Raw genomic sequence first — 504513 nt, forward strand, 5'->3', positions numbered from 1 at the left:
AGTCATGTGTTATGAAAACTATTATGCCACTGTTACTAGCATCCCCATTATCACTCTCAGGTTATCAAAATCTTTTTTTTTAAGATTTTATTTATTTATTCATGAGACACAGACACACACAGAGAGAGAGAGAGAGAGGCAGAGACACAGGCAGAGGGAGAAGCAGGCTCCACTCAAGGAGCCAGAGTTGGACTCGATCCCCGGACCCTTGGGTCACACCCTGGGCTGAAGGCGGCACTAAACCCCTGAGCCACCCGGGCTGCCCAGGTTATCAAAATCTAATAATCATATTGGATAAAAAGTATCGTGATAATTATTTTTACCCTCAAGAGTTATCTATTTTTTTTTCTTTCTCACTTTACCTGGTAATTTCTTTTGATATGATGATATGGCAAGGCAAATAAGATTACACAGGACTGTCTATCCAATTTTCCACTCCTTAATCTATCTTAAAATTTCATCAAGTTTACACTTAATAATGGCCTGCATTCAAAAATAAAATGCTACGTTAATGTTGTTGGCTAGTTTAGGAGCTAATACTTACTAAGCACGTGCTATTTTACTAACACGGTGGTAAACACTGGTTAGTTTCATTTCATTTTGTCCTCACAATTTTATGAGAAGGCACTATTATTCCACATCAGAGATCACAAAATTGTGATACAGGAAAATTTAACTTCTTCACCGTTGGTAATTTGGGAAACTCATACTCAAAGCTAAGTTAGTAAGACTATCTTGTCCATGTTTCCATTACACTAGAGCGCTACCAAATATTCCCATTTTCATCTTTTATCAGTATACATTAATGATATTTTTAATATCTCTATCTGCCTAATAAACAAAAATGGTTTCTTAATAACCATTAAAGCCTCTTTTCTCAGCAATCTTCTTCACTTTTATACATCCCTTAATACATATTTACATATATTCAATTTTAAATAGTTCATTAATACATGATACTTAGAGGTTTACTTGGCCAGATTCTGTACTGCAGAAAGTCACATTTTTATTGTGTGCATAATGAATTTAAAGTCACAACTAAGGAATATTATGACTCAATGTGGCCTTTTCAAATTGCTCTCCGTCAGAGTAAATAGTCCCAGATGTTCAAATAATTCCAATTTGAGGTTATCACAAGGCCACTCTTAAAAAAAGACTTCAAGCATCGTACTGATATTTGAAATATAATTTTTATGAGCCCACAAAATATATGATTGTTAAAAGCTAAAACACACAACAAATTGATCAAAGCTAAAACTAACAAGTGTTGGGTAAATTTATCTGTTCCATCTTCACTCTTAATTAAATTCATTCCAACTCATTTTTTGGAGATGAGATTCAATCTTTCAATATATAGCTACCTAACTCCCGTTAATACGTACGGAATAAAGGTTCTCAAAGAAACTAAATAATTACTAGAATCAAGAAACTTTTTTCATCTTTCCTTTGATTTTTTTTTGAACCAAGTGAATATAGATTTAATATAGCAAGACATGATCTTTACTCTTAACTAAATGAATTAATTATTCCGAAGTCTGACATTAAATTTACAGTTATCGTAAAGTTTTAACTGCTATATTCCATAAAGTGATCTTAAATTGTACAAAACCATGTATTTTAAAGAACTGCCAGTTTCATTCTTTGTTGTATCTATGGAGCTAAGCACTTGGAGGTACTTTTCATTCCTTGAATTTATAAATGTGTTGACCGCTTTCAAGACCTAAAACCATGTTTATCTGTTCAGCAGTTTTGTCAGACTATTATTGTACTCAAAATTATTTTTAAAAATGTTTTACCTGCCAAAATTATTTTTCATGCCCCCAAATTCCTTAAAGTTCATTAGATTTGCCCTTGCCAGTGTTTCTCCAGTCTTTAAGCTTAAAATAATTTACAACTTGAGGATACCTGTGTTCATAGTGATCAGAGGCAGGCAAAATATCTCTGTAGCGTGGTCAGTGAGCTGGCTTTATTTCCTGGCATAATTTAAATGAAATCATCTCATATATTTGATGGAAGCCTGAAATGTAATGCCTTTACATCTAAGAGGCAAAAAGCACCCATGTATAGGTAAGACAATTGACAGAGTGAATTCCCCAATCTTAAGCAGAACAAAACCACACCAAACCCACAGTTCTCTGCGCAAAAATATATGCTTTCATACCTGTGTAGTGGCTGAAGATGAATTTTCATGGGAGTCACCTTTTTTTAAAAGTATTTAGATATTAGGCAAGGACTATTACTTGATAAAATCAAATTGCTGAAAGTTCAATAGGAACAAATAGAATTTCATTGATGGCTTTGTCTCCCTGGTTTCTAGAGAAAGATCACCTCTCACACATTTTTTCCACTCTTCAATCACGGTGATTAAACATGTTCTCAGTAAATAGGAAATGCATTCTATGTTTCTCTAACTAGTGTTCACCGAATAATAATTTTGGTTGCTACGCCCTTAAAAAATACACATTACATCAGTAAATAAGTATAAATCAATCTGTGAAGTGTGAGCTTAAGTCTGTGTTTTGATGTTTCATACAAGATCGTTTGCATTATCTGCTGCCATGGCTTTTCTTTAAAAATACTTTTAACTAGTAGTTTCTAAGTGTTTGTGTAAATTGCTAATCTTGATCTGATACGAGTTTTTCAATCCGTAGCTTAAAACTGAAATGTTGGTAATGCTGTATAGCATTACAGCATATGAAGCAGACGTAAGACTCAAACTCGAGTAAAATAAATGTAATTAAAATTTTACGAAAGTTCCCTTAGATTAATTTTCTGGCAGTCGATAGTAACAAGAAGCAAATATGGTAAATATCGGTCAACCATACAACAAATAGCCTCTGTAAATATATGAAGGATTTGAGAAATCGTACCTATCTCTCAGATCCATCAGCCTGGAACTGTGAAGTTAAATAAGACCTGACAATATTAAAGTGTCACGGCCTAAGAGTGGCGGTGGTAGTACGTGTGTTGGGGTGGGGATGCGAGGGGAGTGGAAAATCACTGTCTTTATTGTACACGAGATGCGGAATTAAGATAAAGTAATGGTTTGCCTAATAGGTTTGCGGAGCCAGTTTTTCCTTGAATCTAATCCAATTTGTTATTACAAATTTCATTTTCATTTAATTGGAAAGTTTCCTTCCAGTGCAGGGGATATGATTTCTTTCTCTACATTCCTGCACCCTGCCCACACATCTTCAAGATATAGATTGTGCTTAGGCCATTTATAAATAGTTAGATTTAATCAACAAGGTAAACGTTCATATAGCAATTATTGCAATTAGCCTCTTTGATGTTAATCACTTCTGTTTGTGTTTTCCAGACTTCATTTCCTATGTCCTTAATCGAAGTAACTTTACTCTCCTCCTAAGATGCCAACTTTTTGAGTCATGAACATCCTTAAAAATACAAGGGGATCACCTTGAGCTCCAAAAATGCAAATCAACTGGAAAAACACCAGCTGGCCTTAATCTTTCAACACTGCAGTTTAGTCTGCCTGGTGTCAGCAGGCTAGCAGGTATTCTTTTTATAGAAACAGAACTTAGCAAATGTAGCTGCTGTTTCCTTCTTGTCAAGAGTGAATTTCTCCCTTCCCCAGCTGTAGCCAAACACTCACACACACACACACAATCACACAACTGCACACAAAGATACACTTGGGGAACAATAGCCTGTTCGAGGAAGTTACTACTAGGATGGGGCATTACATTGAAAGTACTGCAGTTTTGTACTAAAATAGCTTTAAAATCTACATGTGTTTTTGCTGTCTTTTCCATGAATTATTAGTAGCAATAAAATAAAATATAAATAAGATAAAATGTCACAAATTATATTTTCTTCTTCTTTCTTTCTTTCTTTCTTTCTTTCTTTCTTTCTTTCTTTCTTTCTTTCTTTCTTTTTTTCTTTCTTTCGAGAAATGAATGCCAGGTAATAGTCATGAAAATTAACCTGAGCTTACGCTCCAGTTTAAAAATAGTCAACTGCAGTTCACTCTGGTAAAACCTCAGTATGTTCTGATTGTCTCTCCATCCATTCTTTTGTGTCCTTATTTTTAAAGCATATGATAAGTCACTGTCTCCTTTTCTGTGTTACTGTGTCCCAAAAAAGATAAAGAGGTAATATATGCAACCCAAAATAACCATTTCTTATAATAAGAAAAGGTTAAAACCATTTATATGGTGACTCATATAGACATCAAGTGCTGTAAATGTACCAGGCATGTGATGGCATAATCTGAGCAGTAAACCCACTCTAATTTTTTCCCATGAAATGGGACATCATTTAAAACTAAACATTGCAGAAACATGAAACATGTCCTGTCATCCCTGAGTAACTACTTCCAATTTTCTATTTACCCAGTTCTTTCTCTCTCTTTCTCTGTTCATGCACCATATTAAATAACCACATGTCATACACTGCATAATAAATCAGATGGCCACACGTATTCTTTCTGCCCACCGCTAATCTGCAGTTGCCCCTTCTACTCCATAATAGCTTGCATGACATATTTTGATCTCGGACACTTTTCTCTATAAAAGAACAGTGATAGATGCTCTTGGGCAGTGATGCTCCTTGACTATGCAATTTGTACTAGCTCTGAGATGATGGCAAGATATTGATTTATATATTTTTTAAAGATGTTATGATTTATTCATGAGAGACACAGAGAGAGAGAGAGAGAGAGAGAGAGGCAGAGACACAGGCAGAGGGAGAAGCAGGCTCCATGCAGGGAGCCCGATGTGGGACTCGATCCCAGGACCCCGGGATCACACCCTGGGCCAAAGGCAGATGCTTACCCACTGAGTCACCCAGGTGCCCCTCATTTATGTATTTAAGCCCCCATTGAAGGCCGGCCATTGTTCTGAGTCCAGTGGGAACTTCTGGGAATCAAGGCCAACTGGCATGCGGTGGATCCCCCCTGCAACACTGAGTGAGCTCAATGCATCTACTCCCTATAAAAGAACAAGGTGTGTTCACAACACCTCATGTGCAAAGAAAAGAACCTCCAATACCTAAGTCATTGCGCGTGTGTACCTTACATTTGTTACTATTTCCAGTGTAGTTTTATAGGCAAAGAAGAAAATATGAAATAAAAGATAACCATACTAAATTTTAGTTCATTATAATACACACGTCCAGACCACAGAGAAATAAGTATGACAACTGGATGTCCTTACTTTTTTCTTTACTATATGTTTAAATATGTACAGCATTGTACAGTACCTTGTTTATAAATTTTAGTTACATAATATGTCAAACAATAATTTTAAAAAGAGACATGATACTGTTTCTAAGATCAATATAGACCAGCACTTTTCTGTCTATGTTTTAGATATCCCTTATATGAACTCAAACGTACAGATATAACAAGAATTCCTTGACCCTTTCCCCAAACTATTTTTCCCTAGAGTTTAGTTATCACTTAAAGTAACTATGAATTATCCATTGAATTTTTAAAGATGTTTTGCTATCTGTGTATGTATTCATAGATATATTCACCTATATCAGTCTAAATTCTCTATAATTTCATAAATAACATAGTAATAAACATATCTGTTTAGCTCAATTTTCATCCAGATATTTTGATATTTATGTATATTGTTACATGTATCTCTATTTCAACAATAAGTGCTTTGTATTTGTATTCTAATATGTGCAAAAAAACACAATTTAGTTAATCATTTCTTACTAATCAATAATTGGTTTGCTTATCCCCTTTTCAGTTATAAACAATACTGCAAAGAATAGTTTTGAATATGTCTAAAGTAAATAGAACATGTCTCTTGCCTTCATGTACAAGGTCTCTAGGAATTGAGATTAATGGTGAAGTCTGTGTCGTACATAGAGTAAATATCTTCAAATTTACTAGTTTTTGCCAAATTGTCACCAGATGATTGAACAAAATTACATTTAAAATAGGAACGTATGAGTAATGAGTGAAATTTTCCCACTCAGACCTTGATGTTATACAATTCTATAAATGTTAATTTTGCCATCTCATTGGTCAGGAGATATGCATTGTAATTGCATTACTCTGATTTCTAGTGATTTAGAGCATCTTTTCATGTTTACTAGTCATTCAAATATTTTCTTCCATGACTTGTCTATTTATATCATTTGCCCAGCTTCCTATTGATGACCTATTTTTCCTGTTTGCCTCCTGGAAGTTATTTAATACTAAAAATACTTAGATTTTAAAAGGTTGCATGTAACTTGTCTTCTTCTGTGGGTTTTCTTTCCACTTGTAGGTCTTATAGGAAGATATAAAGAAGTTCTTTTTTCTTTTTAAGTTTTCATGTCATTAAATATATCAGTTTACCCTTTTTATGGCATGACATTTCAAGATTTAAATAAGTTGTCTTTCCTACCTTGATATTATAAATAAATTGATAAGGTATTCTTCAATTTTCTTTTCTTTTTAGATCTTCAATTTCTGTGTATTCCGTTTATGTACATGGCATAAAGTAGGGACCTATATTTTATCTTTCAATAAAGATAGCAAGTATCCTAGAGCATAAATTGAATGAACCATCTTCCCCTACTAAACCAAAATGCAATTGTATTAAATACCAAGTTTCTATATGCATATCTGCTCCTGGATTATCTATTTTGTTCCATTAAGGTCTGCATGTTATACTACTCACCCTTTGAGTAATTAAGTATGTTAGCACTTCTGGTACCACAGCGATTCTTAGACATTTCAGGCTTTTCTTGCCACTTCCGTGGATCATATAAATTTTTATGAGATGATGAATTTGACATCACTCCATAAATTTTTATATGTGGTTTATGTATTAATTTAATATTCATTATCTATTGTACACCTTAATTTTATTTTAAAAATTTAGGTTTTTTGATATGCTATTCAATGGATATGCAAAGTTTCACTATTTTTATTATTGGAAATTTATAGATTATTTCTATTTTATGTTATAAATAAGAGTTTTTATATGTTGAGTTTTTATATGTTGTCATTTTTATATGTTGTCATTTTATTTACATAGGCATGTTTACATGATATATAAATTTTGTTTATATATTATATATAAAAATCAAGAAAGTTAATTATAATTATATATCATATGTGTATTGTATATAATTATATATAATATGTATATAATGTAACTATGTATATGATATGTATAATATGCATATGATATATTATGTACATATATACTCACATATATATAAAAAAATATATACCTGGGTCAGAATCTCCCAAGTGGGAATATTAAGGCAGATGGTACATGTATTTTGATAATTCTGAAATTATTTCCTATAGGTCCTTTGTATTTATAATGCTACATGCAACATAGGTCAATTTTAGGTAAATCTGTCTGCATTAATAATGAAAAATAGCATACTAAAATGTTTCAAATTTGACACACTATAGGTAAGATATTGTTTGTATACTCCCCACCGCCTGCGCTCAAAGGGGACAATTAAAAGTCCCACCCACTCTCTGTATCCTGCTCAAATCCTAGCTTGTTTGTGTGAAGTTGCCTGGGTGAGGTTGGATGTGGCTCTAACCACACCCAGGTTGGATGTGCCTGGGTGAGATTGGATTTCTCAGGGTTGAGAAATCTAAAAAGAAAAAGATGAAGATTGGGCTCCTCTGCTTCCCCCTTTCTTACTCCTTTACTGCTGAAATAGAAATACAGAGAATGCTCTTCCAATCCAGAAATTTTATAAACATTCATTCATTTTTTCTCTATATCCTCTCTGAATTTTTAAAAATATTATTGCAAAAAAAAGTATTTTCCTTTTACTTGTCAAATTTAATTGACAGATTTCATCTCATTAGACTATAGGATCTTTTGAGGCTCTTGACTACCTTTTGAAGCTCCCTCATTTCTCAGCATTGTGGAAACTACACCGTCTGGATTCTGCTACTCCTCTGAGAGTCTACGATTTAGTCATCATGGTGCATTCACCAATGAGTTTTCCCGGATTTTGTTCTCGTTTCTCTTTTCTTCACATTCAAAGATTTTGTTGGCTTAAACTACAATCTATATGCTAATGATTCTCAAATCTGTAGCTTCAGGTCTCCTATGTACAATAGATTATTGGACATAGTTACTTGAAAATAACAGTACTGACTCAGAATCTAACATGATTAAAAATTTAAAACTGCATCAGTGTCTTTTACACTGCTTCTTATCCTGCCATCCATTCCTACCCCAGCCCCACCTCTAGTCACCATCTGCTCCACCTGTTTATTCTTCTACATTCTCAGTTTGGTAAGTGACTTAACAATTCCTTCAAGTCAGAAACCTGGTGTCAGTCTGAATGATCATTTCCCCCTTTATAGCTATATCCAAGTAAGCATGTTTTTTTTTTTTTTTTTTTTTTTTTGTCATTTCTGAATCCTAAATACCTCTTGTACTGGTCTGATCAGTACCAATAGCTCAAATTTAGGTCTTAATTTTTCTCTTGCTTGATTGTCATCATATCCTAAACTATCTTTTTGTCTGCATGTTTAGGCTCTTTCCCATCCATCCTAATTCTACATGGATGATTCTTAAAAATTCCAACTTAATCAAGCTACATTTTTCTCTGCCTGAAATCCTTGAAAAAGTCCAAGTATATGAGTCCTTTATTACTGACTTCCTGCTGACCCTTTTATACTTTTCTTTATCCATCTTATTCCAGATACATCGTACAAAATTCCCAACTCTCTGACAATTTAAAAGCTCTGTTCTGGATTTTTGCACCTTGTTTACTCTGCTTAAAATGTCCAATTTGATACTATTCATCTCATTAATTGCTATTTTTCAATACAGTTAAAGCATTGCTATCCTGTAAACATTCCTCTGAAAACTACCAATTTTGCTCTGCCTTCTGTATAGTTGGGGTTCTCTAGAGAAACAAACCAAGAGAGTGTGTGTGGAGAGGAGAAAAAGAGAGGGGGAGAGATGGAGAGGGAAAGAGATCGATTGATTTTAAGGAATGGCTCATATGATTGTACAGGTACAAGTCCAAAATTTGTAGGGTAGGCCAGCCAGCTTGACAGCAATAGTCTGAGTCCAAAAGAGCCAACTGGCAAAACTTCTTCTGGCTCATGGGAGGCCAGTCCTTGTTCTGTTAAGGCCTTCAATTTATTGGATTAAGTCCATCCAGATTATGGAGGGTAGTTTGCTTTACTCAAAATCCATTGATTTAAATGTTACTCTCATCCAAAATACACCGTCAAGGAAATACACGAAATAATGTGTATTTGATCAAGTAGGTGGGTGCCCTGGCCCAGCCATGTCGACACATAAAATTAATTATCACAAGTACCCATTTCTGTGCTCTGGTTTCATAATTCTTAAGCACTCTGGCTAAGATTTTTTAAGGAGAACTATCTAAAAACGGTTCTACTTTTTAATAAAAGAAATCCATAAGCATAGTATAATAGTCAAATCATATATAAAGGCTTGTAATGAAAAATAAAAATCTTTTTCCTTTTCTTTCCCTTTTTCCCGTCTAACTCCCTAGAGAAAACCACTTTTTTTTTTCAGCGTGTGGTACCTCCGGTTAGTTAATTGCATATTACAAACAATATCTTATATAGCTCTTTCTTGTTTTATCAGCTATGGATATGATCTCTTTGTTTTCACACTTGGACCATTCCCAATAAAAATTGGCCTTTCTCCAAAAGTATTTTTAGGTCCTCTTTATCCTTTTTTTTAAAATACTAAAGCGATATGCTTAGAATTTTATGTATTGGCATTTTTTATTTTACCCACTTTGTAAGTGGAGAATATCTGTACTTTTTCCTCCTCTTTGTTTTCTTCCCTATATCTCCCGCATCTATCAAATGTTATTGTTACATTATAATTTTTATAGATTCTTCATTTTTTTTCTTTAAACACTAAAAAAAAAAAAACCTGTGTGTACTTTCTGTATGAATGTATCATGTACTCACATTGAGAGCTAGGTGAAGCTATATTCTATTTATGCCTTAGCTTTAGAAGCCACATCGCATTACTTCTTCCATGTTCTATTGATGAATAGTGAGTCTTTAAGCCTAATACACATTCAAGGAAAAGGTAAGATTAATGACTAACTTTTGAAGGGGGGATATCAAGGAATTACAGGCATATTTTTAAATTATTCCACCTTCTTTACCACATTACAAGAGTTTTGTTATAGCATTTTAGTTTATATAATAGCAATGAATCTTGTTTTTTATTGCATTTTATCATTTCCTTTATGTTGGACTTAATATATGCAGAAGAGAAATCTATTGCTGCTGACTCTTTACACGCCCCTCTCCCATACCTTCCTTCCTGAATTTTCCAAGCTGTTCCCCCCAGTTTTTTGACCAATCAGCAGAGACTTTTGCACTGCCTTTGAATTTACATATATCCTTACTTTGAGTCACCCTCTCTCCACAGGAAAGAGATAACCAGGTCACTGCCTGTAGCTGTCATCATTAGAGGAATATTTCCTCTTACCACTGTCTTTTAGAGTCATTGACTGTGTCTCTAATGCAGAAGTAGTCCCTATTCAGCTTGCGGTCGTATAACAAGTTGACACATCCATGACGTTTCACTCCCTATCAGCTGGTTATATCTGTGTGACTTGATGTAAAGACATCAGTGTAACAGTGGTGTGTGCTTTATGTCAATGGTTAGTATAACTTCCTTATCCCCTCTAGATACCCTTGGGCCCAGTGCTGAAAGCGACACCTACATTTCATGTCGGAGTCCTGTTGGACCCACTTCGTCTTATGATGTATGCAGCTCATGATGCTCCTTAGTTAGAGTCTCAGTATTTCCTGGGACTCTCTATATGCCAAGAGGTGCTTTGTGAGTGCTGGAAAGCTCTTTGCTCCAGGGATCATGGCTTTGCTATAGCACATTACTCAAGGGCCTGTACTTCACCTTTCTTATTGTAGACCTGCCAGAGATTCCACATAAGCCTCTTCCTTTACCACAAATACCTCTAAACCTGAAATCTTCTGAGTCATATGCTGTAAGTATCAGAGCTTCTTGCGCCTCAGCCTGGACCTGCCGAATTACCCTTCCTGAAAGCTGTCTGTCTCCAACTAAATGGGCTACAGTGTGATCCCAAGCAGAACATGCAGGCATGAAAACCCAAAATATATTATGCTTTTTCCTTTATTTCTGGAATGTAAAAAGTGTAATAAATGGTACTTTACTTTGTGGGACTTTTCTAGCATGTTCCATACCACTGGAAACTAAAACTTCGCTAACGGCGCAGTCTCTGTCTGTGTTTAGGGTCATCTCCCATCAGGCAGGGCACGCTTGTCTTGCTAAGGCATCAGGAGCACATGCTGCTTGTCACTCTGTGCTTACTGGGTCCTGTTAACAAATATCAATATAGTGAAGAAACGGTGTGATGTTCTGCATAATGTCCTCTTCTCCTCTGGGGTTCTCTCATTTGTGCTCCTACCAGGAAGTTCAGTTCCCAACTGAATCTCCCAAGGTCAACCCCAGCCTACAAGTGACAGCCATTCCTGAGCTTCTCCATGATGATTACGCACCATCTTCCTCAGCTCCCTAACCCCACCAGACTATTTCTTATTATCTTGCTAAACAAAGTATCCTCCAGGCCCCACAAAAGAGGCAGCTGCTCTGTAAATTGAGTTGGTCATGCTCAACTCTCTTAGCCTAGTTAATATTTTGGCTTCTCTGTGTAATTTATTGTGGGCTATTGTTTTTCTAAACTTACTAGGGCCTTCCCAGGAGCTTATCGGGAACTTCTTGGGCTCTTACTTATGACAAAGAAGAGTGCCCCATATCAACAAACTCTCCTATACCCAATTTTGTGATAATTTAAGATGAATGTGGAAAATGTTGTGAGTTAAAATACACACTCAGTAAATAAGGGATAAAACTCTAAGGTTTTGAATGTAAGTGCGCCATATTAGTACATATTAGGAGAAATAATAAATTAGATGGTAGTTTGATGAGAAATTACCTAAAATTCAAAAAGTGTGCATTTTTTAATTCTCTTAATTATATGTTTTCAGCTTATGACACATAGGTTTTTTTTTTTTATTCTGAGTTTTAGGCTTCTATTATTTGTAGTATCAATTTAGTATTTTAAGTAAAAGTGATATTTTATTCTTCATCTTTCACTCAACTAAAGATTATCTGCATTTATTAGACAAAGAAACTCTGGTATCCAGAAAAGGAGGATCCTTACTGAATTGGTCGGTATCACCTAATTATTGATATTATATGTAGTCAGGATCCATCCTTTCCTAATAATGTAATTTAAGTTATATATTCACAATAAAAATCTCCAAGGTATAGATTGTTTTTATTCAATTTGATAAGGGCTCTTAATGTTGAGTCTCTTGTTTAATTATCAAAGATGCATTCACTAATGCATGGCTGGGTAATGGCTCAGATAATAGAGTCCAGGACGCATGTATAACCAAGAAGATTATGCTTGTCCTCCTGGTGGTTAATTATGGCAGGATACCAATTTCTTTAATTATATTGTCATACTAACAACCAAGTACTTAGGTAGCCATCATTAACTATTTAATAGTTTACTGCTATTCTCATAGGAGCTTAAGAAATAGAGTAAACAGTGGGTGGCTGAAGGCCAACTAAAGACAAAGAAATAAATTTGAATGGAGGTGAAATTACTGGAGTCAAGCATATGGATATAAGTACTAAATAATGGAGACTAATTACCCTGAATCTTAATATTTTTTTTACCTTCTCACTATATCTAAGTGTCATGCAATTACATACCTCAGATGCACTACATAAAAAATGTTTTATTTTGCTAATAAACTCTATTAAATAATCTATATAAAGGTAATATTTCAATCCTTATTGAGAACATGTAAGGTACATGCATTATATATATTACATATATATTTGCAATTTTATTTTTTTAATTTAATAGACAGTTTATTTACCAAGGAGTTTTAGGTTTACAGGACAATTTAGCATATGTGGATTTTCTTCCATCAACAGTCTTTCACATCATCAAATTATGAAGAGTCAAAGGTCTCTCAAAAAGGGTCTACATTTTCAGCCCTGAAATATAAAGAGCATGGATGTCATTACTTCTATTCCAACAAGAGGAAAAAAACCTGAAAATCAATAACTTTTCTTGAACCCATCAGAAATGAGGTTGTGGAGCAAATTACCTACAACCTAAAATCCAGAGAGACAAGAAAATCCAGTTATATCTAAGATCTGCTTACTCAGGCCATGAACTGATGGGAACACTTAAATGTTAACTTTTGAAAAACTCCCAGGGGCTGCAATCTTAGTGAGACCACCAACACTTTCATGGGCTTTTCCCCCACCACCCTACCAGGTTTTTGCAGTGAGAATCTGAGAAAAATTCCCTGTAGCTCTGGCCTAGGGAGAGTAAAAGAATTCTAGTGATATATGCCAGAGCCTTCTCCATGAAGAAGCCTACATTTCAGGGATAAGGACTTTACCAGAGCAAAATTATGAAACTTTGTTTGGATTGGGGAAACCGTCCCTAACCCATTCCCATATTTTCTTTCTGTCTTACATAAGATGACTGTGAGGCAGTCAACTCTGGAACCAGGAGTAGGGGTCAGAGGGAAATAAGCTATGCAACTGGAAAACCACTTATGATTTCACAGCCTTGAGATGCAGATGCATTTAAAGTCCTACATTTAACCAGATTAGAGAATATTCATCCTCCCCTACATTTAACCACCACACCAGCAGTAGCAGTGCATTATATTGACAGAAATACAAGATACTAAATTTCCCTAAGGGATGTCCATAGGGGAGTCCAAAGTCAAGAGTGGAGAGAAAAGCAATGACACTAAAAAAAGCAGAAACCTCTGGAACTCACAGCTAACAGCAAACCTTACAAACAGCCTGATTCCTAGCCAGATTGATATAAATCTTCATACTACATCCTATTTAACTCGGTATCTATTGCCTAATACATGTCTGGCTTTCGACAAAAAAATTATAAGCCGTGTCAAAAGCCAAGAAAAAACACACACTGAAGAGACAAAGCAACCATCAGAACCAGAATTATCTATGACACAATTGCTACAATTATCAGACAGGTCATTTAAAATAACTATGATTAATATGTTAGGGGTTCTAATGGAAAAAGTAGACAACACACAAGAACAGATGGGTAATGTAAGAGCGAAATGGAAACCCTAAGAAGCATCAAAAGGCAATATTAGAAATGAAAAATACAGTAACAGAAAGAATGGCTTTGATGAGATCATCAGTAGATTCAACACAGTCAAGGAACCAATGAATATGCTTCCAAAAATGAAATGGAAAGACTAACAAGAATGAAAAATAACAGAGTAGAGGGACGCCAGGGTTGCTCAGTGGTTGATTGTGATCCCGGGGTCCTGGGATCAAGTCCCACGTCGGGCTCCCTGCATGGAGCCTGCTTCTCCCTCTGCCTGTGTCTCTGCCTGTCTCTCTCTGTGTCTCTCATGAATAAATACATAAAATCTTTAAAAAAGAAAAAAAAAGAAAAAGAACAGAGTAGAATATTCAAGGAATGTGGGAAAGTTCTCACACACTAATTGGGATACCAGCAAGAGAAGAAACACTGAATGAAGCAGAAACAATTGAAGTAATAGTGGCTGAGGACATTCTATAATAAATGACAGATACCATATCACAGATTTAGGAAGCTCAGAGAATACGGACCCAGATAAAGATCAAACACACACACACACACACACACGCACACGCACATGCACACGCACACACTCCTAGGCATATAAACTGCTGAAAACAAAAGATAATGAGAAAAATCTTGAAAAAATATCCAAAGTCTTCAGCTTACTAATATTGAGGGACATTTTTCTCATTATCAAAATAGATGTTTTATTAATTAATATGGAGACATCGTAGATACAGCCATAGATATATTTCTGTGAATATAAAAGGCAAATATGCTTGTACACACATATCCATTAGGAGATAAATCTGGTACAAGTACATTTTGAGATTATAGTTCATAATGTAAAGATTTTCCTGAATAAGTTACAAATAAATATGCACTGAGAGATATGTGGGAATAAAGAAATATGCTATTCATGTTAATTTTCTTTTTTCTTTATGAACAATATATAATATTTAAAAATTATATACATATATGTTGCAGTGTGATTTGGATATGGATAGAAGCATCTAGTTTTAAAACTTAAAATGTCTATTCATCCTATCAGCATTTTATCATCTACCAACTTGACTTCTGAATAATTGAAAAAGTTATGTGGTTGTATTTTCCCTTATGAAGACGGCATCTATTCTCACTAACTATATCAGATTCCTTGCCATGGTGACATTTCCAAATTTCCACATTCCTGAGGGCAGATTACTAACCGTATCAAATTCTGAATTGATTATTTTGCACCTATAACATCATCATTTTACAATTTCTTAATTTATGGTAATTAAACTTCAGAACTACTATCCTCATTCTCCAAGCTATTCAATAGTTTAATAAATTTTGAAAACTCTCCAAAATTCTACTTCCAAAATGACATGCAAAGCCAGGCTTCTTCCTTTGTCTTGGTTTATCCAGATACTTTTCCCCTTAGGGAAATAACATTCCTGTTTTTGACCTCTCACTAAGAATATAGTACTTATGCCTATGCTCATTAGCTTCTATTTACAAAAGCCATTAAGTTTTCACTCAACAAATAAACTGATTGTGAGCCTCAGATAAGATTTGGTTCTGGAAAGTACTTTAGGTTCCAGCACATCGTTAAAATAGACAAATGTGAGGAAAATATATTAATGTCTCTTGGTTGGTTTTGTTTTCTCTTTTCAGACTGTTACATGAAAAGGTATTTTCTCTTCCTGGAATACATGGCAAAATAACATGCTATTTAGACTCTTAAAATGTGGCAAATGTCTTTCCCTAACAATAAATAAATTCTTTCCAATGCCAACATATAACAAACACACCCACATAGAGCAGAAATAGTCCTCTTTCTTATATAGGAATAAGAGTTTAATCAGTACAATATGATTATAATAAATCAACTTCTAGTAAGAAAATCTTTTAAAAGATAATACAGTATATTAAAATATCAATAAAATGTTAATTTTTAAAAAATTAACATGCTTCAGAAATTCTGGCTGCATAGGCAATTTAATGAAAATAATTATGTGGTTAAAATGCAGTCTGGAATATATTATGGCACATGACTATATTTTCATTTTGAATCATGGTTATGAATAATACTTCTTCAATAAATGGTATTGGCTCAACTGACACTATTTTTTTGGTATGTTAGCTATAGTGGGGTTTTTAAATCTTGTCCTTACGTAAAAGAAAAAGCCGAATATGTCAATGCTTTTGAAATAAATAAGGATATTAAATATTATAAAAAGTGAATTCTTTTTATAATCTGTGAAAACTATGAAATTTTAAATAATCTTTAATTTTATTTAATATTTCTTTGCTTTTAAAAGATAGCATTTATTTATTTGAGAGAGACAGAGCATGCGTGCGCACACGAGTGTGGGAGAGGGCCAGGGGGAGAGGGCGAAGCAGACTCCCCACTGATCACGGAGCCCCACACAGGGCAGCCTCCTGAGCCAAAGGCAGATGCTAAACCAACACCCAAGCCTCCCTTGAAACTAGGTGTGTGTATGCATGTGTGTGCTTGTACGTATAAGTTAACATGCACAAGTTCAAAGTATTTGAATGTTTTATCTCAAAATTACAACAAAGAACTATCTGGCTTTAAAATGTCAATAGTGCCAAAATGAGGAGCCCTGCTCTCAAGAATTGACCATGACAAATATTGTTTAGGGTGGAGTGAAATGTGTGCTCCATGTACTCCTTTCTGCCGATTAAACTTGTAAAGCTCTTTTGTAAAGTAGTTTAATGACATGCTATCAATTTTTAATTGTATACATGCTCCGATTTGCTAACTCAACTTCTAGAAATTATTCTAAGCATCTGATTGAATAAGAACCAAAAAACTGCATGTGAATTTGTACATCACAGCATTACATATGATAGTGCTAAAAGCAGCAAACTAATTATCTGAATGTGGGAATATTTATTTAAAACATGATAAATACATAAAATTGAGCCTTTGTAGGGGGGTCTTGGTGGCTCAGTTGATTAAACGTTCAACTCTTCATTTGATCTCAGCTCATAATTTCAGATTTGGGAGATTGAGCCCCACATGGAGCTCCACTCTGGGTGTGGAGTTAGTTTGAGATTCTCTCTCCCTCTACTTCTACCCCTCCACCCCCACTTGTGCTCTCTCAAAAATAATAAAAACAGAAATTAAATTCAGCAATTGTTCAAATATTAGAAAATAATCCATATCCCTGAACCATTATGGAAAGAAAGCCATGGCATATAAACAAAATGAAAAAAAAAAAAAAGCAGTGAAAGCATGTATATCGGGAGTTTATTTATCATAGACACATAGTACAAATATTGCAATATACATACAATTTTTGTACATGGAAGGTACAGACTGTTTGCCAAATTGAAAGCAATGTCTAACTCAGGGTCATGAAACAAGGAACTTTTAAAAACCTTCATTTTAACACACTATAATAGTTGATTTCATGTAATAGTGGGTGTTACCTTTATATTCACAAAGTAGGTAACTGTGATGAACATGTATTATTTGCATAATACAAATGATTAAAATGATTCTTTTTAATTAACAGCTTCTGCTCAAGTTTTGAACTAATTTTAAGGTGAATTATACTAAAATAGGTTTAAAAAGAGGTCAAGTTTAAATGTTTAGATTCTTAAGGAAATTTTAGGCTTTAAAATTACTCTCAATTTCCCAAGAATGGAATTTTAACTACCTGAAAAATTAATTTATTTCATCATGCATTTATCTATCCGTTCATCTATGCATTCATTCATTCACTCAGAAGAAGACCAGATTTTGGTTTTTACTGACAATTCATATATAGTACAACTCAAAAACAGAATATTAGAACTATTGCTGAACTATACAAACAATAAAAATGACATGTAAGTGGTCAGCAAATCAGCAAAAGCAATAGTAGTTGTCAGTTATATTGAGATTTTTCATAAACTCCAGTACAGTCATTCTTTACAATTAAAAGGGGTTCTGGAGATGCACATTAGGAAAAGGCTTGTCACCATCCTTCATATTTGTCCAAGAGCGAGACACTAAAGAAAATAAAAGAAAAATTTTTTAAAAGCCTGTTTACTTCCTTGGTTATTTGAAGGGAAGAGTTGGAAAGATAAGAAACACGTAAGATTAATTTCCTAAGTACACCAAGTAACCATAGACAAACCAATCAAACACATTAACAAGCCATTGATTAAAAGTCAAACACTAAAAAAAAAAAAAAAAAAACCTCAAACACTATTTTAACGATTTCTCTGAAAATGTTGCTCGATAATTATATGAATAATTTTAAATTTAATGCTCAAGATATGGTTTAAAAGAATTTTCTAGTTTATTAAGAAATTGTCAGAATACCAATGATGTTTTCTTCACATTTTTAGCATGTTAGATAATTTGAAATATTTAGCCTACTATTAGACTCTGTAGAGATACAATACATATTTATCTTAGTATAATGGGTGAACTTCCACATTCTCTGATGTTTTCCCAAAATACCCTAAAAGGAATATGGTAACCGGCACATCTGTGTGTACCCTTAAAAGCTACCAGAGGTAAATCTTTTGGGGGTATCCACTCTGCCCATGACCCTGAACAGTGCTCGCCTGTTAGCCTTTTCACCCTGTAGAACCTGGGCAGCCTTTGCCTATTATTATCATTATTAGTTTAATTTGTAGTCACTTAGTCCAGACCTTGCTTTTTTCTACCTGCTTAAGTACTAAGGCTGGAACATTTCAAACTATCAACTTTTTTTGCCAGCCTGCTCCTGCTTTCAGATGCATTCGGTCAGTGTAAGGCGCTGATGAGTAGAAGTTTGAAGAAGGAGAGAGTGACACTCTTCCTATTTCTGATTCCTTCCACATTAACAGCAGACACCTGTGGATCCAGTGCCGTTTAGCTCCCTCTGTACTATCTGTAGGAAAATCCCTGCTCGCCCGCCCTCGCCATGGCAGCTCCATCCCCAAAGTCCCCACTCTGAGCCATGTCTCCATCCATTGGGTCTTTCAACCTTCTACTGGCAGTGGCTAAGTTCTGAGTATTAAATCCCTTGTCTTGAAATTGCTAGTATGGGTTCCGTTTTACTGATTGGATCTTGACTGATAATGTGTAGACTTTGAGGTGTTTGCAGAGGAGAAGTTAGGCTGCAGACACATAGGTGGGGGAGCACACCTCACCATCCGGGGCAGTGTTCACCCAGATAAGCAAGATCACCGCGTTTCCCTAGCTGCTCAGACACAGAGTACTCTAACCGGCAGAATCTGAGCCCCACCGAAGATGCTTAAGGAAAGCAAAATTCATCTAGAATACTCAGCAATCCCCGAGAGAAAGATCAAAGGTAACACACAGAAAAGGTGGTTGATAAAATATAAACTGCTAGAAGAGGCAATGCTACCTTGATCAGGTACAATATGAAATCTAGGAGACTCCGGGAACGTATACACACACAACAAGACCTTCTGGCACTCAGACTCATGACTTATGATCTACAAAAATTTCACATTTGACATTTTAGCTTATAGTTAACTTGAATTAGTTAAAAAAAAAAAGTGAAATTTCTCGAAATACTGTGCAAGGGAAAGCAGACATGCATTGAAGACCAGATCTAATACTGAAATGACAGGAGTTTCAAAAAAAGAGGGAATAGCAAGTCAAGATAATTAAATAATGCACCTTTGGGCCACTGGGGGCTCAGGGAAAGCAGCTCCTATTACTGATTTAGACAAAGCACACTTAGGGCCTGAGTTTCCGAGATCAAGAGCTCTCTGTGTGTATCGGGGAATGGAGGGAGGGCGGTAGCAGGAAAGCAAGGAGATGGCTCTGGTTAGTGCACAGCCTCTGCCCTGTGTACCTTTTGTCATTTCATGGGCATTGCTGTGCTCCCCGGTGAGATCATAATAAACGTCTGCAGAGAAGACCTTATCATCATTTGCCAGATCCCTTAATATAGTGTTAGGCCCAACTTAAGAATATTTGGCTTTGTGTACAGAGTCCTTCCTCCTAGATCATCTCATCAGGTTCTCAGAACAACACTGGGAAGTCAACATGGAAGATGGTTTGCCTCATTTTCCAGGTGAGACTATTGCTGAGAAATGGTAGACTAGAAGCCCGTCGGGCCTCAAAGTCCATGATACCACATGGGGCTCAGTCCATGATACCACACCGCCTCCCTTGTAGGGGCTGAGGAAGGACCTCGAGTGGAGGCCCAAGGGCTACCCTGGTGCCTGGACCAGGGGCTGAGGACCACCTGGAGAGGCGGTGCTGCTGGCACCACGGCAGGGCCACGCTGAGTGAGCGGGGCGGGGGGCCTCTTGCATGAGGAGCGGAGTCACCCGTTCAGCTACAGGGTCCTGGGTCAGGACAGGTCGCTGCCCCACGCTGCCAGGGCTAGACACAGGAGGGGGCTGATGGATGATGGGCAAAGGGCGGAGGCCCAGGAAGGCAGTGCAGACTGTCTGGGGCGAGTGGAGGGCAACCTGGCTCACTTCAGTGTTGGCTTTTTTTCAAAACAGGAGGCTTTTAAAAACCTGAAGTAATGTGATGTGACAAGTGCTCATCTTCAATTCTAAGACATTAACACAAATATATAGGAAGCTAACAACAAAATAAATGTAAGGAAATTGGAAGGAGTTTATTGATTTTTAAAAAGCAGAATGTGATGGAGTGCAAGACCGAGACATTGTGGTCACGCGCAAGTGCCTTGTGATCCGACTCCCTGGCCAGGGTGTGACTGCCAGTAACCTCGCTGCTGCTCTCTGCAACCCCTAACTGCATCCCTGTTGAAGCCCTGCCGATAGCGGAGTAGGGCCAGGGATGCTGAGGCCTGCCCCTGGGAAAGGTGGCCCAGGGTGGTGACGTTGGCTCAGGAACTGTCAGAGAGCCTCACGTCAGAATGGCACTGTGATCTGAGACCCTTCCACCCCGCCCTCCTCATGCTTTCTCTCTCACTTGGGATTAAAGCCAAGGGTGGTCTGATGCCCTCCCCCCCCAGACTCTCTGTTTCCTCCCATTTCCTCTTTTGGCCTTGATCCTAATCATCTCTTGCACAGCTAGCTAACCCGGGTCAGGCGTCTGCTGCTCTCAGGGCCAGAACTAACACAAATACCAGCATGCTTGTGGTCATCGAAGGCAGTGCACAAACCAAAAAATGAACTGTTTCGGAGGACCAATAAAATAAACACACACTTGGCAATCCTAGTCCAGGAGAAAAAAAAAAAATAGAAAAAGATACGTAACCTAAAGGACTAACTGCAGGTACTGAGAAAATTAAAAATAAGACCAGGAACGATGTATGAAAATAAATTTGAAAATGTATTTTCTCACTCAATTATTCGTTCATTCATTCATACATGTAGTATGCATCCTATGTTCCAAAGATTAGCTTAAGCACAGGTGTGGCAGCAGTAAACAAAATAAGCAAAAACCCCCCAGCCTTGTGGATTTGATGTTGTAGCCGAGAAAACAGTAACTATGGTTAATCTGTATAATATTTTACACGGTAAAATAGGGCAAAAGAGTAAAATAGAGCAGAAAGACATAGGAAGTACTGGTGGGTAGGCAGGAGAATGGGGAAATTTCAGATAATGTGGCCTGAAAAGACCGATCAAAAAGGTGATATTTGAGTATTGACCTCAAGGAAGTGAGGACACGGGCCTGATAAATACATGAATTTATCAGGGAAAGTTCATTCAAGGCAGAGGAAACCGCGGAATCCCAAAAGCCCAGAGTAGGACACATCCAGGGTGTTTGAGAAACGGCAAGGCAGTGTCTTTGCCAGTGAGAACCGGGGAGAGAGCAGGGGTTAGAGGACCTGAGGGCAGCTTGTCTGATCATTCGGGTCCTGTAGGTCCCAGGGAAATTTTGAAAAATAAGTGAAATGCAGTGATCTGTACTTAACAGCTTCACCCTGGCTTCTGTGTTGAACCTTGACCGCGAAGGACCGGAGCAGTAAGGCAAGGAGAACAGTTAGGGAACCGCCCCAACGTTCCAGAAGACATGAGGGTGGGTTGTGGCAAGTGGTCAGCGGTAGATTCTGATAAATGGTCACATCCTCAATATATTTTGGATTAAAAATTGACAGAAGGTGAGGTATGAGAAGAAGAGAAGAAGCAAAATCACTTCCTTTTTCTTCTTGTTTCCTCCTGAGTAAGTAGATGTCTAGAATGCTTGTTCACCGATTTAAAGAGGAAGACAGAGAAAGAGGATGGTTGGAAAGGGGGTCTTCAGGAATTTAATTTTGGCTACATGAAGTTTGAAATTCTTTTGAGAAATCCAGGTGAGGCTGTACCAAGTCTGGGGTTCAGGAGACCGGTCGGGCTGAGTTTTCCATGTCTGAGGGTCATTTTCATTTTGACGTTAGGATGATAAGGAGGATGGACTCAAGAGAAGAGGGAGGTGTTCAAGGACTGAGACCTTTGATGCAGAAAGAGTGGTCTGGGGATTTGGAGGAAGAGGCAAAGAATAAAAAAAAAAAAAAATTAGGGAGTAGGCTGTGAAGAAGGAGAACCAGACAGGTGTCACGTCCAGGGAAATCAAGAAATGGTCTCATAAATGATAGAAATCACGTGGGTTGGACACTGCTGCTGCGTGAAGCCAGGTGGGCACAGGATACTGACGCTGGAGGGGACTGATGATTCAGAGCATTTTCACTGGAACAGCGGAAGCAAAGAAGAATCAAGAATTGGGAGGAAAGAAACTGAAGACAGCACATCATATAAAATTGCTTCAGGGAGTTTTTCTTAACAGGAAGGACAGGAATGGGCCCATGACTGCAGGGGAGAGTGAGGATGAGAAAAAAGGAAATGAAGGGAGAATTAATAACTTATTTTAAATTGTTTTTCTGGTAACCGACGTGGGAAATGGCTTCTTTTTTTGTCATCTCTACAACAGGGGGCTGCAAAATGTCTCTTGCGTAGACATACGAGCAACTTGAGGGCTAAAGAGAAAACCCCACACAATTTAGAAAGATCCATTAGCACGTGTGTGGTCGGTATATGGCAACCATAGGACAACTGTTAAGTCCAAGAAATTTGGTAATTATCTTCCTAAGATAGTACATCGGGCAAAATCAGGACATTGCCCCACCGGGAGATGCTGGACCATGTCTGGAGACCGTTTTGTTTGTCACAACTGCAAACAGGGTGCTGCTGGCATCTCGTATTAGGGTGGAGGTGGGAGGCTGCTGAAGCTCCTACGGGGCCCAGAGCAGACTCTCCTAACCAGGAAGTATCCAACCCCCAGCGTCAGTAATGCTGAGTTTGAAAAACCTGGGCATTTAGTATATGAAAAGTCATGAAATATTCTTAAGATTAGACTGTAACCATACTGGATATCTTTGATAGAGACCCCACCACACCTCCTATGCTCTGCATCCATGCCTCTTTTGGACATTAAAGGTTGATTGATGCACTTCAAAAAAAAAAATAAAAAAAAAAAAATCAAAAGAGGGCTACGTTCCTCAGAAGGGGAGGTGCTGAGTCTCACTCTTGCAGAGACCCAAGCCCTTCAAAAGCCAGTGTTGACGGTGACTACCCACGAGGTCCAGAAGGAAGAGGATCTTTGTCAATACAACTTCCCTCCAAGTGGTGAGGTGACCCCTCTGGAGGTGTGTCATCCTGCACACAATTTGCCTAACACACTTCCGTTGTTCTAATTTCTAAATCCTCAATCTAGGTTTAGGTTAAAAATTGATATCTCAGTGGTTGAGCATCTGCCTTTGGCTCAGGGTGTGATCATGGGGGCCTGGGATCGAGTCCCACATCGGGCTCCCCGCAGGGATCCTTCCTCCTTCCTCCCCCACCTGCCTGTGTCTCTCATGAATAAATAAATAAATCTTTAAAAAAATTGATTTCTCATGGAGGGTTGCTTACCCCAGGAAGAAATCCATAAGAAGAAAATATATTCATCACATATACACAGGTTCCCTGCTCTGGTGATGGTTAAGTTTACCACATTAACCAACCGTACAGATTGCTCTTTGTTTTACAATCTGCAGCCACACTTCACTGAGTTAGGCAGAAAATATTTTGCCCATGTTCCTGCAAGTATCACCATCCATATTTTGTGTGATTTAAAAAAAAATCCTCTTATAATCCACATCAGCATCTTGCACTGGTTAAGTCCATCCTTTGAAACTGCCTCAACTCTCAAAGAGCCTAAGCAGTCATGCTTCTGAAACTCTGATGCTAATGTCCAAACTCTGGGCCACACAAAACTCACCCAGGAAGTAGTTGTCACCATTTGGAGAGAGGGTCAATTTTTCCTTGATTTTACTGTCTTAACTGATAGTTTTCTTTAAATTTCCACAAAGAGTTCTTCAAAAGCTATGCTTTATTCATGTACTCGGTATCCATGCGTGTTGTATCATGTATACCCTATCATGGTTTCAGGGCAAACATTAATATGTTAGTAATTTTAAAATGCAAAAATATTAATGTGCACAGATTTTCTTTTCTGGACTTTTTTTCTCTGCTTATAAAAAGGCACATGAGATCCCTTGACATTAATTGAGTTGTTAAGTTTCTCAGAGGCATTTCTGTCAACGCTGGTAATAGTTTCACAGGTACATAATTATATTAAGCTTTCCCTCAGTCTAGTGTCTACCAGGGCCTTATTCTTTCTGGGAAAATAAAAATAAAAAAGATGATGATTCAAGTAAGTTTTATTTCCTGTTATTGACCAATCACTCCTTAATCTCATCCCCAGCTAGTGGAAAAATCTATCTACTTAATTTTATTAGTAAATGATTTTGCGGCATCTGACCACATCTAACACATCTAATAAGAAGAAGGCAGCATATAAATTTCCAGGCAATTTCAAGTGTGGATAGCAAGGATGAATTCAAGATAATGTGAGAAGAAATTTATAATAATTCTCTGGAAGGAGCGAGATCAACAGGCACTGTTTTTACCTATCATATCAGCACCCTGAAAAATCAACATTGTTAAATATTCAGTAGTTAACAGGAATGATTTTTCCCTGGCATTCATTTTCAAAACAAAATTCCAAACCTGTTAAAGCAGCAACAGTTTCCCTTATGACATTTAGATAAATGATGGAGACACACAAATAAAGGTCATTCTAAGCATGTGAAGGCCAAGGCCTTCTCCATTTCTCTCGCAAATTAAAATTATGTAAGATCTCTACTGTGTAAAATTATATTTTTAAAGAGCGTGTTGTAACACGGTTTGCTTATTTTTGTTTTTGCTTCTAGTATCAGATGGAAAGTCCAAGAAAAAAAAGGGAAGTATCTGTTCATAGCAATTCCTCGTGGATCAGATGAGAGAAATCCAAACGAATTGGATGGAAATCCACTGTTAGCACATGCGAAAGTCCAGGCAAGAATGTTCATCATGTTGGGTGAACTTGAGCCCAGCTAGTAGATACGGGTTAGAGCCAAGGAGGTCTTCTGGAGCAAAACTGAGGCAGCAGCCTCTTTCCCCCTCCTTGGAGCAGCAGTCTCAGGGAGACTCCAGGGAGTCTCACCTTGGTCACATCTAGGGGAGCTAAGGAAACTCATCATCACTGAAATACTCTTTTGTGCAGCCCAAGAGGCAGAGGCCCAGAAATCAACATCCTACCTGAGAAAACACCCTAGACCATGGTTTTATGGCCCCGTTTTTCTAGAGTCTATAATTATTCATTCCATAATCAATAATTCTCCCCAGTTTCACACTGTTTATCTCAGTCACCATAAAAGTCATCATTTAGCATTTTGCTCATTTCATATGATCTGAACTTAAATCCCATACTTTTCCATAAATCCTTCTATGGTCTCTCCTTACCCTCCTTCCTTTCTCTTTCTCCAATATCTTTGCTCTATGGACTCATCAACTTCTACTCTCCTGGCACAGCTCCGCCCTCAACATGGTCACAACTGTAGCTCTGGGTTGCCTCGGCTTAACTAAATCTCATCATCCTCTGCAAAAACTCCTTCGTTGGCCTTCTCAACATTGGTTTAGTTTTTTTTTTTTTTTTTTCCTCCCAAGTCGTACATAATGGGGGAGAGAAGACTCGTCACCTTTTTTTGCCATTTCTTGACAGTAATATTTTCATTTTCCTACAAACGTTTTACCCCTTAGGAAACTGCAAACTTCTTCACTCCTGGTCTCATACCTGATTCACCGAGATGACCAATTGTTCCAGTTTTCCCAGGACTATGAGGGCCCCAATGACAAGGACTTTCAGCTATAAAACCTCAATAATTGGTCATCCTATTCCTGACCCAGTCACTGTTTCAGTATTACTTTTCTCCTGATACCCAAGACCATCAGTTCCCCATGACCTATGTAACATCCTAAACTTGCTGTTTATGGCTACCTCACTTCCCAATAACTTGTTTACACTCTCCCACTGCCATACTTTGAAAATTACTGCTGCTAGAACTTGCCACACCATCTCTGGAGTCCCAGTTATCCAGTCTCATTTTCTAATCTCTTTTCCTGTAGCTCACTCTTCAATATCTTTAACAGTATCTAGGCCTCTTAGAAACAGCCAAGATATCAATCCCCACTGATCGGTAATTTTTAGTCTGTCCATTCTGGTTTGTATCATGTCTCATCTACCTTCAGTTCTATGATCCTTCATAGGCTGTCATCCAGAGGAGTTTTCTCAGTGAAGCCCTACTCTACCATGATATGAGTCAGCAGAGTGTTCTGAGTCAGAAACCAACACTGGCCTGATTGAAACTACAAAACAGTTCCCACAGATTGACTAGATTAGTTTAGAATTCCGCAGCAACCCAAACCTAAGGGTTAGCATGATTGTGAAGATGAAAGGGAGATGAAATTGTATCAAACATTATGGCGGGAAAACACAGAGCATTTCCTCACTGGGGTGTACTAGGAGCCTAGCTTGGCCCAACATAGTGGAATTCGAGGAGAATGAGGAAAGGACTTCAGAAAAGCACCTGATAAAAATGTCTTTCCACTTAATCTGTAGGGTAGGATACAAAATGCGTATGAATATATTTGGATTAGAATATTGAATTCCGTAAGGATACAGTGTGTTTTTAATTATGCCAATAACAGACATCTAGTTAAAAATGAAACAAAAACAAAATTAAAAACACATAAAACTAAATAAATGGAGCCTAGGTGCTGGTAGGGGTTTTAATTTACATAAATCTTAAAGAAAAGTCATGCTAGTATAACCTCAGAACGAAAACATACTTATCAGCTGTATTCTAAAGAGATTAGTATTAGTTCATTAATATTTAAATGTGTACAGGGGAAAAATAGCCAGGAAACAATAACCATGTACAGTAAACAGAGAATATCATAATATTTTTTGTACACATAGCCACCAGAAAAAATAAGCCTATTTTGAGCTGTTATAGGCAGTATATAATACTTTTAAATTTTATTTGTAAGAATAGATACGCCATTTTATCATTTCTTTTGGTAACATGCTGGCTGATTTTTTTTTAGAATTCCGTAAGCTTCTTAGGGATTTCTTAAAAACAACAACAAAAACAAACACCCTCTCATATATTTTACTATACCAGGTGTTTAAGTAGAAAAATATCCCAATTATATAGCAAGCTATATTCGTATTAGGGTATATGACCCACAATCTTTTCATGACTGGCATGCTTATAGAAATAATCAAAACTATAAAAGAAAAAAACATAAATGAGTTAAGACATTTTTCTCTGTATGTGAAAAAATGTGCTAAATCATTTGTTAAAGGTCAGCAGTGAATTTTTGACCATATTACTCTGGAAAGAATCATAGATACCCATTAGGTCCCAACAAATGTAGAGATAGAAGGTAATACGAAAAAATAAACACACCTGTCATTAGTGGAGAAAGAAAGCCTAATGAGAAATATGACCTGATTTAAGTTGATCTTAAGTTCCCTTTTTAAGGCCTTGCAACCTCGGACTGTGAATAATTAATAGCAAAAGTCCTTCTGAGCTCCCTCCTTCTGCTAATGTCTGTCAGTTAGATGTGGAATCAGTTAGTAGGCAGTGATTTCTTTTCTGTTTCCTTCATTTTAAAATTCGTCATCTAGACCAATTATTTTATTTTCTGAGTTTGTGAGACTTCTCTCTTTTAAATCTTCCAGAAATTACAGTATTGTCCCAATTAAAACCATATAAAATTTAAATAAGTTACTATGATCAGTAGAATTATAAAAACATTAAATGAATTAATGATTAGCCACCTTTGGGGTTGTTACTTATTTAAAGGAAAGAAAAAAACAACCAAGATCACTTCTGAGATGTCCGGCACCACAGTGAATGTCATTCCAAGTAGCAATCACACTTTTTCAAGATAGTCACTTCAAATATTTTTCCTTATATTTTTTTCTTTGATTATAGTAGTATAATATTCAATTTTAGGCTGACAAAAAAAATTTAAGAGTAGTGCAAAGAATATTTGTATGCTCTTACCTAGATTCCCCAATAATATTTTTTAAACATATTTACTCTCATGATAGATTTTTTTTTCCTCTGAATCATTTGAAAGGAAGTTACAGGGAAGCTGCCTGTTTATTCGTGAGTAATTTATTGCCAATTCCTAAAATCAAGACACTCTCTAAAATAACTTTAGTCCAATTATCGTAATAAGAAAATTAACATTATAAGATAATATATAATCTTCAACGTGTAATTAGATTTGGCAGTTTAACTGTCCCAATAATATTGTTTATAGCAAAAGAAAATTCCAGATTATGAATTGCATTCAGTTGTCATGTCTTTTTAGTCTTTTTAATCCACGACAATTTCTCTGTCTTTATTTGTCACAGATTGATCTTCCAAGGGGTAGATCAGCTGTTTTGTAGAGTGTTCCTTAGGAATGGTTTATTTTTCCTGATGATTAGCTTATGTTTGTTTGTTGTGGTTTGAATCTACAATATTCCTGATGGTGAGTCTTTTCTGTGTATAATATGATGAAATAACTATTTTTTCTATTGTGATTTTTAATTTGTCAAGGTGCTAGTGAGGTGGATTTGAGACAGCTTTGGGACTACGTAAATACAATGTTGGGTTACTTTTCAAACTTCCACCACTAGTTTGGCCATGAATGACTATTGCCTAAATTAGTTTTTATTGTTATGGCAACCTGGTGAATTTAGGTCAAGGGCAGGAAAAGTAAAAGATATGCCTGGATTATCATTGCAGTGACAAAAACGCAAGGTAGCCCTCAGAGATTAATAAGTACAAGTCAAAGAACACAGAAGCCACTTAAAGGGACTTCACTGACCAAATCTGGGACAATTTGAGCATCAAACTAAGTAACACTAGGAAAGATTTATAGCTCGTTGACTAAAATAATCAATGAGACCATTCTGAAACAAAATATTAAGAGAAAATGTTCCCTTATAGAAAATATTCAATCAATAAATATAGAAAAAAACATAATTCAAAATCACCATATGAAAAGAATTTTAAAAAGCAGCAGCATGAGTCAAAAGGAGAGAATTCCAATCAAAAATCTAAATTCTGCAGGTCATGGATCATAAGTCACTGAAGAAGAATTTTGTGTTCTTCACAGTTTTATCTATGACAAAGCCCATAGTAAGTCTAGCTCTAACTCGGCGTACCATCCCTATCGTAATTTGAAGTTAAATAAGGTGTAAACTGAAGAGCGTGCAGAGTCACACCTCACAGCAGTGTGTAGGACACAGGAGGTGGGCGCAGAGACTATATGTAAAAACAAAGCACACTCTGATCACCCGCTGCAAGTGTACGGGAAACCATGCCTTCTGGTTTTGGAGACACATGTTTGCCATCTGCTCTTTAGACAGGTAGAAAAACTTCATTGCATTTTAAGAAATTGGTTTTGTCTGGTCAAAATATACTTTTCCTAGCACGTCGTAAGGCTAAGGAAAGCCTAAAGGAGCATGTGCCCTAGCCTGTGTCAGCGTGGGAGAGGGGAGGAGGCTGCAATCAGGCCTTAGTTTCTCCCCTTGATCAAAAAGTCATAGAAGACGGGCTGCCTGGGTGGCTCAGTGGGTTAGGCGTTGGACTCTTGATTTTGGCTCATGATCTCATGATAAAAACTGTGTAATTACCACACATCATTTAATCTCAGTTAATATCCTGTCCTCTGGACTCTCTCTCTAAACTTCCAAAGTAGGTCAGATTCCGGGCTGCCTGGGTGGCTCAGTGGGTTAGGCGTTGGACTCTTGATTTTGGCTCATGATCTCTTGATAAAAACTGTGTAATTACCACACATCATTTAATCTCAGTTAATATCCTGTCCTCTGGAATCTTTCTCTAAACTTCCAAAGTAGGTCAGATTCCATTAGAGAAAAGTTTTTATCTAACAGTTATAGCCATGGATTGACTACAGCCGCAACTTACTATTTATTTGTGTGATTCCTTAATTAATGGTCAGCTCCTTCACTGCTCTATAAGTTCCAGATCAGGCATTATATTTTGCTTTGTTTTGTCTTCTTCAGCTTTCACAATCTCCATGAGGACTATGATATTTCTGGACATGGTGTATGTCCTCATTAATGGTTAACCGAACCAAACGTAGTTGGGGGGGGCGGGGATGCTAAACGTAGTTTAGAGAAATGGAAGCTAATGTTGAAGAGCCGTCAAGAAAATAACTGTGGGGCAATCCCTTTCATTTTTCTAAATGATTCCTCTTCCATCCAGGATATCCTTCGAGGAGTCTGGCCTGGCATCACTGTTTTGAAAACATGAACCAGAAACAGACCTAAGAGTTTTAAAAATTCTCAATCCCAACATTATCTGTCATTACGAAACACACTCTAAACTGTGTGCATGTGTTACCTGGGTTAATATAACTCGTTAATGTGTGTACTTTACCTCCCTTTTAGATGAGAGATTTCTGGTTCAGAAACATCAAAGCTTTTGCTCAAAGTTACAATTAATATTGGTTCAGCAGATATTCAAGCCCAGGACTTCTAAAGATGTGCATTCGGTGCTAGAGAGCTATCGCGGTGCATTCACAATTTAGTTTGTATAATTTGGTGATGGTATCTTGGCATCTGGAATTTTTCATGATAATTTGATGCTTCGATTGTACTTTATTCACCTCCTTAACCTTGCCAAACGTTAGCACAACTGATCTTTTCACGTTGACTGCAAGGGGGAAATGCAAAAATGCTAAAAAGAGTTTTTAGACCACAAGCTATACTTACTGCTCTCAGCCAGGTGTCATGTAAAAAGTGCTTCCGTGACAGATATCCCCAATGATATGGGATCGATGTATTATCTTTAAAACTAGATTATATTTTTAAATAATCACTTCTGTTTTCTGACTTCAAAATAAAAACATATATATTTTTTAAATATCAAATTCTGGAGACTAAGCAGCAAAAACACCAAAATTTTATTGTCTGCCGCCTGAATTTTAGTGTCATGCTTACTTCCAGTATGTTCACATTCTAATATGTTTCTGATTCTCTTATATATTTATTCACTTAATATGGTTTAAGTTATTTCAAATCTGTGGCAATAAAGGTGTTTATTAAATGGCTGTATATTCTATAAAATGACCAAGTGTTAAAAATAAATATGTATGGAGGTTTGGTTGTTCCTTGGTAGACTATTATCTATTGAGGCAACTTGATATTTTGAAGAATCGAAGTAACTTTTAACAAATAAACACCATAGTTATGTAAGGGATCTATGTTTCTCAGTCCCTGATCAGTGTTGGATACCGGTAGAGAATTTTTCAGTTCCTAAAATAGTTTATATACCTAGAAGTGCTTTTCTAATATTTATACAAAGTGAGAATTTCACAAAATGACATAAAATATTCATTCTCTCTCCAAATTTAATGCTTATGAAAATTCCATTTTATCACAATGTAGTTAAAATGCATTAAGTCTTCCCTATCTTCGTGCATTCAATCTATATTTTCCACATTCCTTTTTTCTTAAGAAATCTGAGACACTGGGTCATTTCTTTCTTTGATATATTCATACTATATTAAATTTCCATCTTCATAATTTATTAATACTCTAAATTTGTATGATTCTTTTCATTTTCCCAGTGACTTCACCACATTTATCTCTTTTTATCACAATAATCCTATTTTAAGTGGGGCAGAAATCTATTCCTTTCACCATTTAGGAAATGAATACTTGGATTAAAAGGTTGTCCAGGACCAGACAAGGAGTAATGGAGAAATCTTAACCTTGAATCCACTACTTCTTTTGAATCCTGGGATTTTGTCTGTTATCACAGGCTGCCTTTTATTACATTTTATTAGGTCAGATCTGCCTCAAATCTTAAACTTGCACAAATCTCCTTTATCCAAGTAAGTATTCGTTTTAATGCTGTGATTAATTCAGAATCTAGTAGAGGTTATTTTATTAGAAATTTAAGTATTCGTAAAATAGATTAAATTGTCCAAAGTATTTTGAAATCCCCGTTAAGTGCTAACAGACAGAATGCAGGCATAGAAACAATTGCTATAAGGAGAAGCTATTCGAAGAGCAGTGGGAACGTGCAAAATACATAAGATTATCTGGGGGGGTAGAGAGAGCCTTTTTTAGAGGACTTTGATTAAATGTGGAGCTCTATTCGCCAGATGGTTGGGCAAGAGGATGAGGTCATCATAAGCAAAACGAACCACCTCTGCAAAAGCATGGATGAGGGGAAGGCCAAGGAAAACAATTTAATTTACTTTCATCATGATTGAAAGTGAGAACTCCATAAGTTCTTTGTTCTTACTTTGTATCATATGTAAATATATATATATGTAAATTTATATATATTTTACTATATATATACATCTGTGTGTATCATATATATACACATATCATGTATATATATACATATACACAATAATACACACAAACAACACTATATATACATGTATGTATATATACTCTTATTTTCTCTCTCTAATTAGAAAGCTCATTAAGCCCAAGGAGCATGCATTATCAATCTCTGTAATTTCTATGACACTTAATGCAGTCAGTGCTTAATGGGTCATCGTTTAGGTACATGGTGTTTAGATACATGCCAATCCAGCAATGGGTTTCCATTTTCTGACCATCTCTCCTCCAATTCTTCACTTACTTGAACTAACAAGTAAGTTATTTTTATTATTGTGCTTGTATTAGTATTCTATTCCACGTGAGGTAAATTTATATGTTATCTAGACCAGTAGTAAATGTGTAGATGATTTTACATTTTCAATTTAAAATAACCTAATAAATTTTTATTGAGTAGCCACCAAAAGAAAGTGAAAATCTAAGTTCCCAGAGGTATATGGAAAGGAATAAATATATGGTAGTATTCTTGAAGAACTCTTCTGTCTAAAAATTCTCAAAATCGTCCATTATTTTCAACTTAAATATTTTTAACAACTCGGTGGAGACAAAGATATATATGTCATTTTTCAAGGTAGTAACTTATGTTGTATCAATATAGTTAGATCGAGAATTGTAGAGACTAGGAAATCACTGTATGTATAAGCATACTGTCAAAGTAGAGAAAAAAAAGAAAAATGTTTCATTGAGTATCTGCCTCTTTTAGCAGTAGCTATGTAGCAGACATGGGGGCCCCACAAGAAATCTTACTTTATTAGAATTTTTATAAGTGTTTGTTGTTTTAAAGCACTTTATGTTCTCTAAATCACTTACAGAGTAAAATTGTACATTAAAAAAAGGGGGGATTGTGGGTGTAATTGATTTCAGGAACTAACTTACCTTCAATTTTAAATGCCAAACTGTCCATCCAAGACTGCAATTAGCCACTTGTGAAAGAGAAGTTCTATTAGAAGAACCCCTTTAAAATGTCACTATAAAATTTTATTTTGCCAAGATAATTGCTTACTTGAATTGCCAAAAGCAATGTATTTTTCTAAGGAGGTTTTATAAAACTCTATATTCTCGAGATGTTTATTTCTGCCATAGATATTCAAAAGTTATAACTATTTTCAAGTTTGCTATTACTTTGTTGCTGTTAATGTTGCCTTTAATCTATAAGATTTCATCAGAACTTTTCCGGACGGGAAACAGGATAGTCAGTATGGAGAAGCGGCCTGGCTCTAGGACAAGGTGGCACTGTCAACATTCCACAAGAGCAACATGTATTTTGACATCGTGTTAAGAATAGATATCTAGGGACGCTTGGGTGGCTCAGTGGTTGAGCGTCTGCCTTAGGCTCAGGTCGTGACCCCGGGGTCCTGGGATCGAGTCCCACGTCGGGCTCCCTGCATGGAGCCTGCTTCTCCCTCTGCCTGTGCCTTTGCCTCTCTCTGTGTGTCTCTCATGAATAAATAAATAAAATATTTTTTTTAAAAAAAGAATCGATAAATATATTGGGGAAATAAACTATTAAGGCTGGGAAGGTACCACTGGGAAAAGTTCTAAATCATAATTCTAGTCCCAGAGCCCACCCTGGAGACATAGTGTTAACTTTGTTGAGGACAGAATTTGAAACACATCTTTCCACAATACTTTATCTGATCATTCACTCTTTTCGTTATTCAGCTTTTATTCATAATTTATTATTTTTTGTAAAATATTTATTATGGAATATATTGAATGTACAGAAAAGCATATTAACTCATGTATGATTTAAAGAAGAATAAGAAAACTAACATGTTTCTATCCAACACTCTACATGAGAGTGATATTATAAATATTCCATGTCAATTTACCAGATTTACCAAATAAGTCTCCATTTTTACCCCCTTCCTCCTTCCTCTCCAGAAGAAATCAATATAAACTTTCTGTCTCATTCTTTACTCAAAATTTTGTCACACTTTCACATATACGGTATTTGCTTATTTATTTTGTTTAATTTTATTTATTTATTCATGAGAGACACAGAGAGAGAGGCAGAGACACAGGCAGAGGGAGAAGCAGGCTCCTTGCAGGGAGCCCGATGTGGGACTCGATCCCAGAACTCTGGGATCACGCCCCGAGCCAAAGACAGACGCTCAACCACTGAGCCACCCAGGCGTCCCTACAGTATTTGCTTTTTAAAATTGTTAATTTATGTGTATGGGATAATTTGGCATTCTTTCACAATTTGCTTTTAAATTAATAATTAAATGTCCGCTCCTCCAAAACGATGCCTGTACCTTACCTCCCATTTGTCTCCACTGCTGTAGGATATTCTATAGCACTGGTAGGGAAAAGTCACAATATATTTATCTATTCTTCTATCAGTGGGCATCCGGGTATTTGGGTGCTTAACGGCTGTTGCTGTTATGAACAACATAGGGTATGGTCTTTACATGTATTACATGTATTACATGTATTTACATGTATTACCCAGGGGCAAGGAATCCTCTAGAATAAATATTACCATAAATATGATAGAATTGAAGAGACATGGAGAATGTTCACTTTCTATTTTATTGAATAATTCCCAATTGTTTACCAGAGGAGTGGTAATCAATCGGCTTTCTCAACACAACCCTGATGCTCCACCTCAACAAGTGGTATTGTCAGACCTTATTACTTTGCTAACATAGTATTGGGTGACAAAGTGGGGGATGTTGGATGTGGATTTTGCTGTGCTTTTAGTTTGTGTTTCTCTGTTTACTAAAATCCTTTCAGATATAGATTAATTTTTATGATTTTTTAAAATTTGAGTATAGTTGACACACAGTGTCAGAAGTTTCAGCCATACAAGTTAGTAGCTGGACAAGTCCATGCGCTGTGCTACAATCACAAGAGCAGTTACCACCTGCCTGCAACATCACCATTACAATGCCATTGACTGTATTCTTTATGCCGTGCCTTCGATTCCCAAGACCCATTAATTCCATAACTGAAAGCCTGTACCTCCCGCTCCACTTTACCCATTTTGCCCAACCCCTCACCCCCATCCTCTCTAGCAACCAGCAGTTTGTTTAATTTGTTTTCTGTATTTATAGGTCTGATTCTGTCTTTTATTTGTTTACTCATCTTTTTAGATTCTACTCGTGAATGGAATCATGGTATTTGTCTTTCTCAGTCTGACATGCTTCACATAGTATCAGTAGCATAATATCTTCTAGGTCCATCCATGTTGTCTCAGATGGCACTATCTCATTGTTTATGGCTGCATAATATTCCACTGGGTATATATACCACATTTTCCTATCCATTTATCTACTGATGGACACTTACGTTGCTTCCATACTTGGCTATTGTAAATGTTGATTGTTCACATTTAATTTTTTCCTAAAGTCTATCTCATCTGATATTGATACAGCCCCTAGGTTTTAATATTAGGTTTGTACATCTTTTTCCATAACTTTATATTCAATATTCTTACTGAAGTATTATTCATGCAGAATGTTACTTTCAATATTTTTGTCCATAAGGTGTTAAATGTGTTTCTTATAAGCAGTATGTGAAAAAAAAATCTCAGCATACAGTTTTTCTCTATTATCTAATCCATCTCTTAAGATTCTGAGCCACAGCCCATACGCTGCTCTCAGAATCAGATCTCAGTAGTCTCAGCTTCACAGCTTCTTTACAACAGTGTGTAATGAAATCCTATAGACCATATTGTTATATATTTGCTGTTTTAGTAATTGTTTAATTAAAAGGGCTCTCTTAAAATAGTAAAGAATGGAGAGTTGAATTTATCTTTTTTTTAAGATTTTATTTATTTTATTTATTTTTTATTATTAAGAGAGAGACGCAGAGACACAGGCAGAGGGAGAAGCAGGCTCCATGCAGGGAGCCCGATGTGGGACTCTTTCCCGGGACCCCAGGATCATGCCCTGAGCCCAAGACAGATACTTAACTGCTGAGCCCAAGGCAGGTGCTAAACCACTGAGCCCCCCGGGCATCCCTGGAGAGTTGCATTTAAAACAAAATAATCCTCATAATCATTTTTCAGAGAATAATGAATAAGAGGCCTACATCAACACTATAATTGTATGAATTTACTGCCATTTTATGATAATTCATATAGCTGTCCCCTCACATATCTGTAGATATTGCTCTTTCATCTCTGCATTCTAGGTGTCTGGCACACGAGGAGCACCTGTCAATGCTTTCTGAATGAGAAAAACTGTATCAAGTGATTCTTATTTTACAAAATATATAGTACTTGATATGAGTCACTACCCTGGGGAAATACAGCGGTGTGAAGAGGATAATGAAGAAAGAGTGTAATCTCCGACTGTTCATATTTCTTAATAGGATATGAATTTCATGGGGGCAGTTATAAAAATTAGTATGAAGCTTCAAAAAGTCAAATTTTAGCCTCAGTTTTGTAAAGTTATGTTCAAAATTGTGTCCAAGAAGAGCAGCACAAGTTAAAGAATTGGAAATATTCACATGTAGCACTATTTTATTTTATATATAGTAATCTCAAAAGCACAGCTTTACAGATTAATATGAATATAACTGGAATATTTCTGCAACTATTGATGCTTTTTTTCTACTTCTGCTCTTTCAACAACCCTCATGCTCTCTTCTCTCATTTTTATTTCTTAATTTTTCATGTTTTGACTTATAAATTGCTTATAATTAAGCTAGAGTAATTTGAGCAAGAAAGTTTATATAGCCCTTCTCTTCGTTAGCTCTTATATTCATCACAAATGCCATTATTTGTCAAAATACTTTATTAAGAATTATAAAATGTTTGTTGCCACCTGAAGAACAAAAGTGGAAGTCACCTCAAAATGATAGCACATTTTTTAAGCCTATTAGAATTTAATAAGTTGATTTCCAATTTAGTTTTAATAAGGTTATTTTTAGTTTTTCTTCAAGGAATTACCACTGTGTATCACTTCCTACTTTCCTTTCTGAGTCTTAAATAAAACAATGGATCATCGGAGGAATTAATATTCTGAAAATGGCTGTCCGTATTGAGCTTACCCCAGATTCCCTAAACGTTTGAATGACTAATCATGAGCGTTGGGTTTTATAACATTTTAAATGCTTTTTTTTTTAAATCACTTGTTTTCCAAAACATTTAATTAGACTGAATTCATATACCACTGTGTTGCAATCTTGAGATGGAATCCCCATCTAGAGATAGAGTAATGGAAACTCATTCCATCCCTATTTCTTCCTGAGTTTCTGTTTCTCTAACCATTTTTTAAACCTGAGTCCCTAGTATTTCATTCTAAATGCCCTAACTACTAGAGTGGTTTCATTTGCCCTTCCAGCAAATATATATATAATATATCTTATATGCCAGAAAACTACTATATGAAACATGTAAAGTATGTAACTGAGAATAGAGTTGACATGGCACCTGTTCTCAAGGAGTTTACACTTGATTTGCAGACATATTATTCCTACAGTCGTGCATGTTGTAAATTCCATGACATAGAAGTACACATAACCATATCACAGCTGGCTTATCTAGAGAGAAGACTGGGAAAAACAAGGAATTAAATAGGAAGAGTACACTCTAGAAAGAGTGCTCCAGAAAGTGGGAACTACACATGGGAATGAGTGCAGTGTAATTCAAAGGACCAGGGAAACAAAAGCCAATGGAATCTATGCACCAGACACTAAGTCCAAATGTCCCCAGGCGTACTATAAGCCCAGAATCTACCTACCACCACTTCTGCTGTTCCCGCTCCTGACCTTGGGACCAGCAGGTGCTGATCCAACCGAGACTTCTCTGAAACAGAACAAGTACCACCAGGTGACTGCAAGAATGACTAAATTCATAGCTACACACCAGAGGTTGAGTCTCCTTCTTCCATTTAAAAAATATATATATATGAAAAAAATAGGAAAAATAAAGAGAAGCAAACTGAGTTACTTTGTATGAGGTTGAGATAAGAAATTTCAATCTCATCAATACGCCTTTCAACAATGCAAGGTGCAGAAACTTGGAGCACATGTTGCCTTTCCCAAAACTAGAATTTTAAAAATTTCTTTTGTTTTTAATAACTTTATCACTTATCAATTGCTGTCAATAAGTTTTTAACTGAATCATCACAGAATTTTCTGAATTAAAGAACATGCTCTGTACGATTATAATATACTATGCTCTCTTGAAACGATTGCCTTCCTATAGTGCTTTTCTTCTTTCTTTCTTTTTCTTTCTTTCTTTCTTTCTTTCTTCCACATGCTCATCTTCTTTGGAATATTTTCTGGATTCACCCTACTTATCAAGATAGTAAGAGAATAGTGAGGCCTACGTGTATTTGTATATATTGTCTCTTCTATAATGGATGCTTCAATCTGTCTTGACCAGAGAGACCACATCTATATTCCTCTACGAAACATTTTAGGTTTGTCAATACAAGCCCAGGACCTGCTCAATACCTTTGGAAATCCCAAATACCTGGGGAATAACTAAACTGTATGTACTCTGATGTTTCCAGTGTGAAATAAGATGTCACAATTGAGGGAAGCATGCAAGTCTACAAAGATTATTGTATTATCTTTTTTTTTTTCTAATAGTAGAAAAGAGACCAGGCCTTGGGGCTCTGAACTTGACTAAAGGAGAGAAAATGTAGACTTGTAACTATGGAGGAAAAAAAAAAATGTTTTCCCAAACCGTGGTTTAAGACTGACTTTTAAGGAGAGAAACACACAGTTAAGAACTTCCTGGTACCTGGTGATGGTCATTATGAGCCATAAAATCTAATATTTGTAAATTATATTAAACTTGAGAGTAAGCTGTGGAGAATAACAAAGTCATTATCCATGCTCTGAGGAGCAAAGCAGTCACCATGGACAGATTCTGAGATATTTTGTGTTTAAATATTACAAAAAAGTGACCAAGAGTTTTAAGATGCTCGTTGAAAAACTACACTATTTTATGACATGACTTTGTGATCATTTTCTCTCCCCTCCCTGCTCTTATTTTTATCTGGATTCATCCTCTCTTGCCCCAACCTTTTCTAGCCCTGCCTGGGTCTATTAAAAAAAAAAAAAAAAACTAAAACAAAACAAAACAAAACCAAAAAAACTGTTGTGCAACCTTCTATTTCATTAAAATATAAATCAAGTTTCAGGCACCTGGGTGACTCAGTTGATTAAGCATCTGCCTTCAGCTCAGGTCATGATCCCAGAGTCCTGGGATCAAGTCCTGTATCTCCCTATCCCTCTGCTTGTGCTCCTTCTCCCTCTTTCTAATAAATAAATATATTTACTATATATATATATATATATACACATATATATACATATACAAATACTATATTTACTATATATTTATATATATAAATCAAGTTTGTAATTAAAATACACAACCAACACTATAATTCTGTAGGTACTTTTACTTCTTTTTCTTTTTTTTTAAGTTTAATTCTGTGGGTACTTTTTCTTTTTTTTCTTTTTTTTAAACTTTATTATTTTCTTAGTAATCTCTGCAACCAATGTGGTGCTCCAACTCACAACCCTGAGATCAAGAGTCTCACGCTCTTCCAACTGAACCACCCAGGTCCCTCCTATAGGTACTTTTTCATAAAATCATGACTAAATTTCAACCAATAAAATTTCGAGTGTTTTCTAATGGAGCCACGCTGTTTTTAATAACTATTAACTTGTTCAAGTCTGTGTTTCCTACTAAGAAATTTTCCTATTCCTTTTGGCCCCTTAGGAATAGGTCAAATGCAGCAGCACTGGCTACACCTAAACCTGGCATGAATTCTATCTGTAGGGATCTCTAATGATATGTACAAGTTTCTCAGGAGCAAAAATACCTCCTTTTTGGCTTCATATTTCTACACTGTCTTGTCTTATTCTGTTAACGGAAAAAAGAAAGAAGAAAGGGAGGGAGAGAAAATCCTCAGTGAGGGAAAATACCTTAGCAGTATATATAATGCCCCATCCAGAAGTGTATTTAAGAAGGCCTTGGAAATTCAAGGTAAGAAGAAACAGCAGTAAAAAAAAAAAAAAAAAAAAAAATTAAAAAGAAAAAGAAGAAACAGCAGTATCATCCTTTATACTTAACAATCATTGACTAGATTAGTTGTTCCCTGGAGTCTGCAGTGGTTCCCACTCACGATTTGACCAGCTGATTGAATAGGAGAGGAAATCAAGTAAGTAGTCTGAAAGGGAGATTGCATAATATGAATAGTAATTGTATGTAATTCTAAAATTAAATCTACCTCTCTATCTACCCATCTGACACATCTTAGAAAAACATTATAAAGTTCTAGGATTTTATCTTGCTTATTCTCCTGGTTTGCTTTAGGTAAGCGCTTGTTAATAATAGCAGCTGTTGTAAATCCAAACCCAACCAAGCCCTATTGTGCCCTTAGGTTTTGTGATTTATTGTGATACCTTCCTTCATACGGAGGAGATAGCCCACTTTTATTTTTCCTGAAGTACAAATATAAAATTGCTGCTGTTGAATTATTTCTGCTGCAGTTAGGGAGAAAAGAGGAAAATGAGCTTCACTAGGTAAGCACCTGACATGATGAAGCTCGTTTTCTTATAAATTATGGCAAAGGAATAGAAATAATTAACTTAGAACAAACATATGTCCAAAAAAGCAATGACTCTTCTGCGAATTTGCTACGGCAAAGATAACTACTTTTCACATTATATGGAAAGGTTAGAAAAATGAGTAGAAATATTTTACAAATATTTTTACATAAGAAACATAAAGAACTAAATAAAATATATTTAATATGTCAGAAGAAAACTATTTAAAATAAAAAGCTACACACTGCTTGTTTGGTATAGATATAAAAATACATAAAAGAAGGTATTGTCATCTTAGCGAGGCCAAAAGAGTAGTTCAAGAAATCTGAGTTTGGTACCTAATTTATCCATGAAAGAGCTATGTGCTCTTCTGCAAAGGACAAAGCCTCACCTGTGTTACTTTTGTCATGTGTGAAAATAACAAATGTTGAATTAAATGATACCTAGATTCTATTCAATTTTAACATTTTATAATTTGGGAAATCTACATTTTATATAGTGATATGTATTTAATGGGTTTTTAAATCTTTAATTATAGTAAAAAGCGCATAACATAAAAGTTACCATCTCAACCATTTTTGTAAGTCTGCAGTTCAGTAGTGTTAAGTCTGTTCACATTTTTTTTAACAGATCGCCAGGACTTTCACATCATGCAAAACAGAAACTCGGTACCCATTAGGCAGCAATTCCTCATTCCTCCTTGAAGCCTCTCGTAAAACACCTTTCTGCTTTCTATTTCTATGAATTCGACTACTTTAGATACCTCATATGAGTGGAATCATAGAGTATTTGCCTTTCTGTGTTTGGTTTATTTAACTTTAACATAATATCCTCAAGATTCATCTATATTTGTGACATGTGACAGGATTTCCTTCCATTTTAAGACCAAATAAGATTCCATTGTATGTATATATCTCACTTCATCTGTTCATCTGACGAACACTTGGTTTGCTTATCCTCTTGGATATGGTGAATAATGTTACTTTGAACATGATGTGCGATATCTCTTCAAGACCCTGCTTTCAAAAAAAAAAAAAAAAAAAGACCCTGCTTTCAGTTCTTCTGGATGTATATCCAGAAGTGAGACTCCTGGATCATGGTGGTTCCATTTTCAATTTTTGGAGGAACTAACATTTTTTTTCCATAGTGGTTGCAACATGATATGCACATCATATATTTTAAATTTGTACTTAATTTACTGCAATCCTGCACGTTCTGATTTTATTCCTTATTTCTTAAAACATTTTGTAGAAATTCCATAATCATTATGGATGGACCTACCCGGCAATCACTTATGTTCTTGGTGACATCTCAAACCCTGTTATGAAGCATCTGGCCAGGAAAGTTAATTGGGAAAGTTATGAAGACTAATAAAGTTACTTGTCTTAGGTTTGCAGACACCGATACGATCAGTGGAAATGACCTATTCTTTCATTTTTCAATAATTTATTTACGTCTGGCTAACTATGGGGGTCACAGAGTAAAGGGGATTGAGCATTCTTTATAATGGCAGAAGGGGGAAGCAGAGGGAGCTGAATGTGATCTTCCCCTTTCAAACTATCTGCTTAGAATCCTGAAAGATCAGTCTGACTTTAGAGGATGAAGAGAAAGCTGTGTTTGCATATCCCGGGCTAAATGATTTGGAGCTGCTCCGTTCCTTAACTGTTTGAAAGTTGTGATGTTGCAGAAGAAAGATCTGAGGAAGTGCCCTTTTCTTATTTGGAGCTGCTACTGCCGTTCCAAAATTCTCTCCAGGGACAGAGTTGCATGGTTCGGTCCTTTGGGAGGGTTCAGCTAAATTAACCTGCTCACTAGAATCTGGATAAGAATATCTGTCTCTACAGACTGTGTTCCAAGATGAATATGGCTTAAAAGACATACCTTCCTTTCTTTTTCTTCTTTTTTCCCCTGCTGCAAAAATTAGGTGAAGAATAAGTAAGGCATGTATTTACAGTTCAAAATTTTGCGAAACGATACCAGCTATGAAAAACATGTATAATGAGAAATTTATATGACATGAATTTTCCAGTTTATTCAATTAATTTTATATTTTTTAAATAACGTGTCACCAGATGGGCAAAAGTAAACATTTCTACAGGTTTTATGCATCTGTATGCTCAATCCCCCCAAAACTATGCATTGTCATATATGCCAGGCTTTGTTTTAAACCATAAGGGGACAAAACTGAAAGACATTTATCTAAAGATGACAAAAAGGACAACAACGCACAGATGAGTGTGCAACAGGGACTATGAGAGAAAGTTGCCTAAACTTCCATGATTCCGTGGAGCAGGAGCAGGTCATTAAGGGAATTGTGTGTTACCATTATTAGCCTGAAGTCTGTAGCGAACCACTGGAGTGTTTTAATTAAGGGCGCTACATAGGTTTATTTCGGAAAGATGATTCTGGCAGTTTTTGGAGATTTGAATTACAGAGAGGTGAGGTTGCAGTAGAGATAGTGGTTTGGAAGCCGTCCTGGTAATGCAGGTAAGAAGGGATGCCAGACCCAGTGTGGGGATGGGAGGACAAATGCCAAACGTATTCATGTCACTGAAGTGGACGTACGTGAGGATCATCACGGATGAGGAACATAGTAGCAAAGAACCTACCAAGCATGCTTAAGACGTCTTTCTAAACAGTGAGAAATAGCCTCCTGATTTCCTGTGTCACAGTTCCCTGTCTGTATTATTCAATTTACTTACCAAAAAGTCATCTCTGTTTATGGATCCAACTTTCCAACAGCAGCGTTGGTGGGTGATACTGTTCTCATTGCAAATAGCATCCTCCTCCCAGCACCCAAAGCAGAGAGGCCCTTCATTTCTTGTTAGGTTAGACTTCTCTGTGCCACTTAACAATCTTGGTAATTCTGTTCTTGAGTTTTCTCTTAGCACAATGCCCGGCATATAACAATTTTTCAATGATATTACCCTCTCCGCCCCACCTCTTACTTCTTTTCTTCCCAAATACCAATCCCCCGTCCTCCTTTACAGAACTCCTACAATTTCACTCAGTCTCCATCACTGTATTTATTTCCTATATCTTCTGTTTAAAGTTGGCAGATTTCAAGTTTCTGTTCTTGATCCTCTTATTTTAGATTAAATTTCCCCTGAGTAGCTTCATGTCTACTCTCGTCATTTCGGTTTCTGCTACGACCCAGAGACCAGCTGCTCTTGTCTTAGTAGTCTCATAACTTTTCAAATTAGTGTGTTTTTATAAATGAATTTTGGAAGTCAGCGTTGCAAGCACCACTTATGCTCATTACATGTGACCATCAGCAAATGGCTTTTTCTGCTGGGCCATGTGGGATGTAGCACAAGAATGGATTCTGCTATTTCTTCAGTTAGAATGGTCTCTACCACCCAATTTGCTTCTCAGTGCAAATCCTGAGATTGACTCAGGCATCTCTCTACAACCGTACCACTCAACCCATGATTTACGATATAGGTGGAAACAATCAGGCGTTTTGAGAGACAGCCCAGCTTTGTTCCATGGCATGTTCAGGGCCATGATTTATGCAAGGAGAAACTTGCCATGGAACATATGGAACTGGGATCACAATGTAGAATAAGTTGAGTGTCTGGTATGGATAAAATCCTTGGGAATTTTTAATCATGTCTATATGTCAGGTTCCAGAAAATAATCCTGTTTATGCAGACCTGGGAAGGGAGAGGTGGTATGAGGAAGGTACTATTGCTCTTATACAAATAATTTCTATTAGATACGAAACACAAGCAAAGGACTCCTCTACCCAGACTTTCAGGGTATACTAATGCATCCTGTTCTTCAACCATGAAGTGCCCTGTTATCATTTTTTTTAAGATTTTATTTATTTATTCATGAGTGACACAGAGAAAGGAAGAGACACGGGCAGAGGGAGAAGCAGGCTCCCTGTGGGAAGCCTGATGTGGGACTTGATCCCAGGACCCTGGGATCATGCTCTGAGCCAAAGGCAGACACACAACCACTAAGCCACCCAGGTGTTCCAAAGTGCCCCATTACCTTGACCTCAGAGAGCCCCTTCTTCCTCTAGCATTCATAGTACTTATGTTCTTTATGTAAATCTACCCCTACTCCACATAGTATTTATTTTTACAGATAGATAAAGAATATAATAGAAGTCCATAAAGTCTGGCAACATGGTCAATAGTATTTTACTGTTTTACAGATTCCAGATGTTTTTGATAACACGATGCAAATTTGGCAGACATTAAAATACCCTTTATATTATTGGAGGTGTATGTCAAGTAACTTAACCTGGTGTAGGAAAAAGAATAAATTTAGAAAAACAAATCATGGAATAAATAATTCATACCCGGAAGATACCTTAAAAATCAATTTATCATCAAATTGCCTGTCTATTCCCCAGGCATCTCTATTAAATAGTTTTTATTTGGTGAAATTATATTAAGTAAAATAAGCTCTCTTATAATCGCTTCCTTTAGTATTAATTCCTTCTTGAGTTTCATAAACGATTTTTTTTTCATAAACGATTTTTAATTTATTTTTCACCCAATCATCACTAAAGTTTTAAAAGGCAACTATGTCCTAGATTTGCCAAATGTTTATTGATCTTCAAATTCCATCATTTGGTTTTATTGATTTATTCAACTCTTTGTATGTATTTTGGTTTCTTTCCCATTTAATTAACTTCTATTTTTTTTCCCTTTATTAAGTCCTTATTTTTCAAAAATTTTGATGAGTCAAGCATTTGCAAAGCCCTATAGAGTTCTTCCATAGCATGGCTCTGTGAAGTAATTAATCTTCTAATTGCTTTAACAATTTTAACACATTTTATCCCAATATCAGATCTATGAAAAAAATACTATTATTATTCCACTTAAAAGATGGAGAAACTGAGGGAAAATTAGTTGAGTAACTTTCTCAACATCTTATAAATGGTAGGTGGCAAAGCTTGAATTCAAATCTAAGTAACCTTAAAAAAAAAAAAAAAAAAAAAAACAAAAAAAAAAAAAACAAATCTAAGTAACCTGACCTTAGAATCCAATCTTAACCATTATTCTTGGCTATGGTTCTTTTTTTATTATTAGGTTTGGATTTCCATAATTATACCCAACTCTAACTTTTTAATTAAATAAGCCTTTCACTTAAAAAATATGATTTCCTATCTTATGGAGAGTGCATTTAAGGCAATACATTTTATTCTGAAGATCTCTTTGGCTACGTCCAACATGATTTGGCTTAGTGCTCCCAGAGGCCTCATTTATTACTTTCCTCTTCAACTCAAGAGCAGTTTTTAAAGTTTTACTTCTAATTACGCAGTGTTTTTTAATGTGATATTTTTGTTTTTGCTTCTTGCTTTTTTGTTTTTAAAAATATTTTATATCAGTTTCAGATCTTTATTTATAGATCAGTTTCAGGTGCACAGCAAAATTAAGAAAATGAAGAGATTTCCTACATATCCCCAGCCCCCAAAACATGCACAGCCTCCCCCATTATCAACATTCCCCACCAGGATGATGCATTTGCCACAGCTGATGGACCTACACTGATACATTAAAATCCATAGTTTCCTTTAGGTCTTCTTGGCACTGTGTGTTTGGACAAAGTATAATGACATATATCCATCATTTTAATATCACATGGAGTATATTCACTGCCCTAGAAAACCTCTATGCTCAGCTTACTGATACCTTTCCACCACCTCAACTTCTGGCAACCACTGATCTCGAGAGTTTTGCCTTTTCCAGGGTGTCCCATAGTTAGAATCATACAGTATATAGAATTTTTAGATTGACTTCTTTCACTTAATGATATGCATTTAAGCTTCCTCCATGTCTTTTCATGGCTTGACAGTGCATTTCTTTTAAGTGCTGAGCACTTCATTATCTGGGCGTACCATAGTTTTTTATCCATTCACCTACCAAAGAGCATGTTGGTTTCTTCCAAATTTTGGCAATTGTGAATAGGACTTCTATAAACATTCCTGTGCAGGTTTTTGTGTGGATGTGTTTTTATCTTTAATTTAATTTTGCCATGAAATATATCAAATATGGAGATCAGAGAATAATTCTAAACACTTATGTAGCCACCACACATAGTTAATGAGTGGTAATGTTTACCACATTTTTTTTTTCAGAAAAATAAAATAAGGAAACAAAGGCCATAGAAATTGTTAAATTACTCTGTTTATCCTTTACTAATCCCATTGCCCTCCTCTTCCCAGAGATCACTATCATTCGTACTCAAGAGTTTATATTTCTCCATATACTTCTCCTTATCCACAGTGTCACTTTCCACAGTTTTATTCGCTCCCAGTGAGTCGAGGTCTGGAAGCAGATGATCCTCTTTCTGATACATCAGAGAAGCTCAATAGTAGCCTAATGCTAAATCACAATGACTACAGTCATTAGCCTCACTTCATCTCATCACCCAGGCATTTTATCTTTTCATATCATCACAAGAAGTAGGGCGAGTATAGTAGAATAAAATATTTTGAGAAACCAGTCACATAACTCTATTACATTATGTTATTATAATCGTTCTAATTTATTATTAGTATTTATTTATCCCTTACTGTTTATTATTTATAAATAAATAACTGTATTCCTGGCATCTATAGAAAAAACATAGTATATATGGAGCTCAGTATTATTCATGGTTTCAAGGCATCCACTGCATCATGGAACATATGACCTACAGAGAGAGGGGCTACTGTATTTATGCATTGATAATATATATTTTGGTGTGTTTTTAAAAATTGTTCTATAGAGCCAAGTGTAATTCACTTTTCTAACCCAACACTATGTTTTCAGCCTTTGTATGTTGATAGTTAATACATGTCGTTAATAATTAAAGATTGTTCTCAATAGTTTTGTTGTGAAAACAATGCTACGTCCTAATACTTGTATTCATGTTCATAGATATAAGAATTTCTCCAGGGCCTGTTCCTAACATCGGTGGTGTTGTATTGTACAGTATGTACATCTATTAGTTTGCGAGGTGTTGCTTAGCTCTCAAGAGTAATTGTAACAATTTACTTTCTCACCATTTGTGTCTGAAATTCCTTTTTCTCCAAATTCATTTCTATACTTAGGACTGCCAAAGCTTTAAGTTCTTGTCAACTTACCAATGATATACTTAAAACAACAACAACAACAACAACAACAAAAACAAAACAAAAAAAAAAAACCTTTACATTTCTCTGAATACTAATAAGGTGAAACATACACTTTTATGGTCAGTTTGGCTTTCTTTTTTTCTGAAACACAGTTTTCCAAACTTTTGCCTATATTTATTGTTTTCTTCCTTTCTTTTTGGTTTTCTAAAAGATTCACCAAAGTTACTTAAATATTCCAGATGCTAAATCTTTGCATTGGTTGTTGGTTGTTCAGAATTGTATTTGGTTGGCTTGTACTTGAATGCAACTCGTATTAGAGCAGACATGTCCAGAAATTGTGGGAGAGGAACAGGATATGTTATCAAGCAGGGAGTCTCAGCAATTTTTCTCCTAAGATAGAGGGGATGCAGGAATCTATCACTCCTGTTGTTCTCTAAGCCAGCCAGGATTTTGTATGATTTGGCTGCTCAATACAGCAAAGGGAGATGACCTGTCCATGTCCTGTTGATCATTACTTTAGGCTTTCAGCTCTCCCATAATTGGCTCCCTATCCTCTAACTCAATGGAAATTCTTTGCTAGCCTATGTTTGGGCTCTAGTTTCCTCTAACTCACTGATTTAATCTTCTTAAAATATTTCAGAAATTTCTCAAATACCTGGCCTTCTAACAGAATCTGTTCTTTATTTCTAACACTGTTGTAGATTTATTTTTTTATTTCATATCCTTTTTGTTATTTTTAGAAGTTTTAGGCAGGAAGAGAGCTAGGGGTATATATTGATCTGCCATTTTTGTTCATTACACATTACAAAAAAGGACTTAATTTTTTTTTTTTTTAGCATACTCTCAGGTTCATAGAAAAGCTGAGGGAAAGTACAGAGATTTCCCATATTTTTCTGCCCCCACCCATGCATACCCCTCCATTTTCGACATCCCTCACCAGAATGGTACATTTGTTATGATAAACCTATGCTGACATGTAGTCACCTAAAATCCATAGTTTACCTTATGGTTCACGCTAGATGTGGTACATTCTATGGGTTTAGAGAAATATATAAAGTCATATATCCATCATTATAATATACAGAGTATTTTCACTGCCCTAAAAATTTTCTGTGCTCATCCTATCACCTTCCCTCTCACATCAGCCCCTGGAAACCACTAATCTTTTTACTGTCTATAAACATTTGCTTTGTCCACACATTTTTAAAATAGATCTTAGCATTATGAAGACACATTTTTCCTTAAATCTGAACTGACTTTGTAGGAAATGTGAAATACTACATTCACTGGTTACTTGTCATTCTAAGATTTCTTCCCAGATTATTTTAAACATAAATAAATAAAACAAACCAGACACCCTTAACTTCAATTACTTGAAATAATATTGGAATTCTGATATTAAAATTGAAGCTCAAATGTTAGCGAGCAGTCAGCACCATGCAGTAGTTGAGATCAAGATTCATTAAATCATATATGAAAGACTGTATTTCATAACAAAAGATGATTTATAATTCTCAATGTATAATGCAGGTGATACAGAACAATGGACAACTTTTGGTTACATAGAATTTAATGTCCACATTTCTTTCCACTTCTGGTAAAATCCTACATTAACTGTTATAAAGGATCAAGAATGGCATCAGTCCATCACATAAAATGAATAAGGTAGTTATTGAAATTTTATAAGCTAGCAAGCACATAGATAAGCAATAACTGACTTATCTGATTAGAGGGGAGGGAGCAAACAATAGTGAGCAGGTTAGTGGAGACAGAGATTCAAGCTGTCAGTAGATTCTTTGAGAGTTTTGGAGAAATTGAAAAATTTCAGAGAAAATTCTTATAAATGTCCACACTTGGGTACTCCCAAGTAAAATTATCCATTCACACGAAGGTTTTGGTCATCAAACCTCTACAAGGAATACAGAGTTTCTAATCAGTTCTTTGAGATCTTTCTCTTTTTTAGACAGCCAACTTCACCATATTTACAAGAACAGCCTTGTCTTGACAGGAAACAGAAACAAAAATCATGAATGGACAAAGAAACAAACCAAGACATCTTGTTCTATTTTAGACTGACAAGGATAACAGAAGATCCTAAGATTGTACAGAAGAGGGGAATAAAGAAATAGAAAGCAAAATTGAAAGCTGGAAAATAGTAGAGTAATGCTTTCAAATTTTGAGGGACTCCAACTCATTCTCACTGAAATGTGAAATCTCAGGTATGAAAATCCCAACAAATTTACTTGCAAGTCTTCTTTCTCAGGATGCTCTAGTAGAGTGATGGTGAGTTCTCAATCAAGATGAGAGAATAAAATAGAGAAAACATGGCTCTAGAAAACAGTATCTCTAATTCAAGAGAAAAGTGAAAGGAATTCTGAGGATATAAGCAAAGGAAGTACCCCATATAGTGTATTGTATAATTTAATACTGTATGATTCCATTTGTATAACATTTTTAAATGAAAATAAAAATAGGAATGTGAGACAGATTAATAGCCGCCAGAGGCTTGGGAAGGGGGCAGTGCAGATTGGGGTAAGGGGAGAAAAATGAGTATCGTTATAAAATGGCCACACAAGGAATATTCTCAAGGTGTTGGAGCTGCTAAACATCTTAACTGTGCTAATGGGCCAAGAACCTACACATGTGACAAAAGTCTATAGAAAGTAATACACACTTATACACACTAATGAGTGCAAGTATAACTGGGGGATCTGAGTAAGATAAGTGGATTATATCCAGGTCAATTTAGTGTTTATGATACTATACTAGAGTTTTGCAAAATATACCATCAGGGAAACTGGTTCAAAATGTACATGAGATCTCTCCATATTACTTCTTACAGCTGCAAGTGATCTAAGTTTTCTCAATAAAGTTTTCGATTTAAAATCCTTTAAAAAAATAAATTACAGTAGAATTCACTAACTCAGATGTATAAAAATATCTATATCATGATAATTGGGAAGAGAGTGAAGGAGTATAAACTGTGTACGTACGTGTGTGTGTAGGAAAGATGCAAGAATTAAACAGCTTTATATCCTATATAGGAAGCTGAATAATGTATAAAACTGAAATATAATTAAGGACTATTAAAGATGTTACATAAAAAACATGAAAATAAATACTTCCAATAATAGTTGAAGGAGTTAGAAGTGCATGTCCTTAGGAAGGGGGAATCTACAATGGTATTAGGAGAGGTGAAAGATAGCTATGTTAAGTTTTAAGCTTTGTTGTATTATTTTCATTTTAAAATTATATACACAGATCATTGTGCCTTGCTAATATTGGAAGTTCATAAATAAAAAGACTAAAAATATTGTGTAAAGATTAAATGGCAAGGCAGGTTGAAAATCTAATGTTTCAAAGTAAATATATGGCTAGGGCATACATATAGATGTGTAAAAATAGATTTATTACAAGTATTAACTACTCATCTTTGAATGCTGCATTATAGGTAATCAATAAGCTATCTCTTTTATAAAGAAAAATTAATAATGTGCAGAATATTAAAAAATGGTTACTTACGCTTCTTGGTTTTGAATTCCTGGGATGTGCTGATTCCCAGTCAACTTTTAAAAATTATTATATATATATATATATATATATATATATATATATATATATATTTTTTTTTTTTTATTTTTTTTTTACTTTATTTTTAAGAAACAATATGTCTGTAACTATAGATAGATGCAGACCTTACACAGGTGTATATAATGTATTCCTAACATGTTTAAAAATGAAGTTACCTTAAAGACAAACAATAGACTCCAATATTGTGGGTTAGGGCATGTTAGTCGCGGCAAGTTTCCAAATAGTCTTCCTTCACCATCTCTGATTCCTGCCTGTGCCACCTTCCTCAGCTCCAGGAAACCCAGGGTAGTAATGAGTCAGGGATTATGTCTGTTTTGCTCATCATTACATCCCTAGGAATTCTTGCCTGTTACATAGTAGATTCCTAATGAATGTTGATGGAAGACGAAAAGTTTTATACATACAAATCTCGCTTGTTTTTCTATTAATATTTTATGATCATTGTAGAAAACCTTCCCTATTCCAACTTTATAAAAATATTCATGTGTATTTTTTGAGCATCAAATGTTATTTATTTGTTCATTTTACATTAACTCCTTAACAAGTTTAGAATTTGATTCTGGCGTGGTACTTGAAAAGTAGCCAAGTTCTTTTTTTTTCCAAATACATAACAGTCTTTCTAGCCTTACTTTTTGAAGAACTATAATATCTCTATGGAGTCCAAATTACTCTCCTATGATACGTCAAACTGGCATGCTGTATTATTTTGCAATTTTGTAGTATTCGTTTGCCTTTTGTAGTGCCAGAGCAATAGAGACTTAATCATTGTCGTTTTACAAAATGTTTTAATGTAAGACAGTTTCTGGGATTTAAAAAAAAAATATCTTAAATAACTTTAAATGACAACATGTGTTCAGTGCAGAATTCAACAATATAGAAGTACATAGAATGATAAAAAAGACTAATGTATTTGAATTTGACTTTTTATACCACTCCCCCCCACCCACCCCCCACCCCCGGAATGCTTCCTGAGTTGTATTCTAACTAATAATATTGGTTCACCAGATGCCATTTTTATTAGGTTTTTTCATGGTATATTTTTTTACCATATCTTCTCTCTACCCTTTGTGATACTCTGTTTTGGGGGGTGAATCACTTCCAAAGAGTATGTAGTTACTTTATTTTCCTTTACTACTGTGAAGCTTTGTGTTTTAAAGAAGCATAGTTTCCTAAATGATAAAATCAAATTTAAGTAATTGATGGTATAGTATATTACCTTATCCTACATCACGTTCTATAATTTAGGAAAAAGTCACCTTTTTCTAGTTATGAAAGTTGTGACATAATTCCATCCTACCTCCCAGCCCTTCTTTTCATCTTCTTAATATTTCTAAGAAAACTGACAGCGATTCAGATATTTCATCTTCAATTTCTTTCCAGTATTCTTGAATGGATGTCATTCAGGCCAAGAGATTTGCATTTTTATAGAGCAACTAAGTGCTCTCTAAAAATATCCTTTCTTAAAACTTCTATATCTTAGGCTTCATATCACCTTTACCAATGTTGAGTCTACCTTTTGTCATCCAGGTGGCTATCCACCTGTCCAGAAAAAGCTGAAAACCTGAGTAATTCTTTGCTTATTTGTTAGCAATAAGAGAAGTGAGCAAATAAACTGGGCTTTATTTTTAGTATTTTTTGTTTCATAGTAAATATAAGTTAGAGGATCACTGTATGGTCATTTAATACTTTTTTACAAGGATCATTTTTATACTAATTTTGCTTTAAAAATCTATTTTTACAAGTTCATGCCAATTTGTTATAAACTGGTTATTGTGCTCTCTATTCCATCTTTTATATGTTTTATTTCAGTGTTTCAACTCTTCAGTTATCCTTAATATTTTTTCTCTCTCTTAGGATCACTTGTGGTTGTATCTGCAGAATTTTATTTCTGAAAGTAATTCATTATTATTAATATTTTCCTGTACATGAACCTATATTGCCCTATAAATGCTAAAGCTTCATAACTATTTGTATTCTTAACTAGGTCTTATGATATAAAAAAAAAACACAAAACTTTTTTTTTGAAGCATGTATATTTTACTAGACTCAAGTAACCAACCTTGACAGTAACAAATTCTGAGTTCGAATTGAATCGCTTCCAGATTTTCTGTCATTTTAACTTCCCTGCCAAGCAGTTACTTCTTATTGGTTAGAATTAAGTACAGAATAGCAATTCCTCTCATCATTCTTTCTAGCTTCTAAGAGATTAAACTGACAGTAAGGCCAGCCAAGTATTTACCAGACCCAGCTTTTAACAGAATGAATTTTTCAGAAGGTCTGAAAGATTAAATCTTACCTTTTTAAAATATTGCCAGTTTCTTAAACTCTGTGAGTTTCTGTTCCCTTATATATGAGATAGTAATACTTTCTCTTGCTTGTCCGTCTCCCATTTATTCATGTACTAAACATATGGGACAAAAGAATGTTGAAATATTTTTTTAAAAAACTTAAATGCTCTATAACTGTGCTCTAGATTTTATTTTATGTACGCATTTTGCAAATGGTTTTGTTCATTGGGCCACAAATCCTACAAAATCAGAACTGTCTTAATATCCTTCACCATGTGGAATATACCTAAATAGGTTATCAAATAAATACTTTGCTTTATCATCTATCATGTAACTAGTCACACATAAATAGAGCAATAATAAATTATTGATCCATACACTGAATTACTATGAGTAATTCATTTAGGATTTAACAGTTACTCTATTTAGTAGGAAAATAAATGTCCCAAAAAGTGGCCACCTCCTAATCCCCAGAGCCAGAGGATATGCTAGATTACATGGCAAAGAAGAAGTAAGGTTGCAGATGGAATGAAGTTTGCTTATTAGCAATGCTTGAAATAGGGATATTATCCTGAATTATCCTAGTGGGTCCAATGAAATCACGATGGTCCTTAAGAGTGGAAAAGGGTGGTTATAACAGAGTCACAGTCTGAGCGATATGCTATGACAGCAACTTGACCCACTCCTACTGGCTGGAGGAAAGTGGTCGAATGAGGAAGATGGCCATGAGCCACGGGAAGAGGATATACAGGAATTGGAGTCTTTCTTAGAACCTCAAGAGGGAATGCAGCCTGATAACCACTTGTATTTTAGCCCACTGAGACCCACTTCAGATTTCTACCTCCCAAACCATAAGATAATAAATTTGTGTATTTTAAGCTACTACATTTGTGATAGTTTGCTTCAGCCATCACAGAGAACTGATACAATCTATATTCGTTTGTATTGTTAGCACCATTGCAAAATAAACATGTTTCTGAATAAAAGCACTGTTGACAACTGCATTAACTGACCAAAGATAGTTGTGGGATTGTAGAAAACAGATGTCTTTCACTGTTGCATTCTAAGTGCACTCACTTTGGTAAAATGACCAAATGGAGTAAAGGCAAAACAATTGTTTTACTAAGTCTTTTCCAAGACAGTTACTTAAGATGATTTCCTTCTTGTAATTCTCTTGCTAATTAATATGAAGCACTTTATTTAGCGCTTATGGAAATTGCTAACCATTCAAAAGTTGAACATTCAGTAAGAAAATTCAAGACTTCTTTTTGTTTTCATTAGGTGAAACTTTAAGGCATATTTCTTATGAATACCACTACTGGCTAACTGGAAGTGTATATTGTTTAGAGATTTCATCTTCTGAAATTATAAAATTAAAACTATTAACATAAAAATAAATATTGCCATCACAAAGTTGCATACATAAATACATGTGCTAGCACATGTGTGCACATGCACACAGTACACAACCCCAAAAATATGTTGAGGAAGTTGCGTGAAACAAAATATTTGTCTCTATATTACATAGGTAAGGAATTGCCAAGAAGTATGAGCTTAACAAAATCAGATAAGCTTACTCTGAAGATTAGAAAATACATATTTTTAGAGGCAATATTTTTATCATTTAATTAATCTGTACTTTATTGTTTCTCATATATCATTATGACAATCTCCCCAGTTATATTGAGGTTTTAAAAGATTATTTGATAATTTTAGAGCACTTAAGTTATTTGATACATGTTTCTATAATTAACTAATATTTATTTCCCTCAGTATACCATAGACTAAAATGCAGCAGGGTTCACAAGTTTTGTTTTTCTCATTTTGTCTCTATATCCCAGGATTTCTGGTAGAGTAAACGTCAGTGGTATTTGTACAGTGGATAGTTTTTATTATAGAATGAGATCTTAATATTGAAATCTTAATATCATTTTCTAAATATTCTGGATAGAAACATTTCTATGTTAAAAAAAAAAAGCTGGACTAAGTTTGTTCTGTGCCAAATGACAAAGAAGACTAATATTTTATACTTTTCCTGGGTAATGTCCAGGAAATACATGTCAATCATTTGGGAAAACAGTCTAAGCTTCAAATTATACTGGATGTTATAGGTTGTCATCTAAGGTACAAATATCTAAGATAAGACTCCAAAGACCCTTATGCCATTAGAAACAACTTCAGCTTCTAATGTTTTCTATTTTAAAAACAAATAAACAAAAATAGAAGAAGAGGGAGAGAAAAGAAGAAAAATAACTGTTTTAGATAACTAGGATTTGTACCTCTAGATCAAAATAATGGTTTAAATTGATTAAAAATGCTTTGATATGCTAGGTTTTTAATGTATTTTGAAAGGTATTACAAATAAATTAGAAAAAGAAAATTATGAATCAATATGATCATATTTCCAACTGGACTTTATAGTATTCTGGGTATTTTTAACCCTAGACACATTAAATAAATTATTTGAAATGAGATTATTCAATATATAGGAAATAAAAATGGCAAAAAGTCATACCCACATGGTATAAGTACACTAATAAAGAAGTTTTTAACTTTGAAGCATCATATCAGATCAAAGACTTTCTTAAATTAAAGGAAATCTATTGAGAAGCAGAAGAAAATCTAAATATTTTTATTTATTTATTTATTTATTTATTTATTTATTTATTTATTTATTATCAATTTATTTTTTATTGGTGTTCAATTTGCCAACATGCAGAATAACACCCAGTGCTCATGCCATCAAGTGCCCCCCTCAGTGCCCATCACCCAGTCACCCCCACCCCCGCCCTCCTCCCCTTCCACCACCCCTAGTTCGTTTCCCAGAGTTAGGAGTCTTTGTGTTCTGTCTCCCTTTCTGATATTTCCTACTCATTTCTTCTCCCTTCCCTTTTATTCCCTTCCACTATTATTTATATTCCCCAAATGAATGAGAACATATAATGTTTGTCCTTCTCCGATTGACTCATTTCACTCAGCATAATACCCTCCAGTTCCATCCATGTTGAAGCAAATGGTGGGTATTTGTCATTTCTAATGGCTGAGTGATATTCCATTGTATACATAGACCACATCTTCTTTATCCACTCATCTTTTGATGGACACCGAGGCTCCTTCCACAGTTTGGCTATTGTGGCCATTGCTGCTAGAAACATTGGGGTGCAGGTGTCCCGGAGTTTCACTGCATTTGTATCTTTGGGGTAAATCCTCAACAGTGCAATTGCTGGGTCGTAGGGCAGGTCTATTTTTAACTCTTTGAGGAACCTCCACACAGTTTTCCAGAGTGGCTGCACCATCTAAATATTTTTAAATGGAAGAAATTTTTAACACAAACTAAAATTTCCCAAATATGTTCTCATCTGTTACAATATTTAAATGCTTCACACCTTTTTTAGGATTGAGGTAGTATTTACTAATGTCAAACCAGCCAGAGGGAATATTTTAAGAGAAAGAAAAACATCCTATATTCTGCTTGGTAATACAACCAGTTTACTTCATTTCACACAACTCATCTTTTTGACTAATGTCCTGTGAATAAATGTGCAATTTCTTTTTACCAAATCTATACTCATCATAATTGGTAAATACTTATAGAAATGTATAGGTAGGTGTTGTAAAATAATAGTGAATACATATGAAAATTAAAAGGTGGTACTGCATTTATCCTTGTGTTTGTCAGACCAAAATCAGAGGAAGGAAATTCAAAATCAAAAACAAAAATCAAAATGTGCATGCAGATAGGAGTAGTTTATGAAATATGTGCAATTTTAAAATTAAATAAATCATTTAGGTAGGAGATAATATGGCAGCATGGTAGAAGGACCCTAGGCTTGTCTTGTCCCTTCAACACAAACAACTTAACTATTAAATCATTCTGAATACAAAAGAAATCGACCTGGGGATTAATAGAACAAACTCCACAACCAGAGGGAGAGAAGACACCATACTGAGGGAAGTTGGAAGTACGGACATATGGTTTGGGGGGAAATGGATTGCAGGTGCTATGGAGGGTAAGAACACTTACCCAAACCCATTGGCTGGGAAAAATGTGAGTTTTTGCAACCAGTGGAGCTTAAAGGCTAGAGTTTTAAAGGTTTGCAGGCTTGGCTGGAATAGAGCCCTGAGAGCCCTGCCCTATTTCTGGAGAGAAGGCAGGTAAACAACCCTGGGGCAGATGGCATGATCTGAGGAACACTTTAGGTGCACAGGGGGTAGGGTGGGGAGGTTGATCACCCTCCTGGAGCATATCTGTGAGAGTTTGCATTCACAGAGATGACTCTCTGCAGGTAAGAGAGCTGGCTGGCACCATTTCCCTCCCTTGCCCTCGGCATAAGCATAGAACCACCTGCAATAAACAACATAACACTGACACTGGCTGCCTAAGCTTACACCAAGTCCTGCCCCCCTGCTCTCTGCTGGCACTGGACTTCTTGGACAAGTGTGCCTCAGTCTCAGCACAGCAGGCCCCCTCCCAAGAAGACCAACAGATACCCCCACCCATACCACATCTCCCAACCAGAGAATTCTATAAGGCTAGAAGCAGAAGTTCTAATGGAAGTAGCATCAGGCTTAATTTAGAAGCAGACTAGAGCATACCTAGTTAAAACTTACCACACTCTGACCTAGGCCACACACAGCCCACTGCCAGCCGCTGCAGATGATTGGCCTGAAAGATAGAAGAGCCAAAACAAAGCAACAGACTGAGCACAGCACACACTAGAGACACTCCATAAGGCACCAAGCCCTGGACACTATATGACCTTTTCTTCATAAAGCCATTGCTCTCAGGAGCAGGATACATAATAGGCTTTTATAATACACAGAGGAAGACAGACACTTAGACAAAATGCCAAGACAGATAAATTCAATAAGAAAAGTTAATCTAATTAAAACAGATGTAAGAATATGCCTAATGGAGAATTTAAAGCAACAATCTTGAGGATACTTGTCAGACTTGAGAAAAGAATGGAGAACTTCAGGAGAGTCTTACTGAAGAGATAAAAGAGTTAAAAAAGAGTCAGACATGAAAAATATGATAACTGAGATTCAAAATAGACTGGATATAATGGACATGAGTATGGAAGAAGCAGAGGTATAGATATAGATAAGTGATATAGAAGCTAAACTTTAGAAAGTGATGAAACTGAAAAAAAGAGAAAGAATTATGGAGCACGAGATTAGACGTAGGGACATCAGTGACTTCATCACATGCAATAACATTCATATCATAAGTCTCAGAAGAAGGACAGAGAAAAGAGGACAGAAAATTCATTTAAGGAAAACACAGCTGAAAACTGCCCTTATCTGAAGAAGGAAACAGACATCAAAATCCAGGAGGCACAGAGAACTCCCATCAAAATCAACAAAAGCAGTCCAACATCAAGATATATTTAAATTTGCAAAATACAGTGATAAAGAAAAAATACTAAAAACAGCAAGACAAAAAAAAAGTCCCTAACTTCCAAGGGAAGACCCATGAGGGTACTGCAGATCTCTCAACAGAAATTTGGCAAGCCAGAAGAGAGTGGCATGATATAGTGAATGTGCTGAATAGGAAAAATCTGCAGCCAACAATATTCTAACCAGCAAGGCTATCATTCAGAACAGGAGACATAAAAAGTTTCCCAGACAAATAAAAACTAAAGGAGTTCATAACCACTAAATCAGCCCTGTAAGAAATATGAAAGGGGACTTTTTTTGTTGTTGAAAGGGGGCTTTTTGAGTAGAAAGGAAAGATCAAAAGTGACAAAGACTACAAAGGAACTGAGAAAATTTCCAGAAACAACTAAAAAAACTAGTAATAAAATAGCACTAAATGCATATCTATCAGTCATTACTCTAAATGTACTTAATGTTCCATTCAAAAGACATAGGGTGTTAGGATTCAAAAAAAAAAAAGAAAGACCCATCTGCATGCTGTCTACAAGAGACTCATTTTAGATCTAAAGACACAAGCAGATTGAAAGTGAGGGGATGGAGGAACCATTTATCATGTAAATGGACATCAAAAGAAAGATGCAGTAGCCATACTTATATCAGACAAACTAGATTTTAAACCAGACTGAAACAAGAGATTAAGAAGGGCACTGTATCATAATAAAAGGGATTACCCACAAGAAAATTTAATAACTGTAAATATTTTTGTATGCAACATGCAAGCACCCAAATATATAAACCAATTAAAGGAAACATAAAAACTTATTGAAAATAATATAGTAGTAGGAGACCTTAACACAACACTCACATTAATGGACAGATCATTAAGCAGAAAATCAGTAGGAAATAATGGCTTTGAATAATACATTACACCATATGGACTTAACAGATATACTAGGAACATTTCATCCTAAGTCAGAACACACATTCTTTTCTAGTGCATTCTCTAGAATAGATCACATAATAGGTCACAAATCACATCTCAACAAGCACAAAAAAAAAAAAAAAAAGACTGAGATCATCCCATGCATATTTTCTGACCACAATGCTATGAAACTTGAAGTCAACCACAAGAAAAAAAGTTGGAAAGACCACAGATACATGGAGAGTAAAGAAAATTCTACTAAAGATTGAATTCATCAACCAGAAAATTAAAGAAGAAATTTTTAAAATACATGATAACAAATGAAAATGAAAACACAAAGGTCCAAAACCTATGGGAGGCAGTAAAACTAGTCCTAAGAGGGAAATATATAGCTATACAGGCCAACCTCAAAAAGAAAAAAAAAATCTCAAATAAGCTAGAAAAAGGACAACAAGCAAAGCCTGAAGCCAAGAGAAGTGAAATAAAGATTAGAGCAAAAATAATGATATAGAAACTAAAGAACACAGTGCAACAGATCAATGAAACCAGGATCTGATTCTTTGAAAAATGAATAAAATTGAGAAACATGTTGCCAGACTTATCAAAAAGAAAAGAAAAGGGACCCAAATAAGTAAAATCACAAATGAGAGAGAAGAAAAAACAACTAATAGCAGGGAAATACAATTATAACAGAATAACATGAAAAAAATACATGCCAACAAAATTGGACAGCCTGGAAGAAATGGATAAATTCCTAGAAACATAAACTACCAAAACCGAAACAGAAAGAAATAGAAAACTTGAAGAGGCTGATAACCAGCAAAGAAATCCAATCAGTCATCAAAAATCTCCCAACAGAAAAGAGGTCAATGGCTTCACAGGCAAATTCTACCAAACATTTAAAGAAGAGATATTATTTATTCTTCTCAAATTATTCTAAACAATAGAAAGGGAAGGAAAACTTCCAAATTCATTCTATGAGGCTAGCATTACCCTGATACCAAAAACCAGACAAAAATTCCACTAAAAAAGACAACTATGGGCCAATATCTGTGATGGACGTGGATGAAAAATTTCTCAATAAAATACCAGTAAATAGAATCTAACAGTACATTAAGAGAATCATTCACCACGATGAAGTAGAGGTTATTCCTTGGCTGCAAGTGTGGTTCAATATTCACCAATCAATCAACATGACACACCACATTAATAAAAGAAAGGATAAGAACCATATGATCCTCTCAATAGATGTAGAGAAAGTATTTGACAAAATACAGCATCCATTCTGATTAAAACTCCTCAGGAAAAAAAAAAAAAAAACCTCCTCAGAGTGTAGGGATAGAGGGAACACTTCTCAATATCATAAAAGCTGTTTATGAAAAATCACAGCAAATATCATCCTCAGTGGGGAAAGACTGAGAGCTTTTCCTCTAAGGTCAGGAACAAGATGTCAGGAACAAGACAGAGATGTTCACTCTCATCGCTATTATATAGCACGGTACTGGAAGTCCTAACCCCAGCCATCAGACAACAAAAATAAATAAAAGGCATTCAAATCAGCGAGGAAGAAGTAAAACTTTCATTATTTGCAGATGACACGATACTCTCTAAAGAAAACCCGAAAGACTCCATCCACCAAAAAATTGCTAAAACTGATACACGATTTCAGTAAAGTCCCAGGATGCAAAATCAATGCAGAAATCTGTGGCATTTTATACACCAGTAATGTAGCTGCAGAAAGAGAAATCAAGGAATCAATCCTATTTATAATTACAGCAAAAGACATTAGACACCTAGGAGCAAACCTAAAAGACCTGTACTCTGAAAACCATAAAACACTTATGAAAGAAATAGATGATACAAAGGAATGGAAAACATGTTCAGGGATTAGAAAAAAAATGTTGTTAAAAACCAAAACAAAAAATAAAATAAAATAAAAAAATAAATAAAAATAAATTAAAAATAAATAAAATGTATACTACCAAAAGCAGTCTACACATATAAGGCAATCTTTAACAAACTACCATCAACATTCTTCACAGAACTAAAACAATCCTAAAATTTGTATGGAACCACAAAAGACCCTGAATAGCCAAAGCAATCTCGAAAAAGCAAAGCAATGCTGAAAGCATCACAATTCCAGACATCGAGTTATATTATAAAGCTGTAGTGATCAAAACAGGATGGTCCTGACAAAAATAATAGACACATAGGTTAATGGGACAGACTAGAAAGCCTAGAAATGGACCCACAACTATATGGTTAATTAATCTCTGACAAAGCAGGAAAGAATCTCCAATGGAAAAAGGCAGTCTCTTCAGCAAATGGTGCTGGGAAAACTGCACAGCAACGTGCACAAGAATGAATCTTGACCACTTTCTCACACTATCCACACAGACAACAATTCAAAATGGATGAAAGACCTAAATGTGAAACAGGAAACCATTAAAATCTGAGAGGAGAACACGGGCAGTCGCCTCTTTGACATCAGCAACTTCTTACTAGCCATGTCTCCTGAGGCAAAGGAAACAAAAACAAAAATAAGCTTTTGGGACTTCATCGGAATAAAAATCTTCTGCACAGTGAAGAAGACGATCAAAACTAAAATGCAACCTACTTAACGGGAGAATTTTTGCAGGTGATGTATTTGATAAAGGGTTAGTGTTCACAATATATAAGGAACTTATCATACTCAACCCCCAAAAAACAAATAATCCAGTTAAAAAGTGGGCACAACACATGAACAGACATCTTTCCAAAGACGTACAGAAGGCCAACAGGCACATGGAAAGATGGTCAACATCACTCATCATCAGGGAAATAGAAGTCAAAATCCCGATGAGACCTCATGTACAAAACTACAAGGGTTATCTCACACCAGTCTGAATGGCTAAGATTAACACAGAAAATGACAAGTGTTGGTGAGGATGCTGAGAAAGGGGAACCTCTTGCACTGTTGGTGGGAACCCAGGCTGGTGCAGCTGCTCCGGAGAACAGTGTGGAGGGTCCTCAAGAAGTTGAAAATAGAGCCACCCTATGACCCAGCAATTGCACTACTGGGGATGCAAAGGATACAAACATACTACTTTGAAGGGATAGTACACCCCAATGTTCATAGCAGCATTATCAACAGCAGCCAAATTATGCAAAGAGCCCAAATGACCTCTGACTGATGAAATGGATAAAGAGGAGGTGATATATATAAATATAATAATAAATAAATATATATAAATAAATATAAATATAAATATAAAATAAATAAAAAATAAAATGAATATAAAATATAAATATAAAATAAATATAAATATAAATAAATATATAAATATGACATATCGCCCAGGCATCAAAAAGAATGAAATCTTGCCATTTGCAATGACATGGGTGGAGCCAGAGTGTATTACGCTAAGCGTAATAAGTCAGTCAGAGAAGGAAAAATACCATATGATTTCACTCATGTGTAGAATTTAAGAAAGAAGACAGATGAACAAAAAAGAAAAAAAAGAGGCAAACCATAAAACAGACTCTGAACTATAGAGAATAAACTGAGGGTTGCTGGAGGGCCGTGGGTGGGGGGTGGACTAAATGGGTGCTGGGAATTAAGGGGGGCGCTTGGTTATTTTTGTTTGTTATTTTTAAGGTTTTATTGATTTATTCATGAGACACACAGAGAGGCAGAGACACGGGCAGAGGGAGAAGCAGGCCCCCTGAGGGGAGCCCAATGTGGGACTTGATCCCAGGCTCAACCACTGAGCCACGCAGGCACCCCTAAGGAGGGCGCTTGGGATGAGCATGGGCTGTTGTATGTAATCACTAAATTCTACAGCTGAAAATAATATTACACTGTATGTTAACTGTAATTTAAGTAAAACCTTGGAAAAAAAAGTCAATAAATAAGAAATTCAAATAAAATAAATACCATTATGTTCAGAAAAGTTAAATTAAATCATTTAATTTTGGGGTGCCTGGTGGGTGATTCAGGCAGTTAAGCAGCTTCCTTGGCTCAGGTCATGGTCTCAGGGCTCTGGGATGGAGCCTGGTGTCAGGCTCCCTGCTCAGGGGCAGTCTGCTTCTCCCTCTACTTCCCCCATTGCCCCGCCCCCTCCACACTCATTATCTCTCTCTCTCTCTCTCTCTCTCTCTCTCTCTCTTTCTCTCTCTCTCTCTCGTAAATAAATAAAATCTTTAAAAAAATTTTTCGACTCCAAAGAGATCCTAAGAGGTCTTGCTATACCGATCATGATGATACCTCTTCAAATGACATGAGAGGTTGATATGATATGAGTGTTTACTATTTTGTGACAATCACTCAGGCTATGATAAAATATGTATTTAGATCTAATCGCATCTCCACTGGAGGTAGGTTTACAGCCCTAGCACATTACCCCAGTGATACTATGTGTCAAGTGAAGATAATTCTTGCCCTATAGATTTTTTGGTAAAGATTTGAGATATTTGTTAAACTGCTCAAACTGCCTTTGGCATGAGGCAGACTAATACCGTAGGTAAAAGAGTAAGACACCTTCTTGGTTAGATGGGACTCACTCAAAATTGAAGAATATCAATGCTATCACCAATACGGATTTTGTAGTTAAATAACGGAGATACCAATATTAAAGAAACACACACACACACACACACACACACACAGGGCCATATGCTCTAAACATGGTTTCTTTTTACAGAGCATCAGGCTTAGTAGCACTAAAGTAAAATTTATCCAGTTAAAATATACTCTTATAGTCACTGGACATAAAAGTTTTAAGGTTGATTTTTTTTGGTGATCTCCTTGGTAAATATAAAATGGGCCATGGATTTTGTTGATTTTTTTTTTTTTTTAGGAAAAAAATACAAATAAGACATTCCAGCTCTACCAGCCACAGCAAATATTTCAATAGGAAACAGCTTTTCTGTAAAAGTAGAACAAAATAATAGTATTCTTTTTGTATTCCTAGAGCAATAAACTTTACGCAGATGCCCTTGGCCTAAACACATTCTGAGAATTACTTCATTGTTCAAGAGCAACATTTTGCTTTTTAACTGTCATGATTACTGAAGGTTTTATTGTTCAAATGCAAAAGACATTTTTTTTTTAATATAAGAGCTTTGGCAGTTGGTTCATAATTTCACATTGTTTTCATGCCAATTCCATTATTATTATGGGAAAATCATGATTCTTATCTGTAGGTCTCTTGGGATTTTAGAGTAAACTTGCAATATCATATTGCAGTCCATTTTAGAAAATATTACTGCTTTTTGGTTTATGGTCCATTGCAGTTCAGAAAGAAATAAAATAAAACTAGAGCTTACAAGCAACACCAAGTATGATTAACTTTGTTTTTATTTTCCTTTAGAGCCCGGGTCATTCTCTAACATACCAGATTCAAACAACCAAAATTCTTATGAGATAGTAATGCTTAGGAATATTATGGAATAGTTTAATAACTGTGCAAAGCATTTTTAATGCATTATTGCCATTTATATTGTTTATATACGCAGTGTGTTCATAAATTCTAGAGAAATGCTAACATATATAGGTATATTTATAAAAATATATTTTTAATGGTGCTCTTAACCTCAAAAAATTAAGAATAATATGATTCCTAAGGGGAAAAAAGAGATGTATAATTTGTTGATGATGGCTGTGTTAGTCTGCTAGGGCTTTCATAACAAAATACCACAACCTGGGTGGCTTGAACTGCAGTCATTGCTTCATTTTCTCACAGCACAGAGGCTAACAGTCCAGGATCAAGGTCTGGGTTAGTTTCCGGTAAGGCCTCTCTTTCTCTGTGGTTGGCCACCTTCTCATGATGTTGTCATTATGGCTTCTCTGTGCCTTCATGGAATGAGGAGGGAAAGGGATGGAGTGAGGGAGATCTTCCCTTTCTTCCAAGGATACCAAGGCTATTGGATTAAGTCCCCACCCCTTATGACCCCAATTAGCCTTAATTACCTACGTAATGGCCCTACCTCCAACTATAGTCTTATTAGGAGTTAGGGATACAAAATATAAATTTGAGGGGAGCACAATTCACTTCATAACCATGGCACGTGTTTTCATTTGCACATTTACTCCACACATTTATTAAGGACCTACTACGAGCAGGCGTTCTGTTTAGCACCAACATGCTTCCTCCCACATGGAACTCGCAATTCAGCCAGGAAGCCTCTAAACCTTTGCTATTTATTGAGTTTTGAGAGCTCTTTATGTATTCTGGTCTCAGAGTGGTGAAATTGAGCTCCGTGTCCGGCTCTGCACTGGGCATACAGCCTGCTTAAGATTCTCTCTTCCTCTGCCCCTCAGCCCCAACCTCAAAAAACAAAAGAAGACAAAATAAAACAAAAAAGAACAAAAGGACTTTGGCTTGAGATAATTAAATGTCTTGCTGAAGATAAGTGGTAACGATTTAGATTTAAATCTTGATTGATTTAAAAATTATACATTTATTATGTTATGCCGATTCTTTCAGTCTAAATCTGTTTTTTTTTTTAAAGAAACTTTGTTAATTTTGGAGGAAACTTGTTAATTTTGATGCTTATAAATATATTGTCTCATACTTCCTATAAAATTTACCATAATTTCTCAATTTAATTGGAAGCATGTATGTAAATAAAGGAATGGATACATAATTAATCCGACTTTAACATTAATACTAACTTTTTAATAGGGAAATAATTTCAGCTTGAATCCATTTGTTATTTAAGGGAGAATTGGCCATTAAATTTCATTCACATTAAATGTCTGAAACATATTCAAAAATGAGTTACAAGCACAGGAGATTATTGCTTTGTTTCAGAGGGAAACTTACCACCCTTGCAGAATTCAAACAGTTACATAAGATATTGAAATAAACTGTGATAAATTTGATAAACAAAGTATATGACCTTAGATAATACATAACAGAATTACCTCATGGTCTTTCAGCAGATTTAGGAGTTTCATATCTTACATTTACCAGGGAAAGATTAAAATTTACCTCGGTAAAGAGGGAGTTAAAGATAAAATGATGTTTGCAAAGACCCAAGGGCAAGGGAAGGCATAAATACTAAGCCAACTGCACAAGGTGCCATATGGCTTATATATAAAAGTTAAGGTGAGAATGATCAGAAATGACACAGGGAGACGATCGCCAACACTGCTGAGCACTATGTGCCAGACCTTTCTTTTAAGTCTTTCATGTAGATCATCTCCATTATTATTCATAATATATTTCTTAATTAATACATCTATTTATTCCAATAAATGTAATATGCTCAACCAACATGTTATATAGTTGGTAAGACCAACCATGGCACTACAGCCAGATTGTCTATCAATTATTATGTATGCAACTTTGGGGAACTTACTTAACCTCTCTATATTTTATTTTCCTCATCTATAAAATGGGATAATAATAGCCCATCTCCCTGTTATACTGTGAGGATTACATGGACTAACGAATGGGAAGCACTTAGGTAGGACCTGGCATGTAGTAAACACATATTTTAGTTATTAATAATATTATTATCCACATTTTATAGAAACTATCAGAGTGTCCCTGTTAAAATATAAGTCAGAACTTATTAGTATTCTGCTCAAAAGCCAGGATTGAGCTCCCGGCTTATATAGAGTAAGAACCGAATCCTGGGGCCTGAAAACATATCTCAGCTTTTACCACCCTCTTCTTCCTCCCTTCCCCAGAGTTTCATTGGCAACCTTACTGTTCACCAAACATTTCACTTCAGGACAATTATCCCCGTCATTCTCTCTAATCAAAAAACTCTTCCTACAGTTATAATTTACACCTTCATTTCTTTTAATTTTCTTATGAGAGAGGTTTAATGACCACCCTGTATAAAATGAGACCCCTCCAAGTGAATGGAATTCATACATATAATTTATTATAGTGATATTATTTCTGTCTGCATCTCAGTTCATCATGGCATTTTTCTAACCAGAATCAACAAATATTGAGATGCTATCTTTCTCAATTAGACTTCCCCACAGAGCAGAGCCTGAGACAAGGATTTCAGTGTAAATAGTTTAATTGGTTGTCATCTCAGAAAGTAGATGTGAGGAAGCTGGGAATGAGCTAGAGAACAAAGCAAAATCCACTAAAGCATGTGTTCTTAAGGTCGTTATCATTGTGGGCAAGTAGGGCTAAATTTTGCTCTTTAGATCTCTTCTGAAGAACAATGTAAAACACATAGCCTTAGAAATGTCTCTATAAACAGCACTGTCCGATAGGATTTTCTGATGATGGAAATATTCTATATCTATATTGTCTGCTATGATAGGCATATGTGACTATCAAGCAATTAGAATATGGCTAGTGTTATTGAAGAGTTGAATTTTTAATTTTATTTAGGTGTAATTAAATAATTGATTCAAATATTAGTAGCCATATATATCACATCAACAGGAATACATTTTTAAAATATCATATCAAATGGGGTGCCTGGGTGGCTCAGTTGGTTAAGCATCTGACTTGGTTTTGGCTCAACTGATGATCTCAGGGTCATGAGATCGAGCCCCATGTTGGGCTCTGTGCTTGAGATTCTTTCTTTCTCCCTCTGCCACCCCCCTAAGTCTTTATCTCTCTAAAATAAATAAATAATAAAATAAAATATCAAATTATGCAGAAAATAATTTTTAAAAAATCAACACCCATTTATGGCAAAAACTCTCAGCAAACTAGGAAAAGAGGAAATTTCCTGAACTTGATAAAAAACACTTACAAAAACAGCTACAACTTCCATCATACTTAAGTGAGGAATTTGCTTTTTTCCCTTGAGATTGGAAATATCCTCTTTCGCCACTCCTCTTCATTATCATACTAGAAAGTCCTAAAGAGTACAATGATACAAGACAGGAAAATAAATGGTATACCTACTGAAAGGAATAAGTAAGATGTTTTTGTTCACAAATGACATACTATAGAAAATCACCCCAAAACTTGATTTAAAAAATCCTTCTGAAATTAATAAGGATACTTGTACAGCAAAGTCTTAGAGTATAAACTTAATATACAGAAGTCAATTACTCTCTTATATACAAGCAAAGAACAAATTGAATTTGAAATGTTAAAAGATATACATTATATATCATATATGTATAATTGATAATAATACCAAAAAACGAAATACTTAGGTGTAACTCTAATATGCACATGATCTATATGCCTAAAACTGTGAAACTCTAATAAGCAGAATCAAAGATCTAAGAAAATACAGAAATAGGCCAGGCCCATCAATGAGAACGCTCATTATTGTTAAGATGCCAATTCTTACCAAGTTGATTCGTAGAATCAACATAATCTCAATAAAAACTTCAAGCAAATTATTTTGTAAATGCAATAAAACTGATTCTATGGACCTAGAATTACCAAAAATTACTGAAGGACATTGGAGGACTAATACTCCTGACTTTATAAGACTTACTATACAGCTTTAGTAATCAAGTCAACATGGCATTGGAAAAGAAGAGACCAATAGGCCATAGACGAATAGAACAGAACAGAGAACATTAAATAGATCCATACAAATGGTCACCTGATCTTTGACAAAGGATTAAAGGGAATTCAACACACAATCTCAGCTCAAGCTCAGTATATCTGAAACGTCCATTGTTAAGTGTGATGGAGATATATTCTTAAACTATCAGTAGTTTGTCTATGACTCTCCTTATCTCTGTCCAGGCACATGCTGAGTAGCCTTATGGCACTCAGCATATCTTATGGAAAGATATTCCTCAGTGAAAGCAGGAATAGAAAGATGTATTCGTCTCTTGGATTTTGAATCTCAAAAGTTTATTATTTTAGAGGACAGAATGGCTTAAAGCTCTAGTAGATTATACTCTGGGGAAGAGCAACTTCCTATCTCACCTACCATCATCCCTCATTATATTTACTTGCAGTAGAAAAAGATCTATGGGCTGGAAGGGTGGGGAGATTCAAAAAGAAGTAATTGTTAAATAAATACTGATTAGTCCCTTGTTACATGTGCTGGGCCTGGGGGTGAGTAGGCTGTAACACACATTCAAAATAGAAATAAGGGATCCCTGGGTGGCGCAGCAGTTTAGCGCCTGTCTTTGGCCCAGGGCGTGATCCTGGGGACCCAGGATCGAGTCTCACGTCGGGCTCCCTGCATGGAGCCTGCTTCTCCCTCTGCCTGTGTCTCTGCCCCATTCTCTCTCTCTCTTTGTGTGACTATCATGAATAAATAAATAAAATCTTTAAAAAAATAGAAATGAGATGCATCAGTTCTGAGGATCAGATATAAAACATGGAGACTATAATCGATAACACTGTATTGTATAATATAAATGATCTAAGAGGGGAGAACTTAAATGTTCTCACCAAGTAAAAGATAAGTACGTGAATTGATGAATGTTTTAATTAACTAGATGGGGAGAATTGTTCCCAAAGTACCCATATATCAATCCACCACTTTGTGCACTTTAGCTGTTTTACCATTTCATGTGTCAATTATACAGCTAATATTTTTATAAATATAGGTTTATAAGCTCCAAGAACAGAAACCTTTTCCCCATTTTGCATATCAAATTCAATCAAGACTGCAAGACCCTAAAAGAAAATTGGCTACATCAGGTGTATAGGCAACTGAGGTACTTGGCAAAGTTTCTTCTGTGCTCCAGCATGGTATGGGAACCAAAAAGGTCACAGTTTTCCAAGAATGGAAAGAGAAAGGAAGGAAGGAAGGAAGGAAGGAAGGAAGGAAGGAAGGAAGGAAGGAAGGAAGGAAGGAAGGAAGGAAGGAAGGAAGGAAGGAAGAAAGAAAGAAAGAAAGAAAGAAAGAAAGAAAGAAAGAAAGAAGAAAGAAAGAAAGAAAGAAAGAGAAAAAGAAAAAGCGAAAGAACCATGGGACTTGACATTTTCTTGATAGGAAGGAGAGTGACTAAGCAACAATTTTTGAAGCCTGTTAATACGTTGATGGAAATCTCTGCAGCTTTCTGAATGGCCATATAAGATGGAGGAGAAGTGCCACTCCCATCATATACATCTTATTACTAGACAAGTCCCACAAATCTCAATTTAATTAAGTTTATAACATTCAAACCAAATAGACTTCAAAGTAAATTGAGTTGTAAAAAATATAGAAAATTATGCATCTCGGCTTACGCTGAGCTTTTGGACAGAGATACATGCCCACTCTATAGGTAAAAGCTCACGTTTCAGGCTCTGCTCTGCCAATTACTAATAAGAAATGGAAAAAAAAGAAAGTAAGAAAAGAAAAGGAAATGAATCTTTGGGCAAAAACTTTAGTCCAAAGTAATAGAACACTAACCTCTATCCCGCCATCCCTTGAAGCTAGGTCTTCGACAAGTAAATTGTAATACCCTACATGCAGCCAGTTTGCAAATAGGGAAATACAACAATGCAACTTTAATGGTTTCTGAAGCCCATAAACTGTTTTTTTTTTTTTTCTTTCAATCACTTGCGATGTACTGGGGACTCTTTATAGTACGATGTAGAAATAAATTACATGAGTTCTGCCTGTAAGAAGCCTTCACTCTATGGAGAGTATGACATATTCTGATAACATTTCATTGACAGAACATCTTATCACAGGACTAATTTTCAAAGCACTTTTTTTTTTTTTTTCTGAGTAACAGCACGTGAATTTCAATGGAAAGGGTAGGCTAGTTGCTGGCTGTGCAATATAAGAAGAACTCGAATATGGAAGAGGAAGGGAGCACAAGTATTTGGAATTGAATTAGCAAAAACATCAACGTGGGAGATTCGCATGGTTTATGTCAAGGGCAGTGGGGAGCCTGGTGGATCTAGGTGAAACCGAATGAATGAAAGGAGAGCAAATGTATCATTCCACGTGTAAATCAAAAAGATGAGTTTGAAGAACAAAGAAACAGCCATAGAAAAGGGAGGAGGTACTGATACATGCTGCTCAATGAGTATAAACCTCAAAAACATTATGCTAAGCGAAAGAAAACACAAAATATCATATATTACACCATTCTCACGAGATGTCCGGAACAGGTAAGTGCATAGAGACAGATGCAGACAGGCGGTTGGTAGCAGGGTCAGGGGGCAAACAGGACATGGGGAAGCCTGCTCAGTAAGCGTTGAGTTTTATTTGGGGGCAATGAAAATGTCTTGTAAATAGTTAGAAATAATAGTTTACACGACTTCGTGAATGTACTGAATGCTACCGAATTGTTAGTGGCATAACAATTTATGCCACTAATTTATTTTCATAGATCTGAAAATAGATTTATGTTATGTGAATTTTTCATAAAAATAAAATGAAAAAAAGTTTTAAATGAAGAGACCATTTCTGAGCAGGCTGGTGAGCACTCGACAGCAGGGGATTCACATTCACCAGCACCATATTCTCTCCAAATCCCTCACCAAAAATGTTTAGGACATGCTTCCATAAACTGATGCATTGTGTCCCCTGAGTCTTAATATCCTGGCTGCATATATTGAACACCTTGACTGGTCATCTGTTGGTGGTAAGACTTTAGCGTATCTTCTAGAAACTTCATATTTACTCAGAAGTGCACGTTCTCAGAACGTTCTATTATTGTAACCATCCTCCTAGGAAACAGTACAATAAGTGTGTCCCACCTTTGGCCAAATTTAGTCCATCACAATTCATTATGGGTCATTGCTTCATGATGGCTTCCACCATTAGCACATCCCTCCGCTCTCACCTCTAGAACATCACCGTTTTACTAGTCAACAATTCAAACCATTCCTGTCTGGTTACTCATCCTTTTTCCCCCCATTAGACAATATCTATTCATTGCAACTAGAATAATTTTACCAAGAGTGGTATAAATTTGGGGTTTTCTTTAGGTTAAAAAAAAAAAAGAATTACAAAAGTAGACTGGTCATTAGACCTGACGTCTTCGAATCTTTCTGGTGCCTCATTGTAACCCACGGCTCCCATCTTTAAGGTCATGTCACAATCCAAGATATCTCAGAACATCAGGTTCCAAGCTTTAAGCAGCTCTGAAGAAAAAGTGTGGGGAGTAAGAAAAATTGGGACACAACCCAGTTAAGTCAGCTCTCTTTAGGAAACTTTCTGAGAAGTCTCAGATAACACGTCTGCTTATGTCTCACAACTAACTGCGATGGAGTCAAGGGAATAAAGTCTTCTACACAGTCACTGGCCTCAATAAAATTGGAGTTTTTATCCTTAAGTTGAATTGCAAAATGTCTGCCAGGCGGGTGGCCAGCAACCTCCTCCTTCTACATGTTAAATGCTATATACATACATATATCAGATATTTTACACCATGTATTTGGGTTATATAGTATGCATTATGGATGCATATGAACCACACCAGGCATTATTTTATAAGCTATCATTCATTAAATATCTATTAATGACCTACTGTGTTTTTGGCACTCGAGTAAGCACTGAAGAACAAAATCAACTGGTTCCTGTTCTCAGAGAGCTTAAGGTCTATGAGGGAAATAGTCTTTAATTTTTTTAAGATTTTATTTTTGTTTATTTGTGAGAGAAACACAGAGAGAGGCAGAGACACAGGCAGAGGGAGGAGCAGGCTCCATGCAGGGAGCCCTATGAGGGACTCAATCCCAGGACCCCGGGATCATGCCCTGGGCCCAAGGCAGATGCTCAACCGTTGAGCCCACCACTTGCCCCAAGGGAAACATTCTAACCTTCTTTAATCCAATAATATACAAATAAGTATAAGTTAAAGAAGAAACTTCTGTGATAGCACAAAACAAAGCAGGTGACTCATTCTGGGCAGAGAATCATCTGAATATTCACCATGAAACTGATACATGAGCTGAGATCTGAAGGGAGACAACCGTGAAGTCAGTGGCGAGGATGTTCATAGATGGGGAGGACACGAGGGTGCACACCCAGTGGAGCGAGGCAGGGAGGAACCCAAGACACCTGGTGAGACCAGGGTTTAATGGCTGGAGGAGCCTGAATGGAAGACCCTAGTGGTCCATAAAAGTCCTCTTCAACAGCGTTAAGGGATTCAGTTACCTCACGGGCTCTGAGGCCCACCACTCCCTGCTTCAGGCTCTGTCATTAATCCAGAGGCACTTTCTGTAATTCTACACACAGAATGCTCTTTTGCCCCTATATCCACTGCACTTCTTGGGCCTCGTCTCCCTTCCTGTTCAGGCGCTGCCCTCCTCCCTCTCTGTAGACAGCACTTGTTTAAATCACATATATTCCTTTCTTTTTCCTTTTCTTTTTCTTTTTCTTTTTCTTTTTCTTTCTTTTCTTTTTCTTTTTCTTTTTCTTTCTTTTTTTCTTTTTCTTTTTCTTTCTTTTTCTTTTCTTTTCGTTTTCTTTTTCTTTTCTTTTTCTTTTTCTTTTTCTTTCTTTTTCTTTTTTCTTTTTTTTCTTTTTCTTTCTTTTTCTTTTTCTTTTCGTTTTCTTTTTCTTTTCTTTTTCTTTTTCTTTTCTTTTTTTTCTTTTCCTTTTTTTTTTTTTTTGTGAGAGACAGTGTGCACGTTCGGGAGAGCAGGGAGGACAGAGGGGTAGAGGGAGAGGACGAGAGAAAATCTTAAGCAGGCTCCGTGCTTGGTGCTAGAGCCTGATGCGCAGCATAATCTCAGGACCATGACCCTGAGACCATGACCTGGGCCCAGATCAAGAGTCAGGGGCTTAATCGACTGAGCCACCCAGGTGCCTCTAAACCACTTACATTCTTTGATGCAAAGCATGTAGGACCTTCATGATACCTTCCCTGACATCAACCATATACCCTCAGTTATGGTCACAAAGTTATCTTATCATAACCTGTACAGACTTCTGTTTTGTTTCCTTCCTTGTTATCTTGCATTTTCTGTTTTTATATCTGCCTTCGCCACTAAACTTTGGGCCCCTGGAAGCCAGGAATATGACTTACTCAAGCTTATTTCCCCATTAAAAAAGTTTGGCACAGTCAATGACTCAACAAATAGTTGCTGAATGAATAAATGAGTGGATATTGGACATAGTGATTTATTTTACTTTATGAATCTGATTCTAACACGTCACATTATTGTACTAATCTGTCAGAGGCTTCAAAATATATAAGGAGAAAATAAGTATAAAATCATACTTCTAAACTTTTAAATTCAGGCTTCCAGCTAGAGAACACCATTGGGGTTGTTTGATGAAACCTTTCTGGCTCTAATACTAAAGCTCTTTAGCGTGAATGAAAATGAGTTGTTTTTACCTTAGAAAATGAGTTGTTAGGAATTTTGGTTGAAGATACTTTCTATTACATCTGGATGATGTATGGTCTGTAAACACTTTACTAATTCTATGACTTACTAAAAGCTACGGGTCCCTCAGACTACCTTGAAGTGGAGGGGCTGTTTATCGGTAGTAGATATGCACCGTGAAACCTGTTCGCTGAGAATTGAGATAATGACAAACAAACACCATTATTTTGGGTTATGGTCAGTATATCTAGTTAGAAGAAATTCAAATGTATACGTTTTGCTCTCATTTATAACTTGCTTACCACAGACCTTAAAGAGGGTTCTGGACCCAATTCCACTGTGTTGGGGGGTGGGGGCAGAAGTCCCCAGGGCCCCCGAGCAAGTCTCTGCAATTCCAGCTAACCCCACTGTGACACCATCAGATTCCACCGTGACACCATCCGATTCCATAGGGTAAGTGTTCAGTCCTGCGAAATATCTCCCCACCTCCACTTCAGATACCAGTTTCAAGTCCTGGTTGTTTCCTGTGCTTCTGACAAACTGGCTATAAATCAGAGTTCCCGTGGCCTCCTCCTTGGGTTCAATTAATTTGCTGGAGTGCTCCCAAAACTCAGGAAAAACACTTCACTCACTAGATCACCCGTTTATTTTAAAAGGATGTAACTCAGGAAGAGCTCCATGGAAGGGATGCACAGGGCATGGTGTGGGGGAAAGGGATAAGGCTGCCAAGCCCACCCCAGACATATTGGACATAGTGATTTCCAATGTCCACCAACTCTAGACCCCCGATGTCCACCAACTCTAGAAACTAGAAGCCTATTCTTTTGGAATTTTCTAGAGGCTTCATTACGCAGGCATGATTGATTAAGTCATCAGGCAATGGTGATTGCGCTCAATCTAGCCCCTCTCTTTCCTGGGAGGGTCATTGGTGGGACAGAAGGTTCCAACCCTCTAACCACAGCGTTGGCTCTCCAGGCAGCCAGCCACCATCCTCAGGTTACCTAGGGGGCTTTCCAAAATTCACCTCATTCACATAACAAAAGATACCTTGATCACTCTCAACACTTAGGAAATGCCAAGGGTTTGGGGAGCTTTGAGTAAGGAGCCTTGAACAAAGATCTAATATATATAAGAAAGAACATGAAGACTCCTAACTCTGGGAAACGAACTAGGGGTGGTGGAAGGGGAGGAGGGGGAGTGGGGTGGGGGTGACTGGATGACGGGCACTGGGGCACTTGACAGGGTGTTATTCTGTATGTTGGTAAACTGAACACCAATAAAAAATAAATTTATTATAAAAATAATATATATAAGAAATATTTTTTGGTTTTCTGAATGACCAAATATATATATATTATTTTTCATAAATCGTATCCCATTTTAAAGTCTCACACCAAGAGGACTTTTTCACAAGTTTCTGGGTATTTATTTATTTATTTATTTTACTTATTATTATTATTATTTATTTATTTTTTTTTGTAAAATTGTACTGCTGTAATACCTTGATCCAGTGATTCTCTGAAGATGGAAGTTGTTTCACATCTTCAGGAGATAAAGGTATATACTAATACATTCGCGAACAGGACAAGTGATCTACAGCACAGTGAGGGGGGGTCGGGGGGAGAAGGGGCAGTGGCAGGAGAAAAACAACGGTAATTTCTATCCTGTGGTACTTCTTGGTACTGAAGAGACATATTTATTCGCATCAACTAAATGCATCTTTTCTGCAACTGTAAAGAATGAGAGAGGCAGATATTATTATCTCCAATTAACTTATCTGGATAATGAGGATTTAGTAACGCAGATCTGATATGGTTATTGTGTGTTTAAAAGACACAAATGTAAAGTGTTTAGAACATTTCCTGAAAGATAAGAAGTGCCTAATATATGTTAGGTTTTATTATTATATTCACCATTCCTAGGGAATATCTTCAGGCTGAGAGATGTTTATTAATTTGCCAAATTAATAGAGTTTAAAGGCAGGATTCAAATGAATCCCTTCCGGCTCCAAACATAGCATTTGTCTGCACTGTATTTTTCAAAAGAGATTGCCTTTTTAAAAAAGGCTTTCGGAGCATCTGCCTTTAAAATCAAATTTGCTAATCATTTTAATGAACAGAACTGCCCATGAGTTGGGGAGGGTGGATGGCAACATCTGTATCTTATCAGGGCAATGCAGAGGAGATTTAATCTAAGAGGCTAGATTTCAGCAATCAAGGTTAATTGGAATGGAAATAATTTAGTTTGGACTGCATTTCAATGCTTCAATATCAAAATTTGACTTTAATTAAAGCATCAACTCAACTATAAACTATGATATTATGTTTCCCCAAAAAAAAGACAGCCTCTTTGACGAAATATAGATACTATGATTTGTTAAATCCCAGTGATAGGGAGTTAGGATAAAATATCATGATCTGTGTTAGAGAAGCAGAAGTGAAGCATGATGTTAACAGGATGCAATAAAGATAAAGGCTTATAAAGCTTCGTCTGAATTAGAGCTTATTTCAGCTCATCAACCACGACTGCATTGTTACATGAAAAAAAAAAGCGTGCTTGTATTCTTTATAATTTTTTAAAACGATCCCAGTATACTCACACATTGTGATGTCTCTGATGGAAACACACTCATTTAATGGCCGATTGGTAATCCTATCATTCCTAGAGCAAATATAAAAATGAGAGAGGAGTGAATTTTGGCAACAGCTAAATGGGAAGTGTTCAGTTAGCTCTGATGATCATGTCTTGAACCTTGAGTATTAGGAAGGACGCCGCTCTTAGATGAAAGATGACAGTGTGTGGTGGCACGAATTCATGGGAGCCCCCAAATCGGGTGAGGAGTATAGTAGCCAGCATTGCTACAAGGTAGGAAGTTTCTCTCACTGCAACATTTATAAGTGGACTTTCAAAAAATCCTATCAGGGGCGACTGGGTGGCTCAGCCAGTTAAGCATCTGACTCTTGATTTTGACTCAGGTCATGATGTCAGGGTTGTGAGGTCGAGCTCCACTTTGGGCTCTGTGCTCTCAAGGTGGTCTACTTGAGATTCTCTCTCTCTCCATCTCCCTCTGCTCCTCCCCTTGCTTACACGAAATCAATCAATCAATCAATCAATATTTTAAAATGTCTTATTATATTATTAGCTTTATAATAATTGGCTATGTGCAGATTAGCTACTGCTAATGAGAATTTACAGAGATTTAAGAAAATGTGTTTTTGTTCTTTAATAAATAAATCTACAACTCTATGGAGAAAATCCTCTACAACTCTATGTTTCATGCCTTCCGATGTATACCTTATTAAATGAATATGCATTAATTAATAAATAAAAATTTAAAAATTAATTTTTAGAACTATACACTTTGATTAAACACCTAGTTCAGCCTAAGTCACTTGCAATTTAATTTGATATTATATATGACTGACCATTCTGAACAAGTTTTCAAACATTCAAGACATTTATTTACTTTTTTTAGTCTACAAATGTTGGTGCTTGGATTTGTACTCAAGCATGTCAGAATCCAAACTCTACGCTCTTTTTATTACATCACGTGTTTCCCAGGCAAAGAGATCCATGTTACATGGAGGAATAGTGGTCCTTCCCTGGAGCCTTTTGTGCTGTGGAATTGTATGGAATTTCTGGACATCTCCCATTTTGAAGCTCTATTTTACTTTCTAACCAATGATCTCTGGAACTGGGCACAAGGACCACTCGAACTGGGCCAGGAATGGTAATTGTTTTACCAGAAGTTGCTTGTAAAATCAACAGGAAAACAGGCATCCAGACCATAAAACTGTCCGTGTAGACTTTCTGAAGACAGAGTAGCTAAGTAATGCATCATAATACCAATGAAGTAGTTGATCAAAGTGTAAAAACAAAAGTGCCTCAGCATGTCAGCGTCTACAGACAACTATTTTCTTTTTTTTTCCTTTTTCATATTTATTTTGATACTTTCCTTGGTTTGCTGTAATCCTGTAAGAACAGCAAGAAAAGGATAACCACCTCAGAGCAGCCAGCTTTATAGAAAACGGATTATCAAGCTATTGATTTTTGGTCAGGGTCAAGGCCCCCTTTGCTGCTCGCAAAGGGATTTGCAGTGTTTCAAAACGGTGTTTGAAAGTAGGCTGCAACTTTGCTTAATTTTTCAAAGGTGTACTTGCTAAGACAGAGAGACTTCTAATTCATCCCTGACTTTCACATAGGTTGGATTACAAGGCAACACTTTGTCTCCTCCTTAAATTGTGGATTCTTGTATACCAGAGAGGTCAGCATTAATTATACAGCCCACAGTGCTGCCCCAAGGATCCCTTCGTTTGTTTTGTTAGCGTGGTAAAAAAAAAAAAAATGTGTAAGCCTAATTTGTATTTTTTATAGTTTGAAGGGCCATATAGAGAATGATCTGGCAGATGATAATGGATTTTATTCTTCGCGGTCAGGTCTTCATTTTAGGGTATTTGAATAAATGCTCCTTCTATCTGTGGTTTCACAATAATACTACTTAGCTGTTTGACTCCCTATGAGGTTATAAAGTTTGATCACCAAACTTGGGTTCTTTCTAATCTTGGTGGGGATCCATCCATACTTAAAAAAAAAAAAATCATTTGTTTCTTGAGGCGATTTGATTAACTCAGTGTTCCCTGTGTTTATTACTTTTCCTCCTTCAAAAACATGATTCACTTGAATGAAGAATAATGGGAAGAATAATAGGAAGTTCAAAATACGCGTGATAGTGTATATAAGATGGGTGATGGGCAACTAAACAACTGAGTTTCCAAGATATAGACTCTGAGGTAGAGATTGAAGTTCAGGAACTTCCTGGGGAGTGACCTGAATATCAGTACAAGTGAGGTGGATTTACAAATAGGATTGTGTAAAGAGAAACTTTGACTGCAAAATAGTCATGACAAAGTCTTCTCAGCCAGGGGGACTCCATGGGGAGTTTTGAAGCTCTGGTGGTCCTGCAGGGTTGTCCCAAATTGGGATGTGGGGCCCACATCCACTAGTCATTGGGAGTTAACTGTCCCTAGGAAGAGGACCTGAGCATGGGAAAAGTGACTGTCTTTAACAAAGGTTAATTAGAAGAAAAGGACTCGGTTAACAGGTGCAGACAGCAACTCTCCCAGGTGATGAGGGAATGTATGCTTCACTCTTGCAAGCTTGTTTTATGTTTAGTGACGTAAATGTGAAATTTGTTCATTAAGTTGTTGTGGAATGAAAGGAGGTAATGTTTTGTCTTGTTTGGTAAAACAACAATTTAATTTTTTTTTTAAAATAATAATGTTTTGTCTTGTTTGGTAAAACAACAATTTAAATTAAAAAAATAATAAAGATGATAGGGGTTTCAGTAAAGATTATGACTTGAATACATCCTTCTGAGGCCCCTTAACTTCTGGCTAAAGGAGTTTCACCTCTCAAGCAAGGATAATCATCACTGCACAGGTTCAAATTTGGATGATACCTTCCTCCTTGAGCTACAGACACCAGTATCAGTTTTTTGGTGGCGAGGAGTGTGGGGAGATAATAGATACCTTAGGATTTAAAGAAGGAATTTCATGTTGTCAGTGGCCCTTGGAGAGAGAGTCAACGGTGGCGTTGTTGTCTAGGAATCATCCTGAGGTGATAGGTAGTGTGATTGAACTAACTAGTAAGAATTCACCAAGCACAAGGAGGTGGACCACTCTGTCCTACTTGCTGTCTGTGGCTATACTAGGCTGGGAGAAAATTTTGTAAAAGCTGGATCATGTTGATAGATAACGAGTTAAAATCAGCAATATACCAAGAATCCAATATGGTAATAAAGATAAAAGAACTTAATGGCAAATCACATTAGAGATGTAAAAAGGATATTTATAGAAGAGAGAAACACAAATGAGCTTTTGCAAAATTCTCAAACACTAGAAACCAAGAAATCCATTTCCTTCACTAGGTTTTAGGGAAAAAATGAAGAATAAAGCACTAGCGATATTTTATATTTCCCCGTGTCAGATTAAAAAAAAATTAAATCAACCCTTCTAAAATGAGGAGCACAGTAATTATGTAACTATAATTTCTGCCTATGACAACCTAAACATTATTCTGTCATAGTGCTTAAAATGGTAGTTTATTAAAAAAAGTTCTTAAATATAGGGGTCAAACTGGTGGTTACCAGAGGAGAGGTAGGTAGGGAGATGTGTGAAATCGGTGATGGGATTAAGAATACACTGATATGATGAGCACTGAGTAATGCATAGAATTTTTGGATCATGATATTGTATACCCAAAACTAATATAACACTGTATGTCAGTTATATTTGAGTAAAAAAATAGATTATACATCCCAAAAAGTGAGTTTATAAACCCCATTATTTTATAAATTCACTAATATTAAAAAAATCTTGTATATATCTATGATAATCTGCCAAAATATCTGACATAATATGAGGTATGTGTTTCCTTACAATATTAATTACTGAGAGTTATTGAATTGATCCTATGGTATGATACGTTAGGTTATTGGTAAGCATATCGTGATGTACTTGTTAGACAAAAGAGGCTTAATTTCCTATCATTTGAAATAGCCAATGACTGAAAGGTAAGGTAAAAATTTTCTGTAAAGTGTTATACTTATTCTCTTTTTAAAATGTATATTATAAAATATATTATACAACCAGCCTAAAATACACATATTAAAATCAGAGTACATCTTATAAAATATTTTAGTCACTGTCAGTAAATTATTTGATGGGATTATGGATCATTTACAAGGTTTTTCTCAAATTTATATATTGAGTCATTTAACACAAGAATTTTGTTCAGAAATTATGACAAATTCTATTTTTATTTTTTGTTAAGACTACTGATGTTGTCAAGGTTGTTCATTTTCCAAAAATGGATAAATTTTAGCAATAGTTAGCAGTTGGTAATATAAGTCAAGAACACTGAGGTTTTTTATCACACTCGGAATATTTAATTTCCCCTCCATCTGATAATAATTTTGCATGTAAAAAATAACACAAAACTATGTCAATTTGAAATAGCCACCCACACACCTTATGGAATTAAAATATTGTGTGGGATTGAAATCATGAGTATATTCTGTAAGCATGATCTCCAAAAGCATATTTTTGTAAAAAAAAAATTATAATAATGACAGTTGTTCAAACCAAATGATTTGATATTTTAACGTCAGGAACTTGCTCAATAGTTTCTGGATCTTGGTTTATAGTGTTAACCAGAGCATTTGGATTTAAAGGACATAAAGTCTCCTGCTAGTAAAATATAGTAACACAAAATTTTAGAATGGAGAGGGAACAGAAAGTCCATGAAAAGCAATCATTTTTTAGCATTGCGTGGAGGGATTTTTTTTTTTTTAGGTGCATATTTTCATTGTAGATGAAAAGGTTATTTTCTCTACCAATTTAAACAGCAGTTTTCTAGCATATGGATACAATCTAAGATATAGGGTAAACATATTTATGATGCCTCTGAGAGCTAGCTTTAACATCTGAACAGGCTTGGCAGTGTACAAATGGGATACAAGGCAGGCTCTACAATTTCACATAACTGATGGACACTTAATATATGGTAAAAAGAAATTTGACAATTTCTTTCCCTCTTGCCATCCATTAAGTGGGTAAAGTTGTTTACTACACATACCTGAGCCACTCAAAGCAATTTTCAGAATAATTTTTCCATTCAAAAACCCTTGAGTACTAACTGTTCCTTTTATATTTAATTTAAAAGTAAAGGCGAGGGAGTAGTATTCTTATAAACATGCCCCATATTTTTCTCATTAGGATAATTTTCATGCACAAAACAATACTGTATAAAATAGAAAGAAGGAAGAATTTCATTAACTGAAAATGAAATGTGTAAAACTATAAAACAAAACGTTATATAGTCATTTAAGCTTACTCGTGAGCACTATTTTTCTAGTGGCCTTATTAAAATTTAATTCATCAGGTTTACACTCTAACAACTAAAGAGAATTTATAATTTTTAAAAATATTGATGATAATCTTCAAACGTTCTGGAAATTTGTGTTTTAAACCATTGCTTTAGGGAACTTAATGTTCCTTTTTGTCCTATAAAAAATTAAATAGATTAAATAGGAATTTATTTTAATATTTTTTAAATTCCAAGAAGTAAAGCACCTTAGTTAACTCCTTTGTCAATAACTACTGTTTTTTTTTCTATTTAAAAATATTGAGCATTAAATTGTCTTTTAAAGGCACTCAGTGAGCTATTATATTAGTTGGTATTTTTAGGTCCCTAGTAGCAGGTATGTGAGGACACCAGCCACATTCAGGTTCTCAGATACATCTTTGCTGGGTGCCTGGTGTATAGATGGGGAATGCTCAAATTTCAAGAGAGAGGAAAACAATAATTATTTTACACTATTTAAAGTGAATGTTCAAAAAGTAATAAAAATGTAAACACCTGTGTTCTACCAACACAGAGTTGGTTAAATTTAACATAATACCCACCTTCTATAATTCATGGTTCCTAAGTCTTGAGAGGTCAGGTTGGAGCCAGTGGTATCAATTACTGGTAGCTTTAAAAACACGTTTTTTGTTTTGTTTTGTTTTGTTTTGGGGTTCATTGGTGGGGGAAGAGTTGTTTGTTTTCATTACAAAGTTGGTATTTTATTCTTTACGTGGTCTGTTTATATAAGTCATTAATTGGACTTCTGTTTCTTGGTGTTATTAAGGCTTAATTCTGCAGTGGAAGAAAATAACTTAATTGTGCCATCTGTAAAATGTTATCACCAAGTTGTCCTGTTAACCTAGAAAAAAAAAATCTCTGTATATTTATCCAATTGCTTGTTCCTATTGTGAAATCATTTTGTTAGAGGGAAACACATAGTAGATATTTGATGAATGCTCTACCTTGGAGGAGGTATAGGTAACTCCACATGCTGGACTGTCTGCTATTGAGGCACACACAAATTACGTTCAATTCAGCTGACATTTGTTAAGTGCTTATTATGTGGCAGACATTACATACAAATTATACGGAAACACGAGGAAGATGTGGATGCTGCTTTTGCACAGTTCACAAACTCTATAGGCCACATGGATACGTAAACAATTAATTAAAACACTTTGGAGTCTAAGTGGGAGGCTCTACATACACAGTGTGGTTAAGAGCCCAGTAGCCCAGAGCTCAGATCCAAGCTCTCCCACTTCCTGGCTGTGTGATCTTAGAAGTCACTTACATTCTCAAAACTTCAGTCTTCTGTGTAAATGAGAGATAATAAAAATGTCCTCATAGAGATGCTATAAAAACTAAATTTGACACCCAACTATAAAATTGGAAACTCAGCGCCTGGTATGCTCTGGGATACTGGGCTGCTGAATCTCTAAACATGGAGAATTATCCAATCATCCTTATGTTATTGATCTCTAGTTTTCTGTTGTAATTAGTTAAATCCATTGAGTGAATTAAGTCCGAATCGTGCAAATTCTTTGAAATGAAAACTATGTGCTTTCTGCAACTGTTCTTATGGCAACTATATACATACACACACTCAAAATCACACATGTGTGTATATTTAATTAATTCGAGTTGGTTGATTAGGTTCTTCAAATCTATATACTTATTTTTCTTTACTTCAAACCTGAACTATCTGTGTTAAAAACTTCAACTGTGGTTATGTGTCTATTTCTCTTCTTAGTCAATTTTTATTTTTTATATTTTGAAGCCATGTTAGTAGGTACATCAAACTTTACTGGTACATAGATAAATACTGTCCAGTTCAACTGCTACACAGCAGGGGGCCAGGACTGTATTTAATTAAATTTAATTAATTAATTTAATTAATTGCCTTAATTTAATTAAAAGACTATATCGCATCATGATTTACATTAATCTACTCTGGTGTCGAAGATGCATTCACTTTTGCCGCTAACAGAGGAATAAAAGAGGAATTTAACACGTATTGTCACTTCTGTGCCTTTTGAAATGTTCAATGTAGTGCTATTCTATGTCATTCCCTGAGGGATATTGCACTGTTTATTGGTATATTATTTGGAAAAGAGGAGAAACTCATTTTCTTCCACTTTGCTCTTCTTACCATAATAGCTTTTTCTCCACATGTCAAAGAGTCAATGTAAAGATTCAATTTCTTATGATAGCTCTCCTAACTATACATTCAGAAATTAGGGAAATATCTTGTTCCCATTGTCTCCCCAGGTCATCTGAAACCCAATCCTAGTTCCAGGCTGATAACAGTGAGGTGTAGGGATGTGGAGTGCAAGAACAAATTGGCTTTCCCTTTTAAAATAACTATTTTAGCTGAATGGGATGAACCATCACTGTGTCATTTAATGGAAGATTTTCTGCTTTCACAGAAGGGAGGAGGGGCTATATTCCGGCAAGTACACATCCTCTGAAACCTATCCTTTCCTGATAAATACACCAAACTGTATATAAGGGACGTAGAACTGTGAATTTAGCATTATAGTGCTAAATATCTTTGAATGGAGAAATATTAGAGATATTCTCAGATTGCGATACTTTGCCCTTGCTCAAGCATGAGGCTCTTTAAGGCAGGCGTGTTATTATTCACTCTTTTCTTTCTAGTGCTTGACACAGAACAAGACATAGAAGAGTAAATATTTATGAAAAGAATGAATGAATGTTATGGTTCAGATGTTTTCATCAGACACCATTTTATTTATTTTTCAAACAAATATAACATGGCTTCCAAGGGAAATGTGTTTCAAATTCTAAACAAAAGATTGAAAAATGGACATTCAAATGCAAGCAATGAAAAAGTTGGGAAGAAATTCATAAGACCTTGAGGGCTTTAATTAAGCAGGAACTAAATAATTGATGAAAACAACAGATTTCCAATCTAGAAAATATACTTTAATTATCTAAACATATTTCAGTTATTTTTTAAAATAATAGATCAGACCTGTGCTATAAGTTAACATTTTTAAAATTTATTATATTAGACATTATGATATACATAATTAATTTTAAATTTTGCACAAGAGATCTTTTAATGTGATTAACATATATTAGAGTAAGTCTATGAGGTGATTTGTATATATCCTCACATTAGACACATGAGAATGTCAGTTGTGGCTAGAAGTTTCTTTTGTTCTTATCTAAAATTCTCTCCTGAAGGCCAAACTTGAAAAGAATGTGTCTGAAGCTCTTGGCAAACTATTTTTGTCAGAGAGATTTCAGAAAAAAAAATTCTTCTAGCAAGATGAAAATCACTAGGCAAGAAATAATTGCTCCTGAAAAATGCCTTATTTTCTTTGGCTCTTACACAATTTGAAAGCTATACCAGAATTGTTTTGGATGGAACACTTCCATACATTAACTATGGCAAGGACAATATTTGACAGTGTGATTCCCCATACAGACAAAGTAGATATTACCTTCATTCCCTATAGCCAGAGCCTTTACACTTAATTTGTTTACTTGAAATTTTGATTCAGAATACTTTAAGGTTTTACTATTTTTTTTTTTATCTGGGAAGAAAGTTTTTAAATTCTAGGAAATCAATTATACCTAAAATAGTTTTATGTGCCTCTGTAAATCAAGCGATCAGTGAACCAACTCAGGAGGCAGGAATTTAAAAGTTGAACTTGTTTCAAAGATCTGTAACACACTAAACTTGAATTTCTGATGTTTCTAGCACTTTAATGGCCTACTTTTTAGATTCTACAAAATTTATCCTACTTTTTTTTCTGGTTGACAAAAGTGTTATGAATTCACATTCATTACCTATTTAATAGATTCATAAAATATTATAATAATGTAGTGCTACTAAGGCAGCTATAGAATTAATTTTATTCAGTTGCACCTGGGTGGCTCAGTTGGTTAAGCGTCTGCCTTGGGTTCAGGTCATGATCCCAGAGTCCTGGGATGGAGCCCCACATCAGGCTCCCTGCTCAGCAGAGAGCATCTTTTTCCCTCTTCCTCTTGCTCTGTAGCTCTTCCTGCTTGTGGTCTGTCTCTCTCTCCCAAACAAACAAATAAAATTTTTAAAAAATCTTTGAAAAGATAAAATAAATTTAAAAATAAAGAATGAATCTTATTCAATGGTCTTCTCATTTTTAAAGACTTGACAAAATATTGTCTGGCAGGACCAAATATCAAAACTATGCTTTCTTGATTTAGGAAGCATGGTTGGGTTCCTCAGACATCAACCTAAAGGTTACATAAGTTAGAAAAGTTAGAAATTATTCACTGATTCCACAAACTACACTACGTGCTCGCAGCTTGGTAGCATAGCACATCATGTACCTATCCATCCATTACTCTCAGTCATTGCGTAATTATCCATCATTATCACAAGTTTATAAACTTATAGAGCTGAAACTATGGCTACTTTATATATCTTATTCCCCAAAGTTATAAACCCACTCACAAAACAGACGTTTGGTGACTACCCCTCTCTCTCTCTCTCTCTCTCTCTATATATATATATATATATATAAACAAAGAAGCAATGGATAAAGTCCTATTTGCAAAGGTTGATTTATAATCACTAAAATATATTAGCCCAAATGTCTTTCAACTGAAGGATTTTTAAACAAACAATGGTACATCTTGCAATGGAAACTACTTTACAATGAAAGAGAAAGAACAAATATACACAATAATATGAATAAACCACAAATGCAATATTATAAGTAAAAGAAATCAGATATAAATGGTGATGTCTCGTACAATGTCATTTATAATATTTCTTGAAAAGGCAAAATTATAAGAACAGAAAACAGATAAATGGTTTTTAAAGGCTGGCTGTGGGAGTGATGGGTGACCAAGAAGGGGCCAGGGGAACTTTTGGATGTGGCAATTTTATATCTTCATTGTCATGGAGATTACACTACTTTATTCATTTACCACTTACATTTTTTTTTATTTTGATAGTGTATCATTCAGTGCTCAGCAAGAAAAAGAGAATCAGAAGGAGATGCCTCTTAAGAGATTTATTGTATGAAATTTACTTAAGCAATTATGGCTCTGGCTACGTAAGTTCAAAATCCAGGGAGCAGGCCATCAAGAAGGGTAAGCTGGAGCACTCATGAGCTGAAGCTGCTGTCTATAGGCAGGATGTATTCATCAGGGAAGCCTCAGACCAGCTCTTAAAGCTTTTCAGCTGAACCAGGCCCACCAGATTACCTAAAATATCTCCTTTACTTAAAAGCCAACTGATTACAGCCTTTAATCACATTGACAAAATACCTTCACATCAACATCTAGATTAGTGTTTGAATAACTGAGAATCATAGACTAGCCAAGTTGACATCAAAAACTATCATAGCTTTAACACTCCTTTGAAATCAATACGATTGAAATGACAGCCATGTCTCCAGGGTGGTTGGAGGATGGGGGGTGGAATCCTCATCTCTTCTTTGAGATTCTTTTCTGGTCTTAGGAAAGAATTCCAAAATTGTATTTTCCCCCAGTTCTAACCCATCACGATTAGATTCAGTTTAGATTCAGTTGCATTCCCTTCATATATTATTGTTAGGTGTCTCACAGAACCATTTAGCTCAAATAATAACCCTTTAACTTAATTTATTATCTGCTGAACATGGACCTATTTTTTATGACTCTTTTAGCATTATGTCTATTATAGCTCAGAGAAAGTCCCCAGTATCTGTAAAATGCAGAACAGAATTTAACAATCATTTATGTGTGTCATTGATACATGTAAAATTCAGTAAATTTTGTTATTATAAAATAATCCCGGTATTTATAACTTCTAAACACATGCAAAAGAGCTCTAATCTCTTTTTTACCAAGGGTTTGTACTAGAAATTTGCTTCTTCTAGAACTCCATTTCACAGATACTTTATCCAGTCGTAGGACTGCCACACCGATTAGTTTACGAAAACCTAAAACTTCTCCTAAATATATCTAAAATAATAAAGAAAGGTCACTCTTCAAGAGGAATGTATCTTGTGTACAAATAGTTGTGTGATTTTTAATATCATGACTGTAAGTAGTCTGAAATGTTTAAGGAGACTGTTCTTTAGCACAAACAGTGATTTTATTATACTTTTTAAAGGTAACATAAAAGTTAAATGAAAAAAAATTAAAAATTAGATAAAGTATTAGACATATCCAGGTTTATAAAAACCAATATAATTTCTAATTTATTTGAAGACTTGGGTATGAGGATACCGACAGAGTACTCCATTCCCAGATTTCATCAATAATAAGGAGCAAGAAATAACTAAAAGAAAGATGAATCACATATCTCTTTTTATCAAATAGAAAAAGTTCGATAATTGAATCTTTTTGAAAAGTACCACAATACCAGGAAGAGAGTGTCCTGTTTTTGTTCCTGTCATCCAACCCTTTACATTTGTTCCTCAGTAGATAAAATTCAAGAAAGTTTTTACTACATTCTTGTAGAAAGCAAAAAGTTCAAGGACTCTACTTCTGTTCTCTAACAGGGTAGAAGTATGTTTCCAGGGCAAATGAGGAGCATCTCAATCGGGGTGTCACTGGGTGTAGCATTTTATACTTCTGTTGAGTTGCATCAGGACAAAAAATAAATTGAAAATTAAAAAGTAAAAAATATATATATTGTTTTGCAAATTTAAGACTATAATGAACTTCTAAGCAAATTTTTTTTTTAAAGCTTTTAACAGGAATAATTGGTAAAAAGGAAAGGGTGATGTGGATGCCTATTTTTTGCTTTGTAAAATCATAATTCTAAGGTAATTTTATATGCCCCATTCTCTTAATACAGCACAAATGATAAAGCAGCTTTGGGGAGAGGAAGGGAGAGAGTAGTTGGAAGCATTTAAGAAACTTCATTTGAGAAATAATGTCTCAAGAGCTTTACTATTTTAATTTTATAAACTAAGAACTTCATAAAAGCTCCACCAAAGTGCCCTTAATAACAAAGGAAAAGAAAGTCTATACTGCGATGTAGGTGGCACATCTCAAAGCAAAGGACTTACTGAGGCTTCTGTTTTATATTTAATGTTTACATTATTTTTTGTATTCCTGTAGTGTGTAATATTTCTCTACTTTACTGTAGGGATTTCACTAAAATTTCCAGGAAAACTAACATCCAAGAAGATATGCCAACTTCATCCAGTGGCTTTTCACATCTCTGGAAGTCTTCATGGCCATATTAGGAAAAAAAAAAAAAAGAACCCTTGTGAATCTTTAATTTTTCATACATAGTTTCTTTGCAGGTAAAAGAAATAAGTTTTTACATAAAATTATATGTTCCATTAGAGTATATGCTTTTGATGAATAGACTTCAGTAACCCTCATTGTTCCAGAATATCTATTATCTAAAAATGTAATAAAAAGACTTTAGAAGTGCCCTAACACCTGCTCCTGTTCCTCTAAACGTTGCTGCCATGCCCCAGGTCACCCCCAACCACATGATACATATACCTTAGCCACTCCAGTAAAATGGTATTGAATCTTAGGAAACATTACAGGTTTTTTGCTTCAATTCCAATATGTAAACAGTGTGGAACTTGATGCCTCAATCTTCATAATAAGGTTAAACTAAAAGAAACAAAACAAAACTTGACTTTTCTTGGACTCGTCAGAGAAATGAAGTTGCAGAGCAAATTGTCACCCTGAAAACTAGAGGGAGATGCATTCAAAGGGTCACAGCTCAGATTTGCTTACTTGGAGAAAAAGGCACTTGACCCATAAACTGTCAGGAGCATTTAGATGGTAACTGTCGCAAAAGGTTGGATGTGTGACAGCGTGTAGACTAGCTTCATAGTGAGGGACTCCTGGGGACCTCCAGTCTCAGGTGGGCCCTCAGACTTTTGTGGGCCTTATCTCCAGCAACCCCATCAGTTTCTCAGGATAAAGATCGGGGAAAGATATCCTTGTGGAACTTGTGTAGGGAGAAAAAGAGTAATAATTGTGAAATACAAGGGAAAATAATTTAAATGATAATTAATTTAATAATTTAAATAATTAATTTTGTTTTGTTTTGTTTTGCACATGGTTTGTACTTTATTTGGCAGCTTGATCTTAACATTTAAGAAAGAACTCTGCCCTCCCTCACCAGCCTTCCCAGAAATCCCATCTTCCTATTCCAAGAGCGACAGCAGTACATTGCTGTGTGAAAGGCTAGAGCCATGGCCTTGGCACGGTTTCTGGCTCCAGTCCCACAGAAGGGCAGAGAAGCATTGCCCAAACCCCACCACTGGGTCAGAGCCCAGGTAAACAGCAGCAATCACGTCTGACCCTTTATGCAGATGCAAGCCCAATACTCATCCGGGCTCCTACGTCTTCCCAAGGTGACCCTATCTCATCCACCACTGGACATACTTCTGGACCCCTCTCAACCCACTCTGCAGAGGTATGCAATGACGAGCAGATTCCTCACATCTCTGGCAGGTGGAGGAGAGTTCCAGAAGTGATGGAGACACAGTCCACTAGCTGGGCCCCAGTGAGGTCGTGCACGTGGTAAGTGAGGCCAAGTCGCACCGAGGCAGGTGCCCGCCGGCCCAAAAGCTCTGATAGGAGTAGCTCTTGGTACTTGGCCTTCCGGACCATGCTGAGGACAGCCTGGCGCCCTTTAACAAAATATTTGATGAATCTCCCAGCCCCAGGCACGGCTAGCCACCAACTCCCAGCATCTCGGACGGTGAGGACTCCAGCATTCACCAGATGCGTGATCTCTGGGTCCCTGAAGCCAAAGGTCTCTGTCATTTGGTCCTGCTGGAAGCTAAGGTCCCCACAGGCTGGAAGTACCAAAGCCAGAAACTTCTGCACTGCCCCAGCATATGGTCGGCCATCACAGGCCCTGAGGACTCTGGTCCTGTAGTCCTCAGTGAAGATGATCCCATGGGCGTCCAAGTCAAAGCCTAGCTGGACGATTCTGATCTCCCCCTGCTCTTGAAGCTCCTTCAGCTTGTGCCAGCTAGAAAAGGGCATTCTCTCATCCCAGTCCCCTTTACACTTCTAATATCACAGAAAAGGGCAGACAATAGTCAACAAGTGAAGAGTTTTGAGAAAATAGATTGTAGCCTAGTAATAAAGTGGAGAGAAGGAGAAAAACTCTATATCGCTTGGAGAATATGATAAAGGTCAGCTCCCTGAAACACAGGTCCACTGAAAGATGGAGATTTAATTGAAAAATTAAAGAAGTTCTTTTCCTTGTACACACCTTCCCACCACACCAACAGCGCATGTGTAAGAGCAAGAGATTATAGTTGAAATAACTGCAAGATACAGACTCTCTCTAAGGAAGAGAATTCAGGGAACTCTGAAATGAGGAAAGGAGATAAAACCAAGGGCACTAGAAGAATAGTGTCCTCAGAAGTACCCTTAGCTACAGTAAACATTAAACAGCACAACTTTTACCCATATTAACATAAATGCTCAACTAAAGGTCTATTTACCTCAATTGCTATTACCTAATATCATTGATTCCTGGATATTACAAACATGCCTGAATTTCAACAAAATCACAAGACATATCAAAAAGTCCAGGAAAAAAGCATACTCTGAAGAAACAAAGCCACCATTAGAAACAGACTCAGATATGACACAGATCTTGGAATTATCATATAGAGAATTTAAAGTAACTATGATATCACCACACCAAAAAATGGTAAATATGTGAGGTGATGGATGTGTTAATTAGGATGGTTGTGGTAATTAACACATAGATATATCAAACCATCATGTTGAACATAATAATTATATACACTTTTTTTGTCAAGTGTACCTCAAAGAAGCTAGGAAAAATTAAATAAGGTAAATATGAAAAATATTTTATGAGCTCCATTGGAAAAATAGATCACATGCAAGATGGGCAATGTAAGCAGGAAGATGGAAGCAAACAAAAAATATCAAGAGGGAATACTAGAAATGGAAAAAACTGACAGAAATGAAGAATGTCTTTGATGGGTTTCATCAGTAGACTAAGTACAGTTGATAAAACAATCGATGAACTTGGAGATAGGTCAATAGAAATTTCCCAAGCTAAAATGCATATAGAAAAAAGAATGAAAAAGTATGTAGAACATCCAAGAACTGTAGGATAGTTATATCCAAAGGTGTAATTTACATGTAATTAGGACACCAGAAAGAGCGCAAAGAGAGAAAAGAGCATAAAAAATATTTGAAGTAATAATGACTGAGAACTTTACAAAATGAATGACAGACACCAAGCTGATCCCTGGTGCATCAATCTCAGAGAACATAACCAAGTAAAATAAATACCAATAAACAAACTTAGGCATATAATCAGAAAAACTCCAAAAAAACAATGACAAAAAAAATTTTGAAAGCAGTATGTGGGCAGGCTTATTTTTAGAGATACAAGGGTAAGCATTATCATCGGATTCTTTTTTTTTTTTTTTTTTAATTTTTTTTTTTATTTATTTATGATAGTCACAGAGAGAGAGAGAGAGAGAGAGAGAGAGAGGCAGAGACATAGGCCGAGGGAGAAGCAGGCTCCATGCACCGGGAGCCTGATGTGGGATTCGATCCCGGGTCTTCAGGATCGCGCCCTGGGCCAAAGGCAGGCGCCAAACCTCTGCGCCACCCAGGGATCCCTTATCATCGGATTCTTACAAGATATTAGGCAAGCAAGGAGAAAATGAAATGAAAGAAGACCACTGCTCTAGACTTCTTTACAAAGTAGAATTATCCTTCAAAGTGATAGTTATAAAAACTTCCTGAGACATAACAAAACCTATGGGAATTCATTGGCAGCAGACCTTACCTGCAAGCAATGGTAAAATAAGCTTTCAGGCAGAAGAAATATGGCATAGATCAGAAGCATGAGATCTATATAAAGAAAGGAAAAGTTTTACCACTGGATTCATAATTACTGGAAATAGAATTAGAAAGAAATATCTGCAGTATAATGAGAAAAGATAAAATGCAGTCATGCAAATGCCATATAAAACCAGAGAAGGCAGGAAAAGAGGAAAAACTAAAGAGTATATGTGACAAAGGGAAAACACTAACAAGAATGTTAGATATTAACCCAAGTATAAAATAATTTTAAAGACAAATGATCTAAATAGTAAATTTAAAAATGGATTGTCAATGTGGTAAAAAAAAAAGCAAGAATATACTTAAAGTATATATGACATATATACTTTATACATATCAAGTAAGTTGAAAGTAAAGAGTAGAGAATGATATAATATGACAATACAACTCAAAAGAAAGGATATAAATAGAAATTTATTAATATCAGACAAGACAGACTTCAAAACCAGAAATATCATTAGGAATGAAAAAGAGCATTACCTAATGGCAAAGAAATCTGTTATCCCAAAAGACAGACAACCCTACACATCTATGCAACTAATACCACGGTGTCAAAATATGTGGGGCAAACTGATAGAACCTAAAGGGGAGATAAATAAATCCACTCTTATAGTTCGGAGATTTCAAAACCCCTTCTTTGGTAATTGATAGATCAAGCCGACAGAAAATCAGTAAGGATATAGAAGACTTAGAACAACACTATCAATCAACTTGAATTAATTGACATTTATGGAATAATCTTAGCTATTTGTCCAGTTGATTTGAAGACACATGTGCACACAACAGCCTGCATGAGAATGTTAACAACAGCCTTATGCATAATTGCCCAAACCCAGAAACAACCAAGATGTCTTTCTGTGGGTATATGGGTAAACAAATTGTGATACATCCATACAATAGAACATTATTCAATGATGAGAAAGGATCAAGTATCAAGCCACGCAAAGACAATGAATGGATCTCACATGCATATTGTCAAGTGAAAAAAGCCAGTCTGAAAAGACTAAGTACTCTACCATTCAATTTATCTGACATTTTGGAAAAGGTAAAGCTATAGAGACAATATTAATGGTTTCCAGGGGCTTGGATGGGAGAAAAGTTAAATAGGTTAAAACCCAGGTGATTTTTTTTTTTTTTTTTTTAGGATGGTGAAATCATTCCACATGATACTAATGTTGGGTACATGACACTGTCTGTCTCTAAATTTTATAACACAGAGTGAACCGTAGTGTGTGAAGTTTATACATCGTTTAGGAGGTTAGAGATGCCAGGATGGAATGTCTGATGTGACAAAGGAATATGTTTGTATTATAATCGTATGAAAAATACTCATGAAATCATGTAGGGAAGTATTTACATAAATAATTTTGGAAATAAATTTATTCTCTAAGACTGAAGGCATCATTAACTGTACATAAACACTGTGTTCTAGTTGATATACTTCTTTCCCATTGATGTAAATGTTAACTCTGAAACCATTATATATATACTATAATTATATATTCATATATTTATATATATATAAAATATATAAAAATGGAATTGAACAACTAAGTAAATGGATGGGACTAAGTTTCTGGTTGGAGTGGAGGATATAAATAACCAAAAAGTTCAATGTAGCAACGTATTAGAGTTGGAGACATCAATATAAACTCGTGGTTAGTTTAATATAGATACTAATGGTTACTGTAGAATTATTTACAGGTATTTGTATCTACATGGCTTAGTATACACCCCTTTATTTCCTTGCTCTGTCAGCTGAGAGAGCCTAGTAGCAATGTCATCCCAGGAGCAGTGAGCACACCTGGTATTCAGATCTTGCTTTCTAATTACCATCCTCCAATAAAAGGAAACAGAAATCGTGGAGTAATGGCTGGTGTGAGGGTTTCAATGGCAAATAATACAAAACAAACTTGGAATATTTAGAGTCACAGAAAGCTAAGAAGGGCTCAACAAAATCCCAAACCAACCCTGCAATGATGAAAATATGCCAAAGGGACACAAGAGCCAACTGAAAGAGCTCCCAAGAGAATTTTGGGATCCACTTTGCACAACATTATATGAAATAGTATTGGATTAAAAGCAAAGTACAAAATAAAAAACCATGAATCCATACTCATAAATAATAAATAAATACATAAATAAATGGAAAAATCGATCAATCTCCCATGCCAAAGAATTTCAAATAATTTGTGTACATACTCCCCACTCATAGAGATAGAACATAATCCCCAGTTCTTAAGTGTGGGCTTCTTATAGTGATTTCCTACTGAAGTGCAGACTATGGAAAGGAACAATAGAGAAACCTGAGACACACTACGCTAACCGGGGGATCAAAGTCAATATTGACAGTGACCAACTCACATCGATAGCATGTACCCTTGATCAAATGTGGTGAGAATGACAATTTACCACTGCGGTCTTCCTCCCTTAAGCCCATAATCCCAGTCTAATCAGAAGAAACACATCAGACAAATCACAATTGAGAATATCCTACCAAATACCCGACCAGAATATGGTATCAGCCTAGCCAAGAGGAGGATAGGCAAATATGATAGCTAATATGATATTCTGGACAGGGTCCTGGAATAATAAAAGGACACAGGTAAAAACTAAGGAAATCTGGATAAAAGTATGGACTTTATTTAATACTGTGTCAATATTTGTTCATCAATTGTGACACAAAGACCACATAATATCAGATGTTGTAATAATAATAATAATAATAATAATAATAATAAAGTTGGGTATGCAGTGGATGGGAACTCTAGTATCTGTGATTTTTCTGTTAATTAAAATTTATTCTAGAATTAGAAAGCTTATTTTAAAAAGATAACAGTTTCCTGTTTGCCTGTGAAACCCTTTAGTTTTTTTTTCTTCTCTTAGAATTAGAGGTCAGCAGGTTTGAGGAGAACAGAGGAAGCAGCATGCCCATCTTGAATTGACAGTGGACTTAAGGGAGCAGCATAACTAGAAACGACTCTCACATCCAGCACCAAATATGCCCAAGTGCGTACATTTTACAGAGCAGCTCACAATTAGGTCTTAAACACACAGCCCTAAGTTGTCACTGTAATAGAGCATACTAATTGCTATTCATAATGACAATTCTAAATTTATTAACATACCAGATTTTATTAGAATACTGTTTACTAAGTCAGTGGAGTATGTAATATATTTAAAATTAATGACTTTTTAGAATTTTAAGGGTATTGAAAATTCACTTAACTAGAACACTTAAATCCCTAATGATAGTAGGTGAATCATTTCCAAACTATATATCCTGAATTCCATAACAGCAATTAGATTGTATATAAATGATGTTTCCATTAGCAAATCTCCTAGGGATGAAGTTGCATGATATGAAAAGTATATTCGCATTTGACTTTTTGATGCAATATATTGTCTGATTCTTTAAAAAAATGATTCTAAATATTAAGTTGCCTTGTATTTCTGGTTTAGTAAATGAGCTATGATGTTCTTTGCATAAATTAAAATGGCTTTCTATTCCCATTTTACATAAATGATACTTTGTCTTTATATAAAAATATTATGTTAAAATGTTTTCTCATTTAAGAAAACAATAACTTCTGAGAGTTTATGCAGCATTGCCAAGGAAAATTTGAGGACAAACTTTTTTCCTTTTATTTGTAGAGTGATATTAGCTGGAAGATATTTGTAGATACTTTGTTTTTTCACCCTGGAAATTTCAAAATGTCATTCACCATGATTTTATTGTAGGTTAGGTTATTAATTTAGGCCGTGCAATCTAACTGAGTCTTTTTCATCCAAATCAAGGGTGTAGAGTGGGGGTGAATCAATATTCTTTCATACCCTCCCGATCAGTTTTGTGACTCAATATTTAATGCATTTGCTACCTTGAATCAATTTGTTCTTTATTCTTATTTTGTGTGTTTTACTTATATACAAACACCACAAATATGCTAATGAATATTAATTTTGCATTGCTTTGAATATCCACATTCATCTACTACTTTCTTTGTTACTCTAGGATTTTGTAGGAAGCTGACCAACTCTCAAAGCCCTACGATTAGGGCTTTAGATCTTCTGTCCTTCATCGTCAGTTCCTTTCAGGATATGGAAACCATCAAACCTGGCTAATGCATGATTTTTCTGGGCAGCTTTTGCATCTATTACATTTGTATGGAAAATATGGTTTGGAATTCAGTTGCCTCTCCCGTGCTAGCTTGAACCTTCTTACTGCTCTTTTTCTGCCTACTTTTGCTGTTTCTCTATGTGGTGTGCCTGCGTATGGGTGATACATTATTTTAATTAGCTTTAATTTTTATTTAAATTATCTCAGTTAAATAGTTCATATGCTCCTTCGTCTTTCCAATAAATGGCATGACAACTGAGTTATGTGTTATTGGAACATTCTTCCTTGCTAATAACCTCTGGACTGTGTAGTGGCATCGTTTGAAGCCCAAGTCACTAGTGTATCATTACAGGTGATTATTTTCTAATTACTTTTATTGAAAAATTAAATTTATTTTGATTAAAGTATCTTAATATTCAATGCTGCCTTTGATCATTTGGACCATTTCTGAGTCCCTTACCAATATCTTTCTTACAGTTTTGAAATTTTTCAGAGGCTTAAGACTTCTTTTTTTTTTTTAATTTTTTTTAAATTTTTTTATTTATTTATGATAGTCACAGAGAGAGAGAGAGAGGCAGAGACACAGGCAGAGGGAGAAGCAGGCTCCATGCACTGGGAGCCCGACGTGGGATTCGATTCCGGGTCTCCAGGATCACGCCCTGGGCCAAAGGCAGGCGCTAAACCGCTGCGCCACCCAGGGATCCCAAGACTTCTTTTTTTTAATCAGGATTTTCTCTCTCTTTTTTTTTAAGTTTGCTTTTATTTATTTATTTGTTTGCTTGTTTGTTTATTTATTTATTTAATCTTTATACTCAATATAGGGCTTGAACTCAAGACCCTGAGATCAAGAGCTGCGTGCTCTTCTGACTGAGCCAGCAACATACCCCAGAAGATTTATTTTTTTTATTTTAATTTTTAAATATTTATTTATTTACTTTGAGGGAGAGAGAGAGAGAGAGAGAGAGAGAGAGAGAGAGAGAGAGAATGCATGCACAAACACTGAGAAGGGGAAGACGGCTCCATCTCACAACCCCGAGATCCTGACCTGGGCCAAAATCAGGAGTCTGACGCTTAACTGCCTGAGTCACCCAGGCACTCCGGTCAAGATTTCTTTTTAAATAACTGGTTACTACTTCAGTATCTTGCTGCTGTACTGCTGCCTCTCAGTACAGAAAAAGTCTGACTATATTTTTAAATATAATAAAAAACAAAGCAAAATAATACAAACAAAAATAAGTAGCACTGTGATATTTCTTATTAAATGTTTTATCTCATGGTGAATATACAGACCTCTTAGGATATGAGATAACATGAGCGTTTTCAGCTTAGCAGCAATTCCTTGATGATCCTTCTCTGTTTCTTAAACCAGTGGACTTTAAAAAAAAAAAAAAAAAGAAAAGAAAAAAAGGAATGAACTTTTGGAATGCTCAGCCCTTTATTCGAGGAGGTCCCAAACCCAAGCTTCAACCTGGATCAGCTTATATGGTATAAGGCCTCATCTGAACAGTGTTTTGCAGCTAAAAATGGTGTCTATCCCATCAGCCTCAAACTGGCAAATAGTGTAAAACAAATGCTTGAAAAGTACCTCAGGTATTATTGGAAATATGAGAGATCAGTCATTTAGCTTATCAATCACATCAGTTTACTTGTAAAGAACATCTCTATGCTTCCGTGTAACACAATCACAAAGGGAGGATAGATCACACCCATCACACTTTGCTCCTCGTGTATTCCATTAGAGTAAACGTGCTAGTTATTTCTACACTAAATGGGGAAGTCATGCAGCTGATCACATTTTACTTGAGAGCTTTTAGAATTTATATAAGTTTGCAAGGATCTAGCATCTTTATTTACCCTCGGCTCTAAATCTGTGAGAACTTTATTGCCTTTTTAGTAACACTTCTACAACCATGAGGAAGGAATCTCAGATCTACTCAACAGAATCAAATTCCCAGATGCCTTTCACTCTCTCTCCTTTCCCTGCCCTGCCATCCCATTACCATTCTAGACACTTCTCTGCACGCACGTAACTGGATATTCCAGACCTATCTATTCCTTTTTACTGATGGATTTCTAGTCCTTCGATTCAAACCATAAACTATCATGCCTTCCTAATTTTACACCTAATCAAATTTCCTGCATTTCCTGGATGTAGATCCTCAAACCTACCAACTCCTTATATTTGCCATAACACCCTACTGAAGCCCTTCATTCTAAGTAGTCTCTCGGCCTTTGTATCTTCTGACTGGTGGTGATCCTGTTATTACTTATGACTTGCTGTGAACATGCAATTTTACTTTTGTCCTCTGATAACACAATTAAGTACCTATTTCCAATAGTACAATCACAAAAATGTTTTCCACTAGGAGCAGCTGGGTAGAATTGGAAATTTAGAAAATTAGAAACTGAGACAATGTAGTAAACTTGCCTTTTTATTTCTGGCCATATAAAAATCTTTCCATAGTGGTAATACTCAAATTAATGCTTCTAGTGTCAAGCATTTGGGCTTTAACTGAATTGATTTATCTGTGTAGCCAACATAAGCTGCTTTTCTTTGTGTCATTCTGTATTTTAGTGGCACTTTAGCTTTTCAACATATGAAATATGCTATCCTATGTATAAATAATTTCTCCATAGGATGTAAGACAAGGTCATTAAATTTATTTTATATATTGATTATGATACCTTTTGCTGATTAAGACTTAATGTGGCCCTTTCATTTTAATTTAATACTGTTCAATTTTTAAAACACAAATTGTCCATTTTATTGTGAATCAATAGAGTAACTGTAAAATCATAAGGGTTTTCTCACTTTTTATGTGATAAAAAAGCAACTATAAGAATCCATTGAAATTAACCCCCTGATTAAATTGCAATCAAATACGGTTTATTCCTGTGCATTTTTCTTACGTATGATTTTCTGGACTAAACTAATCCAAACTAATACAAGTGCTAGTTTGGAACAACATATCCGTGTGTGTGTGTGTGTGTGTGTGTGTGTGTGTGTGTATTCTCTCAAAAATAATCTATTGCCATTAAGTATAATTATATATATTGGGAAAAGGATGGTATTGAGATGAAGAGTGATGAAATCAATTCATAGATGTCAAACTAAAAGTTATCAAGCATATTAACAATATTTTGTGATGTCGAAGATCACTTTTTTTTTTAATTTTTATTTATTTGTGATAGTCACAGAGAGAGAGAGAGAGAGGCAGAGACACAGGCAGAGGGAGAAGCAGGCTCCATGCACCAGGAGCCCGACATGGGATTCGATCCCGGGTCTCCAGGATCGTGCCCTGGGCCAAAGGCAGGCACTAAACCGCTGCGCCACCCAGGGATCCCGAAGATCACTTCTGAGATATGATTGTAGTACTTGAGGATGTAGGCTCTAGGCTACCAACCATAACTTTACCAATTATCTGCATATCAGTTTTTCTACAAATACTAATGCTGTTTAACTTCTAGTGTTATTGTGAAGATTAAATGATATGATGTATATACAGTTTTAAGCACCATGTACACTACACAGTAGGCATTCAAGTGTAACATAATAGTAATACTATAAGTTCTTTGATAGAATCCCCAAGAGGCCAGAGACTCCAGAATGACATATAAACCATAGAGAAAAGAGTTGCTATCTGGTAAAATGCTTGGATCTCTATGATACGTACTTCGATCACTTGCTTCCCTGGTTCATTCGCAAAAGGAGGTCACACTTACATTTGCATTTCTGTCCAAACAGTTGCAAGAACCTTCCCACTGGTTAACAAGCATTCTGATATTTGCAGGAGTCACGATTCTACGTATTTCTGCAACTCCCAGGTTTGTTCATGGACGTTTAATAAATAATTCCTCACTAGTCCTAAGTGCCACTTAGGGCAGCACAAGTAACTCTAAGTCACCCTTTCAGACTCATCTACAACTATCGATCAATGGACAGCACTTCCCTTTTATTTCAATTGCCACTCTACTGCCTGCTTATCTCAATTGCCACTGGAAGTCCTGCTGCTCCTGGTAGAACAGAAGGATCCGGATGCTTGAATAAAGTGCCATACAGAAGGCTGAGGAAAGAAGTGGTCTTGGAGAACTTCCTGCTCTCTCCGGCCCCTCCCCTTGCTAACTGTTACCTGCTTAGCTCATTCAGCTGCTGCTGTTATGAATATGGCTTCTCCAGTGGACAATCATTTCTCTCAACGTCACATTTCACGAAGGATGAGCCATGGCAGTATTTCTTAGGCCCACAGTCGTAAAAGTCTCGTCATTCATACTCATGCATCCCTTCACTTGAAGAAAATTGGATACCAGGATACTGAATTGGGTTCTGGAACCAGCATCATGGTGTTTGGTGTGGGTATTAAGTATGACTTTCTGATCTAGACTGGTTGAAAGGGAGTTTCATGGGAGTCAAGCTTGACTTTTATTATTAATTATTATTATTAATTATTATTATTGTTTTCAGTATTGCAATGACTATTTGAAAGAGTACATGTTTTCTTTTAATTTCAGCATGGGATAGGGGAGAAGCAACAATTTTCTAAACCTCTTTTTTCAAGACACTTGGACAGCAACCAGAAATATTTAGATACAAATACATGTAAAGGTCCCTTCCTCCCTCCCTTCCTCTTATAAATATATAAATAAAATCCTAAAAAAAAAAGGAAAAAACAAAACAAAACAAAAAAACAAATACATGTAAAGGATGTCAGCCAAGTTCATTAGGCAGCGCTAAATTTATTGAGAGTGGGATATTGTTTTATAGCACCTGCAAAACGTGCTTATGCCTGGGTAATATCCGCGTAAATTTCCTAATAAAATAGAGAGGACCAGTAGTTCATGGGATTTCTATGACTTCACTTTAAGCTGGTCATTTTTCTTGATGAAGCAAATATTAAAATTATAACTCTCTTCAATATCTTTAAACAATATCTTTAAATATTATATAAGGAAAAGTAAGATTAAGAGACTTAGAATGTGTAATATGAATAGCTAGTTCCCTGATTTGTAGAACACAAAACTTATTCTACACGAACAAAATTCTCAACTGTCCATGAAAAAAAAAATTGAATCTCTCAGCCATTTTCTGGAAGGGACAAAGTTTAATTTCATTAGCAAAGCAAATACCAGTAGTAGCACATCGGTACATCAGTTAAATAGTATAATTTCATTAGGTATATATTCTACTAGGAGATGACTGACCTTCCCATAAAATGAGAGAGATTAATTATTTAATCTTTTCTATACAGTTAAATCCATGGCAATTTATGGAAATTATTACAATTATCTCTACATAGAACATATATATTACAAATTTTAAAATTCTTGTTAAAACATGAGGGATGATTACACGAGTGGAACTTAATCTCAGCAAATTTTATTTCCATTTTGGCAAGAGGATTTCAGAAATTCACTGTAGAGTAATTATTATAGAGTAGCTTTAAAAGCAAAGCACCCCCCTTTTTCATTTGGATTTTAAGCAGTTTTGCAACAATCTTTATTTGATATTTAGAACAATCCCATGAAATAGACACAAGAACACTCTGAATCTGAGTTTCCGTTGAGAGCGTGTGAGAAGAAAATGCCAAATCCAAGACCAGAAACTGGGTGTTGTGACGCCTATGCCTTTGGTTTGTGTATCGAACAAGGTGTTCAAATAATAACAAAATCTGGACATGTCTCCAAAGAAGAGATGCAGTTGGTAGATAAGCATATGAAAACACACTTAATATCATGTAATTAGGGAACTGATAATTCGAAAAACGAGACCGCTACACACCCATCAGGATGGCTAAAATCTAAAACATTGGCAACAATAAATGCTGGCGAGGATGTGGAGCAACAGGGAATCACATTCATTGCAAGTGGGAATGCAGAATGTTAATATCACTTTGAAAGACAATTTGGCGGTTCCTTACAATGCTAAACATAGCCTTGCCATATGATCCAGCAATCATGCGGCTAGACATTTATCCAAAATAACTGAAATCCACAAAAACCTGCACACAAATGTTTATAGCAGCCTTATTCAAAATTGCCAAAACTTGGAAGCAGCCGAGATGTTCTTTAGTTGGTAAATGAACACACAAACGGGCGTATCAGTACAGGGGCGTAGTATTTAGTGATGAAACGAGCCGTAAAGACCCACGGGGAACTTTTTTTTTTTTTGACCCACGGGGAACTTAAAATGCCTGTTAACTGACAGGTGAAAATTTGAAAAGACTGTATACTTTATGATTTCAATTATGTGATATTTTGGAAAAGTCAACACCATAGAGGCCAGGAAAAGATAAAGGTCTCCAGGGACTTGATGGTAAGGAGGAGGGTTGAGCTCGTGGGGCCTAGTGAATGTTTAGGGCAGTGGAACTATTCTGGGTGATATCATGATTGTGGACACATGACACGACACATTTGTCAACGCCAGCAAACTGTGCAGCACAGAGTAAACCTTAATATAAATATAGACATCTGCTCATTATAATGGATCAGTATTGGTTCATCAGTTGTAACAAGATATTGCGAGGCAAGATATTAACAACAGGGTAACGGTGTGCCGAGGAAAAGGGTTTATAAGAACTCTTTGTACTTTTTGCTCCATTTTGTGTAAACTTAAAAATACTCTAAAACAATAAAGTACATTAATTAAAATAAAATACACACTGATTTAAATTCTTGTATAATGTGTTTGTCATGTTCTACCATTATCTTGTAGGTCACTACCCTCAACTTAACTTATACACTATTTTATGTGTGTATATAAAATTTAACATGAAGGGGTTCCTGGGTGGCTCAGTGAGTTAAGTGACTGCCCTGTGATTTGGGCTCAGGTCACAATTTAATGGGTCATGAGATGGAGCTCCCTGGCAGGCTCTGTGCTCAGCGCAAATTCTGCTTGAGATTCTCTCTGCCTTTCCCCCTACTCATGTGCTCTCTCTCTTTCTCTCTCTCTGTCTAATAAATAAATCTAAAAAAAAATTTAAATGTGAGACAGAACAATGCATTAAAATAAAACCTATAAAACAAATCCTAATCATTTGAAAACTTAATAGGTTTCTTCACCTAAGATCTTTTTTTCTCACAGCTGCTCAGAGAAAATGAATCCTGCAAAGAATGGCTTAATGAAATTGCAACTCTTTTTCCCGTTACTAATGGACACGATGAAAGCATTCAGCAAAATAAATGAGCATGTAAAATATCTTATTTTCTTTCATTCTTTTCACTCTATTTTCCTATCACAAAAGCTATTTTTTTACCTTGTTTATCTGACCATTTAAATGCTTTTCCCATGGGGGGCCTGGGTGGCTCAGTCGGTTAAGCCTCTAACTGTTGATTTCAGCTCAGGTCATGACCTCAGGGTGGTGAGATGGAGCGTGGTATAGGGTGTGCGCTAGGAGCGGAGTCTGCTTAAGATTTTCTTTCTCCCTTTCCCTCCCTACTTGTGCACGTGCTCTGTCTTTCTCTCTAAATCAATCGGTCAATCAAGAGAGTTAATTTTGGGGACATCAAGGAGGTTCAGTTGGTTGAGTTAATCAACTTGATCTCAGTTCAGGTCAAGATCTCAGGGTTGTGAGATCATGCCTCACGTCAGGCTCTGCGTGAGCATGGAGACCAGTTAGGGTATTATCTCTCTATCTCTCTGTCTCTCTGTCTCTCTGTCTCCCTCCCTCCCTACTGCTGGGGTGTGCATTCTCCCTTTCTAAATGAATTAATTAATAAAAATACTTTTCCCCAAAATCTTGAACTTGGCCTTGATGTTTATTTCTATACCCCCCTAACTCTTCCATATTATGACAATGGTTTTCTTACATTTTAATAAAACATATTGTGTAACTGTACCTATGTGTCAGATATTTTGATACCGAATTTCAAAACATTCATATTATATTTTGATGTGATATAATAGGGTTATGAGTGCCCTTACAAGGAGTCTCACTATAATTATCTACTTAAGACACTGTATTTTTATGGACTCATTTTATGTCATTTAAGATAAAATTTGAAATGTCTTATTGAAATTATCTGATGCTCATCATTATTTGACCCAGAGGTTAGCGGTAAGCTTACACGAGCAGAGGATAGCTATGTGGTGTGTACATGATGGATAATGTTTTCACTCAAAATCTCTTCTCAGCCCTTAAAGAGGGGACTTTTTATCACTTCAGTTATAGAGTTCTTAGACACAGTAGCTCTGTTCAGAAAAGGAATCTGCAGCAGCCAGAACTCTGGCTGCGCTGATGTAATGTTCTCAAAATGTGGTCCCCAGACTAGGGATCAGCAGCCTCAGCATCACCTGAGAACTTGCTAGAAATGCAAATTATCGGCCCTTATCCAGGAGCTACCGAGTCAGAAACCCTGGGGAGGGCGTTCAGAATCTGTATCCTCCGGGTGATTCTGATCCAGGCCAGCGTTTGGGAATCAGTGCTCTGTAGCCTCGGGTACAGCGTTTAGACTCTCGGCTCTGAGGCAAAGTCAAAGAGTAAATCAAATTACTGGACAGAGTAGTAGCTCCTAGTTAATACTGAAACACGGATTAAAATTAAGACGAAGACTCCACACAACATAGTATGCTTCAGATGCACATACTACCCCCCCTTTTTTTTTAATGACTTATGATAAAGGTTAGATCATAGAAATGAGAACTTTTCCCAACAGGGCTTGTGATCCCGGAGCTAATGGGGATTGCCAGAGTTGATACATGTCTGTGTCACAACATAGATCACAGACCAGTACCCCTAAAATTTAGTGTCCTGAAATCAAATCAGTGATAATTAGGATATAAGTTTTCAAGACGCAAGGTCATTTGCTATATAACACTCTTATGGGGGGAGGAAGGTGAAGGGGTAACTTGTTTTCAATTAGTTCATCATTACACCTGCACATTATCATGAGAAGTCACGACTATACTTTTCTTTCCTTTTCTAAAGAAAGTGAAGGATCTTCCTTGAGAAAACGTCAAAGAATGCACTGAAGTGAGCTGGTTCATTGGGAGAAAAATTAATTTTTTGTCCATGAGGCCAATAGTTTAAACTCAGACCAGTCATATATTGAATGCAAACTAATGCCGGCAGTGCTGTTTACGTGGAACAGCTGAGTCGTGAAGGGAAAATATAGTTGAACGTCAATGTGAAATGGTTTATCCTGGGGTTTTCTACCTATCGCCCTGACATTCAACAACAGTTTGAGGTTAAATGTTACGGATTTATAAAACTTATAAGAGCTCTATGGAAAGTAGTAGTTGATAGAAATGGAATGGATTTCCCCTTATCTCCAAATTTCCCTTTAAATTTATTTCTGTCAACAGTTACATTCTAATGTTATTTTCTCTTGTCTAGAATATATAGCTTCATCAAGAGGTCCTCAACTGCATGTATGATACGATTTTCACAGAATTATTTTTTTTAATCAGTTCCTCGCCATCATGTATTCCCCACATCAATGGCCCCACCATCAATTTAGGAACTTGATGGAATGTTGAAATACCAATTATTATTTTTCTTTCCTGCATAACATAGCTCTTTAATCTTCAGTTGGGTACACAGTCAAGCGCTACATTCCCAAACCACTGGTGTGACCACGTGACAAAGTGATAGCCAATTGTCACATGCAGCTGTAAAGCCCTTTGCTTAAAGGGAAGGGCAATGCCCTCCCTTTGCCCTCCTTGCCTTTGCCTTTGCTGAAGCACGTCTGCAGGGACAGGAGCCAGAGCAGTCACCCTGGGTTACAAGACGGGAGCCACGTGGCCAGTCCTGGAGAACACCCAGGTACAAGACCCGGGTCACTGACACCATCAAGGCCTGCATACATGCTGACTATGGGGATGAGAGAAATGAATCATTTCGCTTAAGCTCTTATTGTTTTGGGGGGTCTTTTAGAGAATTTGATGTTTACGCTCCCTGATATACTGGGGGGACCTACTGTACTTCACGTGTATACACAGGTTTGTTTATCGAAAGAGAGACAACACACCTGTTGATATAAGATAAAAATAAAGGGGAAAAGCATTGTTATAATGTGTTTGCTTTTTCAAATCCTTGCTTTAACTTTTTTGATCCTGAAACTCAGTTAACAATAATTACTGAGCACATTCTAGGCTCAAGATACTCCTCAGGGCTGCAGGGATGCAACGGAAAGCAAACCAGCCAAGGTTGCTGCTCTTAACTGGTCTTCCTGCTGCTAGGGAACTGAGAGAGCAAGCATGTATACATACATAACATGGATTGTACACATAATAATAAGACTAAATTGGTGCAAAAGTATCTTAATTTCTTTGAAAATTAAGAAAAATCCCAAACAAGGATTATTACATCTCTTACTTAAAATCGGTTAAAAAAAAAAAAAAAAAGCTATTTAAGAAATTAAGACTCCTTTCTCCCAAACTCCCTGACCCTAGCCCCCGAATCATCCAACTTAATCACCGTCAAGTACTCTTGAATAGCTAACCTTTCTGCCTTGCTTTTCTGCAAATCGCTATCCGTTTACTATCCATTTACCGGTCTGTAAAAAATTATATGCTAATTTAATTATACCCAAATGAGAATATACTGTAGTTATTGGTCTTGATGTTTTTTTTTTTTGTTTTTTTTTTTTTGTTTTTTTTTTTTTTTTTTTAAATTTTTTTTTAATTTTTATTTATTTATGATAGTCACACACAGAGAGAGAGAGAGAGAGAGAGAGGCAGAGACATAGGCAGAGGGAGAAGCAGGCTCCATGCACTGGGAGCCCGACGTGGGATTCGATCCCAGGTCTCCAGGATCGTGCCCTGGGCCAAAGGCAGGCGCCAAACCGCTGCACCACCCAGGGATCCCGGTCTTGATGTTTTTAGATAAAAATCTTAATAGAGACAAAGCTTGTTTTTTTTTTTTTTTGAGAATTGATCTCTAATTTACATTGCGTGCATTTTCATTAATTTTTGCTAGTTATTTACCTTTAATGGACATATTGGTTGTTTTCCAATTTTATGTATTACAAATATTCTGCAGTGAGCCTTCTTATGCTTGTATTTTTATCTCTATGATATTATTTCGGTATAATAATTTACAAGAAGTGGGTGGGATGGCTGAAGATGGGATATGCACTTTAAAAAAATAAGAATAAAACCAATTTACTCTTCAGAGAGTTGTATCCATTTACATTACCACTAACCTTAACTAATACACGCCATCAATCTATTATTATCTAGAATAATCTGATAGAAAAAGTGAGTCAATTATATGTCATGCTTATTTGGTATTTCTTTTGTTTATTGTTTGTTTATATGTTTTGTTTCTTTTTCTATGGCCTTTTACTTTATGGATTTTGATTTTATGTTATTTGGCACATAAATGCTTGTGGATGTTATATTATCTTCTTCAATTGTATTCTTTGATATTTTTTTACCTCAAATTCTATTTCACAGGGTAATAATGTAAATACTATGGTTATCTCTCTGTCTGTGTTTAATTATTCTATTTTCTTCCTCTTTACATTCAACTTCTCTATCACTTTATATTTAGGAATATCACTTGTTAGATTTTGTAATCTGAAAGGCTTTCCCTTTTATAGGATAAATTATTCCCACTCATTGTGAAAACATATGTGCTTGTCAGATGCTTAATTTTTTCCCTTTCTACCATCCATTTATTTTTATAATTTCTCATTGTCTTATTTTTTCTAGATAAAAATTTATTTTCATAGAATTTAATAATTAGTAAAAATGACTTTTTTCTTCATGTAGAGGAAAATGATCACTTAAAATGTGAGTATATGCAAGAAATCCAAAGAAAAAATAATCATAGTTTTACTATTGAGAGATTTACCTGTTAATCTTCGCTGTAATACCATGAAGTCATTTTTTAATGTCTTGTCAATATGAATAGGGGTGTTCTTTTTATACAAAGATGCAATTTTGTTTTATTTTCCTACGGTTTTTTAGACCAGTGTTATTTCTGTATTGTATTTAAAATTCCAGTGTTATATTAGTTTCAGATGTAAAATATAGTGATTCAACAACTCCCTTCATCACCCAGTGCTCATCATGACAAGTGCCCCCCTTCATCCCCATTGCCTATTTGACCCATCCCCCACCCACTTTCCTTCTGGTAACCATCACTTTCTTCTCTATAATTAAGAGTTTGTTTCTTGTTTTTTTTTTTTTCTCTCTCTCTCTCTTTTTCCTCTTTGCTCAGTTATTTGTTCCTTAAATTACACATATAAGTAGAATTATATGGCATTTTTCTGTCTCTGACTGAATTACTGCACTTAGCTTTACACTTTCTGGTCTATCCATATCATAGCACATATACCTGGTTTCTTAACTCTGTTGCAGGATTCAATTTTTGTAAGTCCTATACAGTCTTTTGGTATATTCCAGACACTGTTTTGCCAAGGTCACCAATGTCTTTCAAGATGGACGACTTGAGATCACTCTTCTGATCTCTTCTCACTTGACCTATCAATAGCATTTTTCACAGGTGATCAATCCCTCCTTAAATTTGATTCTTTTTTTTTTTTTTTCCTGGAGGAAGGTGCTTCCAAAGCATCATATTCTCTTGGTTTTAAACACTTTTTGACAGCTCATTTTCTATCTTCTTTTTAAGCTACTTTTCCTAGAGCCAACCCCGATCTGCCCTACAGCCCTCTTTCTATATACAAGTAATCTCACGTGATTTCTGATGCCTTCATGCTGTGAATGGCCCTGATTTGCCCCTGGCTCCCATATGAGTATCTCGATCCTGACTCTGGACTTTGTACCTGGCCATATCTACTCTCTCTGCTTGTACATTTAAAAAGCATCAAAAAAAAAAATAAAAAAAATAAAAAATAAAAATAAAAATAAAAAGCATCTCACACTTATTTAAAAAAAATAATAATCATCATCTAAACTTAGCATTTTTCACAAAGTCTCTAGACTTTGCCATCTCAGGAAACTGCACCACAACTAAGGCTAAATTCTGTTATTCCGTGTTAGCCTTTTTATCACCCCACATCCAAATCTATCAGAACTCTTGTCAATCTAGTTCATAACGATTTCCTTGATTTGTTATCTCATCCCCATCTCTACTCACCATTATAGATGAATTGCGTCTATTATAGTATCTTCCCAATATTGTCCCTGCTTTCACCTATCTTTTATGATTCTTCATGTACTAGTTATGGTGCCATTTTCTTCTTCCTCCATCCATCCTTTCCTTCTTTTTTTTTTTCTATGTTTTTACTCATATATGTGCCTCTATGTGTATGAATGTCAGTCATCTTTTTCTTCCACCTCCCTAGCTTCCTGCTTCTCTTCCAGTTCTTTCTTCTCCCTCAGAATTAATATTAAAATATGTCAACAAACTACATGTACTCTCACTTATATTCTTGCCTGTCTTTGGCAAATATATATACACATGTTCTTGGTTGTTTTTTTTTTAATACGAAACCAAATCCTATTTTATATTTTTCTTTTGTTTGTATACTTCTTACACAATAAAATAACCACATAATCCTACTAAGTCAATAGGTATAGATACAGTGTATTACTCTAATAGATGCAAAGTCTTTAACATATATAATAACATGTAGCCATTTATTGATGATAATTTCCCATTTCCAGGTTTTTCTAATTATGAACAATTAAACAAAATTGCATTAAGTGTTCTTGTGAATATCCTTTTATTCTGTTTAGAGAGTCCCAGGAATACAATGGCTGGGTCAAAAGTTATATATAATTTTAATGTTAATCGATGTTACCAGATTGTTTTTCAAAAGACTATAAAATGTAGGAATGCAATAACTGTTTATCTTTATCTTGACTAATAATATAACTTAATGTTATCTTTTTGGTAAGTTAGTCATATAGCATCCAATTACATTAATTTCTTTGGCAACATATTAGAAATGTCGCTTTGGCTCTTAAAATAGCATTGTCCTGGCATCTATCCCAATGCTACTTATTATAATTGAAAATTAAGGGAATTAAAAGACAAAAACCCATTTTCAGTATCAAATAAATATACTAGTCAGTACGTGATCTACCATTCTTTTAAGACATGTTAAAAAAAAAACGCATAATATCAATTGTTTAATTTACCTGTTAGGGTTGAACCTAAGCAAATTCGTGAAATTTCTCTCTGATCCATTTTGCATTTTCACTAATTCCCACATTTCCACAATTTCTGCATTTCCTCCAGCCATTCAAGACGCACATCCTCAAGTAGAAAACTAAATTGATGTTCTGTTCTTCCAGGCCTGACCAATATCAAATCTAGGGAAGTTGCCAATCAGAGAGATTAAAGCTTGAGAACAAGATAATACCTAGTTTATTCCTTTTCTTTTAGAAGTGAAATAACTGCAGCTAAGTCATGATTCATTCAGTGTCGCATGGTTGCTTTAGCTGGACGTTATTTAAGGCGAGTTCCAGTGAGTCTTTAAATGTAGTACTGTCTTCACAAATTCAGGTTTCGTAGTTCATGGGTTCTAAGATGCCTTTTTGTTTTCAACATCTCCATAACTCAGATGTCTTATAATCAGTGGCTTCTTGCAGTTAATTGACAGTGCTTTTGCATTTATAGTGGAGATAAAAAGGGTACGTCTTATAATTGATGTGGTATTGGATCTGGTAGATCACGGTATTTGTTTCAAAGAGGCCGCACTTTTAAATCCAGCAGACCTGAAATACAGAAACAGGGATATGGGAGATGGACCTCCTACTTTTAGGTAATAATTAATAATAACCTCAGAAAGTCACCATCTCCTTTCAAATCATACAATAACAGTATCGGCTGCAGATAAAGTCAATAACGTTTATTCAATGCATACCTCATGACTAGTATAAGACACCAGTGTTGGAATAACTTGATTAACATATAGCTCATTTTTAAAGATTCCCAGCATAGCTTAGGTTCACTTGTGGCATAATTTCACTCAAATATGTTAACACCAAACTAATTATGAAACCCCATATGCTTATAGCTTTTATGTAAATACAAATTAAAAAATAGAAATCAAATAAAAATATTAAAAAAATCCAAATTTACCATCTTAATTTAATACAACAGATGATGTTGCTTTGCTGAAACCAAATCCAGTCTCAACATGGATGTTTTTATGAGTATTTGTGTGTCAATAGTGATCTAAGTACGCCTGATGATTAGGGTGCACACAGGTGCCCTATCACGTTTCTCCGGTTTAACGCCTTTATCCACGCAGATGTCATGATATCATTTGGTCTTATCTTAGAATAAGCAAAACATTTACGTGTTAAGTTTTTAGTTTTTTCCTCATTAGTCCAACACAATAAAAGTTGTAATACCTGGCACCAATGTGGTCACAACTAGGAACCCAAACAAAAGAGACATATAGCGACAACACCTAGTTACAAATTCTTGTTATAGGATTTCGCAAATGATCAAGAATATGCTTATTATGTTAGGATTGTTATAGTAATGAAAAGGAAAGTTTTGAATCCCAATAATAGAGTCTGGAATCACTAAGAACACATCACAGACACATTTGAAAAACACTGAAATAAGCTTTTCTCTCTCTTTTTTTTTTTTTTTTTTTTCAGGATGAAGTAAGAACAGGAACTCAGTGCCTAGAAGCTCAGGTAAGGCTGGGGTGCGGGACCCAAAAGTGAATATAATTTGTGGATCATTCATTTTAGTGATGGGAAGTTATCCAGACAAACAGAGTAAAAGCATCCAGAGCCTGTAATGACAGGAAGTAGGAAGTCTCAGCATGCGGGGGTAGCAACATATGGTCTGAAATAGCAGCAAGGAAACTGGGGGGGAGATTTACTTCCCTCTGAAAGAGCCGGACTGAGCGAAGTGGGGCAGGGATTGAGGATGGGGGGTCCAGCCACTGGTCTGGGAGAAGAGGCAAGACGTCGGTCTCACGTCTCCAAGGAACAACATTGTCCTGAAATCTGTGTGAGCCAAGAGGAGGCCAGGAGCAATACCTCGTCGGTGCACAGAAAACTGACATGGAAATTTGGGTTAGGGAAGCAAGATGAGGAAGAGGAAGTGAGGTAAATCAGTATCGGCACAGGGCTTAGGGGATCTTGATTTAAATCCCAATTGGAGAAGGAGAAAAACTGAAGTGTGGTTGCAAAAAGGAACTGCACACTGTTTTTAGATTAATATCACTTACACAGAACTGTCATAATTAAATTACTAAGTGTAGTTTTTCAAGTCGCAAGTCGCCAATGAAACCCAAGTGATACAGGATTATCCCATAAGATATTTAAAAATATTTTCTGATGATGAAATATTGACTCTGAGTGTTTAGATATTTAAAGCAGGTCTCCAGTCAGACCTCCTAAGTTCTCCGGGTGATTGAGAGGGAATATTTTATTTTTAAGAATTTGGTGGCATCCTTCCATAGAAATAATCCACGTCAAGATGATTACTAATAACTGAAATCGGAATTGTTTTAAGTAATGAGAATAGGCCATGGATTTCAGAGACTATAGCATAACAGGAATTTGGAGATGCTTACTTGTGTACCTACTGCCTTTACACCGTGACAAAAAAGGAAAGAAATGAGAACAGCAAGATGGAAGAGCACAATAATTTGTCACTACCTACTGATCTCACTTTACTGCCATAGAAAGGCACGCTTCCCTGCCAAGACGATGGGGAAGCCCTGGTGTCCCACCCGCCTTCTATCTTCGTTTTTAGCAAAGTTGAAATGAAAGGTTCTGACGTTTGCTGTAAGAATTCCACTCTGGGTAGTGGTTGTTACGGTCAGACGCCGGATGGCACGTGGGGGGGGGGGGGGGCGGCTCACCATTCCGAACATTAACTTTGACCTGATGAAGAGCCCACAGGTAACGGGGCTCATTGGTAGGGACACAATGACTATCGTACAGTGGGATTAATCGTTTTATTTGATTGATCATTATAGATGCGGCTGCTCAGTCGAGATAAGGGGAAACAAAAGGAAACTGCGCTCGCTTCTAAATATGCCTACTGAAGTTCAAGGTCTAGGTCCAGAATCTGCATATTATGTAATTTTGAGATAGATTCCCTCCTGTGTAGGCAGACAACGAGGATAAAATTTAGGCAAAAAAAGGCACATTCTTTTATAACCGGCCTCACCCTTCATGCTTTAGCAGCAAATCTATGGTTTGTTTATTGCCACCTCTTGTAGGGCTACATGTGACAGTCTGGAGCCACCTCATCATACCATGAAACGTGTAAGTGGTAAAAATAGCCTGTTCTGACAGTGAAAAGACTCTTCAGAGATTAGAAGATATTTCACTGAAGTTTATTATGATGCCTGTGTATCCTAAGATATATACATACACATGTGTGCTATTTATGACATACATATATACACTCTATAAACTTTGCCACTAGAAAACACAATATGACTTTCCAGATAGACGGGATTCTGCTCCACAGGACAATTCCTATAAATGTTCCTGTTTTCTGAACTGGAAATTGAGCTTCACGATGTAGATAAAGATCTGAACATCTTGTCAGAAGGATTTGGAGAGAATAACATTTCAGAAAACCTAGCTTAGATGACTGTGACTTGCAAACACAAGAAAACTACATTATCTGACTCTTTCCCTTATGACCCTTCTTCCCTTTCCTAAGGAGATTCCTCGGTTTGGCTCAGTATTAGTGAAGACCTTATCCCCGGGTCTACCAGCTGCAAGTTTCCCAAACTTCAGAAGGCGTCACGAAAAACGTCCAGGTCAGTTAGTTGTTCCCAAAATGGTATTACAGAGAATCCCTGCATCCTCAAAATACAAATAATAATAAAAACAAACTGCTGTAATGATAGGTGCCAAGATGGATTTAATTTCCACACGCTATTCAGTGAAGAATACTCTTTTTTATTTTTTTTCTGATAGATCCTGTGCATACTGAATTCTAACAAATCATTAGGCGATCTGTTCCACGGAGTATGTAAGTTTTAGAAATTCCTGCTCTCTTTTTCTCCCAAGATTTCCGCACTCCCCCAAGTGGATATCAGAGAAATTCAGCCAATACCTCTAAAGGACTGTGACGCTTCATCATGAGCTATGATCAATCCACATCAACTTTTTTTTTTTTTTCTCTTTGTTTGAACTGAAGCATGGCACATGCAGAATTTTCCTTAGATGAGTCTAGCACTGCCCTCTCCTACCTCTGTCACTTCTGACTTACTCACAGCAGTGTCCCCTCTGCGGGAAGCACTTCTTCTGTCCCCTTGTCTTCTCTTCCTCTCTCCAGGGCTGGTGTCCGGGGGGCGGCCGGGCTCCCTGCGAGGCCGAGGACCGGGGTGTAGTGTGCGGAGCCCCCGCCGTGCGGAGCCCTAGGGGTGGGCGGCCCGAGTGCAGATGTCCTGACACCTCGACCTTCAGACAAACAAGACACACAGTCAGGTCGTGCGGCGGCGCCGTCCGCGGTGACCCGGGAGCATCACCACGTCCACGTCCACGTCCATGTCCACGTCCCGAATCTGCTTTAACCAATTAGGCCGCCCCAGGCGACAGGGAGAGCAGCCTGCGGCACCTGCCCCGCCCTCCCCCGCTGCCTCCATCCATCCCCGGGCGGCTCAGGACTGGCGCGCACCTGACGCCCCCTCCCCCCCCCCCGCCCCAGGAGTCACACCTGCGCCGAGGCCCAGGCGACCCGGCCGGGGAGGGGGCGGCTGGGGCACCTGCAGGCGGCCTGGCGGCCGGGATCGCAGCGCCCCGTCCCCTGCTTGCCCGGGGGACCCCAGGGGCTGCCGCGCAGGGGGCTTTGCGGTCTGGTCCCTTCTAGCGCCCGGTGTGTCGTGCGTGGGAAGAGGGACCCGGGGAGGGACGCGAGGCGCGCGCGTGGCAGCCGCTCCTTTGCGGCAGAGCCTCCCATCCCTCCCCGGGAAGGGCTTTAGGAAGCCGCGGGGCTCTCGGGAGATGGGGGCCCGGCCCTCGCCTCCCATCCGCTTCCACTCGCATCGCCGGGAGCCCCCCCCCCGCCCCCGCCCCCGGGCACAGGCCGCCGGCCCCGCCGCAGCTGTCAGCGCAAACGCTTGTGATCTCTGCGGCCGGGGGCGGCCGGGGGCGGCGCGGGGTGCGGGTGCGGGGCGCTCCCCTTCTCTGAGATGCTGAACCGGGTCCAGCCCGCGGACCCCAAACACGCGGCAAACTAACGCGATGCAAGAAGCCCAGTGCGCGGGGGGCGGGGAGGGGAGGGGGCGGGGGGCAGCGCTGCGGGCACCTGCGGGGACCTGCGTGCACCTGCGCGCACCTGCGGGGACCAGCGGGCAGCTGCGGGGACCCAGCCGCTCCCCTCCGCCCCCTGCCCCCTCGGCCCCCGCCCCTGCTCCACCTCGCAGGAGTCCCCCGCCCCTCCCCGTCCCCCTGCCCCTGCCCTCCCCGCCCCTCCGCCTCTCGCCCCCACCTCGCAGGCGTCCCCGCCCCTCCGGCCCCCCCAACTTGCGACCCCCTGCACCCCCCGCCCCCGCCCCCACCTCGCCGGAGTCCCGCGCCCCGTCCCCCGCCCCCTGCAGGCCCCCGCCCTCCCCGCCCCCACCTCGCCGGAGTCCCGGGCTCCCGGGGGGCGGGCGGGCGGCGGCGGCCGCGGCTCGGCGGCTCCCGGGGCGCTCCCCCTGGCGGGGGCGGGGGCGGGCGCCAGCTGCGCGGCCGTGACAGCTCCCCGTGCCAGCCCAGTGGCTCCCTGCCATTGGCTCGGTGCGGCGGACCGGCGACGCCGCGCACTATAACAGCCCTCATGCCCGCCGGCCGCCGCGACTCCCGGGCCGCCGCCGCCGCCACTGCCGCCGCCACTGACGCGCTCGGGGCCCTGCGGCCGGCGGGGGGCGGGGGGCGGGGGGCATGCGGGGGCGGGCGCGGGGGCGGGCGCGGGCGCGGGCGCGGGCGCGGGGGCGGCGGGGGGGCGGCGCGCGCGGCCGCGGGGCGGAGTGAGCGTGGCCCCCGGCGTGCGGGGCGGCGGCGGCGGCGGCGGGGCCCCAGCGCCGGGCGGGAGGCGGCGGGGCCCCATGGAGTGTTACTACATTGTCATCAGCTCCACGCGGCTCCGCAACGGACACTTTCGCAACATCAAGGGAGTTTTCCGGGGCCCCCTCAGCAAGAACGGGACCAAAACTCTGGTAATAGCTCGCGCGCGTCCCCGGCCCCGTCCCCGGCCCCGTCCCCGGCCCCGTCCCAGTCCCCGTCCCAGTCCCCGTCCCCGTTCCCATCGCCGTCCCCATCCCCGGCCCGGTCCCCGCCGCGCGGGGCGCGTGGGGAGGATGCGGGAGGCGCGGGACCGCGCAGGTGTCGCCGCGCACGGGGGCCCCCGAGCAGCGGCCCGGGGGCAGGGGCAGGGGCAGGGGCGGAGGCAGGTGCGGGCGCGGGGGCAGGTGCGGGCGCGGCTGGGATGCGAGCGAGGCTCTGCCGGTCCGGGGTTTCGGGGGACGCCCGCTCGGAGGATGCTCTGCCCCGGCGCGCCCCGCTCCCGGAGCTGGGGGGGCCGCGGCCGCGGGACCCCTGCCTGGGAACGCGCCCCCCGGCGACCCCGCGGCGCCCCCGGGCCGGGCGGCTGCAGGGGAGGGGGCCGCGGGGCAGCGGGGGCGCCCGGAGGGCTCCCGAGGGGCGGCCGCAAACTTCGCGGGGACAAGTTGTCGGGGCTGAGCCGCCCGGGCGCCCGCCGAGCCCCCCGCCCCCCGCCAGCCGCGCACGCGGGAGGTTAGAGACCCGCGGGGTCACGGGCCGCCGGCTGGGCTGGAGCGCGGGCACCTGCTCCCGGGGGCTCCTCGCGGGGGGTGGGGGGGGGCTGGGGCCGGAGTCGCACCTGCCCTCCGCTCCCCGCCCGGTTACAGACCTCCCCGGGGCCCTGCCTCCCGCGTGCTGGCATCTGCGGAGCAGGGAAGCTGCAGGGAAGAGAGCAAAACAAAAGGGGGAGAAGGAGAGGAGAGGAGAGGGGCAGCTCCCTAAGGTTAAGGAGCGCCAGGAGAGCGGAGCTGGAGCCAGGTGGCCGCCTGCAGGTGCCTGCATCCCCGAGCTCTGCGCCTCTCCTGCTCCTGCTCGGGGCAAAGTGGTGACTGAGCCTGAGTCCACCGACTGGAACTTTAAAGCCGGACCCGATTAGTCCGCATTTTAAAATAGGATTCTGCATGCATTTTTTTTATTATTATTATTATGAAACAAACAAACAAAAAAAGTGCTGTGATGTTTTCCAAAAATGAAAAGTTCTCTTCTGAAGTTTTACGTGAATTCCGGCATGGATATGCATTTGATTTATTTTTCTTTCTTTTTTAAAAATTTTTCCCCCTTCAATCTAAGGGAATCCTCCTTGCAGCTGATTTAAGATGCAAACAAGCAGGGTTAGTTTGTGGCTTGTACTGTTGGGGGTGAGACTGGTGTTGCAGGGAGATTGAATCCTCCTTTCAGCTGATTTGAGATGCAAACAAATCAGGGTTCGTTTGTAGCTTGTACTGTTGGGGGTGAGACTGGTGTTGCAGGAAGGAGTGAAAATGCTCACCTGTGGTCTTCAGAGCAGTAGGCAAAGGCCAAGGGAATCATTGAAATTGCGTGGGCTCTGATTATTTTCTTAACGGACCTGGCTGCGTGGGAAGGTCAATATTTTGGCGGGCGAGCCCTTCAACTGGAAGAAAGCAGGCGCTAGCTTGTTTTTTCTTTTTCTCTTTCTTTCTTTCTTTCTTTCTTTCTTTCTTTCTTTCTTTCTTTCTTTCTATTTCTTTCCTTCCTTCCTTCCTTCCTTCCTTTTTTCTTTCTTTCTTTCTTTCTTTCTTTCTTTCTTTCTTTCTTTCTTCCTTCCTTCCTTCCTTCCTTCCTTCCTTCCTTCCTTCCTTCCTTCCTTTCTTTCTTTCTTTCTTTCTTCCTTCCTTCCTTCCTTCCTTCCTTCCTTCCTTCCTTCCTTTCTTTCTTTCTTTCTTTCTTTCTTCTTTCCTTTTTTTTTTTTAGAGCTTGTCTTTTCAATAAAGTTTTGCTTGTGGGAAGGATGCAAACTTACTGAACAAGAGCTCTATAGTTGCAATAGAGGTAAAAGAAAACACACACACCAAGGTGCATGGGGGGAAAAAAGTTGCAAACCAGAACTTGGCAAAATGTTGGTGATGTTGATTCTTAAATCAACCTTGGGTTTCTAACACTAGTTCAGTGTAGTTAAGCTGATTTGTTTGCTGTGGGTGTGAAGTCCATCCGAGCCTTATCACTCATGTTGACAGGAGCTAGGTTGAAGTCTAGATTTGCCAGTGTAAGTTTGGGGTGAAGATGTGTATTAAAAAGCAGCTACCTACACGAGATGAATAAATCAAAATATGGGCAAATGTTGGAGCAACAAACTGGCGTAAGAAGGATTAGAAATAGCTCTTATCATATTTCTTTGAGTCAGAGTAAAAGGACTTACAGGGACTTAATAGCTTATCCTTCCAGATTGTGTTTTTAAGCTGCCCAACTTTATATTTCCTGTGAAAGAGATTTGTACTGGGTAAAATCACATAGACTTCCATCTATGCTCCAACGCTGTTTGAAGCTGTTACTTTACAAGGTGACTTATGTCATATGTTTGTTTTTTGTACATGTCTTTTGATGATTTTGTTATTAGGGAGAATGAGAGTTATGCCCGTCTTTAAGTACCGTGGGAGAGATCTAAACATATTCATAAATGAGTGTTTTTAGGTTCAGTAATATCGAGACTTAACCTAAAAATGTATTCTTCACAACACATAGGATGCTGTGAAAACTTAGTGGAAGCTAAATTGTCCTACGAGATAAAAACAGAACCTGAACCTTGTCAGAATTAGGAATCTTAAGAAGAAACACTAAATGTACATATATTTCATTTTGAACATTTTCCAGTAAGAATGTGTGGTTGTGACTTTCTAATCCCAGTTTCATAGGATAGGCATTATGAGCCCCCTTTCACTTTCTTGTCTATTTGATTTTGACATATTTCAAATTTTGCCTTTAAAAATATCACTTTTTTTTTTGCGTTTTGATATGTGTGGTACGTTAAAGGAATCTTGACAATATTTCAAGCGTTTTTTCTTACTTGAGGAAAGCACAACTTAAAACCACCCAGGGAAAAGGTACTTTGATTTTTCCAAAGAAATTCCAATTATTTTCAATTAGTGGATGAGTAATGGGTATTCTGAACATTTTTTTAAGTCATATTTTTACAAGATTTAACATCTTTCAAAATTATTGAATGATTTAAGACAGCCTATAACTGCTAATACAGTGTTCTTTCATGAACGGGAAGTTACTTATAGACTAAAGGTACCTCGGGCGCTGGTGACATTGATTAATTGCTTTAGCCCTAAGATCCAGAATGTAATCCTGCTACTTATCCTGAGGAGATTATCAAACTGTACAGTCTTTCCATAGGTCATATTATGTCCTTTGCACGTACAATTTTAAAAAAGATACTTAAAGATTAAGCCTGTTGTTAATCTTGACCTTACTTCTGAGCTCTTAAGTACATTCCTCCTGACGATTTTAAGTGAGAATGTACAAATCTTCATTTTGCAGTGTCTTATAAGCAAAGAGAAAGGTCACTCTCCTTGTCATGATTTCTGTTATAATCGCATCGTATCTGTGATAAGGCTTTAATTCCATGTAATAAGAGGTAAACTGATATTTTACGAGCGCTCCAGGATACGTCTGGGTAAGTTATATGGGTCAGGGGCAGTGAAGAAAGTTTACCGTCCGTGTAATTCTCGTTCCACTTCTTAGATTATCCCTTAGATATAACCATTGTGTATAAAATCGTTTATTGGCTGAGGACGTTTTGATATACGTATGTTTTGTCAATTGAACCACAGAACTCCTTTGCCCTACTTATATATTTAAAGACTTTTAATATAGAATGCTTATATATTTAACCCATAATGTAAATAGACATTTGATCGCTTTTAATATGGCATTTGGAACTTCGGAAAGCATCACTAATGTGTTCATTACATTTCGTTAGTCAGCATTTTTGTAGCTCATAAGAGTATTATGTCTTTTTTACTGACGGTGGAAGTAAAAACACATGACTGGGGAATTTGAGGTCATACAGTCAGTCAATATTATAATGCCAATTTCCTAACCCCAGACATACTTCCTTTATAGTTTAGATACTAAATTAGGGATTCCATAGGAACTGGTGTGTTACTATCCACACTGATAAGGAGGCGCTGTTGGTGTTCCCTGTCTCTTGAAGGCACTCTATTTTTCCACTTGCCTTAGGGTATGGAGAAATAGATTCGCAGGATAATTTGAATTCAAGTATATTTTAAGTCCCATCCTCCAGTATGCAAACATCAATAATTTCTGCCTGGCCTAAGCCCTGTTCCTGTGGGCTGCCCTCCTTTTCCAATAGATTAAGTACTAGCGTTGGCAAGGCAAGAAGTATTGATTTATTAATCAGTTCTCAACAAGTTTGTTACGTGGACCAACCACTTAAATGTATTGCGATGCCTCGATTGCAAAGCACTATCCTAGGCGCCGCAAGCTCTGTGTTAAGCATCACGTGTTAAATATTATTCATTAAGATGTATTCATGTACGCTCCTGTTCACTTCAGATGTGCTTCAGAAATATTCACATATTTTGACATGTTTGCAGGTTTCTTGTCACTCAGGACATTTTCATATGTATTCATTTTGAAAAGAATGAAAAAATTCTGGATTTTTCCCTGGGTGTATATAGGAACTCACTAGAATTAAGAGTCTTTGAAATATATTCTATGGCCTTTTGTTCTAATTATCATGATCTCGTATAACAGTATTATTATTCATGTCATTTCCTTACACATTTCTCCATCTCCTAGAGAATGGAATTTAGAAGGTCTCTCCCCTCATTGAAGCCCATTTATGTGGCATCTTTAAAATTGTGCTTAAGACGGAAGAGACCAGTTGTTGAATTAGCGCTGATCAAAAATTATCATCGTGAGATTAATATCCTCAAGAAAGGTTAGGGGTGAGGGTGGGTGATGGCGATATCTTAATATATTCCCAAACTTTCCCACCTTATAAACTTCTTCACATAATCAGTCCATTATATGTTGTCCCAAATGTCTTTTAAAATATTACATATTCAGTATCAAAGACCATCTCGTGTCTCACCATTCTGAACTTAAGGTGCCGTGTATGCTTTGCTATCCTTCTTTTTTTATTCTAGCCAAACTTTGCAAATGTGCATTTTTAGAACACATTTTTCAAGTGGGGAAAGTAACTTATAATTGAATTGATATTATGACCTACTCAAAAATGTAAGCAATATCATATAAAATTATATAATTTGTAATATATAAATAAGGCAAATGTTGTCAAGTAATGCCCGTAATTCCAACATACCTTGGTCAGTGCGTTAAATGTCCAGTTATTTTTGACAGCTGAAATTCAGATCGTGACTTGGTATCTTGTCATCACGTCTCAGTTCCTCGCCTGGCTCCTGGTGACTGCAATTACATTTTTACTGAAAATGCAGCCGAGCCAGGGCCTTGGGGACCACCTAGTCCCGGGGTTCCCATGGTTGTATTCAGGGCCAAATTCACGTTGCAGGAGTAGTTTGTTCGGTGTGCACTGCGTTTTAAAGTATTTGGCTTTCAACACCATTCAAAGAAGAATGCACTTGGCAGTTTGCCACCGTCTACGCGCTCTTCACTGTGATCTAGGTTTTCCACTTAGTTACGTTACCATCCTGCCCAGTGAAGGCCCTCGAATTTCCCACCCGAGTGTCTGAGAATCAAATTTTACATTTGGGGAGACAGAAACATTTTCGCCATTCTGCAATGTGTCCTTCATTAAGTGCCAACTTTTCAATGGACAATAGTCTTCAAAAACGTTTTGGCACATTGACATTCTTTTTTTTTTTAAGATTTTATTTACTTATTCATGATACAGAGAGAGAGAGAGAGAGAGAGAGAGAGAGGCAGAGACACAGGCAGAGGGAGAAGCAGGCTCCCTGAGGGAGCCCGATGCGGGACTCGATCCCAGGACCCCGGGGTCAAGCCCTGGGCCGAAGGCGGCACTAAACCGCTGAGCCACCCGGGCTGCCCACATTGACATTTTTATAGTATCTGTTTGCTGTCTATTGATTGAACTGCTTAAAAGTATTCTCTGCATCATACTTCTAGGAATGCTATCATCATAAAGAAGTGCATGATTTGAGGGTCATGCATTTTAAAATTATCAACTTTTGCGCAGGCGGCTGGTATTTTTTGGTTGTTTCTTGATTTTGGTCCTTTTAAAAATTAATATTGAATATAATTTTATCCTTTAATTTATACTTTTAATAAGCATGTTTAGTTAATGTAACACATTTGGAAAATAGTTTTTCGAAAGCATTATGCACAGGGGAAATAATATTTTTGATAATCGTCATGGTAATTCAGTGTTGACATACTTTCCTCCAGTGACCCTGTTTAACTGAGATATTACTATTTTAGGCAGCAGCTGTATGAGGAGTTTGAGTAATCCTTCCAGAAAGACAAAAAGATAGCAGTTTTAATCTGTGGTGTACTGCAGCCGATATTCAGGAAGAATTTATGCATATCACTTTTTTATATTGCTAACTATAAAAAATAAGAAATATGATTTTATTAATTCTTCTTTCTAAAAATCCTAGCTGAAACCATTTGGTCTGTTTTATCTCATTCTAAATTATTCTTTGGCCCTGAGGAAATATTTACCACCTATACTATATTACGGCGATGTTTCCAACTAGCAAATTTTCATTAATTTTATAAATATATCACAGCACACTTTCTATCACAGTATAAGATAAAATGGGGTAATAAATAATTAAAACTTAATCCTAGTTGTCAAAGTAGACAAGATTTGTTACCTCATACAGTACTCTGGGATCTTCCATAATGGTGTGACACCGTTAGGGGAAAGTTATATACTTTTCTAGATGTAATTGTATTAAAAACTTATGATGACAATGACATATTCAAATTATGAGAAGACACTTTTTTTTTTCCCTAAATAGCTTTAGAAAAATGAGCTTTGCTGTGTTTCATAGCTAGCTTCCGGTGTCAACCAGAAGAGTGGCCAATAGTTTAATCAAATACTAATCGTGTGGCTGTGAAGGTATCTTGTAGATGTGGTTAGTATCTACAATCCATTGACTTTAAATAGAAGAGATGACCCTGAACCAAAATGCATGAGTCTCATGCAATTATTTGAAAGGCTTTTAGGGGAGAAGTTGAGGTTTCCTGGAGGAGAAGAGATTTGGTCTCAAGACTGCAGGATCAAATCCTGCCTTGAATTTCTAACCTCTTGGCTAATTCTACAGGAACCCCCAAAACCCATAGTCAAAGAGTCAATTCCTAATTCCCTAACCTATGAATCTATGTATCATCCATCTAATCTCCCTCCTATTAGTTCTGTTCTTTATGCGAAGAACTCTGACTGACCTACTGAAGATTAGTTTATTACATCTCTTTTACAATAAGGTGACTCAATATTTGAAATATAAATCATATTTGAGTTTAATTGAAAAGGGGTGAACTTGACATTGTTAAACTCTTGAGGTTTAAAATTGATTGACCTTCTCGTGGAATGTTCCTGTTACTTTATCTGAAAAGTATAACTTTATTTTAAACCTTTGCCTGGGTTACAATCTATCCTCCATCATCCCTGCCTGCCTCCCCACAAAAAAACCTTCTATAACGGTGTGAAATATACTATTCTCATCTGTTCAGCTCCAACAGATAGTCACACAGGCATTTATTGTATTTGACGGAAGTCAGGCTAGCTTTCAATGAGAAAATATTTTAAACAGTATCGGGAGTGCATAATTTGGTAGTTTAAATTGAAGACAATAGTCTTTAAAGGGTGGCTAAGTAAAATGAAGGACTTAAGTTTTTCAAAACAAAAATGTCTCCATAAAAATATACAGAATGTCGTCAATGCCCCCCAACCAAAAGCAACTAGAAACGCAACTCTAGTTGAACCAAATTGGACACATTGGTACTCGTTGGGACCAGGTAAACTGCACACCATGGGGGACCTTGGAGCATTTCAGGAAGTGGGGGTATGGAATCATTTTATAGGATTTGGGATTGGGAGAAGTGATCTTGCGGAGGGTTGGTAAAAGCACTCTTATTCTGGATACCGTGAGAAAGAAGGACCGATTCCATGGTTGGTGACTTCAGTACTTCTTACCTAGGAGGCCGAGAATAGAGTGGGGGAAGGTTGTAACTGGGGGAAAACAAACAAACAAACACAAACAAAAAATCCTGCAAAACAACAGCTTTTGCTCACATTGGCTGGCAGATGGGTGTGTTTGGTAACAAAAACAGTGTTTTCGTTTTTGTCCGTCCTCAAAGATGATTGCTGAGTGTTCTTTTCTGTCCCATCGTGCTCGTAGACAACCTTGTCTAAGGTTAGTGGGCCGTGAAACTCTTTGTGTTTGATAAGAGAAAACCACCCTTTACTCTTAGATCCAGGTGCGCTCTTTGGTGACAATTCCCAAGGACTGCTTTTTTTTTTTTTTTTTTTTTCCTCCTCAGATATGACAAGAGAATGGCTAGTGGTGAGCAGTGGGGAGGCAAGGCCATCAGGGAAGATAATTTCAAGGTCATGAGATCCAAAGCTGGGGACTTTTAGGGATGAAGGAGGGAAGGAGGATGGTCAAGAATTATCAAGGTGGAATGAAGAAGACTTGTGTCCTGCACTGGCACATTAATATGAGGATGTGGGGAGACAAAACATCTACCCATCTCTTGAGAGAGCTACAGGGAAATTTTTTTTTCCAAGAGAGACAGTTCAGTTGGAATGAAGACATGCAGAGAAACTTCAGTGGGAGGCCTAAAGCTGTAGAGATTTCGTCAACATCAGACATTTCAGAATTCAAGAAGGCACAGTCCCGGTGTTTTAGGGCATGTGGAAATACAGAGGACCGTATCAGAAAAGAGGATGTAACAATCACATGGGTCACATGGGGATCGAAGTCCGAAGAATGAAGAATTTGGAAATTCTGGGCTCCTTGTGGTATTGACATCATTGGGGATGGAGGGTAGGATACAATTGGTCCTGATAATCCCAGCGCAGGCAGTGGCAGCAGTGGAGTGGCGGGGGATGACGGAGAGGTAGGGGTTCTGTGGGCCGCGCTCAGTTCTCGGGCTCACCTTTGACTCCTTCTGTGAGCCTGAATTTTGCATGGCCCTCCTCTGAGCCTCAGAGCTTCCCCTTGCCCCCTGCTGAAGCCTTATGGCGGAGGGGCATGGTTAGTTCAGCCACTGGAGATTTAAAATATTAACGGCAATTCAGGGGCCCCTGGGTGGCTCAGCCAGTTAAGCGTCTGAGTCTTGGTTTCAGCTCAGGTCGTGACCTCAGGGTGGTGAGGTCGAGCCACCTGTCGGGCTCCGTGCTGGGCGTGGATCCCGCCTGGGGTTCTCTCTCTCCCTCTTCCTCTGCATTTCCCCACCCCTCACCACCCCCCGCTCCCACCCTCTCTCTCTCGAAATTAAAATAATAATAATAAATCAATAAAAATAGTTAAAGTATTAACATTCAAAGGTTAACCCATCCAAATGGCCTCGTTTGTGTCCTTCAGGTAGGAGACACCTAAACAATTTAACGGAGAGCAGACAAGTTCAGAGAGACTCTGAATCAGGTCTGGAGCTCAGGGAGTGGTGGAGCACCTTAGATGGATTATGGAAAGGAGGGGAGTCTGGAGCAATAAGTTACTGGGAAAGGAGTAAGACCAGTTGCAGAGAAGGAATGGGTTTAATGATGAGAGGTTTGTGCTGCATTATTTTTCCTCCAGCTGGCCAAGGACAGAAAGATGGGCTAACATATGGGTCCTCTATTTAATGACAACATCTGAAGGGACGTAGTCCAGTGGCTTCCGTGGGAGCGTCCCTGGAGATAGTGTAAGGTTGCCTTTTCAAAACTTGATAATACCTGTCCTTGCTGAAATGAAGCAAAGTACCTTCATGCCAGGGAAGAGAATGAGTGCTTTCAGTCGAGGATTATGGCTTGCGTGGGTTGGGCGTGTCTTGCTGTCTCCATCCGAATACTCGCTGTCGTGCTCACACAGTGATTGAAAGCACAAACCTTTTATGACCAGATGGAGCTGAGCTCAAATCCTGGGTATGCCCCTGTATCAGCATGTAATGAGTGGAGCTGCTTGTCACCACACCCCAAACATCAACCCTGTACCTACGTATCTGTGTTTTAATTTTTTTATAGATATAATAGAAATAGGCAAGTAGATTTTTTTTTTTTTTGACATGAAGTAGCTTGATAAGGTCAAAGCCAAAGACTTTGATTTTATTTGTATTTTTCCCACAGTTCTAAAGTGGTTACTACTCCAACCATCACATCTGTATTCTAATCTAGAATGAAAATGAGTAAAGGAGGAAGGACAAAAAAGAAAAAAAGTTAAATCTTTTCTTTTCTTTTCTTTTCTTTTCTTTTCTTTTCTTTTCTTTTTTTCTTTTCTTCTTTTCTTTTCTTTTTCTTTTCTTTTTCTTTACTTTTCTCTTTTCTTTTCTTTTCTTTTCTTTTTTCTTTTTTCTTTCTTTTTTTCCTTTTTTTGAGAAGTCCTACCCAACAGTGTTTGCTTACATCTCTTTTGATGGAGCTGTGTCACACAGAACCACTACTAAGTGTGGGAAGGATGAAAACATGACTTAAAAAAATGATTAATTAACCTGGGCACATTGCTAATCCCAATAAAATCAGTATTAGTAAGAAAAAGAGATAATTGATGATACTGGAAAAGTCCACCACAACCAGTCACTGGCTTTATGACCTTGGTCAAGTTCACCTTTTTATCAATTATATTGTGTTTAATGGAGCAGATTAGAATATCAACCTGGAAAATATATTGCAGTTATAAATGAATGCAATTAAAATTAAAAATATGAATGGAAATACAATTAAAAATATAAATGAATTAAAAATCACAAATGGAAAGTAAATCACAGGGGTTTGACACATAATAAACTGTAACTAAATGGTGGTAACTATCCATAATATTTCACACCGGGGCATTCAGATCTGTGTTTGAATCCCCGTATTCAATTTAATGTATAAATGTACATAATTAGGATGCTTTGGTACTGAACAATATCAGCATTTCTTCTTCTTTTTTTTTATCCCCCTCAGTTTGTCCATGACACCTCTTGCAGGCTTATCCTTTTTTTAAATTTAAAGATTTTTATTTATTTATTCATGATAGACACAGGGTGGGGGTGGCAAAGACCCAGGCAGAGGGAGAAGTAGGCTCCATGCAGGCAGCCCGATGTGGGACTCGATCCCGGGACTCCAGGATCACACCCTGGGCTGAAGGCAGGCCCTAAACCGCTGAGCCACCCAGAGATCCCCACTTATCCCCCTTCCGAGAGTCATAAAGTCTCCTTCCTTAAGTATGGGTTGGACCTTGAATATTCTAGGAGATCAATTACAATCTCACGAAGGCCTTCAGACAGCAGCCATCCTTTTGACTCGTAAAGCACGTGGAACTAGAATACCTGTCCTTTGAAGACACCGGCTCTTTAGGCAAGCTTAGAAATTCTTTCAACTCTGACTGGGTGACGGGCACTGAGGGGGGCACTTGATGGGATGAGCACTGGGTGTTATTCTACATGTTGGCAAATTTTGAACACCAATAAAAAATAAATTTATTAAAAAAAAAGAGAAAGAAATTCTTTCAACTCTCTTGCATAGAGATCTCCTCCACGGCTCGGAGTCCCCTGCAAGGTCTTGGATCCCTGCTGGTCCATGTTCCAGAATCACTACTTGCACTAGGGGGCGGCATGGCATTTCCTCTTGCTCTTCCAGGGACAGGTGTAGTAAATACTCCTAGATTAAGAGAGGTGTCAGATATGGCTCTTTACAGTTGCATGAGCTGAAAGTCACTTTAAAGTGTCACCAACCAGGCCGTACGGACATGCAGCATACCTGGGACGTACCTGCTGCATGCCTAATTTGCATATGTCACCACGTCATTATTTTGTTCCTTAGTCACGTGTGATGTATGTGGCAAAATGGAACTGACGAGGAGTTGGCGTCCAGCTATCCCCTACTGGGCTGTCACTCTTGACCGTAATCGTGTCATTTCCCTTATTGAAGTTGATGGTTCTGGGTTCTTCTAAGTAGCTTCCAGCCGTTTTATGAATCTTAATGCCTGATTTGTTTTCATGACACAGTTAATTCATAATTAAATTCAATGTACATTTTCCCAGGCTACGTTACCAGGCAAAAAAAAATAAAGGTGGACTGTGACGACCGCTACGTAATAACACGAGAACAGCTAACACGGGACGCAAAGAAGCCTGCAGGTGCGAAATGTGACTCTATCATCGCATGATCGCCGTGGCCTGCGTTATAGAAAAATAGTTGAATTTGTCCGAGGCTCAAATTTCCCAGTTTCGTTAAGATTTAATGGCATTTCCTCCATACAAATTGGGATTACCTTTCTTAGAGAAGATGTGCAGCTTGTATAAAATAACACAAACTGTTGTGTTTGTTACTAATCACTGTGAAATTATTGATGCGACATGACAGATGGGATTTTTATGCATCAGGACTTAAAGGAGTTGATATGATGATACAGGCTGCAACTCAAAAACTCAGAAGGCTGGGATCCCTGGGTGGCGCAGCGGTTTGGCGCCTGCCTTTGGCCCAGGGCGCGATCCTGGAGACCCGGGATCGAATCCCACGTCGGGCTCCCGGTGCATGGAGCCTGCTTCTCCCTCTGCCTGTGTCTCTGCCTCTCTCTCTCTCTGTGTGACTATCATAAATAAATAAAAATTAAAAAAAAAAAAAAAACAGAAGGCTATTTTTTTTTTTTTCAGGTAGCGTGATGCTACTGCAATTTCAGGGGTAGCATATAACCCACTGCTGTCCTGGAGAGCCACGTTAAAGACAATCTCTTACCGTATGGTTCCATGGCAAAGGCTTTTGAAATAATAATAATAATATTATTATTAAATTAATTTTAATTATTAATTAAGTTAATAATTAATTAAATTATTAATTTTAATGATGATTAAATTATTAAAATATATAATATATTTTGTGATATATTAGTAAATAATATTTTGAATAAATAGTAAATAGTAGTAGTAGTGATAATAATAACAATGACAACAATAATAAAAATAATGTGCTCCTCTTTGGACAGTGCCTCACATGGTTCTAAACATTATCTGATGATGTAAGAAAAAAACTGGGAGGAAAAAAAATAAAAAACCAGAAACTAAGGATGTTGTTTACTCATAATGTTTAATCGCTCTAATTAAAATACTGTCTCAATTCAACTCCCCTATGCTATGATCAGTAATCGTCCCCCTTCCAGGCACTACACATCCCAACTATTTTGACTCATTCAGTAATCCTACCAGTGATGGAAACCGTAGGTTTTGTAGGTTATGAGAGAGACCCTTCCCTCTTTCCTCTCAGCACCCTACATAAAATAAGCATATCTCTTCAAGGACACAGGCAAGGTAGACCTGCACACACACAGCAAAATCATTGTCTCTCTGCGCCTCTCAACTCCCCTCTTGCTAGACCCCCCACCATCGTCTAGAAAAGCAGAGAGGATGCTCTTATTGCAGTTTCAGCCTGACTGAACGTTTGTTTCCCAGGATCCTTTCTGCAGAGTTCTACTAACAGTTTCGGCTAGATCCAGGGATCAAAACATTACTTATTTGAAAAGTGATTAAGAACTCTACCTCCCCCCCCACCCCCTCCCCGGCTCAGCCACTGGATATGCTATCAGATGTCTGACAATAGCAGCGCTAATATTTAGGGAAATCTGAGGTAGCCCAATGACCGAAGCTCCACTGGATGGCCACAATCCTCGTAATTAAAAATAAAGAAGAGAAAAAGAGAGAGGAGGGAGAAACAGGAGGGAGTGAGAAAGTGAGATAGGAAAAAGAATGGTAAAGAAGGATCATTATTCTTAGGCAGTTAGGAATATACACAAATATACCAAGGTATTTCCATTTAAATAGTTGGGTGAAAAAAAAATAGTTGGGTGATGGTGCATCCAGGTTTGCCTGGGATGATCCCGGAATGCTTAATGATGGCCCTGCCTTTCAGTCTCTGATTTGGACGGTAATCTAGATGAGCATCCTTTACATATCAGAACCCCCGCAGTGACAGGAATCCATCTGAAAAGACTTCCCATTCTCTCTCCTGGCCCACTGTTCTGCATCATTCTAGGATTTGTAGATTCCCGCAAGAATGCTACATGTGGGTGATGTCATCAGTACAACACTCGGCTACTTTTTTTTTCCAGTGACACTGAGCCCTGTACTCTGCCAGGATGAAAGGAAAAGTTATTCTTTTTTTTTTTTAATAATTATTTTTTATTGGTGTTCAATTCGCCAACATACAGAATAACACCCAGCGTTTCTTTCTTTCCGCCTTTTGGCAAGTTTGAATTTAGCTGCATATGGAAGAAGGGAAATCCCGAGGCAGGATGAGCCGGAGGCACAAGGTCACGTGAGGTCATGTGAGGCAACCGCAGCAGAGCCAAGAGGAGAGGGGGCCTCTATGCGGGTCCTGTGCTCATGGGTGAGCCGGGCCTGGTCAGTGGAAGCTCCTGGGGCTGACAAGCCAGCTGCCTTATCCCGAGCTAACTATTTTCGTGGCAAGATTTTGCCCAAGCATTCCCAGTGTGGGTTCCTCAACAAGCCTCGTTGAGCAAGGTCACCTTTGAATCTGTCAGCTACCTAACGTTCTTCCAATAAATGTGTTTTATGCTTCATTTAATGAGTTAATTTTGGTTATTTTTAGTGAGAAACTAGAATTAGGACAAGTGCGGAATTGGTGATTTTTTTTTTTTTTCCCAAGGACATGAGTGTTTCGCTGGGTTTTATATCTAAAGAGTTTTTGACAGCATCCCGCTCCCTCTTTTGCTTCTCGTCATCCCCCTTCCTAATTTTCCATAGCGAAAGGTGCTCAGCCTCTGGAGCTACACTTAGGTTTGAATTCTGACAGTATGACCTGGGCCAACCATTTATCCTTTCTTAGTTTCTGGGTTTTTGAATTTTTATCTATAAATAACAAAATTGTAATTCATTTAGTCCCTGCTGTATACCAGATGTTAAACACATTATAGAAATCATATGTAGTTACTGCTGAAATGCTGTAAGATGGGTATGTGTGAACAGGATTATTGTGAGGATTAAATAATATAATGGAATTCTCTACTTCAGTGTCTGGCACATAATCAGAGCTATTGTTATTTTGTCATTATTGATACCTTACAGAAGGCTCGTCCTCCTTTCCAAAGCTAATACGTGGCCTTGTGCTTTTCAGGTAGAACCCGAGGGATGCCAAAGGAATAGTGCTGAGTGTAGGCGCTTTAGGAGATCCCATGAAAAATAAGCCAGGAAGTTGATCATGACGTTTAGCATCTGTATATAACCTATGAGTGGATAATCTAGCTTATTCTATGCAGAAATAACGTTCTCTGGTATATAGATTTCAAACTAGATGATCATAATTATCACCTGAAGATTTAGAAAATACAACATCCGGGGCTTCACTTGGCATCTATGGGTAGGGTTCAGTAATCTAGCTTTTCTAAGAGCTCCCAGACGCCTCTCACTGTCCCAGGATGAAAAACATCGTGTTTGGTTGCAACGAACTTGTTCCAAAAGGACACTTGGATGTCACACTTATATATTTCTCATTGAGAAATGAGACCCTGTTCTTCTTTCTTTGGTTCTCTTCCCGACACCCCTCCTCATCCCACCTCACCCCCAAATAGATCCTTTAGAAAGCTGGTGGACATCCACTTGTTCACTGTACGGAAAAATGAAATTAGAAAAAGTTTAGTTTGAATCTAGAGGATATAATCTTAACATTTAATAGAGTCTCACATCTACAGAACTGATGAAAATGTTATGAACATTTCACCTTACAAACAGCAAAAAATCCAGTTCCAGGTTCATCTTTGTGAGACAATTTAGTTAACTTAGCCAGTTTCCGTCTCAACCATGCTTTTGATATATTAATTCATGAAGACATTAGAGATAACAGTGCACTTCATAGGATTTAACAGTTTCCAATGTATACTATTTTCTTTGGTCAGTGTGTTGAACAGCAAAGCAAATGGCCGAGCTAGTAGATAAGCATCAGGTATTTTACAACGTAAAAGACAAAAAGATGAATAGTTTTATGAAATGTAGGGTGGTAGTAGGTACTTTTTTGAAAAGTATAAAGAATATTTAACAGTGGTAGCCTGAATTTATAAATAAAATCATATATGCTAATTATATTCTTTTTTTAAAGGTGTTTTTTTTTCATTTTTTAATAATAAATTTATTTTTTATTGGTGTTCAATTTACAACATACAGAATAACACCCAGTGCTCATCCCGTCAAGTGCCCCCCTCAGTGCCCGTCACCCAGCTAATTATATTCTTATTGGATTATATGATATATCTCAGTTACCCTTTGGGATTAAAATCATTTTATTTAAAAAATTTGTGTAAATACTGAATGTTTATATGTAAGTGATGAACCACTAAATTCTACTCCAGAAACCAATATTACACTATATGTTAACTAACTGAAATTAAAATAAAAACTTGAAAAATTAAAAAAAAATTGTGCAGGTATTCTGAAGTCATTATTTACAAATATGCAATTACATTTTATCATTGTTTAGAATTTTTATAAGGTGATTATGATTCCATCAGAATCAATTCCATAATTTTTTAATATTTTATTTAAATTCTATAATTATGTGGTTGAGTCATTTAATAATTTGATAAATCATCTGAATGTCTTTTCATTAATCTTATCTAAATCATATTTACTTTTTCTTTTTTTTTTAGGTTTTATTTATTTATTTATTTATTTATTTATTTATTTATTTAAGAGAGAGAGTATGCACACGTGCACTCAGGTGAGCAGGGGAGGACTCAGTCCCGCCACACTGAGATCATGACCCCAGCCGAAATCAAGAGTCAGACACTCAACAGACTAAGCTACCCAAGCATCCTTAAATCATATTTTCAAACTATATTTTCAAATCCTAAGAATACATCAATTCATTTAGTTAACTTTTCCATTTCTGAACACTTACTCTGTGTTAGGTCCAGGGCTAAAACTTTCAAAAAAAAAAAAAAATCTCATTTCAGTAACTCTTTCATTTGGTAGTTACAAATGACATTTTACAGATAAGCTTAGTTTTTAGAACTTACTGAAGATTATCTATGTTGTCTTTAACTCATAGCTGTTGTGTGGACACTGTAAAGAATAGAAAGGAATGCTAAGTGCTGACTTAATACACGTATGTCCATGTTCATTACATTTTGTTTAGTTAAGGATACAAAAACAATGAACTTCACCTATTCTCATATTCTAGAAAATATAGATGGATATGCTCAGGGATTTAGAATTCAAAATTCTGTGTATAAATCTTGAAATAGTTCCTCCAAATATCATGATTTCCTTCTCAAGAATAATTTTTAAATTTCATTTCTCTAATAATTTCCCTACTTTCGGTACCAAGGTCTGGATACTTAATTAAAAATTTGCATTATTGCCACTTTGTATGTTTATCGATAAGGTGTTCAATAAAGACATTTTCATGATTCTTTTTCTTCATATAGGTAACCAGACAGAAGCTATTTAATTAGTAAAATACTTAATTTTAGTAAACTTCAGAGCTTAAGATATTTTTCTAGTACTTTCAGTTCACTTTGCCATTTTTTTTCCTCTAGCTTTTGTCACTCCTAGTGTTTGCAATCTTCTGTTTAGTGACTATTAAGAGTAATGAAAGCTCTCAAACTAAAGCAGATAATGAGTTACTTGCAAGTCGTTTATAGCTGAAAGAAGCACCATCATTTTCTAGGATATATTGTTGGGTTTTTCATTTATAGGAATAAGATAAGAGAAACTGTCCATTTTCTAATCACTGGGCTTTGCAGCACGCATTTGTAAAGGGTTGGCTTTCAGCTTTAGACAGTTCATAATGTGTAGGTTATCCTCCTATCTTTCTCAGAAGATTATTTTCAGGGAGAATACAAGAAAATGAAAAGATCTGAAGCCTTTGAATATATATATATATTATATATATATATATATATATTATATATATATATATATATTTTTTTTTTTTTGGTAAGATGCTGGTGCTTCTAAATTTATTTTCTCCTAATTGCTGGCTATGGCTCAAGGAAATGCATGGGGGATGGACAGGGTGATGCATAAAGCACCTTGGAAGGTGTAAACAGAAGGGAGCCTTTGAGCAGCCCCGTGGTGTTACTTGTAAGGAGCTTTCAACTGTCTTCGTCAGTTTGGCCCAAGATTGAACCGTGTGTGTACGTGTGTGTACATATAATCAAGATAAAAGGTCTAAATGAAGTTACAAGCTTCTGGGATATCTGGGAGGAATAGAAACATGTTTAAGGGTTAAGGATGCCTTTATGCTAAGAAAATATTATAGTAACTTTTTTGAATTAGAGAGTAAAGGCAACATAAAAAGAGTATGAGTTTTTAATCAGTTAATGTTATAATCTACATTTCACTTAGGGAAAACTAAAGAGAATCTAAGGTTCTTAACCAGAGATTATAAAAGCTGTGAGTAGTTCAGCCTAATTTTGTCTTGAGCTATGTTTTAGTCACAATCATGATGCGTTAGTTAAATATATTAATCTTATGATAATAATGCTTTAAGCGCTTCCATTTTACAAAGAAGAATAAGAGGTCAGTTAATTGTATAATGCAACTTTCATATGTTGTTTGCAAAATTCATATTTGACATCCTACCTTTAAAACAGCTGATTAAATCTATATATAATGAAAATATATTAAATTAGAAATCAAATATATATTTTCAAAAATAAGTATGCAAGTATTCCCAGGGAAATACATATTTTTCTTTTGTAAGTTTTAATTTCCTGTCACGATTTATACAGGTTTGCCAGAGAATCAATAGTGACTATTCATTCCACTTATTGAAAAATACAAATAAAGCCAGTTTGTACAAAAACATTTCAAAAATAGAGAGTAATCACACTTAACATAACTTGAGTTGTTGCCTATCAATTCCTCATACCTGTTTTGTGTGCCAAATGCTGCACACAATAAAATTGAAGTTCATTAACTTTCTTAAATACAAGTTAAAAGAAACAAATTGTGTGGCAGAGATTCCCCCGAAACGTGAAATAAAGGGCAGCCCTGGTGGCTTAGTGGTTTAGCGCCACCGTCAGCCCAGGGTAAGATCCTGGAGACCCGGGATCGAGTCCCACGTCGGGCTCCCTGCATGGAGCCTGCTTCTCCCTCTATGTGTCTGCCTGCCTCTCTCTCTCCCTCTCTCTGTGTGTCTCTCATGAATAAATAAATAAAATCTTAAAAAATATATATAAATAACAAATAAATTAACGTGAAATAAAATATATGGCTTTATTTTCTGCTAAAAATGTGCTAGTTTTGCAAATTGATTCACAAAAGGAGAGAAAGGCGTAAGCAATGACTTTCACCAGAAGGAAGACGGTCAGTAAAAAATAAGGTTATACTGCTGACCGTAGATAGGAAACTAAGTGATCTGATTTTTTTTTATTCTAGCGATAATCTCTCATTAAAAATTGACAAAATGAACTCATGTATTTATTCATCAAATATGAATTAAGCAGGATAGTGACACTATCTGATGGTTCTCCCTTCCTCCTCTAGTAGTCGCTTAGTCATCAGGGTGTGGAATCACACCTATTCTCCTTGTGAAAGGAGAGCATAATAGCACAGTAAGTGGAGAGGCAGGAAAAGAGACTTTCAAATGGAAGACAAAAAAATAGTAAATAACTTCAGAGATGTAATGGACATTCTTCAGAGAAGTGTTATAATTATTGGTAGGGTAAAGAGTGTCATTAATTACTTGATCAATTTCATCAGCTGTAAACATGAACCCCCTACCGATATTTTTATAATTTCAGGATCTAAAAGGGAGACGATTGTCTTCAATGGTAGCAAATGTTTAATAAGATACCTCCCAATTGAATAGTTGAATCTCTAATAATTTTATTTTTTCTATATTTAATTTCTTATTACCAAGGTTAATAGATGGTTGGTGCATGGATAGATAAATAGATTTAAACAGTTAATGACATAGAAAGAATAAAGACAGACTGCTGTTAATTTCTGTTAATTTTGACATTTCAGAAAGCTAGAAAGGAAATATCATACATACACCTGTAAAACACTCCTGAAATTTTGTTTCCCTAAACATATTTTCTGTGTCTCATTTTTTTATATACATTTATCAAAGCTATTTTCTAGATAAAATATTTGTTCTATTTTTAACAAGTGTCAGATTTTTTAACAAGTATTTGTGTACGTAGGATCCAGATTTAGGATCCTGACTGTTTTCTAGTAAAATAACTTATAAATTTGCATATTAGTCCTGGTAGCAAGTTATTTCCCGTTATCGGTATTTACATTAATAATTGCATGTGTACATATATTTGCATGACTTTTATGTATATTTCTAGGTGAACAAGTTGATATGAGTAAAAGAGCATTAGATTTAGAATTTGAAGATTTAGTTCCTGCCCAATTGTCTAATTAACTACAACTTAATTTTTGGATAACTACGTATGATGCTTGAGAAAGTATATATCTGCTCTGAGATACATATATTCATTTATTCCTATATTCCTATAACATATTTACTGATTACCTCCATGTGTCAAGTTCTGTACTCAGCACAAGTAAAACAATGGAAGGCAGTAAAGCCTTTGCTTCTAGAATGTACTGTCTAATGCAGTGGTCTCTAGAAAGTGCACAACATGCTTTACAGGGAGCAAGTGGAAATAATAAAAATCATCTTTATATTTGTGATTGTCTCACTTTAAAATATTTTATAGTAGTTTCTGCTACATAGAAATGCACGTATGTATTGGCATATTAGCTTGAAAGTCTTTTGTGAATAGTGTTGTGCTATCTAACAAATTCAGACTGAATTAGTATACGGAAAAAGAATCAAATGAATTGAAAGATGTTATAGCCAAAGACGATATAATTATTAAAGATAGGTTTACATTTTTTTGACTTGAACATTCTGAAGCATCACATATGTAACATCCCCTGTACTTTTGCACTTAATCATCAATATGGACATACTGTGTTTTATACACATTTCCAAGCATTTGGTTTGGATTAACACGTTGTATCTTTACAGCAAACCTATTGGGAAGGTACTCAGTTATATCTAACCTGTACGTGTCGTTGAAATGCAAGTAATTTGTCTTCAGAGCCAGAGTTCATACCCACCTTGTTAGCCTGTCTCTCGCATGTCAAGTGCGTTGATAGAGTGCAATGATAATGGCAGATCTGGAAATAAGTATAGTATTAATAGCCTTCATCTATTTTTCATTATTTGCATCTTTACATTGAGTCATGAGAAAGGCAGTCTTTCTTTTGCTGTGAAGTAAATCTTTCCCCAGAGCATTAATTTACAGTTTCCTGATTATATTCTTTAAAAATTATGTTTGAATGATCATCAACGATTGAGTCAGATTCGAACCCTACAGTGTGCAGAGACAACTACATCCAGACCTGGAAAAATGGAGCCTAGTGAGATAAATGCTCTGCACCGATAGGAACCTCAGTTTTGCACTAAATATTAGTACAATATTTTAAATTATATAGAATGCTGAATGAAAAAACTTTGCTAACTCCTTTGATAGAATTCCTTTCTATTTACTGAAAATGATTGAAATGATATATACTTTGGGGCATATCAAACTATTATTTTCATTTTTATGTCAATTTTAATAATGTATAAATGTTATTAGTTGAGTTGCTTTCAGAGAATGCTGATAATTTTATTTTGTATTAAAACCAAATATAAAGTAGTCCTTTATGTAAGTTAAGTTGTAGGAAATGTTCATTGATTCCAAAATATCTATTAGGCATCTGTTTAACAGGTGACTATTGTGGGAATAGGTGCTAGAAGTGTAAAAGTGAGCAAAAGCACACATTTCCTGCCCTCATGAAACTTATGGTTTAGCAGGGGAGGTAGCTGTTAATCACTAGGTGTACCGTATTGGGTTCATAGGGCTGCCACAGTCTAGGTGGTTTGAAATAACAGAAATTTATCCTCTCACTGTTTGATGCCAGAAATCAGAAATCAAGGTATTGGAAAGGCCATATCCCACCTGAGCCTACCTGAGCCTTTAGGCGAGAGTCCTCTCTTGCCTCTCCTAGGTCCCTGCAGCCTCAGGCATTCTTTGGCCTATGACAGCGGAACTCCAATCCCTGCCTTCATCTTTACATGTAATCTTGCTTTCTGTGCCTGAATGTCTCTGTGTCTTCATATGAGATTCTCCCTGTGTGTCATTCCTTCTTTTCTTATAAAGACACAGAACATTACTATATTAAAAGTCCACCCTATTCCAGTGGGTGTCTTAACTCATTACACCTTCAAAGACTCATCTAAGGCCATTCTGAAATACTGAGGGTTGGAACTTCAACACATCTTTTGGGGGGATGCGGTTCAATCCATGACAGGTATCCTTGCAAGCTATGTTAGGTGTCATGAAGGAAAGGTGCAACCAGAGTGAGGGTATGTGCAGCGGGAAACAGACCTAAAGTGGAATTCAAGGATGGCTGTGTAAGCTGTAAGTAGGCCAAGGTGGCAGGAGGTGGGATTCAATGGAGAAAATGGAATGCTCATGTGCCTTGTAGAAAGAAGACACTTACCATCTTTGAGAAACTGAAGAAAAGCCTATATGACTAGAGATTTTAGAGTTGGTGAGAAATTGGTAGAGATGAGACTGTGCATAAGTCCACAAAATGCAAGATTTGGGTTTCCTTTGAAAGCATACTGAACAAATGATCTGATTGTATTTTGAAGGTATCATTGCAGCTCTTGGGAAATATGAGATGGGGAGGGTATAATAAAGAATGGATGCAGCCATACCAGCGACGGGTCAATGTAGCAGTCTCAACTAGACATGGCTTGGACAAAAACCATGTATTTTGAGACATATGTACGGATTTAAGATACATTTATGAAAGAAACTCACCAGGATGTATGATAAATAGTATAAGGGGAAGGGAGTTGAAAATATGTGCCAAGAGTGTTCCTAGATTACTCTTGTAGCATTGGACATGAGGTAGTGATAACTAATATCATTAAATGTATCTTTGGACATGGTGAACATGAAGTGCTTTTTACAAATATTTCAGGCACAGGGTTAGGTGTATGGGTTTAGAGGTCACAGATAGGTTCTGGGTTAGGAGATATAGTTGAATAGTCATTGGTCATTCTTGCCTCATTCCAGTTTCCTGTCCTTGCCCATCTCTACTGAGGAGCAGACCTGGGATTCATAAAGAACTCATGATGTGCACTATATTGAACAATCTCCAGACACAAAGCCACAGTCTTTACTTTTTTAGGAAGTTCCATCATCATTTTAAGTTTCCGGTGGAAAAGATAATTCTTAAAACTTGGGAGTTTTAAGTTGACGCTTTTTTTTCCAGTTAATTTTTAAATTCATGATTTTTTCATTCCTTTTTATCTTAAATTCTAAAGGAGAAGACTTGATGTCTCTCCACAGGCATTCTTTTTTGTTGTATCTGTACAGTTACCAATGATACTCAAAAACAAATGCTCTCTGGGAGATGCTTTTCAGGTCTGTGATACCAAGTGTGCGTGAACAATACAAAGACACTGGAAACGAAAGAGCTAATGTATTTGCAGAGAACATGTGTATATTTCAAGATTAACTAAGAGTGAGTCACTTTAAACTGTTCTCCAGAGGCTAATTTGAATAGATAATCACACAAGTAAACTGAGGAAGGAAAAGGATCTGGAACTGGGAAACAGATTCGAAAGAAAATCTTTTAGTAAATGGAATGTCATTCGATTATTTGCCTGTAAAGTAAACTAGAAAATAGCATTTGAAGGAGGGAAGCCCACATGATAAATATGTGATACTGCATCGAGAAACCAGGAACTGGAACAATCTGTTCCCTCTATCAACAGCAGCACTACACACACTAAAAGCCATATGCTATTAAGCAGGCAAAAAGGTCGTTCTCTCTCTTTGCTGGAAAAGTGAGTCGTAGATAGATGAGCAACGATTACTTTGTGGAGGACCCTTCTTTATTCTAGTCATGGAAGAGGTAACTAAAAACGTCTCAACATTATCAACTGTTTCTTAATTGAAATCCATATAATAGTGAATATGTAACATTTCTCACCCTCAAAATTCAAAAGCGAATGGAAAGTTAATATATATAAAATATTAAGGGAATGAAATATTGATGATTTATGAGATATTAGAAGTTATTTCTTCCAGTAAAATCCTGACCTGAAATAAACAAATGTGCATTTTCATGCCTGCATGAAAGAAAAACCCAAACTCTCAAATATAAAGCAAACAAAAAAATAGTCCCTACCTATACGTTTTTTGCTTTGGATAAAACTGTCATGTGCAGAAGAATAGTTACCAGGATTTGGGGAAAAAAAATCAAGAAATTATTCCAGAGTTCCCAAGTATTTTGTGTAGATCCCGAATAAGAACATGTCACATTTTTCATATTTCTTATGTTAGTTGTTCCAAGAAACAATTTATTGAATTTTGTGTCTTTTTTTAGGATGAGATCAATGGTTATCAAAATCATGCCAATTGTTCATAAATGATACCTGCTGAATATTACAGTAATACACATTTTTTAAAGCTGACATCTAAACCCATCATTTAACACCAATGGAAGTCTTTTGTATTTAGAAGTATGATTGTCATTACACTGTCCATAGTCTTAAAGAAAGAAAAATACACACACCACACACATGTGTATGATGAGGCAAAAAGTCGACAGCAATATCATGAATGATGTTGTTTGGCGGATCGGTTAAATGCAAAGCATTACTCAGATTATAACATTCCCCTGGGCCCCAAAATTTAAGTAAAGAATCTGAGTTTAAAGAGAAAACATAATCAAGAGACATTTATAAGAACAGTAGAAGGAAATCAGCGTTTATTTAGACAGTCAGTCAAATGGACTAAGGGTTCTTGGATACACCTGGCTGTTCCAAGAGTCTTACAGGCAGGTTAGATTTCTCCGTAATTGATTGACAGGAGTAGTTAAAATAACGTTGGCCCATTGATCCATTTGCAATTATCAGTAGATTAAAGCAGTTTGGCTCCATTTTACTCATCTGTTCTTTCGTGTAATGTTGATTAAAAATACTGTAAGAGCAGTTGTGCAACACTGTTAATGCACTTCACGCCTGTGAGTTGGGTGCTTCGGAGTCATTAAGGTGGTAAATTGTAGATTATATTTATTTTACCACAATAAAAGATAGGCCTGAGAGTACTGTAAATCATATTCTAGTTGTGAATACGATGCTTCTGACCTTCTATGAAAGTCTCTCATCTCACTCGAGTCCAAATATAACCTTAGCTATTTAAATTCCAGTATTCCCATCAAAATACGCATGCATGTCTGCATGTGAGGGATGTAGTTAGTCTATATCATAGTTTTCAGACCACCAGCAATGAATATAAAAGCCTGAGTTCATGTGCCAACTTGGATTACTTACAATCTGGAGAAGACATGCACTTTCATACATTTTTTTAATTATTCGTCATGTAGATTCTAGGTTGTAACTAAAATATGGATCTCCATCTGTAGTGTTCTAACTTCTAGAATCCTATAGTGGATTTCTTTCCTTCTGTGAAGGACCACTATACGCTTTCTTCCTGAACTTCCAGACACCTATTTTCTATTTGTTTTAATTATGGAACATTCTTCATGAAAAGTTCATCTTTTGGAATTGATATCTGTATAGTATTTGCATTTATAAGTAGGAAGCATAGCAGCTGATTTAATTAGTGATACGTAGGGGCACTGGGGTGGCCCAATCAGTTGAGCTTCTGCCTTTGGCTCAAGTGACCCTCAAGTTCCAGAATTGAGCCCCGTGTCGGGCTCCCTGCTCGGGGGGAGGTCTGCTTCTCCCTCTCCCTCTGCCCCTTCCCCTGCTGTTTTCTCTCTTTCTCTCTCTCTCTCTCTCTCTCTCTCAAATAAATAAATAAAATCTTTTAAAAAATAATGAATGGTAAGTAATGCTGCATTACGAAGTTTGAGAAATCTACCATTTTGGGAATGGGGGTAGGGGGATGGCATACAGTCTGCTTCTGCACGTTGGGTTTCAGTATCCTATTGCTTATAGCAATAAGGGATTGTTCCATCTGTGTTGAGAATGTTCTCCTATTGCTTCTAATTATTAAAACAAGCAGGATACTTTGATTCTATCAAAAAGGCACTCAGGTATTATCAGAACAATTCAGTCTTTCAGAAGTCTGAATTTGTAATTCAAGAGCATCCAAATGGCAATGTTAAGGGTCAAGCTGATAGGGGAGGAAGGGCAGGCATAACAATAAGTGTGTTCTTTTTTTTTTTTTTTCTTTACTAAACCCAAGAGAGAAGAATATAAGTCAAAATTCTATATTTTATAAAAATGTTAGTTACCAGATTATAAAAATATATTAAGGATATAACTGCCTTCCTATCTTCTCCCCCCCAAACCTGTGTTAAAACTTATTGGAAAATTTTAGTCAATTTGAAACTTTAAAATTACTATATAATGATCAGGAACAAACATTATCTGGATCTGTATTATCAAAATAATCTGGAGAAATAAATTATTATCTTTTATTACATAAAGATTAACAACATAAGTAAATTGTTATTTATAGTGAAAAATAGAAGGCATAAATGGATGGAAAGGTAAATAAATAGCTAGATGAAAATGTACGGTGTGGGGGCACTTGGCTGGCTGAGTTGGTTGAGCATGCAACTCTTGATCTCAGGGTTGTGACTTTGAGTCCCACCTTGGGTGCAGAGATTACTTAAAAATAAAATCTTTTAAAGACATTTTAAAAAATAAAAGGTACAATTTTAAGGTGAACAGATTTTCATAAATTTGTTTCAAGCTATTTTAGGTTTTATAGTGTTGAGTGGAGTAAATTAATATTATTTTAGTACCATGTTATTAATTAGTGATAGACTATTTCATCAATTTCCTTTGTGCCATATCCTTATTACTTAATATTATTTCTAGAGATTACTTTAGATAAAAAAATTAAAGATAATTTATTTTATTTAGATTTTCATCCAGCTAAGCACCAACAGTCTAACAATTGGTATTTCATAATATGTAATAGAGGGCAGGGTAATTTTCCATTCTTTCTGCTTGTAACCTAACCCTGATTGTTGTGAATAGGTTGCATTTTGCAGTTTATCTTCAGTGTTGGATTTCCAGCATCATGAATGGAGTAAAAATGCTCATTTAATAAATTTCTATACACCAATCTGGGCTTTTTTTTTAAAGATTTTATTTACTTATTTGAGAGAGAATGTGTGAGCATGAGCGGGGGGAGGAGCACAAGCAGGAAGAAGGGGCAGCAGGAGAGGGAGAAGCGGGCTCCGTGCTGAGCAGGGAGCCTGGCATGGGGCTCAGTCCCAGGACCCCGGAATCACGACCCCAGCTGAAGGCAGACGCTTAACAAACTGAGCCATTATAAGCTCTATTAAAGGCTGTGTACGAACAGAATTATCACTTCTGGAATTTTTAGGACCATTTTGGATACATACTACGTGTGAGAGGTTAAAATCTACATTGCCGTCCTAAACCCAAGGAGCTTGGAAAATAGATTTTCCTTAGCCATAAGGAGATGTATACATTTTACATAAATAATTATTTCAGCATCTGAATTACATAGAAATAGAATGCTTCCAAAGATCAGAATCTGTGCTCAACAGTAGGGTGTGATTATTTATCTACTCATGCTGCTCTCTCTCTTAAAAAAAAAAAAAAAAGATTTTATTTATTTTAGAGAGAGAAAGAGAGAGCCTGCAAGATCTGAGAGGAGGAGCGGAGGGACAGGGACAAGCTGACTCCACACTGAGCGCAGAGCCCAACGTGGGGCTCCATCCCCCAACCCTGAGATCCTGGCCTGAGCTGAAATCAAGAGCTGGACACCCGGGCGCCCCTCATGCTATTCTCTTAACAGTTTTTATAACGATCGCAAATCCAGAAGTGATGTCTCGATGATTGAAAATGCGAACATAGCCCCATCCTCTGTGTCTCATTTGCCTAAAGGCCGTGTTTTAAGCAAACACACGATGTAGAATTTAGCTGGCATACTTTAAATGTATTTTGATGGAATGAGATCATCATATTAATAACAGTCATTTTCCTTTCTTCAAAATGGTTATTTACACAGATGAACTGGTTAGTTTCGTGAAAATTGAGATGAAGATCACCAAAAAAAAACCCCAAACATCCAAAGACACGTGTGGATAGGCATTGCGTAACATCAGAAAAAGAATTAAAGGCCATTCACAATAAAGGCAGTGTCTTTATTAATGGGTAAAATTACCTCGGGTGAGTGTCTCTATACTCTCAATGTGTAATTTAGCCCCAATACAAGGATAAACATACAGTTAAACAAAAGACATGTTTTAAGATGGTGCTTAATACTAGCAATCTAGTGTGGTATAATGCCAATAGCAGAGAAGGCTAAATAGGAAATTCATTAATTATGCTCTGTTTACCATTTTATTGTCAACTCTGATCATTAAGATGATCTATCTTGACTACTCTCATTAGTACATGAAAGTGAATCATCATACAATTGGATTTAATCAGCATATCAAAATTTCATATTTGTGCCTTTCCCAGAAAGAATAAATATGTTGACTTACTGCTATCTAGGATGAAGATAATTTATATTTCATTTTAATTATATATATATCTTTCAAATTAGTCTGCTTTTGAAAAACTGTTATATCACACAGAAACATTTTGTTACTTAACCATTTTGCATTTTTTCCATTTTGCATTTTTACTGAAAACTTACACAACCGTGTTCCATTTTTTTTTCCCAGCCAAATTGTGTTCTTTTTCAGAGATCTCACCTTTAAACGAATTGCATCTACAACAGGCCCACGCTGAACCAGTCTAATAATTAGTGTGAGCTTGACATTTGTTGGATGATTTTGAATGTATGAGCAGATATAACCATATAAGTCATGCGTGTCTAAGAAAGAAAACATATTATACTCAAGTATTGTGATTTCAAAGTTTTATTTTGATCTGATTATTAGACATTCTTTAAATCACACAGGTGATGAAGAGAGATTGGGAATGGATTTGTTATAGGGAGTTGTTCAAGTGAATGTGTCAGCGAGGTCAGACCCCCAAGTCTCGAGGACTGTCAGCCTTGGGATCTTTAATTCATTAAACCAACATTGTGTTGAAGTGACCCTCAACTTCCTAAAAGTATTTTGAGGGAATTAAAACAAATAACTGGTTCCTACAATATTTATTCACTGTAGTTTCTGAACTGCTGCAGTAGGCCTTATGTATAGCCAACCCATATCCACTTTGAAAAATCTTCTATTCATTCCATAGTGAGCATGAGCTCTTAAGAATATCAATATAATGACTTTAAGGCATGCCCATAACCATTTAGGAATGGCTTTACTGAACACATTACTTTTAGGGAAAAGGAAAACTCTCTAGAGTTATATGTAAATAGTTTAGTGATAACTAGAAATACAATACAATTATTTTTATCCTATTATTATTCTCGACTGACCACTCTGACCTGTTGACTCTAGATTTCTTCTCGCCTTTAATAGCTTAACCCATGGCCAGTTTTTCTTTTCCTGAAATATACTTCTTTTTTCTTTTTTTTCTTTTTTTAAGATTTATTTACTGGGGACGCCCGGGTGGCTCAGTGGTTGAGGGTCTGCATTCTGCTCAGGGCGTGACCCTGGGGTCCTGGGATCGAGTCCCCCATCGGGCTCCCTGCAGGGAACCTGCTTCTCCCTCTGCCTGTGTCTCTGCCTCTCTCTCTGTGTGTCTCATGAATAAAACAAAGAAACAGAAATCTTTAAAGATTTATTTATTTATTTGAGGGAGAGAGCAGAAGAGAAGGGCAAAGGGAGAGGGAGAACCTCCATAGACTCCCCACTGAGTGCGGAGCACGGAGCCCAACTTGGGACTGGATCCCACGACCCTGAGATGGAGATCTGAGCCGAAATCAAGAGTCAGACCTTAACTGACTGAGCCACTCAGGCGCCCCTGAAGCACACTTTTTAAAAATTTACTTTCATGAGTATTTTTGCATGAATAAGGTCTATTTTTCCCCATTTTGGGGGAAAAGATATTTACATTTCTGTAATTCATAAAAATAACTTTGTTATGTAAAGATCATTGGCAGTTATTTCTCTCATCATATACAGGTGATTCTTTAGAGTCTCCTAACTGGTGGTGTTCCTAGGGACAAATCATTGGCCAGTTTAATTACTTTTCCTGTGAAGTTGCTTTGTTTTCTTACTGGCTTTTCTGAACACATCTCTTTCCTCCGCTTTTCTGCTGTTTCACTAGGATACGCGTAGGTATGGATTTCTTATTACTTATCCTGATTAGGAATCAATGGGGTCTCAGATTTAGTTCCTATCTTTCCTTTTTTTTTTTTTTTTTTTTTTTTTTGGTTTTTTGGATTTTTTTTTTTTGGGGGGGGGTGGGAAATACTCAGCTATCATCTCTTTGAATGTTGCCTTGTGATCTCTCTCACTGTTAATACCTTCCAGAGCTCTGTTTAGATTCATGTCAAGCCATCTCACTCTTTCCTCCATGTAATGTAGTCCCTCTATATACGTCTGAGCAAAAATAATAAATATTTTTTGGGGGGGTTATTTTTCCAGTTCACTGATTCTTTCATCAGTTTTATATCTAACCTACTACCACTTGACCTATCCATTCAGAAAAAAATCTAATTATAATTTAAAGAATGTAGAAATTTCACTTGGTTCTTTTTTCCTTTTTCAACATTCTTTTATTTCTTTAAGAAAAATGTTATATTTGCTTTTATTAATTTTTTTCTGAGAATTATAGTAACTGCAATCTTTGCATGTCTGTTTCTTGCTCTTGTTTATATTAGTTTTTATGCATGGCTCCCGTGTGTGTGTGTGTGTGTGTGAGTGTATTGTGTGTCTGCGTGTGTGTGAAGGTGTTTTTTATTCTTTTGTTGATTTGTTTCATATTATAGTGAGGGACTAATTCTCTTTTGGATTTTGTTTATAGGCATTCTTCATGTCTTAGGTTAAGGGTGAGTTCATACGGTGTTTGCTTTTGCCTACCCAAATTATTTCAAATAAATTAGTTTTGGAACACGGCTTATAAAGTGAATTTGGACCCTTGGAGGATTAAAATTTCAGATGGTACATGTAGTTCTTCTTTTCCCCTTGATGCTGTTTCAAAACAAATACTGATAATATTTCAAGTTGTCAACATCTTTAGAAGAGGCAGTTTAAGAAGGCTGGGAAAGGAATGTTTCATTTCTTGCCCTTCCTTATTTATTTTAGTGAATAAGTTCCGACCTGTTAGTAATTTCTTATTAGTCTCCATCCCTTGGAGGCGTCCTGTTCTAGTTCCTGTCTTCTGCAATCTGTACATAGTGTCAAAGCTGTGGCTCGAGATCTTAGATTCTGTAGAAACACTCAGTGAGATTGCTGACATTGGTACTTGCTTAGTCCCTGGTGTTCAGTTTTCTTGAAGATCTCCAAGGTCTTTATGTTCATGGTAACTCATTAATGAATTTAGAATTGTTTTTTTTTTTTAAGATTTTATTTATTTATTCATTGGAGTCACAGAGGCAGAGACACAGACAGTGGGAAAAGTGGGCTCCCTGCAGGGAGCCTGACATGGGACTCGATCCCAGGACCCCGGGATCACACCCTGAGCCAAAGGCAGATGCTCAACCACTGAGCCACCCACGAAACCCTAAAATTGTTTCTTTTTTTAAAAAAAAAATATATCCAAATACCTCCGTTAATAGTAACGTTAATTTCTAAATATATATTTTCTTATAAAATAAATTATCTTGTAACAAACCCTACCATCTAAAACAGAGGGACATGTGAATTTGGAGAAACAATTTAAGCACTGACTTTTGAAAATGGGTCCTATATTTTATTCATTTTATTCTAGTGTCTTTGATTTCGTGATTACTATGGCAACAAGTTTCTTACAAAATTTAAAAACCTAAGTTGCTAAAGCCACCCACAATAGGTAGTAGTCAACAGAATATCCATTAAATTGTCCAAAAAAATAGATTTCTAACTATTATAAAAAATAAAATAAATAGCAAAACCAAAACAGTTAGTCAGATGCTGAATTATATAATTTTCACTAAATATTTTTCTTATTGAACCATATGTCTAGTTTATGGGAAAAAATTAAAAGGGAATTGTTTTCAAAATCTTTGCCTTCCAAGAAATATCAGCTCATTGACATTAAGGGTTTATACTTTGTTTACCTAATGATCTCACTTGCAAGAAATTTTCAAAATTAAAAATATTAAACTTATATGCATAAACATAGGTATAGCATTAACTATATGACCATCCCTGTATCATTAAGAGTCTTTTAGTACATCAAATTTAAAATATCAGTTTAGCCATTGAAATCGTGTGTGTAAGGAATGCATAGCAACCTGACAATTTTGTAATGTTAGTAATATAATGTTAAGGAGAAGAGTCAACATTTATACATTTAAGTTTATATGCTTGCATATAAACTGATAGGAAAAAAAATTAAAAAGTAAAAATATTTATGTTGGTATGGTGAAATTGCATATGCTTTTAAAGCATACTTCATGTATTATAATTCTGTTCTTATAATCAAGATAACCCTGATGTAAGTTATATCTAATTCAAGATAAAGTTAATCATGATTTACTATTTAAAAAAAATATCCATTTGCCATCTAGAGCTGTAAACATCTGTTCCAAACTGGTTAGCTCAGGACTCTATGTGATGATGATGTAGCATAATTTGGCATGTGGGCCAGTTATTTTTTCTAGAATAAGGTCTCCAGGCCAACTCATAAAGTCAAATTTCCAAAATTAAAGGTCTAGGGGGATTTTCTTGCAATTTTCAAAGCTATATATATAAACCTTATAATAAACTAGATTGGAGACCAAAGGGAATGGATTCAGGATACCGAGAGTTGTTAGATGGGCACATAGAAAACAATTGCATAAAAATACACAACGAATGCCTCAAAGTACAGTTTCAACTTCATGTGGCATTGACATGGAAAATTACCGATGTTAATCAGAATTGCTATAAGCTGTCATAATATTAGCCAGAACTTCAGTATTAAAAATTATAAATTTAGCAGGTTAATCTCTGATCTGTTGAAGACAACTGCACTGAATATTCTGGAATTGCTTCTTGGACTAAATATAAATGCCTTTCCTGAATGTGCATGTTCTTTTGGGCACAGAAGGAAAGGATATGAGAAGGGATGCCGTGTGATTACTTGTTCTAGTTTCCTGCATGTTATGTCCCTGGCCTTATGCTGAGTGCTGTGGATACGAGGATGGATTATCTCTGAAGGGACTTAGAAGGAGAAAGCAGTCACAAAATGCGAGTGCTTGATCTGAAATCAATATACTAAAAAATGTGTTCAAGCAATCTCTGGTTAATGACTGAAAAGCAGGGTTGGTCTTCTAGGATGCCAGGTAGTCTTTTTTGAGTTACTTCTTTATTGCTTAATGGTGCTTTCATTCTCATTTTTAACCATCAGGTTCTCTGCACTGCAGCAGGTTCCATTGAACTCGAGCTAAAATTTAAGTGACTGATCAGGACTGGTATGTTACATTCCTAAGGGATTTTCTGCTTCTCCTACATTGACAGTCTTTTACACCTACACAAGATCCTAGAGATAATTTATTTCACTTCTGTTCAGAAATCTGAAGTCTGCAGTCCCAAGGACAGGCCGTGACCTGTGCAAGGTCATTAGCTATTAAGTCATAGAGTGAAGACTCCTCCATTCTCCATTGTAATAAGGGCAAGAAATCTAAGCTAGACACCTGCCCTGGTTATTTACAGGAAGCTCTTGATGCCAAACATTTTTCTCTAACCTCTTATGTCTTCAAAGGAATATTGTATAGAAATATAAGTAGGTCTAATACAGTGCTTTATGTGTTTTGTGGCTCCAAATTAAAAAGAAAGAGATCCAGAATTCCTTCATTTATGAGAGAATTGCTTTTAAATGCAATTCTACACAAAAGTAATATTAAAAGAAAATTCTAACGTACAAAAACCCAAGGTTAGTTTGCTCATCTATCACTTATAATGGAAGCTATGCAACTAATGATCCATTCATCATTTTGAAAATCTACTTCCAATGTATTAGGCTGCTAAACGCCTGCAGATCCAGGGAACTGGAGTGAGGCTATTGTATTAAAGTACTTTAAAGTTGGAAAGTATGAAAAATAAACTCTTTACCAAGAGCAATTGTAGAAGTATAAATACATTCTTAAATATGTAATACATAAGTGAAATAAACCACTTAAAAATAAATTTTAAAACTGATTATTAAAATCGATCGAAACATAAAAAAAGAGGTATTATTTGGTAATTTTTACAGGTTAGATTTAATAAATGTGTGATACAAAGTCAAGAAATATTTTTAGCCTGTGAACACATTCTCACAACGATATTGCTGTTGAATTAAAGCATTGACATTTGGCATAACCTTAGGTAATTTTCAAAACAGTGCTGGATACTGTGATAATGTATGGTTTATACGTTTTATGATATAATAGTAGCTTTCACGTATCCCAGACCAACCTGTCATCTGTGCACATTTCTGGGTCTCTCTGAATTTAGTGTGTCTGCAGGCAATAAAAACAAATTTTAACCTTTACCTAAGCAAAGCATGAATGGGAATCTACACCTCATTTCACTCTCCTATCCTGCAGCAAAAACAAAACAATACTGGAACAGAAACCTCGGGAATACACTCCAAACTGAATGTAGGGGCCTTGGAGATGCCCGTTATTGCACTGGATTCCAATACTGTGAATGTATTAAGGTGCACGATGTTATGCCTGCTTCATTAGTGTATTATCTTAGGTAATAATACTGAAAGCTGCTGGCGTGGCATCTTCAACTATAATTGATTCTGCATTTTTTAAATGAGACTTATTTAATGCTAACTTAGGAAGCTTTTTCAATATACTTAACAATCAAGGCAACACTGGCACTGATCAAATAAAGTGTATACAGACAGTGCATAACTTACACTAGTTAATATCAGGGTTGAAGGTAGAGATGTATTTTCATTTTCCAGATGAATTAAGTGGAATTTGGGAAACAACAATCGAATTGTTAAATAAGTTCAAGAAGTTAAATAACTCGGTAAGTTGAGTTTTAATCTACAGATACTTTTTCCCTTCTAAAAATAGATAATTTCGATTTGTGAACTATAAAGCACTAAAAATCAAACCGAAACAAACAAAATAAAATAAAAAATCCACTTCCTTGTACTGAAATGAAGGCAGATACTGTATTAGCCTACCAAGAATTTCACTTTATGAGCCACTGAGGCAGTATACTTGCATAAGGGAAAATGTGAATATGAAATTATCAGGATCTCAGAAATGGATTTCTATTAAAAGGGGCAAAGTATAAAAGAGCTGACATACAGAAGCAGACATACAAAGTCAAATAAAATTAAAAATGCAAGAGCTACATAGTTGCTTTAGCAGCATTATTAAATGATAACAGAATGTGAGACTCGGACGAAACATTTAATATACACACTGGTGTTGGAAACTGGGTACTTTTACAAGCCCTTAGCAGAGGATAATGATACAACATTTTTGCAAGTAAATAGGAAGTAGCTATTAAAAATTTTAAATGTTCATGCACTCTACTCCAGTAATTCTATTTGTAACATACTTCGAGTGCTCATTTCCAGCAAGGTATAAATATGACCTCGTTTTATATTTTCAATAACCGAATTCAACTATATGCTGCTAAATTATCCTTCCCTCGCCCTTAATGACTGCGTTGGCAGGTTCTACTACATTTTGTCGACGTCTCCTTATCACATTGAATACCCTTTGGTTTTAGCTGTCAATCTCCTATCCGAATGAAATTTCCAAACTACCTTATATCCTCTTCTTTCACATCAGTGGGTTCCTTTATTTGGGGTAGGAGAAAGGAAAGGAAAACAAAAGAGTCAAATATCACTTTCCTTGTCTGGCCAGAGTTGTAGGCTTTCAGTCAATAAATGGAATCTTCTCAGTCTACGTTAACACCTATGGATGTCTCCAGGAAGCAGATACAATTCTTGCAATCTAACCTACCTATATAATCACAAATGTGCACAAAGATATCAGTACACATCTATACATGGTCATGCTTTTTGAAAAAACAAAATAAGTAAAATTAAGAACAATCTGAATATTTAATATGAGGGGAAGAGTCGGAGGAAGCTTTCCTCTAAAGCTAAACTTTCGAGTTTTGTGTCCATCTGAATGAGTCCCATCTAAGCTCTAGGATGGATTCTGGCCCTGTATTCACATAACAGCCAAATATTTTTGTAAAATTTGCAAACTTAAGGTATTTTAAATGCAATTGGTTAAGACCATTGCTTCTCTTCAACTTCCTAAAAATATAAGTAGTATCATAGGGTATTGGACATTCCTTGCACCGTGTGAAGTCTGATGGTTACAGAAAAAGAAAAAAATCACGTGGATGAGCATCAGTGTGATAGTGGAATGGATTGAAGAGAAAAAGTATTGAAGTCATAAAACTGAAGTTTCTCCAATTTCAGATTCTTCACTAAGTCAGTTAATAGATCAAAAGTATAAAGTTGCTTACAGAATTATGTAGTTCAGGACAGTGTGGCAGTCATTCACAGAGTCATTTTAATTGCTCTTTTGTATTCCTTAATTTCTGATTAACTTTGTATATTTTAAAGAATTATCCACTATACCCAAATGTGGTTACAATAGAAGAGTGTTAACCTTGTGGGAACACACACTTAATCTGCGTGGTAGACAGACTAACAACCCCCCAAAGGTGTCCACAGATTAATCCTTTAAAACCTATGAACCTTTTTAACCTCCGTGGGGAAAAGTAGCATTGCACGTGCAATTGAATTAAGGCTCTTCAGATGGGGAGATGGTCCTGGAGTATCTAGGTGAACCCCATGTGATCACAAGGGTCCTTATAGGAAATGGAGAGAGGACAACTGGAGGCGGAGGAGATGTGATGACAGAAGCTGATGTGGGAGAGGAGAGAGAGAGATTTGAAGATGCTGCCGTATTGTTAGTTTTGAGGACGGAGATGAGGACTGCAGGAGGCCTGTATCCTCTAGATGAAGGGTAATTCTAAATCTCTGGAAGGAACCCAGCCCTGCCAACAGTCTGACATAAGCTAAATAAGAACAATTTCAAGCTTCTGCTTTCCAGAATGGTGAGGTAATATATTCATGTTGTTTTAAGCAACTGAGTTTGTGGGGTTTTGTTATAGCAGCGATAGGAAACTAGTACTAACAAAAAGAGAATTTTGTGGTGTTTGTTAGCAGTACATTTTCATTTATTTTTTTTTTTACATTTTCATTTATTATGTTCTTCATTGAAAGTATCCACATTGTTCAAAATTTTGTATTAATAATTTTATATTATTTTTCTTTTTAAAAAGGTATAACTATGAGATCTACAGAAATTGGATCGTACTGTGCATAAGACAGTGGTTAAGTTTTATACCATAGGGCGCCTGGGTGGCTCAGTGGTTGAGCATCTGCCTTAGGCTCAGGGCGTGACAGTCCCACATCTGGCTCCCTACAGGGAGCCTGCTTCTCCCTCTGCCTGTGTCTCTGCCTCTGCCTGTGTGTCTCTCGTGGATAAATAAAATCTTAAAAGGAAAAGTTTACACTTTTTTTTCATCTTCTGAAATAACTAAATATAGTGTTCTGATGATCAAATTGATGTTATCCTCAAAGAAAGTACTTTGGGAAAGACCTAGATCTTTTGTAATTCATTTTTTTTTAATTGTATATACCTGTTGGGAAGAGAATATAGACACATTCAACAAGACAGTTTCTTTTCTTTGACACTATAAACACTTCTTCATCTAAAACAGCTATGCATTGTCTAATGCTGAAAAGGATCTCCTGTGAATGTTTAGCAATGAAGTCAAGCCAGATGCTTCACTTCGAGAATCAGGAATATCATGGCAGTAGCAATATAAACTTGTCTACTTGTTTTTATTTAAAAGTCATTAAGCACCACGGCAAAGTAACTCGTTACTGCTGTTCAAGGTACTATAATCACCTCGCCTGGAGAGTCAGGTATGGAAAGCACCACACTAATAACGAATCTTATATTTATATGGCAAAGGTGTTATTAAAGAAAGCAAATAAAACACGTTCTCCACAATCCTACCCCTTATGCTTTAGTAAATCTGGATGAGTTAATAACAAGCTGAGCATAATAACAAGTGGGTGCTGATTAATTTGACAATTCAGTATCTCATCCCTTTTTTTTTTTCTCAGCATCTCATCCTTAATTGCTCAAGTATTCTAACTGAACTCATCTTTTTATATATCATAATACTTTATCAAAATGCCCGCAGTAAAAGTGTGCAAGTGTTTTCTTGTTGGGAATCCTAATGCTTTTTTATCCTCCTGCCCCGAAAAGGTGTTTTGTTTGCTTTCATGCTAGTTTCCTAATACACCACAGTCTCCAGTGGTTCATTTAAGGTCACAGACCTGCATGCGCTCACTCAAAGAGTTGATAGGCAGTGATAGCATTAAGGAGATCATAAGAAACATTATTAATTCTCAGTTATTGTCTCTCATTAGAAATGAAAGAAAAGCCCTTTGTTTCTGAATTTCCACTGTGTTTAAAAACATTGGAACTTTCAGATTTGTATTTTAACTTATTTTCTCTTACTCATTCGGTTTTGTGATTCTAACATGGGTCATTAAATAAAGCTTGAAGAAGTAAAAATTATCATGAGTATTTCCAAATAGCTCTTAATTTTGGTGTGTGTATGGACACATATACCCACTACATGCATTATATAGAAGGAAAACAACTTGCTTTGATGAACGGTCGTTAAGACCGAAACATGATAAATGTCTTTATCCAAATGTTCACTAACTCAATGCCTAAAATGGAATTTTATCTCAATGGCTCTTCCATTAGAACAAAACCACGACGATGCCAGTGAAATACTCACTAATTCAACCTTTTTTCTTCTGTGTGTGTTGCCAATGTAATTTTTGAACGTCATACGATATAATTTAACACGTATTCACTTCCATGTTAATGTACAGTATTTTCTCTCACTTTATTGCCCCTCAAATTAATTGCTCACTTTGAACTCACCATCCTTGATAGCGATTGTTATTTTTGTATTCAATCTGCATGAACAGCTCTCCAGCATGAAATTTGAAAGTTATTTCTACTTAATGGAGGCCGTTCTCAGTGTTTTCTGTAAATAGTTTGCTGACAGCCTATGAAAAGCATGATCATGCGTGACTCTCTATTGGACACATGACAACATTATTTTAAGAATTTCACACAAATATTCTGTATCGATGTTCCTCTTCTTTGTTGAATACAGAAGCACGGACAAAGCACTAGGAGGGAACAGTATTTCTTCTCATGCTCTTTGAAATCGAGAATTTGACACGTTATTTAGGTTCTCTTTTCCCCATCTTCACTATTTCAGTTCGAATCTGCCACTGATGTTGGCAACATGAAAACAAAACAGGGCATTGATGTGTAGTCATCTTTACTGTAAGGACAAAGAGCAAGAATGGGGGAGAAAGATCCCCCTGTGGCCCGAAGGTTGTTAGTCCCATTAATGGTGTTTAAGGCCCTAGGACCTCGCGGTGGCAGCTCTGATGCTCTGACCCCTCGAGAAGCCACCTAGAAGCAAAGACGCCCTGGTGGCAGCACATACGCGGACCGGTGACACACACACGCTGGCCAGATCTTGGTTTCTACGTCCATTTCCCACTAGAAGGAACTGGAACACTTCAGAGAAATGACTAATTCCAGAGTTGGGTCAGGAAAAAGCACTAGAGGAGTCTGAATATCTTATTATGAAAGAAAGTAACAAGATGCTTAAAAAGCTGAATGGAGGCATGTGGTCAACACACAGGGGCCAGTTTGAAGGAGCCCACTCTGACGAACCTTGTGACAAGTTGAACCTCAAAACGAAGGACAGTATTGACAATAATGAATTAAAAACTATCAAAAAAGGGGAATCCACAAGTCAGTAGTTGCTGAAATTTGCTGAACATTGGAATCACCTGAGGATCTTTAAAAATAAGGGTGTCAGACTCACACACCCCTGCCTACCCCCGCGCCCCCCGCCCCAGACATTCTGTGCTTATTGGTATGAAGCGTGAACGGAACATCAGATTTCTTTTTTTTTTTTTTCTTTTGCCTTAAAATTCATCATGCAATTATAAATACTTGGAAAAAAGAATATTTTTCTAGAATGTACTTTTTAAAAATATGTGTCTTATAAGTAAAGGAAGTTCAGCTTTTTTTCTAGCCTTTCTTTACTTTAAGCTCTGGAAACTGATCTCCTCAACATGTATGTCATTTGGGGGCCAACTGGAACATTTTCCTATTTCTGAAAAAAAAAAAAAAAAGACTCATTCTAGGGTTTTTGCCATAGTATATCTTGTGTCAGATTATAATGTTCAGAGGCTCCAGTGGATTGTGAGAAAACAGATGTGCACAGTAACATGATACGAGGGGTTAAATAACTTATCTTTTTCTCCAGTTCTTTCTTTCCTCCCATTTGCCCTGCTATTTCTGGAACATAAGAGTCTTGAATTTTTAGTGTTCAAGGTGTTTTTTTTTTTTTTTTTTGTTTTGTTTTTGTTTTTTTTTAAACAGTGCATTTCAGTGGTACTAGTCTGGTACTTAAAGGTCAATTTTATAAAAGATGATTCAAGTTAATTCCATTTTTCACTTATCTTCTCTGTTCTATTTTTTAACCTCGACTGTTTTTTTTTTTTTTACTAGAAATCATACCACAGTTTTTCCTATTTTATTTCTAAAACACTGAAATTATCTTGTGTATATTAAAGCATCAGAAAACTAGAGAAGTCTTGAGGATAAGAATGTTATATACATATCAATTTTCTCTATCTCCCAGCTAAGCGCCTGGGTTAGGACACAGCATAGGAGATGGGTTCAAGGGGTGTGTGTGTGTGTGTCCTTGCCTGAATCCTAATGATCATAATGAAAACTGCCCCAAAGCAGCCTTTCCACATCACCTATTCATTTTCTCTGTTATTTTTTCAATATTCTTTTCTGTATTCAATTCATTCCATGCTTCTGATTATGAAGATGTTTTAATGACCAGAGTCCACACTTCTCATGACTGTCAAAATTAAGTCCTAAATCACTTTGGGCTGTTAAGAAGTCAGGAAACATCTTACATAAAAAACACGGGGTTCATTTTCTAGGGTACTACTTTTTTTTTTAGAAGTTATACTTCAGATGCTTTAGATCAGAAGCACTTTACTTCTGATATATGCTAGTGCTGTTTGAGCTTAATGACATTTAAAAATAATGTGTAAGGCATTTTTAAATCGCTATATAATGATATAGCCACGTGATATCAGCCATTGCTGAAACAATATCAATTCTTAACCTGCACGTTTTTCAAGTATGTCTTATTCCATATTTAATTGCAGTGAATGGCGTTTAAAATTAAAATCTACTTTTAGAACCAGGGGCATTTTTTCACTTAAGAGACCAATTTTAATCTGCTGTAGGTGGTTCTTTTGGAACTCTTGGTAATTATATAGTAAATGAGGAGAAGACAAGATGTAAATTATTTCGTGAAATATTTTCCCCAACCTTGCAAGATATTTTAGGCAGAAGGAAACTTCGTACCATGCTAAAAAATGCATAATGTTTACAGTGACGACTTGATGCTCTCTGGGGAAAGAGACTTAGGAGAACATTTCTAATAATGTCTGAATGATTATTTTAAAACTTTTCCATATTTGCCAAGAAAGACTGTTTCTGTTTAATAGCTAGCTAACATTTTATTACTGCCTTCCAAATATGAAAAAAAAAATGGAATGATGCAGTATTATCACCTGAAATGAGTTATGGTCAGGTTCCTAATGTGCTAGTCATTTCGTTTAAAGCAGGAATGGGAAGAGTGCAGTAACTTAAAATAGATTTATGTTGTGTGCATTTCTATCTAGAATTAATACATTATAAAATATTCTGCAGGCACCATCCGTTCTTCTCTGTATTTTTAGAAAATAACATTTTTAATGGATTTCAGACTTATTGTGCTTAACAATAATTAAGCTACTTTGTTTGAACTAACCATTTTTATATAACCTTGAAAAAGGTGTAGCCGATGTTTGGGCGTAGTAGCCCCGGGGGAGCAACAAAGTCATAAAGGCAGGGATCAAACAAATTTCCTAATGTAGCCCTCGCATGGGGTGAGGCATCCCTACCCCATGCCATTAGCTAAAGGACATTGTCCTCCTCCTTCACCAACCGCCCCCCCCCCCCAAGGGATGGTTAGGGCCATCTTAGCCAGGGAGGTTTGGGAATGTTGGAAAGAGTCTGTCAAGGATTCCTCTGGTCTGGAGTTGGCTGCAGGGATGTCCTGCCTCCTCCTGTAGGACATGCACGGCCTCCTGGAGCCCTGGGCAAATTGTCTCCCCTCTGGCAGTCACATGTTGTCCGATGCTCTCTGTCCCATGATGCTGCCTGCCTGTCATGTAGGAACAGTCATATAGGAACTTCGGGGGGTCCTATTCGGGGCCCTTGGCTACATGTCAAGGAGTGCTTTGTGGAATAAGACCTTTGAATGTTTTTGATCATTCCGTGCACGTTCTTTAAAGTCCGTACACCTTCAAAATGGGAAGTTCAAAACAGTTTCCATCAGATTTTACATCGTGGTTGAGTATATAGATTTGGTCATGATACAGAACCAAATATCCATTACAACCAAATTTCTATAATATAGAACTTATTAGATTCGACTTATATATCCTTTGCTGGCTTTTTTTTTTTAATGGGTTACCACTAACTGTGGCTCATAAAAATCACCATTTCCCGTGTTCCACCTCCATTTTTCTCATTATTTTGTGAGGAGAAAGAAGAATGGATACTTTGAAGGTACAAGAATGATGGATATTTCTGTCTTCATCTCATTGCTGCTTACTGCCCACCACTCCTATTCCCAAAAGCCACGTGCTCACATTTACCTTCCCTTAGTCTTCCTCAGGAGTCCTAATTACGGCAAAGTAAACTCAAAAAAAGGTTTAATTGCAGGCATCTAATTCCACCTCAGAGCTCTAGTTCATACTGCTGGACTACATGGACCTTCTTAAAATAGGAATCTCAGTGGTCGCTCTAGCGATATGACAATGGAATCATTATTTAATGTCTACATTTTAAAAACATGTGTTTCTTTCTAATACATTTTGTTTCCTGAAAGGATATTTCTTCATTACAATCAAATGTTTAAATGTTAATAAAGTACTAACAGACCACAGGAAATCTTTCATGATGCGTCTGAAAAACTTACATTACCTAAAATGGGCTTTAAAAAAAACCAAAACAAAACAAACCTGAGGAATGATGAATAATAGTGTCACCTGCATTACTTAACTTGGAAGATTGCACTTTCCATGTGCACATTTTTATGGTTAAGTTAATTAGAAGATGAAGTGCTTTAAGGAAAATAAAATTCACATAATTGCAACCCATCTTCTCTGTTCTCCAAACAGTAAAACGTGTGGTTATGTTCATAATATTAAACGTGTACAGCTTGTCACTTCCTCGAGAAGAGAGGGTTTCGATAGCACCCCTGATTCCTGCCTGTCCCAACGTAAAGAGTGTCCCGCCTGAAACTCATAGGTCTTCCATTTTTCGCTATTGCTACGAGAACTAAGTTCAATTTCTGGAATGTGGCCTACAAGGTCTCCAGCGATTTGGAAAAGTGCTTCTCTCTTTAGCTCCACTTCTTTCCTTCCCTAGCTTCATACTATAGCTTAACAGGGTTCTAATCGCTTTGTGTATAAATTTACAGAAAGTAACAGTTATGCCCATCCTTGGGAAACCGAGGCTCACTGCAGGAAGTACCCATCCGTGGAGCTTCGGCCATGACAGGCCCTCAAGCGACCCCCAAGGCTGAGGAGGTTGAGCATCTAGTCTTGAAATGTAACCTACCCCTGAAGGAGTGTGACGCTCCTCTGACACTGCGGTGGAGACCTTGGGCAGCTCCATCCATCAGTCTTCTCGTACAACGCTCTGTAGTTCTTCGTGAACTTGTTCTTTTCCTCCATGCCCTTGCGCACACCGTTCGTTCTCATTGAAACACACTCTTGCAAGCTTTATTCTTACATATTTGCTAAATATCTTCTAGGACCCAGCCCAGGTATCACTTTCTCTAGGAAGTCGTTTTTGAACTTTGAAGATCCATGAGATGAACCTCCTCAGGAACAGCCAAGTACACTTTGTAAAAACCCTGCGAGTGTTCGTAAATACGCAATTTTCTGATTCTTCTGTTTTCTTGTTCCCCTGCCTATTGATATGCTCGAGTACTATTTGTCCAATTTACTTTTAGATTTCTAGCAGCTAATGCAGTTATCAAGGAGTGGATTTGAACTGGATGGGAAAAGAAAAAAAAAAAAACAAGACTGGAGATATTTTACATGTAATAAGTTGTCAGACTTGACATATTTTATAATTCATCTGGATTTTAAATATTGAATTCGTTAGATTTTCATTCTGGGAGAGGATAGAAAAGTAGAGATCAGGGTAACTGAGTAAGCATATAAATTTGGGCGTGTTCATTTCATAGAGCCGAACTTAAATCTATGTCAAAATGCAAGCAAATGAACACAATTCTAGGAAATGAACATCATTAACATTTTTAGGAAAATGATAAGAAATGGTAACCTTTATTTCTTATTTCATTATTAAACTGTTACACTTTTACATAAAGTGCTTTGGTCAGGTTTCCATTGTTTTTTTTTTTTTTTTGGTAGTGATTTATCAGGTGGCTTCATAGTCAAGTCTGTAAAAATTTAAGAAAAAAATACTACCAACACCGCATGATTTCTTTCATAAAAATAAAGGGGGGAGACACGCTTCTCAACTCATTTTAGGTTGCCAGCGTTTCCTTGGTCCCAACAAGGCAAAAGCAGTATGAGAAAACTATAGACCGATAGCTCTCCTGAACGTAGATAGAAGCATTATTACCAAATGATAGCAGTTGAATAAATCGACAGATAAAAAGGACATGTGGTGATGGAGAGATGACCAAGTGGGGTTTATCATAGGAATGTAAGATTGGTTAACAAATAAAAATCATTTAATTCATTTTACTAGAATAAGGGAGGAAAAACAGATTATCATCATAATGATTTAGAAAAAGGTTGGACAAAGGTCGAGATTAATTTATGATAATGGCTCTAAACAGCTAAAGGGAAATTCCCCATCCAGAAAAAAAGACATTTACGAACAATCGACAATTAACATCAGACTTAGGGACAAAAGACTGATTTATTTTCCCCTACATTGGGGAATAAAATGAGAATGTCCACTCTTAACTACTTTTATTCACAATTGCACTACTTGGGAATATAAAAGATAAACAACAGGTACATGGAACAGGAGGCATAGATCTCAAAACATGCTGCTGACAAAAGCATTTAGACACAAAGGATAATCTAGAGTGACAGAAAACAGACCTGGAGCCTGGGGCCAGGAGGAGAAACCAAGGAACTTTTTTGGAATTATGAAATGTTCTGTATTTTGATCATGGTCACTATGCAGCAGGTGTACACATTTGTCAAAACTCATAGACACGTAGGCTTAAAACGAGTGTCTTACCATCTGTAAATTATACCTCAAAATGTTTATTTTAAAAAGGAAAATGCGTTGTTTTATGGTGGGATAGAAAATACACATATCCTCAAAGATGTCACCGGATTTAATAACATTATTTCTGAAAGAGCATACCCGGTTATTTCTTAAATGTTAAGAATTTGTAATTCTGGGACACACGGGTGGCTCAGTGGTTGAGCATCTGCCTTCAGCTCAGGGAATGATCCTGGGGTCCCAGGATCCAGTTCGCCATCAACTCCCTGCAGGGAGCCTGCTTCTCCCTCTGCCTGTGTCTCTGCCTCTCTCTCTCTCTGTGTCTCTCATGAATAAATAAATAAAATCTTAAAAAAAAAAGAATTCGTAATGCTGCCATGACTACTTCCAGCATCTATCTTATCTTAATATTTTTACATTATATTTTCTAGATTTTAACTGTGACCTGATGCAGTGAGTGAGGTTTTCCTTCATCAAAGAGATCAGCCCATTATGGTGGGTTTTCTGCCTTTGTTGATTGCCTGGAATGAGAAAGAAAGCACTCCATATTAATGTAAATTGGATCTTTAACCCCAACGAATTGGCAGCACATTGACAGGATGAATCAAAGTCACAATTCCGTCTGACTGATGTCATAATCCGAGATGTCCTCTCCTTTAATTCTTAATGTCTGCTTGTCTTCAACACACACACAAACACACAATATGCTTCCCTTTTACATGGCCAGGGACTCTCTTCCTGTGCAGAAAGGCTTCCAACAACCTACAAATTGCAATGTTTGCTGGCATCGCTGTTTTTTCTTGATACGAATTTTAATTATATGATTCCATACATGTGTAGCGGTCTTTTTTTACTGATTTTTTTTAAATGATATTAAATTATTTTCATAGGTTTTCTACCTTTATTACTTACTAAGAGAAACAATATTTCCTTTGTTTGTTCTTAGTTTGTTCTTAATATTTCCTTAAGTGGCCCTCATTTAATATTCTTGGCCTTACACTCCAAGCCTTTCTCCTCCATTCCTTGTACTTCCCTTTTAATGGATATTTTCTTATTTATTGAATCTTAGACACACTAGGTGAGGGCTTATTAGTGTTCTTTATAATAAGAGGATGATGCTTCATATCTACTTCAAATTCCCTTTTTGAAGTTCAAGGTTTGCTTATTAGCTCTTTATATCAATGTTCTTAAAAATAAACTGTGATAGTTTTCAAACTGCATCACTTAAAATACAACAGGAAAAAAAAACTTGTGGAAATCAGATAATATATTTACTTCCTTCCCCCTCCTTTCTGTTTTCTTTTTTCCTTCTTTCTACATTATCTGCGTAGGCATATGGCAACCAGTTGCTCAGTGAGCCAAGTTTCATTAGTGACTCTGGCAATATCCCCAACTCATTCTTCCTACTACCCCACTCCTATACACACAACTAGGGCATAACAATTATAGAAGCTCTTCTGTGCCAAAGATGGAAGAAATCTAAAGCGCTCACACCTGAGGGTGTGCTCTCAGTTCTTGTTCCTGTGTTCTTACAGATCTAGGTTCTTTGCATGTTAAAAATCAAGATCTTTTACAATGATGGCCTTCAAATAGTCTTGATATGATCATGGATGATGGTGTGATACAGTTCAGAGAATCTACATCATCCCATATTAGTTGAATGTAAATATAAAAACAATTATGATCTATTCGATTGATTTCCTACCGCTTTAGTGAGTACCATAGTGATCTTGAATGGTGAAACTAGATCAAAAATTGTAGACACAGAACTCCACATTAGAAAAATATGTCTGCCTATTTTCTGACACAGTGTGGAGGTCGATATCCTGATTGAAAAATGTCACTTAAGGCCTAATTGTTGATTTTCCTTTAAGCATGAATATGTGCTTGCTTATTTATTTATTTATTTATTTATTTATTTATTTATTTATTTATTTATTTTTCTATGATGAGCAGCATGTTCATATGCAGGAATGGTGCAGTAGAAGGACTAAAAACCCAGATCTCAGTTCTGTTTGTCACTTATTAGTTGTATGATCCTCATCAAATCATCCAAATATTTTGAACTTTAGATTTCTCTTTTAAAAATGGAAATTAAAATACTTTCTAACAGCATTTTACTCACAGCAAACTTATGAAGAACATAAAAAAGTATACTCTTGAAATACTGCTTTGAATAACTTAAAAGGATATATACACATTTTAGATACTATTACTTTTCAGAGTTTATCTTATTTTTACAATATATTCATGATACATACCTCAAATGAGTATACCTCATGATATATATACCTCATGATATACCATGATATATACCTCAGATGTAATGAACGTATTCTACTAAAACTTCAAATAAAAGTGTATTTATGGATTTTCTGGCTCTTCCCATAGTGGAGAACGTAGAATCAAGAAGAATCATTTTATTACGGACTCTTCTAAATTTAGTATTACATGTTAAGAAAGTTACTAATATTGTAAATAGTGAATATATATATATGTATTACATATAATAGTGAAGATAGATTATACATAAATATATAATGAATATATAGTGAATGTATATAATATGTATTATATATATAACACAGAAGAGAAAATCTCTGGGAAACTGAGTACAATCCAGCTGACAGTATAGATCCCTTGGAGTCAAGAATATCCCACACAAAATAAATTCTATTATTAGCAGGCTCCTATAACTATTGTACCTTTAAATTCTTAGAACACTTTAGAGTACCTTTAAGGTGAATCATATTAATTCAGTCATTTGTTTATAGGGGCGAGAGTATAGAATAAGAAATCCCTCGTTCTACTTCTAGAAAATGAATGATGAAGTAAATATGTAGAAATTTAGCTGTCAGAGTTAAAGGTATTATGATAATCATTGGCAGAAAGGCAAGAACCCATGAAGAATATGAAGATTGCAATAGAACTCAAATATTTGTAACAAACATATGATTAACTGCATTTTGAAAAGGGAATTTTTTTTTTTTTTTTTTGTGGGTTGAGGCAAGCTTTTAATGGAAGCTCTCTCGAGTGAGGTTCCATGGGCCCACAGAAAAGGGAATATTTGGATAGTATTTAAACATCCTTTCTAATCCATACTACTAATGCATAAATGAAAATATTTGTATATAATTTTGCCTTCTAATATTTTTGCGTTTTGGCAAGTATTTTGCTAATCAGTCTTTATATTCTTAAAGGTAGATGTACTATTGCAAAGTAAAATATTAAAAGACATAAAGATTCATCATGATTTATTATAAAACCTACAAGCTATGTCTGACAAATAATATCAAATTCTGTTTTTCAGCAAACCTCGTTTTAGACATCTTATGCCTTATGGTAATATACTCATTTAGTCTTATAATAACATTCAGTATTTACATCTGATTTAGGAAAGGTGGTTTGTTCCTTTTTAATCTGTTAAGAGAGTAGAGGTAAAACATTCTCAGTATATGGAAGCATTCCAGTGCTGTGATAGGCAAGCAAGATGCAGATTTCTCAAAAAGCTGCAAAACTTTATTTCTCAGCTTGCTTTTCATTTCTTAACCTATTGAAAGGACATTGTTAAGGGAATAATGTTGGGCAGCTATCTTTCTTCTTATACTATTTTAAGTCTCTGATGTTTAATATTGCACCACAATGGGGCAGCAGTCAGCAGGATTAATTTTCTTAAATAAAAGTCTATCACAAGTACCTGGTGTTAGGCTTTTATTTAAAGAGTAACAAGAAGTTTATGTTTCCTTGCTTCGTACGTTTGGCATCAAAATTATTACCCGTGTGGTGGTTTAATTGTGAGAAGTTGATAGAGACTCTTCTGATTCATCAAGGGATCCTGGGTACCAGATTAGCCTCTAAAATCCAGTACATGATATAAACCACAATAATGTAAGGTACCTCTTGCTATTTATATTTATTTTCTATTTTATTATTTTTTTTGCATATTTATTTTTAAGTTTATGATGCAAGGCATCGTAGTGGTTGCAGTAGTTTCATATTCAGCACTGTCTGCATGGTTTCTGCATTTCCATTTCTGCTATAACAGTTCTTTTTCTGACATATAAGGTGTTCTCTTGCTTTTAAATAAAATGCTAGTTGTATGTTTTGTATGTGCACTATCAGCAATTTAAAAATTTAAAGAAAAGGTACTCTAAGGCCACGGTCATCATGTTCACATGATTATATTAATTGGAGTCTTTTCTTTCGGCCTCCTCTGTCAGTGTTTCATCCATGTGGAATACGTTAGCTTCAGATACACTTGTCTTCAACACCAAGGAGACTTATTGGCATACCTAGGCTGAAACTCTCTTTAGACATTTGTTTCAGAATTTGAAAAAAACTTAGACACTTACATTGGAGACATTTGGTTGTCCCCTCATTTATTGCTAAGGATACGATGACCCAAAAGAGCCAGCGCAAGATAATTCAAGTGACTTTTTACTTTTCATAGAAGATGGGAATAATTGTTTTCAAATATCCATTTCTTAGACATAGCTTCTTTAGAATTCTTTAAAAATAAAGTTCTAGTGGGAAGATGGGGAAAAAGTTACTATGCTACATCAAGGGGTGAACGTTACAGCCAAGGGGACGTTACAAACTATGACTACATTTAACACAATATTTTAAGCCTTTTAATTATTTCATTCATAGGAGTTTGAGGATATGGGGTTTTAGTGAAATTCTTGATTGGCGGTGTTTCCTAGGCAGTTAAGATAAGCAATTTGTGAAAGAGAGCTCTTTGCATTCCTTTGTGAAGTAGCAGCCTCTCCAATATCTTTCTAAGCACTTTTCTTCCTAGTTTTGTTTAGTGTGGACCTATCTTTTGACCTTCTTTCTAGCTCTTTCTACTTTGTTCTTTCATATTTCCTCATTATGTTGTGAATCAATACAATGGTGATTGAAATCATCTTGCTTGATTGCAGATTCAAACAACATGTAGATGTTCTTGTTTAATAGCTTATAAAATAAAGATTAAATATTTATATATACAAATTTCTTCAACATTTAAATGTATACAGGTTACTCCCATAATACAAAACTAATTTGGTTATAAACCAAGACTACCCAAAAAATAACAAGTAAGCGTATTTCTTCAGCTTTTGCTGTAGCTATCAGTTCAAATACTGGTGTTTTGGTTGGTTGTTTTATTTGTTTGTTTGTTTGTTTGTTTGTTTTGTTTTATGACAGAGACTCAAAGGCAGGCAAGGGAGTGGGAAAATTTTATAGTGGGAAAAAAAAACAATAACAAGAAAAGAAACAGTTCAATTAAAAAGTGGGCCAACACCATATCGAAGAAGATAAACAGATGGCAAATAAGCATTTAAAAGTATACTCTACGTTGTATGTCACCAGAGAAATGGAATTAATGGTACTCCATTTTTGGAATTAAAATAAAAACTTAACTTATGGGATCCCTGGGTGGCTCAGTGGTTTAGCATCTGCCTTTGGCCCAGGGCGTGATCCTGGAGTCTTGGGGTCGAGTCCCACGTCGGGCTCCCTGCATGGAGCCTGCTTCTCCCTCTGCCTGTGTCTCTGCCTCTCTCTATGTCTCTCGTGAATAGATAAATAAAATCTTTAAAAAGAGAAAAAAACTTCGTTTAAGAATATGAAACAAATGTATCATGTGACTTCAGATTTTAAATTAAGCAGTCCACTAACTACACATGTCAGAGTTCTTTCTCTTTGAGAAATAAATATAGTGCCAGTATTTCTTAAAATCTGGCAAGGTTGGGACACCTGGGTGGCTCAGTGGTTGAGCGTCTGCCCTCAGCCCAGGGTGTGATCCCTAGAGTCCTGGAATCGAGTCCCACATCGGGCTCCCCACAGGGAGCCTGCTTCTCCCTCTGCCTGTGTCTCTGCCTCTCTCTGTGTCTCTCATGAATAAAATAAAATACAACCTTTTAAAAAAAAAATTGTCAACGTTTACAAAGGGCGGTTACACACGGGTACTTTGTTCTTCCACTTCTCCCACTCCAGTGCTGGACTGAAGTTTGGGCGCCTGTGTTTTTCTGGCTGTTACTTAAACATTTTCTGGCCTAGTTTGTGCATAAGAAGAGGCTTATACTAGCTCTGGTTAGCTTTTATTTCAAGGTTAACTAAAAATCCTGGGATAGGAGAGAAAGCATGAGTTAGGTACATATGGGGTGGACTTGCAATGCAGTAGGATTTAAAAATGGAGAGAAAGAAGGGATGGGAAGGAATAGATACACCAAACGAGAGGGAAGATCACAATTTGGTTGTGAAAGCCAGGAAGATCCTGAGAGTTCATGGCCGTGACTAGATACGGCTCATGCGTCTAATTACAGCCTGCGGTGCTGCGGCTCATCTGGCTTCGCAGGGCACTTGCATACCTCGGTTACTTGGCAGACGGGTGTGCCCGTATCATTCAGACATCCTACTTCTTACAAGCCTATAGCAATTTTTTTAATCTCCTGTGGTGTCTTATTTTAAAATGCACTTTTTGTTCGAAAGTAATATTTAATCTGGAATATTTACAGAATCTAAATCCTGTTTTTTTTTTTTTAAGTGTATTCATAGTATCACCCAAAAAAGCACTACTGTTAATAGGGTAAAAATACCACCTTTACTCTTGGCTGTGCAATGTACATGTTTTTTTAAGCTGAAATCATGTGGTATATGAAAATTGCATCTTCAAATTATACAACATTGTCCAACGATAGGCAGCAAATTTTAGAAACAGGTTGTTAGTGGTTATATAATGTCTGTAGTGTAAATATATCATGTTACTCATCCCTCCACACTTCTAGTTTTTCACACTCCTGGTTCCTTAGGTAATATTGTGACAATTTCTTTAATAATTTTCATCGACTTAGGGGAAGGTGGTAGTTATTATTGCTACTTTTGGATTATTGAAGTCTAGTTCATTAGTATTACTCCTTTAAAATTTCTAGTTTGGCCCATTTTGGGGGGCTGAAAAAGTATTTGATTAGTTTTATTCCACAGATACTTGAAAAGAAGGTACATTTTTTTTAATGAGAATTAGAATTGCTCACTCACAGACATATGCACACACTCTAATTGTTTCGTTGTTCAAATTCTACTCAGTTTCCTAATAACTTATCAAATGCTAAATGTAAATGTTTTCTGTAAACATTGGGTATAGTACTTTTATTACATAGGTGATGCTGGTAAGCAGTAAATTTCGCTTTATTACCATTATAGATCTCCATAAGGCTTTGTACATTTTATTTATTATATAATTTTAAAATTGCCAGTTGATCAACTAAATTCAGCTTATCAATCATTAGTTGCTAAAACTCTGATTTGACTAATAAACACAATAAACTACTTGTGCTTAATTTAACTTTCTTTTAAAAACCAAATCTGAAGACCTCTTTATTTTCAGTTAGGAGTTTTATATGTTTTTTATAAATTCTCAAAACTGTTATTTTTGCTATTATTTTGTTGGTCATAATATTATATTAGCATTTTGTTTTATATATGCTTATTTTTTATTCTTTCATTTCCCATATAATGATTTTTTATTTGGTTGTTTCATTATTCACTATTTTTGAAAATAAAAAACCTTTAAAGATTCCTGATAGTAATTGTTCTGCAACTTTACAAAAGGTATGATTAGGTCTATATTTCCCAATCATTTACATCACCAATAAAGATATCTTTAGTTGTCTTTTTTTTTTTAAGATTTTATTTGTTTATTCATGAGAGACACACGGAGAGAGGCAGAGACACAGACAGAGGGAGAAGCAGGCTCAATGCAGGGAGCCCGACGTGGGACTCAATTCCAGGACCCCGGGGTCATGCCCTGAGCCAAAGGCAGAGGATGAACCCCTGAGCCACCAGGTGCCCTTAGTTGTCCCTGTGAGGTAGTAATTGTACTTTTATCCCACTGCCAGCATTTTCTCCTCTTCACCCAATAAGCAGTATAATCTAGGGCTGAGTAATCAAACCACTCTTTCTAAATTACCTAATATGTTTGATGTCAGAATTATTTTTGTCGTTCTAAATTTAAAATATAGATTTTAAAATATAATTTTTAAATCTCTTTTTTTTCCTATTCAAATGCTTGCTGGAAGTTTTGGGGGTTTTTTTAGACTATTTTGGTGGGAACATGGTACGCCTTTATCCTCTTCCATTTCAAGTCTTTTTTTAATCAGAAATTTCTCTTCGGTTATGATTTTGACCTTTATTTCTATTCTGATTGGTGTGGTTTCTATAATTGTCTCTCATCATTTAAAATTCTTCTTTTTCTTCTACATTTCTACAGTTCTTATTGAATCTAGCTCTCTTTTAATTCCAAATCTTAAATATCATCTGAGTCCCATTGCTTTTGCTTTTGACTCTTTTTCCCCCTCCCATCTGAGCCTGTTGTCTTCTGTGTCAATTAGACCGTATCTTTTCTTTTTTATCAAAGGATTCAAAAAGTCTTCTAAAATGATTTATTCCTATATTGGACATTTTCTCAATACATTTATTATTTTTTTTTTGTCTTTTTCTCTCTCTCTCTCTTTTTTCCTTTAGAGAGGGTGAGAGAGATGGGAGAGGAGGGGCAGAGAAAGAGGCAGAGAGACTAATCTAAAGAGGCTCCACGCTGCGACCCAGTGTGGGGCTTAATCTCACAGCCTTGAGATCGTGACCTGAGCGAAATCAGAGTTGGATGCTTTTAACCAACGGAGCCACTCAGGCACCCCAAGACATTTATTTTCTAAGGAAAATTTGGGTTTCATCATTTGATACATATATTTTAGAGTCCTGTACTTACCCATTCTTCCGTGATCAAAAAGACTTAGCTGGTGTTTTTCAATAAAATAAATCTTAAGTGTTAACACCTTCTTATTTTAATTTGTTCAAATTCTTAAGTTTCATTTTATTTGATGATACATACAAATCATAGAGGAGCACAGAGGAAAAGTATTTTAAACATCATAGAAAGATCTTTAATTAACAATTTATATTCTCAAATCCAGGAAAGGCGTATTTGAAGGAGTTAAGTTTGCTTTTGTTTTAAAGGAACATCAGGAATTTTCAGAAGTAGTAAAATATTTCCTCATTGGAACATGTAAAAAGAACTGGAATGTGGAGCGTTTCTTATATCCACTGGGCACCTGGGTGGCTCAGGGGTTGAGCGTCTGCCTTTGGCCCAGGTTGTGACCCCCAGGTCCTGGGATGGAGTCCTGCATTGGGCACCCACAGGGGCCTGCTTCTCCCTCTGCCTGTGTCTCTGCCTCTCTCTCTCTGGGTCTCTCATGAATAAATAAATAAAATCTTTAAAAAACAAACAAAAACAAATATCCACTAATCACTCCTATCTTCTGTAGCTTCTAGTATCACAAATGGAGTGCCAACAAAAGTTATCGCAGGGTTTGCAGGTTAGGAGAACACATTTCCTACATGTAGTACAAACTTAAACTTACTTAGAAGATCCATGTTTTTGGTGATAAGACTCATTGTAGGTGATGATGCTAAAAGAAGCAGTAGTCCTTTCCAAGATAATGAGATGTTTCCATCCCAGTTGATAAAATACATTTCCAAATAAATCCTAGATTTCACAACTTAAACTTGTAAATGGCTAAATATTTTCTGGTGAGAAAACTGAGTTTGAATGATGATGCTAAAGGAAAAAATACTTTCCAAGGTAATAAGTATTTGCATACCAGTTATTATAATTATATAAAAATATATGTTAAATTTCATAGCATTTAACTTCACAGCACATGAAATGCAGTCGTATCTACAGTGTTACAGATTCCTTAATGTGATACCTTTATTTTCACCCAGATACAAAAATGTAGATGTCTTAGAGCACACACTTGTCTTTATGCAGCACTGTTCATTTTATTGTTTGGATTGAATTGAAAGCCAATTTAATCAGATGACATTGATTTTTTTTTATTAGATTTTTTTTTCTGGTTGTTTAACATCTTGAAATGCAATTAAAGACAAAAGTATTGTTTTCTGATTTTCATTTTCTTTTTAAGATTTATTCATTTATTTGGTGAGGGAGGGACAGAGGAGTAGAAGAGAGAGAGTCCTAAGCAGACTCCCGCTGAGTGTGAGGCTCAATCTCATGACCTCGGGATCACGACCTGAGTCAAATCAAGGGTGGCCAATTGACTGGCTGACTGAACCACCCAGGTGCCCCACTGATTTTTAAATTTTCAACTTAATATTCACCTTATTTATTATATGGGATATATGTCCATATTACTGCACACTTACCTAAAGAAGAAGTTCAGAAGTTTTCTTGCAGTATTTTATGTCAATAGTTTATTGAAATCTCAAACCATTCCCGTTGTCGAATGTGTAACTTCCTTAAGGTTCCTGTTTGGTTTTAATAATTCAATGCCGGCAGCCCGGGTGGCTCAGCGGTTTAGCGCCGCCTGCAGCCCAGGGCGTGATCCTGGAGACCCTGGATCGAGTCCCACGTCGGGCTCCCTGCATGGAGCCTGCTTCTCCCTCTGCCTGTGTCTCTGCCTCTCTCTCTCTCTCTCTGTATCTCTATGAATAAATAAATAAAATCTTTAAAAAAAATAAAAAAAATAAAAAAAATAATTCAATGCCATTGTTAGATTTTCTTCTGTTGCTCTTTGAATATGAAGTATTTTAAATGACATGTTCATGTAGTTTTTAACTGATGCTTTCTCCTGAATTAATTTTCACACTGAAATCTTCAAGTGGGTAAGCAACACAAAACAAGGAGTCTTCTGAAAATTCCTTAGTATAGTTCTTATCCTATCAAGCAGAAATACTCTATATGATAAAAATGGAGTTTTTTTTTCCCTAAGACACATTTTTAGTGATATTATCATAGTGAATCACATCTAAAATAAACTGCATCTTAGATTATGATAATGTCCTTCATCTCCCAATTGTTTTCCCATATTATATTTTAATACGTTGCATTTCTACACAGCCTTTTTTTTTTTTTTTCTCTCCTGGTTAGGACATAAAATTCCAGGGAGTCTCTGGCTATACCAAATCAAAATGCCATAGAAATAATACTCTTGATAGTTCACTCTCGTAACTTCTAACTCATCTGTCATTTCCCTTCTCCTGAACACCAGGGTTACGTTGGCACCTGGACAAGTGGGAACACTTGGAACACCATGGGCAATGGTGGGAAATGTGGGTAACCGCGTCAGGATGTAGGATTTGGGCTTGTGTTAGGTGATTGGGGAGAAACTTTAAAGAAGCTGGGGTATTTTTTTTTTTTTTATAATTGTCTTTCTTAAATGCTTTCAACAAAGAGGAAGAACTAGAGTGAGTTTGAATCTGTGACTACTAAAGAAGCAGCGGTGATTCATGTTGGCCTGGATGGAAGATGCTGAGCTTGTTGTTTTGGACGTTGTTCATGATTCTGTGTGTGTTCAGATATGATTACGGAGTATTTGTGTTTGTAATGACCTATCATGGTGCCAGAGTCGCCCTGTTTGATATTGATGACTTGTTAAATTGTTTATATTCAACAGGAGAACACAGTCAGCGGTGAGTGCCAGATTAGTTCCTAGATGTCAGGGGCTGCTTTTCTCTTCTCAGCTCAAACATGACAAGTTAGGAAAAGATTGTGTGTATGTGTGTTTGTGTGTGTGTGTGTGTGTGTGTGTGTGTACACATTAATGTTTCCCCACAATCAGTTACCTGATTCCAATTTGCAGTGAGAAACTTTAAGAATAAGTAAGAAAAATTGTATCAAGTCTTAAGGTTAATAAGGCACAGAAAAGTAAAATTAGTAAATGAAGCCTATATATGGCCTAAACTCAAGAAAATATGGAAATGAAAGGAAAAATCTAAATATTTCTATAAATCGACTTACAAAAATTTATATATGAAGAGAATTGAATATATCACCTGAGGGATCCCTGGGTGGCGCAGCGGTTTGGCACCTGCCTTTGGCCCAGGGCACGATCCTGGAGACCCGGGATCGAATCCTACATCGGGCTCCCGGTGCATGGAGCCTGCTTCTCCCTCTGCCTGTGTCTCTGCCTCTCTCTCACTCTCTCTCTGTGACTATCAGAAATAAATAAAAGTTAAAAAATATATATATATATCACCTGAGAATTTGATATTAATTATTATTGAACAATTTAATTTGCCTAAAAGAAAATTATTTCAATAAAGCTTATTGATTTCATATATTATTTTGGTTATTTGAGAAATGCATCAACTAACCAGTATTGTGAAATGTTTACATGATATATGGATGAAAATTCATTATAATTAGGGCACTTAATGCTTCATTTAGTGTACTTTTAATTAAGTATAATATTCACTAGCACTTTCTGTCATTATTATCTGTGCTGAGACTTATTTCATCTTATCTGAAACTTATCCCAAAATAATTTTAGTAGTTATGTGAAAACACAAGGTAAGGAATGATAAATGTGACTGTGGAAAATCATTCTAAACCTACATCACAATTCAGAATTACAGCACCTACAATCTCAGGGAAAATTAAATAAGAGCTTGTGTAGTAGAAAGTGATGTTAGACATGTTATGCTGTGTGACCACAGGGCAGCCCTTAATTTAATCCACCTGGTCATTTTGAGCAATGCATTACTTTTTTCTTTCAATTTATTATTCACCTTATAATATTTGAAAATCTCAGGAGAACTGTTTTGAATGCTATTTGTAGAAAATTTATTACACATTTTATTAATTTATTAATTTTCCCAACTTTTTTTTTGAAAAACTCTGAACTATGTAATACAGTGAATACCCACATAATTTATCTCAGACTATCCAATCAGCAATATTTTACACATTTGCTTTATTTCTCTTTGTGTATATTTCTGCATTTGCATATGGGCGGAGTCATTTGATAAACACTTGAGACATACTAATATTTCCCCCCTCAATTCTTACGCAGTTGTTTCAAAGATCAAAGACATTGGCCTAGGTCACCATATATTAACACACAAGATACTTACTATGAATATATTATTATTTTGCATATAATCCGCAGTCATGTTTTTCCAGTGATTCCAAATCGTGTTTTGGATGGCCATTTTTATGGGTTTTTTTGTTGTGCTTTTGCTTCACTGTGTTTTGGTCCAGATTCCAACTGCAGATTACACATGGCGTGTAGTTGTCACATAGCGTGCATTTCTAAGGCATTTTAAGGTTGTGTATAGCGCTGCATGTATTTTTAGATTTAATGTATTTCTTTCTTTTGATGCCAACACGTGGTAATATGTATATCATAAAAGTCTTAAACTTGACCCGAAGGCGGCTTCTTTTAAAATGATGATGGGATACTGAAATAGATTGAAATACGAATAAAATACTTCATTCGATATGGGTTTATTTATTAAACTAACTTAAACCATCTTGTTGCCACATGGAGTTACATGGACATTGAGTCCTCAGGGAGAGACCCTGTCTTCCTAAGCCTGTTTCTATTTGATGTCTAGTTATTTTCCCTTATTCACCTATATTTTCCCTTCTTATCTCTAAGCATAATCTCCCGACTGTTCCCTCATAAGGATTTTGAAATCCTCATTTTATTCCTGACAGACCACTTGCAATACCTTTTCAATTCAATATGAATTTATCCTTATTGTGCTCTAGTCACTGACTATATATCTTGGGGGAGAAGAAAAAGGACTAACTATCTAAAATCAATGCGCTTTGCAATACTACAATCTAGTTGGGGACCATATATGGGTCACTTCTAATATTAAGCGAAATCTGGGTTTCATGTCTGTTTCCTGTGCTTCTATATCTATTTATGACAACGTCTATCGTCTATCTAGCAGTAGTTAGAAAACGCACAGTAATGTCTACCCTTATTCATTTTGTATCATAATTAAACTAGTTGAAAGCAAAGCACCAAAACAGTGTTTTTGAAAATCAGTTATAAATGGAACTCAGTCACTACATAAAGGAAAATTACTATTTTCCTGCTTCCTTCTGTTTTTAAAGAATTTTTAAAAGCCCAAACTTTTCTACAAACCTTTTATAGAATCTGATAGGAAAAGAAAAGTATTTATATAAACTTAGTCTTAATATCACATATGCATTTGCCTATCCAAAATCTTATTTAGAAAATGGAAAGTCTGATACATTTTAATAAAGATAAGTAATTGGACAATAACTCTGAGGTTAAATTGAGGTATGTCTGGCTTAAGACAGTGATGACAAAGGTATTCATGTTGCCACTCCCTCATTCTCTGCTCTAGGCAGAGAGACATCGCAAGTAGATGTCTGAGATGGAAATTTTTTTTAATTTTTTTTTTCTGGGAGCCTATTATTAATCTCAGTGAACTTCAGAACACATAGCTTAATTCAACAGTCTTCAGAAAGGCAGAGAGAATGATAATGGAGTGAAAAGGAATAAGTGTGTACAACACGGTGAGAAGGAAACTTTTTTAGAAGAATTAGAAGAATATGGAAGAGAATGGGATCCAGTTATAGAAGTCACAGAGTTGTAGTTTGAGTGACGAATTTGGCATGAAGATATATTTTGTCTCTTTTGCCTAGTGTTAACAAATTATTTAAACATCTTTGTACAGAGCATATGTTTCCCATATGTTTTATGGCTGTTACCTGCCTCATTTGTGAATACATTCATTTAGGTTTCAAAGAATGATAGCGAGACGAACCAGAGCTAAATGAGAATGTTTGTATCAATACCAGTCTTCTATTTTTAGAAGTGTTCATATTTCATAAAGTTTAAATAAATCAATGGAAATAAACAGGAAGGCAAACTGCATTTCAAAGTAAGTCTCAATACAAATATAAATCATGTACTTAGATTTTTATTCATTATAAGTACAAATAGTATAAATTATGAATTATATATTAAAATAACAGTTTAAATTCCATTGAAATGAAATTGATAGAATGAGATAAAATTAAGATTAAACATTACCTGTATTTCTAAATCTTTTCTTGAGCATGAAGAATGATCGTTTCATATTAATAACTCATCCGAAATTATTTGAAGCAGATTGGTAAGCTAATTTTCAATTCTTTGTTCAAACCCTTCATTTAATACTTTCATATCTTAACTGATTAGTATGAAAAAAATTAAATACTATTTTCTTTTTATTGTTTTGCAACAGTAACATTGATTTCTCAGTTTATCTTCCTCTTCTTGTATCAGGTAGAGAAAAATAATTTGATGCCGTCAAATGTTTCGATTTCAATATATTATGCTTAAGTTCTTCTGGTTCAGAAAGTGTTTAAACCAGAGGAAGTATTGTTCTTGGCAATGGCTGTGTTGCAATACATTACTGTTCTTGCTGCAGTTCTTGAAGCCATGATCTTTATACTTTATAGACTATAATTACGTGCCCTTTTGTATTGATTAAATAATTGGATCATTGATATAAATGACTCTAAATATAAGTACTTTGTAACTTGAAATCAGTAGGCTATATCAGAATCCTGCAATATCTCTAAACCTTTATTATATTAATTTTTAAAGCATAGCCTAGTATTCAATTATTTTAACTTCTTTAAAATAACAGAATTTGACACTGCATCATATATAGTTCAGATAGCTATATAAATATCTACACACATACACACTCTTGTTGAAATATGATTTGAAATACTGAAAGCAAAACGTTTTGAAATATGGTTTAAATAAGTAGTTAATAAGTAATAGATTTTTATTTAAGCAATTGCAGCAATTAAAATTGACAATTAAGAATTAGCCTTAACAACAACAACAACAACAACAAAAAGAATGGGATCCCTGGATGGCTCAGCAGTTGGATGCCTCCCTTTGGCCCAGGGCGTGACCCCAGGGACCTGGGATCCAGAGTCCCACATTGGGTTCCCCACAGGGAGCCTGCTCCTCCCTCTGCCTGTGTCTCTGCCTCTCTCTCTCTGTGTCTCTCATGAATAAATAAATAAAATCTTAAAAAAAAGACTTAAAAAAAGATAAAACAACAACAACCACCAAAAAGAAAACAAAAAGAAAAGAACTAGGCCTTCAGTCACAGAGATCTAAAATCACTGCTTTTATATGATAATTTATGATCATGAAGCTGCCCATGGGGATGCTAGAATGCACAGGAAACCTGCCTTTAGTGACTATTCAGTTTCTAATAAATAGCCCTGTCTGAACGTTATTTTGAAAAAAAGAAAAAAGCATCTACTGTGTTTATCTAAGCAGCTCACCTATAGAAAGTACACGTAAGACGGGAATTTTAATTTGGAGATACTCTCTTGAGTTACTGTGTTAGTTTTCCCTTGCTGTGTAACAAATTAGGCCGCCTCTAGCTGCTAGGAACAGCCCACATTTATTATGTCAGGGCTCTGAAGCCGTGGGCCAGAAGCCTGGCACAGCACGGCTGGGTTCTCTGCTCAGGTTCTCACAAAGTCGAAGTGAGGATGTCAGAAGGGTTGGGCTCCTATTTGGAAGACCACAGTCAAGCTCCTACAGGTTGTGGGCTAAACTCGGTTCCCTGAGATCCTGGAACCCAGCGCCCGTCCCCTAGCTGACGCTCAGTCGGGAACCATTCTGTTCCGGGAGCCCACCTGCATTTTTTCTCACGTGGCCAATTTCAATTCAGAAAAAGCACATCATGAGTCCTTCTCATGCTTTCAGTTTTAATGGTGATCCCCTCTGCCACATTCTCTGTGGCTTCCTTTTCTGTCTCCCTCTTTCACTGTTGAGAGGCATGTAGAATTACCCACCCAGAATAATAAAAAAATCTATCATCTATCTATCTATCTATCTATCTATCTATCTATCTATCTATCATCTATCTATCTCTCCAGGATAATTCCCTATTTTAAGGTCAACTGGTTAATATACTTAGTTTCATCTGCAAAGTCCCTTTGCCTTTTAACATAAGTTATAACCATGGAGATAACACTAAGAGGTGGGGATGAGGGACACCAAAATTCTGCGTACCACAGTTACTTTTCAAGATCTGTACAGTTAATACAAGATGGTCTTTTATTTTCAAATGCTTTTTTACTCAATAACAAGCATTGATAGAGTAACTTCAGGGCATGAGCAAATACAGTTGAATATGAATGTACATTTTATTTTTTGCAGATTTTAATAATGCATACCATAAATGGACTTTTTTAAAAATAATCTTTTATTTTTTATACATTTTTAAAAACATTTATTCACGAGAGACAGAGAGAGAAGCAGAGACACAGGCAGAGGGAGAGGGAGGCTCATGCAGGGAGCCCGATGCGAGACTCAATCTGGGACCCCGGGGTCACACCCTGGGCCGAAGGCAGATGCTCAACCACTGAGCCACCCAGGTCTCCGGAAAAAAAATCTTTTAAATTGGTATCACAATGTGTTCTCTGTTCAGAAGTTAGGAGGACACATTCATTTCAAAGCATACACAAATACTAGGAAGTATGTTGCATCTTTAAATACGATATTATAATCTACTATACTGGATTCAGGATTCATGTACCCTAAGTTTTTGACTAACTAAATTCAGCAGAGACAACCTGTACAAATAAAACAATATGAATAACTAGTTAATATCTAAGATAAAAAGTTATATTGATGTGCTTCCAGTTTGAATTTTATATTATAATACAATCAGATACTGTGGTACCAACATTTTTTGCGGTAATCTTTATTGCAGCAGTTGTATGAGTATGTTTTCTCATGATCAGCAGAAATTCTAAATTTCCAAATTGTATGCTACCGTCTCAGGCAGATTAGCATAAAATTTAATTTGTGCTAATTAGCCAGAGGTGAGGGAGGGAAATTAACTTGACACATTAATTTTGCATTTACAGTAGTCTTATCATAATGTGCATGTGCATGGGGAATTTATTAGTTATTCTCCTTGCATCAATATTAGAATTTACTTCTTAGGGTATCTTAACTGGGAGAAAATATTTGTTTACAAAATATTTTGCAGTGAAAATTGAATTGCAGAAAACTGGCTACCTAGAAAGTAGTTCCATAAGATAATTGCATAGAAAATAGTTATTATCAATCACATTCGATTTTGAATTTGATTGGATTAATGATGTATTTACTTTTCAAATGTTTATAATATTGAGGGTCTAAGAAAGCAAATAATCCAAAATACCAGATAATTGAATACTTATGAAGTGTGCATACCTTAAAAAAAGCAAAGTATGAGGTCAGAAATCTGCTATATACTATATCTTCAATAAATGTATTCTTTTAAAACTATCTTACTGATTTATATTATTCATGAATTAGTATATTATTTTCTGGTTGTTAAATATTCTAATTTTTTTGACATTTCAAGATTCAGATCTTTAATGCTAACTTTCGTTAACTTTCAGTAAAAGTTATTTCCTTGATTCAGTGGACATTCAGCATTTGTGAAACACCAGTGACTAACTAATCCTTTTCTTTTTTAGATGTCTAGTCTTTCTTTGACTCAGTTAGCCAGTGTTAGACTTTGTTGGGTATACTTTATCATACACATATTGACATATAATGATCTATTCCATCTGAAATTATGATTGAAGATCTACTATGTCCAAGGTATTGTTCTGGGAGCAATGATAATGCAATAGTGCATGGCATAGAAATGCTGCCCTCTTGGAGGATTACATAATAGAAAGTGCCATCAAACATTTATATACAATTATATACACACTAGAGGAAGAGAAAAGCCAGTAAAGAGGTATAAATCAGTAATTTATTTGAGTTAATTGTTATTTCTCAGGCTCTTACCTGTAACATAATCCAGTTTACAAATCTATATAAATTTCAGGGGATTCATATGTTAGGTAACATATCCTAGAATTCTTACAAAAATTAATTGAAATGTCTTTCATATGAAAATTCTTTAAAATCTCTAAAAAGCATTGTATGATTTATCCAATCAATGTAAAAAACATGCTTTTCAAAATATCTTCAAATTATTAAAAAATTATCTTTAAAATGTCAAAAGATCAAGCATTCTTAAAGGTAGTCCTCTTTGTTTCTTTGAAGTAATGTGATCTCTTAGAACGTGAACTGATATTTGGTGTTATCTACTTCGAAGAAATTTAGAAAAGTGAAAGAATGAGTTTTAAGAAAAATACAGTCCAGTTATCTCAGATGGAAACTTAAATAAGATGATTTAGAACATCTGTGAGATCCCATGATTCAAAGACTTATTATTTTCTATATGTTTATAATTAGCTATAAATAAAATACAATGACTTTTTTATTTTTTCCTTACAATTACATTCAAACAGAACATCAGCTTTTCGTTAATTATATAATTGAAATAACATTATTACTTCCTCAGTGCACCAGTTTTCAAAAGAAATCTATGATTTTCACAGTAAAAGCTTGGCAGGAAATTTAGTTGCTAGAAGCAACAGGAGCCACTCTGAAGATTTGAAGAATCATGAAATATGCTATTTTGGATTCTTGAGGAAAGGAAAAATATTGGTTTCAAGAGCTATTTGGAAAGTTACACCACTCCACTTGCAATGATCAAGATTGTACAAAATCAAACAATGGTCAAATGACCTTCCTGATTGATGTCTATTATTTGAAACGGCTAGAGAGGACAGTGCATCTACAAACTCAAAGAGTCTATATTATGTCAAAAGAAATAATACATATTTTTAAAATTTAATCTATTAACAGCGTAATTGCTGTTGCCCTAGAATTGATAGGATTAGACTACAGAATTTGTCATTAATTTAGGCTTCTTTCCTGGTCAGTGGAACATCTAAGGGACACGATTCCCTCTTTGGTGCCAGTTTGCTGTAGAGCTACTGAGCACTATTATCTGCCCGTACCCACTTTCCTGAGCCTCGTGAGGGAGATCTGCTAGTGGTAGCCGCCAACAAAATAACATCCTATATCCAGCCCCATCCCCGTCCTGTGTATGGAAAGGAGGTTATGAGACAAAAATAAACTATATAAAACAATTCACGTAGTAATCCTGCCATCTCAAAAGGATAAATAACCATTTTTATAATCATGCAGGTTCACTGGGCACAGTTTTTTTGGTTTTTTGTTTTTGTTTTTTCCAGAAATGTAGTCACATGAACTTTTGGGTCTATATTGATTAGATGATGTATAAATTGCATACAAATGAAGTTCTCATACATTGTGTAATTGTAGTTATGAGACCTTTTTTATTGTAGGTTCTAAAGGAGAAGACAATTTCAAATCATGCTCTACCTCTTATTTTTCTTAAAAAATATATTGAATTTTCTAAGTTTTAGTATTTTCTACTATGGAATGGAATTAATAATATGTGGGGTTTTGTTGTTGTTTGTTTGTTCGTTTTAGTTTCAGGAGTAGGATTTACTGATTCATCAGTTGCATATAACACCCAGTGCTCATCACATCAAGTACCCACCTTAATGCCCATCACCCCGTGACCCCATCACCCCACCCATCTCCTCTCCAGCAACCCTCCATTTGTTTCCTATAGTTAAGAGTCTCTTATGGTTTGGCTCCCTCCCTGTTTTCATATTATTTTATTTTTCCTTTTCTTCCCCTATGTTCATCGATTTTCTTTATTGAATTCCACATGAGTGAAATCATATGGTATTTGTCTTTCTCGGACTTATTTCACTTAGCATAATACCCTCTAGTTCCATCCTATAATACATATTTCTTGGGTTAAAACATGTAGGATATGACTACCAAAAATAATGGTAGTAATTACTGATTTCCTCTTTTCATCGGTCTATATAAATACCTACTATCAACAATGAAACATTGAAAATGTCACTTGAGGAGTCCAAAATAACTGAGTAGGTCAATAAACACATGAATAATGGAATTCTTTTCAAACTCTTTTATAATTAAATATTTTAATATAATAGCAACTGTCTTGAAATCATATGTGAGGGATCCTTCTAGATGCTTTAGTTACCAAGTTTAATTTCGTGTGTCAGGGAATTTGTGCCTGGAACTGGACATGATTTTTAACGAGGAGAGAGAAAATACAATAAAGTAACTGAGTAAAGTGGACGGTGCATTCTCTCCCATGTTTCCAATGAAAATGGAATTTTCTTAAACAAGTAGAAAATATGTAGAATCATTTTAAGTTATCATCCAGTGCTTCTTTTGGTAGTCGGAACTGTTTTAAATGCGTAAGTTGCCTCATTCAACATTCACAAAAATTTTGTGAAGAATATTCTATTATTGATTGGAATCCTATTAGTAAATGACAGAGAAAGCACTCAGCATTGGCCTGCACATGCGCGTACACACACCCACAAACAAAATCAGAATTAAAAAAAAATTTTTTTCTCTTAAGTTAGTTCCAACTTCGTTAGGAAATAATTTGTTATTTTTATATTTGAGTACATTACATTTCTGTGCAAATATGAATAAACTCTAAGCCCAGTCATTTTTCCCCTTTCTCTTGTCTTCTAAATTATATCCTTTGTTCCTTATCCCAGTGATTGTCTCTGGCTTTTAAACTATTCTGTTTTGTTCATATTAAAATGTTTTCATTTTCCACTAATTTCTGAATGGTAGTTGAGCAGGGTTAGAAATCTAGTTTAACATTGAGTTTTGTACAGCATGATGAGGCTTTTAGTGCATGATTTTCTGGCATTGTTATATCACATGTGACGTCTGTTGTCAGCCTATTTGCTATTTCTTTTTAGATAAGTATGCCTTTTCTATCTGATAGTTTTACTTTTTTCTTTTTATTCTAAATGTTATATATTATCAATCCGGTACGTTCAGTTGTTGATTTGCTTCAGTTTACCTTCTCAGCGTACTTCTGTCATCATATTTCTGGAGAAGCTTATTTTTTTCCTCCTTAAGAGAGGCTTCCTTGTCATTTCCTTTATTTTCTTTTGGAACTTTATTAAGACATATGGTACAGCCTGTCACCATAACTCTCATGTCTTTTAATGGCTCTTTCATGGTTTTATTTCTTTTTAAAAAAAAAAATGTGTGTGTATTGCATTCTGGGTGATATTCTCTATCTTAGTTATCCAGTTCTCAATTTCACTGTGACTGTTAGATATTTTAGTCTCTATTGAGTTTCTTAAGTGACTGCATATATTTTTATTTTCCACAATTTAACATTTCTACTTATTATTGAACAGAATTCAGAGTTTTCTTATGCTGTCCTTTACTTCTCTGGGGACTCTAAATTTACTTATTTTATAACATTGTATATAGCATTCAAATTTCCTCTAGAGTAAACCCATCTTCTACTGCTTGTTTGTTGTCTTTCTTTAAGTTTTTGATTTTAAAATGTTAGATGCCCTTGAATGCTTCTATGTGTGTGTACACATGTGCGTGTGTGTGTTTCCCTTCACCTCTCCTTCTCAGATCCCTTCTTCCTTACCTGGTAGATTTGTGGTTGCCTTCTTCTGACTTCCTGTGGTTGAACCAGGTTATACTATCTAGCTGGGAATTTTTTCTTGTGGTAATAGTAGATATATTATGGATTTGATATCTCATCAATAATCAGTTTGTTCCTGAATTATGGACTTATAACTGGTTCATCTTCCTCTCTAAAAAGTAATCATTTTTTTTAATATAATATAATAAGCCAGGACCCCAGGAGGTGATCAGTATGGGCTTTTCAGCTATTTCCTTGGATTGGGAGTGTGTCACTTCAGATTTTGTTTTGAGTCAAAAGCCCAGACATTTTTATCCCCCATCTGTGTAGATATGCTGTTGGCCCCTCTCTGTCTACCTCATGGTGTCCATTATGGTCTTATTCAAGGAGACTATAACCCGGATAGAGAATATCAGTGCTCATCCTCATGGCCAGGGGAAGCCCCAGCCAGAGATGAATGGGAAGCAGAGTGGTATTCGAAGTGGGAAGCAGAGGTATTTATGGCTTAGAATACTTCCATGAGTTTTCAGAAGAGACTAGAGATGTTCCGCAGAAAAATTGGCTCTTTATCTCAACAGAACTGACCTAATTTTCATTGCATGACCCTTTCCTTTCTTGTTCTGGTAACTACTAATCTCTTCATTACTTGGGGTCTAGGGTGAGATAACAGCTCTCCCCTGGGGTAGAGAAACCTATTGTTTACGTTACATCTTGACATTATTTGGGAATCAGTCCCTTTATTAAACCTTCCTGAGTCATCTTAATATCAGTGTGTTGCCACCATCCTGCTGATTGATTAATAAGCCATCTCTCGGCAGGAGAATTCCAGTATCTCTTGCTCGATTCTGAAGTAATAGTCCTACTTATCTGCAGGTTCAGATCCACTTATCTCTTTGTTTTTCTCTTCCATATCTGTCTGATGAAATATTTAATTCAGTTTATGAGATTTATTAAGGTGTGCTATTCTTCTTCTAAAACGACTTCCCTATCACTGCTGTGTGCTTTGAGCAGGGGGTGGAGTGAGTCAGTTGTTCATAAAATGAAATGAAAATGTTACATTGACTAATCTCTTGACTTCCTCTATTTATGCAATATTAAAGTTTCCAAGGCAGAGAAAACTTGAGATATTGCAACGGTGATAGTTGCAGGGAAATACTTTCAAATTATCCAAGAAGCTATTTATAGGAATTAAAGTTAAATGGGTGTCTCCAAAGGCCAACTGGATGATAGTCCTAGAATTCCTGACATGGTATGGGAGTAGAGTCATAAAGATAAATGTAGGCTACCTGTGTAACATCCTAGCTTGTTGCATGATTTTGTGCCCTGTGGTCCTAACAGACTAAAAAAGACTTACATACTCACCATGTAAGTGTGTGCGGTAGTGGAAATAAATGGGACCTTGGGTCCAGAATCAGACAGAAAGAGACTACAGAGGTTCTATATAGAGAAAGCTCATCTGTGAGCAACTGTTCAGCTGTTTCTGTAATATTCTTGCTTGCTGTCATTACCCCATACTCTAAAGTCCCAATAGTTGATCATTTAAATTCAGGGTAATGGGGGCACCTGGGTGGCTCAGTGTTTGAGCGTCTGCCTTCTGCTCAGGGCGTGACCCTGAGGTCCCAGAATCGAGTCCCATATCAGGCTGCCTGCAGGGAACCTGCTTCTCCCTCTGCCTGTGTCTCTGCCTCTCTCTCTCTCTGTGTCTCTCATGAGTAAATAAATAAAATCTTTTTTAAAAAAATATCTCATCATAAGAAAAAGAATATAGGAGAAAGAAAGGGAAAAGAGGAAGGAGAAGAGAAGAAAGGAAGGAAGAAAGAAAAGGAGAGAGGGAGGACAGACAGAAGGAAGGAAATGAGGAAGGAAGAAAAAGGAGAAAAATCAGAGCCAACTTAATTCTCAGGTTTGTACATTCCTCCCAAATAAAAAGAAAGGCATTTTTTGTGTTCGGTGTTCAGATGCATTTGAGAACCCATGTTTATGCATATAATTAGCCTGTATTTGCCCCTTCCCAATGCTTAGAATCTCCATAGCTCCCTATGACTTTTGTCTGTAATGCGAGTGGGGACTTTTGTCACAAATCAAGTTACACCTTTACCAAAGCCTGATTATTCCATTGCCAAGAAAGCTCGGCTTTGCTTAAATCCCATTCAGCTGTGATGAAACTCATGCAGAAAACATCATTGCTTGTGAGGGCAACTAGTTTTCCAAGGCCTATGAGCTATGGCAGTATCCTGTTGGCTGATAAATTGCAGTGTAACAGGACCAGTGCTACAATAAGTATTGATTTCTTTTGTGCATCGAACTCATTTTGCTACAGCTTGTGAATCGCCTTCATAAGCTGACAATCCATTAACTTTAGTTTGTGTCTCTTCCTTCATTATTGCTTTCTTTTCTTTTTTCTTTCTTTTTTTTTTTTTTTTTTTGGTTTGTTTGCGGTTTTATGCTTTACTACCTTTAAACTAGATTGCACAAGAAAAATGAGTAAAGGGAAAATTTAGCAGTAGCTTACAATTTGGAGATAAATAAATGGCTTTATTAGGTGAAACTGAATTTCTGTCGCTACCTCCAAGGATGGACTATAAAGCAAATGACGTAAAGGAATTAAAATATCTTATAGAAAAATAGGTACTAGAATGATTTGAATTTTATTGTAAAATATGTAGTTTTGAGATTTTATATAACTTACATCCAAAACAAAATGTTTTACCTTATTCATTTCTTCATGTCAGATCTGATATTTTGTGTAAATGCAAAGAAGATACATTTAGAGCATAACTCCCACTATCCTAAATTGCCAAGTAATAGTTTTTGTTATGAATTTGAAGACTTAAAACACTTTTTTATTATTGCTTTGTGTCTGTTCCCTTAAATTTCTTTGTATTGTTGCATCTCAGAACAACAGTTTAAAGTTAAAAATGTAGTAAAATATTGTTAAAATTTAAAAGATTTTTATGCCGTTATTACTCCTGATTATTTTAATATTGGCTGACTTCATCTTCAGCAGAAAGTGGTAAGAGTACAATAATTCTGAAGCATATAAGAAAAAGAAAAAGCGGGGGCAGCCCGAGTGGCTCAGCGGTTTAGCGCCGCCTTCAGCCCAGGGCGTGATCCTGGAGACCCGGGATCGAGTCCCATGTCGGGCTCCCTGCATGGAGCCTGCTTCTCCCTCTGCCTGTGTCTCTGCCTCTCTGTGTGTCTCATGAATAAATAAATAAATAATCTTAAAAGAAGAAGAAAAATAAAGAGCGTATCTTTCACATTAGCTTAAAGAACTAGGAAAAAATGCATCACCACAATGCATGAAGACATGAAAATGAAGAAACAGATGCATAAGACCATAGTAGAGAAAGAAAAGGAAGATTTTTTTTTAATAAAACAACATAACAAAAAAGGAAGCAAGAGACTAAAGTTGAAAGAGAAAAATAAAACTACATTGGAAATCATAATGAAAATTGAAATTGTGGAAAATAACTTTAGGATATGGAATAATGAGAGGATTTCACTATATACAATACAGGATGAAGACTGGGGGCAGACAAGGAAGAAGAAGAAGTGGAGATAAAAGCAAAAACTTAAGTGTGGAGGAGAGAGAATGCTGATTCAAGTTAAAATTTACGTGCCTTCCTGGTTTGGGAACCAAAAGGACTAGAATACAAATATTAATTTGAAGAAAATGAGTTAAATACAATTTATATAAAAAACTTGAGAAAAAATAAGTCATACAAAATGTCAAAAAAAATACAAATCCAGAAACATCTAAGTAAAAAGATAACAAGCGTTCACTATTTTAAAGTCATAATGAAATCCCACATATTAGCAACCATTTATATGGAACAAAGAAAAATCTGGTAACTTTTTATCTAATATTTACTGAGTTAATCATGAACTTAATAAAATAATGTCAATGGTCTATACCCACCAACCACCCAGCCAGTTGATTGCTAAAACCACACAGTTGTCTGTTAAATCATACATATACCTTAGCCATATATGTGAGTATGTCAGTCTGTAGGAGTATTTGTGCGTATATATGTATATTAGGGATAGAAAGATGGGTGATAGACAATAGGTAGATAGAAGATAGACACATGCATTTATGTGTGTGTGTGTGTGTGTGTATGGAGAGAGATTACAGGTATATGCTTATGTGCACAGATAAATTTGCATCTATATGCATATATAATAAAAATATAAATATTGCATTACTTAAAAATCTAGAATTATGTTATGATAAGTGATCACCTAACCATATTTAATAAGCTCCCCTTTACTTACAATTCAAAAAAATGCTGTTCTATATTTGTAGCTGAATGAAGAGTTGCCACTAAGTATAATAGATTAATTTCTGGAGATGTCATTAAATAACAGTTTAGGGCACCTGGGTGGCTCAGTGGTTGAGCATCCACCTTCAGCTCTGGTTGTGACCCCGGGGTCCTGGGATCTAGTCCTGCACCGGGCTCCCCTCAGGGAGCCCGCTTCTCCCTCTGCCTGTGTCTCTGCCTCTCCATGTGTCTCTCATGAATAAATGAATACAATCTTAAAAAATAATAATAAATAAATAAATAAGTTCAGGCTAGATGACTGAAATCACAATACCTGAATTGAAATCGTGGCTACCTCTGTTACTAGTTATGTGACTTTGGTGCATTATTCAGTGCCCATTGTCTCACTATCCTCATCTTTAATTAGGAATAATAATCTCACAATTTAATTATTGTGAGAACTAAATATAGTAAGATACTCAGCTTATAGAAACCACTGAAAATGTATTTGTTGACAGTGTTGTCATCACCAATCCTGTCACCACTGTTACTGCTGTCAGGTCTCTTGCCCTCGTGCCATAGTCTGGCATTCTCACTCAAGCACAAATCTAAGTCTTAAAAAGAAAAAAAAAAAATCCAACACACATATGAAATACTGTTTTACTCAAAATTAAAGATGAGTCATTATTAGAAAATCAATTAAGTAAAAATTTGTGGAAAAACTTTACAAATTACTAAGATGTATTACAGAAATATAAACCTAATTTTTACCAATTCCATAGTTATTTTACCTTTGCTTTGGCAATAATTTGACTTATATTTGCACATAAACACACAGAGAAATATACGGCTTCTTTAAAGAGGAAATCCCATATTTAAAAAACCAACATTATAAGATATTAAAATCATGCATTTTATTCTATCTTGTTGCATATATCTAAAAATCATTATTTAAAAAGGTGCTAAAACAGAGACACCTGGGTGGCTTGATGGTTTCATGTCTGCCTCTTGCTCAGGTCGTGATCCCGGGGTCCTGGGATCGAGTCCCACAATAGGCCCCCTGCAGGGAGCCTGCTTCTCCCTCTGCCTGTGTCTCTGCCTCCCTCTCTGTCTCTCATAAATAAATAAATAAATAATTTAAAAGTAAGTAAGTAAATAAATAAATAATGCTAAAACAAGCCACTTATTGTAGAGCGAAAATTGTGATGCCTACATTGTTTTTTTTTATCTACAAATTAAAAAATATTTTTGAAAAAGTTCTAACTTTATTATGTGTCAAATATAGAGGGTTTTTTTTTTTTTACTTGTCCTAAGTCACTTAATTCTCACAGTAATCTTGTTTGATGCTTAATTATTTTTAAGTTTTATGAGTGAAGAAAGTGAGCCCAGAGAGATTCAGTAATATTGCAATGGATTTATAGCTAGTAAGTAAAAATGTTAATACTGCAGCCCTCTACTTTGTTTTCAACATCTGTATTTTCCCTCTGTTTTCCTATTATTTCTCTTGTCATTGCATGAGATTCTTTCCTCACTAAATATGGTTAACAAAAAATAGAAAAATAAGTTTCTAACTGGATAAGCAAATATACATATATTTTAATATATGTAGTATCACTAATTGTTCATGCTTTTAGGTTGCAGTCATTAAAATTTGAAGATCATTTATTAAATAAAAACAATTATACACTAACACTTTCAATAATGCAACAATACTGGAAAAAGTGACGATATGCATATTAATGGCTTTTACTGAGTACTCCTACAATTACTTTCATAATAACATGAAAGCAATCGAATCCTGTGCTATAGTCATTATAAAGATTCCTCATAAATCATTTAGTTTGTTAAATTAAAGTTGATATAATTCCATCCCCTGAGAATGTTTAGAGGTTTAGTTTTAATGAAAATGTGCTGAGAAAAAGATATCAAGTTTGCTGTTGCATTGAATATTTTATGATACCTATTATATGAATTTTTTATTAGGAATATATTTTATTTCACTTTTTTCAAACCTTAAATATCAAACATTAGGAATATTTTTAAAAAGCATTTTAAAAACATGAATGATGTGCATATAATTAATTTTATGAACAAACATTGTTTACTTAAATTTACTCAGTTGGTTTGACAGTATTATTAAGGAAGAGATAAATCTATAACACTTGCTATTAAAGATGAGTTAATTTTTCATAATTTAAACATACTTATTAGATGCATAAATACAAGGTGACAAAAAAAATGAATGGCTTTTGCCTAAACACTGCATTCTGTTAATGCAGTAAAACTGAAAAGAAAAACAAAATTCTGTTATCACCAGATGTATCTTATTTGATGATTTTGGCTATAACCAATAGAAACACAAAATCAATCTGATTCAATTATGCATGATTTATTGTCTCACAAAACAGGGATCTTAAAGCTTAGAAGGACTCTAGGTTTAGTTAAGTAGATATCACTGATAACATAATTTTCTTCTAGCCCATCATTCTTGATGTCAACACATTTAAATACTAATGATCTAGACAATGAAGAGGAATCAGTCATCTCTTCCGTGAGTAGCAGATTCACCCTCTTATCTTCACATCTCATTGGCCTGATTTGGGTCAAAAAATCAATGCTTGGCAAGAGAAATGGAATTATCATGAGCAATACAGATGGTGCACAATCATCTATGTGGAAAACATGTGGAGAACTAAGTACGAGGCTGATAACACTGAGCATACAAACAATTAAACACACAAATAGGAGAGAAATTCAAAATGGTAAAATTTGGTAAAAATGCATCTTTCAAAAAGGGCACACTTTATCCATGTTATTCTTTGTTTCTTTTCTTTTGTCTTTTTTTCTTATTTATTTATTTATTTATTTTTTTATTCTGTGTTTCATTTCATGATTACTATTGAAAATAATTTAGTTGTCTGAGAAATGTTAAAAATTATTTTTTTTTCTGGGCTTCAATGTGCTAGACAAACTGTGTCCTATGCAACTCTTAGTTAAAGTTATTACCTAACATTTCACATCTGAAATTACTCTTTTCGGCCTAACCAGTGTATACTTGATGTTGGAGGTCAAATGAATGATAAACCCCAAGCAGGCATTTTGAACTTACTTACCTGGTAGTCCCTACCCACAATTTCCTGTACTAAAGTCCCTGAATCTTTGCCCTAAAGGCTGATTTTTCAAAGTATTGCACTACAGTATTCCCCATCCCACCCCCACCCCCGCTTTAGTTTCAATGGCTAAACCAGTTCCTAAGCAGACTTGCTAAATGGAAAAAATAAATACAAATAGAGGTAAGATAGGGGTGGGAGGGGGGAAAAACCCTTAAAAACTGTGAAATGCTAGATTTAGGAGCATGCTAGTATATCCAAGGGTATATGAATATAGATCTATATTTTAATAATGAAATTAGATAAAATTCCTATATTTTCTTTCTTAACAGAGCAGAGACTTTATTTGTGATATTGTCGGTACTCTTATTGCATGTGGCATTTCATGTCTTCAGGATGTCTAATTGGGGCCTCATCATTGTCCTTCCTCTAGATAACATCCTGTACTCAGCGGTTTCTTTTGTGGCATGTGTGATTATTTTTCCTCAGTAACCTTTTATTGACTGCCAGAAATGTCTATTAGCTTGATCTTCTCTTCCTTATTTAGTTAGCTATTCCTTTAAAGCATAAGTCTGGCCAGATGTAATGATAAGCAGGCAGATGGCTCTAGAGTGATTCTTCTTTGATAAGGAAGTAGCTTCCTCTGAAGATGTGGCTCTACAACTGGCCTGGCCCAAGGCATAATAAGTGAGTCTTGAGCTTGCACAGAGTGCTTTTTAGTTCCATGAAGATGGAAAAAGATGAACATAAACACCGATATTTAAGAATAAACAACCTTCATTTTCTTTGTGAATATTGTATTCCCTGACGAAAGGGTATATAAATAAAATATTTATAGCTGGAAAATTGAGTCTCTGTAAAAAAAATAGAACCTCATTGTTGACAACTATCCAATTAATGCAACTATAAGAAAATTGAAATTATAGAAGTTAATGTATTTTGTTACAGAGTTAAACCAAATCTGATCTTATTGATGACTTCTACCCATTGGATATACAATCTACAGCCCACTGTTTGTATTTTCCTTTTTGAAAGAATGGTGTGCATTTGCATAATGAAGAATGTTAGTGTGATATTGCTAGAAGTTGTCAAAGGTCAGTACCTGAGTAGTATCTGCTTTATTCAGCATTTGTTACCATTTTTATGGATTTTTGAGTTACATCAGGACAACACGTAAGACAATCGTGGATGTTGAAAGATGTCCAACATGTGGTCTTTGAGGAAATGAAAATATAAATTGTGGTTCATACTTACTTAAAGGACTTAATACAAGAACTAGAATACATTACCTTGTGTGAAAATTAAAATTATAAAATTCAGTAGATTAGAGATAACTAGGGGCTCTGAAGAATAGTAAGTGGGCAATTATTGCTTAATGGTTGAGAGTTTCTGCTCAGGGGTATGAGAAAGTATTGGAAGTAGATAGTAACAATGATTGTGTAACCCTGTGAATGTAGTTAATGCCACCAAATTGTATACTTGAAAATAGTTAAAACAGTAAATTTTTGTGTCTCATATACCTTACCATAATAAAAAATATATTCAGATAAGCACACCAAGGGTAAAGACAATTTCACGACCATATATTCAATAAGCACTTTTAAGTCACAGCACAAATCCCCTATGGAGTAAACATTGTTTACTATAATAGTGACATGAATCATGTATATTTTTCCATTCTTCTCTGTTGAGGATGCTAGATAGGCAAAATTTATAAACCAGTGGAGTAATCCTCTGTCTCTCTCTGTCTCTGTCTCTGTTTCTATTTCTCTCTCCAGAGTAAATTCAACAATACGGTTTAATATGTGATGTACATAATTCATTGTGCTTTTAATAATCTCAAAGTTATTTTATTAAAATTATTCTTTAAGAGCATAATTTTCACATTGCTAAGTCCTTTTCTTGGCAAACTTTCTCCTAACACGTTAGCAAAACTCAAAATGAAAGAAGTTTGCCACTCTTGCTTATTTCAGTATTTTAACTGTTTTCAATAATTTGTATTTTAAATTTTCTTTAATACCAAATGCATTTTGAAAAACTGTTTTGAATGTTACTTGCCTAAGGGTATAAAATTATTTTTGTTCCCTGGAAAAAAACTCGTTTTAATGGATAAAACATCATGAACAATTAAATGAAATAATGATGCATTTCTGTGCTAAAGGGAACATTTTAAAGAGCTACAAAGTAAAATACACTTAATGATACCCTTAAACGTATTTTTAAAAACATCTCAATTTGAAATATGCTACTTATCTGCCAATTTTAAGAAAACTCAAGAAAGAGAAATTAATTAGGACTTTAGTGTATATCAGATACTGTTGAAATACTTCTAATTTTTATGGAGAGAAGATCTAGATCTTATGCCCTTAATAACTAACAAATCTATAAAATCATATAGATATGGATGTAAATCTATAGCCTGTGTAGTGTAACAAATAACTGCTAACCTTAAACACTTGTACCCACTGACATAAGGAATATGGCATCCATCGCGAAGTGCGCCATCCTCTCAAGCTTTGAACTGATTTACTTTATAATGTTAATTCTTCTGAACGTCAAAGCTCTCACCTCAAAAAATTCATATATTGAACAATACTCCAAATCTGAGATTTCTTGTGCAATTTTTTTTCTAGATGGTTTATTTTTAAATGACATTCACCTAAAATTTCTCACAATGAAATACAAATAATTTCGAACTTAGCAGTGTGGTGTTCAGGCTTTGGTCATACGCCCTAATGGTGATGTGGCCATTGGAAAAGAATCTGTACAGCTAACTTTGTCTTCTGAATGCATACGCTAATAACACAGCTAGAGCCCCAAAATAATTCCATAGGAAAATGCACTTAGACACTAGTGGTGAACAGTAACATATTTTGAGAAGGTACAGTAATTTGAAAAGTTTTGTCCTAATATTAGGACCATGGTTCAGGACAACATGATATCACTAAATTCTAGAGATAAGTATCTTTAAATCTTTGCTGTATTTGAATATGTGATAGAGTTGGATAGATTTGATGTGATTCTTTTATAAATATAAAATCTTTAGCTCTCATCCATCATGTTTAAACTTAAAGCTCCGCCTTTCTACTTGAGGTCCATAACAAAAACTGGATAGGTACAAATGGCTCCTTAGAATTTTCCTAGATTCTGTTTCTTCTCTCATATTCTGGGTAACCTTGTAATACACTCTGTGGTATAAAACCCATGGCTGTACGTAAAACAACATGTAATGTAAGAATGAAAGAATTGGGCAGTTAGCCATTAGATGGCATGATTTTTCTTTTTCTTGGAAATATATAGAGAAATAAAATATACCAGATTTTGACAGAACAATTTTGCCAAAAGAACAATTCCTATCATCCTACTTACAAGACATCTTTTAAAAATCACTAGACCTAAGGAAATATATAGATTTTTCTAATTAGTAACATGAATTCTAAAGTATAAAATTTAATAAGCAGTGGTCTGTAGGGCGGTCCTTGAAGAAATTTTAATTTTCCCAGCCAATGAGAATGTAGCATTAGGTTTTTCAGTAGAAAAACAACAAAAAATGAAGCCTACCATAAATTTGTGAACGACAAATGGTGATGAGCCCATCACGAATTTGGTGTATGTCTGTTCTCGGAATTTGACGATCATGGCAGTGTGTATTTTGTAAAGACATCAAGGAGACCTTGGTCATGTAATGTGATTGCAATTCCCTTTCTCATCATCCATCAAATAATATGCATGCCTTCTGTTTTTGTCATTCAGTTATAACCCTCATATACAGTGATACATGAATAATTTGATAAACTACTCTTTAATAAGTGCGGGTGGGTTGGCAATAACCTGTTAAGGCATAAGACTTACAACTTTTTAATAAAATATTTTAACAGAGGAGAGATTCTAATGATGGAAATTGCTTTTTAAGTCACAATCCATTGTATGAAATATTACTCAAATACATGCCAGACAAAGAACTTTTAGCACCTCTTTGTAAGCCATTCACTAAATCAACAAACGCTTACTGGATGTCACCTTTGTGAAGTAACCAAGGGAGTCCTCTCTCGCCTGATCTCTGATTAAGATTCGTCATCACCCAGAGTAGCCAGCCATCTACTGAAAACAGACGTGTCCTTGGAAACGTGTCCCATTTAATGGTGGATAGAGGAATACCACCCATATTTTCCGTTTTTTTTTTTTTTTTACTCCTTTTCTAACTAAGCATGTTAAACTACATCGTGTAAAAAGGCATATGAAAACAGATTCTACAAAATTTTTATTTGAAAATAATTCATGGAAAAGATAGGATACTTATTTCATATACTCAAAAACTCCATAGTAATTTGTTAAAGTATATTTAGTGGGAATAATTTGTTTAAGTGTTATATATTTAATGAGGCCTCCATCTGTATAGCGCCTTTGTGCAAGCTGCTTTTTCGTCAGCTCCATGGTCATGATTTTCCTCCTCAGTGTAATTTTAACAAGGTGATACTTAGGACATTCAACTTGCTGAGCATAAGACCCTCAAAAGCTTCGCCTATCTCTCCTTCTCTGAAGTACCACTGGTTATTCTAAACTAGGGGGAAAACAAAAACAAAAACAAAAAAAGAACTAACAAGACTAGAATAGGTTAATGCTCTACAGGATTCATTTTCCTTTTGTTCTGAGCTAATTGCTATGAGGTGTAAAATCACACGCAAAAGGAACATATTCTAAATGTTGATATTTAAGATGCAGAATTAGATTATATTTTTACATTTTCACTTATGAAATGTCTTCTCTGTTTAGACAAGTTTACAAAAGTGAACCTACTTATAAACACATGTGTAAATACATAATATCACAAACTTATACTTCTATATGAAATATCAAGATTTCTTTTTTTTTCTAAAGATTTTATTTATTTATTCATGAGAGACACAGAGAGAGGCAGAGACACAGGCAGAGGGAGAGGCAGGCTCCCTGCAGGGAGCCCGATGAGGGACTTGAACTCAGGACCTTGGGGTCATGGCCCAACGGCTGGCACCCAACCGTTGAGCCACTCAGGTATCCCAAAATATCAAGATTTCTTAAAAAAAAAAAAAAAAAAACCTCCAGTGGTCTGATTTGGATATAATATTGATATGAGCATTCATTTTTAAGTTGACTATACTATTTTGAAATACCATTGACTATCTCTTAATATAGGTGAGGGGGTACAGCATAATTATAGAAAAGTCTTCAGGGACCCGTGGGTGGCTCAGGGGTTGAACATTTGCCTTTGGCCCAGGGCATGACCCCGGGGTCCTGGGATCGAGTCCTGCATTGGGCTCCCTGCAGGGAGCCTGCTTCTCCCTCTGCCTGGGTCTCTACCTCTTTCTCTGTGTGTCTCTCATGAATAAATAAATAAAATATGTTTTAAAAAGAAGTCTTCATATTTCTATTTCATTTGCTATTTTATTTTGGTTGTATATTTATTTTTCTGTACATTTTAATCCTTAAATATCTCTCCAAGAACCGTGAGAGTACAGTCACCCCTGTGCTCTTGGAAATAACACTTGGAGGAAGTACAACAGACAAGAACACACAGAGACGGTTTACACTTCCTCATGAGAGAAACAAGGAGAGATGTTTTATAATTTCCTCCTTAGATAAACTGTGGGTAAACTCATCTGTAAGTGAAAGATACTTTCTAAAGGTGTGTATTAGATTTTAGTTCCTCAAAAAAAAATAAATAAAGGCAGTTCAACTGTATAACCTTCTAAAAGCTTGATATCCGATTAAGTATGTCTTGGTCTAAACTAAAACTGGGCACAGAAATCTATTTTTAAGAGACAAAAGCAGACAAGTCACAGTCCAACAGTACGTGTGTCCGTACACGTTAACTGGTGTGTGTGTGTGTGTGTGTGTGTGCACGTGTGTTTAAATCCAGGGCACGGCAGTTAATAACAGCAACGCTTCACACACACTGATTCAGCACTTAATTTTTATTAGAAAACCCCAACTGTCTCCTCTCACGGTGTGAATGTGTCCGCCTCTAGGACTAGCACCATGTGTTGAATTCATTACAGTCTTTCATCGGATCCCAGGAGAGTTTATTCACAGATGTAGATTTACTGCCAACCACCCATAACTGTCTGTTTGGCCTTCACCGGGAGCCCAAAGACAAGAAATTATCTGGTGGAAATAATTCATTGCAAGCATATTAAAATAATAAGCATTACTCCTAGTCAGTGATGCTGGAGGTTTATAGTTTCTGACACTTGACTCTGGTTTTGTGGCAGCCCCCAGGATTTATGTGTAATATCATATGTCCTTCCAATGTCGCACAGAAGAGCCTGAGTTTTTACAGCTTCAAAGAAAGCTCAAGGATGCTGGCACCATAGATCTGTCTATTTTATTGATTTTCCCATAAGTGTATTTAATTATTCAGTGAAGGATCCATTTAACAAACCCATCTATTTTTAACCAATTAAGTTCACATTAAAGATTTACCAATATCATTCTAATAATAGAATGTTTCATAGTGTTTAGTCAGCAACTACCTGGTGCTGTGATTCTGTGTCCTGTTGTGAACAGAAACATCTAAAGTCAGTCTGCTTTCAACACAAAATGAAGAAAAATATATGTAGCTATCGCCTTATAAAGAATGATGTTTAATTATTGACGGGTCACGGGACTATATACCTTTCTGGCATCCATAGAAATATTAAGAAAGGAAAATATGATTTCTACAGGATTAGAAAGCTTCAGATGTGGTATTACAAGTCTTAGAAAGAGGATGATCCTATAAAATTAAGGAAAGAAGTCTAATAATTCATTGTGGAGTCAAAACACATATATTATTTCTGCCTATCTGCCGAACATGTTTACTAAAATGCAGGGTTCTTATTTCTTCATATTATTATATTCCTTTTACTGCTAAAGGAAACTGAAGATTAAAAGAATTTCTTAAGGGGATCCCTGGGTGGCTCAGTGGTTTAGCGCCTGCCTTTGGCCCAGGGCGCGATCCTGGAGTCCTGGGATCGAGTCCCACGTCAGGCTCCCCGCATGGAGCCTGCTTCTTCCTCCTCCTGTTGTGTCTCTGCCTCTCTCTCTCTCTCTCTCTCTCTCTATCATGAATAAATAAATAGATAAATCTTTAAAAAAATAATTTCTTAGAATGAGGCATTTTTGACTATCTTTTTTGGTAGGCCTTTAAAAACCTTATATTGTATACACGGCATCTTCTAAATCAATGAGTGTCCATAATGCCTTGATAAAGATAAGCCAATGTTAATAACATGACTTTTTTTTTTTTTTTTGCCTCTTAGCTCAGGTTTATTTCTACTTATATTGTATTTACTTATATTGTAAATCACTTATATTACTTATATTGTACAATACTTACATTACATAACCCCAAACACATAATTTGTTCATTAATTTGCATTCACGTGCTATTTTCTCTGAAGCCTAATTTCATGACAAATATTCATATGTGCAGGATATATTACAGTGGGCTCCTATCCCCTATACTCCCAGGAGGAAAATTCAACTTTACTTGCCTGACACTCACTTCCGATACATTTATGCTTTAGCTCTGAACATATATTTAATTTTAAATCTACCTAAAAAAGGCAAAACAAAACAAAACACTTCCCAGCTAGGCCTATACATTGCTTTTCTTTCTTTCTTTCTTTCTTTCTTTTTTTTTTTTTCCAATGTGTACATAGGTGGTGTGTCTCTATATTTTTTCTACATATACCCTTCCATCTTCCATGGGTATCAACCTAAAAAATAACCAAAAAAAAAAAAAAGAAAAAGAAAAATCTCACTAGTGCTCACCTGCTATCAGGACAAAATCAGTGATGCAATTAACTTAATTGTTATGTACTAGAATCACCGAAGTAACATGCTGCTGTAAACTGCAAATGATATGCGGAGATCTGTGTAAAACGGAGACTGCCACAAACACTTGTTCCACACATCGGATTCTCTGGTCTGTGGGTAACTTCTTTTAGCAGCTTGGTGTTTATCGTTCCAAAACTAGCATTTTGTATAATACATGTATATTTTATATTCATTACTATTATGTAACATGCACATATGTATATATAATATACATTTACACAAATTGATGAGAATATACATATGCATATGTAGTTTTCAAATATATATTTAGTAGCCTAACAGGATATAACTGGGATTATCTAGGATTGGCTTTCCTAGAAGCAGAGCCTGAGACAACAATTCAGGTGCACGTAATTCACTGAAGAAATGCTCTCGGGAATAAGGTTAGCAAATTTAGCAAATAAAAGTATGGTGCGCCTACTGAAATTTGAATACTAACATAATATATATGTATTTTATTGTAATTCAAATTTATCTCAGTGTCTCTTATCTGAGACGCTACTGAGGGGAGAGGGAGTGAAGACAGAGGGCGAGCGAAGGAGCCAAGCCAAAGTGTAGGATCAGCAACAGTGTAGGGTCCGTGGGACCCTGGCCTGATTCTGTGGGGCGCTACGGTTCTATGGAAAGTGTGAATTACACTATGAAGTTGGTGGCACGTTGGGCTGGCCTCTTGTACCCGCAATTCTCAGGAATGGCCGCAGGCTGTGAGGGTTGGATATGGGGAAGTAACCTCCTGGAAGGCCCACACTCATCCTGACAAGGGCAGTTCTCCAGGGAAGATGGTCGCTTTGAGCGGTTAGTGGGCGACAATCACATTAAATACAGACATGTTTATATGTTCATGCATGCAAGCCAACAAACACTCATCGTCTTCCTTGCGATGGAAATACCTCGATTTACCTGACCACACGGGTTATAGATTATCAACAAACATAGGGAATGCCTTCTCATAGCTGGCACGTAGGACATCCCTTAATCAAAAGGTGGGTTGAGGCTTCTTCTTGCTTTCTGTGGTATCAACTCTTTTTTTTATAAATTTTTACCGTTTTTGCTAATACCTGAGGTGGCCACATCCTCCACTTATTACTCTACAAAACCTAGATTGCATGATTTATTGAATAGAGTGAGATGGGTGTTTTATTATCTCTCCCCATCATTTATAGTCTTTATAAGTCAGTTGTAATTCGTACGAACACTGTGTAAGAGTTCTTTCTAACTGGAGTAACCAATTATAATATCTATTGGGTTTATATATTACTACCAATGGGGAACTTTCATTCCTGCACTTCCATAATAATGATTTCAAAGATATTATAGCTCTTTCCAGAATATGATACATATATGAGTCTCATGCCAAATGACACCTGCTGGTCAGAGGAAAAACAAATTGGTTTTTAAGGAGCTAAAAGCAGGTCAAAGAATACTTTCCAACAAAGTCGAGATTGGATTAAGAAAACCCAAAAGGAGGCCAAATGAATTGTGTGTTAGAAAAAATGTTGATTTCAAGTGTTGGGAAAAACCAGGTTAAATTCAAACTCGAATTGAAGCCTCTGGGATATAGGATGAAGTTTGGAATGTACAGAGATAAGAACAGGCTAGAAATAGATCATAAAGGTTCAGGTTGATTAGTGGGGAGCTTGGGTGTATCTGCAACTTGCCTGTTTTGGATTTCTAGGGTTTACTCTAGAGGACCAGAGGGTCAGGGAAACACACCTCACCATAAGTTGTTAATAAAATATTTATTATTCCAGAAAATGCAATACCATTTAGCATACTCTCATTGAATATCAGCAGCATACGCCATGATATTTCTATATCATACAAGTGAATCAGTTAACCAATCTTTTAAATAGTTCGACAATATAAGTTTATTATAAAATTAACATAAGTTTCTTCTTGGGAATTTGAAATATAAAAATGTACAGGAAAGAAGAATCCACCTTTAATCACTTCTAAACAACAATTGTTAACTCCTCTTTATTCTTTCTTCCTGCCTTTTTTTACTAGCATATCACTTTAACATGATAGTAATTGAATTACTTATATAAAATTAAATATCCTGATTAAAATATTCATTCTCCCTGACCCTATATAAATATTCTCTTGTAATTTAAAAATGTAGAAACAAAATGAAATTAAGTATCACCCAGAACCCCAAGCCTAGAAAAACAACTAGTGCTATTTTGGTATTTTTAGGTTATTTATTATTCAGCATTAAAAAAAAAATAGTGATTCCATGGGGCACCTGGGTGACTGAGTCAGTTAAGTGTCCAACTCTTGATTTTAGGCCAGGTCATGATTTCAGGGTCGTGAGATCAAGCCCCATGTTGGGCTCTGCACTGGGTGTGGAGCCTGATTAAGACTCTCTCTCTCCGCATCCCTCTCTGTCCTTCTCTAAACAAATAAATAAGTAAATTGCTATTCCAAGAACCCAATATAAACATCAACAACATAAAATAATACTAACTTTTATAATGAAAAGTAAATTTATGGTGATCTCTTCCTCTGTGAGGGAGAGAACTATATTTTAAATGAATTCTGTTAACACATATCCCTATTTTAAAAATCTAGTTGTTATCATTACAAGATACCAAATTAAACAGGACATAATGTCGATTTAAGAGGTCATCAACAAGTCAAGACAACCTGTGGTATTTGTGACGGGAATAATAAAGCTCAAGAAAGCCAATTTCTGTAACACGAAAGGTGATGAAGAAAAGAAGTAGTTGAGTCACCCACCATTTGCCTCATCTTTGTTTCTGGTTGTGGAAGCTGTATGAAACAATTTCGAAATCCAAGTGAATTCCCAAGTTTGATATTTCAGTTGATTAAATAACAACTACCACTTATAGTAGGAGTGTTAGAAAATCATACTATATTGCTAATTCCGTAATTTTATTTAATCTGCTAATGTATGAATCTAAGTACAGAGTTAGAGTCACAGAATAATATACTTAATTGTCCACAAGACATGCTGTCATGGAAAAAGCACCAATCAAGATAGAGTGATTCAGAGAACTAATCTTATCAAAACTGAGTGTTTAATTGTTTTTCTAAAATTAAATAATGTGAGAAGTTACTACCAGAAAAATGACACAAATGCACATAAAAGTCAGCAACATGCATTGCATTCTGTAATATTCTAAAAGTTAGCTTTCTGCTTGATTTGTAGAGCCTTCTAATTTAAGAACTACAAGAGGGTTTAGAGATCATGTGTCTACTTCTGTGGTTTTTAAACCATACACAGTAGAGCACAAAGATTTCACAAAGATGGGGATTCCCAGGTGGCTCGCTCTATCTATCATCTATCTATCATCTATCTATCATCTATCTATCTCTCTCTCATGAATAACTACATAAATCTTTAATAAAAAAGATATCACAAGGACATCAGGATATGATGTTGATTTCATTGGTTGGCTCTAGGTCCTCTGCTCTCACTTGAATCAAAGCATGTCTACCTTATAATCCACATATATTAAACTTTTGGGTAATATTTTATTTAGAAGAAAATCAGCTGCTTTAAGAAAGAATGAAAACTCAGATTTAATTTGGGCCTATTTTATGTCAGATATGAGAAATTACCACTCATTCTAGTCAGGTTCACACACCGGTTAATTCAAAACCAAGGCTAAGTCCTCTAAAAGCGCTAAGTTCTGGGGCACCTGAGAGTCAGTTAAGCATCCGACCCTTGATCTCAGCTCAGGTCTTGATCTCAGGGTCGTGAGTTCAAGCCCCGTGCTGGGCTCCATGCTGGGTGTGGAGCCTACTTAAAAAAAAAAAAAAAAAAAAGTGCTAAGTTCTTTCAACTGTATACTTCTGCTGTTTGTGTGGATTTGAAGACCCAAGTCTTCTAAAAGTGCCCAGATAACATCCTTCCCACTAAACCATAATAATGTATACAGAATATGCAACCTAGTTTGTGGTGTGAAGCATGTGAACAGTTTAACCATTCTAAGAGGTTCAATATCCTTAAGGTTTGTAAGTTACGTTAAATTTTAATACCCGAAGTTTTTTCTCCAGGTAGGGAAATTATAACTTGGATAACTTCTCTTTTAAAGCTAAAAAAAAAAAAAAAAAAAAGAAAAAAAGAGAAAAAAATTTCAATCACATCGCCATAAAAAGAAATATACCACCACTATCATCATCATCCAGCAGCCTAAAAAAGACTATCTCATTGGCTGCGATAAGCTGTTCTACCTAAATCTTTGTACCTTCATCGCTTTTGGGAGAGAAAGATTAAATCATACGAAATAAGTGATCCTTTCCGGTGTCATTTAGGATGCTTTATCCTGCACGTGGCAGGAAATGCTCATTTAATTTGGCTTCATCAATGGAGAAATTTATTACTCCACATAATAGCAATTGCAGACATATGGTAGACTGTGAGGCTTGATGGCTCAGCAGCTCAAGTATTTCATGTGTAACCCAAGTTTTTCTCTCTCAGTCTGGCGTTCTCAGGGCTGGAGTTTCTCCTGGTGGGAAATAGACATCTGAAGAAGTTCTGTTCGCCATATCCAGACCTGATAATGTCCACAGGTAGAGGGAAAAATACGTTTTCTTAGGACTTTCTCATAGAAGATGATGTCTTTGCAACCCTGCTGATTTGCTGTCATGACTGATGGATCAGGGTTGGCTCAAGTGAATATTCTTGTACCAGTCACTGGGAAAGGAGATGAACTGAGTCAACCATGCCAACCCTTGGGACGAGGTATAGGTTCACATTACCATGAAACACATAATTATGTGCATGGAGCATGAAGGTGGACACCTGAATAAAACTGGGAATCTGTGACTGAAGAGGGGGCAGGAGGGGATGATGATTAGGCAAATATCTGTGTCCACCGCACAATGCTCACAACATATGGCTGTATTTATAATCAGTAATTATCAATGGTAATGAGATTGGACAAAGTGAAACTAATCTGAATTTGAATAGAGTCCTCAAATATCATTCTAGGAATTCTTACCCAAGCCTTCTCTCTAACCATTTAAACCTTTGTTAGAACCAGTTTAAAAATAACAGAGCAGATTTGCACTGATGATACTAATCTGAATGATTTCAATGAGTTAAATATTTAGGCATCATGATGCTTAATGATGCATTGATTAGAGAGATAATTAAATGCTGAATCCGAGTCACCAAATGACCTCAGGAAATTGGCATTGAAAATGACCAGAGCCATCACCAAACTGCACACCTCATTGTTTGTTTGGACCTAAAGCCTTGAGCCAGCTTGTATAGCATGAAGGAGGTCCATTTGGGAACCCTGTGTAACACTACGTGGCATGTCAGGCTAACCAGAAATGTAGTCCTGGAGATCAGTCTACTGTTCCTATGGTCATCATACAAAAGAATTCCACGGAGCCTATCACATGGGGGTCACTAAGATATAAAATAGAAAATTATAAACAATGACAAACAACATTTATGAATTCTTATTTTGTGGTGTCAGCTCTAAACAATGACAAACAACATTTATGAATTCTTATTTTGTGGTGTCAGCTCTAAGTGAACTAAAAATCTGCAACAGAAGTACAAGTCAAGTGCTTCTATTAATGTTGTCATCCTAATTTCATAGATAAGAAAATGGATCATGGAAGGGGTAAGAAAGCCACATGTCCCATCCCCGAAACATGGCACCAGAGCCCACACGCTCCTAAAGACTATGCTATCCTGCCTCTAATGGAGGTGCAAGAAGAAATACATAATTTTAATATAAAGAACTGGCTTCACTTCTGAAAAGAGAAAGGGACTGATACACCTATTTAAGAAAGGATCTGGGATTTGAGATTATTTTCTTATCCTAGAAGATATATAAAATGAATGCATGTACAATATTTTAGTGTACTATTTAAATAGTGACTTTTTTTCTTTTTGCAGAAGTCTGTTTATTTATACTGCTCAGTGAAATCTTTTGAAACCATGTATGTTACTTTAGTTCATTTCCAGACTACATAGTTCATAGGGAATATAGAAATAAATTTGGTGTAATTTTATAAGAATAACACCAATATTCCAAAATCAAATTTATAAACTTAATTTAAACCTGGGTCAATTATTTTCCCCTATAAATAATGTCTTGCATTTTTTACTAGATGTATAGTTGGTCTAATGAATGCTCAAGTGTTCTTGTTAAATGCATGAATGATCGAGTAAGTAAATTGTAACTTAGATTGTCAGTTCTATAGTTTTCCATTTTATCTACTGAAAACTATCTTCTTTATAAAAACTGGTATTCAGGACATTTGGAGTTCATATAAATCCATAAGCATTCCAAGGCTCTGGGCAGCGTGTAATCAAAATCGAATCCTGAGAATCCTATGAAGTACATCTGAAAGTAATAAAAGTTAAATACAAATGATTGACGGTAGATAATAAAGAACATATATATCCAATATATGCAAATCAAGAAGAGGAGACTTAAGCAATGACATAAGGGCAGCCACAAGTTTCACTTGAAAGGCAGCCTTGAATAACAAAAACCAGCTGAAGACAGCGGTTTCTGAAAACACAATCAACAAAAAGTCTAAACAGGTGGAAACTGCCATTGGAAATACATGTGAGAGGAGGCAGTTTTCCCTTGACATGTGGCTTTGTCTAAACCAAGCCAGAACTGCATCTACAGAAAATCTGTAAAAATTCTAAATGGTAAGTGAATATGTGTATACAATTTGGAAAGTACCGTTGATCACATGTTAACCTATAAGAGAGAGAAAGAAGCGGATGTTTGTGCAGTGTTTGCCTTTTTCAAATGGCATATAAATTAATGTAAAACAGTGATTAAACCCTCCCAAAATCAATAGTCTCGTAGTAAATAGAATACGAAGAGGCACAGAAATGGGATCACAGTAGAATAAAGCCAGTGACATTCAACATTTCTAAGGTAAATTGTTGGGATTAACTAGAAAGATACATTATAAGACAATATAGAAAAAGCAAGAGTCCTTTCCATACCACCAAACTGTATGTTTTGTTTCTTTCAATCACAAAATTTTTCAAAATAATTTGTAAGCATTCCTTTTTTTCTTCGGGTTGTATCTTAGTTATTTTATCCTGTTGCCTGAAATCATTGGTAAGAGGGCAAATCACCATCAAGTTTTGATTTGGATGAGGTGAGCTGTTTTGCCTGCCCCTTACATTCATCTTATTATATACGTAGACATATTTTATCAAAAGGGGGAAAAAAAAACACGATGAAGTGCCACTGGATTTCTAGATGATCAAGTGGGCATTAACAAATTGATTTTTTTCAGAAATCAGGTTCTTTCTTTTCCTCCAACTTACTATCATAAAAATCTAAAGGCAAATGAAATGTAATAAATTCATAGGACAGTCTCCCTGGGAAAATGCTATTAGCGCAGAGTTGCTAACCAGCGAACAAATTACTGCAATTAGAATTACCTGAGTGGCATTGTAAGGCCTCTCTGCCTCACTGAAGATATATGATTTCAGAATTTGTGTTCCTTGCATTAATATTAAGACTCACTGAATGAATAAAGGGAGATATTTAATGATTATTCATTTGATGGTAGGACTTGGTGTCAAAAGGTGTTCCTCAGAGTTTAGATTCTTGTAAATCTGGTGTAATTATCCATCCTTTGGGAAATTAAACATCTCTATCTTAAAATAAGGTCTACAAGGAAAATCACTCTTTATAAGCTAGTTGGAGAATAAAAACTGCTTTTATTTAAAGAGTCTTGAGTTCTTCACTGCTAACACATCTGCCTAAATCCACACATACTAACATATTTTAATTATAGTCAAGAACTGTATGGACCCTTAATCTGTGATAATCTTCAGTAGTCTTTCTCAAGTTTTGATTTGATGAAATAATTGAAGTGAAACGGTTTTAAAACTATCATCTACCATAGAGATATGAATTTATAGGCAAGAAACTGAAAGGATCAAGAGAAAATCGGAAGAAACACAGAAATCAAAATACTACTAGGCTCCAATAAGAATAACAGGAGAATGAGAGCTGTCTAAAATTCATATAATTCTCTCTCTCTTTTTCTCATTATCATCTATCTACGTATCATCTATCTACAGATATATGCAGCATATAACTCATTTTAGCTAAACCTTCAACAATGAAACTTACACCAAACTCAGGTTAATAATGTAGAATTACAAAAATCTTAGAGAAAATGTTACATTTCTGTAAAAATGTAGATTATTAATTTAAAAATAACTTATAGTTTCTCAAATCATCATCTTTTGAATTATCTTCTCAAATCTGAATTATTCACTTAAAGACCTAGAATCAATTTTCATCAAACTTTTCAGGAAGGATTGTACCATAGATGATAGAATTAGAGTCAAAAATTTATCTCCAAAGACAAAAAAAAAAAGTTCTGAATAATTTGATGAATTTTAACAAAAATTTATATAGCGTCTAGTATTTTGCTTCGATAAATCAGTTTTAGGACTCTGGCTACTTTAGACTCCATTTAAAGAGCAGAATGTGTCAATAAAATAGTTGTTTTCCCATTAAGAAACATTGCCAAAATGTATAAAAATGTGTATTAACATGGTGCACTTCTGCCCTTAATTAGCTTGTGGGTACCAGGAGAAAATGATGACACAGCGGAATGTGGCCATGACTGAATGGATCAGGGTTATCTGTGGAAATTCCCTCACCCTGATGGGCAGGAAGAAGAAATGCCTCCCAGGAGTGATAACACTAAACTGTGTTTTAATAGTGCATCTTGGTGCACTTAGAGACAAACGAGCGTTAACGTGGAAAAGTGGAGAGGCTGTTGATTATCAGAGTCGCAGTATGGAATGCAAAAGATGTTGGCCTTTATCCTGTGAGTGATGACAACGTTGTTGTGATATTTAAGCTGTGCAAGTGTAAATCTCAAAAAGATCCGTTGATTCTGACTAAAACTAAATAAGCATCAGCACGAAACTCAGAAGTACATGCTTATTTCAAAAATCACAGTATTTTCCGTGTACACTGTTTTATTTCAAAGATGTGAAAAGTATGAACTATGATGATTCCTCACATTAAGGACCTTAAGGAAAGTTGCAGGGGTGACCTCGTCTCAAATTTTAATACAGTTAAGATAAGATGATAGCTGATAAGTGAATCAGAATAATTATGAGGATGTAAAGAAGCTAGAGAACACTACCAGACTGAGTTTCAGGAAGGCTTCATAAAAGAAATAGAAGTGAACCCTCGAAGGACCAGTAGGATGGCCAAAGGAGAAATAGAGCCGTTGGGAAAGTAGTTCAATATGCCTGCCCGTTGAGAAAATGCTCAAAATAGTTTAGGTTAAGTTCATGTGGAATAGTGGGAAAATAAGGCAGAGAGATAGAGAATGGTTGGTTTGTAAAATCCCTTTAATGAAAGAGTTGAAGGGTTTGGACTTTCATTCATAGAGTTTTTCTTTCTTTCTTTTTATTTTTTTTTTCATTTTTTTTTCATAGAGTTTTTCGAAGAGAGAATGAAAAGCCCCAATCAAGTGTCTTAGCCTAGGTTCCTGAGAAAATATAGTCTGAGGCATACATTTATATATATATTTTTTTAGGGAGTGCATCTCCAAGAACCGAAGTGAAGGGCCGAGGGTTAAAGCTAGGGAGGAGAAAGAGCCAAAACTAACTCAGTCACTTCTTCATGGGACTGATGCTCAGTCCTTGGGAGGTAGGTACCCTGAGGAGCCATATAACGTGTGTCAGGGCTGCTCCAAATGGAGAGAAGAGAAGAAGTAAGAAATTTGTAATCACTTCTGGGACATCTGGGGGGCTCAGAGGTTGAGTGTCTGCCTTCGGCTCAGGGCGTGACCCTGGGGGTCCTGGGATCAAGTCCTGCATCGGCTCCCCATGGGGAGCCTGCTTCTCCCTTTGCCTGTGTCTCTGCCTCTCTCTGTATCTCTTATGAATAAATGCGTAAAATCTTAAAAAAAAAAAAAAAACAGCAACAATACTTCTCAAATTACATTGGTTAAACATTTACCTCATGGGTTGTTAATACCCCTGCTCTTCTGGATTGGACAAGCATCGAGGCCAGGTCAGATATGTCACCTGAGGGTGCTCAGAGAGCCTAAGCTAGAAGCCAGCGATGCATACATAGAGGGTAGGATGTATAAAGGAGATTTCTGATGTGATGATATTTTATAAGAATGGATGTGGCAACCTAATCAAGAAGAATATATTAAAGATGGAAAGATTAATTAGCAAAAGAATGAAAATAGGCTTAGATGGACATAGTAAATACCTCTATTAGCATAGTAGTATTTGGAGTGAGAAACTGCAGGGAAAAATAATATCAGTGCCTAGCAGGTGACTGGACATGGAATGATCGAAGGCTGCAAACGAACAGGATGCCACATTTTTAAAGCCTGGTTTGAATGGTGACACCAATTCTCACGGGGAATGTTCTTCTGTCGTTGTCGACTTTGTTTTCTCAGCAGATATTAGTGTTAAATATACTGTAGACACGCAGAATTTAAAATCCGCTGTTTTCATTAGTAACAATTTTCTAACCATGCGTAATAGAGAGTTCGACTGCACTGATGATGCAGAATTTATTCTTATTTCCACTTTTAGTGAATATATTTTCTGCTTCCTATCTCAGAGTGCAATACAGCAACCTTAGTCATTTGTGCAGTAACCTAAGGGGTCAGGGGATGACTTTTCTCCAGAAGAGTAATGACATCTATTATTTCTGTTTTCCAGAAGTGTAGGATTATACGGCATGATCAAAAGTTCATTTCGGAGAGCTTCGATGATTTTTTTTAACACAAAATAACTCCCCCCTCCTCCACACAGACAATATTTATGCATTTTAACATATGAATATTTCATATTCATCCCAGAAACTGTGGTTCAGAGCTTAAACACAGAGAAGAATGGCTGTCACTGCACAATGTTACCTGAGCAACAGACTGATGACTGACATAACCTCTCCCCCGACTGCATGACCACTTTGTTCATGAGCCTACTGGGCAATGAGACGGCGTGGCCGGGGAAGGGGACAGACTGCTATCCACAGAACAGGTCATCCCGGCCACTTGATAATTAAAATCCTCCTCTGCTGAAATGATTCTTTGCTGGGCATTCACGTGGAACACAGACGTCCAAACGTGTTCTTGCCCGTTCAGAGACATCCATGCGCGTACCTCTTCCCCAGATTTCCTTGTCCCCAGTTTTCGAATCCCATCCCTTCCAAGTCCCTGACCGTCCTGCCAACCCACTGGCCACAGCCCACAAGGTGGTCTGTAATCGCACGTCTGGCCGTTTCTCTAGGCCAGTGAAATGCACCACCAGGTGCGCTGCTCAAAGCTCTTCCCGTTGGGAAGGGTCCCCTCACCGTGTTCCTCAGCGACGCTCCAGAAAGGGGCTGTTGTTCTACCGGCCGCCCCCTCTCAGGTGCTCACATCATGACACACCATCTGCAAACCCGTCCCAAGTCTCTTCTCCTTCGGTCAGAAGAGAAGAAGAGAAGTTCCCTGGAGGCCACAGGTTCACAGAGAGAGGGAGGAGACACTGGGAATGCAGGCCAAGGGCCTGTGGGCCACTTTTTCAGGTAACTTACCTGTGCCTACAGGGCCCTCGTGCTGCATTCCACGCTGTAGTGCTGCTGTGCAAGCCCGTCTTAGGGCTGGGTGAGTCGGAGACCTGGGCCTCTGGCTCTGATGACATGTGGGTACACTAAGAATGACATTCCAGCTCTTCATTTTGAGTCATTACAAGACCTGCCTACTGTTCCATCTCCCTGTCCCTGCTTCACACCCTCAAAATTCTTGGCCTTAACTCCTGTTGAGCCTTCCACGGGGCTGGTCCTTTCTTGTCGGTCAGTTTTCAGCTCACGCATCATCTTCTCAGTTAGAACTTCCCTGAACACTGAATCCGATCCCCTTGGATATCCTGTCTGTTACCTGGACAACTGTCCAATTAACACTTTTCTCGAGAGATGTGTCGCCCCATGAAATGACCCTGGTAGTTGCCTGCTGTGACGTGGGAAGGGTTGGTGAGGCTTTGTGCTGCCGCGGGGGGTGTTGCCCAATTTCCCTTGGTCTGATGTCTGTCCTCAAACCGTCAAAGTCTGTTGTGACTCTGAAAGTAGATTTTTACCTGAAGAAGCAAGTTTTCTGCAGGTTTTCTTTTACCTTCACCAATGAATCCAAGTAATAACAGATATGAAGCTATATTCGTGTGATGGTTAGTTTCCTGTGTCGACTTGACCAGGCCAGGAGAGGCCCAAATATCTGGGCAAACGTTATTCCTGGGTGTGTCTGTGTGGGTGTCTCTGGAAAACATGAGCGTCTGAATTGGTCCAGAGTAAAGCAGATGGCTCTCGGGGGGTGGGAGGGCACCATCCATCCCTCCCTGGGCCTGGATGAATAGAACAAAAGCACAGAGGCAGGTTGATCTCCTCCTCTCCGCCTCATTGCTTGAGCTGGCCATCAGCCTTCCGCCTTCAGCTCTCCTGGTCCTCTGTCCTTAAGGCTGGGTTCTATACCCTTGGCTCTGGGGTACTCAATCCTCCAAACTACACAACTGACTTTCCTGGGTCAAGCTTACAGGTGGCAGATCAAGGGACTTCTCAGCCTTCATAATCATGTGAGCCAATGTCTTATCAAAAATCTTATTTATGAGGGGATCCCTGGGTGGCTCAGCAGTTTAGCGTCTGCCTTTGGCTCAGGTCGTGACCCTGGGGTGCCGGTGGGGTGCCCACAAGGAGCCTGCTTCTCCCTCTACCTGTGTCTCTGCCTCTGTGTGTGTGTGTGTCTCTCATTTATAAATAAATAAAATCTTAAAAAAATCTTATTTATGAGAAAAATATATATATCTCCTCTATAATCCTAATGATTGTCTTTTTCTGCAAAACCTAACCAACACAATTGGAAATGTATTTAGATTGCATTCATATATTTTATTCATATTGAAAATTAAGTCATTTGAATATATATACGAATATATATATGAACATATATATTGAATATATATGAATATATATTGAATATATGTGTGTGTGTGTGTGTGTGTATATATATATATATATGTCTTCTCTGTCTGCCTGTCGCCGAAACACAACGTGTCAACAATATCTGTCTTCTCTGATTTTTTTTTTTTTTTTTTTTTTGCTGTGTTTCCACCGTTATTCTGAGGGCAGTCCTGTGAACGAGTGGAGATTTGATAAGGCTAACATCAGTTGAATGTAAGAAGTACTGTTGTGTAGTTGACATAATTGTAAATAGTACATGTTGCATATGAGTGTACAGTTCAATATAATAAATGATTTAAAAAAGACAACTGATGGTCTCTTTTGGAGACCAAAGAGAACTATGAAAAAAGAATTATTTTAATAAATGAGACATTGTAGAAGATGATCCCTAAAGGTGATTTCCAGATAAGTAAAAGTTTACTTGTGGACATGAACTGTGTTTTTGGATTTCCTGCTGTAAGCACAAGCTTTATTTATTTATTTTTTAAAGCTTTTATTTATTTATTCATGAGAGACACAGAGAGAGGCAGAGACACAGGCAGAGGGAGAAGCAGGCTCCATGCAGGGAGCCCGACGTGGGACTCGATCCCAGGACCCTGGGGTCATGCCCTGAGCCCAAAGCAGACACTCAACCACTGAGCCATGAGGCGTCCCTAAACACAAGCTTTTTGGCTTTTCTTTCTTTTAATTTTTCCCTTTTTTTGTAGTATTATATTCGTTATTGCCAGCCAGATACATTTTTGCCCCAAAGGCCTATATAACATTATATATAGAAGCATAAATTATAGGAATTATTATTTTTTATTTCTTTTATATATACAGCTTATTGCATATAAATATACAATGTTTATGTTGCTTTGGGGGCTTCATACTAGAAGTTCAAATAGCATTTATGAGAGGAAATGAGACATCTGTGTCTACTTTATCTTTGCCATCCCTTTTTCCTGACCCATTGGAAGAATCCGCATGTTTTTACCCTCCGAGTGGTCTTCTCAAGCTCGGAGGTGGTGTGATCCTATGCCAGCAGTTGAGATACTGCCTCTTGATTTCTAGCCTTTTGATCGTGACAAAGATTGCTATTTTCTTCACAAGCCAGCCAGCTCTGTGTGCTATTCTGGGAGCCATTCCTGGCCCAGCCTACCCTCCATACTCTCCACTGACTTGGTATGCCTCTACTGCCCTCTATTATAAGCCCCGTTTACGCAATATAGCTAAATTTGATTTTGTTTTCTGCAACTTCAGCTTCATCAATGAAAGGATCCAACTCCTGCTTCAAGTCCCGTAACCATGTAGGACTCTCTCTTGATGAAACCTCTCATTTCAGTGTTGATAAAAATAACGAGCTTTCTTCTAGGAGTGATAAGTTGTGTATGACACCCTAAGGAACCCTATCTTGGTAGTTCTAGTTGTGTTTCATGCTTTTCCCCTCATAGCATAAGCCCCTCAAATGGTAGCTGTGTGCCATGTTCCTGTTATATACCTTACAGGACCTCCTTCTTCTATTTGAGAGGAAAGAAAATTATAAATTAGATTACATTTCAGGAGTATTACTAACAATCCTAGACAACGAAAATGTTAATGATGCATTCATTTCTTAGATAGTTCATTATAAAAGGAACATATCCAATAATCTAATTAAATGCTGCCTCTTGTACGATTATTGTTCCTTTTCCGTATATATAAAAATGCATATTCAGTGCGAGGCAACGAAAAATGGTCCCTAATGCCAAAATGGAAATGATGTGCCTTTTGAGATGGAAATGAAATTTTTATTTGGGTTATTTCATATTCAAGTTAATACGCATGAGGAATGAAATAAGGTCATTTTGAGACATTTTAGTGATGTGCAGATGCTCACTAAAGAAGAGGCTGAGAGTAAGATTTTGTTTAAAAAATACTAGCGTAGAGATTTCACTGGTTACACCTTTAGCAGTTATAAGAAGTCGTTCCACTGTATTTTAATTTTTTAACCTCTCATTACCTCTGATTAATGAGAATTACTTCTACACTATATATAAGGTGACGTGTCATTAAATTGTGTCGGAAATGGGTGACAGTTTCTGAATGCTTGCCTTGTCTGACTAAAAACATAAAAACCATCCAGAAAGATCCAGACGTCTTGTTCCTGCATCACCTACTGTCCATCTCACTCTGACAGTCTCAAATGAGCAAAACCAAAAATCACGTGCACATGCATGCACTGTTCCCTTGCTGCCGGCACTTAAACTTCTCCATTTTACTGTGACACTTGCAAATTACTAAGTGTGCGTCATTTATACATCTAGAAACTGCATTTCCAAGTTCTACACTGGTTACCACATTTTGTTTTATTTTGTATGCTAAAACACGTTTACATTAGGTCAGATAGATTTCTAAAGATGACCTCTGCAATTTGGCTACCATTCCCAAGAGCTAATAAGAGGGTGAGAAGAAGCCCACCCCGCACCCCACCCCGTACCCCAAATCAATAGCAGTGCCATTCATAGAAAAGTAAATCTCCTCACGTGTCATCAATGTCACATATTTAATCAAACACCAACAAACCACAACTTCTTCATGGCGTGTGGTAGACTCCTCAGAAGAAGCTGGCATAACCCTTAAGCTCTGCCTTTTGAGGGCACTGAATGGTTCATATTTTGGTCGATTCGAATTTGAATCTTTTTCTTTAATGTGGATTTTCCCCTGCCATTCTTGCAAAAGGGTAGCTTACTCTAAAATACAGTGACGAAGGTGTTACAGTTCTGTATCGTCTCAATATTTTCATCTTTAAGTAGGTCTTCACGATCACTGGTTTCAAAAAGTTTATGTTATAGATGATGACACCGCAGCCTACAATATTTGTAACTCTGAAAAAAAAAAAAAGTGAATGTGAAGAGTGGGTTTGGGCTGCGGTGTTGAAGACGAGCACTGAAAGAAGTGGTAAGGCCTGTTTCACCTGTAGAGGAAGGGAACAACCCGGGCAATTAATTACTCGTTTGTCAAGAGGGTAAACCATGGCTGCGTAAACGTCATAGAGGATACTACAGAGAAAGGAGACGTCGCATTGCTTGCTCCCTTCCCTCTGTGCCCTCTTGGTACTAAGATCAAGGGAATGTTGAAGGATAAGTATTGGAAGAGGTCAGGTCACTAAATGTTTCCCTTTGCTCTGGCTCTGGCTTCGGTCCATGCTTCCATCTGATAGCAGACCAAGAAACTGCTCACTAAGCGGTGCCCTGAGGGAGTAGGCGTAGGAGAACCTTGGAAAGTTTTTAGCAGAAATTGATGAAGTCTTCAGAGTCAAAGGTTGGTTTTTGGTCCCCAAGAGTCAACGTAGTTTCAGGCCTCAACTCCTGTTGCTTCTGTAAGACTGAGTGTTCTGTACGATGACGGGAAACTGTAGGACATACTCCTGTGGGATGATGGGGCCCAGGTGACACAGACCCCAGCTGGTGAGTAGCCAAGCTATTTAAAGTGCACTGAAGGAGGTCACTTCTCTGCAGATAGGTCCAGTTTTGGACCTGAGCTTTGTGGTTCTTTAGAGGAAAAAATGATGTAAAAGCAATGGTTTTTTAAAACGTAATTGTTATATAATTATCTGAAGTATTTCACTACGTTTATCAATATTTTAGTTGTTTTGATAAATACCTAACTGTGTCAGAGAAAAAATTGGGCAGAGATTGGATTCAGACCGATAAACAATCACAAGATTTTTACATTGGTAGTTCTTCACTGAACGTGCTTTGCCTCCCAGGAACGCCAAGGATGCATGTTTCAGGGGGACACTCAAAGGCTGTTTTACGCCAACAGGACCAACACATATGAGGGTGATATTTTTGCGAACAAGCCGATCAAAATTCTATGATTCCTATAAGCTTTGTGGCTTGCAAGTATGGATTATGTTTGCTTGTTTATTTATTTATTTTAAAGATGAAGGGATTTTTTTTTAAGATTTTATTTATTTTTCATGAGAGACAGAGAGTCAGTGACAGAGGTGGAGGGAGAAAGCAGGCTCCGTGCAGGGAGCCCGATGCAGGACTCAAACCCAGGACCCTGGGATCACGACCTGAGTCAAAGGCAGGTGCTCAACCACTGAGCCACCCAGGCGTCCCAGATTATGTTTAATCTAAATCACTTTACTCTGGTATAAATATCAGAAAGTATTTTTAACTTATAACTTTAGTAAACAGGGACGGAATTATTTAGAAAGCCAAAGAAAAAGGTTGTGGCTCTGGAATCACTAAATGAGAAATACAACCATAACTTTGTGTACCTCACCACTGCTCATGATTACTAATATCTGGGAGTACTCCTTTCATGCATTTCTTCCAGGCAGCACTTGTACATTGTTGTGATAATTTTTTTGCAAATATTATTTTAGAAATCTGTTTTGTCCAGATAATATTTTAATATAAGCATTTTAATCATCTTAACATATCCTTTTAATAATGCTCTTACGTCTGAATGATCAGTGTAATAGTTGCATAAGACCTCATGATGTATGGATCAGAAAAAAAAATCATTAAAAATTACAATCTGCATGAGTAACAGCTCATGACATAAAAAGGAAAATTGGCAGAAAGATCTCAGTTGTGGCGTAAAAATACATACTTTGAAAGCATATTAGTTATTGGATACATGGTGTGAAGGTGGGATTCACTCACTTTCAGTTGTCTATACTCTATTACTAGACTTGATAAAATTCACCCCGTGGAAGTGGATTTAGGAGAAGTTGTGGTTGGCGTGTGGATGTGTGTGGACGTGTGTGTGCGTGTGCATACAGAAATGTCGAGGCCTATCTAGCATACATGGTGACAGGGAAATAATTGTTAAGAGGCTGTTAAATGGCAGGTGTGGTCTTATGTGTTTTATGTACATTAATAAATATTTTACTGCCCCAACTGTCCTCTTCTGACCACAGTATGGGACACCCTGGAAAAGCCTGTATGGAAACCCCATCTTAATTTCTAAAATGTGACACATAAACCCGAAACACTGCAGCTATGTCATCCTGGCAGGGTGTCAGATATAGAGACAAACCAATTAGACAACATGAAATAATTAGTACAACGGTTTACTGTAATTTGTTGAAAAATGCCCAGGAAAAAAAAAAAAGAAAAAAAATGACAAAAGAGAATCCGATTCATATAAAGCTACAAAGCTTTTCAAAATGAATTTTTCTGCATATCTCTCTCAAGATCTTCCTTGTCCTTCAACTGCTCTGAAATCTTATTTCCAAATTTCTAAATTCCTTCCAGTTATTTATTTTTTTTCCTCCTGCCCTGTTTATTTTAGCATATTTTTGTGTGTGTGATATGAAGACTTAACATAAGATATGCCCTCTGAGCAGATGTGTAAGTACACAGGTCTAGTCCTGTTGAGGTGAGAAGCGAGGTTCTGGTCTCACGGAGTCGAAGAATGGGTGTCGTGGCCAAAGGAGAGTGAGGAAAGCCATAGTTTTATCAAGGAAGGATTTAGAAAAAGCTCACAATGGTGAGGGGGTCCCGACTAACCGGGTTGCCAACGTGCGCCTCCACCCACAGGCTTCGATTTAGAACTGAGCAGGGAGCCTGTGGCCTTCACATTCTTGTGGTTTGAGTAGATCCTGACGATGCCATCTCTACTCGCTTGCTTCTCCTTTGGGGCCTGCTAATTCTTTGTCGGTCACAAGGTGACTGCCATGCAAGGCCCCGCCTCTGACGCCCTGGGCCGCAGTGGTCTGGTTTGTTCCCTTATCTCTGGTTTGTGACACCTCCTCACTTCTGGGTTTCTGTGACCCTGCAGTTCCCTACAGCCTTCCCTCCCTAGCGCTGCGTGTCCCTTACCCACTGTTAGCTACGGCCACTGAGGTGTAGAGTAGACCTCCGAGGTTCTCAGGGTGCTGACCTTTCTCCATATTTTCTGCCTTTGAGATCTCCTTATTGGTGGTGTTTTCACCAGTAACCCCTTCCTGCCTTTTCAAAATAAGATAGTCAAGGTCTTTTTGAGGCATCTCCGTGTTCCACCTCATGCATTTTCCAAATTCTTCACAGAAAATGTCCAGGACCCAATCTGGCAAAAATACAATTCTTGGGATCGCTGGGTGGCGCAGTGGTTTGGCGCCTGCCTTTGGCCCAGGGCGCGATCCTGGAGACCCGGGATCGAATCCCACGTCGGGCTCTCGGTGCGTGGAGCCTGCTTCTCCCTCTGCCTATGTCTCTGCCCCTCTCTCTCTCTCTCTCTGTGACTATCATAAATAAATAAAAATGTTTAAAAAAATACAATTCTTCCTAGAGAATCATGTAGGAGAGAAGGGAGAAGTAGTGAATTCATACAAGTAAGAGTCTCTTTTGCTGCCCTCCATGACGGGAACTGGTGAAAAGAAGCTATCAGAGTCCATATAAGGTGTCAAAAAAAACCCTATCTCTTTTCTTAGTGCACCCATAATTCCATGTTTTTTAATTTAATTTAATTTAATTTAATTTAATATTTAATTTAATTTAATTTAATTTTATTTTAATTATTTTTATTTTATTTTATTTTTAGTAATTGGAGAAACTGGTTGGGGCAGTGACAACAAAAGTGATGATTTTTCTGGTAGTAAAAAGTGGCTGCTTAGGTCTATGGCGCTTAACTTTATGTTTGTGAGAAGAGTCAGCTGACCAAAAATAAATCTGTAGTATGAAAGTAAATCCAGTGTTACCGCTGCGGTCCTCGTCATCCCAGGCTTAAGGACTCTGTTGGTGTGTCTGTCTCTGCAGTAAGTAATTTAAACACTGCATTGTATTTAATACTTAGTGATGAGGGAACAGGGCTAGATGCACAAAGTACAACCAATATCCCAGGAATGACTCCCACCCAAGATGGGATCTGTGTGACATTCTTCAGGAAGTTTCCGATGTTAAGCCCAATGTCTTAATGTTAATGCCTTGCTAAAGGGAAAAGCAATCTAACTTGACAATGGCAAGGCCTCCAGTATCTTGTAGGTCCTCATTAGTGTATGAAAATCCTTTTGAAATCTCCCTTTTTTGCTTAACCTCTCCCAATTCCCAGGTATATAATCACACGCGCCCCACCCCCCTAATAGGCCCAGGGCAGCCGCTCTTCCTTCCCATGGGTCCTGTTCCCGGGCTTTCATAAAACCACCATTTTGCACCAAAGATGACTCTCTTGGTCGTCCGCCCGGGACCTCACCTATATTCCAAAACTTCATCACTTAGGACGGTGTAAATGAACCATCAAAGAAATGAAAATATCCTTCTGTATCTGTGCTTTGTGTAAGGTAACTGGATAATAAATGGTGCTCACAGAAAATTTTCCATCTGAAAACTTTATGTTTTAGGGATTTTGCATTAAATTTGCTTATTTGGAAAATGCCAATGTATAATTAAAAGCTGTTATGAGTGTTTCTGAAAACTGGCTTGATTTTGAAGTTTCACATCTATAACTAAACACAGTGTATTTAGTTTACCAATTATATCTATAATTATCTCAGGATTGCTTAGAATTCCTTTCAGAGGAATTAGAGAAAAGATGCTTTACTCAATATTGACATGTGAAACGGCTAAATATAGGTTCTGAAAGTCAAATAATGTCACTGGAATACTTCAACAATGGAAATAATCACTTTTGGTTTCTGTACCAAACACGTCAGCGTCACAAATAGTTGAATACAAATAATTAAGGTGAAATTCTCTTTTATCTTTCTTAAATGGGATCATCAATTTAACACTGAAATGATGTCCTACAAAAATAGCCATCTCCCAAAAAAAGTTTCATCAGAGTACAAAACTTTGGCATTGAAAGGGATTATAAAATATCTTGAAAACTGCTTCATGTTAATAGTATTTACCCTACAGGAAAGTTTAGGCTTCATTTACAGTGTGCAACCATTCAAAACAGCAAAGCTTTGCTAGGCTATTAAAGTAATCATCCAATATAAGAACATATCACTGTGAAGACACCATCTGGCATGATACAGAATCTGGGGGACAGGATTGGTTTTACTGTGGATTTTTAGAGAAAGTAAAAAATAACGTGGGTAATCTGTTAAATAGCCCTGTACAATATTAAAAATTATCACCAGCCCAGGAGGTAAAGTAGGTACATAAGCACATTAAAGAATATTTCTTGATTTTATTATAGGAATTTATCCGAAACTCCTGTTTGAAGAAATCATACATTTAAGTGGGAAAAAGTCTACAGGATAGGAATTTTTAAAAATTGCATTCTTGACACATATCACCTGCTCAGCAGCTGTGGTTGGCCCATGAGGATATTCTCCAAATGCAACTGAGGGGGAGCGGACTATACCTCTCCAAAATATTCCTCTTTGACATAAAGATTAACTTGAGCTGGTTATTTTTTTAAGAAGAAAGGAGACAAAAGAGAAGCCCTGTCGGTAGAGTCACCTTTTTGTGCGAGACGTTTACACGTACGGAGGAAGTCTCCATTTTACCAGGCAGTGGAGGATGACTACATCTCTAGAAGCTCAGTAGAGAAAACCAGACTTAAATCTGCATCCCAACCATGTCCTTGTTTACTGTGCTTTTCCTGATAACCTCCCATAACTGGCCCCATCCCTCTCCCCCAAATGTCCTCTGCTGCCTTCAGCTGGAAACAGTATTTAAGGTGATGGTTTGTGCCATTTTGTTGAGTTACACAGTTTTCCTGTGCATTTCCCATGCGTACAGAAAGTATACTTATTCCTAAACTTCCATTTGTTTTTCTCCTGTTAATCTGTCTTTTACTACAGGAGGGTCTCAGCCAAGAACCTAGAAGGGCGAAGGGAAAAAGAAATTTACCTGCTCTACAGAAGAAATAGTCACTTGATAGTTCAGTATTATCATAAATGATTTACAAAAATGTTAAGAGAGAAAACCTGTCAATAGAGAAGAAATTAAAGCAGGTGCACTTTGATTAAAAGCTCATCTTATTTTACATAGATCATAAGAGTTGCTTTAGCTATAACTACAAATATTGAGACTAATTGTCATGCAAGGGTATCAGTGTCATTATTTTAGACCCATGATATACCTTTCAACATGGTGCATTAGTATTTTGATTTGAAATTACAAAAGCTGATACACTTTAATGAGGATTATTTCCTTAAGTAAGCTGTTTATTTCAAATACATCTTTTTTATTGCTTTCAGCACACATATTACTCCGTTAAAATGCACATTTTAATCACTATGAAAACAACAACTGCTTTCCATATGGTTAAGTGGCAGTATTATACAATGCATATCAAACTGCAGTGACTGGCATTAATACATGTAATGTTTCCAGGAATATTTCGGTCACTAGGTTGGCTTGTAATAGTCCAGACATTTGAGGACTTTTATATTCAAGAAATAATTTGTTTTGCTTTTTTTTTTTTCAAATACTTGTAAATGATAGATGAGATAGATGGGATAGATGGATGGATGGGTAGATGGGTTGATTTTCAAAGTCTGTCTTATGCTGTAAAAACTTTAATTGACACACTCTTGAAAATGAGCATCACTCCCTGAGTAATATTAGATCTTGACAAAATCCTTAGTAATGTCGAACTTAATGAGGTTCAGAATACTCTTGGCAAGTTTTTTTTTTATATCCTTCCTAAATTTCTGTTTATTCTTCTCATTTTAACTTTATTTTTCCTCCTTCTCAAAATCTCTCAACACTTATATATAAATTTAATTTTTGCTAAACTATGTACCAGGAAAAGGCTGTTATAATCTTGCCTCAGGCTGTTTGCAGTAAAAGAAACACACTAATAAAATGAGGCACATAAATTCTTGAAAGATGGAACAAGAAATGACTTTAGAATTACATTTATTACCTTATGTAAGTAAATGAAGTATATAGAATATATGCATGTAATGCTCTATGTGCATTTATTTGAGTTTTAAGTGGAGAAGAAACTGCAGTTGCTGCAGTTTAAAAGAATATTTATGAGTCTGAAATCATGGTATTTCCCCTAGAAAGCAGAAGGAGGGCATTATGGTTGTGATGGGATTACATAATAATGGAAATCAGGCAAATAATCAGAGTCTCTTAATACACTACTACGTAGAAGCAAGGGAAAACTTCGGAGGATGTGTATTAAATAAAATTGCCCGGGAAACAACTCAAGTTAAAAAAGATACTAATACTGATGATATTGGTCAATCGAGCGAGGAACAGTCATGGTGTTTTTTGCCAAAGTCTTGCTAAATACATACCTGGTGCAGATTCTAAAAATATGAATAGGAAGTGATTCTACTCCTACGGGAGCTCACCATCTACTCATAGAGAAAGACATGCAAATAGATGAATTACAATACGATCTGAGCAATATTGGAAATGCATACGTAGTACAGGGACAGCGCAGATAAGGAAGGGGTGGTAGAATGGACAGGAGTTTGTCAAGCAGATAGGAAAGTAATTTAGCAAGAATAGCAATATCTGAAAAATATACAGGTGGTGGGTTGAGGGCTCTAGACTGAAGCCTAAATTATGAAATAAGAGTAATGTGAAAGAGTCACATTTCTCTTTATGCAGAGAAGTTTAAACATTTTATTAAATGCATGGAATTATTACTAGAATAAGTAGAATATTTTATATTTTTTAAAGATTTTATATATTTATTTGACGAGAGAGAGAGAGAGCACAAGCAGGGGGATCAGCAAGGGGAGAGGGAGAAACAGACTCTCTGTTGAGCGAGGTGCCTGATGCGGAGCTCGATCCCAGGACCCGGAGATCATGACCTGAGCTGAAGGCAGATGCTCAACCAACTGAGCCACCCAGGTGCCCCCAAAATTTTTTAAATAATTGAAATTTTATCACCAAACATGGGAGTAACAAACAGTGGGTAGCTGCTAGGACTTTGAAATCAGAAAATTTTGCATTTCAATCTTAGTTTTGCTTGTTAGAAATAAAATGAACTTTGAATATTTCTTAGCTTTTCTTTCTTTTTTTTTTTTTTTTAGATTTTATTTATTTATTCTTGAGAGACACACACACAGAGAGAGAGGCAGACACAGGCAGAGGGAGAAGCAGGCTCCATGCAGGGAGCCCGATGTGGGACTCGATCCTGGGTCTCCAGGATCACGCCCCAGACCAAAGGCGGTGCTAAACCCCCAAGCCACCTGGGCTGCCCTTTCTTAGCTTTTCTAAATTCACTTCATATTGTATAAAATGGGAATAATACTTACCAGTAAAGTTTCTAATGAGTACACATAAAATGTGCCATTGGAACATGTAAGAATTGATTTATGTTAAGATGTAACTATTACCTTATTATTATTGTTGTGAAGAAGATATTGAAAACAGTATTCTGTGTCTGTAAGAATCAATATTCTTTCTTCTGCTATGTAACTTAAATACACTGTGTTTATCATTATGTATAGTAGGATTTTTATTACACTGGGGAGTAAAGCGAATGTAAATCTAATATGACTTTGACATCAATTTAAGTAGACTCTCACCTCTAGTCATAATCTTCCACTGCCCAACATTTTTTAATCTGGATTTGGAAACTTGTTATTTTTAAGTATTTATGATTCACAAGAAGTTGCAAAACTGCTGCAGAAAGTTCCTGTGCACCTACCCTCCAGCCTTTTCCCTTATTGGTTGTGTCTATACCTTAGCAAGTATTAAAACCAGAATACAACAAATATAAAAGTATACCTCTTTCCTTTTTTTTTTTTTTTTTTTTTTTTTACTTTTTGCATAAAAGTATAGTTCTATGTCGTTTTACCACCCAGGGACATGTGTGTAACCACCACTGCAGTCAATTTATAGTATTATTCTATCACCTAAAGATATTCCTTATGCTACTCCTTTGTAGTCATACCATCCCAAGATCCCTAATCCCCACCCAAGATTCCTAATCCCTGACAACACATAATATGTTTTCCATCTCTGCAATTTCTTCTTTCTTTTTTTTTTTAAAGATTTTATTTATTTATTCATGAGAAACAGAAAGAGGTGGAAACACAGGCTTCCTGCAGGGGGCCCAATGTGGGACTCGATCCCAGAGCTCGGGATCACGACCTGAGCCCAAGGCAGACGGTCAACCACTGAGCCACCACCCAGGTGTCCCTCTGCAATTTATTTCAAGAATGCTTTATAAATGAAATGCTTTTTTATTCGGCATAATGTCTCTGAGGCTTACTGAAGTCATTGGTGTTTTTCCATAGTTGACAGCTTTCTTTGCTGAATAGTTGTCCATGCTATGGATGTAACTGCAGTTTGCTTAGCCATTCATTCATCATAGGACATTTTAATTATTTCCAGATTGGGGCTATCACAAGCAAAACTGCCCCAAACAACAATTTATGTGTTTCTGTGTAGAGATTAGTTTTCATTTCTTTTTGAATAAATGCCCAGAAGTGCATTTTTCTAGGTTGTATGAAATGCATATTTTTAGAGTTTAAGAATATATCAACTATTTTCCAGTTTGTACCATTTGACCTTCTCCCCCAGCAATATATGATACTTTTTGCCATATCCTCACTAATATTTAATATTTTCACCATTGCTTTATTTTAGCTGTTCTTTTTCTTTTTTTTGAGATTGTATTTATTTATTCATGAGAAACACAGAGAAAGAAAAGCAGAGACACAGGCAGAGGGAGAAGCAGGCTCCATGCAAGGAGCTCAATGTGAGACTTCATCCCAAGACCCCAGGGTCATGGCCTGGGCCGAAGGCAGGTGCTCAACCGCTGAGCCACCCCAGGTGTCCCTACTTTGCTAATAGATGTTTACTGATACTTTATTGTGGCCTTAATATATTTAATAAGAAAACAAAATATTTTTTTCATGAAAAAATATTTCTAAATAGGCAAGAAACTCTGTCTTTTTTAAGTATTAACTGACATTTGGGGGAAAAAGATAATTTTGCTATAAATTATTAGAAAATTGAAGAAATAGGAATAAAAATATCTATTTCAAAAAAAATTAAAAAATAAAAAGAATAAATAAAATAAAATAAAATCAAAATATCTATTTCAGGTTAGTTGAGACTGAAACCGGACTTTCTGGACTAAAGTTTAAAAACATTCCACATTCCATGAGGAATTATATAATTTTATCTGTAAGCTTCAGGAATAACAATGACAAAGAAAAAACATATCTCAATTATATGTGGAATCCAAAAAAGGAGAATATATAGAAGCAGGGAGTAAAAGGGTGGTTGTTGGGAGGAGGGAGGTGGGAGAAATAGGGAGATGCTGGTTGAGGTATAGAGTTGTAGTTACTTAGGATGAGTAAGTCTAGACAGCCTAGGCATGACATGATGGTTATAGTTAATAATGATGTGGTGGGGACTGGAAACTTGCTAAGAGAATAGATTTCAGGTGCTCTCACCAACACACACAAAGGAGACTATGTGAAGATAGGAATATGTTAATTAGTTTGAGTGTACTAATTATTTTACTCTGTATAGGGCTATCAAACCAGCATGTTATACATCTTAAATATACAATTGTTATTAAAATATAATAATAGAAAACACATTTCTGTTATCCATCTTCCTGTTGCACAATCCCCAGGACTCACACTCATTATCTCAATATAACTGAAAAAAACATACTTTTGGAAAAATACAGTTATATCCCTTGGGTATGACTGTCTTAGGTCTTAGGAAAGTATAACCCCTAGTTACAAGTGTGAATTCTCAGAGTTGCAGCTCCATATTCCCTAAGTTTAAATAAATAAATAAATTAAAGGTCTATGTGTAAGATATGTTAAGATAACAAATGATTTGGGACACCTGGGTGTCTCAGCGATTGAGCGTCTGCCTTCAGCTCAGGGCGTGATCCTGGGGTCCCGGGATCGAGTCCTGCATCGGGCTTCCTGCATGGAGCCTGCTTCTCCCTCTGCCTGTGTCTCTGCCTCTCTGTGTGTGTCTCTCATGAACAAATAAATAAAATATTAAGAAAATAAAAATAAATGATTGTAGTATAAAATGTGCTACTATAATATTAGAAATAGAGTAAAACTCAGAATTTAGGTTTCTAACATTGAGAAATTACATGGAACTAGAAAGTAGTTTCCTTGGTAATTTAACCAAAGTAAATCTTCTCTCTAACTGAAATAGCGTGCACACACACATACTCACACACACACCATAACATTTCCTTTGCATTTTCTTAAAAGGGACTTTTTTTTTTTTTTCTTTCAGAACATATGTTAGCATTTCATTTAGGGTCTTATTAAAAATGCCCTGGCATTTCTGCTTGTCTGAATAGAATTTCACTACCTCACACATCTTGAGCATTATAAAATACTGCATTAACCTTTCTAACAGAGCTTGATATGACACAGAAGATATATTTTTTCCGGGAGAATGTATTATTCATTAAGTAAATAGTAGAAGCAATATGAAAGAATTGTCTGAGTACTAAAATTTAATCAAAGCAATTAAAGTCAAAGGTGTTAATATATTGCTAGACATATTAGAGTCATTAAATATTGTTGGACTTTTCCTTCAGGAATGAAATAGACTCCTACTTCAAGTACTCATCTGAACTTTTATTATGCCTCATCATTTTTGTACTAACTCATGATGCTGAATTTATTCCAAGTACTTGTGCGTAAGATACTGTGAATTTTACATTATTTTTCTGTTGTGTCTATAGTTGATAAATCATTTGTAACTCACTATTTATTATATTACTGCTTTAGAGACCTAGTATAATAATGTGCCAGAGAAATGTTTCAATAGATAGAAATAATTTCATATAACCATGACACCAATAATTTCCAGGAAAAATAATTTTTCCACACAATGCTTTATGATTTGACAGCGAATACTTGAATGCCATATGTCATTTATATAAGCACACTAAAGACTTTTACTTACAGTCAAATAGGACAGGAATTACCAGGATGAGTACCTACACTGTGTCATCCTCACACTAGACACTTTATATTCAGACTCTCATTTCTTATTATTATTGGCATTTGCAAATGAAACTCAGAATAACTTGCCCAAGAATCTAATAGGTAAAAGGCAAACACAATCTGTAAACCGAGAATATATTAAAACAATCTTGGGTAGCTCTTGACTGCAGACAATAAATGCAATGACAGGAAATAACCAGTATATGGCAGTCAGACTACCCACACCTGGTTAAATAAAGATTTTGAGTAGAATCCTCAAAGTCATTAAACAGAGAGAAAATTAGGAAAGTATGCAAATACACTGGTCTTATGGGAAAGAAACCCAAGATACATTAAACCACCAGAAATACAAATAGCTAACTCAACAAACTTTTCAGAATTCCTAATATAAACTGGCATCTATGATTCAAATATTAATGAAATGTTAAGTGGGAACACACAAAATTTAAAGCTGATCTCTCATTTTAAGCTATGCCATAGTTGGATGATTTAATGACAAAGAGCGGGAAAACGTGAATTACTAAAGGATAGAGATCGGTCAGTGCATATTATTGCTTCTATGCCTATAAATTCGTTCCCAATAACAGGAAATACCCATTATGTTTCCAGCTTTGTGATTTCCGAGTGGGGAATAAAGAAAGTGTGGGGGTCTAAGGGCGGCCGTGCCCTGGAGCTGTGGTTGTTCAGATTTTCAGATCAGGCTTCCTGGTCAGGGGTTCCTGCGTTATATTGTACACCTTACACTTATGCAATGTTGCATGTAATTATATCTCAATAAAACTGGGAGGGAAAAAGGGAAAGATTTTGCACCTGGACATTCTTCCCAGCCCAACAAACAGCTTTCCAGAGATGGGTGGTGTTCTGATCCTTCAATGCAGATGTCCAAGCCATGTAGAGAGCTATCAATAGCTCCTGTTTCATTTGTGACACTAACTTTCTTCTATTCTGCAACAGAAACATGAAAAATAAAGAAGTATAATTTCCAAAAAAAAAAAAAATCAAGGAAGAGATTAGGTGGTTGATGCTTCCTTCGTTCATCTCAATTCTTGGAAAGACACATAGAGATCTTGGTTAGTTTGCTTCAGAAAAATAGAAAAATAGAAAATAATCACACTGTTTTTTTTTCTCTTTCTTTTTTCTCTTTTCACTGTGTTTTTCTGTCTTCTTTAGTGGAATATTATGTATCAAGTAAAAAGATCTCAGCCTGAGAAGGAATGTCTTATGATTTTTTTTAAGATTTTATTTATTCATGAGAGACACACAGAGAGAGGTAGAGACATAGGCAGAGGGAGACGCAGGCTCCATGCAGGAACCCCAGTGCAGGACTCGATCCCAGGACCCCGGGGTCACGCCCTGAGCTGAAGGCAGGCACTCAACCGCTGAGCCACCCGTGTCCCTGGAATGTCTGATGATCTACCATGAAAGTCCTAGGAGTATGCGTCAACAATGAAACAAACCTAAAGAAAAATCCATTTGAAACAGAACCTATGATTTAAAACCACCCCATTGGTTCAGTTCATCGCTCAGTTTGTTTTCAAAATCATTTTTAAAGTATCTTAATTGCCCCATGTTATTCCTTGTAAGCTAGTTTACAAAGCCCAAGTGATATAAAAATCATGTCACTGTGCAAAATATTTACTCATCGGATGCTTAATGGAATCCTGGACGTTGAGTGTAGAAATCATTTTGTTACTGATACATTCTTTTCCCTCAACCCTACATATTTATATAGCACTTATTACTATAGAGTCTAGACATCTCGACACACGTGTCACGCCTGTATAAAGCACCATGTTCTCTGGACAAACCTATGGAAAACCAAATGGCATAATGAGTTAATCAAAAGTAAACACAAAACAAGTCACCCTGTGTGATCAGACATTGGATATTGTTATTGGATAATGAGGATGTGATGTTCTCCTCACACGTTCATCTTAAATACTAATGTAACTAAGATATGTCATGGAAATTACTTGTCTCTGGCTCATGCATTATAAAAAAAAATAGCTGTAACTAGGACTGTTAGCATAACTATCAATATTGGTCAAACTTCTGAAAATCTCATATTGAGATTCAGCTAAACTTCAGGATTTCCTTACTCTGATTTTTAAGAAGTTTGTAATTTCAGAAGATTAAACTATTTTCTCAGTAACTTCTAGAAAAGACAATTTTCCTTGACCCGGTTGCTTTTCTCAATGCATATTTAAAAATCATTCTTTCTTTTCCTTTCCCTAATAGATCCAAAATCAGGCCATCAATACAATTAAAGTCCTGGACAGTAAAAGGAGTATTTATCGAACCCACAATAATAAATGTTATGACTTTTGCACATATTCCTAAATACATTTTGTAGTTCTCAGAATTAAGGTAAAAAACAAAAGACATTTGGAGATTATTGCTGGAGAAAGTGCTCTTAAGGCAGTCTTCGATGAGCAGTGACTCCTATTTCTTTTTCTAAGAATATAAATCAAAATGAGGAAAGTAATGGGGATATGCATACATTTTACGAAGGGCATAGCCTGGAATGTGGAAGGAGTTTTGTAGGAAATGCTGAAGCAAAAGGACTTATCTTCTTTTTATGCTTTTAGTCTCCACCATTCCCTAGGCACAGAGACGGAGTGGTATGGATAAATACTTTTATTCTTTCCCATATTATTGTAGTTCAGGGCAATCTTACATGAAGATAAAAATATCCTAGAAGTTGGGGAATGTACCAGAACCTTTGTGGGAGTTTGGCTGACTATTTACATAATACTTTCCATATTTTTTTTTCCGGTTCTGATGCTCAGTCTTCCCTCAGATTGATTCCAGCACATGCATGTGCCCCTTGATTGATTGCTTAAGGAATGAAGAACACAGCCTACAGCAAGAGGCGATCCACATGTGATCCTGGCCTTAGGAATCCCTTATTGGAGTGACATGGGGCACCAGCTGGCCTCTCTTGAAAATATTTTGCTTGATATTAAATACCTTCAAGCTTAAAAAATGACCATCCTTGTATGTAACTATGGAGGTAATAGATTCAGTATACTGAATCTATTATAGTATAATAGATAATATAATATAATATAATATAATATAATATAATATAATATAATACAGTATAATAGTATACTGAAGTGTAAGTACACTTACAGCAGGGTAATTCAGCTGTCATCTCCATTACCTCTATTACCTAGAAAAGGCTCAGTATCATGCATACGTAAGATAGGTAACATACTAGGTATACTGAAGCTATTTTTTTTTTGTAGTAGAAGTAATTCTATTTAGCGTTCTAGTATTTCTTTGAATTTTTACTCAATATTGATTAGTTTTCTAGTAAGATGCTTTTTTATTTATAAATCATGAGTTCTCTTTCTTCCCTTCTGATAGTTGGATCCCTTACTTCTTTTTTTTTTTTTTTAGATTTTATTTATTTATTCATGAGAGACAGTGAGAGAGAGGCAGAGGGAGAAGCAGGCTCCATGCAGGGATGCCGATGCGGGACTCGATCCCAGGACCCCAGGATCACGACCTGAGCTGAAGGCAGATGCTCGACTGCTGAGCCACCCAAGCGTCCCATTTTTTTTTTTTTTTAAGATTGGGTCCCTTATTTCTTTGTGTTTGTCCATACAGTGATGACCAGGAACCCCCCCTGTATTATATAAACAGTTGTGGTATTAAGGAACATCTCTGTCTTTTGTTCAGTTTTTTTTTTTTTTTAGAAGGATTAATTTTTTTTTTTTTAAGATTTTAATTATTTGAGAGAGAGAGAGCACAAGCCTGGAGGAAATGGCAGAGAGAGAAACAAACTCCTGCTGAGCAAGGAGCTCAGGCAATCCATCCCAGGACCCTGAGATCATGACGTTGAACGGAAGGCAGGTGCTTAACACACTGAACCACCCAGGTGTACTATCTTTTGTTCAGTGTTAAAGAGGATGTGTTAAGGATTTGATCATTAAGCCTAAGGTTTGTTACAGGTTTTGGTATTCCTTATGTCAAATTAGGAAATCCCATTTACCACTAATTAGCAACTATTTTTCAATCTTGAAGTAGAATTAAATTTTATCATATGAAGTTTCTGTAAACTTTGGTAAGTTGTGCATGTTTTTCTCCTTTAATCTGTTAACGTAGTGAATTATAATTAGGTGTTTCTTTTTTTAAGATTTTATGTATTTATTCATGAGAGAGAGAGAGAGAGGCAGAGGGAGAAGCAGGCTCCATTCAGGGAGCCTGACGTGGGACTCCATCTCGGGTCTCCAGTTTCAGGCCCTGGGCTGAAGGCTGCACTAAACCGCTGAGTCACCCGGGCTGCCCTAATAGGTATTTCTGATGTAGAACCATATTCTGTGATTTTCAACCACATTTTTATATGATCATTATTAATGACTCTCCAAACTGCAATGAATATATTCTTTGATTACCTACAGACTTGACTTTAGTTAATGAAGATGTCCATCATTCTTTCTAATATCTATTTCAAATTTTATTGGTTTCTGCCATAGATGAGACTACGGTGTACTAAGTATCCACTCCTAAGGCTTGGGCTTTCACACTGATAAAGCCTTGATGAATGAACTCTTGATCTGAATAAGTATTATCTGCTTGAGAGACTAGAATTGTTTTTGAGGAGAGCAAGTATAGTTTCTCAAAAACAAGAAAATTCAATCCAACGAGAAATAGAAGTGGGAGTTATAACGGGAAAATAAGCAGTAGAGATTGGGTAGCAAGGCAAGTTGGAAGAAGGATAAAATATGCTTTCAAAGATCTATGGGTGGAGAATTCTCAGGACAGAGACTCTAAAGGGAGAGGCTTGGATTTATCTTCCTAGGTGGCTCAGGTTCAGGAGTAGTTGTAGCAAATTTTAGGAACTTTGAGGAACTAAAGCTTCATGGACTGTGTTGATAATCAAATTATCTCTGATGTCCTTCAGTGGATAAATTAGATCATCTAAGGATAATGAAACGGCCGTTGTGCAAAGGCGCTGTGGCACAGTAGTAGTACATCAAAACGTGCTGAATTTTGTATTCCTTGGCCAGCGTAGCGTTTAGCTATTATTTTTAGTCCTTGCGGTGTTTGCTGCAATTTCTTTCCCCTGTGCGTCTAAAGGACCCTGCCTTTGGCAAGTAGCCCAAAGAATGATCAAAATAGAAGTGGGGTCTAGAAAGTGATTCCATCTGAGATTTTAATGTAACTGTAAAATGATTTGTCCATGCAAAATCTGGCAAACACAACGTGGGGAACTGTGTGATCAAAGAGAAAAAAAAAATGAAGCAACACTTTTTTAAAAAAAGCACTATGGTGAAAGAAGGAGCTGGGTCTTGTAGTTTAATGTACTTTTGGCAGATATGACATAAAGGGACACATTTACGCACTGTAAATAATTGTTAATTGAATTTCAATGAACACATATTATCAAAGCATCCCGTTTATTTATGACCTTTGGTTTGGAGGACCAGTAATAAAAATTCAGCAATAAATATGTCTGAAATTTCTCGCATGATCCTGCAACTTGATAGTAGATAGTATAAACGAAGAATTTTGATGCCATAAACTTTTTATTGTGTTGACTGAATTCTGGGCTTGAGATCATACATTAGCCGACATGACTAACATGGAAAATAGTTATATGAACAGAAAACTAAGGTTTTCTATCAACTTGATTAGGTTAATTTGGTCCTTGATTGTATACACTACTTCTATAATTAATTATACATTCATAAATAGCCATTTATTCATTCCCCAAATAAGAATAACAGCCTGCTGTATACTGTAGTTGCCTATGGGTTTGAAGGTCTTGACCTCTAAGAATATTCAGTATTAATTAATTGCTTTATATTGAACAATTAACAAGATATACTGTTTCATAACTCTTCTTTCTACTGGTTTTGCCAAATGTGGAAATACAATAGCTGCTCCCCCAACTCAGTGTCTCAATACTTCGCTTCCCCTACTTCAGAAACTTCTTATGTTTTAGCCTTTTGCCTCTTCCGGTATACCTCAGTCCTAAGTCAAACGATGAAATAATCAAAACCGAAGTATCATTAGAGTCAATGAAGACATTCTCCTGTATCCATTGCCATTTTAAAATAAAATTTTCTTTAAAAAAAAAAAAATTAACTCAGTTGTCGAATTAGTTGAACTAGAAGATGAAAGACAGTTCTAAGATACTCACTTCTTACTTTTCTGTATTTTGGCCAAGAATCTGTATTAACTGTTCTTGTCTTGGACAATCAGTCCTGACATTCATCCAACACTTTTTCAATGTCAATTTTTCAAGGGACTCATAGTCTCAAAATGCGCTCTATTAGGGCCATGATTAGTAATCCTCAGTCAAATCATAAGTGAAATTTCAGAAGTAGTGTGTATTCTTAAGACTCTCCCGGTTATCTTCTTCCAGAATGGGGCTCGTGTGCATTCTGCTAGAGATCCGAAATGTGATGACTACCAAGTGAATGTTTTCTAGAAATACCCAGTGGATTCACGAGATCACTCTATGCAAGGGAGATAAGGGCATTGAGAGTATGTTAAGAGGCATCATTGCCGCGTCTTCATGTCGCTTACGTAATGTTCATGGAACCCCGTCCAAACACTGCACTCTGACTTTCTGACGATTCTGGAAAACAGATCTCAACATACGGAATATTTAAAGCCAAGTCTTTGGTTTCCCAAGCCTAAACCAAGGTTCTATTTTTTTCCTAAAATTCTGTTTCTTTATAGTTAAGTGAAACCTCAGGAAATCAAAGATACTCTCTCAGAAGTGGAGTTGAGTTACATGTTCATTTGTTTAGTGAGGGCAAAGGAGAGGGGTTTCTCTATTAAAGTGTGCGTGTTTTCGTTTGTGAATTTAAAAACTTAGTAATACTCTATGTTTTATATTCTACTTGTTCCTAACTCAAGAGGTTTTTTGTTTTTAGTTCTTGTTTCTTGTTTCGTTTTGTTTTTGTATGCAAGATTAAATAACATCATTAAGTTGGTTTGGGGAATTTCAGCCACAAAGATGGAGTATAAATTACTTGACTATTCCAGTTTGGTATTTTTAAGATTTTATTTATTTATCCATGAGAAACACAGAGAGAGGCAGAGACACAGGCAGAGGGAGAAGCAGGATCCCTGCAGGGAGCCTGATGTGGGCCTCGATCCCAGGCCCTGGGGTCATGCCCTGGGCCAAAGGCGGTGCTAAACCACTGAGCCACCCAGGCTGCCCTATTCCAGTTTCTTCATCTATGAGATGGGCTTAGTAATAAAACTAAATCCAGCAGTATAAGGATTAAATGACCAGCGGATATATTTAGTAAATATGAGTTATGAGATTACAAATTTGAAGATAAAAGTACTCTTAATATTTGTAGAATTAGGAAACAATCTACAATAACCACCCTCACTCCTGACACTAACCGTAAATTCAGGAGTCCTCGAGATCAGCACTCTGACACAAGATGCAATCTTAGGGGTTCCTAAGAGGACCCTCAAGTTTGATCATTTGCCAGAAGGACTCACTGAACTCACTGAGAGTCATTGTACTCACGGTTACGGTGTATTTCAGTGAAAGGATACGGGTTAAAATAGGCCCGGAGAAGAGATGTCTGCGGCAGAGGCCAGGACAATGATGTGCACGTGGAGCTTCCAGGTGTCCTTTCCCGGCAGCCCCGGGCCACGCTGACCTCCCTGGCCATGATGTTTCACAGCTTCACAGAATATTGCCAACCAGGGCAGCTCCCCCGAGTCTTGCCGCTCCGACCCTTTACTGGATCCTTGTCCCCTAAACCTGGCTGACTCCCCATGTGGCTGACTTTGGTGTCCAGCGCCTCTGGAGGTAGACAATTTTAATTTTGCGAGACCCCCAGCCTCCATCCTAGATCACAGCGTTAGATTATCTGGCAAGGCTCTGGGCCCCCGGCTAAACAAAGACACTTTTATCAAGCAAAACATTCCAGGGATTTAGAGACTTCCGGGAGCTAAAGGCAGAGACCAGACCTCTCCTGGAGTGAGAATAGTGCTTCACACTATTGAAAGTCTAAATGTTAATGTCAATATTTCAAAAGGCAGTTCAAATGTATAGACAAAATACGACTGCCCGTCAGTAAAATAGCTAATAGTATATTGTGTTTCATAGGTTTGGCATTGAGGTAAACACATTTTTATTTTATTTTATTTTATTTTATTTTATTTTATTTTATTTTATTTTATTTTATTTTATTATTTTATTTATTTTATTTTATTTTATTTATTTTATTTTATTTTATTTTATTTTATTTTTTTTATTTTATTTATTTTATTTTATTTTATTTTATTTTATTTTTATTTTTATTTTTTTAGGAGCAAACTCTTAATTGTTCATTAAAACAGCTTCTGTTTTGGTGTGCAACTAGCTCATTTTATTTGCCCTCTGGATAGCAAGTGACATTTTTCAATTATAGATGAGTGATATAATCGCCATTTTGCTTTTATTTATAATAAGCGTTTCAGCATTATAATTTACGTGTTGGCTAATCTTTTTTTTTTTTAGTTTGTCTATGTTGAGTTGTAGATATTGATTTTTATCAATAAGATGCACAGTGTGCTTTTTAAAAAGTAGCACTGTTGGCATAAATGCGAAGTACTAATTTACATATCATTTTGAAAGAAGCAACCTCTCTTTTTAATCATTTAGTCTCAGATATGGTGTGTGACTATACAAGTATTTTTGTGCATTCATTTCAATCATTATGATAATAAGCTTAAAGAGATAAAAGCTGTTCTATTTCTTATTCTGCATTGTTAAACCTGTGCAAGTGTTTCAATTACCATAATTCTGAAAAATTTTATGGCTTAAAATTCTAAGGTAATATATTCCTTTTCTTGTATTCAATTTCTTTCTTTCTTTCTTTTTGTATTCAGTCTAAAATACCTGACAGCTGCCTTTGAATATGTTTTGTAGGTATTTGAAAAGAGTATAGTGTGGGGTAGGTCTGAAGAAAGACTAGAACAAAGTTGATTCTGACAACTTATCTTGTGATGAGAAAGAATAAGTATTTTTGCTTATTACATGATACTTTGATAAAAATAGCTCGCATCTGCAGTAGAACTATTTTGTTTGTTTTTTAAGGTTTTGGGGTTTTTTTTTTGTTTATTTTTTTAATTTCACCTTGAATTTAACTGCCTCTGAACTGTTTGGTAACTACTTGGTCAATAAACATTTGTAAAAATTTGTTGATTAGAATCTACTAGGTCCTAGGTATCTAGTTGTAAAGACTATAAATATAGTTCCCAACTTCTAGGACCTATGAATCTAGTAAGGAGCAGATTCAAGCAACCTGGTGAGAGTGAGCCACATATGCAAATAAAAAATATTCTAAAAAAAAATATATATATATTCTATAGCTCCCAGTTTCAGATTCTAGGAATTTCACTATGTTAGTCTTTCTAACATTAAGTTTTTATGTTTGAAAGTTTTTCCTTCTCAAGCACTAACAGTTTTTATCACCTATCTCTGCCTTCTAGTTAGGAGCTATGAGCTATGGTTAGCGGATACTCTCTATCTCATTCATTAATAATCACGCAGCCTTAACATGACCTATGTAGAACTTTCTATCTGTCTCTCTTTCCCCTCTTCAAATCATTAGATTTGAATGTTTTCTCATTTTCCCTAGTTCAGTAACCAGTGCCGTTATCCACCCAATTGTTCAAGTCTAAAATCTCTAAATTATCTTTAGTTCTTCTTCACCCATTGCTCAATAGATCCAGAGACTCAAAAGCTTTCCTGAATGTATCTCTTTGCCTATTTGTGTCTACCAGAAGTGGTGTTCCTGACTCACTTCTCTATATTTTTCATAGCCAGTGTCTCATTGACTGTGATTGCTTAGGCATTAATCTTTATCTCTGCAAACAGTGACAACCTAAATTCTTTCTTGGGGCTTTCCAAGTGACAGGCCTAGTCAGGTATATCTACCATCATCTTAATTTTTTTTTTTCTGGAAGTGCAATAATAGTTGAAGTAAATGGAAGATGGAGAAAGTTAAAAGCAAAGAAACAAACTTCAAAATTTGATATGAAATTGTATCACCGGAATCCAATTTATGGAACCATATTTTATAGGCTTAATAAGTATAAAATATTTAAAAAAATATTTGACATTGTGTACCTAATTCTAAATTCTAAATATTTATATATAAAAAATCACATATATTTTATATAACAATGTATTATATTAAATAAAATATTAAAATGGGAGAAATGAAAGAGACCTTCACCCATAAAATATTAATATCTAGTGATGGCATGTTATATGTATATCTCTTCTTAGCTTATTCTTAATGAGATTTCTTCCAATTCATGATAGAATAAAATTGGAAATGCTGCAAATTGGTTAAAAACATTCAAGGAACAATAGTAGAACATTAAAAATGGGCATTAATTATAAGAGTATAAGGTGAAAGGAATTTAGTAGCATAAGAATTAATTAGCTGCCTGGGGAATCCTGTAAGTAATACGTGGCCATCATTGTATTGACATCTATATACTACTTCTAGACTGTGCCAAGAACATAAATGGCCATGATGAAATAGTCCCTATGGAACTCAGCTGCCAATGCCAGTATCAAAATCACATAGTAATGTACGACTATAAATAAATGTTATAGTGACTCCATCTAATGCTACTTGAAATATCCACTTGTTAACGGGCAAAAATAACATACAAAGTGGGCACCTTTTCTATTTTGGCTTTACCGCCTCCTCTTCATGTGAACCTAAACAAATGCCTTTGTTACCTAAAGCTCTCAGGTCTGTGTTTTCCTTATCTACTAATCAGAGCTAGGCATTCCTGTCCTTTGTAGTTCAGAGATTATTATAAAAACCCAAACCAACATATTAAAATCGCTTTAATAAGTATAGTGCAATTGCAAATGTAAAATATTATTATAGAATGTTTTTCAAATGCAGTAATTGTGTTTTCCTCACAGCTCAAGTATTAGTTTACAAGTATTTGTAAAATTGAATTAGGTAACTGCAAATACAAACTAACACCTTATTCCCAATATTACTTATCCACCAAACATATGCCTGTATTAATATGCACAGTTATGTTTTGATAAGCAGCCCCCATTGTTTTTACTTCTACTGTAGATTTGCCCAAACCCAAATAATCATCTGGAGGAAGAAGGTTTAAATTGTTAATAATTTAGTCAATGCAGTCAGAATGATTTGTTATTATAATCTTGTGTCTATATTTAATTGGTTTTTGACTATAGACAAATAATTTGCACATATATTCAGTGGAGATGAAAAGTATCTTTTTTGAGTGTTGCTGTTTTTAAGGGTTAAATGATTTTTTTCTCTAACATTTTATTTTATTTTTTTTTAAGTTTTTTTTTTTTAATTTTTATGATAGTCACAGAGAGAGAGAGAGAGAGGCAGAGACACAGGCAGAGGGAGAAGCAGGCTCCATGCACCGGGAGCCCGACGTGGGATTCGATCCCGGGTCTCCAGGATCGCGCCCTGGGCCAAAGGCAGGCGCTAAACCGCTGCGCCACGCAGGGATCCCTTCTCTAACATTTTATAATACATCATATCTGCTGCGTAAAATGCTAAGTACATCAGTATAATTACAGCTTTTTTTATATGATTGTCTCATAAAATAGAGATAAGTAAAATGCTTAGTATTCACTTAAAAACAATAGCTGTTGGTATTATATTACTGTAGAATATAAAATTGTAGAATATAAAACTATGCAATCTGAGATTATATCCTAGATTAAAAGAAAAAGTAATCTTGATCCAAATGATGAGACTGGGGCAATCATATGGATCTATACTCTATAAATACATTCATTTACCATATGCACTACCTAAAGTTCTTAATATAAAGAATAATTTAAAGATTTTGTAATTTTTTTTCAAAAACAAGTATTTACTTGTTTGAATACTCTTATTTGAGTCAATGTTTTACTGATATATCCCCTCTGCCCCCAGGAATGTAATTATCACTACTCCTCAGGGATCATATTTAAACAAACTTATTTGTGTTGAGATATCAAGAACAAAAACCTAAAGTCTTATTTATATGGGGAAAAAAGAAACCCTCTCCTCCAACCGAATGTACAAACAGAACATAAACTCATGCATATTTAATGTGCCTTCTCTTTTCTAGGCATTAGCAAATATCCCATCTTTAGAATATTTTACTCACTTAGCACAGATGTGGAGCCAGTGCCAGAAACAAAAAGATTACTGGGTTATAACTTTTCATGGGCAAGATAATGTGTTAACCTTGGTTTTCCCTTTTCTTCTAGCATGATGCTTGGGACAGAGTAGGTAATGGACTACATTTAGTGGATAAACAAATTTTGACAAGGAATAAAGTTAATTTATATCATAAAATACCAAATGGCATATGATTCATTCAAAGCATATATGTTTGTGTATTTTTGTCACAATACAGGAAACTGTATCATTATTAAGGTTTTGTTCTCATGCATTTGTGAATCTTTCTTTTTATTCCCAGTAAAGATCATGAATCAAAAGGGGTGTGTTTTTGATAAATCAACCTGAAAATAGGTTTCCATTTCATTTCAGACAAGCCTATGAAACTTACATGTTTACCGAAAGCTTATCTGAATAAAATCCCTCCTTTAAAATCACACAGGAATTTATTTATTTTTTGTAGGTTTCAAGATATTTTCCTCTGTTTGTTAGCAGTTTTTTAAAGCTAGTTCAGTAATAGTATTAGTAAAATTTAGGTAGACTTTTCAAAGAGCGGAAAAGTTGCACTATCCAACCTTTTCTGCTTGAGTCTATGAAAAATTAAATACATAGGAAACTAAATAGCAATACATATATGAAATGTTTGAATAGAGAAACAACTTTTAAATATGTAAATGTTTTCAAAATAGAATATTTTCTCTCATCTTTTGAAACAAATTAAACAAGCACATTGTTAATATGTATTAGAATTTATGTTTAGAATAACTTTTTGTTTTTAGAATAACTTTTTACATATAAAATAAGCTGATCATACCTTTACATATTTAGTGAATAACTTAATGTTTTTTAAAATAAATAGAAATAGAAAGAATTTACTTTTAAATAGGTTTAAATTTAATGTAATAAGTTTTCATTTATTTTAATACAGACTATTTTCTTATCAGGTATTGAGTGCCACTGATTTACTTGGGAACTCACTTAGAACTGGATTCTGATCTTGTTATTAGTACCTACATAAAAAAAAATTATCTTTGTTGTATTTTAATAGGATAATACATAAGTATAGCACACAGTTTTAATTATTTATTAATAACTTTTGGAATAGACCAACCACTTTTTAGATGGAAAAAAATCAATTCTTTAACTATTAATTTAAGACATTTCTTGTGATTTCATTGGTTTCGTAGGTTCCACTGAGTTAAGTGACATTGAATAAAATTTACCGATTTTCCATGTATTTAGCTTTCTTGTGAGATTCTTACTCATTGATTACCTTAATACTAAGTAACTCTTGCAAAAGATTTCAAGATCTCACAAATATATTAAAAAGATATTATCGGGGATCCTTGGGTGGCTCAGCTTTGGCACCTGCCTTTGGCCCAGGGCGTGATCCTGGAGTCCCGGGATCGAGTCCCACATTGGGCTCCCTGCATGGAGCCTGCTTCTCCCTCTGCCTGTGTCTGCCCCCCTCTCTCTCTCTCTCTCTCTCTCTTTGTCTATCATTCATAAATAAATAAATAAATAATAAATAAATAAATCTTTTTAAAAAAGATATTATCACAGTTGTCAAGAGAGATTTATTAGTATTTTTAAAGATAATGAAATTTTATATAACTATTTAATTCTGAAATTATTTAATATATGACCACCTCTTAAAAGTCCAAGTTTGAGGATTACTAAAAGTTAGAAACTGGTAGGGGTTGTGTTATTCTTTCGGGTCATTGAATTTTTGTGTCTTTTGCTTGTTTGTATTACTGAGTTTTGTTTTAAATTTCACAATGACTGATAACAGCCTTATTAGTTTCTTTAAATGATTTTGTAAACCAATGTGACTACATGATAATGACAATGAAAATGACCTTATTTACCACTTAGCATGACATAGCTGTGTGGCCAGACTCATCTTATGTGTCATCAAGTGATGGAAATAATTCAAGTCTTAGAGTAGAAAAAAAAAAAATATATATATATATGTATATATATATATATATATATATATATATATATATCCAGTGATACATTCTGCTTTGAGTTAATCACTACAATCTGTCTCATTTTGAAACTTAATTAAGTTTTATTTGTGATGGATTGCCATTGGGGAATCAATAAGGGCCCATTCCAGTGGCAGTACTATAAACTATGGTATAAGGTATTGATAGTCTAACCTGGGGTAAAAAAAAAAAAAAAAAAAAAAAAAAAAAGTTAGATGGAGAGGATCACAAAAGGAAGTTTTTAGGTCTTGTTGATTGTAAAAGTGATGACTCCTTGATTACAAAGTCTGGGACTGAAGATTGGTTGACAACACAGTGATTTGATTGGGGCTCCGATATCTCCCTTCATCATTTCATACTTGTTTGATGTCACATTTTCTTATTTCAAGAAAAATATTGCAAAACCCGATGCTAATTTGAGGAATTTGAGGAGTGAGGCTGGTTGAGTTTGCTTCTCAAGGCAATAGAGGGATCCTCCTTCCATGGCCTCCTAGAATGACAGGGGAATTTACACATAGCCATGCATGTATAAACTGGAGAACAATGCTGAACTGCGTATCATGAGTACACATATCACACAACTTTCTTAGTTGTCTTCAAGACCAGTCCTAGAAATAAAGCTCTGTCATTTTTATTTAAGAAAAGTAGCAAAAGCAACTAAATATGATCTAAGATTGCCTTTCTTGGACTCTACCACTGCCCCTCCGGGCTTCTGCTTGAAATCCAATCTACAGCAGATAGCTGTTCTGACATTCTAGTTTTACCTGTGGCAATGAAAAAGCCTATTGCGTGTTATGTGCTAACTCAGCAATGTTTGCAACTTCTCTTTTTTGAATGTTTTCCTAATCTCAAACTTTTTTCATAGAAATTAAAAAAAAAGGGGGGGGGAAGATGTTTACGGGTGATACTAAAGTCTTCATAAAGGAAGTGGGCCTTAAATAAAATTAAATGAAAATGAAATTTGGGATCCCTGGGTGGCGCAGCGGTTTAGCGCCTGCCTTTGGCCCAGGGCGCGATCCTGGAGACCCGGGATCGAATCCCACGTCGGGCTCCCGGTGCATGGAGCCTGCTTCTCCCTCTGCCTGTGTCTCTGCCTCTCTCTGTGACTATCATAAATAAAAAAATAAAAATAAAAAAAAATAAAAAAAAGAAAGAAAATGAAATTTAATTTAGTATCCTATATTATCCCCGGGGTGTGTCCATGGCTTATCTAAGCAAAGTTATATTTTTCTTTCTCTGCTAAACATTGGAAAAATAACTCAGTTGTAAAGTTCCAAATTAGCATATTTATGCTTCGCAATAAATTTTACTCATTTATAGGGCAATACCAATGTGGGATTAGAAAATACCAATCTATAAAAATGTTTAAGATTGCAAAAAAATTTCTCTTATGTCTGAACTCACTTATAGAACCTTCTCATCATTTTTTTCCCCTTCAAGAAGGTGTCTGTGACTTCCTCATGACCATTGTCCCCGTTCACATATCTGTCATGGTCACTCATTCATGGCTCTTTGGAAGAAATGAATTTCAAGGCGTTCCCTATTTCTACTTACCTGTAACATAGAAATAGTGCTGTATTCGTGGAAATGCCAAAGGCAGCAATTCGGAGAATCATCTTATGATTAAAGAGGACCCTCGATTTACATTAGGACAAATTTGAAAGATGAGCCAAATAGTTTTTGAGACTGCCTTCCTCACACACGCAGTATGACTTCCTTGTCTGGGGCCTATGGACTATGATCTGTGATACATGATCATGTTCGATGGACGTCTAATACTGGAAAATACTGTTGACCTGCTGGCAAATGTTAAAGACTTCTTGGATTCAGAGTCAGTTTGGGCCAATTTTCTATAATGTGAATTCCTCCTGTGAACTGAATGCTTTTCTTTGTCTATTTCTCTTGATAGCTCACGGGCCTCACTGAACTCCAACAAGGCACCTAAGTCGGCCTCTAAATCCGTTGTGCTCGTATTTTATATTTCTTAGCACATTTGTTATTTTTGTACTGTGGTCCCCACATGTTTATGAGGCTACGGGATGAACACTTATGCTTCCTATATTAAGCATTTTTTTTTCTTTTTGAATTTAAATGGTGGATTTTTAGGAGGCAATAAAAATGGGTTCATTACTTTTCTAGTGTTCTTAAAACTATACTGAGAGATATAGTCCTGTAATTTACAGATTTATTGATTGAATTATGGGTAAAGTGAATATTCACTCACCTGATTCTTAGCAATGAATATTTTAAAAGTACATGTTAATGTATAACAGCCAATTCTTGATGCATTTGAAAAGGATTTGTGTACTGACTCTGACTTTATTATCTTCAGATGCATTCCTGATTAATTTCTTTGTTCTAGAAGGGCCTGTCATGCTTTAACAACTAGAATTTTTCCTGAATTCTAGAATCCCCTTAGAAAAGGAGAAATTATATTTGAAAGAGCATGCCATACATTCAGATTTTGTCCTCATATGAATAAAAATATTTACATCCCCTTCATAGTATACAAATAATGTATTTAATGCTTAATAAAAGATTAGCTTGTTTTATTGTATTTAACCCTTATAAATACAAACTGTAGACATAAGTCCATTTTGACTATAGGCCCAGGAAAATAGTTGTCAGTATATATGAGTATTCATTTCTTACTCTTGCCTTCTAATTCAACAGGTTTTCTTTCATACTATAACTTTTTGGTTAAAGCTGTGTGTTCGTTATATTATGAAATATTTTAGTAAATTTGCTTAAATTTTATAATGACTATTGTTCTATGATTATATTTTAAGTCTTTACTATGTCATATCAATATACTTAGAGAATACTTTAACTTATGCTCCTATCCATTAAGATCTTATTTTTTCCTGAAATTTTATGTATAAATTTCCCAGATTTATAGAGCAGTATCATTCATAATCAACTTTTTTTGGAAAGACAATATGATTTTTCATAGCTTATATGTATAAAAGAGTGCTTAAAGTAGAAAACAAGACAAAAATGGCTGTAGATGAGCCACTGGCTCAGGGTGTGTTCCCAGGGTCCTGGGATCGAGTCCCACATCGGGCTCCCCGCTTCTCCCTCTGCCTGTGTCTCTCTCTATCTCATGAATAAATAGATAAAATTAAAAAATAAAAATAAAATGGTTATGGATTATTTCAGGCATTTTGAAGTAACATTCCAGAAAATGATTAAATTACTTTACTGCATGTATGTGTGTGTGTGTGTGTGTGTGTGTGTGTTTGTAAAGGGTCTCTCCATAGATTCCTAACTTTGTATTTTTGCTGGGCACAATTCTCATTTTTTTCCTCTGCATTTATAATTGGTAGGTTCATCACACTAGAGAAAACTAGAAAACTAGGCAGCTCAGTGCCATATAATTCATGAATTTAAACTTCATCTTGGTCTTCAGCATGTGTTTTTTTCAAGTTTTTATTTAAATTGCAGTTAGCTAACAAAACAATATTATGAGCTTCAGCTTCAGCAACATAGTGATTCAGCACCTCCATACAACACCCAGTGCTCATCACAAGTGCCCTCCTCAATCCCCAGCACCCATTTAGCTCATCCCCTGCCCACCTCCCCTCTGGTAACCATCAGTTTCTTCTTTATAGTTAAGACTGTGTTTCTTGGTCTCTCTCTCTCTCTCTCTCTTCTCCTTTGCTCATTTGTCTTGTTTCTTAAATTCCTCATATGTGTGAAATCATACTCAGTCTTTCTTAACATTCTTTTTTCTGTAGGTTTAACCAACAACCTCTCTAGTTTCCTTCAGAGTCTAAATGTTCAACAACCCTGAACGCCCCTTCTAGCTTCTTATACCTTTGTCCTGAGCACACATGTTGCTTCTTTCATTATGCACTCTTTCAGTTTCAAGAAATATACAGTCTTGTATTCAAATATACACATGCCCACATTCTCAAATATTGTAAACATAGCTTTTTGCTCTCATAATTCAGTGGAAAATCAGGAGAGTGATGTTCAAAAGATCATTGAAATTCATGACAGTTATCAATTATAGGTTTTTTCCCTGGATCGAAGTTGAAACCAGATATGAATCTTTACAGTCTGTATTTTCCTTTTTTCTACACTTTTAGAAAATCAAGTCACCAAGTCACACCTCTTAAACACATCAAACTTCCTTCATCACTTTTTGCCTGAATTATTGCAACAACGTCCACATTGGTCTTTTTGGTTCCTTGAAAGATCAATTTCATATTACCAGTGATTTTTTACTGTGACCTTTTATTTAAAGACCAGGTAGTCTTTGCATTTTAGGTTTAATATGTTTTTCTCTCTCAATCTTTCTTAATGTATTATGTATCCCTGAGAAGTGGCAATCAAATGATTTGAAAGTTGTTATCCCTAAAGATGTTTCTCCTTGTTTGAAGAGTGCAGCATTGAAGTTAAAAAAAAAAAAATAGCCTGTTCTGAAATTATCTTGAATTTGTGTAACAAAATGTTCTCCAGAGGATGTCCTACTTATTCCTGCATCTTTGTGATGAGTTTCAGAGTAATTATTTGTAAAAGTGGGAAAAGAACAAAAATAGGCTAACAAAAAAAATCTAACATAAATGATGGATTTGCTGACCTTTCTAGAGCACAAGTACACACATATGTAAGTCTCTTTATGCTCTCATATGTGTGGGGTTTCCATGATTCTCTAGAAGTCAGTTATACAAACTTAGAAACATTTTGAAGATCCTCCCTACTGTGTAGCTTTTCAAAATTTTATTGATTGACTCTATTTCAAACACTGCAAAGCCTGAAGCATTATACAGGAAAGGCTATTATAATTGTGAGTCCTTTAAAAAGCCATTGAGTCCTTTAAATGAAGCACTACTATGTAGAAATTTGTAATCTTGTTTTGCATATTGCTGCATATTTCTGAGTATTATTAAAGAATTGTGTGGAGATAAATAATAAGTTTCAGTTAAATAGATCAATTTAATTTGCCATTAGCATTGTAATACAGGAAGGAAAAATAGTAAAAATAAATAAAATAAATAGTAAATAAGATAATGTGAAAGTATGTTGTGGTACAAAACACTAATCACTAATAGGACACACATATATATAACATTGATAACAATAACAGTACTTATTATTTACACATCACTATTTTAAATGTTTTATATGAATTTACCATTTTAATCCTTCCAATAATCCTGTAAAGTAGATATTATAATTAACTCAATTGTACAGGTAAGGAGATGAAGGATTAAAGAGATTACCTAAATTTTTCCAGGGTTACTTGGAAATGATAAAGCTGAGATTCCCAGAAGATTGTCTGCCCTCATATCCATGAATTTAACCGCAAAGTTACAAGTAATTATTTTTTAATCTAAACTAATATTTTATGGTGAGCATCTTCAAATAATGCTCTCATTCACATAAACTGATTTTGAGAATTAAAAAGTGAAGATACACTCATTTACATGCCTTTATATTACAATGTAAACAATGATAATATAGAACGTGTTATTAAAAAATAATATTGTCCCCATTGTATTTTATGGACCACAGACTACCTAAGTGTTTTTATTTATAACTTAAAAGCTAGAATTCAAGTAGGAGGAATTATGAATTTCATGGAGTTAAAAATATTTATTTACTATTTGACTTCTTAGTTTTTATATTTATGCTTATTAATATTGCATCTCTCCACAAAAAAAGTACTATATGTATGAAATTTTTTTGAATTTATTTGGCAGGGGATACAAACTCAGGCACATTCATATGAATTATTATGTCTATATATAAAAATACATATACACAATATTTTATATATATGGTGGTGCTATAGTTTACAGCATGTAAGATATATATGTGTGTATATATAGTGTGTAACCTACATATTATATATAATAGATTATATGTTACTATGTAGGCTCTTCCTATATATATATATATGTATTAAGATACATACAAAGATATTATTATTTTTATAACCCTTGGGAAATAATGATTAAGGATAGTATTTGTTAATGAAAATAAAATATGAAAAAAATAAAAAAGAAAAAAAAGAAAATATGAATGATAAACTTAGAAAGTATTACATTATAAATCTATAAAACAAATAAAAAGCAGGGATGCCTGAGGTGGCTCAGCAGTTGAGCATCTGCCTTCAGCTCAGGGCCTGATCCCAGGATCCAGGATCAAGTCCCACATTGGACTCCCTGTGAGGAGCCTGCTTCTCCCTCTGCCTGTGTCTCTGCCTCTCTCTCATGATTAAATAAATAAATATTAAAAAAAAAAAGAAAAGAAATATAAAGCATAGCATGCTAAATACAGTGTATCATAGGTTGAATAAATCTTGACACACAAAAAAGGGCATTAGTGGAAAAACTGATGAAATCCAGGAAAAGCCTATAGTTTAGTTCCTAGTAATGTGCCAATTTAATTCCTTAGTTTTTTTCAGATATAACTATGGAAATCATTAATACTAAGGAAAACTTGTGAAGAGTACTTGAATACTCTCCATACTGCCTTTGCCTCTTTTGTATAAATATACATTTATTACAAAACAACAAAATGTAAAGGAAACATAACATGAGTACTAAATAGTGTCCCCTTCTATGGTTGAGGAATAAAACACAGAAATAACTTGATGCAATAGAGATATTAAGCATTTATTTTTTCTTCATTTCTATGAATAAATCCACGTATTGGGCAGCCCGAGTGGCTCAGTGGTTTAGCTCCACCTTCAGCCCAGGGCCTGATCCTGGAGACCTGGGATTGAGTCCCACGTCGGGCTCCCTGCGTGAAGCCTGCTTCTCCCTCTGCCTGTGTCTCTGTCTCTCTCTCTCTCTCTGCGTGTGTGTGTCTCTCATGAATAAATAAATAAAATCTTAAAAAAAAAAATCCCATGTATCATAAAAATTGAAAATAATTTTAAAAATCAATGATATGAACCACATACTGCTAACAATAAGTCTTATATATGTTCAAAACTATATATATGTATATATATGTGTGTATATATATATGCTTTTATTGACAAATATGGAATTTTTTGAGATAATATAGCTTAACTAAATTAAATTTCAGTTACTCCACTTTGGAAAACAGTTTACTTCTTTGTGTCTTTATTGGAGTCTTAGGAAGGTATAATTTGTGTTTATGTCAGAGTTTAGGGGAGTGTGATGTATGAATTTTAAGGTGCTATATCTTATACCAGCCAAACATTATAACATTTCTTTAATATTGAGTCATACAAAGGTAACCCCGAGCCGCCCCCCCCCGCCCCAGTATAGAGATGCTGTCACCTTGACCTCTGCCTGCATACACCTGGTGCTCAGGAGGTGACCGGGCTAAGTGAACACTGTGCCCCTATAAAGGTTCGTTGACTGCTGTTTAGTTTTCTTAAGTAAAGTCCTTCTCTAAATTGTTTTTTGGTTTTTGATTTCTATCCCCAGTATCCGGTATTGATTGCCCAACTTCAAACTCCATGGCCTCATCAAATGTGTAGACCTTTCCTCTCTTCAGACTAATTCAGGGTCCTCCCCCGTGAAGGGATTATTCAACTCACTGCCTGGCACGTGGCAAATTTGACAAATCTTGGCTATTACCGTAAAACTAACTTGCATTTAATTCACTTCGTGGTCGTATAAGTAAAATGCTGTTTTTATTTGTGTTAATATCAGAGCAGTTAGTAAGCTTCAGAGAACCAAAGCATGTTTTGCTTTTGGAGTTCTTACTGGAAATACTTTTCACAGAAGTTAAATTAGGTTTACTACTTCAGCACATTTTACGCGAGGTATGTTTGAAAGTCAAGAGATAAAGCTGGTTTGTGATTTCTATAGAAATTTTGCCAAACATAAAAGTAGCATAAAACCATTATGCACACAGACAAGCACAGTTGGGATATTTGCAGTCTGTCAAGTTTGCATTTTTAAAAAATGTAGTAAAGCTTTATGAAAAAAAAATTGCTTTTCCCCAGTTGTGTTATCTCTTTCTTTGAATGTCAGGATACATTTGTAAATCAAATTGTGCTCAGCCAGATAATGCTCAAACCAGAGGCTTGGAGCTTTGAGGACAGTTTTTAGGCATTTGCATAGGTTAGTTTGATGTACAGAAAGTGATTAAAATAGCATCGCGAGTTTTCAAGGCAACACTGGAAATACAATTTACGACTAATAACAGTCCATTCAGGTATGTATTTTTTTAAACGTAATGGGAAAATCAATCCAACAGTTGTTGATTGAGTCCTTCATGTGCTAGTCACTGTGCAAGAGGCTTGGAGGCAAGTAGGAAGGAACAGCATATGATTAAGCAAAATGAATGCAAGTTCTGAACTCTTTATCACAGAGATGTGCAAATAAATTTGAGGCGATATTTCTAAATGCCAAAATGGAAGTGTGTTTATGGACAGAATGTATACAATGGAAGTATCCAAGATGGCTCACAGCCGTCAAGGTCATGTCTATTAACCAGAACACAAGCTGGACTTGGGGGATTTTATATGGCTCTGACAGTGTTCCTAGCTGCTACTTATCTCAGGCCCCGGTGAAATCTGAGATTGGGATTATGAGATTGATCTTCCGACATACATTTCTCAGGACCAATATATGCTCAGTCCTTGCAACCCAACGAAAGCATGTTGTAGCCATTATTTTCCCCCAAAACCACTCTGATGCTAAATAAAATAAATAAAATAAAATAAAATAAAATAATAAAATAATAAAATAAAATAATAAATAAAATAAAATAAAATAATAAAATAAAATAAAATAAAATAAATAAAATAAAATAATAAATAAATAAAATAAAATAAAATAAAATAAAATAAAATAAAATAATGAGGGTAATTGGATCACATTCCATGATGTCTTCTTTCTTTATTATATATAGTGTATAGCATGTAAAATCTGAGATTGGGATTATGAGATTGCTCTTCCTATGAGATTGATCTTAGAGTCGTTTTCTCACAACTTATTTCCTTCTCTGTTCTCACTCTGTGTTCTTACTGTGCCCCAGTCCCACGCTGCTTTAGTGCTGATTTCTCTGCCTTGGATAAAAATGCTATAATGGTATTCTTGCCCATGGCCGTCTTCATTCAGTCAACACATTTTCATTGAGCATCTACTCTTCGCTGGACATTGTTCTCAGTGCTAGGAATGCAGCACTGTTTGTATAGAACATGCAAAAAAACAATCTTTGCACTTTTAGGTCTAAATGAATACATCTTACAAGTTACTACCTGTTACAAAGAGAAAAAGTCAAGGAACAAGATCTGACTTTTTTGTTTTCTTTTCCTCTGATTGATACTCTTTCACACTGTACCATCTACTCACTTCTAAGAAGTCTAAAGAGTCTTATTTCCAAGAGCAATAATATATTCAGTCATTTTTCTCATATTTATTCACTTTTCAACTAGACATGACTACTTGAAGGCATAACATTTAAACATAGGAGTAGGCTTTTGTGTTGGATGATACAGCTCCTTTTTATGAACTGTTTTGTGGGCCCCATAGAAACCGTCTAAAAATATTAATACTTTGCATGGATGACAATAGTTCTTTGAAAGAGACATATCTTTAAAACTATATTAGCCAAGACACAATTATACCCAAGGGAAATGAGAGGGAAGAAAGACTTAGAAAAAACTGGAAGATAGATCCCTTTGTTCCATGTCCCTGGGTGATCCCCTCAAAGTGACGAATTCCAGAAGGTGTGTACAGATCTGTCAAAGCCAAAGTGTCTACTTATGTGAAAGATCCTAATCATAGCTGAAATGTATTTGACTGATACATTGCCTTGTAGCATAGGATCTAAAATCAATTAAACTCCACTGTGAATAATAATTCATTCACATCTCAAACAGTGTGTTTATTAAAGATCTTCCGGAGGTTATCCCTCCATAAAACGCTGAGTGACAGATGAAAAGTGAGATACAATTTTTTATCAACGATTTTATCATCTATTGGAAGAGAGAAATCTGTGAAATGAATATTCATACAATATAACTAAATTAAATGTGAATTAAAAACGTCCATATAAAGGGAAGCTACTCTGGTGTTCTTAGAAAAAACAAGAACTTTTGGAGGAATACATTGGTGCTTAGATCTAGGCTTAATGAGTAGGATTTCTATTAGAAAAGAATGACAACTTGAAAACCACATTCTAAAATCCCTTCTAAAAAGAATTCTAAAAAAAAAAAACAAAAAAAAAACAAAAAACAAAAACCACCACCACCAAAAAAACCCCACACTGAATTCTCACATTGTGAGGTAGTAAAAGGAATGGTTGAAGGTGTCTAAATGATTGAGGTTCCATGAGAAGAGAAAACTAAAGGGAGACTAAATCATCATGTCAAGTATTTAAAAGATTCCTATTAGAAGAAGAAAGAGGTTGGTCTTTTAGAGAGAAGGAACTGAATGGATATTTAAGGGAAATATTAAGACTCAGGTATTGACATTATATCTGCACCCATCAGGATCCTTGCTTATAAGCAATAAAAGCTGACTGTACCGTAAATAGGAAAAGGAAATCAGTGGGAATATAGGAGGTGGTTAATAGAATTGCAGCGGAGAGTCAGAAAACAGCAGAAATGAAGGAGGAATGAGCCGCACAAAGCAGCCCAAGTCAGGTGCCCAATCATCGAGCCCTAAGGCTGCACGTGGCAGTGCTGCCCGAAGCTTTGGGACCGCACAGCGGCAGGACGCTTGACGCTGCTTCTGCTCAGGTTCCCAAAGCCACACGGCCACTGGGGGCAAAAATGTCCAAAACCTTCCCACTCTGTGACACCTCCCTAACCAGAGTCAGTGACCTGTGGGTGGAGGTATTTAACTGCCCGAGTTGAGGGCAAATGTGTATTTGTCTTTGAAAAAGAATCCTGTAATGTTTGAGTCCCTCAAAATGACAATCTGTGGGATTTTTTTTATTTAGAAAAATTATTTTGCCCTTTTGAATGGTCTTTATCCCTTGGAGACCAAAGTAGTTTCCATGCATTGATGCAAACTGATGACCTCATAAACGCATGCACGCGATTAGTGAATGATCTGTAAGACGTCCACCCTCAGTCGTATATTAAATTTGGGCAATATGTGTATGTGTTGCATATTTTACCAAATGCCAAAGGAGGGTAGTGATACACCAAGAATAAGTATTTGTCTATTTTTTTATTCTATTTTATTTTATTTTTTATGATAGTCACAGAGAGAGAGAGAGAGAGAGGCAGAGACACAGGCAGAGGGAGAAGCAGGCTCCATGCACCGGGAGCCCGATGTGGGACTCGATCCCGGGTCTCCAGGATCGCGCCCTGGGCCAAAGGCAGGCGCCAAACCGCTGCGCCACCCAGGGATCCCCAGTATTTGTCTATTTTAATTTCTAGTCCATCAGTCAGGATGTTTCAATTCTACCCAGTTTAAAATTCCAGTTTTTCTAACCAAGAAGGAAATGAAATTTCAAAAAAAAAAAAAAAAAGAAATGAAATTTCAATAAATATTCACAACACAATAATATAACAAATCAATCAAAAGCTCACGTTTGAAAGGGCCATGACAGGTGTATCTTTTCAGTTATTAAGTTTCCATGAAGGGAGTCCAGACGTTGTTGGCTTCTTTTAAGCCAGAAAGGTTGTTTTCAGTCATTTAGTCATTAGTGTTAAAATCGTATTATATAATTCAAAACATTGCTTCCCCCCCATGTGTATGAAATGCCTAGATATTTCTCAAACCTTTCCATTCATCTCAATCCTTGTGGCTGCTATCTAGGTTGCAGTTATTAGGGATTGAATCGTATTCTCCAAAACAGGTTGAAATCCTAATGCACGGTACCTCAGATCGTGACCTTATTTGGACCTAGAGTTTTTACAGAGATACTCAAGTTAAAATGAAGCCATTAGAGTGGGTCCTGTTTCACTATGACTGATGTCCCTAGCAAGTGGAGACAGACAACATAGAGCACGAAGACAATGAGAAGATCACCGTGGGACGGTAGAGGCGGAGACCTGGCAGGTGCGGCTACAAGCAAAGACACAGCCAGGATTGCTGCCCTTCAGCAGAAACTGGGAAGGAATCTACCCAGAGTCTCAGGGCAAGCATCAGTCTGTGACATCTGGCTTTATCTTCTAGACTCCAGAACTGTGAGACAAGACTTTTCTATCGTTTCCACGGGTTATCGTGCTTTGTTACAAGAGCTCTGGAAAACTAGTAAAGAAACCATCAGGGCCATCGCTCCGTCTAGCTTGGGTTAATGCAATACATGACTGCCAGGTACTGCTGTGAAGGTCATGCCGTGCACGAGCGGAGGGGCACCAGTCACGAAGGCTGCCGTGGCGGTGCTGCCCGGGAGGACTGCCCTGTGCAGCAGCCACCTTGTGTGCAAACTCCTTGCCCTCCTGGCCTCAATTAGGCAACCTTCTCCTGAATTCCAGCAAGAATCTACGCTTCCTGCATTGATCAGATGATATCGCACCTTTTATTTTATTGCAACGTCCACACCACCTTTTTCGTGGAAAAAATCATGACTTGTCTTTTGAGGGTTAAGCTGGACCTAAGAAACTGGCGGGCAGCTGATCTTTGCACCTTCCATGACACGTGGTTCAGTGCTTCGTTGGCTGTTTGCTGTGCAATTCCCAGTCATGATGTCCCGACTTCCCTTTAGGAAACGTCCACAACCATAATTTTTACAGGTATACCTCAGTTATCACTCAGAAATGGAAAAGCTGTAAGTAGACTCTTCACAATATAAGAGCATGAGATGATAGAAGTTTTCATAGTACCAAATAATGCCCTTGACATTTGCAAATTTCAGTTACGACAGTTGAAATTAAAATCAGTGTAATAATTTATGAAAAAAAAAATGATGTGGTTGATACTGGTTCCAACATCTGAATTTTACAATTTATATAGCATAAGATTTTTTTTTTTTTGGATAATTTATAAGGCATTTAAAAATATAACTGTTCCAGGGAAATTTTAAAGCTGCTAGAGTAAATCAGTAACATTCTTATTTAGGAAAAACTATCAAAAATATTTTCTTGCCTTAAGAACACGTCTATGAATAAAGTTGGTGCTTAAAATTCTTACAGATGCACCAGTCGCGTCGAACCAGGCTTAGAACTGTCTTTGTTACCACATATTTGTAACAATATAGTTTTGTTGATGTCATTGCTTTCTGAAAATTTTTGTAGAGAATCATGAAACAATTGTAAATAAGCCAATTTTATCTCTTACCTCGGTAGCATATGAATAGCTGAGTTGGTTGAACAAGCAGACAGGAGTAAATTGGAGCATGCTGCTGAGACACACAGCTATGGTTAGAGGCTGAAGCAGAAAGAAAAGTCCATTCTTCCATTTCTATTACTTTTTTCATACCATTGACGAGACTCTAAAATATTTTCCATACTAAACAGTACCAGTAGGTCTTCAGGAATTTACCAATTTCAAGCAGAGTTACATATCCATTGTATTTTCTACTGAAACATTACTTAGAAAAATCAATATAACACTTGCCTCTCTGTTATTTGTCTGGAGCAGCAAAACAAAATTCTTGGAGGAATGAGACACCAGCATATTTCTAATGTAAAGAAAACTGGACCTTTATTTTTCCTTGAAAAATACATATCAGTATGGAATATGTCACTTAACAAGGATTTGGGTGTTTTAATTTGCTTATTAGTAGCTTATTGTTAGGTTGGCTTTACTGGAATTCCTGTTAGCAAACCAAAATAATCATTATTTTTTTCTGGTTAAATATCAAGTCACCTTTTGATGATAAGGATTGCTATTTAGAGGTTTTGGATCTTAGTGGTTTTAGCATCTTGAAGTCTATATAGAATCATTACATCACTTAGATGATAACACGTACGATCCAGGACTAAACACAGATAAGCAACCATAAATATATTCAAAAGATTCTTAATATTTCTATGATACAAGTTTTGATTAGGAAACATATAAATATTGATGAATGGGCTAATGGAGGCTTCAATTTTGAAGTGAGTACTTAACCTTGTCTTTGAGCACATGAGAACTAATAAGTTTATCCAACTCAATGCATCAGATAGTGACTATAAAATACCTGAGCAACCTTGACTTAATTGCTGTGGAAATTGAATTTTATTCAGTGAAAACATACTCTGTCTTAATGCCAGCCTTGCAGATATTTCTATGATTTATAGTTAGAGCACTTTTGAATAACTGGTGAAAAAGAAAAAAAAAAATACACCTGTGACAAGCCATGACAGCTACTTAGAAATCAGAGAATTTATAAGAGAACCTAAGGGTTTTGAAGAACAGTACTTACGCTCAAGAACTCATGTAACACAATTTAATTAGGCACAGGGTCCAAAACAAAGACTAAAAATGGGCTTTTAAAATTTATTTATTTATTTTTAAAGATTTTATTTATTTAGTCATAAGAGACACAAAGAGAGAGAGAGAGGCAGAGACACAGGCAGAGGGAGAAGCAGGCTCCATGCAGGGAGCCCGACGTGGGACTCGATCCCGGGACTCCAGGATCACACCCTGGGCTGAAGGAGGCGCTAACCCGCTGAGCCACCCGGGCTGCCCCTGAAAATGGGTTTTAACTCTCACTGCTATACATATCCTGTAATTATAAGACTTGCTAGTTTTTAGTTAAGTGAAATAATGTCAATTGTAGTTTCAGCCTACACACACATGCACACGCACAGACACACACTCACATGCACACATACAAAAATCACATGATCAGATATTATGACAACTTAAAGTGAGAAAAATATATGAAATTCCTTATTCTTTTATGAACCACTCCCTTTATTTCCCTTATAATATTAATTATCTCTGTTGACTAAATGAAAATAAATTATATAAAAAAATAAATTATATTACTGACTTCTTCCTATAGGTCAATCCACAATCTCTTTTGTCAAATGAATATTATTAAGACTACATATCACTTTGGGGGAAAGATAATTCAGACATATATTAGATACTTTATATCATGGTTAACTAGCATAAACAGAATAATTAGATATACATATTTTAGATTATACTTCAGTTAAAATTTCTATGTAAACAAATCACCAAAAGAAGATATTTTGACAGATTATATAATACATAGTCTATGGACTTTTAATTATTGATTTAGAAATTAATCTTAAAAAAAAGAAATTGATTTTTAATCATTAATTTGCACATATGGCCTAAAAGTGAGACATGGTCTGTTATGTTAACACAGTCATTCTGTTTAGTTGCAACTCCGAATTCTGAAGTTGTACGGAAATTATTGTCTATTTAAGATGAGAAGGAGAATATAGTTAAGGTCCATTTTGAAGTAATTTAACAGTTTTGCTTTCATCTCACGGCAGAGGAAAAAGTCCAGGGGCTGATAAAATGTATTCATAATCTTACTGAAAGAAATAAGATATTAATGGCATGGAATCAGGAGGTTAGAAGTTTGTTGAAGATGCTTTTTTAGATACGTGAGATAGTCACAGCGAAGTTTATGCTGAATTCACCACTTTCAATGACTGATGGAATCAATCCATAGTGAATTACATAAAATACTCCATTTTAATTCAGGACAATTATCTGTGTTCTTAAAACAGTGACATCAATAATTCTATTTTCGGGACGCCTGGGTGGCTCAGTGGTTGAGCACCTGCCTTCAGCTCAGGTCGTGATCCCAGGCTCCGGGATTGAGTCCCACATCAGGCTCCCCACAAGGAGCCTGCTTCTCCCTCTGCCTGTGTCTCTGCCTCTCTGTGTGTCTCATGAAAAAATACATAAAATCTTTAAAAAATAATTATAGTAATTCTTTTTGCATTTAATGTTAAGTAAATTATTTTTAAAATACTTCTTTAGGTAAATGTAAATCAAAACCATAATGAAATATCATGTCATACCAGTTAGGATAGCAAATATCAAAAAAACTAAAATAACTGTTTTGAGGATGTGGAATATTGGAACCCTGGTGTGCTATTGGTGGGAATGTCAAATAGTGAAACCTCTATGGATAATAGTATGACAGTCTCTCAAAAAATTAAGAATAGAATTACCAGGTCGCACCTGGGTGGCTCGGTCAGTTAAGCATCCGACTCTTGATGTCCGCCCAGATCATGATCTTGAAGTGGTGGATTGAGCCCCACATGAGGGCTCCATCTTCAGCATGGAGTCTGCTTGAGAGGCTCCCTCTCTCCCTCTCCCTTTGCTCCTCCCTCCTCTCTCTCTCTCTCTTTCTCTCTCAAATAAATAAAGTAAAATCTTAAAAAAAAAAATAGAATTGCCATATGATCCAGCAATTTCACTTCTGAGTATATACCCAAAAGAAATAAAAAAAAATGGTTGAAAAATGATTTTTAAAACTCTAAAAGATATTTGCATACTCATATTCACAGCAGTATTATTCAATAACCAGAAGGTGGAAGTATCTGGTGATGAACTGTGTTCTCCCAAAATTCACAGGCTTTAGCCCTCACCCCAGTGTGACTGTATTTGGAGACAGGACATATAAGAAGATAAATAAGGATAAAAGCAGTTATAAAAGATGAGACTCGAATCCAAAAGGGCTTGCGTCCTTATAAAAAGAGGAAAAGACACCAGGAGTGTATGCATATAGGAAGGAGGTGATGTGAGGACACAGAAAGAAGGTATTGATCTGTTAGTTCAGGAGAAACCAATCCTGACAGCACCTTATTCTTTAACTTGCAGCCTCCAGAGCTGAGAAATAAATTTCTGTTCTTTAGGCTACCCAGTGTGGCATTTTGTTACAGCAGGCCTAGCTGACTGATACAAAACTGAAATGTCCACAGACAGATGAATGGATAAACAAAATGAGATGTATACGCCCAACGGAATACAATTCAGCCTTAAAAAGGATGGAGATTCTGATAGGTTCTACAACGTGATGACACTTGAGGACGTTATGTTAAGTGAAATAAGCCAGTCACAGTAGGACAAATGTGGTATGATTTTACTTATATGCCGTATCTAGAACGGTCAAATTATAGAAACGTAAAGTAGAATTTCATTTCCTAGGAGTTGGGGAAAGGGAAAGTTGGGAGTTGTTCAATGGATATAGTTTTAGTTTTGCAAGATAAGAAAGTGCTAAAGATTGATTACACAACCGTGTGAATATACTTAACACTACTGAATTGTAAAATGGTTGAAATGGTAAATGTTATACTACGTGTATTTGCCACAACTTCAAAAAAAAAAAATCACAGGAAAAAACCCACTCAGTTTCTGGCAGTGATTATGCTGCCGTGAGATAAAGATAAGTCATTAAAATGCTTTTCACCTTGGCTTCTGAAGTATAAAAGTGAATGATAATCTAAGTGTTAGGTGAAAACGAAAGAAACCATAAGGAGGCCACCTTGTCCATAAGTTCAAACCTTAATGCAAATCAAAGGGAGAAAATGAGAATAGTAGTTATGAATAATCCAGTTATAGCAAATAAATAAGGCGCGTGTCAGAGGTTTCAAATTCGGTCACTACTAAAACACCCTTTCAACTTATTTTGCTTTATAAGCTATAGTGTCTCAAAACCAGAAATTTTTAAAAAGTTATTTTCTCCTAATCGTAGCCATATAAATATTGAGCCAAATATAGAATTGGCACAACATAGTGTTACTACACAGTGCCTTTTAATCATAGCTAACAGAAAACCAGTGAATTCTATGAATCACTGAAAATATATCCTTTGAAGATCTATAGTTGAGGATTTGGGGCACGTGTAAGGGAAGGTGAAGTTCAATTTCAAACATTAGTAATTCTTAAACATTAGGATGCACTAGAATCACCTCAAGAGCTTGTAAAAGCACAGAACACTGGGCCAACCCCCTTAATATCTGTTCCAGTAGATCTGGAGTGGGAAGTGAAAAACTATGTCTAAGAAGGTCTCAAGTGATGCCAATGCTGCTGGTCTAGGCACCGCATTTTGAGAGCCCGTGTCAGAAAATGGAGGGATTTTTAAGAGGTAAGTTTCCAGTCGTGGAAAATAGAGCATATTTTATGGAATTAAAATACTGTAATTTGGGGGCCATTGTTCTCTTTATACATACACATGAAATTAGTCATTATTAGTGACATTTTATAGCCATTAAATGACTCCCAAGTGATGATAATGTGTCTACGTGCAGACTTGTTAACACTATCTAATAAATGTACCCTGTAGTCTACATCATCTTAATTAATGACCCTTTTTTAATTGTATGCATATAAACACACAGATCAAATCATCACCATGATTTACAGACTGAGGAATATGCTTAATGAGGTTTCATGTGTTTGATTTCAGCTGTCACACTCTTGTTTTGATCATGCTTTTATACAGATATCTATAGTACCTCCCTGTCTTGAGTGGAGGATAGGGAGGTTGTACCTGCTCACAGTACCTCTGCTTCACAGCCACCGAATGTTCCTTCAGATCGGTAAGTGACTACTAGGGAATAGTCTAAACTATGTGCACACTTCCTCTTTGCAAGACTCTCGTCTTCTTCCTTTAAGGAATGAACACATTGCTACCCTCTGGTTTGAGGACTGTCTACTTTTATGATTGAGAAATGTGCGGCCCAAATGATTGAGGATCTACGGAAGCTCCAATAACAAAGTGTGTGGGGATTTTAGACTTTCTTTTCCTTCATATGTAGAATACAACTACTTCTCAAACACAGACTACCCAGAGTGCTATGGAACACATATTTTGGTATGATCTGATAAACTATTGTTCGAACTTTTAAATTTTATGAGATAGAACGGGTTAAAAGATTGCTACAACGTGGTCAGAAATAATGTCAGCAAGCTTTTGCAATAGCCATTCACGGTGGTTCATCTCCCTGTAGAGGTACTTTTTAAAAAAGTACATGAGGAGGAGAAATGACTAACCGTGTGAGTAGTTTACTCATTTAACGAATGTTTACGTTGTGTATGAAGCCACCATACGAGATGCTGGTAATATAGGTGTAAATGGAAAGCAAAATTACTATCTCAAGCATATACTGTTTTTAGCAGAAAAAGATAAAAACAAGTTAACATGATTAATGTCAAAGAACTGAAGTAGCATAATGTGATACCAAGTTATTTGGTAGGAATGATAGATAACCGTTGCCAAATGTCTAACATGAAGACAATCTAGAAAAATAATGAGAAACGAGGCAACTTGAAACTTTAGACCCTTCAGGTTAGAATAGAACTACTGGAGAAAACTGTTTGGCAGTGTCTAAAATTCCAAATATGTGAATGTTCTATATTCTGTTGACCCCCAAACCAGCCAACAGAAATGTGTGAGAGTGTGCACTAGTACATATTACATGGAAATACATGCACATGAATAAAAATGTTTAGAGCTTCATAACTCAAACTCTGGTAGTAGGTCTCATTTAAATCAAGAAGGAAACAAATAAATGGTGGTATTTTCGCACAGTGGAAACGTATATAGTAATGAAGATGCACAAACTCATGCCACCTACAAGAAAATGAATCTCACAACCATGATGTTGGGCACTGGAAACCAGGCACAAATGTATTTATCTTCTATGATTCCAATTATATAAATTTAAAATAGGCAATACTATTATAATAGGTTAGAAACGAAGGTATTGATTACCTTTGGGAATGAAGCTGTCGTGCCTGGGAGGGAAACAAGACTCTTCTCGGGTACTGGTATTATCGGTGCTGTGCTCTATATCAAAAATCACAAACTTAATGGCTTAAAAACACACATGCACACTAAACTTCTCATAGTTTCTGGTTTCTGTGGGTCAGGAGTTCAAGCAGAGTTTAGTCGGGTTCTTGGCTTCAGAATGTCCTTAGGCTGCAACCAAGGTGTCAGCCAGACTGAGTTCTCATATGTAGGATCAACTGGGGAACAGTCTGCTCCCAAGATCACTCATATTGGCAGTATTTCAGTATTTGACTATTGTAAGACTGAGCCCCTTAGCTCCTGTAGGCCACCTGTAGCTCCTTCGCATGGAAGACTCCTCATGGACAGCTCACAAGACAGTGGAGCGCTTCCTCAGGGCAAACACAGTGAGAAACATGTTGGAAACATGGGGTCTTGGGTAACAGAATCACAAGAGTGACACCTCATCAGTTTTTCCGGAAAAAGTAACCATATAGGAGACCTACCTCATCACCTTTGTCACATTCCATGAGTTGTAAGCAAGCCAGATGTCTTATTCAGTTCCAGAAGAGGGGGCTACCCAAAAAGTGTGATTATAAGGAGTCAGAGATCTTTGGGAGACCCCCTGGAGTCTGCGTGCCTCAACGGAATGTACTTATTTCGTGATTTTTGTTGTCATTTTATATTATTGTATATAAATGGAAAGTATGATTACTTCAAAACACATAACATTTTTTTTAGTAACAGCTCTATTGGGATGTAACTCACATAATCTTCACAGAGATGTGCAGCCATAACCATAATCAGTTTTAGAACATTTTCATCAGTCGTTCAAAAAAAATTCCATAAACCCACTAGAAGTCACTCCCCTTCCCCAGCTCTAGGCTAATAGACGGCCTATTTTCTGTCTCTATAGATTTGCCTCTTTTGGACTTTTCATATGAATAGAATTGTATAATATGTTCTCTTTTGTGATTTTCTTCTTTCACTTGGCTGAGCGTTTCCAGGGTCCACCCGTGCTGTAGTATGTGTCGGTACATGGTTCCTTTTCTTGATAGCCAATAATATTACCTTAAATGGATATAAAACATTTGTGTATCTGTTCATCAGTTGATGGACATTTGGGCTGTTCCCCCCCCTTTTGGCTACTGTGAATAATGCTGCTGTGACATTTATGGACAACTTTTAGTGTGGACATATGTTGTCGTATCTCTTGGGTGTATCCCTCGAAGTGGAATTTCTGAGTCATATGGTAAATCTATGTTTAAACTTCTGAGGAACTGTCAGACTGCTTCCAAAGGGGCTGTATCATTTCGCCTTCCCACCCGCAATGTGCGAGTGCTGTAATTTCTCCATATCCTTGACAACATTTGTTCTTTTCTGTCTTTTTGACTATAAGCATCCTAGTGGGTGTGAAGTAGTATCTATCTCATTGAGGGTTTAATTTGCATTACCCTCATGGCTGATTTTTTTTTTTTTTTTTTTTTTTTTTACTATGGATGTGTTTACTCGTGAAAAATTCATTGAGTTGTAACCTGTGGTTTAGCTGCTTTTCTGCATAATTCATTATGCTATTTTAAAGATAGTGTCAGTGACACTGCACCAGGATATGCAGAGAAATAGCAAACGAGTCCTCAGACCCAGTCTACACGGATGTTCAACAGTTATTTCAGTTTTTCTTGGCTGTGTTGTCAGTTCTCCTCCTTCCAACCACCACCAGCATTATCTCACCTCTCCTATGTGAATGCAGTAATACGAATGGAGGTTTTGGTGAATCATTGCCCTGATACCCATTCAGTTGCTGCTCCACACAGGGAGAGACAGAGATAGAGCCTGAGATGGGGGGGGGGAGCATATGAATACCTACACCATCGATGACCCACCATCTCGTTATAACCTCGAAGGGAAGCCAAGACACCCATCAAGACTGATCACTATAACAAAACGACGTGAATCAGAAGGAGTAAGCAGAAAAGACCGTGTGTTAGAGTTTAGTACTAAATGTTAGCGGAAAGTCAGGAGAAAAGGGGCAGAGTTTAGGGAAATACTGACTGTTCAGTTCATATGCACACATTGAACCTGGATAGAGAGCTGTATCCTGAGAGTGAAGGAAATACTCACATAGTCTACTGTACTCTGCAGACACTTCCTCGAAGCCGTCCTATCAACTTCTCTAAAATCCCACCTCTAGAGGTAATTTGGGAATTAGCAGATGTTAAGAACGTAATCCTACTTTTTTTTTTTTTTGCTAAAGTAAATGCTACGAAAAATACACAAAGTGTAATTCTGTGTGTTAACTGCTGATAAATCTTAAAAATAATAAAGGTACACATAACACCTACCGCACGGTAACTGGTAAGCTATGTAATGCAGTGGCAGCTAATGTCAAGGTGCGCGAGTGAAAACCGCGTGTACAACCTACGTCTTGCCCCTGTGGACATAGAGCGAGAACACACAATGCGACACTACAGTTCTTTATTCCAGGAGAATATAGAGATGTGTTTGGAAAACACATTTTTTTTTTCTTTGTGGCTGGTTCTCAGGGGTCAGAGAAAAAACATTCTTGGGAGTCAAGGAGTGGAGAAAGAGCTTTCGAGTTTTCGTTTGTTCAGTTGGTTTGGTCAGAGTTTGTGAAAGGAGAATCTGTCCCCCTTCACGCTGCGTGGACTTCAGGACGTCTGTTCTTTTCTCCACCTGTGGCTGAATGTAGTTTCCTATATTAATACCTCTCTCGAAGGCCATTTCCGTGGTTCATGAAGGTAGTTTGCATGTTAAGTGAAAAACAGCGTATTTTATTTCATGACTTATAAAGTTTTTTGAAGAAGGCCAAGTTCTATTTTTGATTCCTTGATCGAAATTACTTGCTCTGTCTAAGGGCAAGTGATCTCAGCAATGCATGTTTGCCTCACATGAAATGGTCTTAATGAAAAAGGAAAGGGTCAGTGAGTATAAAAATGTGTGGAGAAAATCAAAATGTGAGTAAATTAAAGCATTGTGGCAGGTGCCTTCTGGATGTCAATTATATTATTAGTGATCCTTAAACATGACTTACAATCAAAAAGAAAGTGACTACACACTGTGAGGGAAGAGACTGATTATACTCTTTTTCTCCCTAATGCCAAATTTTGTTTTTTTTTTGCATTCCACGGGGAAATGAAATAAAGACAAACTAAAAATCTCCATATTTGTTTTATAACAGAATAACCTTAATATCTCAGAAAGAATGATTTTGAGATCATCATTTTATTTATTTACTTAAAGATTTTACTTATTTATTCATGATATAATTATCTTAATCTGTATTTCCGAACATTCTCTTCTGATCTATCGTAAAACTCCATGCAAAAATGTAATTATGAGCATATGCAATATGTATCATTTCTGAACAGTGTCTGAAATCATTTCTGGGCTCGTGTGAACTTCATGTATTTGGACACTTCTAAAATGTCATTCAGATTTATAGACAGCTCACTGAGGACTCATAGGATCTTGCGAAAAACAAGTTGTTTACGATTGTCTTTAAAAAGACAGGTTATTTATCCAGTTGGGAAAGCCATAAAGTGAAACTTCAATAACCATAAAGAGAGCAGACTCCTCATTTTCATAAAAATGGGGCCACGTGTAGTGACAGTCACTTTGAAGTCAAAGCTTCCTGTTCACATCAATCCTAACTGTGCCCAGCTATGCAGTGGAGGCTGACAGGTCTGGGTCCTAAAGGCCTTCTTTCGAGAAAACTGCTCTTTTCATGAATGCCCTATGATCAGGAACTCTGGAGTTGATTTTAGTAAATGCCTATGCAGGAAAGTGTCCTTCCCTGGGAGTTAGGAATGTTACTAAAAAAAACAAATTGTTCTTTTCATTTTCTCAGACAGCTTCCCTCAGGCTAGTCTCTGTGGCTTAATTGTCCACAGAAGCTTGGATATTTAGTACGTATAATGACATGGTGAAAGATTAATACTGCTAAAGCATTCCCTAGCCATGAAGCAAGATCACATTGCACTAATTCTCATTACCCAAAATGAAGATGGGTAAATGGGGTGGAGCAGTAGATGTCTGGATATGACAGCCAATCTTTGCTCAGCTAGATATTAGTATTCCATGGATGAGTCACCAGATGCAAAAATTGTAAAAATCTAATGACCCTCTGGAAAAAATTTTTCTTAGATATGTTATTACATTTCATCATAATTATTGATGGTGTTTACAAAACGGATAGGATTAGGATCGTTCACTTTCTGCAAATATTTATTAAGCATCTTCTCTGTGCCAGGTACAACACTGAAAATACAGTGGACAAACAAGAGAGGAAATACACTCCAAAGGGATTCACTTTTTCCTGGATCAGAAAAACAGCTAAATAATAAGTAAATAAGCGAATGTACATGCAAATGAGGAAACATCGGGTAATAGGCGCAATAAACAAAATAAAAGAGGATTTTGTGATATGAAGTGCTTAGTATATATGTAAGTTCAGTAAATGGTGTTTTTTGTTTTTGTTTTTGTTTTCGTTTTTGAGAAGAACCAGAAACTAGGCTGTAAGTAAAAAATGAAAATGGCAAGAAGATTCAATATGGAATGACTGAATAGGAGCTTGCAGTAGGAACAGTGGAGCTGGAAACAGTCTAAAATTTTTGTTCTTAATTTCATTCTATTAAAAAGCTCTTGTCATTCTGAGTTAATAGATGACACTTTTGAGGTCCAGGTTTTGTTGGCTATTTTATATAAACCTCATTATCTTTCTTGTAAACTTGTGTGTCAAAGCTGGCCTTCAGAATGGGTAATTATTCCCTTTATTTGTCAGAAAGATTATTCATACCTTTTGAAATACGGCAAATTTGGGAGACACACCTCACAATGTCATAAAAGGAGCAAAAGTCTCCTGAGGATTATCTAGGGAAATCTAATTAGTTCAGTCATTATTGCCATTGATTAAAGTCCCAGACTTAGTGGATTTGCATACTAATTTGTATATTGCTCCAAATGGAATTGATAACACCGGATATTAGAATTTGTGGTTCTATTGGACATTACTTAGTTGTCCTCACGTTGCCTCGCTTTGTAAATGCTGTTTGGACTGATTTTGACATCTGTTTCCCTCATTAATTAATGACTAGAAAAATCCTTTGACACATGTTTGTTTTATATTGGAGTCGGAGTCATGATCCTAACTTTTTAGAAATTCTATTTTAATACGTGAGACCCTTGTGCAAAGCTTGGTTGCAGTGGTGAACGGTCTCATCCGCAGCTCGCTTCTTTCTCGCTTATTTGCATGTAAGAGAGAACAAAGAATTTCTCTCATCAAAGGGTGAGTCCAGGGATCCCTGGGTGGCGCAGGGGTTTAGCGCCTGCCTTTGGCCCAGGGCGCGATCCTGGAGACCGGGGATCGAATCCCACATCGGGCTCCCGGTGCATGGAGCCTGCTTCTCCCTCTGCCTATGTCTCTGCCTCTCTCTCTCTCTGTGGGACTATCATAAATAAAAATTTAAAAAAAAAGAAAAAGAAAAAAAAAAAGGGTGAGTCCAGCAGATCTGTAGAAAATGTTGATACTTGCCTCTGTATTTGTTTTCATTCCATTTGGCCCATTTCATGGGTCTTACCCAAAAGATACTTCAGAGTTCCTTCGTCCCCTCCAGTGTGATCCTCTCTACTTCCACATTCTTCTGTTCCTCCATTCACACAGCAACCAGCTGGACCCGCAGATGCTCCAACTCAGAAAGCTCAAAGTCCCGTGTCCTAATTTCTGATAACAGGTTCCTACCCAAGTGTCTTGGTTTATAGTGGCCACTATGCCTATTTCTGAACCTCAGAAAGACCTCCAGGCCTTAGATTTTTTTGTTTTTTGTTTTTTGTTTTTTTTTTTTTCCTTCTAGATTGTTGACTCTCTTTCACTGTGTTGTCTTTGCCTGGTTTAAACCACTTGATGAAATGCCTGAACTGCTTTCTCACATCCACTCTAGCCCTCTAGCACTATAATCTCTACCCCATTGCACCCAAACAAGACCCTAACCCAGAAGAGTGACGGTCTTCACTTTCTCTTCTGCCATGTAAAGGAGGCCAAGCCCGATTTTAGAAACAAAACATAAAATTAAAAAAGAAGAAAAAGCTCATGTAATTGTTGATGACTTGTCTCATGATGTAAGAATCCAACTAATGGCCATATACATCTGTTGATGTGTTCTTAAGTCTTTTTTTAATTTTTTTTCTTAAGTCTTTTTAACCTATAGTTTCCACCTCCTTTATTCCCTTTTCAGTGCAGTTTATTGGCTGAAATATCTCATAAAATGCATTTTATATTTGAGTTATTTGTCCCGTATTATTTCCTGGAGTGTTTTCTTTTTTTACCCCTCTTCTTTCTTTATACAGTTCTGTATTTCTGCGGTGGTGGTGAACATGGTCCTCTGTGCGTTGTTTTGAGAGTTTGATCCGAAATTTAATCCTGTGTTTCAAGATTACCTTGATGTGCCTTCTTCCATCAGGGACCCCTGTGTGCTGTCTCCCTTTGTGTGGTGTTCCTAGCGGTCCATGATGACTGCCTAAGTGTATTAATTAATTAGGGGTATTGAAATGGTAACATTCTATTTCTACCATTACTTATTCATTTATTATTTGGAATACTTTAAAAATTAAAAAAAAAACTTTCTTTGTCAGCTGTTTTGCTACCTAGAGTCAGTTCATAATGAAAAGTCAGAATATATGCAATGTTCTTCTTCTTTATTTACCATTTTCCAAAGCAATGATTTGGTTCCATGGGCATCTTACGGAAGGAATAATGGGGCTCTGTGTGTGTGTGTGTGTGCACGTGCACACACATCATTACAAACTGACGAATATACACACATTTGATGTGTTTAAATTCATTGAGGTTTTTATGCTCATTCAAAAAAAAAAAAAAAATCTTCGGCCAGTGGGAACTCCTTTAAGACAGCTGCTGAGTCTTTTGGCATAACCCATATATTTGATAGTCTTCTTGCTTTCTGCTCTTTCTGCAGACTCTTTCCCAGGTTATTACTTGTGAAAGTGTTTAGAGACCACAATCTGGGACTCTGTGGTGCTGATTGCTACTGGATATTTAAAAATTATTCCTAAACTTTTATTTATTTTTTTTTAATTTTTATTTATTTGTTATAGTCACAGAGAGAGAGAGAGAGAATGAGGCAGAGACACAGGCAGAGGGAGAAGCAGGCCCCATGCACCGGGAGCCCGACGTGGGTTTCGATCCCGGGTCTCCAGGATCGTGCCCTGGGCCAAAGGCAGGCGCCAAACCGCTGCGCCACCCAGGGATCCCTATTCCTAAACTTTTAAATGGACAGGTTCAGCAAATATATTTTATTTGATTTGTTCTTAAAACTTAATACAGTAAAAGTTTATGCTAATAGTCCTAATTTAACTTCAGATCTACAGAATTTTTTTATGTAACTGCACCAACTTAAAGTTGAGCCTCAAAACTAAAGCTTCACAAATAAAAAGAAAAAAAGTAAACTTATGATAAAAATTAGTCTGTTCTGATCTGGGGGAGGAGGGTATTTAGTTCTAGAAAAAATCTGATACCTATTTCTATCTAAAACTTCCCTTTGAAAACTAAATAGTCCCCAAACCTTAGTCAATTTCCTTAAAAATGATGTTGATGGGGATCCTTGGGTGGCACAGCGGTTTGGCGCCTGCCTTTGGCCCAGGGCGCGATCCTGGAGACCCGGGATCGAATCCCACGTCGGGCTCCCGGTGCATGGAGCCTGCTTCTCCCTCTGCCTATGTCTCTGCCTCTCTCTCTCTCTCTCTCTCTCTCTCTCTCTCTCTGTGACTATCATAAAAAAAAATGATGTTGATGAGTTGATTAAAATATTAGCTAAATTCTTTAAGTATATTCAGTATTAAAATATAATAGACTGAACAGCATATTATAGGTTATGTGATGAATAATTCATTTAGAAAATTGTAATTGAAGTAGTTTGTTTTAAAGGATTATAGTAGCTTTTCTGGTGTGACTTTCCCCCTGCAGTTTGGATAAATCTGTATTCAAATAAAAAACATGCACTTTTTGTTCCAGACAGATTCTAGCATTATGCTGCCAAGCAACTATGTTAAAACTCCCATGACTCTTGGGAATTTTCTTGCTTTGTCTTCATATAAAAAGCTCTTGACACACACAAATTAGTGGCAAGATTCATTTTGTTATAATGATTTGTTACTTGCACATTATCTAATTTCAATTGATAAATATTATTGAACACATAATTTCCAGGAGGCACCCTTCTAGACACTAGGAAAATTGTAGTAAAGAAGCCTAATATGTCCCATCTCTTGTTGAGCTTATGTTATAGAGAGGAGAGAAAGCCCATCAACAAACTAACCTATACGTGTCAAGAAGTCATAACATAAAATAGAGCAGGATAAAGGGGTGAAAGGGCCTAGTTATGAGAGTTCCTGCAGATGGGACTGTCAAGGAACACTTGCTCTTTGTACCACCTTCTTAATTCTGACGCCATTTAAGAAAAATCTTGGTTAATAATGTACTTCTAAATACAGTTATTCAAAAGTGTTCTTCAAATACCTGTAATGCGATGGGCACTGTGATCGACGCTGGACGTACAGAGGAGAACGGTATAAATGTTAAACTTGAGAAGCTCAAGGAATAAATAGTGGGACAGAGCTTTACAAACTTAACATTGTACATCTCAGCATCCCAGGCCTATGGGATCAGAATCTTTGGGAAAGAGGTTCAATTCTTCTATCCTTTCAAAGTCCGTGCAGCTGTTCTGGTGTGGACTCCGAATTCAGAACGAATGACCGGCAGAAGAACACAACAGTAGACTTCTTTTTCAGCATCTACCGACCACATTCCAGCAGTTTTTCTTATTTGTGGTCTCTCAGGCTACCATAAAACACCATCGTCCTTCTCTTGCTCTTCCAAATACATCCTGGTGATTTTTCAGGTCACCTGAATGTCGTATTTTGAAGGTTGGGGGTGGGCAGGTCTCCCAGGTGTGGAGGTGACCACCTGTGTGGCTCTGAAATCAGGTTGGCTCTTCACCTGTGATTACTGGCCACAGACCACTTCTGCCACAATTAAGGTAGCAGATGGAATTAGGTTGCTAATTAGCTGACATTAAGATAGGAGGGTAAGTCTGTATTATCCAGCTGAGTTTAATGCAATCGCAAGCGTACTTAAATGCGAAGAGGGAGACGAGCCAGCATCAGAGTGAAGTGAGGTGAGAAATACTCGAGTGACTTGCTCGATTTGAAGGAAGGCAGCCCTAACCAGGGAATGTGGGCAGCCGTGGAAACAGCAAGACTGAGCACATCTGCTAGAGCCTCCAGAAAGGAGCATGGCCCTGGAGACGCCTTGATCTGAGCCTGGTGAGACCCATTTTGGACTTCTGACCTAGAGGGCTGTGAGATAATAAATGTGTTTTGTCTTAAGCCACTAAATCTGTGAATGTGGGTTTCAGCCAAAAATAGGAAACCACTGCAGTCCCTAAGGTTTCAAGGATCTTAGTTCTGGGAAGCAGTCTTCAGCGTAAAGAAATTTGGGAATCCTTTTTCCCATTGAATACAGTGGTTCCCCAAGCAAATAAGCCCGTGCAGGCTCATGCTTTACCATTCTAGACATTTCCGGATGTGGATTTGTGCTCAGTATGTGTATAGCTTAGGCTACGACATCGCCATTCTAAGATCTAGTTTAATATTGATTGAGAACATGCCCAATAAATAAAGGGTTCCCCCACAGTGTGTCAAGGTTTAGAAGAACTGGTCGTAGCGTGTGGTACCTGAGCAAACAATTTCATGCTGAACATGTTAATTCCATCAAATAGATGAACTAAACAAAGTTTCCGACAAGGCTAAGGCTAAATCACCACTGGAGATATTTAGTAATTTAACAATTTTTGCTACATTCTGACTTCTTCAGGATGCTACACCAATATCATATAATGCCTTGCTTGAGCAACAACAAACAACTAGCTATGCTTTTTCTCAGAAAAAAAAAAAGAAGATAATAATAATGTTTAACACAGACTTAATTTGTTTATATTTTCCTATGAAAACCACCTCTTAAGATAAGCTGCCATTTCAATAAATTTCAGCTATTAATGATGTCTTGATAATACCACTCTGGTTTAAATACACATTTGGCTTTATCTAAATTCTCTAAATTCCTGTGGGTACCACACTACACCTTGACTGCTTGGAGTTCAGAGGCTTTCTGTTTCTGACTCTACTTGCCCTTCCCAGTTAAGCTCGTGAGTGCCTAAATTGTGATAATTATAAAAAAAGATCCTTATCTCTCTCTAACCTCAGCTTCATTGAATCCTCTTTGTGCAAGAGAAGACATTTTTCTGAAATTTTTCTTTGCATAATCAGAGCAGAGAGATGGGAAACATGAAAGAGTTTGTGTTCGTTTCTCAGGGCGACCGTCACAAACAGTTCTAGGCTGAGCGAGTTACACAACAGAACTATACTTTGCCATAGTTCTGGAGGCTGGAGGTCCGGGATCAAAGGGTCAGCAGGGTGGTTTTTTCCTGAGGACTCTGTCTTGATGTGTAGATGCTCATCATCTCCCTCCCTGCGTCTTCACAGCAGCTTCCCTTCATGCATGTCTGCATTCTAAATCTCCTTTTCTTGTAAGGACACCCATCATGTGGGATTGGGGTCCACCACAGCAAATTATTTCACTGTAATGACCTCCTCAAAGGCCCCATCTCCAAATAGAGGAGCACTCTGAGATACAGGACTGGAACATCACCACGTGAATTTGACGGAGGAGGGATCACTGTTTAGTTCAGAACCGAGCTCTTCTACCATAAGCTGTGCTGACATTTAGTTTTCCAGTGGTTTTTGCTTGCTTGTTCTTTTCCTCTCTACTCTTGGTCTCTGAAGTTTAGCATGAGCATAAGAGTTTGACTTGTGCTGCTTACCCTGTAGACGACCTAGCATTCTCCGTAGCTACCCCAGTCTCTTTTTCATTTATATTTACTGTTTATAGCTCTACGGTCCTTTCTTCTTCACAGCATGATTTCAAATTGGTGTTCAGATTCTTCAATATATATATATATATGTATGTGTGTGTGTACATATATTCCATGTTTAGACAAATGTGTTCTGTAAGAAGAGTGGGTTTCTTTTTTTGTTTTGTTTTCATTGTTGTTGCTTTGTTTTTAAGTTTTGTTTTTTTTTGTTTGTTTGTTTGTTTGTTTGTTTTTAGGTAACACATATTAAAGGGTAGAAATCTGGGGCACCTGGGTAGCTCAGTGGTTGAGCATCTGCGTTTGGCTCAGGTCAAGTCCTGCATTGGGCTCCCGTATGGAGCCTGCTTCTCCCTCTGCCTGTGTCTCTGCATCTCTCTCTGTGTGTCTCATGGGTAAATAAATAAAAATCTTTAAAACATAATAAAGATAGAAATCCTATAAGTTGGCATAGGTAAACTACCACAGCGAATGATATCGTAGGGGTGAGACAGAAGAATACGATGCCCTAAAGTTAGAGAAATCTATATAAAAATATGAGGGTAGTGATTACCACAACCTCCCAAGTTTTTGATATAGAACAGGCTTGTTTTTGTTCTACGTGTTAAATCTTAGGTTATCCTGTAAGATACAATAACCATGATGGCTAAAAGAGAACACAGTTTTAGGAAATATTTTTGAAAGAGCGACAGAAATCTCATGATTCACCGAGTAAGCATTGTAAAATAAGTTGTAAATATTGTTATTTTTATTTCCCGTCCCTTGTAGACCAGGAAGTAGGTCTAACAGCTACAGGTTCGTGTTACACAGCAAACACTCTTCACTTTGGTCACCAGTCCCTTTCCCTCTCCGTCTCCTTTCTCTTTTCCATCTTTTGCTATTTCTCGCCTGTGATTTTCTGATTACGTACGTCTCTGAATAGGGGACCTCATGACTCAGCTTCTCTGGGTTGTTGTTTTTTTGTTTTGTTTTGTTTTGTTTTTGTAAGTTGATAAGATCCTGCCTTATAATTTTAGCATCTCTTTAACTCTGGAAGAGCCCACGTTTCCCACAGTGTGTTCACCATCGTACGTCTAGGGAGTCCTAATGTCTCATTTCTTTCTCCATGTGTAAATCCTCAGGAGATGACGTCGCTATTACACTGCCACTCTGGAGGCGGAAAGCTGTCCTTGTTGGAATGGCAGAAAGTAGTTTCTAGGTTTCTAATACAACAGGTCTCCCCTCCAGCAGTACCATATTGCCATAAGAAATAATTTTAAGACCATTGCCTCATTTAGATGGAGTGAAGTATTAAATGTTTTTTTTTTTCACGTTATTGTCAGAACTAGGGTATCATTTTTCTAGTTTTCCTCCAAAACAGTGTTTATTTTTGAAATTCTCATCACGTGAAGGACCAGTTTGGTTATCAGAAAGTTATGATTACACAAAGTTACAAAGAAACACAAACGAAAAAACTTCTCATTATAAATCACGATGCTTCCTGTCTTCCATGTGGCTCAATACAGTTCTGATAAGATGAGCTGCATTGTCTTTTCGGCATTGAAGATAGTTCTTGCCTGAGTGCCCTAAAATAGCGATTCCAGGAGAGTATTGGGCTTCCAACTTCTTTATAGCAGCGAGCTGTTTTTGCTATATGAAATGTTAGATATTTAGATAATATGCACGTATTAATATCTATCTTTGTATCCTACATTTATATGAATACATATTGTATATTTTATATTAGATATTATTATATTAATAGCATAAATGTAGGCTATTTTTGGTGAAAATCTGCTTGGCGCACACTGTTCTCTTCATTCTTCTTTATAATCTCTGAAAAGCCATATATATATGAATATGGCTGCGGGGAATAGGTTTCACTCTCAGCAACTCAAAGTGCTGGATGGCTTGTAAGAGAATCAATGCTCCCAGTGGATTCTGAGTGGCGTGCACTTGTGATTCTAAGTTTAGAAGTAGGCAAAACTGTAGAGTGGGAGAGTTTCTCAGTACTCCAGCTTTCCCTTTCCTCTAAACCTGTTGTATTTTGCTCTAAATTTTGCCCTCCTGAGACACATGTTGTCAGTCTTTTTCCCACCCCTGAAATGACTGCGTTTCAGTTTCTTAATCCACCACCTGTAACAAATTTCTTAAATCTTTTGCATATTTGAAATATTTGCATTTCTTAGACCAACAATGCCATCAGTTCTAAGAAAATAGAATCCAAGACCTCCATCAATGGTGGGTAAACTTGGACTTCGGTGTTAGATGGGTTTCCCAGTGCTTCCAAAGTCGGGTCACTGGGGATGTGGGCTTCACTACTTGTTCATTATCCTGACCCTGCTTGTCTCTCTGTGTTTGCCAGCTTTGTTATCCATGTTACATATGTAAAATTTCATTCCTACACAAATATTCTTATTCCTCATAAAAATCCATGTGTCATTGGGCTGGTATCCCTCCTGAGTTATCTTCTTAGAGTTTCTGTCCCTGAAAACAAAACTTCCTGTCTTGATCAGCTCTGGTTACCATCAGAAAACACCATGCATGGACTCTGTGCCTTAAACAACAGAAATTTGTTTTTCACAGTTCTGGAGGCTGGAAATCTAAGATCAGGGTATCAATATAGTCAGGTTTTTTGTGAGGAACGTCTTCCTGGCTTGCAGACAACTGCTGTCTTGTGTCTGCAAAAGGTGAAAAGAGAGATCTGGTGTCTCCTCTTTTTATAGAAGCACTGATCCCATCAGAAGGGCCCTACTTTTATGACTCAATCTAACCATAATTACCTCCCAAAGGTCCTGCCTCCAAATACCATCACCTTGGAGCTAGGTCTTCGGCATATGAAGTTGAGGTGGAACACAATCACTTGGTCCATATCACTCTTAAATATCTGTAGGTGACCCTCCAGCCTCCCTAACCCCTCTTTACCCATTTACGTATCTAAGTTTATCAGGAATATACTTCCCGGACAAGTAATATGCCATAAAATTTATGATGCATCAACTAATAGTAATTTCTGCATAAACTAATAGTAATTAGTTTAAAAATAAAAAAAGCTTTTCAAGTCTGAATATTCTGTTAAGTGCTCTTAAATGCAATTAATGTAACCAAGTACTAACGAAATTCAGCCACCACATTTGGATAGTGTAATAGGCCCATAATAATTCTAACTTTTCATCTTTTTCTTTTTGACTTTTCATCTTCTTTTTTTTTAAAATTTTATTTATTTTATGATAGTCACAGAGAGAGAGAGAGAGAGAGAGAGAGAGAGGCAGAGACACAGGCAGAGGGAGAAGCAGGCTCCATGCACCGGGAGCCCGACGTGGGTTTCGATCCCGGGTCTCCAGGATCGCGCCCTGGGCCAAAGGCAGGCGCTAAACCGCTGCGCCACCCAGGGATCCCAGACTTTTCATCTTCTAAAACCACGTTTGTCATTCACATTATTAGATTCTCATGATATTATTGTGGAAGAGCCAAAATTGTCAAAATTTTATTAAAACTTCAAATGAAGACGGCCAATTCTTTTAGGTTGTGTATTAATTTTTGAAAAGCAGACTGCATAGAAGCTGTTCATTATGAATATGAAAATTTAACTTAAGCCTGGTTTAACTTGATTAAAAAAAAAGTTTGCAAAAGACATATATAAGTATATAGATGGGCATATCTTAATACACTTGCATATGCATACATAACCATATGCATGCACTCATGTATGAAAGCTGTACACCATATATAAATACATGCATATACACACAAGCATCCATATATCCTTATATGCATATATTCGACTGGGATTTTGAAAACAGAAGTCAGGAAAAAGAGCTGAGATGAATTGACTCGTCTCAGATTAGCATCACTTTCTTGGTCATCTGAATGAAATAGGACTTCTGCTGGCTCTGTCTCTATCTGGTGTGTTATATTAAGATCTAGCTGGGGTCAGAGGTAACGTGCCAATGAATATCACCAAAAATGGGAGATTATAAATTAAGAAAAAAATCTTGTAATTCCAAAGAATATCCGAACTCTAAAATTAAAAAGGGTCTCCTTAAAATGTTCACAGGAGGTAGTACTTTAACCTTCAGTATTTTTTCTAGCCTTACTGAGGTATGATTGACAAATAAAAAATCGTATATTTTAGGTTTTACAACATGATTTTTAAAAGGTGTACAAGGTAATGATTTAATATATATATATGCATTATGAAATGATCACCACAATCAAAGTAATCAACATCTTCATCACCTCACATAGTTGCCTTTGTGTGTGTGTATATGGTGAAAGCACCTAAGATCTACTCTCTTAGCAAATTTCTAGTATATGATACAGTATTATTAAATGGTCACATTGCTGTACTGTAGATCCCCAGAATTTATTCATCTTATAATTGAAAGCTTATATCCTATGACCAACATCTATTCATTCCCCTCACAACCCATCCCTTGGCAATCCTCATTTTACTCCCTATGAGTTCAGCTTTTTTACATTTCATATATGAGTGAGGTCCACATATAAGTGAGTATATACGGTTTATTTCACTTAAAGACCGCCAGGTTCACCCATGTTGTCACAAAAGGCAAAATTGTCTTTTTATGGCCAAATAACATTCCATTACAGATATATAATGTTTTCTTTTTCCATGCATCGTCCTGTTGAATCCTGTCATCTAGGCTGTTTTCATATCTTGGCTATTGAAGAGATAATATGCAATGAACATGGGAACGCAGATATCTCCTCTAGATAGTGATTATATTTTCGTTGGAGGTATACCCAGAAGTGGGATGGCTAGATCATCTGGTAGTTCTATTTTTAATTTTTGGAGGAAGCTTCATACTGTTCTCCAAAACAGTATGTCACTGGCCTTAAAACAGACACAGACCAATATAGAACGGAATAGAAAGCCCGGCCCTGGCTAGGACTTGCAGTACAGTGTTCAATAGAAGTGCTGAGAGTGGGCACCCTCGTTCCTGATATTAGAAGGAAATCTTTCAACTTTTCAATGTTGGGTGTGATGCTAGTTGTGGACTTCTCATATGTGGCCTTTGCTATACTGAGGCACGTTCTTTCTGTACTTAACTAGTTAAGAGTTTACCATTAAAAAATGATGAATTTTATCCAATGCTTTTTATGCATCTATTGGAAACAAAATGATACTATAATTTTTTATCCCTCATTTTGTTGATGCAGAGAAACACATATATTGATTTTTGTGTGTTAAACCATCTTTGCATCCCAAGTACCTCCACATCTGTCATATTTTTCTTTATTTTAATTATTTTTAAGAATAGTTTTAGATTTACACAATAATTTCAGTGATGGTACAGAGTGTTCTGTACATGCCACAGCCAGTTTCACCTGTTACTTAACATTAGTAAGACCCATCTGAGCACAATTAACAGACCAATATTGATACAAAATTATTGACTAAACTCCACAATTTCTTCAAAAAATTTCCTTAGGCTTAATGTGCTTCTTTTATTCCATGATCTCACTCAGGATAATGCATCCTGTATCCCAGTACTGCTCTTGGCTCTGGCTGTTTCTCACACTTGAAAAATTATTATTATCTTCACAGTGGTGAGGAATCCTGGTAAAATATTTTGTAGAATTCCCCCTCCATTGGGATTCATCTGATGTCTTCCTCATAATTAGACTAGAGTCATGGGTTTGGGGGAGGAATGCCACTGAGGTAAAGTGTCATTTTTATCCTATCAGCACAAGGCTACATCCACTAGCATGACTTGCTTCGGTTGATTTGGTCTTTGGTCAGTTGGCTGAGGTAATGATTGTCAGGTCTCTGGACCAATAGTTCTTTACCTCCTATCATTAGACGTGTCCCGTTTGGAAAAAAGTTACTGTGCAAGGTCCACACACTGTCCATAAAGAGTGGGGATTTATGATCTACCTCCCGGAGGGTAGACTATCTCTATAAAGCATTTGGAATTGTTCTGCATAGAAGCTTGGTCTCTTCTCCCACGTTTATTTATTTGATCGTTTATTTGTATCAGCATATACACTTAGTAATTTTATTTTATAATTTTATAATTTGGCTTATAATCAGTACTTTCTAATTTATTTTATTGCTTGAATCCTTGTACCCTTACCATCGGGAGCTGTTTCATTTGACTCCTGAATGTCTCTGGCATACCTCCATCATTGTGGGGTTTCTTTTGCTGGTTTTTTAAATACCTCCTTACTTTCTGTCACTACACTATGGTCCAAGCTTACCTATTTCCTGAATCATTCTAGAATGAACAGTTTTTTGTTTTTTAAGATTTTGTTTATTTATTCATGAGAGACAGAGAGAGAGGCAGAGACATAGGCAGAGGGAGAAGCAGGCCCCCTGCGGGGAGCCCAATGTGGGACTCGATCCCAGGACCCCGGGGTCACGCCCTGGGCCCAACGCCCAGGCTCAGTGACTGAGCCACCCAGGTGCCCCTCAACAATTTTTTAAAAGGACTTAGTTCCTTTTATTAAAGAATGATGTGGAAAGCTAAGATCTGGGCCCCGTGTGTACGTTGCTATTATGTTGTCATTGCTTCTTGGTCTGTTCAGCTGACAGAGAAAGAAAATATATGTGTTTACATTAACTTGCATGTATACATATATCTCTCAATATTTATATAGGTAGCCATCTATATCTATATGAAGCTAAACAGGAGTTCATATGGTGTCTCCAACTCTAATCCATTACAATATGGTCATTCAAGCACCCCCCCTCCACCAGTGAAAAACTTGACTCCCACTATCTGTGATCCACTTGCTCAATTGTTCAATTCCAGTATACACGTATAGCAGGATCAGAATCCTTAACCATACCAGGAGGAAACAATTTCATTAAATAGAGTACAATGCATATGAACAGTTTCTTTTACCTTTAGTATTGAAGACTGCACTCAATTAACAAATTACATGCCACCATCTTCCCCTATTCCTTTCAGTTATCTTGTTTCATCCATTCATATGACAGATTGTTTTTCTTTTTTTCTTTTTGACATTTGACATTTCACAGTGTGATTATCCCAAACTCCAAGTTAAAAATTTTAATTGTACACATTTAAGTTCACTCTGTGCTGTACAGTTGTATGGGTAGGCATATATGGGATATATGCATATTGCCATATATCCACAATTACACTATTATACAGAATAATTATATTGTTCTAATAATCTCCCTACATTTCATCTATTCAGCATTTACCTCTTACCTTAAACTACTGAAAATCACTGATCTTTCTATTGCTCCTATAGTCATGCTCTTTCCAGAATGTCATATCATTGCAATCAAATGGTAAAAGCTTTTATGAGACTCACTTTTTTCACTTAGCAACGTGTGCTTAAGGTTTCCCCATGACTTTTTATGGCTTGTAGCTCATTTACTTTTATTGTTGAATACCATTCTATTGTGTAGATGCATCATGATTTATTTATACATTCACCTATTCAAAGATGACTCGGTTGCTTCAGCTGGAACTGTTATGAATTAAGATTCTATATACATTCATGTGCAGGGTTTTAGTGGATCTAAGTTTTTAAATCAGTTGGGTAAGTTTTGTAATAGTCTGATTTCCATGTTACATTTTAAGATTATGTGTAGCTTCACAGGAGATCACTGTCTGCCAAACTGATTCTAAAGGTTTTTTTTTGTTTTGTTTTGTTTTGTTTTGTTTTACCATTATATATTTCTACCAATTACAGTCAGGGTTCCTCTTTCTCTGCATCCTTCCCAGCAATTGGTATTGTCTGTAATTAGGATTTTAACCATTCTCATGGAGGTGTAGAAGTATCTCACTGTTGTTTTACTTTATAACTTCCTAATGACACTAATGTTGAATATCTCTTTCATATGCCTATTCCCCATCTGTGTACCTTCTTTGATGATCAATCTGTACAGAACTTTTGCACATTTTAAATTCTTTTTTATTCAGTTTTAAGAGTTCTTTGTATATTCTGGATACAAGCTTTTTATAAGATATGTGTTTTGTGAGTATCTCTCACAATCTGTGGCTTGCCCTTTGAGTCTGTAACTTTGTTTCACAGAGCAGAAGCTTTAATCTTAATAAAGTCCAACTCCCCTTTTGGCATGGTGTCTAAAAACACATTGCCATACACAAAGGCACCTCAATTTTCTCTTATATTTTCTTCTAGACTTTTGATAGTTTTACATGTTACTTTTCGGTGATTGATTCATTTTGGGTAAATTTTTGTGAAAGATATAAGGTCTGTGTCTAGGTTCATTTATTGCATATACTCATCCAATTGTTCCAGTACCATTTGTTGAAAATTCTATTCTCCATTTATTTCAGCTTTATTGAGGTACAATTGACAAATAAAATTGTGACAGATTTGTTTTTAAAGATTTATGCATTTATTTAGAGAGAGAGGTTGGGGTAGAGAGAGGGAGAGATAGGGTCCCAAGCAGACTCCCACTGAGCACAGAGCCCAACATGGGGCTCAATCTCAGAACCCTGAGATTATGACATAAGCCAAAACCAAACACAATACTCAACTGATTGTGCCACCCAGGCACCCCAAAATTGTAATATAACCTACCAAACATTAAAAGAAGAGTTAATACCTATTTTTCTCAAACTGTTCCAAAAAATAGGAAAGGAAGGAAAACTTCCAAATCTATTCTAGGAGGCCAGCATTACCCTGCTACCAAAACCAGATAAAGTCTCAAGTCAACAAAAGAATAACAGGCCAAAACCCCTGATGAACATGGAGGCAAAAATTCTCAGTAAAATACTAGCAAACTGAATCCAGCAATACATTAAAAAAAAAAAAAATCCTTCATCACAATCAAGTGGGATGTCTTGAGTTCAAAAATGGTCCGATATTTGCAAAACAGTCAAAGTAATATACCACATTAATAAAAGAAAGGATTATAACCATATTAGATGCAGGAAGAGCATTTCACAAAGTACAACACACATTCATGATAAAACCTCGACAAAGTAGATTTAGAAGGAACACACCTTAACACAATAAAGGCCATCTGTGAAAAACCCATAGCTAATGCCATTCTTATTGGGAAATAACTGATAGCTTTTCCTCTGTGGTCAGGAACAAGACAGGGAAGTCCATTCTCACCACTTTATTTAACATAGTACTGGAAGTCTCAGCCACAGGAATCAGACAACAAAAAGAAATAAAAGTCATATAAATTGGCAAGGAAAAATAAAACTTTCACTATTCACAGATGACATATTTTATATAGAATCCAAAAGATTCCACCAATATATTGCTGCAACTGATAAACAAATTTAGTAAAGTCCCAGGATACAAAATCAATGAAGAGAAATCTGTTGCATTTCTATTCACCAATAATGAAACAGCAGAAAGAGAAATCAAGGAATCAATCCTATTTACAATTGCATCAAGAACAGTAAGATACCTAGGAATTAGCTTAACCAAAGAGGTGAAAGATGTGTCCTTTGAAAACTATAAAACATTGATGAAAGCTTAAGAATGACACAAAGAAGTGGAAAGACATTCCATAGTCATGGATCAGAAGAGCAAATATTGTTAAAATCTCTATACCACACAAAGCAATTTACACATTTAATGCAATCCCTATCAAAATACCAACAGCGTTTTTCACAGAGTTTGAACAAACTTAAAATTTCAGTGGAAGCACAAAATACCCAGAATAGCCAAAACAGTTTTGAAAAAGAAAAGTAAAGCTGGAAGCATCACAATTCCAGACTTCATGCCATATTACAAAGCTGTAGTTATGAAAACAGTATGGTACCAGCACTAAAATAGACATTTAGACCAATGTAACAGAACAGAAAAATCCAGAAGTGAATCCACAAATACATGGTAATTTAATTTCAACAAAGCAGGAAAGAATATAAAATGGGAAAAAGTCTCTTCAACAGTGGTATTGGGATAACTGGAGAGCAACATGCAGAAGAATGAAACTGGACCATTCTCTTACACTATACACAAAAATAAATTCAAAATGGATGAAAGACCTAAATGTGAGACTTGAAAGACCTAAATGTGAGACATAAAAATCCTAGAGGAGACCACAGGAGTAAACTCTTTGACAGTGGCTATAGCCACTATTTACTCAATATATCTCCTGAGGCAAGGGAAACAAGCAAAATAATAATAATAAATAAATAAATAAATAAATAAATACATATACACACACATATGTGTGTGTATATATATATATATATACATATATATATATATAGACATCATCAAAAGAAAAAGCTTCTGCACAGCAAAGGAAACAGTCAACAAAATTGAAAGACAGTCTTCAGAATGGGAGAAGATATTTGCAAATGACATATCTGATAAAGGGTTAGTGTCCAAAATATATGAAGAACTTATAAAACTCAACACCCTCAAAAATAAATAATCCAGTTAAGAAATGGGCAGAACAGGGACACCTGGGTGGCTCATTCAGTTGAGCACCTGACTCTTGATGACTCAGATCATGATCTTGGAGCCATGAGATCGATCCTCGTGTTGGGCTCCATACTTAGCCGGGAGTTTGCTTGGGATTGTCTTTCTATCTTTCCCTCTGCCCCTCCTCCATTAAAAATGGTCAGAAGGGGATCCCTGGGTGGCGCAGCGGTTTGGCGCCTGCCTTTGGCCCAGGGCGCGATCCTGGAGACCCGGGATCGAATCCCACATCGGGCTCCCTGCATGTAGCCTGCTTCTCCCTCTGCCTGTGTCTCTGCCTCTCTCTCCCTCTCTCTCTGACTATCATAAATATTTTTTTTAAATGGGCAGAAGACCTAAATAGACATTTTTCCAAGGAAGTATACAGATGGCTAACAAATGCATGAAAAGATGCTCCACATCACTCATCATCAGGGAAATACAAATCAAACTATAGTGAACTATCAATCATCTCATACTTGTCACAATAGCTAAAATCAACAACACAAGAAACCAGGTGTTGACGAGGACGTGGAGAAAGGGCAGCCCTCTTATATAGTTGGAGGGAATGCAAACTGAGGCAGCCACACTGGAAAACAGTATGGAAATTCCTTAAAATACTAAAAATAGAACTACCCTACAATCCGACAGTTGTACCTTACTAGGTATTTACCCAAAGAATACAAAAATGCTAATTTAAAAGGTTACATGCATCCCCATGTTTATAGGAGTATTATCTACGATAGCCGAATTATGGAAACAGCCCAAGTGTCCATCAACTGATGAATGGATAAAAAAAAGAAGTTTTATATATTATATATAAAATATACATAACTTATATAATATAAAATATAATGTATAAATATATATAACTTACATAATATAAAGTATAATATATAAATTCTATAACATATAAAATATATTTTATATATATAAAATGAAACAGTCATAAAAAAGAATGAAATCTTGCCATTTGCAATGACATGGATGGAGCTGGAGTATAGTATGCAAAGTGAAATAAGTTAGAGAAAGAAATACTATATGATTTCACTTATATGTGGAATTTAAAAAACAAAACAAATTGAATGAAAGGGAAAAAAGAGAGGCAAACCAAGAAATAGACGCTTAACTAGAGAGAACAAACTGATGGTTACCAGAGGGGAAGTGTGTGTGTGGGGGGGTGTCGGGGATGGGTTAAACAGGTGATGGGGATTAAAGAGGGCACTTGTGAGGAGCACTGCGTACCCTATGGAAGTGCTGCGTCACTATATCATACACCTGAAACTACTATTACACTGTATGTTCACTAACCAGAATTTAAATATAAACGTAAAAAAAAAAGTATACATCATGATGATTTGTTGTAGAAATATATGGTTAAAGGATTACTCCCATCTGGTCGATTAACATATCCCTCATTGCCCTAATTCCCTGAGTTGCCTTTGCTTCTTGAAAAACATGAAATGACTGTATTTCGTTTGCCCTATTTCTGTGTTCTCTATAGAGTGTTCAATCACGCTATATATGACATATATAAGATATAGGTGATATTTATGATTTATATATGGTATCGTTCATATATATATATAATATCTTTCATCATATCTTCCATTTATCTGATACATATATATGAATATATGAGATATATATATGGAAATATATATATTGAGTATATATTTATGAAAACTAGGAGGGGCTACAGTTGGAGAAATGATTTTAGAGTCTTTCCTTGTCTTTCCCCTTGGAAAGTAGGCCTTCATGGTATAAAATGTTCTAAATTCCTTAAAAACACTTACGTTATCTTCCCTGGCTATGCACAGTGAAAATACTTGAGTTTGTTAAGGTAAGAGCCACAGCAGTGGGAGGACTAAGACTGTGGGCTCCAGGAATTCCTCACTTTCATCTTTGTCCACACTCAGCCTGTAGCAGTTCATCAAAATTACCATTTAGGTGTTCATACCGGCCTATGACTCCAGCGCTAGTGGCTCTGAGTAACCAGATCTTTGCTTCATCTCTCCAGATTTTGGGGTGGTGGTTTGATGTGCAACTTCAGTTCCCTGTTGGGTCCTCAGAAAGTAGTTAACATGGATTCCTTCAGCTTTTTTTTTTCTTCTTGTAAGTTTAGGAATAATATCTCCCCAGCTCTTTATGCGTCAGAATTAATGCATAAATTCCCTGGTTATACAATTGTAATGACTATCCCTAATTATTTATCATTCATCTTCCAAATAAATTACATTTCTTAACTTCACCCCTTTCCCCTCCTGATAAAGAGGACGGGCGCTATATCCAGACCTTAGATTTAAATCCTGACTCCCACACCTTCTAGGTATTTAGCTTTAACAAAGCAATTTTACCTCTTAAGCTCTAACTTTCATCTACAAGGTGAGTATAAATCTCTGCCTCATAGAGTTATGGAAAGATTTTATGAAATAATCCTTGTAAACTATCTGGTACATAATAAACTAATTTTTAAATAAATATTAGCTCCTAATATTTGCTATTATCATTAGTTTCATTATCACTCTTACTCTCTTACAAACATTGTCTCCTTATTGTTTGTGGAGCACATCAGATACTTTCCCCTTGGTTTTTGCACTGGTTTTCCATTCTATCTGAGATGCTCTTGACACAGGTAACTGCACAAATAATTTCATTATCTCCTTTATGTCATATTTAATCATCTTCAAATATAATATTCTTTTGAAGCACATCCTTATTGCCAAATTCAAGATAGCAACCAACACCTACCACCCTCCATTACACTCCAGTACCTCTTCCCTTGCTTTATTTTCCCAGAGCATTATTTTCCTCTAATATTCTGCATTATTATTTATTTTTTCCATCTTTTAAAAAAAGAGTTATTTATTTTAAAGAGAGCGGGAGAGAATCTCAAACAGATTCTGCGCTGAGTATGGAGGCCTGCCTGGGGCTCAGTCTCAGGAACCTGAGATCATGACCTGAGCCAAAACCAAGAGTCAGATGCTTAATAGACTGAGCCACTCAGGGACCCCCATCTCTTTTCTTTTAATTTTAGCTCCATGAGTACAAGGTTCTCCGTATTGTCTAAAATTTCTCTATTGTCTAGAACAATATCTTATATATTTTTGCGCTCAGTAACCTCTTGTTGGAAGTTTGATTACTGCTGTCTAGTGATTGCATAAAAAAAAAAAGCATTCCTTTACACAATATGGGCATGTGACGGGATGTTAGTTTCCTATGAATGCCATAATGAGTTACTATAAATGTGGGGGGGCTAAAACCACAGCAATTGTAGAGGCCAGAAGTCCAAAATCAAGGTGTTGGCAGGACCATGTGATTCCAAAAATTTTAGAGGAAAAGCCTTTCTTGCTTCTTCAAGCTTCTAGTGGCTTTAGGTTTGGAACTGCGTAACTCCAAGCTCTGCCTCCGTCTTCTCATAGCTTTATCCTTTGTGTCTAAGTCTTCTGTGTCTTATAAGGGCATTTGTCACTGGATTAGAGCCCACCTAGGTAATCCCAGATGATCTCAATTTATGATCTTTAATTTAGCTACATCTAGAAAGATCCTTTATCTGAAAGTTGCCTTCACAGATTGCTGATGGACATGCCTTTTGGGTGACTATCCTTCAGTCCACAACAGAGAGTCTCATTTGGTGTCATTGTTTAAACACTTGCTAAGTTGTGTCTAGATGTATCAGAAATAGTTACTTCATGAACAAAGCCTAGCCTTTGTTAGTAAAGTAAATTATTCAAGGACATTTAGAAATGCAGTATCTCAGGTCCCACACTCATGTCATTGAATCAAATCTGCATGTCAGCAAGATCCTGTTTCTTATGCACATGAAGGTTCGAGAAATCATGATGCAGGAAAAGAGTGGAACAGAATCTAAATAAACAGGGAAATTAGGGAGCTATATAAATAAAAGCCAAAAGAAGACAAGTGTCACAGGTTTTATGAAAATAGATGGCAGGCAATTTACCTGAATTGAAAAGCAAAAGAAGGCCAGTAGTTGACTAGATCCCGAGAACAGAACTCAGACCATCTGTAAAGAAAGGAAAGCTAGAGTTGTGTGGCAACAGGAACAAGAGAAACACCCTAGAAATAAAGCAGTACACTTGGCTGTAATTAGTGACACATTCTTTAGCTCCAAGCAAATCTGGAGTGCATCAGAATCACCGGGGAGGCCTTGGTGAAACACGAACTTTCAAGTTTCTGGTTTATTATGTGTGGAGCAGGCCCCAGATGGTTCAGTTCTAACGCGCACCCAGGTAAGGGGCCTGCTGCGGGGCCATGTACCACTCTCAAAAAAATTTGTCCTACAGTTCTTTGGAACAGATAGATGTGCTAATAAGGGGGAAAAGGCCGACGTTTCCTGAGTTCCAACTTTTCTCAAAAATCTCCTTCTCGGATTTCTTTTAAACGAAATTTGACATATTGCTATTGTTTCCTCCTTATAAGAGAAACTGGTGGTAGAAATGAAAGTTTAGATGTGAAAGATCTGGGCCTAGAAGTTACAGTTTTCTTGAGCAATCCTAAAATTGTCAATATCCCGACATGGCTTCCTGTATTTCATTTTTAAAAAATGGTCATAATGCCTTGGTATAAGCTTACATGGTATTTCGGAGGACATCTAGCAGGAGACTGAGCCTTGGCATGTGGCTGTCAAGTGAATGTTACTGAGTATGATCCATCATACTCCCTCAAAAATGTCACTAATCTTAAATTAAAGAGATCTCAGGGAAAAATGTAGGCACGTCCTTATTTTGGTCAAAATGTTTGAATTGTTTTGAAATCAGTAAGTAAGTGTTTTTCAGAAAGGTTTTAGCCTTTATTTCAGTAATGATCAGTTCAGCCCTAAAGGTAAGAAGCCATAAGCAATTGACCTAAGGAGAGGTATGCAAATTATTTGATGAGTTTAAACATTTGACATTTATTCACATTTGGGGCAGAGATTAAAAAAAATATATATACTGAGACAGTGAATTTTCCACCCAAGGATTTTTTTTTTCTCCAAAGCATCTAGGATGTAAATAAGTCTCTAATTATGTTTCTGACCAATATATAAAAGTATGTTGATCGTTAGGATTTTTAGTATTTGCACATATCATCTACAATCCTACAGAGAATCAAGCTAAGACTTTGAAAATGTTTAATTATCTCTGAACTAAACAAATGTAGAAGATAAATTCCTATCAAAGGGATTTGGAAAATGTCTACTTGTTTCCCTGGGATATTTAGAATAAGTCTAGTAATTATTTTGTGTATCTATCACTATTGTCTGTAGAGGACACTTAATAAACGACACTGAGTAAGTAGGCAATTCCTGAGCAACTCAGAATCGAGCAAAATAAATTCTCCAATACAAGACAGGAGAGAAAACCCTTGTGAAGCCGTGGGTGCTGGCAAAGTAGTCCCACTCTTATTTATTCATAATACCATTTTTGCCGAGTTCATCACTCTCTAATGGGGGGGATTTTTAATGGAATATTGAAATCTAATGTCTTCATCCCTTAGAATGCACCCAATTTTAGTGGAATAAATAACCATGTAGGTGTATAGTTAATTTGGATGGAAACATTTCACCAACATTTTTTTGAAGGAACAGATTTTTAAAAAATTATATTCCTCAAAGGAATAATTTTAATGATGTTTTGATAAGTGTTAGTAGCTAATCATCACAATAAGGATGATGAGCATAAAATTTTTAAACAAGATTAAAAAATAGAACAAATTGCCATGATGTACATATAATAGTAGATATATTCTTTAATGTATATTAAAATGTAACCTAGTTTATGAACATATAGGCTAAAGTAGTGTTATTTTATTTTTTTTTAATTATTAAGAAATGAACTTGTATTAAGTCTGAGTTATAAAATGCTTAAAGTTTTTTTTTTTTTTTTCCCTCAGTGGTTGAGCATCTGCCTTTGGCTCAGGGTGTGATCCCGGGGTCCTGGATCGAGTCCCACGTTGGGCTCCCTGCAGGGAGCCTGCTTCTCCCTCTGTTTGTGCCTCTGCCTCTCTCTGTGTGTGTCTCATGAATAAATAAATAAGATCTTTTTTTTTTTTAAAGTAAAATAACAATAAAAAACTTAAATTTGACCATAAGTTTATAAGTGACTAAAAAGGAAAGTAAATGTCAAATATGTTAAGGCTTTATTTAAATAGAATAAAAATTTTATTTATTTATTTTTTTTGGTGTTTTGTTGTTGTTTGCTTTTTCCACCAGAGAGAGCTTAAGAGTGCAATTGGGGGCAGAAGAGCAGAGGGAGGAGAGAAAATCTTCAGAGTCTCCATGTGCAGTGTGGAGCCCAACTGGGGCTTGATCGCACGACCCTGCGATCATGACTCGAACCAAAATCAAGTCAGACGCTTAACTGGCTGAGCCACCCAGGCTCCCCAAACTTGTTATGTTCAAATGAAAGTCTAATACATTGTCAAAAGTCATGAAGGAAATCAAATGCTTATGTTTTCAGATTTTTTTTTTTAATTTTTATTTATTTGTGATAGTCATAGAGAGAGAGGGAGAATGAGGCAGAGACACAGGCAGAGGGAGAAGCAGGCTCCATGCACCGGGAGCCCGACGTGGGATTCGATCCCGGGTCTCCAGGATCGCGCCCTGGGCCAAAGGCAGGCGCCAAACCGCTGCGCCACCCAGGGATCCCAAATGCTTATGTTTTCAATGATGAGGAAACAGTAGTGCAAATAGTCTTATCACAAAATATTACCTGTGTCCTTTCCAGATAGTCTAATTTAATGCATGCTTCATCTTGAAAAATCTTACAAAAATATATACTAAATACATATATCAGATCTAAATCAGAAGCAAACAAGACTTTGCAACACTCACTCTAATCATATCACTATTCCCACAGTGTAACAATAGAATGGGAAAAAATAAAATTGCAGGACATAAGCCTCAGGTGTCAACTTGTCACCATGTTATACTTAAAGTAGTTATTAAAATCATTATGCTATCAACTTGTGAAGTTTGGATGCACCAAATATAGCAACCTGGTTTAATTGCTCACCATTTTATTTTGAGTGAAAGAAAGAAAAGGAGGGGGGGTGGAAAGGAAGGTGGATAAAGCTGCATGTTTGGAAGATACTTGTAACAGCCTTCTTCTATCAAAATGCAATGAAATAATAATTCTCAGCATGAATATTGGATGAATGAAGACTTGTTTGTTGAACTTAGATTTCTTATTGTCTTCACAATCAGGAAAAAAAAAAGTACCTAATTACCTGCACAGCTTGACGTAAAGCTCAGAAAATGCTAAATAAAAAGTGTAAGACAGCCAACTTGATATTAACATTCCTATTTTTAAAAATCTGTGATTTTTTTTTTCAATCTGTTTCAATGATTGATTGATGGGAGGATTGCCACTGCAGAGTGTAACTTGTGTTGTTTGTAATTAAGTGTCCAATATAGCAATATAGCCTAGGAAAAACACTTATTAAATCATTCAATTTCCCAGCTGCTCCTTTTGGCCTTGCATATTTGTGTGGAGATCAATATTACTTAATGAGAAGGAGAAAGGGATAGACTTGAATTCAATATTAGATTTAGAATCTGAGTATAAATCTGGGGTTGTTATTGTTTTTTTTTTTTCATTTTTCATTTTATGTTTTCATTTAAAATTGAAATTTTATATCTTATAATTATACACAATTATATTTATTTGTGAAAAATGAATGTTCTTTAAGTTGCAGAATTATCAATTAAAAGATAGCATGCCTTATCTTTATTGGAAAAGTCTAAATCAATATTAATACTTACAGAGAATATGAGGCTATTAGTAGTTCAGACAGATGTTTTTACTTTTAATTTATTTAAATATTATAGGATTGTTTATGTGAGTGAATATATATAATATGCAACATCATGTTTTATTTTTTCTATCAGATTTTATTTCATAATTTAGATTATATTTTTATTTTATACTGTGCCTTAGAATCTTGTCAATACATATTTTTCCTCTGCTTATTGAAAGCTAAAACCATTCCTTTTAAAAAATTGAAATTATTTTTTTGTTTAATTTGTATTGGTTAGGTGAGTGAAATGATTTGTGCATAAATTCTCACATTTTGGCATAAGTAATGCTCAATAATTACAATTTGAAGAGCTAAATTATTTTCAGAGAGAAATTTGAAGCCCATAACGAGTTATAAACTTAAGTTTAATATTCAGGTTCAGATTAATAAAGGTATGAAATTGTGGATTATATCTTAATGTTAAAGCATGTATTTGTTTTTCAATTTTTTTTTAATGATTTTATTTATTTATTCATAAAAGACACAGAGAGAGGCAGAGACACAGGCAGAGGGAAAAGCAGGCTCCCTGTGGGGAGCCCTATGTGGGACTTGATCCCAAGGACCCTGGGGATCACAACGTGAGCTGAAGGCAGATGCTCAACCAATGAGCTACACCCCTGTTTTTTAAATTTAAGGAGATTATGTTTTGAAAGACCTTTGCTTTGTGCATTAATATACTTTTATGGATGAAGAAGCATACTTAACATCTGAAGAGTTAAATAATAATAATCACATCAAAATGTGAAGCCTTCATATTTAGTAAACACCTGTTTCAGAATCTAGAGATAAACATTAAAATGTAATAAAATGCTTTACAAAATACAATACAAACCTACGATACAATGGCTCTTAGTATTTAAAACATTATCTATTTATAATTAATTTTTATTTCCCACTTTCGGCACATATGTTCATAAGCATATTTCTCAGCACAGTTCATTTTAGACATGCATCTTTCTCTGACCAAAACGAAACAAAACAACAAAACTCTAAATTCTAATGTTTGACTTTAAAAGATTATAGCATATTGTCCTAGCTACTGTCTCTGCATTCAATTTCAGTGCATTCAGAGCTGAAACAAAAACATTTCCTATATTCCAATTAGGGATTGAAAGACTTCATTATTGAAGGAGCATCTGTTAGACCGTGTCTGAATACTCTGGTTGGTGACGAGGAATCCCATGCCATGTTTAATGGACATGATTTTATATAGATTAAATATAGGCGTTAATTTTGCTATACAATCTTTTAACAAGTGGTTAAAGAAGTAATTTTTTTTCTCTTAAAATTTACTTGTAAGAAAAGGTATCCTTAACTGAGATGGTTCCAAAATTTACTCCTAAGTCTTAGAGACCCAGCCAAAGGAAGAGGGAGTGGAAGAAACACAAAGCAGGAAGGAAAACAAATACTTAATATTGTTCCTGAATATTAAATCAATGTAAGCTCAAAAGTAAATTATTACGAACTTCCTGATAAATACACAGTCTAGAGATATGTAAAATAAAAATGGCATATGTGTTTAGAAGATTCATTTATCCTGATTACATTCTACAAACTCTGAAAAGGTAATCACCTAGTTCTCTTTGATAGGTCAATATTTTACTTGTAAATGTTATGCTAGGACCTTTTAAATATATATTTATGTGTGTGTATGTATTTAATACATATACTATATGTATTTGCAGTAATAGTATGAGAATTTAGTTTTTGAGGTGGGGGGTAAAAACATTTTAATGAAATTAACCCTGGATATGTATATATGTGTGTATGAATATGTATTTATGTGTATATAATACATACACTGTATAAACTATTTGAACATTTAGTACTTTGATTCTTCAGATAATCTTTAGTAACGTTCGCTTTATAAGTGTCAGGAGTACTATTTAAGCCCTTAATATTTCGAATCCCCTTGCAAAATATAAATATAAACATTTAAAGTTGTTTAAAGATTTATTTATTTTGTTTTTTTTAAATTTTTTATTTATTTATGAAAGTCACAGAGAGAGAGAGAGAGAGAGAGAGAGAGAGGCAGAGACATAGGCAGAGGGAGAAGCAGGCTCCATGCACCGGGAGCCCGACGTGGGATTCGATCCCAGGTCTCCAGGATCGCGCCCTGGGCCAAAGGCAGGTGCCAAACCGCAGCGCCACCCAGGGATCCCTAAAGATTTATTTTGAGAGAGAGAGAGAAAAAGAGAGGGGGAAAGAGCACGCAGGCACACAGCAGGGAAGGGGCAGAGGGAGACGGAGAGAGAATCTCAAGCAGACTCCACGCAGCAAGGAGCTCGAAGAGCCCGACGGGGCTTAATCCCACAACCCTGAGATTATGACCTGAGCCAAAGCCAAGATTTGGCTGCTTAGACAACTAAACTATCCATACACCCAAAACTTTTTGATTTTTGGTAACACTCCCGTTAAATTCCCCAGTGAATTAAAAAGGTAAATGGATTAAGGCCATCAGTTCTCATAGATAGGCAACTTGAGTCCTTTGTTAAGTTGAACACATATTAATGTTTTGTGCATAGATAAAGAATGGGCAAACTATGGCTCATGAGCCAAATCCAACCTGCCAACTGTTTTGGTAACTAAAGCCTTATTAAACACAGCCATACCCGTTTGTCTCTGTATTGCCTATGACTGCTTTTCCCCCGACAATAACAGAGTTGAGGAGTTGTGACAAATACCATATGGTCCATAAAGTCTAAATGCTTACTATTTTTACTGAGTTTGCCAGCCTCTGCTATAGATGATTATCATACCCAGTTTTAAGATTCTTCTGGGTTTTAGGTTATTAACAAGTCAATTATATATGTTCACAGCTGTTTCTTGCACTCAGCGCACAGATTCTCACGTGTAGTCACAGTCACATCAACACAAACAAGCACACATACTCTATTTTTTTTTTAATTTTATACCCAATCTGGGCAGTCAGATAACTATTTCATTATAATAGTCGTTACCACTATTTCTCCCTAAAATTGGAAATAGTCTTATTCCCATGAAAGTGATCAAATATGCTAAAAACCATCCAGTTACTGTGAATCTCCACCAGAATTTCTATGCAGAAAGTCTCCAAAAGTGTGTCTTCATATGCAAAAGAAACCTCTATGGAGTGTCAAATGTTATCAGTACTTTCTTTGCAATGCAATTCTTTCCTCACACAGTGTTATTTTTTTTTTTTTTTTACAAGACGCTTTCAAATTAGAGACGAATAATAAGACACTGGATCTGTAGATGAATTTTTCAATGATAGGCACTGAGGTGTTACCAATTTGCAGTAAAAAATCTGCTTTCACATGTGTCAGATGTTCCACTTCAGGGATGGCACTCTATGGAGGTGGCAAATTATGCTTACAATTAAATACCAGGATTCATCCAAGCCCATCAGGTAGGTAGCATCAAAATTGTTGACAAGGAAATGACATTAGCATGAACTGCGCTGCATACCAATGGCATGAGTCACTCCTTTAGATGTCGGTAGCCTCACATAATGATTTTACTTCCTCAGTCGCTCACCAACAAAATCAGCTATTTAATTCAATTCATAAGTAAATTGAATTAAAAAGTAACCATCTCTTTTCCGGTTTATCCTGAACTGGCCAAATATATATGTAATATATATTTAATACATATAAATATCCTATATTAAAATTTATTATTTATTAAATTAAAATTTTACCTATTAAGTATGTACATAAATATAGGTCCTATGTATTTCTTTATTACCATGCATATGAGTATCATGATTTTCTAGATACCTAATCTATAACCAACTTCCTTCACCTTTTATCTTATTGCAATTTACAGAGCATTAATAATAAAATGTATTGTAGTATCATAATTAGAAATTTAGTATCTAGGGACGCCTGTGTGGCTCCGTGGTTGAGCGTCTGCCTTCAACCCAGGTCATGACCCCGGGGAACTGGGATCAAGTCCCACGTTGGGCTCCCTGCAGGGAGCCTGCTTCTCCTTCTCCCTGGGTCTCTGCCTCCCTCCCTCTCTCTCTCTCTCTCTCTGTGTCTCTCGTGAATAAATAAATGAAATCTTTAAAAAGAAAAAAAATAGTATCTAAATTTAAAATAACTGAATCTATATAGAATTTCAGGCTTTACTTAATATTTTAATAGTATAACATTGCAACATAGCAGGCAAAAATTATCTTAGGAATTTGTTTCCTACCTTTGCCAATTAATTCAACCGAAAGTCACAGAAAGCATTATAAATGGGGTGTATTCTTTCAGAACAGAGGAGAGCACTATTGCCCACCACCCGGAATCACTCAAATTTGGGCCAAGCTATCAATTATTTATTGCCGCTTGAGTTACCCATAGCATATTCTGATATCTAAATAACATGCAGATCAAGACCCCGGGATTCTAACAGTGCTAGTGGCAAACTGTATGGATATTCAGTTTCCTTGAGCACGAGGATAGGAAGCTTGTTCTGTTTGTACCTTCATTTGACTATCGGCCACCTGGCCCCACAAGGTGCATAATATTTTTTTTTAATCTTTTTTTTTTTAATTTTTATTTATTTATGATAGTTACAGAGAGAGAGAGAGGCAGAGACACAGGCAGAGGGAGAAGCAGGCTCCATGCCCCGGGAGCCCGATGTGGGATTCGATCCCGGGTCTCCAGGATCGTGCCCTGGGCCAAAGGCAGGCGCCAAACCGCTGCGCCACCCAGGGATCCCAAGGTGCATAATATTTTTGAGAAAAACTGCCTGACTTGAAGGAACAATGGCCATGGGAGTGAACGGTGACACTATTCTGATTCTGATGACCCTCGCTCCCCAGCTGCACACTGTCTGGAGCTGAGTGTCGATGGGCTCTGGTTAGAATCTGCGAGAAAACCTAGGAGGGACCTCCGGGGTCCTGAGGAAGAAGTCGAATAAAGCAGAAAAATAATTCTTTGCATTTCCTTTCCCTTTCCTCTTAATAGTTCTAGCTACAATGAAGATTAAACACACACACACACACACAATGAAATGATGATTTTATTATTATTTTCCTCTTCTCTGACAGCTCCGTGTGCAGATTTGACCTTGGAAGATCACTGAGGGAGGGTGTGAAGAAATGATACTCTTTAGGAAAGCAGGTGGGCAGAGGCCAGCAAAACCTTCAGTTACAAGGAACGAAGGGAATAAAATTAGCAGTTGTATCATTCGAGAGAGAGGCCCGCTCTCCCTGCTGGAGGTGGGGGGTCCTTGACATCAGCAGGTGTTTTTCTTACTAAGAGAAAGAGCTAAAACGTGATGAATGAAATTTAAGGAGGTGATCGTTGGTTATGAGGCTGTTGCCTTGACTGCATTTGGAGCTATTTTGTTGATACAGTACAGTTTCCGCCACCCTCCTGATAACGTAGGTAGCATGGATTTATTATGCTTGCTATCACTGGCAGGATAATAAAGATACATAAATAATAATAATAATACTGGGTAAAATAAGGCCTGACTGGTTGTATCAAGCAACTCCACCTTGCCAATAGCACACAGGCATGCGCCAATATAAATATTCAGTCATATAAACTGCAGATTTGTGTTATTATGGGGAGAATAACATCATGAAACTGGACAAAAGACCCAGAAGTATGAGAATCCCCAACTAGAGCACCGTACCAGATATGACCACATTTCCATGTTCACTTAAACCAACAAATTATTTATAGAGAAAAATTACTAAAATATTATTGATAGAGAAAAATTACAATTATTATTTTTATTTTATACATAGGACACCCTGAAAAGGCTATGAGAATGAAAAAGGGAGATAAAATGAATAAAATCTTAATGAAAATTTTGCCTAAACTGAGTCTTTTGTAATAATGTAGTAAATCGTACTAAGAGCAGGGTTAAGCGGATTATCAAAGACCTTTTTTTTTTTTTTCTGATTGAAATATAAATTATGAAGTAAGTGAAAAGATGTAGTTTTACTTTGTCATTTGTATATAAAGCATCTGTCAGGATATTTTTTTTTTTTTTAAGTAGACTCTACACCCAGCACGGGGCTCGAACTCGTGACTCCGAGATCAAGGGTCACATGTTCTACTGACTGAGCCAGCCAGGTGCTTCTTGTCAGGATTTTGTAAAGCAAGGATTGATGTTCTATGATCCGTGTTTCACCCTACAGGTCCGTCTCCCACAGTCCTCCACTTACTCCCTGTGCCAAACACCCACAGAATCTTATTGGTCCCACAACATACTTTACTTAGGTTATTTTCTCCTTTACCCTCCGCTCGGTTCCATCAAGATGAAGCTGGTCTCCGACCCTCCCCCTTCTCAGATGCTTTCAGAACGTGCGTTAGGTTCTCTGCTCTGTGTACTTAAAATACTTGTGTATGCTTTAAATATAGCATGTTTTACATCCTGTAATGATTGTGTTCAACCAGAAAGGGAGCCTTTTGGTCTTCATCCACTGCTTTATGCCCAGATCCTGAAACAGTGTGTGACACATTCAAATTTCTCAGAAGTCTGTGTATTGACTGAACCCTATGACCTCCTTGAGGACAGGGAGCATGTCTTCCTAATCTCTTAAAAGCTAGAAACTACCATGCAGCGCTGCAAAATTCTTTGTTTCGTAAACATCAATAAATTGCTATTAAGTCAATGAATGATTGGAAAGATGAATGGCTAAGTTGAATTGTTTAAGAGAACAGAACTAACATTTTAATAGAAAGATCACTAGCCTGAGAATTTAATTGTGAGTCCCAGTGCTATTCTGATCCAAAATTGCTGTGTTTGACATTCGTCAAGTCAGTGAAGTTATCTGGACGTCAGTTTTCTCATTTGTTAAAATTAAGGAGCTGGACGTTGTACAACTATGTTACTTGTTAGGAGCTATTTTTACATGTTCACCCAGTACATTCTTCAGCAAAACCTCTGCTTCAAAGGTTGCTTCTTTGCTCCACAAACACGTAATTTAACACCTAATTGTATCCACATTATGGGAAATGAGAAAGTTGTCATGGAAAGGTCATTGAGGAGAATTTATTCAGCACAGCATGGCAGTTTCTGGCTTTCAAGTGCTGCCTGGGATATAATCACTTGTCTAGCAGCTGAGAGGCCCTTCTAAACTTGAGTAGATTTTCCTGACCTATTTAAAACCCACTTAAATTTCTGGCATCTTTTTTGAAACACAGGAACTTAATTTGACATATGTAAATGAGATCCCCTTCACCTGGGTAGTTGCTCTTGCATATCTGTAGGTTTAATAGGTATGGCTTTAAACATTTCCTTTGTTTAGGTAGAATTTTGGGATAATCTTTTCTTTCGGGGACCTGATTTTTTTAAAGCCCTGGGAGTCTACACCAGATCGTTACTATCAAGAACAGACAGTTGTTAGTCTCAACTCTGAGCTCTACTTTGGGGTGTATAGGAATTTCCTTTTAGAAAATCAAAATTACGCTTGCTGGGGCGCCTGGGTGGCTCCAGTTGGTTGAGCATCTGCCTTCAGCTCAGGTCATGATCCCAGGATCATCATGACCCACTTCAGGCTCCCTGGTCAGTGAGGAGCCCCCTCGTCCTCCCCGACTCATGCTCATTCTCTCTCTCTCTCTCAAATAAATGTATAAAATCATTTAAAAAAAATTAAAATTATGCTTGAGAAAGAAATGACTTGATCCAAAACATGTAAAATCTTAAAATACTTTAGCACAAATGTCAGCGTTCTGATTAGTGACCAATTTGTAGAATTTGGAAGTGACACAATGTAGTGACTACGGAATTTCAGAAATTCATATTATCCACAAGCTAGTTATCTACGTCCCATCTTTTTTAGATATGTATAGATGTTGTTGAAAAATAGCAAATTAACATATTGAATCCATAATGGATTTTGCTATCTATATTTTCTCAGTATATACTAAAAATAAAATCCTTTTCCGGAGTACAGAAAATGTTTGGTGTTCCCAAGTAGTCCATATTTTGAAATATTGAATTCATGAGAAAAGTAAGCAAATTGTGAGGGTATCTTGATGTGTTTATAATTGTACACTTGACCTTAGCCAAAGGCCGAAAGGCAGTGCTGTGTTATAATTGTATGTGTTTCCTTATGTGCTAGAGTAAAGCATAATTACAAATTATGATATAATGGCAGGAATATGCTATCAAAGTAAAAACAGTATAATATGTTGCTACTTGACTTTATTTTCACAATTCGTATTTTGAAAAATATTCGTGAGATAGAGATAAGTTTAAAATCGGCATGTCTGGTAGTTTATTAATATCTAATTTAAAAGCAATTATTAATGTGCTTATATATTTTAAAGGAATTATTAATTACTCATGTATTTTAAAGTTTGTTAGTGTCCAGAATCTCCATTTGCGTAGAGTGATTTTTTTTTTCATGGACAGAAACCATAACAGAGTCTCAGATATAACTAATCTGCCCATCTTCCAAGGTATCCTACCAGACAATACAGAGAGACACCGTCTTACTACATTGTGTCACTTCCAAATTCTATAAATTGGTCACTAATCAGAACACTGACATTTGTGCTAAAGTATTTTAAGATTTTACATGTTTTGGATCAAGTCATTTCTTTCTCAAGCATAATTTTAATTTTCTTTTTTTTAAAGATTTTATACATTTATTTGAGAGAGAGAGAGAGAATGAGCATGAGTCGGGGAGGGCGAGGGGGCTCCTCACTGACCAGGGAGCCTGAAGTGGGTCATGATGATCCTGGGATCATGACCTAAGCTGAAGGCAGATGCTCAACCAACTGGAGCCACCCAGGCGCCCCAGCAAGCGTGATAAAGTGCTACCACCCTGACTTTCCCCGGATGAGGAAATGAGATCTGAGTGTTCTATGGAAGAAAGGCAAGGACTTTGCAGTTGTGTCACCGGAGCATGTTAGTTTATGCCCCCCTGTCAGCCCTTCTTGTTTTGATACATATAAGCGCCGAATGCCTTACATCTCTAAAATGTCATTTTAAAATATACAAGGTGCAGCACATAAGCTGTCATTTGACAAATGCACCGTGAACCCGGAGCCAGGAACATAACGTCTTTCACCATCCCATTTTCTTCACGGCTGATGCTCGGTCCCCTTAGGCAATAAAAGACTCTGGAGATTCCCTAATGGAATACAACTTGAGGCCGCAACTTTATTAGCTTAAACAAAGAACATGGCAAATTGTTCCCAGATGGATTCAGGAAGTCACTGAGCGGCAATGATACCTAATTCTCCCAAGTGACTGTTTGATATCTCTTTTAATACCAAATTGCCTTTTACAAAGGGAATTGGGCTTTCAGCCCTGCCCTACTCTTGGCATTTGGAATATCATTCTTCCCTTGGAGGGGCCACAGCTATTGCTTGGCAGTTCCTCCATCCGAGAATTTCAAGATTTAAGAGAAATGAGCTCTGTCCTTGCAAGATTGTGAAAGCATAATAATATAATGTCCCATCCCCCAAATTAAGTTTGGAGATTTCTCCTTTCCTGGCTATTTACTTTCTAATTATCCAATTTCCAGCGCAACAAATAATCACTTAGCACAGTTGCATAATGGCAGACACCCTCTTATTTACATTCTTCATGACTTCTTTAGAATCTGACTATAAATTGATTTTTTTATGCCAGATTTAAAGATTTAAAGGTGCTCAAATCTGTCTCAGTTATTAATCAAGCCCTCCTTAGATCTCTGTCGTGCTATTCTTTACTCCTCAAGTGTTGAAAATGCTGTCTTCCCATCAGTTGTGTTTTTTGGTTTTAGGTTCTGGTTTTGGTTTTGTTTTCAAAACCGTTCCCCCAGTCTTCTGTTCAAAGGACAGTGCTTGAATCAACTTGCGTAGCCACATAGACTTCCTTCCCATTGGATTTTTACATTGCTAGTGTTTGAAAAGGACAGGTTGAGACCAGAACAAGTGAGAGTATAAAGGCGATCCTTATGATAAACTAATGATCTTCAAATTTATCTTCAATCTCTTGGATAATTGAAAAATTACAGTAGTAGAGTAAACAATTAAGATTTGCAGTTAAGAAAAGACACTATCAATACAGTAAATACTGTATTTGGAAGGGAAAAGAGAGGTTAAAAAAACAATTAATCCAAAACAGACGTGGAAAGGTGGTCATGGCAGTAGGGAGTGAGAGTAGGACATCCAATGGAGAGATGTTATATAGGTTGAATATATGAAATCAGATTTAAGAGAAGAGTGAAAGAGAAATAGCCAGGATTACCTCTTTATTCCTGCTCCCATTCTAAGGCGTATTTTAGGAATTTCTACTTAAAAACCTATTTTAGAAGATGGGGATACATTTGGGGTGAAGGAAGGCCTATAAATTCTAGTTAGAAGAATTTACATTTAATAATCCTGTAGAATATACAAGTCTAAATATTTAGCTAGCAACTAGTTATGTTTGTGCATTTAATCATAAATGTATTGCTGCTTCAAAAAGCATTGTATTTCAGATTATCCAAAGCCACCGTAATAGCTCTATTCATAAAGATTGTTTGAGATAATTCAACTTGATCCAAAGAAAGTGCGATTGTGATTGTGTGTGGCATGGTGTGTGTGTGTGTGTGTGTTCTGTAGTACATCGGAAGAATACCTTTGTTTTGATTTTTTTAATTTTGTTAAAGATTTATTTATTATTATTTATTTATTTTAAGAGAGAGAGAGAGAGAGCACGGAGTAGGGAGGGGCAGAGGGAGAGGGATGAAGAGAATCTCAAGCCAACTTCCTGCTGAGCACGGAGCCAACTTGGGGCTCATGACTCTAAGATCATGAAACTGAGCCGAAACCAAGAGTCAGACACTCAGCCAATTGAGCCACCCAGGTACCCTAAAGAGCAAAATAGTAGAAATAATCATAAAAGTCCTCTGATCATTAAGGCATGATTCTCAAAGATTAGGAGATTCTGATCATGTAACACTGATGTTCGGGTCCCAGGACCTGATCCAGAACCATTTGGAGGATGAAGTCAGAGATAGCATTTGTCTATGATGGGATTTATTATTGATGTTTATTAGGTCATTTTGTCAAAATAAGTATATCACACATTAAATGGGACATATGCTGTAGAGGAAGTATTCTTGTTCCTTTGTTATTAAAGAGCTGCAGAATGGGAGAGAGGAAAGAAATATGTCGTGTTTTCCCTCTGATGATTTAGCTTTTTGATCTTCTGAATGTATGTGGATTTCCAAATTCGTCACTGGTGGCGTACTCGAAGGGAAAGAGCCCCTCATGAGTCTCTTGTAAGATAAAACATGTTTAAAGTAGACTTGGAGGCATATCTTATGTTGTTGTTTTCATTATTTTCTAAGATGTATAATTTAGAGGATTAAGCAGAGTATTAATAAAAATAAGAGTATAACATGGACATAACTTGAGACATATAATTCAACACCAAAATTCTTGATACTAAAAAAAAAAAAAAATTCTTGATACTAAAATCATGCTAAAGAGTATGGCATTAACAAATAAGCATTTTTTTTTCCATTATCCAAATAAGTGCTTATTAAAGCACGCTTAGGGAAAAAATATATAGTTGTCTTTTTCTTTTTCTTTTTTTAAAATTTTTTTTTTAATTTTTATTTATTTATGATAGTCACAGAGAGAGAGAGGCGCAGAGACACAGGCAGAGGGAGAAGCAGGCTCCATGCCCCGGGAGCCCGATGTGGGATTCGATCCCAGGTCTCCAGGATCACGCCCTGGGCCAAAGGCAGGCGCCAAACCGCTGCGCCACCCAGGGATCCCTATAGTTGTCTTTTTCTTAAAGAGATTTCTGCTCTTATCAAATCTTGTACAGTGAGGAATAAATGTGCATGTATGCATTCATTATATTATTAATGAAAATATTGGCAAAATCTAAATGCTATCATACAGAAGCAGATTATGATCCACCTATTAGAATATTATACGCTCAATAAATGTATGTGGTACTGTTATAATTAATGCTTCATTAAGAACTGCCAATGTAATAAAATTTTCCCTATATTTTAAAAACTATTCTCCACAATAAAAAGAGAAAATTAGAAAAAAAAAAACAATGCAAGAAGTGTATTAATTAGGTAGAAGATTATATTTCTGAAATTTATGGTCTTCATTGCATCCAGCTGATAAGAAAAATTCATAGGATGCCTGGGTGGCTCAGTGGTTGAGCATCTACCTGTGGCTCAGGTCATGATCCCGGATTCCGGAATCGGGCTCCCTGCATGGAGCCTGCTTCTCCCTCTGCCTGTGTCTCTCATGAATAAATAAATAAAATCTTAAAAAAGAAAAAGCAAAGAAAAATTCATATAAACTACCTTTCAAATACATTAAAATATTTTTTTAAAAATAATGCATTTTTATCCCTTTAAAATATAAAACAACTTTAAATGTGAAAAGTTTCTGTCTCTCCCCCATTTCAAGCTTTTATTTTTAATGAGCTCTTGAAGATTGACAGACATACGTGGAATGTTCTCCTAGTGAGAAACAGTATGCCCCCCACATTGTGGCCGTCTTCATTTCAAACACTTAGCAGCCGGTAACTCCAAAAGAACCCGCAGAGATGAAACACATCTGGTTGTATTCAGTGCCACAGTGCAAACAAATTCGAAATACAAAATCTGATCAGATGAGGACAAATTCACAGCGTTTGTGTTTTGAATGCATCAGCAACGAGACATACTGCACATCACATTTATGTTACAATTTTGACTCTCTAAACATTTATGGGCTTATTTGCGGCTGGTTACTAAATACGAAGTGAGGCAGCCAAGCTGAATTTAAAAGTGCACCTTGATAAAGTTTATTCAATCTTTGTACATGAGGAAAACATGGTGCTGTATAAATATTCTTGGTAAAAATACCAGAATAGGCCATTGGATAAGCCTTTTATGGCAAAATGGAGAGCACTTTGCACATCAGAATGCAGCTCTGATTGTTTTTCGTCCTTTTCTTCCTAGGCTCAGGGGATCCATTGGTGAATAATAACAACAAAAATGTCATACTCTCTAACCTTCCTGTACCCCGTGGCCCACTGAAGAAAACAGACTTAAACATAAAAATTAATGCATTCATCAAACAGATTTGATGACAGGGCTCTAGGAAAAATTAAAAAAAACCCAACAACGTATTATTATATCTCAAAATGGTCAAAGGTGTCATCAAATGGCTTCTCTGAGCAGGGGACTCTTGACCAGCCAAGTCAGGCAAAGAGGAGCTTCAGTGGCATTTCAGGCCCAGGGAATGTTATGTTCAAAGGCCACGGTTCTGTAGGAGGAGTGAAGGGTCAGGAGAGGAGCCAACACAGTCAGGTTTGTATTCTCAGAATGAATTAACGGACGGGGTAAATATTACATATATCGACACAGGTGTGTGTACGCACCCGTCTGGGTGGATCCTTGCCTTATTCATTTCTTAAATAACCAAGCGCTGCCAATTTCACACTTGTTCAAACCATATACCTATTTTAACATATTACAGTTTCTTCTTTGAAGACCTGTATGCCTTAGTGGATAGACATAGCTAAATATCACAGAAGTAAAAAAGCATATTGAATGTGCCCCATGGTCCTGTGAGAAAGGACTTTCTAAAGCTGGGCTTAAGATATCCCACTATTTTGATCGGCGAGCCTGAGGTTCCTTTCTTTGTGAGAGAAGACATTTTCTCCTTAAACTATGCAAACTCGTGAACCAAAATACTATTTGTGGAATCATTAAAAACTTATCGAATTGTTGTGTTTCCATGACTTCCCTCCCATCTAATTTTTTAAAACCATAAATAACAACAAAAAGAGAGGGTAACCGTGACATTGTTTTTCATTAATTGACTTCAGTTAGGGTGGGAGTTTTTAGTTTTATTTATAATAGCTCCTTGAAACTTTATTAATAGGCACTTGAAACTCCAGTTGATTATTTACTTGGAGCTTTTCCTATGAGCTGAAGAAGTTCAGAAAAACCTGTAAAAATTATATTATCGGAGCCTGCTGTGATTATTTATTCTTGTATGCTTTCACACCAATCCATGTTTCTACTTGACAACAGCAGTAAAACAAATCTGTTGCTTACAATTTGAGTCTGAAAGTTGATTATCAATAAATAGCATTTATTATTATTATTATTATGAAAATATTTATTATTGAACCAAATAGTGAAGCTGCAAAGTAGGAAATAAAGTCATAAGTCATTAAAACTACGTTTCTTAAAGGAGAATGATGCAAATATTAAACTCGAATGAAGTCGCCTTTCTTAAATTTTATCAATGTGCTTAACCGTCACACTCTATCTAATTACTGCTTTTAAAACAAAATTTAGTGATAGTGATTTTTTCATAAAGAGATACCTAAATGCAAAAATGATGAGGAGGATGAGACTTGAACATGTTCCTTCTAAATAAATTATAGATAAAATCATATTTTATGTATAGTTTAGACATGCTTTAGTTCTATATAAAATATCTACTGAATCTACATAACTTCTATATATGACATGATATTTTATTTAGCTTTAGATTATATGTGTGTCCACAACTTGTCATATAATTTAAATAGCTACCATAAAATTAAATCCCTTTAGGTAACACTTTAAATAATGTGAAAAATATTTTAAAATGAAGCATTTTCAAAGACTTAAGGATCATAAAAATCTCATGTTAGTGGACACAGAGATATTAAATCACCTTTTGAGTTTCCTACTGACTGACATTTTAAAGAAAGAACAAGAACTGTCATAATGGATTCTTCAAGGGACATATTTTGCCTCAGAAGGCATTTCATGAGACATTTGGGACAGCGCCTTTTAATGTGTACTCTCCTTTCAAACATCATACTTATTTTTGGTTTGTTTCCAGAAGAATTCCAGTTACCTACCATTCAACTTCCAAGTTGAAAAGCATCTAGAATAACAATATCTTATATAGACAAGTAACATGTAGAGGACATTCGTTATTTTACTGAAATTATTCATTTAATCAGGTTAATTTGTAGATTATCTTTGTATCTGGAGAACCAATTGATTCGAATTTTTCTCAATTTTAACCTTACAAAATAAGTAAAGGAACCTTGTTTTTAATCCACTTGACAAGAATTTTGTGAATATGAATTATGTAAAATATAATTATACAATAGTGTGGAACAAATGCATATTTATTTTCAATTCCATTTACTGATGAAATGTGACACTTAATGATTTGTGTCTATTTAGTAGGTAAGTTTTGGAGTCTATCTGATTTATTTAGTGTGAGAAATGTGTCTTGAAATGAGTTCTAAAATATCCTACACTAAAAAAAATAAAAAAATAAAATAAAAAATAAAATAAAATATCCTACACTGGGGCACCTGAGTGGCTCAAGGGCATGACCCCAGGGTCCTGGGATCGAGTCCCACATCGGGCTCCCTGCAGGGAGCCTGCTTCTCCCTCTGCCTATATCTCTGTGTCTCTCATGAACAAATAAATAAAATCTTTAAAAATAAAATAAAATATCCTACACTAATTGCTTACCTGGAGAAATATGGGATTTCTTGGCTTAACTCAGAATTCCTAGGCTGACTAAGAGAGATTTTTCTTCAGGTACAAAAGCTTGAGGATTTTTTTTTTTTTGACATAGTTTTGGTTCCAAGTTTTAATTGTTACTGTGATTAAAAACAGAAGGAATTACGTTGATGTTTTTCTGAATAGTTTGTCCTTTGAGACAGATTCCTTTCCCTGTGAGGTCACCAAAGTACTGAATGCGTGTGCAATCAGGATGTGGGAAGCTAGGATGGGCTCCTGGGTCGGTACCGGGGGATAACTGATCCATCTGGCCGTTGATGCATGCCAAATGGAATTTAAAAAGAAAATTGTTGGGGAGCCTGGGCGGCTCAGTGGTCTTGGCTCAGGTCCTGATCTTGCAGCCCTGGGATCATGCCTCTGCGCTCAGTGTGGAGTCCACTTGAGATTCTCTCTCCCTCTCCCACCTCTCTCTCTCTCTCTCTCTCTTTCCCTGTCTCTCAATAAATAAACCAAAAAAATAAATAATCTTTTAAAATAAATGAATAAACAATTAAAAGAAAAAGAAAACGGTTAGGATACACTTGAGAATACTTTGACGTATTTGGTCACTAAAACTTGAATATCAAAATTTCGTGGTGAGTCACCTTCCATCCTTTTTTCAAGAACTAAATTGGTTCTCTGAAGAACTGCAAAGACTTCCATCAGAATAAAGCATTTTACTAGATGATAGAAACCCGTTTGGGTGGACAAAATGGCTATAATTTTCACCAGATACTCCTGGAAAACTTACATGACATGGTATAATATAAATTCTCTTTAACTGTAGCCTCGATTTTTAAGAGTCAGTTGAGGGTAAAGAAGCAAAAAAATATAGTTACTCTGTTAGGATAAAGCTCTGCAACAAAGCATGTTTTATAATCTCCAGGATATACTGACAGAAAAAAAAAAGAATTGATATATTTCATACATTTTTGAAAGCTGCTTTCAGAATGAAAAGGAACTATAAGGGATTATTTGGTTTTAAAGGTTGAGGGGAGAAAATCCAGAATTTCTTTTAAAGCTACAGCACCACCTGTGTACCTCCCTACCTCTACAGCCTCAGGATTAACAAGTAAACATGTTCATTATAATGGTGATGTCAGTGGTAATAACCCAGTTTTTTGGGGGATGTGGAGGATTCTGAGAATTACTACTAAATGAACTTTTTAATTTTAGAATATCACCTGATTATTTGATTTAATTGTCCCTTCTCTGAATAGAGCTGATTATTGCTCATGCTATCCGAGGATTGAATCAAAGAAGAAATTGATGTTTTTATATTATTTTCAGACTCTTTTTGAAAAAAAAAAAAAACTAAAATTTCTGAAACACGAGATGTCTGAGTGATTCAAACTTTCCATTCAAATTAACATGCCAGTAGCTTGAGAACTTCTTAAAAATTCAGACTCTCAAGGCTCCAAGCCCAGAGCCGACTAAATCAGAATCCGCACCTTGACAAGTAATTCAAATGCACATTCATTTTTGAAACACACCGACTCAAACAGTTCCCAGATGGTTTAAGAGCGCTCACATCTGAAGAAGAGAAATGTCCTCACAAGTGAAGTTGGCTTCACTAAACACGAAAACAACGAAACAACCACTACAACAGCGAGACGTAGAGAAAAATAACAAGAATCCAACTTTGGGAACAGTTTTCCTTCCCACTGAAAATATTCCATCAGTTTCAGATTCCTGGATGGGGCCATGAACACAAGTGAAACCTTGAATTTCTTGTTGTAGAAGTCAGTAGGTCTTTCTAAACTTTTAACACCAACAGCTACAGTGGGCTGGAAAGAAACCTATGTTTTTCGGATCTTCATCATCTACAGAAAAATAAGCAGTTCCAAGGACACAGTCAACGATTCATTAGGCTCTTAGGGCTTTTCTGCGGCGTCTCTAATTTCAATGACCTAAAAATTCATCAAAGTATACTGGGCTTTGCCAGTGAATTATGCAATTTGTCCCTCTCTGTTATTCGCATCATAATCATACCTCCATTCCCCCAAACTGTAAGAAATTACCGAGAGTCTATCCCAATTTGGTACTCTGGCCAGCCGGGTGGACCTAGATACCCAAAGATCTCCTGTTTCCACAGTTATTGACACAGCAGGACTTTGCTATGTGCTTAAAAAAACACAGACATATGGTTCCTTGAGGATTCAACCCTATTTTAAGTCTATCCAGTACAAAAGATCACTAGGAAAACTACAATTAGAACTAGGTTTAGAGAAATGTCAAGTTCTTCCCAGAAACTCTTTTACCATGTTGCTTAAATGCTTCTTTTTAATGCACGTTTCTCTCAGGAAAAACAAAACAAAACAAAACAAAACAAAACCTTTTTCTGTGTTTGTTTTTAATATGATGACCAATTACAATAAAATCAGTTAATGGTGACAAAAATGTAAGTTGTAAGTTGTTTAATATTTAGAACTGCTCTGGCCTACATAATGGGCCTAGTTATTTTCCTTTTTTTTTATTTTGGGATTTAGATGTCCATAGACGACTAAATCATACTCCCACTTCATAGCACATTGTTATCACTCATTTATGTAAGACCTTTCCCTTGTTTTGTTCTATTTTTTTTTATCCTTGATCCTCACTCCAAAGAGACATTTTTAAATATTCATGAGTGTTATACACTATGTAGTTTTGATACATATTTTTGTGGTTTTAGTGTATATAAATTATTTTTATGGGTTTAAGTGTATATAAATTATATTGTCCAAAATTACATTGTTTTATATATATTTTTACATGTTTCTGTATATCTAGTTAATGTTTCTTCCTACTGCACATGATCAATAATGCCCATCCCTTTATTACTTATCCATTCCCCCGGGAACACAGACATTTAGATCGTCTCCCATGCAGGCTACCCCAAACTATGCAAAAGTTTTATTGAAAGTTGTATGGGGCTTTTGCAGGAATTTATCTGAAATGTTATCACAGGAGTGGAATTTCTGAGTCGTAAGCGTCTACGTACATTAATTCTACTAAGTACTCTTGGAATGTTGCCTTCTTGTGTGAGTGACCCGGTTTATCATCACATCAGCCGTGTCCAAGAGTTTTGTTCTCCCACATTTTCCTCAGCACTGGAATAGTCCATTTTTAGAAAATGTCGTATTCCATGTCCTTGTCTTATTGCGCACTTTCTGGACTGTGTGTTAGTCATCGAGGCATTCCTTTCCCCCCCTCCCCCGCAGATTATGTTTTACCCATCCATTTTCTTCCATTAGGTTCCCCAGTATCATCTTGCCATGGGGTTCTTTCTGTTGTCTAGAACTATAAATCAATTCTGTCCAACAAAAATTTTTGAAGTGCTGAAAATATTACATATCGGCACTATCCAGTACTGTCATTACTGATCTCGTGTGGCTTCTGAGCACTTGAAATGCTCACCTCGGGACGCCTGGGTGGCTCAGCAGTTGAGCGTCTGCCTTCAGCTCAGGTCATGACCCCGGGGTCCTGGGATCGAGTCCCGCGTTGGACTCCCTGCATGGAGCCTGCTTCTCCCTCTGCCTGTGTCTCTGCCTCTCTCTGTGTCTCTCATGAATAAATAAGTAAAATCTTAAAAAAAAAAAAACTAAAAAAAGAGAAAGGTTTACCTCAATATATTTTAATTAATTTAGACGAAAATTCAAATAGCCACATGTGGCTAATGGCCTGCAATACTTAATATGCTGCTTTAGGTATAAATGCCTTGTTTCTAGTTAATGTTTTTCCTATTTATCATCTGCTAATTTTAGATCACTTTCTTTTATGCAGAAACTCCTTGTTTGGATAGATTCCCGGCTCAAAAGAGCGTCAGGGAAATGATAAAATGCATCTTTTTCAGTGCGTCATATCAGGGGGGACATGATGCCAGTTTGCTCCATCACTTCTTATGTTAACTTTGATCACAGTCAAAGTGATGTCTGCCGGGCGTCTATACTGTAAGCTGTGCATGGTTCCTTGCAAGTAAGAAGTATTTTGTGGGGGAAATATTTTGAGACCACATAATATCCTGTTTTCCATTAAACTCTCACCCACTCGTTTTAAGTATCTATTAATGACTAAATCAATTATTACTGTGATGTTTGTGAAATGGCGATTTTCTTGATTCCAAAGATGTTTCTCCATTTAGCAGATTACATCATATTATATAAAAAGGCTTTTTTCTTCTCCACCATTTATGCATTTACCTATTTAGATTAATACATATTCATGGGTTCCTGTTTTATCTAGTGCTTATCTATTGTTAAATGTCATTGTTCATTTGATGCTAAACATGCCCGGTATTTGGTTAGAGAATGACTCTGGAAGCTGACTTCTGTTTATTTCTGACATGTCCTGTTATTCTTCAGACGTTTCCTCACTGGCCAGCACAACATGATATTTTAAGTTCATGTTTCCTTTTTGGTCCTAGCCCTAGAATCACCCATTTAAGCCAAGAAGCCCTGGTGCTTGGTGTAGGAACAAATAAATATGGGAGCTAGACGACTTTCCTCCTGGAATTTTGCTTAAAGCCTTCTCGGTGAACAGAGCTAGAAGGTGTCCTTCTCTTTCTCTCTCTCTCCCTCCACCTTTGTCTCTGTCTCCATCCCCTGTCTCTATCTGTATCTCATTCTGAGTTTATGTAAATATATTCTAGTCCAATAGCCAACAAAAGAAGGTTCGGGCTAGTCTTCCCTCTATTCTTAGTTGTTTTTCTTTATGTGAGCTTCTCCATTTAACCTGACAATGATCTGTAGACCTTATTTGAGTCCCGAGGTGAAGTTGGCCATCTCCAAAGACAAGGTGTCTTCCTTGTCTTTCCTTTTGTGAAGAGCCTACAGGTACTGCTAATCTAGGAGCTCTGATGGCAGGTTGGTCTTGAAATTTTCCCTTGAATTCTGCTCTTTGTTTGGGAGGTGATTTCTCATAATTACATCGAAGGGATGGCAACGCTGAACTGACCTCTGCTTTCCTCTGACCCTGATGGTAAAACTTTTTCAACCCAGTCTTCGTGGGTAGAGGGCATTCTGTGAGACTTCCGGTTGCGCAGGCCCGGAGCTGTCCTTTCTATCTATGCACCTTGCTATGGGTCCAGAACTAAGATACGGAAAATGGACTCAGGGCAAAAGTTGCTTTTGTGCATTTATTTCTTATTTTTCTGGAGATTTCTTACCTCTGCAATGCTTTTGAGAGGAGGTTTTGATATTTTATCCAGGCTTTTATTCATTTCCAGTGGGAGCGTTGCCCCCAGTGATGTGATGATAACCTTCTTCACAGAAATATGGGTTCTGGTCTTAATTCTTCAGCAATTTTTTTTTCTTATTAAGAAATTCTTTTACATGAACTTAATTTATATGAACTTATAACCTACCCCTGAATGAAACTGGATTCACGTACAGCCCAGGATAATATTTAACTGCACTTTAATGTTGATTTTTTTACAATAAAGTTTCTATCAGCAGAACCGAAGTGATATTTTAAGCTTTGACATCACTTTTCAACAGCGTCATAGAGACATACACTATATATAGTACAATCCATGAATTCATAGTTTCGTTATTTGAATGGTTTTTAGTATATTCACAGAGTTGTAGGTCTCTCACTTTTAAGACTTTTAACTTAACCTTCAAAAAAATACTGACATTCATCTCCACCCACCACTTACCCAGCCACCCATTTCTCTCCCTCTGAATTGGCATATTCTAGACTTTTATATAAGTAGATTCATACAATATATTGTTTTTTTGTGACTGGCTTATTTTGCTTACTATGATGTTTTCAGACTTTACCCCTGTAGTGTGACTTACTTCCTCATCCATTTCTGTTGCTAAATAACATTCCATTGTTTACCACGTTTTGTTTCTGTATTCCTCAGTTAACTGATAGTTGAGTTGTCACCACTTTGGGCTATTATGAATAATGCTGCTATGAACATGTCTGTTTTCTTATGGACATACGTTCTCATTTCTCTTGAGTGAATATCTGTGTTATTATATGGACGCGCATTTTCATTTCTCTTGGGTGAAATGGTTGTGTCATGTGACAGTTACATTTAATAATTTAAAGAACAGCCAAATTGCTTTCCAAAGTCATTGAACTATTTCATATTTACATCAGCAATATACGACTTCCAGTTTCTTTACATTCTTTCCATCAAGCATTGTTTGCTTGCTTGCTGGCTGGCTGGCTGTTTTTTTTTTGTGTGTTTTTCTTTCTTTTTTGTTTGTTTGTTTGTTTGTTTTGCTTGCTTGCTGGCTGTTTCTGTTTTTCTTTTTTTTTAAATTGCAGCCATCAGAATGGATATGAAGTGAAATGTCACTTTGGTTTTGATTTGAATAACCTAAATGGCTAATGATTTGGAGTATCCTTTCATATGCTTATTGGTCATTGTGCATCTTCTTTGGAGAAATATCTATTTAGATTTTTTTACCCAATTTTAATTGGATTATTGTTTTTTTTAAATTATTGAGTTGTAACAGTTCTTCATATATCCCAGATGTAAGTTACTTATCAGATACCTGATTTCCAAATATTTTCTTCCATTCTGTGCATTCCCTTCTCAGATTTTTATTTATGGTGTCATTTGTGTAATAAAAGGTTTGTTGTTGTTGTTGTTGTTGTTGTTGTTGTTTTGATGATTACCTGCCTTTATTTTTCTTTTTAATTACTGGAGGTTTCGGTGTTCTGAGAAGTCTGTGCCTAATCAAGGTCACAGATTTAGTCCTATGTTTACTTCTAAGACTTTTATTATTTTGCTCTTACATTATTGTCAATGATCCAATTTAAGTCATTATTTTGTATGAGGTGGGAAAAGAGTACTACCTCACTCATTTGTATGTGATTATCTGCTAGTTCTATATATATTTGTTTCTAAAAATATTTTTTATTTATTTGACAGAGAGAAAGAGTAGAACACACAAGGGAGGAGGGGCAGAGAGAGGAAGAAACAGATTCCCCGCTGAGCAGAGAGCAAAGTGGGGCTCAATCCCAGGACCCTGGGACCATGACCTGAGCCAAAGGCGGACGCTTAACCTACTGACCACCCAGGCGCCCCTAGTTCCATATCTTAAAAGGAGTTTTTTTCTCCACTGAATTGTCTTTACATCCTTGTAGAAAATACTCATAAATGTAAGGTTTAATTTTGGACTACCCACATTATTGCATCAACATCATGGATGTCTGTTCTCATGGTAGTAGCACATCTTCATTACGGTAGCTTTATAGGAAATTTTGAAATAAGGACATGTCTTTCCTCCAGTTTTACTCTTCTTTTCAAGATTATTTTGGCTCTTTATGGTTGCTCGCCTTTCCATATGAATTTTAAGATCAGCTCATCAGTTTCTGCAAAATATGTAGGTAAAATTGTCAAAAAGATTGTGCTGAATCTGTAGATCAATTTGGAGACTTTTCCCATTTTAACAAATCATATATTTCAATCCATAAACATGTGATGTATGTTTAACTATTAAGATCCTCTTTATTTCAGTAGTTTTTGTTATTCATGTAAGCATCTTCCACTTTTGCTCTAGTTATATATAAGCTTTCTATTATTTTTAATGCTGGCATAGATGAAATTGATTTTTAATTCATTTTTAAGCACTTCTAAGTAGTGTTTAGAAAGACAGCTGATGTTTGTATTTAGATCTTATATATCACAAACTTGCTGACTTGTGCAATAGTTCTAATAGCTTTTTTTTCTTTAGCGGATTTCTTTAGATTTTCTTTCTATAAGATCATACTATCTGAAAATAGAGATGATTTCACTTTTGTTTTCCAATCTGCATTCATTTTATTTTATGTTATTATCTAATTGCCTTGGCTAAAACTTCCAGCACAATGTTGAATGGAAGAGGCAAATCAGTAATTCTTCTTTTTCTGTTATCTTGAGAAAGCATTCAGCATTTCACCAATCAGTAAAATGTTGGCAGTGAAATTTGTGTAAATATATTTTGTCTAGTTGAGGAAGTTTCCTTCTATTCTAAGCTTGTGGAGTGTACTTATGCTGAACAAGTATTGAATTTTTTCAAATATTCTTTCTGTATTTTGAAATGATCTTGCATTTTTTTTTTTTTTGTTATTTGTCCTAGTAATATGTTGTATAACATTGGTTTAGGATGTTAAAACCAATCTTGTATTTCTAAGATATGTCCTACTTGGCTTTGATTGCTTTTTGGTGTTAGGTTGGATTGCTTAACTTCAGGAATCTGAATTATTGGTCATGGCTTCAAAGCCGAGACAAACAGGTATGAATTTAAATAGTCGCTCATTACACCTGAAGTTTAGAGACGCTACTTTAATCCTTTAGGCCTTTTTCCTCTAAACTATAAATTAGGGTTTCTAATAACTGTCTTCAGCATTGTTGTTAAGAATTTATCGGAAACACTTAAAGGATGCCTGGGTGGCTCAGTGGTTGAGCATCTGCCTTTGGCTCAGGTCGTGATCCTGGGGTCCCGGGTTCAAGTCCCACACTGGGCTTCCCTCAGGGAGCCGGCCTTTCCCTCTGCCTGAGTCTCTACTTCTCTCATGAATAAATAAATAAAATCTTAAAAAAAAAAAAAAAGAAGGAAACACTTAGCTTGGTGCTTAGTACACTGTTGCTACTCTTTAAAATCATATTGTCTGGGGGGCACCTGGGTGGTTCAGTCAGTTAAGCGTCTGCGTTTGGCTCAGGTCGTGATCTCAGGGTGCTGGGATGAGGGATCCAGCCCTGAGTCAGACTCCCTGCTCAGCTCACCCCCTCCGTCTTCCTCTGTTCTTTTCCCTACTCGTGCTCTCTCACGCGTGCACTTTCTCTCACATAGATGAATAAAATCTTTAAAAATAAAATAAAATTACATTGTCTAATAATAGTGAAATGCCTCCTGAGGAAAGAAACCAAGGATGAGCAATGAGCGACCGGGTGTCAGAGTGTGTTCTTCACTGATTCCTGCTACTGGGAGCAAGATGCTTCCTAAGCAGGGGCAGCCACTCAGGCCTGAAATCTATCTGTGTTCAACCTGGGGGATTCGGCGTGTGCAGTGTCGCAGATACTGGGGATAACTCAAGACAGCTAGGATGTGGGTTCAGGGCCTTAGAGGGAAAGTAATAAGTGAGTTGGATGACAGCGAGGCTTATATGATTCAATTCAGTGATTATAGATACTAATTCTACGGAACCCTTAAAACAGTCTTGATAAATAAGTTTGATAAATACATTCTTTATAAATCATTTACTTTTTATTTTTTTTGAAGATTTTATTTATTTATTCATGAAAGACACAGAGAGAGAGAGAGTCAGAGACACAGGCAGAGGGAGCAGCAGGCTCCATGCAGGGAGCCCGACGTGGGACTCGATCCCGGGTCCCTGGGGTCACGCCCTGGGCTGAAGGCAGCGCTAAATCACTGAGCCACCCAGGCTGCCCATAAATCATTTAAGTATAAATATATCATAGGACTGTGTTACTAAAATCAACGTAACTTTCGATTAGAATTGAGAATTCTTTTTTTTTTGACATATTGGTTTTATGATAGATTCTCATCTCTTGAGTAATATTTTTTTTTTGTTTGAGCAATTTTAAAGTGTTTTTAACAAGTCTCCCTATTCCTCACTCTCTTCCCTTAATTATAATAAATAACCTAAAAAACTGCAAACTCTTTGGAGTGACATATACGTTGTGGTCATGCTTTTACGTCTCCGTCCTTCTCTCTTACACCCTGTGCCTAGTAACCTCTAGTAATACCAAGCTGCTTCCGTTCTCTGGCTACGAAGTTCTTTTCAAGCCTCCGTAACTACGCACATAGTGTCTCTTCTTGCTGGAAACCTGTTCCAGACATTTCTTTTTTTGGGTAATTACTGCTGATTTTCTATAGCTCGGCTCAGTTGTCACCTTCCAAAGCCTCTCTTGACCCTACGTCCTCCAGAGATTCCCGTGAAATCTCTACCATAGCACTTATGTTATTAGGTTGACAACATCTATTTATGTCACTGTCCGTCGCACTTGCTCTTCATTCCCTCCCTTCTGGGAACCCCACTTATGTTTGTAAACCTAGAATCTAGCATGATGCTTGGCGAACTGAAGGTCAGTCACAGAACTGGGTGGTCATCTCTGCGTCCCGAATAATGTAACTTCTGGGGTAAAACATTACCCAGTTTGGTCCCCAAATCTAACATATTCTCTAGCTTTAGTTTGACTTGCACCATCCATTATGGTTACGTCAGATTGGCTGGTTTATTTTCTCTTAAACACACTATTCACCTCACACTTTTCACGTAAGTCTCAGACTTTTCTGAATTTTTAGTCCGGTACGTCTTGATATCTAAAAAGAGGAAGTTCAAATCATGGGTGCCACCCGGTGATGCCACAGAACACTCAGTGATGCAATGAAAGGCATAATCCTGGTAGCGATTGGTTCCTAGAGATGGAGGCACAAGGGAGCATGATGGCAAGTTTCTACAGAAAGATTTAATGTCCCGAAAGGCAGTATAGTAGCAACACAAAGACGGTTTCAGGAGAAATTTTGTTCAGTGCTTTTCATTTAGTATTTACTTTTAAGTCCTCAATTTTCTTGTAACATCATCTCTGTTTTTTTTGTTTTGTTTTGTTTTGTTTTTTTTTTTTTGTTTTTTTTGTTTTTTTTTTTTTTTTTAAAGGCTGCATAGGAAAGCTCAGTGAGCAGATTTCATAAGATGTGAAAAGTGTTTATACGTCGATGGGGTGCCTGGGACATCCGGTTCAGCTCTCAGCCATATTAGCAGAGGCCTGCATGGTGGCCCTGGTCCTGACTGGACACGTTAGCCTCACTACGGGACGGGCACGGGGGTGCACGGAAGCCTGCCCCGGGAGGAAGAGCGGGAAGAATGGGGCCACGCAGCTCAGTGGGCAGGGAGTCCTGGCAGGGGCATTTCCGGAGAATACGACCCAGGAGCTGAGAAAAAGAGCAAGTCTGAGTGCGCGTGAGATTCTCCGTGGTGGGCATTTGCAGGGAGTCGGGGCTACTGAACTAACAGGTAGGAGTTTAAGACGAGGAAATATTTATTATTGTCCTTCTGATCCCATTTTCAGCGCTAGAGCACCGCAGTTAGGGGGAGATCATGAAAGCTGGTGAGTTCTGTTGATCCAAGGCCCCGTCATCGGCTTTCATCACGACAGCACAGCATCGGAGCCAGACTGCTCCTTCCCATCCAGATGCGTGGCCTTGGGCTGGTCCCCGTCTGACCTTGGCCAAGTGTCTGTACAACGTGGGGCAGGTTTTCCTAAACTCTGTGCCCCGGTGTCCTCATCTGTAAGTTGACAATGACAGTAGGGCCGACCTCATGCAGCGGTTGTGAGAAGCACCCCGTGTTCATGCGGGAAGGCGCTGAGGTGAGCCTGGCATGCAGTGTTCTGCAATCACTGTCCCTAGTATTGTTGGCATGCATCCTACCAAAGGCTCCAGGAAGTGTTTCTATTCTGCAAATAGATTTTTTTTTCAAGAAAGTCATATCACAGGATAACATATCCTAGAATACGTAAGACAGTAGAAGTTCATATCCTCATCAGATGTAGTTTGTGACATTTGATTTCTGTGGATGCCTTACGTACGTGGTTTGTCCCGGCCTTAGCGTAAACCCTATAGATACCTTTACCAAGTACAGCCACAAACACTGGAGCCCTGTGTTTTTTATGAAAACATTAAACAGAGGCATTATCTATCTCCCTTCTAGAAAAATTTCAATATTGACTATGTAGTTTACTATTTGTTCTTAAAATGCATGCATATTATGTTTCCTAGAAATTGAACATATGGATAAACATTGTTTTCATCATTTTTTCCCCTATATTAAAACACTAGAGGATAAAATTGTATGCAGTCATGTGACGAATCCACTGAGACTAAAGATTATGTGTATGTTTCATGGTCGTCTCCTTCCCCACGTCCTCGTAGTGTTCTAAGCATCAATCATTAAAGTATCACATTATTCTCATTTTGTTTTCCAAACTAGTGTTCTCAGACTTTTAAAGTCTATATGTTTGCTAGATAATTAAATGGTACTTGAAAAGACAGACTTAAGTGTGAATCTAACTTTAAGTTGCTACAACACAAAAGCACAAACACTATAAGCAAATCACTATGGGTACCTATGCATATATAGTCATAATTTTAATAAATGAATTCATGCTACATCTGAATATGCCAATAAGCAAAAGTGCATCCTTTATATTAGTAGCTGAATAGTAATTTATCAAGTGGATAGAATATCATTACTTTCAAATGAATTTTTAGTGACTCATATGTAACTTAAGTCTAACCTGTGCATATATGTTAATAATTTCAATAAATGAATTCATGCTAAGTTACATATTTCTACATTTGAAATATTATTCTTCATTTAAAATGCATTTTTTGAAGTAAAATAGTAATCTGTGTCTAAGATTATCGTACTTCTTCATCGGAAGGATGCTCATCAGTGACTGAGAACTGTTTCACAGAACAGAGAAGCTAGAAATAGGTTGACTCATGTTTCAAAAGGGACCGTAGCTATGATCGTGTCTAGAACTGAATACATACTTTTTTTTTTAAAGGATTTTGTTTATTTATTAGAGAGAGAACACAAGTAGGCAGAGAGGCAGAGGGAGAGGGAGAAGCAGGCTCCCTGCTGAGCAGAGGGCCTGACGTGTTGCTCCATCCCAGGACCCTGAGATCATGACCTGAGCTGAAGGCAGACGCTTAACCAACTGAGCCACCCAGGTGCCCCAAAAATATACTTTAAAAAGTGTAATAGGATTTAATGCCCTGGATAATCAATTCATAATATCATTGAGTCATATGCATTCTGACATAGCCTGTTCAATACGTGTAACTAATTCAAGAACAAAACATAAAAAATGAAAATTCTGCTTTGTAGAAGTTGGAGAATTTTGACTTTTTTTTCCATCTTGGAATAATACCCTTGACCAGTTTTCAACAAAATGTTCAAAAGAAAAATTATCTAAGGGCGCCTGGGGGGCCCTGTCGGTGAAGCATCTGCCTTGGGCTCAGGTCGTGACCCCAGGGTCCCGGGGTGGAGCCCAGGCCCGGCTCCCTGCTCAGAGGGGCACCTGCTTCTCCTTCTCTCTCTGGCTCCTCAGGAAGTAGCGTATTTAAAATGGAGTTGAAATTGATATTCTAAACCAGAAACATGATTTGTAATTAAGGTATCAAATTCTGACTGTCCTCTAAGTCCTCCAGTGTCACAGAATATTTATTTCTTTTAGTAAAACAACAAGAACAGGCACAACAAAACCCGAAAACCTTTACTGATCTGTCCTCACGGACAGGAAACCGAGGCACCTGTCCCCCCCGCCCCCCAGAACACACACCCGCACACACAGCCTCCCGTAAACCACTGTCTTCTATGGGAGTGTCTATCTCCACTCAGGCCTCCTTTTGCTTCCCGTCTTCTGAATTAGCAATTTTAACTTTTTGCCTGATAGCTAACAGCTCTCTTTCCTGACCTTGCGTCTATTCCGACATACCTCAGTACCCATCCTTTCGCTTTACTCCTGAAACACGATCACGTCTTTATTGTCTCCACCTGAGTTTTATCAAAGATGAAGGGCCGCGGAGAAGAGTTTTACCACAAGGCTGCAAGTGAAGGATTGAAAATGCAATATGAGTGTTTTCCTTTCATACTGATTTTTCTCTGTGTGTGTTTTCCCTTTGAAACCTGTCACCTAATCATCTCGGTGGGCTTCCTGCCCTATCCTTTTTATTTTTTATTTTTTTTTCTGTTTGTTGTTCTTTCCAAGAGCCTTAGAAATATGAAATACCTCAACTTCTTCAGATAAAGCATTTTCTTACTTTTCTTACCTGTGGCCCCTGCTAGGAATGCAAAGGAAGGGAGTGGTGTGAGAAGACTTCCCTGTGTTCACCCCAGAGAATCCATCAAAGTACCTTCTCTGTGAATACTGTTGTGTTACGGACCCGAGTCTCAATGCCGCATTTTAAAATATTTTCTTCCTACGCTTTGATTTGTGTTTCACTACCTCTAAGTCGTATGAACGTCTTAAAATCATCACGCTGTTTCCCTGATTTAATTAATGCCACTACGCTCTGTATTCTTTCATGGATTTTAATGACAGAACGGTTGTTAGATGAAAGTACACCATTGATCCTATACATCAACCATGCTTCGATTAAAAAGGTTTTTTAAATATTTTATTTATTTATTCATGAGAGACACAGAAAGAGAGAGAGAGAGAGAGAGAGAGAGAGAGAGAGAGGGAGAGACACAGGCAGAGGGAGAAGCAGGCTCCCTGCAGGGAGCCCGATGTGGGACTCGATCCCAGGACCCTGGGGTCACGTCCTGAGCTGAAGGCAGGTGCTCAACCGCTGAGCCACCCAGAGATTAAAAAGTTTTTTAAACATCATTGGTCTATTCCTTCACTCGTGTTTAGTTTTATTATATCATTTGTATAGGCTTATATAAACACTAGCATTTAAAATGACACCTTCTAAAAAAAATAAGTCAAAAAATTAAAAAAAAATTAATATACTAGCTGACCAGCCATACATTTGAATTAAAAGATGGGATTCAGTATTTTGCAGTTTCGTGTGCTCACATTTAGAATGTATATTTTAGCAAAAGGTACACTCGTCTTGAACATTTCATTTATATCATAATTTGTGGTTCACATTTACCTTTTTGCTGTATAAATTCTCTTAGGCCACTACTGATTCCTCCTGACGGAGAGCAAAGTGAGGCGCAGAGAGAGGGTTAGTGGGTGGCTCAGCAAAAGCAGCTACAAGTGAGATGCGCCATCACATGATGCAAGATCTCAGGGCAATTATCTTTACCCTTTCAGTCTTGTTTTCATCATATGTAAAATGGGAAGAATAATGTTCACATGAGGATTAGTACTGTTAGGGCTCAGATAATTTAAGCCTCGTGCTCATTTGTGGCCATAAATAAATGTTAGTCTTTCCCTTCCTCATTATGTCTTCTCCACCCAAATTTTAGTTTGAAGTTTTTCAAGTTAAAATGCCTCTCTTTGCAAAATATCCCTTTTCTTTTGGATACCTGAAACATATGATTATTTCCAAATGGGCTTTCCCTGCCGTGCTAACAGTGTATCAAATGCACAGACTATCACTCCCATTTGGAGTTCAAGACAAAGCAGAATTAACCACAGGGGCTGATCCTGCTGCCACTAATGGGAGGGACAGCAGGTCTCCATATATTGTTCTTCTTATTACGGAAGCCATGGTTGCATTATGAGTTTTGCAAGGCATCTGGGGAGCTCATATGATGTGACACCTACAATGTCATGCTTGCTTTTTGAGAAAATATTTTCTAAAAATGCATAAAGCTAAAAGTTTTGAGGACTATTATTTTACCTTATTTTGTTCCCAGCAAGACAATTTCATTTTGTAGCCAGGAAATTTAAAAAAAAAAAAAAAAAAAAAGGAAGAAAAAAAGAAAACAAAAGAAATGTATGCCTTTAGGATGTAGTAGAACTAGTCTAAAATTAATTAAGCATCCAGCTTTTCCTTTTTTTTTCTTTTTTTTTGAAATCTGCATTATTCTCTCTCTTTCAGATTTTCTCTCCTCTCTTCCGTGTGATCATCTTTTGGCATAATATGTCTCCTAACAATGATGTAAAACCTCTTAGATGTTCCCAAAATGCAGCATTAGAAAATATACAAATTCCTCATCTACTCCAAAAGAATCCATAATAGCACCTTGGCCTCTAAATAGTCGTGATTAAATGTAGTCATGGAGCATCCCCGCTCAAGTTATTAGAGGGCGTGTGACTAGCTCTTTGAGAGAAGATACCTTTGCTGAATGGGTAACACAAGCTTCACGGTACTTTAACTTTAAAATATTTATTATGTCTTTTAAATTTTATTATTATGTAATCATAAAATAGTAGTCATGAGTCATGAGCTTCTTAATTTGTTGTATGATTCTAACGATAAAAACAAAGAATAAGAACTGCTGTATGCAACATTATAATCGAATGAAATTAAATGTAACAGAAAATATTAAGTAATTTCTATGTAAGCTCTAGCAAATCTGTCTCCTTAAAATGCCCAAGAACACTTCCATAGATTCAACAGAGCAGGAATTCTAGAAACGAGTCACTAATATCGTTGCCTTTAAAAGGAAGATACTCAGAATATGCACCTCTTATGTCCCAGCCACGCACCCTTGTCAAAAAAGTTGGCCTCTGTCTCCATCACTCCGTGGGAACTGCCCTCTTCACCTTTCATTGCGTTATTCACACTCTCCCGAGATGCCCTCTCTAGCCTTCCATACCTTCCTGTTATTATTTACTGATTATTGTTCTTTCTATTAAAGATTTTACTTCTTTCTCCCTGGAAAACATCATCCTAACTACTGGCTTTGCATTTGGTATCAGCTCCATCCCTATTTCATTTTCCACCTTGTGATCATATCTGTTCTTTAAAGATTTATTTATTTATTTATTTATTTATTTATTTATTTATTTGAGAGAGCACAAGAGAGTGTGCGTGTGCAACCGTGTGTGGATGCACCTGCAAGCGAGGGGAGAGGCAGAGGGAGAGAGAGAATGTCAAGCAGATCCCCGGCTGAATGCAGAGCCCGACACAGGGCTCCATCCCACCACCCTGAGATCACCATGTGAGCCAAAATCAAGAGCCTGACACTCAACCAACTGAGCCACTCAGGTGCCCCGTGTAGTTGTATCTGTTTTTTTTTTTTTTTTTAATGCAAATCTGATCAGCTTCCACCCTTGCTTAAGAGCCTTCACTGATTTCCCCATCAGCTTTCATACTTTCACAGACATTCAGACTCCTTAGCGTACAGAGAGACGGCTTCTTAATCCCACCTCGGTCTTGCCTTTCCATAGCTACCACCAGAAACCTCGCCTTACTCCACAACATACCCCAGGCTCTCCAGCTACACCACATGGCTCGTGACTTTTCAAAAGTGCAATATTTCATAATTGTATATATAATTAATTTTCCTGGAACAAAATCCGGTGCTCCCTTCTCTCATGTGCTGACTCCTATTGAGTTTTCAGTGAATTAAGTATCATTTTGAAACAGTACTGATTCCCTCAACTCGAAGAATTTTGCTCACCATTGTGTGTCCATCATAGTCTTCTTTATTTTTTTTAAGATTTTATTTATTTATTCATGATAGACAGAGAGAGAGAGAGAGGCAGAGACACAGAGAGAGAGATGCAGGCTCCATGCTGGGAGCCCGACACAGGACTTGATTCCAGGACCCAGGGATCAGAACCTCAGCCAAAAGCAGAGGCTCAACCACTGAGCCTCCCAGGTGCCCAGAACAAATATTTTTTTAAGCACGTGTTTGTTCTCATCACTCTTTTAGACATTAGGGATATGACAATAAAAAACAAAACAAAACAAAACAATGAAAGCTCCTGACTTCATAGAACCTAGAGGGAATGAGATTACAACAGATGTATAATGTAATATCAAGTAGCGATTTCTTCTTATTCTGTTTTCTTCCTTCATTTCAATTTTGTGAGATTCTATTGACACATCTTGAAGTTTACTGATTCTTTTCTCAGCTGTGCGACATCTACTGATGAGTCCGTTGAAAGCCTTATCCATTTAGGTAAACCGTTTTTTTTATTTCTATCATTTTCATGTGATTCTTTCTTAACTATTATTTCTTTGTTTGCCTAACCCATCTATTCTTGCATTTTGCCCACTTTTTCCATTAGAGACTTTAACACATCAGGATTGTCTTAGATTCCCTCTCTGATAACACCAACAGATATGTTGTATCTAAGTCGTGAGCCTTGTTCTAGGGCTTTTTTTTTTTTTTTTTTTCCTTCAGGCTGTTTCTTTTTCTTACCTTTTAGAATGCTTTGTAATTTTTGATAGAAAGCTGGACATGAATCAGGTAATGAACAGACGACCTCTAGGGTTCTTGACTGTGTGTGCCTTTCTACCTTTGTGTTCCCCTATGCACTTCTCCTCAGAAAAAGTGGGCATAGTGCAACTCCTTCAGCTCTACTGCACTATGAGCCCTATGGATGGGTTGGGAAGGTGTGGGGAGAGGGAGCATTTAAAACCTTTCGCTGTTAGCCCTCTACTATATCTCTGTCTCAGGGCTATGACTGTCCTCGCTGTTTCTCCCGTGATACACAGTCTGTCTCCCAAGCTACTACTCCTTTTTTTTTAAATTATTATTATAGAATTCCTACCCTGTGTTTTTGAAGCCATGACCCTTGTTGACCATGTCAACTCCACAACTTTAATGAGGCAGGAAGACTATAGGGAACGTAAATTCCTTTTCCTGGCTAGAACAACATCTTTGAATTGAGACATGGAAATAACCTTATCCCTTGGGAGTGAGTGGGTTTCAGTTATAGACAAGGCTCTTGGCTTATTTCACATTAGTTTTTCTTCCCAACCACCTTCCAGGGACACAAGGGACTTTCTCAAACTATCCTAATGAGAACCTGGTGCAATTCATAAAAAGAAAGCCTAGAGAAATATCTGTGGTCCCTCTAAGATTTCGGCCACCAGGAGATCCTGTCTCACACACTAGACCATAGAATTCATCAGTTAACATTGGGAAGCTCCTACCAGTTCGTGGCCCCAGCAATTTCTGATCTGAGTAAGCAGATATTCTTTACCGTATCTCCAAACGTGCTTGTGTCTCCAGATTCTGAAGTGGTGTTTCACCCTGTAACCTCTGTTCTCTCACAGTTCTGAGAAAAAGAATTGATTTTCATTTTTCGTAGGTTGTTCTTGTTGTAAGGACAGGGGCGAAGGACTTCCAAGCTCTGCACATGTCAGAGCTGAAGCCAGAAGTCTTTATCCTCTTCCTACTCTCTCCCCACTTTGCCATTCTTCTGCCACTGTTTCCTGAGATCTCAAATAGACCACTTAAACTCCGCTCCTTGTCTCACTGTCTATTTCTGGGCGAACTCAAGCTGGGAAAACCAGGGAGACCTTTTACTAGAGAAATTTTCTGTCTTACCCTGGGTCACTGTCATAGCTTAGACAGTAACAAATACACATCAGATCATTATACCCCTTTCCAGAAAACGGCTGCTGCCTATAAAGTCAAGAAACAAAGACCCTAAGTTACTACCACTCATAGTCTACACCGAAACTCTTTGCGACATCGATGTATATAGAATTTCCATGTTGGAATTATTGATCTCTATCTGAGATTTTTATAAGTATAAACTAGAATTTTACATGCTTCAGCTAGCATTCAGCTTCAGAAAACCTGATATACTTTTTTTTTTTTTTTCCGGTTTGCCTTGAAAATGAGATTCCCCCCACAGCCTTGCTTTACACATGGGGAGACTGCAGAGTAATGTTAAATTTCAGCCAACTATGAACACATGCTGTCCCTTCTATCTTTCCAAACATGAAGGGGAAAATGTAACTCGATTTTCTGTTACCTCCTCAAGTTGACTAAATTCTGTCTTAAATTAACCAGAGAGCCTAACGAGTGCTAGTCACAGGCTAGGGCTTCCTGTAAGGACCCACGGATAAAAAGAGAAATAGATGTCTCCAAAGAGGCAAGCCAAGTGCGGTGAACAAGAATGCACTCTGATCGCTACAGCTTGGGGATCCATTCTCCTTCTACGTGAGTAGGCTCTATGGTTAGAAACCGTGCTAGTTATCCAGTGGTTGTTATCAGCCAAACAAAAGAGGAGAAACAGGTAAAACTTTATGAATGAATACTCTTGCGTTGAAACTAATTCTGAAAGAAGTTACCAGTTTTGAGAAACAACTTTGTCCGGTTCTCGTAAATGTGGACATTAAAGTATACTTCATCCTTGCTGTTGGATTGTACTCAATTTTGCTCGCCAGAGTTGTCCATAGAAGTATGATATTCAAAACACAGTTTTGTTTTTCTTTTGTTTTCTATTTCTGCCTTCAACTTTCATGGGGGTAAGGATGAGTTTGCATTTCTATGGAATCCTTTTTTTAAAAAACCTCACATTTATTTTTTTTAAGATTTTATTTATTTATTCATGAGAGACACAGAGAGAGACACACAGAGAGAGAGAGAGAGAGAGAGAGAGAGAGAGAGAGGCAGAGACACAGCCAGAGGGAGAAGCAGGCTCCATGCAGAGAGCCCGATGGGGGACTCGATCACTGGACTCCAGGATCGCGCCCCAGGCCAAAGGCAGGCGCCAAACCACTGAGCCACCCAGGGATCCCCAAAAAACCTCCTCACATTTAAATGCATATATTTTATTATAATTCCATTCAATACATCTATAACTGTCAATAAAATTGTAACTTTCTGACTCAACCTTTAGTCTTCCCTTCTATAATTCTTCAAAATTGTCTTGTTATCCATTTTTCAGCCTTTAAAATAATAGAACCTAGACTTTAAGGAAAGAGCAACGTATATTTCAAGGCAATAGCATAGCCTTTGTCACTCAGGAATGGTTGTCCTCTTGCCTAATAGGGAAAGGATTTAAATCAGATAAAAACTAACATAAGTTTTCCTGTATGCCTTCTTTTGTACTCAATCTCTAATATAGCTTTCAGATTCTAATTCTATATCTGTTTTCCTCCTGAAAAAAAAAAAAAAACAACACAACTTTCTCTTCTTCACATTAAAGGGGAAAATAAAAGAGGAAAAGCCATAAAAAGAATGAAACCCTACTATTAGTGGCAACATGGATGGACCTTGAAAGTATTACTTTTACTTTTTTAAGTGAAATAAGTCAGGTGGAGAAAAACAAGTTCTCTATGATTTCACTCATATGTGGAATCTTAAACAAATGAACAAACAAAATAAAATAAAAACAAATTCACAGGAACAGAGAACAGAATAAGGGTAACCAGAGGAGAAGTAGGCTGGAGTGCACAAAATGAGTGAAGTGAATCAACTATATGGTGATGGATGGTAACTAGACTTGTGGTGGTGATCACTTTATATCCAGGTATTAAATTATAAAGCTGTACACTTGCAATTTATATAATGAAAAAGAGAATGGAAAAAAAGTAAAAAAAATAAAAAAGAATGGAGAGAGAGAATAAAAACTTTTTTTCTAGAATGATAGGATGATCATAGCATTTCAGCAGAGATCTGCAGGAAGTTAATGACAACTTTGTACAAACATTTGGTGTAAAAACATTCCATGGAGAATAAATAACAGGTCTAAGTATGAAGGTGGGTATATGGTTGATAAAGTTTCGGAAACATTAACAAAAATAGGGTTGGCCAAGGTAAAGTGAGAGCCAGAATGCTAGGAGGTGATGGCAGAGACGTAGCCAGGAACCAAGTGGGGTAGGAATTGTATGTAGGTCATTGTAAGGATATTTATTCTAATAGTGATGAAGGACTATTGGAGACTTTCAAACTGAAGAAAGATATCTTAAATTATTCTAGGAAATGTAGCTTGTAAGCAAGACATTCATAGGAAACACACACAAACACACAAAAGAATTCTTATAATCTTAGCCCTGTTCTTCTTGAAAATCAAGCCTAGGATAAAGACTTCTATGCAGTTATTTAAGAAATTATTCCACGAAGCATAAATGAAGTTCCAAAAAAAAAACAGATAAGTAAGGAAAACTAATACAAGGGTATAGTGATTGTCACTATTACAAGCACTGGCCCTCCATCTCACTGAGACCCTCTGTGGAATCTTAGAAATGGGTGTCAGAGATGACTGGTAGGTGAAAGAAGAAATAATTCATCCTGGAGTTCTTACCGTCCCCAGTGGTCAAGAGCAGATCTATAGTCGTTAACTCCTCAGCATTTTTGGATTGTGTATTTTTTAGTGCTGAGTGGCATCCTACAAACTCCCATTCTATGAATCAGAGAAGTCCCTGGGCAGGAAAGGAAGCTGGGACAAAATGCAGCCACATGGCACTCTGTGAAGCTCCTGGACCGTCTCAGAGTTAATCACTTAAGTAATGACTGGAATAAGAGACACCTCGAAGATGTGCACGATTTTCCAGGAAATGTAGACTCTAGACTATGGATTTCCAAATAAAATGTTTTCTGTCTAGATATTCTTCTAGAAAAAAAAAAAAAAAAAAAAACGTTTTGCCAATTCTTTGATTTTTTTCATTAAAATCAAAATTTATCAAAGACTTGCTTTTGTTACCTCTTTTTAAAGAACTCACAATAAAATTTATCCTGAATATGTATCATAAAGATGCTTTTATTCTTTTTTGAAGTAAGAGCAGAGAAAGAGACAGAGAGACAGGTGAAGTGAGAGAGACTTTCCTAAGTATTTTAAGTGTTAATTTCATACAAACGTTCCTTTCCAGCATTGAAAATAATTTATATTAAGAGTGCCAAATCTATTTATATTTTGGGGACTTTAATTTCTTTAAAAGGAGTATTCCTAGCAGAAATATTAGGATGTAATAATATATGATTACAGCTATTATTTAGCAATGATGATTTATTTACAGCATACATTGTTGTTAGCTCTAAAGGCATCCCCCAAATACCTGGATACCACAAACTCAAGCATGAGCACAACTATTTTAAAAATATTACATACCTCGTGCTGCTAGTTTCTGTTTTGTTTGCTTTTTATTAATGTGTAAAAGCATCTACATGTATGTTGAATGTCTATCAATGCTTGACTCTGTTAAAAGCATTGGAGATAGAGAAGTGAACAAAACAGCTACAAATCCCTGCCCTCATGGAACTCACATTCCTCAGGGAAGGCTACTCGAGTGCACCAAGTTATGGATGCCTTTCAAGAGAGGCTGAATAGTACTTGACACCATATATTACGCTGAAGGCTCCAAGAGATGTATCCTCTTGGAAATTAAACTTTGCTCCCTTCAAAGTCCTGCTTTGATACAGTTCACCCCTTAATAGCTGGTGGACACAATGGCCCTGGGCCTGTGGATAAACCATTAACTTCCATGTTTTAGTTTACTGATCTGCAAAAAGTATTACACTGTGCAATTTGCTAAGGTTGCATGTTAAAAATTCTTGACTGTATAACTTTGGAATTATATGCTACAACCCTCATTCTTTCTAGATATATCTAAAATGAGATGGAGTTGGATGACCTGACGAGCTACTAGAAGCCTGTCCCTTCCTCACTCTCTTCCATCACATTCGGTGGCACATTATGGCGGTTGTGCACCTTGAGTAGAATGGTTTTGCCACATAGAAGGGGGAAATTTGAGGTTGAGTTTATAAGTTATGCTCCTTTTTCATCTCACTCAAACATATTTTACCTTCTGCAGTAGACTGGATGTGTTGAATACGTCATTGTGCTTCATAATCCCAGCCAATGCCTCTCTCAGTATCATGCACAATGAAGGAGAAGGGCCATGGGGCAGTGGGGCGTATCACCTAATAAAGACTGATTTTGTCTACAAAAAATGAAAAAAATGTATAATCAATGACAATGCATAGGACTCCTTTCCTTTATGACATACATGCAGCAACCAATTCATTTATTCTCTAACATTTTCTGGAATGCAGCCCTGACTCTTTACTTTGCCGTGGTTTTCATTTCAGATGGAAATTTCTAGTGTAAAAATGTTCCTTACTGTGTAATCTGTTGCAACCTTAGCTTCAACTATGCTATATTTCTTTTAATGTCTTACAGAAATATGATAGATTGATACATAGATAACAGATAGAATAAAGACTTGTCAAAATATTAGAAATGATTTCCGTTAAGTGAAAGTCATATAAGAGTTTATTATTGGGGCACCTGGGTGGCTCAGTCGGTTAAGTGTCCAACTGTTGATTTCAGTTCAGGACATGATCTCGGGTCGTGGATTTGAGCCCAGTTTGGGGTTTAGCTTAGAGTCTTCTTGTGCCTCTCTCTCTCCTTCTACCCTTCCCCTTGCTCTTTCTCTAAAAATGAATAAGTAAACTCTTTCTAAAATGAATGTATTCATATTCTTGTAATATTTCTGTAGTTCTAAATATTTTTTTCAAAATGTGAGGTGTAATTCAAAAGGTTTTCTGAGGGACACCTGGGTGGCTCAGCAGTTGGGCGCCTGCCTTCCACCCAGAGCGTGATCCTGGAGTCCCAGGATCGAGTCCCACATCAAGCTCCCTACAGGGAGCTTGCTTCTCTCTCTGCCTGTGCCTCCTTCTCTCCATGTCTCTCATTAATAAATAAATAAAATCTTTAAAAAATAAAATAATTTTTTTCTGAGAAATGTATTGTAATGAGTAATAAAATAGAGGGAAGACTTAAAAGAGACTGAGAAACATATCAGATCATGAGAATGTTTGACCCTTATTTGAAATCTGTTTTAAGAAAAGAATAAAAGGTTAGAATTTCAAAAGAAAATAAATCCATTTTGAAAAAACTAGTTTAAACTACTAGATGATTGTAATTATTTGAACACACTGGATATTTGATGATAGGAATGATTGCAGTTTCTTCATTTTTTTGTTTCTTTAGGTCTGATAATGGTTTTGTGATGATTTTGTAAAAAGTGCTATTTTAGATATTCTGAATGAATTTAGGTGACATTACAGTAAGTTGGGAATTTTAAAATTATCTAGAGTAGAGGAAAAGGTATGAGATAGGGTAGATAAGTTGAAATAAGGTTGACCCTGAGCTGATAATTGTTGAATCCAGCTGATGTTTACGTGCAGGTTATTATACTATTTCTACTTTTTTTTATGTGCTTAAAAGTTTGAACATAATAAAGTGCTATGACCCAGATGATGATTTTGGTTCAAATATGGTCTGCACATTTATTCATTATACATCCTCGACCTAATTATTTAACTTTCCTATACTTTGGTATCTTTACCTGTTAATATGAGAAAATGTTCAAAATACACATCTCTATAATTCTAATCAGGATGAAATGAGTGAATACAGGCATGGTCTTAATCAGCGATTGATCAAAAACAAGCACTGAGTGTTCGCTATTGTTTTTAGATTTGTTTTTCTCTTCAAATCTAGGCTAAGGTTAATATTTTGGAAGAATGCCTTTACCTAAAAATCTCAGTTTGGTTTACTCAAAAATTCTCCTATTTTTTGTGGAAAGAATTAGCAAGAAACAATTATTGCTTCTCTGAGGGGATATCAGTCTTAGGAAGAAAAAATAAACCTACACAATAATAAGAAATAATGAAATATTTCAAGAGAGGAAGTAGCATAACTGTAATTATAATTAATGGTGAGAATCAACTAGTTTGCAAAGAAATTGCTGTTCAAGAATATTATTTTGAGAGCTAATTCAGTTCTTAGCCAAAAACTATTGCCATTATAATATAACTCATATTGATTGGAATTTTATCTCTGCTTCACACACTTTAGCCATGAAATCATAGTACTTAATTTTTGTTTCATTTAAATTGGCTAATCCACAAAGTATTTTAAAGATTTTGTAAAAATTCAGTAGCAAGTTTAGTTATATATGACTCATTTTCATCTTTTTAAACTACGTTTTTTTTAAACAACAAATTGGAAGGAATCAAAAAGAATAATAGGAAGTATTTCATAAATATGCTGAGAAGTGATAAATATTGAATTGAAAAATCATATATAAATGATTTGAATGATTTTGTAGCTCACCACCTCTGTGCCGTTGATAAAACTAATAGAACAATGGGTCGTTGTCTTCACAGCGAGAAACTGGGTTATATATTTTTAGACTATGGCAACTATATACATCAGTTACTATAATGTATGTTATAAGGTATATATTCAAATATGGTGAATTTTATGATACATGATAGGTGCATAAATACATGGTACAATAAAGTAAGGAAAGTCTTAGTTATTTATTAAATTACGATTAGTGAACCGCTTTTACATTTTGTAGAAGCAATTTATGAGTCCTTTTTAGCCTGTGTATTTAGAAGGAGGACAATTGCCATTGACCTAGAGAGGACTGTGCTTCTCCCCTCCATTCTCCCCTCCATATCCCAGAGACTGAGAGAGTGAGCTTCTTAGAGTAGCGCAGAAGAGGCCTGAATACGTAGTTAATTTGAATTTTAAAGAAATTGAGGATGAGAGAATCTGTAAGTTAATGTATTCTGTGTAGCAACTGAAATTTAGTCTTCATATCAGCACTTGAGCAAAAGACCTGAGCACTGCTTCAACATGTAGCATATATTTACGTCTAACAACATTAACATTTAAGGAAGCGTGAAACAGCAAGTAGATTTAGATTTAAGAAAACCTAAAAGCCAGGAGCGTTTTGCTATTTTGTATTTTGTAAATGAAAGCTAATGATAACTGACTACATTTTTTCGGGGGTTTGATTATATAGCCATCTTTGTTTACTGTGAGCATGATGAAAGCAATCTGCTTATATACAGTTTAATCCTCCTCAGTTTAGGTAAATAACTCGCAGGAAAGAATCTCATTTTCTAAAGATTAGAGAATTTTTTCAAATTCAACTTCAAATGGTGTGGGTCAAGATGGAAACATTAGTCAAATGAAATCTAGTTGGGATGAATAAGTTGCGCTCTAGATATCTACAGAAACAAGCAAACAAAAATACCAAACTTGCATATTTGTGCACCAATATGGGCTTCTTCATGCAGGACACATTTTAGATGTTGTTCAGAATTTACAAATTTTATGTTAACTAAGCCATTGCCAGTTAAATCAGCAGTTGGATCAACATAAGTGTATGATTTTTGTTGTTTTCTTTGCCAACACAGCTCAGGAACTTGTTCAAGCAAGGGCTTCTATTTTTTGGGGTTTGCTACTCCGTGTCTTTGCTATTCTTTCCACCGTTTACCTTGGCTTCTTCTGTTAATCTTTGATTCTCCTCAGCTCATAATTTCTTTTGGTTTCGTTTGCTGGAATTTGCTTTATTTTTCTTTGTTGTGTTCTGTTTCTAACTCTAATTATTACGCTAAAGTTGACAACTGTCAGAACAAAGTCAAATCAGGGAACTAATAGCTGCCTTCCTTGAAATTTTATTTTTTAGGATTATGCTGAGAAGGAAAACACCATAGCAAAAGCTCTGGAAGATCTGAAGGCCAATTTTTACTGTGAACTCTGTGACAAGCAGTACTATAAGCATCAAGAGTTTGACAATCACATTAATTCATATGACCACGCTCACAAGCAGGTAAGAAAGAGGTGTCCAAAAAACCCTGATATTTCTGGCCTTTTGTCATAATTTAAATTGTATAAACTATGTAAATACAGTATTTATATGCTTTCATTATTCAATGTTTACAGATGCCATTCTGGCATGATAATTTGATGACTTATTGCAAAAGACATTTTTCCTAAAAAAAAAAAAAAAAAGAAAGGAAGAAAAAAAGAAAAAGAAAAAGCACTGAAAGTCTGAAATAAATAACCAATACAAAGAAATACCAGTCAGTTGCCTCTTAGTGATGGACAGTAATTTAAAAATTATATCCCACAGGTGGTGCTCCTCTAAATGTCTTCCAATTTATTATTTTTAAGTGTTATGAACAGCTAGTAATACTTATCAAATATAAATTAACTTATTCACAATTCTTTACAGAAGCCATTTCCCATGTAAATCACCATAAAAATATGAAAAGAAAGCCAATTTAATATGATTAAAATAATCCGCAGTTATCGGTTAAATAAGTACTTAATATGTGATGATATAGTTTATTTTAATATTATTTTCCTTTCACTATCAATTGTAAATCCAAGATTGATTTTTTTTTTCCAACACTCTATGTAAAGATGAGCTTAAAGCAGTAATGTCAGAGGTGAAGTTAGTGATAAAGATTCCATTTTCTCATAAGCTTTACATTTATCAGTGTGACCTCACATGTTGTTTAGCTACCTTGATATGGTACAGCAGTTTTAGTTATCACTATTTGACAAATATTTTCATTTTTTTTAGCGAATATCATCTGCATCACATTTTGGTATTAATAAAAGGTGCATTTTTTAATCCATGAATTTGCACTAACTTTCCTTAACATTAGAGTTAGTTAGCATAAGGAAGAATAGGGGAAAATGATCATGTTGAGCGCTTATGAATCAATTGCATGTATTTTCTTTTGCTGTCAATCCCTCCAGCCTTCATACCAACAAAACTTTGCTGGAGGAGGCTGTTGTACAGAGAACATTAGCCTTCGTTTACATACATCACTAATTAATGCATGTTAATCTTGATGATCCTTGCCTTTCTTTTTCCAAGTCTGCTTGCACACTAGTTAAGGGAAAGTGTTTGATGGAAATAGTGTTCTTTTTTGCATAAAAATGCAAAATGTAAATATATACACACACACATCCGTCTATCAGTGCTTGATTTGAATAGTAAAATCCATCAGGCAATAGTATTGATTTAATTTTGCAGTTAGTGGCCCAGGTTCTATACCAGGATTCTGGACCGCGTCTCCCGAGGTGGTAAATCTGAGAAAGTTGTTCCGCTGATTTTTTCCTAAGTACCTAACAGCCCAAGATGTGTTATCGTATATTTGTTTCATTGTGTAAACTAGGTATGTGGAAATACGTGCATATGTGTTTTATGACTGTCTTATCAGCTATTAATATCACTTGCCAAAGAACGCTCTGTTCAACCATAGGTTGCCCGGGAGATCAAGCTCACAGAGGTCATCACCAGGACTTTTCCAGTTCCATTGTCTTAGCACAGTTAGGATACTCTGCACTGTACACAGATAAGCCAAGGAAATTCAGGCTCGGTCTGGGTTATTTTGAAAATCCCGGAGGTCACTTTTGATACCTCTCAGGGGTATCAGACCCTAGAGACAGACACATTATCTGAATGGCCGTGGACTCTGAAAGACAGCAGCTTTACTTGATTAATTTAGCACGAATCAGTGTTACCGGTTGCCGAAAATATTTAAAATCTGTATCCCCTCCCCATAGGATGGTGACAAATCTTTCAGCGTGTCTTCCCAAAATATACTCTCCCTTTGCCCAGCAACAGCCTCACCCCCATGACTACTACCAGCATTCCCACCACATGATGCCACAACTTGGCAACTTTGAGTGAAGTAAGGAAGGATGAAGTTCGGAGGTGGATAATTCAGATTTTTGTTTCTCTTGAGAAACTAAAAAGTTGAGATGCCAAAAAAAAAAAAAAAAATCTGTCTTCTGTTTGACTGTGGTTGGACCAAACCCTTGAAAAATTAATCCTGAGTTGTGGCTAAGTCTGTCAAAAAGTTGAGAAAGCTGGTTTGCAAAAAGAAAGCACAAAACAATGGGCAAAGAGTGACATGCAAGTGGCCGTGTGATGAGTGAAGGAGAGTGGATGGACATGACATGGCAATTCTGATTTTGAGTCACTTTCACCTAAGACTAGTCCTTCCAGCAGCTTATCTGTAGGTCCTATCCTTAGATTCCTGGAGATATTTCACCTTGCTGCTAATAAATGAACTTAAAGGAAAAACCAAACCAAACCCTAGCTTTTTACTTTTTACTTGCAACCAAACCAAACCAAACACCCCTCTTCTTCATAAAATATTAACGTATCTGCGGACAATCGTTTTGGTTTCCAATAGAAAAAGCTCCACAAGAAACACGTAGACTCAATGTCCGTATTACCAGTGCTTAACCTTCGGGTGGGAAAACCCACAGCTGACTGGGATATTTCTTGAATGGAATTCGAGGAAGGCAAAGAGGCCACACATCGGTTGCGTTTGCTCACCTGTGCGGCCCTACAGACGTGACCCCAAAGGGCCGCCAGATTCGGGGAGAAGTGGAGGAGGAGTTATCAGTGGAATGAGTCCCAGCCCTGCCCCTCTCCTGACTTGGGTAAAATACACCCAGGCTCAATTAACTCAAACGTTCATTGTCAGGGAAAATAAATGAGAGAATGCAATGACCACGCTTTGTTGAGTATTTGAAGAAATAGTAAAAAGCTCAACATTTAATTAGTTGTATTATTACTACTTACTAAAATTTCTTTTCTCCTAGAATGTTTGGGACCCTGACAGTTTGCCTTTGAGACTGCCTTTATTTAGGCTTCCAGTAAGGATCTATTTTTGCTTCAGAAAGGCTAATAAAGTCTAAAACATATCCAGGTAATCGTGACCTCAGAGCAGTGTGCCTGCCTCATGTATCTTTGCAAATCGGTCATGACAGAGCGTGTGTTGCATTTGAACTCTAAGCTTCAAAGAACAATCTGCTTCTCTCATCCAGCATGTTCTTTGGGTAACTTCAAAATCTCTCTCAAGCTCCCATCGCTAAGACTTGCTAACAGAGAATTAAAAAGAGGAAGAGGCACCCGGTGGACAGAGGTGATCACAACAGTTCACGATTCAGGGTTCATTTTTAGAATATTTTCTTTTTAACTCTGAAACTTGAAAAGTCGTTGGGCTGTGACCCTTTAATGGCAAGGACCGTTTCCTTTCTGTCTCCATTCCTCACAGCATCTCGTGCAGCATCTTGCACAGTTTAGACACCCAGTCGGTGCCTCCCACATGAATATAAAAGGGCTAGAGTCAGAATTGCACTTAAGATCTTGTGATAAAGCCACAATTTCGAGATCGCTGAGCCCTGACTAGTGTATAGAATTGTTAAATCTTTATACTGTGCACCTGAAACAAATATTTTTAAAAAGTATGTTAATTATATTCTTAAAAAAAAAAAACAAACAACAATTAGGGGCCCCTGGGTGGCTCAGTGGTGGAGCATCTGCCTTTGGCTCAGGTCATGGTCTCGGGGTCCTGGGATTGAGTTGGGAAGAGCTGGGAAAGGGAGTGGTTGCCGTGTTGCTGCTGCCCCTCAAATATTTTGATTTTAACTTTTCAGTGTGGCTGAAGTGTCTCCCAAAAGGCACCAGGGTGACCGTCCCCGGGCAGGTGAAGATCCAGGGCTTGGGAGGGAGCCCCCCGCAGGCCCGGGGGGCGGGCATCTGGGGGCTGCGGGGACTTGGATGGCCCCAACAATGGAGCACACTTAGCCTCGAGTTGAACATTTCCTAATGATTTCAACTTCTGTTCACTAATCCGATGCTTGAGAGAAGAACCACTTCTTGATGTGCGGGTCTGAATTTTCATCTGCAAAATATATGTAAAGGTTAACAAGACAAGATGAGGAGATGAGGTACGGGTAAGGCGGTGCCTGGTTCCATCCACTTGGAGCGCCTCCCTGGGCTCTTTCCTCTGGTGTGTGTCCCCCTCTCACTGCGCTGTCCTAGTTGGCCAAGCCATCTGGAGGGTGAGAACGGACAGGGACACGGTTTCCTCCTGTAGACCCTCCCCGCCCCGACGGGCCTGCCTGCATATCCGTTGGACATTTCCTGGTCAAAGCCATGATCCAATAGACTTCAGCTGAAGTTTTTGTCCTTTATTGAGTTTGAGGCAGACTCTGGGTAAGATCGTCGTGTCTGGAGTCTCGGCCGATGCCATATTCATAAACCTTGCCTGATGAAGTTCCAGTCCCTTCCCTCTCCATCTCCCACCAGTGGTAAGGTTGACGGCTGTCCGTCGAGTCAGCCCTTGCTGAGGGGGTGTGCAAAAATACTACAGCTTGGCTGTTTCTGCTCTATGCTATCTAAATATGATTATGAGAAAAAAAAAGAGTCAAAAAATTAAATGACAGTAGAGAAATGCATCTAATATTAGAGATTTCATTTTATGATTGCAATCATGCATGGTAAACCAATTACAAGCATGTTCCTCTACCCATTTATGTTTGTTAGCACTAAAAATCTCATTTTTTTTAAAGATTTTATTTATTCATGAGAGGCACGGAGAGAGAAGCAGGGGCACAGGCAGAGGGAGAAGCAGGCTCCATGCAGGGAGCCCGATGTGGGACTCGATCCCGGGACCCTGGGGTCACGCCCTGAGCTGAAGGGAGATGCTCAACCGCTGAGCCACCCAAGTGCCCCTAAAAAATCTCATTTTGTGAAACAACAGCAATCACTATAAGGCGACCATTTCAGGCCAAGATGGAGTATCTTTGCTTTATTTTTAATGGAAGCGTAGTTGACGTACAATATTATGTTAGTTTCATGTGTACAGTATAGGGACTCGACAGTTATACAGATGGTGCCAAATAAATGCTCACTCCAGCAAGCATGGTTACCACCCGTCACCATACAGAGAGATTACCATAGCCCTGGCCATCGTCCTTACACTCTGCTTGTCCCCCCCCACCGTGGCCTACGTATTTTATAACTAGACGTTTGTACCTCTTAATTCCTTTGTACCTTCCTTTCCTATCCTCCCTCCCGCCTCCCCTCTGGCAACCGCCAGTTTGTTCTCTGCATTTATGAATCTGTGTCTGTTTTGTTCATTTCTTTCCTTTTTAGATCCCACGTATAAGTGGAATCATAGGGCATCTGACCTATTTCATTTGGCATAATAATACTCTCTGTGTCCATCCCTGTTGCCACAAATGGCAAGATTTCATTCTTCTTTATGCCTGGTGTATTTTTACACTGAATCTCCTGTATCTGTTCATCTATAGATGGACACGTAGGTTGCTTCCATATCTCGACTATCATAAATAATGCGGCAATAAACATAGGGGTGCATATGTTTTGTTGTTTTTTTCAAATCAGTGTTTTCTTTAATGTTTTGGTAAATACCTAGAAGTGCAATTACTGAACCATGTGGTATTTCTATTTTTAATTGTTTTGAGGAGACTGCATATTGTTTTCCATAGTGGCCGCATCGATTTACATTCTTTCCATGCGCTTGGTGAGTATCTTCTATTTCATGTAGTTCTGATTGAAACACAGCCAAAAAAATACTGGGAAGGCCAATATCCAAGAGTTTACTGGCTATGTGTTCTTTGAGGAATGTTACGGTTTTAGGTCTCACATTTGAGTCTTTAATCCTTTTGAATTTATTTTTTAAGTGGTCCAGTTTCATTCTTTTGCACATAGGTGTTCAGTTTTCCTAATACCATTTATAGGGGAGTGGTCCTTTCTTCATTACATATTCTTTCCCCTTAGCAGTATATTAATTGACCATGTAAGTGTGGGCTTATTTCTAGGGTCTTTATTCTGTTTCATTGATTTATGTGCTTATTTTTTGTGCCGGTACCATACTGTTTTGATGACAATAGCTGTGTAGTATAGTTTGAAATCTGGGTTGGTGATACCTCTAGTTTTGTTCTTTCTCAAGATTGCTGAGGCTATTTGGGGTCTTTTGTGGTTCCATACAAATTTTAGGATTACTTCTAGTTCTGCAGAAAATATTATCGGTAGCTTTTTTAGGGATCGTGTTGAATCTGAAGATTGCTTTGAGTAGCAGGTACATGGTACAAAAAAATCCTTTCAGTTCTTGAGCATGGTATATCTTTCCATTTATTGTGTATCTTTATTTTTATAGTAATGATCATCTATTAATGCTGGGAGGTATATTTTTCTCGTAGGATACATGACAACTTGGCTGATGGCAGTCAATTAAATTGTATCCCTTTATTGTAGTATTGGATTTCATTATACCGTGTTGCCGGTGATACTTTACTAAATATATTTTATGAAAATATATCTGTTTTTTGCAAATAATTTATAGATTTACTACATATTTATATTATATAGATTGATTCAATACCTTTTTAAACCACTTCCTTGTTCTGTGCTGCATGTGTCACCATGGCTTTGCCCCATCTTCTAGGAGTGTAATCAGTGGTAATCAAAATCTATTTCCTGGGATCCCTGGGTGGCGCAGCGGTTTAGCGCCTGCCTTTGGCTCAGGGCGCGATCCTGGAGACCTGGGATCAAATCTCACGTCGGGCTCCCGGTGCATGGAGCCTGCTTCTCCCTCTGCCTATGTCTCTGCCTCTCTCTCTCTCTCTCTCTCTCTCTCTCTGTGACTATCATAAATAATAAAATAAAATAAAATAAAATAAAATAAAATAAAATAAAATAAAATAAAATAAAATAAAATCTATTTCCTAGTGTGTAAAAAATTGTCAAAAGACAATTTAAAAATAGCTGATGCTATGTAAAGATAATTCTGCATAGAATGTACCACGGAATATATGCAGATAACCATATTTAACATTCCATTATGATAAGTAATATATTAAATTAATGATGAAATTACCCTGAGAAGTAAAGCAGAATTTTGCACAAAACTACCTGTAAACTCTCTCCAACCTTTACCCCTCCTACCTTCCATCTCCATCTTTGTCCAGTTGTTGAAATCAGACACATAAATGTAGTGCATCTGCATCCCTCGGAGAGCTTGTGCAGAACCCATTTTCAGGAGATGGTCTGCTGTGCCCTTGGCTCCACTAAAGCAACTTGCCCTTTCACATCTCACTTGGGCAGGTGATTCTATGTTTCTTTCTGTTCATTGGGTGTGTATTCTGAGAATAAGCACCTATTCCAGGGTGAGGTATGCAAACCTTCAATAATTTAACTGGAACCTGTACCATGTTAGGTGTGAACAGCGCTGTGTTAGAATCTTGGAGTCCAGAGCTTCTCGCAACTACTAACAACTGTCAATGAAACGAGACCACTGTTTCAAGCACTGGAAACTCAGGGATTTTTGTGATTGTTTGTTTTTATTGGAGGACTAAGGCAAGAAGGAAAAAGTCACAGAAAAAATAGAACATAAGGAGAAAAGAGAGTACCTACCCTCCGTTCCTCCTTGTAAATCCAGTCGCTTTGATATAACTCTTTTTGTTCGGACTAAATATTAAAGCTATTTACGTTTGCATGACTTGTTATGTCTTTTCACATTTATTTCACTAAAAACACATATATATAAGTGTGTATATATATGTATATATAAAACCATTTTAAAATCTGAAAAAGGAATCTCACTTTTGTTTACCTTAGTAACAAATTGATTTTTCCCTAAATTTTTTTAGATAGCTACCATTTGCATTCAACAATATTCAGTTTGATATTGTCAATACTATTTTTCCATTTATACAGTATTTTCATTAATAATTGTTTCATGGGATCCCTGGGTGGCGCAGCGGTTTGGCGCCTGCCTTTGGCCCAGGGCGCGATCCTGGAGACCCGGGATCGAATCCCACGTCGGGCTCCCGGTGCGTGGAGCCTGCTTCTCCCTCTGCCTGTGTCTCTGCCTCTCTCTCTCTGTGACTATCATGAATAAATAAATAAAATCTTTAAAAAAAAAAAAAAAAAAAAAAAAAAAAATAATTGTTTCATAATATTCCATCAAATATTTTTTTTGACTTAACCCTTCTTTATTGTCGGGTTTGGATTCCTTCAGTATCTTAAAATCTGATAATTTAATTGCTCCCGTATTTGCTTTAGATTCTTAATTTTCAACCTTGCGAAATCTAGAAAACGAGTATGAAATGTAGACAAGATGTTAACATTTTTTGATTTATAAAACATCTAGCAATCTAATTGACACCTGACATACTGATTTCACAGAAATAATTTTCAAAATGGTTACACATGTCAAAATTTCCTTAAGTTAACAATTTTATTTTTATCATAGTAAAAAAAAAAAAAAAGAGTATTTTTTTCAATATGGCCTGACTCTTTGAAATAAGATTTAATTACTAAAATAGAAGTAACATTTGATATACATTTAATTTTGTATGTTTGTATTATGGGTACTGTGTGTTAAAGATATGTGTTAACATGCATGTGTATTTCTACATTTAAATATAGACATAAAAATAAATAAGTATAGACAGATATATATCAATATATACTAAAGGTGCACACCTACAAAGACATATGTCTGTGTCTATATTTTTGATTTTGTGGAAAAGCCATAATCAATGTTAATTAATGTTACTTCTTAGTTACTTGCTTAACTAAATATGTTAGTCCCAAAGGGCACTCTAATACTTATGAAATACATTCAGTTAAAAAATCTCTCAAAATAAACGTATTAACCCTAAAATTATTTTCCTCATATAGGTTTTACTCTAGGAAATTCTGACGAGTCGGTGCCCTACTTCCACATCCTTACCCCTGTTCAAATTTCCCCTCAGTGTATTTGTAACAGTTTGGAAAATGCTGCTTGTTTACGTAGTTTTTATTTTTAGGATAAACAGGGATATTAATGGGGAAACAGTTGGCACTACTTTATTGATATTCCTCAATGCAATCAAAGGTAAAGTTCAAATCATCAGCATGATATTTCCAACCAAGGAAGCATCATGATTCACGTCACAAAATCTGCTGACAACACCCTCTCTACAATACTAACAACTGCTTTTCTCAGCAGATCGGTGAATTTTTTTTAATGTAAAAAAATATGTCACTGTGTTGTCTTGCATCAACAAAGATGAGTGCTAAAAACTTCGTGTTTGATAAAAAGACGATGTGCTAGATGTTAACCCCAACTTCATTTTCACCCCCAATATTGCTGTGGGCTGCAAGCTCTTTCTGCCCCTGAGTCTGTAAGAAATATTCTTATCAGTGTCAGAATCCAAAATGTAATTCACATAAGGGGAAAGATAAAGAAAAAAAAAATGGCATTGTGTTAAAAAGTGTCAAGTCAAATATTTCAAAGAAAATACAACACAGACTATTTAGCTTATGTTTGGCCAAATGTTTTTCTAGAGTAAAACAAAGGAATATAGCAAACAAAGTTAGAAAAGTTTTATTTTGGAGGTGTCGTGCATAAATTAACACATGCACATATATGTGTATATGTGTATGGTGTATGTTAACTTTTTTCCCCTCAAAAGGTAAAATTGTGACTTTCGTAAAGTATAAAATGACATGTTCAAACATTTTATTCATCCCTTTAATTAGGACAGCAATGAGACCCTAGGCTCGTTCAAAGGATCCTTTAAACTACATAGGGCAGCCTGGGTGGCTCAGCGGTTTAGCGCCGCCTTCGGCCCAGAGTGTGATCCTGGAGACCTGGAATCGAGTCCCACGTCGGGCTCCCTGCATGGAGCCTGCTTCTCCCTCTGCCTGTGTCTCTGCCTCTCTCTCTCTCTGGGTCTCTCATGAATAAATAAATAAAATCTTAAAAAAAAAAAAAAGAACAACTGCACAGTTTCCACGTATCTCTACATCTCTATACGCTGCTATGTGTATAGGTATCCACAGACATAGACACAGCTATCTGTTATCTAGACAGTCAGGAAGGCTGACAGTATTTTAATGCATCAAAATTGCTTTATACTCTACGGGACAATAAAATGTCATATTTGGGGTCATATTTGTAAAACACAAGATCAATAGATCTCTCTATTGGGTAAAATGTATTTGCACTGTAATGAATAATAACCATTTGCACTACTTTCCATTTTCTGCAACTTAATTCATTAAATTCTAAAACTGCCCCATTAAGAGAAACACAAAGATGACCGCCCTTGTAGTTTCAGGTCCTCCCTGGAGGGTCCCTTGCACAAAGACCACTACTTCACTGAAAATACCCCCTTTTTTTGGACTATTTCCAAGTCCTAGAAATTCCTGATCGTAACGTTGAGTGCCCCAGTGAGTGACGTTAACATCCACATTGTAGGCTTGACAAGCACCTGAAAAAATCCACTGCGAGTTCCTACAACGGGCGTCCCTCGTGGCATGTCCACTGCCTGTCACATCAGCAGCATATTCTAGCACAAAGCACCGCGTAGTGGAAACTGTGCCGTATGATTCAGGAAACTTCCTCTCGAAGCTGAGCCTGTATGATTTTATGCTGTGACAGACATTAAGGGAATTATCTCTTTCTTTCATGTAAAAATAATAATCTTAAGACGGTCATTAGGGACTAAGAAAGAGGAAAAGATACTTTTCATCTTTATATAAGATCTTATTTTATTGTAAGTACAGTGCACGTATGTAATACATTTATTGTGATTATATGCATTTCCTGAAATTATAAAGAGAACTAGCAGCAAAAAAAAGGAACTGTGCAGTGATTTCATCAGAAATCGTTCAGATTATGAATGTATTCAAGAAAGATGATTCGAACAGCATATTTAATATGCTCTTTCTTTTCTAAGGTGTACCACATAATTAATATATGTGTATATTATGAAATGATGACCGTGAAAGGTTTAGCTAATATCCATCACCTCCTGTAGGTAACTGTTTTTTTTTTTCCTTGTCATGAAAACTTTTAAGATCCACTCTCTTAACAACCTTCAAATAGTGACCATGCTGAACAGTACCCAGAGCTTATTTATATTGTAACTGGAAATGTGTACCTTTTGACCCCTTTCACCCATTTTCTCCACCCCTCCCCACTGCCTACAGCAACTACCAATGTGTTCTCTGTTTCTATAGGTTCATTTTTTTTAAGATCCCATATGTAAGTGCGACCACACAGTATTTGTCTTTCTCTGTCTGATCTAATTCACTTAGCATAATGCCCTGAAGGTCCATCTATATTGTTGCAAATTCAAGAATTTCTTTTATCTTTATGGCTGAATAATTTTCCCATTATCTATACCACACTTTGTTTACCCATTCACCTGTCAGTAGACACTTAGGTTGTTTCAATTTCTTGGCTGTTGTAAATAGTATATAATTCCTAATACATAGTTTTAACTGAAAGAAATATATTTATATTTACTGAATATATTTATATTTACTGAATGTAAATATATACATATAAATGTACTTACTGAATATAAATATAAATATATCAGGTAAATATATTTACTGAAATGACTAAATTTTATTACAATAAAGGAAATAGGAAATGCAAACTTTCTAATTACTGCCATCTTCTGACTCATTTCATCTATCCAAAGCCCACTGAGGAAACCAGAAAAGAAAGATAGCAAAATCACACAGACACATACCACACACACACATTTAGTCGACAAATATGTATAGATTAGATACAAATATACACCTACATATACACATAAGGAGTTAATCTAGGTGAGTAATAGTAAAAAAAAAAAAAAAAATTTGTTTTCACAGAACTTAATTTTGGTGAGTCAAGAAGCAAACCAACCACTCAATGTTTAAATTTGGGTGTTTACAACTTGGAAGAAAGATGAAAAGATGGTAGTAGCTAAATGATAGCTGTTTTTTTTACATAAGGAAATGAGCGAAGACCTCTCTGACGAAGTGGCGGTTAAGTAAGAATTTAAGGTGAGCAAACAAGTGACAAAGGTATCTGCAGAAATACTTCCCCCAATTACATTGTAATTAGATTCCTTCAAGAACAAAAGGAAGCCAATGAGACCAGCAAAAAGCATAGGCTGGGCAAATCTATAGGAGATGGGGTAGGAGAAGAAGTTTGGGGCCAGATTAGGTAGATTTTGGAAGGCCGTAGTAAAGATTACAGGATTTATTTGAAAGGCCGTAGGATAATTCAAAGCTTTCCATGTGGAAAGTAGTGATTTGCTGTTTTGAAAAAAGAATCACTTTGGTTGTTGTGCGGGGAATATATTGGGAGGAAGGAAGTACAAACAGCAGAAAGGAAACAGGTGGGAAGTTAACGCCACATTCGGGATACAGATGACATTGGTGGTACCCACCGTGAAAAGTGGGGGGGGATCTGAATATTTGAATGGCACGGAAATGTCAACAGATACATTGACGAATCAGATTTTAGGTCCTGGAGACAACTGACCAAAATAAATGTTGGTGGGGCGAGAATGAGGCCACGTCAGGTTCCACGTCAGGTTTGAGATGCCTACCAGGCACCTACACGGGGCTGGAGATTGTGCAGTTAGATGCAGCTTCACCGTGGAGTTGAGCACGAAGCTGATGTCATCTAGGGAGTCAGCAGGGAGAGAGAAGAGGCACCATAAAAGGAACAGATCCTTAGTATACGTCTAGGCGTCGGGCAAATGTGCAGGACCTGGCGGTGGGCTTGAGGATAAAGGAACATGAGATAGTCAGGGAGTAGGGGTGAACGGTTGAGTCCCAAAGACAGGGATCCTCGATTTTGAATTCAGAAATGTGGACAACTTGACAAGAGTGGTTTTGAAGAGGTTTGGAGACAAATGCCTGAAAGTAGTAGGTTTAAGTGGGAATGTACAAAGGAAAGGGAGTTCAGTCTCTGCTCCTTAGTAGCAAATGCTGCTTAAAACTGAAGGGTGCTAGAGAATATATTAGCAGTAAAAGAGAACAAAAGCATGGAGGTTTTAGAGGTTTTAGTGCAGTGTTAGATTTTTTTTTTTTTTTTTAGACTAGCCTTGGGCAGAGAGCAAGAAGCCATTTTTGCTTGATTATAAATATTCTAAATATTTTTTTTAATTTTTATTTATTTATGATAGTCACAGAGAGAGAGAGAGAGAGAGAGAGAGAGAGAGAGGCAGAGACATAGGCAGAGGGAGAAGCAGGCTCCATGCACCGGGAGCCCAATGCGGGATTCGATCCCGGGTCTCCAGGATCACGCCCTGGGCCAAAGGCAGGCGCCAAACCGCTGCGCCACCCAGGGATCCCAAATATTCTAAATATTTATTTTTAAATTCATATTTGTGGTTTTAAAGATCAAAGATACTCCACTCTGGCTTAGTTAAGTATCTCCACCTTTTTCTTCTAAGGTTTCAAGGCAAAGTTATTCCAAAACTGTGCCAGACTAGCTCATAACTTGAAACAAAAACTAATGTAAAGATACCCAGCAAATTGAGCGAGTTCTCTTATGTCTCTTTAACTAATTATTACTCGTGTATGTAAGTCATTGTGCCTTGTTAGGGAATCTCCAATTGTTAGTCTTTTTTTTTTCCTTGGGTTTATTTTATTTGCAGGCAAAGTTTCCACTTTCTCTATTTCAAAGGATTTTCCTATGTTCTTCCCCTGCTCACCCACCGTTTCCCCCCTCCTCCATGTTCTTATAACCAGAATCTAGGTACTGAAACTAAATAGATGGGAAAATCTTTTTCGTATTTATTAGTTCTGCCGAGATTCTGCATACACCTACTAATCTGCAAAGATGTAACTCCAGCCAGGTTTAACAGTATACATTGCTATGTAGAGTCGTGTCCTTTTTGGTAATCTAGAAGCTCACTAATTCAAGATTATAAATTGGCAAGACCTTGACCAAATCTTAGTCACATTGCAGTGTGTTTGTTTGTTTGTTTTTTATGAAACAAAAAATGACTTGAGATCAACACTTCTATGAAAACCCAAATGGCTAACAGTTGAAAATTTTGCTCTAATTGTGGGAATAACAGAAAGAAACGACAGTGAGGAATAAAAATGACTTGACAGGTTATGATTAAACTTTCTGAAGGTCATCCTCTGCAGGAATTCCCTTACTTCTATTCATCAGAATTTAAGTATTAATTCTGGAAATCAACATTTCGACATAAATGTGGGGCATTTCTTTTTTCTCAGTAAGGTTCTACTGTGAAAAATATTGATGTTTGACATGGAAGCACATTTTCTCTCAACTTTCCATCACATTTTAATTGTTTAGTGGGACAGGTGTTCCTAAAGTGCAAATCTTTGTTCAGTAATTTGAGTGAATCCAGGTGCCACGTTGCCCCAATAGTTCAATCGTCTGAGAGAGACAAAGTTAATGTCCAGTTCTATGTTTATCAAAAGGCTTGTGTGGGGATCCCTGGGTGGCGCAGCGGTTTAGCGCCTGCCTTTGGCCCAGAGCGTGATCCTGGAGACCCGGGATCGAATCCCATATTGGGCTCCTGGTGCATGGAGCCTGCTTCTCCCTCTGCCTATGTCTCCGCCTCTCTCTCTCTCTCTCTCTCTCTCTCTGTGACTATCATAAATAAATAAAAATTAAAAAAAATTAATAAAAGGCTTGTGTGGACAGAATAAGAAAAGATGAGAAATGGCAGGAGAGGAAAGACACCCTATGGCTTCTTCTTCTGCACCTTGTGTTCCTTATACTGTATCTCTCTGAGTATAAACAAATATTCAAACGTGAAATTCTTATCCCATATCTGGTTGCAAAGGGGGACTCTAATTCCATGCAATTATATTTTTATCATATTTAGTTCACTATTCGTGTTATAATTAATATTAGTAATTTCAATGTTTCTTTATAAAGTAAAAATGATTCACAGGAAGGTCAGAGACAACTTACTGAACATATTTTTTTTCATTATACCTGAATAAATATGATTTTTAAGACTTCATTTCTTAGAGTGGTTTTAGGTTTACAACAAAATTGAGAGAAGGTAGTTTTCCCGTATACCTCTGCCCCCACCCACCATGCTTAGCTTTTCCTCTTATCAACATCACTCATCAGGATGGTACATTTTTTTACCAAGGATGAACCTACATGGATACATCATTATCACCCAGGTCTGTAGTATATATTAAGATTTACCCCCAGTGTCATCTATTCTATGGGTTTGGGAAAAAAAAAAAAAAAGTATAATGGCTCATCCATCATTAGAATATCGTATAGAGTATTTCCGCTGCCCTAAAACTCCCCTGCCCTGGCTCTTCACTGCTCCCCACTCCATTTTTAGAGACCGGTGATCCTTTCACTGTCTCCATCCATAGTTTTGTTTTCTCAGGCAGTCGGATTCAGACATTATGGAGACTTCTCAGATTGGCTTCTTCTACTTACTAATATGCGTTAAGGTTTCCTCTATGTCTTTTCATGACTTGATCGCTCATTTCTTTTTAGCTCTGGATAACACTCCGTTGTCCAGACATGGTCACATGTTTATCCGTTCACTCACTAAAGGACATCTGGGTTACTTTCCCATTTTCACGATTATGGGAAAGTGGCTACAAACATCTGTATGCAGTTTTTGTGTATGTAGTTTTCATCTCCCTTGAGTAAATACCAAAGCATGTGGTTGCTAGGTCACGTGGTAAGAGTTAAGTTTTATGAGAAACAACCAAACTTTTGTCAAGAGTGGCTGTTCCGTTTTGCATTCCCACCAGCAGTGAATGAGAGTTCTTATTGCTCACATCCTTACCAGCGTTTGGTGGTGTCCGTCTTCTGGGTCTTGGACATTCTAACAGGTGTGAGTGGTATCTCATTGCTGTTTTAATTCATAGTCCCCTGATGACGTGTGATGTGGAGTATCTTTTCATATGTTTATTTGTCATCTGCATACCTTCTTTGGTGAAGTGTCTGCTAAAGTCTTTGGCTCATTTTTTTAATTGGGATGTTTGTTTTCTTATTGTTGAGCTTTAAGAATATTCTGTATATTTTGGATAACAATTCTTTATCAGATATGTTGTTGGCGAATATTTCCTCCCAGTCCTTGGGAGAGAGAATTTCCTAATTCTCTTACAATTGTCCCATGTAGAGCAGAGCTTTTTAATTTTAATCAAACAAGCTTATCAGTTGTTTCTTTCATGGATCATGTCTTTGATGTTGTATCTAAAACAGTGTCACCATATCCAAAATCATCTAGGTTTCTACTATATTGCCTTCTAGGAATTTTATATTTTTATCTATAAATCATTTTGAGTTACTTTTTGTGAAAGGTCTAAGGTCAGTATATAGATTGATTTTTTTTTTTTTTTAATGTGGATGTCCAATTGTTCCAGCAGCATTTGTTGAAGAGACTGGCTCTGCTCCACTTTGTTGCCTTTGCTCCTTTGTCAAAGATCAGTTGACTAGGTTTTATGAGGGTCTATTTCTAGTCTCTCTTTTATGTTCTGTTCATCTATTTGTTTATTCTTTCACAGTACCACCCTGTCTTTATTACTGTAGCCAAATTAAATGCAATTTTTCATACTGACTTGAAAGTTCAGAAACCCCCTTTCAAATTTAGTGCCCCAGGGACGCCTGGGTGGCTCAGCAGTTTGCTGTCTGCTTTCGCCTCAGGGCATGACAAGTCCCACGCAGGCTCCCTGCAAGGAGCCTGCTGCTCCCTCTGCCTGTGTCTCTGCCTCTCTCTCTTCCTGTGTCTCTCAGGAATAAATAAATAAAATCTTTAAAAAATAAAAAAAAAAATAATAAAATAAAATTTAGTGCCCCAGTAATCATTTGAAGATAAATTTCATTTTTTGTTTATTTTCAATTTAATATGTAAGGAACATTATCAATAATTATATCTTAAAAAGCATCTACTGTAATATAACCATTCTAAAAACTTAAGAACATAGTATTAAGTAAAAAATAAACATATATGTCAGATAATATGAATTTGTACCATTATACAGAAAAAAATTGATAATAACGTAACACGCTTTAACATTGGAAATAGGGTAGTCAAGTTTACTTGCTACTTGTTTCCATACTTAGTTGTTATCGCTCGAATTTTTACACTATTTGGAAGTATTTCTTAACTTATATATTAAATTTTCAAACACTGAGTTTATGTGCTTATAAGATTCATTTCTTTTGGTTATAAAAGTATATCCTATAATTATTTTTATTATCTTTAAATTGCTGAGTTAATTAAATCTAGGACTCTTCCAAGTGCAAAAAGTCTATCAGATGTTAAGTTTTCAAATGGACAGTAATTCTTTACACAATATTTATATGCTTTTCCAAATATTTACCCAACATAACCTATAATATCCCTGAGGGAACAAATTTTACCAATGAGAGATAAAAAAATTAAGACATTTTAGAATATCTACTAATTACATTTTTATTTTATTTTATTTTATTTTATTATTTTATTTTATTTTATTTTTTTTACATTTTTATTTTAAAACAACTAAATAATGCTGGAAAGAATGTTTTGAGATTTACTTTGAATTATGAACCATTAAAAAATGTTGAATTGTTGATAATAAATTGTATGGGACATAGGAAGATGATGTTTTGAAATGTAATTTAATGAGAATATACCAATAATTTGATGTATTAGAATTTTATGTCATTTATAAGATTTCTTGGTTGTAGTTTACTTTTATTCCTTGGATTAGTTAGTGTTTAACCTATGGTGACTTATTCTATAACTCTTCATATTTCCAAAACATCAGATAATCTTTGAAGCTGAAACAGTAGTTTCAGAATGATTACCTAGAATTCATAATACTGTTTATAGAATTCTTCCATTAAACCCAAAGACCTGGGATGCCTGGATGGGTCTGCCTTCATCTCAGGGCATGATCCAGGCCCTGGGATCGAGTCCCGCATCAGGATCCCCATAGGGAGCCCACTTCTCCCTCTGCCTGTGTCTCTCCCTCTCTCTCTGTGTCTCTCATGAATAAATAAAATATTCAAAAAAAAAGAAACTGAACTAAAAGACCTATTCTTTAAAACTTATTTCTTTCCTTCCTTCCTTCTTTCCTTCCTTCCTTCCATTTCTCTTTTCCTCTCTCCTCCCTTCTTTCCCCCCCACCATTCTTCCTTCCTTTTATGTTTTGCTTTATGTTTATTTAGTGTTAGCAGCCAGTAGCTAGAATTACTTTGCTATTGTGACATTTCTAATGAAATTTTTTGGGTGAATTTAATTATAATTTAAAATGAAGTTGTTATTTAGGTAAATAATTGAATTCAAAATACTTTAGATACTAGATTCATTTTTTATTCATTTAGGGAGAAAAGTATTCAGTATCGACAAATGCATACCACAAGAGGTGCTTTAGAAAAGACAAAACTCTCATCTAAGATTTATCATTTGCAACAATTTCTTAAAGTATCTAATTATTTATTAAGATTAATATGTTAAACTAATCATTCTCTTTATATTTTTCTATTTACTAAAAATCTTAACATTCAAAAAGTACTTTATGTAGAATTTTGCTGAAACTAATATAAATACTCTAAAGCTTAAATTTTGGACAGATTGTTTTGTACATATTTACAGTGAGATCAAAGCAAAATGCATGATTATAAGACTTAGTTATACCCTCCCTCATAGAGATGAGGCCATTTCATCAAGTGGTAATGTGAGTAGAAAAAACAGTGTTTAATTATGCATTATTTCCTGTAAGTACTATGACCCGGGATGTAATTTTTCTTTCATTTTATCCATCACTTTGTGTATGAATAAATGGGATGAAGGTTTTACATTAACAACAACTCTATTATTTACAATATACTTCAAGAAAATTATGAAACATACAATTAATAAAATATGCATAATATTAGAAACATTATTAATATGAGAATTCATATCTCCTAGTGTATTTGCCTTAACTACATAATTGTTATTCTTTGAGCAGGAATTCTAGAAATCATATAAAAGACATCATTCATTCTCTCACTTTCATAACTTGCATAATGAGATGAACCCAAAACTATATTAAAGATTGAAAAAGAAAGTTATATCTGCTCCATCTTCATGTTGGTTACTATGATTATTAATCTTTTAAGAACACTTATTCTAGAAAGAAATCATATTTTGTAAAGACACTAAAAAGTGTTGGAATTTTTTGAAGTAGAACTCAAATATATTCAAATGTTTACATTGAAGGAAATACCTTGGTTTTGTTTTTTATTTTTGGTTTCATTCATGTAGTCATTCATTTATTCAAGCACCTTAATTGACTGTGAAGGAACTCTTAAGGATCTATGCCTTCCAGTTTTAAAATTTGATTGGAAAGGGCACCTGGGTGGCTCAGTTGGTGAAGGGTCTGCCTTGGGCTCAGGTCATGATCTCTGGATCCTGGGATCGAGCCTTGCCCTGGGCTCCCTGCTCAGCGGGGAGTGTGCTTCTCCCTCCGTCTGTGTCCCTTCTTCCCCAGTTCAGGCATTCTCTCTCTCTTCTCTCAAATAGAGAAATAGTTTTTAAAAAATAATTAAAAATTGATTTGGAATAATTGTAAAAATTAAAAATAATATTCTATGGCTTATAAGGACAAGTCTTAACCTGAGCCCTCTATCACTCACCTTACAAGATGAGAAACAAACAAATTACTAAGAAATAGAAAGATTAAAGAAGTTTTCATTGAAAGGGTATCATATGGCCTGGACTCAGAATTTTTGGTAGGATTTGATTAAGTAGCAAGAAGAGAGAAGTCTTGGTAACACCAGAATATGTAGTTATGGGAGAAAAACAGCATGCTAAACTTTTCAGATTGATTGGTTTGGATATCCTGTTTTCATGTTTTTAGAGATAGAGTGGAGGCTTTCGAGGAGATAGGGAGCAGAAAAAATATTTCCCATCAATGAGGGAAAACTACTCTTTGATAAGAATCCTGGCATAAGGATGACTATGGAACAAATACCAGGGATATTTTGGAGGAACAGTTGAAAATAATTGGTAATTGGTTCGATAAAAGAAATTAGGTAAAAGTATTTTAAAAATCTGAAAAATGCATGACTGACTAAAGGAATTTGGAAGGAGTCCTGGTTTGTATTCAAGGCCACTAGATACAAAATATTTGATCTAGTTGATAATATACTTAGAAGTACTGAATTCAAGAGGAAATATAATTTTTAAAAAAATGTTTTAGGTACACATGAATAGTTTAATATGTCAGTGATTGCCACTTAATTACCTTAGGGTTAAATTACCTACTGGAAGCTAAAAATTTGGGAATAAAGCACAATACAATACGAAGCATCCAACAGTAATCTGTAATTTTCAGCAACATTGCAACATTTTCAACCATTTTCACGGTTCAAAGTGACAAGGTGGTGCATTAAGATGCATTCAATGCCTCTTTTATTTCTCTTTATTAACCGATTATTCCAGTACCGACTAGATGCTCAATTTACCAATAGTAAATTGATCCCTCTGGTCACAATACTTGCTTCAAGGGCAGAGTCGGGATTTGCCCGGGAACAAGAGGACAGGGAGATGGCTTCCAAAAGACAGGCTTCCAAGAGACTGCTTGTCGTTGAAAGTTTTTGATTCAAAGAGTTGATACCTCATGTTCCTGGGATACGTTGAGTCTGGTTTCTACCCGGGCACCGAGAAGTGTTCTGACTGGCCAACTAACCTAGAAGGGAACCTTGCATTTGGTACATACCAGCTGATTCGATTTTATATATTAACTGTTTATCTTTCTTTGATCTATTGATCAATCAAAATATTTCTATAAATCTCTGAAGTCAACTCTTTCAAGTTATTTTCATAATATTTAAATATAGTTTTTAATTACTTCTTATTCTTCATTAGTTTACTAGATCATTAAATATCTCAAAAATTTCTTCCAGGTGTAAAGTTAAGTCAGTCCTGGGGACAAAATGGGCGTCACGGTGACCATTAAGAAAAGGAAAAAAGAAGTCAGTTTCTTCTGATCTTAATAATCTGTCCTTAAGAATTCAGATCATTATTTTTCCTTCTCGGTCTTATCAGAGCACCTCTGACCTGACTTTTAAAATAAAAGAGTGTCATGTAAATATATATTAGATTTAGCTAATTTCCTATTCATACAGAGTCTCTTCCACCCTGGAAACGATTCCCCATTTCCTTTTGTAGTTTCTTAATGTGGATAAAGTGTTATTTCTTTTGAATTTAAAAAAAATAACATCAAACTAAACAGAAACGTGATTAAAATCAGAGGCAAGCAGCCCTTCTAGATACCCTGTTTTGACACATAGCAGTAATGATGAGCCTAAAATACTATTAAATCATTTGCAGAAGTCTGTGAAGTTTGAACATCCTAGTGAGCTGCTCATACTGACTCATTAACAAAAGCAGAGAGATCACCCCTCCCCTGCCAGAAAAATCATGCAGCTAAGTGCTCATTAAAACAGAAACAGAAATAAACAGCAAGATCTATTCACTCACAGGGAATTGTACTGTTTTCTCACCCAATACTAGTCTAAAACACGGTTTTAACTCTGTGCCTAGTGTTTCCCAGAAGGCTCCCAGGTCATTTAATTAAAATGATTCTGAACTAGAAGAAGGAAATGCGCTTGAAGTTCTCAACACCAGCAAGGAAACACCATGGGACTTAACTTACACTTTCATTTTCTTTTATGTCCAATTTTAAAGTGTTCAGTGATCTGATTATGAAAGAGTAAGTAAATCTAAAATGCTGTCTTCACTTCACCCCCGAACAAACATCCTCTTTCCAAAATGTATCTGTTTTTTGCTGGGTCCTTTAGTCTATGTGGACGTTAAACATCCCTCACCCCTTTTCTTGAATCTGTAAATCTCTGTTCTTTAGGAAGCTAGTAAAAGTCGATGGGAAATATGCATTATGGAAAACTGAAGACGCATTGAGTTATCACTACTACAAACGTCTATGATTAAACACTGCAAAACTACGGCTCATTAAAAACATGAAGACATCGTACAATGAATGCTATTTGCAATATCTCATTAATTTCCATGATTTTCTGCTGATTTTGCCTGTTAAGTAAATATGAGATAATAAAATAATTGGATTATCAGATTAGATTGGCACAAAACAGAGGTCTTACCCAGTTGACAACACTATTAATGATTTCAGGACACAAGTCTTCGTGAATAATGAAGCAGAGATCTGAGGACTTGCACACAGGTTCTCTGTTTCCATTTCAGGATGTATCCACGTCCCGAGTTGAGGTATGAGGTCCTAAGTAATAGGTGTGATTCTTATCATTCACATAGAAAGGACCGTTCAGGTCATGAAACATCTTCATGTTATATTCCGTTAATGGCAGCGCTTACCCGATATTTTCCAGAGTCCTGCCCCTCACGTAGATCAATAGATTTCTGCTTTGTTTTTTTTTTTTTCTCAGAACCAATTAGATAATCAGGTGATATCCTGCTGAACGTATATTGTAAATAAGAACTCCACTACTCATAAATACTATGAACTCGTTTGCCAGGACTCTGCCATTAACATGTTTATAAGGACATTTCACCGGGTCACCTGTGCTCTTTTATTCTCACACTGCCATTAGCCATTTTATATCAAATAGACAAAACATCATCCATCAATGATAGTTTTAACTTTTTATTTACAAAAAAAAAAAAAAAAAAGTATAGATGGCCCCTGATTTAACAAAGGTTTGATGTACATTTTTTTTTCAACTTTACAAGGGGGTGAAAGCGATAGGCATTCAGTAGACACCATGCTTTTTTTTTTTTTTTTTTTTTTTTTTTTTAATTTTGATTGTTTCCTGGGCTACAAATACTCAGTAAGCTACTGTCTTGTGACGCTGGGCAGAGGCAGCAAACCACAGCTCCCAGTTAGCCTCGTGATCACAAGGGTGAACAATGATACACTTACAACTATTCTGTACCCATAAAGTCATTCTGATTTCCACGTTCAGTACAGTCTTCAGTCAATTCCATGAAATATTCAACACTTTATTATAAAATGGGCTTTGTGTCAGATGATGTTTCCCACCTATAAGGGTTTCGAGCATGTTGGAGTTAGGCGAGGCTAAGCTATGATGTTCGGTGGGCTAGGCGTCTCAAAGGGATTTTTGGCTTATGATATTTTCAACTAATGATGGATTTATGGGACCATTACCTCATCATAAGTAGAGAAAGATCTATGTTTTTACTTACTTTGACTAGACTAGCTAGCCAATACAGTATAATAAGGAATACAAGTAATCCTTCTTCATAAAATACAGAAGAAACATCTAAATTCACCCTTACAAGACATATTTGCTGTGAATTTGCATTTGGTGCCCTTTATCAGACTTAGAAAGTTTTCTTTGATTGTTTTTTTGCTAGGAGTTTTATTAGGAATGGCTGATAGATTTTATCCGAGCTTCATATTTGCTGAAGTATTTTTTAATCTTAATTTCTAAATATGTTGAGTTTTTTCAGTTGCTTGATGTTAATTCTAACTTGAATTTCTACAATAAAATAGTTCATGTTTTATTACTTTCAACACATACTAGTAAACATTTTTTAGAACATTTGCAGTTATGTCTATGTGTACGATTAGCCTATAATTTTTCTTCCTCAAGCCGGATCGGGATAGGTTTTAGGGTGGGTATGGGGAATATTCCCTCTTATTCCTTAGTCCGAAATAATTGTGCAAGACTGGAAGCATTTGTTCCTTTGATATTTTGACTCTTTGGACTTTAAATATACTGTTTGTTTATTAACTTCTTTGTTTTATTTGCTTGTGCTTTTTACTTTTTGTGAGTGGAAGGGAGGAAATTTTAATTACCTGCTCAGTATGTTTAATAGTTATAGACCTGTCCAAGTATCTGTTTGCCTTCAAGTAAATTTTAGTAAGTAGCATTTGCCTGATATTTGTCCATTTCATATAAAGTTTACATTTTTTGGAATAGAGCACTTCATAAATTTTTTTCTTATGTATTATCATTCTCAATCTGTTTGACCTGCTTGTCATGTTTGCTTATTTGTTAGTCTTTTCAAGAAACCAATTGATGGCTTCATTGACAAAGTCCCCTCCTCCCCCCATGGTATGATTATTTTCTGTGTTTTAATCTCTTCTTACATACTTATTGTTTACTTTCTTCTATTTTCTTGAATTTACTCTTTTAATTACATTCTTAGAAATTTCTTAATCATACCAAGTTATAGCCTTTCTCAGTTTCTAATTTAGACATTTAAGTTAAAAATCATCTTCCGGTTGTTGTTTTTTTATTTCATACTGTAGGTTTTGCTACTTGCCATATAACATTTTTTATTTCATTTAGAAGTATTTTCTAAGAAAATTATTTTAACCCACAAGTCACTTGTATGCTTTGTAACTTCTGAACATGAGATATTTTCTTTTGGTTATCTTTTCTCTCATCTATTATTAATAGACCTTATTTATAGCACAGTTTTAGATTTACACACACATAGTTGAGTGGATCATATGGAGTGCATCCCATACACATGCACTCCTCTCAAGATCTCCGCTATTAGTAACACCTTACATCAATATGGTACATGTGCTACAATTAATGAGCCAATGTTAATATAGTATTATTAACTAAAACTCTTGGCACTAGATGTCCTGGGTTATTCACATTTTTTTAGTTTTCACCTCATGTTATATTTTCTGTTCCTTGGTCCCATGCATGATACCACAATACATAAATGCCTGTCTTAGGCATCTCTGAGCTGTGACAGTTTCTTAGATTTTCCTTGTTTTTGATGACCTTTACAGTTTTGAAGAATACTGACCAGGTATTTTGTACAGTGCCTCTTAACTGGGTTATTTATTTTTTTCATGATTCCACTGGGTTTTGGGTTATGTTTTGGGGGGTCAGGAAAACACCGGAGGAAATTTGCCATTTTTATCACATTTCAAATGTCAGTCTATGACCATGAATTATTATGAATTGATCTTAACTTGATCACCTGGGTGAGGTAATATATACCAGGTTTCTCCAATGTAAATTTGCCCTACTTTTCCCCTTTCCATACTGTGATTTTTTGAATGGAATCACTGTGCAGCCTACACAACAATGAGGTGTTATGATCTACCTCCTTGAGAGAAAGTATCTACATAAATCATTCTGGAATTTTTCTGCATAGGACACTTGGCCTTTCTCCCTCATTCATTCATTCATTCATTCATTCATATTAATACAGATATGTGTTTTATACTTTGTGTGGTAATATGACAATACCTATATTCTTGCTCAAATTATTCCAGCTTTGGCTATTAGGAATTCTTTCAGTTGGCTGTTGTGTCTCTTTGACACATTCTCATACTCCTGCCATTGTTTGGTGTTTTTTTTTTGTTTTGTTTTGTTTTGTTTTGTTTTGTTTTGTTTTGGTTTGTTTGTTTTCTCTGTTTCTTTCTTGGTTTTTAGGATTTACTTCCTGATGATCCATTGTCATCTTTTATATTTTCTTCTTCAGACCTAGAATCATCCATTGCTCCTAGGGGCTCTGATTACTTTTACTGGAAAATGTCATTGGAAACTAAGATTTGGTCTCCAGTTCTGATCTGTGTACTTGGGGGCCAATGTTTCTAGGCTTTCTAGCTGATAGAGCAAGAAGATGGGTATACGTGTGTGTAGTAACCCATGCTTACTTACATAAGTATGAATTTCTCTATTCTATACTCTATTTATTTTTACAACCATCTTTATTTAAGCTAAATATATATTCATACGGATGTTTCCAGTTACATTCTATTAAGATGTGGATCACCATAGGCTATTCCCCTTAGTTCTCATACTCACACGTCTTCAGTGAGAAACCTGGCCCTGTCACCTGTGGTCTCTAATCATTCAATTCCTGTATGCAAGTATGGCAATATCAAAAGTATTAACCCATACTCCAAGGGGAACTCTATTAACTAGAATACCATACCCATGCAATTCCTTTTACATTTAGGCTTACCAACCTCATTAATTACCGAAGTTACTTAATGTCAGCACCTCTCCCCACACCCCTGTGATGAGATCGGTTTGTACCTATATAACAGATTTTCTTAAAAAATAAATAAATAAATAAATAAATAAATAAATAAATAAATAACAGATTTTCTTGTCACAGTCTGCATTCTTTTCCAAGATCCCAACATCTTAAATGATTTTTTAAATTTGCATATGTTAAGGTTTACTCTTTGTGTTGTGAAGTTCTATGAGTTTTAAAGAAAATACATGACTTCATTGTATTTACCATTACAGTATCACACAGGATAGTTTCACTACACTAAAAATCTCCTGTGCTTCATCTGTTCATCTATCTCCTCCTCTCCTTGAAAGCTTGGAGACCACTGATCTTTTTACTGTCTCTATAGTCTTGTCTTTTACACAATGTCATATATTTGGAATCAGAGAGTATGTAGCCTTTTAGACTGACTCTTTTATTTACCAATAAGCATTTGCATTTCTTCCAAATCTTCTAGTGGCATGATGGTTCATTTCTTTTTATGGTGAAATAATATTCTGTTGTGTGGATATAACACAAATTGTCATCCATTCTGCTACAGAAGGGCATTTGGTTTCTTCTAGTTTGGGACAATTATGAATAATGCTTCTTATAAACATCCATGTGCAAATTTTAAGTGGATTAATATTTCAACTGAATTGATAAATATTTAAGAGTGTGATTACTATATGGTAAGACTGTGTTTAGCTCTCTAAGAAACTGCAAACAATGTTCCAAAGCAGCTGCTCCATCAGGCATTCCCACCAGCAATTATGGAGAGTTCCAGCTCCTTTGGGTTAACACCGAGAAGAATGATTGCTATCATTTTTTAAAATACTGTAACCTTTCTAACTGGTGTGTTGTGGTATCTCACTGTTGTCTTATTTTGTAGTTCCCTAATGACAGATGTTGCTTATTTTCATATGCTTATTTGCCATCTGTGGCGAGGCATGTTTTCAGGTGTTTTGCCCATTTTTAAACTCAATTGTTTGTTTTCTTAATGTAAAGATTCAAGAATTCATTTTATATTTTAGATACAAATCATATGCTATTTAAATGCTTTGTTACTTTAATTTAATAACATAATTTAAAATCTATGTGTATATATTTGAAAATATTTAACCCTGTGTTATGCTATGGTTAATGAGCATTAGGAATGAACAGATAATAAAGGTAGAGCATTAGAAAGGCATCTAATTTGGGTTTGGGCATGGGTGACAACGATAGTTGGTTATAGGTGAGTTATATTCTCATGCTTTTCGTAATCTGCCAAAGAAATATGAAGCAGCAATAGTGGTGGACATAGCACCAATGAACAATGAAGAACTTCTGTTATTTTTACTTTCAAATTTTCCCATCCAAATGATTAAAGTCTGTTGAAAATTTGTTCATCACCTCTGCAAGGAATATAAAATCCCAGCTCTAAAGTAACAATTTTTCTTATCTAAACTCACTATCTTTTGCATTCATACCTAAACTGGGCCTGGAGAGACAATAAAGGATTCTTATTCAATAGCAAATTTCTCATGTAGTGCCAGAAATCTTTATAGATAGTAAAAGATAGCATAAAGGGACTGAAGAAGCATTGGAAAAAATTGCTCAATTTTTTATTTCACCTTGTCCCAGATTGCATTTAAAGTGGCTTGTAAAGATAGAATTTGAAAATAATTGATTGTTTACTCTTATTCAGAATATATATAAACTTCCTAAGTATAGTAGGAGCATTTAATTATTATTTTCTCATAACCTAACTCTTATTTCTCCCAAAGGAAGAATTATTTATGGAAAATACTCTAATGTTCCATCATTTTCAGTTTTATAAATGTAAAATTTTTGTTGTCTCCAATTTAAACTTTTTACATATAGAAAAGACATTGAAGTTCTGATTGCATATCTATTTTATAATAAGGCTAGTTTTATTAGTAATTATAATGATTAGTAGTAATTATAATGCAATTAATTAGAATCTTTTAAGATTTTATTTATTTATTCATTAGAGACACAGAGAGAGGCGGAGACACAGGCAGAGGGAGAAGCAGGCTGATGTGGGACTCGATACCAGGTCTCCAACATCATGCCCTGGGCCGAGGCAGGCACTAAACCGTTGAGCCACCCAGGAATCCCTAGAATTGTTTTTATAAATAAGGTTAAACATTACACTTTTTGTACTAAACATAGAAATTTCCTTTTGTATATTTAAAAAATCATTGATTATGATTATGAAAGTAAGATCACTCTATTTCTATGTAGGAAAAATTATGTCAAAGGTCTTTACTTAAAATATTGTTAATATTTATCATTTTAATGGAGTTTCACTTTGTATTTTAATTAATCTATTTGCAATATTAACTGTCGCTGTGTGTGTGTATGTGTGACTATTTGTAGAAATCAAATGTTGACCTTTAAACTAATACAGTATACAGAGATTGCTTATTGAGGTCAAAATGAGTCCCATAAATTTAAGAAGTGTGTAAGCATATCTATTATTTCTAAAACCTTATTTTTATAGGAAAGAGAAGAAATAAAAATAGAATTCTTATTTGTGTTCCTTGCTAAATCCAAGCAAGGAATTTGTGAATGAATTAGCCCCACTTATTTTCCAAAAGCACGATGTTTTGCATAGGTGCCCTAGTGCAGATGGACAGGTTCTGGAGAATTTAAAAAAAAAAAAAATATATATATATATATATATTTTTTTTTTTTTAAATAAGGCACATCCAAGGCTCCTGTGTGGCTCAGTGGGTTAAGCATCTACTTTCTGCTCGGGTCGTGATCAAGCATGGAGTTGGGCTCCCTGTTCAGCAGGGGTCTGCTTCTCACTCTTCCTCTCCTTCTGCCCCCACCTCCCCTGCTCATGTTCTTTTTATCTGTGATCAATCAATCAATCATTCAATCTTAAAAAAAAATAAAGTAGGGCATATTCGTTGGAGCACTTTATAAGAAGCCATGTTCTACAATTAAAAAGTAGAAAAATATATCTACGTATTGAATCTTTTCTTTTACTTCAGTGAGGTTCATTCAAAAATATATTTAAAATAACAAATTCACAAGTAAGAGTAATATTTAAAACATAAATATTCTCTGAAACTTACTACATTTTTTAAAGATTTTATTCATTTATTCATGAGAGACACAAAGAGAGAGAGAGGCAGAGACCTAGGCAGACGGAGAAGCAGGCTCCATGCAGGGAGCCTGACTTAGGACTCGATCCCAGGTCTCCAGGATCACGCCCTGGGCTGAAGGTGGCGCTAAATGCTGAGCTACCCGGGCTGCTTATTTCTGAAACTTATTATATATATATTTTTTTTTTAATTTCAGTATTTTTTCCATTTAAAGTGAATATAAAGAAATCATAGTACATTGTGATGCAAGTTACAAATGTTGCCTCAAGATGTTACAAACGCACATAGCTACACACTGAGATTGTGATAGATTTGCAATGTGATTAAATTGGATTTTCTTTAAATAAAAGAAACTTAGGGATGCCTAGTGGTGCAGTGGATTGGGTGTACAACTCTTGGTTTTGGCTCAGGTCATGATCTCAGTGTCATGATATGGATCCCCATGTGCATAGAGTCTGCTTGAGAGTCTCCCTCCCTTTCCTTCTGCCCCTCTTGCTCGTGCTTGCTCTCTCTCTCTCTCTATAAAATAAATTAACAAATATAAATAAATACATTAAAAACCCTAGGTCCATTTTTAGAAGATAAATAGAAATATTTTTTGTTCATATTTGCTATTTGAACCTGTGTCTTAAATTAAGGCAGCAAATACAAAAATGTGTTTGGGTCATTTAGGAAACTTTTGGATAGAATTGAGAGAGAAATATACTTAAATTACTTTTTAAAAATAGAATGTGGGAAAAAAAAAAAAACTTTGACATAAGAGAAAAATGTCAAAGTGGGTGGGTGAACTTCAAGTTCACTTTGCTCAGGACAGCAGCTCTGATTCTTTCTGAATCTGCCTTTTCATCACTGCTGGTTTCTTCTGCTAGCTCTTTCCACATCTGCAGGATGTTTTCTTATTCATATCTTGTGAAAATATTTTTTCCCTACTCTTTGCAAAAAAAAAAAAAAAAAGTGCTTCACAATTACTGGATATATTTAGGTCCAGTGCCCACTTTGGAGATTATATTGTAGGAATGAAGTAAGTCCATGGCTTAGTTTGACCCCTTGACGGAAAACTATGTGAAGGGAGGCTAATTGGCTTAGGCCACGCAGGGCATACTCTAAAGGGTAGGCATTGAGACCGATCTTATCAAAACCTCCTAGCCACCAATTTGGTAGGGAAAAAAGTAAATGCTAGATACACATTCAGAAATGTACACCCAATAATAAATACTTTTTTTTCCTCCTTTTAAAATAGTTTCCTACTATTTTCCCAAATCATAGCTGTATTAAATTTGGGTCCTCACACAGTAAGGCCAAATGGAAATAAATGTCTAACATGGGGCAGTAAATCAGCGTTTACTGAGAACAGGGGGTTGCCATGAAGGATAGAGAACATGCACCCCAAGAAGGCTGAGAAAGTCTAGACCATAACAGGTTTGGCACATGTGAAAGAAGAACAAAGGAAGAAGGATTGGTGAGAAGAGTCCATCAGATCGTCTCCTGTTCAGCCTTCTTAGCTCTTCCACTGTAGGGGATGAAGGCCTCTCTGGTACTACTTTGGATAGTACCAGAGAGGCCTTCTGGTTCTTGCACTTTGCCTTCTCAATTAATGTTAATGGCTCTCACTTTTTCTTTATCCTTCTGTGGAATTTCCATATAATTTAGTTGTAACAGGCCAGTGATGCAGTTCTAGTAGGGATTATTGACTCCATATCTTCAAATGTCACACCCACTGGAAAGGCAAGAGCATTCCACTTAACCAGGAAGGAGGCCTTTGGTAGTGAGGCTCCCACTTTATGCCAGGAAGTATCCGGCTCCCCCACCAGGGTCACCCATCAGGCAGTGATGAAACCACTTATAAAACCCCATCTTGCCCCCTGTTTTCTCAGATGACTCCTGGTGTAACTCCTGTGCTTGTTTCGGTTTTCCATGAAGCTCACTCTAAGACTGGAATGGACATTTAAGATATTGATTAGAGCAAATGACTATAAATAATAAGGAAGAGAGAACCAGAAAAAGTAGGAGAAACCTTCAGACTATAGTGAAAACATGAAACCTAGTGAGGATGGGGGTGTTAAAAAAAAAAAAAAAAAAAAGGGAGACTGCAGTGGATAGAGTCTCAGACTAGAGAAGAAAATAACGAGAACTTTGACCAGCCTTATGTGGGACATTTAAGTCAAGTTCAGCCATTACAGAAGCCCCAGGTCTCACAGGGTGGGTCTGCATGGGTACTGATGTCATACTCGGTCACAGCCAAAGAAGCTGGTGGCAAGCACAGCCTCTGCATGAACACGGTGATTCTTCTCCAAGTCATCCAGCAGGGGCCACAGGTCAACTACACTGCTCTTAGCAGAACTGAGTGGTGAATTTTCATGGTTATCACTCTGGGTCCTAATTCCTAAGGTTGTCATGGTATGAAAGACTTTTGTGATTTAGTAAATTATCAATGAATATTTCTACTCTAAATATTACCATAAACTCTAGAAAACTGTTCCTATGTGTGAATGATCATGGAGGTGATGAGCTTTATCTCCTTCTACTTATTATTTTTTCCTTCTTTTTTATGCTTTGGTTAACTGCAAATCTTTATCTTAGAGCTTATTATGTAACAATGGGTATATTTTCAAAATAGAAGATTTGAGATAATTTATATATGAATATTCAAGATTGCATGACACTTTCCTTATTTTCCATTTGTGTGTATACATATATATATGTATATACACACACACACACACATATATATATACTTTATAAAAATATATACTTTAAAAATTCCCCAGATCATATATATGTTTGGCTATCTCTTCCTCCCAAATGTGCTTAAAACATACCAAAATACAACCCACATAAGTGTACTTTGGAGTGTTTTGTTCCTGTGTTTACCTTATAGAAACCATGGCATTTGTAACTGACCTTGCTTCCTTTATCATTAATTAGGCTGTAAGCTTAAATCCAATTTTGTGAGGTAAATGAAATTTATTTAACATAATTTTTGTGGTACTTGTGCTAACACTCTTGCCTTTTACTCTGACCGGGAATCTCAGCTAAGGAATGGACAATTGCACTGTTAAAAACCATTGTATCAAATCCAATCAGATGAAAAAAAAAAAAAAAGACTATGTGTTAATTGCTCCCCCTGAAATGAGCAACATATCATAGAAATAATAGGTCAGAGGCACTTCATTAGGGACTTTTCCAGGTTTACTGAGGTATGATTGACAAAAATTATATGTATTTAAATTGTGCAACATGATGTTTTTAAGGTGTACAACATGATGATTGTATATGTATATGCATATATTGTGAAATGATCACCAAATCAAGTTAATTATCACATCCATCATCCCACGTATAGCTTTTTTGTGTGTGGGTTGAACATTTAAGATCAACATTCTTAGCAAACTTCAAGAATACAGTACAGCATTACAGTCTTATTAACTGGAGTCACCTTGCTATACATTAGGTCTCCAAAACTTATTCATCCTGCAAAACCGAATGCTTGTGCCCTTTGATGAACATCTCCCCATATCCCACCCAACCCCAGCCCCTGGAAACCACCATTCTACTCTGATTTTATGAGTTACACTATTTTAGATCCCACACATCAGTGAGATCATACATTGTCCTTGTGTAAGTGACTTATCTCAGTAAGTGTAACATCCCCCAGATTCATCCATGCTCTTGCAAATGGCACTATCATCAGGGAATGCGAATCAAAGCCACGTCTGTTAGAATGACTGTTACCAAAGAGATGAGAGATAACAAGTGTCATTGAGGTTGTGGAGTAAAGGGAACCCTTATGCACTCTTGGCAGCAATGTGAACTGGTGCAGCCATTATGGAAAACCATGTAGAGGGGGATCCCTGGGGGGCTCAGCGGTTTAGCGCCGCCTTTGGTCCAGGACATGATCCTGGAGACCTGGGATCGCATCCCACGTCGGGCTCCTTGCATGGAGCCTGCTTCTCTCTCTGTGTCTCTCATGAATAAATAATATAAATAATATAAATAAATAAATAAATAAATAAATAAATAAATAATTTACTTATTTATTTATTCATTGGGCTCCCTGCATGGAGCCTGCTTCTCCCTCTGTCTGTGTCTCTCATGAATAAATAAGATAAATAAATAAATAAATAAATAAACAAACAAACAGTATAAAGATTCCTAAAAAAAAAAAAAAAAAAAGAACTGTATGACCCAGCAGTCCCTCTTCTAGGTATTATCCTAAGGAAATTTTATTAGTATTTTGAAGAGATATCCGTACCCCTGTGTTTACTGCAACATTATTTACAAGAGCCAAGATATGAAAACAATGCCCGTCAAACACAAATTACTAGAAACCCACCCTTTATAAACATTAGGGTCACTAGGTATAATGTATAAAAGTTTGTAACATTTAAGTACCCTTACTCTAAGCCAGAAATGGTGCTGAATTTTTGAACACTTCTGTTCATTTAATTTTTACCACAAGGTTATCAAGTAGATATAATTATGATCTCCGTCTTGCAAACAAGGAAGACGAATTGAACAGTTAAAAAATGGTAGAATGGGTAGTTAGAACAAAGGTTTGTTAGAATCCAGTGCTATATTGTCAGTCACTGTCCGATTACATAATGTAGACGTGTAAGTCCTGGCTAAGCAGTCGATTAATTTTTTTGACCGTGGCTTGGCATTTGAAAGTAAGTACGTGTTGAAATTCACAAGCGTGATGACAGCATGACATTTTCTAGGGGGTGAAATCTACTTCTCTGAGTCAATGAGGAATTTCTTTATTAGCCTAGAAGGAGTTAAAATCTTTTAATCATGTATAACCGTCTCTAAAAAATATTTAAAAGAATCAAATCCTGGGTTTCTTATTAATCCGTCATTAATAATTTTAATCGAGTCATGACTTAGTCTTAGCACTATTTCTAAGCAATGATTGATGGAGAGCTTGTTTGTAGTATTAGTTCATTAGTATTCTCTGAAACTTAGAAGTGGAACTCCATCTATCTTTAGCAGGTTTCAAAATAGACCCATTTCATGTTTAAAGGTGATAAAGAAAGTATTATAAGGGATAATTAAATTCTGTCCAAAAAAAAAATTCTGTCCATATAGTATCTTCCAGGTTACTGTTATTATATTTTAAATGTTTGCTCCTGACCATTTGAATACTTTTTTTGGGGGGGGGTTCTTTTTTTTAATTTTTATTTATTTGTTCATGAAAGACAGAGAGGGAGAGAGAGGTAGAGACACAGGCAGAGGGAGAAGCAGGCCCCATGCAAGGAGCCCGATGCGGGACTCAATCCCAGGACCCCAGGATCACGCCCTGGGCCAAAGGCAGGTGCCAAACCGCTGAGCCACCCAGGGATCCCAAATACTAGACTTATTTTTAAATATAAAACAGGTTTAAAATTGTTAATAAAATATATACAAATACTTATAATCTATAAAATGGCCCAGAATTATATGTAAAATCCTGTTTTTCTCTCCCCATCTCATTCTCAGATGTAAAAGGTAACCAAATTTAACCATTTTAAGAGTTTTTCTTATTAAAGTTATGTATTGTACATTTTTATTGCTTTATTAACTTTAGCCTGATTTCTGATATCCCTTATGAAAGATAAAAAATTTAGTATTTTGCTTTCTTTTCCCCATATACCGATTTTTTTATTAAGTATACTATTATCCATATGGTACCTAGTAGTCTCCTTTTTAACTTTAAATGTTTTCTACTTTATTTCTTGATCCATCAACATTAAAGATTATGTGCTGACCCACTGATAATAAAGAACTGAGTATGCCTCCTACACTTTAACTTTCCCCTAACTTCACAATTTTTTAGATTAGATACTTTGAAAGTGTTAAAAAAATATTATTCAATTCTGCTCTACAACTATAGGTGAGTCTTCAATGTGCTGTTTTATATTGTATCATTTTATGCCCAATATTAATATGCATGTTATTATGGTAAAGTCCTGGTTTTCAGAGAACCAAGTTGGTGACTGAACACCTAAAGAAGGGATTTTAACCCTTTGTTATATTAAATCCTCTTGCTTGAAAGAAGCCCTTGCCTTCAAGATTCAAAGGGCTTCCATTTAACGTCTTGTAAGGAATCTTGCAAGATTCCTTTTGGTAATACCCACCTGACATCAATTCTTGCATTTCATGTTGTCCTTTCTATGTCCTTCTTTTTTTCTTTTACCATGGTTTCTTCTGACAAAAAAATCCTATTTATGATAATCAGATAACAATTTTTTTTTGCTCTGGCAGGTTGAAAAATACTTTCTTTGCTCTCCAAATTTGCTTGATTATAGAATTCTGGATTCACATAATTTTCCCTCAGAAACTTAAATTCTTAGCATTTTTTCCCTATCATTCAGCATTGCTGCTGATGTTTCCTCTTCATTTCTTTATAGTGATTTGTTATTTTTTTTTTCTCCAGCAGGGCTAGGATGATTAAAAACAGGGAGCTGGAGTTTATAAATTTGTTTCCAAAGTATCTCTTCCTTCATGTGTCATGCAGATTCTAGACTTTGTGTTTATAGGTATAATGTGTTTAGAGACATGTTTCCGCCAGGGGTGATTTCATGGTGAATACCTAACCTAGAAGAGATGTGCCCCTGTTTCATTGCTAAAGCAGGAAGTCTTTATTTTGCTAGAAGACACCCCTTGGTCTAGCTATTCAGAGTCCAATTTAAAGTTAATCTGAGAGTCCCATTAAGACCCACTCATCATTTTTATATTTATCAATCCCTCTTGCAGATTCCCTGGTTTCCCCCTCTGGGATCATGGCACTTAACCTCGGTGTTCTGGTATACCGTGTTCCTTACCTGTATTTCCTATTCACGACTTCTCATTGCCTTTTTGTAACCCAGATTTCTCCAAACATTTACTTATGTCCACTTCTGTCTCCTTTTCTTGGCTTAAAGAACTGTTATTTTTGTTATTTTTTTATTTTTCTTAATTATGTTCTATTTTATTCAATCACTGGAAGGAAAGGGAAGGAAGATAATTGCTGATTCCTACATTTTTTAACTCACTTGAAATTGCGGGGCTAGTATTAAAAATAAAAGTATAGGGACACCTGGGTGGCTCAGCGGTTGGGTGCCTGCCTTTGGCCCAGGTCTTGATCTTGGAGTCCCAGGATCGAGTCCCACATCGGGATCTCTGTAGGGAGCCTGCTTCTCCCTCTGCCTGTGTCTCTGCCTCTCTCTGTGTGTCTCTCATGAATAAATAAAATAAAAATATTTAAAATAAATAAATAAATAAATAATAAGTAGGGGGATTATTATATGCTCCAGTGTTGTATAATATAGAACAGAATCCAAACATGCTAACACGATATCCAAGCCTTTCTATTCTTATGAGTAATGCATTCGCTCTTTGATATCATTTTTGCTTTATTCTTGTGGTAGATAGTGTTCTATATGACCCTCCTGATGCTTGGCCCCTTGTGTACACTCATCTTCTCCCAGTTGTCCAATTAGGCATTAATCTGTGTTCTACTGTGCAGTGAATTTACAGATGCAATTAAGATCTCAAATTAGTTTACTTTAAGATGATCTCACTGGGCTTGACCTAGTCCCATAAGCCCTTTAAAAACAGTTTTCTCTGACCTAAGAATTCAGACATTTGAAAAATGAGGGGGATTTGACACGTGAGAGATTCTCAGTTGATGGCTCTGACGATGGCAGATGCCGCAGGACAAGGAATGCAGGAGCCTCCAGGAGCCAGGAGGGGGCTCTGGCTGACAGCCAACAAGGAAACAGATATCTCAGTCCTACAACCACAAAGAACCAAATTCTACCAACCGTAAGAATGAACTTGGAAGCAGCTTTTTTCCCTAGAGCTTCCAGTTGAAAACTCCGATTTCATAGATAAGGACATAAATTTCTTTATGATTCATAAAAGTCATACAGATTACTTTTAATGAATCCTAGACTCCTGATCAATCTTGTGGCTTGACTTAATCTTTTCCCCAAATGTATTCTACTGTTCTGTTTTGGTAAATTTGTGCTAGAAAATAATTATATCTGAGGTACTGTATTAGTTTCCTATTGTTGCTGCAGCAAATTACTACAAATGTCGTGGTTTAAGTAACACAAATTTGTCTTACAGTCTGGTTGTCAGAAGTCCTAAAAAGCAAGGTGTAGGCAAGACTGTGATCCTTCTGGAGGAGCAAGGGGAAAAACCTTTCCCCTGCCTTGTCCAGCATTAGGAGGCCACACTCATTCCTTGGGTCACAACCCCCTTCCTCCATTTTTCCAAGCCAGCTACAGGGTAGCATATTCAAATCTCTCTTTCTCTCTCTTTATCACCTCTGCGTCTGTTATCACATCCTTTTCTCTGACTGACTAATCTGCTCCTTCTTTTATTTTATTTATATGAATGCTTGTGATTATACCTGGCCCACCTGGATAATTAAGGAAAATACCCCTCTTTCAAAGTCCTTAAGTTAAACACCTCTGCAAAGTCTCTTTGCCATTCAAGGTAACCTATTTTGCAGATTCTGGGTATTAGCGGTATAAATTTATTCTGGTAAAATGGTAGGGGGACCATTATTATATCTACCACAAACAGGTATCCATGGTTAGAGCTACAGGATAGCTATATTAATAGGTATTAAGATTAGCAGACTTTAGAAAGACGACTCCTCGTTAAAACCACTGCATTTAAACATTTCCACATACTAAAGATGAAACTTAGTAGAAACTTAGTGTAGAAGATTTACTTTATTGAATGTATTTTGTTTACCTAGTACAATACTCTCTTTATAATTTTTCCCTGGTGACACAAAATTGAGTTCACACAGAACGCAAGTTGTCACACTGTTATTTGAGTTTTAATGAATTATTTTTAAATAGACATCCAGTAAAATAGATCCAATTAACAATGGAGTCATAAAAATAAAAGCAAAGAACATAACTTGCCTTTGTTCTGTTACTTTGACCAAAGTACAACTAATTTCAGTGTTTGGAGGTGAAATATCACCATTTTTCCTTACTTAAAATCCTATAATTTTAAATTTTAATAAAGTAGTCTCTTTGGAAGCTTCTCAAACTCTTAAGGTGATTAAGCTATAAAACTTTTTTTTTTTTTTAATATGCCTTTTTAGAACTCTTGTGAGGACAACTGTACTGTTCTATCAGGAGCCAAGTCTATTTTCAACAGAAAGCAGCAATGATTAAGTATTGACTCAATCCCATTGGTTTCATTAAAAAAACTACTTGATAAGATAAATTAATTGCTTTATAATCATCTACTGAGAGCATTTATTTTGAACAATTTATATAAGAATGAGCAAAATACAATCTTTATTACATGCCCTTTTTATAAGTTTATTTTTAATCTCTTAAAATATACATGTAGGTACCATTTCTGCAAAACAAATATATGAATCAAATTGAAAAATTCAGACCAACAAAATATGATAATTGATTTTCTAAAATATAAGGACATTGAAAAGTGTCTTCTAACCATAGACATGCACCTAATTATCTGTGTCTTACATGAAGGAAATGTCATATTAATAAAAACATACTTACACATTTAAATTGACTCAACTCAAAATGTTTCTGATATGTGTTTCTTATACAGTATGTCACTTGATTAATATTTCTGAAAAAGAGTTTTTAATCTAAGTTTATAAGATAAAGTAGCCTTTGGGCCAGTGACCCGAGTCTCATATGAAGTCTGTATACCATGCATTAGCTTTAAGGTTAGAATAAGGAAGAGAAAGAAATCGGTATTTATTGTGTGGTGGGAAGTGTATATGCTTTACATAGGAGTCTTCATTTCCACTTTACCAATGGAAAAGAAATCACTAAGGATCACAGAGACAACAAATGGTGGGGTCTTGTTCAGTCTCTTGAAATACTTCCAAACTCATAATTTTTCTATTGTAAATATTGCCTTCCTATAGACTTGACATTAGTCATAATATAAAGTGCCTTGGAGAGGCAACAATATTAACGAGATATCACCATATGGCATTTGTATTTCTCTGACTTTTTTCATTTAGCAAAATACACTCTAGCACCATCAACATCATTCTTTTTGATAGCTGAGTAGTATCCCGTTGTATATATTTACCACATCTTTATTCATTCATCAGTTGATAGACATTGAGCTCTTTCCATAGCTTGGCTGTTGTTGATAATGATGCTATAAACGTTGGGGTGCATGTGCACCTCTGAATAATATTTGGAATTTAAGAAACAAAACAGATGAACACTGGGGAAAGGAAAAGGTGGGGGTGGGGAAGTGAACCATAAGAGACTCTTAACTATAAGGAACAAACTGAGGGTCGATGGAGGGAGGTGGGGGGGTGGGCTAGATGGGTGATGGGTATGAAGGATGGCACTTGTGATGAGCACAGGTGTTTATATGTAAGTGATGAATCACTAGATTCTAGATCCGAAACCAATTTTACCATATATGATAACCCATTAGAATTTTGAAATAAACAATAATTAAAATAAAGTGCATTAGTATATAATTAGAGAAAGGAAAGGGAGACCCTACTGCTGTACAATTCTGTTCAAAATTTACTGCTGTTTCACTGCAGTAGAAGGAACGGATTTCTGATGAGTTGGCAAGTTAATATGCTCAAATGGAATAAAGAGAAATGGAATAAAGAAAAACAAAAAACAGATAACACTATAGAAATTGTAGAGTTTGGGCAATTTCTTGGTATATATCCAATTCCAATTTTATTTGGAATAATAAAGTGCTCAACTAAATACAAAAATCCAGCTTCCTGGAGATACTCCACATCTTCACTTAAAAAAATACAGGCCAACCTATCACATCAGGTGTTTTTTCTCCAGCTGGGATCTTCACATTCCCACAGCAGTTCTGGAGCTCTGTCCTTTGGCATTCCATTGCAATTAGTTGCTGAGGTCAATTTGGTAGATGTATGAGCCATAGCTCACAGATAGGAACTATTCTCCTTTGCGAAAGCCTCCATAGGTCTAACTTCTGTGGTCCTGGCAGGGGAGAAAACGAATCAAGTTTTAATTCAGGGAAGTCACCTGATGACTTTTCACCAAGTGTTTATAAATCCTTCATGTTCTTCTAAGCCCAAACACAATCTGTCAAACAGAAGTTATTTTCAGGGATGCCTGGGTAGCTCAGCGGTTGAGCATCTGCCTTGGGCTCAGGGCGTGACCCCAGGTCCGGGAATCGAGTCCCACATCAGGCTCCCTGCGAGGAGCCTTCTTCTCCCTCCATCTGTGTCTCCGCCTCTCTTTGTCTCTCGTGAATAAATAAATAAATCTTAAAAAAAAAAAGAAGTTATTTTCAATCATAAGCAATACTGCCTAATAACACAAATGATATTCAAGCTTTATTACGTGCCTAAGAAACATAACTATAAAGTTACTTCAAAGTAAATTGTCCTCTATGGAGGACATAGAAAATGTTTGCTGACCCTTCACTCATAATTTTTTCATTATATGTGAAATGATAAGTCATTGGCAATTAAATATATAAATATCTTTGAGACAGACAAAAAGAGTAAAAGGTCTATCTATATCTTATTGTATTTCCCATGGGTTTTGACTATTTATTGTCCTATATATATTATTTTTCCCTATATTTATACCAAAGAGATGATAAAAATATTAATCCACAAATATTTCATGTTCTTAAAAATCAGTTACATAAAAATTCACCAGTTTAATTATATCCTTTTTATTGGGTTATATTGAATTACTGGTTCATGTTGAGAGAGCTTAGAAATATTTGGACCAATTTAGTTATTTATTAGACCATAGATATGAGTATATGATGAGAGGATCCACATAATGGTAATTTTTGTTTCAGTTTTAAAATATATCTAATTTTAGTATTTCAAATTTAAGTTTAAAAATCTCTCCTCAAAATAAAAGTAAAACACTCTAGTAAGAAAAAAAAATGGAAAAATACTATATCATGGAAAATGAAAGTACAATTTTTCTGATTTTATGCAAGAGAAATATCAACATTTTGCATATTTTCTGGCACTTGTACTCTACAGATGCAGATACATTTGATTATATTAAAAATTATTAGCATGCTATTTAAAAAATAGTATAATACAACAATATTTATAACATTCTACAGTTCTTATTGGTAAGAGCTGTATGGTATTTCCTTTTAAAATCAAATCATATTTTTTAATTATTTTTCAATTTCAGATCCCTCAAGTTGTTTATTTTTAAATATAAGTGTCAATATTTCTTATACGGGAGTTTCCATTGCTTTCCTTGTACTACCAGAGATGTTATTGAGATTTTTGTTAGTAAATTCTCAAAGCTTCCTATTGTACGAGGAAATTAATCACTGCCATCCTGTGCCAATTCAATTTGACAAGCATTCATGAGCACTTACAATGCACGAGACACTTCTGATCCAGCACTTAAGAAAATGAACTGAATGGTTGGAAAATCAGTTTTAGACAGAACACATACAGATTACAAAGACTTTTATATTAGAACTAGAATGAATTTTTGTCCACAAAGAGAAACTTGAGTTAATGGAATCTAAAGAATGAGAGGCCTTGGGGAAAGATATTGTTCAGATCTGATATGCCATTAAGAGATTAGATGCTTTTAAAGCTGCCATGAGAAATGTCCAAATGATACACATTCATGATAGTAATGGGAAAAGAAATTTTAAAAAGAATCTTCCACAGGTTCACTCAGCATAATGCCATTGATTAAATAATGACTAGAAGGAAATGACACAATGAGGTGTGATACCATTCACTTGAATGTCTTAACCTTCTCTGAAGAAATTTATTTGCTAATATTCTAATAGGACCCACTGCATAGTGTCTTCCAAGAGAGCTAAACTGATTCAGGAAATAGAGATGGTGATTGAGTTGTAATTCTTTGAGGGTGTCACTTCTATGTAAGATTGCAATCATACTTAGTTTTTCAAAAGCCATTGAAAATAGTTCTTGGTAGAAACAATTCTCGGGAATTCAAAAGAAATTTTAAGCTTGCGGAAATAGTGATAGTGGGTGATGTATTAACTTACTAAGAAATACAAAACTAGGAACACAAGTATTGGAGCAATTCAAAGCAGTCATGGATTTACTTGTAGAAGGGAAACCACCTAACAAGGTAGTTCTTAGTATCCTTCTAAATATATAAATTATTTACTATCATCCAAATCCCGCAAAGATGATGGCATTGAGAACATTGATCTTAGAATGTAAAAAATGGAAAGAAGTTTAGATATTTTCAGCATCTTCATCTGTAGAGAAAAAGGTCTAAGAATATGAAGTGAATTATCCAGTCACACATCTACTAGCATGTTATATAAATTAAATTATATATAAATTAAGATTATATTCAACTGCAGGTAAGAGGAAACTCAAATAAGTTGTTTGTTTGTTTGTTTGTTTGTTTGTTTGTTTGTTTTTTCTCCAAAACTACATAACTAATTGGTCCAAGGATGATGCAGTAATTCAATGATGCTTTTAGGGAATAGGAATCTTATTTATTTTTTGTTCTGTTATCTTTAGCATCTTAGACCTTCTCTGCCAAGCTGACAGCCTCACAACTGAAAGATGGCTGCTGCCCTGCGCATCTAAGTGTCACAATTACACATGGCTAGGGAGCAAATGACATGGTTACAAAAACAAAACAAAACAAAACAAAAAAACAGAAAGGGAATTTTTCTTCTAACAAGACTTCCCTTTTAAAAATGTTTCTTCGGGGACCTCCTCCTCAAAGACATTTGCCTACAATTCAGTTGCTGAGGGTTGCATCATCTTGCTACTCTTATTTCCAAAGGAGGTTGGAATTTTTTACTATTTTGGTTGAGTCCTTTTCTTAGCTCCCAAATTGGAATTCTGTTAATAATGAAGGAGAAGGAGGGGCAACCTGGGTGGCTCAGCGATTGAGCGTCTGCCTTCACCTCAGGTGGTGATTCTAGGGTCCTGGCCTCGAGTCCCACAGGGAGTCCCTGCTTCTCCCTCTGCCTGTGTCTCTGTCTCTCTCTGTGGGTGTCTCTCAGAAATAAATAAAATCTTAAAAAAAAAATAATGAAGTAGAAAGATATAATTGATAAAATGAAGGCAAACTGCAATTGATAAAATGAAGTATCACAGAGAGGCTCCCCATTCTCTGGTGAAAAACTGTATGATTCAGAGTTCTCCAGAGAAACAGACCTATGTATGCACTCATATATGTGGAGGGAGAGATAGATGATAGACGGATGACAAGGAGAGATTTTAAAGAATTTGCTCACACAGCTGACAAGCCCAAAATTGTCAGGGAAGCCCACTAGCCCAGAAAACCAGGAGAGAGTTGATGTTACAGCCTCAAGTCCAAAAGCTGGCTGGAGGTATCCTTCATCACCAGGGACTTCAGTCTTCCCTCTTAAGGCCTTCAACTGATTGAATGAATTGTGGAAAGTAATCTGCTTGCTAGGATTTAGTGAGTAATCTGATTACTCATCCGATTTACATGGTAAGCTGATTCGAAAAGTTTTTTTCATAGTGACATTAAGACATTCGGCCAAATCCTCGGCTTTGACCAAATATTGACCAAAAATGATGGCTAGCCAGATTGACATACGCTCAACTATCACGGGTCCACTCCTTGTCAACTTCTCACCTGCATGCATCACTTTCAACTACAGTGAATCTCCACATAAAGGTAATGACAGGTCACATGCTGCCTAACGTGATCCAGCTCTCCTGCGTACAACCCAAAACACGCTCACTCTTGAGAAGAGGATGCAAAGTGGTCGGGTGGTGTTCACTCTTCTCTCTGATACCCTAGAACTGTAATACCCTGATGTAACATTAATATTTAAATACTAGAATGTAAATTTGATACATCTTAGGTTATATAATAAGAGGATAAAGGAGGAAAAAAATAAAGGTTATATGTATTCATAAACATCCATATCCACGATATATATTCATATCCATAATAAAATGTGGAAGAAATGCCCATGACAGCTATAGTCCTCATTTCTGTGTCTAATCACATGGTTGTTGTTGGTCTTTAAAACTGCCTTCTTCCACCACCTATTCCCTTTGCCCTCGGCAAGAACCTCAGCTGGTTGTGGTTCTTTCCCTTGTGGAGTGACTCCAGCTTTCATTCCGCATGCATATGTGGCCTAATAATAACTCTGCCTGCTGTTGGGTTGTTGTAGCTCTCCGTTGACTGTAATCACAGGACCTGGGGATTCCAGGAGACGTCAAAAGGGATCTCCTGCATTCCAGACATAATTCCCCATCCCTTCCTTGTGGAGTGGCACCGCCTTTTCCTCTTGATGATCAGGATATATCATCTCACCCAACACACGAACTACCTTCGCTGCCTGTGGATTCAGCGTCGTGAAGAGTCTAAAGTGGTGACGTAGTAGATTTTACTTCCAGCTCAGTGGAATCCTTGATGTGTCTCCTGATGGATTTGTTCCAATTCCCGCCAGCAATTGGAACTATGACTTCTAGGCCAGCCGCACGTAAGGTTGTGGGTACAGAAAGCCAAAAATTTGCTAGTAGATCACTAGGGGTAATCCTGAGGGGTGCCAACCCTATTTCTACCACCTTTCAATCTAGTTAGGAGAGAAATAGTACCATTTGCTGGACACAGATTTGGAGCATACATAACCTCCTCCATAATGGTTGCTCCAGCCCCGCAAGATATTGTCACCAACTCCGAGCTGTGACTGAGTCTTCCAAGGGCCATTCCACCATTCTGTCAAACCAGCTGCTTCGGGATGGTGGAGAACACAAGAAGACCAGTGAAGTCCATGCACATGGGCCCACCGCCCCACTTTATTTGCTGTGAAGTGAGTTCCTTGATCAAAAACAAGGCTGAGTGGAACACCATGATGGTAAACAAGGCATTTCGTAAGTCCATGGACTATAGTTTCGGAAGAAGCATCACATGGAGGAATGACAGATGTGTCTCCAGAGTACAAATGTGTTCTAGGAAGAACAAAACACTGTCGTTTTCATGAAGGAAGCTGTCCTAATTTAATCAGCCTGCCACCAAGGTGGATCACCCCTGGGAATGGTGCCATATTCAGGGCTCACTGGTTTTTTGTGTGTGTATTTGTTTTGTATCAACTTTTTATTTATTTATTTTTTTTAAAAAATTGTAATTGAAGTAAAGTTGGTGTACAACATTACATTAGTTTTAGGTGTACAACATAATGACCTGACATCATAAAATGATCACCGTGCTAAGTCTGTCACCAGACAAAGCCATTACAATATTGTCCACAATGTTCCCTATGCTGTACTTACTGGCGACGTAATTTATTTTATAACTAGGAGTCTGTACCCTTTAATCTTCTTTACCTGTTTTACCCCGTATCTCATCCACGTCCCCCATGGTCACAACCAGTTCGTGCTCTGTCTTTATGAGTATGATTCTGTTTTGTTTTCTTTGTTCTTTTGTTTTGGCTCAGCACTGATTTCTGTTGCGGGCAGATCGTGCTCTCAGCAGGGGCTAGAGCCAGGCAAGTCCATGTTGCTGAGCCCAGGTGTAACCACCATCCCTGCCACCATGGCCACTTTGTTCAGGAGCTCGTTGGGCAGTGACAGGGCTGGCTGAGGAGAGAGGCTAGCTGGCATCCACAAAACAGGTTCTCTTATCTACATAACTATAAACATCCTCTTCTGCTGAGGGGACCCTTTGTGGAGCATTCACATGAGACACAAGTATCTTCAAGTTCTTAGTCCATTCAGAGGGATCTAGCCACTTACCTCTTCCCCAGACCTCCTGGTCACTACTTTTCCAATTATGTTCCTTCCAAGTTTCTAACCAGCCATCCCGCCCATGGGCCATGGCCCAGGAATCAGTGGATCTCTTCTGGCCACCTCTCCTCCCAAGCAAAATGATCAAGGTTCACCGCTCCAAATGCTGTCCGTGGGAAGGACTTCCTTCTATCGCTATCTTTCGAGGATGTCCCACGGATGGGCCGGAGTGCTGCAAGGTCCACTCTTGGGTGGTGCCTGCGTATAGTGCGGAACCATCTGGAAAGTAGGCCTGAGTTTCCTCCTCCTCTGTCATCTGTCACTTGCCCGGTGGTGTAGTTCAGACAAGTCTTTTCCCAGCCCTTTGTAAACTTGCAGCTCAGGAACATCAGCACTCCCATGCAGCGGAGAGCAATAACCGAAACGAAATAACCTGCGCTTCGCTGCGACTTCCACTCTGACGGTTCTGCGGTTCTTTACTCAAATATCACCTCAACGAGAAGACACACCTTCTGTGAGAGGCACACCCCCAAGTCGACCCCCCAGTGAGTCTTTCTGTGAATGCGGATAGAGAACTGTGATTTGTTTCTAACTGATAAAATACTTGAAAAAGGCGATGGGACGTCACCCCATTAATCGGGTTGCGCTGTATAGACCGTGTTAGATGAGGCTCAGTCTTAGCAGCACGGAGGCACCTCCTTGCTGAAGGTGAAGCAACTGCCAGGTTGTAAGCTGGCTTGGGAATGGGCTGCAGGGCAAGAGACTGCTGGGGCCTCCGGTGGCTGAGAGTGGCCCTGGCCGTCGGGGAGTCGGAAGTCCTACCACCACAAGGAAATGGATTCTACTAACAACTTCCAGGAACTTGGGAGATGATTTTTTTCCAAGACCAACCTTCAGAGGAGGATGCACAGAGGAGGATGCAGCCTGGCCAACCAACCTGTTAATCACGCAAAGTGTAGGCCTGCAGACCTACAGACACGGTGAGGTAATAAATATGTCCTGTTTTAAGCTATTGAGTTCGTGGTGATTGTTAAGCAGAAACCGAAGAGTCACCTAGTAGGAAACCTTCCCCGGTCACTGCATTTGAACTTAGCAGGCCTCCCCCGGCCACGTGCACTCTCAGGTTGACTTTGTTTCTTCCCCCCGATCTCCTAAAATACCTGACTGACTTGCTTATGTGTCTTGATGTCTTTCTTTCTCGACTGTGATGAACATTTCAAGACACCAAGAGGCTTTTCTTTTCCCCCTCCTGTGTCACAGATGTATCGACCGTGCTTTAGAACAACAGCTGTCACATAATGTACCCTCAATTAATACTTGCTGAGAGATAAATGGGCATGTGCATCTCAGCCAAGTCAGCCCAACCTAAAAGCACAGCTTGAAAACGATATAGCAGAGCAAATAGAGGAGATAAATCACGGGAAACATTCTAGGAAATCCCGCTTCCAGTCCTGCTTCCACCATGTGATTCTGGGCCAGGCTCTAAAGTCTGCTCAGCTTCAGCTGTGTCTTCTCTGAATACGGATCATAACGCTCACCGTGCTGGCTCCTGTGTTTATTTTCAGAACCAAACGAGGTAACATATGCAATTTCGCTTAATACATTCTAAGGAACGGTATCGATTCTAGACGAAATGTGGGTGGCTAATATGTATACCGAAATACGCCAGCTCTCCCAGTAAAGGAAAGAATTAAAGGCCAAACATTAAGGATATATCATGTATTCCCAATCAATTAAACAAGTTAAGAGTGATGCTTCCCAATATTGGATATACTCTCACATCCTGCTGGGAGGGGTACAAAACTGCTCTAAAGTTAGGAACAGCACCTGGGGAGACCTCAGAAAGTGCCAATGTGTATCTTTTACTCCGGTAATTCTGTTTGCCGGAACCTGTAGAGAAGCGTACAAAATATGAGAATATTCACGAGGGTCTGGTTCGCAATTGTTAAAATGGGGCGATTTACCTAAATGCTAAGCACGGAATGATGAACTGTCAAAGTGGTTTCCTCTCTCCCTCCTTCTCTTTCTCCATCAGTCTTTGTCACGTTGCTTAAACCTTTGCCAGTCTCTGAAAACACCATCACTCCCCTGAGGCCAAGATCATCCTAACTTTCCCAACCATCCAATTCCATGACTTTCCTGAGACCGTATCTGAGGATCCATGACCGGGTTGCGCTTGTGACACTTTGGTCCTAATAGAAGTAAAATCCATGGAAACATAGAGTGGACCCTCTGAAATCATTGATTCTTTTTGTTTTTCCATTCTCTGTTTCTATATTTCGAAAAACACACATTGGATTTCTATGCGTGTGTACATTGTAATTCGTTTTGTGATCCTGGAGCTAGACCATATCTTCCCACAAATTCTTTTTAATGTTCTTCTTCTTTTCTTTTTTTCTTTTTAAAATATTTTATTTATTCATTCATGCAAGACAGAGAGAGGGAGGGAGTCAGAGACAGAGGGAGCTGAAGGCTCCCCGTGGAGCAGGGAGCCCGATGAGGGGCTCCATCCCAGGACCCTGGGATCAAGACCTGAGTCCAAGGCAAACGCTTAACTGAGTCCCCCAGGTGCCCTAACATCCTTCTAGTTTTCTATTCTTGCCGACTGTCATTTCTGTCCTGACATTTATCACTAAGAATTTCTTTTGAGTGACTGTCAATAAATTGTTTGGAAGATTTTCGAAAGAGCGTTGATATTTCTGTAAGTCTCACAGGTATTATCCAGTATATTTGTTTGTGTGGAACTTGAACTTACATTTTCCTTCCATTTGGCATTCTCAAAAGCATCTACTTGGTTTCTATTATTGACCTTTCCAAATTACTCTACTACATATAAAATATGATGCAGGAGTTTATTTATGCTGTGGAGAAATACAAGAAAGGATGTCAAGCCAAGGCTGGTAAATTCTAGTCTAAGACCAGCCAAAGTATTTGGGCAGGCCTATCTTCGTCGCAGCTAAATCCGACCATCACTGTTGGGCAAGCTCATTTACCTTGATATCACGTAGTGTGTCACTGAGATAAGAGAATGATGTGTCCATAGAGGGAGACTGGCAGCGACAGGGACACGTGAACGTAGCTTGGTGCTTCTGACAAGCTCGGTGGGACGAAAGCAACATTTATGTCCTAAATATCCACAGTTCTCTAAATACGCATCAACAGCTGACTCTAGCCATGTCGAGTACTCACTTCTCAGAAAGCGCAACAGTGCTGGCATCTGATAACTGATGGGCTCCTTGATCTTTAACTACGAGCTCAATGAGAACAGGTTAATTCAAATCCTAATGGTTAATTTGAAATAGTAAATAGGAAAATTCTTGGCATTTCATATACCTGCTTTAGGAAATCTTTGCTTTTTATTAGAAACAATATACTTTTAACCTACTATTATACAACACACACATATATATACTACTATTTTATATATATATATATATATAAATTCATGTGTATCCTAAAGATTTTATTAAAATTGAGTCTAACTTTCTTATTTGTCATCTGTAGTCTCCTAGCAGATCTTGTAGGAAATATATTATTTCAATTTGTTAAGATATCAATATTTATAAATAAGAGTTTAAAAAAACTTTGAACATTAATTCTTATGTTGGTATTTAAACTCTTTTCTTTCTCTCTCTCTCTCTCTCTTTTTTTTTTTGTTTTGTTTTGTTTTGTTTTGTTTTGTTTTTGGCCTTATTTCATTTGGCACTCTGGTTCTTTTAAATATTTATTTCAGAGAATCTGGCTTCTGTTTCCTTTCACATTCTCTGTTAGCATCTTCTTCTTAGCACCCAAACCCTCTCTTGATTGAACGCGCCTCTGTCTTACAATGGCAGGTAGTATATCTCAGTAAACCTGAGGCCACTCGATTGTGCACATCAAATAAGTCACCAAGTCTGCTTTTTCTCCCTACTGCTACTGTCTTAGAAAGGCTCTTAGTGTTTCCTGCTTAGACCATCGTAATATCCCACTTAGGCATCCTCTGTCTTTCAACTTGTTCCATGGCAAGATTTCATGCATACTGATGCCAAATGGTTCTTGATAAAATGAAAATCCCATTGTAGCGCTGCATTGTTTAAACTCTCCTAAAGTGACAGACAGGTTTGGTTTGCTTAGACCCTGTAATTCACCAGTTCTCATCACTTCCGCACATTCAATCTGCTTTAACCATACTTCTCTCTCTACTTGCATTTTTTTTAGAATATGCATGCTCCTATTTCTACATTTACACAAGATTTTCCTAAAATATTTTCTCACCTCTAACATCCAACCCTTCTTCTTCATGCTTTTTTTATATCTTTGAAGATCCAAATCAGATGTCATTTTTCCCAGATAGCCTTCTTGGGATTTTTGGGGGCTCTCCTTTTCTGTCCTTATGTTGCATGATAAAAATACCTCAATCAATAATTGCTGTTATCTCTTCCTGTGTGTGTTCTCTTCTTATTTCTGCAAAATGCATATATGTATATGCTCACATACATTTACCCAGTGACAGACACACAGACACTGGCCTTAATCTTTTCTTTATAATCCCAGCCATTCAACAGAGTGAATGCATAACCTCAGTAATTGTCAGTTGAGTAAGTCTTGGTATGACTTCAAAGTTATGGGAAATAGAGATGACCAAGATTATGAATATCTAAAATTTAGAGCTAAATATTCTTGCCCTACTATACTCTAATTCTAGATCTTATAAATGATCAATAGTCTATATTATTTTAATAATTATTCTTTATTCCGGAATAACCTTGTATATATATGTATAGATACACACCTTATATAAGTCCCATCAGTTAAAATATTAGAGATTATTTGAAGCTTAAGCTATGGTCCCAAGTAGGTGAAATTAAGTAGGTGTACTTCAGGGTCATCAGGAGTCTAACATTATTTCATCATTATGACTAACTTTTTTTGAGGTGAGAAATTTCTTAATTTGGAGGATTTAAGTGATTCACATATAAATCAACAAATATTTATTGAGCAGGTATTTTATATACCAGGCACTGTTCTAAGCCCCTGACATTCGTCAGTGTATGTGTAGAAGTCATTCATTAAGACTTTGTTCAGGGATCCCTGGGTGGCTCAGCAGTATAGCGCCTGCCTTCAGCCCAGGGCATGACCCTGGGGACCCAGGATCGAGTCCCCCATCGGGCTCCCTGCATGGAGCCTGCTTCTCCCTCTGCCTGTGTCTCTGCCTCTCTTTCTCTCTCTGTGTCTCTTATGAATAAATAAATAAAATCTTTTAAAAAATACTTTATTCAGTCACCTCATAAAAAAGTGATTAGTGTATGCTTTATGCTCTTAGAGTCGTATTTAAAGACTGACATATCACAAAGGCGTCACACCATGAGCCTTCATGAGAAAAAATAGGACTTTAATTGTTTTTAATAAGTATAAACTTTCTCGGTGGAAGACTATAGTGAAAAGATTTGGGGCATGGGACCACTTTGGTGTCTCTTAAATCATGCCACATACATGGCTATTTATCTATTCAAGTTGACATCCTCTTTTTCTGGCCAAAACTTATTCAACCCCAAAAATGAGCTCCTTTAATACAGATGAAAAATATGCCAAATATAAAACAAATTTCTAAAGAGCACTATCACTTTTCTTCCCAGATATTGAATTATTTGGGAAATGTGCCTGATATTTGAGGGGAGGGATTGTTCTAAATCACGTTAGTAGAGGTTACTTGCTTTATGGATTAACATAAAACATTTACTCTTCTTAGAAAATATGAAAGGGCCCAGTACCAATCTAATATACAGCACATCAAAAATGATGAAATTTATTATATATAACTGAAATATACAAGCGAATTAAATTTGTTTGAAAACTCTAACACTTCCATGTGAATTAGGCACAGGACCTTGGCAGAAAAGGCAGTAAACAGAGATGAAAGTTGTCAATTCCAATTTATCTAAGGCTTAGGTACATCCTTAATGTAATGTAATAATATGCACTGGCATTTTCACAAGCCAAAGGTACAAAAAATATTTTTTCTAGAAGCGAATTGTCACAAATGTATTTTCCTCACATGAGGTCAAAGATAATGTACTGGAAAATACCAACAATAACAACAGTAACTTTAACATTGCCATAGAGCCAAATGCTATTAATCATTTCCATATTTCTTAATAGAGGCTCAAAGAACTGAAACAAAGGGAATTTGCTCGAAATGTAGCATCTAAATCCAGGAAAGATGAAAGAAAACAGGAAAAGGCACTCCAACGCCTGCACAAGCTGGCCGAGCTAAGAAAGGAAACTGTGTGGTGAGTGTGCAATGAAATCTTGTTTTCTTAAAACATAATGACCAGAAAAAAAAAAAAAAAAAAAAAAAAACCACACACACACAAAGAAATAAAGGACACAATTCTATTTATTTCTTTCTGTACCCAGGATAAGAGGCTAACATTTTCATGGCTTTCTGTGGGCTGTAGACAGGAATTTGAATTTGAATTTTATGGAAACACTTGCTTAATGTACATTTCAATAAACAGCCAATATTCCTTTAGTTTTACTTTTCAAAGAAAAATTAATTTCACATTACTCTTCTATTTACACTTAGTTAAAAGCCACTCTGTTTCTTAGCGGAAATTCAAAATATTCTGTTGAAGAAAAGAACAAAGCACCCTATCATGACCTTTGTTATAAAAGGGGTTTTAAGAGGAAATATTTTAAAAATTTTAAAATTTGGAGAACTTTTATCTGAAAGTATCTTTTATTAAAAAAATAGAGGTTAGGAAGGCCCTATGAACTTCAGAGGCTAGTCAATATTAATTTCACTGTCAATGAACAGTCACAACTGTTAGAAGTTCAAAGCTCTTACATTTTGACCTGCTTCTAACAGTAAACAGTTATACTGTTATAATTCAGAATTTACAATTCAGGCCAGGAAGCAGTCATAAAAAGAAGACAACTTTTTAGAGTGCTCTCCCCCCCTTCCCCCAAATAAATGGGGCTCTCTTATTATTGTTTAAAATAAAACTATTTTATAGGAGATCTGTTTTAAACTGAATGTAGTGTTAGGGAATATATTGCCATAATAACATTCTTTGGGATGTCAAGTTTAGAAAAATCAAAATAAAATTTAAATGTATTGTGAATCCTCTAGGGCACCGTTAAAAACAAACATAACTGCTATTCAGTCGTACCAACCAGATCTTTTTCCTCTTTGTAGTAAAAATTATACGAGGTACAAGGTAATGTTATAGAGAATCATAGGGCCTATGCAATTTAACGTCCTATAAGTAGCATTTGCAAATGTACATTTTAATATATTGAGAGAACTAGCGTTAATAGAAAGATACACACAAGAAGCAAAAAGAAGCAAAACTTCTCATCTAAATTACTTTCCTCAGTAACAGTTCATATTTCACAGCACACACACACACACACACACACACACACACACTTTTCCCATTAATTTGGGGGCCTCTAAAGATGTGCAAAATAAGAACCGGCATTGTTTCTTAATGTCAAATATAGCCATGAGACAGCCCATCGTGGTAGAGATTAGATAAAGAAAACAGTCAACTGAAAAAATTAGGGGCCATTTATAACTTCTTTTTTTTTTTAATTTATAACTTCTAAGAAACTAAACTTAATAGGCTGGAAAATTCTGCACAGCATGATTCTGTTCGGGCAAAGATGCTATGTAGGTGGCTCCTTCTTTATATGCCACCCAGTGTAGCTCTTTTGATTGAGAACCCACTATGTAACGTGTACTGCAATGCCAAATAAATAGAAATTACATCTTAAGTAAATAGCCTTTTGTCCTATACCTACTGTATATTACGATATTATTTAAAATTCTAAAGTTACTGTTATCTCTTACTTAGTTTTGCACCGTAGCCTTCTACTTGGCCCCGTGTTCAAGTCAACGACTGTTACCGTGAAAGAAAATCGTAATGAGATTTCCCAAAGAGTTGTCGAGGATCCAGTTAATAACCAGTGTTCACTGGTTGAATGGAAATGTTGACCTGAATTCTCAGCTTTTCTGTTTTTTTTTGTTTTGTTTTGTTTTGTTTTAGCTTTCTTCATAGTCTCCATACGGTCTTAATGATGTTAAGTCTTTGTAAATTTAAATAATTTTATTTTAACGATTCTACAGATCCTCCAAGATACCTGAAGAGGCCCTGAGGCTAAAGAATCTTGGTCAGTAAGAACTCAGGAGAGCACAGGAATGTCCTTGACCTGCTGCTAACAGCTACAAAGGTCAACCTCAAAATGGGTGTCCCCAAGTTATCCCAAACAATAAGCAGTAACTAAATGCTGTCATCGCAGTGCTATGGGAGGGAACTGAACTATATGAAAGTAATTCTCTCATGAAGGTCTTAAAATTTGAAAAAGAAATCCTATAATGACATTTATCCCATATAAATGTGTGGATGTTTTTCCTCAGAGGTGTTCTGTCTAATATACACTTTTCTTTTTGTAGCGCTCCTGGAAGTGGCCCCATGTTCAAGTCAACAACTGTTACTGTGAAAGAAAATTGTAGTGAGATTTCCCAAAGAGTTGTCGTGGATCCGGTTAATAACCAGGAAGATTTCAAATACACTCTGATTCATAGTGAAGAGACTACTAAAGATGTTACCACCGTCGCTGCAGATCCAGAAAGTGCGAATAATCATACAGCAAAAAATAACCAACGTGGGGATCAAGCCCAAGGAATTCACAGACACAAAATTGGCTTTTCTTTCGCATTTCCGAAGAAAGCGTCCGTAAAGCTGGAGTCCTCAGCTGCAGCCTTCTCTGAATACAATGATGATGCCTCTGTGGAAAAAGGATTTAGCAGAAAAAGTAGATTTGTCCCTGGTGCCTGTCATCTTCAACTATCTTCACCAACAGATGTGCTTTTGAGTTCTGAGGAGAAAGCTAACTCTTTCCATCCACCAGAAGGAACGTGTGCGGACAAAGAAAGTGCTCAAACTCAAGAGATGAAAGAAGTTTCTAGTGAGAAAGATACATTTTTATTACCTTCACTTTGCCAGTTTCCACGCCCTTTATCTTCTGATGTAGATAACTGCCAAAACTCAGTCCCATTGGCAGATCAAATACCCCTGGAAGATGCTGTTATTAATGAAGACGTGCCTATGAGCGATAACGGTTCCGGGGTGTCAGGAAGGAAGTCCACAGGCCTTGACTTAGCGAGTGATGGTGCGTCCTTGCAGGCTACCACAGAGGAAAATGGTAAGGACAGGGGGGCGTCTGTAGTTGAAGGTGCGAATAAAGATTATGGTCCTGAGATGATGTCGACCCCTTCAAATTCTGAAGAGGAAAACATAACCTTACATAAAAAATCAGATTTAGGGAAGAGACCGTGTGAGCCGTTCGTACCCGTACTCAACAAGGACGGGTCCACAGTCCTTCAGTGGCCATCAGAGATGCTGAGTTACACAGCCACTCAGCCACCCGTGTCCTACAGCTGCAATCCTCTCTGTTTTGACTTCAAGGCCACCAAATTAAACAGCAACCTAGATAAAAATAAGCTGCCCTCGACTGACCCTCCTTTCCAGCAGAAGGCAGAAGACATTTGCAAGAGACCGGTTTCCGAAAGCAAGAGCGTGTCTCCGGCAGGACATGCAGGACTCCCTGATGGTGACGTCGGAGGGGCCGGACATGAGTGCTCCCGAGTCGCTCCTCTTTTGGTCGATGACACTCCCTCCAATAGCTGCAGATCTGGGAAAAATGAGACTCCGGGTCAGAGGAAGAGAAGTGTTTCCTGTAGGATCAGAAAAACAAAAAAATACAAGCTCACCAGGAACCAGGTGGAACAGGACACTCTGGACGAGAAATACACCACCACAAGGTCGAAGGGTACCCACGAACACTGGTTCCGTAAAAGCAGAAGGAAGAAGAAGAGGAAAAAGTTGTGCCAGCGTCACCGCGGGGAGAAAACCAAAGAACCAGAAATTCACTTCAAGGTGGAATCGGGAAGTACTTACACTGACCCCACTGGGAAAAATCCGCCGGAAACCAGTTGGGGACAGCGGCAGGTGGCTGCAGGGCAGCCCTCGGACTCCCATCAGTTACCTGGGAAAAGGCCCAAGCCCTGGTCCCCGAGCTTCAGCGACAAGGAGGGCGTGGGTCGAGCCGCGGGCGCCGGATGCCCCAGCAGGGAGGCCCGCAGCTCCAGGCATCAGTGCGCAAGGGACGCGGTGGCCCTGGACGTGGCATCCAGTCCCGGGGCGCGCGCGGGGAGGCGCAGCCCAGCCACCTGCGGGGCGCCCTGCGGCTGGAGGCCCGGGCCGCCCACCTGTGACCCGCTCCCCAGGGGCCAGGCGCCCCCCGGCCCCCACAGCCAGGCCGTCAAGAGGGGCTACCACTCCCTCCTCAGCGAGCCCGAGCGGCCCCACCGAAAGCGCAGGCCACACTCCTCTTACTCCTCGGACGAAAGCTTAAGTCGACGACCCAGTCGCTCGCCCGAGGAGATGCTGAGAGCGCCCCGCGCCTCGGGCCCCCGGAAACCCAAGAGGAAGCGCCGGAGGAAAAGAGGCAGCAGGTTCCACGTGGGGTCGGAGGCTCCCGACCTGCGGGAGGAAGGGGGGTCTCCCAGCAGAGGCGATTCCCCCTTAGGCCCCCGGGATGAGGCCGTAAGCGAAGCCTCAAACGGGGAAACTAAGCCACAGGGCGGTGCGGGAGCTGCGCGGAGGGCAGAGCGCGCGGGGGCAGCGGGTGCAGCGGGGGCAGTGCGTGCAGCAGGTGCAGCGTGTATAGCAGGTGCAGCGGGTACAGCAAGTGCAGCAGGTACAGCGCGTGCAGCCAGTATAGCAGGTGCAGTGCGTGCATCAGGTGCAGCGAGTATAGCGGGTGCAGCGGGTGCATTGGGTGCAGCAGGTACATCGGGTGCAGCGGGTATAGCGGGTGCAGCGCATGCAGCAGGTGCAGCGAGTATAGCAGGTGCAGCAGGTGCACCGGTTGCAGCGGGTACAGCAGGTGCAGCAGAGGCCCGGCCCGCTTCGCCCCCCGGCGGCCCGCTGCCTCCCGAGGCCAGGGGGTGCCCCGAGCAGGTGCCGACGGGGGCCGCCCCCGCGGGACCTGCGCTCGCCTCCCCCGAGCTCGCCGCGGTCTACGCCGCCGGCGCCCCCTCGGAAGCCGCGCTGGGCCTCGCGCCGGTGGGACGCCGCGGCAGGGGGGCGGGGCGGAGCGCCCCGGGCGAGCGCAGCCCCCTCCAGGCGCCCGGCGGCGGCGGCGGCGGCGGCGGCTGCAGACAGCGTCCCCCGGGCCGGCTCCCCGCGGGCATCCTGGGCGCGCAGGACGGGCCCCCGGTGGCGGCCGCCGAGCCGGTCCTGGCGCCCCTGGCGTGGCCGGAGGCGGCGCTGCTGGTGCCGGTGGAGCCGCTGCGGAAGCTGCGCCGCCTGCCCTGCGAGCTGGGCCCGCACCTGGCGCCCGGGCTGCTGGCGGCCAAGGTGAAGCTGGCGCCGGCCGGGCCGCCCCCGGCGCTGGGCCCCCTGCACGCCGCGCCCTTCAAGGCGCTGCCGCCCCCGCCCGGCCCGGGCCTCGCCAGGCCGCCCCTGCCGCTCGTCGCCCTGGGCCTCCCGCCGCTGGCCGCGCCGCCCCTGCCCGTGCTCCCGGCCTCGGCGCTGCCCGCCCCGCTGGCCTGCCCGGCCCTGCCCCGCGCGCTCTTCCCCTCCCTGCTGCCCCCGCACGCGGCCGTCATCCCGCTGCAGCCGCTCTTCTAGCCGCTGCGCACGCCCAGGTGCAGCCGGGGCCCACCTGGCGCAGGTGCCCTCTGCTCCGCAGCTGCGCCCGGGCCGGCCGGCCCCTGACTGCCTCGCGCGGGATGCGCACCTGTTCACCGAGGCCCTGCAGAGCCCGCGGATGGGCACGACCCGCCTGCACATGCAGGTGGTGTCTTACGAGTAGGTCTGATGTACATAAAACCTATCGATGGCGCTGGGACCTATGGTGTCGGGTATGCTCCTGGGGGTTCTTTTCGGTTTGTTTCTGACCTTTGTGTATTGGCACCTCTTTCATGTTTATTAGACCAAGCTGATGGCACCACTACGTTTTGTACCATGTTCCTTGAAACTGTACATTCAGTGAAATATATCTCTTGCAATAAATTTTTTGTTAAGTATTTAAGTAAACCAAACCTTTGTTTTAGTTCGTTTTCGCTGTCTTGGGAACGTACGGTGACCCTGGGTTTTGGAGTTTCGTTGTTCCTTCTGTCCCCTGGCATCTCGGAGCCTCAGTGGCTCAACCTTTGGAGGCCTCTGCATACCGAGACTCTGACACCATCCTTGGGGATAAATAAGTACAACAGGTCCGCTCCGCTGGTTCCGTGCTGCTTACACCCAGAGCTTGCTCTAGTTCCCAAACCATCGGCCCTCCAGACAGTAAACCATGGAAATTCTGTTAAAGTAATGTTGGTGGGGTGGGGTGGGGTGAGGGGGGGGAGAATAACTCAAAAATATGCAAAGTACGTAGCATTCTTTCAGGAACTGTACGACAGCTCCAGTAGACCCGAAATAGCAAACAGCCAATATAAATTTGTACATTTTTGTATGTTAAAATTCTCAAATGTGTTATGCTTATTTTTGATGCAGGAAATATATGTATCTAATAATACGGGCACGGGGGTTCAGGAGTGGGTTTGATGAATAATAAATCACTCTCCGTATATCACGTCTTGGGCAGAACGGCATATGCACAGTCTGTATCTGGCTATGCTCTTACCTGAGAATCTGGAAGCGGGAAGGAGAGTAAATAAATAGCCCTTCCTTCTGCAAATCTTTCTAGTAGTCATGTTTGTATCACGTTTCCCAGTCGCTCAGGAACAGTCCATTCCCGCATCACCCTTCCAGATTCTGCTTTCCTGTTAATGACCTCCGCGTGATCCTTCACTCAAGGGCTTCTACATGCACTGGAGAATATAAATATCCCACAGAAAACCGGGAACATCACACTCTTCTGATGTGTATGCCTCCAATCCGGCCCACGCCACTTGGTAAAACCAAGTCTACGTGCCTGACAGAGAGGGTTCACCTGACCACGTGCCAACGATAGAGGACTGCGGCCGCCCAGCTATGAATCCCGGCATCAGAGAGGACAACCGAGTCCCTCCAAAGGGAGGGTGACATTTAAGGGATGCCCTACTGAGAAAATGCTATTTCCTGTGTCTACTGTAGGACTGGGTCACCCTAAATAATATTAAGCAGAAAGTCATGTTCCCGTAACAGAATAATCTATATTAAACTCTATTTTTAAAGAGAGAAATAAGGGGGGAAAATCTAGGCTGTTTACTTTCTTGATTATTTGCCATAATCATTGATTTCAATGCTTTCCTGAAAAATGGTTGTGAGACTGCGTCTGCCCTTTTCATGATTGATAAATAAGAAGATAAAAATAGTAAGGGAAGCAATTCCATTTCAAATGCTCTGAGATAACACGTTCCCAAAATGGGCACTAAAATTGGAACAGATGATTTTTCCCGAAGCAAAATGTTTGAAACTACCTTTGAAAATAAAATAGATGGGCACACCTACTGGGGAATGCTGACCCAGTTTGTTTTTTAATTTGTCAGATCAGGATCATTGCTCCTGCTGCTTAAAATCAAACCAAGTGCTGGGCTTTAAAATATGCAGATTTTCTCTCTTCTTTTTGTCATCTTCTGACTCTCATCCCACTAGTTCATCTCTTACCTCTTGTTCTTGCTCTTTTTTATTTTTTTTAAGATCTTTTATTTATTCATGAGAAACAGAGAGAGAGAGAGAGGCAGAGAGAGAGAGAGAGGCAGAGACACAGGCAGAGGGAGAAGCAGGCTCCATGCAGGGAGCCCGACATGGGACTCGATCCCGGGACCCCAGGATCCTGTCCTGGGCTGAAGGCAGGTGCTAAACCACTGAGCCCCACAGGGATCCCTTGTTCTTGCTCTTTAGGTCCTTTTACCTTTGATCTTTTCCTTCTCAGTTTCATTATAGACCTCATTTGTGTGTATGCGTATCTCCCGCTTTTGTTTCTTCATGTTACCATTCCTTTTATTTATTTTTTCTTCGATTCTACGGCTCTCCTAACATTCCTTTTTGTTAAATGAGCTAGTCAGGTCAGGCGTACTCAACTCTGTGAGCCCTAACAGATTATACTTGATTACTTATAATCGACCTATGGGGCTAGATGATGGAGATTTCTGAAAAGTTTGAGGAAGGAAGTTGTCAGTTAAAACTATTGAAACTCAACTTGACAGATGACTTAATTGCTTCCATGGACATCAATGGCTGGAGAAGAGATGGATGGTAGGTAAGCACGTCAAAGCCATTCTGATTATAAATGTCTCATCTAAATAAATAAATAAATAATAAATAAATAAATAAATAAATAAATAAATAAATAAATAAATAATTCATCTAAATAGTTGACATATCTGATCGGATATTGCCGCTTTGTAATACAGATGCATCTGGTATACACTGGGGACTCCAAATGAATGCTGGATGAGACATTTGATACCTATTCTGATAATGCTAGAATCGAGGGGATCGAGCTGATGGATTAAAGATCGGCAGTGAGCAAAGCAATCAGGTTAAGTCAGGGTGGACCCAATAGGCGAGGAGGCTGTCCGAGGACACCAGGCCTGCTCCTACTGATGGCAGCAGGAGTCAGGCCAGTGTAACTACCACACATTGGAAGTAGGTTTGAGCACTGGATGATGGCTCGTTCCTAAGTCCTGGAGCTGAAAGTCCAGCCCTGTCCAGGTGTAAATTATCGTACATTCTATACAGTTGGGAAATTTAAACGATCCCACCACTATCTCTTACCACCATCTGGTCTCCAGTCTGCTAGTTACAAGCGTTGCTATAGTATTTGTTATTGTAAAGATGCATGATTTGGAACGTAGAATAAATCTCAACGTGGATAGTAACTGCAGCCAAGGAACAGAAGGATTCACACTGGATGACAGGAAGGGAGCTCATTCATAACCTCAACTACCGTCGCCCTCTCGTATGAACCTAGCGATATATAGATATAGATGTAATCTCCAAATTCTTTTATGAATCGAACAACAATATCCAATGTCCACAGGGCATCTTAACTCGAAAATCTGCCAAGTGTTTTGAACTCAAAACTCAAACTCAAGATCTTTCATTGCAGGTACCCCTGAAGCCCGGTCTTTGTCTTGCGTTTCTAAACTCCATGGATGCCATTCTAAAACACAAAACAAAGCAGAATCCTGTTATTCAGAACAAAACAAAACAAAACAACAAAACAAACAAACAAACAAAAAAAAAACAGAATCCTGTTATCCAAATCAGAAGCCAGAGTGTCACACCTATATCAAATCAATCAGTGAACCATTCTGGCTCTATTTCTTTGTTTTTTTCTTTCTCAATTTTTTTCCTGCTTGTACATTTCTATATAGTTCTAACCCTGCTGGGCCATAAGCTGAATTGCTGACTTGCGCTTACAAATTAATACCTCTTCCCTCAGTTTCCCATTCCTACTATCCATCCTCCCCACTGCTGCCAAGGATCCGTTTTTTAAAATGCAATTTTTTTTTTTTTTGTTATGACACTCGCCTATTTTAAAACCTATTGTGGAACCTCAAGTATTCTCAAAATAAACATCAAAGTCCCAAGAATGCCGTGGAAATCCTGTGGCGAAGTAGGTGCCCGCCTCTCTACCCAGGACCATCCGGTCCAGCACGCCTCTGGACCACTTTTCTATCTAATTTATTTAGTTACAATCATCTTTGTGTGATCGTGTTCTGTTATACCGAATGCCTCCCTCCCTGTATTTTCCTTCACTTCGGTGACTAGTACTGTGTCACAGTCACCTGCAGTGTACGCACGTCTCTCTTCGGAATTCTTTCCCAGGTTCTCTCTCTCTCCCCAGATACCTTAGCCTCCCGTCCTCTAGCCTCTCAGCATGCTACGCACACATTTTGTTATAAACACTGTGTTGACTGTATTATCTTGTTTCTCAAACTTCCTAGGCTAAGAGCTCCTTGAGTCACTGTGGCAAATGACTCATAATAAACCCTCCGTAAAAGTTTGTTGAATGAGGGGATAAAATGAGTTGGGGAAAAAAAAAAACTAATGAAAACCTATGCAGATTGTACTACAGAGTTCCAGAACTGTTATCCATATTTTACTCCAAACTGGTCCTAAATCCAGTTTAAATGAAAATGTAATTTTTTTCCCCAAAAAACTAGAACTTTGAGATGCCATTCAGCATGAAGAACTTCCTAAAGGAGTCACGAAAAAAAATAATAATAAAGGAGTCACGAATCATTTAAAATAGGACTTCACAATCAATAATCAAAGCACGATGTGAACCGCTTCCCCCACCGCAGGAAGAAGCACAAGCTTCGCTATGTCTGCGTCTATCTGTCTGTCTGGCTAGCATCTTTCATCTTTCTTGATCAAACATTAACACAGGATGTACCAGACATTAGATTTGGGGGATAAAGAAATGAATAGAAGAACCACCCTATTTTTCATATATTGAGTCTAGGGGAAAAAAGAGCAGACCAGCAAAATCGTCTATTTAGCTAACCAGTTTGCTGTGTCGTCATTAGTCATTCAAAATGGATTGAATTTATACTCACCGATGCCCTTCCCCCCCCACTGTGTGACAGTCTCCATTTCTCATTGTTGTCTTTTACTTTTTTTTTTTTTTTTTCTTTCCTCCTCTGCTCATTGGCCTAGCTAAGCCACTGTCCTTGGGAGTGAAAGTTGCCACCAGGGATGCTTTCCAATAAGCTGTTTATTTTCTCTCCCAAATAAAATTAGATAAAGGCTTAAGGCTTACTTATATCATCCATCGAGGCCCAGGCTCCTGCTTTAGAGGCAGCAGGAAAAAGCTGTGCCATTTGTTCCAAGGTGTCAAATACGCCTGAAATCTAGCCCACCATCCGCCAGCTGTGTGGGTTTTGTCCCCCCTCCCCAACCCAGCAGCGTCTGCACTGCTACGGAGGAGGAGGAGGAAGAGGAGGAGAAGGAGGAGGAGGAGGAGGAGGCTTGGTTGTTGTTCTCACACAAAGGCACCATCGCTCACTGTGCCAGATGCCTAGAGCAAGATCCTTTTATTTATTCATAGATGCATCTTGTGTACTAGCACCTGCCCTGAGCCTGCGATACTTGAGACCATGAGCTGGGAATCTACTTGAACCTGGAAGTTCCAGGTGAAAAAAAAAAAAAAAAAAAGTGAAACTAATAGTGTAACAAGCTTTTCTTCTTTTTTTCATCTCTTAAAATCTAACTCTTAATGAACCGAATTATTTTTATCGGTTGTATCATTTTGTGGCAATATTTTGAAAATATTGTTTACATATTTTACTAACATTTTCTCCTTTGGGATTCTGGCTTTAACTGCTCCATTGTCTTTTTTATGAATTTCTCTCTAACATTTTTATAGAGTATCTTTTCTACATCTTCAGTATCTTCACGCTATTTAAAATAGATTTTAGATTTCAAAAATAGAGATCTCATCAGGCGTCCATTGAATTATTCATAATTTTTGTTTAATATTGTTTCCGTGTCTTTTTGGTATTGATTTTCCCTAAGACTATTTTAATTCCCTTGTTGAACATTAATTGTATTTCTTAATTTTTGTAAGAATCTATTTATTTATTCATGAGAGAGAGAGAGAGAGAGAGGCAGAGACACAGGCAGGGGGAGAAGCAGGCTCCATGCAGGGAGCCCAATGCAGGACTTGATCCCAGGACACCGGGATCACGACCTGGGCCAAAGGTAGACACTCAACTACTGAGCCTCCCAGGTGCCCCTATAAATTTTATTTTATTCTTCAATACATTTATTGGTAATATAGGCAGAAAACATCGGTTCTTTGGGGGGTGCCCATATATTAAGTAAAGTAGTTTAGAAGATCAGACTTCTATTTACCCTTCAGTTTTCTCCAAACAGGCTCTCCTATTCTCTTTCATATTTAATTTCCATAATAGCAACTATTCCCAGAACTGAATTTTCACCATCCTCTGTAAGAGCTAAAGTTCCCTGAGCTAGAGGCAGGACTCTAATGTTTGTGTATGAAACACCCCGTTTCCTCTTGCTCCACGGCCTTAGTTTAAGAGCTGGACTTCTAACGAGCAAACCCTCCCGATGAATAAGCAAGCTCACTTGGGTTCTCCTACTTGGTCCGAGGTCCACTCTCAACAAGGCTAGATCCCTGGCTCCTTCCAGATTCCCATCAGCAGGACATTGCCTCCTGAAGAATTTACATGCCTCCTGGTGTTTGCATTCCTCCCACGGGTATTGCTTTTGTCCTGTCCCTTCTGTATTGCTCCCAATGGATCCAACCTCTTTTTATCACCTAAACTTGCTACCTGGACACTGTGTCTTGACCCTTCCTGCTTGTACTTGTTGAAACTCAGCTCTGTACCTGAGTTAATTATGTCAGCCCTAAATGCCTATTGACTTATATTGCACATTACCTTTCAACAAATTCCCACCATGTCTCTTAAACTCAAGGAGAGTGAGTTTTTAAAAATTCAACATTTTAGCTGCCTAAATTTTGCAGCCTCTATTGTACAGCACACCTTTGAAAACTAAGTTCCAAGTTAATACTTTGAAAGTCAACTAATCTGCTTACATTTTTCAACATATTTTTAATCTAAATCATTCTATGAGGGGCTACTACTTTAACCTATGGAAGTTTGTAAGTCATCAATCTCCACATTAAAATGATAAAAAACTGAAACTGATTGCAGGTTTTATTACATGGCTTCCATCCCCAGAACAGTCCCGAAACAAAATGATAGAAATGTTAGAAATGATAGAAATGTTCTACTAAGATGAGAAATCTGTTTTCTATCCTGAATGCGACTATCCTGACTATGACCTTTAAGGAGCCATGCTGTTTCTTAGGTGGAGTGAAACATAACATAAAATTTTAAATACATTTTAGATATTAGCAATTTTCACTAAATTTTATACAGCCAAGGATGGACGCTATGATTGCCTTTCTGCTGTGCTAATATCTAACGCCATTTTGACACTATCTTTTTCAACTGTTATACAAAGATTTATATGTGAAATTGAGAAGCAAAATGTTTCTCCAGTATCCATATGATATAACATTATTTTTCTCATATACATAATTCCTCAACATGACAACATAGTGGGGACTCTACAGAAACGTTAGTTAATACTGTCAAGTTGTTTGAGTCCAACATCTACGTCAAGAACAGCTTATGCATTTTGACTGGAAAAATGAGTTTATGAGTAGTAAAGATGCTTTAAAAAATTATTTTGAAAAAAAATGATTTTGAATATAGAGTTTTAGGTGGAATAGAAAAATAAAATTGTCTCGACATGAAACATGGTATTTCTATACATACATTTAAATTAAATCCTATAAACTGTGAGCTCAGAGCTTAGTGAGGGAAAGTTGTTTTTGTTGCTGTTGTTGTTCAAAATCTCATGAGTTGTTAGTCGAAAGTTTGGAAGCTGCCTTATAGTATTGGATGCTTTCTCCCTTTCCCCTGGGAACCAGTGCCTACGGTACTGCAAGGTGATAACTACCTGGAACTTCTGGACAGGGTCCCGTTGATGAAGCTCCCCCCTCTCCTTGGCCTTTGTGAAGCCACACTGTTTCTTAGGTAGTGTGAGTGAGGTACAGTCAAGAGGTTGAGTGGAACAGGCCACACTGTGCCTGTGTCCCACGGTCCCACGCAGCCTTCCAAGAACACATGTATAGTTTTTTTAATTGAAGGCTTGGGACTCTTCAAAGGGGTGGTGGATTATAAAGGGAGAGTGTGAATGTTAAAATCCAGGACTGCATACGACTTTCCCTGGTGATGCATTCAGCCATTGACGAGGAGGTAATGTCCTAGTATCTAGGCGGGCTCGCTCGCCCTCGGGTGTGCTAGATTTCTCTCACCTTTAAATCTTTCTCCTATTTTAAGTGATATGAACTGCCATTACTGCTTCAGCAAATAATGTTTTCTGAAGTCCAAATTATTCAGTTAGCGTTAGCATTCAGGGACGGCACCGCACGCTCTTCCCAGCTGGTAGTCATCCCTAATTCCACAAGAGTGCAGAGCTCATGGCATTGGCATTCCTACTCTGCAGAAAAAGTTTTGGTCTCTTCAGACATACTTTACATTCTTTACTCCCAAAGACTGCCTGATGGTCATTGCCTGAAATTCCTAGATGCTGTCTTCTTACCAGGACGCTACTTTCTGTCTCTCCGCAATCACTATCAAGAGTTGGAATGGAACATATTCTCAGATACATATAGTGTAAGATGGAAAAACATAGTTCCTTAGGGCTTGGAGAACGGTAAGATGCCTTCCTTTTTCATGTCATCAAAAAATCTCATGTTTCCTGAGGTCTTCCATGAAAAATACCATGACATTATTCTAGTAAGTTATTGAATGAATGTTTACCTGAGGTTATTTGTCCTCAGTTTTGATCAGTGATGAGAAGATGGAATAAAGTATTTATACCTAATAATATAATTTTGGGCTGTGACAATACTCTTCTTTGACATAACCCTTCAATTTAATATGTTGTGTAGACAAACTTGTCTCTTATAATCATTTATGTCTAACATGTTCCAGGAACCTGTAGGCTCCGGAGAGATAGAAAAAGAAATAAAGCCAATCGATAAAGAGTTTAAAGTCAAAAGAAAGCAGTAGATAACTAAATAGGCAATTTTGATAAGGGGGTTATGGGATATAATAAATGTGATAAACAATATACTATGAGAGAGATTTTATAATAAAAAAACAAAAGAGTGAAAGGGAGATTTTGGTAGGTGAGGCTAAAAAATAAATGAAGCCAATTAGGACTTGATGGTTGAGGGGATCGTCATGAACAGCTTTTAAACCCTTTGTATCAGAGCAGCAGATTAGAAATCTCACTAGGATTACCCAGGGAGGAATGGATCGGTGCGTATGCATTGGGTAGGGAGTGCTGGGGATGCCAGAAGGATAGAGGCAGTTGAAACCTGCAGCAAGCCAACAGAAATAAGGTGAGTTAGATAACACTGTGGTTAGGTAATCTGGGGCTATTTAGTTGACTTTACAGGGCAGTTTTGGAAGAGGCCTGAGAGGAGTCCTAAAAATGAAATTTAAGTCTCCATCCTGAGCAATTAGGTTGACGTGGTCATTCACCAAGTATGGAAAGAAAGCCAGGGATGGAAGAAAGTTTGCAAAGTTGGAAGGCCTTTCAGGGGAATGGAAGACACAATGTTCAGATTCAGAGACCGTAAATTTGAGGCACCTAGGTTAGATCCAGGTAGGACAGTCTTGCAAATACTTCAATATGTAGTAGAAATTCTCTTATATGAAGCATCAGAACCGGTCTGTTGTCAGTTATTTGATTAAAGTGGGAAAGTATACGTACTCACTAAGACATATATGAAAACTGAGACAGCCTACATGTCATATATTACGTCATATTACCTTGCTTTCCACTAAATTCACCAATATTGTCCTATAGGCCCAGGCCTTTTCTTTGAATATTTGTTTACCCACTGAAGTTATTGATCATCTTTTCTCCTAAGAAAAAGGATATTTCTATCCTCAAAATAAATTATCCACGACTGCCAGGCTTGTTTATTTCATGTGCACTATAAACAAATCAAAATATTTTTTCATTGTTTATTTTCTTCAGTCTTCTGTCGCCATACCCATACCATAGTTGACATAATTTATTTAGCAACTCACCTTAATTTAGAATTTCTAAAGCATTAAACTTTATCATTGCAGGAATAAACTCTCTCTCCCTGCACTCACATTTCTTCATTTTACTTAACCTTGAATTAAATTATGTAATGATAATAGTGAGTGCAACACGTGCAAAATGATTGGAGAAGAAACAAATCTGAGTTCTACCAAGAAAGTTATCAACAGTAGTGAGTATAAGCATAATGGTATCCTACAGAATAGCCTACTAGGTTCACATCCTGTGTTGGGATTCAGTTCTATGAAAAATAAGAAATGAAAAATTTACCAATCTGAGAAGAAATATAGACTATTAGGGGGAAAACCCTACTATACAGGTCTCAAGTTCAAATAAAATTACTTTGAAAGCATCACCTTGATCATTTTAATTAAAATGTTAAAATGCTTAAGGTTTAGCCCCTGGGTGGCCGTGTAGAGAAGTGGATCCTGGAAATAAGAATCAACATTTAGGGATCCCTGGGTGGCGCAGCGGTTTGGCACCTGCCTTTGGCCCAGGGCGCGATCCTGGAGACCCGGGATCGAATCCCACATCGGGCATCCCGGTGCATGGAGCCTGCTTATCCCTCTGCCTATGTCTCTGCCTCTCTCTCTCTCTCTCTATCATAAATAAGTGAAAATTGAAAAAAAAAAAAAAACTAAAAAAAAAAAAAAAAAGAATCAACATTTAAACTGGAGATGAGGAGAAAGAAGCTAAGAACTCAGAGAAGTTTCCATAGAGCTTAGAATATAAACTAGAGGTTTCTAGTACTATGGAAACAATGGCAAAAGATAGTTTTAAGTAAAAGAGTGTGAGGGTTGTCAATAGCATTAAGTGGTTAAGTAAATGAGAATTGCATTTTTAATTTAGTGACCAAAGTCATTGCTGTTTTGTAAGTTTTGATGCAGTCATTTCAATAATGGTGGGCCTAGAAGCCATGTGGCACTGCATTGAGTGTAAGAGAGAATTTGGGGCAAACGTTTTAGAATATCTCTGAAAGGACAAAAAAAAAAAAAAGAAAAGAAAAAAGGTGGAACTATGGTTGTAAAGATTGAAAAATACGGGCACCTGGGGGGCTCAGTGGTTGAGCATCTGCCTTCAGCTCAGGGCGTGGTCCTGGGGTCCCGGGATCGAGTCCCACGTCAGGCTGCCTGCATGGAGCCTGCTTCTCCCTCCGCCTGTGTCTCTGCCTCTGTGTCTCGAATGAATGAATGAATGAATGAATAAATAAATAAATAAATAAATAAATAAATAAATAAATAAATTCTTTAAAAAACTGAAAAATAGCTGGTAACAGCTACTGTAAATAATGTAAAACCTTGATTATGTCTAAAACTAAGTATTAGTCGATTTATTATGGGTTACTTATATCCCTCACAACTATTTTATAGACTGGAATGTATTTTCAGAGCATTTTCCGGAATCAGATTCTATAGAGCAGTTTTGTGTTGTTTCTTGATGTTACCCAATTAAAGGGATGGGGCGGTGGCTTTCTGATAAATACAATTTATCAAATCTTTTCTTTTAGTATCATCATATATGGCACAGTTGAATTTGAACAATGTGAGGAAACATCATTATATAAGAAAATCTGGACAAGAGTAACATACTATACCATCTGAGAAATGATTGAGGGTACTTGTAAGCCCCCAAAACACTCATTGAGCAATGTGTGAGAAACAGGAATAAGGAAATCAGAGCTTTCTTTAAGGTCTAATATTTAACTTTATATGAGGTATCTGTTCTTTAACAATTCACAATGAATATACATTTCAATGCATTGAATACAGTTAACTTGGTATCAAGTTAACAAGGATCAGATATTTCATATTATTTATCACTGAACATGCTTCCAATAAGATAACAGGTTAAAATCGTTCACAATTTATCAGTTTCATAAGGTCATTTCTCTTCATTTTCAACCTCAAATTATATAACCCAATAGATTTAATAATCTAATTTTATTTTTTCCTTGACTCTTTTATTGATCAATCAAAATGATAGGACAAATGTCTCTGGAATAATTTCACATATTATTTCTTAGAAGACAGTGAGACTTTCATTTGCCCCATGTCCTCATTGTTGCTTTGCTTTTTCCATTTAATTAGTGAACTCTAATTTAAGATCTGTTTATAATTCTTAAGGCCATCTGTAATGGTTTCATTTATTGAAAAAGGATATTAATTTTAAATAAGTTGGGTTATATGTGGCATCCGACCCAGCATTTTGAACTTTCACTCTGTAGAATGGGAAGCATCAAGACTGGACTATAGGATTTCTATTCCTTTTCGGATCCACACGGGTTCTGCAGTCAAATAAAGGCGAGCTCATGTTGAGAGTAGAGGGAAGGTGTAAGACTCACTCACTCAGGATTAATCCAGTCATTTCAATTAGTTGCTCATGGTACCAACGTACCACAGCAATAAATCTGCTGCTGTGTCAATCAGCCTGGTGAGTTAGCAAAAATACCCATCTAGGCACTTCTAGAAATATGTTTTCCCTTGCAAAGTCTGTTTTGGATGCTCAAGAGTGGCTCATCTCAGTTGCCTCTGCTCACCAGAGGTACATCTGTTGCAACATATGAAGGAAAGCTGGGAACCTCATTAGAGGCTTATAGGTTAGGTAACCTAAGATTTTCTTTTCTTTTCTTTTTAAAGATTTTATTTATTTGTTTGAGAGAGAGGGAGAGAGAGCACGAGTGGGGAGAGAGGGAGAGGGAGAGAAAGAAACAGACTTCCCGCTGAGCAGGGAGCCCAGTGCAGGGCTTCATCCCAAGATCCTGGGATTATGACCTGCCCTGAAGTCAGACGCTTAACTGACTGAGCTCCCCAGGAGCCCTGGTAATCTAACATTTTCCAAGAATCTTGCACCCGCAAATGAAGTTTACCTATATCGAAAATAAAGGTAAAAAGGGAGAAAAAAGGCAATAAGAATATAGAACAAAAAATAAAAAGAATGACAATGGAATATTAATGATGAATTTAGGAATACTTTCTGGTATATTACCATGTTAGGGTGAAATTAATGTCCTGTTAATTATTATTTGATTTTCTCATTCACCTCTTTTGACTTTCCATAATTCAATTCCATACTTTTGACTTTCCATAATTCAATTCCATAACGCAATTGCAGTTGCCTGAGCTGTATTACAAACTTGAGTCAAAAACAAAACAAAACAAAACAAAACAAAACAAAAACTTGAGTCAAGATCTCTAGGGTTGACACCAAGTAGATCTGGATTTTCTCTAAGCTTGACTCAACAATCCCTACCTCTGTGGATGAGAGAATTCTTCTATTTTTATTTACCTTACTATTTGAGGAACATTGATGACAAAGTTACTCTTCGATGGAGTATGTGACTATGGAATGGAGTGACATCAGGGAAGCATTATCCATACATGTGTCACTTCTAATATATCTTCATGGGTTATATTCTTCGAGTTTTAACATCTCAACCAAAAGACTCATGAAAATATCTTCAGAGCTGCTCTTTTAGTTCAAGAGTAAAGTTTAGAAAGACTAAAAGCAGAACCAGATTTCCTAAATTCTGGGATGAGGGGAGCGCAGAGAAGAAAAAGAGGGGAGAAAAAGAGGCTCAACTTCCTCACAACGTATCATATAATATTTTAAAAAATGCAGTCTTTGCATGGAGATGGTTCCAGCACTGGGCATTGCCACTTACTATCTGTGGAATTTGGACAGCTTGGTTAACCTCTCTGGACCCCTCTTTCTCCTCAGTAAAATAGAATGATAGTATCTATATCATGGTGCTGTTGTAAGGATAAAATAAAGTGCTTACATGGTGCTGGCATATAGCAAGCTCTCCTTTGTGGTAGCTGTTATTATTATTATTTTTTATCTTTCCCACCTATTTTTTTCTTTTTTTTTCCCCACCTATTTTTTTCATGCTTAATGAGAAGCAGAATCGGAGATAAAAATTTTTGTGAAAATGGCTTATTTAAAAAGTGCTTTCAAAGAGAAAGCAAGAAGTTATAATAGGGAAAACAGAAAAAGAAGGTAAATCAGGAAGTATTTATTTCCAGAAATTTCCACAGAGAGTAAATACAGCCTGACGTCTCGGGAAAACTTGGAAGTGTCAGCTCCACTTCAGCGTTTGTCTTGATTAGAAGCATAGTGAGTTTTCAATTCAAGCACCAATCAGTCATTGACTAAGAGTAGCCTTCAGGAAATATAAACTCTCAGCCTCTCGCAAGTCTCCCCAAGTGTAGGCTGAGTGGCGTAAGTCTTCCAAGGGAAGTTCTCTGAAGAGTTGCTGGTAGAGCCCCTTAGACACACAATGATAGGGGAGCCAGGAAACAGGCACAACCCAAGGAGTAAAAGAAATTCCAGTGTCTGTTGCACAGGCTTTATTTCCTATTTTTTTATTTGACATTTTCCCTCATTAGAACCACATAACACTCCTTTGTTTTCCAATAGGGCTTCCTTGACTTTTCTACTATCCATTTTCACAAGTTTCCAAAAAGTGCTTTACCTTACAAGGCGATCCTAAGAAAATGTTTTTATAAGGTAAGAGATAATTCTCCCTGTGTCCCTCACATTTTTGCGTGCCTTATGAGTGAGGCACTGACTGCTTTTAGTTTTGAATTATTTTCAACAATGATTGAGTAGCAAACAACCTTGGAAAAGATAGTTTCTCTGGAGAAAAGGATAAGCATGCTTACTGTCTGTTATTAAATACATATATATGTCAGGTTCCCTAGACTCTGAATTCCTCTTATTCAATGCAGCCAACTATGTGCAGATGTCATCTGGTTCTTTTTCATATTAACCTGTTGGAATTGGGATTTAGAGAACCTGCATGAAGATGTTGATACCCGGGCTATTAATGTGAGTAATAAGTATTGTCGTTCATCTCTACCATTAGTGTCTCCTGCTTCTATCAGAGTCCATGAAATGGTGGCCAGCCAACTTATTATTTATCTAGTAGGTTAAATCTCAAAACGTTCACAGCTTTTAACTGAAAGGATTCCACATAATATTGTTTATATCATTTATTATTGATTTATATTATTCTTTTTAATTTTCATAACTTTCTCCAATGGGCTTGAATAAAGTACAATTAGGAGTGCCTCAGTTGGTAAAGCATCCTACTCTTGATTTCAGCTTGGGCCATGATGTCAGAGTCCTGGGATGGAATTTCCTGGGTGGGGAGTCTGTTAGAGATTCTCTCTCTCTCCCTGTCCCTCTGCCAGTCCCTCCTGAGCTCTGTCTCTCTCTCTCTCTCGAATAATTTTTTCTTAAAAGTACAATTAAAGGAAATGCTAGCCTTAGTAGATTTGAAGAAAAATGGTCTCTACGTCTTAGAACACACCATTTATTCACAACAGAAAAAAATTACGACAATAATCTCATCTGTTGAAGGTAAATTCTTTCTTTGATTGTAATTATATGTTTATAGACGACAGGCATAATAATTCCCAAATGGCAAGGTGTTGAGACCACAGCAAAGGCATTAACTCATGTAGATAAATAAGCCCTGAGTCGATACTATATAGAGGACACCAGGGACGTGGCATAGCACCGTGAAGACACCCTTGTATAACCATCACTTGAAACTTAATGGGGTTCTCTCATTCGCAAAACCCCAACAATTAGAACACAGATAGATAGAAAGAGGAAAAAACACGTTAAAATGGTGAAAGAAGTAAGGAAAGCCTTACAAATTAGAATTCTCTTAATCAATGAAAAAAGAGACTTTAGATGTTTGAAACGTTCCTTTAATAAGCCACAAACCAGTATGTTTTCTGTATTTATTTTTTAAGTGTGATAGACTACTGTTTTGCGGGGGATAGGAGTCTACTAACTTGGAAGTGCATCACAAACATAATTTTTATTTTCTAGCTGTGACAATAACTAGGAATATGATCCTTAACCAGGGTATCTTCCTGTGGTAGGGATTTTTTCCCCCATTATATTCAGGAAGCCAAATTAAATGACGCTTAATGAAACGGATGACCATATTTTATAAGGAATTATGTTATTTGTTCTAAATTATGCCTTTATCTATCACTGTATGTCCTCATCCAGGCAACCTTAAAAGAAATTATAATAATTCTCAAAATAGCACTCCATTTAAAATAATTGGCTCAAGTCTTTTAAAAGAGAACATATGTCTGGAATAGTAACTAGTATATAATACATATTACATTCTGGCACCCTCTGAATTCAGAAGATAGGGCATCTTAGATGCTTTATATACTAATTTCTTACACAGAGTAGATTTTAAGTGACTCTCTGTTGATCTTTATAATTTATAAATTCCAAAAATTGAAGTTAGCAGTGGTTTTGCTCATCTGAAATATAAATATGTTTTCCAAAATTCTAATTTACTAACTTTGACCTGATGCAATCTCTATCCTGACAGTTAGCCAGGGCATAAAAATATATTGTGAATGAATAAGAATAATAGTGTTGGTCATAGTCCTATAGAAAAAGATATTTATAAGAAAAGCAAGATAGTCTTGACTCCTGTTAGCCTCAGTCTCATGATGCTCTCAGAAAAGTAGAATAGATTTAATAATAGTTTTATGCCTTTGCTGTAAATCTCTGACACCCCCAACTGAGATATGCTGCAGAAATAATATGACTGAAAATCAAGTACAACTGTGTGTCAACAAAACACTGTTTGTTCTCTGGAGGCAAAAGCAAATGAGGAGATTATAAAAAAAAATTATAGACATTGTAACTATACAAACTTGTCAAGGAAGAGGCAAAAATATATTCATTATTGAGCTAGTTTTAAAACAAATTATAGTGATGAGGCCATATTTTACATAATGCCACAATGGTGGATAAAACATAAATTATTATAGGATACTTCTTGGTTGTCTATCCAATAGCTTGTTTTGTTTTGTTTCCAAGTGGCCACTCCTTACCCATAGAACCCTTGATTTATAAAACAATAAACCTTCCTTACTGTTTGTATCTTACAAAATTGAGCTTTTTATTTTTAGTTAATTTCCGTGGACTGAAATCCTCCTTCATAGAGTTAATAAAGAGATGCAGAGGGTGTTTACATTACTGAGTCCCATGTCCCTCCCCCAACAGCTGATAATCACTGATATTTTTATTTTTCCTACAGTTTTGCCTTTTCCAGGAGTCATACAGTTGGAATCATACAATATGTAGCTTTTCAATACTGACTTCTTCATATAACAGGGTGCATTTAACTTTCATTAGTATATGTCTCTGGCTTGATAGCTCGTTCTTTGAAACACTCAACTATAGGCCATTACGTGGATGTACCAGAGCTCGTTCACGTACTGAAGGGCATATTGGTTGCTTCCAATTTTTGGTAATTGTGAATAGAGCTGCTGTAAACAGTCACGTGTGGGTTTTTGTGTGACTTGTGGGAGGCTATTTCTTGGCTCTTTCTTCTGTACTACTGATCTACTCAACTCTTCTTCCGCCCATATCGCACTGTCTTTATGGTCAGTCTTAGAGTTGAGTATTGTCAGTATCCCAACTCTTTTCTTCTTCGAGATTGTGCTGGCTAGTGTAGGTCTTTTGCTCTCCATGTAAAATTTAGAATCAGTTTGTCAATATTCACAAAATAGCTTGCTGGGATTTTGATTGGAGTGTGTTGAATTTATAGCTCAGGTTAGGAAAATTGACATCTCGATAATAGTGTGTCTTTCTATTCATGAAAATGAAACATTTCTCCACTTAGTTAGACCATCTTTGATTTCTTTCAGCTGGGTTTTGTAATTTCCATCTATAAATCCTAAATTCACTCACACATACTTCATTTTTTTACATTATTTTTTCTATTGTCCTATTGTCAGTGGTAGTTATACACTGAATTGTGTCCAGCCAAAACTCATCGGTTGAAGTCCTAACTCCCCATGTGACTGTGTTTAGAGAAAGGACCTTTAGGAGGAATGAAGTTATGAGTGTAGAGTCCTAATCCTATCTTTTTATAGTCCTTATAAAAAGATGGAGAGGTACCAGCAGTGTGTACACTCAGAGACAAGGCCATGTGAAGACACAATGAGAAAACGGGTGTCTGCAAGCCACAGAGAGAGTTCTTACCAGAAACTAACCCTGCCAGCACTTTGATTTTGGACTTCCAGCCCCCAAAGCTGTGAGAAAATAAATTTCTATTGTTTAAGCTACTCAGTCTGTGGTATTTTGTTACGGTAGCCTGAGCAGTCTGATGCAGTGATGTCTTTAATTTCAAATTTGCATTATTCATTGTTGACATTTAGAAAAGCAATTGACTTTTGTGTATTAACCTTTCATGCTGTGACCTCACTATAATTACTTAGAATCAGGAACGTTTTTGCTGATTGTTTAGGATTTTCTACATAGGCAATAATGTCATCTGCAAACAAAAAGCATTATTTCATCTTTTCCAATCTCCATGCCTTAATTTTTTTTTTTTTTTTTTTTTTTTGCTTTATTGTACTAAGTAGGACTTCCAGTACAATGTTGAATAAGAGTGGTAGGACAGGCATCTTTGTCTTTTTCCTGATCTTAGGGGGAATATACCTTAAGTATGATGTTTTAAATGATTGGCCCACAGTTCTTGGGTATTATATTCTTTTCTATTTTTCATTTTTTGTCCACTGGCATTCAGGTTGGGAATTTTTTATTGACATGTTGCAAGCTCATTGATACTCTCTTTGGCCAGATCCAATCTGCTGGTGTTCTCCGTCATTTCTGTTCATCTTCGATTTTTAGCATGTCCTTCTGAAACTTGCTTTGAGCTGAGATCTCTCTGCTTACATTATGCATCTGCCTACTTTTTGCATTAGCACCTTTAACATAGTAACTATAGTGACTTTGAATTTCCTATCTAATTATTCTAAAATCTAATTTGTATCTCAGTTTTGTGCTAATGTTTGCTTTGCCTCTGGAGACCATGTTACTTCATTTTTTTAAATCATGTGTTATATTTTGTTGTCATTGTCAAAAACTGAACATGGTATGTTGGGTAATAGAACCTGGAGTAATTAGGCTTTTAATGTGAGGTTTTATGTTAATTTGGCTAGGTACTGGGCTGTGTTTAATATTTGCTATCGGTGTAGGTGCCAGAGACTCTGGGTTGCTCATTTTCATTTTTCCTTCCTTTGTGTTTGGGTTTCCCTAGGAACTTAAACAGAATCTGTATCCTACAGCTCAGTTATAATGCACCATTATTTTTGTGGAGCCCTGTTGAGATGGTGCTAAGATGTTGGGAAGGAGAAACATTCTAAAATCCAGTAGTTAATCTCAGATTTTGGGCAGCCCTGGTGGCCCAGCAGTTTAGCGCCACCTTCAGCCTGGGGTGTGATCCTGGAGACCCAGGATAGAGTCCCATGTCGGGCTCCCTGCATAGAGCCTGTTTCTCCCTCTGCCTGTGTCTTTGCCTCTCTCTCTCTCTGTGTCTGTCATGAATAAATAAATAAAATATTAAAAAAAAATAAATCTCAGGTTTTGGTTAGCTTCAGTCAATGGGCTGTGACTCAGAAGCTTTTCATATCCCCCCCTCCCCTTGTTTTTCTGTCTTTACATAAGACAGTATGGAGAAAGGGAGGGGGGGGTCATCGAATTGCCCTTTACCAGGTCAGATAGCACTCCAATAAAGTAGTCTCTTCTGGATGGCAAAGTTTTATTACAGAGACAACTCTGGGCATATTTCAAAATGGTTATTACTTATTTTTTTTAAGTATAAATGGGTACTTTTCTCCTCCTCCTGACCTAAATGTTAGGGAGATGCTTCTCCATCTTTCAGTGAGTACCTAGTAGGGTTGCTGTAGATAAAACTCATAAAAACTTAGGGACCTTGCTAGGACTGGACCTCAGGAGTCTTTTATCTGTCAAGCCAGGGCATACTCAGCCTGCACCAACTCATCAAAATTACACTTAGTGTTTCTACCAATTACTGACTCCAGGTACTTCAGCTCCAGGTAAGCTGATCGTGGCTGTAAGTGTCTTTATTGGCCTATCTCTCCAGATTTCTGAAGGGATGTTGTACTGCGATCTCAACAATCTGGAGGATCTACAAGAAGTTAATGATTTTTGTTTGTTTGTTTGTTTACTCAGTTCTATCTTGTGAAGACGGGGGTAATGAATTTTTAACTCTTTATATGATGGCTTACAAAAGTCCGTAAATGGATATTTTAATCTCTGTTATGTACAACTGTGAATGACGAAACTGTACTCAATAGTTCCTGAAGAAATTTCCTATAAGGAATGAAAGTCTCAAAGTGAAATATTATGAGAAAAATTTAGACCTAAGATTTACTTATTATCTTCAATACCATTTTTCCTTTTGTTTGGAGATTTGTTTCTGTACCATCAGGAGTTTTTCAGGTACAAATGACAAACAATTCAATTTAGCTAGAGCCAAAGATGAATATTACTTATATGAGTGGAAGTCCCAGGACCAAGTTTGCATCAGGCTTGACTGCAATCAGCGGCTCAGAAATCACATTCAGGGATTTCTTCCTGCTACCCCAGTGACGTAGGAGGTGAAGCACATGATGTTTGGTATCCCAAAAGGACCGTGTGCGTATGAACTATCAGTTTGTGACCTCTCAACTCCAGATCCACTGTTCTCTTTCCTATTCTGCAATAATGGATGTGGACTCTTTAAGGTTTCTCCTTTGCAGAGAGCAAGATGTTAATTTTTGTCAGTATTGGGTGACATGAGTATAGACTTGGTGAAGTGGTCAGCTCTTCCTGGTTCTAATGCACTTCTATTTTTATTTTTTTCTGCTCTTTTCACTATTGCCCGTATTGTGTATCGTCGGGGGACAGCCTAGCTCTACATACAGAGAAACAGCCCTGACTCAATGACAACCTCAATGAAGCTATTCCTATACCAGCTCCACATGTCCGAATTGTGTGTCCTCCAGCCAGCTCATCATCTCTTGATGCTTTTTTCTCTTTTTTGCACCTGCCCTCCAATCTTGGCTTCCATCAGCCTGGAAGAGTGTTTTTCCTTGCCACTCAGCCATAATTTCCTGCCCACTTGCATCCCAGAAGTATATGCTAGCGTCAGCCCTCCTGTACCCTGAAAATGTGTCTACTATTTTCCAATTAGTTTCCTGCCCACTGGCCTTAGCTCCAACTGCACCCTGGAGGGATATTTCCTGCTTGCTTGACGACTACACACTAGCTCTTACCTGGAGTGACTCAGTGAGGTTTTCTGCCTTCCAGTAGGTTAAAGCAACACTTTTCCAATGAGGTCTGGATAGTTACCTTGGGAATTGTGCCCTTCCAAGTTTGTTCCTTCCTGAAGCCCTGCAGGGCATCCCCAGGCTATTCATTAGACCCCTATAGAAACTCTATAATTATACTCCCTGTTTGAATTACTTTGTGGTTTATGTCTTCTGATTGTACCCTCATTAATACAATATATCACGGTGATGGAGTGCATCCCAAAGGATGAGCTCAGGGAAAATGTAATGTGATTGTTGTGTAACAAACAGATTTAAAAGGCACCATCATATGTATTTATTACATTATAAATAAAGGAATATTATATTATTTATTTTCCATATTGTTTTCTTAAAAAATTACTGTAGTTTAACCATAATTATGGTTTCTTAATGCCAGGATCAAGTTTTTTAACACCATTTCTCCGTGTGGAGTATATTTAACAATGTTCCTTTCTACCCAATCCACAAAAAAGAAAGAGAAAGAAAGAGAGTGAGAGAGACATACCCACAGCATCTTAGGCATAGGTAGGCATAGACATTTATGAAGGGTAAGCATGAGAAGAAATATTTGAGAAACTCTGAATTTTCTTGAAATTGGCTTGTTGGTATCACCTCTGTATGTCAATTCTGTTGAGAATCATACATTTTTTATCAATTTCTATATTTTTTTCTTATGATTAGTGATTTTGTTGAATAGTTTCACAAAATACCTTCTCTTAATTACTGATAGAGTATGCAGATACTTTTTATGTCATTGCTAAACTTGCAATTGTTCCCTTTACATTTATAATAATTTTCTATTGTATGTTCAAGAACCATCTCTTAGAATTTTTTATCATCCCACTACTTTTATTATCACTTTAATAGTTAAATATCCTCCAGTGATCATTTTTAAATAAAAACAAAGTTTTTTTTTCATATTAACAGCTTTCATAAGTATAGAGATTATGAAATATGTGATAATGAATTACCTACAACATTGCCCAGATCCCTTAGAAAAATCTGACAAAAGTCTCCGCTTTGATTGTTCATAGAAATTTTACTCTGCTTAATATAGGAGTTCTTTCTTCTCCATTCCAATATACCAGGGACTAATTATTTCTTGGGTATTAGTCATATATTCTTGACAGAAATAACCAAGAATCTAAGCTGTTGTTTCATGAAATATTAGCAGAAATTGGCTGTCGTGTTGTGTATGTGTGCATGGGTGTGTGAGAAAGTAATTCTTTTTGTCTTTAACTTAACAGCGACTCTTCTACTACGAACGTCTAGTCCAAGATGCTTCTCACTGTAATCTAAATCCCAGTATTTATCTTGAGAAATGACACAAGGATGATTTAGAATTTTAGTGGCCATCCTGGGAAGCTTTTGGCATCTTAAGTACAACACATCTAACAGAAGCCCTAGGAAAAAAGAGAGAGGAAGTATCAAGCTGTAATAGCTGGCCTTATTTTTTAATTATTATTATGCTGAGGCCTTAAAATGAAATTCAAATCCATCATCGCATCCCTCAAAGAACTCCTGGTAAAGGCCAAAGGAAAAAAAAAAAAAAAAAAACACAACTACCCTTGAAATCATCTAAAATGCCATCCTATGCTCCAAATCCCATACCCTACTCTAACTTAACCTCCTATTTACATAGCCCTATGTAAATATGTAAGCCCTTTCAGCCCTATGCTCCCCTAAATCCATAAGAGAACCTATTATTCAAGATTTTCTACAGAATGCTACCTGAATTTTAGTGATTGGCTTCAGATGACTTTCAAAATATATTTGGAAGTGTCCTTGACAGCATAAAAGAATCACTGTTCTCTATTTTTATTCATGGACTAAGACCAGAAATAATATATTTAATAAACATATAAATTGGAATGTGAATTTTCAGACTTGAACAACCTTTAATTTAAGGGCAAATATCTTTAGAGGCCTTAGCAAATTGACTAACTAAGAACTGAAGCAAATGGCTTTTCAGAAAAAAGACTACACTCTGAAATTGAAACAATATCAAAGGATCATCTATACAGAGAAACTTACTGGTAGGAGGGAGCATAAAGTTTCTCAAACTACAGAGCTATACAGTTCATTACTCGGTAGTGATTTGCCGGCTGAATATGGTACATTAGCCAAGGAAAGATTACTGGCTATTCAAAATGATCCAAAACCAATAACAAAAAAGGAATTTCTAGGATTGACTGGTTATTGTAGACAACGAGTATTCCATTTTTCTGAAATAGTAAAATCATTACGCCATTTGACCAAGTACTTCTTACACTTTCCCCACTGAATCCTAACATATAATAAGGATTGAAACTTTACATCAGAATATAACCCAAGGATCCCTGGGTGGCTCAGCTGTTTAGCACCTGCTTTCAGCCCAGGGCGTGATGGGGTCCTGGGATCAAGTCCCACATCAGGCTCCCCGCAGGGAGCCTACTTCTCCCTCTGCCTGTGTCTCTGCCTCTCTCTCTGTGTCTCTCATGAATAAATAAATAAAATCTTAAAAAAAAAAAAAAAAAAAGAATATAACCCAAAGAAGACCAGTAAGCAGAATGCTGATGCTGGTTCCCAAAGACAGAATTTTCCCACTATTTTTTTTAATAGAAGGACAATTAAAGACAATTATTCAGCAGTTAACATCTGAATGTTTTTATGTCTTTTTGTTTTTTGTTTTTTTTTTCTATATAAGACACGAATCTTTATGTCTAACCTATGTCTTCCCTTGGCCTTAAATCCAGCAGGTAATTTTTCTTCTGTTTGAAAGAGTTTTGAATAGGGGTATTTTGTAGAATTTACCTTGACTAACTATATGTATCTATAGCAAACGTTATCGTGATATTAATCAGATTTATCACAGGATAAAATGACAGTTGATTATTCAGAAATAGGGTTTCCTCTGGCTATTTAAGAAATTGTAGAATGCCTACAATTTTCTTGCACGCTTTTTCCTAAGTATATTGTGCCACTGTAAAAACTTTCTAATCTGTTTCAAAGATTTTTGCTAGTGATTTTGTGTGAAGAATGTTAACCATATAATGATAAAAGTGATGATAATAATAATTAGAAATAACACCTTCCAGCAAATAAAATGTAGCTGAGTAATTGAGCTACATGTTTTCAGATTTGGGTTTTGTTGATGTGGCTTTTTTTAATGAATGAAAAATAACAAAGGTAAAAATTAAATTTAGAATACATTCTTCACTTAAAATACAAAGTTTAATATGATGGCCAACCCTCCCTATCAAAACCTTCCACCTAAAAACGAAAGAAAACAGAAAAAAACCTACCACCTTGTCAGGAATTTAAGATTATTTTCTATTGTGGGACGCCTGGGTGGCTCAACAATTGAGCATCTGCCTTGGGCTCAGGGCGTGACCTCGGGGTCCTGGGATCCAGTCCCATGTCCGGTTCCCCGCATGGAGCCTGCTTTTCCCTCTGCCTGTGTCTCTGCCTCTCTCTCTCTGTGTCTCTCATAAATAAATAAATAAATAAATAAATAAATAAATAAATAAATAAATCTTAAAAAAAATATTACTTTCTATTGCATTTCTCCCTATAATATTATGCTATTACATCTTTATCTATATCTACACACACAAATATATACAATCTCTACACAAAACTGTGTTTTTATTAATAGTAGATTAAACTATAAATCTTCCTTCATTTTTAATTTTATAACAATCATCTTTTCCCACTCTGTAGATGAACATTTTATGACTTATTATATTTTTTAACTTACTGACAACATTTTCTCCTTTTATTTATTTGTAAACCTTTTATTTTTATCTATATGAGTAGTTTTATCCTATTCTCTCTCCTTATGCAAATTTGCTTTCTTTCTCCTTCTCTCTCTCCCTTTCATTGGTCATGCTCTCCAAGAAGTGATGTAATCGCTATTATTTTACAACCAGCTTCAAGGATTGCTATATATGTCTTTTTATTTTTCTAAGATTTTATTTATTCCTGAGAGACACAGAGAGAGGCAGAAGCAGAGGCAGAGGCGAACCAGGCTCCCTGCAGGGAGCCCGATGTGGGGCTTGATCCCAGGACTCCGGGATCACGCCCTGAGCCCAAGGCAGACGCTCAACCCCTGAGCCACCCAAGCGCCTCACATATTTGTCTTTTTGTCACAGCTCCTCTATATACTTTAATTATTAGTTCTTCTTTTGTAATTGTAGCTTTTTAATCTTTAATTTTTGCTCTTGTTTCCTTCATTTAAAATGTAATGAATTTATTTACATTTTCATGTTTGGTAATAAAAACAGTTTTCGCAGTATCCATAAGGTGGATTTAAGACACTTGACTTTCAAACTTTCATTTTGTATTTTTAATTTTTTATTTTTTTAATTTTTTTTTTTTTATTTACTTATGATAGTCATACAGAGAGAGAGAGAGAGAGGCAGAGACACAGGCAGAGGGAGAAGCAGGCTCCATGCACAGGGAGCCCGACGTGGGATTCGATCCCGGGTCTCCAGGATCGCGCCCTGGGCCAAAGGCAGGCGCCAAACCGCTGCGCCACCCAGGGATCCCTTTAATTTTGTTTTATTCATTCATCCGGTAGCTATTTTAGAACACTTGATATTAGATTTTTTTAATGTGTCCTTAAATTGAGCTTCACCTCTGGTTTTATTGCATTTTTATCAGAATGAGCTCTGCAATATGCCTGTTTAGAACCTACTGATGTGTCTTTGTGACCGTGCATAATCTTTTATTTTTTTATTTTTTATTTTTTTTATTTTTTTTGTGCATAATCTTTTAAGTTAGACATTAAACATTGAACTCGAGACCTTCGCCACGGGGGATCGGTTACTGAAGGTACAATGCGTTCGGTCCTGGGCCAACTCGGGCCAGCCGCTGTTGCGAACCCACTTTCTGCAGCTCTTCCTGTTGGCCAGCTAGAACTTTCCACCTAAATATTGTAAGCGTGAGAGACAAGAGGTGATGTGTCAGAAACATCTGATCATTTCTGTGGGTTTAAACTTCCAGAAATAAGGGGGTTCATCCTAAGAGATACCTTTCCTCTGATGATGGCTGACGTGTTAGACCTTTTTCCTCTCTCTTAGCTATGCTTTATCGGGGGGGGTTACCCCTAATTCTGTGGATACCCTTTGCCTTTTTTGGGGGGTGGATAAAAGCCAAGGTAATTGAGTTGCTCATCACGGCCTGTTGTGTGTGCAGCTTCTCGAGCACCCCATTATTGCTCAACGCCTGATGCTGGAGGATGGGAATTCCTGACACCCAGTAACATCTCATTAGCATGAACAGCTGGAGGCTGAAATGGAAGGCACCAGAGGGACTAATTACCTGAAAAGATTTAAATAGCAAACACCTACCAGAATCTTTTCCCCACAAAGCAAAACTCCGTTAACCCATGTATAAAGCTTCTATATGCCAGAGACTAATATTTATTTGAAATGTAATGTTTTCAAGTCCCTCCGTTGCAAGGCTGCTCCATCCCAGGAACCTGCCCAGGCCCGTTGCCTCTTTGCCCCCCGGTGGTGGTATCAGGGGTCGGCAGCTGCGGGCTCGGCTGCTCGCTGGGGTGTTGTCCGCAGGGCCCGGAGGGCACGGGCACCTCCATCCCTGCTGGTGTGACCCGCAAGGAAGCCACTGGATTGCATTCCACCAAAGGATCTCATCAGCTGTGTCTGAGCAAGAGCTGTGATCCCAGGAACCCTGGGCTCCAGAGACCTTGTGTGGTCCTGCATCATGGGCAGTATTTGCCAGCTATGTACCTATGTGCAGTTGTTTTTCCCAAAGGAGTAGATTCTTTTGAATTATACACACCCCAAAGTATTAAGAAGCCCCAAAGTAAGTATTACTGCCAGATACTCTCCCGTCCCACAGGTACTAAGGACCACTTTGTGAAGTTTTGGAATATAGGTGAGGTCCGGAGCTGACGACCAAGAGAGAATTCTTGAGACATCTTTGGTGCAAAATGGTGTTGCTATTAACGCCCGGGGGCAGGACCCGGGCAGGAAGAGCTGCTGCCCCAGGCCTGGGAGGGGGCTGATTATATCCCTGGGAGCGGGGAGGGGTTTGGGGATAGCAGACTCCCTAAGGGATTTTGGAAGCAGGTCTCCAGGACCTTGAGGGGGTCAGCTACTGGTGGGAAAAGGTCACTGATGACCGTCTAATGAAATCTGAGTCAGGAGGCCCTTCAGATGGATATCGTGGGCCATGTGCTTGGGGGGTGTCGCCAACACGGATCTTGGGGAGTAGAGATAAAGGAAGTTTCTGATGTTACAGTAGGCTTACAGGGTCCTGGGGGTCGGGCTAGGATTGCCTTCTGCCCTGAGCACAGCATGAACATCGAGGCAGTTGTGTCTGCAGAGGAAGTTCCCTCTGCCTGTTTCCAGGACATGTCCATGTGCTGCCCTGGCCTTGTGCTTTGTCCTGGGCTAGTCCTCTGGTCCGTCATCACACTCACCTTGTTGTTTCTTATTTTTTTGAATTAGAGAAGAATTACTTGCATGTTCAAAACAAACAAAAAAAGTAGACCTGGCAAGTATCCTCAGGGGAGGGGCAGGCTCCCTGATGGAAAGGAAGAGGGATAGAGTTTATTTGTCACATGAGGTGGAAGTCACCAGCACAGGTCAATGTGCCAGTGGGGATCTTCCCAGCCACCCGTGATAAAATGAGAAAATACCGGGTTCTCAGTTGTAAGCATTGTTTTTTCTTCTAAGATCATCTTTTACAATATTTAAAATTTAAAGTCTGATTTCTTTTACTGAACAATAGTGGTAAAAGCAGTAGTGGGTCTGGTTTGTATTTGTAATTTTATGTGCTAAAACTCTGAAGAAGGGCCATGCCCAAAAAACTTCTTATTCTTTTTTTTTTTTTCTTTTCAAAAACTATGAAACATAAAGCTTGGGTTCCAGAGCTCTGTATTTTCCCCACCCCTGTAACTACCCTCCACACTGAGAGCCACTGAGTCAGCTGCTCGTCCCACAGTGACAAGCCCTCGGGTCTGCCCAGAACTGAGTGGTTTCCTGGGACACAGAACTTACAGTGCTGAGAGAAATAAGTTTGAAAAGCACTGAAATCCCCTGACAGCAACAATAAAATGTACCGATTAAAAAAAAGAATCACCCAGGACATTGGTGTAAATGGCAGTGGGTAAGAAATGCATCTCTAAATGGCATTATTGTGAAATGGGGTTTCGGTTTTTTGAAACTTGTAGGTCATGGTTTTACCTGAGACTAGTCCTATTCATCATTTTAGAAATTGCTCAAATCACGTCGTTAGTTATACCCTCACCTAGGCTGGGTCCTGGTAGTTACTGAAAACATATAAAGTAGCAATGGTTTACGAAATGCAGATTCTAATGGCATATGTCACCTAGGCTCCCACTGCAGGAACTTTCGAATAGCAGGTGTTTCTGTTTTCATGAGAAGACTTAGGGAAGACAGCATCGTAATCGTCTCCAGCCTCTTACCTGTGACATGACCTGTTACCTGCACATCCAGGATGCCCTGCGGTCTAACGCAGGTAAACGGTGTTTGCAAAACACCTTCATGCTCTCTGCAAGGTGTGACCGTGAACAAAGGGCCTTTTGGCATTTGAAGGTTGTAAAGATGAACTAATTGGTCACGTCTTTGAGTTTTCAGTGTTTGAACTACGAATGTGTGTGGATAGCTAGGATTGCAGTATTGACCAATTCATCTACATAGTTCAAATTTAAGTTATAAAGGGCAGGGTATGTATTGTGTGTCTACGTGGCTGAGCCACGTTGCCCAAATATTTGGCCACACATTATTTTGGATGTTGCTATGGAAGTGTTTTTTAATGACGTTGACTGACATAGACATAGGTGGACGTTGAATAAAGCTGAATATTCTCCGCAAGGGTGGTGGACCTCATCCAGCCCATTGAAGGCCTTAGCCGACCCAGTCTGACCTCCCCTGAACAAGAGGGAATTCTTTTTTTTTTTTTAATAATAATAAATTTATTTTTTATTTGTGTCCAATTTGCCAACATACAGAATAACACCCAGTGACAAGAGGGAATTCTGTTTGCAAACTGCCTTTGGACTCAGACTGCAGTTCTTCCCTGGTCTCAACACTGTCAGCGTTCCCTGAGGATGCTGGACTCGTCCCTCCGCAGTCGCGAGAGCCAGTTCTTTAAAATAAATGTCTCTCCATGTATACACAATGCTGTTGGTTCTGTTTCTCTGGAGAGCCCAGACTAATACAGTGAGTAAATCTTCAAGTCATTTTGTTCAAAAACCAAGTAGCTTACCGGCATTTGTATTTCCCAGTTTACAGAGTATTAAAGGGTGTGCAAAGTCTTATATTTTATCAAATGTGCACAGCTGTAACCTGAAATTTTTTTAAATGCACTGTCCCTTCACCTAATTGCTGAAGTAGCTTGATTGTCTCTAAGGAAGAGTACCCTGAGCAGAACTCACTAAATTTGAGGAGATGATTATTAAAGATCAAATATAAAAAGATGAGAATCTGAGGGTAAACAAGCAGATGTTGGCATGTTAATAGCAGACAGGATTTATGTGGACTTAACAGAGAGGTGTGATGATTCAACTGTAGCAAAGATTAAAGTTGCTATCAATCCATAGGAGGCCTGAGTCGTGTGAAGGAAGCTGAGAATAAGAAAATAAAATCTGAATTAAAGAAATGGTTGGATCCTAACAAAGTTTAAAAAACAAATTCATTAATTATAAAAGTGAAGAATGGGCATATTTGAGGGATAGTAATGACTGATGACTATTCTTGAGTATAGACATGAAAAGTAAGGAGACAGAAATTGATGCTAAAATTAAATAGCAATAAAGGAATCTAAATAATTGGAATACTCTGCTCATTTGTACTATTTTATAAGATAGTGAACATTTTAGTTTGGAAAATTTGAACCTTGAATTTTTCATTCACCTTCATAGTAAATCTCATTCCCCTTTCCCTTGTCTATCCTTTGGAATAAGACACGAGGCTTAGTGCCACCAGACAAAATGTATATAACTTAGTAGCATATCTAGCTAAAGAGAAATCAGAGTTAATCCAAGATAGAAAAGAGAAGAAACAGATCCTTTGGAGTGGGAGAGAGGAAAGAATTAAGAATTAACTTCCTCTTTTCTCTTACAGCCCTTTCATCCAGGCATTGAATCTGGAGGATGTGACTCTTGGGAGGAAAAAAAAAAAAGAAGAAGAAAAAGAAAAGCAAAACCAGGAAGGATTTTTTTTCCCAGGTTTAATTTAGGGCACAGAGATTGCATGTGTGTCACGTTCAGACTTTAAAAAGACCTATGGGATATCAAAAATTGCAGCAGGGTCTAATCAACCTGGGGAGATGACCAAGATCCCTGGAAGCATCATGGAGAGAATATGCCTTAAACCAGATACAAAAATAGGCAATGTAGGTTGTTGAGGAAATGAGGAATGAAAAAAAAAAAATATATATATATATTATATACAGATCTGAGCCAAATCCTTTGCCTACTAATCATAAAGACATTTAAAATTTCTCCTCCAGGCAGCATTGTCGGGACCCCTCTCACTTCTGAGAGCTTTCTCTATCATTGCTTAATAAAATTCTATTGCTTTACTTACAAAAATAAATAAATAAATAAATAAACAAATAAATAAATAAATATTAAAAATTAAAAATTAAAAGAAAATAAAATAAAATTTCTCCTCCATCCAGGCACTTGTAGCATGGGGACAGTGGTGTCTGTTATGTGTCAGACTCATGCATATGAAAGAACATAGAGTCATCTAGGGGACTTTGATGAGTTTACAGCTCAACGGTCAAATGTATCCCAAAGTCTTAATTACTGAAACTTACTGGAAATACCCCACACTCTGTTTTCAAGTTACGAATTTACCGTCTGGTAACCAAGACAGGATAGGTACTGTTGACTTGAGAGAAGAATGATGGTTTAAATAGAGTGATTGGGGAAGACATCCTTTGGTCAGAGTCCTGCTGTAAGAGGTCCCAGAGGAAACTCTATGACTATTGGGACAAGAATATGCCAAGCCAGGTGCCCTGAACGAAGAGCATGCTTTGTGCACTTGAAAAAATAACAAAGAGGCTCATTTTTGGAACAGAGTGAAACAAATGAAAGAAGTAGAAGATATTATCATAGAAGATGGGAAGCAAACAGTTTATACAAGACTTTGTGCAGAATTTTAAAGACTTTTAGTATCAATAAAATGGGAATAATTGAGGATTTGAGATGTTGCATGATCTTACTTTTTTTTCTTTTTATTTTGAATATTTTTCACATAAATGTCACATATTTGTTTTTTGGAAGTTTGTGCCTTTCAAGGACTTGTTCAACTTATGTAGGTTGTCAAATCTATCAGAATAAACTTATTTGTAATATTCCATTATTATCCTTTTCATGTCAGTGTGTCTGTGTGATGACCTCGTTTCATTATTTAAACTGGTAGTTTTGTTTTATGTGTCATTCTGTTGGGGAGCAAGAATTCCTGTTCCTTCCAAGGTCCTTCTAGCTGGACTAAGAATCAATTTGACATGAGACAGATTAACAGGAGGAAACCAAATTGGTACATATACACACCCCACATAGACATGGGAATTCCAAAGACAGGTAAAGTGAAGTGTATGTGTCATTCTGAACCAAGGGGAAGGGGGAGGGAGCCTGGGATTTCACAGGAAACAAATGCTTTTCACAGAGCAATGGGAAGAACGGATGTTTGGTAATTAGATGTTGGCCCTACCATACAGCCAGATGGGTCACTTTGATAAAATTCATCTCTACTAATATCCCTCATTCTGAGAAAGACCCCCAGTATAGATTCTTCTATGTAGCTAAGGGAGGGTCTAAAGTGCCTTCAGCTCAAAATAATCCACATGCCAAAATGGCACATTCTGGGGAGGAATGCCATCTTGAACCCCTTCAATTCTCATTAGTCTGGCTAGAGATTTATCAAATATATTGATCTTTTCAAAGAACTAGCAGCTGGTTTTACTGATTTTTTTTTTGTTTCAATATTTCTTTTTATCAAGGATCTTCATTATTTTCTTCCTTTAGATTATTTTGAGTTTCTCTCTTCTTTTTCTAAATTATTCTTTTGAGTTATCTCTTTATTTGTAAGGTAAACACTTCACCCTATAAATTTCCTTCTAAGCACTGCTTTATTTGTATCCCACAAATATTGATGGTATGTTTTTATCTTTGTTACTTAAAATATTTTCCAATTTTCTTTGTGACTCTATATACTCATAGCTTAGTTAGTAGAATATTGTTGAGTTTACAAATATTTAGAGATTTTTCCAGACATTTTTCTATTGTTGATTTGCATTTGAACTGTGGTCAGAGAAAATGCTTTGTAGGATTTCAGTTCTCTTAAATGTGTTCAGGTTTGTTTTACATCCTCATGTAGGGTCTTTTTGGTGAATGTTTCATTTGTACTTGCAAGTATAGTTGTCTGATCTTGGGTAGAGTGTTTTGTCACTCAGATCTTCTCTATACTTAGTGGCTTCCTGATTCGTTCTCTCAACTCTTAAGGAACAAGTACTGAAGCGTATTTTTTTTTTTAATTTTTATTTATGATAGTCAGAGAGAGAGAGAGAGGGGCAGAGACACAGGCAGAGGGAGAAGCAGGCTCCATGCACCGGGAGCCCGACGTGGGATTCGATCGCGGGTCTCCAGGATCGCACCCTGGGCCAAAGGCAGGCGCCAAACCACTGCACCACCCAGGGATCCCTGAAGTGTATTTTTAAACGTAGGTTTTCCTGTTATTGAGGTATGGTGAGGCCTGTAGGTCAGGTGATGATTGACATTGAAAAGATAGCTTGTATGTTACAGCTTCCAGGAAGAGGGGGCACCCCAGGGCACACAGAGCTGCCCAGGGAAGCATCAGGGTTGGTCAGGAGGCAGAGGGAGCAAGGGGAAAATAAGAACATTTACTGGAGTTTCTGTGGGAAAGAACAGGTTATGCAGTATAAGCAGATTTAAGGATTAGCTATTGAATAATAGTGATTTCTAGGACATAGAAACTCCCCGTTTGCTGTGACCTGGCCCAGGTGCAGTATTAGTGGCCCTGAGTGTAAACATTTGATAAAGGAGGCAGGTGGGGGAGATGGTCTCAGGATTGGTTTGCGTACAGAAAAGTGTGCTCAAAGACAAATTATTTACTATCCTAAGAATTGACTGGCCCTGAGGACACAATCTCTCCAGAGTTAGCAAGGCTTCAAATGTCAAAACCATCAGAAATATAGGAAATTAAAAAACAATGGTTACATTGGTCTATTTCTCCTTTTAGTCCTTTTACTCTTAGTTTCATGGAAAAGCTCTGCTATTAGGTGCTTATTATACATTCAGATTGTTGTATCTTCTTGGTGATTTATCATTCTTGTCATCATATGAAGTCTCTGGCAATAGTCCATGTATTGAAGTCTACTTTCTCTGATATTAATATATTTGTTCTACATTTCTTTTGATTACTTTTAGGGGATTACTTAATCAAAATTAATTTTTAATTTTTTATTATGATTTTTACCTTGTGACATAACTTATGTGTTTTTATACATAAGGTGTATCTCTTGTGGAAAGAGTATAATAGGATCTTTTATAGATTCAGCCCAACAATTACCACTTTTAATTGAGATGTTGAGACAATTTATATTAAAGTAAGGCTATGACTGAAATTAATTTCCCACCCCGTATTTATTTTTTAGTTCCAATCTGTTCTTTGCTCCATATTCCTCAAACTGTTTTTTTATGCTGAATATATTTTATTACATTGTATCTCCATCATTTGCTTTATGTTAGATCTATTTTTCTAATTTTTAGAAATTTCTCTAGATTTGGAGTGTCTTATTACAGTGTGCTTTTAGGTAATAATATCACTTCATATATAGTTGATGAATCTTAGTCAACAGTATACTGGAAGGTTCTCCCTCTTATCCTTGTCCTACTGCGGTCCTGGATTTCCCATGTGTTGAATATCCCCATCCCTTGACAATTATTTTTTTGTCTCTAACAGTAAATCACTTCTTACAGCAATTAAAAATAAGCAAAACATGTGTTACATTTATCTTTATTTTTACCAATTCCAGAGTACTTCATTTGTTTTTGTAGATGTGAGCTTCTGTCTGGCATTGTTCCTCGTGCTTAAAAACTTCTTTTAACATATTTCTGAAGCACAGGTCTGCCAGAAATAAATTCTAGCAGCTATTATTTTTTGGGAAAAAAAAAAAAAACCTATTTCACTTTTAGTGATAAACATGTTCTCATTGGGTGTAAATGACAGGTTTTATTTTCTTCCACTGCTTAAAGTTATTGCTGTATTATCTCTGACTTGCATTGTTTCTGACAAGAAGTCTTGTATATTTGTTTCTTTGCTCATCTATAAGTAACATGTCTTTTTCTTTGGCTGCTTTCAAGATTTTCTTTCTCATGTTTTGCCTTCATCATTTTAAACATGATGTATCTATTTATGTGTGTATTGTGTGAATTTTTATTATTAATAATAGAAATATTTTTCTTCTCTATATATTTTTTTTCTTCTACTTAGCTACGTGATTTTTTTCACTATTTGTTCTCAGTGTATTCATTAGAAGGATTTCCACCAACTTGTCTTCAAGGTCACCAATCATTTACTCAACTATATCAATTTTACTGATGAATGCACCAACATAACTCTTTGTCTCTGATATCAATATTTTAATTGCTAACATATTGACCTCTTTTTTTTTAGGGTTTATTTATTTATTTGAGAGAGAGAGAGAGAGAGAGAGAGAGTCAGGGAGGAGCAGGGGAGAGGGAGAGAGAAACTTCAGCAGACTCCACAGTCACTGAGGAGCCCCACACGGCTCAATCTCACAACCTTGAGACCATGACTGGAGCCAAAACGAAGAGTCAGTTACTTACCTGACTATGCCACACAGGCATCCCTAACATATTTGACTGCTTAAAGTTTTACCTCTAGACCAAGAGTCCCCCATGTTCATGTATGCCCATGTTTTCCACTGGAATTTAAGCACATTGATCCCAGTTATTTTAAAATCCACACTGTTAGTTACAGTATCTGAATCGTCTCTGATTTGGATTATGCCAATTGCTTTATCTTTTGACAATGAGTTTGTTTTCTTTTATTTTATTTTGTTTGCATGTCTGTGTTTGTCGGGTGTAATGAACTTGGATGGAATATTAGGATTCTCATGCAAAACAAAAGAGACTGAGGCAAGTTTTAGTATTTAAAACTGGAAATATGCACTCTTCTTCCCATGGAGTAGCAAGGGGGCTAAATCAATCTTGTCAAGATTCAAACTTCAGATTAGTCTCCTGAAGCCTTGTACTTAGGTGGGGAGCTGGGATTGAGAGAGCATTCCTCAACGTTTGTGCTTCAGCCTCAGGGTTCAATTCTCCATGTGTGGTCGTACAGCAGAAGGGCTCACTCACACTCTAAAACATGGAACCTTTCCCTAGGGGTAGATTTCCGATGCTTGCAGTTTTGTGCCTTTCTAGAGCTCTAGTAGGGCCCAGGCCGAGGAGAAGGGCTGTTCCAGCCTCAGTCTTGGATCTCGTGTGGGATTTCCTCAGCATTTCTGTCATTTTCCTGATGGCAGACAGCCAAAATTCTGCCTGCTTCTTGCTGGGAAGACCATTTTTGATCTAACATTCCTGTCTCAGGACTTTTTCTCACCTTCCCCATTGGTAGAGATCTTGCTTCTATGTCCTTCCCTTTGCTCTGGGGGTATCACTGTTTCCTATCCTTCACTTTGACGTACAATGTTTTTCAGAGACAGTCCCTTTTCTCTACAGGAGCCTGATCCTTTACCCCATGCTTACGACACCGAGGGTAGCTCTTGCTGGTTCCAGCCTTGTCCTCAGTTCTCTCAGGAAGATACCATGCGATTCTGAGAGAAAGAGGCCGTGGATGGGGGTGCACTCCCCTTGTGTCTCATTCCCATGGGCTCCATACTGTCAACATAGCCCACCCTTGCCCTTGCAGGTATGGGTTAATATTTTAGCTCATTGGATCCTGCTTGTTTATATGTTGGCCCTGTCTTCCTTGCTCTGCCATAACTGAGGAACTATAGGCATGCAGTTTCTTCTTGAGAGAAGGAGCTATCCTTCCTTAATTTACCTACGTTTTTCCTTGCCAGCTCAGCTTTCTTACCTTTTTAAGAAAACCTACGTTTTTCCTGGCTTATTTCTCATTATTAGGGTGGGGAGGATCCTTTTTTTTTCAGTTAGCTACAAGCTCGGCGGAAGTAGAATTATCCTCATATTTTCTTCAGACACATTCCCTCACTCATCGATTCTTTCAAATATTCAATCAATATATTCCAACCAACCAGCCTGTAGATTCGGAATTGACCTTGACCGATCCACTACAGAACTGCTCTCAGGAATGACACGTAGAAAAAGAATTTTGCATCTGTCCTGCCTACCTCTCATCCTATGTTCCAGGGTCACATTATGAATCTTAAAATTGGACCTTCACCATGCAATTAATGGCTTAAAAAGTCATGATTGATTCCTACCAACACCTAACCCACATTTATTTGCTTTATGTTTAACTACCACTAAATCAGCTTCTTCTTTATGCTACCACAATCAGAATATTTTTATCCATTTTCTTTCCCCTCCAAAGACTTACAGCTTCCAAGTTTTATCAGCTACTCTCATTCTCATCAGTATTGGTGCCTCTCTGCACTTTTATGACATTAACATTATGGACCATACAACTTAGCACATAATTATAAAACATATTTTTCTTTTTCTTTTTCTTTTTCTTTTTTTTTTTTTCTCTAGGTCTTGGCTTCATGAGAGGAAGTACAGAAGTAATTCCTCATAGTATTTTAATGTCTCCCATGCAGCCTAAAAAATTCTTGCCACCCAAATTTTTGTGAAAAACTAGAATATTGAGTAATTAAATTTACAATAAACTCAGGAAAAAATCAAAATATTCTTAAATACTTTATTCGAATAAACATATGGAATGCACTTAAAATCCTAGGGAACAAATATGTGCTTTCTGACAGCTGGATATCAGATTAGTATAGTGTGCAAGTTTAAAGTTTCTAAAATGAGGAAAAATGACATGGCAAGATTAATGGTTTTCCTTGCAGCTACATTAATTACTTTGGGGCTTCCTGGAGCAATCACGGTCACAAACGTCATTTCGATATGTATGTAGAATATACTGTAGGCAGACATGCTCATTTTGATCATTTTAATCAAAGATCTATTTATGTGGCACTTATCTCCCTGTTATTTAAATGTTTGGATAATCTAATTATGCTCATTTTAATTATCAGTGTGAAGAGGAGAAAAAAAATGAGATCTTTATAATTTCTCTCTCTTCTAGAATGATAACTCTTTCCAAAGAGAAAATTTTGAACATTTCTATGATGGCAGTAATGTTTTTACAAGTCCAGTCAGAGATAGATTTTTTAGAAAAATATGTAAGTCATTCTTTCCTGAAAATGGTGATGTTCAGGTATAAATGAGGAGTTAAAAAACCCACACTTCTTAACTAGCAGATTTAAATCTGAATGTAAGGACAAATAACAACATATATATTCATGATTCTTCTGCCTTGATGGACAGGAGGTATTGTGAAACCATTTCTACAGCATGTAAGTTGGGAAATTTGCAAATAGTGCCAGCTCCTAATATATCTGTTACCAAACAAGTCACTAATTGCAAGATTAATTAGTCTCTATTTTTTAAGTTACTTTTTAATTTATAAATGAAATGAAACAATTTGTGATTTAGAATATTCATCTTTATCTCCATTACAGTCAAAGTGAGGGTGAGCTGACGGTCAGAGGGTATAAGCTCTTTTTAATCAGGTACATTGGGTACCTTGTCTGCTCATAGACCCAAGACGTCAGCTAAGGCAAATTTGATTTATTAATGCATTATGATAAATTTTTATCAGTTTTCCCCTTTCTACAGCCTCTTAAATATTTATTTTCCGAGTAAGTTACAGTTTTCCTTAAGGTCAAAGATGCCTACCTTTAAGTAAATCATTACATTAGTCGCTAAGAATTCTTTCCTGTTTTTGTTCAAACATATACAAAATCCTTAAATTTCAAAATCTCATACCCTTGCTTATAATTATAAACTCTGATATTGATTGTTTTTAGGAGATACTAAGAGTAATATTTAATCTCATCTACATATTACAAACTGATTTATAGTACAAAAATGAGTGGATGGGGATGATGGGGAAGATGAGCAATGTGGGAATGAAATTATGTGGCACAAATGATCTTGATACCCTGTGGCAATAAGCAATTGCTCATTTATCAAAATAAAACACTTCTTTTAATGTCTCAGATATGCACACTGAGGAAGCAAAAGTCAGACGTCTCTAAATCTTTTAATATACATAAATACTGAATCAAAAATATTAACATTTTCTTTAAATATTTCATGTGTTAGTTTTTATTTTAATTTTACCTAAACCCATTCCTATTTTCATAGCAATTAGAAGTAATAGATAGCATTTAATGATGATTCTTGGTGAACTAAAATTTTTGCAACAAGAATTTTGAGATGAATTCTCATTTGATTAGCCCAATATTTTCCTTATTTTAAAAGATGCCTCATTTCACCTTTCTCTCTTTCTTTTTCCAGTACTTCAGTATTACTAAACAAATCAATCAGGAAAATCAATCGTCTGAGTTATTCTTCTCTTGTTTCACACAGAAGAATATCTTCTGTAATGTCTGTTTCTTGTAGACAATAATCACAGGATCTGTTGGATTGCCTTTATGTTTTTCTAAATAACATCATAAAATTATGGATTTCATGCCATTTTTTTAATTTTACTTTTAATCGTATCACTTACTTCTCTTAAAAATTTTGCTGTGAAGGGAAGCATACAACATACAAAATCCTATAATAAAAAAAATCTAATTTAAGATTTATCTACTTATTTTAGAAAGAGACAGAGAGAGAGAGAGTATGCACACCTGTGAGTGGAAGGAGGGGCAGAGGGAAAGAATCACAAGCAGACTCCCTGCTGAGTGTGGAGCCCTTGGGGGGGGGCGGGCCTTGATCTCACAAGCCCTGAAATCCTGACCTGAGCCAAAATCAAGAGATGGATGCTAAACCAATTGAGCCTCCCAGGTGCCTCAAAAAAATTCTAATTTTGAACAAACTCTGAGTCCAACCATGGAAGTAAAAAAGTTATTTATGTTACTAGATCATATATTTATCTTGCTTTGAAAACCCTGATAAGGGCATCCCAGGTGGCTCAGTGGTTTAGCGTCGCCTTCAGCCCAGGGTGTGATCCTGGGGTTCCAGGATTGAGTCCTGCACTGGGCTCCCTGCATGGAGCCTGCTTCTCCCTCTGCCTGTGTGTCTGCCTCTCTCTCTCTCTCTCTCAAGAATAAATAAATAAAATCTTAAAAAAAAAGAAAACCCTGGTAAATATGCATAGACAGATATACATAGAGATATATATGTGATATCCAGGGGCTGGGCCCATATTCTCTCTAATGTAAATCCCATTCTTGGGGAAAGTTCATCTGTGTTAAATCTCTCCTTACTTGGGCACTGGTTCCCCACCACTCCTATGATATTCTCTAGTTTATTTTCTCTTAGCCAATTTTCCGTTACTCCAATCTCATAGTAATAATTATTTTCAGTAGCATTTCTCTGCTCAAATGACTGTTTTTCAGTCGTATGCTTGGATTCAGACTGCACGAAGAAATAGGAATCACAAACTGTGCTAAGAAGGTGGGCAGATTTGTAGTTTGAGTTATATGATGCAATGATCAATAGTTGAGATTCACTAATCTATATCAAACAGATGTGATAGCAAAAAAAAAGAAAAGAAAAAAGAAAAAACAGAAATCATAGCCTGCCTACCTTACAGTAGAAATCCACCACTATATTCTCTAGGAAACATGCTATTTAAGTTCTTTATCTCAGATACAGGGAAAATGAGACAGAGAAAGTCTTTTTCGGTTCCTCGCACTACCCAACATCCTTTGGCCTAATCTGATTGTTTTAAATCACTATGTACTCACTGGTGCTCACAGACTCTGGAGGATCTCGGGACTCTATGTCAGACATGTGGTTACAAACATTGTATGCTATGGCTGGGATAATTTTTTTTTTTAAATGTAAGAGATAGGATCTTTTGTCCCTACTATTGCTGCTGAGAAAGAGAGAAAGAAAAAAAATGTAAAGTCTTGGTTTCAAGTGAAACTTCTTTAAAAAGTATGTCATTGTGTTAAAAACCGCGTCTGTTTTATTTTAAATAATATAATATTAAGAGCTTTAATGAAACAATCTTAATTTCAAATTAAGAAGATTATATATCAGTCAATGAAAAAAGAAAGCAAATCATTTAGAATGATGTCTTGTCTCACCAAAACATTTACTGAAACATTCAGCTAAAGTTTTAGTTACTGCATCAAAAGAGGTTCTTTTTCCCCCTTATGCTCGTCCCTGGTCAGAGCCTCACTGGTACTTCTTCAATATTTTTGCTCTTTTTTTTTTTTTTTTCCTTTACTTGACTCTTTTATTAACCTCCAAACCCAGTTCATGGTGGCATTCTGGAGAATAGAGTCATTAAAACTCCTTTATATGGAATAAAGGTATTTAAGTAATCATCCCTTTACATAAAATAATCTATTATTAAAATTATGTTCAAGATTATATGATCTTTCTATGGTTAAGAATATCCTTTGTGATTTTTCAGGGTTGAGTCATCATTGTGAAAATGAAGTACTGATAATAGAGGTAAGTGTAAACATTTATCATACTCTATTTTACTTATAACTCACCCTCATAATTGTGATCTATAAGAACAGTATTTGTCTTATTATAATTCCTGAAATATAGTAAATGCTCAGTATCTGAAAATCAATGCTAAGTTAAAGAGTATCAAAGAAATAATATCTATTCCACCAAATCACCATAATACCACTTTTCCCCATGAATATTACATATTGTGTTCCAATAAAATATTTATACAGTTATTCCCAAATATTTGCAAGAATTCAAGATACATCGTCATATGATTTCAGTCATCCACCCCTTCCTTTTTCAATGTCTTCAATGAAAGCTTAAGTATAGGGGGCAATGCTGAAACAAGCCATAAAATCCTTTATTACTGGTTTGTTCTTGGTCTCATAATTCAATTCCAGAACTCTAAAAACTTCTCTGGGCCACTTGAGGAAAATCTTACTTAAATTACTTAACTGAATCAGTTTAAATATCCTAAAGATAAAAGTACTACAAATCCCCATTAATAGATTTTTTAAAAAATATTTTATTTATTTATTCATGAGAGACACAGGCAGAGGAAGAAGTAGGCTCCCTGCGGGAGCCCAATATGGGACTGGATCCCAGGACCTCGGGGTCATGACCTGAGCCAAAGGCAGCCCTCAACCGCTGAGCCACCCAGGTGCCTCCCCCATTTAAAGATTCTTGAGTCTAAAGGTAAACTTGAAATTTCTCATTCAATGAAATGAAAGTATGTTTATTTTCATAAAAAAGCAATGGAATCAGAGACCTAAAGGAAGAATGAGTGAGCGACGTAGTTTTAATGCCTCCAAACGGATAACTTCTATTTCAGCCACAATTCTCAACCAAGTATGTAGGTGGCAGCCACAGGGCTCTGGCTGCCTGGATGAAACAGAATCTGGGGAGGGGGGATGGCTCACCTGAGCCAAGGCCTTTTTACCCTGAACACAAAGTAGGAAGAGACCTAAGAAACGTCACCTTATTCATATTTGCTGACTTTGTAACAAATTCAAGATTTCTACTTTTTAAGAAATTGGTTCAACCCATGGGCTTGGAGTTAAATGAATCAAGGTTATGGCTTCTTCACTTACTACTTTAAAATGGAGACGCTTTGCCTTTGATCTTCACTAGGGATGAATTAGAGCAGAAGCAATTTACGAGGAGTAGAGGATAATAAAAGAGAAGAATTGAGTGCTTCTGAAAAGCCAATCATGTATTTACTTGATCACATGCTGACTAGATGTCATTAAAACCTGTTATTTGTACTTCAGGACAAACTAGATTTGGTTTAAAAAAAAATAGTAGTCATCAAATTGCTACAAAAGCCTAATTCTAAACTTTTGTTATTACATTTTTTATCATATGTGAAAATATTACCCAATCTTCATTCACATGTATTATAATAATTTGGTAGCTAATATTTTCATAATATCTAATTCTTCATAATATTTTTGCCGCAGACACGAAGGCCACTCTTACTTTTTCTGGGAATTTTAATGTTCATATTTGTTTCCAGACAGAATGAGTCATAACATTTCAGAATTCTTTCATGCTTACAAATAATTAATTGTATTTTACAATTACAAGGATAAGATAATTCCAAATCTTGGTTCAATCACTTGAGTTTCAATTTTGTTTTAATTCCTATTAACATTATTTTGTTTATTTGCTGGTAAAAATTGAGTCATACCACTACAACAAGCTCTGTAAGAACTGCGAGCTTAAAAAAAAAGTACTCTGAGCTTACTCTTCTCAAAGTGTGTATTTATTACTATATTTATTAGTTCTACCAATTCCTTGTTTTATAATAACCTAAGTTTATTTTTTAGAACACTTTAAACATGTATTTTTCTATGGGTTTGTCACTTAAAACTTGATTTTTTTTTTTTTGATTCTAGGTGCTTTTTAAAAATATCTTTGTATTTTTCTCATAGTGTTAGAATTTTTAAATTTATGCATGTATAAATAATCAAAAAGTACTTTTATATTCAACATGGAATATGAAATTCACGTTTAATATATATTTAAACTAATTTGTTTTTTCATTTGAATTATTATCTGATAATATTTACTTTAAAATAATTAGGTATAGCAACATTGCAGTATCTGTTTGTTGGGCACTACTTTTTATCTACACTTATTTATATTTGCTGTTTGGTTAAATTTGCTTCAGTGAATTTTTCTACACTTTTTCCTACATTTTAGAGCTATAAGTCTAATGGATTTATACATTGTTTCTGAGTATTACTGCCTCAGAAGAGTCAGCATTTTGATGCTCATTTTCACATAGCTATATTAAGTAATAGCATAGAATTGGATAATCTAAATCATTCTATCTTATGCTTTTTAAGAAAATCATCATTCACTAAGCATCTCAGTTATATGACATCTTGAGAGGATTAAGAAATGTGCTGACTTATTTAAACTGTTCATGAATTAACTCAAAGAAAATAAGATATGTGAGGGAAAACTTTAAAAAAAAAATCCCATAAGTGCAACAAAAACAAAGACTTATTTCATAGGAATAAGACATTTATAGAGTGCAGTTGAAAGGAATCAAAACTAATTATTTAGTAAACTTCTAAGAACTAGATTTGTGGTGAATTTAATATATATCCTTGTTTATCTATTTGTTTTTATTTCCAAACTTAGACCACCCCTTACTCTGAACCAGGTAGTCCACATTGAGTAAAACAAACTGCATCTGCTATTTTGGCCTATTCTCTCTCTCTCTAAAAAAATAAAAAATATATATAGATATTTATAATATAAATATATATAAAATATATATTTATAAAATATATAAAAATACATATAATATATATTTATATTAATATATAAATATATATTATAAATTTATATTACACATAAAATATAAATATATTATATTATGTATAATTATATATTTTATATATCTATAAATATAATATAATATATTTATATTTATATATTTGTAATATAAATTTATAATATATATTTATATATTAATTTTTTTTTTTTTTTTAAGAGAGAGAGAGGTCATGTGCACTCAAGCAGGGGAATGGGGATGGGAATGGGCAGAGGCAGAGGGAGAGGCAGTCTCCCTGCTGAGTGCGATCCCACCTGGGGCTCAGTCTCAGGAAACTGAGATCATGACCTGAGCTGAAACCAGGAGCTGGATGCTCAACCAACTGAGCCACCCAGGTGCTTCTGTCTTTTCTCTCTTTAACTTAAAAGATCTTCAGCTACGGTTATAAGGTTTTGAAAAATTACAGTTAAAAGCAATCTTCCCTGGCAGGTCAGGGATAGTCTGTCAAGAGTCTTCTTATTTAATGAAGTTACTACAAACATGAGCCACTAATCAGTAATTTTCTAAAAACTAGATTACAATAAAATACATTAAAACACAAAGATTTCACATGATAGTATTTTTATTACAGACTGTCTTATGCTTCTTTAAGATTATTACTATGACATAAATTATTATTCATATTCATACCATATATAAGCATCACATACATAACTTTAGTTTCATATGTTGGATGTAATGAAAGCATAATTAATTTGTATTGCAGAAATATAATCTCATTTTTAGATGTGCCGGACAACCATACCCACAGATACATATTATCATAAAGACATTAGACCAGGACCTCATGCTTCATAGAACTTTTTATTATTTGTTTTTTAATCCATTGACTATATAAATATGCTTAATAGGGGATCCCTGGGTGGCGCAGCGGTTTAGCGCCTGCCTTTGGCCCAGGGCGCGATCCTGGAGACCCGGGATCGAATCCCACGTCGGGCTCTCGGTGCATGGAGCCTGCTTCTCCCTCTGCCTATGTCTCTGCCTCTCTCTCTCTCTCTCTCTCTCTCTCTCTCTCTCTGTGTGTGACTATCATAAATAAGTAAAAATAAAAATAAAAAAAAATATGCTTAATATATCTAAGCATCTAACATACCTGTTAGATCTTTTTTGGGACACCAAATAATTTCACCAACTTAAAAAATGTGAAGACCAGAAAAGGACATCATTTAATTATAATTAGGTCTTGCATACTAGAAATAGCATTTCTGGGAGTAGAAAACACAACTTCTGCTTTTTTAAAATAACAGGAGAGATTCAATCTCATAGCATCATTTTGAGATGTAATTTTCAACATATAAAATAATCTAATAAGCATTCATTCAAGGTACCTTTAAAGGCACACTTGTCAACTAAGGAAAAGCAAAAAGCTATTTCTGCAAACAAAAGAGGTTAAATTTATAGTGGCCAAAACTTAAGTGGTGAGTCAGTAATAGAATAAAAGATAAAGGGAAATGGAAATTAATGTAGTCATATTACAGTGGGAATCATTTAATTGAATATTCATTATTGTATCTGTACTGGTTTTTGATAGCCATCATCCCTTCTGATTGCCTGGTGCCCATGTGGCCATGTAAAAGGCATTAGTAAATATGCAGAAGAGATTTCAAAGTTTAAAAAAAAAAGTACCATCAGCTGTATGACATTATATGTTTTAGGTCAGGTGAAGTATAAAATTTCTCATAAAATGATAGATAACTTGAACTTTTGTAGAATCACTAAAAAAAAATAAAAAACCAGTATAAATATTGCCACAAGAAAAATAAAATAAAACATTTACCATTTTGTTAGTTCCAACATTAAGAGACAGATAACCATGCTATTTCACAATACATTTTCAGAGAATATTAATAAGAAATATTGTAAGTAATTTAAATATTAGCATAACCATAATATTGGGTGGATTGTAGATAATCATAATCATGAACATAGAACCAGCAAAATAAAGTTCTATGCATAAAAATAAATATATTATGAAGATGTTGGATGTTTTTCAAAGAAAAAATATATTGCTTCAATGTAAAATAAGTAACTCATAGTTATTGGATCAGTTTCCACATTTATTCGATTTAATCAGCTAGATTAGTAGATATGCTGCATATGTAATCAAAATTAAAAATCAAATTTATTCACCATATATCTATAACCAGTAGTTAAAAATTCATTTAGAAAAAAGGCCTGTTGGGCATGTTGTGATGGACTGTCCATATTCCCCCTTCATGAATGAAATACTCCCTAAATAACACAGCTGATGGGAGTTCTGCTAGCCACTAGCTCCTTCTGACACCTCCTTTCAAAGATGGCCTCAGCCAAAGAAAGATACTTTCACCAAGTTCACACCCATTCTCCCCCTATCCACATACATTGACTATCAATAGGCATATAAAGGCCTCATCAAATGGGCCCTGGTCTCTCTTAGAGACACACCACAAAGCCCAAAGTCTCTTTAAATCAATAGCTTCTCTTGACTTTGATAGATATGATGACATTGTTTTCTCTCTAGTCAGTCTTAAGCCTTGCTGGAGGATGGTGGGCATTCCTTCCTAAATGGAACCACTTTATGTACTCTGTCCACAGCTACTTACCTACGCTTCCTGAAAGCGTGTGGAAAGCTGGAGTGTAGTCATCACTAAACAACATCACATTCCAGAAATGAAGTAATTATGGCCTAAAGAATTAAAGAGAAAACATGGTTGGAAGAGGTGTTGTTCTACACCAACCCTATAAAATTCTAAATGGTAAATTTAACTGGAAATTTCCATTCATGTTCCCCTGCATACTTTTGGTAAGATATCCATTTGTGGTCATCACTAAGATGGCACAGTAACTACTTTGAAAGGATTCCTGATGGGTGACGCAGCATCTTGAGTAATGACATAATCAGAATCAGAATTAAATAAATGCTAAAAGGCACTGAAGAGGCAAGGAGATCTATATTCTAATTTCAAAAGTTCCCAAGTTCCATGACATTGTAAGTAATAACCGCATTGGTACCCCTTTGTTCATGATGGGACATACACACATTTAACAATAAAGAACATGAAGAGTTGTTTCCTGGATCTGGACAGTAAAAGTTAAGATAATCCCTACATGTTACAACAAATCTCCACAAGCATCAACAGGACAGTAAGTAAATACTTAACCATCTTTATCTGCTGTTCTAAATCTTCATAAAAAAAAACATTCTATGTCACACGGGTGCATAAATCTTGTAATACATTCTTGTAAGAATTGTTCAGACAACAAGAGCCATACAAAAACACTTGCCCAGGGATATCCTAGGATCAATTCTATATGGTGCCAGGAAGGACAGTTATATTAAAAATAATTATATATTTTATATTTTTAAATATAATTTTAATTTTAACTTTTAATTTAAAATATAATTTTAATTTTTAATTTTAAAAATAATTATATATTTTATATTTTTGGACATGAAAATGCCTTTATGAATCTGAAACAAGAACGACTTTTAAAAATAATATTAATGTGGTGATGGCCCAGTTGAATGAGAATCACCCATATGCTAATCCGATTGCTTATAGTAACTTTTAAAAAAGTCTTTCCTGTCCCATATTCATAATGATGCTGTGTTGAAACTGTAATGTGGGGATGCCTGGGTGACTCAGCAGTTGAGCATCTCTGCCTTTGGCTCAGGGCCTGCTCCCAGGATCAGGAAGTCCCACATCGGGCTCCTTGCATGGACCCTCCTTCTCCCTCTGGCTGTGTCTCTGCCTCTCTCTCTGTGTCTCTCACGAATAAATAAATAGAATCTTCAAAAAAAAAAAAAAAAAAGGAAACTGTAATGTTTTTCTTTGTGCCCCTTCAGTTTCTTTTATTTTTATTTAATGTCAGTGCTTTAAATGCCATCAAATGCCATCATCATTACTGGTGCTGCCTCACCCACCGTAACGGTTCCCAGTGACTCTCCCAAAAGTCTTTACTGTTTCTTTCTTTTTTTTTTTTTTGTCTTTACTGTTTCTTAATTATCATTGCAATATGTGCTTTACCTTTCCAAGTAATCAAAGACTGACAGATATTATGCTGAATATACAACATTGTATTGCAAGGTAAGCATGATAGATGCTGGGGCCCAGCCGTATCTCCTAGTTACTTAGGTTAATTTTATTTTGAATTTTGAGGGCCTGCTTGTCTACCACTTGTCAGCACCTGTGCCTCTATGCATAAGGGCTTTCTCTTGTCAAAGGAGGAAGTACTACATCTGTGAATTATGGGCCTGAAATTGGGGAGAATAGAGATGCTTCCCCATTAGCCCAACCGGTGAGTGACGGAAGCCCAATCGGCAGCTCCATTACTCACCTGGTCGGATGCTGAAGTATTTGTCCATCCCACTTCTGAAATACTGTCACTTGGTTGACAATGTGCTCTTTGCTGAATTTTTGGCCTTTCTGTATCAATTCTATCTCCTCATTTGAATCCATGTATTATTCTCTATCAACATTTCTGTGGTATTTCATTGTGTGACTACGAGCACTTACCCTTTTGTCTCAGGCTCTGTTTCTGGGGAAACCTTATAGAAGACAGATGATACCATTTGTGGTCCTGGGAAGCAAAGCCTCAGGATCGAGTTCTGGAATTTGATCACTTTTCAGTCAGATTAAAGCAAAAGACCCTGTTATGTGAAAATAAGGAGATAATAATATTCTCCAGTATGGTGGTTTGAACCAGGGTGGGTAGAAGAGGATGTCGTATTTAGAATTTCTAACATTTGAGAGCTACAAGGGGAAATTACAGTATAAGAAAGACGGAGGTTTTTTTTGTTTGTTTGTTTTGTTTTGTTTTACTGTCTTCTATGGATTCCCTGAAAGAAACCACAAATGAACAAACCAACAAACAAGAAAGCAAACAGGATTTGGTCAGCCGTCTATGGATTCGGAGCACAGCATGAAAGGAGCCGCAAAAGTCTCATCTCGTGCAGCCAGCTACAAGGCAGACCCTGAGGAGCACTGGCCTATAACCTGATTGTGAGAATCTGTTGTTCCCACACTTGGGAACTTCCTGAGAGAAATCTGAAACTACACCCCCCCACCCTACCCCCTTCTGACACCTCTCCATATGTGGTGACAGGTTTAATAAGCAAGGGAACTTACATTTGAGGCTTGTCTTGGGTGGCGACAAGACCAACGGAGCTCTTCACCTACCTGCCAGATTTTTAAAAGTTTATGTAGAAGCTTTAACTGAGTTCAGTCATGCATTCAGTCCAGATGGTCTCAACAACACATTGCTCTCTTAAGACTGTGTCCTTTAAAACAGCTCCCACTGTGGGAATGATGGGCAATGTGTGCATTCCAAGGATAGGGGAAGGTGTGAAGAGCCTCCCATTACTCAGGCCCAGTTTGCAGATCAAACACACTCACATTTTCTTGATGACCTCTTCTCACAAAATTTATAGGAAAAATTGCATTTATATACCCAATGTGTTTTTTTTTATGCAAAGGTAATGACACTGATAGGAAAGAAGGGATCCCTGAAATAGGGGCACCTCAGTGGATGCACTTGAGAATCTTGAACCCCTAGATTTCTACCAAGCCTCTAGACTGGCGTAAGTAGCTTTCTTGCTCTTGCTAGAGGATATCAAAGTACCTTTGATTAGAGACCATGAAAAAGTAACATCTGAGGCATAGGACTTGTCTTCCTCAATTTCTGTCCTCAACTTCCATTGTATTACCTCTAGAGCAATCATTAGGGCCAAGTCCACAACAGCATGACAATGGCGCCATAACCAAGGCCGCACACTCCTCTGAGATAAAGATCTGGGTCCCCCGATGAGGCAAGCTCCTGAGGTTGGCAACTCACTTAAAGATGAGGGATATCCAGTGTAGATCGTGGAGGAGGGAAGATGATAAATATGAGTTGTGTCCTCAGGACCAAAACAGCACGGTTACTATAGCGTTCATGCCTGAATCTTCTAATGTAGACCTGCTTTCTTAGAGAATGTCACTAGCGGTCACCTTGGGATTCAGTCATAGACGGAATGAATTTAACAGGGGCTGTGAAGGTATCAGTGCCTCACATATGTCAGCTTGACACAGCATTTCCATGCACATCAGCTCAATTTTCAATCGCTACCAACTGTATCTTTGCATCTTTGGCAGAGAACATATCAGTCAAGTTTGAATCAGAGAAGCAGAAGCAGAATCAGTGTCTCTCTCTATATATATATCTATATACATAGATATATATATTTCTCACTGCAAGCATCGGTGAGCTTACACGATTACAAGAGTGAGCCAAGCAAGTCTGAAATCCAGAGGGGAGGGAAGGTCAGGAAGGGGAGCACACAGCCGCCTGGAGCATATGAGCGAGGGTCAAAGCTCTTGTGCACCCGCACGATTTCTCCTCTCTCTCAGGGGAGCCTTAGGCCCACATGTAAAGTCCTACGGCAGATTTAATGAGGACCAGTCAGATTAGCCCAGACAATATTTTATTATTTAAAGTCAACGGAGGGGCACTTACTTTAATTACATCTGCAAAATCCCACAACGGTACCTAGATGAATGTTGGATGGAATAAGTGGGGACTGGAGTCTAGTCAAGCTGACATAGAAAAGCCATAACTGAGGGCTCTCTCAACTGGGAAGAGGATACTCTCTCTCCCCCGCTTACAGGTCAGGCTGGCAGGGCCAGGGGACTAACTGGCCCCCTTCCAACCAGCCCTTGGCCAAAGGTGAAGGAGTGTCGGTGGCAAGTAGGCCAGGTCTCCAGCCCTTCACGCAGACTCACTCGGGGGCCTGCATCCTGGCCCTCAGAGGCTCTGAGTGGGATTTAGTCCCGGTCGCCTACAGGTGTACAGGTGTACAGGTGTACAGGTGTATGGGTTTGATAATCTACTCCTTAGTGACACTTCCTGCTCCTCTACTGGTTTCTCCTAGGACCATCTTCCTAATAAACTAATTTTGCTGGAAACCTTACCTCCAGGTTTTACTCTGAGGGAAGGCAAACAAAGACAGTAAGTAATATCACTGTTTCAGCAGCCCAAAAAATATTATGTTTATTTTACATTTTCTTATATCATATTTAATCATTGCTACCTTTATGGGGAAAACAAAGGATAGTTGATAGATTCAGAGATGTCAGATGGGAATTTTTGAAAATATCTGAAATCAGGACAATATACACTTTTAAAGCAAAAAATATCATGCTTCGCGCTTTGTCCTTCCCTGATTGGATTGATGATGTAAGTGTACATATACGGAACACCATCGATTTTCTGAGCTGCTATGCTCTGAGTTTGAGAAGAATATATTTATCAGAGAAAGAGACAGCGTTGGTGGCCAAGCAGGACTTTTTACTGGAAATGTCGTATTTACATATTTACGTGGCCAATGCAACTTATAAGTTTCCGTCATATCTATTTACATATTTTTGCTATCTGAAATATTGACTTGGGTATGAGAGTAAGAACGAGAAGAAGAGCATGGAGAATGGGTACTTCAATTTGGCTGGCTGGTAACAATTGGTTAATTTTCTGTTAATGAGTAAGCTATTTCTCCAAAAATTTACAAATTACTGATAATATTCTGGATCTTCCAGTATGTAATTTTAATCAGTAATGCGGATTTAAGGTCAAGTGCACCTTTACTAAAACATTTTTAAATCGCTGAAGATTTCATTGCATTACAAAAACATTTTTGTTTCTTTAAACTTCAAATCCAGTTTACTTTCTCTGAAAATTATTCTACCCACCTCCCAATCTACTGCCTGTGTAAAATGTAAGTTATTGCTATGTATTAAATGAGGATTATAGAAAATTCAAGGCATCTTTTTAGTTCATTCTCATTATTGTGTCTGCTAAAGTAAAACCAAACCAGTATGACTACAGGTTAGAATATTAAAAAGTGCATGTTTGAGACTATTAAAGTATTTCCAGCAAAATGTAGCAATTTCCCCGCATTTACCTTAGTAAATTATGGGTTGTTTAATGGATTGTTTCAGAGTAAGAAATGAAACTTATTTCTTGGAGCTATCTAATTTGTTCAATCGATTAGTATTCTTTACGATATTATGCTTAGAAAAAAACTATCAAAGTTAGAGAAAAATTACCAAAAAACTAGTGTTACAGATATTTGAAGACCTTTTAAAAAACAACTGTATAGCGTTTGGAACCCCAAGCCGTTATTCATATGTTTATATGCTTATAGTTTCATTAGAACAACATCTGCTTTGTGAAACTAATTCCTGCATTTGAAAGTAATTTAATAGACACTGTGTCTGAGACTCTTAAGGACAAGTGTGAAATTGTTTTATCTTCATTTTCTGGAGCTCTGGACAGCTGATTGAGACAGTACAGAGAGCATCTGCTGGAGGGGTAACTCCTGGGATACTTGTCAAATTGATTGTATTCAGAAACAACTGAGACACCAAAGAAAGAGAGCTTCTAATCACATTGCATTTAGAATGTTGTTCAAATGGAGAAACTATGTAATTTAGAGCTAGATAGCTTTGCTTGACATTTTAGAATTTTTAATTAACAGATTATTCTATTAGCTCATATATTTCTCTCCAGGTGACTGAAATGGATTTCCACTTGGGCTTTGTGTCCATATGTCAAGAATTTTTTGAATAAATAAGTAACACACTGATGTATTAATTCTGATTCCATAGGCAGGAAAATAAAAGTCATTCCGCTATGCTATGTTTTTGTTTTTGTTTTTATTTTTGTTTTAAGTACATTGCCCGTGATTTTGTTTTGTCCGTGTGATTGCCCTAATTTTCAGGAACCAACAATCATGCATACCTTATAAGGTGATTAATTTTCCAAAGCACAAATGAGAGATTTAGCTCTTATAAAGTTCTTGAAAGATTAAAGCATCACCCATTTTTTTTCAAGTATATGCAAATCTTGTCATCATCTATCATTGTCATTACTTTCTTCCATTGATAGAACTCTTTGTCCATATAACTGTTTGGAAATAAAAGTTCATACACTGTCAGAAGAAACCCGAAGAGTGCTAAATTGAAACAGATTCTTGTTTTTTGCTATTATTAGATTTGTTGCTGACTAAATGTCTGGAAAGAGAAAGAATCCAGTGTAAAACCATTGTAATAAATTAAAGATGATTAATTAACAGGTACGATAGAAATCCCCTTAGGAATACAATATACGTTGAGTGCCAACTATCCAGATTGATGACAGCAAGAAGTACAATTAGCACTTTTTTCCCCTCTATTCTTTCGACACCCGGTGCTAGTTGGGACTAATGATGAGAAGATAAAATGATGAAGGGATGCTGAATATACCACTGGGGCATAAAAATTATTTGAGCTGAAGACACTTAGCATCAACAAATTCTCAGCAGAAAGGCTTTGTCTGAATACTAACCCCCCTAACTGCCTACAAATAGAGCCTTTCCAAAAATAAAATTCAACTGCCATAAATCTCCTTCAAGGGAAATTGACTCCTATTACCGGAAAGGAGAAGTCAGCACCTGGATGAGAAATCGCATAAACAAACATGGTCACAACACGGTCGCACTTCCCCCAGAAGCTCCTAAAGTTCCACTTGTCTTTCCTAAAAGTCATTTGCTTTTTTCTTTAGGTGACCTTTCTTCCCCTGTCCTTTTCCCATTAAGATGGTATATAAACTCCACATCCCTGCCACTTTTATGAGCCGCTTCCCTTGTGAGTTTTCATGAACTTATGTGCATAAACTTTGTCCTTGCTCCTGTTAATTTGTCTTTTATCAGTTGAATTTATAAGCTACAATTTACTAATCCTAAAGGAGTAGAGAAAAAAACATTTTCCTCCCTGACAAGGACCATGATGATACAGTAATTAATACTATGCTAAACTCTAGCTTCTGTTACTTTATTTTTCTCTTCACTTTGTGGTCTTTCTATTCCCTAATTTAACATGCTTAAAAACTGAGCTCTTTAAAAAAAAAAAAAAAAAAAAAAAAAAGATTTATTTATTTAAGAGAGAGAGGAAGAGAGAGAGCTCACAGGGGGGGAAGGGGCTGAGGATGAGGGAGAGAATCCTCAAGTAGACTCCCTTCAAGACCCTGAGGTCACGACCTGACATCGAGAGTTGGACGCTCAACCGACTGAGCCACACACATGCCCCTAACTGAGCTTTTTCCTTTTTATTTTTTTAAAATTTCTCTCTTACATCTTGTTTGCTTCCTCATCATCATCCTAAAATCATTTTGAGACCTGCTAAGAGCTTGCTTTTCATTCACATCACCTGCAGGGAAATGAAGTACCTTGTTCCCATGGATTTCTATGGCAGCGGCGTGCAGCGGCTGAGCACACAAGGCAGGAGGGTGGAAGACAAAGGCAGTGCAATTCACGCGTCTCCTCGATGGCACATTCTCATCTTGACACAGATGTGGATGACTTGCAAGTGTTTTATGGCCACTTGAATTTGCATTTGCATTTTGAGTGTGTGTATACCCAGAGTGATAGATTCACTACGGGGACCGGAGCTGAAACAAAGTATTTCTAAAACATCATTAGATGTTTCTGAATAGACTCAATATTTAAAATATCATTCTCCATGTCTTTAATAATGAACATGTTTTTTTAGTGAACACACCTAAGCATTAGCACAAGTAATATAAGAAATAGACTACGTTTGGCTTACTCACTCAGATTTATTGTAAAAACAAGGTTTTTACGTATGGCTAGATAATTGATACTGGCAGTTCATCTGCAGTGATCATTGCCACATCATTGACGCTACAGCCCAGGATATAGTAGCGTATTAGATAAATGACAATTAACTCAAATTTCCCTTGCAAATTCATGCTTCATTTCTCTGGCTAAAGAAAATATGACACTATTGCCTGTATGGTTATAGTTGTTGTACTTATTGCTTAAAGAGCTCCCCTCCATTTAGCATTTTCTGTGCAGCCAGGTATGAAATTAACCGGTGAGGCTACTTTGGGGGATTTTTTTTTTTTTTTGGTAGTTGATGTAACACAAGTGAAGGGAAAAGAGGACAGAGCGATGATCTTTATGTTATTTGCAGCAAGTGTCAACAAAACATTTCCTCAGACGAACCTGTTCAAACTCCTAATTAAAACTCTCTTGGACTGACAGCTTTCAGAAATCACCTAAAGGATCATAAATTGCCATTTTTCACTTTCTTAAGTGCTAGTATTCATGGTTATAGTATCATGTGAGAAGATGTCTGATTTGAAAGCAAACAGATGCAAAGTCCAACGGTATATGCCTATATCCTTAAGCGCTTTAATAAATATAAAATAAGGAAAAAATCATTCTCTTTATATGAAAATGAGTAGAACGATTCAGATATGTGAGTAACATTTCATTTTGTAGAACAGTATATCAAAATCACCCACTTGGGAGGTCCTCTTTTGAAAAGTTGTCCCCCCTGGGGTTGGGAATGGCATGGGACAGTGGTTCTCAAATTTAAACACACATTAGAAAAAAAAAATAGTGCTTATTAAAATGTAGATTGCTGAATCCACTCCGAGAGATTCTGATTCAGCTGGGCTGCGGTGAAGGCCTAAGAATTTGCCTTTCCAACCAGTTCCCAGGTGACGCTGAGGCTGCTAGTGTGGCAACAACAATTTGAGAACTACTGGCACAGGGTGGAAAAGATTTTACAGATGATTCTTCTTCTACCAACACTCCTGCAGGTGAAGTGGACTTAAATTTATAGAAGTCAATAAGAAATGAGGCAAAGTTATATGTATTTGTGTGTATACTTAGGTCTATATACATTTTCTAAATCCAATTTGAAATAATATATCTCAGAAACTTGTGGCCATTCTTAATATGTGTTGGGACATCTGGAGAAATGGGAACAGAATTAGCTTTTTGATGTAATTTCTCGCTCACATACACATATACTAAAGGCTTCACATTGATTATAAAAATATTATAATGACCGACTGAATGACTGAATGACTTCATACTGGTCAGGCTGACATCGAAATTAAATTTGTGAAGCGATGCTATTTGAGGCAATTGTCAAACTGATGCCAAACCACCTTTCTTTTTTCCTCTGCAAAGGAAAGGTGGTATAGTCTACTTGAGGATGGCTTTCCCGTAGCAAAGATTATACTGCTAGCTCTTTCATAAAAACAATTAGCCAATGATATACTTGAAAAAGATTGTCTAAGAAGAAAACATATTTGCACACTTAATTAATATTGACTATGTAAAACAGAAAGGAAAATAATTTACATCTGTTAACGTTTTCCAAATATTTGAATCATAAGAAACACTGAATTTTCTACACCCTATTAGTAGTTAGTTCACCACATTTACTAGGCCTTTATGTGGCTGGATATTTGTAATAAAACTAAACACTAATATATAATAGTTATGGTATCATAAGCATATGGTAATAATACAAGCTGATTGTTGCAGTTTCCTGTTATAATTCTGGAATCATTAAATGTGAATTTTGACTTGTCACCAAATATCACTAAAATATATTCCCAACATGCTGATATTGGGAATTATTGGATTCCCAATTATTCCCAAAAATTATGGGATAATTTTTTTTCCTACAGCAGTAGGGCATTTTACTTATTTCAAAAAGCAACACTTCAATGTAGCCTAATATGGTGGTGATTTATCCATTGATAACTAGACTAATCAGAAAAAAAATAAAAATAAAAATAAAACAAGCCAGAAGTAAATGTATTTAAGTACATGATCAAAGTGACAACATTTTTTTGCATGGTTTTTGGTCCAGTTTTATTGAGGGAAAATTGACAAATAAAATTGTCATATATTCAAAGCGTAGAATGTGATGATTTCGTATTTGCGGACATCGCAAACAGATGTCCACAATCAGGTTAATTAATACATCCATCACCTCACATAGTTAACTTTTTTGGTATGAGAACAATCATGTAAAACTCTTAGCAAATTTCAATTACACAATATAGTCTTATCCACTAGAGTCACCATATTATAGGGTAGATCTTCAGAATTCATTCATCTTATAGCTGAAGCTGTGTATGCTTTTACACTATCTCCATTTTCCCCACACCCTGCCCCTGGAAACCACGATCTTACTCTCTTCCTGAGTTGACTTTTTTATTATTATTATTATTATTATTTCCACATCTGTGACGCACTATGCAGTCTTTCTCTATTTGATCCTCTGTATTCATCCATGTTGTTACAGATGCCAGGATTTCCTTTTTTTTAAGGCTAAATAATATTCCATGTTATATACCACATTTTCTTTATCCATCGTCAACAGGCACTGGGGTTATTCTCATACCTTGTATTGTAAATAATGACACAACAACAAACATGGGAGTACAGATATCTTTCTTCTCGGTATATTCTCAGAAGTGGGATTGCTGGATCCTATGGCACTTCTACTTGTCATCTCCTATGGACCCTACAAATGTGACATTTGCCAACAATACCCAAAAAGTTCTTTTTCTCCACATTCTCACCGACATTTTCTCTTGTCTTTTTGATAATAGACATCCTAACAGCTGTAGGTAATATGTATTGTGACTTTTGCTAGGGATTTTATTGAGTCTGTGGATCACTTGGGTAGAAAGGATATTTTAACCATATGAGTTCTTACAATTCATGAATATGGAATATCTTTCCACTTATGTTGGTCTTCTTCAATATCTTTCATCAATGATAGGTAGCTTTCATTGTATCGCTGACCCTTGGACAACATGGGTTTGAACTGCATGGGACCACTTATATGTAAATTTAAAAAGTACTAGTACAATACTATAAATGTATTTTCCCATTCTTATGTTATTTTTTTAAAGAAACCATTGCTTTTCCACCAACCTCATTTCCATTTTGTTTGCCTTTGTGAGAGAGCAGCTTACGACCATTCAGCTGTTTGTTCCCACCTATTTAGTGGCCTGAGGTATGGGAGCTGCCACCAGTCTTCAGGGGCAGGAAGGCTGAGCCCTCAGGTCTTCAGTAAGGAACAGCCAAGGGGCCCCTGGGTGGTTAAGTGTCTGCCTTGGATTCAGGTCATGACCCGGGGTCTGGAGATCGAGCGCCATGCTTCTCCCTCTTCCTTTGCCAGCTGCTCCTCCTGTTTGTCCTCTCTCTGTGTCAAATAAATAAATAAAATCTTTAAAAATGAATGAATGAATGAATGAATGAATGTAAGGATCTGCTAAACAGGGACAGAAGGCACTTGCACCCCTGCAAACCTGTTTGTAGCTTCAGGTTGAGTAGCAGTGAACTCAGCATCTGGAGCAGTCCAGTCACCCTAAAATCCCTCCTCATTTACTGCCTTTCCAGCTGCCCCCCACCTGCTCTTCCTTTTCAATCTCTTCAGGATTTCTAGAAGTAGGGAATCCAGCATGACCCCCCCCCCATAGGCGTTCCCGGGAAATGGTGCCCCACATGTGTGCAACTTCCCAGGCCCAGCATCTACCACCACTCAGTACCACCGAGCTTCCCTGTTGCTGCAAGAGATGACGATGTGCACACAGCCCAGAGGAGAATCTGTGTTACACGGGACGATGGTAGGGAGGTTAGCATAGACAGCTCTGTGGGAGGCTGGTGGTCAGGCCTGGGATCAGTAACCAGCGGAAGCCTCAGCTCCTGGGAGGCTGCTTGGATCTGGTTAGTGAGGGTTCCAGGCATGAAGCAGCTGGCCGTAGGAGTGGCCCTACCCTGGGTGGCTCAGCTGTTTAGTGCCTGCCTTCTGCTCAGGGCGTGATCCTGGAGACCCGGGGTCGAATCCCACATCAGGCTCCCTGCATGGAGCCTGCTTCTCCCTCTGCCTCTCTATCTCTATCATCTCTATCTCTATCTCTATCATCTCTATCTATCTCTATCTCTATCTCTATCTCTATCTATCTATCTCTATCTATCTCTATCTCTATCATCTCTATCTCTATCTCTATCTCTATTTCTATCTCTATCATCTATCACTCATAAATAAATAAAGTCTTTAAAAAAAAAAAGGAGTGGCTCTAGCAGCAGTCACAAACTTCAGCACAGCTCACTGGCCAGTATTCCTGGGCGACGTGACATCAGCTGCGTTTTCAAGGGCACCCATGACCTGAGCTGCCAGGAGAAGCTTCTCATGGGTTCTCTTGAGATTTATGATGTAAATGCCATCACTTTTTCTTCCGTAGAGGTACTGCTCCATGTGAAGTCAGGGTCGGTGCCAGCAAGTGGGTTCTTGCTACAAGGAATTTGAGGCCGTCTTCCTTCATTTGCAGGACATCAAGGGCTCCAGACATTTGGGGAGTTTCCTTAGGACAGGAATGCAGAACAACACCTTATGGACCCTTCCTGGGATTGTGCAGAAAGATTCTCATGTTTTTCTTAAAAACAGCCCCCCCGGCTTATTTTATTAAGAATACAGCATATAATACATATAACTTCCAGAACATGTGTTAATCAACTTTATCAATAAGGCTTATGATCAACAGTGGGCCGTTAGTAGTCAAATTTGGGGGAGTCAAAAGTTATATGCAGATTTTCAACTATGTGGTGGGGGGTTAGCACCCCTAATTCTCATGTTGTTCAAGGGTCAACTCTATAGATCTTTCACCTCCTTGGTTAAATGTATTTTTATTTATACTTATTATAAGTGTACTCTTCTTTCTGATGCTACTGTAAGTGGTATTGTTTTCTTAATTTCTCTTTTCATGCGTCATTGCTACTATATGGAAACACAACTAATTTTTGCATGTTGATTCTGTATCATACAAATTTACTGAATTCATATATTAGTTCTAAGAGTTTTTTGATGGAGTCTTTAGCGTTTTCTATGTATAAGATCATGTCATCTGCTAACAGAGACATATTACTTCTTCCTTTCTGATTTGGATGCCTTTTTTTTTTTTTTTGTCCTTGACAAATTGCTCTAAGGCTTGCAGTCCTACGTTGAACTGAAGTAGCAAGAGTGGGCGTCCTTATCTTGTTCTTGATTTTCCTCATCTTAGAAAGCATTTCATTGTTTAGTGTGATGTTATTATGGGTTTGTCGTATATGACCTTTATCATAGTTGAATTATATTCCACCCACAACAAATTTGTTAAGAATTTTTATCATAAAAAGATGTTGAACTTTTTTAAATGCTCTTCCTAGCTAGTGAGATGATTATAATTTTTGTTATATTATATATTTATTTTTTTAATTTACTTACTTTAATTACTTAAGTAATTCAATTACTTAACGTATAATGTATTATAGGTTTTAGAGATAGAGAGAGGTTAGTGATTCATCAATCTTTTGTAACACCCAGCACTCATTACATCAGGTGCCCTCCTTAATGCCTGTCACCCAGTTACCCCATCCCCCCTCCAGCAACCCTCAGTTTGTTCCCTATGATTAAGAGTCTCTTATGGTTTGGCTCCCTCTCTGACTTCGTCTTGTTTTATTTTTTCCTCTCCTCTTCTATGATCCTCTGTTTTGTTTCTTAAATGCCACATAAGAGTGAAATCACATGATCATTGTCTTTCTCTGACTTATTTCACTTAGCATAATACCCTCTAGTTCCATCCACGTCATTGCAAATGACAAGATTTCTTTCTTTCTTTCTTTCTTTCTTTCTTTCTTTCTTTCTTTCTTTCTTTCTTCTTTCTTCTTTCTTTCCTTTCTTTTCCCTTCCTTCCTTCCTTCCTTCCTTCCTTCCTTCCTTCCTTCCTTCCTTCCTTCCTTCCTTTTTCTTCCTTCCTTCCTTCCTTCCTTTTCTTTCTCTTTCTTTCTTTCTTTCTTTCTTTCTTTCTTTCTTTCTTTCTTTCTTTCTTCTTTCTTCTTCTTCTTCTTTCTTTCTTTCTTTCTTTCTTTTTCTTTCTTTCTTTCTTTCTTTCTTTCTTTCTTTCTTTCTTTCTTTCTTTCTTTCTTTCTTCATTCTTTCTTCTTTTTTTTTCTACCAGTGAGTAATATTCCATTATATATATATATATATATATACATACACACACACACACACCAACATCTTCTTTATCCATTCACCTATTGATGGACGTCAGGGCTCTTTCCATAGTTTGACTATTGTGGACATTGCTGCTATGAACATTGGGGTGCAGGTGCCCCTTGGATCGCCACATTTGTACCTTTGTGTAAATACCTAGTAGTTCTGCTGGGTCATAGGGTAGCTCTGTTTTCAAATTTTTGAGGAACCTGTGGCTGTACCAGTTCACATTCTCACCACTAGTGTACTTTCTCAGTATCCTCACTATCTGTCCTTTCCTGACTTGTTCACTTCAGCCATTCTGACAGGTGTGAGGTGGGATCTCAGTGTGGTTTGGATTTGTATTTCCTTGATGCCCAGTGATATGGAGCATGTTTTCATGTGTCTATTGACCATGTGTATGTTTTCTTCGAAGAAATGCCTGTTCACGTCTTCTCCCCGAAGACATAATATAAACCCTTGAGTTCAGGGTTCCCTCCTGATTATAAGGCTCTGTGCTGGAAGGAGTGGTTTATGGTAACAGTGTGTCTGTCTTTCTTACCTGTTTTGATACATTGCCCAAATTAAGAGTAAATCTATTAATTTCTGGGTTTCTCTCAGGATTTATTCATGTGTAGCTATATTTCCATAGTACATTCATGAGATGTGGGAAAGTCAGGAATCTACTATCTTGTCATCTTGGTGAGGTCTCCCAAAGTGACCATATTTTTATAATGCCAGAATGTCTCTGCTTCAAAATATGTGGCTCTTGTTAAAATATTTCATTACTTTACTTCATTTTATTTTGCATTTGTATTTATTTTGTTTTTTATTATTTGGTTAGAAATCCCAATTTTAGAGACCCACACAAGTTCTAGTTTTTAGAAATTTGATTTATCATGATCTTGTTCATTTGACACCTTATGCAACTTTAATAATTTAATACATATTCATAATCTGTTTTCTGGCAATTGAATCCTCTCTGAAATTACATCTTCCTTTTTCCTCAACTGTAAGGCATCATTTTCTTTAGAATCTGCAGATGTCATCAAATAAAAAATATATATATGGCTTCAGTACCGCAGAATACTTAAAGCTGGTTTCAAAATGTTACTCTTGGTGCTGTGCAAATTTTCAAAGTATAAATTCATTTTGTTTAATATGTTATCAGCTTAACAGATGGTATTCATGTGTGGGCATCCAAAAGACCATAGATGAGCATCAAGTATGTATGTCTGAGAGGAGAACTTCAGGCCAAGAATTTTGAGGCTGTTATCTTTTCTGAATATCTGCACCTCAGTGTCAATGACTTTGTGAAATCAGGAGCAGTAAAGAGGGGAATGAAATCTTTCATTATAAGCAGCATAACATGGAAAATCTGAAACTGATCTCCTATTCTTCACCTACATACTTAAAAAAAAAAAAAGGCTTAAAAAAAATCTTGGTATAAGTGGAAGTTGTTCACATAAGACAAGTGATTGTGTTGAAAAAAGATTTGAATAACATTTTATATATGCCACATACAGCTTGTATGAGAATTTTTAAAAACTATATATAAAAATGTTATTTTTGCTTGTATATTTGTGAATTATGAATTAAAACACACACACACACACAGCAGAGAGGGTCCTGGGTGGTTCAGACAGCTGATCTTCCAACTCTTGATTTCAGCTCAGATCATAACCTGAGGGTTATGAGATTGAGCCCCACGTTGGGCTCTGGGCTGAGTGCAGCATCTACTTAAGGTTCTCTCTCTCTTTCTACTCCTCCCCTCACTCAAGTGTGCACTCTCTCTCTCTCAAATAAATAAAATCTTTAGAAACAAACCAACAAGGCATATTTTGAGTATATGTTTTTATAAAAATACATATGATCTCTTTGATGATTTTCTTTTTTTTTTAAGATTTTATTTATTTATTAGAGACAGAGAGAGAGAGGCAGAGACACAGGCAGAGGGAGAAGCAGACCCCCATGCAGGGAGCCCGATGTCTCCAGGATCATGCCCTGGGCTGAAGGCGGCACTAAACCTCTAAGCCACCAGGGCTGCTCTCTTGATCATTTTCAAGTTAGTTTGAAAGTGGAACTTTCAACTGCTTTTTATAAATGAGGAAATCTGAAGCACACAAATGCTAAGAAAATTCTCAAGGCCATCAGTGAATTAGAGCAGTCCTGAGGCTAACACTTGATTTAGGACTCCCAAAGTCATCTTTTTCCCGTTATTACCTGAATGACTAAAAAAATAGTTTGTGAACCTCTACTTAAAAGATTTCTGCAGATAGCAGCTGGAAACAATCCATTTCAATATAAGGAATTAAAGACAAGGTACAAGTTAAGAGGCACAATTTCTCAATGGATTAAGAATGATGGCCATAGATCCACAATGACTTGGGTCATATGGCACCATTGCCATTTAGCATTTTTGTAACTTTCTGTAATTTATTTTGGTTGTAAACACTTTCTTTATCTGCTCAATGGGGACTTTAAAAACAATTGCTTTATAGGGGCATGAAATAAATATATACATTGAAGCATGTACCATAGTGCCTGGAACAAAGCCACATTCAATACATGTCATCCAACATTATCATTTGCCAGTAGGCTACACTTGGAATTATTATCTCCATTTTGTAGATAAGGAAACTAAATATTTGAAGTTAAACAACTTACCCAAGGTCACACAACTAATAATTGCTGGAGCCGTAATTTGAACAGGGAAATAAGTAACTTCAAAAATTATGCTCCACCATCTGCTCCACCAACAACAAGATTGGTCTTCCCTCTAGTTCACCTCAAGCTATTTATATCAATCCTGGGAACCTATTGAGCCCTGGCCCACAAGCTATTCTAAGTAGATTTCCCTGGTTCATGTCCCAGACTGTGCCAGATGCAGAGAGGTTCAGGGCCAGAAACCACACAGAAATGGGGATGAACATTTCTCAAATCATGCTGATTTTGTTTTCAGTTACATTAAATTCATTCAGTTCTCTGCTCAAGGTCTAGATTAACATGCAGTATACAATGAGGTTGATAATCTAGTATGCATAGAAATGTAGAAATCTCTATGCAAAAAGTATGTGAGAGTACAAGACGGTATAATAATATGCTATAATTCCATAACCACCAAACCAGGATAATTAGGGCTGTTAAAGGCTAATCTTTCCTAAAAGAAATTTCCATAACTGTTTAGGATATTTCAGAAATGTATTACGTGATAACTATATCTGTCCAAGTAAATGTATAAGTATAGATTTTATAGTAATACTACCTCAATCATGTTAAAAACTATAAAAAATGCTTTGTAAAGAGATTACATAGAGACAAATTTGTTGATTAATATAACTGTATAATCTAGAAAACTTTTATTGCAGCCTTGTCTGTAGTGGCAATGTTTTGGAAACAACTATCCACCAATAAGAAAATGGATAGATCAAGGAATATCTTTATTATAATGATCTATAATAGTGAACATAAATTAACTAGAGCAAAAGGTATGAATGTTCACAAATCATACAAAGAGAATATTGCTTAAAGAAAGCTAATGACGATTACTACTCAATACCAAAAGTACTATGTACTTTCCTGTATGGACAAGTACATAAATAACAGATATAATAACATGCTTCAGAATAATACATAACACATTTTAAAATACTTCAGTTTTCATCAGTTTTGGGGAAGAAAGTGAAGTAAAATGATGACAATACCACGGGAAGTAGACCGTATTCATAATATTGTACTCTTTAATGAAAACTAATATGAAGCAAATATGACAAAATGTTAACAATGACTACATCTAGATATTTCATACTAGTGCATTATTGTCTTATGTTTTTGGTTTTGTCTTTTTGTGTAAGTTTGTGATACTTCAAATAAAATATTAAAAGTATTACTTTCAGTCCGGCAATATATACCTATACTCAAAGTTTTCAACATTCTCAATATTATTTTGTTTCAGTGATTTTTTTAATATGCCCTGATAAACTTTACTCCTCAACTTTCCCTGGTTTTCTGTATCTGAAAAAGGTAAGAGAAATTTTGTGTGAATCCCCTGAAGAAATGCTACATTTTCTTCACCAGCCAGAACTCCTTTTAGTTTGTATTCCCCAGATAATTTCCCCTGAACTTTATTTTGTGTTTCCTGTGTAGCAGTCATTTTTATAGCACCAGTATTCATTACATTGATCCCTGACCATGTTACAGCACAGTTTTTTTTTTTTTTTCTTTTTTTTTTTAAAGCAGTTTGTGTTGGCATGTGGGCAAACAATAGAAGGGAATTTTCTTGGGCTCTTCTCTCTATTCCCTCACAGTATAAAAAAAATAATAAACATTTCCCAACTTTTTATAAATACCTTTATTAGAACCCAGTGGAACAGGTACTAGATTGTTTTTTTTTTTTTAACTCCAAAGGGCAGAATTAGCACCAAGGGTTATACATTTTATAGAAACACTTCTGTTCATTTTGAGAAAGAACTTTTTTTTTTTTGCAATTTTATGACAGATTGTAATTGGTTTTCATTTGAAGGATTCAAGATTCTATTATTAAGAAAAAGATGGAATGACAGCTCCTTTCCGCAACACACCCCCCACCCCACAAAGACACACTTCTGGGAAGGTCTAGAATTTACTCCTGTGTTGTATCAGACTGGGCACAATGATTTCCAAGGTGCTTCTAAATATAGAGTCTATTTTGCAAACACAAATATTAGACACCAATATAGTTGTTCATTTCCAGCAATGTAAGAAAATAATAGTGGTCAATAGGGGCTTTTTTAATTTGATTTTAGAAAAATACCTCATCATTTTGTATTTCTGGAGACATTTTTCAATTTTGGACTGCTAAAAGACAATGTATATTATTACCACCTTGTTTTTCAAGAAAATAATCTTCATACTTTTTGAGTAATTGACAACCTGTTACTTAAAATTAATTAGCATTCTGAATATTAATCTCTATTAAGCAATTCTAAATCAGTTTGTATTACGATGGAAGAAAGAGTACCACGTGTTTTCTTTTTTTCTTTTTTGTCTTCTCATTTCATTTGATGATACACATTTATCCTCAATGACCTTAGAATGTGTTTATTTCTAGTTTAATTCTGTGTCTTGAATAATGCCTTGTGTCATATTTTTATTTGTCAGGCTTTCAGTTTATGTTGATAAGTGAAGGATGAATTGATATGGGAAATAAACTAGGTGTTAGAAGCATAAAGGCACAAGGTTGATTTCAAGTCCCAGATATCCCATTAGCTAGCTAAAATGTGGACAATTCCTAAAGTTCCCTAAAGTTCATCAAAGTCCTTAGCTCAACTGAACTCGTTCTTGTACCTACCTTATAGAACTGTTGAGTAGGTTAAATATGAGTAATGCATGGATGACTACTGAGTAGGCTAGATAGAAAGTTTATCTCACTCTTTCTTAGTCGTGCATATGGGCTCATGAAATAAAGTACACTGAAAATATAAACTATCAAGACAGTTTAATATATCAAGAATGCATAGCATACAGGGAAAAAGACAATCCACATTATGTATATCCCATGACCTTAACTTTGAACTTAACCTTAACTCCTACTTGTGTTATCATGTCTTTAGATAGATACAGATAGTGATGTATACACTACAGTAGTGCTTCCCTGGGAATTTGAAATATAGAAGACACTATAGAGTCAAGTTGGGTCTTGAAAGCACCATCTATGCAAGCAGGACGGTCACCAGATCGTGCAATCATGGATCAGTCTGCAGTTAACGTTTGCTCTCCCTTATATCTTCAGAAGTTGAGACCTGTTCCATATAGGTTCTTCATTCTTTCCTAATTGTTTTACTTACAGTCAAGATTTCTCATTAGAAGCAGAGGAATGGGGATCCCTGGGTGGTGCAGCGGTTTAGCGCCTGCCTTTGGCCCAGGGCGTGATCCTGGAGACCCGGGATCGAATCCCACGTCAGGCTCCCGGTGCATGGGGCCTGCTTCTCCCTCTGCCTATGTCTCTGCCTCTCTCTCTCTCTCTCACTGTGTGCCTATCATAAATAAAATAAATAAATAAATAAATAAATAAATAAATAAATAAATAAGAAGCAGAGGAATGAATAAGAGGAGTATTTTTATTTATTTTTTTATGTTCTTGCATCAAACATGATTTAATATATTTAAATTAAAAAGGGAAATTGCTATTTTTCATATACAAACTTTTCACAACTTTCTTTTTTGAAAACACTGCATCCCAGATTGCCAAATATTTCAAAATCCTCATGATTTATACCTCCTCTCTTCCTACTGAATATAAATTAGTGCTATTCTATGTGTAAGGATCTAACACATAAACGGTCAAAAAGAATGGGCTAGCATTATAAACAAAACGAAAATTTCTCTTATAGAAATTATTATACCGAATGTTAGCTTGATTAATTTTACTGTGTATATCAGTACTAAGATTTACCTTTGGGCGTGGTCCATGGTGACCCAATATCCACATACAATAAGAAATTATAGCAAATCTTCTCTCACAGGGCAGCCCAGGTGGCTCAGCGGTTTAGTGCCACCTTCAGTTCAGGCTGTGATCCTGGAGATCTGGGATCGAGTCCCACATCAGACTCCCTGCATGGAGCCTGCTTCTCCCTCTTCCTGTGTCTCTGCCTCTGTGTGTGTGTGTGTGTGTGTGTGTGTGTGTGTGTGTCTCTATGAATAAATAAAATGTTTTTAAAAAATAGAACTACCATGTGATCCAGTAATCCTACTTAAAAAAAATCTTCTCTCACACACAAATATGGTGTTGCTCCTTACCGATGCACTTGGATTTAACCTAGGTGTCCTACCTCATCCCAACCAAATCCCATCATCTTCTCCAGCTTATTCCAATTCTTGTCTATATGCTCCCCATTTAACAAGAGTTTAACAATGGCCCTATAGGTTATTGATTCTTGGTCATTTAGGATCCTTCAGATTCAAAAGTTGTTATTAATACAATTGTAGAAATAAATACTCTTGGTAGAGTGCCTTAAAAATGCATGCATACGAGCTTTTACTAGTATATCTCTCTCCAAATCTTCCAAAAGGCTTAATTCAGCTGCTATATCTTTAAGGGTTACAAATTTCTGTATATATCTCAACATCTTGCTTCCTTGGCTAAACCTTAATACATTAGAGCCTCGTCTTTGCTGTATCCTGTAGAGCTTTTATGATATTCCGTTCAAGTTCAAGCACGCTGATGTTTGAGCCTGCAGTCTCATCAGCATAGGTCTTGAATTAACACCCTATTGATCTCTGGATCTCTTCTTCTGAACCTCAGGTTCCCTCTCCTTCCATGACTTCATTACATAGTTTCAATATCCCCTCACATGACATGAAATACATGCCTGAGTCATGAAATAGTTATGTAGAGAGTTGTTGTATAGTTCCATCAATTCTTGCATGTTCAATATTCCTTGCTTGGATGGTTGCACAGAAGATATTTAGTTTAATCAATGCATGCTGTCAGTTAAAGTTTTCATATAGCTTATTGATATTTGAATACATTATATGCAAACATTAGTACCTGTTAATTTACCACCAACTTGTTGAAAGCTGGTAAAAATCTTACTGCTTATTTTGTAAGACTTCATTATGCCATTAACCTACTCCTTCAGGCTACTAGAAAAAAATTACTTAGTTAAATCACTCTCGTAATAATGCTCTAAAAAGGAAAAACAGTGATTTGTAATATGCCTCACCAAAATTTCACCAACAATAAATTATTTTCTAATGCTTATGCTTTGCAAATGTTTGCATAAATATGTCCATAGAATATATCAACACTGGTTTTTAGCTAGAAGGTTTTTGCCTTTTGAATTGAAAATATTTAAGGAAAACTTAAATAAAATTCAATCTTTGAAGTGTTTTAGTACCCTATTTTATCTGTGTTATGTGTAAATACAAAAAGACCAGAAACAAATAAAATTTAAAAAGTCGAGGTATTCAATATTTACCATTTAAAAAAAGAAATTTGATGATTTTAATTATTGTGATTGTTTTAAAAATAATATCTTTTGTAACACATTAAGTGGTTACCATGGTGAATGATGTTTTTACTAATATTGTGTTGATATAAACTATATATGCACTATTTGATGAAAATGATTCTATTTCATTAAATGTCTTGATTTAAAAAATCAAAATACAAATGTTTATGATGATGGACATGATGATAATATGAGGAATAACAATTGAGATCATGAATGATTTCCCTTAGACTTTGAAGTATTCTTATACCATTTCATGGCTATGAAAATTATAGTGATATACAGATTGAAAATATCTGTAAATCCTTAAATTAAACATTCTAATACTTAATTAATTCTCCATTCTAATGGAGAAAGATTGGTTAGAAAATTTAATGATATTTGGTTTCAAAAACAGCTTAACTGAAAAATTTTTTACCATTCATGTTTAAAATTTCAACTCATCATATCTTTGGAAATAATAAATAGTGATTACAATTCTGCTTATTTTTGTACCAATCACTTGTCTTATGACATATATCCAATAAGCTAAAAGGACACCTACATTGGAAGCTCTAAGTTGTTATAGAAGCATGATTTTGGAAAGAAGAGTGATAAATGTATAGCCTAAATTAAATGTAAGGTAATTTACCAGAGTTTCACAATAATGCAATTTTATCATGCTAGTTTCTTAATTTAAAAAAATCAGATTTAACAATAAACAAATTAATGGAATAGAAAAGAGTAGAAGATAAAAAACTCTCCTCTTCAGTGATAACTACTCTTAAATGTATTTCCTGAGTACTTTTTGATCACTCACACATTTTTTTTTAAGATTTTTATTTATTTATTCATGAGAAACACAGAGAGAGAGGCAGAGACACAGGCAGAGGGAGAAGCAGGCTCCGTGCAGGGACCCCCACATGGGACTCGATCCCGGGACTCCAAGTGCACGCCCTGGACCAAAGGCAGGCACTAAACTGCTGAGCCACCCAGGGATCCCCAACACTCACACATTTTTAAGGAAAATGATATGATACTAAACATAATGTTTTTAAGTGCTTTTTAAAAAACAATAACAATATATAATAAAACTTACAGTTTTGATGCTAACAGATATATAATATTTCTGTATTTGGCTGTACTATACTTATTTCACAACCATTTCTTGGTTTTCAGATAATTTCCCATTTATTTCTATTTCTATTTTAAATAATGCTACAATAAAAATTGTTTACCTGCTTCTTTGTATATATCTACATTGATGTTCTAAAGATAAATTCTTGGATTTGGAAATGCTGGATAAAATCGTTTTCAGATTTCTGAATTCAGCCCTGATGTATAAAGATCTTGGAAGTCATCACTTCCAATCTCAGAACAATGATCAAACTGAAAATGAACTCTTCCTGATACCTCAGAGAAGTGAGGTTGCAAAGAGCACCACTCTGACATCGGTAGGTACCTGTAACTCTAGAATCATAGTTGACGTATGCTTATCTGTAGAGAAGCTGCTAGAGCCATAGCCTGATTAAAACACTGCATGTTAGGAGTCCCTGTCTGACTCGGTCAGTAGAGCATGTGGCTCTTGATCTCAGGGTTGTAAGTATGAGCCCCACACTGGGTTTGGAGATTATTTTTAAAAAATTTAAAATCTTAATAAAAAAAAAAATCCGGGGGGGGGGGAATCCTGGGCAGCTGGGTGCTCAGTTGGTTAAGCATCCAAATATTGGTTTTGATGTAGGTCATAATCTCAGGGTTGTGGGATCGAGCCCAAGCCTGACCCCCTCAATGTCTCTGCACTCAGTGGGGATTCTGCTTGAGATTCTCTCCCTTGCCCTCTGCCCTTCCCCTCCTCTACAAAATGGATAAATAAATAAATTTAAAAAAAATTAAAAACACATTGCATGTTAGTTATAACAAATTGATGGAGGCTGAGTGTGGACTGGCATGGAAGTGAGAAACTGTGGAGATTGCAACACTATGGTCTGGTAACGTAGAGAGGAAATAGGTCATGGGGCACATTTTGATGGGTTTTATATTCAGGAAACACATCAGGTTCTCACAGTAAAGGGCCAAAAAATCCCCTTGTAGCTTTGATGTTCGATGAAGAAATGTCATTGAAATACAGCCAGAGTATTTTCCATAAATAGCTAATTCTCCACGGAGGAAAAAATGAAAAATCAAAACAAAAAAACCTTTATCAGGGTCTTATCTCACCTGAAGGAAGAGCATTTTCCTGACTGCAGTCCCGCCAGCATGTTGCCCTCTATGAGGGGAAGGGGAAAAAATCTAAGAAACACTCGGGAAGGTCACCACCAAGGAATAGTCCCATTTTAAAACTATTGTTTAATCACAAGATGACAGGCGGTTGTCCTCCTCACTCCTTACTCCCTAAAAAGAAGAACACACACGCTGGGGAAAACATGTCATGGCTAATGCCACAGTAATGGCTTCCACTGACCTTCCCTTTCTCTTGCACTGGGTGGCACTTCTACTTTTTCCAGATCTATCACCCACTTAACCCAATAATCATAAGAATGAATAAGCAAGAGTAGAGTATTCTAGACAATTCTATTCCTACCATTCAACAAGGAAGCATGGTCCTCATTAAGAACAGGTCAACAGCACCAAATTAAACAATGAATGGAAAACTATCATATTAAAATTGTTTTAAGTCCCTTTTCCAGCTTCTCACTGCGAGAAAGAGACTACTTTTGCTAAAAATGTATGAAGTTTGAAAGATTATAATAGAAGTTAGCCTGTTCCTTAGAAGTTCTTGGTTTCATCTAGGGCTGTTCCTACTTGATCCCTCTGTTGTTTCCCTGAACATATGTTTTTCTGATATTTCAGTTATTTTATGAGTGCAAATGTTCCAATGCCTGTCATTCTGATGTTAAAATTAGTGTAATCATCAACCTTTACAAAAAATTTCTTTTCCTTGGCATTCTATTCAATAATTTCCAATGACTTTAACGTTTGACTGACAGTAGCTTTGTAGAGCTACTTATTTGTGAGTCATAAGAAACTTAATGTCAGAAATTAGTAAAATCCAAATGGTAGAAAATTTCTCTTAGAGATATATTTAAGAAAATATTTTTGGTATTTCGTACTCAGAAAACTTATATGCAGTTATTTTTCTAATACTAATTCTAATTTTTCTAATACTTCATGTCATTTTTAAAATGCATTCCAGTAAAGCTTAAATTCTGAATTCTGATTAGCCAATTAGCAGTTATAATAACCAAAAATCCTTGGTTATTGGAAACAAGAATATACATCACATGGCTACCTTCATGTGTGGGAAAGTAAAAGAGAGAAAAGTAAGATTTTTAAAGAATTTCTTAACTTGTATAATAGCCTCTCATTCAAATGGGGCAGTTTTCAAGAAACAGTTATGAAATATCACATCTTCCAGGACTTTGGAATTTATTCAGTGAAGCCTGTCACCTGGTATAAAGCTATCATAGTCACTCATACACTTTCTCTTTAAATATCTGAATCAGTGACAAACTCACCCCTTTACAGGTCAGTCTAGTCCATGTATTGACACATTTTGATTTTAGGAAGATTTTTATTTTATTTTATTTTATTTTATTTTATTTTATTTTATTTTATTTTATTTTATATTTTATTTACTTTATTTTATTATTTTATTTTACTTTATTTATTTTATTTTATTTTATTATTTTATTTTATTTTATTTTATTATTTTATTTTATTTTTTATATAATGAGCTTTCTGTAGTTTCCTTCTCTTATTTTTTCTATCTTTCCTTAGCACGAACATTCTCCTTCCCTCTCCCCTCCCTCCCTTCCTGTTTCCTTTCCTTTCTGTTTCCTTCCTTTCCTCTTTTCTTCCTTGATTCTATCTTCTTTGTCTTCCTTCCACAAATATAAACCAAAATCTTCCTAGGTACCAGGCATCATGATAGGCTCTATGAATATGACGATTAGAATAGAACCTTTTCAAAAACTACGGGCCAATTGTGGAAAGAGACACATGATCAGTAAAATACAGTGCCTTTTACAGATGCCCCGTGAGCACACCAGAAAGGCAGTTAACTCAGCGACAAGAAAGGGGGACAGGAGAAACAGACAGTGTGTCTCTTCTAAAGCTTGAGGCTCACTCTGGACATATGCGGAAAAAAAAGAAGGAAAAGAAGGAAAGGTGTTCTAGAAACAGGGGGCATCATGTGCAAAGCCATGGAAGAGGGGACCAAATACAGTTCCTAGATTTAATTTTAGCAAACAATATTGCGTATTTCAGTTTTCAATAGTCACATGTGGCTAACGGTTAGTGTATTATTAGAGAGCATAGGTGTAGAGCATTTCCATCACCACAGAAAGTTCTGTTCAACAACGTTAGCCTAAAATTTAACATTTTAATCTCTCTATATTTTCAATACCAATCAGCTTTCCCAATGAGCTCTTGCTGTAGTATCCAGCAATCCTTCCATTTTTTGGGACCGACAATTCATTGGTCTTCTTTCTTTTATACAATCTCCCACACCCCCCATGACATCATTTTCTTTCTTTCCCAGTTTAAGCATTATGGTCAATTATTCTCACATATTGAGTGTGGCCTCAACTTCCTTGTGTCCATGTACCGCTTCTTCACTTTCCACATGTGCTTGCGAAAACCCCCATTGTAATTATCCGGCTCTTCCTGTACCTACACTTGAGCTACATAAGCTGACCACGCTGAAAACCACACAATCATGCAAACAGCTCACACATTATTCTGTGATCACTGATTACGGGTGACCTTTTCAAGATAACTCACAGTCACACTCTATTCCCTTGGTCCGCTTACTTCCCCATTCTCTTGGATAATTATTACATATGTTCTCCAAGTTTCCTCAAACCTCTGTTTACATCTTGACTTATTTCACTCTGAAAATAAAACCAATCAGAAGAGAACGTTGAACAGCTTCCTCCACCAGGTCCACCAACCAATCCACCTGCATCTAAGGTCTGCTTTGTCTTCTACTGTGATGGATGAAATCTCTATGCTTAACACAAATGTCAATGCTTTCACTTACTAGAGATCATTCCTTATCATTTACTCAAGGACTTGAACAAAATTTCTATGATCTCTCTCTTGAATTGTAAGCCTTTCCTTCTCCTCCAGAACTTTCCTGTCATCATACGAATAATTCCTATAAATTTTCCTTTAAAATGAAAATCCATTTGACCCCACCAGCTTCTATACTTACTATTCTATTTCTCAATTGTTTGTAGAAAAGACTCTTCAAACAAGCTTTCTATGTTCACACTTTTCAATTCCTTTTCTATTGTCACCTGAACCCACTCCAAATAACCATTAACAGTCATGAAGCTGCTGAAATTGTTCTTAATGTCATAAAAATATATATATATGTATCCCTTTTGTGAAGCCCAGCAATCAATTCTCAATACTCTAGTTAGTGAAACTCACAACAGCATTTGACATAATTGATCAGTTTCTCTCTTTCTCTCTCTTTCTCTGTCTGCCTCCAGAACAAAGCAATATTTAATTTTTCTTCTTATTTAACTTTCCTCAGTCTTCTTTGCTGCTGCTTCTTGATCTCTTAGGCCTTTAAGCTCTGCACTACTCTGGGAATAAGTTGTTAGACCTCTTCTCCTTTCTCTCCCCCACTTTGTGAACTTATCCAATTTCTTGACTCTAAATAACATCAATATGCTGACAACTTCCACATTTACATCTTCACCCAAGAACAATCCAGCTGCCTATGATTTATTTCTTCACTTGGGTTTTCAATAGGCACCTTTAACTTAATATCAAAGTCAGCACCTGCTTTTCCTCCCTAAAATCTGATCTGTTCATTATCTCTTGGTTCTCTTATCTCTAATCCTTATCATTTATTGTTTTTCTATCAGGTTGGCCAGGTTACTATTCTTTAAACATCCCAGCATATTCTTACCTTCTGGCTGGAATACATTTTATGTAGATTAACACTGTCTTGCTATTACACCTGTGTCTCTACTCAAATGCCAACTTCTCAGTGAAACCTCTTCCCTAAACATTCCTTTATTTTTCCTGATTCTTTTCTTTATAGCATTTATCAACATGCTTCACATTTTTACTTTTTTAAAAAGATTTTTCATGAAGAAGGAAACATAAAAATTTTTTTAGAGTCATTTAGCATGAATTAGATTTATTTTTTGTAGTATTTTTCAATGTGTCCAAGCTAAAAAGCCCTTTTAAAAAATATCATTAAAAAAATGTTTAGGAAGTTTTCCTTTCCTCTGGTGGTTTCCTTTTTAGCCTGGAAACATAAATGTTAAGAGGCATGCACATATTTCTCTATTTTGTTGTCTGCGTGTGAGAAGAAAGATATGTATATATATATATTCTTGTCTGACAGTAAGTGCTGCTGATTGGTCCTTTAAAACAATTAACTTTTTTTTGTTCCTGGGTTCATGATTTTTTTATTCCTGGGTTCATGATTGCTGACTACCCTATATTTTTTTTGCCTCCTATCTACATTTAACTTTTTATTTTTTTTAAGATTTATTTATTTATTCATGAGAGACACACAGAGAGGCAGAGACATAGACAGAGGGAGAAGCAGGCTCCCTGCATGGAGCCCAGTGCAGGACTTGATCCCAGGACCCCAGGATCATGACCTGAACCAGAGGCAGATGCTTAACCACTGAGCCATCCAGGTGTCCCAACTTTTTGTTATTTGGATTCTGGGTATGATAGCAACCCTTTTACCTATGCAGAGTAATTCGCTATCAGTCAAAGTGGAAATATATTAAGATTTTAAAAAGGAGGAGTGGCCAGAAAACAGGAAACCCAAAAGAGTAATGCATCAAGAATCTAAGGAAAAATATTACTTAAAGATGGAAGGAAGGTGATCAGTTTCTTCAAATAAATAAATTGCCGGGAAATAAAAAAAGATAAGATGAGAGAACCCATAGATTAATAACGCCCTAAGAGATGGATCACCAAAAATATTATATCCCTTTTTGGATTATGATTCAAAAGAAATCTTTAAAATGTATAAGGATAATAAGATAATTTTGTAATTATGTATATAAAAGGATTTTTTTTGTCTTAGAGATTCATTGGACATATTTACTGATAATGTAGGATGTCTGCAATTTGTTTTAAAATAAGACAGTGGAAGGAGACAGCATGTGTAGATATATATGAAACCAGGTTGACCATGAGTTGGTAATTGTCGAGGCTGGGTAATAAAGGCATGAAGATTTATTATACTGCTATATCTTTGTATGTGTTGGGAATTTTCCATTATAAAAGGTGAAAAATATGGAGGAGACAGTGATGAACATTCAACTGAAATATATTTAGGGACACTGACATGTGTGCCTTATATTTCATGTCATTTTATTGGAATTACAAAATAGAGCAATGGCTGCATTAAAGTTAATAAGATGTGAGGGGTAAAGAAAACAATGTTGACTTTCGAGAGGCGGGGTCAGTTGTTAACAAACTAAGAGACAGATAGGGAGACTGGATATCTTCTGTTTAGCCCGAAGAATGGATTTCATTTTTATCCCTAGTTCCTACTTTCCGGCTGGGGCAGCAGAACACAATTATAGGAAAAGATAAATAGAGGGGCAATTTGATTTTTTTCACACACCTGTGTTCCAATATATAAGACACCTAAAAAATAAGGAACCCTGTGACCCCCACCACCTCTTAGGTGGCAGTTAGAACACGGTACTATTATGTACATAACACATGGGTGTAGGGACTGCAATAGGCATATTGGCTTGATGTATTTAGTCATAAAAGGGCTCCAGTGCCAGGAGAGCAACTGAGGAGATTTGTAGGTGTTCAGGGGCCCAGGAGGTCTTCCAGGCCAAAGCTTTAGAACAAGGTTAGCTGGTGGGGACAGGGAATGACACATCTGTGAGATAGCCTTGGTCAGAAGACTGCAGGGAACTCTTACCTGACACTCTCCAGACTGCCTCAGAGGCTTTGCTATTTCTGGAAGAGGGTGACACGGATGGCAGGTCTCAGCATATAACAAGAGCCGCGCTTCCCAGGTACTGTGCTGCTGTCTGCCGTGTGCCCTGATTCCCTTCCGACCCCCCTCCCGCACTTCTGAATATAAAACCTGGAACCTGAGGCAGAGAATAAAAACGGAAAATTTCAACTAGACTGTGACTAATTTGTACATCACAAATTGATTCATTAATCACTGGATTGGACTAAATTTAACTGAAAGCAGTTATCTGTCATTAGGCAGACTGGGAACTCAGAGTCAAACATTAAAAGTCAGCTCCAAAAATAAAGAATAGCCCATTTTCTAAAGCTGAATTAGTGAATGAACAAGTTATGCCTCTTTGAGACAACTGCAGGCAAAGTTTTTTAACAGGAAACAAGAAATGAGATGTGATATCCATAAGGTAATTTGGGATTAGGGAATGGATCGAGATAAATATTTTATTTAATTCAGGAGATAATCATGTTTATGAGCCTATGCGAAAGATCCAATTGAAAGAAATATTGAATATCCAAGATGAATAAGAGATAGTGTTAATTTACGTTTCTGAGAAGCCATGAAAAAAACTTACAGGAAATAGACATGAAGTTATTACCGTTACAGGAGATGGCAGGATGGGTTTACTACAGGCAGGTTAACAGGTAGCCAAATAATAGAGAAAATATTTGATTTTGTGGTCGCCCAAATCCATCTTAAAAGACTAAAACTATTTTGCTAATAGATCTTCTGAACAAATTTGCTGTTAATTCTCCCCGGAATACTTTCCAATCTTGAAAAAAAGGTTGAGGGAATGAATAATAGGAATATTGTGTAACTCAGTAGGGATATTTTAAGGCATATTTATTTTTCGTATTTTATTTTGCACCACGCATGTGCAATATATGCACAAATATGAATTTAGGAAAGTTCTGCAGATATAAAGAGAAAATACCAATTCATCCTGTTTTTTTAATTTGAGTGATAGTTTTATGGATGTAATCAGTTTGTGAATTTACTAAGCTGTGTGCTTATCTAAGTGCACATTTTAAAATGTGTATTACATGTTAATAGAATTTTTAAATATTCAATGCTAACTTCCCAGCTCAGAGCAGTCACATATACCATAATTCATATTTGGTATTTTTAATGAATATTTTATGATCTAAATAGTCATATTAACAGAGGCTAGCTTAACTATGGACTGGAGGCAAATCCAGTCACTGATTTTTTTTTCTGTTAATATAAGTTTTATTGGAACAGAGCCATACCATTTGTTTGTGTATTGTTTTTGGCTACTTTTGCCACAGAGCAACAGAGTTGAGTCACTATAAAATAAGACACTTTATGACCTGCAAAGTATAAAACATTTACTTTCTCACCCTTTACAGAAAAACTTTGCCAAATCCTGCTATACATTCCATTCCTTCTTGTTTTTTCTTTAAATTAAATGGAATATGTTACATGTATATGAATAAATATATTTAATTTAGCTGCATCATAGTTTACCAAATATAATTTATTTTGTTATTTCCCCAGTTATGGAAGTTGTTTTTAATTTTAATATTCTATCTACCTCTTTACTCATGAGATTTGGTCTCAATAATATTCTCCTAGGAATATATTCTGAGAAGGATAGACATTAAAACAAAGGGCACAACCACATAAGCCTCCTGAGTATATATTAGTAAATTGATTTCCATATATATTCCACCTGTGTGTTTCCCATCAGCAATCATACAAATATTCAGGAACCATTTACATCATCTTCTGCAATGACTATTATTACAACAAGAACACCCTTATTATACATGATATGGTTTGTTAATTTAAAAGTAACTTAAAATAGAGAATCATAGAAATACAATATATACATAACTTACAGTATCTATTTTTACAGAAATTGGGTAACCATGTATTATTATTCACCAATATTTTAATTTTGGTCCAGACACTTACCTGAGCTTAATCATAACTTGCTTCTTTTACCTTCCACAGAAATTTCATAAATATATTATCTACAAGTTTTAGTTATATTCTTTCCCAGTTCAGTTAAAACTTGAATATGTATTAGAAGCGATCCTGGTTTTAGAATAAATTGAATATTTACAGTTTTACTGTAAAATTTCTGTAATACTTTTGACCAAACATTATTCAACATCTTATAAAAAAAAAAAATGAATGAGAAATCGAGTCTTTCCAAACATTCAGCGTGGTTTCTATAGAAACAAAGCTGTCTGCATCAGCCATAGACCATGGTTGACATAACAGTTAATCAATGTATGTAATTTGCATGTATATTTGAAATAAGAGGCGCCTGGGTGGCTCCGTTAGTTAAGTGTGGACTCATGGTTTCAGCTTAGGTCATGATCTCAGGGTCGTGGGACTGAGCCACCTGGCAGCACTGCTCAGCAGAGTCTGCTTGAGATTCTCTCTCCCTCTCCCTTTGCCCGTCCAGCTCATGCTTTTTCTCTAATAAATAAAGAAATCTTAAAAAAAAAAAGAATTAAAATCTACTGACTACTGATAAATATACCACATAGTGGAACATTCTAGGGCTTAACCTGTTAACTCATCATGATTATTTTGCAATCAGCGGGTATCAACGGCTATATTTTACAATTGAAATTGTAGGCTTTCTATTAACTAATTGTTTATGTTGACTAAGTTATTTTTTTTTTGACTAAGTTATTTTTCATGTTTCTAGTGGGTTTTTAATAGTATGTATATGTTTGTGTGCAATGCTAACCAACCTTTTTAGAAATATATTTATTTCTCCCTTTGCGCTATTCATTTTCGTTTTGAGGTCATCTAGAATTTTATTTTCAAATTATTTCTTTTTAAATAATTCTAACCAATTAGTTAGGCTTAATAACTTTTTATTTTCCAACATAATATCTCATATCTCAGGTTGTTCTTAGACTTCCTAAAATGTATTTTTGGGCTATGATATGTTATGGTGAAAGTATTCTTAAACAAAGTTGTATTAACACATGAAAATAAATGAATGAGCTTTTTGTTCAACAAAACTAATGATACTTTGGGGTTATATGTATGAATTTAATGAGCTATGCATATATGTATCTGTTTGCATACACTTAGCTGTATTTTAAAATAACACAATGGCATATGCTTAAGGATAATAGTAAAATAACACTAGTCCTCATAATATTGGTAAATATGTTACAGTGAAATCCTTGACTACTGAAATGTAATAAATTGGTGTTTCCATATATTCTAAAACTTCCGTAACTTCTCTAGATAAGTTTGAAGGGTTTTGCTTTCACCTAATGTATTGGGATATTATCATATATGTTGTAGATTTATTGTTTAAATCTGAGTAATAGTTCAGTACCTAAAATATTATGTAACCTTTTCAGAATCCTGAAAACATAATCGATGTAAACAGACAGTTAATCTGAATATATTCTCACATTTAGTGTTAGTTTTAACATGATGTTACATTAGGTCAAACATAGTACTATTGACCATATCAAAGAATCTTGATAAAATGCCTGCCTTTGCTAAATACTTGAAATGCATTATTTTTATTTTCATTTTTCAGAGAAAATATGAAACCATATTCAAAAAACCAATTTAAGTAGAGTTTACTTTAAAATCTACAAAGGGTTTATTGAAAGTTAAGATAAGACAGTTTTAAAACTGATGATTACTAGAGGGGAGGTGTGTGGAGGGATGGGATAAGCAGGTGACGGGGATAAAGGAGGCACTTGTGATGAGGAGCAGATTTTGTACGGAACTGCCAAATCACCGTATTGTGCACCTGAAACAAGAATTACACTGTATGTTAACTCAGTGGAGTTTAAACAAAAACTCAAAAAAAAAAAAGGTATGACCATTTTAGTCTCAAAATCAAAAGCCCTCTCTTTTTAGATGACTGTGGCATTAATAGCTCAGATAGGAAACGATTTTTCTCACCATCTTTATCTTTGTGAGAATGAAAAAGAGGAAGAGAATATCGATTATGGGAATGGCCCAAATAAAAGATCAAGGACAAAGGCAATAGAATCACACCACGACTGCACTAGAGCAGGATATGGGCACCACACGCAGAATGCAACAGGACCAAGAGACGTGTCTGAGGTGTGTGTGACTTTTGCTAAGGATGTCTCAGGGTAGAGAAACCTCAGTGGGTATCCTTTCTGCACTGCTGAAAATGTGAGTGAGGTCACGTCCACCAAAGCACCAGAGATTTATATAAATTTCAACCAAGGCATAAGGGGGTATAATAAACAAATTGATGAATATCTAAGAGTATATGTAAATAACCCAGGGATATGTTTTGCTATTGGAGTCGTGCAATGTATCTAACCGTATTCAGAACTACATGAACTTCGGTCAATTAACTTCTTTACCATCCAATGACATTTTTGTTTTCAAAGTCATTAAAACAATGATGCAAGCAGACAGATTTACTTTTTATTACTTTTTATGATGGGGGCACTTTGTTGGCGGAGGTTTCAAACACATTCCAAATCATGTTCTCAAAATTCACATAGAAACAGGAAGACACTGATTATCCACTGGTGGTAATCAATCTTTTTGTGTTTTTGACACAGTTCTGAATACAAGAATTTGAGTGGCATAATTGAAGAAATTGAAACATTTAAAAGCAACACAAAAGAAGTCATCATTAATTACAGTAAAATTAAGTGCTAAAGTATAAAAATATCTTCTGCTGTCTATCAACACATCTAAGTTAATGTACTATTATGTGCTTGGTTGTCCTTCAACATTTTTATGTCACAGTTTGAATTAAACCATTGATTGAATTGCCTAAATTCCTTAATGCAAAACTGGACCTCACATTGAGAAAGTTGGCTTTCCCTGATTAAGTAGGATTTTTAAAAAGATTTTAAACAAAGAGAAAAACAGCTACAAGCTACTTGCCTATTTCTTCCTCACAACTATTTGAGCGTTCTTCTGGGAATTAATATAACTGTAATGCAGGTAGCATTACCAGCTAAATAGGGTAATTTAAATTAAGTGATACATGGACTCAGAAACATGTCCCAACCTTGATTTTCTGAGTTTCTTGATTCCTACTATTTTAGAATTATGAAAGAACTCTTAAAAACCATGTTTCAAAGATTAGACCGGGGATGAAGGCAGGGCGGTGGAACCTGGGAGATAGACAAAGGAGTTGATGGTTTGAATTAAAGTGAGAATTTTTTTAAAAAAATGTCTCTGGCTTGAAATAATGCAAAAAAGGATGGAGGACTTATCATATGGTCACCAAGGGAGTGAAGAGGGTAAGAATTCATACATAGAAAGATATTGCATACAGTTGCCAGTTTAGGATTATGCAACCTGAGCATGCATACTATATAATAAATAAAAAGTCCTGGTCTAATAAGTTTGGGATTTCAAATTTGAGAGTCCTTTAGGAGTTCAGCCCTACCAAATACTGATTTTCTTTCTTTTAAGTGGAGTATACTGAAGGACTTGTGAAAACAGGACCGCAAGAAAAATCTCAAAGCTAAAATTTCAAAGCCCCATCATCGAGAGATGATTAATCTTAACATTTGAACTAATTTTATTTTTTAAATATTTATTTGGTTCTTGGCAGTAATATATTTTCATGGTTTAAGATTATTATGAAACTAGTTTGCCATAAAAAAAATACTCTTACTCTGTCAGTGTCCATAACACCCATTAACTTTCTTTTGTCTTTTTGTCAAAGGATTTAACTATCCATGTAATTTCTCATGATTTGTTTTTATTTTTTTTAATTTTTATTTATTTATGATAGTCACAGAGAGAGAGAGAGAGAGAGAGAGGAAGAGACACAGGCAGAGGGAGAAGCAGGCTCCATGCACCGGGAACCCAATGTGGGATTCGATCCCGGATCTCCGGGATCACGCCCTGGGCCAAAGGCAGGCGCCAAACCGCTCCCCCACCCAGGGATCCCAATTTCTCATGATTTGATATATAAATAGTGGTATGATATACACACTGCTCTTTACTTCATTTTTATTAATTAAAATGTAGGTTAAAGATAATTTGTTTTTTTTTTTTATAACAGCACGCATTTTTTTCTTAATAAAAAACACCGAAATACAATTGATTTCTCTTGACATAATGTCTTCCAGGCTTATTCATGTTATCACAAAAGGCAGGATTTCCCTCTTTTAAAGGCTGAATGTTAAAAAAAATAAATAAATAAAAAAATAAAGGCTGAATGTTATTCTATTATATGTAAATACTATATTTTCTTTATTCACCCATTGATAGACATTTATGTTGCTTCCATATCTTGGTTATAATGAATACTACTATAAGGAACATAGGAGTGCAGATAGGAGTAGGGTTGCTGGATCATATGGTGGTTCTATTTTTAACTTTATGAGAAATTTCCATACCATTTTTTAAAGATTTTATTTATTTATCAGAGAGAGTGAGTGAGCGAGTGAGCAAAAGAGAGAACACTCACAAGCCAGGGTAGAGGGAGAGGGAGAGGGAAGGAAGCCGACTTCCTGCTGAGTGAGGACCTCGATTCAAGGCTCCATCCCAGGGCCCCAGGATCATGACCTGAGTCCAAGGCGGACACTTAACCAACTGAGCCACCCAGGTGCCCCCAGGAATCTCCATACTTTTTAAATTGCTGCTGCACCATCTGACACTCCCACCTCAATGTACAAAGGTTTCCTTTTCTCTGCATCCTTGCCAATATTTGTTATGTTTTGGTTTTTGTATTGTTTTTGTAATAGTCATCCTTTTGTTTTATTGAGATGTAATTGCCATGTAACGTGTAAATTCAAGGTGTTGATATATTTATATATTTCAATATAGTTAGCAATGTAGTGTTAGCTAACACCTCTTCCATGTCACGTTCTCATCACTTCTTTTTGTACTGGAGAGCAGTTAAGATCTAGTCTCTTAGTCATTTTGAAGTTTTTAATACAGTATCGTTGAATATACTCTGGATGAGATGCTTTAGGTATACAGGACTTACTTATCTACCAGTTACTAGTCTGTACTCTTAAACAAAATCTCCTCAATTTTTTCACCCCCGAGCCCTACAGTTCTATTTTTTTGTTTTTATGTTTGACTTTTTCAGGCTCTACCTATAATTGGTATCATATAACATTGTTTTTCTCATGGCTGGCCATATTGCAAATGGCAAGATTTCCTTCATTCTGTATGTACATGTACATACACCACATCTTCATCATGTGCCAACTTCGGTGAACACTTAGGTGGTTTCCATAGTCTAATAGTTACGAAGTGATATCTTATTGTAGTTTGGGTTTGTATTTTCCTGAAGAATAGTGATATTGAGTATCTTTTCATCTACCTGTTGGCCATTTGTATGTTTTCTTTGGAGACAGGTCCTTTGGTTATCTTTTAGTTGGGTTATTTGGGTTTTTTGGCTACTGAATTTTAAGATTTCCCTATATAGTTTGGAAATTAACCACCCCCCCCATTAGATGCATGGTTTACAAATATTTTCTCCCATTCCACAGGCTACCTCTTCATTCTATTGATTGTTTCCTTTGCTGTGTGGAAGCTTTTTAGTTTGGTGTATTTCCACTTGTTTATGTTTGCTTTTGTTTCTTGTGCTCTTGGTGTCATAGTCGAGAAATCATTGTCAAGACCAATGTCAACAGATGGTCTCCTATGTTTTGTTTGAGGAATGTTATAGTTTCAAGTCATACACTTAATCTACTTTGAATTAGTTTTATGTATAGTACAAAGTAGGAGTCTAATTTCATTGCTTTGCATGTGAATATCCAGTTTTTCCAACATCATTTGTTGAAGAGACTATCCTTTCTCGATGGGTTTTCTTGGTGCCCTTGTCAAAGAGCAATTAACTGCATATGTGTAAGCTTATTTCTGAAGTTTCTATTATCTTTGCCTATTTCTTTACCAATTAGTCTCTGAGTTTTTATACTTGTGTTTGTGATCTTTTTATATGTAAGAGGGCAATTTATTAAACATTTTCTACAAAATTTTACTGAAGTATAACATACATTCTGTAAAGTGAACTAAACTGAAGCTTATAGCTTGAGGACTGTTTATAAGTTGTATAGAAGAACACTCTTGATTTACACACATATTACTAGCACCAAAGAAGTCTGCTTTATACCTTCATTCCCTCTGAAACCAAAAGTAACCACTATTAATTTTACCAAGTATTATGTAATTTCTATTTAATAATGAATTATATGATTATACTACATCTTATTTAGGCATTCTATTGTGAAAGTCACTTGATTTCCAATGACTGCTATGAGTATTATGTACGTGTCTTTTGTTGAATGCACTTATCTTCTCATTCAGATAAATGTAGTGCTACCTCAAACTTGTATTTTCACTCTGACTAATGATATTGAACACCTGCTCAGATATATATTTAGATATCTATTTTTTGGGGTATATTTTTTCATCTATTTGCTGATTTTGCTACTGTGTTATTTATTTTAAGTTGACTTGAAGAATGCACTTATATATTCTGGGGCAATATCATCCTCTTGCAGTTATTTCACCAGATGTACTAGGCTCTCACATGAGGTATTAGAGACGGTCTGAGGCTGGAGAAGGCCTTAATGACAGTGTAGATTTGGGAAAATATAGCAGCCTTTGCCATGGGAAAGTTGTTAAGGCCTCCTGGGATTCCTCTTCCTACTCTTTTAATCTACTTGGACATAAAAAGTCTTACTTTTCCCCTCACTCCTTCTGGGGCATTCTTTTGAGAATAAAGATAAATTTCAGTGGAGACCACAGTACCAGTCCCAAGTGACTGAAGTGATATAAATTGAGGATTCCTGAAGATAAATCCTCCTAGGCACATGTCCCAATCTTGGTTTTCTGACCCATTTCATTGCTTTTTTAGTCTTCAGGGTTAAAGCATCAAATGCCATTCTAATATGCAAATTGGAAAGTGAATCGTGAGAAAATTATTATAAAGTAAGTTTAAAAGGAAAATAGAACAAAAACCTAAGAAAAGGAGACAGGAATTGATGGTTTTGATCAATGGGAGATTGAAGAAAGAAAGAAAGAAAGAAAGAAAGAAAGAAAGAAAGAAAGAAAGAAAGAAAGAAAGAAAGAAAGAAAGAAAAACAAGCAAACAAAAGTCTTAGCCTGAAATGGCAAAAGGAATCACAGAACTACAGAACTCACCATAGGGAGGGGAGAGTAGAGATGGTAACAAGGTGTACGTCATTACTTTCCAGTCCAAAAGCAAGCACAATTTGAAACAAACTCCCCACCTATTTGAAGGCATTAGGGAACAACCAAGAAAGTCAAGAGTTGAGAAGTCAAATTAATTAACAAAAAAGAGTCACATTGAAATATCCTGGATCTTTTCACAGCCTTCCTCTCCTTTCCCCTTTATGAGGCATAAAGATTAACAGAAAAAAGTTAGTTATGCAATATGGTGTATCTAGTATCCACCACCACATTTGGAAGTATATGATTCCATTGATGATGATAATAATGATTTTTTTTTTACAGAGACAGAGAGACAGAGAGAAAGAGAGAGAGAAAGCACTTTTGGAGGGAAGGGGCAGAAGGAGAGTGAGGGAGAGAATTAAACAGGCTCCATGCCCAGTGCAGAGCCCAATGCATGGTTCAAACTCAAGACCTTGAGGTCATGACCTCAGCCAAAATCAAGAGTTGGACACTTAATCTACTAAGTCACCTGTGTGCCCCCACTGATTATTTTGAATTTAAAAGAAACCTTTGATCATAATATATCATCTGTTAGATAAACATATTTCCTTTGGTAAATGTTCTTTATCTATTAATAGTCTTTGATACTTTTTAGCTCACTTTTTTTAATAATAAATTTATTTTTTATTGGTGTTCAATTTGCCAACATACAGAATAACACCCAGTGCTCATCTCGTCAAGTGCCCCCCTCAGTGCCTGTCACCCAGTCACCCCCACCCCCCGCCCTCCTCCCCTTCCACCACCACTAGTTCGTTTCCCAGAGTTAGGAGTCTCTCATGTTCTGTCTCCCTTTCTGATATTTCCTACCCATTTCTTCTCCCTTCCCTTCTATTTCCTTTCACTATTTTTTTGTATTCCCCAAATGAATGAGACCATATAATGTTTGTCCTTCTCCGATTGACTTATTTCACTCAGCATAATACCCTCCAGTTCCATCCACATTGAAGCAAATGGTGGGTATTTGTCGTTTCTAATGGCTGAGGAACATCCCACTGTATCCATAGACCACAGCTTCCTTATCCATCATCTTTCGATGGACACCGAGGCTCCTTCCACAGTGTGGCTATTGCGGACATTGCTGCTAGAAACATCGGGGTGCAGGTGTCCCAGCGTTTCACTGTATCTGCATCTTTGGGGTAAATCCCCAGCAGTGCAATTGCTGGGTCGTAGGGCAGATCTATTTTTAACTCTTTGAGGAACCTCCACACAGTTTTCCAGAGTGGCTGCACCAGTTCACATTCCCACCAACAGTGCAGGAGGGTTCCCCTTTCTCCACATCCTCTCCAACATTTGTGGTTTCCTGCCTTGTCAATTTTCCCCATTCTCAATGGTGTGAGGTGGTATCTCACTGTGGTTTTGATTAGTATTTCCCTGATGACCAGTGATGCAGAGCATTTTCTCACGTGCTTCTTGGCCATGTCTATGTCTTCCTCTGTGAGATTTCTGTTCATGTCTTCTGCCCATTTCATGATTGGATTGTTTGTTTCTTTGGTGTTGAGTTTAATAAGTTCTTTATAGATCTTGGAAATTAGCCCTTTATCTGATAAATATCATTTATCATTTGCAAATATCTTCTCCCATTCTGTAGGTTGTCTTTTAGTTTTGTTGACTGTATCCTTTGCTGTGTTTAGCTCACTTTTTAAAATTGAATCTTGCCATTATGCTATGTGAGTTCATTTTATCATTACCTTTTACTGAATCCCTTCCATTTTTCTGAATCAGTTATTTACCAAATTATCCCAGTTTGGGAAAAGAGCATCATACAACATTATGATTGGCTTTACAAAGCAAAGCATCAATTATCTGAAGCTGCAATTTTTATTACTTTCTGCAAATATGGGTTTCTACATTCTCACATAGTCTTGTTTTCTGTACTAATTTGAGACCTATCAAGTCTGTATAGTAGTGGCACAGCCTTAATCATCCTACTTCCAAAATCAACTGATGCAAATAAGGTATGTATCTTTCTACTTTAAATAATGCACATTTTCTTTAGTAAGTGTATTTCCTGATGGCTGGTAGTTTTCTGAGATCCACTGCTTCATGGCATTTTCATTCAGAAAATTGCTCCCTAAGGCTACTCTTTCTTCACCTACTATTGCATAGTTTCTTCGTGATCTTGCATTTTTGGTGGGATTTGTAAGCTTTTTGCAATCTTAGTTAATCTGTAGATCTAAGTTACATAACCATATTCTGCTGTATGATTGAAACATTTTATAATAAAAAGTAATGGTATCATGATATCTTGAGGAATGAAAAGGAAGTGTCAAGGACATTTTCAGAAATTTTGTTTATGTAACTAAGAATTTTATCAATCCTACATTAAATAACTGACTGGAAATTGCCAAGTCTAAAAAAAATTATCTTTTAACGCCCTTTTATTTTGGTCGGATATTTGAATTTCCTCTTTTATACCTACTACTAATCAATCTATTATTTTGATACCATACTAATAAAACTCTTCATATTATATCTACTTTACTTGTTTGATTTCAGGTATATCTTTATTTGGATATGTGTTCTGCCTCACAGATCATATATTGAACTTCTAAAGAATAAGATCACTTTTATCATTTTCTGCTCACACATGGTTCTGCACACAGAGATGATGTAAAAGTATCTGTAGACCATTAACCAGCTAGCCATCTATCTTTAGGTTAGCAGCTCTGGCTAAAGCCCTACTCTTGCCCATATTGGCAATTTGGCTTCCTAGAGAAGACTGAAAATTGTGATTACTTAAATAGAGTTTTGATTTATAACTGCTGCCTGTTGGTGTGATTGTTCTAAAGATGCAAGTCTTTAAATATTGATAACACTACCATGTGATTTCAAAATTTGCTAGGATTCGATTCTCATTATTTTGATTACCTAATAGTAAAATTGTGAATAACCACATGAATGCATATACATTAAATAAATGTTATCTTTTTTCACTTAACCCTTCTTAGTTTTCCAAAAAGGTTTTAAAAGAGTGTCTTTTCTAGCCCAAGAAGAAGCGACTGCTTAAAACAGCCCAAATGACTTTGCAGGCAAGTTTGGGATTTAAATGGGATAGTATTTAGATGGAGTAACTTATTCTCTGTACCATAAAACAGCTATTTTCCCTAAATTCAGTAGAATATCACATGAAAAAAAAAATTAAACCTTTTGACAAAATAGTTTTTTGTCCACTGCTATTACCCATGTCACATATTCCAAACAGATATTTTTTTTAGCAAAACCGTCCCCTCTCATATCAAGACAACATAGTCGATAAGGTCAGTGTCAACATGCAACAGTAAAATAGTTATACATTTAAATCAGTGTGACTTACTACAAAGACTATTTAACAATAGTATCAATGTGTGATATGTATGCTTTAGTTTTGACTAAAGATCTATCAGAAAATAAAATTAGTAGTTCTGTTGATGTCAACTTTTCCTGGTTACTATAATATATGTTGCAAATAACTAAGAAAAAATACTCATTTTTAAGTATTTTACATTTAGGATTTATTACATATCAAAAGTAATATTACTATATAGCAAACAAATTTAGTTAACCAAATTTTATATTTATAAAATATAGATAAAAACAGAACAAATGACTGTTGAGGTTATGACAAAATTTTTATCTTTATTTTATGTTTCTATTTATTTTTAAAGATTTTATTTATTTATTCATGAAAGACACAAGCAGAGGGAGAAGCAGGCTCCCTGAAGGGAGCCCAATGAGGGACTCGATCCCACAACCCTGCGATCAGGACCTGAGCCAAAGGCAGACACTTACCACTGAGCCACCCAGGCATCCCATAATTTTTATCTTTAAAACAGTAAGTCTATTCATTTGGTTGGCATAGTCAGATTTGACCCAGTGGTGTATAAGTCATGGAATGGAATTATACTTTATGTTTGAGTTTATTATCCTTTGGAGGTAAAAGTCACCTTTTTGTTTGGAATGGGAAACCCAACTCTGAACTTCCCACCAAAATACTTCTTTTTATAATCACTCCTTATGGAAATGAAAACATTTTGTATTAGAACATAATCCAATAAATAGTGGATTAGTGATGACACATCTTTAGAAGAGACTGACAGACATTTGATTTTTTATGTCTGAAAATCCTGTCAACATCGGTATTTTTGGACTATACATGGTCTCTGGGCTGCAGTCAGGGCCATCTGTCTGAGTGGCAAACTGCCTATTCATAAATTAGTTGGACCATTTCATCAGGGCAAAAATGCCAAAGAATAATAACTACAAAAGAGCAGATTATATATTTCACCACCTGCTGCTGCATCTATAGAAAACTCACATTCACTACTGTGTTATTGTCACCAGTACTGCTGCCATCTAATCTTCCTGAAGTGGGGCCCCAGAAAGAGGCATGATGTAGACATTTTAGGTTATCTAAATTGTTAATATAATTTACATATCAATCTTCAACTGAAAGGAACAAGCAAAAATAATTTGTGAAGGATACATCCAGATGAACAAGTCTAGGAGACATTAAAGGTAAGTTTATATATATGTAATAAGATTAAAGTGATGATTGTCATTGTTATACTACGGTGATACTTTCCACATGAGACAACTATAATAATCATAATAAATATTTTAATAATGAGAAAAGGAAAAGAAAATGTGTGCAAGTATATGTGCATTTCTTCAGGAAAATAAGAGTGCTTGGGCTTTCATACCCATAACTTACTGGAAATAAATCACTATATTTGTTTTCAGTTAGATACAAAGTTATATAAATTAATCTAATTTATGTATAATTTACTATTTATTTTGTAATTCTTCTAATGATCTTTTTAATGAATTCACTCAAAAGATTGTTGGTCTCTCATTTGTCTTCATAGGAAACAGGAATTAGTTCATCTTTTATTACAAATAGTACATATACCAAGCTTCTTTTAGAGTTATTTATCTTCTGTCCCAGGAATACACTTACTTTCACAAAAAAATACGTGGAAACTGTTTTATAAATTGACTACTTTAAATATTTTGGTTCTTGTATTATTTTATAACCATCTATGTTTTTATTGTGAAAATATTCTAAGCTTAGTAACTTCTCTATCAATTTCCACACACAGAAAGTATATTTAGCATTTTTCAAACCATCATAGTATCTTAAAGCTTAGGGAAGATACCTAGTATAATAATGCAGACTGGTAAAGTCAATTGTGAAAGAAGTCTAAGCAGTTTTTGCATTTTCCAAAGATTCCTTCACTGTCAATTAAAAATGAAGTTTTTTTTTTATAAGATGAATAATGGAATAGCATATGAATGCTAATGGGAAGGAGCTGAGAGAGTAGACACAATTTCTAATATATTATGTGGAATCCTGGCATTAGGCCATAATGAAAGTGCTCAACTTGTACTGTTATGGAGTTCCAGTGCTCCTTCAATATCAATCCAATAGCCCACTATATCATCTTTCTTTCCCACTGAATAGGATGTTGTAAAGAAATAAAATATGTTAGCTTTGCAGAATCAGCAAAACTTTGTGAGGCTATACCTTTTAAAAAATTAGATCCTTTTCCTACCTTGATTGACCCAGAAGTTTTAATTTAATGAAATCATTGGCCTACAACATTAAAGCCAATAACTTAGGAGGGAAGTGAGTCCATGATTCAATCTTCAAACCTCTTCCATCTAGCACTTATTGTTATACATGAAAATGTTCATTTTTGAATGATTATTTTAAGCTCTAACTATTGATACTAAGCTCGACATGCCTAACCTCCAAATATTCGTTACACATTGTGTTATATTAAAAAGTGGTTTTATTCTTTGAGTAATTATTACAAACTCTGTTCTACCCACTTTAGGAATTTAAAACTTTTTAAAGAACATTGTAAAAACTTAAAGTCTCAACACCTCATAGATACAATTTATGTATCACAAAATAAGATGTGGAAATCAAACAAAAGGAGTAAGTCATGTTCTATGGGATTCAGAAAAGGGAAAACAGATACTCCACTGAAGACAGAAAAATAAAATCTTCTGGGGATATTTTGTACTTAAATTTGACCTTGGATATAATCATTTGGACAAGGAAACAAAGTCTGCCTAAAATGGAGGATAAAAATGAACAACAGAAAATCTAGTTATATCTCATCAATAAGTTATCAAGAAAAATCACAAGCAATAGCACTCTCACACAGAGTGAGGATCATGAACATAAAGAGACCCACTCTGGGGTAAAGGTGTAAACGGTATACTAAGGATTGAGGGTGAAAAAGGAATATTAAGTTAAAAAAATTCTTTTATAATCCTAATTGCACAAGATCACTCTGGAGGAATTTTATGCCAGTGATGCATTGAAAGTAAACATAGCAAAAAAGTAAAACAAAACAGTCAAAATGTCAACCCTGGAGTAGATTGACTAAATCCCCACAAAATCCATCAAGCAGAAAGAATGTATGCGCTTTTCTAGGAATGAATGCTATTATCCTCAGTCTCTGCTTTTCTTTGTCCAGAATTCAGTGACCAACATTCAAATAAGATAAGAAACAGACAAAATAAAATAAAATAAAATAAAATAAAATAAAATAAAATAAATAAAATGTCAACCCACTTTCAAGAGACAAAGTAACCAGTAAAACGAGACACAGAGATGAACCCATATGTTGGAACTATAATACAGAAAATTTTAAATAACTATTACATTGTATAACATATAATTTGTGACATAGACATTTAAGATTTTAGTGGGAAAGATAGAAAATATGCATAAAGGTGGAGAATTTTAAAAGGTAATGGAAATAGTAAAAGTCAAATAAAAATGCTAGAAATTAAAGCTATGGTAACAAAGATGAATTTTTTGAAAGGCACATAAGTTGGATTCATCATAGTTGAGTAAAGAATAAAGAAATTTGAAAATAGGTCATTAATTAACCATACAGGGTGCCTGTGTGGCTCAGTTAAGCATCTGCCTTTGGCTCAGGTCATGATCCCAGTGTCCTGGGATGGACATGGAGCTCCCTACTCAGCAATGAGCCTGCTTCTCTTTCTCCCTTAGCCACTCCCCTTTCATGTTCTCTCTCTCCCTCTCTCTCTGTCAAATAAAAAAAAAAATCATTTTTTAAAAATTTATTTATTCATAAGAGACACACAGAGAGAGGCAGAGGTATAAGCAGAGAGAGAAGCAGGCTCTCTGCAGGGAGCCCAAAGTAGGACTTGATCCCAAGACCCCGGGATCATGACCTGAGCCAAGGCAGATGCTCAGCCACTGAACCACCCAGGTGTCCCATAAAATCATTTTTTAAAAAAGATATTAACCACACTACATAGAGAAGAATAATTAAAATGAAAAAATAGTAGTGAACATTCAAAAAATATACATGATTGAAATGTCAGAAGAAAAGACAGAGGAAATAGGGAAGAAATACTTAAAGAGATAATGATTGAAAATTTTCCAAAAATAATAAAAAAGACATCAAAATTCAGGTTCAGAGTCACCATGGATGAGACATCTTCAAAAATACTGAGAAAAAATAATTATCAATCTGGAATTCTACACTGTACAAAATACCTTGGAAAAATTAAAGAAGAAAAGACTGTTAACCAAATGAAAACTGAGAAAATGTATTGCATATCAGTGGGGGGAAATAGATTTGGTAATGAATTATTTGGCTTTGAATAAAAATGTGCAAAATAGAATGGGATGAGATGTTGATGCTCAAGGAAGTAGTCTGAATAGGAGTAGACATTTACAGGAATGAAAAAACAAAAACAAAAAAACAAAAACCAAACATGCCATCATTCATAAAGGAGATTGAGAAGGGCACTGGAATTAGGATCTTGAAGTTGAGTCCAGATAGGGAAAAACTGACTGGCATAATCAAATTGGCTTATGTGAGCAGTAACAAAAACTTGCTCTGGGAAGACAGCTATGGAATTAAGAAAATAATACGTTAGTAATTAAATGTGCTTAATTGATAAATCAATTAACACTTCTAAAGTTTATAATATAATGAAATAGCTTTCCAGAGTGTTTTTCTGATAATATATTTTGAATACGAAGTTAATTAATATCAATATATATTAAATGTTAACTATACTTTTAAAAATAAACATATTATATATTACAATTTTTAATTTTTAATGATTTAAGTTTTAATAAAATTTTATGCTACTAAGTTTTTCCCACGTGTGTCTTAACACATTTATATCTCTCCTTATAAAATAAAGGCCGTAACAGTCAATCCTTATATTAACCGCAAATCAACGAGTTTTAAGTAGAAAAGCACTTTTCTGTCAAATAAGTTTAAATAGTTCCTCTCAAACTCTAATGTACAGAATCTTATTAAAATGCAGATTCTGACATTATAACTATGTGGAATCTGAGATAGTGCAATTCCGACACACACAGAGGCAGTGTCTTTGCTATTGTCTACAAGCCATGGTTTGAGCGGCAAAACAACATCAAGACAAATGGTGAGCAAACTCCAATTTCCAAAGCAGTGTGATTAATGAGACATTACCAAATGTGATGCCAGGAGAAGCTTGACAAATGCTTGTCCATGAAACTTTGGTGTTTTTTTTGCTGCTCTCAGAAACCAGAAATCACCAGGTAAAACACTCAGACCTAGTCTGATGGCTGAAAAAATGCCAGAAGAGAACTGCGATCCTCCATCAAATGGTCATCCAGCCAAAAACCAAACGTACACGTTAAGTCACCCAGGCACCAGCCAACAGACAAGCTGCCTACAAAGTAAGTTGGGTCTGCTCATCATGAATTCTGAGATTTTTGTTGATCTGGGAATATGTTTAGTTCATTTTATATGTGAAGGTTGATTTCACAGGTCACTTTGCTTCATTGTGTCACACATTTCTCAGAAGCTGTGCTCTTTTTTTCATTTATTTCCCCTCTGCTTTTCAGGCTGAATGATCACTATTGACTGTCATCGATTCTTTCTTCTACTATCTCAAATCTACTATTAAGCCTCTATCATAAATTTCCATCTTGGTTTATGTACACTTCAGTTTTGTCCTTTTTATGATTTCCGTCTCTGTATTGATATTCTATATTTGATGAGTCAGTGCCAGCATATTTTCCTTGAGTTCTTTAAGCCTGATGTTCTTTTGTTCTTTGACCATTGTTATAATAGCTATTTTAGAGTCTTTGTTTACAAAGTCCAACATCTGTGGTTCTGTTGAATGCTTTTTTTCCTGAATGTGCTTCACATTATTTCTTTTCATATCTCAGAAGTTTTTTGATCAGAACTGAACATTTTATATATGTAGCAATTGTGGATACAGATTCAACCCTTCTTTCAGGGGCAACTGTGATGTTTTCTTTCAATACACATTCGAAAGTAATCTATTATTTTCTGAATATTAAAAAGTATTTTATTAACCATAAGGGTTTTGTTTATTTCACACCTACTAAACCTATACATTGATGTATCCTTTTCAATGTCCTCAGTAATATTTTGGAAGGATTTAATCATTTGGTTATTTGAGTAAGTCAATATCAAATGTGAAATAATTGTGAAGTATACGCACATTTATGAAGAATTGGATGAATTACCACCATATGAATAGTATTATCTCTGTTATAGATTTCTTTACAGCATTTTAAATTCATTATTTGGGAAATAATCTCAATTTGTTACTTTTATTGAGTATCTTTAACCACTGCTAAGAAGAGAACAGATGAGTCATTTTTATGCCAGAATGAAATTCTTTAAATAAATTATAGATGAATACACAAAAAGTCATTGAGTGGGAGAAAACTGATATCTGTATCACTGTGTGATATTTTTTTTAGTCTCCTACAAATTCACATAAAAAGCTAAGAGTGAAAATATGATTGGAATATTTGCTTAGGATTATTTTAATATGGTGAAAAATCATATGGTTCTTGTGGCTTTTTTTTTTTTTTTTTTTTTTTTTTAGAATCCAAGGAATTAGTCAAAGGGAGGTAGAAAACTTCCTTACACAGTAAGCATACCTGGATAATAAAATATTGAAAGCAGAAAGTTACTTTGGAAAGATCAATTTGTGGGAGTATATACATAGATGAATAAAACATACCATTTATAAGTTTTATAAAGAGACTAGTTCATGCTGTTCCATTTTCTGTTAGTGATTTGTGTTAGTAATTTTCTTTTAGTAAGATAATTTGACATAATGGCTTAAAAATCACTTATTTCTTTGTGATTCTGGCCTTATATGGAAGAATATTATTTAGTTGTCCCTATACACAATGGTTTGCACCTTTCCATGTTATTCTTTTTAGTCTTGATGACTAACTTTTCTTCCTCTTGATTTTTATGAAAATTTCTCTAAATTTCTTGAAGTGACTTGCACAAAATAAGGAGTTCTGCATCTATTCTGTTTTCACTGTGTTTTGTTTTATTTTCTATTTTTTGCCTTTGATTAGATGACAGCTTAAAAAGGAAATGGATAGGGACACCTGGGTGGCTCAGTGGTTGAACCTTCATCTCATAGCATGATCCTGGAGTCCTGGGATCAAGTTCCACATCGGGCTCCCTGCAGAGACCTGCTTCTCCCTCTGCCTCTGTCTCTTGTCTCTCTCTGTGTCTCTCATGAATAAATAAAATCTTAAAAGAAAAGGAAATGGATAAGTTCACTGATAAACTCAATAGAGAGTAGTCAGTGCTATGGTATTATGGTATCATGTGCTCTTCATATTTTGTACTCTCTGGGGGACCTCTAGGCTTCTCTCATTCCTTCTAAAAGTAAAGTTTCTGTGTAGTTCAATGAGTTAAAATATTTTTATTGCTGAGTTTTAATATTTTTACATATTTTATGTATAATTTATTTATTAGACATTTTATTAGCAAACATCTTCTCTCAGATTTTTAATTGTGATGAAGTATAATTTGTATATATACTTTTGATTTGATCTTTCTTTTGGTATTGAGTCTTCATATAGCTGTAGATTCCTAAAATTTTCTATATTTCTAGAACTTTCATATAAGTGCAGATTTCTAGGAAATGGACTAAAACTAAAAACAGATTTACCAAATGACTCAGCCAAGAATTACATTCTTGGGCATGTATGTCAAAGAAATAAAGATCTACTTCTCACAAAAAAATTGTATAATAATATTTATAATCCCTTTATTTGTAACTAACAACCTCAAACTATAAATATCCCAAATATTCTTCAATGGTCTGCTTAAATAAACCATGGTGCATCCATAACATAAAATATCACTCAGCTATTAAAAGAAATGAACTATATATACACACAAAACCTCAGTGAATCTTAAGAAATTATGCTAAAAGCAATCTGGGAAAGTTATGTATTGTATGATTTCATCTATCTAACACTTGTGAAATAACAAAAAGATAACAAATTAGCCTTAAATCGATATATTATATACATTATAATCTATAGAATCACTAAATCCAAGGGGCTTGATTTGTACTACACCTATGTGGCTCTGACATAGACTTAAATTGATGCACTATTTAAATTCTACTCAAAAACCAGGGAAAGGTGTTCAATGTAATGGGAATTTTCCAGAGATTCACTGAGATGGTCACAGAATTCCAAGATCAATTTTTTTGTTTTCTTCATATTATTTGTTAGAAGACTGACAAGGATTCACATTATTTTCACAATAACAAAGAAAATGGAGACAAATTAATTAATTTTTTTAAATATTTTTTTTTTAATTTATTCATGGGAGACACAGAGAGAGAAGCCAAGACACAGGCAGAGGGAGAAGCAGACTCCCTGCAGGGAGCCCAATGTGGGACTCAATCCCTGGACCCCAGTATCACGCTCTGGGCTGAAGCCACTAAGCCACCCAGGGATCCCCACAAATTAATTTATTAACAAAAATAATCTGTGTGCTTACTCCTGTCATAATGGATTCTCAACCACTTTATCTTTGAGAAGATTCCTAAAGAAGTGAGGAAAGGTAAAATAAAACATTTTTCTTGGAAGTTTCTAATGTGTATTTGTGGAAAGGTCTTGAGGCTGGTAAATGAACTTAAGAATAATGATTTTATGCACCTTGATCTGGTCACAAGTGGAAAGCTTGTAATTTTGAGCATTTCATTCCAAAATGGTGGGAAACTCAGGGTGGTATAATTCTCCCAGTATTAGTTTAATTGACTAACACTTCAGGTAATAGTCTTCTGTTCTGGGCTCCTGGGTGGCTCAGTGGTTGAGCATCTGCCTTCGGCTCAGGTCATGACCCCGGGGTCCACTTCTCCCTCTGCCTGTGTCTCTGCCTCTCTCTCTGTATCTCTTGTGAATAAATAAAATCTTTTTAAAAAAATAATCTGTTCTACCTTGATATTATAAAATGATTTGATAACAAAATGGAAACATAAGACCAGACCAGCTTATCTTATATGAAAAAAGATATGTTACTGGCAATTACTTTCTTCACTTAAATTAGATATTGACTATTAAATTGAAAAAAAAAATCACACTTTAATGGCAGACAACCTAAACAATTAATGTCCATTAAAAGAAATAAATGCAAACCTTAGTCTCTTAAGACTTTTTAATTAACAAACAACATAAACAACGATCATCACCTATAGAAAATCTAAATATTACCCTCTCCATATATTGCTTTTCAAAGGGCAAAGAAGGAAGAAGTGGCTAATCAAAAATGGGGATAATCAAAATAATGCTTCAACTTTATTTAAGTTTTACAAATGAGCATGAAAGAGCACTGAAACCTTGGAGAATCCATTTTAATATCATCTACCACCAAAATAACACAATCCAAACTCTCAGTTCAGGAAGAACACAAGTTTGATGAGTAGAGAGAGATTGAATAGCCTGGGATCCTTTCCTATGCTAAGTGATAGTTTTTTATGATGTCTGCTCGGATTTAGTGACCCTAAAATCCCAAATATGTATATGATTTAAATGCTGACCTTCTCTGACATTTCAAGCTCCTGAATATTCCTGAAATAGCTATTCATTTTTTAATGTATTGGAACTCAATAATAATATGGTTAATACAACAGGCTAGACGACAGGCACTTAGGACAAAAATTAAGTTATTTTGAAATAGGAGTATAATTGAAATTAAGGATGTTAATTTGTAGTATTTGGTTCAAAGTTTGAATTATTAAGTATTGGGGTAAGATAAAATATTTTTACTATGACTACTACTATTGGTGCTACTGACAATAACAGAATCCTTTCTTCAAATTAACATATGGAGGAAAAATCAATATATAAAACTGACAAAAGCAGATCTATTCTGTTCAAATTGGAGGGTGCAGGTGCCGTAACTGTGCCTCCCCAGGCCTTACTCCTCACCACACCCAAAAAAAACCTATTAGGCATAGATGGAGTTCAACTTGGAACTTCTATATGATGATACTTTATGCCAGGATTGTTTTATAAAAGAAAATTAAATATTTTAGGAAATTAAACCCAGTGCTTGTGTTTGGCTCTATTGCCAGAGAGAAATATAATGCAAAAACAGTTACCTGGCTTTTGAAATGAAGTAACTATTGGATAAATGGACATAAAAAAGGAGAAATTAAATGAAAAATAATTGCAAAAACAAAAAAAGAAAGAAGCTTGATAATTGAGTAGATAGTTATGACAAAGACAAATTGTTAATTAAAAAAGAAGGTCTGGGGATCCCTGGGTGGTGCAACGGTTTGGCGCCTGCCTTTGGCCCAGGGCGCGATCCTGGAGACCCTGGATCGAATCCCACGTCCGGCTTCCGGTGCATGGAGCCTGCTTCTCCCTCTGCCTGTGTCTCTGCCTCTCTCTCTCTCTCTCTCTCTGTGACTATCATAAATAAATAAAAATTAAAAAAAAAAAGGTCTGTATCTGCATGTGCTACTACGATGGTAAGACTGAGGGCTTTTTATTGAGATTCATGTAGACTAGAGATATACATGGAACTTAATAGATTCCCAGCCCTGCTTCTTGCTAGCTATGTGACAGCAGGCAAGTTACTAAACTTAGCCTCAGATTCTGCATTTTTAACAATAACAATGTCTTCCTCTCCCAACCATTAATTTTTTTGTCTGACAAACTCTTACTGACCTTATGGTATATGACAGGCATATTATTACGGATTTTCCCATTAAAAAAAGGCAGATACGTGTAAAGTGGGTTTTAACATGGAGTTTACAAAGTAAGTGGAAAGAAACCCGAAGATAATACTTTCAAGGATAATGAAGATAAGAAAAGGGAAACAGAGAATGCCCTCATAGCTTACAACGGTATCCTTGGGAGTATTACCATAAAAGGCAACGTAAGTAAAGTCTGCAGTACAATTCCAGGCCCATTCAGAACTGTCAGTGGTTACTGTTATTGTTTGTGTTTTGGAGATAAATATGGCAGGATTGTGTCTGAAAATGTTTGAACAATTCCTAGTTGGTTGAAACCACAGGATATCAATTCAAATGTTCCACGGGGGGAAAGTTCTCTAAGGATAAAACAAGATCCGTTTACCATATTGAATTTGAGAATATAATTTTTTAAACCTCACTTTACAAAATGAGTATCACAAAACTAGAGAGATAGAAAATTATGATTTTAACAGAGATATAAACCACAGTCTATTATGTATCAATAGTAGAAAAATTAAAAATAGCCATGAAAGAATGCTATTATCGCTTTTTTGTTGTTGCAAAGCAATGGTTACAAAGGAGGCAAATAATTGATAAGATTCATTTGGTTACATAATGCAGAGTGAAGTTCTGTAGAGTTTAATTAAATTATCAAAATAAAACACTTCTAGGAAGTTTTGTTTAAATACAAAGCATTGTCAGTATCTAAGGATCAGGTAATCATTGTTAAGTTCACATCAATAATTCAATATTTATTATTTTATATTTGCTATTCTTACTATGAAAGCATGACAATCATATTTTTGTTTCATTGGGTAATTTTGGCTTGTCATAAAATTATTCCAGTTATATCTTTTTTAAAAAATGCATCTATTAAGGAAATAATGTATTAGAATAGAAAATATTCAAATAACATTTACTGTATTGTATATTTTGTCATCTCTATCATTTCTTTGACCTACATATAGTTATTTTTACCAACGCATATGAAGAAAATAGAAACCATTTTCACATATCTGCAATTAGATAATAGAAAAAGCATTAGTTCTTTAAACCAATGCAGACATTATCTACATTAGAATTCCAAATGAAATAGAATTCTCAAAGCCATGTACATTCTTACTTTGAATACTTTGCACTTCCAGTTCATCATACCCCAAGGCATCAAGAACCAAGATCAGGCATTAAATAAATGGGTAACTAAAAACTAACTATATTTTACTATAGGGAACCAATAAAATAGAAATTTAGGATGTCTTGTATCCTATAAAGCTAAATGTCCGTAAATCATTTGATCTAAATGTTTATTCCTTGTTTGCTTCCTAGGATCTAGATTCCCTATGGGCAAAAAGGCACCACAGAGTGAGGAGTCAATATGCAAAGTGTCTGAGAATTGTTTGGCACATCATTCAAGCCTTCTACATTTTGTCCTCACACAGTTTATTTTTAAACATCTGATCTCTTCCTTTTTGGAGTAGGGGAATCTTCTGATTAATATGCACTAGGGCACCACATGGTTGCCCATCTGTGTGGGTCAGTTTTGAATCACTGATCAGAGCCCAAATTGAGTTGAAATTTGGCCAAATAGCAGGCAACAATGACCTTCAAACCTGTCGTGGCTGGCTGATGGGAAGCTCTAGGGAATTTAATTTGCTTTAGAGCTTATATCTCACATTCATGTCTGATTTTTAAATTGAATTTATTTCTCCTATTGATCTTTGCTTTTCTGAAATTTAAGTTCTGAAAAAATCCCTCTTTTGTTTCCAAAAGCAGATTCATTTAATAATATTCTCTGAAAATAATAACTAAAGCAAATCAATAAATCAATAAAATAATTTATATATTTATGCAGTTTTCATAAGAGAAATACTGTCTTCTATTTGCTTTCTAAGGTAAAGGAAATTAATCTATGTCTTTCTCCCTTAATAGTAGCTGACATACCCTAATTAATAGCTAGGTATTTTTATTATCTAAAATAGACAAAAGCAAAGAAAGAAAGTCAATTTATTTAAGAACTGGGATAGATGACCTTTTAAAAATGAATTGATTTTAGCAAAATATGTACATTTTGAAAGTAATCTAAAAGCTAACATTTTCATATCCTTTATTTGCTTTTTAATCTTCCATATTTGAGAAATAGATCTATGAAATGTCCTAAGGCATAACAAAGCTAATTGTTTTTTCATGTTCCTGTAAAAACTATTTTTATTTTTTATAAAATTGAAAGGAATGTTTCCATGTTCCTGGATTTTCTACAGATGCAACCAGGATAAATTTTATATGTCAGATTATCACCATAAGAAGGGAGATGATTCTAATACCCCCTGATATAGACAGGTCATCAGAATCATCAGTAATCCCTGCTTGCCTAAACTCATTTTTCTTTTCTCAATTCAAGAAGTCTTGGATATGCTCTCAGCTCTTTGTCAAGAGGTTCAGGAACAATAGCAATAAACTCAGCAGATTCTCCTCTAGGATAAGACTTTGATTCAGGTTTTAGGTGGTGCTTTCACCAAATAAAGTTCTTAACCACAACTGAGGGTAGAGGAGTGGCTTCCATTTCTAGGACATGATAGGAATGTAAGGAACAAGAGGAGGAGCCAAATCATTCACTTTTAAAACCTGTGCTTGCTTATGGCATATATAATGCCCACTCACATTCCATTAGACAATTGGTCCAGTCCAAAATAGGATGGGACAGTACATTCATCCTATAAAAGACATAGCAAAGGGTGGAGGAGCAAACAGTGGGATCAAAATCACCACAGATTTCTATCTTCGTCACATATATTGGTTTCTCCTTCATAAAACTCACTGTAATATCCATTCATGGTAAAAACTCTCAGTAAACTGTGAATAAAAGAGAACTTTCTCAACTTGATAAAGACCACCTACAAAGCTAACATCATACTTAATAGAGAAACTTGAAGCTTTTACCCTGAGATCGAATACAAGGCAAGGATATCCGTTTTCAACACTTGATTGGAATTCCTTGTAATGCAATAAGGCAAGAAAAGGAAGTAATAAGTATACAAAATTGGAAAGAAATAAAGAAAACTGTCTTTGTTCATAGATAACATCATTATCTACATGGAAAATTCAAAAGAATTAACAAAAAAAAATCTCCTGGAACTAATAAGCAACCACAGCAATATTATAAAATAAAAAGGGTAATATACAAAGTTGATTACTTTCCTATATACCAACAATGAATGAATGGAATTTAAAAATAAAAATATAATATCATTTTCATTAGCATTCAATAAAAGGAAATACATAGCTAGAAATCTAATAAAGTCTGTACAAGATCTATATGAAGTAAACTACAAAACTCAGATAAACAAAGCCAAAGGAAAACTGAATAAATGGATAGATACGTTGTTCATGAAAAGGAAGACTCAATACTGTCAAATGTCAGTTCTTCCCATCTTGATCTATAGATTCAGTGCAATCTCAGCCAAAATCTAATCCATGCATTCCAAAATCGTACCTAGTATTTTATTTTGTGGATAATGACAAACTGATTATAAAATTTATATGTAGAGGCAAAAAGCCTAAAATGACCAACACAATGTTGGAGAAGAAAAAAGTTGGAGGACCGACACTACCCTGTTCAAGACTCACTATAATGTTATAGTAAGCAAGGCAGCATAGTGTTGGAGACAGAATAAATATATTGATTAATGGAACAGAATGTAGAGTCCAGAGACAGACTCTCATAAATAAAATCGGTTGATCTTTGACAGAGGAGCAAAGGCAATATAATGCAACACAAAGAAAACTTCCTCAACAACTAGTGCTAGAAGAACAGAGCATCCACATGCCAAAAAAAAAAAAAAAAAAAAAAAAGATTCTAGCAACAGAACTTACACTCTTCACAAAAATTTACCCAAAATCGATTGTGGAACTCGGTGTGAAACAAAGAAGCATAAAACTTCTAGAAGATTACAGGAAAAAACCTAGATGACCTTCAGTATGGAGATGACTTTTTAGATCTAATATAAAGACATGATCCATGTAAAAATAATTGATAATCTGAACTTCATTAAAATTAAAAACTTCTGCTCTACAAAAGATAATATCAAGAGGATAACAAGACAAGCCACAGACTGGGAGAAAATATTTGTGAAAGACACATCTGATAAAAGACTATTATGCAAAATAGACAAAGAACTTTTAAAACTCAACAATTTCGGAAAACAAACAATTCAATTTAAAAATGGTCCAAAGACCTTAAGAGACACCTCACCAAAGAAGATATACAGAGGACAAATAAGTATATTAAATGATCCTCCACATCATACGTTTTCAGTGTAGGGCAGATCAAAACAACAACGAGGTGCCACTTTGCACTTATTAGAATGGACAAAATCCAGAACACTAACACCAAATGCTGAAAAGGATGCGGGGCAACAGGAACTCTCATGCGTTGCTGGTGGGAATGCAAAATAGTACAGCCACTTTGGAAGTAATTTGGGAGTTTCTTAAGAAATTAAATATTCATACTATCCTGCTATCATACTTCTTTGGAATTTAACCAAAGGGGTTGAAAACTTACATCCACAGAGGACTCTTCATAGGTATGTTCATTTATAATCGCTAGAACTTGGACACAATCACGGTGTCCTTTGGTAGGGGTCTGGATACACTGTGGTACACCCAGACAATGAAATATTACTCTGCACTGAAAAGGAATGAGCCATCGAGCCATGGAAAGACATAAAGGAAACTTAAATGAATATTACTAAGTCAAAGAAGTCATCTGAAAAGGCTACATACTGTATGATTTTAACGATATGGTATTCTGGAAAAGGCAAACTATGGAGACTAAAAAGATCAGTGGTTGTCAGAAGTTGGGGGTAAGGCATGAATAGTTGGAGCACAGAGGATTTTTAAGGAAGTGAAAATACTCTGGATGGTATTATAATGATGGATACACGTCATCATACATTTATCTCAAACAAAGAAAGCGCAATATCAACAGTGAACCCCGAGGTTAAACCATGGATTTTGGGGGAATTATGATGTGTCGACTCAGGTTCAAGAATTGTAACAAATCTACCATTTTAGTGAGAGACATTGATAATGGGGTAGACCATGCTTGTATGAGCACCGAGGGCATAGAAGCAATCTTTTTACCTTCCTCTCCATCTTACCATGAACCTAAAACCACTCTAAAAAAAAATAAAATCTTTAAAAATAACCTCAATATAAAATCCAAATAAACTTTTGAATTCTAAGTATTGAGTTGATGCTATTCTTTCCTCAGGAGGCAAAGTCTGTTAATAGTTTGGCATGTCTACGTTTGGACCTTTAAGAATTTTCAGCCCTACCTCTGTATATTATCACCACTTACATTTGATTTATCTTAATTTATTTTCATTTGTAAAAAAAATTACCAAGTAAAATCATTTTAAATCTTGGTACAGTCCCCCATCTTCTCTCTCCTGGAAAATTGCCATGGCCTTCTATGTGACGTCCTACTTCCTGCTCTTGATTCTAGTGTCTATTGTCAATACACCAGCCATCGAGTGTGTCAAAGTTAATTAGATCATGACATTCCTCTTACCAAAACCCTCCAATTACTGCTGCCCATTTAATGTATATTTTCATTTTAATGTAAAATACCTATAATTTAAAAATGTCTGTTATTTAAAGATAGTAATGCATCCTTTTCATTTTTTAAATAAACCATTCTATAATCATCTGACCAATTTATCAATATATAAATATTTCATTTTCATTTTTTGCGGTCACCTTTCATTTCACAAATGCCTAGTTTTGGACAATAAATTATGTTTTCACCCTACTCTGGTAAGGCTGTAGACATTCTTATTTCTGTTTCCATTCTGATCTTATCTCTTACTAAACCTCTTTCTTTTACTCACTCTTCTCTAGCTACATCCTCTTCCATCCTCTGTGCAGCCAGGCATATGCATGCTTTCATTGTTTATGTGCTTCATCTTTCCAGCAGCAGTTAAATCTTTTACCAGATTATCTGTATGGCCAATTCCATTGTTCTTCAAGTATTTGTTCAAATGCCAACTTCTCAATGATGTCTACCTTGGGCTCCCTATTTAAATTGCAACCAAATGCACCAGTATACTCACCTCTCACCTCTTTACACTTCACATTTTTTTTTTTTAAGATTTTATTTATTTCTGAGAAACACAGAAAGAGGCAGAGACACAGGCAGAGGGAGAAGCAGGCTCCGTGCAGAAAGCCCAATGCAGGACTTGATCCCAGGATCCCGGGATCACTACCTGGCAGGCGCTCCACCACTGAGCCCCCCAGGCGTCCCTGCTTCACAGGTTTTATTTATTTTGGTAATTCAGCAATTTCATTCCTAGGTGAAACCTGTTTTTGTTTTTACATACCAAAATGCATGGGGATTTTTTAATATCCATAAACAAAGACTTATGGACATTTCTATACATAATATATTTACTTTGTTATGATTTTATGTGCATACTACTGTATGAAATGTACCTAAAATAATTGATTATCCCATATTACATTGATGGAAACTTGGCTGTATTACTATTTTAATTTTAGAAACCAGATTGCAACTATAATCTTTGTTCATGAATCTTTGTGTATATCTGCATCAGTTTGATAAATATTTAGAAGTGGAATCTCTTAATACAGATAGATAGATGTCTCTATATATTTATTATATATATTTATAATATTTATATCAAGTATAAATATTTATAATATTTATATTTACATATCATATTAAGTATAAATATTTATATTTATATTAAATATGTATAAATATATATATAGTATTTTGATAGTTATCTTCCAAAAATCCCATACTTATTCATACTTTAACATTATAAGGAGGGTACTCATTTCTTTTTACCCATACCAACATGATATTTTAAATCTTAAATTATTCTATTCTTTTGTATTTATTGTGTGTGAATTGCCTGTTTATACTCTTTGCCTTCAAAAGGGCCACCATAAGCCACTGGGCACTTTTGCTGAAGACAGGAGCTAGTCTTCCTCCAAGCAGACACCCCAGGCTGTTTGGTGAGCACAGTGCAGACTGGAATTCAGTCTTCTTTCCCATTCAATAAGCACCCTTGTACAAAGTACAACCTAAGCAACCTTATATGATGGCCCTTCTTTTCTTAAATTTTCATATTGGTATTTAGCTCATGGAGTTTTTTTTTTTTTTTTCATGGAGTTTTATACATATATACACACACATACACATCACACACACACATATACACACACACACATATATGTATGTATATATGAATATACATATATGTAGCATATTTAAAGACATATATAAGTAAACCTATGGCAATTGTTTCCCAGCATGCTCCTTTCCTTTTCTTGCTTTAATCTTTTTTTTTAATATTTTATTTTTAAGTAATCTCTGCACCCAGTGTGGAGCTTGAATTCCCAGACCTGAAATCAAGAGTTGTGTGTCCTACAGAATGAGCCAGGCAGGCACCCTTCATTGTAATCTTATGTATGAAAATTTAAAAGTCTAAGGCAAAATGTTTTGATAGTTTCCTCTCTTATTTCTTCCTTAAGTATATGGATAGATAGATATGGATAAACATATATGCTTTTCTGGATATTTACTCTTCATAACATCATTAAAATGTACCTTATATCCACTAATTTAAAATAACTTCATTACATATTAAGTAAGATACCATATATATGAATCTTTTTTATGATACTATATTATTATTTTCTGTACTCTACCAATAATATTGTTCTGGTTACTTACACTTCTTTTATCAGATTTAGAGAACTGAAATCTTTAAAATATTGAGTCTTTAATTCATTAGCATGGCATTTCTGTGCATATTTTTAGAGCTTACTTTTTTTCTTAAATAAACTGTCACCACTTCCTTCATACAGATTTCACACATATCTTGGTAACCTTTTTCCTAGGACTGGCATTGTTTTTTGCTGTCTATGAACAAAGTGTTTACCCATGAGACATGTTTTCCCATTATTTCTGATAAATGGAGAACTATTGATTTTGCATATTGATTGTATAGCATGCTGTTGCTGGGCTCCCACATTAATTCCATTAGTGTTTTAGCTGATTTTCTTCATCGTTCACAAGGTCTGTCAGTCTGAACATCTTGCTTGTTAAAATGACATGTCCTATTCAGACTCAACACTGTTTTTTCCTCCCTTGAAAAAGCAAATGAAGAGAATTCTCAAGTAATGATTACTTTATGAACTAAGAGGACTCCCATATTACCAGCCATCAGAGGCATCTCCATCATTAGGTTGAACACCTAAACCAAGAAAATCACCTGCCCTGAGACAAAATGTGATAGTTTAGGGAAAATGGCAATTTTTTATTATTTTATTATTACTTAGACCTTTTCCTACTGCATGCAACAATGTAGTAGGTCTTTAAAAAAAAATAAGTGTCTAGAATCTAGTGTTTAGAATTAATCAGCTGATTAAGAAATATGGGCTAGATAAGTAAGAGGATTCTGATAAACCTTTTTCTCTTACACTGGTTCCTTCTAACTCTGGTGTCAGCTAGAGTTCTTGTACTGGGAAAATATCCACACCATTTCTTGCATGCTAATATAAAATACTATAAATATATTTAATTGAATACACATACTCTAAAATCATTGAAAATGTATCAATTGCAACTGAAAACTGAAACACGTAATATATCTCTAATTTTCCCATTCTTCCTTTTTTTTTTTTTTTTTTACTCCTATTTATTGACAATTCTGTTTCAGATTTTCACTTTATTGTCTCAGATGCCTTAGCTTTCCACTGGGTAAGCTGGTTGTCTCTGAAACATATAAATGTAATGTGTTCTGTTTGGCGTGCTTTTCTTGTTCACTTTCCCAGATCTGTACTTGACCAGGACAGTGCTCTAGTTATTAAATAAAATAAAAAATTGTCTTATATTCATTCAATCAGAAACATCTTTTTTTTTTTTTATGTTGCCTACCCTACCCGTTTTGTATTTTTAAATGTTTTAATTCAGGTATATTTGATATAATATTAACATTAGACAATATTCTGTTAGTTTCAGGTATACAGCTTAATGATTCAGATTCAACAATTGTTTACATTACCAAATGCTCACCATGGGAAATGTAGTTGCCATCTGTCACCATAAAAGTGATTACAATGTTGTTGACTATATTACCTATGCTGTATGTTTCATTGTCATGACTTATTTATTTTATAAATGGAGGTTTGTGCTTATTAATCCTCTTCATCTATTTTGCCTATTTCCCATCCCCCTCTCCTTGTAACTACTAGTTTATACCCTATACTTAGGATATACTTTTATACCTATACTCCCTATACTTAGAGGAGTCTCTTTTTCTCTTGTTTTGTTACTGTTTTATGCTAAGTAAAATAATCAGATAGAGACAAATAAATACCTTATGATTTCACTTATATGTGGAATATTTCTTAATTCTTCATCTTGCTTTTTCACCTTCTCAATCCAAAATCAACATATGAGAAAATCTTTTTTCTTTAATGTTTCAGTTTAATCTATTGTGTCAGTACCATATCCCCACAAAGCATATCCTCCATAGGCTACGTGTTTGTTTAAACTATGAAAGCATATATAATACATTGTGTAAAAAACAAAAACAAAACAACTGTAATAGCAGACTGGAGATGTTCCATGGTTCGGAAAGACATTTGGCTTTCCTATATTTAAGATTTATTTTCAATAACAAGAGAAAAAAGAACCTAGTGATTCTCATAATAAACTATTATTCAAAAATCAATTAATTGTATTATCATGTACCCTGGAATAAAGTGGGCATAATATGATCAGGGAGTAATAGCAAATTTCACACTCATCTGAAAAGCATGTAATCATAAAATTTGTGATACTTAGGAATATCAAAAACTCTCCTAAGAGTTCTTTTTTTATTAATATTGTGGCACTGCCTTTTCATGTGAGTTCTCCTTTCATAAAATAGGCTCCTCCTCTCATAGCATACTTCTCAGACCCCTCTATGATCTAAGAGGCATCTCTTAAACTCTGTTATACTTTCCTGTCTTGCACTACTATAATAATTTTTTAAATAGCACATTTTGTTTTACTTCTTTACCCTCCCTTGTTCCCTCAAAAAAACTAGAAACATATACCCTATGGGCAGAGACTTTCATGTTCCCATAGATCTTAACAAAATGACAGGCGTGTATTAACAACAACTAAAATTTAGTGCATTGAAGAAAGAATGTATTTTGCTTCTTAAATATGAATATATTGATAAGTTATTGGACATAATGTCATAGATCAGACTCTATTTGTTTTTGCTCTTCATTGTTAGTATGTGTGGATCGTTCTAAAACATGAAAGCCTTATTCAAAATAATTTTTATCTTTTTTAGTCTTGTGCAAGTACAAATAGTTTTCAAGTTTGAAATAAATGAATATGTCAAGCTCCTATACTCTTTCCTAGATAGGAACATTTTTTCCAATGACAGTTCAACTTCTGAAATCACAACTCCTTTAAATGGACAATTTCATGAACATCTAAGAGAGAAAAAGGAAAAAGGAATCATATAAGAAATATGTCCAACAAGAGTTCTTTTTATTAATATCTTATGTCATACAAACTTTTAGATTTTCATTCCCATCCATATTCCTTGGAGTGTAATAAAACACAGATAATCAACAATATAAGAAAACTGTTCAAGTATTGTGTTGTCTCAGTATGTGGGTAGTGTAGCAGTAAACCTGAACTCTGCACTAACAGATGGACATCAAAGGAAAGAACATCAAGAGATTGAAATCCAAAGAACCAGTGAAAAGTGCCAGGACTATTCTTAGGAATGTACACATTTATGAGATTGTAAAAAAAATATTGTTATTTAAAAGTTAAATGGATTGGTGTAACAAATGAGACTTGCCGGTAAAAAAAAAAAAATTATCATAATGTAAAAACAGTGTAAGTTGTCATGCTACAAATTGAAAACCTATTTATAACAGATTACCATCTTTCAAATGTACTTTGAAACACATTAAGAATAAGAAAATGTTGATAGCCATTTTACAAGTATGCTTGTTTTTGATAGACCCCTGACTGATTTTCAGAGTAGGTGACCAAACACACGAGTGATTATTTATTCTCCTACTGCATAATGAAAGAATTGCTTTGTCCTGCTCAGAATATGTCATCTTTTACATGTGCACACATTTTGCTTTAAAATTAGCATAGATAGTGTAGCCATTAATACACACACACACACACACACACACACACACATATACTCCACACACATATTATCCTTTACCTTTCTTGTTGTGAAATTATCTGGAATATTTCACAAACAAAAATATATTTTTCTGGTGAATGGAAAGCTAAAACTATTGCTTTGAGTATGTGGAGCTTGTATTCGGTCAAATTTGTTAAACTCTTTTATTAGAAGTGTTTTTTGATTGAGGATTAATTCTATTGGCTTTCTATGTAAACAAACATACTATTTACAAATAATGAGCTTTCACCCTTATTTTTACTTGATTAATGCTTTATTTATTTTCTTATCTTATCACATTATCTAGAATATCTAATAAAATCTTTACAATTAGTGTATACCCTTAACTTTAAGTTTAATGGTATGCTTTCACTGTTAATTCAGATTTCTTTTTCTTTCACTTAGAATACAAATCTATGAAGTTTTTTATTTTGAAAAATAGTTCCATATTTAAGTACTCAAATGTATGTGTATTGATGATTAAATAAATCAAGGGAAGTGCGAACTAAATATTCTTAATGACGAATTTATTTAAGAGGAATGTTGTCTGTGAAGTTCTCCGTGTGGAATTAGTTTATCTAGTTTTCTGATCTTAAAGATTTTTATTGATTGATAATTTTATCCACTCCGTTATGATTCATCCAGGTACTTGACCTTTAAGAAGTCAGAAACATGGATACCAAATCTAAGTGATACAGGGTTGACTTAAAGTATATCTTGCATGGTACTCTTTTCTTCTTTTATCATTTAATGCAAAGTGATCCATAAACTGAAAAGTTGGTATCACTATGATGTCACTAATGAAGTTGACCTTTATTTCCTGAAACTTTTTAGTTTTAATTTGCTAATATAATAAAATATAGTAATATAATAAAATAAAGTGCTATTTTCTGTATTCTAAATATCTCTTAAAAATAACGGCTCTCTCTTCATAAAAATGTCATCAATTCTCTTCAAAATGACCATAACAATAAGCCTCAAAAGGAACATAGGTCAGGCTGCAGTGTGTATAGTAGGCACCATCTGTGCATTGTCTTAGTGCCTCCAGGCAATGAGTTTTGGGGGAAATGATGAAAGCCAAGAGAAGCACATGAGTACAGTGACATGGTGACACAGTGACATAGTGCAGTTTTGATTTTGCATATGAAGAAATTAGTAATTTTCTCTAACCCATTGTAAACAACAGTGGTGCATCCAATGCCCCTTTTTTGACAGCTTGCTTTCCCCTCAAAGGCAAAAGATAATTGGGCTCATGGAGTTGTACATCTGTCCATCCTTGCCATTTTACAAATGAAGTTCATGGTCCTTGGGCTTATGTTCATAGAATTTGATGTGAAAATATTGGATTGATGTAAAAGAATATATGCAAATTTATATAGAGAAAAACAAGCTATAATTTGCATTTTTTGTCAGCCAGAATCAGTTGGATTTTGTTCACAAATATTTATAAAACCCATTCCCTTTGCCAGGCACTATGCTAAATACTGCAAATAAGAAAGATTATGTATCTTTGAGTAGAAAACATCTAAGTGGTTGAGGAAGTCTCAGAAACAGATGATAGCTCCAAGACTGGCAAAATATTACAGGTATGTACAAAGAGCTGTGAAAGAGGCTAAAGAGCTAACCAACTGCCTCAAGGGTGAGGGTTCT

The 504513-nt window shown here is 36.5% G+C and overlaps 3 protein-coding genes and 1 long non-coding RNA gene across 7 annotated transcripts; 1 reads left to right on the forward strand and 3 right to left on the reverse strand.

Annotated features, from left to right (window-relative positions):
* Nucleotides 1-77297: 77297 nt before the first annotated feature.
* Nucleotides 77298-78782, reverse strand: LOC112668230 (uncharacterized). The gene is made up of 3 exons (XR_003141591.3): nt 78539-78782; nt 78387-78448; nt 77298-77517 (listed from the first exon to the last, which is right to left on the reverse strand). It is a non-coding gene; the product is annotated as an uncharacterized LOC112668230 (long non-coding RNA).
* A 12947-nt stretch (nt 78783-91729) lies between these two features.
* Nucleotides 91730-92683, reverse strand: LOC112668227 (serine/threonine-protein kinase 19-like). Its single transcript, XM_025460427.3, has one exon. It carries the CDS (start codon nt 92666-92668, stop codon nt 92114-92116), a length of 555 nt encoding a protein of 184 aa, XP_025316212.1. The 5' UTR covers nt 92669-92683; the 3' UTR covers nt 91730-92113.
* Nucleotides 92684-103718: 11035 nt separating this feature from the next.
* On the reverse strand, nt 103719-118070 carry LOC112668228 (basic proline-rich protein-like). Of its 4 annotated transcripts, XR_007408630.1 has the most exons (4): nt 117200-117520; nt 116757-116943; nt 112687-113265; nt 103719-107094 (listed from the first exon to the last, which is right to left on the reverse strand). XR_007408630.1 is itself a non-coding variant. In XM_049106271.1 (3 exons), exons 1-3 carry the CDS (start codon nt 117510-117512, stop codon nt 113220-113222), a joined length of 546 nt encoding a protein of 181 aa, XP_048962228.1. In that variant the 5' UTR covers nt 117513-117520; the 3' UTR covers nt 112252-113219. The 4 variants fall into 4 exon arrangements, 2 of the variants coding, with proteins under 2 accessions (XP_048962228.1, XP_048962229.1); XR_007408632.1 differs by lacking the exons at nt 103719-107094; nt 117200-117520 and adding an exon at nt 118044-118070 and having other exon boundaries at nt 112252-113265; XM_049106271.1 differs by lacking the exon at nt 103719-107094 and having other exon boundaries at nt 112252-113265.
* A 453-nt stretch (nt 118071-118523) lies between these two features.
* ZNF804A (zinc finger protein 804A) lies at nt 118524-392373 on the forward strand. Its single transcript, XM_025460466.3, has 4 exons — nt 118524-118682; nt 334555-334698; nt 386418-386548; nt 388717-392373. The coding sequence occupies exons 1-4, from the start codon at nt 118572-118574 to the stop codon at nt 391958-391960; spliced, it is 3630 nt and encodes a 1209-aa protein (XP_025316251.1). The 5' UTR covers nt 118524-118571; the 3' UTR covers nt 391961-392373.
* The last annotated feature ends 112140 nt before the right edge of the window (nt 392374-504513 follow it).

Source organism: Canis lupus, chromosome 36, assembly GCF_003254725.2.
Source record: "Canis lupus dingo isolate Sandy chromosome 36, ASM325472v2, whole genome shotgun sequence".
NCBI classification, from domain to species: Eukaryota; Metazoa; Chordata; class Mammalia; order Carnivora; family Canidae; genus Canis; species Canis lupus.

Coding starts and splice junctions, on each gene's coding strand:
- LOC112668227 (XM_025460427.3), bottom strand. CDS start 92,668: ATGCCCTTTTCTAGCTGGCACAAGCTGAAGGAGCTTCAAGAGCAGGGG.
- ZNF804A (XM_025460466.3), top strand. CDS start 118,572: ATGGAGTGTTACTACATTGTCATCAGCTCCACGCGGCTCCGCAACGGA. Junction 118,683..334,554: donor AGAACGGGACCAAAACTCTG/GTAATAGCTCGC, acceptor TTTATTTTTTAG/GATTATGCTGAGAAGGAAAA. Junction 334,699..386,417: donor ATGACCACGCTCACAAGCAG/GTAAGAAAGAGG, acceptor ATTTCTTAATAG/AGGCTCAAAGAACTGAAACA.
- LOC112668228 (XM_049106271.1), bottom strand. CDS start 117,512: ATGGGAGGCGAGGGCCGGGCCCCCATCTCCCGAGAGCCCCGCGGCTTC. Junction 116,944..117,199: donor TCGCCTGGGCCTCGGCGCAG/GTGTGACTCCTG, acceptor GTTTGTCTGAAG/GTCGAGGTGTCAGGACATCT. Junction 113,266..116,756: donor CCCGCAGAGGGGACACTGCT/GTGAGTAAGTCA, acceptor TCTGTATTTCAG/GTCTGCTGGATTTAAAAGTG.